General features: G+C 39.8%; 23 protein-coding genes and 5 long non-coding RNA genes across 41 annotated transcripts; 15 read left to right on the top strand and 13 right to left on the bottom strand.

Moving 5' to 3' along the window:
• The first annotated feature begins 20,380 nt into the window (after nt 1-20,380).
• ankfn1b (ankyrin repeat and fibronectin type III domain containing 1b) lies at nt 20,381-27,663 on the top strand. Its single transcript, XM_088016556.1, has 7 exons — nt 20,381-20,863; nt 22,158-22,324; nt 22,795-22,945; nt 23,323-23,491; nt 24,604-24,770; nt 25,734-25,941; nt 26,946-27,663. Exons 1-7 carry the CDS (start codon nt 20,651-20,653, stop codon nt 27,659-27,661), a joined length of 1,791 nt encoding a protein of 596 aa, XP_087872682.1. The 5' UTR covers nt 20,381-20,650; the 3' UTR covers nt 27,662-27,663.
• Nucleotides 27,664-60,611: 32,948 nt separating this feature from the next.
• Nucleotides 60,612-62,872, top strand: nog2 (noggin 2). The gene has a single exon (XM_015000639.2). The coding sequence runs from the start codon at nt 61,512-61,514 to the stop codon at nt 62,145-62,147; it is 636 nt and encodes a 211-aa protein (XP_014856125.1). The 5' UTR covers nt 60,612-61,511; the 3' UTR covers nt 62,148-62,872.
• A 30,064-nt stretch (nt 62,873-92,936) lies between these two features.
• Nucleotides 92,937-93,761, top strand: LOC106920660 (uncharacterized). The gene is made up of 2 exons (XR_015761485.1): nt 92,937-93,170; nt 93,265-93,761. It is a non-coding gene; the product is annotated as an uncharacterized LOC106920660 (long non-coding RNA).
• Nucleotides 93,762-102,580: 8,819 nt separating this feature from the next.
• On the top strand, nt 102,581-156,788 carry ntn2 (netrin 2). Its single transcript, XM_015000638.2, has 6 exons — nt 102,581-103,814; nt 131,473-131,661; nt 140,549-140,698; nt 144,141-144,194; nt 150,061-150,135; nt 150,711-156,788. Exons 1-6 carry the CDS (start codon nt 102,764-102,766, stop codon nt 151,088-151,090), a joined length of 1,899 nt encoding a protein of 632 aa, XP_014856124.1. The 5' UTR covers nt 102,581-102,763; the 3' UTR covers nt 151,091-156,788.
• Nucleotides 115,853-116,788, top strand: LOC106930695 (uncharacterized). The gene is made up of 2 exons (XR_015766338.1): nt 115,853-116,336; nt 116,713-116,788. It is a non-coding gene; the product is annotated as an uncharacterized LOC106930695 (long non-coding RNA).
• Nucleotides 156,789-193,201: 36,413 nt separating the features above from the next.
• On the bottom strand, nt 193,202-213,277 carry LOC106926014 (alpha-1,6-mannosylglycoprotein 6-beta-N-acetylglucosaminyltransferase B-like). Its single transcript, XM_088001036.1, has 17 exons — nt 213,252-213,277; nt 212,439-212,557; nt 209,615-209,741; nt 208,193-208,361; nt 205,680-205,730; nt 204,506-204,679; nt 204,250-204,414; nt 203,163-203,332; nt 202,425-202,556; nt 202,179-202,312; nt 200,291-200,424; nt 199,480-199,635; nt 199,241-199,387; nt 197,882-197,998; nt 197,671-197,745; nt 196,457-196,617; nt 193,202-194,410 (listed from the first exon to the last, which is right to left on the bottom strand). Exons 1-17 carry the CDS (start codon nt 213,275-213,277, stop codon nt 194,242-194,244), a joined length of 2,226 nt encoding a protein of 741 aa, XP_087857162.1. The 3' UTR covers nt 193,202-194,241.
• Nucleotides 213,278-218,126: 4,849 nt separating this feature from the next.
• tbc1d24 (TBC1 domain family, member 24) lies at nt 218,127-227,184 on the top strand. Of its 2 annotated transcripts, none has more exons than XM_014978777.2 (7): nt 218,127-218,398; nt 220,953-222,050; nt 222,986-223,144; nt 223,223-223,286; nt 224,147-224,242; nt 225,155-225,395; nt 226,448-227,184. In XM_014978777.2, exons 2-7 carry the CDS (start codon nt 221,065-221,067, stop codon nt 226,603-226,605), a joined length of 1,704 nt encoding a protein of 567 aa, XP_014834263.2. In that variant the 5' UTR covers nt 218,127-218,398; nt 220,953-221,064; the 3' UTR covers nt 226,606-227,184. The 2 variants fall into 2 exon arrangements, with proteins under 2 accessions (XP_014834263.2, XP_087872687.1); XM_088016561.1 differs by lacking the exon at nt 218,127-218,398 and adding an exon at nt 219,488-219,508.
• Nucleotides 227,185-231,407: 4,223 nt separating this feature from the next.
• atp6v0cb (ATPase H+ transporting V0 subunit cb) lies at nt 231,408-238,130 on the top strand. The gene is made up of 3 exons (XM_014975868.2): nt 231,408-231,700; nt 235,918-236,101; nt 236,915-238,130. The coding sequence occupies exons 1-3, from the start codon at nt 231,634-231,636 to the stop codon at nt 237,117-237,119; spliced, it is 456 nt and encodes a 151-aa protein (XP_014831354.1). The 5' UTR covers nt 231,408-231,633; the 3' UTR covers nt 237,120-238,130.
• Nucleotides 238,131-238,236: 106 nt separating this feature from the next.
• Nucleotides 238,237-241,682, bottom strand: nubp2 (nucleotide binding protein 2 (MinD homolog, E. coli)). Its single transcript, XM_014975867.2, has 7 exons — nt 241,537-241,682; nt 241,059-241,174; nt 240,472-240,670; nt 239,810-239,964; nt 239,525-239,635; nt 239,326-239,395; nt 238,237-238,453 (listed from the first exon to the last, which is right to left on the bottom strand). The coding sequence occupies exons 1-7, from the start codon at nt 241,550-241,552 to the stop codon at nt 238,314-238,316; spliced, it is 807 nt and encodes a 268-aa protein (XP_014831353.2). The 5' UTR covers nt 241,553-241,682; the 3' UTR covers nt 238,237-238,313.
• A 1,171-nt stretch (nt 241,683-242,853) lies between these two features.
• spsb3b (splA/ryanodine receptor domain and SOCS box containing 3b) lies at nt 242,854-254,810 on the top strand. The gene is made up of 7 exons (XM_014975869.2): nt 242,854-243,250; nt 248,606-248,732; nt 249,304-249,475; nt 251,020-251,207; nt 251,829-251,931; nt 252,011-252,136; nt 252,793-254,810. Exons 1-7 carry the CDS (start codon nt 243,210-243,212, stop codon nt 253,224-253,226), a joined length of 1,191 nt encoding a protein of 396 aa, XP_014831355.2. The 5' UTR covers nt 242,854-243,209; the 3' UTR covers nt 253,227-254,810.
• LOC148153558 (uncharacterized) lies at nt 246,695-249,404 on the bottom strand. The gene is made up of 3 exons (XR_015761494.1): nt 249,280-249,404; nt 249,086-249,156; nt 246,695-248,691 (listed from the first exon to the last, which is right to left on the bottom strand). It is a non-coding gene; the product is annotated as an uncharacterized LOC148153558 (long non-coding RNA).
• A 1-nt stretch (nt 254,811) lies between the features above and the next one.
• On the bottom strand, nt 254,812-259,785 carry eme2 (essential meiotic structure-specific endonuclease subunit 2). 2 transcript variants are annotated; one of them, XM_014975865.2, is made up of 8 exons: nt 258,762-259,785; nt 257,871-257,992; nt 257,336-257,431; nt 257,144-257,256; nt 256,899-256,968; nt 256,280-256,395; nt 255,502-255,691; nt 254,812-255,423 (listed from the first exon to the last, which is right to left on the bottom strand). In XM_014975865.2, exons 1-8 carry the CDS (start codon nt 259,207-259,209, stop codon nt 255,268-255,270), a joined length of 1,311 nt encoding a protein of 436 aa, XP_014831351.2. In that variant the 5' UTR covers nt 259,210-259,785; the 3' UTR covers nt 254,812-255,267. The 2 variants fall into 2 exon arrangements, with proteins under 2 accessions (XP_014831351.2, XP_014831352.2); XM_014975866.2 differs by having other exon boundaries at nt 257,336-257,428; nt 258,762-259,784.
• A 1,141-nt stretch (nt 259,786-260,926) lies between these two features.
• Nucleotides 260,927-270,226, top strand: mfsd1l (major facilitator superfamily domain containing 1-like). Its single transcript, XM_014975864.2, has 13 exons — nt 260,927-261,135; nt 262,402-262,502; nt 262,613-262,722; nt 262,804-262,859; nt 263,741-263,884; nt 263,966-264,124; nt 264,198-264,313; nt 264,647-264,747; nt 265,628-265,739; nt 265,810-265,947; nt 266,956-267,095; nt 267,323-267,434; nt 267,511-270,226. Exons 1-13 carry the CDS (start codon nt 261,114-261,116, stop codon nt 267,631-267,633), a joined length of 1,434 nt encoding a protein of 477 aa, XP_014831350.2. The 5' UTR covers nt 260,927-261,113; the 3' UTR covers nt 267,634-270,226.
• Nucleotides 270,227-271,371: 1,145 nt separating this feature from the next.
• Nucleotides 271,372-295,407, top strand: LOC106929885 (actin-binding LIM protein 1-like). The gene is made up of 19 exons (XM_088016611.1): nt 271,372-271,634; nt 277,218-277,361; nt 281,493-281,676; nt 281,761-281,867; nt 282,472-282,598; nt 282,721-282,814; nt 283,544-283,631; nt 284,553-284,611; nt 284,750-284,806; nt 286,008-286,085; nt 287,136-287,300; nt 289,250-289,279; nt 289,360-289,489; nt 291,630-291,694; nt 292,323-292,368; nt 292,480-292,487; nt 293,631-293,705; nt 293,927-294,007; nt 294,422-295,407. The coding sequence occupies exons 1-19, from the start codon at nt 271,379-271,381 to the stop codon at nt 294,533-294,535; spliced, it is 1,908 nt and encodes a 635-aa protein (XP_087872737.1). The 5' UTR covers nt 271,372-271,378; the 3' UTR covers nt 294,536-295,407.
• Nucleotides 295,408-296,459: 1,052 nt separating this feature from the next.
• On the top strand, nt 296,460-357,461 carry mpripa (myosin phosphatase Rho interacting protein a). Of its 5 annotated transcripts, XM_088001021.1 has the most exons (27): nt 296,461-297,308; nt 302,612-302,689; nt 305,300-305,365; nt 321,465-321,616; nt 323,968-324,052; nt 326,646-326,699; nt 327,824-328,046; nt 328,384-328,888; nt 331,382-331,529; nt 331,609-331,725; nt 334,548-334,604; nt 334,687-334,755; nt 335,675-335,764; nt 336,763-336,872; nt 336,996-337,034; nt 342,006-342,618; nt 343,086-343,202; nt 344,634-348,251; nt 349,242-349,389; nt 349,464-349,569; nt 350,534-350,693; nt 350,764-350,871; nt 352,965-353,051; nt 353,132-353,294; nt 354,335-354,420; nt 354,557-354,638; nt 355,865-357,461. In XM_088001021.1, exons 1-26 carry the CDS (start codon nt 297,189-297,191, stop codon nt 354,587-354,589), a joined length of 7,152 nt encoding a protein of 2,383 aa, XP_087857147.1. In that variant the 5' UTR covers nt 296,461-297,188; the 3' UTR covers nt 354,590-354,638; nt 355,865-357,461. The 5 variants fall into 5 exon arrangements, with proteins under 5 accessions (XP_087857149.1, XP_087857146.1, XP_087857147.1 ...); XM_088001023.1 differs by lacking the exon at nt 354,557-354,638 and having other exon boundaries at nt 296,460-297,308; nt 328,384-328,531; XM_088001020.1 differs by lacking the exon at nt 354,557-354,638 and having other exon boundaries at nt 296,460-297,308.
• Nucleotides 357,462-362,202: 4,741 nt separating this feature from the next.
• Nucleotides 362,203-365,177, bottom strand: prr35 (proline rich 35). Its single transcript, XM_015007087.2, has 2 exons — nt 363,690-365,177; nt 362,203-363,021 (listed from the first exon to the last, which is right to left on the bottom strand). The coding sequence occupies exons 1-2, from the start codon at nt 365,069-365,071 to the stop codon at nt 362,220-362,222; spliced, it is 2,184 nt and encodes a 727-aa protein (XP_014862573.2). The 5' UTR covers nt 365,072-365,177; the 3' UTR covers nt 362,203-362,219.
• A 26,543-nt stretch (nt 365,178-391,720) lies between these two features.
• Nucleotides 391,721-395,515, bottom strand: crp1 (C-reactive protein 1). Its single transcript, XM_015007088.2, has 3 exons — nt 394,800-395,515; nt 394,646-394,712; nt 391,721-393,837 (listed from the first exon to the last, which is right to left on the bottom strand). Exons 1-3 carry the CDS (start codon nt 394,800-394,802, stop codon nt 393,227-393,229), a joined length of 681 nt encoding a protein of 226 aa, XP_014862574.1. The 5' UTR covers nt 394,803-395,515; the 3' UTR covers nt 391,721-393,226.
• Nucleotides 395,516-395,781: 266 nt separating this feature from the next.
• On the bottom strand, nt 395,782-403,983 carry stub1 (STIP1 homology and U-Box containing protein 1). Its single transcript, XM_088016473.1, has 8 exons — nt 403,858-403,983; nt 402,944-403,175; nt 401,544-401,742; nt 400,547-400,712; nt 399,649-399,724; nt 398,941-398,997; nt 398,509-398,625; nt 395,782-397,647 (listed from the first exon to the last, which is right to left on the bottom strand). Exons 2-8 carry the CDS (start codon nt 403,055-403,057, stop codon nt 397,522-397,524), a joined length of 855 nt encoding a protein of 284 aa, XP_087872599.1. The 5' UTR covers nt 403,058-403,175; nt 403,858-403,983; the 3' UTR covers nt 395,782-397,521.
• A 2,436-nt stretch (nt 403,984-406,419) lies between these two features.
• On the bottom strand, nt 406,420-420,103 carry LOC148153557 (uncharacterized). The gene is made up of 2 exons (XR_015766380.1): nt 419,911-420,103; nt 406,420-406,969 (listed from the first exon to the last, which is right to left on the bottom strand). It is a non-coding gene; the product is annotated as an uncharacterized LOC148153557 (long non-coding RNA).
• A 4,167-nt stretch (nt 420,104-424,270) lies between these two features.
• metrn (meteorin, glial cell differentiation regulator) lies at nt 424,271-431,323 on the top strand. Its single transcript, XM_015007075.2, has 4 exons — nt 424,271-424,556; nt 425,916-426,343; nt 428,553-428,612; nt 429,330-431,323. Exons 1-4 carry the CDS (start codon nt 424,450-424,452, stop codon nt 429,641-429,643), a joined length of 909 nt encoding a protein of 302 aa, XP_014862561.2. The 5' UTR covers nt 424,271-424,449; the 3' UTR covers nt 429,644-431,323.
• A 15,909-nt stretch (nt 431,324-447,232) lies between these two features.
• ift140 (intraflagellar transport 140 homolog (Chlamydomonas)) lies at nt 447,233-483,139 on the bottom strand. Its single transcript, XM_015007053.2, has 30 exons — nt 482,933-483,139; nt 481,552-481,713; nt 480,520-480,741; nt 480,322-480,443; nt 479,891-480,021; nt 478,670-478,845; nt 477,943-478,034; nt 477,751-477,857; nt 477,017-477,168; nt 476,732-476,935; nt 476,579-476,651; nt 475,341-475,432; nt 475,129-475,256; nt 474,485-474,602; nt 474,272-474,393; nt 473,230-473,365; nt 473,014-473,145; nt 469,937-470,151; nt 454,100-454,277; nt 452,672-452,862; nt 452,496-452,591; nt 452,272-452,404; nt 451,566-451,709; nt 451,371-451,499; nt 450,718-450,900; nt 450,436-450,639; nt 449,547-449,759; nt 449,237-449,403; nt 448,369-448,510; nt 447,233-447,650 (listed from the first exon to the last, which is right to left on the bottom strand). The coding sequence occupies exons 2-30, from the start codon at nt 481,696-481,698 to the stop codon at nt 447,474-447,476; spliced, it is 4,326 nt and encodes a 1,441-aa protein (XP_014862539.2). The 5' UTR covers nt 481,699-481,713; nt 482,933-483,139; the 3' UTR covers nt 447,233-447,473.
• tmem204 (transmembrane protein 204) lies at nt 455,764-466,874 on the top strand. Its single transcript, XM_015007067.2, has 3 exons — nt 455,764-456,738; nt 458,956-459,111; nt 465,734-466,874. Exons 1-3 carry the CDS (start codon nt 456,459-456,461, stop codon nt 465,976-465,978), a joined length of 681 nt encoding a protein of 226 aa, XP_014862553.2. The 5' UTR covers nt 455,764-456,458; the 3' UTR covers nt 465,979-466,874.
• Nucleotides 483,140-483,723: 584 nt separating the features above from the next.
• Nucleotides 483,724-495,510, bottom strand: telo2 (TEL2, telomere maintenance 2, homolog (S. cerevisiae)). The gene is made up of 20 exons (XM_088016551.1): nt 494,782-495,510; nt 493,702-493,979; nt 492,758-492,826; nt 492,145-492,292; nt 491,970-492,072; nt 491,834-491,902; nt 491,163-491,304; nt 490,833-490,969; nt 490,249-490,574; nt 489,773-489,853; nt 489,602-489,690; nt 488,860-488,951; nt 488,476-488,592; nt 488,326-488,397; nt 488,097-488,252; nt 487,289-487,380; nt 487,114-487,213; nt 486,922-486,986; nt 486,685-486,800; nt 483,724-486,063 (listed from the first exon to the last, which is right to left on the bottom strand). Exons 1-20 carry the CDS (start codon nt 495,123-495,125, stop codon nt 485,942-485,944), a joined length of 2,718 nt encoding a protein of 905 aa, XP_087872677.1. The 5' UTR covers nt 495,126-495,510; the 3' UTR covers nt 483,724-485,941.
• An 803-nt stretch (nt 495,511-496,313) lies between these two features.
• rab11fip3 (RAB11 family interacting protein 3 (class II)) lies at nt 496,314-526,191 on the bottom strand. Of its 3 annotated transcripts, XM_015007056.2 has the most exons (14): nt 523,917-526,191; nt 516,873-516,966; nt 512,850-512,920; nt 509,859-510,031; nt 506,468-506,668; nt 504,358-504,495; nt 503,320-503,355; nt 503,155-503,248; nt 501,922-502,166; nt 501,422-501,503; nt 501,205-501,342; nt 500,964-501,119; nt 500,394-500,534; nt 496,314-499,886 (listed from the first exon to the last, which is right to left on the bottom strand). In XM_015007056.2, exons 1-14 carry the CDS (start codon nt 525,012-525,014, stop codon nt 499,773-499,775), a joined length of 2,781 nt encoding a protein of 926 aa, XP_014862542.2. In that variant the 5' UTR covers nt 525,015-526,191; the 3' UTR covers nt 496,314-499,772. The 3 variants fall into 3 exon arrangements, with proteins under 3 accessions (XP_014862542.2, XP_014862545.2, XP_087872493.1); XM_015007059.2 differs by lacking the exon at nt 504,358-504,495 and having other exon boundaries at nt 523,917-526,188; XM_088016367.1 differs by lacking the exon at nt 504,358-504,495 and having other exon boundaries at nt 509,859-510,028; nt 523,917-526,188.
• On the top strand, nt 512,888-514,158 carry LOC148153556 (uncharacterized). Its single transcript, XR_015766330.1, has 2 exons — nt 512,888-513,025; nt 513,633-514,158. It is a non-coding gene; the product is annotated as an uncharacterized LOC148153556 (long non-coding RNA).
• An 886-nt stretch (nt 526,192-527,077) lies between the features above and the next one.
• decr2 (2,4-dienoyl CoA reductase 2, peroxisomal) lies at nt 527,078-533,597 on the bottom strand. Of its 5 annotated transcripts, none has more exons than XM_015007050.2 (10): nt 533,387-533,597; nt 531,943-532,132; nt 531,765-531,833; nt 530,883-530,934; nt 530,664-530,799; nt 529,970-530,094; nt 529,178-529,271; nt 528,992-529,096; nt 528,151-528,388; nt 527,078-528,038 (listed from the first exon to the last, which is right to left on the bottom strand). In XM_015007050.2, exons 2-9 carry the CDS (start codon nt 532,035-532,037, stop codon nt 528,168-528,170), a joined length of 897 nt encoding a protein of 298 aa, XP_014862536.1. In that variant the 5' UTR covers nt 532,038-532,132; nt 533,387-533,597; the 3' UTR covers nt 527,078-528,038; nt 528,151-528,167. The 5 variants fall into 5 exon arrangements, with proteins under 5 accessions (XP_014862536.1, XP_014862533.1, XP_087872479.1 ...); XM_015007047.2 differs by having other exon boundaries at nt 528,200-528,388; XM_088016353.1 differs by having other exon boundaries at nt 528,200-528,388; nt 531,943-532,089.
• A 1,640-nt stretch (nt 533,598-535,237) lies between these two features.
• LOC106929884 (retinol dehydrogenase 13) lies at nt 535,238-540,921 on the bottom strand. Its single transcript, XM_015007079.2, has 7 exons — nt 540,747-540,921; nt 539,715-539,833; nt 538,802-538,957; nt 538,626-538,730; nt 537,420-537,632; nt 537,152-537,253; nt 535,238-536,210 (listed from the first exon to the last, which is right to left on the bottom strand). The coding sequence occupies exons 1-7, from the start codon at nt 540,809-540,811 to the stop codon at nt 535,951-535,953; spliced, it is 1,020 nt and encodes a 339-aa protein (XP_014862565.2). The 5' UTR covers nt 540,812-540,921; the 3' UTR covers nt 535,238-535,950.
• A 2,001-nt stretch (nt 540,922-542,922) lies between these two features.
• sbk1 (SH3 domain binding kinase 1) lies at nt 542,923-558,597 on the top strand. 2 transcript variants are annotated; one of them, XM_015007078.2, is made up of 4 exons: nt 542,923-543,612; nt 554,284-554,525; nt 555,409-555,611; nt 557,623-558,597. In XM_015007078.2, the coding sequence occupies exons 1-4, from the start codon at nt 543,575-543,577 to the stop codon at nt 558,436-558,438; spliced, it is 1,299 nt and encodes a 432-aa protein (XP_014862564.2). In that variant the 5' UTR covers nt 542,923-543,574; the 3' UTR covers nt 558,439-558,597. The 2 variants fall into 2 exon arrangements, with proteins under 2 accessions (XP_014862564.2, XP_087872478.1); XM_088016352.1 differs by lacking the exon at nt 542,923-543,612 and having other exon boundaries at nt 554,026-554,525.
• The last annotated feature ends 18,119 nt before the right edge of the window (nt 558,598-576,716 follow it).

Genomic DNA, 576,716 nt, shown 5'->3' with positions numbered 1-576,716 from the left:
TTACGTGCTTCGACCTCCGCCTGCTCATGTTCAAAGAGCTGCGATGTCGAGAACCGACGTTGGGCTGATTGAGTAACTGAGCATGTCACTTGTTTAGAGAAAAACGGGAAAACTATGTGTTTAAATTTGAGAATAATCAAATAAGATTCTGCAAGCTGATATGTTAAAGGTGACTTATTATTCTTCCTTGAACATGTTAGGATAGGTCTGTGGAGATATAGAACATCTTTGTTACATCTTTTCTACAAATCATTCTTAGAAGATGAGATTTCAGTCTGCTCAGCTTGGCCTATGTTGACCTGTTTTAGGGCTTCCTGTCTCTTTAAATCGAAATAACCTGCTGCTGACCACGTCTCTCAACTCAACGGTTACACTCACATAAAAATGGCTGCAGAAGGATGCATAATTATACAACCATACATCTTTGAAAAGCAGAAGTGGAGCCTTCTGCACAACCAACAAGAATGCAGCAAGTCCTTTCTAAATAATAAGTCAACAACAAAGCACTTTGTCTTTTCCAGCAGCCATTGTACACCGCATATAGCAGTAAAACCAGCTGGACAAACACGCCGGAGTGCTGCTTGGGTTACTAGGTAACGGGCAGGTTTTTGAAGCAACTCATTTTCCAGACACCAAAAAACCTGAACTTACTGCCAAAAGACGGCTGAGTGATTTATAGAAGCTCTTGATCTGTTTTTGGGAGCAGTAGGAACCCAAATGGAAACACAAAAATATTCAAAATGTTCATTTTGCATAATAGGTTCCCTTTAATGTACACAGAAAATTTATTTTCAAGAATGTCCACAAGAGTAAGGTGTGTTTATGTTCTTTATGTGCATTTCCATAAATATGAAGTGCTGGTTCTATATTTTAGCGGTAGGTAAAATTAGAGGGAGAAACGAGTTCAGATGGTGTGAAGAGCCAGACGAACTGGCCTGGAAGGTGCTGAAAACGCCTCCTTGAGGAATTCATTTATCTCAATGGTTCTCTTTGGTGAGACCCAACACGGAGTCTGTCACCGTCGCCTGTGGAGTCCCGCTGACATCGCCTTCATCAGTCCAACGCGTCTGAGCACTTCAGGCCAGACTCGCCCAAGAAACACTTGTCATCTACATAGTTCCCATAGCAGGTTGGAGAACGGCGCAAAGCAGCGGTGCCAAGAATCTGCTGCAAAGACGTGGATGTGATTGTTTCACAGGGGAAAGATGATCTTACAGAGCAAACTGATGACTTGTTTAGGATGATACGACAACTGGAGCTGATCATGGAAATCTGACAAATCAGAGTCACTTATCACTGAAGCATCATGGGTATTTCTCACTGGTGGCAGTTTTACTCTTTGTTCTGTGCCCCGTCCCTCTCTGGAGACTGTCAGCTCTGTGGAACATGGTTACGTATATCTGAGCAGTCAAAGTGATGCTGTGTCCTTCATGACAGGGCGGGATGATTTTCCCACTATGAAATGCATGTGTTGAAGTAATATTGAACTGTCTTGCAGACGTTACCAATGCTTGGATATAAATTCATAACGTGTGTGGCACATTTTGCATTCAGCCATTTTTTCCCCCATTCAAGTTCTGCTGACTCAGAACTTTATGTTTAGCTGTTTCCTTCTGGGAAACTAAATTTGTGTCTTTATGTCCCATGGAAAAAAAACCCTACCAAGATTTTTGCATCTAGTTTCCAGGGCACTTCAGATAAAACCAAACTAACTTAAAAGTAACATTTCAGCAGGATAAAGGAGCTTGTTTTAAATCAATAAATTGTAAATATTGATTTAGAAATGTACTAGTTCCAGTGCCAGATTATATCACATATAACATGTCAAAATGTCTGGTTATAAGTCAAAAAATCTGACAGTGGAGCTAAAACTGGGTTGCTAGGTAACGGGCTGGGCTTCGCTGGGGTTGCTAGGTAACGGGCTGGGCTTCGCTGGGGTTGCTAGGTAACAGCGCCTGTTGTTTTTTCATCAATATTAAGGAGTTATTGATTTAAAACAAGCTCCTATATCTGAAAAGTTACTTGTATTGATATTTGCTCTAGAAACGAGACCAGACATACTTAGTAAGATTTTGTATTTTTACAGTGTAAATAAACAAATAACTAAAAACTGTTTGGGCCTTTCTGCTGGAACCCAGATAATGAGTGATACTGCAGTAATGCATCTTTTAGATCCTGTTCAAAATGATGTTTTCATATCTTAATGTCATTTTCATCCCTCTGTTGGTCTGAATGCAGAGAAGCAGAGCTGCGTTTTTTTAAGTCGGCTTCTTTCCCAGAAGCAACGCTCTGTCTATTCTACACAGGAAAATAAAAAGGACTTTCCCTCTTTAGTGCCACAGTGCAGAGGGACCAGATGCGACTCCTTTCACCCATCTCTAGTGTTTCTCACTCCGTGATCTTTCCTCCAGGGCCGACTCTGCCAAGATGACGCAGCCCATGCGAGGGGACCCGGTCCACCAGCCGGCAGCGGCTCGCAAGTCCGCCAGCCTGTCCTCGCCAAGCGCAGCTCGCCGGCTCTACCGCAACTTGTCTGGAAAGTTTCGCGTGGGCACCAACCCCCCCGCGCTGGAGGACAGCGTGGTGTCAGCGCGGGGAGGAGACAAGGAGAGGCTGCGCAAAACCACCGTCGTAAGTCCAGGATGGGAGCAGGAGGATCGTTGTCTGGAAAAGCTTTAGAGCCACCTGTCATGGAGAGAAAATACACTGCAAAAACACAAAACCTGGTTAATTATCTGAGTAAACTTGAAGTAAAACTAACCTGACTTTACAAGTAACTTTTCAACAAAATATGAGTTTGTTTTAAGCCAATAATTCCTTAATATTGATGAAAAAGTTCTAAGATTATTTCACTTAAAATGAGACATTTTGCCATTTTCTGTCACATAATTAGCCAGTGAAACTAGAACGTATTTACAAATCATTAATTTAAAACAAGCTCTTCAAATGCAACAAAACCAACTTTAAAGTAACTTTTCGCTAAGATACAGGGGCTTGTTTTAAATGAATATTTTGTAAGTAATTATTTCTGTTATGGGGAAAATATTTTATCAGTGAATTTATCAGATAATGGAACCAGAACATTTTCATTAATATGAAGAAATTATTTACCTAAAACCAATTTCATTTATTTGTCTTGCTGATAAGTCATGTTTGTCTAATTTCAAGTGAACTAAGATATTTGCAGTTGAAACTAAACCAACATTTCTTAGTAAGACTTTGTTTTTTTGCAGTGTATATGTTTGTTTTAAGCCAATAATTCATTATTAATGATTGAAAAACAGTTCTAGATCCTCGTTTATGACACCTTCATCTAACTTTTTGAGCTTTTTATTTTTTCTTTTCTATGATATGTATCTATGTATCTATTTATACGGTAACACTGTTTGAAGGTGTGCATACGGCTGACATCACACCTGTCACGAACATGAAGGAGTCTTTATGAAGCTTAATGTTTTCATGAAGTGTCATTTGGTAAATAATGTCACTTTTAATGCAAAGTTCTGTTAGGATTTCCATTGAAAGTCCATCATCCTTCGTCTGTGTGTCAGTTCCAGAGCAACGAAGCTCTGTTTGAGGCAGTGGAGCACCAGGAGCTGGACCTGGTCCAGCTGCTTCTGGCCCAGTACAGCCTGGAGGAGCTGGACCTCAACACGCCGAACAGCGAAGGCCTCCTTCCTCTCGACATCGCCATCATGACCAACAACGTGCCGATGGCGAAGCTTCTGCTGCGGGCCGGAGCCAAGGAGAGCCCTCACTGTGAGTCGGTACCAACTGCAGCCGCATTTCCAACACAGCTGGCGACGTTTCTTCTCCAACATCAAAACAATACTCGTTCCCAATGCCGGTGTTTCCACTGAACAAGAAACGCAAATAAAAAATCACACGTGAAAAAGTTTGTTCATGCGATAAGTCACGTGTCAAACTCGAGGCCCGAGGGCCAAATCTGGCCCGCCTCGGCTTTTTATGTGGCTCCAGACGCCAAATTTCATCAGTCAGTTCACATAAAATCTACTGATAGCTGCAGCAGTTTTACATGCTAGTTATAAAATTTTAATATATAATTTTATTATTTTGCAAAACTGGTCAGACATTGAGCTTAACTGATACTAACTCCCACCTGCAGGGGGCAGTATTTCTTACTTTTACTCCACTGCTGCCTCAGCCTCACTGGATTTCAGATTATAATCTGTAGTCAATGTGGCAGGTAGCAAAAAGTCACATTTTCACAGATAAGTGCAAATATTGCACATTTCTTGCCAATATTTCTAAATCAACACAACAGAGTCGGTTATTTTGATTGCAAAGAAAATCTGAAAAATAATCATGAAAACCTGGATGTTCTGTAATACTTGGAGAACTTATCGGATACCCAGATATTTATTAATATTTTAACAGTTTCTTAATGGATTTTATCAGAACATTTTTCCACAACCGGCCCTTTAAGAGCTTTGATGATCTTGTTTAGGCCCAAAATGAAAATGGGTCATAAGTCATTAAAAACTCGCTGCGCCTTCATCCTCCTTCCACTTCCTGTCGTCTTCTTTGTTTTTTACACCAGTAGTAACATCCAGTTGTCGATCACATGACTCATGTGATCACATGACTCGTGTGATGTGAAAGAAGAGAAGCGTTTCCATGGCAGTTTTGTGAAATACGCTAACTTTGATCTCACCTCATCTTAGGGCAAAATCATTTTATTTTAAAAAATTGAGTTTTTACAAAATTAGTGCATTTCCATTAAGCAAATTAATGTTTGTTATCCCAATTTGCACAAATATAATGTCATTGGAAACTCAAATTTACCAATATGCTGTTTCTGACGCTAAGTTGCTAATGTTTTGAAGTGGTCTAGTCAAAGACTTTAAAAATTAAAGTTTTGTCTCGTTTCCTTCTTGAATAAAAATGATATAAAATCTGCGTCTGTTGGGGGTTTTCATAATTTGGGGTCTAAATGTACTCCAGTTTTTCCCGTCTTCACTAACAGGCGCTCATTTCTGTCTCTTGCAGTGAAACATGTGAAAAGGTTCAGATTGTGATGAAATATTAGTGAATCTTTGTCAGCACTTTTCACTTTCTGTGATCTGGGAGCCTCTGCTCCTTCCTCTGTTAATGATTAGAACTCGCCAGTGAGGCTCCAAGGCTGTTTGTGTTTTTACCCGTTCATGCTCACACACACACACACGCACACACACACACACGCACGCACACACACGCACGCACACACACGCACGCACACACACGCACGCACACACACGCACGCACACACACGCACACTTTCACGATCTGAGCCAGACGTCTTATAAAGGTATCATTAAATTGAAAACACTTGAATGGAAAGTGGTGATCAGTGAAGTTTTGGTCTTTGATTGGGCTTTTCCATCCAGAACCCAAATCATTCATGAGACTGTGTGTGTGCGTGTGTGCGTGTGTGTGTGCGTGTGTGCGTGTGTGTGTGTGTGTGTGTGTGTGTGTGTGTGTGTGTGTGTGTGTGTGTGTGTGTGCGTGTGTGCGTGTGCGTGTGTGCACATCAGCGGCTAACGGAGAGAAAGGAGAGACTCTGCATTAGGATTTGCCAACCTCTCCTCTGTTCTCTTAGAAGAGGACTGATTGCACAAAAATCACATTTTGCATGTTTTTGTTGGTCCAGTCGGGTCGGGCCGGGTCGGGTCGGGTCGGGCCGGGTCGTAAGATGCTCCTAAAACAAGAGGAGCAACACCAGAAGGTTTTTTGGCAATAAGTTTTTTGGTGTCTAGAAAATGAGCCGTTTCAAAGACCTTCTGAATGTAACGTCACAAATCACCTAGCAACGCAAGCAGAGCCCAGAGCCGTTACCTAGCAACCCCAGCCAAGCACAGCTGTTGCCTAGCAACCGAGGTCTAGTTCCACTCAGATTATTTCGCTTGTGACAAAACATTCTTCCCATTTTGTAAATGAAATAATCTGCCAACAGAACTAGAACTTTTCCATCCATATTAAGAAATGATTAACTTAAAATTTGCTCCTATTTCTTTCTGACAGGTTAGTTGTAAGTTAGTTAGTTTTGTCTTATTTCAAGTGAACTGAGAAACTAGACCAGAAACACTTGGTAAGCCTGCATGTTTTAGCGGTGATGTTAGTCCTGATGAAGTGCGTTGCAGTCGGTGTCTCTGAGCATCTCAGAGCCGCTGAGGAGACACGGAGGGATTAAACACCCAGATGGACGTTTTGACACGCAGCTCCAAACTTACTGTCAACAGTGGAATCTAACGCTCAGCGGAGGAATGAACAAACGCAGACCACACAGACTAAACACAGACCCGCAGCCGTCCCAAACACTCCAAGAAACGAGCAGCCACCAAAGGAGTTCAGCTCGCTACCGTCTTCTTCCTGTCTTTATATTAACCGTTTTCAGACTTTTATTTGAAATAATCTGCATGCTTTTGCTAGCGGAGCGTGCAAACGTCTCTGATCTGGGTCTCCTGCCTCCGCAGCCTCGATCGCCGACTGCACAGCCATGGTTTGAGTATTTTCATGGGGTGTTACATCTCATTAACTGCAGTGATGGGTTTCATTGTTCGCCGGATTGTGGCAACACCCTAAACCTCTCTAAGAAAACATTCCTCTGCTGTCTCTGTTAGGCTGTGTTCCATTATATAAATAGAACGGTGACACACAAATTTCCATAATTTTTGCAAAAAAAAAAAACCCAAAAAGTTTTACAGCAGCCATCTGAGCTGATGCTCCCTGGTGCATATTCCCACCGCCTGGAACCGCACCAAGGGACTCGCCTCCCTCTCTCACCCGCTCGCACTTTCATTGCCCCATTTTCCCTTATTTTCTAGCTGATGTCACCCCAGAGAGGCAGCTCAGTCACAATAAATGAACTTTATTGGAGAATCTGCCGCAGCATTTGGGCACACAGGAATTAAACAGAAGTGGCCTGCTAAAGCGGTTTGCAGCAAGGCGGCTTTCCTTTGTGTCTTTTTTTGGTGCATATTTCAAAGTGGGAGCTAAGAATAAATTTGACTGAGAATGTGATGAACCTCAAAGTTATACATATATTTTTATTTCTGTGACAAAGTTGCTGTGAACCTGAGGTTTTTGGATCCGTTTGAAAGAAATTAAACTTTTCATATCAATGCAAGGTGAAAAAGAGACCAAATTAAAACGGGCAACAAGCACTACAGTGGAGAGGATCTGGGTGGAAAAACCAGCTCAGAAATGCCACTATGACAGAAATATTCCTGCTTGATAGGAAAAATATGGAAATCAAAATGCAATGCAAATCTCTGGGACTGACCAGAAATAAAAAAATTACTGTCGAGATAGAGACACTGCAAAAACACGCCAAGGGTTAACAAGTATTTTTATTCTAGTGTCAAGTGCTAAAATCTTAATACACCTGAAATAAAATCATAACTTTTCAGAAACATAAAGGAGTTTCTTTTAAGTAAATGTAAAAGAATCGTCTTTTTGCCGTCCAGCGTTGTGCGTTGGACATGCGTTGTTTCATGCGCATGCATGAAATGTGAACAGTAACATGCAGGGGGGCCGTATGTTGTGTAAAACCTGCTCACTTTGAATGAATAAAGAAAAGTTCTGGATGTGTGCGGTGGCTGTTACTCTCTCTGTGTGTCAGTTGTCAGCCTGGAAGGCCGGGCGGTGCACCTGGCCACCCTGGTGCAGGAGGCCGAGCAGCGGGTGTCGGAGCTGCAGGCCCAGGTCCGCAGTGAGGGGCCCAGCGAACGGGAGGGGTCGGACCAGGAGAGGCAGCTGAAGGCCTGGGAGTGGAGGCTGCAGCTCTTCAGACGCATGCAGACGGGCTTTGAGCATGCTAGTAAGGATCTGATGCTGCTCCTGCAGCGGTTATTTTTAGTTTTCATCATTTTGTCCAGCATGTTTCCTCTGCTGGCCGGCTGCCGGTGTGAGGAAATGACTTCCACCCTGGGAAACTGAAGCAGACCATGTGATTGCGAGTTGAGGGCGATTCCTCGGAGATAAATTATGCTTCGACTCTCCCTGACTTTCATCATCCTGCCTTTTGTGATGAATTTGGTTGGTGAATAATGTAAAAATCACAACTTCAGGCAAACTTCTGCCAACACACTGACAATAATGTCACAAATGTTTCATTTGCCTCACTTAGCTTAAATGCTAAAGGCGCTAATATAAAGTTTTGTGATTTTCAGTTAGACTTGTTCTCATGTTCTTATCTGTTAGCGCAGCAGTTTAATTTCTTCTCATAGTTTTGGTCTTTTTTACTTTAAGCATTTGCTGAGTACATAAATTAGGTTTACAGGAAACATTAACAAAGCATGTAAAAAAGAACGTGTGAATTGTTTAGAGAGCCTTTTTGTTGGTCTCCACTCATGATGTGATGTGAACATGACTGAAATTAGCTCTTTACCGTTAGCTTTCACTAATTACTGTGTTGGTTTAGCACTTCATCGCTAATTTTCACTAAATAAAGTGATTTTGCAGCACATTAGTGCCCTATAATGTCGGAATTACTCTTTAGCGTTAGCAAAACTAATGTTAGTAATGCTTTAGTATTAGCGCAGCTAGCTTTTAGTTAGCATTGCCCACCACTGCTGCTCGGTCTCAGCCTCCACTCTGTCACAGTTATGTCTGAATTAAAGGCTTTTCTCTGAGTTTACCCCTCTGTTCTGCTTCCTGCCTCTTCAGACCCTCCAGATGCTCCCAGCGTCGTCCGTCTGTCTGTTAGCAGCAACACCAGTTTACAGGTCGACTTTCATGAACCTGCCTGTGTCAACTCTGCTGTGGTCACCAAGTACAAAGGTCAGCATCACTGAAAGGAAACGTCTGAAGCTTTGGTTCAGTTTATCGACTGAAAACTGTTCAACGTTTAAATGTTTCTTCTAACATCTGCTGGAACCTGCTGTGAATTTAAAGTGTGCTGGAGCGCGGCGCCTTCATTCAGCCCCATGCTGGGTGAAATGATGGTGAACGATGCAGCGGAACCACAGTGCAACATCACTGGACTGACTTCTGTGAGTTCTTCTAGAACCTGTTAATGTTTAGCCTTTTTTCTGGCTTGAATTACAGGGACAGATTTAAAAACTCACACTAAAAAACTGTTTTTCTTTTTAATTTGGATCAAATTTCCTCTTAAAATTATTGTCAACACCGGTGAGAATGTGCAAAGAAAACTAAAAATGTAATCTCCGACTGCAGCAGCAAAATCTCAGAGGAGAAAAATCTTTATTTAGGTTCTTAATTCTGTGGATTTGGTCTGTTTTGCTTGGGAAGATGTGAAAGTGTAATAAACTCTGATACGCGCCAATAAAGTGAACTCTGGTGTGGATTGAATTCATATGTGAACACCAAGCGGACCAGAGACTGCTCCAGAAGCAGGAAGTGAACAAATGCGCTAACTAGCGCTAGCAGGAGAAATGGCTCTTGGTTTTTTACCTGAAGAAAAAAGAGAAATCTTGCAACCACTAAAATCTGACGTCCCTCCATTTTTCTTCGCATTTTGAGGAACAGGAAGTTGCACTGAGTGTCTTCAGAGGTTTTCATGTTGTTTATTTCAGCGGTTCTTGGTGCAGCGCCCCCACAGGCGAGGAGGGGAACAGGTTTAACAAAAAGTTTCTCCAGAAAGAAAATCAAGCGTCCTGATTGGTAAAACAGAAATGAATGAAGTATTAGCAGCAAAGGGAAGCCATCCTGCTGGATTTTGATTTTCTTGGCCGAAACCAATGAAACCAGTTAAATCAACGAGTTCCTGATTCCCAACAGGCCCACAGGATGATGGATCCCCCACCGTACTTAACATTGATCATTAAGTGCTTCTATGTCATTAGGACTTTTTCCTGACATGCAAACCAGCAAGCAGTCAGCAATGTAGCAAATAGCTTTTACTATTTTTCAGTGTGGAGGATTAACGTACTGCAGGAAAACATGGATTTATCTGAAGAGAGTCAGTAGACAGACATATTCAGCCTGGTAAACCATGACAAACTGAAGCAGTTGCAGTTTTCTTTCACCACCAGCTGAAATATCTGCAGTCGCTCTTTTATTTTGTAGTTTATTCATGACAGGTTTACTGAAACCAACTGTGTTGTCGTTTCTCCAGCTGTTTTCTCACCAGTCAGGAAATTTACAAGCTATTTTCCCACAAGTCAGCCTTTACTAATACATTCACACCAGCTCGAACCTGGAAAGCATTTAGTTTTTTATTCAAGATATATTTCTAGATTCCTCTGCAATAGATCTGCGGTCGTTTAAATCAGTTCGGGTTTTATCTTTCCTGACTGAGGAGCAGGTGGGACTCAGCTTCCTGACTGATTTATGTTTGCTGTTTTGAAGCAAACACACAAGTAGACGCTCATTTTTATTCATCATTATGTGAGGAAAACCGCCCCCATTTAAGGTCCCAACCAAAGGGCTTTCCTGTCACATGACAGAGGTCAAGGTGGGGTCAGTGGATCTCACCGATTGGGCTGAGAAAAGAGAAACCAAACCGACAGAGAACCGATCCTGGAGATTTACATTCACCTAAAATAATCTGTTAACTTCATGTTGATTTCTTTGGATTTAAAACGAGTCATCAGATTTTCAGGCGCCATGTTGGATGGAAACCACAGAATAAAATCAAAACTAGTCAAAAGTGTTGCTCTGTTTGGAATAAGGTCTACAAATCTTTATTTATTTTGTATAAAACTCCTGTTGTACAACATGTGACTTATCGTGTGGACGTTTGGGGCAACAAATACACAACCAAACCAAAATCAATAAATAAATTAGAATACTCTATAAAGTGGGATAATGGTAATATAATTATTTTATAAATCAAATGTTCTCAAATTCTGGAAAATTTAAAACTGTGAAATTTATATTTAATGTAAGAAACCATCAACTTCCACACAATATTCAAAAAAAATGTTGCGACAGAGAAGGAGGGTTTTAAAAAACAACCAAAAAGAGTTTTTGCATGTCAATGTGTCGATTTATGGATCAAATAAAATTAAACCAGGTTAAAAAAGTGTTTAAAAAGGAGCTTATTGGGAAAAATGGACCAAAAATGCTGCTGCTGTTAAAATGTATAAATAATTTAAGGACGAGGATGTGAGGTTAAGCGTCATTCAATAAGAGTTTAAACAAACATCTTGTATCTCCTTTCCGAATAAATCATGTGAAATTACGTAATTTGTTTTATTTTTTTTTGTTTTTATTTTTTGTCTGTTCAAAATAAATAAATAATTGTAATAATAACTGTAATGTGTGTCTATAAATGAGTTGTTCCAGTAAATTGTGCCTAATTGTGGTTTCTGCTGCCGTTTGTAGGGAACCCATTACTACGTTCAGGTGTCGGCCTACAACATGAAGGGCTGGAGCCCGCCGAAGGTTTCCACCCCGGCCTGCGCTGCACCGTCCAGTGAGTCTGGTTTAGTTTCTATTCATGAAGACGAAACGCTGATGGAGGCACAGACTGGGATGATGTTCTCATCTTCTCTCTTGGACACGAGGCTCAGCTCAGCTGGCCGAGCTTTAAGGAATCCCTGCTAAGTGGTTATTATTTGCTGGGAACTAAGTGAGAACAGATCAAACTCAGGTCATCAGATTGTAACTATGGTAACACAACGACCAAGGTATGAAGATTACACTTTGCACCTTTACAAAATAAATCTTTTAATTTAACTCTGATAGAACCATTAAGTCAAATGTAACAATTTTCCAATTCGCAGTAAACAAAAGTTAAACTTACCATTAGTGTAAAGGGGACCAGTAATGCAAAATTCACCCTTTCGATGCTTCCATCTGGGTTTCCACTGCGTTGAAAAACAGCCTAAAAAAATCACACTGCTGTTTTTCAGCAATAAGTTCATGTTTTTGGTGTCTGGAAAACAAGCCGAATCAAAAACTCCCGATTGCTAAGTGACATTCGGCTGCCATTGCAACGTCGCCTAGCAACCCCAGCGGAACTCCACTGGTTACCTAGCAACCCCAGCGGAACTCCACTGGTTACCTAGCAACCCCAGCGGAACTCCAGCATGTTTGGTGAGCTGGTTTTCCCGCTGCATGCAGTGGCTGCTGGGAAAGACAGTGTTTTGATGTTACCATCCAGAAACCACTTGCTGGATTCTTGCTGGTTGTGCAGGAGGCTCGACTAATACTTTTCAAAGATGCACAGTTCAGTAATAGTGCAGCCGTTTTCACATGTGAGTGTCAATGTTGAATTGGGGGGCGTGGCCAGCAGCAGCATATTTGGATTTAAAGTGACCGGATGCCATAAAACAACTCAAAAAGGGCAGAACTGAGCAGAATAAAATCTCATCATCTGAGAATGATTTTGTGCAACACATATATTGCTGAGTATTGTCTATAGGCCTATTCCAACCTGTTCAAGAAATCATAATAGATCTCCTTTAAGTTATACTGGCCATCTGAGAAAAAAGTGGTCATATTATCATTATAACATGTTTGTATGTTTATTTCCCATATTTCTCATTAAGTTTGAAGGAGCTCCACTCCGTCAGAAACTCCCAGGTCGTTTTCTCTGCCATGCATCCAGTCAGGATGTAAGGCGGGCGTTTAGAGTCGCGTTGTAAATGCCAGTGAGCGTTGCCGTGGTTTCAGTGTGCCGGGCCTACACAGCTCATGTGTAACAGCTGAGGTGTTCACCACTCCACGCTCTCCTCTCCTCGTCTTTCTTTCCTTTACGTTTTAGAAAACGTGGAGTTCATTGGTGTCAAGACTCCTTTCTGTTTGCTGCAAAAAAAGAAGCTACTAAGTGAAACTTTTTACATTATTTTTATAGTTCAAGCAAAAGTTTCCATTTATATCAGTGGAAGAAATGATCAAAAATGTTGCAGTGGAAAAAGTTGGCACAATGTTCACTTTGATGAGTTTCTGTTTTTTAATGATGAATAACATGACAGAGTTTTCCTCTCAGTTTTTACAGTGCTTGGTGGACAGTTAGTCTTGTGATGTCACAGTGTGTATTCGCTGAAAAAGAAATGTGTTGCTGAAGTCAAACCTCTGTTTCTGTCCTGGTCATTTCTGCTCTTGAAGTTTCTCCAGTTGTTACATTCCTACTGGAACAGAGAACAAGCCAAACACACTGTCTCTGCGGTTCTACTGCTTCTCTCCTGGCACATCTGGGGAACACATGAACATGTTTGTGCTCATCAGCACACACTGTTTCTCAGCCTGTGTGTGTATGTGGTGTCGGTTTAGAGAAACTAGGCTTTCCCTCTCACCCACCTCCCTCCGTCCCTCTCTCCGAGCTAATTTAGATGTTGCGTGTTTGTGTTTTCCATTTGGGCCTACCACTGGAAATATTTGCATGTCTGTGCTGCAGCGAGCGGCACGGCCCCAACAGTTGGGGCCTTATGCCGGGCCGTAGACGCCCATTAAAGGGCCCGCTTGTCTTGTGGGGACAGGCACCTTTCCGGGAATAGAGCGGACCGTGTTTCGGCCCCTTGCAGCCTCCGGGGGGCTCAGGAGGAAGGTGGGGTTCAGGATGAGGGTGATGGTTGGTTATCGCTGACTCATCCTCCTGTACTCACACAAAATGTGCTGAAGAGACTTTTTTTTCTGAATAGCCATGCTTGTATAACAAGAGAGATTGGGTTTGTTTTTATAGGACGATAATTCTTTCGGTGTGTTTGGATCATTTGGTTAAAGGAGATCCATGATGCAAAAATCACATTTTGAATGTTTTTGTATTTCCATTTGGGTTTCTGCAACCCCACAAAAAAACAGCCAGACGCTATTTGGACTAAATGTTCATGTTTTTTGGTGTCTGGAAAATGAGCCCTTTCAAAAACCTCTGAAATGTCACGTCTTTCACACCAAGCAACCACAGCCCTGTTACCTAGCAACCCCAATTAGGGCTGCAGCTCTGCATCTAGCAGAGCTGCAGAACATCTAGCCAGCTGGTTTGACCGCTGTATGCACGGTACAATGGCTGCTGGAAAAGGAAGATTGTTTATTGTTGACTTACCATCCAGAAACCACTTGCTGCATTCTTGCTGGTTGTGCAGGAGGCTCCACTTCTGCTTTTCAATAAAGCACAATTTTTAATTGTGCATCTATTTGCAGCCGTTTTCACATGCGACTGTAAATGTTGAGTTGGGGGGCGTGGCCAGCAGCAGCTTATTTGGATTTAAAGGGACAGGATGCCTAAAATGGCTCATTCTAAAATCTCATAATCTATGAATTATCTTGTACAAAAAAATGTAATGAACATGTTTCATATAGCCAGTAGATCTGTACTAACCTTTCAAAGGAAGCATCATAGGTCATCTTTAGTAGTTTGCTCAAACTTTGCAGTCAACTGGATGAAAACATGGGAACTGACTATAAAGGTGCAATGCTCTTGATTTCTGAGGCGCTTTGTGGTCCTTCTGCAGGCTGGAGGGACGTCGACGGCCACCCTCCACGCCAGAGAGGCCAGAAGGAGGCGCTGGACCAGCTGCTGGGTCAGATTAAAGAAGCTCATCGCCACTGCAGCTGCCATGGTGATTTATTCTGACCGCATCCTCACAGCATCACGATGACAGTTTACCTGAGGAGATTGTTACATTATTGGAAATGTTTATGTTGTTTAAGTTCATCTTCAAAAATCTTTTAAATTTATCCCGTTAACATTTTTCTTAGCACCAGAGCTGGATAGAGTAGCCAGAAATTGTAGTAAATACAGTTTTTGGTAAAAAGTCTACTGAAGTACTGAGTAACTGATCAAATTATCAATCATTTTATATTTAAATATTACATAATTAAATGGACCAAAATGACAATAATTCACATAAGTAACAAAAAAATCATCAGGCAAAAGAAACTTTTCAGAAAGACACTGCAGCTTGTTTCAAGTCAGTATTTCTTGAATATTGAGAAAAAATAAGTCATTTTTCTCGTGTTACAAATGAAAGAATCTGCCAGTGGAACTAGAACTTTTTATAAATATTTATATCTTAAAATAAGTTCCTATATGTTAGTGAAAAGTTATTTTTGTCTTATTTCATGTACACTATTTGCTCTAGAAACTAGACCAAAAATATTTGGTAATATTTTGTGTTTCCGCTGTGAAGGAACCTGGTTTAAAGAGTAAAAGTTAAGCAGACGAAGCAGAAACGCTGCATTCATGAAGACCTCCAACCCGAGCGGCTGTCAGTGCAGCAGAGCTGCAGTTTCAGTCAAACTCTCCGTCCTTTTCCCTAAGAAAACAGCTCAGCTTCGCAGGTGCAACACGTTTTCACTAATCGCTGTGTTTCGTTTCACCTTGACAGACACTTTACAATCTGAGGCATGACAAGTACTTGAGGCTCCGCACACACCGAGATGGCATGCCACCTCCCCTCTGTCTTCGCCGCTCAGCCCCCCTCGCCCGCCTGAGTCTTTCCATGACTCAGCCCTCGCTGCTGAATACTTCTCTCTCTGTGACAAAATGCAGATCAACATCTCTCACACTCAAGCTGTTTATATCCCCAAACACTGCCGCTTGTACGCCGGCCCCATAAGTGTCAGGATCTGTCCACGCCGACCCCCTTTTCGCTTGACAGCGAGCCGCTTTTACCGTTGAGCAAAGCTGTCTCAAACACCACTTACTGTTGTCCTCTGTGGCTGCGCGGCGCTAGCGGCAGACTCAGATGCAATATAATAGTCAGTATTGAGTGGCTCTCGGTCTGTCAGACGGCAACTGATTGAGCTTGAGAGTTCAGGCACGGTAGTCAAGGTGGCGTGTCCCCCGGGTCGTGTTTGTTATTCCTGTAACAGACAGGTCTCGGGCTGGAGTCTGAGGAGAGCATAAATTAACACCGACTGCCGCTGCCTCCCTCTCGCACCCCCCACGGCGAACTAGCCGTCTTGTCTACTGTCCACACATATACTGTAAACCTGCACGTAAAGATAGACGGGCTCGTACACGAACGGACACAAATATCCAAACACATGCTCTCTCGTTCAGCTCTGGCTCTCCCCTCCCCCCACGCCTCATCCCAGCCTGGCTTATGGCCCACACCTCCTTCTCCCTCTTGTCCAAACACTATTAATTAAACTGTGAAAGAGGCCTTGACTAACACAGCCTCCCCAGCAGTCAGCCCTACTTGTCTGTCTTACTCAGTGTCAACCAGGGCCGGAGGCCAGCAGGCCTGCAGCTCAGCAGAGCCCCACCCCCACGTTTGCAGACTTTTTCTGGTTACTTCACCTTGACTTGGAGAAAATTAGTTTGTTTTGCATCTCAGGTGGAGAGGTTTATCACCTGGGAGGCTCTGTGTGTCTAATGAGGGTAAACCTACAAAAACAAAATGTTACCAAGTACTTTTGGTATATTGCACTAATTTACAAGTTACTTTTCAGCAATATATAAATCAATAATTGCTTAATATTGATTAAATAAAAGTCCTAGTTCCACTGGCAAATTATTTCACTTGTAACAAGATAATTTTCCATGTTTTAGGTGAAACCATCTGCCACTGGAACAAGTTCTTGTTTTTTTATTTATATTAAAGAATTATTGACGTAAAGAAGCTGAAAAGTTACTTGTAGTTTATTTTGTCTTATTTCAAGTGTACCAAGGAATGTCTTGGTACACTTGGTACACCATTTAATCACCATTAAACCAGTGATTCAATGGTTTAGCCCAACTACCAATATGCAGATATATTAGGGCTGCAACAAACGATTATTTTAATAACCAATTAATCTATCGATTATTCTGACAATTAAAAAAAAGTCACATTCTACAGATTTTACATTTAACCACTCAGGCCTTATTAGAGATGTGTTAAAATATGCAAATGCATGATTCAGTTCCTTTTTTAAATAAGAAAATAAACATTTGTTGCCTAAAATCCAAACCCAAACCATCGGGGGTTAAACTAAAACTGGCTAAAACATATTTACATACAAAGGCGTTTTTATTATAAATGCAAAATGTTTGTATTGTTTTGGTTTAATTACTGCTCAGAATATGTTTTTCACCAAACTGGATACTAAACTTAGTGTTTCATCAATTACTAAATTAGTTGGCAATTATATATATATATATATATATATATATATAATAAGCCCCTCCCTCGTGCCTCCAACCCCTCGTGGCCCAGTAAAAATAAACATTTCCCTACAGACCTAACTGACCTAGCTGTCAGCTAATGGCTAAAGGTTAAGACACAACTGCATGAATTACCCAGGTTTCTCCAGTCTGCACATAGGACTCCACAGTGAGCGCGTGTAAACAGACACATGTACACACAGCTAGTGCTCCCCTGGGACGCTGGAGCTAGTGGCTCCCTGTAGGCCAATAGTCTGCCGGCATGACTGCTAAATTGTGCTGCACCACACCAGAGCATGAGATGCGGGAAGCATTCGGCCATGTTGTTGGACCTGCCAGGTTTGTTGTCAGCCACGTAACAGCCTGTCGCTGGAATATTTAAACCTGGGCCTCGTCAGGACGGGACAGAACCGAGTGTCGGCTCAGTGAGGGAAACGGGGCGGTCAGTCCAAGTAAATGATCATAAGAGTCTCAGCTGCAGAGTTGGGTAGCAACTGCTTACATTTACTTGAGTAACGTTTTTCTTTTTAAATGTACGAGTAGTTTTTCTACTCTTTAGTGTTTACTTTTACTTGAGTAATTTTATTTTGAAGTATCTCTACTTTTACTTGCGTGAAATTTCTGTATTTTCTTCCCACTGAATGAAAAACAAACATGTTTTAACCAGAAATCCACCAGACCTGCAGTTTCTGTTAAAGTTTCATAAGTTTTTTATCGATGAAACTGATTTGGAAATATTCCTTTTTTGCCTGATTGTTATTTTTTGTCATTATATCATATTACATTATATTATATTATATTACATTATATCATATTACATTATATTATATTATATTACATTATATCATATTACATTATATTATATTATATTATATTACATTACATCATATTACATTACATTATATTATATTACATTATATCATATTACATTATATTATATTACATTATATTATATTATATTACATTATATTATATTACATTATATTATATTACATTATATTATATTATATTACATTATATCATATTACATTATATTATATTATATTACATTATATTATATTACATTATATTATATTACATTATATTATATTATATTACATTATATTATATTACATTATATTATATTACATTATATTATATTACATTATATCATATTACATTATATCATATTACATTATATTATATTATATTATATTACATTATATTATATTACATTATATTATATTACATTATATTATATTACATTATATTATATTATATTACATTATATTATATTACATTATATTATATTATATTACATTATATTATATTACATTATATTATATTATATTACATTATATTATATTACATTATATTATATTACATTATATTATATTACATTATATTATATTACATTATATTATATTACATTATATTATATTATATTACATTATATTATATTACATTATATTATATTATATTACATTATATTATATTATATTACATTATATCATATTACATTATATTATATTATATTACATTATATTATATTACATTATATTATATTACATTATATTATATTATATTACATTATATTATATTACATTATATTATATTATATTACATTATATTATATTATATTACATTATATCATATTACATTATATTATATTATATTACATTATATTATATTATATTACATTATATCATATTACATTATATTATATTATATTACATTATATTATATTATATTACATTATATTATATTACATTATATTATATTATATTACATTATATTATATTATATTACATTATATTATATTACATTATATTATATTATATTACATTATATTATATTACATTATATTATATTACATTATATTATATTATATTACATTATATCATATTACATTATATTATATTATATTATATTATATTATATTACATTATATTATATTACATTATATTATATTATATTATATTATATTATATTATATTATATTATATTACATTATAGTCGTTTTGGTCTTTAAAATACCAACATTTCCATTTAGTTTTACATTTTGGTCCGTCTGATGTAATTTTAACATAATTAAATGATTGATAATTTGATCTGCTTTTTACCAAATACCTTTTTACTCTGAACTAATTTCTTGGGCAGCTACTTTTTACTTTTACTTGGGTAAAAATATGTTGAAGTATCACTCCTCCTGTACTGAGTTCATCTGCTCAGCTTTAATATTGCTTTGCAAACCTTTTGACATTTGGTCGTATTCTCTGAAACTTTCTATTTTTTTGCACTATTATACTTTTTCTTTATCTACACAGAAACAATGCACAACTTTTCTTTAACCTTTTAAAAGGAGATGCTTGGTACCAGATGGTCAAAATGCAGATTTCCGCCTGCAGTCCCAGGACAGGTTGATGTGATCAAATATGATTTAACAGCTCATGAATTGGTGAAAAGCCAGAATCATAATTCGTTTTTCTCTCTAAAACCAATCAAACTACAAACCAACATTAATAATGAGTTGAAATAGACATATTTTTGTTTAATGGGGAAACGTCTTATGTGTTCACGACTCAGTCGATCTTTTCCCACAGAGCATTGCAAAGCTCCAACACAAGGCAGGAAGCACTCTGTATCCAAAAGCCTCCGGCATCTCTTCCAACCCACCAGCAAATTCGTAAAAAGCCTGAAAAGGTAAGAATAAGAAGCATTAGACGTTCATCTTTTAACTATTTAGTCTGTAACTCTAAGATGCATCATTATTTTCCAGCAGCTAACTTTTATTTTTCAATATTTGCACTAATTTTAGTTGTTAAACTCCAGTTTCTGTTCTTGCTGCGTTCCTCTCCAGAGGTCTCTACCTGACCTCCATATTCTACAGAGACGACAATGTGCTGGTGACTCCAGAGGACCAGATTCCTGTGGTGGAGATAGAAGATTCATACTCCAGCAGCCTCATGCAGGACTTCCTTTGGTTTACCAAGGTAGAGAACAAGAAGCTGTCCTGAGTCTCAGGAGTTTCCAAAGCTTTTGGTTCAGACTTTATGTCCAGTTCCAGATTAGGTTAGACGTCTTTATACGCCTGCATGGTTTACAGGTCAGAGCTGAAGGGATGAACTTCCTGGGGTTTATGAAGCATTGCAGCTGAAAGGGACCCGGATGTTTCTGTGGAACGTAACTCCAAATTAGTTTCAGAAAATTCCTCCTTTCAGAATTTTTCGTAGAGTAGATCTAATATTCGAAATACCAAGGCCCAGTGCTACTTGACATGCTACTAGCCGGTGTTTCCAAAGCATCATCTGAATCAGGGAAACATCTAAGACATGCAGGACAGTGTGTTGGGAAACACTGCATCAGATGACCAAAAGAAAGATGATGCATTAGTCGGATAAAACAGCCAAAGTCTGGAAATTGTGTGTAGTTCTTGTTGAACTTTAACTCCTAACTCTGCTGCAGGTGTCGTACTTATGGGAGGAGATATCCTGGCTCCAGCAGTGTCTCAGTCCCTCTCAGTCCTCCTGTTCATGCACCCTGCAGACCCGTCTGAAGATGCTGCAGGCCGTCTCCCAGCTGCAGGTAGCATGACGGTTCTGCAGGCAGATATTCAGAACCATCACCCGACATCTCCCTCTTTCTGCTAACTCTTTGGCGCTTTTTCAGGGAATGCTGGGAACGCAGGACCTTGGCCAGGTGTATTTTGAGCCCATCAAAGACAAACATGGCAACGCGCTGCTGGTCCTGCTGAAGGACATGAACGCCTGCCCCAACCTGGACGGGGTGCGCTGGACGCAGCTTTGTAAGCTCCAGCTGCAGCGCAAGTCCATCTCCTCCCCCGAGGAGCCCACCGCTTTGGACACGCTCCTCATCACGCTCCACGTGAGTCACACAGCAGGAACGGCCGATCGGAAGTCAGTCAGCCGCTGGATGACGCTCGTTTCTCAGTTTCCTGAGCAGTGAGGAATGGGATGGAGCGTTTTTAGGAGAAAGCCTCTTTTTTTTTTATCCTGACCAGAAATTTGGCAAAATTAAAGGTTACAAAATGTTCTCTCCGAAATTTCTAGGGCTGCAACTAATGATTATTCTGACGATTAATCAGTTAATCAGATTTTAAAAATCGGTCCATTCTACATGTTTTTCATTTAACCACTTAGTTTGTTTTGTCTTATTTCAAGTGTACTGAGATTTCTGCAAAAATATTTGGTCAAATTTTGTTTCCACAGTTTAGGGCTGCAACTAATGATTACTTTAGTAATCGATTAATCTATCAATTATTCTGGCAATTAATCAGATGAAATATCATTTTATATACAATATTAGATATACATTAAAATACGCAAATACATAAATAACTCAGTACCTTTTTTAATTAAGAAAATAAACATTTTATTGGTTAAATATAATTACGTAAAGCGTTTGGAGCTTTAACACTTCAGAACTTTCAGCTAAAACTTATTTACAGTTTTTTGCTGTTTCTGCTCTACATGTTTTTTCTTTTCACCAAGTGGATTTTTTTTAGTCTGTTTACTCTAGTTAACAATTAAAAAATTGCTAATTTCAATAATCGATTATGATTGATTGTTTCAGAAATTTCTGTCATAATTTGAAACGTCTCATTCAGAGAAACGTAGAAAACACGAGGCCGCAGTAATAGATCTGTAAACTGAAACGTGCGTCCAATTACAAGTCCCTCCAATCACTGTCACCCATTTAAACAAACACCAGTTGACCAGACTAAAATGAAAGGATCCACGGCGAGCGCTCGGTATTTTACTGGTTTTTAGGCAGAAGAAGTCATAAATTTTGGATTTTGTAATTATTACCTAACTGTTGTTACTGAATGTTATATAACTGATGTTTTGTTCGCTGAAGTCGCAGCGTTGAAGGGAACCACAAGCTGATTTCCACCCGTAGCTGGGTAAACCCGATAGCATTGTTGCAATACTGTTTTCGTCTCCAGTGAGCGCTGGTTCTGTTCTTGTGGTTCTGAAACAATGGTGCAGATTCTTCTGGCGAAACCACAGCTCACTAAAGTATTTGTCTTGTGGCGCGTTATGAACAAATTGCACAATGAAAAAAAGGGTTATTTCAGCCCTGATTTAAGGCTGAGGTGCATGGAAACTAGTGTTTTCTGGTGGAGGAATGTTTCCCAGCATGCTCTCTGCTTTCCCAGGAGAAGCTGGCCTATCACAGGCGCAGCAGGAAGCTCCTGTCTCCGGGTTTGTACCTGGGCTACCTGAAGCTCTGCACGTCGGTGGAGCAGATCCGGGTGCTGGTGCCGCAGAAACTGCCCAACGTTCTCTGTCACACCAAGATACGGGACAACAGCAACGTGTCCAGGTGGGAGGAGCTCCGAGCCGACACTGTAAAAACTAACGCTGCACACGGCTTCCTTTAATCGCTGTGGGAACATTTTTACACTTGAAAATCTGCTTATTTGAATTTACTAAAATTTACAGATTAGAATGATTGAAAAAAAATATCCTTACTTTAATCTCAGATTTTTTTTTTAAATTTGAACTTTTCTCAGAATTTCAGTTCTGATATTTTTCAGAAATCTGACATTAATTTCAGATTTTTTTTCTCAAAATTTGAACTTTTTTCTTCGAATTTTGACTTTTCTCAGAATTGTTTTTTATTGGGTTTTTTTGTTTTTTTTAATTCTGACTTTTTCCCAGAAATCTGATTGTTTTCTCATTCGGTCCTAAGCATGCACTCCTAACTGTTCCTGTCAAACCTTCTTGGTCCCTGAAACATTGATTAGTGTAACCTGGACAGCAGCTGTACTAACTCAGGTTGCTGTTCCTCAGAGAGGAGTGGCAGTGGCTGCAGGCTCTCAGCTCTCTGGATGAAGCTCTGGAAATGGACCAGGACGTTCAGAGCGCGCCGCATCGCTTCTTACACGACCTGCGCGGCGCCGTCAAGGACCTGATGGCGCACATCAACATCCCTGGAAACCAGGTGAGTCCGGAGGCCACGGTCAGGCAGCAGAACCAGAACCGGTCTCATAAAATCACTCAGCTTTGTTGCTGCACTTTCACCGCTGCAGCATCTTAAAGTCCTGAGCAAAACCTCTCCACCACCTTTAACGTAGCTATTTTCTTCCCAGCAGCCAAAGTTTCATGCAGTTTTTGTTTGAATCAGTTGCTCTGCAGTTTTTAAAACTTTAAAAACGTTCTGCGTATCGATAAGTGCAGCCTACGCTGTAAAATATAAAGAACTCCCTGTAAATAGTTGAGTTCAGAAATGCGTCCACAGATTTTTTTTTTTTTTTTTAAGGGAGAACAATGATGTAAAAATCCTCCAGCGTTTTTGCTGAATCCTCTGTGTTTTTCCAGGCTCAGGATTTCCGGATCTACAGCCAGGAAGTGCTGGAGTTTGGAGAAAAGGTGTCCTTCCTGCTGCTGCTGCCGCCGTCAGATGAAGTGTGCACGGCTCCGGGTCAGAACCAGCCGTACTCCCCTCGCTCCGGACTCCTCACGCTGCCGCTGCAGATCTTCGAACTCGGTCAGTGGATCAGGAGTCGGCTTCAGTCTTTATCACAGACCTTATCAGGAGAAACCAACGCCTGGAACAGAGCCGCGTTTCTACCACAGAGGATTGGAGCCAACAAACAGGAAAACGGAGAGGAAAATATTTCTGCCAAAAAAAATTCTAGAAAAATTACAAACATTTTCAGGCTCTGAAAGTAAAACAAATGGCTAGAAAAAAACTCTGTAATTTTGAGACAAACTTCACAAATGTTCTAGAAAAACCTGGAAAATTCTGAGTTAAAAATTTGCTAGAAAAAACTAAAATTTTCTAGAAAAATATGGACATTTCCAAATACAAAAATTTGAGATTGATCTCAAAACTTGAGTTTTCTTTTTGCAGATTTTTGACTTTTCAAGTTAAAAATGTTCTGGTTTTCTAGTAAATTTCTGGGATTACTGTAAATATTTGAGTTTTTTCTAGAAAATGTTAAACTTTTCAAACTGAAACTTTTTTGGAAAAACATGAACATTTCTGAGTTATTTTTCTTTTATTTTTTAATTTTATCAGTTTTTTCTATAAAACTTCTGAGTTTAATCTGAAGATTTCTGAGTTCTTACTGGGAAATGTTTGACTTTCAAAGCTCAGAAGGTTTCCAGAAAAACAGATTTCTGTTTTTTCTGTTACAACTCAGAATTTTTCATGTTTTTACATGAAAGTTTCTATCAATTTTTGACTTTTCAAACTTAAAACTTTCTAGAAAAACCGTGAACATTTCTGAGTCAAAAATATGAACTTTTAAAACTCAGAAATTTTACTAGAATATTCCTGAGATTAATCTAAACATTTCTTAGTTTTTTCTAGCAAATTTTTTTTTTCAAAGTTTAGAAATTTTCTAGAAAAAACTTGGAATTTTCTGAATCCAAAAGTTTTACTTTTGAAACTCAAACTTCAAGGTTTTTAGTCGAACATGTCTAATATAAACAGTTCTGAGTTTTTTTAGCACGTTTTCGACTTTTTAAACTCAGAAATTTCCAGGTTTTTTTCTCAAAAATTTCTTAGATTAATCTCAAAATCTTTGAGTGTAAATTCCTCTTCCTTTTTTTGCTTTTCCAAACACGCTGTCCTGTGTTTCTGCCTCCCTGCAGTCCACTTTAACGCGTACTGCCCCGGTTTCATCGGCCAGTACTGCAGAGTGTCGGCGCTGCTGGAGCTGGAGTCGCTCATGTCGCAGCAGGCTCTGCGGGAAGCGTTCTCCGAGGCCGAGCTGCTGGCCGCCAAGAAGAAGCACCAGCAGGTCCAGGAGCAGATGCAGGTATCAGCTGCACCACCATCCGCACAGATGGACTGATGCAGCCGAAAGCTTCAGAGACATGAAGACGCCGTGGAGCTGACTGGCTTTATTTAATCTGATTCTTGAATTTACTGATATTTTTTGATGCTCTGGTGGAAAAAAAACGAGAAAACAATGTAAAAAAAAACAACAACTATATTTTAATCAGTTTTTATAACATTAATTGAAATTTATTGTGACAATTTTAGACTTTGGCAACTCAGGAATTTCCCATTTTTTTCTAGAACATTTCTTAATCTCAAACTTCTGACAAACTTTTCAAACTCAGAAATGTCCTTGTTTTTCTAAGAAATTACTAAATTTCTGTTGTAATGTTACATTTTGTTTAGTCATATTTCTGAATTTACTGATATTTTTTATTCTCTCGTGGGAAAAAAGCACAAAAAGTGAGAAAACAGTTTAAAAAATGCAAAACTATTTGTAGAATATTGATAAAAAAATTTACTTTTCAAGCTCAGATTTTTTTTGATGGAGAAAATAGTAAAAAAAAATATTTCAGTAATTATTTTGTTAATCGACATTTATTGCAACAATTTTCAACAAATTCCAGATTAATCTCAAAACGTCTGAGTTTCTTTCCAGAGAATTTTTAACTTTTCAAACTCAAACTTTCCTGTTTTTCTAGGAATTTTCTTAGATTATTCTGAAACTTTTAGTTTTGGGGGGAATTTTACTTTTTTTAATTTACAGTTACAGTTTTTAACACTAATTGAGGCTTACCAAGACAATTTTCAATACATTTCTGATTAATCTCAAAATTTCTGACTTTTTTCTGGGAAAATTGTAACTTCACGCTCAGAAAATTCAAAATTTTTCGATAAAATTCTTAAAACTTGAGTTTTCTGCATTCCTTTCCCCCCTTGTTGATCTACAGAGACCCTAATATGCTTTGATATTCATGATGAGCTGAATTGGTTTCTGCAGCAGATGGAGGAGATGTGGCGGGACGCCCGCTGGATCATGGACGCCCTGCAGTACGCCCGCTACAAGCAGCCCACAGGAGGAATCTCCATCAGCTGGATCATAGACTTCTCCAAGGAGGTTCTGCCGGACAAACCGGCCTCCACCTCGTCCCAGCCGGACTTCATGCCGTCCCCCATGCCCTCACCAGAACCCTGCCGCAAACACTCAGGTCAGCAGCACCTGCAGACGGTCTGCACTGCAGCGCCTCGCAGAAACATTCGTCCTGTCCAGAAATGTGTTTTTACGACATTTTGTCATAGAGTTTTAAAGCATTAGAGCCATTTTTCATTATGAGAATAAAGCCGCAGCAAACGTATCGCAGAAGTCTGTAAAGTAAAGATAAATGCATGCCACACTTTTCAGTATTGTATTTATTTTAAAAAATCCACTACTTAATCTTTATTTATCACTAAATCCCAGTGAAGTTGCACCGATCCAATTGGTATCGGCCTGATCCATAAGGGCAAATCTATTCAGTCTAGTTCTATGCTTTTTGCTCTTATTATTCATTTTGCTTTATATTTAGACATTCTCACTGCACTTCCTGAAATTATTTTACGTCGGCTGTTCTGCTCCTAGTTTCACTGAAAGCTGTTTTTGCGTATTTGACCAAATTTATGCAGCTGTTGGTATTTTTAAATGTGCTGTTGAATGTGAGTTTTCAAATTAATATGTAATTCAGTACATCTGTTTAAGAAAAAGAATCGCTTTAAGTCTGTTCAGCCGTTATTACCTATCGGATCAGTATCAACCGATACATCAGATATCGGTATCGGGAGTGAAAATAGTGGATCGGAGCATCAGTAGTTGTGATCTGACAAAATGTTATTATTTCTGTCACGATAACAAATGTTTCTGGATGATAAATTGTCCTGGAAGTTATTGTGATAAACAATAATATCGTTATTTTAAGACCATTTTCAAGTAATGTAACGGTAAAAATATGATAATGCGAGACCATATTCTCAGAGATTAATACACTTTAAATTCAAAATAAACAAAAATGAAGGTAGTTGAGACCAATTCACCAGACTGAGCATTTTTATCATCCAGTTTTTGGTAGAAAGAGAAAATCGATAAATTCTGATGAAAATATTGATCTCATTTTAATGTATCATGAATTGAATCATTTTCCGAGGCTCTGTAGGTTTACTGTTTTATTGCCTCCCTCAGATTATCCCGGTCTGTCAGATGAAGAGGGTTCCTCTGAAGTCTTCCTCACCACCGACAGCGACTACGACTCCAGCCGGGCGCAGAGCCCGCGTGAGCTGGACCTGCTGCCCCCGTCCCCCCTGTCCTCCTCGGCGCCCCTGGAGCCGCGCGGCTTCCTGCGCAGCGACGGCTCGGGGGGGCTGAGCTGCCCCGGCGGCGGGCGCGGCCCCCTGAGGAACTCCACGCCGGACGTCCTCCAGGCCTCGGAGCCTCAGCTGGGGCGGGACGGCGGCGGCGGCGGGCGGGAGAAGCGGAGGGGCCCGCCGGAGCTGTTCGATAGCGACTTCATCCTCCCCAGCAGGCAAATCGAACTGCTGCACATCACAGAGAAGCGGCAGGCGTTCTGCGTGAGGACCAGCAGCCTGGAGTTCCCGTCCAGCACGTCGGCCCAGCAGCAGCCGCAGCCCCACTGCTCCTCCCCCTGCGCCTCGCCGCAGAGCCGCTGGCACCGGCCGTCGTCGGTGGACCGCTGCTGCTCCGCCGAGCGCTGCGCGCCTCAGCGTCCGCCGGCTCGGACGTTATCGGAGGACAGCGGCACGCAGAGACTCAACTCGCCGTCGCCGGCCGTGTTCAGGAAGGGCTGCCACGCCACGCTCAGAGTCTACCCTCAGTACCGAACCGGGCTGCCCAACGAGACCAGCGTCAAGGTACCGCCAGCCTACGGATGCCCTCCGTGACAACAATCCACCCACTGTTTATTTTTAGCAAAATTGTTGGTTCATTTTCTTAGATGTCGGTTTTGATCTCTTTTATTTCTTTACGTTTTTGTTGCTTGTTTTGATTTTATTTCTTGCCCTTTGAGATCTAAAGATATAAAGGACATTATGAATAAAATCTATATTATCATTAGACCAAAGTTGCCATATTTGTAACATGTTCAGCTCCTGCGGTTCATTCTCATATTATTACAACTTTTTTTTTTCATAACTTTTTTATAATTTTTATAATACTACAACTTTATTCTTTAATTATTATGACTTTTTTCTCATATTGCAGCTTTTATCTCGTAGTATTACAACTATATTCTTATGATCTTTTTGCTGCATGACCTGATTCTCGTATGATTTTGACTTTTTTATCTCACGGCTTTATTCTCCTTTTTTTTCTTAGTTTGTCCCGTAGCACTTTGTGGTTTTTTTTTAACTAATTTCTCTGAGTTTCTGTTTAATTTTTGTCTGTTTTTAGTTGCTGTTTGTGTCTGTCTGAAGCTAAGCCTCTTCCTCCTCCTCCTCTCCTTGTGTTGCAGCTTTGTGTAACTTCGGTCACGACGGCCCGGGAAATGGTCCAGCTGGTGGTGCAGGAGATGAACGCGGTGTCTCGGCGCCTGCTGGGCGGCGGCGGCGAGGAGCAGCAGCAGTGTGTGTGCTACGGCCCCGAGCAGGTGAAGCACTTCGGCCTGGTGCTGGTGGTGGACAACAGGGAGAAGTGGCTGCAGGACGACTTCTGCCCCCTGGAGCTGCAGAACCCCTGGCTGCGGGGCAAACTGTGCGTTCGCATCAAGGACTACTCTCCTCTGGCGCTGAAACACAGCCGGGCCACCACGGTGTGACGCGCCTTCGGGTTTTTAAACCTGTTTAAATCCGTGAATTCGGCCGTTTTGTTGCTTCGACTGCAAACTGTAACATTCTGAGTGTTTTTATTTTTTCTGAGAATCTGTTTCTATGAAATGTGTTCTCCCAACAGAAGAGCTTTTTTTCTACGAACGTCAGACCCTCATATGGACGCCAAATGAAGGCTCAACATGAAACAAAGAAAAATCTTTTTTTCTTCATGCTGTCAGAAATCGTTGAGCAGAAGTTTGTGACACTGAGCAAATATCACAGTCTGATGTTTCAGCACTTTGGGCTGCGCGCCTTTCCAAAATGACACAGGCTTCTTCATCATCTTCATCATCGTCATACTGCGACGGCGTGCTCGGGACATGGTAGAAAAAGGAGGAGTACATTTCCACCATAAGACTCAGAAATGTTGAAAATTTGCTTAAAAAACTTCAAGATTTTTGAAATTCAGAATCAGAGGTTTTAATTTCAAATTGTTTTGAGTTTTTTTTTTTTGTTTTGTTTTTTTTGGAGTTCTGAAATTTCTTTGCTTTTTCTGGGAAATTTCTGAGATCGATCTCCAATTTTCTGATTTTATTTTCTTGAGATTTTTGTTTTTTTATTTTTCAAGCTCTGAAGATTTGGTCTAGAAAATTTTAGGTTAACCCAAAAACATTCAGATTTTTTTTCAGCAAATTTTCGACTTTTCAAGCTTAGAAATCTCCGGTTTTCTCTAGAAAATCTCTGTGATCTCACAACGTCAGAGTTTTTTGGCAGAAATGTTCGTTTTCCCATACAGTGGCCCTAAGCTGCTGTCGTTGCATCGTCACAGCCAAACAGAAAGGGCTTCTCCCATGAGCTCTTTATGTTACGACTCTCAGGCTTCGGTCTCCAGAGATGCTAGACGTTACTGAAACATGTTCAGAAGTAAAACATGAGGAAGCATTCGACCTGTAAGCCGCTCTTGGTTTCTCCCTTGCCTGGTATTTAGCAGCCAAGCAGGAAATAATGAACATTAGCACAAAATTCGGTGGTGCTGTCTTCGCTAAAGTCGACTCTAGTTCAGCTAAAATAGATCCTATTAAACCAGCTAATTTTCCAAACAGGGAAAAAGAAGCAATACTCTCCATTGTGTTGGTTTAAATTGAAATAGACGTGATGCAAACATTCATTAGCTGCCATTCTGGCCTTTGACCTTTCATGGAGCAGCTGTAAGTTTCATCCTGATCCTGCATCAGTTGGATGTTTCACACCTGCTTTGATTTGAAGGACTTCTTCATAACTCAGCAGCCACGTCTCTGGTTCTGTTGCGCTTCACGCTGAGCTCTTCTCCACAGGCATCAGGAATGTTTAAGGTTTTAGGAGGTCCTGTGTTTCTGCAGATAAACAGAAACACAGTTTCAAAACAAGCATTTAAAAGCACGTCACAGAAGAAGAGTTAAGGCAAACAAACAACAGGTTCTCACCTGCGAGGTGAGGCTCTGGTGACTGCTGTAGAAATCCACTGGCCTGTCTGAAAAACACATGCACAGTAAATGTTGTTTATTTTAGCTTTATAAGCGTTCTTACACATTGTCGTCACTCAGACCCAGACAGATATTTAGATAGTCTTCATTTAGCATAAATTCAGACTAGATGGTACAGAATGCTAAAGCTAGCAGCTAATCTGTTCTGGTGTCTCCAATCTGAAAAATGTCACAAAGCTCTTAAAACATCATAATATTTAGAAGTTATTTCCCCAGAAACTCAAAAATTTTACACATCAAACATGGAGGTTTGGAGGCGGTGCGCCACCAAAAGCTTCCTGTCTAAAACACTGACAATGGAACAAATTATTGGTGCTACACAGAGGCGCAAAAAGTGGGTATGCAGCGCATGCAACGCATAGGGGCGCAGCACCAGAGGGGGCGCCAAAACCCCGTCTGGAGGGCGCCGATTATGTTTTCTCATACACTTCAGCGCGCCTTACGCTCCTTCACCTCGCGCACATGATGAGGTAAATCTAGCGCGAGTCGCCTGGGGGGGGGCGAGCGTATGTTTTCTACGCTGACGTTCCTTCCTTGGGGGGGGCGGGGTCGATTTATGTCTTCGCATCCATCTGAATAATGTGCTGTTGCGCCACTGGTGCTACAATAAGTTACCCTGCTATCAAAATGGAAGGAAAAAGTTATTCACTCTTTTAAGTGGATCAGATTTCCTAGGAAATTAAAAAATTTTTGCATTTTTAATATTTAAAAATTAGAAACAAGAGAACGAGCCATTCCAGATATTGAGATTAGGGATGCACCAAAATGTCAGCATCAACATCCGATACCAAACATTATTTAACATATCGGTAAATCCGATAAATAAAACTGGGCCGATACAACCAATATTTATTTTTTTTATCTGTTTCTGGTTGTTTTTTTTTCTCCTAAAAATGTTGAAATGGTAGTAAAATACACATAACATTGGTAAATATCGGTTATTGCTCATAACAGAAATATTAATATCGGATATCGGCCCAATTTTTCTGCATCGCTGCATCCCTGATTAAGATGTTCACATATATCAGATAACTGTAACAAAACTGATAACGAGAAACAGTTAAAACAGATTAAACTGAGAAAAAAAAAGTTTAATTAGAAGCAAAATAAATTCTCCAACCACAGAAAACGAGATGGAAAAAGATGTAAATATCTACCTGGTACATAATTTATTCCATGTTTAATGCTTAAAAAAAGAGCAAAAAAAAGCTTGTTAGCCCTGTGATTACGATGGAAAGAGAAAAAAATGGGAAGTAAAATAAAAGTATCTGCTGAAATGAAACTGTTACCTTTTCAGATGCATTTTAAATTTAATTTAAATGACTTTTGTTGAGCTTTTATGTTCCAGAAACCACAGTGAGATATAAATATTTGTTTACAGTTCTGACTACTCTAACTCATCTTCCTGCACAAAAGTGAAGCTTCTTACCAACCAAACATTCCCTTTTTAAAATATTACTGGATTATGTTACATTTCCCATTTCATTATTTCAGGTTCTTTGACTATTTTTGCACCAGATGAAATGATTTTCTGCTCCAAAATGTCGCCTGCAGGCTCAGCAGCATTTATTGCTGTAAATAAAAGCGAGTACAATGTAGCATCGAGTTTATTGAGTTTACTGACTCGGTTACTGTAGCATGTTGAACCTGCTAGCGGGGCGCTAACAGACGCGTCCTCACTGTTTACAGAGCTGACCTTTCTTACACATTTACAGCCTGTTTTACATGTAAACTGCTGTATAAAGATGTTCTGATGCGTCGTAACTGGTTTTACTGATGGCTCCAGCTCTCGTGTTAGCGCCTAGATGTCCTCTTTACTCGTGTTTTCTTTTTTTTTTTTTTACGACGGCCATCTGCAAAGACAAATGACTCGGCCACAAACTGAGGAGATCAGGGGATGAATGTACTGTATCTGCCCTCAATGTGAAGCTAACCAGAGATGGATGGGGGGGGAGAGGCTGTGACCACTGGAGATGTCAAAGGTCAGTGACATTACGGGCTCTGAAATGAGGGAAAAGAAGGTTTTGAATTCCCTTTCTGGTGTGGTAAAAATACAGCCCTGTGTTTACAAGGAACTGTTGGTGGATCCATCAGGCAAAGTCATGAAGGAGACATCACGTCACTTTTTTAAAATTTATTTTTATTGAACAATAAATGAATATTACAAAATAAAAGCTGTCGTTTGTTTAGTTCTTTTAACAGATCTGCTGTACGGGAGAGTAGGAACTTTCTGGGTTGTTACCTCTGAGCTCTTCCTGTTGGGAGCGTAAATTAGCCGTAGCACGCTGTCCTTGCTGCTTAAACTTTAACTGGGTGCACATTATATTTTTATCTATGCTTTCACATGTTCCATTAATTCATCTGATAATGATCAGAGTGACATATAGCCGGCTGTCTGGCGGTGACCTCAGCGCCGTTTGCCACCCCGTCGATGAAAGCGGGATGGCGAGCAGCTGCAGGATGAAGCCCACGCTCGTTTAGGCTACAAGTCGGTCACCAACGATGAACAGCGATGGAAACATTTACTGCTTTTCAAACTATTGTACATCTCTCTTTAGCACTGCCTTCATCAGTTGCAGACTCTCAACGTTATTCTGAGTGTCCATGCTTTGGATAAAGCATTCAGACCGACGCATGTTTGGATAAAAACAAACGTGTCAGATTGTGAAAAGAAGGAAAACAACTATTTGTCACTTAGGGACCAAAGGAAGCAGAAAGAAAAAGGGTTTGCTTTTAAAAATTCACTTTGGTCTTCAGGTAATTTATTATTCTACAAGCAAACACAGTTGGGTCACACTTATGCTAATATGCTAAGAGCGGTTCTGATATTTTGCTAGCATATTAGCATTTTTCTAGCCTTGAATACATTTAGCACACTCGCCTACCTCTAAATTAAATTAGAGAGGAATACAACACTGAAAAAACAGAAAATCTTATTTTTGTCTAGTTTCCAGTGCAAATATCTTAGTACACTTAAAATAAGACAAACGTAACTGATAAGTAGCTTTTCAGCAAGATATAGGAGTTTGATTTATGTCAATAATTCCTTGATATTCATATAAAAGTGCCTCTTCAGTGGCAGATTATTACATGGGGAAAATGTGAAGTTTACTGGGAGTTAGTTTTGCGTTACTTAAAGTGTACTTCAAACTAGAACAAAAATACTTGCAAAGATTTTGTGGTTTTGCAGTGAATGGTTACACTTGTTAATAAAACAAAAACATGCAAAAAAATCCCATTAATGATTTTTTAAGAGCCTAAACATGTTCTCCTCGCTTCACATGGTTGGATTTAGTGCATTAGCATCACTGTATACAATATTTATAATAAGCGCTGCTTTCATTTTTGGTTTGCAGTTCCCACCACCGAAGAAAGGCTTTATCGCCCCCATGAGGCTGTAATAGAAACTGGAATTGCTCTAAACGTGCACCCAGTCGTCAACGAGATCCAGTCAGTTGGTGTTTGTAGATACAGAATGGTTTGGTAATCTGCAATAAGAAACGTAAAGTTTGATTTGAAATGATGCCAAATCTACACATTTTCACACATTTTACAAAAGAATATTCACAGTTATGCTAATAACTGTGAATATTCCAGAGCTTTAAGTGTACGATTAAATATTCGTCAGCAAAGAAATACTGAGGAACTCCTGCTTCTAAAGATAAAAACTCCTCCGTTTGTATGTCCTGCAAGTCAGCAAGCAGCAGAATACCTATTTTTACTTTTGCATTAATACATTTTTATGTTGCACGCTCCTGTTTATGCGCTGCGTGTTTATATGTTTAGTTGACTCATGATCCTGGGGTTGAATTCTGGCTCGCCAGCTTGCTTTCAGCAGGCTCATATCACAGTGCTCCCTTGCTAGCCCCATGTGTTTTTTCAGCCCTTGAGCAAATAAAATGCTGCATGCTTCCCTGTCAACAGATCCTACAAACATTAATGTGAAGAAGGACGCACAAACACACGCACTGGCACACAGCGGCCACTCAAGAATCTTGATATATGGATGTGTAAATGCACATGTGTACCATTTGGAAGATTTACACTTTTAAGCTATATCAGGACAAATCCACACACGTTTCTCAAGCATCTTATCACACACAAGCCAGGCAGCAACGCTTGCCAAGTCACTACACCTTTAAGAGGAGCCCTTTAGCATTTATTGACAGTAACTTAAGAATTGTACTGGAATTCTGACACCTCCTAATTTTAAACCTTCTGACTCCAGGAGGACCCGATCTAAATATAACCTCTGGCACATATCTGAATACGCATAAAGAAAACATTCCAAAAACGCCTTGAATAGCAGCTATTCATGCTCAGAAACAGAGATTCAATGTGGAATGCGCCTCGCAGCGGCACGCAGCGCGTCCCGTGACTCGACAAATCCCCGTGTCCAACAACAGGCGCAGGTTAAGGTCCAGTACCAGTCGGATTCATCCGATACGAGCCTTTATGAGCACTTCCACTGGCATGGACGTCAGATTCGGAGGTTGTTAAGATTCCTTGCAGAAACTGGATGAGTGCAAACAGCTTGTAGCATACAACCTGCAGTCCATCTGAAAATCACTTCACTGCCACAGTGGACAGATTTTTGGGTACTTGTCTACTTCCACTCCTTGTGCTACGTTTGATCCCTGCAGAAGTTAACGGCAGTTAATATGCAAAAAAAAAAATATATATCACATTTTGGACATTTATTAATTTCATTTGGGTCTAAAACTACTTAAAAAAAAAACAACCAGCACTCCAAAATTCAACAGGCACTACCCCGTTACCTAGCAACCATAGCCCAGCCCCGTTACCTAGCAACCATAGCCCAGCCCCGTTACCTAGCAACACAAGCAGAGCTCCAACACAACACTCAAGAGCAGCACTACTTCAACATATTTTTACTGAAGTAAAATGTTTCCATCCAAAAAATTACTCAAGTAAGAATAAAATAGTATTTGGTAAAACGTCGACTCAAGTACTGAAGAAGTGAACAAATTATCAATCATTTAATATTTAGAAATTACATCATCAGATGGACCAAAATTTAAAGTGAAAATTTTGGCATTTTAAGGATTAAAATGACAATAATTCATACAAGTACCAAAAAAATAACAAAATGAGGCAAAAAAAAATTTTCCAAATCAGTTTTTTCAATAAAAAAACTTATGAAACTGCAGGTGTGTGTCTGGTGAGTTTTTGGTTTGTTTTTCATTCAGTGGGTAGAAAGTCCAGAAATGTTACTCAAGTAAGAGTTGAGATACTTCAAAATAAAATTTTCAAGTAAAAACTGCAGTGTAGTAAAAATGCTCCTAAAAGTTTTTTTTGTTGTTGTTTTTTTTAAAGTTACTCAAGTAAATGTGTTGAATAAATGTAACTCACTACTAATTAACTCTGGTTTTACTGCTGCATGTGCTGTACAATGGCTACTGGAAAAGACAAATGTCTTGTTGACTTACAATCAGGAAACCACTTGCTGCGCTCTTGTTGGTTATGCAGGAGGCTCCACTCCTGCTTTTCAAAGATGTATGTCTCAGTCTCATGACCACAGTTGGAACATATCAGTGTCATCGCTTTACTTTTTGGCTCAGCTAATTCTGACAGAGAAACAATTGCGACTCCAATGCTTGAAACATTTAAAGATCAAAGCGACCGTTTGAAAGTTTTCTGTTCAACATTGGATTTATGATGGAGGATGACACAGGAGTGGATTTTTCACTCCATCCCACTGCTGCAGAAAACAATCCTGTCCAAATCCCAGGCCAGAGTAAAAAAAAATAAAAAAAAAGATTTCTATCCCGTCCCACTTCCCGTAAAATGACTCCCTCTCCTGTACCGCTCCCATTTTTCTTCTTCATTTAGCCTTTACACTAACTTTTATTTGATCTCCTCCCCATTCTGTTTTAGGCTACTTTGCCTTCTGCAGTTTTATTTGAAAAGATGTGGTAACAGGAATAGTTCATCTGTGGTAATACATGGAGGCATTTACTGCTTTAATCAAAACAACAAACACAGGAAACATTGTGTGCTTCTGGGCCTTGTAGTTCTTTTGACTTCCATTAAAGTCTGAGTTTTTAAAAGAAAACTACAAAATGGCAGCGCCTGTCCTATGTTTCATCTGTCATCATAACGCTTTTGTTCTCGCTCCCGTTTTGGTTCCGTTAACTTTTTATCCTTTACCATCCCAGTCATGTGATTAACAGTAAAGTTTACTCCCATCTTCTGGTAATCTCTAAAAAATATCAGCCTCTGGTTTATAGAGAGGATCAGATTAGCGACAGACATGATGGGATGGGTATAAATTTGGTTGTGTGCTGCAGACAGTGACAGGAAATCCAAGCTAAGATGTGATAGGTAAACATTACTGTCAGCTTCTCCTGTTGGACTGATGCATGTGAGGGAATTTGGTATTTATTCCAGATAAGTAGTCTTAATCTCCCTCATAAAGGGCAGTAATCCAGATTAGAACAATGGCTTGAAGCAAATTACCAAAGAGAAACTGGAAAGTCCATCAACATCAAGGAATTACATGATTACTGACTCGCAACGGACAATCGGGCAACTGGTGGAGAACCTAAAACATGTAGTGACAGTGAGTCAGGATTGTCCCAGGAAGATGGCTTGAGAAGAGAGAACATATAAGAACAACCTCTAAAAGATGGCGACACCACAACAGATCCCCAACTCCATCCTACCAATCCTCACGAACAAGACGCCAAGATACATCATACATGAGGCAGCCATATTGCATTCAGAGAAATATCCGACTTTCCATGTAGGTGTTCCAACTTCGAAAGGTGGTGCCCTGGTTTTCTCCATCTGGGAAACTAGAACACGCTGAAATTCAACGGAACGCAACATTATTTACCAATCACTACCATCCAAACACGCACTTGGACGGTTCACTGATTGGTCGGCGCCCTCATGTCTGAGCATGGATTCCTTTCATTTTGTTGAAAGAGAACACCATCTGGAATACTCTGTCACAAAACATTTTTTGCATATGGAGATGGAAAATCTAACTAAGTTATTTTCAATAGCAACATGATGTTCAGTTATTTCACTTCTTTGATCCACGGATGTCAAAATGAAAAACGTTCTCATGCCTCACACAATAGTTTGGTCCATTGCTGTGAACAACTCGGTAAGAAATGTCGCGCTGCAAAAAACACAAATCCTACCGAGTCGTTTTTTAGTTTCTGGTGGAAATATCTTAGTTTACATGAAATAAGCCAAAACTAACAATCAATGAAAACATGGGGAAAAATGACATTGTAAGTGAAATAATCTGCCAGAGGAACTAAAACTTTTTTCATCAATATTAAGGAATTACTGACTTAAAAGAAGCCTCTATTTCTTACTGTAAAGTTACTTCTATGTTAGTTTTGTCTTATAAGCTATTTGAGCTAGAAACTAGACATTAATACTTGTTAAGGTTTGTGGGGTTGTTTTTGCAGTGTAAGAATTCTGCACTCGTGTCTTGAAGCATTAAAGAGGCAGGATGATGCATTTTACAGGCACAGGGTGAAATGTTATAGCACAGTAAGTAACTATAGTTTAAAAAGATACTATATGTATCAAGAAATTTGACTTCCTGATTTAGCACCTTAAAATTGGACCTTTGTCTCTTTAAAAACTCCTGCTCTTTCTGAAACTCTGCCTTCTGGAAGTCATCACAACATGGCTCCTCTATTAACCCTTTAACAATGTTTGTCCTCGCATTTCACTCAGACATAGCTTGTATAATGATGCACAGGTCCACCAGGTGTTTGCTAATTGCTGCTGGCTAGTCTGAAGGAGCTGACTAAAGCGCAAAAAAAGAATTATTTTACATGAAACAGCAGCTTTAACTTGTTTTCAAATAATAGGGATACGCTATCATAATGAAACCTAAATGAAAAATGAACGTAATTTGGACTTTATGCAATGAGGGCATCACCTGTCATTTCAACACCAGCCGATTCCAGCTTCCCAGCTAGCGGCGGATTATCAGCAGCGTACATGTGTGCTTACGTGCCGGCTCCAGTGCGTGTGTGAGGGGTTTTGTAAATGCGTGTACAGTGGGTGGGAGAAAATAAAGCCTACCACTACGGCATCACTCATTTCTGTCTCTCATTCTCCTTCCCCGGGGCCCATAAACCTTTAAAGCACCTATAAAACACTTGGCAAGGCCTTTTTGAAGTTTTTATGAAGATCAGGCTTTATTGTTCCCTAGAGATGAGCCCCACTCCGCTGGCGCCTCGGAGCTTTCTGGAAGTGCCAGTGAATTCGGAGCGGGAGGTGTGGGTTTGGGGCTGGGTGGTAGCGGAGGAGGTAGTCCCATGGAGGAGAGAAGGTTTAGGAACGGGAAGGGCGCTGCGTTCGGATTCCCTGGCGTATGCATGTCAGCTTGGCAGATTACCGTATTTTCCGCACTATAAGGCGCACCACATTATAAGGCGCACCTTCAATGAATGGCCTATTTTAAAACTTTTTTCATATATAAGGCGCACTGCATTATAAGGCGCATAGAATAGACGCTGCAGTAGAGGCTGGAGTTACGTTATGCATCCACTAGATGGAGCTCCACTAAACGGGATATCAACAAAACAGTCCGACTCCGGTCGGCGAGGAGAACCTTCCTCGACTGGGCCGGACAATGGTCACCCTTCTCCGTTCGAGCACAGCATGTTGGTGGAGAAGGTGGCGCTAAATGACCTGCAGACGCCCTGATTATAGATGGTCGGTAGGTAGTCAAACTTTATTAACAAACCAGCGTTCTGACAACTATCCCAGCATGCACCGCGCGCTTCTTCTTCTACGGGCGAAAATGAAGTCGGCGGCTGCTTACCGTAGTTGCTAGGCCTGTTGTGGCTCAATGTTGGCCCATATACAAGGCTCATCGGATTATAAGGTGCACTGTCGGATTTTGAGGAAATTGAAGGGTTTTAGGTGTGCCTTATAGTGCGGAAAATACGGTATATCTTTGTCTTCGGGTGCTAACTTTATGTTATTTGTACACCTTTTAGGTTAAAGTTGTCAGATCAAGGCGACGTTCACACTGCAGCTTGAAGTGACCAATTTTTGGTGAAATCTGATTTTTTTGGCGTTGTCATTCCCACTTCCTGCAAACGACTTGACAGTGTCCCACAGGCGCAGTAGAGGGCGCAAAACTTCACACATAGAGAGCAAGCTCAGTGTTTTACCAACCAACACAAAAAAGTAGTAGAAGAAGAAGTGCTCAGAGTTTGAGGAAGTAAACGTGGAAGCTAATGGAGGAGCATATCTTACGATTTTGAAGTTGTTGTCCGACCAGAGCCAGAACATTAACAACTGAATCCCCATTATGGACCCCATGCATGTTATTGTTTACAACTGGAAGTCTAGTGCATGTCCATAACGCTGGAGGGTGGAAAAGACGATTCTTTTACCCGCCATCCGTAGCCGCACTGCAGCAGTAGAGTGATCCTGTTAACTAAATGAAACCTGGAGATGTAGCTATTATTAATTTAGTGCCATGCATCACAACAAAGGGAAAAATAACACAGAAAAACGACTTAAAACCACATACTTCTCGCTCCCTGTGTCAGCGACACTACATGCAGACTCGTTGCCATAGCAACTGACAACAACGCCACTTTAGGTTTCAGGATTCAACACCAAAAACACTCAAACATTTCCCACACAAAGAACAGAACATTCAGCTCATTACAGTTTTTTGTTTTTAGGCTTGATGTTTATTATTAATAAGTGGTAGATTAGCTACGGCTGTTAGCTAAGCTAACACAGCCGTGGTTGATTAGCTAATTTAAACACCTGCTCTACTGATACTGATGATCTGTCAGAGTTGGTGTATAGGTCGCCTTTCTTTTTATTTTGTAACCGAACCAAAACACACAGAATTCTGCACCACATCTTCATGTTACGGTTGTCATAGTCAAGCTAGCATAACTGTACTACTTCCCTCTCCACAATTTTTTTTAATTAAAACTTTTCCTGTCCTTGTGGTGCTGACAATTAGTAGCAAAGTACAGCGTTGCATTTTCTTTTATATATAATGCATACATTTAAGATTTAGTGCATTATATTGATAACTTGACAGCTAAAACCAATGCTAGTTATTGTTAGTGAGCAACTTTTTGCCCTCCAGCAGGGAGATGGGATCTTGTGTGCGTTACATCATGTTATAATGGGTTCGTAGTCTTTTCCTGGTGGTGCATATCAGGAAGCAGAATAGTGATATTTGTCAAGTATCGATGACGTTCCGGTCAGATGAATGCGACCTGGCCGTTCAGATTCCGGTCACATTTTAAAAGATTGGGTACGTATCGTATATCCAAATGCCCTGGGTCAGATTTAAAAAAAACTCCGATCTGTGTTGTTCAGACCGTCATGAAAGGATCAGACTGAACGCATTTCGGAATTGGGTCACTTCAGGCTGCAGAGTGAACGTAGCCCAAATGAGAACATTCTAATAAAAGCACATGTGCGTGCCTGCATGTTTGTTCGCAGACGTCGGGGCCAGCAGGTTGCGTTCTTGTTGTTTGAAGTGGAGCTCTGTTGTTCTCATAGAGCTAAATGAATGGAGCCGGACCCCCCTCCATCTGTCTGATCCAGCGGCACCGGCCCTCCCTCCCAAATCCCAGCCCTGACGCCCGACGCGCTGGCCCCCTCAAAAGAACAGTTGGCAAACGGACAGCCCGTTAAACAGCGGAGGGCGACGGTGCTCACCTCTGCGGACGCAGAATGTGAAGGCTACACCAGAGATTAGTTTACGTTTGTGGATACTGGTGTATCTTAACCTAAGTGGTTGTTAACGCGGGAGTGTGTGTGTGTGGGAGTGTGTGTCTGTGTGTTGGGAGTGGCAGTTACGAGTCAGTGGCCGTGACATCAGCCCCTCTAGTGCCTTTGATTGTCTCTTTGCCCTCTGCAGGGCTCATTGTCATCTAAAAGCGAATTTAACCGAGGCGCTGACAGGATCATATCTCTGTTTGGATCTCCACAACTTACCTAGAAACAGTAGTTAGTTACTACAGTTGGGTAGTAACTACTACTCACATTTACCTGAGTGACCTTTTTGAAAATTTACTTTTAGGAGTATTTATACTGTAGTTTCTCTACTCCTACTTGAGTAAAATTTCTGGACTTTCTACCCACTGAATGAAAAACAAGTTTTAACCAAAAATTCAGCAGACACAGACCTGCAGTATTTCATTGAAAGAAACTGATTTAGAAAAATGTTCTTTTGATAGATTTTGTTATTTTTATTAATTATTGTCACTTTGATCTTTAAAATGCCAAAATTTCCTCTTAGCTTCATATTTTGGTCCATCTGATGATGTAGTTTTAAAATATTAAATAATTGATAGTTTGATCGGGTATTCAGTAGGTGAGTAGACTTTATACCAAATACGTTTTTACTCTTATTTGAGTTGATTTTTGTAAAGCTACCAGTAACTGGATTACTTTCTTGGTTATTTGCACAAGAAAGTAATCAAGTTACAAAACAGATAAATTATATTCAGAGGTGGCAGAGCAGGCAATAATTGTAATCAAGTAAGAGTAGCAATACTTCAACATATTCTTACTCAAGTAAAAGTAAAAAGTAGCCATATAAGAAATTACTTTAGAGTATTTGGTAAAATGTCTATTCAATCACAGAGTAACTGATCAAATTATCAATTGTTTAATATTTAAAAATTACATCATCGGATGGACCAAAATATAAAGTTAAGTGGAAATTTTGGTATTTTAAAAACCAAAATGACAATAATTCATATAAGTAACAAAAAATAACAAAATCAGGCAAGTCAGGAGTACTGCCACCTACAGGTGGGAATTAGCATCACCTAAAGCCAATGTGTTAGATGATTTTTTGTGGGAAATTTGCGATAAACTCACAATTATTCATTAGTACCAAAAAGTGCAAAGACCTCTTGATTTTGCATGAATTTCCACAAACGCAGAATTGCAAAAAAACTGATTTCTTGAATGTTCTTTTTATGTGTCTAGAGGTCCACAAAAAAACGCTGTGGCAGACCGGATCTGGCCCCTGGGCCTTGAGTTTGACACATGTGCCTTACATGTATCCAATTGAAAACAATTGTCACCAACAATTTAAAATCGTCTCCAAATGTTCACCTTGCGAAGAACTAAAGCCGGAGTCTTCATTAGCATTCAGCACTAAGATCAGCATCCTGGAGGCTGGAAGTAATTTGTTCGCTACAGACATTTAGGGCCCAATCCACATTAGTCATTAGCATAACTAGCATCCTAAAACAAAAACGCAACATCACACTGGTGTTTGTCAGAGTCAGATACTTCAGAACCACAGACAGGACCGTTTGGTGCCAAGGAGGCTTCCAAAAAACACAAGGAAACAGGAGTTTCTATTCAGCAGAGCGGTGGAACTGATGGACGTGTATCCTAAACACACACACACACACACACACACACACACACACACACACACACACACACACACACACACACACACACACACACACACACACACACTAACCTCAGCTCCAACTCCCTTTGTGCAAAGGATGATGTCATGCTTTCTGAAAACATAGGGGTGCTGGGGGCTTCATGGGGTGGTGGTGTGGGATTCCTTTGGTCCTTTCAAGTTTGCAGGGGGAGTCTTGGGCCAGGCAGGGTAGCCGGTACGAGGGCAGGAGGCTCAGCTCTGCCACCCCCCCAATTCCTCCGCCGCCCCAGCAAGCAGCCACATTAGGCACGCTCCGGCCGCGCCATCAAAGGCCCGGCTCGCTGCACACTCACACACACTTTCAGAAGCTCCCAGTCGCTTCCAAAGTGCACGTATGGATCCGCGGGCACAAGTCAAGCGAGCCGCTTCTCACTTGGCTGAAACAAACGCGTGCCTAAAAATAATGACGTACAAGCGTACACCCACACAATAAGTGCACACACTCCCATACCAGCAGATCAAACGCGCACACACTTCAATCACGCCCGCCCCCCGCGGCTGTGTTATTGTTTTGAAAATATGATTGCGGTGACGGATGGGACGGGGTAAGCGGAGGGCTCTGGCAGGGGCGAGTGGCAGGGCCTCTCCATTGTGTCCGACCAGTGTGAGTCTGTGTCCATAGCTATAGAAACTGGGGCCACACTGGGAAGGCATGCTTTCATCTCCACCACAGGCCCACCGATGGCAATAAGGGGTCAAATAAATCCTCCTGGATGCAGGGTGAACATGTGTGTGTGTGTGTGTGTGTGTGTGTGTGTGTGTGTGTGTGTGTGTGTGTGTGTGTGTGTGTGTGTGTGTGCGTGCGTGCGTGCGTGCGTGCGTGCGTGCGTGTGTGTGCGTGCGTGTGTGTGTGTAGGGTGAGTTGACCAAGCTGAAGACATTTAAAAACAAAAAAAATGTAAATTATAAAACACAAAATACTTTAAAAGCAATTTGAGAAGAAAAAACCACAACAGCTATGCTTTTCTTACAAACCGGAAGTGAGTGCCATTTATTGACCCTTTGCAGCTACGTCACTAAATCATTGGAGGCGCCATGATGGACGTCGGAAGTGAAGGACGGGAGTATTGAACAGAGCGACTGAGATTGTTTTTCCAAGTTGTTTTTGCCAGTTTATTCATGGCTTCCTCTTGTTCTAGTCGAGCTAATTTGTCTGTAAACATAACAGAGACGGCGGGATTTACAAAAGTTGGAAACCGCTAGCTTAGAAACTGAGTGACAAACCAGAACAAAACAGAAAATGAAAAGTAATGAAATATGTTTTTATAGAGCGTCTAAGAGAATAAATTGATTTTTACTTTAAAGGTCACACCGTTACCAACAGCCTGATTCTTGTTTTGCTAACCGACTTGCAATAGCGTTCTGAAGCACAATGTTCATCTTCAGGGTTTGCATTGCCTTGACAAATCCCAGAGTCACTGATTTCAGCCCGTTAAGCTCATACACTGTGTACACAAGCAATGACAAGCAAAACTGTGCAGATTCACTTCTGGCACACAGTTCAAGAGCTGCTAGCAAAATATGTACAAGTGTGCAGAGCAATGATGTGGACACATGCAAAGGTGGGAAGAGATCCCAAAAACTTTACTCAATACTTAATAAAATTACTCAAGTGAATGTAACAGAGTAAATGTAACTAGTTACTACCCAACTCTGGATATGGGTAGCTACCAAGCTCCTGGCATCTGGTCAGGTGGATCAAAATGTCAGAAACACATCAGTTCTAACATGTTTTTACCACTTATACATAGTTCCTATGTGACGTCACACGTCCGTGAACTTTGCAACTGACAGCCATCTTAGCAGGCAGTTACTATGACAACAATATACAAGCCACAAAGTTAAAACTATCTCTAGCTTGGTTCCTACCTAACTTATAAACAATTAAAATACATGACAGCTACTTAAGTACTCTACCCACCTACTAAGATAAATACCACTGATATTTACTGTAGTACTTACTCCCGAACTAGCTAAATTAGCTAAGCTAATCTAGTATTTATCTGCTAGCAAAGACGGACATGTAGCCAACGTGTATGTTACTTCGTACTTACTCTGCCAGTCACCGGAACCTTGTTATTCACACCAAGTGTACGTATGTCCTTTACAAAACCGTTGAAACGTTGATTGTATGGATTTCAGGCCGCGAAGCTCCTCCGTGGTGTTCATGGTCTCCTACAAGCCTTTAGTCCGCTATGCATTGCGCATGCGCTTGTGTGAGCGGTGGACTTCCGCGTTATGTGCTGTTTTGTAAACAAGTCTGGATCCGGAGGCGGTTTCCGTTTAGCACGTAGCATGTGGTACAGACCTCCAGCCCGATCTATTATGATAACACTAAAAGTAACAGGGTTAGCATGCATTGCACATCGTGGTCACAACAAAACCAATGTTATAATGGTGTAATAGCGACTTAAGTGAAACTATTCAAACACTTATCATTAATATAGAAAGAAAAAAACACACATTTGAACAATATACATTTAGAAGGAGTTACCATGTAGAAGAAAGTGAGGCAGAGCTGGAGGACCAAACCCGCAATGATAGACACAGAAACAGTCAGGTATGAACAAACAAACGCATTTAAAAAAGACATTAAAATTCAAATGCACTTTATTGATTTCAAGGGGAAATTAAATATTTCACATTTTGGGTAATTACACAAATAGAAATATAAACCAAGTTACGTTTGCCTAGTAATGTGCGGCTGGCTTCCAGTTCAGACTTGTGGGGACTTTGTATTGATAATAAAAACCCACCAGTTGAGATCAGTATTAATTCATTAGTAAGGAGTGAGTCAACATGAGAGTCACCAGACAGCAGAGGGGAAGAGAGGTTGCACAGCCACCACATGCCACAGACAAACTGACGATACTTCTCCTGGGCTCCATGCCGGAGACCTGGCTGTAATTACACCACTCACACAAACACACATTCATGCATGCACACACACTGTTACAGGACTGACAGTGAGCGATTCCTAATACCCCGAAATCTGGTTCACTCTCTTTCTACTGTTACGGGTTTATTTTCAACAAGCATTAGCTTTACTAGACATCCAAAGCACTCTTAGAATAATATTTACAGGAAATGGTGTAGAAGAAAACTGGAATGTCCTTTCTCCAGAGAACAGTCTATCAGCAGTGTCAAACTCATTTTCATTTGGGGCCGAATCTAGATCATGAATGCTCTTAAAGGGCCGGTTGTGTTAGAATGTATTGATAAAACATTTTAAGATATTAATGAATTCTTAAAATTAAACAATATTGAACATCTTTTCAGTCCCTCCAGGATTTCGCAATTGTTTTTGCAGCCTATTACCTACAAAAAACAACATTTTACATCAATAGTTGCATTTTCATTGACTATATATTTGCACAATTTGATGTTTCAATTGTAAATATGATTAATGGAAACACACCAATTTTGAAAAAACTTGATTTTTTAATAAAAAGTTTTGACTCTAGGATGAAGTGGGTTTTTTTGGCTGTATTGAAATCGGTTTATTTTGCAAAACTGCAATTGAAACATTTTTTTGCATCACAAGTCACATGATCGACAACAGGATGTTGTCACTGGTGCAAACCACGAAGAAGAACAACAGGAAGTAGTTAGAGATTGATGGCGTGGCAAGTTTTTTAATAACTTACAGCCTGAAAAAGTGTATTTACATGTGATTTTTAATTCAGTTTCTTATTTTACAGTAACATCAGAGTTTCAAATTTGTGTTTTCTCAACATTAGTGGAATATTGTCAAAGTTTTGCACACACTTGTTGTGGAAACACGGCTAGAAATCCCCAACAGACCTGAAAGCAATGATGCGGCTACAAATCATCCTGCAAAATAATGAACATAAGAGATTTTTTTTCTTTGGATTTATAATTTCAAAATACTGCAAATTAGTTAAAAATAAATCCTAAGTGAAAGATTTAATATTTTATGTAAGAAACTTTTTGTCTTCTTCTTTAAGCATCAATAATAATAACACAAAAAGTTATTCTTGGAGGTCTTGTGTGGAATGTTAAGGGGAAATAAATGAGGAAAACATTGAATCTGGAAAACTTTCCACAGGATCACGTATCAATAACAACATTCAGAGATGTCTTAGCGCAAACTTTTTGTGGGCAGAATGGACTCTTGTTGTCTGACCCCTGAAATAGCCAAAGCTAAAGGTTATGAGCACAAACAGTCATTGTTATCCAACATCAGCACATATCTCTGGTATCAATAGCTCCTTGTTGATCCACTTGGCCACGCAGTTTGCCGTCACTCTCGCTCTCTCTCCATGGTCCCTGCAACTTGTGAAAGTTATTGGAGTGTAAATGCATTTAACAGCCCCAGCCTGCTGCTCCTCGTGTGGGTAGCGCTTAGTGCATGGAAGTCACCGTGCCTGGGCCAGCAGTTTTAGCTTTTGTCAGAAAACAGAGGCAAAGTGTGTCTTTTAAGGTCTAACAAAACAGCTTAACCCCTCTGGATGATAAATTACAAAATTTGACATTCTAAATTACCACTTGTCCACATCTCTGTTTGTCCTGAGTGTAACTTCGTTGCCCACTGATTGGGTTAGCAATTTGTCGAGGGTGTTCCCTTCCTTCACTAATTAACAGTGGTAGTTTGGTTAAAGCTTTGAAGGTTTAAGAAGATTCAAAATAAATCACTGGTGTCCACATTTGTTTTTCAACATGCAAAGAAAGACTAAGGGTCTTTCACACCTGATAGTGCGGTAGACTTTGTTCATTTTGGGGGCCAAAACTGCAACATTTGTCACATTTTCAGTTGCTGTGGTTTGTGTTCACACTGCACTGAGTCAAATGACCCAAACATGTCCCTCCTCGCCTGTGGGGGTGCTACACCAAGGACCACTGAAGGAAATGACAAAAAAAAACTTCAGAAAAAGACAGGAGTGCAACTTCCTTCTTCAGGAAATGTAAACAAAAATGGAGTGGTGTCAGATTTTAGCAGTTGGAGGATTTCTCTTTTGCTCACGATAGACTCTTGGTTTTGGTTGCATTTACCCAGAATGCCCTGCGCTGTAGTCAACTTCCTGCTTTTGGGGCAGTCGTCAGTTCACTTAGTGTTCACATACGCATTCAAACCGCACCAGAGTTCACTTCCACCGAACCGAGACCAAGATCTGTAGGCTCATGTTTGATCCGCATCAGAGTTCGATTACACATTCGCACCTCAACAAACAAATAAACAGAACTTTCTAGACAAACAGAGAAGAGGTCAATAAAAGTGGACTAACCACCCGAAGGATCAGACTCGGATTGCATGTCAAAGCCCAAACTCTTTGGGGTCACACAGAAAGGCAGACGCTCCCGTTTACACATGGCTCCAGGGGCTTGTGGCTCCCGATTAGCAAACCAGCGTGAGTCAACATCTGGAACATCCCTTGGACAAACTATCTCTCTAAACCCACACTCCGTCTGCTGTCAAACTGTGTCCCTCCGTCCAGTTCCCAAGAAGGTCGTCCACCCCCTCGCCGGCAGTGCGCGCTCACACAGGGGCGAGGCATTTCCCAAAGCCTCCCCAGTCCTTCTGGCATCTTGGCAGGTCGTCCCCTCTTACCCTTCTGCATGTTCCGCAAACACGCCATGGGGCCTGAGGGCACCAGAGGACCAACCTGCCATTTGTCGACATGCTTGATTATTGGGAGGGTGGCTGGATCCATTCTGTCTTTGCTCATTCTGTACATGCAACTTGTGGAGGTTGTTGGACCAGACTCCGTTCGTAAACACTCAATTTTTTAAAACTCGGTTTAACAAGCAGTCAAGTGTAACCAGCATTAGAAGCAGAAGCGGGAGCAAAACGCAGAAATCTCCATTTTTAGAACAAAGTAAGCCGCAGAAACTGAGGAAGAACCCAGAAAAAAGGAATCCACACTTTTTTCTCAGAAATCTGCGTTTAATCTTCTGAGATCAAAAGAAAGTCAGAATTCTGAGAAAAAAGTAATAATTTTAAGAGTAATGTCAGTATTTAAAATTCTGACAAGAAAGTCAGAATTCTGAAAAAGAATCTGAATTCTGAAAATAAAGCAAAAATTCTGTGATACAACTCAGAATTTTGAAAAAATAAATCTGAATTCTGACTATAATCTGAGAAGATTGTCACCATTTTTAAAATCTGTGTGGGGGAACAGACTTCTTCCATGCAGAAAGAACAGAATGAGTCTGAACGGCATCTCATTTAAAGCAGTTTGTGCACCATTTTGTTGTTGTTGTTTTAAGTAAATAAAGTAATTACTTTTGTAAAAAGGTAATGGGTAAGGTAATTGGAGTACTTTGCTGGGGAAGTAATCAGTAATTAGTAACTAATTACTGTTTCCAACTGAATTCTGTCGCAGACTGGAGAGAATGGCCGACGTTCCCTGGGTTTTTTGTTTTTCTTGCGCAGTGCCAGTCTGAGAGGATCTTGGCTATAGACTCAACAGAACACACATGCCGAGGAGAGCGTCTAGCAAGGGAACATCTGTTGTGGTCGGTGGCTGCGGGCAAACTGTTTCATTTCGACAAGATGGCCTGTGGCAACACAATGGCTTAGCGGTTGGGAGAATGAACATAATGCCAGTCACTTGTGGTTTGGGTTTACCTAAGTTGGACAAAGCATCTGAAAGACATGTGGTCACATTTTACATCAAATTACTTTTTAGTTAGCGATAAAAAAGAACGTCCTGACACAGTTGTGTTTTAAAATTGATTCTTTCAAGTGGAACCGAGGAGTTTGATGTAACCAAATTGTTTTCGTCTGAAGTCTTTATTCCATTTATGTTACTTTTCCATCCCAGTTTGGAGCGTAAAGCTGGGGGGCGGGGGGCAGCAATGCCTTCACTGATGAGGGAGCAGATTAGGATGACAGATTAGATCTTTAGGAGATGTGAGTAGTGAAAACACATGACTTAACTGTCCAAATAAACCGATATAATGTGTCTCGCTGTCACATCTTCAACTTGCCGCTCCTCCGTCTAAAGCAGAGGTGTCCAAAGTGCGGCACGGGGGCCGTTATGTGGCCCTCCAACCCCAATTCTGGAATTAGTCAAATATGGCCTATCAACACAGGTACACGTTAGGACAGATGTTTGGCACAAAATAATTCTTAAATTTTTTTTATTTTACTCAGTTCAGCCTATTCTTAGCTCAGTTTCAGAATGAGCTGCTTTAGGCTTTAAATCCAAATAAGTTGCTGCTGGCCACGACCCCCAAACTCAACATTTACACATGTCAAAATGGCTGCAAACACAATTATACAACTGTACACCTTTGAAAAGCAGAAGTAGAGCCTCCTGCACAACCAGCAAGAATGCAGCAAGTGGTTTCTGGATGGTAAGTTAACAACAAAACACTTGTCCTTTCCAGCAGCCATTGTACAGCGGGCTACATACAGATTACTAGGTAACGGGCAGTTCCTGCTTATCACTTTATGGTCCAGAGGTTTTTGAAACAACTAATTTTCCAGACATCATAAAACATCAACTTACAGCCAAAAACCGGATGGATGTTTTTATTTTATTTTTTAAGCGTTTTGACTGTTTTTAGAAACAGTAGGAACTCAAATTGAAGCAAAAAGACATGAAAAAAATATGAAATTTGCATAAAATGTCCTCATTTTAACATTTCAAAGAGTTTTATCCAACAAAAGTTTTTTATTCATTGTCCAGGTTTTTTTTACATTTGTGTTTTTCATTATTTTGCATATTATAGGACCACAAATATGATCTATATCTAGTACTTTTTAAAAGTAATATTAAGGAATTATTGACTTAAGACAAACAAGCTCCTACGTCTTGCTGAAAATCTTGTAATTAGCTTTGTCTTATTTTAAGTGGACTAAGATATTTCCACAAGAAATTAGATAAAAATACTTGGTAAGACTTTGTATTTTTGAAAGGTTTGCTTCAATAAAATCTACCATGTTTTAGTTTATTATTTGAGCAGATAATAAATGTCGTATTGATTTTTGCATTTAGTAATAAAAATTAATAAAAAAAAAAAAAAGGGACCACAACACGAGAAAAAACAGTTTGGACGCCACTGATCTAAAGATGTGAGTTTTGTTCTCAATGTTTTCCCGTATATTCCGCTCTCGGAGGATGTGCCACTAAGAAAGCAACAGTGACCTTATTGTGAGTGGTGGGAATTAGGCACCAGGCCAATGATGTCACACCAGCACAGGAATCACCCCTCCTGGCACTTTTTTAAAATGTTTTTTATTTTCTGAGTCGTCTTCCGGAAAGCGGTGATCAATTTAATTCCACCCTCATTCCTCCCAGATCTGAGAAACGGGCAAAGAAGAAAGGAGGAGGAGGAGAAGAAGGAGGAAGAGGAGGAAGAGGAGGCAAAGAGAAAAGGCGCTGCTGGGGCACCGGCTTCCAGTCCGCTCTTCCAGGGGATTTGAAACAAATAAAAGAGGGAGGAGAGAAAAAAAGAAAGAAAACCACGGGACGCTTTGAGCTGACAACATTCTTGTTTTTGTTTTAACTTTTTAAGATGCAAATGATTAAATCAGTCTGGAATGCTGTTAAGTTGCAGAAGTTTGCTAATTTGGAAGTTGGCAGGTTTGATTAAAAGGGAGTTTTTCTCTGAGAAAAGATGGGGAATGACTCTAAAACTAATTAAAGCAGGCTTTAAGTAACACCAGTTCATAAACAGAAGTAAAAGTACACGTTATGCTTCGCTAAACTAACTGCTGGGCTTTTGAAGTTTTTCTAGATTCTTCCATAATACTGTACTTCTGTCTTGTTTTCATGCTGCTTGCGAACAAAATGGTTTTTTTAAGTTTGTCATGAAGGTTTTCAGACTTTAAGCTGCTGCTTCCTTTAAATCAGGACTGAAAACATTTCATTTGACAAACATTTCTTTATTTTCTATAAATTATATTATTGAAAAGTCAATTTATTTCAGGAACTTTGTCAGTTATGCACAGATTGTTGTTTGAAAAGCTTTATTTCTGTTAATTATGATAATTTTCTGCATTCACTTAACAAAAACATGGCCTTTAAAATTACAATATTACATCAGACCAATAATTTTAAAACTTAAGCTCCACAACCCAGAAATGAGGGAAGATTTAAACTTTTTTCCCTAAATTCATCACTCCGCCTCTGATCAGTTAAACATAATTGGTAACCATGGCAACGTCAGACTCAGCTAGAAGCTGATAATCATTTGAGCATTTTGAATTGAGTAGGAAGCATTTGGACTGCAGGACAAACGTCACTTCATCTAAATGACATTGTACGGAGCTCTTGTAGTGCCAAAAACAGTGTTGATTTTGGTTTTAATTGTTTTTGTTTCCAGTAAATTTTCTTTTTCCACAGTGGATAAAAATTAAATGTTTGTATTTAAAAAAAAAACAATTTCATACATTTAAAAATACATTTATTAAGGGGGACAAAACAGGAAATCTCCAGTTTTGTTGATGGCTCCAACTAAATGCAAAACACCTAAGAATTGTTTCATTATAATTTCTGTAAATCCGCTTTAGCTTACCTTACAAGCATCAACATTTATATTTTTAAAAGATTCATATTCTGTGCAGTACAAAAAATATGTTGAACAAAAAAAATCCAAATTATTTCATGTTTCATCCTCATTTTCTCTGAAACTGTAGCAGCAGCTGTGATACTTACAGTTCAAGCTTAATTCTGATACCAAGATTATTGAACTAGTTTGTAACTGCTGATAAAAACTCTGAGTTGAAAAGAAAAAATATAATTTGTAAACAATTCTACAGATCCATTCAGAAGTTTACATTTCGTCATCTTGACCAAACTGAGCCATTAATTGTCAAACAACATGTCTGAACTTTAAAAGTGAAAACTGAAATCACCAACTAATAGATTCTGTAAATCACACAGAGCCAAACAAACAGGCGCAAGTTTCCATATACACAAATTCAATATTTGGTCTCTTAGCGAGTTTTGGCCCCATAATGCACTTCACCCCTCGTTTCATTTGATTTGGAAGAGTTAATTTAAATTGTCCGTTTCCTGCAGTTACACACATTTTAAGCATAGCCAATAAACTTTCAACAGAGCCGACCATGAGGCATTAGGACGGCCATTACGGAGGATTAATGGTAGCCCGATTTTCTTCCAGGTTTGATGTTTTTGGGATCGTTGGACTTTTGGAAACCCCAACTGTGTCCAAGTCTCCATCCAGCTGAAAAAATGGAGTCAGCTTTCTGTTTTCACTACTGGACCCGTTTTGAACAATCCATTTCTTCCTCTGGTGGTGAAACATTCCCACAGCATGATGCCGCCACTACCATACCGTAGAGCTGCTGCAGTGTTTTCCAAATATATATTTTAGTCCAAATTACTCAAATTTTGTCTTCTCTGACCATAAAGACCATAAAACATTTGGTTTTAATAATTCAAGAGCATCATGGTGTAGACCAGGGGAGTCAAAAGTGTGGCTCAGGGGCCATTTGTGGCCCCTGGACTGATTTTATGCGGTAATGAAGACATTTAATTTGTTTAACAAGAGATAAGTTTGTTCTGACAAATTGAAATCTTCCTCACATGGAAAATGTTAGAAATGATCTTTAGATAATTAAGCTTTTCTAATCTACAATTTAGATTGGATGGGTCAAACTAAAGGCCCGCGGGCCAAATCTGGTCCGCCATAAGCTTATTTGTGGTCCTTAGAACTTTTAACATAAAAGTTGTATTCCTAAATTACATCAAAAGTGAAAATAAATATTATTTAATTTTAAGAAGTACTTATTGACTGCAGAGGCAGCTACGTTTTAACAGTTTGTTATTGGGGAATTTTATTGACAGTTTCTACTGCAACCGGCCCTTTAAGGATATTCATACAACTGCATGTTAGGGCAACGGTAGATAGTAAAAAAAAATCAGAATTTGAAAAGTCAAAGATTTGCTAGAAAAAACCCTCAACATTTTTTAAGATTAATCTCAAAACATTTCTAGAAAAAACTTGGAAATTTCTTAATTTAAATAGTCAAAACTTTTCTGCAAAAAAAAATTAGAAAATTTTTAGAATAATAAAAAAAATTCTAGAAATTTTTTTTGGAACTTTCTGAATTTCAAAAGTCAAATATTTCCTGAAAAAAAATAGAAATTTTGGGATTAATCTAAAATGAAATTCTAGAAAAAAACGTGGAAATGTTCAGAGTTTGAAGAGTCAAAAATTCAAACAGTAAAAAAACTTTATTATGCGTTTACTTTATTGTTCAGTAGAAAACAAACAAAATAATTTTTTGTTGTCCAGATGACACCAGGCTCGCCTCAGTGTGAGCAGAAACTCTGGCGCTGCAGCTTTTGTTGCACCTACATCTAATCCAACACGACTGTTTTATTTATTGACTGTTTGTGCTGCAGTCAGGCTGTCTGGTTCTGTTTGAACGCCTCACGCTCCGAGTTCAAAGTGAGCCCGACTATCACATCACACATCCAAAATGCTGTCTGCAATATTATCACCATTAATCACAGCTTTTGATCATGCATCACGCAGTGTTTTTTTTCCATGATGGGAGGAATGTTGTGAAAGGAGCCGAGGATGTAGAGCCATACTCTGACTTTCTACAGCAGAGACAACCTCCACACTTAGTCCTGTTTTCTTTTCTTCTCCAAGGGAAAAAATGCCGCTTTGATACCGTTTACTGGGCATATGCAAAAATAACTTTATGATGAATTTCAGAGAAGAGAAAAAAAATGAAGGGGGGCTTCAAAAGTTGTGCTAACAGGAGACAGATTTTTGACATGTTTCCCAAACCATCTGCTTCGGGTTAAGCCTCAGAGACGGAGTCAACAATGCAGAAGAGAGGAAGACTGGAGACGATGGCAAGGCAGCAGGGAATAAAATAAATGCAATATTGGTGGAAAACTGTTAATTTGAATTGTGAGATCTTCTGTTTTAAATTGTCATGGCATCTCATGTAAGGCAAGATGCAAATGTTGTGCTAGGAAGCTGGATTTGTTTATTTTTTTACGTGTCTGAACATTTGACCTGGTTTTCATGCTGCGTTTCACTAAAGTGATAAACAGGGTCTAATCTTAGAAATAGGAATTTTAAGCTTCTGCAGTTTTTACAGTTTAAGAAAAGGAAACTTTCTGTCTTGTCTCCAGAAAAAGGAAGATTCTTTCCAGACTCGTGCAGAAGCTCGCACATGCAGAGCAGAAGTGGGTGGACCGATCCAAAATATCGATAATCATGCCAAGTCGGTATCAGCTTCGGATTTATACTTTAGCTTAAAATTTATATTTTAAGAGTGAATCTTAAAATATTAACTGCACGTCAAAATGGCTGCACACTGCTGTGCAATTATACAACTGTATGTCTTTGAAAAGCATAAGTGGAGTCTCCTGCACAACCAACTAGAAAGCCGCAAGTGGTTTAAGTCAATAACAAAACACTTGTCTTTTCCAGCAGCCGTTGTACAGCAAATACAGCGATAAAACCAGCTGACCAAACGTGCTGGAGCTCTGTTGGGGTTGCCAGGTAACGGCGCAGTACCCAACAAACAGGAGGTTTTTGAAACGGCTCATTTTCCAGACAACAAAAAACATCTAGGTGAGTTTTTAAGCACTTAGACTTAGACACAGTTGAGACCCAAATGGAAGTACAAAACCTACGAAATGTGAATTTTGCATAATAGATCCCCTTTAGTATGTATTGATATGCATAATGGATACCACAGAAGGTAAGATTAAAGGTCTTCCTTATCACTGCTTTTGGGGGTTGCGCCAATCAGCCAAAGAAATTAAATGGCGCTCCGTGAAGCATGTGGAGTAGTTTGTGCAAAGGTATCTCAGCTTCCCAAGATGCACTTTGAAGACATTTTCTCTGAATAATATGGGCTTACGCCTGCTTTATTTTGCAAAGACGAATGATAAAAAAAATTCATATAACAATTGCTGTTACAGTCCATCATCCTTCCAGCTAACTTTCCATGGTCTCTGCCCAAGCGAATGCAAGGCTTTGAACATAAAACTGTTGATGTGGTTGAAGCGGCTTTGATTGGGAAGGTGTTTTTCTTGTCTTTACTCCCAGCAGTGTTGTGTTTGCGTTCCTCTCTCGTCTCCAAGCGGTCTGGCTCCATCCACCCCTCTGTGCCATTCTCGCCGTCCCCAGTGGGCACAGCCAGCCAGTCTGGCCAGCGCTGCCCCTCGCTGTGCCCCTGTGCAGGATAAGCTCCCGTCTGGACCTTGGGCTGAGCCCTTTGTGTGCGGCTGTTCGCGCTCCTTCCGCGTTTATATGTGTGCACAGCTTTCAGGAACAAATGAGAAGAAGGGGGTCCAATCTGTGCCTGAGGGAAACCTGCTAGCACCCCCGGAGCCCCCCGACGCACCCTCACATGCGCCCTATTGAAGCCTAAGGGAGCGTGAACAATCACTGCAGAACCAAAGAGCTAAGTCCCCTTGTTATACAAGCCCAATTTTCAGCAGCAGCCCAACCTCTCGCCTCGGCCGTGGGTCCCACCCCCAGCCCAGCATTCCCCTCATCAGAGCTTTGTTAAAGCGAGCCAGGCCCCTTTAATGTCGTTATTTAATTAGCCATTCCACAGAGAAACTACCACCGCTACCTCTGTCTGCAGCCAGAGAAAAAAGGAGGAAATGTCCACAAAAAAACTTAAGAAATTTTGAGATTTATCTCAGAAATTATTTAGAAAATACAAGGAAATTTTCAAGAAAAAACTCAGAAATTTTGAGATTGATCTTGAAAAGTTTCTAGAAAAGAAAAGGAAAAATTTGAGATGTCAATTTCTCAAACTCAGAAATTCCTTGTATTTTCTAGAAAAAACAAGGAACTATGAGCTCCAAATGTTGAAATAAAAAATTCTGAATTATGAGATTAATCTAAGGTTGTTGTTTTTTTTTTTTTACAAAAAAATAGGGAAATTTATGAGTTTAAAAGTCAAAAATGTTCAACTTTTGAAATTCAGAATTTTTCTTGTTTTTCCAAGAATTTTTTTAGATTAATCTCAGAACATTTCAGAAAAAAACATGGAAATTTCTGAGTTTGAAAAGTTCAAAATTTGCTAGAAAGAAATCTGAAATTTTAAGAAATATCTTAGACATTTTTTTAAAAAAATGGACAGAAAATTAAATCCAAAAATCCAAAAGTAAAAAAAAACTCAGATATTTTGAGAGTAATCTCACATTGTTTTTAGAAAAAATAAGAACATTTCTGAGCTCCAAAAGTCAGAAATTTGCAACAAGAAAAATCAGACATTCTGAGATTAATCAGAAAAAGTTTAGACTTTTCAAACCCAAAATTTTCCCAATTTTTTTCTCAAAAATTTCACATTTTAATCTCAAACTTTCAGAGTTTTTTGGCAGAAAGTTTTTCTGTCTGTAGACGCCCTGTGACGCGCCATCGTTCCCTCCTCCTCATCACGACCTTCGTCTCTGCACACATTTCCATCCTCCACTCCTCCTGACCGTCCCGTTTTGCTCCTCGTCTTTAATTAGCCGGGGATTGGGGGTCGACTTATGACGGGGCTGCTGCAGTATTTGCTCTGAAGACACAGAAAGGGGAAGTGTTTCTCCCTGCATGGGGCTTCTCTGTCAGGACGTCACCCTAAGACCTGCGGAGGAGACAAAGAGAAGAGTCGGGCCTACAGTAGCCAGCTCAGCCTTACTGTCCCCGCCGCCCGCTGGCTCCTGTCTCCATCACGACTCTAATTATTAACCAGATTATCAATGTGAGTCCTCTGGTGTTGTTGGGGTCACCACAGGGTTTCCAGAAGGGTTTAAATTAAGTTTTTTTCAACAATTACAAACTAATTTTGGTACCAAAATGAAGCTAACAGTTGGTAGACTTAATCAGAAAGACGAAGGAAGACAAAATTATTTGGATTTGATTTGATTCATTTATTTATTTATTTTGCATTATGCAGCATATAAAGTTTTTAGTAATATCATAAATAAGGTTACAAACATTTGGAAACAACAGATTCATCTGTGGACATTACCTGTGCAAAGATTGTTACAGCTGAGGTAAATTAAAACAAATTTACAGACGTTTTAGTAAAAAACGAAAAATACCTAGGTGTTTGGCTTTGGCACAGGTTGGCACCATAAACAAAACTGGAGGTTTTTATTTACTAAACTTAATTTTACATGTCTATTATTGCTTGTTTTCTTGGGGGTTTTTTTAAGAAAAAATATTCACTTTTATTTTTCTGTCCAATTATGGTAAAACAATAAGAAATTGTTATATATGACTCCTATTGAACGAGTTTTTTAATTTTGTGTAAAAAAAAAAACCCCAAAACATTACAATAAATTTAGCCACATTTCACAAAAGAAAAAAATATTAAAACCACCAAAATATGTACTTTTTTTTTGGCACTACCAGAGCTCCATACAACATCCTTTTGATGAAGATTTCTGGCCACTAAAGCCGTTTCCTGCTCAACTCAAAATGTTCAAATCCTTTTTATCAGCTTCTAGCTCAGAGTGAGACGTTTCCATGGTTACCAAATATGTTTACATTTAACTGATGGGACATGCAGTTATGAATGTAGAGAAATATTTTTAAAAATGCCCCAACTACCAGAGGCACAGGGCTTAAAATTAATCAGATAATGAATGTGTGCGTCCTCTCGTGTTGTTGGGTCACCAGAAACTTACGGATTCATTTCACTAGTAATGCGTCTTAATTTACCCTTCAGCTACGATCAGACGATGCCCCTCGTATGCCTCGACTCGTTATGTTAAAATCACAAACATTTCTGTCATTAATTGGGATTTTGTATGACAGACTAATAATCGTTAGTTGCAGCCAGAAGTGGTAGAGTTCCCAAAACTCTACCACTTAGTAAGAGTAAAAAAGTGTTTGGTAAAAAGTTTACTCAAGTACAGAGTAACTGATCAACTTTAGTATTTACAAATAACATCATAAGTCAAACCAATATTTAAAGTTAAGTGGAAATGTTGATATTTTAAGGACCAAAATGACAATAATTCATATAAGTAGCAAAAATAAATAAAATCAGGCAAATGAATTTTTTTCCAAATCAATAAAAAACTTATGAAACTTTAACAAAAACTGCAGGAGAATTTTTGTTTAAATGTTTTTTGTTATTGTTTATCATTCAGTGGGTTGAGAATCAAGAAGTTTTACTCAAGTAAGGAATACTTAATTTTTTCCAAGTTACTCAAGTAAATATAATGGAGTAAATGTAACTGGTTGCTACCCAACTCTGGTTGCAGCCACTGCTAAAAGATCCTCACACCTGAGCTGTTGACCTGTGCAGATCCTCCAGAGTTACCAGAATAATCTTGGCTGATTCTCTGGTTGTTGTTCTCGTTGTGCAGTTTTGCTGGTCAATCATGTGTATATGCTGGGATATTGTTTTAAACCTGCTTTAACTTGACCCCTGACCTTTCCACATGGCGCCGTTTGTTCACTGATATTCATGGCTGTGATGTCACAAAAGGACAAAAATACTTGTATTAATAGGCTTAATAGGATTAATTGGCATAAAATGTTTTAGCAGTTTTATACCAAAGAAAGTGAACGGGTTCACATTGAGTCAGTCCTTCACTTTGCTCTCAGAGTTTATTAGTAACTAGTTACATTTACTTGAATAATTTTATTATGAAGAGCAGCAATACTTTAGTCTTAATTCATGTGCATGAGTTACTTTAGTACACATAAATTAAGACTAAAGTAACTAACAAGTAGCTTTTCAGCAAGATATTGGAGATTGATTTAAGTGAATAATTTCTTAATATGGACAAAAAAAGACACCAGTTTCGCTGGCAGATAATTTCACTTATAACATGAGAAAAATGTTTTGTTGTAAGCGAAATAATCTGCCAGTGGAACTAGAACTGGGTTGCTAGGTGACGGGTTGGACTTGGCTGGGGTTGCTAGGTAACGGGCTGGGCTTGGCTGGGGTTGCTAGGTAACGGGCTGGGCTTGGCTGGGGTTGCTAGGTAACGGCGCCAGTGGAACTAGAACTGTTTCGCCAATATTATTACTCTCTACTCTTACTTGAGTTAAATTTCTGGATTTTCTACCCACTGAATGAAAAACAAACATGTTTTAACCAAAAACACACCAGACTCAAATACACACCTGCAGCTTCTGCTAAAGTTCATAAGTTTTTTATTCAAAGAAACTGATTTGGAAAAATTTTCTTTTGCCTGATTTTGTTATTTTTTGTTACTTATGTGAATTATTGTCATTTAGATCCTTAAAATACAAAAAAAAATCCACTTATCTTTAAATTTAATCCATCTGATGATGTAATTTTAAAATATTAAATGATTTATAATTTGATCAGTAACTCAGTACTTGAGTAAACTTTACTACTTCTCACTCTTTCTTTTGGCGTCTACTTTTTACGTTTACTTGCGTACAGTTATGTTGAAGTAGAGCTACTCTTACTAGAGTAAGATTTTTGGTCCTTTGCCATTTCTGTTGTCAAACAGGAGCAGAAATGTGAAGGCAGTTCATGCTGGATCGACGCCCTCTAGTGACCACAACAAGCCAACCCAACACACAACTCAGAGGGTTGAAACATCTAAAACCTCCAAAAAGTCTGGTTTGCTCATCCGAAAGGGACAAAAATGACAAAAATAACCCCTTATTCTGGTCCAATCAGGGGACATTACAGGTAAAAAGAATTTTGACGCAAAATATACCAGCGGGATTTCCTGAAGTTGCCGTAAACTTTGGTCAAACAGAAGCAGAAAGCGCAGCTTGCTATGGGAAAGTCCTCCCTGGTCATTTATAGCCCCTTAATTACGAGCCTATTTCGTGACCTCTGGGGTTCAGCGGGGCCAATTCCTGTGCAGACCCAAATCCTGATGAACAAAGGTGGAATGCTCCAAACGATTCCCATCAATTTCATGGGAAAGTTCGTCCTGAAGCTCTCTCTCCTGATCCTGACAGCGCATTGAAACCATTAGCCTGCTGCTGATGATGAAAGCAGCTTTGAGTTGCCGTTTCTTTCTGATGAAAGTTCCTCAAACGTCGTTTCTTTTCCTGAAACACCGGAGCTTTAGGACCCTGCTGATGCGTGTCGTAGCGGCTGATATCCCCCCCGCCATCCCCGAACCCCCGGGCTGTCAATCAGAGTGAAAGTGGCCGGGGTGGGCAGGCCTCTCTGACACTTTGTACCGGCGGAGGCGGATATTTAACTTGGGACTGCGCTCCTCTCGCTGCAGACGCACACTCCTCTCTCACACACAGTGAAAAGCTCCGGCGCAAAGACTCCTGCAGAAACCCGGTAGGAGCTTCTGTAAGCGGCAGCAGAGAGCAGAGGAGCCAGGAGGAAGGGGGTGTGGAGGTCCCCCAGGAACCCGAAGCGCTCCAGATTGTTGTGGATTGTCTCGTCATGAGTTGCAATTGTTGGTTTTTCTGAGCGGATTCAGCAATGCTGCATTCAGACGAACTCTGAACTCTCATTTTTAAGACTTTTTGTTTGTTTCTGTTTCACCTGAAACCAGAAAATAATAAGAATAATCTACGAGTTGGAACATCCTCTGGAAATATGAATGGATCTTATCTGTTGAGCTGAGACTGCGGACAGTGACTGCAGGGAGGACCCCCGCAACCAAACACCGCATGTTCGCGGGACTGCGCGCGCTGCTCCGGGACTTTTTGGCAAACATCGGCGCGTCAGGCGACGTGAAGCGCGAGCCGTGCGTAAAAATAACACCCATCTCCAGCTGGTGACAGCCAAAAGTTGGATTTTGCTCCTCATTCATTCCATGCTGCTCTCCTCTCGGCCGCTGTCATCGCCTTTGCTTCCAGTGCCCCCCCACCCCCAAAAAAGGGTAACCATGACAACCCGGAGAAACCCAAAGTGAATCCAGGGAGCGGGGTGAGGCAGGAGCCAGCTTGAATACTGAAGGTTTTGCGCTTTTTGTGCAAATCTGAGCTTCATGTCATCCCAACACAACCGCCTCTAGCTTTGTCTGAACTTATGACGCCTTGTCTTGCAGACAACTGATTACTTATTGCCCCCGCCCCCACCCCTTCCCCTTACCCAAAATAAAGAACCGGCACCAAGGAGGGAATAATGGGCCTCTCACCGACCCTCCTGGTTTACGCGCTGGTGTGCGTTCACCTCGGAGTCTCCCAGCATTTCTTCCGCCTCCGTCCGCTGCCCAGCGAGCACCTCCCCGTCCCCGACCTGAAGGAGGACCCGGACCCGGAGTACGACCCCCGGGAGCAGGACTTGGCCGAGAAGCCGCTGCGGAAGAAGCTGGGCAGCCACTTCGACCCCAACTTCATGGCCATCAGCGCGCCGCTGCCGGTCAACCTCACCTCCCCGGACGTCCAGTGGAAGCCGCCGGGCCACATGCCCAACGACATTAAAAAGCTGGACCTCACGGAGACCCCCTACGGGAAGCGGTTAAAAGTGGGCAAGAAAGCGCGGAGGAAATTCCTGCAGCTTCTGTGGACCTACACGTACTGCCCCGTGGTGTACACCTGGAAGGACCTGGGCGTGAGGTTCTGGCCGCGCTACATCAAGGAGGGGAACTGCTCCTCCGAGCGCTCCTGCTCCTTCCCGGAGGGCATGTCCTGCAAGCCCGTCAAGTCCATCAGCAAGACGTTCCTGCGGTGGTACTGCCAGGGCTTTCTAAGACAGAAATACTGTACGTGGATACAGGTGCAATACCCAATCATCTCAGAGTGCAAGTGTTCGTGCTGAGTTTACTCCAAGGAAGCGGACTGGAAATACAGTTTCAATTGCACTGTTAACTCTCTACAGAGGTGGGCACCATAGCAGATCTATTTTTTTATATGGCATTTAAGTGAAATACCAACAATGTACATATTTAAGGGAGAGAAAAAAAATGCAGCTATTTTTTCTAACTGAACTTGGACCATATTCAAACATTGTTTTGTTTTTTTCCTCCAGGAGCACTTCACGAGGAAGAGCTTTTTTATATAAATATATTTTTATGAGACATTGATGAAGGAATTCATAATATGCTACACTTCTCCAAGAGGTGACCTTTTTGTCAACTGAACAATGATGCTGTTTATTTCACTGCAATGCTGCCTAGAGTTTTTGTATAATATTAATATCAATATTAATTAAACTGTAAAAAAGTTGAGGTTAAAGATATATAAATATATATATATATATAAATATATATATATAAAGGCGTGAACTCAGCTTTTCTTTTTTTTGAATACTTAGTATTGTAGGAATAAGCAAATCTGTATGTTTTATTTATTATTTTAACGATTTGTGAGTATAGAGCATAAGGAAAGAGAATAGCAGAATATTACCAGAAAAAAAAATATGGAAGATGTCTACTTGAATATTTCTAAAAGTGACAAAAAAAAGAAATAAAGAAAAAAGTAAGGCATATCAGTGTATATGTTATGGTTACACGTGTTAGCAATAAAGTCTATCTTTTCAACGTGTTTTAGTGTCAAAAAATGTTGCTTAAAAGAGTGTCTGTGCAGAGGGGGTGAGTACACTGTAAAAAAGACATCCGAAGATGTCAAGTTTAGTCCATAAAAAGAAGTTTGAGTTAGGGTTGAGTCAGAGCCTCTAAAAATAGAAATCCATCTATCAAAACTTTACTTTCACTAAATCAACAAGACATATTGCTAAAATTACTACATTAAGTCGTATTTTTAAGTGCAGGACCCATAATGAGCACTGCAAAAATGATCAAATCTGCAATAAAAATGTTGCTTTAAAAAGTATTTTATATCCAGAGGGGGTATGTACTGTAAAAAAAATAAGTAGTAAACCTTAGTGTGTTAATTTTACACTCGTAAAACAACCTGTTAGAACTTCACAATTTATTTAATGTTTCTGAGTATACGTTTTGTAAATTTAACAGCTAAAAGACACACTTCGAAGTTCGTTTCTGAAATCTTTGTGATTTGTTAGCCAACGTTAAAATTAAATAAAAAAACAAGAACTGGTTTGTGAATTTTGTCCGACAGAAACAAACTGTTAATAAATCTAATTTTTAATACGTCGATCCTGACGACAACTGCTAACCTTACTGCTTAAAAAGCTAAACTTGCTAGCATGTTTGACTGAGGACAAAACAGGAAATGCTAGCAACACACAAGATTTCTCAACCACAAGTTTCATGACAGTTTTTAACTTTTTCTGAGTTTTTATGAGTTCAACAAAACTCATAAAAACACATCTGCTGCATGATTTTGTTTTGGATCACGAGAAATAATCAAACTGTTTCAGTAGGATTTGTAATCCAGATATATTAGCCAACTCTTCCTGGAACTGAGCCAGTGCTAAGCTTCACTCTGCAAACTGATATCTGTAAACAAAACTGTAGTTTTAACGGCTAATCCATTTATATAGTGTAGCCTGGATTTTGTCTTATTTCTCTGGATTGGTCTCGTATTCATGCAATAACATGAAGACAATGCATTCAAGGCTGGACTTTAGGGTTTAAATCAACCCAAATCAGGTTTAGTTTTTTAATATGTTGGATTTTATGCGTCAAAAACAAATAAACTAAAACACATGAGGATTTCAGTTGGTCACAAACAGACCCGGCTCATGTACTGTGACTTATTCTCTTTTTAAGTATGTGTGCTGTTTCCATTTGGGAAAAAATGGATACAAGAAACCTAAAACTTTGAATTTATATGTCAGGCACCAATTTAACTCCAGCCCAGGGGCTCAGATCCTCCTAAATGCGGCCCTGGGTGCAGACAGTTAAGCAGTTACTTAACCGCACAAGTTTCAGTGGCTCTGTGTGGACTGCCTGCGCGTCGCTGGGTTTTTTAAAAAGAGCCTGATTTACAACGCAACACATACCTGAAGCGCCTCCACAAAACTGGCATTCATTTGTCAGAGTGAGAGAGGGAGAGAGAGGGGTGGGAGTCTGTGGGAGTGGGAGTGGGGCGGCAGAGCCACGACACATTCATCTCCACTGTCTACTGTCTGCGCGCACGCTGGCTTCCAGGGATCTGAGGTGTTAACATAATGCGTAAAATATGATTCAGACATGTCAAACAGTGTCAAATGATGAAATGGCGAAGCGTCTGGGGTCTGGAAGCTCCACACAAGTTCCACTGAGGTATTTGTGTAGAGGTGGAATGGAGCAGACCGGCGCCTGCTGGAGTCTGACCGCCCCTGAGACAGAAAAAAGAGACAGAGGGAGAGAAAAAAACCCCAACAAAGCGCATATAAAACAATGGTCAGCTGTTTTTCACGTTAGCAGACTATTAATTAAGAGAGCGTGTGAGTTAAACAGATATGGCCCAATTATGCGCGCTCATTTTCTATAAACGCCTCTCCTTTTAAGGACTTTATGTGATTAGTGTTTAAATGCGAGCAGCGACTGAAGCAGGGCTGTGGCTGAGCGTGTGGAGTGTTTCCAGTGAGCGCATCTCGTGTGCCTGAAAGTGATTTGTGTTTTTCTGCGGCCAGAGCTGGATTTTTGACACTTGCCGCCCGGTTATTGTGACACAGCCGCTGATGGGATTTGGTCAGGAGAGGACAGGAGAGGAGCGGCACCGTGCCAGGAGGAGGAGGAGGAGGAGGAGGAGGAGGAGGAGGAGGAGGAGGAGGAGGAGGAGGAGGAGGAGGAGGAGGAGGAGGAGGAGGAGGGCTGCTTTCCTTACTGTCAGCTTCTTTCTTGATGATGTCTCTGGGTTTTTAGAAACTGCGTCTCTGACTCGGCGGCGCCACTCAGCCGCCCCCTCTCCGCTGCGCAGAATGAGGTACTTTGGGAAACAGTAACCCTTTCAGGCTCTGCCCGGAGAGGATTTTAGAAGCGTGTGAAAGGCAATACTTCGCTCTGGCTTCAGCCCGACAGTTGCGCACCTAGTAGATTCTCATGGTCGGATAATTCCTCAGTTCTTCAGAAATAATTATTTTCACCAAGAATCCTCTTGGTTTTATTTTACTAGCTACATAAGGAGTCAGATTTCATAACTAATCAGCTTTTCTTCAGTTTGACTGAGGACCCAGATTGCAAAATGGTGTGGTTCTATTTTACACTGCATAAAAAAACCTGTTCCCCTCCTGGCCTGTAGGGGCGCTGCACCAAGAACTACTGAAGGAAACGACATGAAAACCTCTGAAGACATTGAACGCAATTTCCTTCTTCATGAAGTGTAAACAAAAATGGAGTGGTGTCAGACTAAGTGGCTGTAGGATTTCTCTTGCCTTTGGCAAAAGACCACACTAGCTCTGTTTCGGTTGTATTTACCCAGAATGCCCTGCATTGTAGCCCACTTCCTGCTTTTGGAGTCATTTCCAGTTCGTTTGGTGCTCACATATGCATTTGAACCGCACAGAGTTCACTTTAACCAAACTGAGAGTGAGGTTTGTAAGCGGACCACAGTTTGTTTTTTTGGTGGATTTAGCATTCACTTCTCCCCAAACGAACTGGAGTTTGATTAAAGCGGACTAAACAGGGCTGGTGTGAATGCAGCTTATTTTAGAAACAGAAACATTTATCACACTCTTAAAAGTGTTAAGACTAAGACTTTAATTTGAAGTTGGGATTCAGGCCTGTCCTGGACTTCATAGATTTTCAACCCAGAAATGGGAATCAAGTCAAATTTTAAACAGTAATTCAGGATTTTCTTAAAGTACGGCTCTGTTAAAAGGTTTTAAGCAGGTAACATCTTACCTAGTGGATAGCTCTCTTACTATATTCAGCTAATATAAATCCAGATTGGTCCCAGAAGCTAAAGCTAATGGATAATCAAAGGAACATAGTCCTAACCAAACTTCTACCATCTTAAAATATGGTAAGAAGTCCAGCAGTCTAAAAACCATCGGAGTGTTTTATGCATCCAATCTGCTGTAAATTATCTGCATTATTACAATTTGCTATTTACATAGAAGAAAATTATTCAAACAGAACACCTGTAGACTTTTGCTTGAATAAAGTTTGATGTGTGTTGATGTTGTGGTTATTGAAGGTAAGCGATTCTTTAAGTAGTTAGACGTTTATATTCGTGCTCTTATTTTGAAGTGGGTGAAGACGCAGTGTTGACACAGCAGTTCCATTTCCTGTCCTCGAGTTTCCCACAAATAAAGTTTATTTAGTACCAGAATGCTTCACTGTAGAAGTGCAACATCAAAACTTAACTTTAAAACTAAAGACATTCACACATGGTTTCAAAATGACTGAATTCAGCGCTTTAGCATTAGCGTTTGCTAAATATCATGATGGAATCGTGATTTAGCGTTAGCAAAACTAATGTTTATGATTAGTATTTCAGGGTTAGCGTAACTAACTTTTTTGATAGCGGAAGCCACCACTGAGTACTGATCTATAAAGTCACAAACTGGCATGCCTTAAGAAAATGTAAAAACATTTTTTTGGTTAATATTTGACCAAAATTATCCAAAAATCCTTTTTTTAGAGTTCATCAAACGTATGTCTCATCAACACAAATCAAGCATTTCTAAGGCAAACAGCCATACAATATGGCTGACTTGTAAGTAACCCCCATGTATTTTCTTCACAACTTCATACCATGAGATGAAATTATTCAAATACCAAAGAGTTTAATCAAAACTTCCTCAAAATGTTAACTTGATTTAGATTCGCAGTCCATGTGGCTAAAAGGCACGATGCTGACTGACACGCTACTGAAAGAGAGAGGATAAAAAGCAGCCAAACAACGTCATCATCATCATCATCATCATCAACGTCACATTGCGTCCATATAAATGTCAACTCTCTGGTGGCCTTTACCCTGTCATGTGCTCAGTGTTATTATAGTCTGTCACAGCCTGTCTGCGCTTTCATCAGCGTATAAATGGACCCACAATAATAAATACCGTTTGGACGCCTCATACACATCAACACCCTCATGCGAGTGGAAGATAAAGCGCACATTTACTGGCTGTAAGGAGGGTTAAATAAAGGCCTGGAGACAATTAGGATGGGGCTGATGGGGAGCTGAACGGGGGAGGAGGGGGACACGCTCGGCGGCGGCGAAGCTGGCGAACGTCCTATCCCTTGATGACTGCCAATTATGATGGATTGGAGTCAGATTGGGAGGGACTGGGGTCTGCAGTGGCTTTCACTCAAACATGGACGACACGCCCACACCTACATGCTGCCAAAAAGTCTACACACACACGTAGCACACTGGGTTGTGTGTTAGAAAGACAGAGACCGGAGACTATACGGTCTGTGGCTGTGAGTAAAACCCAAACCTCAAAGTTGTAAAAGCCAGTGAGTCAGCACAGCTGAGGTTATTGATGATGACAGGGTATTAGATAGAGCACACACACACACTCAGAGTTACCACAGATCATACCCGGCATTCCATCTCCGTACCACCAGATCTCAGCTGTGGTGTCTGGAGCCCCGGGTACAGTAAGTGTGTGTTGCTGTGTACATTCATGCCTGTCAAACTGTTGCTTCTGCTGCATCAGAAACTGGAGACGTTGCCTTAGCGATTGCGTCTCCTGTGATCCTGTTACTAAAAAAGCCATTTTCCCCCCTTGCTTGACGTTTTTGCTTGTCATGCAGTTTTAGAAATTGGAAATCTAACGCTGACATGTCAAAATTTCTTACCAGGACTATTATTTAATTTCAGTCTCTGCTGCTTATCTGCTGTCAATCAAACTTCAGATGATTGGAATCAGTTCCTGCCTCCACTAATTGTAGAGGTTGAAGTTAAACAGATACTTAGATCATATTTGCTGGGTGACTCCTCAGTGTTTCTCTTACAAAACAAAAACTGCAGCAACAAAATGTGGGTTTTTTCCTGGGATTTTATGTAAAAACACTGACCTCGTTCGGTTGCTTGACAGATAAGTCTTCCCGACTGCAGCATGAACATGTGTCATTACTGAGCTTTCTTCAACACACCACTGCTCAGAGTAAAACTGAAAAAAAAAGCATCAAGATAATGAACTGACATGTTCATTATCTAATTCATGTAGCTTAAATGCTATATATGCTAACAGCTCGAATGCATATAAGCTACACTTACACCAAATGAAAATATCACAAACTATTTCTTTCCATAAAATTAGTTGTACACAGCAGAAATATAAAATAGAAACTCACAGGCCGTGCTCCGCCAAAAGAAAAGATGAAAACGAAGAGAATCGTTAGACAGGAAGTCCGATCTCCGTGACTTCCGGTTTTCTAAATTAAACTGAATAAATAACGTAAGATACACTAAAAAACAATATCGTATTGAATAAATAACAATAGGTAAGAAGATTTATATTTTTCACATGGGTTTATTCATTTATGTTTTTAAATCAATATATTCTGATACCCATAATGATGATAATCCAGCCTTCAGATGTTACATGACCAAGCAGACAGGTCAGACAGAATGCTATGAAAAAGTTTACAGCATTAACATTTCAATCCATCAGCTGTAAATTCGTTATTTATGGTAGAAATACTAGAAGCATTAAACTTTAGCTCTTAAAAATTGTTTTACAACTCAGTTGATCATTTTGTGTCCTGAGGTGGTAATTCAGTAATTTCTTTCAGGCATGTTGGACCAGGAATGACAGCAGCCTCTTGATGATTACAGTTTAAATGTATGCATTAAATGACCCTATTTGCATCCTCATGGTGAAACACGATGGTGGAAGCATCATGCTGTGGTGATGCTTTTCTGCAGTTGGGACAAAAAAATCAGAATAAACCTTCAGCTCTTTTTCTCCACATTCATTGCACGTCTAACATTTTTAATCATGGGCATGTATGATATCAACAAAGCAGTTTTAACTGATATGTACCAATAATTCATCCATACTGCCAATTTAACAACTAATAACATCTAAATATTGTCAGTTTAAGGTGATATGCATCCTCTGTAATCTAAAATATGCTGTAGCATCCTGGCTGCCCCGAATGGTTTTGTGCTTTTAGCATTTTAAAGAGGCAAATAGTGAGAGTCACATTCTGGTAGTCATGCTTGGGGATTCGGTGTAACTCTTGATAGATGCAGCAGTTACTGTATGCCCGAGCTAAAAATAGATCTGTGGGCGTCGCTGCATGTTCTGGGCTGGAAATAGAGCATTTTCTCAGCCCTGTTTCCATGGTGAGCTGCGCTTCCTGCCACATTCGCTTAAACTCACATCACAGCCCTGCACTGCAAAAACACAAAATCTCATATTTTTAACTAGTTTTTAGTGCAAAAATCTTACATCTTGAAACTTTTCAGCAAGCTTTAGGAGTTCGTTATAGGTTAATAATTTGTGAATATTAAAAACAACACTAGATTGTACTTTGTCTTTTTATGATATTTCATATAAATCCCAGGGATTTATTATGCGAGATGTTAAAATGTATGTAATATCAAAACAAATTACAGTAGTTCACAAAGTGCAACTAGAAGAGATTAGAAACCTAATTTAAAAAGTAGAAGAAGATATCTCACTGCAAAAAGTAGTAGATTTTAGTAGATTTTAAATAAAACAAAGCAAACTTACAAGAAACTTTTCATAAAGATATACAGTTATAAGTTGGGTAATGTTCAATATTCAAGGATTGTGGACTTAAAACAAGCTCCAATATCTTGCTGAAAAGCTACTTGTAGGTTATTTTCGTCTTAATTTATACCAAGATATTCGGACTTGAAACTACAAAAATACTTGGTGAGATTTTATGATTTTTGTTACCTGAATGACATGAAGCTAACAGCTGCCGTTTAAATGTTTTAATATTGTTTTAAAGTCACACACATCCTTTTCTTTTTGAGTCTTCAGCATCATCTTTTCAACACACACAACATACATGCTAAGTTTTTACACTCAGAAGAGCAGAGCTGGGTATTTACATTTACTTCAATTACTTTTAAGAGTATTTTTACTTTGCTGTACTGTTCACTTTTAATTGAGTCTTTTCATTATGAAGTATTTCTACTCTTACTTGAGTAAAATTTCTGGATTTTCTATCCACTGAATGAAAAACAAAAATTCACCAGACACACAGCTGCAGTTTTTGTTAAAGTTTCATAAGTTTTTTTATTGAAAGAAACTCATTTGTAAAACATTTTCTTTTGCCTGATTTTGTTATTTTTTCTTTCCTTATATGAATTATTATCATTTTGGTTCTTAAAATACCAAAATTTCCACTTAACTTTATGTTTTGGTCCATTTTATGATGTAATTTTTAAGTATTAACTGATTGATAATTTGATCAGTTACTCAGTACTTGAGTCGACTTTTTACCAAATAGTCTTGAGTAATTTCTTGGACAGGTAATTTTTATTCTTGCTTGAGTAAAAGTATGTTGAAATAGTGCTGCTCTTACTTGAGTGTATTTTTTGGGATTTCTGAGTGAGAATCAATAATTTCTCCATCTATCACCTGATGCTTTCTGGCCGCTCCTCCCCCTCTCCGCCCGCCCGCCGTCTCCCAGTCCCCCTCAGTGCACCGACATGGCATGCTGAGAATGTTTACCTTCGCCACAGTGTGTATTTACAGAGCCTAATAGTTTTTTAGGCCGCAATGGCGCCTCGCTTCGCAGCATGTGCACAACCCACCTACTCGTTTGAGCTTCCAAACATTTACCCACACAAGCAGAAAACATGCCTGGCGATCCCCCCAGCAAATCAGGCTGCTGGTGTCTGGGGTTTGGCCGTGGTGAGAGCCGAAACGCTGGCCAGGTGATACGAGGAGGGAGAGACATGGCAGAAAGGTGGCCAAGAAAGAGCTGATTGGATGCATGTCTGCAATGGGAGACTGAATGAACACTGCAAAAACACAAAATCATACCAAATATGTTTAGACTAGTTTATACTACAAATAGTGCACTTAAAATAAGTCAAAAGTTAACTAACAAGCAGAGGTGGGTGGAGTACCAAAAAGCAAAAGTAGAACTACTTCAACATATTTTTACTTAAGTGAAAGTAAAAAGTACAGTGTAGTAAAAATACTCCTAAAAGTAATTTTTTCCCAATAAAGTTACTCAAGTAAATGTAATTTAGTAAAAGTAACTAGTTACTACCCAACTCTGCTTACAAGTAACTTTTCAGCAACATACAGGAGCTCATTTTATGTCAGTAATACATAATATTAATGAAATATTTCTAGTTCCACTGGCACTGTTTCCTAGCAACCCCAGGCAAGCCCAGCCCGTTACCTAGCAACCCAGTTCTAGTCACACTGGCTCTCTGCTACGCCACAGTTAGTTCACCATAACATAGCCTGCCACAAATGCTAAGGCTAGTTAACGTAGCCACCACTGACATTAAATAAATGGTTTTCCTGGAACGGTAAGTTGTTTCTCTGCTATTAGAAGATTTAGCAGCTCATACATGATGTTGATTAACAGCAATAAGACCTACCTCCTGGCTCTGATTGGTTGTTTTATAGTTGAGAGCGGTGCATTTCTTCATAGCTCAGGGAAGAGGTGGAGGAGATTGATCTTTTCATATTATGTGATAGTTTAACAAATAAGGAAAAAACAAAAAGTTACATCCTGCAGCTTTAATGTGTGTGTCCTGGTATGAAGTTTATATATGTGAGATTAATTATTATCCGTAACTTTCCCCTACTGAACAGTAACAAAACTTCAGGTCTTTGGACCTGAAGAGGAACCATACAGTCATCGCACAGCTTCAGTTATTACAGCTGGAAACTAGAAATCAGGCTGAAATCAGACCTGAACCTTCAGAGACACATAAAGACAGTTACAATGTCGGCCTTCTATCACCTGAAGAACATTTCCAGGATTAAAAAGATCTAGAGAAACTCATCCATGTCCTTAACTTTAGTTTCATCGTTTACTGGAACAGAGTCTTTACGGGTCTGCTGCCTAAAAATCAGTCAGATCCAGAACGCTGCTGCTGGCGTTCTGACTAAAACCGGGAAGACGGAGAACATCGCTCAGTTCTACAGTCCACTGAGAGAGCAGACGGTAAAACACTGATGTTAGTTAATAAATCACTGAACTGAAAAAAATCGAGCTCATCTGTCTTCTCCAAGTGCCAACTAGAAACAACCAATCAGAGCCAGGAGGCGGGTCTTAGCGCTGTCAATCACCCCCTGTGTGGCGCTGCTCGTCCACCTCTCTACATTCCACAATACATTCAAGATCTGCTGTATCAACCTCTCAGCTCCTCTGGTTCTGGTTCTGGTTCTGCTCTGCATCCAGAACCAGAACCAAACATGAAGAAGCAGTATTCAGCTTCTAAGCACCACAAATCTGGAACAAACGTCCAGAAAACTGAAAAACAGTTGAAACCCTGAGTTCCTTTAAATGTAGACTAAAAACCCAGCTGGTTAGAGTTGCTTTAGAAACATTAATCAACATTTCGACGTGTAAATGATGGAACTTGGAAAATTTTAATGTTTCAATCATTGATTTTTGTGTTTTTATGATGTAAATCTGTTGTTACTGAAAAGTGTTACAAATAAAACTGGATTTGATGAAAATTAGCCTCTCAAGTGACAGAGGAAACCTTGAAAGTGGAGTGTTGGACACTCAGACTTTTGTTATATTTCGTTCTCCCATCAGACGGCGACCGGAGCCAAACAGGTGAAAATAATTGGCCGTATTTTCCCCCACTGGGTTCAGAACCTGATGTCCTGACGCCTGCATGTCTGCCGTATTCAGCGGAGGTGGTCTATTCAGAGTTAGGGACCAGGGGACACACAGCCCACAGGGTGTGGACATGCATTTATCTGTGTGTGTGTGTGTGTGTGTGTGTGTGTGTGTGTGTGTGTTTGTTCATTTATGGTGTGTAAGGGGGAGAGAGGAGGCAGTGTAAGCAGCAGAAAATGCCTGGTGATGGGTTACCACAAACAGAGCGCCATGGGGACAATGGACCCAGGACATTCCTGACATAACCCCAACACACCGGGGAGGAAGTGGATGGGGGGATTTATTGGTGTCAACGGCCCCCTTGCCCCAACAGGAGGAGCGGGTGCCTCTTTTGTCCCCTCTGGCGTTGGAGATGGACGCCTTGCACAGAGAGGATGCCTCTGCACATATACACACATAATCAGTCCTTTGAATAAAGAGCCGCCAATTAGGGAGTGGACACGTACGGCTCAAAGGGGAAGGAGGGTGAGGGCGGCGAGGCGGAGGGGTGGAGGGAGGGAGGCAGGTTTTTGAAAGTCTGACTGTGTTTCTACACTGTAAAAAACAAAATCCTACCAAGTATTTTTGGTCTAGTTTCAAGTTCAAACATTTTAGTACAGTTTAAACTAACTTACAACTAACTTTCATCAGATATAGGAGCTTGTTTTCAATCAATAATTCCTTAATATTGGTGAAAAAGTTCTAGTTCCACTGGCGCTGTTACCTAGCAACCCCAACCAAGCCAAGCCTGTCGCCTAGCAACCCAGTTCTAGTTCCACTGGTGGATTATTTCACTTGTAATAAAACATTTTTCTCAAGTTATATGTGAAATAATCTGCCAGCGGAAGCAGTACTATTTTTCAAAATTAATATTTATGAATTTTTGGCTTAAAGAAGCTTCCATATCTTGCTGAAAGTCAAGTTAGTTTTTTAAGTGTACTAAGACATAAACAGAACATACTATGACATCCAAACAGCTCAGTTTCCATCTGTTCCCCCAATAAGTAATGTTTTTGTCCAAATGCTCGTCAAGAAACTTTAAATATGTTTCTATGATTTTTTTGTTCTTCAGCAGTAACCATGCATGGAGACTACACTGCAAAAACTCAAAATCTTACATAACATTTTTTGTTTAGTTTATATTGCAAGTATTTTATCTTAAAATAAGACAAACTAACTTGGAAGAAACTTTTCAGCCAGTTTAAGAGGCTTGTTTTAAGCTAATAACTTGTAAATATTGATCAAATAGTTCTAGTTCCACTGGCAGATTTTTTTTTCACTCATTATATGGGAATATGTCTTTATATCGATATTTATGAATTATTGACTTGAAACAAGCTCCTAGTCTTGCTGAAAAGATGTTTGTAAATTAGTTTTGTCTCATTTCACAATATGATATTTCTACTAGACTTTACACAAAAAACTTGGTGTTTTTGTGTTTTTGTGTTTTTGCAGTGTGTTTTTTGTGTTTTTGCAGTGTGCTATTTGTGTTTTTGCAGTGTGTTTTTTGTGTTTTTGCAGTGTGCTATTTGTGTTTTTGCAGTGTGTTTTTTGTGTTTTTGCAGTGTGTTTTTGTGTTTTTGTGTTTTTGCAGTGTGTTTTTTGTGTTTTTGCAGTGTGTTTTTTGTGTTTTTGCAGTGTGCTATTTGTGTTTTTGCAGTGTGTTTTTGTGTTTTTGCAGTGTGTTTTTTGTGTTTTTGCAGTGTGTTTTTTGTGTTTTTGCAGTGTGTTTTTGTGTTTTTGCAGTGTGTTTTTTGTGTTTTTGCAGTGTGTTTTTGCAGTGTGTTTTTTGTGTTTTTGCAGTGTGTTTTTGTGTTTTTGCAGTGTGTTTTTGTGTTTTTGCAGTGTGTTTTTTGTGTTTTTGCTGTGTGTTTTTGTGTTTTTGCAGTGTGTTTTTTGTGTTTTTGCAGTGTGTTTTTGTGTTTTTGCAGTGTGTTTTTGTGTTTTTGCAGTGTGGATGCTTTCCTGCCTCCATGCAGGCTGAATGTAAAGATGGAGCCAAACAGGATGGGTTTCAGCTCAGGGTGCAAAACGGACCGACCCCCTGGGAACACGCTGCTAAGAACCCGCTTCAATCAGGGAACATTTAGTCACATTAAGGGATGGTTCGTATTACACCGAACTGGGACACAATAATGAAAACAATGAAAATGTCGAGCAATTTGCAGGATCATTTGTCAAGTTAATTTCCCATAGAGTTTAATGGTCCCTTTTACACACTACTTAAAGAAGATATGCTTCACGGCTGCATGAAAAGGAAAATATGTCTCTGTTTTGTTCATACAAAGAGCAAATCATCCAACTTCAATGTTTTCCTGAAGCAAAGTTTCAATGATAGAAGGGTTGGAGTCACATTTGCTTTATAATGTTATAATTACTGACATTTATCAGTAATTATAACATCACCAGTGATGTTCCTGTTTTTTCTCTCTTTCTGTAGGAAGCAGACCATCTTATCTCTTTCTTTCCCTTTAAACTTTTTTTCCTATTAAATTATGGATAGGACACAAAATAAAAAGTAAAAAAAAACACATACTTGGGTTTGTAATTTTAAGCTACTAAAAACACAAACAGCATTAAAAATAACATTAAAAATCAGAACTTTATGAAAACACCTTTTGTTGCATTCAGAGGGAATGTTACTATCAACTTTGCAATAAAGTAACAGAATATTAAAAGTCGACTCAAGTACTGAGCTACTGATCAAATTATCATTTAATATTTAAAAATTACATCATCAAACCAACCAAAATATAAAGTTACATGGAAATTTTTTGTATTTTAAGAACTAAAATGACAATAATTCATATAAGGAACCAAAAATTACAAAATCAAGAAAAATATATATTTTTTCCAAATCAGTTTCTTTCAGCAGAAGCTGCAGGTTTGAGTCTGGTGGTTTTTGTTTTTCATTCGGTGGGAAGAAAATCCAGAAATTTTACTCAAGTAGATATTTCATAATAAAATGACTCAAGTAAAAGTAAAAAGTACAGCACAGTAGAAATACTCCTAAAAGTTACTCAAGTAAATGTAACTAGTTACTACCAAACTCTGAAATATTTAATGCGTTTAAAACAACTTTAATTACAATATTAACATTTAATATTCAACCAATTAACACATATTGTTCATTCAGACACCCTGTCTGGTGTTCAGACTCTGGATAAAGTTGATTTATTTCTACTGTTTGTTTAAAGAGTATTATTATTTAATGATGCGTTACTTTATTTATTACTTAATATTACAGTAAGATGAATCGCTGCAGCCTCTGATTCACCGTTTTGACTCGGGTGGAGATGAAAAGCAGGCAGCAGGTGGCAGGAGAAACCAAACTGGACTAACACTGTCATCTAGTGGTGAGAATGGTTTAATTGATTGTGACGTTTGGAAAACTGAATATTTTGCAACCAGTAAGAAAGTTTAAAGTTAGACTTTTTAGAAGCTGTGTAATAACACAATACTTGTTTTTCCATCAGTGTGGATTTTACTGAGGCGTCAGTAAATCAGGAAACTAAATTTGAAGTTAGAATAATGCAAATCATCCACTTATTCACACTTTGCCTCATTGCAACCTAAAAGTTTATTTGTTTTGTTTTTTACTTGGATTTTATGCACTAGACCAGGATTCTGATGGCAGGTGATTATACTGGATTTTATTTAGGGATATCAGAGTAAATGGGGCACACAGCACTCAATATTGACCCCAAAATGGTAAGTTGACTGATAGAAATCTGACGATGAAGATGTATTTTTTAGCATTGTAGTGACTCTAAACATCAATTAATGTGATTTAAAAAAAAATAAAATTCGGCAATTTAGAAAAAGGAATAAATAATTTTTAGATCATTTTTTGCGCAAGAAAGAGGTTATCGTTTTTTGTTTTGTTTTTGCCGTAAAACTGCAAAAGAAACACTTTTCACGTCACAGTCACGTGATCAACAACCGGATGTTCATTATGGCGAAAACCCCGAAGAAGAAAACGACAGGAAGTGGTAGGAGGATTGTGACGCGGCAAATTTTTCAATGATTTATTGCGTGAACAAACTTATTCACGTGTGATTTTAATGCGTTTCCTATGTAATATAAAGACCGCAATTGCGAAGTTGTGTTTTTTTTCGATATTAACGGAATATTGACAAAGTTTTAGGCAGATTTTATAACGGAAACACAAATAAAGAGAGAAGAAAAGGATACCTGAACAAACGAACCTTTTCTGCAGTTAAAAATGATCATATTCAAGCAGTTGGGTTTTAATTAGTTACATTTACTCAATCACATTAATTTGAGTAGTTTTTATGATAAAATATTTTTTAGGAGTGTTTTTATTATGCTGCATTTTTTCCTTTAATTGAGTTATTTTATTCTGGAGTATTTCTTACTTGAGTAACATTTCTGGATTATTTTTACCCACTGAATGAAAAACAAACACGTTTTGATCAGAAATTCACCGGACAGACACACACCTGCAGTTTCTGTTAAATAATTGTTAAAAGTTTTTTTATTGAAAGAAACTGATTTGAAATAATTTTCTTTTGCCTTATTTTGTTATTTTTTGTTACTTATATGAATTATTTTCATTTTGGTCCTTAAAATACCAACATTTCCACTTACCTTTATATTTTGGTCAGATGATGTAATTTCTAAATATTAAATAATTTGATCAGTTACTCAGCACTTTTTACCAAATACTTGAGTAATTTCTCTTTACTCAGTGGAAACATGCGGAAGTCGTGCTGCTCAGTCATTTTTGTCCTTCTTTTACTCTGAAATCTTTGGGGATCAAAATGAATCGGATCTCCGCCGCTGTGGCTCTGGGTGGCACCGCTGCAGAATTTAATAGCTAATCAGCAGCGCAGTCCCAGATTCTGCTGCTCATGAATATCAGGGGGTATTGGAAGCAGAACATAGGCTTTCATTAGAGCGTCCTGACTCTCCTGGTCCCGCTGCATCTTCAGAACACACAACGAGTTCAAATGGGAACTCCCAAGCGCTTCCAGCTGGCAACACTTTGGGATAATGATGCTGGATTCCTCACAAATGAATGGCCTAAATACCACCAGGGAGGCACCTGAACCCCCTTCTTAATGCACCGACATGCATGCATGTATGTAAAAGCATGCGCGTTTGCTTTAAAGTGATGCTAATTACACATGCATTATCCACACTGAGAGGGAAAGCCAGGTTCCCACCGTCGTTCATAGCTGCTGGTGTCAAATGCCACATCAAATCAGCATCCCACCCCCCAAAACCCCACGTTTCCACACACACACACACACACACACACACACACACACACACACACACACACACACACACACACACACACACACACACACACACACACATCCTCTGATTTATCAGGAGTGCAGATTGGATTACTGCAGATTCCAGCCTGGAGGTATCCTCATTTTAAATCTCTGAGCCATCAGAGACCACCGCCAGTGACGGGACGTCAGGATGATGGATGGGACAACAACACAGCTAGCAGAGCTATTGATAGCTCACTTTACCTAATTCTGATGTGAAGAAACGGCCAACTGGTGGATAGTTGGAGCACAGAGCTGGGATTAATACTGCACTGCAAAGAATACGAAATTTACTGAAAATGTCTCAGTACACCTGAAATAAGAGAAAACTGACTGAAAAGTAACTTTCCACCAAGATATAGGAGCTTGTTTTACGTAAATAATTCCTTAATATTAAAGTAAAAGTTCTAGTTCTATTGACGCCGTTACCTAGCAACCCCAGCCCGTCTCCTAGCAACCCAGTTCTAGTTCCACTGGCAGATTAGAACAAAACAGAACAACACCAGAACATTTTAATCTAAATAAAGGCATTATTTATTTGAAATAAGCTCCGACATCTTGCTGAAAAGTTAGTTTTCTTATCTGAAGTGAACTAAGATATTTTCACTGAGACAAAAATACTTGGTAAGATTTTGTGTTTTTGCAGTGAATTACTTTCTTGTATCCTCTTTCACACCTTGAACACTGAAAAAACACAAAATCCTACCAAGTATTTGTGTCTTGTTTCTAGAGCAGATATCTTAGTTCACTTGAAGTAAGACAAAACTAATTTATAATTTACAACAACAAGACATAAAAGATTTCTTGAAGTAAATAATTACTTAATATTGATTAAAAACATACAAATTCTTCAAGCAGATTTTTTTCACTTATAAAAAGACAATTTTCCAATTTATAGGTGAAATAATCTGCCAGTGGAACCAGTTCTTTAAGTCAGACTGAAGTTAGTTGTACGTTAGTTTTGTCTTTGTCTAGATATTTGCACTAAAAACGGGTTGAAAATATTTGGTCAGGTTTTGTTTTTGCAGTGAAGTTCTGAGAAAATGGAGGAAAATGTTTCAAGCTGTGCATTTTTACAGGAAGCTCCGTGTTTCTGCTGCTCTCTTTTACTTCACCTCCCCTCAGCTGTTTGGACGTTACATTTCTCTGGCTTTGATCCACTTTTCCACCAATCACAGTGAAGCTATTTGCATGTTACACTCGGAATCAGGATGTTTTTAAAAAAGAGGCTCCGATGAAAGGAAACATGCCAGATTGAACGTTAAATGCCTTCTTGCTGAGACACAAGTGAACCTGACTAGACTGGGAAATAGGCGCTTTAATTCACTGTGAATGCATCCCCACTGTGAAACAAGGTGGTGGCAGCATCATGCTGTGGGACTGCTGTTCTTCTGCAGGAAAGAAAAGTCATAGTTGACAGAAAGACAGATGAAGCTAAATCTGTCATATTTTTTTTTATTTTTTGTTTTTGATGTGCACTTAGAAAAACAATAGGATTAATAAATTACCTCGAATATTAAAAACACAGGTTACACTGCAAAAATACAACTTTTACCAAGGTTTTTTTTCCAGTTTCTAGTTAATATGTCTAAGAAAACTTAAATAATAATAACTTTTCAGCAAAAAATAGGAGGTTGTTTAAGTCAATAACTCTTGAATATAGATTAAAGAAACGTACTAGATCCCTGGCAGATTTTTAACTTAAAACAAAATAATTTCCTCATGTTATACATGAAATAATCTTTATCAATATTAAAGAATTATTGACTTAGACCAAGCTTGTTAGAAATTACTTCTAGGTTAGTTTTCTTTCCTATTTCAACTAAGATATTTTAACTAGAAGAGCAAAAATACTTGGTAAGATTTTGTGTTTTTGCAGTGCAGACATGACTACACTGCAAACCACTGCAGACTGTAGTAACGTTTTGAGTCAATGTTGGTTTTGTTTTGTTTAGTTTTTTGTAAATTCCTGTTGGAATATATTTCTTGGAATAAAAGGAACAGAAATTATAAGATTTTTTCTTCTTTCTGCTGCTTTTCATTTTATTGATTTGTATATTTTCTCCATTGTATGTAATTGTTTTGTTTTTAATGAAAATGAATTAAAAAAACTGGCGAGTTACATGTTTATGTCACACTAGTCAGCTTCTGTGCTGTAAAAAATCATTTCTAATTTATGGTAAAATATCTGCAGCTGTGGTTGCCACAATTTTACAGTATTTATACAGTAAAATTCTGGCAATTTTACCACAAATTAGAGATTATTTTTTACAGTGTGCATAGTTTCTGTGTTGTTTTTGGAGAGGTACAGTTCGCTGGAATATCGCTATTTTTATTTTATTTTCCTGTTTTTGTTTTTAACACAGTCAAAAACCACTAAGTAATCTGAGAGGAATTTTAAGGTCTTGTTCTGATGGCATGACATGATGGCGTATTACAAGAAAAAATAAAAGTTAAATAATATTATGAGAATAAAATCATAATATGACTAGAATAAATTTGCCCAGGAATAAAGTCAAAGCTATTCAAGAATAAAGTCAAAATAACATGAGAATAAGTTAATATTAATTTGAGAATAAAGTCGAAATATAACATTATTCTGGTAATATTATGTTTTCCTATTAATTCCACTTTATTCTTGTGGGACTTTAGTCTTTTAGGACTACATTCCCATAATTTTCACACTATTCTCTTCGTTTTGTTTCGTTATTTTTAGTTTAGTATGGTCCTAATACTCCGTCGTAAATTGTAAATATAATTAAAATCCGACAGATTAATAAAATAAAACTTCAGCTCAGAAAGCCCAGTGATATATTAATCTCACCACCAGAGGGCGCCTTGTCCCCGCCGGAGGACACTCGGGGTTTTCCTCCTCCGCCAAGGTGAGCATCTCCTGTTGCGTCCAGTCGCCAAAACCCGACAGGAGAGTCAGAGGTTTGGGTTCGGGTTTGATTCGGGATCCAAACACGTCGCAGGCCGCTGGGCTGGTTCTGCAGAAACAACCGGAACTTTGGTCCAAATGCTGCAGCTGTAAAGGACTGACGGGCAGAACCGCAGCGGACAACAAGTGAGTCTGTTTCCCTTCAGTTCAGTTCAGGATCTGAAAAAACGAGCAAGTATTTGGTTTGTGACAGGCTGGGGATAATTTAACCCGTTAACAAACAAACAACCTTAAATTACCCCTCAGTAACATCCTAACATGCAGCCTGAACTGAAAATATGGTTCTCTTATCTTTGTTCATCCAGACTGTTTGGTAAATATAACAAAACCATGAACACGTCTGAGTTATTTACAGATTGTTTAAGTAATGTTGTGTTCATTAACATTTTTAGAAGCACAAAATCAAAAATTCAAGCATGAAAAGTAAATTAGATATGAACATAAATCAGTCAAAATGTTCAGTTTAGTCACTTCTGCTGCTTTACATTCAACTTTGTTTTCCTTTGTGTTTTATTACTTTATATAATTTTAACATTATAAATGTTTATTTGTTCACTAATATGTTCTGTCCCTGTTTTATATGAAGACACTTTAATCCAAAATATTTAGAAGAGATTAATATCTAAACTAATCTATAACCTGATTACTGAATTAGTTATATTTGCTAACGATTTAGTGAAAGAGTTAATTTGTTACATCTAATCAAATTAAATTTACCAATGTACATATATTATGTTTATTAAACAAACGTAAATAAATTTAAGTTGGACAAACTTAATTAGATTTTTTTTTAAGTTTTAGTTCCGTTCTGTTTTTAATCTTAACTAAAGAATCAAAACTGTTGACATTACATTCATCATTTCACAATCTCAGCATTTATTATTTCATCTTAAAGAGATTCAGTGAAATCAATAAAACACCAACCATGGTGATGCGAAGTCCTCTTTTCCAATTGGATGGTTTTACTCTGTGTGCGGGACAGGGGGCGCCAAATCCCCACTGTCTGGACATCCAAATATGGAACCTGCATATGTTTGATGCTGCATGATGAAAGGGCGCTCAGCCATTTTCACTCAGATTATATATATACATAAATATATAAAACTGCAATAAAGGTTAAAGGCAAAATTCATTTTGACATGTTTGTAGTTCCATTTGCATCTCAACTGTTTCTAAAAAAACAGCCCAGGTGCTAAAACATATTCAAAAACCTTTGGAGTTTAACATTACAAATCAGATGCTGCGCTGTTACCTAGCAACCGCAGCTGAGTTCCAGCATGTTTGGTCAGCTGGTTTTACTGCTGTACAATGGCTGCTGGAAAAGACTAAATGTTTTGTTGTTGACTTACCTTCCAGAAACCACTTGCTGCATTATTTATGTTTGTACAGGAGGCTCCACTTCTGCTTTTCAAAGATGTACGGTTGCATAATTGCGCATCAGTTTGCTGACGTTTTCACATGCGAGTTGGGAGGCGTGGCCAGCAGCAGATTATTCGGATTTAAAGTGACAGGACTACACAGAACTGAAATCTAATCATCTAATTTAGTATATTAAAAATGAAGATGTTTTGACATGAACTGTTCAAGGAAGCAGACCTTTAAAGTCGACTTTATTGACCAATTATTTGCTAAAAGTGTTGAATATTGAACTAGCTTATGAAGTAAAATACTAATTTTACTTATGTTAGCATTTATTGTTGCAACAACAGTTTCAGTGGAGTCTGATTGGCTAAAGTCAGCCCACATAACCCGTTATGTTTCAGCTTTTTCTAAATGTTCTTTAATAAGTTTGGGGCGGGATGAGGGGAGCTGAGGAAGCGGCAGAGGGGCGTAAAGCTGCTCTCACTTCAGGAATGTTCGCCAGAGCCAAGAGGAGCTGGAATAACGAAGCCCAGGTTGGAAATCTCCACCTGGAATAACACGCAGGAAGCAAAGGTTGATTTTCCTTCCACGTTTCTTTATAAAAAATATTTGAAGGCAGTGAGAAAGGAGCAAACAAACAGTTCCTGTTCGAGTTGTGTCGTTATCTTTCGGAGCGGAGCGCCAGAACCAAAGCAGTAAGTTGGTATTGAAACAGCTGTGAGCTCTCCGGTGCGCCTTTACGCACTCCGCCCCTCCTTCCGGCGCATACCGCCGCACAAACCTGACAAACCACACGCTGTTCAAGCGGCCGAGGGGGCGCATGTATGTATAAAAAGCCATATGAATGTAGCTAATGAGTTAATGTGATGCCGTCATGGCCGAGGGGCGCACAGCTCCGTTTCTCTCTGCCAAAAAACGAGCCTGCGCAAACACGCAGCCGACCGTTCCGAGGCTTCACGTAACTCAATCCGTTTCGTTTTGTTGCCGTTTTCTGCTTTTACATAATGAAACAGCGGAGTGATACAAGATTAATCCGCATCTCTGTCTCTTGTTTCCAACTTAAATACTTCAGTGTTGTTCCAAATAAATAAATATTTATTTTTAAATTCTATATTTGTAAAAGGAAACCTGAACAAACATTCCAGGTTTGGGAATATTGAAAGCCCCCTCCTCCCTCTCCTCCTCTCTCTCTCTCTCTCTCTCTCTGACAATCTGGGTTTGATTCTAACGGGGAGTAGCCAACCCGGCTCCTTTCTTACATATGGACGTGCCGGCAGCCCTCAGTCGGCCAGCGCTCCGGACGCGGATGGATCCTGGATCCACGGCTCCGCTCATGTAGCTCCATCTGAAAGCGGACAGACTTTTGGACCGTTTCTACCGGGAGAATTAACCTCAGACGTGATTTGTGAGGACGCTTCTTTTTTCTTTTAATCAAACAGGAAAAGTGCGCGACCGGTTTGGCGCTGAGGTGAGTTCATTTGCGTCTTATTAAGCATATAAGATTTTTTCAGATTTTTCATTTTACGCAACACTTGTTTCGTTAAACAGGAGGAAAGTGAGTCTCTTTGACCTTTAGGTGATTAGAAACGGAGCGTCTGAATCACCGGTCCGGCTGCACACAGGTGCATCTCACTGCACTGCAAAACCATCAAAAAGTTCATTTATTCGAGTAAATTCAGCTCAAAAACACAAACTCATAACTTTTATGTTTTTATTATATCTGCAGTTATATATCTCAGAAGTTTATTTCTTTTAAATTTAATGATAATGGCGTACAGCTAATGAAAACTCAGCATTTAGTAAATCAGAAAGTGAAAAATAATGTATAAAATAAATAAAAATGTGTTTTGTTCTCTGTCTGGGCTCCTTCTGCTGCGGCAGTGAGGGAGCTGAGGTTTTACCTCTGGGACTTTTATTCTCTAATAAAACAAAGTTTAAATTATTCCAAAACAAACAAATAAAAACATTCTCTGATGTAGTAAAGGCTTATTTCTGCCACATTCTCTAAAATGGGTTTGCTTCACCATCTTCTGAACTATGCTGTTGCTTGTATGCAGTTTTTCCTTCCACTAAACTTTCCATGAATAAGACTGGATACAACTGTCAGTCACTGCCAGTGACTGACTGGCATTTTAACACTGCTAATGTTAAAATATTAGCACACTCAAAACCCAACTTTTCACCAACACACAGCAGCTTATTTTAATATTTTCTTAATACTAATTTAAAAAGTCCCAGTTATAATGGCAGATTATTTTACTTGTAAGACATTTTTATAATGTTTTAAAGTGAACTAATCAACTTTTTTTTATCAATATAAATGATTTAGTCAAACCGAGCTCCTAAATGAAAAATTACTTTATTTGCAGTAGAAATTAGATTAAAAATACTCAGCAATATTTTGTGTTTTTGCAGCGCAGATGTAAGGTTTTCATTGGTTGAAACACTTTAAATCCTTATTTTTGCTTTTTAAAGGAGTTAAAATCTGAACGTCTGATTCTGATTCATTGTTCCACTTTGTAGATATTCTACACTGCAAAAACACAAAAACTAATTTATAAGTAACTTTTCAACAAGATATAACAGCCTGTTATAAATGTATAAATATTGACAAAAAAACTAATTTCACTTCCAGATTATTTCACTTGTAACATGGGAAGAAAGTCCTATAGGTGAAATAATCTGCCAGTAGACCTAGAACTGGGTTGCTAGGCGACGGGCTGAGCTTGGCTGGGGTTGCTAGGTAACGGCGGCTGTGGAACTAGAACTTTTTCAAAAATATTTAGAAATCATTTAAAACAAACTCCTGATTGTGGCTTGAAAGCTACTTGTAAGTTAGTTTTGTCTTATTTCAAATGTTCAAATATATTTGCACCAGAAACCAAAACAAAAATACTTTGTAAGATTTTGCGTATTTTTTGCAGTGTAGGGACTGAAATTGCTTTTGGAAACAGCTAACGCTCCATTCTTACACCACCACACGGCAAACCCAAAAACGTTCCTACACCAACTTTTTCTGCAGTATTAATGAATTATTCAATTAAAACAAGCTGCTACATGCTGCTGAAATGTGACTTATAAGTTAGTTTCTAAATATTCCAAGTGTACAAAGATATTTGGTAATGTTTTGTGTTTTTGTAGTGCGGTCACCCTAACATGAAACCAGAAGCAAATATTCATCTGGAAAATGATACGACAAAAACACTGTAGAGTTCAGTAGTTTTGATATGTAGGAGCTTAAACACTAAATTACAAATGATCATTTCAGCAGATCATAAACTGGATCAAGATTGTTGCTTTATGAAACTTAATTTTGAGTGTCGTCATGGCAACACTCCTAAATGAAACCCCTAAACTTGTTTCTAACGTGGAGAGCGTCTTTCCTGCATTGAACATATAAAATACTGCGTCTACAAAACATGAAAATGAAATAAGAAAGCGATGCGATGCGATGTGATGTGTGGTTCGATGCGGTGCGGTGCGATGCGGTGCGATGTGGTGCGATGCGATGCGGTGCGGTGCGATGTGGTTCGATGCGGTGCGGTGCTATGCGGTGCGATGTGGTGCGATGCGGTGCGATGCGGTGCGATGTGGTGCGGTGCGGTGCGGTGCGATGTGGTTCGATGCGGTGCGGTGCGATGTGGTTCGATGCGGTGCGGTGCGATGTGGTTCGATGCGGTGCGGTGCTATGCGGTGCGATGTGGTGCGATGCGGTGCGATGCGGTGCGATGTGGTGCGGTGCGGTGCGGTGCGATGTGGTTCGATGCGGTGCGGTGCGATGTGGTTCGATGCGGTGCGGTGCGATGTGGTTCGATGCGGTGCGGTGCTATGCGGTGCGATGTGGTGCGATGCGGTGCGATGTGGTGCGGTGCGATGCGAGGCTGTGCGAGGCGGTGCGATGCGGTGTGATGTGATGCGGTGCGGTGCGATGCGGTGCGATGTGGTGCGATGCGGTGCGGTGCTATGCGGTGCGATGTGGTGCGATGCGGTGCGGTGCGATGTGGTTCGATGCGGTGCGGTGCGATGCGGTGCGATGTGGTGCGATGCGGTGCGATGTGGTGCGATGCGGTGCGAGGCTGTGCGAGGCGGTGCGATGCGGTGTGATGTGATGCGGTGCGGTGTGATGTGATGCGGTGCGAGGTGGTGCGACGCGGTGTGATGAGATGCGGTGCGATGCAGTGTGATGTGATGCGGTGCGGTGTGATGTGATGCGGTGCGAGGTGGTGCGACGCGGTGTGATGAGATGCGGTGCGATGCGGTGTGATGTGATGCGGTGCGGTGTGATGTGATGCGGTGCGGTGCGAGGCAGTGCGGTGCGATGCGAGGCGGTGCGATGCGATGCGAGGCAGTGCGGTGCGATGCGAGGCGGTGCGATGCGATGCGAGGCAAGGCGATGAGATGCGAGGTGATGCGATGCGAGGCGGTGCGGTGCGGTGCGATGCGAGGCGGTGCGGTGGGATGCGATGCAGTGCGAGGTGGTGCGGTGCGGTGCGGTGCGGTGCGATGCGAGGCGGTGCGATGCGATGCAGTGCGGTGCGGTGCGATGTGGTGTGATGCAAGGCGGTGCGGTGTGATGCGGTGCGGGGTCCCTGAGCTGCTGGCCTGTCAGGAGACAATTATCCTGCCAATCATGAAGATCCTGCTGCTGCTGCTCTCAATCTGGGAAGGGAAAGTGAGAATCCCTCCCTGATTGCTTATCTTAAGTGCCTCAGCAGAGCGAAGTATTCCCCCTTTGCTCACTGAATCAGTGTCAGTCATTTGACCTACTTCTCACTCTCACCCCAAATGAAAGGAAGCAGTCCATGAAGAAACGGCTCCACGTCTCTCACCGTTCGCTGTGGAACCAGGAGTTTGGAGGCCATGTGCCGATCATTTATCTTTATTTTTTACAAGAAATCATTATTATTTAATTGAATCTCTCCTGGCCTCAACTCTGCAAGCATTTGCACTGCAAAAACAGAAAATCTTACCAAGTATTTTTGCCGAGTTTCTACTGCAAATATCTTATTACACTTTGAATAAGACAAAACTAACTTATAACTAACTTTTCAACAAGATATAGGAACTTATTTTAAATAAATAGGTAATATTGATGAAAAAGTCCTACTTCCACTGGCAGATTATTTCACTTATAACAAGGAAAAATGTCTTGCTACAAGTGAAAAAAACATCAATATTAAATATTGTATTTCACACTGAAAAGTTATTTACTTGTCAACTAAAGGCCAGTGGAGCCAAAAACTAGAATTTTTCCATCAATGTTAAGGAATGATTTACTTAAAACAACCTCCTATTTTTTGCTGAAAATTTATTGTTAGTTTTGTTTTTTTCTTATTTTAATTATGCTGATATATTTGCGGTACAAACTACACCAAATAATCTTGGTAAAATGTTGAGTTTTTACAGTGCAACAGCATAGTATGCAGGGAAACACAAAATCCTACCAAGTATTTTTGGTCCAGTTTCCAGTGAAAATATCTTAGTTCACCTGAAATGAGACAAAACGAACTTTTCAGCCAGATTTAAGTCAATAGTTCCTTAATATTCATGAAAAAGTTCTAGTTCCACTGACACCGTTTCCTAGCAACCCCAGCCAAGCCTAGCCCGTCGCCTAGCAACCCCAGCTCAGCCCGTCGCCTAGCAACCCAGTTCTAGTTCCACTGCAGATTCTTTCACCATTAACTAAACATTCTTTCATGCTACAGGAATTAGTTCCATTTAATCAATATTAAGGAGATATTCACTGAAAACAAACTCTTATTTTTTGCTGAAACATCACCTGTAACTTAGTTTTATCTTAATTCAAATGTGTTCAGATGTTTCCATTAGACTAGACAGAATACTTGGTAAGATTTAGTGTTTTTGCAGTGCATGCAGGGGAAACAGGTCAACTCTTGTGATGTTTCTTTAACTTGAGCGGCTCGCTGGGCTCCGTGATGCTCAGTGTCCCTTGTTTGTCGTGTTTTTCTGTCTCTTTGGGTTCAGTTTAAATAAATGACTCTTAAAAAAGAGCCTGACCTGGGATCAGAATGTTTTCACTATTCTCACCCCAGCTGTCAAGTGTTACCAGATCAGACTCTAATTACAGAGCAAATACATGAGTCTGGGAGTACTAATGAGAGAAAACAAGTTTTGTTATTCCTTCCCCGGATTGTTTCCATTCTTAACCTTTTTCTTTTTTAGATTTAGAGTAGCGTTTTAAATAGAAGCAGCACAAAAAACCTCCTCTCACTTAAATGGCAGCTTGGTTTTGAGTGAAAACTGGAAGTTGGGTAAACCTGCCGGACGATCCGGTCGCCGCCTCTCGGTGTGGGAAGCGAACCAGCGGTGAAGATTTACACGCTCTCTTCTGCCACTTCCTGCCCCCTGCTGGGCCTGTATTTGTTAGCCACACATTTCGTCCAGATGCAGAGAAATCTGCACGTGTGTGGGGTCCACATGTGTGTGCCGATGCCCGACCCAGAGCAGATCCAGAACCGCTCACATCCGCACCAACAGAAAAGTGGACCGCTTGGATGAAAACGTGCGTTTCAGAGCAGTGGAAGTAGAAAGTCTGCCATGAAGGATGAAAATATTTCTGCAGAAATGTTCGTCTGTTAAGCAGAGATGGATAAAGCACTGAAAAAACTGAACTCAAGTAAAAGCAGCAAAAATTAAGAGTAAAAACGTGTTTGGTGAAAAGCTATCAATCATTTAAGATTAAAAAATGACATCATCAGATGGACCAAAATATAAAGTTAAGTGGAAATTTTGGTATTTTAAGGACCAAAATGACAATAATTAATATAAGTAACAAAAAATAACAAAATCAGGCAAAAGACAATTTTTCCAAATCACTTTCAATAAAGAATTTATAAAACTTTGACAGAAACTGCAGGTGGAGTTTTGGTCAAAACATGTTTATTTCTCATTCAGTGGGCGGAAAATCCATAAATTTTACTCAAGTAAGAGAAGAAATACTTCATAATAGAATTACTGAAGTAAAAGTAAAAAGTACAATGGAGTGAAAACACTTTTTAAAGTACTTTTTTCCCAAAAAATGTTACTTGAAAAGTAAGTTAATTGAATAAATGTATGTAGTTGCAACCCAACTCTTATTATCTAGATAAAAACATTAATTTCTGCACATTTATGTACCATAAAGCATGAAAACATTTCCGTAGCAACGTTAGTTTAACAAAACCAATTAATATTTACGGAAACATTTTGACCATTTTGGCAGATTCCTCTGTGTTCTGCAACAGAGTTGAACTTTTACACATTTTCTTTCATTAAAACCACAAACTTTGATGTATTTAATTTGGATTTTATGTGTTAGACATAAAAGTAGCACATATGTGTTTTGTTCATCTGAATATGTAAAGCATAAACTGACAGGTTTAGGATCACAGCAAAAGGCGGCTCTACATAAGGAAGTGGAGCTGAATGCAAAAGCATGCCACACTTTTCAGTTTGAAAATAATAGAGTAACATTTTACTTCCCCAAAGTTTTTCTGTTCTACTTCTCGTTATCTTCCAACTGCCATCCATCCATCTATCTATCCAGTTTTCCATTTTGCTAGCTATCATGCTACCTAGCTATGCTGCTATCTAGCCAGCTAGCTGTAGCTGTTTATCCGCCCACTGTGTGTCTTTAAGTACATACATACATACAGTACATAATCTTGCAGGCACTTAATAAACTGATTTGCGGTTTTCTCCCCCTGCATGTTCAAAGCAGCTCGGTGCTTTCAGCAGCAGGGTGGATGTTTCTTATGAGCTGAAAAACCAACATTTTCCTCTTAAAGGGGCTTTTAGGGAAACCACGGCTGCGCCGACCACAGACGGCCTTCTGAAGCTGTTAAAAACAGCGGCTCACCTCTCTGCTTCCTAATCTTTCCATCCCTGTAAACGAACCACTTCCTTTCTCATCCAATAGCCTTCGCTTTGTCTCTCTTTACCCGTTTGCCGTGGTTATCATCGGTCCACCTCGGCCTCCTGTCAGGAGTCTGCGGCTCTGACTGCCGTCGCCGGGTGTCATGCTTTCTCAGGCGCATCTTGACGGCACATGTAGGGAAAATATTTCTTGTATTTGAAAACAGATCACAGCCCGACACGGGGAGCAATAAATTTTCCGTCTCTGGTCAACTTCCCTCCCAAATTCGTCTTCCTGTCAGTTAAAAATCCCAGACAAAGTGCGACTCCAGCTTCGCCCTCGCAGAGGTCGGCAGAAACATTTCTGCTCATAAAATAAGTCATCAACACTGCAGCTTTGTGGGAACTCTGTGGTTGCCTTTAATTACACTGCAAAAAGTGAAATCTTAGTAAGATTAAATATCTTAAATTAAGTAGATTTTTCTTGTTTTCTTTCTGACAAGATAATTTTTCTCACCAAGAGGGGTTTATGCTAGAATATTTTTCTTATTTTAAGTGTTTTTGTACTTAATTATCTCAGTAAGATATAAAATCTTGATATTAAGAAAATATTACTTATTATGAGTAAATATGTGCTAGAATCTAGAATATCAATATTTACCAATCAAACTTCAAGTCTAGAACTTATTTTATATAAGTAAAATTTTCTTATTTCAAGCACAAAACGAGAAATCACTTGCTTAATGAAATGTCTCCGGATAATTAAAACAGACTATGTCCAAATGGAATCATTTGTGCTATTGTCAATGAAAAATAAAAAAGAAACATGAACTTGTACTCTTGTATAAGTTGGCAGAGTGTACTGGAAATTATTTAAACGGTTGTCATGTAACACAACAATTTCAGAGACCATATCAGTTTATATATCAAGATAATTCTTGGCATGTTTCCATCTGCTATGGACCTTCTTAATCTGATCTTCTTGATGCAAGATGTGGGACCTCTTACTGACATGTCATGAAATTTCTATTGATGTGTGATTTGAAATGTCTGGTATTCCACACAATGAGATTAGAATCAACAACGTTGATTAGCTCATTGTGATGATAAATATTTTAATTTTTGGTTTATATTTCAAATTCTCACTTTATAAGTTACTAATATTAGTTTGAACAATATTTTATTCATCATGTTTGTCACCCTTTTTATGACATCATACAATCCAAATGGGAAAGCGCCCAAAATGTCAGTAGTAATGTTCGATACAACAGATTTTCTTTCCAATCCAATACCGAGTAAAATTTAAGCTGGTATTGGCAATACAGATCCCATACTTTCTGCAAAGACAGTTAATTTGTTTCTTAATTAAATAAAAAAAAGTAATCCATATCTTGGCTTTATAAAAAGAACACAATGTACTCTCATGCACTCATTTTAAACTCAGAAGTACATTGCGACAACAATCTCATTTACTATAAGCTATTTTAATTCAGCAGAAATATACAAAATATGTGAAAATGGTGTTGCAAATTAAAAAACAAAGACAATTAGTAGAGTAATAACCCTACTAAATATATCTTTGCTTAATTATTAAAACTACTATAAAATGACAGCTGAAATAGCTCCATGTCACTTTTATAATCTGTCAACATGTTCATTTCTGAGTGAGCATCAGCAGCACGCTGCGCTTGGGCATTGCGTCCTTACACATTACACACTCACCAGGCGGAAGAAAAAGTAGTTCCAATTAACAACGTTTCATTTAGGCAAGATCTCAATAATTTAGTTACTTTCTAACGTGCTCTTGTTAATCTACATTATCTCAAATTACTAAAGTGTGGAAAGTATTGATCCTTGGATCTGACAATAGATTTTAAAGAATTAAGTTCTGGTATCGGAAGAATCGATATTTCAGTATCAATCCGCACATCACTAACGGCAACGCCAGAGATCATTTAACTGCCCGGATTAACGGTTAATTCAGTTGTAACAGCCTAACTAAGCTATTATCTACAGTACTTTTATAAGATTTTCTTTTGACAAATTCTCTAATCTCGATTGGACATGAATGAAGATGGAGGACTTTTTTATGTGTATAGACCCTAGAGCTGCTGTACTGAGAGGTAAGTTTAAAGCTGTCTATCTTTCTAAGATAAGCTAATTGTGAAGCTAGTTAGCATGTCGTGATATGCCAATTTTCACCCGCGGGTTAAAGAGCCGCTCTTGTGAATATGAGCTTTGAACAGTGATTAACCACAATAGCTGTGGCTTAAAAATAATATCGACACGAGGTTTTGGTAGCTTCCGTTTTTTAACATAGCTAAGGTGGCTTCTCATTCGTAGCTTCTGATGCGGGAAATGGTTAAAGGGAAATTCCGCCTAGTATTTCACTACCTTTTAGGGTGTTTGATGTGCTGTAATTTAAAAACTTAAATGCAATGAGTCTAAAAGCCTAGGTTAGATATTCCACACTGTTACCAGGATATTTTAAACACTATTTTTGATTGGTGAATTTAAGTAGTCCTATTTTGATTCAATTAAAATGACTGTCTTGCTGTCTTGAATTCATGTAATATTGTAATTGAGCACATTAACTAAAATAAGACTTGTTTTATTTTTCAAGTAAACCAAACTGTTGCCATGGTGAAGCCTATGCCAGACACGTCTCCAATCATGTATTGCACCATCTACAAGAAACTTTGGGAATTGCAAGTGATGGTGTCCTTCACATTCTTGAGGTAAGAAACTTATGATACTTATTCATCATTACACTGATTAGTCCCTAAAACGTGGTTTGTTTTGTGATTGTTTTTCTGTCTGTGCTCCAATTAGCAGATGACCCAACAACTTCAATCAAACAAAACCACTTTTCAGCTCTGTGGTGATCGTGAAACCAACTTTCTACTGGCCATTGGAACCATGCCTGCCCTGATCTTCTGAAAGGAGGACATCATAGCTACTACACCTTCCAGCATGCATGTGTGTGGCCACTCCTCTCTGTGCTGCTGACAGATATCTTGAGAACACTGTCCATAACTGAGACAAGACTTCCACACATAAAAGGCTATGGCTGATTGGAAGATGTTCATTGTGGAGTAAGCTCCTATTGCTGACATCTAATCCCAAGTTTATTTTTGCTTTGGACAATTTGGTTTGCTTGACTCTTAGGGCATCTTATGAGTGCGACAGATGTGTCAGATCGTCATTGTTCTGTCATTTTACGGGATTGTTTCAGAATCAGATGCCCATCCAGACTTTAAATTCTGACCAGTAGTCATGTTTTACTATGTTTATGTGAAACTTAAACGTAATAAAGATGTTAAAAGTAATTGAACTTATGTCTTCATTTCAGGAAGCCAATAACATCTCTTATTCCAGTATAGATAGGATCAATTTTTGGTTTTTTGCCTTAGCATAAGAACCTTGAGTAAAGCAATGACAAAATATATATTTTAATCCTATGCAACAATAAAAGTAAACTAGTTTTAAGCATATATATGCTGATTTTAAGAAATTCAATGTCAAGTAATATTTTCTTTACTTGAAATTATTTTTCTTAAAATAAGATAATGTATCTTACTTGTTTAAGTAAAATTGGCTTGTTTTAAGTACAAATACACTAATTTTAAGATAAATAAATCTCATATATTCTATTTGTATTAGTAAAATTTTCTTATTTTATGAAAAATGTTCTGTGTATTAAGAAAATAAATCTCATATACTCTATTTGTATTAGTAAAATTGACTTGTTTTAAGTACAAATACACTAATTTTAAGATATTTGTAGGTTTATCTTGGTTAGATATTTTTTCTTGTTTTAGAAAATCTTGACAAGATAAATTTTCTTGTTCTGTTGGCAGATAATTTTTCTTATTTTAAGAAAATTAGACCCTGTTTTTGTACTTTTTTTTCTTGTTTTTGAAAGGGGACTTTTTGCAGTGTATGAATACACTTTAAGCAGATCTGATTTATAACAAACTTTCTTTTTATTTAGGGAATCTCTGTGGGCTTTTATTGCTCCCGGATCCTAGAAATGATTCAAGAGTTTTCTGTGGTTATGGATTGTGTTTTACTGAGTACTGCAAATAAATTGACTATAATTACCAAGTAGCAGCAGGTAAAAGTGTTTGTATAGTTCTAGGTTCTTAAAAAGCAGAAATCAGCAGAAAAAAATACATTTCATAGTAAACATACTTGAAACAAACGTCAGCTGTTTGTTTAATCTCAACCAATAACAGGTTTTATTCCCAGGATTGTCCTGCAGCTCCATTCAGAGTAAATACCATGTTGGGATAGCGCTTTAGCATTAGCTTCCCCTAAATACCGTGTTGGGATAGCGCTTTAGCATTAGTTTCCTCTAAATACCGTGTTGGGATGGCGCTTTAGCATTAGCTTAATCTAAATACCGTGTTGGGATAGCGCTTTAGCATTAGTTTCCTCTAAATACCGTGTTGGGATAGCACTTTAGCATTAGTTTCCTCTAAATACCGTGTTGGGATAGCGCTTTAGCATTAGTTTCCTCTAAATACCGTGTTGGGATAGCACTTTAGCATTAGTTTCCTCTAAATACCGTGTTGGGATGGCGCTTTAGCATTAGCTTCCTCTAAATACCGTGTTGGGATAGCGCTTTAGCATTAGCTTCCTCTAAATACCGTGTTGGGATAGCGCTTTAGCATTAGCTTCCTCTAAATACTGTGTTGGGATGGCGCTTTAGCATTAGCTTCCTCTAAATACTGTGTTGGGATGGCGCTTTAGCATTAGCTTACTCTAAATACCGTGTTGGGATAGCGCTTTAGCATTAGCTTCCTCTAAATACCGTGTTGGGATAGCGCTTTAGCATTAGCTTCCTCTAAATACCGTGTTGGGATAGCGCTTTAGCATTAGCTTCCTCTAAATACCGTGTTGGGATAGCGCCTTAGCATTAGCTTCCTCTAAATACCGTGTTGGGATAGCGCCTTAGCATTAGCTTCCTCTAAACACCGTGTTGGGATAGCGCTTTAGCATTAGCTTCCTCTAAATACTGTGTTGGGATAGCGCCTTAGCATTAGCTTCCTCTAAATACCGTGTTGGAGTTTCGTGTTTGTCAGGTTTTTATGTCTCGGCTGAAGATACTGACACTGTGAGCCTCTGTGTGATTTCCTTAAGGGGAGGCTGGGACTTAATTTTAGTTCAGTTTTTCATTTGGTAAAATATGAACTCTTTTTGCCACTATGACTTTAAAACCCACTAAATTAAATTAAAGTTTGTGGTTTGAAAGTGACAGAATGTGGGGAGGTTTGGTGATGAAAGGCTCTGTAAGGTGAAAGCAGTTCCAGCTTCTCTTGCGTTACCCCAGTTTAACCTGGGGTAACGCAGAAACTGCCGGCTCACATCCGCAGGTTTTCTCACCCAAAGCACCTTTATGAAAAATAAACCCAACCACAAACGCTCCTATCAGCACTTTCCTCTTTCCTTTGGTGCTAAAATGCAAACGTGCGTCAAACTGATAGTGCCGTTTTGTATCAACCTGTCGGAGTCTTGAGAACCGGTTTGTCCTCATATTCCACCTTGCTCAGTGTTTCTTCTCCTGTTCTCTTCTGGATCTGGTTCTGTTGATCCACTAAGCTGCTGTCAGATTCAGGGCCAACCGTTTGGGCTCGGCCACAGAGGTCTGCGCATTCCTCCGCTGGGCGTTCGGCTTCTCTCCTCGTAGCGTCTCTGTTAGGTGGAAAGGTTGGGAGTATTTCACTTGGATGGACCCGGATTCCCTCTGGATCCGCTGGCTTTGACTCTTTCCAAAGCTCTGATGTTTTATTGGAAGTGGAGTTCAGGTGTATTGTGGTGAGACTGAAATGTTTGGAGGGAGGCTGGGATCGGGTTTAGCCGTGGTTGGGGTTCCGGCCAGGGAACTTCTCACATTAAACACCGACACACACACCGACACACACACCGAACCTCTGAGGAGGCTTTAAAAATTTGTCAGCGCTCCCCCCCAGCTAATGACGCCCTCAGCTGTGAGAGCTGACCCCCTCCTGCCCTCCAGGCTCCCGCTCCTCCCCCAGCCGTTCCTCTCCTTAATGAATGCCAACTGAGGCGCTGCGAGAATCCCAAACCTCCAGCATGTTTCCTACCAGAGCCCGAAAACAGGGGGATCCTCATCGCCCCTGTGGAGACGGACATCTTAAAGCGGAACCATGAATCCGAATACATCAACCCTCTAGTTAGGGCCGTTAGTCATGAAAACTCATGATAACTCATGATAACTCATGATAACTCATCATGTTCCTATTTTCTTGAGGATAAAACTGAAGCCTGTGTTTTACAGAAGGATCCTTGTTTTGAGATTTTTTTTTTCTTGAATCAGACATAAATATAGTTGACACCTGATGTGAAATGAAACAGAAGTGGGGACTTGAGTCATTAAAGCTGAACTATTCTGCTTCCTTGATGAGGTTAGGATGTAAGCTAAGCAAAAACATGTTAAATGCATTTTATTTACTCAAAATAATTCTTAGAGATTTTAGTCTGTTCAGTTCTGCCCATCTTGGGTTTTAGGGCATCTTGTCACTTTAAATCCAAATGAGTTGCTGCTGCCCCCAACAAAAAATTTAAACTGCAAACTGATGCACAGCTATGCAACCATACATCTTTGAAAAGCATTAGTTGAGCCTCCTGCACAACCAATAAGAAAACAGCAAGTGGTTTCTGGACGGTAGGTCAAAAACAAAACATGTCGTCTTTTTCAGCAGCCACTGTACAACCAGCTGACCAAACATGCTGGAGCTCCGCTTGGGTTGCTAGGTAACGGGTGGAATTCTGCTGGGGTTGCTAGGTAACGGTCTGGGCTTCTCTGGGGTTGGTAGGTGAGGGACAGTATCTGCTGATTTGTGACGTTACATTCCAGAGTTTTTTTTAAAAGTCAACTGAGAATAAAGTGGAAATAATGAAATCATAATATTATGACGTTTTTCTCATAATATTACTTTATTCTCATATTTTTACAGCGTCCTTCTTGCATTATTTCAACTTTATTCTCATAATTCCGACTTTATTCTTGTAATATGATTTTATTTGGGTAAAAAAAAACAATTAGTATGACCCTCATACTCTGTTATATATCTATATAAAAACAGAGGAAATATTTAATTCAAAATGTTTCAAACTCTTCTAATAGAAACATTTCATGTCAAACTGAACAGATACACTCGTGTTTGGCTGGAAACACGTTTCTTCTGTAGGTTCTTTTTCTGCTACTGATTGTTGAAAGGTTTCATATGCAGTGACCCCTGCTGTTTAAAATGAGAACCACAGTGAAAGTCATGTGCCCCACTCTTCAGGTGAAGATCCTCCGAACCCTGGAGCTTCAGTCTTTGTCTCAGCCGTTTCTCTCCCTCCTCACCCAAAGCCAAATAAAACCTCTCAGCAACTTCTGTTTTCCTAATCTGTGAACTCTGACAGAGACGCCCTCGCTTGAAAGAAAGACGTCTCAGCATGGGGTGATGTCCTGGTGTCAGGGAGAAGCTGAAATAACGTTCCCTGGAATGTCTGCGTTGAGGCCACCAGACCACCCTGCCATCTCGCAGTTTCCTTCTCTGTGTTGCTACGTCTGTTAGCAACAGACACGCCTCGCCCACCTTCACTAATTGGGCCGACTAAAAGAAACACTAAATGTGTTCCCAGTTGTCCTCATGGCAAGTTTTTACATCTGTAAAATTCACATTTTGTACATTTTCTATTAGGGATGCACCAACTGCAGTTTTCTGGTCGATCGCTGGTTTTACGCTGTATGCTCTGTACAATGGCTGCTGGAAAAGACAGTGTTTTGTTGTTGATTTTCCATCCAGAAACTACTTGCTGCATTCTGGCTGGTTGTACAGGAGGCTCCACTTCTGCTTTTCAAAGATGTGCGGTTGCATAATTGTGCATCTGTTTGCAGCCATTTTCATGTGTGAGTGTAAACTTTGAGTTGGGGGGCGTGACCAGCAGCAGCTCATTTGCATTTAAAGGGACAGGACGCCTTAAAACAGCTGGAAATAGGCTGACCTGAGGAGACCAGAAGCGCATTATCTAAGAATGATTTTATGCAAAAAACAGTGATGAACATGTTTTGAATAGGCCAGAGATCCTAAACTGTTCCACAATAATGTTCAAGAAAACATTATTGGGTCACCTTTAAATGCCATCGTGTTTGTCGCTGCGGTAATGTGGTCACATGTTAGCACAACAACATTTTCACCGTTGATCACCAGAGGAACGTCGTAGAGACAGAGAGGCAGGTTAGTTTGCATGTCGCTGAACTCCCAGCTGCCGCAGCAGCTCCTCGTTTCCAGAGGTTGGAGTCGCAGCCGACTGAAGGTGCAGCACCTGAAATGGGAAGCAGCCAGAAGGGGTCACTGTTGTTGTCATTTCTCCACTGAATAAAGTTTATTTTAACTGTTTGTCCTATGGTTGTGACTTTACAGTGAGAAAAAGATTATTTTTTAAAGTGGAATTGTTGGTGGAGTGCAGCAATAAATTGAGATCATATTCAGTTGTTTTGTTTTTGATTTCAAAGACAAAGGTTGTTCGGTTCATAATACAAAAACTGTTTCAGAATAACGTCACTGTTTTATTCACTGACCCAATAATGATCGATATTATTTTCAGCAATAAAATGCTTACTTTCTTATTTTAAAAAGGAAACAAATTATTTAGTTATTTAAAGTATTTCTAATATTATGTAAGAAAAACAATGGCATAAAGAAAAATCAGAACCTGCAAAACTTTTTACATAATTAATCGTCAGAATTATCAATAGAATAATCAATGACTTAAATAAATTGTACGTTGAGGTCTTACTGTAGAGCAGGTGTCAAACTCAAGGCCCGAGGGCCAAATTTGGTCCACTGTAGCTTCTTATGTGGCCCTCCAGACTCTAAAGAGAAACAAAAATAGAGACTTCAAGGTAAATTTTATGTTACCAAGTTTTTATTTCCATTCTGCCCTGTTACATCTCCAGGTTATGGAGTTCCAATCCTGCCGCACTTTTTCGCGCTGATGCATAACCGTGAGTTTATAGCAAATTCTCCGCAGAAATTATCAAAAACTTTTGGGTCAAAGTGAAGCTAACTCCCACCTGCAGGTGGCAGTATTTCTTGATTCTACTCCACTGCTGCCTCAAAATTACTTACAGCCTGTGATCGATATGCGAGTAACAAAAACACACATTTATCGTCAAACATATTTCTTTCATATATTCATAAAATCAGTGATTTTTGTTTGTTAATGTGTTTCTGGCGGCCCTTTAAGATCATTCGTGATCTTGATGCTCCTGCAGATCTGAGCTGTAACACAGAGCAGGTTTCTGTTAGGAGGGAACTGCTAACACTTTCTGCTCATGTCTGTGTTAGCGGGCAGCTGAGAGGGTTTCAGCAGACTCCCTCTCTCTGTTTGGCCTTCTCGCTGCTCTGCCAGATGCGCCGCGCGGCACCAGACCCTGGAAGATCCTTCAGCTGAGCCGCACACGGACTGCACCATATTTAGTCATCAGGCCCAGCGCCGTCCGTCTCAATCTGTCCCTCCGCTGTTTCTCCATGTCTGATCTGCTTCTCTTTAGCTCATTGTCACTTTTACTGCCTGCCATTCATCTTTCATGCTCCTGTTTTCCTTCCCCTCATCTAATTTCTCTCTCCTCTTTTCCGTTTATTGTCTCCGTCATTGTAATTGGCCTTTTCTCCACATGTAGACGTTGGTAATTAGAAGCCAACAAATCAATCAGTTTTGTGTCCATAATCTTCCCAGACACCTCCAGCTTCACCACAGCTGTTTTCTTTATGGAGTGCTTTCCCTGACAAACACTCAGTTAAACTCAGACATTACTTTAAATACTCCTAAAGGTTTTATTCTTTGCGTTGTTATTTGTAAAGTTACACAGTGATTTATCTACTGTTTCTATAAATAAAGAAATGCTACATAAATATTTTTGGTTTCAAAATCACTTAGTGAGCCCAGGTCGTCGTTACCTAGCAACACAGCCAAACCTTCCCTGCTACCTAGCAACCCCAGCAGAGCTCCAGCACGTTTAGTCAGCCGGTTTTGCGCTGTACAATGGCTGCTGGAAAAGACAAGTGTTTTGTTGTTGACTTACAATCCAGAAACCACTTGATGCTTGCTTATTGGTTGTGCAGGAGGCTCCATAGTTGCGTTTCTGTTTGCAGCCGTTTTCACTTGCAAATGTACATGTTGAGTTTGGGGGGGCGTGGCCAGCAGCAGCTTATTTGGATTTAAAGTGACAGGACACTTAGATAACAGATTAAAATCTCATCTAATGATTTTGTACAAAAATGTAATGAATATATCTTGTGAAGCCTGTAAGCTGATCCTAAACTGTTCAAGGAAGCATAATAGTTCACCTTGAAGGTTGTCTTTGACTTTATGCTGAAACACTGTAAGTGGAAAGTGTTACAAAAAAGTATTTCATTTAAATGACTTTAGCAGATGAGCAGCAGATGACATGGAAGCAGTTGTACTCCGTCCTCTGCCTTGTAACTCCCAGTCTGAGCCTGAGAACGGCCCAACGGCTCCTGGGCTCTGAAGAGGGGTCCCATTTACCAGACCAATTGCTTCTTTATTGGGGGTTTCTGGCTTTGGACCCTTTGCACAAGAAAAGAACTTCTGTTTCTTTCTATTTTGGACTTAAACCCCTTAAAGCCTCGACTGAACTGGATACGGAGGCGGCCTTTTGTTGCACCGCCATGAAGAGGGATGCTGCAGGAAAGGAGACTGGGGGTATGAAGAGGTGGCTGGGCGTCATTGTAATTTAATAAACACCTTCAAAAGAGCATTGCAGAAACTTCTCCACTCCTCAGCAGCTTTTAGTGAAATCTTCCAGATTTGATAAAAAATGGGGGGATTAGGGAAGGAAAAGCTTCAGGCGATTCATACGTCTTTCTCTTAGCCGGGGCTTTTTCTCCCAGCACCACCCAAATCTTTCTCTCTCTGGGCGGAGCGGCCTCTCGCCTGGCTGTGGGCGTTTCAATGCAGGTATCCGTCTGCACCCAGAGCCTGAAAGGCTTCAGCAGAGCCTGAAAGCCCCTCATGTGGGGAACAGTCTTCAACAACTATCACTTCTGGGGAATTTTCTGGTTCGACGACAGAAGATAACGCCGACTTTAGAAAAGGTCATCTGCTCAAAAACTGAGCAGCAGTGGCTGATTGCACTTAAAAATGACATTTTGAAGAGACTTAAAGGATGGATATTTATTACAATAAGAATTGTTCCATATTGAAGTTATTGTTTGGGCTGTTGGAATAATGTGGATCAAAGCCTGAAAAGGTTGATATGCATTTTATTTTATGCAGTGGGTGATTGGCATTTGATAAATCAAGTCTATTGTAATAGTTCAAACATCAAATATGCATTAATATCCTCATCTCCATTTTTGTGGGTTCAGCCAATCAGCTCCATAGAAAATCAACGGCGCTCCTGGATTGGCTGCAGTAACTCGTCAAGTCGCTTTGCAACCAGCTGCACATTTACTGGAAAAGAGGAAAACTTTTTAATCGTAAACAGAACCAACATGTCTGTATGACCCAGGAAAGCTCAGAAACTCACTTTCATTTTAGCTTCTGTGTCACGTAGATATTTTACCCCTCAGAAAGTTCCTCCAGTCATTTTATTTCTTCACGTTTCAATTTGAAAACTGGCTTTAACTAAGACTTCTCGTTGTGAGACGACGCTGCAGTCCAGAGCTGTGGAAGCCACTCTTCTTCTCTTTTGTCAAGACTTTCTCTTTCAGCCGAGGTTTGACCCGAGTCGCACGCAGTTCACAGCTTTGCACTCCCACATGGGGATTATGCGGGTGACTTCTGCCGTGCTTTTCAAGCCTGACCAGAAGGTGGGGGCAGTTTTGACCTGAATAGCAGAAATGAATGAGCGAGAGGCATTGAAATTCAAGATGCAGTCACTAGCAGCCTCTAATGTCTCTCTTTAAATGGTCACTTCCTTTCACTTGGGGCCTCATTTAACTGTCTGATCCTTGACAAGCTTTTAGTCAACGAAAACATTCACTCTGGCACTAGAGATTCATTTGAAGCTCCTTTATAAGGGCAAGCTTAATGTGGGTTTAAAGACGTAGCTTTGTTTTACGTGTCACTTTCCAGCTTCTGTCCTGTTATGGTAAAGTTTGCCTGTGACACTGACCTTTCTGCCTGTTTCTCTCTTACAGGAAGGACTGGAGTGAAGGGCCACTGAGCTCAGACACTCTCCTTTCACCGAGTGACAGAAACTCACAGCGCAGAAACACACGGACGCACCTTTCAGCGTTCTGCACAGCCCAAAGTCTGCAGGCGTCAACTCGGCCCTTTGAGCAGGATGAGGGAACCCCTGAGCTGCCCGCTGGGCTTGTTCTTCCTGTTAACTTCAGTCTCCACTCACAGTGCCACCAACCCTTTTGCAGGACAGCAGACGTCCTTGGACCCTTGCTATGATGAGGCCGGAGCTGCAAGGCGGTGCATCCCTGAGTTTATCAATGCCGCCTTTGGTAAGGAGGTGACCGTGTCCAGCGTCTGCGGCCGGCCTCCTTCCCGCTCCTGCAGTGTCGTTGAGCGCAGCGACGATCGCCCCTCTGTCCGCGCGTGTCAGATCTGCGATGCAGCCGACCCCCGGCGTGCCCACCCGGCCTCCTACCTTACAGACCTCAACTCAGCCCACAACCTCACCTGCTGGCAGTCGGAGAATCTGAACACGTCGCCCCACAACGTGACTCTCACCCTCTCTTTGGGGAAGAAGTTTGAGATCACGTACGTCAGTCTGCAGTTCTGCTCGCCCCGACCCGAATCCCTGGCGATATACAAAAGCATGGACTATGGCAAGACTTGGATGCCGTATCAGTTTTACTCGTCACAGTGCAGACGCATGTACAACAGGCCCAACAAAGCAACGATTACCAAACAGAACGAGCAGGAGGCGCTGTGCGCAGACGGCCACACGGAGATGTACCCTCTCTCTGGAGGACTTATCGCCTTCAGCACTCTGGACGGACGCCCCTCCGGCAAAGACTTTGACAACAGCCCCGTCCTCCAGGACTGGGTCACAGTCACTGATATTCGTGTCGTCTTCAGTCGGCCCCAGCTCCCCAGAGAGCTAGCGCTGGGCTCTGGAAGCAGCGTTGGAGGAAGGGACGACGACCCGATGGCGGTAACGTCAACGTTACCAACCTACTTCTATGCAGTGGGAGACTTCCAGGTCGGCGGAAGGTGCAAATGCAACGGGCACGCCTCGCGATGTCTGAAAGACAAGGAGGGGAAGCTGGTGTGTGACTGCAAACACAACACAGAGGGGCCTGAATGCGACCGGTGCAAACCCTTTCACTACGACCGGCCGTGGCAGAGAGCCAACGCTCGAGAGGCCAACGAGTGTCTGCGTAAGTCCCTCTGCTTTTCTTCATTAGTAGGCAACGCCGTCTGTGCTGCACTTGTTAAATCCTGTAAATATTTATGGAAGTGGTGGATAGAGGTGCAGAAAAAACATTTACTCTATAGAGCAGGAGGGTCAAACTCATTTTGGGCCAAATGAAAAATCTGAATGTTCTTAATTAAAGGGCCGGTGTGCCAGAATGTATTGATAAAACCCATTAAGCTGTTAAAATATCAATAAGTGTTTCTTAAAATGAAATAATTGCTGATCAGTCCCTCCAGGGTTTTGTGATTGTTTTTGTATTTTTTGCAATCAAAATTCCAGATTTTGTGGAACTAATTTAGAATATTTGTAAGGAATTTTGCACTAATATACGATGTTAAACGTGGCTTTTTGCTACTCGTCGTATCGATCACAGACTATAACTTGACATCACGTGATCCTGAGGCAACAATCACTTAAACTCAATGTTTTTGACCAATTTTGGGAAAAAAATGCAGCAAAAAAACAGAAAATGTAGGGATCTGTTGATTTTGTGTGAAAAACTGGAGACTTGTCGATGCAATCTGGAGTCTAAAGGGCCACATAAAAAGCTACGGCGGGCCAGATTTGGCCCCCGGGCCTCCAGTTTGACACCTTTGGTATAAAGAATCACAGTTTGTAGTTCTGGGAATCGTGAATCGATTCAAAATGCTCAAAATTTGATTTTAAAAGTTGTTTAGCGTTATGTCCAGTCGGCCATCGTAAATATTTTGATTCTTTCATATTTTTTATTAAGCCAACCTAATAATGGTCATTTAAGTTTAATTTGATACAAAACCTACTTTTGTTTAAAATCTCATATATTTAACACACAATAGAAACTTATAGATTTCTTTTAAATATTCTAGTCATTTAAACTCTTTTCCTCTTTCCAGTCACATAATTTCTACTCAGCTTGAACAGAAAAATTAGTTTCTGAATCAAAGTGTGATTACCGAAGTGGTAAAATTATGAGATGTTATTTCTATAATTAAATGTTTAAATTTACAAAACTTAAACTAAGGTATTAAACTTGAAGCTCACCTATTTTATATTTTTCTTGCAGATATTTGACCGTTTTGATGTCTTTATTTTCCTGTAGTCGTTGAAAGATGGTCATATTTTCTCTTGTTCGACATCAGAGATTTTCCATGGTTTTTGTGTGTAAATATGTGAAATAAATCCAGAAGTGTGAAGGTTTAAGGAGGAAACGTACAATAATAATATTTTGTTTTATAGATCAGCTGGTTTTTATCCAGGTAAACATTTAAATCCTTGCCATCAATATTTAACTCCTGATAACTGTAGAAATATGAGCCATAAATTCATAGTAAGGTTCTGGGAAGGTGAACAAAATGGACTGGAAACTTAATTTAATAACAGAGTCTACTTCCACATTTTGCTCTTTGCATTTAATTCAAATGCAAGGAGCTTTGTACTTTACTAGTTTGTTTTGTGAAGGGTGAAAAACTCTTTACTGCTAGCAAGTCTAAACACAGGATCTGGAGCCACTGGCGCTCTGCAGGGCCAGGCCATCCAAGAATGTCATTTGGCTGCTTTCTGTGCAAGTCATCCTGTCGCTTTATGAAACCCGACCAAGAAAAACTCCCAGCGTGTCGAGCAGAAAGTTTCTGCGCTGATTATATTGCATTTGATTAAAGATGAAGTTTTATCAGTGCACTGGCTTCAGCCTCGTTTGTTCTGGTAGCATAAATAGACTCAGGCTGAGCCAGCTTTGCTTGTCATAGGAATTTGTTAGCATAGGAAAATAAAACCGTATTAGAAACCGCTGTCCCCACTTTAACCTTTGCTCACCGAAATGAAATTACAGCCAGAGGGAGGAAAAGAAACAGTGTGTATTTTTCTAACATGTTGTAATTACCCAGTGAGCTGGCCTGAGGTCATATTTAGCACCGAACGGTGCCAGATTTGTTTAAAGGGACCAGGAGTGACAGCCAGAGCGGTAAGGCCAACAAATCCATCCTTTCCTCACCAGCTACTCTGAGCCTCCAGCGCCAACCTCAGCTTGGCTCCAGGCGGGACTTTAAGCCTCCATTTACTCAATGCAGACGGATGCAAACACACTCACAGGCCTTTCTTCAACAATATCCTGTCAACCCCTCAGTGGGCTCTCGCTCACGCTTTTCCACACGCCCTCCTTCAAATGTCCCGTGGCTGCTTGTGAAGTGTTGTACCTGCTTCCCGTAAATCTCTTTGCTGTGGGATTGATCCGTCACTTCGATCCAGAGCCTCTGGACAGGACCAGCAGGTTTCTGCTGGCCATCTCCGATGACCTCATCCTGCTGCTCAGGCAGGGCGGTTCAGGCCCGCTCGCTGGTTGCACGCTATACCTGCTCATGCATTTAAACATGGCAGGACGTTACTCCCACTGCCTCTGCAGAGGTTCAGGGTAACTGTGTTGAGAACATCCGTCTTTGTTTTTCTGTTTCATGCCTTCCTGAAGTGCTGGACCAGAGCACAGGTGTCAAACTCAAGGTCCAGGGGCCAAATCTGGCACGCCGTAGCATTTTATGTGGCCCTCTGGGCTCCAGACGCAAAATTACATCAATCAGTCCCTCCAGATTCTGGCAGAAATTTACACAAAATCAATAAATCCCAGAATTTTGTACTAGTCCAAAATTGTGAGTTTATTGCAAAAAGTGTCAAAAATCTTGGGCTGAAGTGATGCCAACTCTCACCTCCAGGTGGCAGTATTTCTTACTTCTGCTGCACTGCTGCCTTAGATTGACTCAGTCAAGTTACACTGCAAAAACATTAAATCTTAGAGTATTTTTGGTTTGGTTTCTTCACTTGAACTGAGACAAAACTTACTTACAGGACATTTTCATCAAGAAATAGAAGCTTGTTTTAGGCCAATAATTCCTCAATATTGATGAAAAAGTTACAGTTTCACTGGCAGATTAAATTATAACATGGAAAAATAGGATTTAACATAGGAGACATAATCTAGAAATTTATCAATATTAAGGGATTTCACTGCAAAAACAAAACCTTACCAAGTATTTTTGGTTTTTTGGTGTAAATATCTTAGTACAGTTGAAATAAAACAAAACTAACTTTTCACCAAAATATGAGCTTGTTTTAAATTGATAATTTTGTAAGCAGTGATAAAAATATGCCAGGTCCTCTGGTTGTTTATTTCACTAATAGAGACATTTTCCCAGGTTCTAAGTGAAATAATCTGCCAGTGGAATTAGTATTTTTTTAAACCAATACTGATTTAAGACAAACTCCAAAATCCTGCTGAAAAGTTATTTGTAAGTTAGTTTTGTCTTAGTTTGAGTGAACTAAGACATTAGCACCTGACATCAGATAAAAATACTTTATGTGGCCCTCTGGAGCCTTGAGGGCCACATAAATGGCTTTGGCGGGCCAGATGTGGCCCGCGGGCCTCGGGTTTGACACATGTGCCCTAATTAGTCGTCTCTTAAATTTTTACCCCAAACAAAAAAAAACTTCCACCGACGGTTTGTGTGATTCTTCTCCAGTTTTCCTCAATGTTTGACAAGCCTTGCACCAAGATAACCGTCTGCTGTCTTGGCGAGCTCACACACACACACACACCTCTATGTGCCGCCTTCATCGCCATGAATCGTCCCTGAAGACGCAGGTTTACAAATCCCTGCTGGAGCGGTGGAAGACGGCGGCGTGTTTGCGCGGAGCCGCGGAGGAAAAAGCCGTGATTTATCTCCGCTGCGCCTGAACCGCAGGACCGAATGAGGAAACGGATAAACGGAGCAATTCGGCTTCTGGCTTCTCTGTTGGCATGGCTGAAGTTATAATGTAAATACTTTATGTTGATTTAAAGATCCGGGGCACTACATCACGCCTAATAGAGTCTGCCAGCACGTGACGTACGTGACGTCAGGGCTCTGCCGCTCCGCCATGACGGTCATCAAAACCACCAATGTGCTCAGAAAACGGACATCTGGCCGCCTAATGTCGCTTCCGTTTAGTTGATTTTACTTTAAAATGGCCGTAGGATGGTCGGCTGCATAAACAGACAAGGACAGAAACCAAACGTGTTATTTTACTTTAGAAAGATACGACAGCAGCCGTCAGTCATGATGACTGTCAGCTTCGGTATGAGCACGGATTTACAGAAAACTTTTTACAAGAAAAGTAACGTTCATATACTTTATAATGTGGCGACACTCGATGGAACTCAGATTTTGTGGAACTTTAGTTTTAATAGGTTGCTCAACAGCGCCACCCTGGGAATTTCACCTTTTGTTTAAGGCACACAGGTTCGGTTATGCGAGGGATTGAAACATCCGAGATTAAAGTTTACAAAAACCATTTATTAAATTCTTTAAAAAAAAAAAAAAGTTTAAAACCAGTTTAAGAATGAAAAAGGAAAAACAAAGTGCAGTTACCGGCTGGAGGGGGCGCTATGGGGACGGCATCCACCAAACCAAAAAAAAAAACCTTTAACACCAGACGCAGTGAGAAAACCCAAACTCAAGAATCACAGCACGCAGAAGAGGAAGACACCGTCACCGGACCTCAGCAACTGCAAAACAAAAGCAGTTAACCAATATAACAATCTTAAACCTAATAAAAGAATCTTGCCACGCCACAGCAGGAGGTGGGATGGGCTCCGATGCCCCAAACACGCTTCAATGGAGGAGGATGAGGCCGCAGTCCGACTTTAAAACGAAGGTGCAGAAATCCGGGAGATGAAAGGAAACAGACAGAGCAGAGCAGCAACGGCGCAACTGTGGGGGACCTTGAAAATTAGTCACCATTTTAAATAAAACTGGAAGAGAAGGAGCGCAGCGCAGTTTTACCTACGATCACACTTCAATTTAGATTTTCTGACCAAGATCAGCTAAAGTGCAGGGAGAGAGAACCACTAGGATATCAGCGCAACAAGCACCAGCCGGCGATTTGTTGCGTTTCGCTGCCAGAGCCCACAGGACGCGAACCACAGAGTGGGGAACAAAGAGACACGTTCAGCAGCTCCTTATGTACACCACGCCCACCTCAAGAACCGGGACTTCTCACCTGGAAACTATTTGTGTAGAATTATGTATATTTCTATAGCACTACAATAAGTAGGTGTAATTAGAAAGATGGAGAAGTTACCGCCTAACCGTTGGTTACCATGGAGACAGTGCCGCACCGTCATGTAGCCTAGCATGTATGGAAAAAACTGGTTAGCATCTCGTCTTTGTACTTTTTTAAGATTTGAAGGGGAAAGTCTGTTCATGACATAAATCACCTGCTGTGAATTCAGGAGACGATTATGTTTGTACCGTATTTTCCGGACTATAAGGCGCACCTAAAAGCCTTAAACCTACTTAAAAATCAGCAGTGCGCCTTATGATCCGGTGCGCCTTATATGTGCAGTGAATTCCAAAATCTGTCCCTGCAGAGACGTAAAGCGTACAGTACTACGCTGGCAGCGATAAACCAATCAGAGAATTGTTGTCCGAGCTCTGCTGAGCTTTTTAAACTAAATAATCCCACTGACATTTAATTTATAACATGGAAAAATATCTGCCACTAAAACTTTTAAAAATCAATGTTACAAAGGCTCGGGTGGAAATTGTTTGTGACCAGATTGGGCCAGGTGTTGGTTGGTTCGGCCTGGGTGGGGAAGGTGCGCCACCCAGTGGTGAGTTCTCTATAGCACTTTCAGCAGCGGTACAAAACCGTGTCTCTGAGAGTGGAGGCGTGCAGTTGGTGCCGACAGTTTCGGTTGGGGTAGATGTGCGTTCCTGACTTGTTGTAAGTGTGTTTTGTTATTAAATGTGTTAGGGTAGTTTATTTATCAGTTCCACCTATTCTGTAGGATGACGTTGTTCGTCGTGCCGTTGTTAGCATGCTACGCATGGTTAGCTTCTCACCTGCGAGTATATATTGCGTAGTATTTCAAGTATTTAGGCTTATTACTGTTTAATGTGTTCTGGTTAGTATCCGTACATGTTGATGTGCCTGTTTATTGTAACTTTTAAGTTACTTCACGTGTGTAGACCTCTTTAGCTGTCAGTTGTAGCATTTTATGAACATGTGGTCAGTTTGTGGCCAGCAGGTGTCACTGCTGCTACTTGTATTGGATACATGTGTAAGGTGTATTAATGTGGGCTTGTTTCTGTTAATCTAGACCACATCTCCAACTCCAAGCCACCTTCTGCTGCACATCTGCTGTAACGACGCAATAAAGAGAGATTGAAAACAAAGCCCATCTCCAGTTTGTTCTGATCGACACACAGTGGCGAGTGTAAATATCCCACCAGCTTCAACTTCAGAGTAGATCCTCAGCTACAATTTTTGGTCCTTCGAGCCGGATCAGGACACTTACCACTGTTTCAGCATGCGGTCCAGCCAAGAAGCAACAGTTAGACCGAAGCGGCAAACCCGCCCACCTTCATATTTACAAGATTATGAAACCAGTTATATGGGGCGACATCTTCAGCCTTCATTTGATTATGGAGGTGTACAAGCTGATACTGGATGCTATGATAGCTCATATTCACCAGAAGAGGGAGCTGCCAAGATGACACCCCTCACTCCCCTATCTGATACACCACGATGGCCCAATAGTCAATGGGAAATCACGGTAGATGAGTGGGTTGGTTCCCCAGAACAGAGAGTTACTGAACCACAGCGGTGGAAGAGCTTATCAGAAGAGGACTTCAGAGATTATTCTGTGTCTTCACACCCCAGACAGTTAATGCAGACCTCCTCACTCTACCGCTCAGAGCTGGAGCTGCTCAGAAGACAGAGAGCTGAATTGGAGCAGTCTAAAGAAGCGATGCGTGCTGAGATGGCTGAACTCAGAGAATTAAAGGAAGAAATGAAGAGAAGGATGGGACCTCCCAAGCAGAGCACAGCCACTGTCCAGCAGAGGTTTGGAGTCCCACCACCAGCATATGCACCACCACCACCTCCAATACAGCTGGTCAACGATGAGGAGGAGGAGGACTGGCCTGATCCTCCACCATGGCCTGAAACAAGAGAAGAAGCTGAGCCTTCTCCACCATCCCAGCCAGTTCTGACTATGTTGGAGAAGCTGATGAGTGATTTACAGCTCATAAAGAATCAGAGTCAGAGTATGATGTATCAAAGTAAACCTCCCTTTGCATCACATCATACAGCGTATGTTAGTAACAGTAAGGTGGAGGTGCAACAAGAGAAGATGAGGCACAGCGATACCAGATATCAACCGCCATCTCACTCTCCTCATGTCGGAGGAGTAGGCAGACCACAGTTCCGTGGACCCACCACTACACAAGAGGAGATGCTGACAGATGTTCATGGGTCACCAAGGGCAGAATGCTTGGAGTCAACAACGGGTTTGCATCCTCCTTCGACCTTACCAGTTCTCCCTGAACAAACCTATCGAGGTCCTAGGCCAAGCATTCCCTACTTTGCCAGACGAGACCCCAGCGACTTTGCTCGGCTAAGGATTGCCTTAACTAATTTGTTACCTCCTGATGGGACAGAGCTGTTCAAGTACCAAATCCTGGTGGATCACCTTAAACTTGAGGAAGCCAAGCTCATTGCAGATTCTTATTTGAACTCCGCCACACCATACTCGGACACTATGGAGGCCCTGAATGAGAAGTTTGGCCAGCCACATCAGATGGCATTGAATAGGATTGCCAGTGTAATGGATGCTCCAGATGTCCGCCGAGGTGACTCTGCAGCATTTGAGAAGTTTGCTCTCCAAGTCCAGTCTCTGGTCGGGTTGCTCAGAACTTTGGGCCCAGATGGTGATGCTGAGCTAAAATGTGGATCACATGTAGCCCGCCTGCTGAGTAAATTGCCTGCAGATCAGCGTGCAGACTTCCGACGAGCTATGTTCCGCCATCCCAACACCGTCTACACTTTGGTAGATTTTGCTGAATGGCTCCAGTACGAAACGTGGTGTCATAATTCTGATAGTCATGATTCTGGATCAGGAACTAAAGACAAAGCAATTCATCAGAAGAAGAGGGTCACCACTATACTGCACGGATCCAAGGATGGTTCAGTTCCCAATTATGCAGGGAAGAAGGGCACCAAAGCAGAACGTTATTGCCCCTACTGTGGAAGTATGCACCATTATCTCAGCCAGTGTTCTGACGTTCAGAAGTTGTCGAGGGACCAACTGTCCCAGTGGATAAAGGACCACGACAGATGTTGGCGTTGTGCAAGATCTCATCATGCAGCTCAGTGCGATCTCCGGAAGCCTTGTAATCTATGTCAAGGGAAACATCTTCAGGTGCTCCATGATGTAAACACTAGAGCCAACAAAGAAACAACTAAGGAGGAAAGTTGTCTCATCAGTACCACCACTGACATGCTTTACCTTGACAGGCCACTGGAGGTCAGCAGAGTCTTGCTAAAAGTAGTCCAAGTCACTTTGCATCACGAGAACCACAGCCTCAAGACCTATGCTCTGCTCGATGATGGTTCGGAACGCACAATGCTCCTGCCCTCTGCTGCCCACAAGCTTGGCCTCCAGGGCAATCCAGAGACTTTGAATCTGAGAACTATAAGGCAGGATATCCAGACATTGAGAGGTGCGTCAGTTTCCTTCCATATATCCCCTTCCTTCAGCAGTCGCAGCCGTTTCGCTGTGAATGGAGCCTTTACTGCTGATCGTCTGGTCCTAGCAGAACAATCCTACCCAATTGACAGACTCCGGAAGCAGTTCAAGCACCTGTCTGATCTGCCTCTGCATTCCTTTAAGAATGCACAGCCTCTGATCCTCATCGGTACGGACAACCCTCACCTCATCACCCCCATCGAACCAGTCCGGTTGGGTCCACCGGGTGCACCTGCTGCGGTCAGAACCAGACTCGGATGGGCTCTTCAAGGACCCATGAGAATAGCAAACAGTGGTCTCCAACACCCACAGTGCTTGTTCACATCAGTTTCTCACTCTAACACGGAGCTGCTGAGGAATGTGGAGAAACTCTGGCAGTCTGATGTTCTTCCCTACCGGAGCGAGAAGACAGTAACTCGTTCCAAACTGGACCAGGAGGCTGTGGACCTGTTGGAGAAGAAGACGGAGCGCGTGTGTGTGGATGGGGTTCTCCGTTACGCTACACCACTGCTACGAAAGAAAACCATGCCTGCCCTCAAGGCCTCTCCTGATTCGGTGATGTCAAACCTGCGGAACAATGAGAGGAGATTAAGTAAGAACCCAACAATGGCTAATATATATCAGGAGGAGATTCAGAAACTGGTCCAGGCCGGTACTGTGGCAAAACTTGATCCCCAAGAAACCACAGCTGATGGAGAGTCATGGTTCATCCCTCATCATATGGTGAGCCATAATAACAAGAACCGGCTTGTGTTCAACTGTTCCCACCAGTACCAAGGTCTCAACCTCAATGACTTCCTACTACCTGGACCTACCCTCGGGGCATCACTTTTAGGAGTGCTGCTACGGTTCCGGGAACATGCCATCGCCATAAGCAGTGACATAAAGGGGATGTTTCACCAAGTTCGCCTCCTATCAGAAGATAGACCCCTCCTGAGGTTTTTGTGGCGGGACCAGGTCAAAGACCGACCACCAGACATCTACGAATGGCAGGTGCTTCCCTTTGGCACCACTTGTAGCCCCTGCTGTGCTACATATGCCCTCCAGCGTCACGTCACCGACCACAGTAAAGATGGAGAGGATGTGCGGTTTTCTGTGGAGCGGTGTTTTTACGTCGACAACTGGTTGCAAAGTTTGCCATCTGCAGAGGAAGCAAGAGCCTTAGTGGATAAATTAAGAGCATTGCTCCTTTCAGCAGGGTTCGACCTTCGTCAATGGGCAAGTAATGCGACGGAGGTGATCAGTCACCTACCGAGTGAAGCCCGTTCCCCCACTACAGAGCTCTGGCTGACACAGGACAAGTCCGATCCCTTTGAAAACACACTTGGACTCAGTTGGAACATTCACAAAGATGTCATAGGCTACAAACACAGACCCCTCAACTATGGACCTTTGACCATGAGGAACATCTACAAAGTTCTTGCTTCCCAGTATGATCCCCTGGGTTACATCCTGCCCTACACAACCCGTGCCAAGGTGCTGGTTCGTCAACTATGGGAGAAGCATCGGGACTGGGATGACCCACTGCTTCCCTTAGATCTACAGCAACTGTGGGAGCAATGGGAAGATGAACTCAAGCTACTGCCACAAGTCACCTTACCCAGACACTATACTCCTGCAGTCGACGATGCTTCAGTCACTAACAGGCAAATACACATCTTCTGTGATGCGTCGGAGCAAGTTTATGGGTCAGTTGCATACCTCAGGACTGAGGATAGCCAGGGTCAAATCCACCTATCCTTCCTCCTAGCCCGCTCACGAGTAGCCCCCAGGCGACAACTGTCTATACCTCGGTTGGAGCTTTCTGCAGCCTTAACAGGAGCTCAGCTAGCTAAGCTGTTAAGTGCAGAGCTCACCCTGAGGCTCGACACTACCACCTTGTGGACAGATTCCACCACTGTGTTAAGATGGATACTATCGGACTCATGTCGCTACAAAGTATTTGTGGGCACCCGCGTGGCTGAGATTCAAGACCTAACAGATTTACAGTCTTGGCGTTATGTGGATTCAGCCAGCAATCCAGCTGACGACATCACCCGGGGTAAGACCTTACAGGAGTTGTCTGAGCTGACCAGATGGAACCAAGGACCATCTTTCCTACTTCAGGCCTCAGACTACTGGCCTACTAATCCAGCAATCCCACTCGAAGAGGAATCCTCAGAACTACGGAAATCCGTATTTTGTGGTGTAACTTCGACCACCACATTCTCAAGCCCAGAATCTGAGACCTACAAAGACTGGCAGGAACTGCTTGAATCCACTGCACAGAACCTACAAGCTGCAGTCGGGAAGGATGTGAGTTTGAGTGCTGAAGACTATCGCAAAGCAGAGAGGCACATTATGGCTAAGATACAACATGATAGCTTTCCTGATGAGATCAGACTTCTTAAACTGGGGAAGCCGGTTGCCACCAACAGTAGGTTACGTGCCTTAGCACCCCAGTTGGATGAAGCAGGAGAAATCAGGGTGGGTGGTCGACTGAGACAGGCGAAGGATCTTGAATTAGGAGCAGTACATCCCATAGTTCTAGATCCAAACCATCCATTCACCAGACTTCTGATACAGGACTACGATCGACGTCTATGCCATCCTGGTCCTGAGCGACTGTTTGCTGACATTCGTCGAAACTTTTGGATACTGCGAGGCAGAGAAGCAGTTCGACGTCATCAGTCCAAGTGCTCAAATTGCAGACGTTGGAAGTCCAAGCCTACTATCCCTCAAATGGCTGACTTACCAGCTGCTCGTCTCCGCCTCTATAAGCCTGTTTTCTACTCTACAGGGACAGACTGTTTCGGACCATTCCATGTCAAAATTGGACGGCGTAACGAGAAAAGATGGGGCATCATATTTAAGTGTTTAACAACCAGGGCTGTCCACCTTGACATCCTCACCCATCTTGATGTTGACTCCTTCCTCATGGCCTTACGGAGATTCATAGCCCGTCGGGGTACACCTTCGGAAATTCTCTCAGATCAGGGGACCAATTTCCGTGGGGCGGAACGAGAGCTACAACAGGCCATAGCAAAGATGTCTCCGGACCTGCAGCAGTCCCTTGCCAAACAAAGGATTGTTTTCAAGTTCAACCCTCCTGGTGCCCCTCATTTTGGTGGAGTGTGGGAAAGAGAAATACGTTCTGTTAAAACTGCTTTGTATGCCACCGTCGGGGCCCAACCATTGCCAGAAGAGGTGCTTAGGACAGTCCTTGTTGAAGTGGAGGGAATCTTGAACTCAAAACCCTTAGGTTATGTATCCTCCAGTGTTGCAGACCCTGACCCTGTAACACCAAATCATCTGTTGATGGGGCGGCCGGATGGGTCGCTGCCCCAGGTTGCGTACCCTGCAACTGAACTTCCCAGCAAACGCCGCTGGCGGCATTCACAAGCTTTGGCAGACCATTTTTGGTCCAGATTTATTAGGGAATACCTTCCCAATCTACAAGTCAGGCAGAAATGGCAGACTTCTCAAGCTGACCTAGTTCAGGATACGGTGGTCATGCTCATGGATCCTCAACTTCCCAGAGCACTTTGGCCAGTCGGACGAGTGACCAAGTTGCATCCAAGTGCTGACGGCCGCATCAGGTCTGCAGATGTTCGAGTGAAGGACCGAATCTACACCCGACCAGTGGCGAGGATGATTGTTCTTCCTGCAGTTCCTGAGGATTCCAACAGCCACGGTTCATCATTAGAGACTTAAATTGTCGCCTTTGTTTAGAAACAAATGTACTTTATACATTTGGGGGCGGCTGTTACAAAGGCTCGGGTGGAAATTGTTTGTGACCAGATTGGGCCAGGTGTTGGTTGGTTCGGCCTGGGTGGGGAAGGTGCGCCACCCAGTGGTGAGTTCTCTATAGCACTTTCAGCAGCGGTACAAAACCGTGTCTCTGAGAGTGGAGGCGTGCAGTTGGTGCCGACAGTTTCGGTTGGGGTAGATGTGCGTTCCTGACTTGTTGTAAGTGTGTTTTGTTATTAAATGTGTTAGGGTAGTTTATTTATCAGTTCCACCTATTCTGTAGGATGACGTTGTTCGTCGTGCCGTTGTTAGCATGCTACGCATGGTTAGCTTCTCACCTGCGAGTATATATTGCGTAGTATTTCAAGTATTTAGGCTTATTACTGTTTAATGTGTTCTGGTTAGTATCCGTACATGTTGATGTGCCTGTTTATTGTAACTTTTAAGTTACTTCACGTGTGTAGACCTCTTTAGCTGTCAGTTGTAGCATTTTATGAACATGTGGTCAGTTTGTGGCCAGCAGGTGTCACTGCTGCTACTTGTATTGGATACATGTGTAAGGTGTATTAATGTGGGCTTGTTTCTGTTAATCTAGACCACATCTCCAACTCCAAGCCACCTTCTGCTGCACATCTGCTGTAACGACGCAATAAAGAGAGATTGAAAACAAAGCCCATCTCCAGTTTGTTCTGATCGACACACAGTGGCGAGTGTAAATATCCCACCAGCTTCAACTTCAGAGTAGATCCTCAGCTACAATCAATATTAATAAATTATTGACTTAAAACAAGCTCCTATATGTAGCTAAAAAGTTACTTATAAGTTAGTTTTGTGAAGCTGTTTTTATGATTTGGACCTACAAATTATTCACATTGTTTAATTAAATGCAGTTTGTAGATGCAGAGCAGGTACAACAAAGATAAAATCACAATTATCACATTTTTGCCTTTGAAATTTAATGATTTTTTGAGTGAATACTTTCAGTTTGGTGATTTTGGCCAAAACTCGCAAAGCACCAAACTCAACCATTGTCGTATTTAATTCCTATTTTCCCTCCATACATCAATATTTCTGCTATTGCACCATGCCTGCAACACAACTACGACAGTCAGGCTCAACCTTTCACACCACAGGAATACAGATGCTTTACGTTACGGGTGAGCTGAGGCTTTTTGGTTCTGTGGCTCTGGTGGCGCCGCCCCTGTTTGTGGAGAGCGATATGTTGAAGTAGCGGCAGCTCGAAAGGGAAAACGTTGTGATCCAGCAGCTGGACTCGCGTGTCACAAGCGAAGCGGCGGCCAGGAGCAGTTGCTCAGAACATGGCACAGATGAAGTTAACTGAGCTGGAAACAGTGAAAAACCTCTGAAGTACAAACTCCCCCTTTATTATGTTCACTTTGGTAAATCTCTCTCCTCAATAACCTCACTGGCAGGCGGCAGATGGTTATTCCTGCTGATTAGACTTCCAAAATAGCCCCCCCCCTCACCGTCTCAAGGGCAGGCAGAGGTCAGGCCCAGTCATCCAGCAGCTCGGCCAACGGGCTTTTTACACCTGCGGATCCTGAAATCTACCACATTCAACTGGTACGGTTTGGCCAGCGTGAACATTAATATCTTTATCTGCATTATATTTAATCATTACATGCAGAAGAATAGGATTTACATGCTTTTTTCTGTTGTTTTGAGTAAAACATATTTAGAAAACTGATCATTGACATCATGGCTGGAGGTTAAGAGAGCAATGATCTTTATTTATGTGACTTAAAGGAATAATTCTGGATTTATTTAGTGGTGATATAATAAAAAGTTACTATATTCCCTTAAAAGGGACATGTATTATGCAAAAATTCACATTTTGCATGTTTTTATACTTCAATTTTGGTCTCTACTGCTTCTAAAAAACAACTTAAATGCTTAAAAAACTGTTGATGTTTTGGCAATAAGTTCATGTTTTTTGGTGAAAATAAATCATTTCAAAAACGTTCAGAATGTAAAGTCACAAATCAGCAGGGACTTCACCGTTACCTAGCAACCCCAGCAGAGCTCCAGCCCGTTACCTAGCAACCCCAGCAGAGCTCCAGCCCGTTACCTAGCAACCCCAGCAGAGCTTTTTTTAACTTAAAAAATGGTGCAGTAGAGTAAAAAGAATAGTTCTTTAAATGAACAGTATCAAACTCAGGATGATCTGAATTAAATTAGCATTAGGTTGCTAATGACTACCAAACAATATTTACATGAACCTGCACCAGCAGTACTACAGGCTACTTTACTAGATAAAATCTTGTTTCTATTGGCTCTGTTAGGTTTCAGATTTACATCCAGTGTGCATGTTGGGCTCAGATCAGCTGGACTTCAGGAAGGAATTACACTGAAAAAAATAAATAAATAAGCAGAGCTCTTAAAAAAACTTGTGCTAATTGGTCATAAGTAACTGAAGTTTGTCAAACTTACATTATTTACCTTTATTTAACTTGACAAACATGATAAATTAACTTGGATAAACTTAATTTGATCCCTTGTGACCAATAAATTATCAACTCTGGTCTAAATGACTTAAAGGTTTAATAACCAAGTTTATATTTCAAGGATTATTTTCAGAAAGGAGGATGTTTAGGACAGTAGAGGTGAATTAGACTGGATGTTGAGTCTGAGACAAACTAATCTGGATTCATGAAAACTGAAGATGCCAAAAAAGTTAACTTGTTTTTTTGTTTTTCACAGAATCTCACTTCAAAAATCCTGAACTATCCATTCAAAGCGTCTTTGTCCGTTTTAAAAATGTCTTTAAAAAACGTTACAAAAGCCAAAGGATGTTGCTTTAATATTGTTTTTGTAGTAAACAAAGTTAGCTTGCGGTGAAAAAAATGCAACAACACGATGAGGTCATTAGCCAGGAGGTGCCTGAGCTCCGGCTGTCTGCAGAAAGCTCCGGAGTTTGTTCGGTGTGATTAGTTTACGCTGCAGCTTTGCTGTCAGGGTTTCGCTCTGGGCCGCGGCCAACCCGAAGGGGATTGATGCGATCCTGTTTTTGAGAAACCACCCAGAAAGGCTTTTCTTGCAGAAAGAAATGGAACATGGAGAAACGATTGTTAAAGACAGCGAAGTGTCGAGTAACAGACTGAATGCCACGGAGGTTTTAAAGCGCCCTGTGAGCGCTGATACATGTGTGAACGCCACATGTGGCCTAGTTGTGCCTTGCAGTGTTTCATCCCAGTGCCAAAGCAAACTGGGGAAGCTGCAGAACCAGTGCCCACCCTGCTTTCTCTGGCCCACACTGCTTCTTCCTCACAGATGGTAGTAATCACCTCCCGAGGTGCCCGTCACCGTTCGGCCTCTCCTCTCTGGGCTGACTTTTGTCAAGGAGCGACTGTTTGCCAGGAGATGTTTCTCCTCTCCTGCTACTTATTTTACCTACTTTTTCCTGAGTTCTTTGTGTTTTTGTAACATAATTTATATGCTGTTGCAAACTCCCTCTGCTTTATTGCATGAGAAAATGTGTTTTTTGGCTGCCCATTGGTTTTTCTGGTTGCAGCCAGAACTGGAGACTATTAGGATAAAATACGTCTTTCAAAAGTATTCATACACCTCGAACCTTTTTATGTTATGTAAAATTACAGCTGCATACTGTAACACGTTTTATTGGAGTTTTATGTGACGGAGCAACACAAAGTCGTGCGTGGTGGTGATTTTTTTTTCATGCAAGACTTGAAGAGAGCTGTGTGCAGCAAAAAATGCACTGCAAAAAACACAAATCCTACCAAGCATTCCTGGTCTAGTTTTCAGCGCAAATATCTTAGTATACATGAAATAAGACAACATTAATTTACAATTTTCAGCAAGAGTATGACGTCACATGCACAAGATCTGCCCCGTCTCTGCTGGAGGGCAAAACGCTGCGCGCTAACAGCTAATAGCTGTTAAGCTGTCAAAATAACAGGCTAAATCTTTAATGTACGCCTCATATATAAAAAGTCCTGGACGCAGTGCTTTACTACTTATTGTCAACACCACGACGATCATGTAACAAGGCCAGGAAAAAGTTTTAATTTAGAATAAGAGCGTGAATATGAACGCTTCGTTATCTGAGGAATTCTTAACAGCCGATAAACTTCAGCACAAATGATGAACTTTAGTCAACTGAAAGTTTATAAAACCACAAACTTTATCTGGAAAAAAAACAATTTACGGGAAGATAAGTGAAGTAAATGTTTTCCAAGTTGGCAAAAAAGGCACAAATCAAAAAAATGAGGAGTCAGCAGATTAGTGGAGGCGCCAACAGTTTCTGACAGATTTCAGTTCAATAACTGGCTACAAATCTTGAAATGTAAAAATGTATTTTTTATGAAGAAAGAACCTGTTCTTAATGAAGATGAGGTCATATTTTTCAGTAAACCATAACTAAAGAAAAAACACAATTGTTTTCTGCTAACCATAATAGTTATAATAAGATTTTAAAAAAACAAAATACTGCTCACTGTTTCACTTGATGGAAATTCAGGCCACATATTGTTTACCCCTTTCTGCTTTTTTGTGTTTTTCTCCTTTTAAACGTGAACTTTCAAGTAAATTCTCAACTATTCCTGTTATCTTTGGCAGAGTTAATGAACTTAAACAGTATATTCCATCTGTCACTTTGTTTTCCCAAACCAGCCAAGTCCTTGTAGTTGTATATGCCGTCAGTAAAGTCAGACATAGAACAGCTCCAGTTTCCCTCGGCTCACGCTGATACACGGTGAGAATCTGACTGCAGACGCAGTTTCCTCCGCAGACGGCAGGATTTAGCCTGCAGGCTGGAAAAACTGGTGGCAGAGTGGAGATAACAATGTTTAGATGTGAGGAAGCAAACTGGACCAGTGAAGGAGAACAGAGCCGAAGACGCGACATCACGCACGCCCCCAACCTGGCAACGCTCCAGGGTAATCTAGTTAAAGTTTCTTCCTGTTTGACGCCATGCAGAAAGAGAAAACGAGCAGAAAAGCTACAAAAAAGCAGAGATAGACAGCTGTAAAATAATAGTTTATAAATCTGTTATGTTTTTTAGGCAGACTTGTGAGGACTGTTTCATTAATCAATGCGTCTAAAGATAAACGAATGGATGAGTTTCTCCAGATCTTACTGAGACTTTAGTCCTTTAATCCTGGAAATGTTATTCAGGTGATAGAACACTGACTTTGTAATGGCCTTTATGTGACTGTGGGGGTGCTACATGGAAACCTCTGAAGAAGACACTGAGTGCAACTTTCTTCACAAACTGTAAACAAAACTGGAGTTTTTAGCTGCTGTAGGATTTCTCTTTTGTCTTTAGCTAAAGACAATGAGCCATTTCTCCCACTAGCGCTAGAATAGTGCGTTTGTTTGGTTGTATTTACCCAGAATGCCCTGTGAAATAGTCAAATTCCTCTTTTTGGAGCAGTTTCTAAATTCTGTGCCTCTGGTATGGCACAAACCCTCCATTCGATAGGATGTTCGCGATATCAGAACTTTAATGGCAAATGTGTTTCCATCCCCCATTTTAGCGCATTAACACTTTTTCAGAAAAACCTAAAATCACCTCAAGCAAGAGTGAATTTCTTTTTGCCAAACTGAGGAAGTTAATTGAAATGTTGCCGTCTCCATCAACCGTTTTTAATGTGATACTTCAAAATATCCACAAGTTGACGGAAACACGGTTTCTCTCAGGGTCTGTTCACACCTGACAGTCAGTGTCTAGTGCATTGTTTAGTTGTATTTACCCACAATGCCCTGCGTTGTAGTCTACTTCCTGCTTTTGGATCGATCTTTGGTACAGTTGGCGTTCACATATGCATTTGAGTTCACTTCAACCAAACTGAGACCAAGGAGTGTACCCGGGTTAGAGTTTGTTTTTTTTTTTTGGTCCACATAAGCGTCAGATTAGCATTCACACTTCCTCAAACGAACCGGACTTTCTAGGCAAACGGACTGGAGTCGGATTAAAGTGGATTAAACAGAACTGGTGCAAACAGACCATCAAATAAACCTATTGATACTGAATAGAACCAATTAACAGTGTTTTTACCTGGCAGTACTTAGTATGTGTGTTTCGAAAAAGATCATAATTTTGAGTTTGACTCGTCTGAAAATCATCCAGTTCTGGATCTTTTCACTGCAGCATTTGATATGTGTGGAAAGTGGAGCAAAAGAGGAGAAATTATGAGAATTAGGGGGGACTTTAGGTTGAAGAGAGCTGTAAAGAGACTGCTCTTAATATCACAGTTTGAGGCTAACCACAAAGTGGAGAGAGTGGGGGACTGAAATGTGGTCAAAGACGTGTCTAAACCAGGCGAAAGTGGACCTGAAGCTGCCTCGTTACAGAGAGGCAGAAGCCCACGGATTTACAGTTTCTCGTTAGCGTCTTTTATCTGTTGGGCTCAGCTTGTTGTCTACAGCTCATTAGCGCTCAAAGAGTTTACATCTGTTCGAGATTCACTTTCTGGGCCTTTAGTCGCTTGGTTCTGTCGTGGATACAGCACCTCAAAGTGTGTGTGTGTGTGTGTGTGTGTGTGTGTGTGTGTGTGTGTGTGTGGGTGTGTGTGTGTGTGTGTGCGTGTGTGTGCGTGTGTGTGCGTGTTTTTAGTGTGCTCTCTGGTCTGGTTTGGCTATAATGAGGAGCTAATTAACCGGGTGTTTCCCTCGGTGCCCTGAGCAGGTGGCTGGAGCAGCCAGGTGGAACCCAGCCCACACACACACACACACCCCCACACACACACACACACACACACACACACACACTGTAGCGTAGCATGTTTTGCCAGGCAGAGAGAGCGCCCGAGGGGGGCAGCAGCACGTCTGGACGGCTGCCCGGCCCAGAGGGGGAAGGTGGCGGTATGAGCCCTCCAGTTTTCAACGACCAATTTTAGCCGTGGGATTTGGGTTTTGCACAGGCATCCAAAATCAATTGGCTGTGCTCACCGGCTTGGCTTTGGCGTTTCACGCTGGACGAGAAACGAGGTTAGATTTATCCCTGACATACGGAGAGGGGAAGGAGAGGTGGCGCGCTCCGCTAATGCGCTAGCATTTATGCGTTGAGAGTGGGCTTCGAGGGCCAATTTGTCACCAGGCAGAGGAGAGAGGGGTTTTATTCAGAGCAGGCAGCTGTTAAAATAGATTAAAACAACTATTTCCTGAGATTCATAAGAAAACTAACTAAGCTCTTTTCTTGTCCAGAAGCTTATGGAAAAGGATTAGGGACACTAAAAAAAAACTTTAAGAATTCTGACTTTAATCTCAAAATTCTGACTTTAATCTCAAAATTCTGACTTTAATCTCAAGATCAAAAGACAAAAAGTCAAGAATTTGTTTTTCTTTTTTTTCAGTGACCCTTATCCTCTTTGGTACAGAAAACCTTCAAACCACTTCAGCATATTTTACTCACGTAAAAGTACAAAGTAGCCGCCCAAGAAATGAATCCAGAGTAAAAAGAAGTTTTAACTGTTTGATCACATCTGATTTAACATTTAGAAATGACGACATCAGACTGAGAAAAATAAGAAGTGTGAAGGAAATTCTGGCATTTTAAAAACTAAAATGTTGAAAATAATACAAGCAAGAAACAATTACAGATGAACAAAGTCACAATAGATAAAAAGTTCTGTTGTGTTTTTGTTGTCTCCATTTACATTTGGGGATTTTCACATGCAGCAGATAAACTGATAGTATGTCCACAAAGAGAAAATGGAGATAAATATCTAAGTTACAGGAAGGGAAGTTTCCCCCCATAACAATTACCATTTGGCAACGTCGGCTCAATGACAAGGTGCTGAAAGGATATTCTTCTCTAATATTTTCCTCCTCTCTGCGCGTCCTCTCCCTTTTTGTCTCAGCATCTTTTCCTTTAGCCAAGACTGAAGCTTGTTTGTTGTTGGATTTCCACGACAACGTGAGAAACGAGCTTCACGCGTCTTTGAGCTGAACTGTGAGCCGTGAGCCAGCTTCTGGAGGATCAGAGAATATCTGCAGCGTTTCCAGTAGCATCAGATTCCCTCCACATCCAAAGAGCGTCTTCTTTCTGTTATGGTTCTGCTACGACAAAACCTGATACCGCTTTGAAACTGTGCAAAGTTTATCGTTGACTGGGTTTGTAATGGGGTAAAAACTTATAAGTTTATGTTTTTACTGACTTTGTTTCAAACATGGAAGGATAAGATGTGACTTCACCTCAAAAACATAAAATCTTTCCAAAATTACATCATCAGACGGATCAAAATATAAAGCTAAATGGAAATTTTAGGATTTTAAGGACCAAAATGACAATAATTCATAAAAACAACAAAATCAGGCAAAATAATTTCTAAATCAATTTCTTTTAATAAAAAACTTAAGTTTTTCATTCACTAATTGAATGAAAAACAAACATCCAGAAAAATTAGAAATACTTCACTACAAAAATACAAAATCTTACCAAGTATTTTTGGTTTAGTTTTTAGTGCAAACAGGTACATCTGAAATAAGACAAAACAAACTTGTGTTTCACTTTTGGTTTAGCAAAATATAGTGTCTTATTTTAAGTAAATAATTCCTTAAAATAAGTGAAAAAGTTCTAGTTCCACTGGCGCCGTTACCTAGCAACGCCAGTCAAGCCCAGTCGTCACCTAGCAACCGAGTTCTAGTTCTACTGCCAGATCATTTCACTTATAACAAGACATTGTTCCCACGTTTTAAATGAAATAATCGTACTTTTGCATCAGTAATAAAACAAACTCCTATATCTTGCTGAAGACTTACTTGTAAGTAACTTTCTTATTTCAAGAAACAAGACAAATACTTGGCATGGTTTTGTATTTTTGCAGTGTTTGTAATGTTATATATGAATTATAAATCGTGTTTAAAACAATAATGTTAGAAATGAACTGATCAGGGATTTTTTTAAAAAAGCTCTGACCATCCCATACCAGTTTTCCAGTTCTAGATTTTTTGTAATTAAATACATAGAAATAAATGTTTTCTACTTTCTGCCTAAGTCAGATGTGAATCTGACTTAATGATGTTGTGATATGCAGTAGATTTACCTATTTGCACATTTCTTCTGTGAACCAAAACTCCAACTTATTTGTGGAAAATATGCCTACTGAAGTATTTTAGGCTGCGTCATGAAACTTTTTTTATTTTATATTTTAAGAAATATTGAACTTGTAACAGTAGCTGATTTTTCATTCTGCAATTTGACATAAATTTGCTTAACAGAAACATGCCAATTTCAAAAAAAGTTTGATTTTTCGATAAAATGTTTTGGCACTAAGATGAGATGTGGTTTTTTCTTTCTTTGTTTGTTTTGCCCGCATCGAAATTGTTTGTTTTTTCTCCTGCAAACCTGGAACGGAAACATTTTTTTCACATCACACGAGTCACATGATCAACAACCAGAAATTACTACTGGCAGAAACGACAAAGATGACAGGAAGTTGTTGGATAAAGAGGCGCTGTGTGTTTTTTAATCACTTAGCGTGTGAACAAACTTATTCATGTGTGATTTTGATTGCATTTTTTTATTTAATGGAAACACCATTGTTGAGAAGTTGCGTTTTATCAACATTTGTTGACAAAGTTTTGCTCACATTTGTAGTGGAAATGGAGCCATGGTGGATTATTCCTGTTGAATCTGATTTGGTTGAGCAGGTTGACAAACACTTAAAAACAAACTCATAAACACTGCATGAAAAACCACGGAAACCGCACACACACACACACACACACACACCCCCACACACACACACACACACACACACACACACACACGTTTCCTCACCTTTCTAGTCTGCTAACATACAGTAACGTGCCTCTGACCTTCTCTTTTCCTGTCCCGTTTCCAATCACTGAGCTTTTCTTTCATCCCAAACACAAATTCTTTCATTCTCCATGTCACGGTGGAGTTAAAGCCATCGCCACTACACATGTCAAGTCATTTAAAGGTTAATTTCAGAGAGATTTCTTCACATTCTCCACACCTGAACATATCCCCTCTGAGTCCGGGCTTTGTCAGCAGATTGTGTTGCACAGCAGTAAGGTGAGAAGAAGCCGTGAAAAGGCCGACGTTGCCTCACTGGGGGAGAAACGGCAATCCGGTGCTTTTATGTTCCCCTACAAGGTGTTAATGGACGCAACTGCTCACAGCTGTGCGCGCTTCAGACGCTTGATGGTAACCACGGTTCTCGAGCTGCATAACTTTGGTGATCCATCTGAGCCGTGTGTTCTTTGTCAACGTTCCTGCAGGGGAAGCCTGAAGAACTTTTTCAGGATGTTTAACAACACTGAAAAAACACAAAATCTTACTAAATTAATTTTCAATTAGTCTAGTTTCTTGTGCGAATATCTTAGTATACTTGAAATAAGACAAAACTGAATCACAAAGAACTTTTCAGCAAGATGAAGGAGCTTGTTCAGAGTCTTGACTATTGATATGAAATACTAATTCCACTGGCAGATTATTTAAATGGGATTATGAAAAATTCCTATTTTCCATGTTTTTGTACTTTAATTTCAGTTTTTACTGTTTCTAAAAACAGACAAAGCAATTAAAAAAAACACACAAAAAAAAAAAAAAACACCCAGCCAGTGTTTGGCAATATGTTCATGGTTTTTGACGTCTGGAAAGTGAACCATTTCAAAAACCAGGCACTGTGCAGTTACCTAGCAACCACACCGGAGTTCCGTCCGTTACCTAGCAACCACAGTGGAGTTCCGTCTGTTACCTAGCAAACCAACCAGAGCTCTGATGCATTTGTTCATCATAGTTGTTGTAGATTTACCTTCCAGAAACAACTTGCTGAATTCTTGTTGGTTGTGCAGAAGGCTCCACTTCTGCTGTTCAAAGATGTACAGTTGTAAAACTGCAGTAGCTTGACAGAAAGCCCTAATGAAGCTCAAATAGGCAGAACTGACCAGAGTAAAATATCATTATATCAATATCATCTAAGTATGATTTTGTGTAAAAAATATAATGAACATGTTTTGTATGGGCCACAGATCCATCCTAACCTGTTCAAGGAAGCATAACAGGTCACCTTTAACTCATAACATAGGAAACTGGAATCAGGACATTTTTATCAATATTAAGGAATTACTGACTTAAAACAAGCTCCTGTGTGTTGCTGAGATGTTAGTTTTGTCTTATTTCAAGTGTTTTAAGATATTTGGACTAAAACGGGACAAAAACATTTGGTAAGCTTTTGTGTTTTTGCAGTGAAGAGATCAACCACATTATTTCAAATGTGCATATATGAAACCTCAAAGGCTTTGAACTCAGTTTTCAAACCCTTTTCTCATTTACAGCCAGAGAACTAGAGTCTCAGATCTGCCCACTGATCCACTTTGTGCTCCTCTGCTGGATCAGGGGTCAGTTCTGGTCTGAGGTTCATCACTTCATCAAAGTGGAGCAAAGAAACCAAAAGCAGCTTCTCCAACAAACACCACTGCTTTAATATCAATTTATACCTGAAGCAGCACTTCATTAATAGCAGCGTGCCATAGAAATCGGAGCATGTAATAACCAGATGGGATAGGGGAGCAGTCTGGGAATGTGGCCCTCGCCCGGCGCTCTTCCCCCCGTTCCAGAGTCTGGGACCGGGAGAAGTGGGCCTCTTTCCAAACGCACCAGGTGCCGGGCTTTTCTTTGACTGTGAATGTGGCTGCATGTTCACTGCTTTCATTATTCCTTAAAGCCAGACTTTGTTACTTTTTTATGTTTTTCTCCTTCAAAAGCAGCCATTCAAACTCAGCTCCAGCTCATATTTACGGCTTTATAATAAAACTCAAAGGTGAGATGTTAAAATTTATGTAACATCAAAGCAAATTATGGCGCTTCATAAAGTGAAGCTACACAGAAATGATTTTAAACTTGGCTTAAAAGAAGACATTACATAGCAAAAATACAAAATCTTAATGTTTTTTTTGTGCCTAATTTCTACTAAAAGAAAACTAAAAAATAACTTTGTCAAGAAATAAGAGCTTTTTTTGAGTCACTAATTCCTTAATATTGATTAAAATTATTAACTCCACTGCAGATTTTTCCACTTATAACAAGAAAATTTTATCATGTTACAAATTAAATAATCTCCCAGTGGAAATAATACTTTAATACTTGTTGTAAAACAATATTAAGGAATTATTGACTTAAAACCAGCTTATATTTCTTGATGAAAAAATATTTGTCTTATTTCAAGTGTACTAAGATATTTGCATTAAAAACTAGACCAAAAATACTTGGTAAGATTTTATGTTTTTGCAGTGCAACACTTCAACAAATCAGCAAAAAAAAAGAAAAAAAAGATTTTCCAGTAAAAGTTACAGCTGCAGCTTAACATGATGACTGGAGAGAAACCAGTGTGAATAAACTCACTACAATGTACAAAAACATATTTTTAAATAGTTATATGGAAAATGAGGGATGACAGTAAAATAATGAATTAGATGATTCAGTTAAAGATAGTGTAAAATTATGTTTTCTATATTGATATCTATATATCAATATCCTTTTTAAAAAGTATAAACTTCCCACTCCTTTTCGGACAAGCACTAAAAAAAAAAAAAAAAAAAAAAACACTCTGCCATTTTTTTAGCAATAACTTCATATTTTTTGGTGTCTGGAAAATGTGTCAAAAATCTTCTGATGTGATGTCACAAATCAGCAGCCGCTGCACTGTTACCTAGCAACCCCCAGCGGAATTCCACCCGTTACCTAGCAACCCGATCGGAGCTCCAGCATATTTTGGTCAGCCGGTTTTTACTGCTGTACAATGGCTACTGGAAAAGACAAAGTGTTTTATTGTTGCCTTGCCATTCAGAAACCACTTGCTGCACTCTTGAGGATTGTGCAGGAGGCTGCACTTCTGCTTTTCAAAGATGTACCATTGCATAAGTGTAAACGTTGAGTTGACACAACTGACCAGCTAAAATGTCATTATCTAAGATTTATGACTTTGTGCAAACGTTGTAATGAACATGTTTTGAATAGGCCGTAGAGCAGGGGTGTCAAACTCCAGTCCTCAAGGGCCGCTGTCCTGCAACTTTTAGATGTGCCTCTGCTGCACCACACCTGAAAAGAATAATTAGGTCATTAGCAAGGCTCAGGAGAACCGATCTACACAGGGAAGAGGTAATTAAGCCATTTCATTCCACTGTTTTTTACCTGTGGCACATCTAAACACTGCAGGACAGCGGCCCTTGAGGACTGGAGTTTGACACCCCTGCCGTAGAGTCATAATTGGTCACCTTTAAATTATAACATCGGAAAATTGTCTTGTTATAATTGAAGGAATTAGTATATTTTGGTAAATCATTAGATATTTTGTACTACAATTGTAAGTTAAGGGAAATACACTAGAAGTGCTACAGTTAGCATGCAGATCAGATTAATAGAAAATCATATTTTCCTCCATTTATGCTATTAAGACTTTTTATGTGAAATAAATGAATAAGTGAGTGGATGTTTCAGTAGACGTTAAAAGCCTTCAGTGTTTCCTCCTGTCTGTCTTTACTTACTCCCCATTATTTTGTCTTATTCCATTTTAAACATTCCCTGTTATTGAAATGCGCCCCGTCCAGCAGCCTCCCTCCTGACTTAAGCTAACTAATGCCAGCTTTATTTGTGATCACCTTGTAATCCTCCATGCCTCAACTGTTGACATTTTTGGTGAAATGCCCCACCGTTGTTTACCCGTTTCTAATTTATCTGTGGGTAACTCCGGACCGGAGCGCAGCTCCACTTTGAAGCTGCGGCCAGATTTCAGGTCCCGGGTCTGACTCTGATTTAAAGAGTGGAGGGTCTAAATCAAACTCTTTCACACAAATAGGAGCGGCGGGTTTCACAATCGACTGCTCAGATGCAAACCTCACATGTAGAGAGTGACAAGAGTTTATCAATAGTGTCACAGCTTGTGAGTGCAGAGGAGTCTGAGGAAAGACTTTTAAGCCAAGGTGACATGGAGAAGCCATTTTGTGGGGGAGAACTTGACGTCCCGTTTCCCATTTATTCTGCTCGCCTCATTTAGAAGACAGCTAGCAGGAGCCCACCTTCATATCTGAGCCGCCTTCGGTTCTGATAGATCTCTGGAGTCGTTTCTCATCACCGATTCATGAAATTAATGCGTCTCTTACCAGAGATTAATATCTAATGAGCTGGGAAAAACTGAATTCATTAATTATGAAATGGAGAAAATGAGCTCTGCAAATAGGACTTTTGATGGATGATGTGTGGAAGAGCAGCCAGACTCCGATTATAAACCGCTCACCGTCGCCTTACTGGAAAATGTCTCCCTGCTCTCCTCTGATAGCGCGACATGTGTTTTCACAGGACCGCACATGTTTGGAAAGGGTTACATGTAGTGGAAACTTTGACATCTGAACACACAGAGTCAGGTAGTAACTAGTTACATTTACTGGAGTAACATTTTTGAAAGAAATTCACTTTTAGGAGTATTTTTACTATGCTGTACTTACAAAAGTTACAAAACTTTTGATCCACTTTCTAGTCCAAATATCTTAGTACACTTGAAATAAGAAAAGCTAACTTAAAAGTAACTTTTTTGGCAAGATACAGAGGCTTATTTAAAGGAAATAATTCCTTATTGTTGATGAAAAAGTTCCACTGGCAGATAAATTAACTTGTAACATGGGAGAAATGTTTTATTATAAGTGAAATAATCTGCCAGTGTAACTAGAACTGGGTTGCTAAGTAACGGCTGGGCTTGGCTGGGGTTGCTAGGTAACGGCTGGGCTTGGCTGGGGTTGCTAGGTAACGACTGGAACTTTTTCACCAATGTTAAGGAACTATTTACTTACAATAAGCCTTTATTTCTCGCTAAAAAGTTGCATGTAAGTTAGTTTTGTTTTATTTAAAGTGTATTAAGGTATTTGAATTATAAACTGGACCAAAAATACTTGTTTTGTGATTTTGTAGTGAAGTATTTCTTCTCTTACTTGAGTAAAATTTCTGGATTTTCTTCCCACTGAATGAAAAACAAACATGTTTTAACCAAAACCAGTCACAGACCTGCAGTTTCTGTTAAAGTTTCATAAGTTTTATATAGAAAAAAACTGATTTGGAAAAATTTTAATTTGTCTGATTTTGTTTTTTTTTTTATTACTTATATGAATTATTGTCATTTTGGCCCTTAAAATACCAAAATTTCCACTTAACTTTATATCTTGGTCCATCTGATGATATAATTTCTAAATATTAAATGATAATTTTATCAGTTAGTTTTACTCTTACTTGAGTGATTTCTTGGACGTCTACTTTTACTTTTAATTGAGTAAAAACATGTTGAGGTATTTCTCCTGGTGCCTGAGTGTAATTTTTGGGTCCTCACCTCTCTGAAAAACGTCCCTCCTGTCTTCGCAGCGTGTAACTGCAACCTCCATGCTCGCCGCTGCCGCTTCAACATGGAGCTGTACAAGCTGTCGGGAAGGAAGAGCGGCGGCGTCTGCATGAACTGCCGCCACAACACGGCCGGACGCCACTGCCACTACTGCAAGGAGGGGTTCTACCGGGACATGGCTCGGCCCATCAGCCACCGGCGCGCCTGCAAAGGTAACAACCAAGAAACTGCTTTCATGACCCGTTCATGACGGCTTCCACTGCAAAAACACAAAATCCTACCAAGTATTTTTGGTCCAGTCTTAGTACACTTGAAAAAAGAAAAAACTTAACTTACATGTAACTGTTCAGCAAAATAAAGAAGCTTGTTTCAAGTCAGTAATTTCTTAATATTGATTAAAAAACAATTAGATACACTGGCAGATTATTTCACTTATAACAGGATATTTTTCCCATGTTTGAGTTACACATGTAATTTCTTAAATTATTGACTTTAATTCTTTATTAAGTCAATAGTTTAAAAAAGTGACTTAAAACAAGCTCCTACATTTTGCCTCTAAGTTAATTTTATCTTATTTGAAATATAAGATATTTGTACTTGAAACTAGACCAAAACACTTGGTGAGACTTTTACAGTGTGGAGCTTTTCAGTTGTTTAATTATCTTCACTTATATTAAAAGTACATAATGCAGCCATTTAAAAAAATAAATGAAATGCGGACCAATGATATTAATGCACCCTGTGAGGTGCAAGCAGCCGACTTCATTCAGAACGTCTTCCAGCTCCAGAACCATCAGAACAGAACATCGGACCCGGCAGAAGTTACTGCTGAAAACAATGTGCAAACCTCTCATCTGCAGCACGACGGAAATGATGGTGGAGCTGCAGCAGCCAAAAGAACGCAGACAGTGAGGAAACAGACGTGTACGTTTGCTGCTGATGAGCGACGTGAAGAGAACGTTTTCCGTCTTTATCCAGTGTCAGTCAGTCATTTTTAAAGTAGCCATGTTGTCGCTCATGTTCCCTTTAAGCTAACTTTGATGTTTCACTGTAAGTGAAGCTGTAAAACAGAAACAGCCAAACGAGACGTCCTAACTCTGTTAATACTCGTAATAATCATGTCAGCTCTGAAGAACTTTAAGAGGAGCAAGATGCTAAAGAGTAATGGAAAACATATGCAGCCATGGCAACTTTCAATAAAAAATAACAGCATGTCTGATTTGGCATGCTGTTGCACTTAGAATTAAATTGATACTATGCCTAAAGCTTCGCTGGCTTCCCCATCAAATGCTCCCCCATAACCCCACACACCACATAATAGTATCTTTTCACCGCGGCATCTCATGGAAAAAATGCATTTTACTAGTTCACATTTGCAGTGAATATGTTTTTCAGCCAGATATTAGGCTGGAGGCTTTGCAAAAATAACACCAGCTTCCTGAACTTGATGCTCTGCAAAATGTTTGAATAAACAGCAAAGAAGAAGAAGAAGAAGAAGAAGGAGGAGGAGGAGGAGGAGGAGGAGGAGGAGGAGGAGGAGGAGGAGGAGGAGGAGGAGGAGGAGAAGGAGAAGAAGAAGAAGAAGAAGAAGAAGAAGAAGAAGAAGAAGAAGAAGAAGAAGAAGAAGAAGAAGAAGAAGAAGAAGAAGAAGAAGAAGAAGAGTTTTTCACCCTGCTGGTCCTTATCAAGGTGAAAAAACTCCTGCAGAAGAAGACATCATTAGAGATGATGGGGTCTACACTGCAAAAAACACAAAGTCTAACTTTGGATATCTTAGTACATTTGAAATAAGGAGAAAGTGACTTATAGGTAACATATCAGAGCTAAAAGCAAGTCCTAGTTCCACTGCACTGCAAAAACACAAAATCTGACCAAGTATTTTTGATCTAGTTTCCAGTACAAATATTTCAGTTCACTTGAAATAAAACAAAACCAACTTATACGTAACTTTTCAGCAAGATGTAGGAGCTTGTTTTAAATAAATAATTTTTGAATGTTGATGGAAAGGTTCTGGTTCCACTGGCAAAATATTTCACTCATAACATGGGAAAAATGTCTCATTACAAATGAAATAATCAACTAGAATATTAAGGAACTCTTGATTCTAAACAAGCTGCTTTTAAGTTAACTTGGTCTTTTTTCAAGTGTACTAATAAATTTGCAATAGAAAATGTAGAAAAATACTTGGCAGATTTAGTTTTTCCTGCTGGATGTTACTGCTGGCGGAAAACAGGAAGACGGCAACAGGAAGTAGTTAGGAAGATGCTACCATAGCATTTCCAATGAACAACCTTCCTCACCTGTGATTTTAATGGTTTTTTTATTTAATGTGTTTCTCGTCATTAGCAACAAAGTGGAAACGCAGCTTCTGCCTGCAGATGTCTGTTTTCACCAGCATAAAGCTGGTAACCGGTTAATCTGGAGCCGTTTTTCTTAATGGCTCCAGATCTGACAGGAATGTAAGTTGGAGTATCTCTAAGGGGTCCGACTGTCCGTCTGACTCAGGGGCTGATCAGAACCACGGCCTTCAAGGAGCGCTCATTTGCGTCAGCCCTCCTTTTCATCTGCAGCTCAACAGATGTTTCATAACACCGGCGGCTCCAACACTTCTGGCTTTTTCATGCCCTGACTCACCACAAACCTTTAACACCTTTGTCTTTTCCCACTGAATCCCTGGTTTTATTCTCCGACTCTCACTCCTGTCTGTGCTTTATGTCATGATTAAAGTCGGAGGTATGGCTGAAGTGTCAGAACTGGAAGAGGACAATAAAACGCAGGTGTCTTCTGTGGGAAAGAAAAGAGACGGACTGGTCTGTTTCTGATTAAAGTTAGAATAGAGAGCTGAGACGGGAGTTCGCTCTGCTAAGATCTCAAAGGGCACCAATTATGCAAAATTCACATTTTGCATGTTTTTGTACTTCCATTCGGGCCTCAACTGCTTCTAGAAACAACCCAAAAGATCACCCACACTGCAAAAAATACAAATTTACCAAGTAGTTTCTGCATACATGCAAATAAGAAGAAAGATAAAACGGACAAGTAACTTATCAGCTAGTTATGGACCCATTACAGCGGGACGTCAAGCGCTTCAAATCCGGCCTCCATCTCCCTGCTGGAGGGCAAAAAGCTGCTAGCTAACGATAGCTAGCATTACTTTTAGCTGTTAAGTTATCAATATTATGTGCTAAATCTTAAATGTACACCTGATGTATAAAAATTAGTGTTACAAATTGTCAACATTACAACAACTACATAACAAGGCCAGTAAAAAGTTTAATTAAGAAAAAAAGTAGCAAGTTATGCTAGCTTGACTATGAGAACCATAACATGTAGATGTGATGTGGAGTTCGGTGGTTTGGTTCAGTAAAGAAAAAGAAAAATAACACGACCCAAACACCAACTCTGACAGATCATCGCTAAGCTGTGTTAGCTTAGCTGATAGCAGCGCAGCTAATCTGCCACAACGGCCACTTATTAATAATCACAAAATAAACATCAAGCCTGAAAACGTGAAACTGTAACGGACTGAAGGTTCTGTTCTCTGAAATGTTTGAGTGTTTTTGTCTGTTGAATCCTGAAACATAAAGTGGCGTTTATGTTGCTATGGCAACGAGTCTGCGTGTAGCGTAGCCGACACAGACAGCGAGAAAAATGTGGTTTTGAGTCAATATGCTAACAAATTGACATTAGCAAATGAGAAACGACTTAATGACTCAAATTGTTACCAGAAAATATGAATGGATAAATAGTGAGGAAAAAATGGCCGAAACTTCAGTCACGTTTTTGGAATATTAGAGCAATTTAAGATCATCAATGAGACACGTCTAGGAAGACAGATGTATTTTTCTGTAACTGTATATTTTCATTAAAAAAAGAAAAAAGCAGAATTCAAATTTAGAGCAAAGGATAAAATAAAATAAGATCAATTTTACCTATTTAGGTCACAGTCAGCATCACATTAGTTCTGAATCATCTTCAAGTGAAATAAGATATTTGAACTCGAAACCAAACAAATATGATTTTGTGTTTTTGCAGTGCAGCCATCAGTAGTTTAAAGTTTTCCCATTTAGCATCTTAAAAACATAAAACAGCGACATGGAGAGAAAACCGTCCATGCCACCAGACTGGCAATATTTCAGATATTTAAAACAGAAAATAATCTATTATTATCAATATTAACTGATGTAAAAAGCTGATGTCAGCATTAATCTGCTGAAACAAAACAAACGGCGGTTGAGTCGGTGCCTCCTGTCACGTCTGCGTGAAAAGCCATCTGAGTTTGTTTTTCAGCTCTGTAACCGGTTCAGACCCGACTCATAAAAACCAGAGAAAAGGAACCAGCAGCCGTCCCACCCAGACCCAAACGCATCGGGCCGTTTGCAGAACAACGCAGACGTTGACGGTAAACTGTGACGTCTTCTTCAAAAGGCAGGAGTGTGTGTGCATAACACTCATCGTGTTTACGGTTGATGCTCTGATCGCCGTGGAAACAATGGCCTGTCAGTGCTTTGCTGCGAGTCTCAGCAGGCAGGAGAGACCAGCATCTTCCGGATCGAGTAACCCGGGTTTGTCCCCGGCTTTGGAAACATCGTTTCATAGATGAGTAAACATGCAGTCGAATTGTTTGTGATCAGAACGACTTGACTGCGTTTTAATGACCCTGCAGCAGCTGCCACTGACAAATCATCGACTTTAAATGCCTGAAACCTCCACCGCAGGTTTACAGGCGGATATGTTGGGATTGATATGCATTTAAAACTGGTTTCTGGGTGTTGTGGCTGCGCAGCACTGTAAAAACACAACATATTACCCAGTATTTCTGGTCTAGTTTAGAGCAAATATCTCACTTCACCTGAAATAAGGCAAAACTAACTGACAACAAAATTTTTAGCAAGATATCCAGGCTTGTTTTACGTCAACAATTCCTTAAAATGGATTTAAAAAAGTTAAAGTTCTATTGGCAGATTATTTCACTAATAAGATGTCTATAGATTTGCTTCAAAAAACCAGATCCCAAACACACATCTACTGGTTTCCTTCCCTTGCAGGACAGATCAGTGTCACTCAGAGTCCTGTGTAGACGTTATAAATTCAATCATCTGCTGGTGGAACTTTTGCTGTTTGTCCATTTTAAGAAATTATTGACTTAAAACAAAATATAGCTTGCAGAAAGTTCCTTGCAAGTTAACTTTGTCTTATTTAAAGACAAAGTATTAAGATATTTGCACTAGAAACTAGCCAAAAAGATTTTGTAGTTTTCCAGTGAACTCACTGGCAACTGACTGATATATCAGTAAATATCTTAGTACAATTGAAATAAGACTAAATTAACTAAAAATGTAATTTTTTTCAGTAAGAAATAGCAGCTTGTTTTAAGTGAATAATTACTTAATATTGAGAAAGTTCTAGTTCAACTGACGCCGTTACCTAGCAACCCCAGCCAAGCCCAAACGTCGCCTAGCAACCAGTTCTAGTTCTACTGGCAGATTATTTCACTTACAAAAGGAAAAAATCTCATAAACTGAATCAGCAAAGTGGAACTACACCTTTTCGTCGATATTAAGGAATTATTCATTCAAAACAATCGTATGTGTTGGTGAAAACTTTTATGTTAGTACACTAGAAATAAGACAAAACTAAGAAATTTGCACTAAAAACTAGCAAAAGATACTTGCCTACAAGTTACATTTTATGTTAGTTTTGTTTTTAAAAAATTGGTAAGATTTTGTGTTTTTGCAGTGGAATCACTGGCAGCTGCTTGATGTCTAACCACACTGCAAAAACTTTACAAATATTTTTGTTTGGTTTATAGTACAAATATCTTAGTACACTTGAAAAAGACAAAACTAAATAAAAATGTATCTTTTCAGCAAGACAAAGTAGGAGCTTGTTAAGTCGATAATTCTTGACCAGTTCTACTTGCAGCGTATTCACTGGGAACACTGGGAACACTGGGAAAATGCCTTATGAATGAGGAAATCAGGCAGTGTGATTACTATGTTTCAATATTAATGAATGATTAACTCTAAACAAGCTGCTATATCTTTGCTGAAAAGTTACTTGTAAGTTAGTTTACTGTTATTTAAAGTGTTCTGAGATATTTGCACTAAAATCAGACCCAAACTGCTTGGTAAGATTTGTGTTTTTGCAGTGCAGCAACACGTTTGTCAAAGGTTATGGTTTCCTGGCGCGGCCTGCAGGACTGAAGCGGAGCGTTGGGGGGTTGAATACGTCCTGATTTATAGCTTCAAATAGAAAACAATCACTCTGACACCTGTGGACCGATTAGCCCTGCAGGAAAAGGCAGAAGTGTTTCTGAAGATCTGGGCTGCAGTTAATCTTTCCCTACCCTGTCGCCAGATGCACACAATCATTGCCGGGTCAGAGTGGGCCATTTAAACCCCCGCCGGCCCCCGTCAACAGATGGTATAGTCCTCTGCTTTTGTTGTAGCGGCTAACAAAGGAGCAAGCGGCATGCGAAGGCGCTGGTTGTGTGGAGAGAAGAAGCTGCGGCATGTCAGCAGACGCCTTTTCCTGCAAACTCATATCACTCACTGTTTGATTACAGGGTTTCCCCCCAAAATGTAATGTTAGAGTCACGCTTTTTTTCTTTTTTAATATAAATTTCGACACTTACAAATTTTATATGAGTGTATGTTTCAAAAAAGTCCCCGAGAATGAGAGGAAAGACGGTTCAGAGTAAAAAGGACAAAGAGTAAATGATCCCAAAGAAGTCAGATAAAAAGTTTCTTCATCTGCACTGCTTTGATATGTTGTTTAGAACAAACATACAGAAATATAATATTTACACTGTTTTTTTATATAGTTTCCAATGCAAATAACCAAAAATCCTTGGTAAGATTTTGTGTTTTTGTAATGCAGTTAAACATAAAGCAGCTGCCAGTGATTTCACTCCAAAAACACAAATTTTACTCAGTATTTTTGGTCTAGGTTTTATTGCAAATATATTAGTATGCTGGAAATAAGACTAAATTAACTTATGTCACTTTTTAATAAGACATAATTGTTTGTTTTAAGTGAATGGTTTCTTAATATTGATGGAAAAACTCTAGTTTCACGTCTTGTTAGGAACTGGAACATTTTCATCAATGCTGAAGAATTATTGACTCAAAGGAAGCTCTTATAACTTCCTGGAGTTAATTTTCTCTTATTTCAAGATATTTACACCAGAAACTAGACAAAATACTTGGTAAGTTTTGTGTTTTTGCAGTGTAGATGTGAAAATGTGGTGGAGACGAACCCAAAGTCTAATTAATATCAATTAGTAATTCCAAAGGAAGCAGATTAAAAATGCACACCACACTTTTCAGGTTTTGTTTGTTAAAACCGAACGCCCTATTTGGTGACAGTTCAGTTGGATTCTGTTTATTCTGCGGAGCCATGAGAGGCTGAATGTTTCCCATGTTCCCCTCAGTCTGATGAGTGGCTCTCTCCCCTTCCTGTCATCCTCTGCGCTCTCTTGTAAATATCTGTCAAAGTGCTTCTGACCAACACCCTGGATCATGTATCTAACAACTCCTCGGTGCCAAAAACGCCTCATTTTGGATAAAGTAGCTTAAATAAATCACCCAGAACCAGAAAAGCGAAGGAAAGTTTTGCCAAGGCGAGGTGAGCGGAGCGCGGCGTGTTGCTGTTGGCATCTGCCGGGCATGGACCGAGTTTTCGGGAAGTGATGAAACAAGGCAGCGAGTCACCAGACGGAGTTCAGGAGGAAGGAAATAAGCAGAAACGGGAGATGAAGACGCATCATTTGGGTTTCCCACTAATATTCCACTGAACGTAACGCTCAGCCTCCGGCTCCACTCAAAAGACAAACATGGGGAGTTTCTTACCATTTTCAGGAAGTGAAAAGTAAAAATTCATAACTGTCCTGCAACATAAAAAATACAAAATATATTGAAACCGATCCAGTTTTAGTTCCGTGAAGACATTAGAGGCGATCTATTATGTTCCCCTGAACAGGTGAGGAAAGGACTGTGGGCAAAACAAAACATGTTTGTGACATTTTTCCACAAAACAATGAGAGTTTAGTCTGGCTGCAAAAAACACTGCAAAAAACACTGCAAAAAACACTGCAAAAAACACAAGTCTTACCAAGTATTTTTCTCTGCTTTCTACAGAAAATATCTTAAGACAAAACTAACGTACAAGTAGCTTTTCAGCAAAACACAGGAGCTTGTTTTATGTAAATAAATCCTTAAAATAGGATAAACGTTTCCATCTGCAGATTATTTCACTTTTAACAAGTGAATGTGTTTTGTTAAATGTCTAAGAAGAAATTTTTCCTGCTCTATGAATGGAACGATCAGCTTTTCACTGAGGAATTATTGACTTGAAACAGGATCCTTTATGTTGCTGAAAAGTTGCATTTTTGGTTTTGTCTTATTTCAGCTGTACTGAGATATTTCCAAATCAAAATATAAAATATTTGGTAAAATTAGTGTTTTTTGCAGTGAATGAACTGTTTTAGGGTGTTTGTCACTTTAAATCCGGATAAGCTGCTGCTGACCACGCCCACCAAATCAACGTTTACACTCACACGTGAAAACGGCTGCAAACAATTATACAACCGTACATGCTTAAAAAGCATTAGTGGAGCCTCCTGCACAACCAGCCAGAATCCAGCAAATGGTTTCTGGTGGTAGGTCAACAACAAAACACTTCTGTCTTTTCCAGCAGCCATTGTACAGCGCATACAGCGGGAAAACCAGCTGACAAAAAAACATGATGGAGCTCCGTTGTGTTGCTTGGTAACAGGTGGAATTCTGCTGGGGTTGCTAGGTAACGGGGCATCGCCTGTTGATTTGTGATGTTACATTAGGGACATTTTTAAAACGACTTATTTTCCAAACACCAAAAAACATGAACTTAATGGTAAAAAATGTCTGGGTGATTTATTTAAGTGCTTATAGGAGCAGCAGGAACCCAAATGGATGTTCAAAAACCTGCAGAATGTAAATTATAACTCCTCTCTATATGTGAAACAGGATTTTGGCAGCAAATTCAACCAGCTAGTTTGAATGTTTTGTTTGTGTCTCTATATTAACACTCTCCCTCCCCCTTCACACCTGCCCCCAGCGTGTGACTGCCACCCTGTGGGCGCCGCAGGCAAAACATGCAACCAAACCACCGGCCAGTGTCCCTGCAAGGACGGCGTCACCGGCATCACCTGCAACCGCTGCGCCAAGGGCTACCAGCAGAGCCGCTCACCTGTGGCCCCCTGCATCAGTGAGTGATGAATACACACTGCAACACACACACCACTCACACACGTCTATAACCTTTTAGTTTTTATAGATTTCCAATGACTCTTTGAACAAAACTTGTAGTAATTAACACAAACTGTTGTCAGGAGTGTAGAAGACCTGCAGGTTTGAGCAGAAACGTACAGGAATAAAGGAAAATGTTGCTGATTTCTGGAGAGTCACTGCACTGCAAAAACACAAAATCTCACCAAGTATTTTTATTTTAGTTTCTGGTGAAAATATCTTTAAAACAAAAACTAACTTGGAAGTAACTTTTTAGCAAGAAATGGAAGCTTGTTTTATATTAATAATTTGTAAATGTTGATTAAAAAAGTTATAGTTCCACTGGCTGATTATGTCATTTGTAACATGGGAAAATGTTTTAATCTGCCAGTGAAACTTTTTTTCATAAACATTTTCAAATTACTGTTTGAAAACAAGCTCCTATATCTTTCTGAAAAGTGTTTGTAAGTTTTGTCTCACTTCAGGAATGCCAAGATATATTTGCCTTAAATGTTCAACCAAAAATACTTAAGATTTTGTTGGTAGAAAGCTGAAATGCCAACTGCAAAAATACAACATGTTACCTCGTATTTTTGTTCTAGTTTCTGGTGGAAATAGTTTAGTACACTTGAAATAAAACCAAACAAATTTTTCAGCAACATATAGAAGCTTCTTTTAAGTAAATAATTCCTAAATATTGATGAAAAAGTTCTGGTTCCTCTGACGCTGTTACCTAGCAACGCCAGCCGAGCCCAGCCCGTCTCCTAGCAACCCAGTTCTAGCTCCACTGGCAGACATTTTCCCATGTTATGACTTAAAATAAGCTCCTGTTTCTTGATGAAAAGTTACTTTTCATTTAGTTTTGTCTTATTTAAAATGCACTCAGATATTTCCACTAGAAACTAGACAAAAAACTACTTGGTAACATGTTGTGTTTTTGTCGTCCCGATCCATAACAGTTGCCACTGTTATTCCACTCTCATGCAGTGTGTGTGTTTTCACTCTAGATGCAGTAGATTTGGTGTTTAATTTCCTGTGACAAACGTGTGTGTGTGTGTGTGTGTGTGTCCTTGTGGGCTGTGAGTTCCACCAGCGGCCTGGCACACACAGCCATGTGTAAGTGAGGGCAGCTCCCCGCCACACTGAGCGCCACATTGCTGGCTCTCAGACTGGAGTGGGGCCCCGCCCGGCCTCGCAGCGCCACGCTGCCGCAGGCTGCCACGCTGCCGCAGGCTGCCACGCTGCTCCTCTCACACGCAGCCCTGCAGCAGATGGCAGATGAGCATGAAGGGGAAGACGACTGCGGACACGGATGGTCAACTACACAGGACTCTGAGTGACGCTGGTCTGTCCTGGAAGGGGAAGGAAGCCAGTTGATGTGTGTTTGGGATCTGGTTTTTTGAAGCAAAATACATGGCTGGATTTACTGCAGAGCCAGACAATGGAGTGTTTCTACATTTTTAAATGTTGTAACCACTTCAATTATTGGGATTTACTGCAAAAACACAAAATCCTACCAAGAATTTTTGGTCTAGTTTCTACTGCAAATGTCTTGGTACATTTGAAATAAGACAAAACTAACTTACAAAGCAACTTTTTTATCAAGATATAAGAGGTTGTTTTAAGTCAATAATTCTTGTTTCATTGGCAGATTATTTCATTTATAACATGATAATAATGTTTTGTTATAAATGAAATAATCTGCCAGTTTATCAATAATCAATTATTGACTCTAAACAAGCTCCCATATCTTGCTAAAAAGTTACTTTTAAGAGTAACATTGATGTTATGAACAGGCCTGTCGCAATAAACAATAAATAAATCAATCACATGATAATTGAAAATAAAGATTTCTCATTTGTCTCTTTTTACCAAAAACTGACTGATAAAAGTCTTCAGTCTGTATATACTGAAAATAATGAAGATGTTGTGTTTTTGCAGTGCGAATGCTTTTGTTCTCATTATCAGCACTGAATCCTGTCATGTATTTTGCTTTTTATTTTTATTTAAATGGTCTCATGATTGTCATTTTTGCCTCCTGAGATTTCCGTTTCCCAAGACAGAAGACAATCCCATTGAACAGCCAATTAGTATGACGGCAGCAGCCATTTCCATCCATCCTTTCATCATCTGTCCGTCTGCACAGGACGAGGCGCTGACGGCTCGGGGGCTCCGAGCGGCCGCAGCAGCTGCGCCCGGCGGCCGCCACCAGGCCTCCGCGCGCCTTGTTTGTTTTGGTTGGCAGGGTGTCCATAATTTTAAAGAGACAACTGCTGCGTTGCCTCAAAACGGCTTTCCAAGAACCAAACCTTGCCCAACACACACACACACACACACACACACACCCACACACGCACACACACGCAAACACACACACACACACACACTGGACTGAAAACCCTCAACCTAATCAAAAGCAGATCCGGCGTTCCGGTAATTCTGTGTTTCGGTACCAGCGGTGTTAGCATTAGCATTTGTATTGGGAGGTCGCATACGATTAGAGGTCCAGGAGGAATTCCAACGCGCCGCCAGCGAGGGGGCGGCATCTGCCTCAAGATGCCCCGCGCCATCTGTCCGTCTGTCCAAACAGGGAGATTACGCCGCAGAGTTAACCCGGCATCTGCTGGGGGCATCAGGATGTTTTCTCCTCAGGGGGACGAGGCAGGGGCAAAAACTGCGGTACGCAACTTTTATTAAAATGTCTCCATGTCATGACAGTTTGATATGAGACAGATGATCTGTGGGAAATCTGATCTCACCTGCCTCCTGTCTGAGCTAATGTTGCCGTCTGAAGAAACGACACTAAAACAACCAATCAGAGCCAGGAGGAGGGGCTTAGCGCTGTCAATCATCCTCACATACTTTTAGTCTAGTTTTAAAGGACAGCCACTGAAGGAAACAAGAAAACCTCTGAAGACACTGACCGCAACTTCCTTCTTCACCAGATGTAAACAAAGGTGTAGTAGCGTCAGATTTAACGGAGGATTTCTCTTTTGTCTTTGGTAAAAAACCACGAGGTATTTCTCCTGCTACACTGCAAAACACAAAACCAGGATGGGAAAACGTAGAGTTACATGTAAAATAATCTGCTAATCAATATTAAGAAATTATTAAAACATCTCCTTGTTTAAAACTCATTTCTTAGCTTTGTCTTATTTCAAGTGTATTAAGATATTTGAACTGGAGACCAGACCAAACTTACTTGGTAAGGTTTTGTTTTTTTGCAGTGTAAGTCGACATTCAACCAATAAGTGTCTTTCTGTCAGAATCGACCTGAGAAAGAAACAAACTGATGTAAACATCAAACTGTGTGTGATCATCTCCGTCTGAACCTGTTTGCTTGTTTCTTGTGTGTTTTCTGTATCTGTACGATGTTTTCACGCTCTGGATCGCCATTAATTTGCGTCTCCTGTGTGTTTCAGAGATCCCGGTGGTCAACCCCACCGCTGCGGTCAGCAGCACGGAGGAGCCAGCAGGTTAGCCGAGCCGCTCTGCGCCTCACCCATGAGCGCCGCTGCTTTACGAGAGGAACAAAAACATATTTCTCAACCTTTCTAGACATGACTTTTAAGGTGTGGAATAAATATTAAGGCAGGGCGGGTCTGGATGTTTGAAGTTATGAGCGCAGCGGGGACGGCAGGATTTTTCCATTGTCTTAAAACTCCGACCGCTCGGCCCTGGAGCGAAGGCTCGCTGCGCCGCCAGCCGATTGGCTGCAGACCTGATTAGTTACGGTATCGAGGGGAAGTTGGGAGTTCTGAGGTGTGAAAAGAGACTTGGCAAATGACTGGGGGGAAATATGTTCAGTCACTCCCTCCGACTCTCCAGCTTAGGCTCCGGTCAATTACCCAGTCCTTATTTTTCATGCAGTGGCTGTTTGCTTTGAACGGCGGTGGCGATTTGGAAATGTTGATTCGTTAGTTGATTTATAGCATATATCATCACTCAAACTGCGGATTACGCCCCCCTCCCCACTCCACACCAGAGCGTTTTCGAAGCATAACAGTTATTGTTTTTACATCCCTTTGCTTCTAAAACATTAGACTTATTTTTTAAATCAGTAACTGTCAAGTTTTACTTCTCAGCTCGGTTCAAAGTTTTGATTTGTGCTTTCTTGCGTTTCAAGAGCAACACTTAAAGAGTTGGAGGCATATTTAATGACTAGATACCTTGGATGAAGTTAAAAGCTGAACTTGGAAACATAAACAAAAGACACATTATTATATAACTACAGAAGAGTAACATAAAATGTTTAATATTTCCCAATCCTTATGCAGTACAGTCTAATGTTACTGTGCAGCTGTTCATCTAAAACCTGACTTTAATATCGGTAATAATGCTTATTAAATAAATCCCTTTAAGGCAACAGCTCAGATTCTGGATGGGTCACAACTTTTCTTCTGACAGTTTAACTAAGATTAAAGTTCAAGGTTGATTTATGCTCATTCAATTCAGTTTAGTTCAGTTTTACAAAGAAAAAACATTAAAATAATTTAAATTCAATCACACATTCATCAAAGATGGACAACACAAAACATTTTAATTACATTTTTTCAGAAAATCATTCTTCGATAATGAGATTTTAAACTATTTTTAGCTCCTTTCAGAATGAGCTGTTTTAGGGCATCCTGTCACTTTAAATCTGAATAAGCTGCTGCTGGCCACGCCCCCAACTCTATGTTTACACTAGCGCCTGGAAATGGCTGCAAACAGATGTGTAATTATACAACCATACATCTTTGAAAAGCAGAAGTGGAGCCTCCTGTAAAACCAACAGGAATGCAGCAAACAGTTTCTGGATAACAACAAAAACACTTTGTCTTGTCCAGGAGCTCAGCATTACGTTGCTAGGTAACGGGCGGAATTCTGCTGGGGTTGCTAGGTAACGGGCGGAATTCTGCTGGGGTTGCTAGGTAACGGGCGGAATTCTGCTGGGGTTCCTAGGTAACGGACGGAATTCTGCTGGGGTTGCTAGGTAACGGGCGGAATTCTGCTGGGGTTCCTAGGTAACGGACGGAATTCTGCTGGGGTTGCTAGGTAACGGGCGGAATTCTGCTGGGGTTCCTAGGTAACGGACGGAATTCTGCTGGGGTTGCTAGGTAACGGACGGAATTCTGCTGGAGTTGGGTTTGTGGGCCTTGGACTGATTTTGTGCGGCCTTCAACTGCAATTCAAAAATTATACAAATTTGGCCTTTAGATTTTTGACTTTTGTGATTAATCTCAGCATTGCCTGCTGGTTTGCGATACTTCATAATAAAATTACTAAAATAAAAGAAGCCATCCATGAAAATACTCAAATAAGAGTAAAATATATTTGAAAAGCCTGTTAAGCACTTTTATTATTTAAAAGTTATATCATCAGATGGACCAAAATATGAAGTGGAAATTTTGGTATTTTAAGAATGAAAACAATAATTATACAGGTAACAAAAAAAAAGTTACAATCAGGCAAAAGAATATTTTCCAAATCAGTTTCTTTCAATAAAAAAAATGTATAAAACTTTAACAAAAACTGCAGGTCTGTGTCTGTCTGGTGAATTTCTGGTTAAAACGTGTTTGATTTTCATTCAGTGGGAAGAAAATCCAGAAATTTTACGCAAGAATAGAGATACTTTATAATAAAATTACTCAGGTAAAAGTAAAAAGTACAGCGTAATAAAAATACTTCTAAAAGTAAATAAATAAAAAAAAGTTACTCAAGTACATGTAACTAGTTGTTATCCAACTCTCCCTTCACTCAAACTTACATTTAATTAACAGTGTGTTCCTTACAGTCAGATATTTAAATAAAAGTAAATGATCTTCCCTTTGTTTAATTGCCAAGTCAAATTCCAGGTTTTCCAGAGTTTCCAAGGCAGCTCAGGAACTCCATATTTGGTCGTTTTAGATTTAGCGACCAAAAAATGGGGGCAGCTCTGTCCTGTTTACTTCTTCCTTGGGAAAATGTTAAAGAGTCTAAGAACACAAGTCACTGATTGTCAATTCATCCCAGCTTCTTCGAAGCAAACCAGGAAATTCCCCCATCCTTCTTTTCCTAAACTAGCGGGTGAGAAGCCTCACCATCAGCAACCTATAGCTAACCCCAGCGTTTTGTGTGAGGGGCGGTGGACACCATTTGTCCTTGTCACTGCGCAGTGAAAGGGGGATCTCTGGTTGCCAGTTAGGGTTTCCTTCTGGGTCATTGGCTGATTCTCCATGAGCTCTAACAGGTGAAGAACCAGCAATAAACTTCCAGTCATGGGAAAACACTGCTCAGACTAACTGAGGGAGGGCTGTCCAAAGTGCGGCCCGGGGGCCGTTTGTGGGCCTTGGACTGATTTTGTGCGGCCTTCAACTGCAATTCAAAAATTATACAAATTTGGTCTTTAGATTTTTGACTTTTGTGATTAATCTCAGAAATTTTCTAGAAAACTTGGAAATGTTCTACAAAAAGTTAAGTAATTAAATTTATATTAATTGAAAAATTAGATTTTTTTTCCAAGAAAATTTCTGATTACTCAGAATTTCAGATTTTTTTGGCAGAAGTTTAGTATTTTTTTCTATAATGGCTCCAACACGCCGCAGTAGGTGTTGCATGTTTGAAAGAAAGTTTCTGGTTTCTTTTGGGCTCAACTGAATAATTTTATTTTCAGTAACAAGAACAGGATTTAGGTCACTTTGTTTCAAAACACTGCTACAGACTGGCGACCTGCCCAGGGTGACCCCGCCTCTCGCCAGGAACGTTAGCTGGAGGTCGGCTAACGGATCCCACAAAGGGACAGGGGAGTAAGGAAATGGATGGATGGATGTTTCAAAACACTTGTTATATTTAGCCAAGTTTAAGAAAACTAAGAGCTAACTTTGGCGCAGCAATGTTGGATTTTCAGTAAAAGTGTCTGGATAAACTTGGTTTTATCTTTTGTTAAAACTTAGTTATGAAAACTTGAATACTTTGTTTTGCACCTTACATTTTTCTGTGTAAGGAAATCATGTTGGTAAATTTATTTTTACCCTGATTACAAATGAAAAGTCTCCATCTGCATCTATGGGACAGTTATGAATCATTTTTGAATTGCAGTTGGGGGGCTGCACAAAATCAGCCCAGGGGCCACAAATGGTCCCCGGGCCGCATTTTGGACCCCGTACACCCCAAACATCCATATCTTTACTTCCGACTTCCTCAGTGTTGCTTATTCCTCCTTTTCTTTGGCTAATAAAACCTGCAGCATTCAGGCCAAGTCTGCTTGGTCATTTTATGGCCTCTTTGGCCCTCGGCTTCTTCCTCCTATTTAGTCATTTCCTCCAGAAACGGTCAGACCAACTCCCTTACATTTGAGCATCATAAAAATCCTTAATTTCTACTACTTGAAAATATGATTGGTTTTTTTTTTCTTCGTTTGGAGTATAACGGTTCTAGTATTTTCATTTTGTTTGCTACATGATGGTGCAAAGTCATTTTCCTCTTAGCAACTTTAGTCTGAATTCCTCCCTCATGTTGAAGAAATGTTGCCTGGTAAAAAAAAAGAAAAACTTACACAAGGTCCTGCATAAGTTTAAAGAAGTTAGTTCAGTAAATCCCTGGTATTCACAGAGGTTAGGGAACCACAGCTGGTTTGGAAACACTAGCTGCCAGTAGCTAGCTGCCAGTAGCTAGCTGCCAGTCGCTAGCTGCCAGTCGCTAGCTGCCAGTCGCTAGCTGCCAGCCGCTAGCTGCCAGCCGCTAGCTGCCAGCCGCTAGCTGCCAGTCGCTAGCTGCCAGCCGCTAGCTGCCAGCCGCTAGCCGCCAGCTGCATTTCCATTAAAAATGTGCGTAAAACTTTGTCAATATTCTGCTCATCTTCTCTTTATGCCAATATGGCTGAACTTAGCGCTTTAGCATTAGCTTCTACAACATACCATGTTGGGATAGCATGTTAGCATTAGTGGAGCTAATGTTTATGATTAGCGATTTGGGGCTAAAAGGTCACTCAACAAGTAAATGTGTTTAAGTAGCAATAAAAAGCTACACTAATCTGACTAAAATGAAAAAATGTGAAGTTAGCTTCTAAGATTTTGAAATCTCCCAAACGTTGAGTTATTTATTAGGTGTTTCAGTTGAAATAAGTGAAATGAAATTTAAATTATTCACAAAATCCAGTGGCAAACTGAAATGTGAAGCTTTCCTAATAATCATCCACATCTCCTACAGAGGACCAGCGCTTTGAATATTATTTTTGCAACATGATCGCATTCATCTGTTTTTTTAAAAATGCGTTCAGTTGTGTTTCTTATCAGCTTGGTCTCTGGCATTTCCTCTGCTCTTCCTGTGTTGATAGAAAATGTCTTTTGCAATCACACAGAGAATCGGCGCTCATATCGTTGAGTGGACAAAATAAATATTTCAGGATTTCTAGAAAACAAACCTTGGGAAATAATTACATGCATGTGCTCTGGAGCCTTTGAAGGGTTTTTTTTATCTGAATGAACTCATCAGGAAATTTATTCATCCATGAGGAATGGTGTACACAGTCATCAGTGTCAGCTGTAAACTATATTTAATAACTTTGTCATTTAACTTCTTCAAGTTCCCTTAAATTAATAAAATCTGGAGCAAAATGGCTCCAACATAACAAGATTTATGTTGGGGAAAACAGTTAAATCAACAAATAAACTGATTTTGAATGTCACAATGATAACTATAACTATACAGGCACGGCAAGCAAAAATGGTAAACAGAGACGATTGACCCATCGTGTCGTCAGCTGAAGCTTTCCTCACTGCAAAAACACAAAATCTTACCAAGTCATCTTGGTCAAGTTTTTAGTGCAGCTACAATATTATACTTGAATAAATAAAACTTGTTTTATTTTTCAGCAAGATATAGGAGCTTGTTTTAAATAAATAATTCCTTAATATTAATGAAAAAGCTCCATTTCCATTGGCAAATTAATGAATTATAACATGGGAAAAATGTCTTTATAAAAGTGAAAAAATCTGCCAGTGGAACTAGAACTGGGTTGCTAGGTAACAGCTGAGCTTGGCAGGGGTTGCTAGGTAACAGCTGAGCTTGGCTGGGGTTGCTAGGTAACGGCTCCGGTGGAACTAGAACTATTTCACCAATTACTGACTTAAAACAAGCTCCTATATGTTGCTGAACTTGCCAGTTAGTTTTGTCTTATTTCACGTGTACTGAGATATTTGTGCTAGAAACTAGACAAAAAATACTTGGTGAGATTTTGTGTTTTTGCATTGCTGTCATTGCAGTGATGCATTAGAGCGTAAAGATTTCAAGAATACATGTGTTGCAGGAAGTCGATGAGTGTTGAACCTTAACAGCTGAAGTTTTATAAAAAGTAAAAGTTGTTTGTCTTTGTTTTTGCAGATTGTGAGTCTTATTGTAAACCAGTGAAAGGAAACCTAAAGATCAACATGAAGAAATACTGCAAGAAGGATTACGGTAAGAAAACACAACTATCAGTCAGAAGTTCACATACACTCATCAGACACAATGCAGTCATTTATCACTTCAAAAACACAAAATCTTACCAAGTATTTTCAGTGCAAATATCTTAATACACTTGAAATAAGACAACAGTAACTTACAAGTAACTTTTTATCAAAGTACAGGAGCTTGTTTGAGAGAATTTACTTTAAAATAATGCTGTTACTTTATGAATCACTGAACGGCTTAAAGATCTGCTGCTGAGGTATCGACCTTCCGGACCTCGCAGGTCTTCTGGTTCTGCTCTGCATCCAGAACTAAACATGGAGAAGCAGCATTCAGCTTCTATGCTCCACAGATCTGGAACAAACTAAAAACCCGTCCGTCTGTTTAGAGCTGCTTTTGTACCACAAGAAATGAAACATCAGTCAACATTTTGGTGTGTAATGACAGAATGAACAGAGAATTTGACATTTTTGTATACATTGACCTGCCTTGTTGCCAAAATACGCTGTACAAATGGAACTTGATTGATTGATTGATTGATTGATTGATTGATTGATTGATTGATTGTTTGTTTGTTTCCGCAGCGGTCCAGGTCAACGTGTTGGACATGGAGACTGTCGGGGACTGGGCCAAGTTCTCGGTCAGCGTTGTGTCCGTGTACAAAAGCCGCGACGAGCCCCTGAAGCGTGGCGACAACATCCTGTGGGTACACATGAAGGACCTGGCCTGCAAATGCCCCAAGATCCAGATGAGCAAAAGATTCCTGGTGATGGGCGGCGCCGAGGGCGGCACGGCCCCGGCGGCGGGCCCGGGAGTCGGGCCCGGAGGGGGCGTCTCTGGACCAGAGCGAGTTGGCTTGGTGGCTGATAAGAACAGCCTGGTGATCCAGTGGAGGGACGTTTGGACGAGACGTCTGAGGAAGTTTCAGCGCAAAGAGAAGAAGGGGAAATGCAGCAAAGCGTGATCTGAACTTCGCGACCTCTCCATGACTGTTCCTCCCTCCCTCAACCCCCATCGCCTTTTTTTAATCAAGGGAACACTGCGCATACAAAAACAACTGCATGTACCTTCCATGTTTTATGGACCAACGTTTTTGTGTACATTGTATGATTATTCTACCTGTCTCTGTGTTCGATTGGTTTGCCTTAAAAAGGGACCAATAAAAGGGTTTGAAACGTTCAACCCGTTGAACTCCGACCTCAAGCTGGTGCGAGTGACCGTCTTCCGCCTCGTTGCTTTCGTACTTTACGCACGGCAGGCCGTAAAGTTGCGTCCTCCGCACTTTTCCAAGGACGTAACTTCGCAGTGCTCACCACTTCCTGAGTTGGACTGATTTCAGCAACAGCTTGGCCAACTTACCGGACCGCCGGTGGGCCAACGCGCTCCAAGTCTTCACGTTCTGATTGGTGGACTGCACCTAAGAAACTTTTTGTCCCAAAAGGAACCAAGGGCTCCCTCAGTAGGGACGTTTCTCCCAGTCGTACCACCACCGCTGCTGCTCCTCTTGTGGGATCTTTCTATCTGCAACTTTGTGATGCTGTTGCTGATGACAGTTTTAATTTCTCACTTGACTTCTCGGCCAAGCCCTATCTTGATTTGCGGTCCGTCTATTTGGCAGAATGACCCTGTTTGTGCATGTGAGGCTGCACCACTAGTCCCTCCAACACATCTTGACTCACGTCTTTGTTATTTTTGGGGACAAAAGATGAAGTGACACGGACAAATGGCTGGAATTTCAAAACAATGCAACATTTCCAGAGATGTTTTTGCTTTATGGATAATGTCTTCCGCTGGTTGCCATCTTCCAGATGTTGCTGTTGACCAACGTAATTGTCATACTCTTTCAAGGTTTTAGTGTGTCTGAAGACTGGCAGGCTCCGCTTTGCCAAAATAAGAGACTGAAACGAGAGTTTCTTTTCATGCAGTACAAAAATAGGAATTAGGCAGATAAACATCACAGCCATGTTTTTCTCCGTAGTGTATGATGACAACAAGAATGAGGCTGGAAACTTTTTAGCTCTCGCTGATTGTATTATGACATGAGAGGATCATGTTCCATCTTTTTGTGCTTTTTTTATATATATTTGCATGTTTGTGGCTTCTTGCTAACGGTTAGCAGAGCGGGAGCTGAACCAATGTGAGTCTGAAGATCCAAAGGAAAACTTCCACCACGTGTTCACCCTGGGGCGCAGCGTTGCCATTTCACTGCCAAATAATTACTTTCAGTTTTATATTCAATTAGGAGACACAGAAATGTACAGCTGCTCTCAAAACGTTTCTCATTTCACTTCCTGAAGGAGATTGCTCTGAGCAGTAGATAAAAAAAGTAAGAGCGGATGTGAATAAAAAAAGTATAGGTCACGACTGTTGAGGTAAAGTTCTGGGATCAGTTGGTTTTAAATCCAGGTTATTGATCATTTACCATCTAAAAACAACTTTATCTAAATATATATAATGTTTTATGCAAACAGTATTTTATGAATCATCAAACTTTCATCACGTTTTGAGAAAAAAAAAAACTGATTTACTCAGAAACATGAGGTTGGAGGCGGTGCAACACCAATGACCTTCCTGAGTGAAACATTTACTGAGATTAGAACATTTCCTGTTGGACCAACTGTCTGATATGAAACTAAAGTTGATGATTAACGAATCACCAAACTTTCATTATGTTTCATTTGGGCGAGAACGAACCCTGTAAGGTATGGAGGGCCAAAAATTAACAGCAATAATTTGAGAAAACCAAACATTTAGTTTAAAACCTAAATATTTACCTTCAACATAAATATTTTGTTAGCAAGCTTAATATTTAGCTTGAGAGTGCATATTTTAATCTAGATGTAATTGAATGAAAATATTTAGTTACATTTAGTTTTAAACTAAGATAAATATTTAGTTTGAAATATCTAGTGTGAAGCTACATAGCTATTTAGTTTCTAAATATTTTTAACTTTAACCTAAATACTTAGTTCAAAGCTAAACATTTATTGTAAACTAAACATTTTGTTTGAAACTAAATCCATTATATTTAGTTTGAAATATTTAGTTCAAAGTTAATATTCAAGGAAACTAAATATTTTGCTTGGATATTTCTTGGAAACTACATATTTTGCTTGTGAGCTAAATATTTAATTTGAGGCAAAAATATTCTTAACTTTGTAGCAAAATATTTAGTTTAAAGCTAAATATTTAGTTTTCACCTAAATATTAAGCTGCTAATTAAATATTTAGTTTGAAACAGTGACATTTATAAGTGAATGAATGACTCTGTGACTATGTCTGAAAAATTAACCCCCATTTTAAATAATCCAAATTATTGCTGTTAATTTTTTTATTTTTAAATCTACAAACAGCATCTCATAAAAACGGTGACAGAAAATGCCCACAATCCTCTAAACTCTGTGATTTGCTTGGTTTGCCGGATCTGAAGAGGAGTTTTCCTGTGGTCTGACTGTTTTCCCTTCCAGAAATCCCAAACAATCCGTTACAGATCGTATCTAGTCACCATATATCTGGTCTGACTGGCATCACAGATGTTATCTGAAATATTTTGGATCTTCATGCTGACGTTCAAAAACATCCAAAACCAGTTTTCACTCAGCCGCTGTGGGAAAAAACTGAACAAAATAAGTATTGAGGTTTAAGCTAGCGCTGTTCCCATGCTTCGCTCACACTGAAGGAATTTCACAAAAATGCGGAACCAAACCGTCAATTTTTCATCCGTTGGTTTTCCTCCACGCCTGTCAGGCAGGTGGAGTTACAGTAGCAGCTAGCTGCCGTCTCAATGCGCCGCTTCAGGTCCGCTTGACACATTTTGATAGCCTGTCAAACACTTTGAGGCCCGTCTGGAGACGCACTGCAGACTTCTCAAAACTTTATTTTTTTTCCAGGACATCTGAACTAAATTCCTTGGTTTTTAAGTGCTTGGAAAGTTAGAGTGAGTCCGTTGTGAAAGCGGCTCAGCGAGCCTCACAGGGAGATTCCTCCTGTTGTTTTACTTTAACAAGCCTGGCAGCTTGGCAGTGGTACTGAGGCAACGCACTTTGTTTATAGCATCCACATGCGTATGCGTGTGACTTTGTGTTTAATTAACCCCTGCTGAGCAAACAAGTGTGAAGTATTCATACCCGTTCACCTTTTTCACACGTTGCAACCAGACTTTTATGGATTATATCAGGATTATATCAGGATTTTATGTGACAGACCAACAAAAACTGGCAGCTAATTGTGAAAAGAGAGGAAAACTGTCCATAGTTCCCATCTGTAAGGTGTGGCGGGCTTTAATATTCAGCCCCCAGGAGGTAAAACTTTATTGGACCACCTTCAGCTGCTGTTACAGCTCCAGATTAGGTGGCAAAGATCTGAGGACCGACAGTTTTCAAGCCAACTCACACCTTCTGTAAACATTGTAGCTCTGGCTTCTTTCAGCAATGGCCGCCTTACTTCACATCTACAACTCAGTCTGTCGATAATATTCTCCCACCTGAGCTGTGGCTCTTTACAGCTCCTCAAGAGTTACCATGGGCTTTTTGGCTGCCATCCTGAAGGCAAAACTGCAAAAACACAAAATCTTACCAAGCATTTTTATCTAGTTTCTAGTGCAAATATATTAATATACCTGAAATAAGACAAACTAACTTATAAGAAACTTTTTGCCAACATATAGGAGCTTTTTTTTAAAAAATCTATAATTCCTTAACATTGATGATAAAGTATTAGTTTCACTTCAGATTACTTCACTTAGAACATGAGGAAAATGTCTTGTTATAAGTGAGATAATCCACCAGTGGAACTAGAACATGGTTGCTAGGCGACGGGCTGGGCTTGGCTGGGGTTGCCAGGTAACGGCGTCAGTGGAACTAATTCTTTTTTTTGTCAATATTAAGGAATTTTTACTTAAACCAAGCTGCTGCTTCTTGCTGAAAAGTTATTTGTAAGTTAGTTTTGTCCAGAGTTGCATAGTAACTACTTACATTTACTCAGTTACATTTATTGAGTAACTTTTTTATGAAAAAAAGTTACTTTTAGAAATATCTTTACTGCGCTGTACTTTTACTTTGAGTAATTTTATTAAGCATAGCTTCTCATATTTGAGTAAAATTTCTGAATTTTTTTCCCCACTGAATGAAAAACAAACCAAAAATTCACCAGACAACACCTGCAGTTTTTGTTAAAGTTTCATAAGTTGTTTTTTTTTAAACTGATTTGTGCCTAATTTTATTTTTTAGCTACTTATATGAATTATCGTAATTTTTGTCCTTAAAATACCAAACTTTCCACTTAATGTTATATTTTGGTCCATTTGATTATCCATCCATTTTCTGAGCACCCTTGTCCCTTGGTGGGGTCGGGAGGGGTGCTGGTGCCTATCTCCAGCTCACGTTCCGGGCGAGAGGCGGGGTACATCCTGGACAGGTCGCCAGTCTGTCGCAGGGCAACACAGACACACAGCCATGCGCACACACACACACCTAGGGGCAATTTAGACAGACCAATTAACCTAACAGTCATGTTTTTGGGACTGTGGGAGGAAACCGGAGTACCCGGAGAAGGCCCACGCATGCACAGGGAGAACATGCAAACTCCATGCAGAAGGACCGGGGCTGGGAATCGAACCCAGAACCTTCTTGCTGCACGGCAACAGCTCTACCAACTGCGCCACTGTGCAGCCCCCATTTGATTATGTAATTTTTAAATATTAAATGATTGATAATTCGATCTGACTGAGTAGTTTCTTGGACAGATACTTTTTATTTTTACCTTAGTAAAAATACGTTGCAGTATTACTCGTCTTACTTCAGTAGAGGTTTTGGGTACTTTACCTCCTCTGGCTTTGCCTTATTTCAAGTGTTCTCAAATATTTGCACTAAAAACTAGACCAAATATTACTTGCCTATAATTTATGTTTTTGCAGTAAATCTTAAGCAAATACACAAGTTTGATTTTTAAAGGCTGTTTTGCAGATTAATGAACCGAACATGTAGACGTGAGGAAAAAGGTCAGGATTTTGAGGATAACTTCACTAGAAATGTTGAACTCTGAGTTCGAAAAGGTCCGGTTTGTGTGAAGGAGTCTGAATATGTGTGTTTCATTTGCTTGGCGCTCTCGGCTCGTTGACCGGCTCCTGCTTCTCGCTCACGTTGTAAATATGAACTGGGCCGCTCCCGGGTTGCCGTGGGACGGCTGATGTGTATGGATGTACAAACCAGATGATTATGGATGTTATATGGATGTAGAAACCAGGAACATATGCTTTTTTTGATTACGACCCAAGACGTGGTTCGCTTGTTACGCAGAATGTAAGCCTTTTCTTTTCCCAGACGACAAAACGCCCAAATGTAAATTGCTTTCAGGTGATCCATGTGAGTGATTCCACACCGAGGATGAGAAGAGCCGCCATGTTCTGTAACATTAACGTCCTCAAGATGACGAGGTTTGAGTTTTCACTTGAATGTCTTCCCTGTGCATTCTTGAACCACTGACTTTTTCATCTAAATGGTAAAAAATAAATTATTAGTTAATGAATTGTGTTTGTGTTGGTTTGCCAATGGAAAGTGTTAAAAGATGAAAGTATTGGGAAGCATAGAGAGTTTTCCTCCCTGCAAGAGGAAAACATCTCAATAAACAATCAGGAAGCCAAACTCCTGACCCAAAGCAGGAAACTCGTCCCTATTTTCCACTTTTTCCTTTTCCCACCTGCAGTGTCATCTTTCCTCGTCTCCCTGAGCTCCAGCATTCAGCTCCATCCAGCCCACTCAGGGAAAATTACAGGAAAGCAACAATTTATTATCACTGTCCCTCAGGTATGGCTGTCATAAACACTGGAATTTTGCCTCTGCGTCAATTTTAGCCATCCTGAACTTCCATCAGTTTTTCCGATTTCTAATTTTTTTTCCAGACCTGCAATCAAAATGGATTTCCATCCAGATTTAAAGGGAAACTAACATTTTGCTGGTTTTTGTACATTCATTTGGGTTTCTACTGCTTATAGAAACAGTCTATGCGCTTTAGAAAGTAAAAATAAAAAAAAAAACACTCAGCCATGTCTTGGCAATAAGTTTACATTTTTGGTGTCTGCAAAATTTGGAAAACCTCTGGAATGTAACGTTGCAAATCGGCAGGCGCTGCGTTGTTACCTAGCAACCCCAGCAAAATTCTGCCGGTTACCTAGCAACCCAATCTGAGCTCCAGCATGTTTGGTCAGCTAGTTTTATCACTGTATGCGCTGTACAATGGCTGCTGGAAAAGACAGGTGCTTTGTTGTTGATTTTAACATCAGTCAAGTGTAAGCATTGAGTTGGGGGCGTGGCCAGCAGCAGCTTATTTAGATTTAAAGCGACAGGACGCCCTAAAACAGCTCAAAATAGGCAGAACTGATCAGACTGAAATCTGATTATCTAAGAATGATTTTGAGAAAAATGTAATGAACATGTATAATAGGTCACCTTTCAGCGACTGCTAACTCTGCAGGTGGCAGTATTTCTTACTTCTACTGTCCTGAAGCCTCTGTTGGTGTCACATTAACCGTCAAACATAATCGCAAATATTGGAAAATTCCTTGCAAATACTTCTAAAGCATTTCCAGAAAATAGGTGATTTTGATGTAAAAAAAAAAAAAAAAGTTAAATTACAAAAACAATCATGAAATCCTACAGAGAAAGTTTTGTGGTTCAGTATTCACCTCACTGTGTAGAACCTGTTTGGATGCACAGGGCTGCAGATCAAGCCAAATACTTTCCATTTTTCCCCGTTTTCTATCCAACACACACACACACACACACACACACACACACACACACACACCAGGCAGTGGGAGACGGTGCTTACCAGTCATACTTTCATTTGTGGCCAAAGTAGCCTGATAGGCTCTAAGTGAAGCCTCATTACAGTCGCATTTTCCAGCTTGAGATCTCTTTCCTTCTCACGTCCGTTTCCTCAATACACTTCTCTTTACTGCCAAATTCACAATGAATTTGACTCATTTCCCTCAAAAATGCCTCTGCGCCTCAGATTTCCTCAGAAGCAGAAGGAGCGCCGTGTTTGTCTGTGGATGTGTGCAGGAGTCACCAAAGGAGAAACCACTGAAAAGCATAAAACAAGTGGAAAGAAATCCATGCTGAAGCAGATCATAAATATTCATCTCTTCTTTTCTCCTCGTCTTTTTGTGGGAGTGAAAGCAGCTGTCCTCCTGGAGAGGCCCGTCTCCTTCTGAAACCGATAACATGCGTGACAATGACCGCTATGCAAACATCTGTCATATTTCAATCCTTTATTTTTTATTATTTTGACAAGCTGTTCAATGAATAGCTGGTTTTTTCCCTGTATCTTTGGAAATTAGACTAAACTAACTTATAAGTAACTCCCCATCAACTTACAGGAGTTTGATTTCAGTTATTTTTTCATTAAAATTGATTTTTGTTTTTTATTATTATTGGTTCCACCAAAAATTGTGTTCTAAGTGAAAAGATCTGCCAGTGAAACCAGTATTTCTTATATAATGAATATTAAGGAAGTACTGACTTACACAAGAGGATTAGTGCCACTGAAAAAAAAAAATCTGACTTTTTCCCCTCAAGATGATTTGTTCCTCAAAAATGTGACTTTTTTGCTGCAAAATGCTGGTATTTTTTCTCAGAATTTTTTAAAATCTTTTTTTATCTTGAGAATTCAGAGATTTTTCCTCAACATTTAAATTCTTTTCTGACTCTTTTCTCTTAATTCCGACTTTAATCTTCTTAATCTTTTAGTTTCTTCCAGACTCCCTATTCCTCTTCCGTAGACATAAAGCTCCTGAATCTTATTGAAAAGTTCCTCTTACTTCAAGTGCAGATAACTAGAAACTAGACTTAAACTACTTGGTAGAGTTTTGTGATTTTACAGTGCATGTCCTTTCTACCTTCCACCCATTTCATTTTTACACATCGTCTGAGTGATAAGACGGTTTTCCAGACGCAGACGGTGTCAAAGATCCCACGGCGCTGCTGTTTGCACAAACCCCAGCTGCCTTGTTCCCATTTTTATTGGAGAAACAAAGTTTATTGGTCCACTGAGTGACGGAGGAGCAGAGAAACCTAAAACCGGTGTGGTCCCTGATAGCAGCTTTGTGCAGCTCCTAATCCGCCCTGCAGCTTTCCGTTTGATTGGCTGCTGTTGAAAATGGGGATGAATCTGCCTCTTCAAAGTCCGTAACACAAGAGGAGTGTGTGTGTGTGTGTGTGTGTGTGTGTGTGTGTGTGTGTGTGTGTGTGTGTGTGTGTGTGTGTGTGTGTGTGTGTTTTAAGGTGATAACAAAAAGTGGATTGTGCGCAGACGCACAGAATGAAATCACAGCAGTGAATTTTCCATAACTCCTTTCTAAATTGACAGACTTATTACAGAACAGTTGAAATTACCATTAAACCACAATTATAATTTTGGCTTTGGAGACAAATTATTCAATTAGGACACAAACATTCGTCTATTTATGTAACGAGCAGAGTGTTCATGTTGTGACGGATACGTTGGGCTGAAGCCTCGACTTTATGGAGGACAGAGAGAACGCTTTGGCTTAGCGGAGGCTCAAATAAAGGGGGGAACCGTGTATTTCTGTTCTCTGATAAATGATTTAACTCAAAGAACAATACATTCATAAAGATATATGAAGAATTAAATATTATTTAAAAATTAAATGCAAGTCGGTGGCAGTCCAAGTACCTCTAGTGGTTCCCGTATCATTTGTGGAGCATATTTCAGCAACGAGACCTTATGTCATAAAAACACAAAGTCATAATAAAAAACACTACACTGCAAAAACACTGAATCTTACCAAGTAATTTTGGTCTAGTTTCTAGTGAAAATATCTTAATACACTTGAAATAAGACAAAACTAACTTAAAAGTAACTTTTCAGCAAAACGTAGCAGCTTGTTTTAAATAATTCCTTAATATTGATGGAAAAGTTGTAGTTCTATTGGTAGACGGATTAAATTATAACATGGGAAAAATGTCTTTATAAGTGAAATAATCTGCCAGTGGAACTAGAACTGGGTTGCTAGGTAACAGCTGGACTTGGCTGGCGTTGCTAGGTAACAGCTGGACTTGGCTGGCATTGCTAGGTAATGGCTGGACTTGGCTGGGGTTGCTAGGTAACAGCTGGACTTGGCTGGCGTTGCTAGGTAACAGCTGGACTTGGCTGGCGTTGCTAGGTAATGGCTGGACTTGGCTGGGGTTGCTAGGTAACAGCTGGACTTGGCTGGCGTTGCTAGGTAACAGCTGGACTTGGCTGGCGTTGCTAGGTAACAGCTGGACTTGGCTGGCATTGCTAGGTAATGGCTGGACTTGGCTGGGGTTGCTAGGTAACAGCTGGACTTGGCTGGCGTTGCTAGGTAACAGCTGGACTTGGCTGGCGTTGCTAGGTAACAGCTGGACTTGGCTGGCGTTGCTAGGTAAGAGCGCCAGAGGAACTAGAACTTTTTCACTAGTATTAAGGAATTCTTGACTTAAAATAAGCTTCCATAATATCTTGCTAAAAAGTTACTTGTAAGTTAGTTTTGTCTTATTTCAAGTGTACTCAGGTATGTACAATAAAAACTGGACCAACAAATCTTGGTAAGATTTTGAGTTTTTGTAGTGCATACAGTCAACAACTGAGAAAACCAACAACAAAGACGACATTTTGGTGAGAGCCATCATCAAAATGATCAGTACGTCAAATATGTTGGTCAACGTTCCAGTTATTAAGGTTCAAAAGAAATAAAACTGACATTATTCAGAAAATGCTTTGCAGCGACTCTCCATCATTTATCTTCAAATGACATTTGGTTTTATCGTTGTTTATCAGTCGGACCTCTTCAGGATCCGACCAATAAACATCATATTATTTAACTTCCTCTGTCAGATATGAAGGTCGCCATCTTAGAAAAATCATTTGGTTCAATGGAGACACTGAATTTTCTTCAGATATGAGTTTTCATGTTTCTGGGTTGCTCTGTTATAAACTGGCAAAGTGGATTTCTCATTAACCTGCAGTTTATCTGCAGAAGTTAATTAATCTGTTTAATTAGTTTCTACTTAGAGGAATGCAAGAGAATGGATTTAAACACAATAAATAAGTTAGAAGTGATAAAGCTAAGAGTTTACTGCAAATGATCAAACACACAAAAAACTTGTAGTTCAGCTGTTGTAAATTTTCAAAGGTGGTTTTTCTAATGTTTTTTTTTTTTTTAGAGTCGTGGGGAGATAGTTGTCTTTGCTTTGTGGAGCAGAACTTTCTCAAAGTTTCCCTGCACCATTTCTCACTCATAAAAAGCTAGATTTAGCGAGAAGGCCCCCTGTGTCCTGCGCTCCTCACCCCGAGGCTCCACTGTAACGTACTGTATGGGGTTGGTCCCATCTACCTTGGGCCCCATCTGTTGGCACTTAGCACCAGCTTCCCCGCCTCTGCCCTGATCTCCGGTCTGTATTAACTGCCCTAATTTGTCTGCCGAAGCCGACTCTGATTGCTACCATGTGAAGCTCTGTGAGAGACGAAGGATCTCTGCTGGACAGACAGAGAGACATGAAGCAGGAGGAAACTCTACCATGGGAGACACGGTGGGAACCGATGGCAACTAAAAAACTGAGTATAGAGATTAAAGCCACTGCAAAAAAAATTCTCAGAATTCTGACTTTAATCTTCCAAAATCAAAATGCAGAATTTTGAGAAAAAAGTTAGTTATGAAATTTAAGTCAGAATTTTTAAAATAAAGTCAAAATTTTGAAAAAAGTAAAAATTCTGGAAGAAAAAGTCAGAGTTCTAAGATTAAAGTCAAAATTGTGATAATAAAATCAGAAGTTGGGGAGAAAAGCCAGAATTCTGAGAAAAAGTCAGAATTTTGAAAAAAGTCAAAGTTTTGAGAAAAAATTTCAGAATTTTTTCTTTGACTCCGTAGAGTTTACCACAAAAGGTTGAAAAGATTAATCATATTAATAATGATTAATCGATTATTTAAATAATTAATTCATTTTGTAATTTTTTAAAATGTTAACCTGGAATATAAAGGCTCAGAAAAAAAAACATTTGCTGAAAGAAAAACATTTGAACCAGTAATTAAGCCAAAACTGTACATTTAAGATTAAAAAATAAACTTTTCTTGTAAATATGTTCAACCCAAATCTCCTCTGGTTCATTGTTTTAGCTTCACCCGGTTCAAATTAAAGGAGTCCTCTGTTGTTGCATTCAAGCAATAAAATCTTTATTTTTTACATAAAAAAGGAATTGAATTACTTGTTTATTCAAATCTTTTAAAGTATTTCTTTAAAATATTTGGCCTTTTGGTCATTTTCACAGTTTAAGCTGGTTTCACTAACACAAAAAGGCACGTTTCAGAAAAGGTAGAGATCCAATCTGCACTGCTGAATATTCAGCTAAAAGCCGGGCTGCCAGGTTTATACCAGACATGTTATGACAGTAAATAATAAAGTTAGCAGCACCGCATTTTTAGTTAGAGGGAAACCAGCATTCAGACTTCCTCATTAATGTTATTTTAATATATTTCCATATGAATCACAGCCATAGTTAGGTTTCTCCCAAAAAAAGCTACAAGTCTCACTAATATCACAATGACACAATCAGAATGAATGTTTTAGGAAACTAGCTGCTTTGCACGTAGCTCGTTGCACAAGCTAACGTCACCTAATATTAGCGTCTTGTTAGTCTTGGTTTTCACAACTACAACTATTCCACTGCCTTGAAATTGTTTTCATAACCTGGTCCAGGTTGCTGAAAGTAGATGGAGCAACTAACTGGGCAAACCTGGAGGACTGGGATGGATTTCCACCACTAAGATACAACAATGGAGCTGCTCAGGACGAAGGTGAACCGATGGTTTATCCACGACTCCATATTTATCCTTTTCTCTTACTGAAGTGTATTTTAGTTTCCACTGAAGCCAAAGCAATTCATTTAGTACAAAACATCAAAGTCCAGTTGACATAAATTATAAAAACTTTGGCAACTGCTTTCATTTCAGGGTACATATTTAAACATGATTTTGTTCTTCCATTTTAGTCTCTACAACTTAAAAAAAATGTTACCTAGCAACCCTAGCAGAATTCCGCCTGTTACCTAGCAACCCTAGCAGAATTCCGCACGTTACCTAGCAACCCAGACTCTGACCAGTAGCAGATTATTTGAATTTAAAGTGACAGGAGGCCCTTAAACAGCTCATACTGAAAGGAGAAAATAAAATCTCATTAATAAGAATGATTTTGTGCAAACATGTTTAGCATAGATGTATCGTAACCTGTTCAAGGAAGCATAATGTCACCTTTAAGCCTTTTATTTTAGTAGCTGTATTTGCTCTTGTATACAAAATACGACTTTGTGTAAGTTTTGTTCAGTTCAATTCACTATAACAATAAAGCACCAGTTCACAACATCTCAAGGCTCTAACAAAGAAAAATCAAATTTATATACACAATTACATAAATCAATTCAATCCAGTCATACTAACTAAAGTCAGTTTCTTCTCACTTTCTGCTTCAGTTTCAGAACGTGACATTGTGGCCATGTCAAAGGAGAAAAGCTGAAAACATGTTGCAGAGAAAGTTTCGGATCCACTGGGAGAAGCTTGAAATGCTGGAGAAGAAGACAGGAGGTCAGGCAGTTCATCTCGGATCGCTGCCCTGGCGACTTTGACCCCGGATGAGAGGTACAGGACTGATGGATAGCTGTGTGTCTGCGGACTCAGACACACAACCACAGACCAATTTGTCTGTGTAATAAGCAGTGACCAACAGTGCGCAGCTCGGGTCGAAGGTGAATGTTCCAAAAAATGTGAACTTTTGCTCATTCGAAGACTTTTCAAAGCATCAGAGTGTCTACACAACAATGAAGGAGCATACCAGAGGCTACAGTCCACCAATTAGGCCAATTTGTCTTTCTTTATCCTTGTTTATGTTAACTTTGACTAAAAATGTCAGTTATTATAAGAAAAGCAGCAGAATAGTAAATCAGATTTGTCCCAGAATATTATGATAAAAATACCAAATAAATTTTATTTGATCTTATATTAGTGGTTTACAACAAACTGATATAAACACTTTCAGAAAATGTTGCACAGTGAAGCAGTGAAGGAAGTGAACTTCAAATGTACTAAGATATTAGCACCAGAAACTACACAAAAATACTTGGTAAGATTTGTGGTTTTTTACATTGCATGAGCCGTTTTAGGGTTTCTTGTCCCTTTAAATCCACAAGCTGCTACTGGACAAAAAGAAATGGACAAAATAAACCCCAGAAAGCTTGTGACGGACTCTCCCAACCACCCAGCGTCACAGGGTCATTCGCTCATCTCTGTTGTGACTTTGCTCCGCTGCTCAAACGGACTCGGTTCTGCCCGGAAAACTCTCCACCTGAGCAGATCCGGAAGGACTAATGACAACTTCTGGCTCATTATTCAGCCACCCGGTGGAAACCCACCACGGATGTTTGACCTCAAACATATTTTCTGTTGCTCTCCAACAGGCTTGACATTAATTCCCTCACTGACCCAATAAACCAATGTCACATGCGAGTTCAGAAAGTATCTGCAGCTCCAAACCGTCCTCTTCATTAACGTTTATCCGGTTTGTCTACAGGGTTACCGGCCACTTCCTGACTTACACAAGAAGCAAACCTCCCTTTGCTGGTTCGCCAGAGGAAGTTCTGGACAGCCAGACCGTTGTGTTTGCCAGAGAAAGCAGGAGTCAGGATTTTGGTTCAACAACACAAGCACCTGAGAAAATACAGGCAGCCCACCACCTATCATACCAAATAAACTCACACCGGCATGGAGTGTGGGCTCAGCCTGATGAAAGACGCCACTCTGCAACCGCACCCACAGGGCAATAAAACGCCTCACCAGCGCAATGGTGAGCCGATGGTTAGGTCTGCCTTTCAGGGCAAAGGAAGGCTTAATTTGTGTGTTCACATTGTGGTTACAGGGACTGAGAGTTAAAAAAAACTATGGTTTCAGTTCTGTGTTTCACAATGACAAGTGAACAGTTAGGACTAATGTCAGAACAAGATTTTACTAATGTTATGGATGTTTCTGAGACTACAAACACCTGAAAGCTCAACGGGAATCAAACAAGGATGAAGTTAAACCAATTTGAAATTTGGTGTTTTTCCTGCTTTTACAGTGATTTTTGTCTTTGTAGTTCCATCTGGTTTAGCGTTGTGTTTAGCTGTGGCATCTGCTGAGATAACGCTGCCATCAACTTAACCTCCTTCTACAGATGATGCATTTTTCAACGTTTAATCTTGTCTCTCTAATACACAAAACTACTGGCTGAGCTTTAGCTGGGACTATGGATGTTCTCCATAGTCCACCTGAACTTTCAGGTGTTTTCCACCAGAAAACATCCGATTTGGGACCAAAACTGCAACATTTGTTGCATTTTCAGTTGCTGTGGTTCTTTTTCTCTCTGCTCTGAGTCAAACCAACCAAACTCCTTGAGCAACCTGTTCCCCTCCTCGCCTGTGGGGGCGCTGCACCAAGAACCACTGAAGGAAATGACACAAAAGCCTCTAAAGACACTGAGCGCAACTTCCTGCTTCACCAAATGTAAACAAAAATGGAGTGGCAGATGTAGGATTTCTCTTTTGTCTTTGGTTAAAGACAATAAGTCATTTCTCCTGATAACGCTAGGCTAGTGCGATTGTTTTGGTTGTATTTACCCAGAATGCCCTGTGCGTCAGTCCACTTCCTGTTCACATTTACATTCGAACGACACTAGAGTTCTCTTCAACCAAACCAGCACTACAGTTTGGAGGCAGACCAGAGTTTGATTAACATTCACACCTCACCAAACGAAGCAGCCTTTCTAGAGAAACAAACCAGAGTTGGACTAAAGTGGACCAACTGGGACTGGTGTGAATGCAAGTCGGTGACTCCATTTTTTAAACAAAAAAACTTTTAAGGTTTTGTGGCACTTTTGGCCTTTTTTGCAGTAGATTACACAAGAAAGGGGCAGAGAAAACAATGGAAGACAAGAAGAAAGCATTTTGGTACAATGGTCACTCTTGGTGGTATGATTTACCATTAACCCATGTTTTCTCCATTTGTAGACAACAGCTTTGCTCCTCATCTACTCTTAAGTCTCTTCTGATTGGGACATAATGTGTTGCTGTATGAGATCCATTTGCCTGCGTCGTCTTGTGGAGCAGATTCTGCTGAGTTTGCAAGACAGAACTAAACGTCCTCCTTTAAAAATTTGTTTTAAAATAGTTTCAAACCTCAGACATGCAAACAGGTAATTTCAGCAAGAGATGAAGCAGCTTTACACATCATCAAACACACTACAAAGTTTAAAATAGCCCCAAAAAAGAAACACCTACGCAGTAAAAACATATACATGTTTGAATATTAAAAAACCTACAAATGACAGTTGTCATTAGGGGCCAAACTCGCGGGCTCCCTAGTCAGGGGGGCGCCACACCAAAAGCATCCATAATGACATCCAGCTGACAGAGCTTCATAAGCTCACTGGAATGTGAACGTCTCTTCAATTTTCATGTTTTTCTGAAGACAAATAAAAGAAAATAAAACATAAACAAAGTGAAGCTAAAAAGAACAAAAAGGGATTCTGTGTCGCCTCTCTGTTTATTACAACCCTTAGATAAAAAAAACAATGAAATACAGATGAGTGAAGCTTTCACAACACAAAATGTGTTTAATGAGAAAACCAGCAAACGTCTGTGGGAAGTCACGAATCTCCCACTTTTCAGGCTGATCCATCCTCTACATGACTTTTAGATTTTATAGAAATCGATTAAAATAAACCAATAAATAAAGCTCTGATTTACCACTGAAAATACATTAAAAAACAGCTTTAATGATGCTAAGGCAGGATCATGCTAACAAGTAAAAATGGACATTTTAAAGGCTTTAAATATACTAAGCACCTTAGTCATAGATGCTGAGGAGTAAATTTCTGCCAAAAAAATACATTTATCAGCTTGATTAGTTGAAAATGTGCTAGAAGAACTCAGAAAGACTAATCTCAGAAAGTTTCTAGAAAATAAAGGTGGAAATTTTCTGAGTTTGAAAAGTCAAAATGTTTAACATTTAGAAATGTTGAGTTTCAAAACAGAAGAGTCAAACATCTGAGTTAAAAAATCTTAGAAAAAAGAATCTGAGAAAAAGTCAAACATCTCAAAAAATTCAAAACTGAGATGAAAGTAAAAAATTAGAGATTAAAGTCAGAAATCTGAGATTAAAGTCATATTTTTCTTTTGAATGGCACTAATCCTCTTCCGTAGATACCTGCCACCTCTGCAACAACAAACATGTACGGATGACGAATTGTTCAAACCAATTTTTGTGAAATTTTAAGTTTTATTTTTTAATTTTTACTTCCTATAAACTCCCAAAAGGTTGTTATAATAAAGTCTCCAGTCTAAATCTGCCTATTTGTTGAATCACATATAATTTTTTTAATTTTCCAGCATATTTAATAAACATTTTTCTCCTTTTTTTTCCTTTCATTCTTGTTTTTTAAACTGCCAACATCTGGTTTCAGTTAGGGGCCATGTGGGCACCCCCACCCGGTCACCCCCAAAAACATGGAGGGTTACACATGTGTGCTCTCACTTTTATACCTGAGATGAAAGCTGCAGGCTGACAAACACCTTGACGGATAGAGTCATGGAGCAGAGCAGCTTTATGTGCGGTCTTCGCCGTGAAGGCAGCTGGTCTGCACAGGAACATCTGACTTAAAATGCAAAACAAAGGAGCGACGGTTTCGTAGGAAAAAAGGTCAATTTTCAACTAAATTCAGTTTTATTCACATTGCACCAAGTTTTGTCGTTTCAAGGCTCCCTAGGGGAAAAAAAATCTAATTCAATCATACATGAATTTCAATTTATGTTATGGAACAGTACAGTAAACTCAATTACTCAAAATATTCTAGCAGATTGGACCATTTATGTGTAAACTGGAATCATATTCTGCTGAAAAACCCAACAATGATCCATTTTCAGCTTTTTGGCCAAAACAAACATATTATTCAAGAATTACCTTGTATTGCATTTTTTTGCCGTTGTTTACATCCAGATTTGCAGCATCTGGTTTCTAATGGTGCAGAATTATGATGCATGTCTCACTTTCATGACATAAAAGTGAGATAAAATGCAATATGACTGCATGTGGAAGTTGTACAAAACAGATATTTGGGGGTATGACGGCATAGCAAGGCCATTGTAAATAGGGGAAAAAATAAAACTCAGAAATTTTAGAATTAAATTCAGAAATATTCTAGAAAAAAATGTTGAAATTTCTGAGCTTGAAAGGTGAAAAAATTGCAAGAAAAAAATCTTAAATTTGGAGATTAATCTGAGAAATTTTCTAGAAAAAAACGTGGAAATTTCTGAGCTTAAAAGGGTAAACAACTGTAAAAAACAAAGAACTAAGAAATTTTCAGCAAAAAGCGAGAAAATTTCTGAGCTTTAAAAGTAAATAAAGTAGCAAGAAAAAAAATTCAAATTTTGGGATTATTCTCAGAAATTTTCTAGAAAAAAAAACAGCTGTCATCCATTGCAGTTGTTTGCAGATGTTTCTTGTGTGTCAAACTTACAGGCCCACCAGAAACGTACAAATACAAAGGTTCCAGGTGGAAGTAACCAAAATTGAACTGTTAAAGTCCCGACTATGTAAAAAATCACGTTTTCAGGGCAAAATATGAAGCGGACAGTTTGGTTTTTCTGCTCTACCAAGTTTATATTTCTACAAACTTTCATGTGGAAAACAGAGATGAGCTGAGAAGCTCCCAGCAGCAGGAGCAGGTTCCTGACCTGTTTGGGTCCGATCGTCCTTGGACACCAAACTCCTCACAGGCTGGGAAACCCGCAGACTTCCTGTGGGTTTGTATCCGTCTCGGAATCACGGTGGAAGGTGAGCTTTTCCCGTTGGGAGCTGAGCCAGTTTTCTTTTCATTACTCTAGCTGGAGGCCGAGTCTCCACAATCACAATAAGCTTTATTTTTATCGACGTGCAGACGAAGGCAGCATTCCAGGGAATTAGGCTCAATTTCATGACCTCCAGTGATTCCAGGGAACACCATGCCGCCTTAAACTACACGCCTCCTACTTTTGGTTTGTTGGTATATTAAGAGTGTTTTTTTTAAAATACATGTACGGATTTAGCATGGTTAGTTTTAAAACCGTTTCTTTCAGTGCAGTCAGTCAAACACTCAACCTGATATCCATCACAGGTTGCAGAAAAACGTTTTTATCAGATTATAACTTTGAAATTTGCATTAGTTAATTAACGAGACGCAAACAGGAGAACAGCGAGTGCTCCATTAAAAGCAACACCAGAAACAGTTCTGGTGTTACAAAAGCAGATATGATTGGACCATATGATTGGAAAAATTGGGTTTTTCTTTTGAAAAACCCGATTCACCATTAATGATGCCGTCAGTGGGGCTCTGAAAACGAACAGGGTTCAGACCAGGCCTCAGACATCAGTGTTATGGTGTTTGATTTGGGACCAAAACTGCAACATTTCTTACATTTTCCATTCTCTTTCCCACCAAACCTTTTGAGTAGCCTGTTCCCCTCCTCGCCTGTGGGGGCGCTGCAACAAAAGCCTCCCTACTCTTTGGAGGAAAAGTTTGGGACACCCTGGCCTAATTGCAGGTGGATTTTGTGGTAATTTGTGTTAGAGGTGTGTAATACTGCATATTTTGGGGCCGATAGAATAACAAGTGAATGTGGGGTCAATATCGCAAAGTTGATAGGCGTCTACACAATACTTTAAAAACACATCAAGATGATAAACAGAAACAGCAGAAAATCAGAACAAATTTGTTTCATTTTTTTGTAAATGAATAAACCAAACCAACTAAACCTTTTCAGGAACCAGTTTCCCTCCTGGCCTGAGGGGGCGCTGCACTAAGAACCACTGAAGGAAACGACACAGAAACCTCTGAAGACACTGAGAGCAACTTCCTTCGTCATTAAATGTAAACAAAAATGGAGAAGTGCCAGACTTTAACAGTAGGATCTCTCTTTTGTCCTTTGGTTAGAGACAAGTCATTCCTACTGCTAGCGCTAGGCTAACACTAGCGTTGTTTTGATTGTATTTACCCAGAATGCCCTGTGATGTAGTTCACTTCCTGCTTTTGGAGCGGTCTCCTGTTCATGAAGACCAACAAACAGGACAAAATATGCTTTTAATGTGGTTCTATAGATTACATCTTTGAAAAGCAGAAGTGGAACCTCCTGCACAGCCAACAAGAATGCAGCAAGTGGGTTCTGGATGGACAGTCAACAACAAAACGTTTATCTTTTCCTGCAGCCATTGTACGGCGCATACAGTGGTAAAACCAGCTGGAACTTCACTTGGGTTGCTAGGTAACAGGGTTGGGGTTGCTAGGCTACCGTGCAATGCCCGTCAAATGTGACTCAACAATTGGGAAGTTTTTGAAACGGCTCATTTTCCACACACTAAAAAAACATGAACTTATTACCAAAAGAAGGCCGGATGGTTTTTTTTAAGCACTGAATTGATTTTAGAAGCTGCAGAGACTCAAATGGAATTGTACAAATTTGGTTTGCATAATAAATCTTCTTCAAATTGGCATGAATACTTTTGCAATGAACTCTGTCAGAAAATATATCTACTAAATCCAACCTGGTCTGTGCAGGGAAATGCTTATTCATTGTTAATAATTCCACAGGAAAAGGTTTCAATTTTAAAACAGGTTTGAGTTTTAAAACATTTTAAAACATTTCTGTAGTCACTGAAATTATCATTTTTCCAAACCAAATCTGCTTGGATCGCCATTTTGTTTTTGGTCTTTAATGTTCAGATCCAGTCAGTTGCCTTTTCTTCATGAAAACTCACACTTCATCTCTTTTTCTCATTCCGGTTTTAATTGCAGTTATATAAAAAACAAAAATGGCCTTTGAAGCGGAGCGACATTCCTGGCATCCCTCAGATGTCTGCGCTGCTCGGCGGTAACCCAACTCTGGTTGAAAGCATTTTCCTGCAATCAACGGCGCCTGGGACACCTGCTGCTCTGATGCGGTAGTGACTACAGATCGGCCCTGGACGATGCTCAACACCGTGAACACACACACACACATCCAACAAAACACACTTCCACCAACGTAGGGTTCGTTCGGTAGCGCTTTATTTGAAGGGTCTGACATAACGCCATCAAAAACATGAAGGTGTTTTCATAAATGCTCATGGCTGCTGTCATCAAATGCCATTCTGGAAATAATGACACTTTCAATGCAACTTTTAATGGCCTTTTAGTGTAAATTTACATTAAAGTTCCATTAAAAGTGTAATTATTTACTAAGTAATCCAAAGTTTATACTTCTAATGAATTTTTAATGCAATTCTTAATGCAAATATGCATAAAAAGTCCATTAAATTTTGCATTATTTGGTAAATAATGATGCTTTTCATGCAACTTTGCATGAAAAGTGTCATTATTTACCAGATGACACTTCATGACAACAGTCATAGACATTAGACATCCTGTTTATCGTGTCTTGTCAGTCTCATGCAGGTCCCTTTCCGTACATTTCTTCTTCCTCCCTGGAAGCTTCTTAAGGTCGCCCAGCTGCCTCAGAGTTATGTGGTGAAAATGAGGACAGCTGTTTCTATAAACCTTGTCATCAATTTGTCCCAGTCATTAAAATGGGCTGTAATTGGCCTAATTGTGGTCAATCACAGCTGCCAATGGTGCAGAAAAGTGCCGGGTATCCCTTTACAGGCAGACGGGAAGATGAAGCTGGAGCGCGCTGCTCTGCGCCAGAACGATGATTACCGAGTATGATCTTCATCTAATCCGACCGCAAATAACCTGTTTGATCAAAGACAGGACCAATGATTCACTAATGCCTCACAGACTGAGACGCTCTGTGGATTTATTTGTTAATTAATGTCAGTTTTACATGACGACCTCTGAACATTTTCTCATTTTTGCTCCACATTTTGATTAAATCAAACACAAGGACTGCAAAAGCAGCCATGAGTTTGTGGATTAAAGATTATTCAGCCGTCTTTTAAAGTTTCAGCTCTTTGATTTTATTTTTCTGCAACTGATTGAGTCTAGAAGCAAACGCAAATTTCTGTCTTCAGGAGCCCGAGTTGTTTACATTTTTTCAGTGTTTGCATTTTTACTGTTTATTTATACTCGGTCTTCATCTCTGTCTCTTTTTGATCAATCTTTCCTTTGTTGTTGTTTATTTAGTCAGGTTAGTCCTGCAGTAGTTATTCATTCTTTGTATTCAGTTTGTGTTAGATTTATCTTCTGCCTGTTCCAGTTTGTTTACTCCTCTCCCTCAACCCGCCTGCCTGGTCTCCCCTCACAGCTGCACCCTGTTTCCAATCAGTCACCTGTTCTCCACCACTAATAAGCTTCGCCCTACGTAAACCTGCATAATTCAGAGCCATTGTAGATAAAAAAGGAAATGGAGCAAATTTCCTTTTACTCCTGAAATTTTTTGAAAATTTTGTAAGTTTCTCCAGAAATTTTCTGGAAAAAAAATGGGAAAGTTTTCATTTTAAAAGTCACAAATTTGAAAGAAAAAAAAAGTGGAAATTTCTGAGTTTCAAAACTAGAAAAAGTTTCACAAAATGTATTAATATTAATCTCAAGATTTGAGTTTTTTCTAGTAAACTTTCAACTTTAGAAACTCAGAAATCTTAATGTTTTTTTTACTAGAAACCTTTTGAGATCTCTTTTTTCTAGTAAAGTTTTGAAACTTAAAGATTTCCTTGTTTTTCTATATAATTGTTTACATTACTCAAAATTTTGTCTAGAAAAATTCTAAAAGCAAATTTTTGATTAAGCTCAGGAATGTCAATTTTTTCTAGAAAGTTTCTGAGATTTCTCTCAACATTAATTAATAATCTCAAAATTTCTGATTTTTTTGGCAGAAATTTACTTCTTTTTTCCTCCCTTTTTTCTATCAACAACGGCTTTAATACGTTGTTATGAAAACCAGCTGGGTTCCCAGTAGCATTTAAAAAGTACCTATAATGACCCAACATCCCTTCAACGCTCCATCTGCAGATTTAAAATAAATAAATGAAATCTTTTGATAAAAATGATTTTGAGGATATCATTTCAAAGCAAGCCTGGTGCCTAATCCCTCGACATTCCCTGCTTTGGCTGTTTCTCCGTGGAGCTTCCCGACACAGAAACATTTTTCTTTTCTTGAGAACAAAACATGTTCCTCATTTGTTTTGAGAAACAGATGCTCTGGGGATGACATGTTAAAAGTTTTGCGAGCAGGAGAAAGTTGGCGAGGCAAACGAATTCTCCCGCTGGGTGTGAGTGACGGCATCATTCCTTGCATCTGTGTGCAACATTTCCGTGTCCTCGCACTGGGCAGACACAGGTGGTTTGAATCCAGACGTTCACGGACAGAGGCGTCACTCTCTGCATCGCTTCCTCCTCCAAGAATTCAAATATCTCTTTATTCTCCTCAGCAGCCTGCCTCTGCTCCTCGTGTTCAACGCTTTTCCTTTTTGGATACACGGTTTCATCTCACATCACATGTGTCCCCTGCCAGCTGCTTTTGCATGCTGTTTTTTCTGATGGCCGTACTTCCAGTCTGCACTGAAATGTTTGAAATGTTTTCCTGTGGGCCGCCGTCATTGTGCAAATAGGAAATGGAAACCTTCTCTTCTGTGGCCGGCTGCTTTGAGAGAGAACTTAGGTTTTATTTTGGTCACTTTTTTAGTGATTGCCAAAGAATAGCTTTGGTTTATGCATGTTTCCTTTAAAAACAATAAGAATAAAATAGTCTGCATTAATCCAACTCCAGTCCATTTGTCTAGAAAGTCTGGTTTGGCTGGTGAGAACGCATCATCGAATCTAAAAAGAATTGGTGCGGACCAGAGACCGCTTGGCGTTGTTCTCAAAAGCAGAAAACAGGTTGCAGCGCAAGGCATTCTGGGTAAATGCAACCAAAACAAACATGCTAATGCTAACGCTAAAGGGAGAAACGGTTTGTAGTATTTGGGAAATCATCCAACTGCTAAAATCTGACGCTATTCCATTTTTATTTACTCTTGTGAAGAAGGAAGCAGCACTGGATGTCTTATTCTGAGGTTTCCGTGTCGTTTCCTTCAGTGGTTCCTTAGTGCAGTGCCCCCACAGGCGAGGAGGGGAACTGGTATCTCAAAAGGTTTGGTTGGATTGGTTTATTCATCAACCAAAAAAAATGCACACAGATTTGTTTATCTTCTGTTTCTGTTTATCGTCTTGTTATATTTTTAAAGTATTTTGTAGACGCCTATTAACTTTGTCTTAATTCTCTCCTAAGTTTTAGCAAAACAAAAACACACAACGGTCTGAAGCTTGGTGATCCAACAAACTTAAACAAATAATACCTTCTGATTTTTATGCTAAAATTATTTAATTTTTTAAATCTAATAATTTATTTTTTCTGGCGCCCCCTGGTGGGCCCCACTTTGAAAAACACTGGTCCATTTGGACCAGTGAGTTCAGATCAGGATTTTTCAGTTTATACAAGTTGCACAAAACAGATGAAAAAGGTGGATTGCTGGCTGTCCATGAAACATTTCTGGTCCCGATCTTGAATCTCCTGAGCTTTTCCAAAGACAAAAACAAGAGAGAAAACGCCTGAAATTCATTTCATTTTTGACAGTAAAGCCTCTTATGTGCCCCTGCATGTCTCTTTTTAAAGTTGCCCCCCTCAGTGGAGCTAGACAGTTGCAGAATCAACAAAGAGATTGCATTACAGGGACAGGAGCAGCTTTCTGAAAGCACGTCAGGCGCATTCCCGACGGATTCAGTCAATTTCACGACCTCTTAGATGGATGATTGTTATTGAGCGATGTGAAGTGAGAGGGAGCCGGCCGGGGTCAGATCAAGTCCTTAAGACACTCAGGAAAATACAAAGGAGGCGTGCAACTGGGTGGATGTGACGGAGGCCATTTGCTTCTAATTGACCTTCAACTTTGGGACCGGGCCCCACAGCCAGGCGCAGCCCTGCGTGACCTGGCGTAGCATCTCCACGCCGCAGACGGGAGAATAGGAGCGGTTTCACTTCCTGACCCCTCGCTGACTCGCAGAGCCTTTTACCTTTGGCCTGGCATGCAGGGGGAGAGGTTGTTCTTGCTGACTGAACCCAGCCAACCATCAAACCGCTCACAGCTGGGGACCCAGAGCCAGTTTAGTCGCTTTTATCCAACTCCAGTCCATTTGCAGAGAAAGTCCATTTCGTTTGGGAAGGTGTGAACATGTTGCAAACTCTGGTCCACCTACCAGCCTCAGTCTCGGTTCAGTTGAAGCAAACTCCGGTTCAGTTCAAATACATGACCAGAGAACACTCCAAAAGCAGGAAGTGGACTACAACGCAAGGCATTCTGGGTAAATACAACCAAAACAAACATGCTAACTAAGCGCTAGCATGGTCGTTAGCCAAAGACAAGAGAAATCCTACAACCACTCCATTTTTGTTTACATTTCATGAAGAAGGAAAGTTGCGCTCAGTGTCTTTTTTGGAGGTTTTTGTGTTGTTTCCTTAAGTGGTTCTTGGTGCAGTGCCCCCCCCAGGCGAGGAGGGGAACAGATTGCTCAAAGGGCTTGGTTACTTGGGTTTATTTATTTAGTCCAGTTTGTTTGGGGAGGTGTGAACGTGTAATCGAACCAAAAATTACAAACTCTGGCCCACTTACAAACTTCAGTCTCTTTGGTTGAAGTGAACTCTGGTGCAGTTCAGATGCATGTGAACGCCAAGAGGAACGGAGTCCACTTGAAAGGCAGGAAGTGGACTACAATGCAAGGCATTCTGGGTAAATACAACCAAAACAAACATGCTAACTTAGCAGTAGCATGAGAAATGACTCGTGGTCTTTTGCTAAAGACAAAAGAGAAATCCTACAACCACTTAAGTCTGACGCTACTCCATTTTTGTTTACAGTTCACAAAGAAGGAAGTTGAGCTCAGTCTCTTCTTTAGAGGTTTTCATGTCGTTTCCTTAAGTAATTATTGATGCAGCGCCCCCCACAGGCGAGGTGGAAAACAGGTTGGTTGGCTTGGTTTATTTATTCATTAACACAAAAAATGGGTGGATGTGACGAAAGCCATTTGCTTCTAATTGACCTTCAACTTTGGGACCGGGCCCCACAGCCAGGCGCGGCCCTGCGTGACCCCGACGTAGCATCTCCACGCCGCAGACGGGAGAATAGGAGCGGTTTCGCTTCCTGACCCCTCGCTGACTCGCAGAGCCTTTTACCTTTGGCCTGACATGCAGGGGGAGAGGTTGTTCTTGCTGTCTGAACCCAGCCAACCATCAAAACGCTCACAGCTGGGACCCAGAGCTGCGGCCTTGGAGTCGAGTTTTAGGAAAACTCTTCAAGGTTCGATTCCCCCAGAGAAACATCACAGATCTCCGAGGTTGCAGGACTCAGATACGTGCTAAAGACTTCAATTTACGCCACACTTTCAGGTTTTTGGTAAAAAAAAAAAACATCCCATACTCTGAAAAAAAAATATTACTGTAAATGGGAATGGACGGTTAAAGTAATTTCCCCATTTTCCATAATCAGTTAAGCTAATTTTAAGCAGCTCAGAGAAAGCAGCCGCTTATGAGACAGGCCACCACTTCAAACAGATTGATTACCACTTTCAACCACGCGTGAAATCATGAGAAATATTTCCAGTTACACCTAAATTATTCCTAACGTTGCAGCTCGCAGGGTTAGACCTCGTGAAATGTCAGCACACAGATCTGCAGTCACCCCCATTTTCTCTCTGTTTATGTAAGCAAAGCCCCGAACTGACGAACGGAGGGGTGTGTGTGTGTGTGTGTGTGTGTGATAGGAGGGATGGAGAAGACTTGATGTGACAGTGTTTTGATGGCTGAAAGCTGGAAACAATTTGGAAAAGAGATGAATTTAATACAAGTCCTGGTTGAGCCGACCTGCCCGGGTTCCTCACCTCTACACTGTAAATCCAAACGTTGTACTGAATTGAAAATAGTAAGAAATCATTTTCATCAGTTAGTTCATCAAGAAAGCAGCTGCTTTCAGAGCAGTAAAGTGTTTATTAGAGAGTTTTTAGTGTTTACATTTGAATGAAATGTCATGAAAATTAGCTGTATGGTGGTTGCCATGGTTACTGCATTTAATTTGCAGTTTTAGCATTAGCTAGCATATTGTCACTAGTTATTTTACTCATTTACATTTACTTGAGTAACTTTCTGGGAAAAAAAACTTTTAGGAGTATTTTTACTACGCTGTAAGTATTTCTACTTTTACTTGAGTAAAGTTTCATTATTTTCTACCCACTAAATTAAAAACAAACCTAAAACTCACCAGTCTCAGACACACACTTGCAGTTTCTGTTAAAGTCTCTGAAGTTATATTATTGTAAGAAACTGATTTAGAAAAATTTTCTTTTGCCTGATTTTGTTATTTTTGTGACTTATATAAATTATTGTCATTTTGGTCCTTAAAATACCAAAATTTCCACTTAACTTTATATTTTGGTCTGTCTGATGAATTAATTTTTAAATATTAAACGGTTGATAATTTAATCAGTTACTCACAAAGTTTGGGAACTTTACCCACCTTGGTCAAAATAAACCTTTCAAAACTCCAAAGTGTTTATTTATTAAGCAATAATCCTCAACTATGACCTATTATTTAAATAGGACTACTTAATTGAAAAGTCACGTTGCGAGTTTTAATAGCAATATTTCAGTTTTATTTCTAGTAAAATGCATTGGGAACGATTTCCTGCTGAGACTGGAAGAGCTGAGAGGAGAAAGGAAGGCTGGGAGAGAAAGGGGCGAGACAGCCGAGCTATGGGAAAGCGTTTTAGGGAAACCAAATTAAGGGGAAGAAAGGCTGGACACAAAGGCCTTTGAAAGCAGCAGACAGTTCCCTTGACATGTGCCTTAAAAGAGATGCTGCCGCCGATGCCAAGAAGGAGGGAGAGAACGGGGCGAAACAGAGCGAAGGAAAGAAGTAAAGTTTAGGGGGAAAGGTGGCTTGAGAGGAGAAGCACAGAGGAAAGTGTGTGTAATGCACAATCAAAGAGGAAGAGAAGGTAAAAAAAAAAAGCTTGAAAGCGTTCCCTCTGCAAGGCAAAATCATTGGAAATGTCCATGAAACTTTGTTAATATGCCTGTAAACGAATGCAGGTGCAAAGGAGAATCTGACTCTGCAATTACCGAGATGGCTGTTTGGGTGGGAGAAGTTTGATATTTCCAATTCTTCACTCAAGATCTCAGAATGTTACACTGATCAGGAATAGTGAGTCAGAAAGCAAAAAGAAATGATCTGTGCTTTTCGAAAGTGGGATGTGCATCTGGACCAGCTGATGGGATGATGGATGGAGCCAACGCTGCGTTCCAGTTTCCTGGTTTGAACCCAGAAGTTGGAATTTCAACATGGAGACGCCCATAAAAAGGCTTTCCGTAGCTCTTCCAATCATTTTATGTTTCACTTTACATTTTTTTCAGCTTAGGGTTGAAGACGATACATGCAACATTGATTTAAGACAGATTTTTGCATGTATGTTTTTTAAAATAATCATGTTTCCACTGCTGTTGACGCGAGGACCGGCCATATTGACGTACACCTACAAGTCATGACGTTTCCCAGTGGAAAATTTGACGTCAGAGGCATTCCAGTCGATTTTTACGCCTGGGAAGTGGGAATTTCCCAGTTTCGAGTACAACTGGAACGCAACTTTGGCAATAAGTTCATGTTTTTGGTGTGTGGAAAATGACCCATTTCAAAAGCCTCACGAATGCAAAGTCACAAATCAGCAGGCCCTGCCCTGTTACCTAGCAACTCCAGTGGAATTCTGCCCGTTACCTAGCAACTCCAGTGGAATTCTGCCCGTTACCTAGCAACCTCAGTAGAATTCCGCCTGTTACCTAGCAACCCCAGTGGAATTCTGCCCGTTACCTAGCAACCCCAGTGGAATTCCGCCTGTTACCAAGCGAGCTAAGCTGAGCTTCAACACGTTTAGTCAGCTGGTTTTACCACTGTATTCACTATACAATGGGTGCTGGAAAAGACAAAATGACAAATAGCAGTACAGTTGTATAATTGCACGTTTGCAGATATTTTCATGTGCGAGTGTAAACATTGAGTTGGGGGTGTGGCCAGCAGGAGCTTAATTGGATTTAAAGTGACAGAGGCCCTAAAACAGCTCATTCTGAACTGACTAGGCTAAAATCTCCTCATCTATCAATGATTATGAGCACAAAATGTAATGAACATGTTTTGTATCATCCTTAGACATATCCTAACCTGTTCAAGGAAGCATAATAGGTCACCTTTCACAGTCTACCACTGTGTCAATGTCTTTATGGAAGCTGAGAAGGCAGTGATGTTCCTCAGGTTTATGTGTGTAAGTGATAATATGGAACAAAACAGACAGAAACATTTTAAATCTGATACATTGCAGTAGATTTAAAATGAATCAAAAACTGTGGAGCTACTGCCAAACAGTCCGTCCTCAGCGCGTCCTCTGACGCTGCCATGAAATCAGTTTATTTGTCCCTCCGCTGCCTTGGGACGCCTCCACACCTCACCATGAAATGAGGAGTGCTCCAGTGCCAGCAGCACCTCCTCCACCTTCCCTTCCCACAATCCTTCACTGCTCTCTTCCTCACAAAAGTATTCAAACCTCCTGAAAGTTTTTCCACATTCTGTGTTACAACCACAAACTCCAACATATTTCTGAGATTTTATGTGATGGATAAACAAAAACATAGTGAAATTGTGAAAATGAAGGAGAATAAGACAGTTTAGACATTTGTTGTGGGAACAATTAGCTGTGTTTCCACTGGAACGCAATTTGACATTTTAAAAATAAATTGAAACGCAAAAAAAAAAAAGCCAATTTTTGCGCTAGAATAAGGTGTTTTTTTGGCCACATTAAAATATATTTTGCAAAACTTCAGTAGAAACTTTTTTCGCATCACACGTCACATGACCAGCAACAGGATGTTACTACTGGCAGAAACCATGAAGAAGAAGACACCACGGAGAAGATGGAGGATGATGGAGCGGCATGGTTTCTTGTGATATTCTTATTCAATATTAACAAAGCAATTGCGAAATTGTGTTTTTTCAACATTAGTGAAAAATTAAAGTTTCATGTACACTCATAATGTAAGCAGGTTTTGATGCAACTTTAGCAAGTTTTTGGGCTATGTCTCTACCAGCTTTGCACACCTGGATACTGAAAGATTTACCCATTTTCTTTGCAATGTCTGTCTGAACTTTGACTAGGCCGTTCTCACATGAAAAGGCTTTAATCTAAACCATCCGTTATATCTCATGTACTGGCTGTCCTGAAGATGAATTTTGACCCAGTCCCAGGTCTTCTGAAGTCTCTAACAGTCAAGTCTGGCCAAGAAGAAAAGCAAGTCTCACAGCAGCCATGAGGCAGCCACCACCATGTTTCACTGTGGTGATGGTGTATCCCAGCTGAGTGCAGCGTTAGTTTTCTGCAACATCAGCCAAAAAGGTCAGCTTTGGTTCATCTGACCGGAACATGTTCTTCCACATCATTGCCGTTTCCTCTACATGGCTGGTAACCTATGACTTTCTTTCTTCTTTTTAATTTTATGACTATAATGGATACTTTGGAAGTAAAGAGGAGAACACATATTGTCTTTACTGTTTTAATCATAGCTTTGGGTGTGAACTACTCATAAAAACAATCTTCTCAGGTACCGTTTGCCATAAAGAGCTTTACTTTCATCTTCAACATGACATTAACAAGGTTAATTGGAGCCACATAAAACAAAACATAAAAAGTCTGAGTTCTGTTTGGCAAAGCAAGAGAAGCTTTTCAATCTCAAAATTGGATTAGAGGGAAAAGTAGTGAGCGAGTTGAAAGAGGAACGGGTCGACAGAGGTGCGGCGGCACACCTTTAATCACCGCCGGTGCTTGTGCCGACACACACCGCACTGTCGTAATCCACACTGACAGAGTTGTCATCATCGCTGGAGGCGGGGGCAATGGAAAGCGGCGCAGAATCGGCCAAGGTGAGGGACTTTCCTCCATTCTCTTTCCCCAGCGGCGGCGCACGTTGAGCGGCCACGGCCGCTTCCACCAAGGCCCCCTTTGTGTCGGTAATCACCAGGTGGTGAGTGACGGCGACGTGGCCTCTCGCTCTCAAGAGAGGGTGTGTGGGGGAAGCGGGCGGAGAGGGGAAGGTGCAGGACCGGCGTATCCTGGAATGTTCCCAGAGGAAAGGGTGCGAAAGAATAGAAAGGAAGGGAACGGACAGCAGGTGCGCCGCAGGAGGAATGCGCCATCATGACTCAACTGGCTTTGACTCACCGAGGAAAGAGCATAGAAAAAAACTTCTAAGAGACGGTGAATTGTCCGGATTTCACTTTTTATCTTTCCAGTCATCACACAACCATTTTTAGAGTTCAATTAAAGAAGCTGATGTCATCTGAGATCCAACCAGCATGAATTCATGCCTCGACTCAGTTGGGCTCGCCAAGACGGATTCTTAAGTGACGAATGAACGTCTAGACATCCAAACACATCCGAGTTGCTTTATCTGGGGGACTTCAGAGGTCAGAGGTCACTACCAATACTCTTTTCTCTGCTCTCCAGTCGCTTGCCGTTCTCCCACGCTCCCTCCACCACAATCACACCTGTGTTCCCTTTTTCCCTGATACGTACAACACACACACACACACACACACACACACACACACACACACACACACACACACACACACACACAGACTCAAAGTCTTCCCAGCTGCATGTGCACCTGGGCTGCCAGCTGTCAACACTGTGGTAACTGGCACACAGCAGGCTGTGTCACTATCACCTGGATCATCAGCACCAGAAAGAGAGAAAGAAGTCAGCACAAAAAGAACCGAAGGGCAGAAAGAAAACAACCGGGAAGGCAGCGAGGCGATGGACTGTGAACGATTCATATGAAGATAGAGGATAAAGAGAACTGATGGGAGCAAACGTCAACAAAACAGACGAGCAACAAGCCAAAGAGAAACCTGAACACTAAATGCAGACGGTTGGACCTCAACGCAGCATTCAACACTAACTGCCTTTCCATTGACCGAACAACTGAGCAATTTGACATTTCGACAATAAATTTTATCATTGGACATAGAAAGTTTTTGCTATAGAAATTGGTTCATTTCACAAAACTGCACTTTTTTCCCAGCACATGAGTCACATGACCAACGACCGGATGCTACATGACCGGTAGCCATGTTTTTAATGACGTCGCATGAACAAACTTACTCACATTTGTTAGACCCCTCAGGCCTTCTGGTTCTGGTCTGCTGTACATTTCCAGAACCAGAACCAAACATGGAGAAGCAGAATTCAGTTTTTATGCTCTTCAAATCTGGAATAAACTTCCAGAAAAACAGCTCTAACACTGAGCTTCTTTAAATCAATTTCAAAAACATAAAAACCTTATTTGTTTAGAGCTCTAGGTTCTTCCGCAAGCAATGCAACAAGCACTGGAGCTTTCGAGGGACATGTCTGCAGGTGTGTGACAATTTGTGAAACTTTTACCCAGGGGTAGGAATAGTTTACCATCTCACATTCTAATCAATATTGATTTTTGAATCAAACCAGGGTTTCCCTCATTGTACTATAAGTTTGGTGGGCCACCAGGTTTCACTTGCCACCCCAACAGGCTTAGGTAATTTTGTTCATTTTACATGTATATTTTTAAAATATGTCAGTAACACTAAGCAGACAAGTTAAACTAGGTTTATATAAAAAAAAACAATCAGTCATCTTCAGCATTGTATATTTAAAACATAATGACATTTGATTATGCATGTACACAACTTACAGAAATATTTTTATTTAATGTGCTACTGTATTTTCTTTGTTGTTGATGTTTTACTTAAAACATTTCCTGTCAACTTTTACTATGTAATTTAGCAGAAATAAAAACACACTGGGGTAACTGGTGAACTGCCGTAGCATCGCCAGATTTCTGGAGGAAATCCTGAAAGCAATAATCCACAAAGTGCAATCTCTTGTGTTTTACAAGAATGACAAATGGCGACATTAAAGTGTCTTTTTCACATTTAGTAAGTTTTAAATATTAATGCATGCTTAGATGGAATTACTAGCCACCTCTATGGACGACGACGTTGCATTTTCCATCCAGGAGTTTTTAACCATTTGACCATTTTTGTAGTTATTTAGTTAAGAATCGCGCTAATGTACATAATTTCTCGCCGTATCGCATAAAAGTCCCATATTCGAGCCGATGGTAGAAGCGAAATATCAACATTGCTGTAAAACACGGCAACAAACTTCTGACCAATCACAGAGCACTTCGCATAGCGTGGGGGTGTGACGTCTATGGTGTGACGTACCTTAGCTCAGCTATTGCTTGGCTCCTCATGTTTGTGTTCCCGAAATGCTCAAGCTCCGTTTTGCGAACCTTACACTCGGTGAAACTCGGTGAAACTCGGTCTTCTTCAGATGTTAGTAAACAAAAAAAGTAAAAAAAAAAAAAAAAATAGTCCGAATGTTTGCCTTCAACGATGACGACGCCGGTTAAACCTCTCGCTCTTTCCTTTTTGTTGCGGTTCTTTCTGCGCATGCGCACGGTCATTATCGGCTGCCTGGTGACGTCAGGACGTCGCGCATATTTACAAAATGGATACCCAGTTAGTGTTTTTGTTTGTTTTTTATAATTATCAATTTTGGGACGTTTTATATCGATTCTGAATCCTAGTCAACGAGATTTGTGATTCTTACATGAATAGATTTTTAGGTACATCCTTATTTTTACATTTTGTATGAAATGAAGAGTGAAATCATACCATAAACATCTTGTTTTAATTTTCTCTGTGTCCTGGGTCAGTACTGTGAACCCTACACTGCAAAAAAACACAAATTTTGCCAAGTATTATTGATATAATTTCTAGTGCAAATAAACTAGTAAATAAGCAAACACACACTGTTTGCTGTGTATACCAGATTGAACAACTTATAGGATAAATCTCTGTCCGTAATCAGAATATACTTAACAGCTTTTGACCAAAACAAAATATTACTCAAGCTTGAGGAACAGAATACCACCCAGGCTCTTGCAGGTTGGTTTGCTGCGGCACTCTGATGGTAATCCCTCATTTTAAAAGGTCAGGAGAAGGAGTGTAGCAAACACGACTTCTGCAGAACCCCTGCACCGATCGCTTTAATTACAGCTGAGGAAGTGGCACATCTTAACGTAGCCCTCCTCTCCCTTTCAGCCGTTGCTTCTCATGACTGAACGAAAGCAGAAATGTGCTTTCATATATTTAATGTGCCTCCTTGTGAGGGAATCAAAAGCCGAGCAGCGTGTGGCGAAGGTACGGTGCAGCATGTGTTGCTGTTCAGCAGCGAAGACATCAAAAGGTGGATTTTATACTCCCTCTTTTCCCCTCCTGCACACCCTATTGCCACCCCGGACTATAAATCCCACCCCAAAAGGAGTCATTTATGGGACAATAAGAGCCAATTTATGGGCCTCCAGAAAATGAAGGCAATTCGGAGGTGTGGGATGAAAGATGACAAGGGCTTTCTTGGGGTTACATGCGTGAGGTAGTAGCTCTGCGTTTCTTCACAGCTTTCTGGTGATGGTGTAATGGAGGGGAAGGTCTGGACTGTACCAGGAACACCACTTTCATTTTTTCACTGCAAAAACACAAAAATCTTACCAGGTATACTTTCCTGTGCAAATATCTTAATATACTTTAAATAAAACAAAACTAACTCACAAGAAACTTTCTACAAGATATATCAGCTTGTTTTAAATCAATAATTCATTAATATTTATTTTTTTAAAGCATAGTTCCACTGGCAGATTAACTGATAACATGGGGAAAATGTCCTGCTATAAGGGAAAAACAGTAAATGCTTATCAATATTAAAGAATTATTGACTTAAAACAAACTCCTATATGTTGCAGAAAAGTTACTTGTAATTTAGTTTTGTCTTATTTGAAGTGAACAAAAATATTTGCAACAGAAACTAGAAAACAATGCTTGGTAATGTTTGTGTTTTTGGAGTGTGTGGAATTTGTTTTGTTAGAAATCTGTAAACTCTTCTAACTGAATAAGCAGATGCCAGACCTTCTCCAGGACTTTCTGTGATTTGAGTGGATGGAACATCACTTTCATTTTTTCACTGCAAAAACAAAACCTGACCAAGTATTTTGGTCTAGTTTCTTAGGAGGCTTGAAATAAAATAAAACTGACTTACAAGGAACTTTTCAGCAAGAAATTTGAGCTAATTTAAGGCAAATTACTAGTTCCACCGGCAGATTATTTCACTTATAAGATGGGAAAAATGTCTTTTTATGAGTGAAAAAATCTGCTAGTGGATCTAGAACCTTTTCATCAATATACAAGATTTATATACCTAAAAAAAGCTCCTGTATTTTACTGAAAAGTTACTTCTAAGATAGTTCAGTCTGATTTGAAGTGTCCTAAGATATTTGCAGAGGCAATATGTTGTGTTTTTGCCGTCCCACATCGCGTGTTGTACCAGCTGCAGTTCTCTATCTGCTCGAGTGACCTCTCGTGGCCCCAGGAGGTCACAAAGCGCTGTCAGCTGCATACATGCATTCGGACAAAGGGATTAGCGGGCTTCCTGCACACGGAGCCGCAGAAACGCCGGAGAGGCAGACCGGATCGGCTCTGTCTCAGAGTCACTCAGGTGTGACCAGAGTCCTGGATTTTAGATGTTTAACGGGAAATCACAGAAAGTCCTGAAGAACGTCTGGCAGCGATTCATGCAAATAGAAGAGTTTACAGTTTTCTAGCAAAGCAAGTTCCTCACACTGCAAAACCTAAAATCTTACCAAGTAATTTTAGTCTAATTTTTAACTTCAAGTACACTTGAAAAGTCAAAACTGACTTAAAGTAACTTCTCAGCAAAATATAGGAGCTTCTTTTAAGTATTTTATTTTAAAGTACTAGCTTCAGTGGAAGATTATTTCTTCATGAGGAAAAACATCTTGTTATACGTGACAAAGGACAAGAACTACTTCTTTTTAATCAATATTAAAGAATTATTGACTCAAAACGAGCATCAATATCTTGCTGGAGTTACTTTTCTCTTATTTCAAGTGTACTAAGACATTTGCACTGGAAACCAGACCAAAATAATTGGTAAGATTTTCAGTTTTTGCAGTGAGAAAAACATAAACAACTTTTGTTCTGTGAAACAATGCTTGAAATAAGACAAAGCTAACTTACAAGTAACTTTTAATCAATATGTCGTAGTTTTTTAGGTCAATAATTCCGTAATATGGATTTTACTAGGTCTACTGGCTGACTTTTATCTCATCTGTAAGTGAAATAATTTTTAGTGATATTACAGTAATTATTTACTACAAACAATCTCTTATATTTTGCTGAAAAGTTAATTGTAATGACGTTTTGTTTTATTTAAAGTGAACTAAAACATTTGAACTAGAAACTAAACAAAACTACTTGATAAGATTTTGTTTTTGCAGTGTAGTACACTTTAAATAAGACAAAACTAACTTACAACTTACTTTTCATGACGATATAGGAGCTTTGTTTTAAATTAATAATTCATTAATGTTGATGAAAAAGTTCTAGTTCCACTGGAGCCGTTACCTAGCAACGGGAGCCACGCCCTGCCGTTACCTAGCAACGGGAGCCACGCCCAGCCGTCACCTAGCAACTGAGTTCTAGTTCCATTGGCAAATTATTCACTTAAAACAAGACTTTTTTCTCATGTTACAAGTGAATTAATATGCCAGTGGGAGTGGCGCTTTTTTAAAATCAATATTAAGGAATTACTGACTTTAATGAAGTTTCTTTTTTTTTTTTTTTTTGCTCAAATGTTACTTGTAATTAGTTGTGTCTTATTTTCAGTGCATTGATATATTTGAACCAGAAACTGAACCAGTAGTACTTGGTAAGAGTTTGTGTTTTTGCAGTGCAGCAGATATATGACATCTCAGGCTACCTAAAACTGAGTCAGCTCCCAGATATTCTCCCAGCCCCTCACCCTTTCCTCCCCTTCTTTCTTTTCCTCTTTTATTTGTTTCATTGTTTACTTTAATAGTCTTTGATAGGTACCAAGTATCATTAGTGCCCAAACTCTGTGGCTCCTAACAGCTCTGTAGCCGAGCCAAGTGTTTGTTGTCGGAGTTTTATTGGCTTCCAGGGAGAGGGCTTGTTGTTGTTTAGTGTAATCTTGGCACGCCACTAACAGGTTTCAAAAAAACGGAGCTGCTTTCTGATGCTCTCCTCTCCTTTTTGCATGTGGATTAAATGAAAACCGTTCTGCTTGGGGGTGGGGAGTCTGTTTATTTATGCATTTCTGTTCCTTTCTGCTGCGCTGTTGTTTAAAAAGTGAAAGTCTCCGTTCAGTCGGTGTATTCACTTTGTCTTTATTTCTACTTCGGGCAGGTGGTTGGCGTTACGCTGCATCACAATGTCTCCTGCTTGACCACACTGCCTCCTTTAGCTCACATTAAGGTACTGCAACTCATAAAACCCAGACTGAAACAATCGTTACACTGCAAAAACACAAAATCTTACCAAGTTAATTTGGTCTAGTTTCTAGTGCCAATATCTTAGAACACTTGAGGTAAGACTAAACTAATTTATAAGTAATTTTTCTGTAACTATTTTTGTTTTAAGTCAATAATTTCATAATATCAATGGTAGCAGATTATTTCACTTATAATAGAAAACAATTTCTTGCTTTTAGTGAAATAATCGACCAATGGATCTAGTGCTTTTTACATAATTATTCACTTCAAACTAGTTCCTATATGTTTTTGAAAGGTAACCTGTAAGTTAGTTTTGTCTTATTTCAAGTGTGCTAAGATATTTGAAACTAGGTGAAAATTCTTGGTAATATTTTGTGTTTTTGCAGTGCAGACCAGTTTCAGGGTACATGACCTTTTAATTATGGTGAGTCTTGATTAAATTTTTATTGAGTTAATTGAGGTGTCATTAATTAGTTAGTTGTTATTAATCCAAAACAGCATGTGGACAAAATAAGCAACATTTTCAATTAAAAAAACATTTTTGTTGCTAAATATTTAAATAAACATGCATACATAAAAAAATTATTGTTTTTAAACTGTTATTCAATGTATTCAACCATCAGATTGGTGCAAAGGGAACTTCTTCAGAAATGCTAACGTTAGCATGTCTGTGCCGCTGCTACATGTTAGCATTGAGATGCTACTTTAGGCTAACTCCTTCCAGCGCAACTTAAACTCAGTTTTCTGACTATCTGGACACTTTAAACACTGAATCAAAAAGAAAGAATGATTTATAACGTACTGATTCAGGCATAATGCAGCAATAAATCTAAGTTTTCTTTACATTTCTCTCTGATCCTCTGAAGCAGACACCTGTATGATTTATGTCTGTAATATCTTCTGTTATGCATTTGACCCCTGAGATTCTACATGCGCTTTGGACTAAACTTGATCTTTCCTAACTAAATTTAGCTGTGTGTAAAACACAAAGTCATTTGAGTGAAGGTAATTACCTTAATTCATAGCATTTCTATGAATAATATTTATTTAAGAGAAAAATCCAGATGTGACAAAGTTTGGAAGTTTGATATTTTGCTCAAATGATTTCTCATTTTTCTTGGCAGAAACGTCTGAACAGCCACCGCATTCCCGGGTTAGAAGGTATACTGTTGAAGAAAAAGTAAGTGACCAAAACAGTTCCTGTCTCCCATGTAAAATTAAAAAGCGCTCAGACAAACATTATTGAGCCTCTGCTGGAGAGTGAGCTCACCATGAAGTCTGGCTGACCCTGACGACGGTTCGTGTTTCCTCTCCTGGTTTCTCTGGGGGTTCTCACTTTTTCACTTCCATCAATCATCCCATATTTTCTAACAATTTAATCCCTGTTTCCAGAGGTGCAGCAGCTGCATGCAGGGACACCATCCAGCCACTGCCATGAGCGCACATCTAAACCAAACCAAAAAAAAGCCCATCAGGTTAGTTAGCTTAGCTTACGCTGAAATCTCTAAACAATTATAGTAGATTTAGAGAAATGAAACCCTGAACACACAGAGACACTTTAACTACTGAAGGTATCAGGAAGTGGCACGCAAACTTCTACTCAGTGCACCAATCACGGAGCTAATTTTTAGGTTAGCACTTTCGCTAACTTTTAGCACACTTAGCTTCCACTAATTTACTTGGTTGTTTTATAAAGTTATAATATAGAAATACTTTATGCGGTTCTTATTTTAACCAGCGGTGGGGGCACTAATCCCATGATGTGCTAATAGCAGAGCTGCTAACTTTGAAAACATTTAGCGCAATTAACTTCCCCAAAAAATATTTTTTCTTAATAAATTCTAAGGCGCTAATTTACTTGGACGTTTTGTAAACTTTCAGTTCTACATCTGTGTTGACGCTGATTATCGACTGCTAATAATTTATCAATCAGTTAGCCATTCCATCCACTCATTTCTATACTTTACAAGCTATTTGTAATCTGTCCAAGACATGATTTCCTAGCCGTTGTTTGTCTAATTCGTGCCCTTATTTCTTACAGAACTCAATATGTGATTACTTCATCTGAAGCGCTGATTTACTTGGTGTTTTGTAAACTTTTAATAAAATTTGACATCTGTGTTGGTTCATTCACAGAAGGCTATGCTAGCTGCAGCGTAGCAAAGGAGTTAATTTTTTTACAGGTTATGTTTCATGACATACAGTCACAACCTTTTTAATAAAGGTTACGTACTGCAGCTTTAAACTCGTCATATGCTTGGTAGTTTGTGAAAATCAAAATGTCCTTCAGTCTCAAAACTTTGGCTGAATAAATAGATCAGAATAACAATAGAACACCTTGTTAAGATCATTTGATGCGACTTTGGTAAAGATTTTGCTTAAAATAGTCAGAACTCTGCATGCACCTGCCAGATAAAGGCTGTATTTAAAGTTGGCACAGATAAACTGTTTTGGTCTCACGCTGTTTGGGCATCAGTGACGGATTTCCTGTCGGATGAGCCGTGTTTAGAGTCCTCCATGTTTACAGCACGTTGCTGTGAAGTGGTGGGGCTTATTGTTGTCTTTGGTCAGGCGGTTCTGCCGTGTTTAGGAATGTGGTCAGCAGAGGTATGTAGACACGTTTCACAGCAACAGTCAGAGGAAACGCATCGTACCCAGGGATGCCCAAAACCTGCAGCTTCCCCAACGTACCTGAATGAGACGGTTCGATTCCCTCATCCAGTCACTCAGCGCTGCAGAGGACTCAAAGCGAGTCGTTCCTTTGGTTCAGGCGGAGAGAGGATGACATTTCTCCAGGACTGGAGTCGAGCAACCCCTTAATTACATCACTGCTCCTCCTGGAAAGTAGGTTTGTACGACAGCGTATTTGGGCCAATGTAGGGAGAAAAATAATAATAATACTAAGAGTAGCAAAAAGGACCAAATTTTAAAGAAAAACAACTTTGAAAAGAGGAATACATTTCTGGCAAAAAATCTCTTCTTTTTTTTAGAAAAAACATGGAAATGTCCGAATATGAAAAGTCAAAAAGTTGTTACAAAAATACTCAAAAATTTTTAATTAATCTCTGATTTTTTTTTAGGAAATAAAGGAAATTTTCAAAGTTGAAGATTTGCTAAAAAAAAAATTGGAAGAGTAAATTTCTGCTAAAAATCTCAGAAAATTTGAGCTAAATTTCTGAAATGTTCTTGAAAAACTTTCAAAATTTCTGAATTTCAAAAGTCAAAAAATTTGCTACAAAAAATGACATTTTGGGATTAATCTCAGAAGCTTTTGAGAAAAGAAACAAGAACATTTCTGAGTTTCAACAGTTGAAAATTCCCTAGTAAAATTTATTTTTGAGATTAATCTAAAAGAAATTTCTAGAAAAGCCTTGGAAATTTTGAAGTTTAAAAACTGAAATTCTGCGAGAAAAAGCTCAGAAAATTCCACTTTTATTCGTCAAAAACATCCGAGATTATCTGAAAACGTTGGTTTTGAACACAGTCTGAACTCTGTGCTATCAGAGAAAAGAGCTGCAGCCTTCATAAGCCGCAAAGCGTCTGATATAAACAACGTGACTCATCTGAAAGGGACACATTATTTCCCCCAAAAACCCAGTTTTAGAGGAATCCTGGAGCCAGATTTCCCTCTTTTCTTCCCACAGCTTAAGGCAACGCTCGCCTCCAACGCGGCCAAATAAAATCCCCCGATTCTCCGGAGGTTATCTGAAATAATGTTTGCACCGTTTCACCCAGTTCGTCTTGCTGACGCGACACTGAGAGGTCTAATTCCTGAGCGACGACATCTTTTGGTTACATGGAGTGAAATGAGACAGAAAATGTGTCTTTTTCTGCCAGTCAGCATTAATCAGAGCCGTTTCCAAGTGGAAACAAAACTCCCTAAAAAAAATCAGTTTTGGGGGTTTTTGGATCCATCTTTGCTAACAGCTGTGCCATGTAGCCCAGCAGCTCATCGCCGACACGGCCTTTGTTTCTTTTTGATGTTATTGAAGATGAGAAAATCCATGTAACTAAGGAAATGCTCACTTTAAAAAAAAACCCCACAAAGTTAAATTCCAGTATAATTGGATTAAAGGTTGCATGTTTCCACTTATTGGGGAAGACCCTGAAAGCTGCAGGTCATAATCAGGGATAATATTTGAGCAAAATAAGTAATTTGTTATGATCTGGATTATTTTTAAGGTGTAATTTCCAGTTAGATAACTCAAGAAAGCATAATTTGTGCCATCACCTCTTGACTTTTAAATAGGTGCTGGAAACACACAATCAGCCTTTCTGCCTCCTAGCAGGGGACTTGGACTCAAAGCGACCTCAGGGGTTTAGAAAGTTAAACACGGTTGGGAACCGTTGGCTTTTATGACAACATAATCACTGTCACATGGCGGCGACCTCTCGAAGATATCCAAAGGTTATCCGTGATTCACTCGGATAATAAGCCTCATCGTTTAGCCTGTCAGCCGTTTTCCTCTGAGGAAACCAAACCGAAACGACGGAACAACGACTGACACAATCAGAACGAACAACCCACTATTGAGCTGTGAAAACTTTACAAACTTCACCAACTTTAAAGGCAGAACTGCTTCTGAAACCCAATTGTAAGTTTTAAATTGGAAAGTAAACTTTGTTTTAGGTCATACTTGATATATACACTGCAAAAAACTAAATTTTAACAAGTATTTTTGGTCTAGTTTCCAGTGAAAATATCTTAGTACATTTGAAATAAGAGAAAACTAACTTACATGTACATTAGTTTAAGTAACTAATTCCTTAAAATTGATGAAAAAGTTCCACTGGCAAATTATTTCACTTATTCCAAGATATTTTCCCAAGTTTTAAGTTAATTTATCTGCCAAAGGAAGTAGCACTTTTTCATCAATACTAAGGAAATACTGACTTTAAAGAAGTCTCTATATCTTGCTGAAAAGTTACTTTTAAATTAGATTTTTTTATTTCAAGCGTACTAAGATATTTACACTAGAAACAAAGGCCAAAATTACTTGGTAAGATTTTGTGTTTTTGCAGTGCACAGCATTTCTTTAACAACTGAAGTTGACATAGATACTTTACTGTGATATAAAATGGTGCTACATGTGCCTGGGAAACACATGATACTGCCCCTTTAAGTCACATCGAAGGGCTCTGCGCTGTTGCCTAGCAACCCCAGCCAAGCCCTGCTCGTTACCTAGCAACCCAAGTGGAACTGAAGCACATTTGGTCAGCTAGTTTCACTGCTATATGCACGTTCTGGGGGTGAGAGACACGGACTTAAAGTTTTATCGCGATATTTTGTGGCACTATGGCGATAACGATAAAACATCACGATAACTATTCCTTACGACATTTTTTGGTCATTGTACGTCTGATACTGTTTGTCGCAGCACATCCTGGCCAGAAACTGCTCTTCGAAAAGCATTCCTACTTTTAATCCGCTTCTTTAGGCCAGCAGTCACATAAGTGTGATCTGTATCACTGAACTGCAGCTTAATCATATTCAAATTTATTGATATTTATTTATCCTTTCATTGCAAAAACAGTGAAGAAAAAACAATCCCAACAATATGGGCAGTTTCAGGGGTTTTTAGGAATCATTATTTAGAATTTATTATGACAATAAATCAAAATTTTTATCATGAGAAATTTATCACAATAAATGATAAACAATACAATTAAATCCACACCCCAAGTGTTGTACAATGGCTGCTGCTTTGATTTGACCTACAGTTTAGGCTGCATTCACACCAGCCTAAAGTGTAGGTTTAAACCGTTTAATTCGCTTTAATCCAACACCAGTCTGTTTGCTTAGAAAGTCTGGTTGGTTTGGGGAGATGTGAGCGTAAACCCGGAGTCAAACTCTGGTCCGCCTACAAACCTCGGGCTCAGTTCAGTTGAAGTGAACTCTGGTGCGGTTCAAATGCAGATGTGAAGAGAAATTCTCCAACTGCTAAAATCTGATGCCACTCCATTTTTGTTTACATTTTGTAAAGAAGGAAGTTGCGCTCAGTGTCTTTCTCAGAGGTGTTTGTGTCGTTTGCTTCAGTGGTTCTTGGTGCAGCGCCACCCCTGGCCAGGAGAGGAACAGGTTTACCCAAGGATTTGGCTGGTTTGATTCAGTGGAGTAAATGAGAACCAAAAAGGTAACAAATGTTGCAATTTTGGTCCCAAATCGAACCAAGTAAAAACCACTTACTGCATTCTTGTTGGTTGCGCAGGAGGCTCTACTTCTGTTTTTCAAAGAGGTATGGTTGTACAACTGCACATCTGTTTGCAGCCATTACCGAGTTGGGGGCGTGGCCAGGAGCAGCTTATTTGGAATTAAAGTGACAGAGACCTAAAACATCTCATAATAGGCAGAACTGACCAGATTAAAATCTCATTAAGAATAATTTTGGGGGAAGAAATGTAATGAACATGTTTTTAAAACTTATAGAAAACTTACATACATTGATTAAAAATCTGCTTCCTGAGTATTAACAACAACTGTACGACCCTTTTCCTGATTCGGTCACATCCAGCCTCCAGGTAGATACTGATATAGATTCTCTAAATCTTTGTCAGAATTCCCTTTGGCTGACGATTTTTCCTGAGTTCTTCCAAAGTCCTAATCAAAGCCCACGCTTATTCATAGTGGCTTCTACAGGGACATAGTCTGCGATGTGACGAGTCCAATCCGGCACAGCTGAACAGCAGAGGCTCCTGCTGAAGGCCGCACAGCCGCCCCCAAGGGCTGTAAGACGGAAACAAATGATTGACCTCCTGCACCGTGCTGGAGCAGCCTAGTCCAATCCTGAGAAACAAACAAAGGTTCCTGAGTATTTCTGCTCCATCCTGATTTCTTTCATCGTCAGCTGCTTGCCGACAATGACTAGCATTGGTTTTAGCTGTTAAGTTGTCAACATAATGTGCTAAATCTTAAATATATGCATGATTTATAAAAGAAAAATGGATACGGTGCTTTGCTACCGATTGTCAACATGACGACAACAAGAAAAGGTCAGGAGAAGGTTTTCATTTTAAGATTAAGTGACGGAGAGGGAAGTAGGTCAGTGATGCTAGCTTGACTATGACAGGAACATTTAGATGTGCTGCAGAATTCGGTGTGTTTCGGTTTGGTTAAAAAAATAAAAAATAAAGACGACTCATCAGTAGAGCGGATGTTTAAATTGGCTGAACAACTGACTAGCTGTGTTAGCTTAGCTAATAGCAGCAGTAACTAATCAGCCATCGCTGTGTTAGCTTAGCTAATAGCAGCGGTAACTAATCAGCCATCGCTGTGTTAGTTTAGCTAATAGCAGCGGTAACTAATCAGCCATCGCTGTGTTAGCATAGTTAATAGCAGCGGTAACTAATCAGCCATCGCTGTGTTAGCATAGTTAATAGCAGCGGTAACTAATCAGCCATCGCTGTGTTAGCTTAGCTAATAGCAGCAGTAACTAATCAGCCATCGCTGTGTTAGCATAGTTAATAGCAGCGGTAACTAATCAGCCATCGCTGTGTTAGCTTAGCTAATAGCAGCGGTAACTAATCAGCCATCGCTGTGTTAGCTTAGTTAATAGCAGCGGTAACTAATCAGCCATCGTTGTGTTAGCATAGTTAATAGCAGCGGTAACTAATCAGCCATCGCTGTGTTAGCTTAGCTAATAGCAGCAGTAACTAATCAGCCATCGCTGTGTTAGCATAGTTAATAGCAGCGGTAACTAATCAGCCATCGCTGTGTTAGCTTAGCTAATAGCAGCGGTAACTAATCAGCCATCGCTGTGTTAGCTTAGTTAATAGCAGCGGTAACTAATCAGCCATCGCTGTGTTAGCTTAGCTAATAGCAGCGGTAACTAATCAGCCATCGCTGTGTTAGCTTAGCTAATAGCAGCAGTAACTAATCAGCCATCGCTGTGTTAGCATAGTTAATAGCAGCGGTAACTAATCAGCCATCGCTGTGTTAGCTTAGCTAATAGCAGCGGTAACTAATCAGCCATCGCTGTGTTAGCTTAGTTAATAGCAGCGATAACTAATCAGCCATCGCTGTGTTAGCTTAGTTAATAGCAGCGGTAACTAATCAGCCATCGCTGTGTTAGCTTAGCTAATAGCAGCGGTAACTAATCAGCCATCGCTGTGTTAGCTTAGCTAATAGCAGCAGTAACTAATCAGCCATCGCTGTGTTAGCTTAGCTAATAGCAGCAGTAACTAATCTATCACAGCGATCACTTATTAATAATTGCAAAATAACCATCAAGTCTAAAAACTGAGTGCTCTGTTCTTTGTGTGGGAAATGTTTGAGTGTTTTTTGGTGTTGAATCCTGAAACATAAAGTGGTGCTGCTGTCAGTTGCTATGGCATCTGGTCTGTGTGTAGCATAGCCGACACAGAGAGTGAGATAAAAAGTGGTTTTGAGTTGTTTTTCTGCATTCTTCTCCCTGTGCTGTGCCACACAGCAGTTAATTCATATCTTCATCTCCAGGTTTCATTTTGCTAATGGTTCTACGCGCTGCTGCACATGGCGAGGAAAAGAATCGTCTTGTGTTGTCTGGATGTAAACAACATGCATCGTGTCTGTAGTTGCGCAAATTGAAACTACAAAGAAACATGCCAATTTTGAACAAAACTCACGTTTTTTGATTAAATAGTTTTTTTCTCTACGATGATGCAACTCCGGCTCCAGAACCTCGACACCATCAGTTCATTTTTACCCTTTTTACAAATAAAAAGTCTCCATATCCTGTTGTGTAGTTTTATATCATTCTCAAATTGCAGTTTGGGGGCCGCCCAAATACAGTCAAAGGGCCACAAATGGCCCCCCAGCCGCAGTTTGGACATCCCATGCAGTGAAACTCGTCACCTGGTGAACGTGTCGGGGGTGTTGAGGCGGTGAAAGAGAGCCGGGTCACAGGTGAGGGCGGAGCGCCGACACACATCCACGCAGGACTGACCCAGTTGACCCAGAAGAACCTTCAGAACCGGTTCTGGGTCCCACACAGCCGTGGAGTTACCACAGAAGTTCTGACGATGAGAGAACAGGAGCACTGAGTCGTTTTAACAAGATCTAGTCGATATTCAGTTCTTTTGCCATTAACATTTGCTAATTCAAGCACTTTCAAGGTCAGTTTTCAAACTTTTCCAGAACTAAATTTTGAGATAAAAACAATACAGATGAACTAAAAAAAACTGTTTCAATTAATTTATTACTGTTATTAATGAAGCCTTGCGATAGGATTTGGAGGTGAACTAAAATAAAACAAAATGTTAAGTTTCGAAACGTCTGGTCTGAGAAAAAAAAAAATAATTTAACTGAAGATTTAAATACCTAAATTTAACATGTTAAATACAAAAAACGTTATTTCAATTACAAAGAACAAAAAATCAGTGAGAAATTAGGAATAATAAATATTCATCACATTAAAATCCAAACAAATGCTGTTAAGCTAAATAACTTTCCCGTTCAAATTAAACGTTTAAATATAAAAGGAAAAGTCACAAAAATATTTTCTAAAAAATGTTTTTTGCTGAGTTTTCTGGCTTTTAGCAAATACAAATAATTTTGGTACTTCTGTCAGATTTAAAATAAAACTAAAAAAATTAAATAAAATTACAAGATAAAGTCATAATATTCAGATTTTACTCTCAAAATATGAAGTTATTATATTACTATGACTTTATTCAATATTATTTCAACTTTATCCACATAATTTTATCTTAATTTTGTTTTTTTCTTAGCATGATCCTAATACTTCGATTTACTTTTGGACAGCAAGAAGAAAAAAGTCTGTCTTTTTATTTACTGTATGAAAATATCTGGTTTCTACTATAATTAATGTTTCAAAATGTGAAAAATGCTTTTAATCAAACATTAAATGGTAAACTTTCTATTACAAAACAGTGGAGAACAACTAAACACTTGACAGGATTTTATACAAAAATAAATCCAGTTTTCAAGAGTTTCAGCACCGTTTGAACTCTGTAATAATAAAGCTAAAACTGACCTAAAATTGTTGATTTCTAACAACAAAACCCTGAATTTCCAGGTAAATGAGGAAATGTTGGTTGTTTCTGTACCTGCTGAGTGACGTAACGCCGCATTCGCTCCAACATTCCCACACAGGTGAACTCTGGAGGCGTGAAAGGCCTCACCTGGAAAAACAGGTAAACATGTTTACCTGGACCAACACAAAAACAGGCCAGGAAGCTCAGAGGTTATTGGTTGTTCATTCATAATGAACCGTTTAGCTGCTGAACTCTAATGTTTGTTCAGTGAACTCTTTGTTACCTGTGTTTTTAGGATCGACTCGACTGCCTCCCTGACGTCCGTCCCATTGGTCACATCCACAGTCCAAACGAACGGTTTACCGACGAAACGCTCCGCATACGGGTGCTGTGAACTAATCTGGCATTCAAAGTTATTCACCGTTTTTACCAGAACATCCAAACTAATTCATGTCTACAGTTTAAAAATCTGTTTTCTTTTGGGTTTTCTGAAGTGTTTAAAATAACATAACCAAATATAATTTAGTTTTTCTCAGCAAGCTCTTAATTTGAAAATTTTGGCATCAAATTAAAGAAAATGAGGATGGAACATAAGATAATTAGATTTTTTTTTTTTGTTTGTCACCAGAATTTTTTTCTTGCACTAAACATCGTATAAACGTTTTATAAATATTATAAATAAGTTTAAAATAAGTTTTTGTTTCATCTCCCAAAATTTTTAGATTTTAAAAAATAAATTTTATTTATTTATTTTTTATTTATTTTTTTTTTTAATCAAATGATGATGAAATAATAACAAATTGTTATATTTGACTCCAACTGAAGTTTATTTTTTGGAAATCCAATGTATTAAAGAAGAAATTTAGCCATATTTTACTGGAAACCCCCCAAAAAACATATACAAATATATACTCAAGATTGTTTGGCACTACCAGAGCTCCATACAATGTCATTTTGAAAAGGTTTCTGGTCACTGATACTTGTCCTGCAGCCCTAATGTTCCCGCTCAACTCAAATGCTCAAAAGGTTTTTTATCCGCTTCCAGCCAAGAGTCTGACGTTGCCATGGTTACCAAATACGTTTACGTTTAACTCCAGGGACGGGCAGCAATGAGTGCAGGGAAAAAGAGTTAAAATTTGCCCCCAGTGACTGTGGTGTGGGGTTTAAAGGGCCACATAGTTCCATTTCATAGCACAAATAAGTAACTGTAATAACTTATAAAAACAGTATATATGTCAAATATGACTGAAATAAAGTGACTTTGTATTTTAATGCATTGAAATTGGGCCTGTGTCTCTTTCCGAAACTCCACCTTCAGGAAGTCATCACAACATTTCTCCTATTATGCCTTTAACGACATTTTTCTCCAATAACGAGCTCAGATGTTTCAGTGGGTGTTTGCTAATTGCTGCTGGCTAGTCTGAAGGAGCTGAGGGGGAGGAGCTTAGCCTCAAAAGTGGAGCTAAGTCTACCTTTGCATTTTTAAAAGTTTAATGGTTGCCATGGAGATTAAAGGATTAAAGCATGAAAGAGTCAAAGTAAAACTCCAGGTTTGTTTTATAACATGAAGTTAAGAAAAGTGGATTTTACACGATTCTGCCCCTTTAAGAAGTTTAGTTTTTCCTCTGGGTTTTTGAGCTACCTGTCTCGTTGTGGGCTTGCCTTTGTAGAAGCCGTCGTTGTGGGACGAGTGTGGCGGGTCAAACCGCGGCTGGAGGAACATGCAGCCCAGAGCGACGACCTCAACCGGAGCCGGACCCTCGTAGGGAAACCCGAGACCCACAAACACCTGCAGGGGGCAGCAACACTCCTGCACTGGTGTTTTTTGATTTTACAAATACTATTTGCATGGAATATGTGTTTTTTTTCCTTTTATCTGACCTTTGCTCTGCGGAGAAGCTGCAGGAAGTTTTCCTGAGTCAAAAGTCCGTGGTTTTTGATGAAACTGGGAAGACTGGAGGCGTGTCCTGGAGGCTGGTAGACTGTGGCATGGATCTCCAGTTTCTGGCTGATCACCTCCAGATAATCAGATTTACCCTGCAGAAATTCAGATTTTCCCTCCAGATAATCAAATTTAACAATCAAACAAAACACTTTGTTTTTCACAGCAGCCATTGTACCACTATAAAACCAGCTGATCGAAAGGGATGCAGCTTGAGTTGCTAGGCAACAGCCCAGTGCCTGTTAATATGACTTAATAATCGGGAGGTTTTTGAAAAGGCTCATTTTCCAGACACCAAAAACGTTAACTTACTATCAGAAAATGACTTTTAAGCCCAAATGAAAGTACAAAAATGTGTAAAATATGAATTTCCCCTTTAAATATTATTTTATCAGTCAAATCAATCAGGTTTTATGTATATAGTGTCAAATTACTTGAGTGTTGAATATTTAATATTAGTAGTACTCACTGAATGCAGAGAAATTTCAAATATTGCAATTATTAGTTACTTGACAACTGAATTAGAGCCTCAGGAAACATTTTCAGGTGTTTTCCATTGATTAGCTCTTAACTTTTTCACAATTTTAAAATTTTTCAGAAAAATCTAATGCTTGGCTTTCATCATCTCCGAGCCTTAATTATCAAAAAATACAAGACCTTCACTTTCTGGAATGCAGGACAAGAAAATTATAGATTTTTCCCCATAATTCCCCTGAATATTAGTGTAAAAACAACCATGAATCCTCTTACCTGCCACATATATTCCTGTTTGCCGTAGATGACTGCTATGTTGTCTTTCTTGTAGCTTTCTGGCTTGAATTCTTCCTTCGTCTTTACCGCATCTTCACCAACGAACCCCAGGAAGGAATTATCGGGCGTATGAGCTGAAGATAGCAGGAAACAGTCGCTGCGTTTCCGTCAAAGATGCGTGAAAAACTTTGTCAACATCCCGCTAAAACCGAAGAAACACAACTTCGTAATTGCGGTGCTTCTGTTAAATAAAAGACGCCTTTGAAATCACACGTTAATAAGCTTGTTTACGCGATAAGTCATTAAAAAAAAAATCCTCTAACTACTTCCTGTTGTTTTCTTCTTCGTGGCTTGCGCCAGTGTCAACATCCGGGTTTGGAACACGAGACTCGTCTTTCTATTGTAACAGGCTAACTTCGATACGGACAAAAAAAACTCATCATCCTTTTTTACATTCAACCGAACAATTTCAAATTTAGCAACTCGTTGACAGACAAAATACATTTTCTATAACTAAATAAATTCAGGCAGGAAAGTGTTAATTTTTACCAGGCCAACAGTTTCTTCACTAATTTCACAGAAAAGCGACATTTATATTGGAATCTATTTACTAACAAGTCGACTTCTGAAAAGTAATTATTTGGATATTTCTTGCATTTACTCGCTTTGAACTCGGTGCTTAAAAACCAAAACAACAAGAATAAAAATGTTAAACAAAAAGCATAAAAAAATAATCTGAAATCGTTTTGGCCGCTGTTAGTGACAGTGTTTACTGCGACATCAAGCGAAGGAGAGTTTAAATTGATAATCTGTTGGACGCGAAGCTGCAGCATTAATCATCTGTCAGCAGGGAAAGGAGCCTTGAATCGGAGCGCAGGCTGTTTGGACAGGCAGGCGCTGGAGATGAGTATTTACTTTACACAGAGTTCGCCAGGAATGGTAGGAGGAAATCCTGCCAAAACTGTCTGCATCCATCCAAAACTAAATTTCCTGCTGGATCTTTTTTAACTCCACTTATCCCCGACACCTGTCAGGGTCAAAGGTTCTTATGGAGCGAAAAAGAAAGGGGAAACTTTGGTTTTCTGGTTCTGTTGATCTTTTTCTGGTTTTAGTTGTTTTTTTATCATCGCTGTGTGTCTTCTTTCTTTTTCTTTCACATCCTTAACAAGCAGCTTTCTCTCTTCCCGCTCTGCAGGATAAATAAGCAAAACACTCCAGTTTGACAAATGAAGAGGCTCTCCTGCTTCCAGCTCGTCTCCATCCTCTGGCAGGTCGGAACGATGACGGGCAGAAGTGTTGGAATGAAAGTTTTCAGTGAGATGCATCACAGGAAGATAAATAGACAAAGAGCCCTTGTAAAAGTATTTATGTTCCTTAAATGTTTTGCATTTTGTAGCGTCAATGTGTTTAATATGAACTTTAAGACCATCTAAAAGTTGTGTACAGTTGCACTGTAGAAAGAAAACAATGTTTCTTGTTAATAATAAAATTACTGGTGAGATAACAAGAGAGAACAGGAGGAAAAAATAAATGAAGGCAAAGCTAAGGGTGCTAAATGTTTTCAAAGTTAAAAGAGCTAAAGTAAAAGTTAGATCAATTATAAGCACTTTAGCAGAAGAGAACTGAGACCTTCCTGTAACTTTCATTCAGCAACTGATTATTTTCTTGTTATTGTAGAACCTGAGGAAAATTGATTTGGGGGAAGCTAAGTGCGCTAAATGTTTTCAAAGTTAGCAAAAGAGCTAAAGTAAAAATTAGCTCCACTGTTAGCATATTAGCAAACTTCTTACAGCTTTCCTTTAACAACGGATTTCTTCTTGTCAGTCCTTAATAAAAGCCACAGTGTGTGAGTGTTTGGCCATCATTTGTCTCAGAGATGCTAACTTACGGAACATGGTCATATACTGCCGAGGTTGGAGCCCCCAGCTGCCCCACAGGGTTTTATATCCATGAAGATGTGCATAACTGGCCAGGTTAAAGGCCGGCTCTGTGCCGAATGAATCCAGGATCCTGAAACGACACCTAGCAGGGTACATGAGCAGTTATTTATACTTCAAAACCATCCACTTCAAACACATCACACACTAACATGCTGCTAATGTCTAATTGTGTGCTGAGACAACTGGGATCATACTGGTAATGCTGGAAAGCCAGTCCCATAGCTCTGTGGAGGTGAGCAAGCCCATGGTAGTCTGTATAGATGAGGTCAAAGGTGAGAGGTCTCTGGATTGGACAGCTGCCCTGACCTGGAGCTGCACCTATCAGTCTGGACGAGTCACAGCAAAGGAACGACACCAGTAATGTTGTGTAGTTCTGACATTTTCTGCAGCCAAAAGTTAAAAAATACAAGCAAGATCAGAAGAAACAAAAACCTGTGTACTGCAACACTAGCTGTCATGATGTGGAAAAGCAATTTATTAAAAAAGTCTAAAACGTGAAGCAGACAACGTTCTTGTTGCTAACAGCACAAACACAAATATGCTAGACAAAGATAATCAAAAAATGACTGCAGAGAATAATGTTGTGTTTTTTAATCAGATGAATCTGCGAGGCCCTCCTTATGTTTCACATCTACAGAGGATCACATTAAAATAAATATAAATACTAAATACAGTCATAAAAACAAAGTTTTGGCAAAAGGCACTGATGGGAACCGCTACCTAAAAAGTTAGTTGTGCTAAACCTGTAGCATTAATCGTAATCATTAGTTCTGCTAAAGTACCACACCAACATGCTTTTCAGCTGAAGCTAATGCTGAAGCTAATGCTAACTTCAATGCTAACTACTAATTAGTTCCAATTTTGGCTCATCTTCTCAAGTGGTGGGCGCTAACTACAGGAAGATGATCATGTCGTGTTTGCAGAGGTGTGACCTGTGTAGTTGACGCTGTGAGGTGCTGAAGGTCAGGTTGTGTCCCAGGATGGTCAGGCAGGCGCTCAGGTCGGCCCACTGGACCAGTTCTCCAAGAGGCCCGCCTCGGTCCACCATCGCTTCAAAACGCTGACCAGCATCTCCAGCCAGAGCGCCGAGATAAAGCAGCACCTACAGAAAGGAATATTCATGGTATCAAAGATCCATCTGCACTGCTACGGTTAATCCTATTGTGTTTTAAAGATGTTCTGTGTGTTGAAGGACCACATTGGTTTTAGCTGCTAAATCTTAAATGTACGTCTGGTAAATAGAAGAAAAAACGTACACAGTTCTTTACTACTAACTGTCAACAATTAGTAGTAATAATAAGGTCTAAGACTGTGGGATTTGAAGTTTTAATTACAAAAATAGTAAGGAAGGCAGAGGGAAGTAGGTCAGTTATGCTAGCTTGACTCTGACAACTTAACATGTAGATGTGCTGCAGAATTTGCTGCACTGCTGTGTTAGCTTAGTGGTTGATGAGCTAATAGCAGTGTAGCTCATCAACCACTGCTGTGTTAGCTTAGTGGTTGATGAGCTAATAACAGTGTAGCTCATCAACCACTGCTGTGTTAGCCTAGCTATTAGCAGTGTAGCTAATCTACCACAACGATCAGTTATTAATAATCACAAAATAAACATCAAGCCTGAAAACAGTAACGGCCTGAATGTTTTGTTCTGTATGTGGGAAATGTTTGAGTGTTTTTTTTGTGTGTGTTGAATCCTGATACACTAGTGGAGCTGTTGTCAGTCAGTTGCTATGGCAACGAGTCTGCGTGTAGCTAGCCGACACGGAGAGCGAGAAAAAGAAATGATGTGGGTGACTTTGAGTTGCTCTTAACGGGTTTCCTGCGTTATTTTCCCGTTTGCTGTGGCGCACCGCGCTACATAAACACTGTCTGCAGGTTTCATTTAGTTAACCGAGTCGCTCCAGCGCGGCTGTCGCTTACTGGATGGTGAGTTAAAGAATCGCCTTTTTTTGTCCTCCGGCGTTGTGCGCATGTGCTAAAAATGTCCGTCCTTATCGGAGGTTTTGAGGAAAACTGCACCTTCATCTGCGGTGAGGCCGTCTTGCTCCGGTACGGCTTCATTCCTCTCCCGGCCCAAATCCAACTTCCAGACATCCTCTCCACTCTGGACCGGATGAACTTCACCGCCGGACTGCTGCTGCTGATCACCTCATAGAGCGGACTGAGGGAGTCCCGAATGAAGGCCTGCGAACCACCAAACCAAAACAGACTCAAAAAATCCTCCACTTCTCCTCTGAATCTGTAAACTGAATCATAGCTGCTCTGGTAGAAATACCTGCTTCGTATAAGAAGGAGTTTTGTGACGCCATGATGCTGCTGTGTGGTCCCGCCCAGGTTCGGTTGGGCAAAAGTCTTCCACCTGGCTCAAATACACCAAAATGGAGCAGGTGGAGCCATCCACCCCGTAAAAGGCGTAACAGGGGTCCGACTGCCACCGCGCCCTCAGGAACTGACACACATTAAAAAGGCTGAATTAACATGTTTGCCTTTTGTTTTTACAAGCAAATATTAAAGACACGACTGAAACTAGCAATTATTTAAATCATTTGATAAAGAATTGTATCAGTTTTTATCTGGATTGTTTCAAATATTTCTGCAACGGGGGGAAATTCTATCTGTGAGGATTTTATGTAAAAGTGAAAGCTGCCGAAAGCAAAACATGGTGGTGGCAGCAGCATGATGTGGGAATATTCCTGCTCAGCAAGGACTGGGAAGTTGGTCAGATTTCATGGAAGATGGAAACTAAAGTGGGTTGTCCAACAGTACAACTAAATATTTAGCTCCAAGCAAAATAGTTGGTTAACAAGCTAAATACTTTGTTTCAAATTAAATATTTACCTCAAACTAAATATTTAGTCCCAAAAATAAATATTTAGTTGGCCAGTAAAATATTTAGCTTCAATCTAAGTATGTAGTTTGGAGATAAATATTTCATTTGTAAACTAAATAACTACCATTAGACTAAATATTTGGTTTGAAGCTAAATATTTAACTTGCTAACTATTTTTTTTCTACCAAGTTAAACATTTAGCCAAAAACTAAACTATAAATTTAGTTATGAACTAAATATTTAGCTCACTGCATATTTAGGGAGCTGAATATTTAGTTTATTTAGTTCACCACTTAACTTGTTAATTAAATGTTGAGTTTGAATCTTTGACATTCACAGATGAATAACCACTACATAGCTGCAGTGAGGAACGCTTTGAGTGAAAAGTGTTTTATAGATTCAGTGCAGCAAATCTTTCCAGATTTAAAAAAGATTAAAAACCATTTGTTCACAGTTCACTTTGTGTTGATCTGCCACATAAAATCCCAATAAAAATCATGGCTGTAATGTGACAAACTGTAAAACTGTTATTATGGTTGTCCAAACTTCAAAATGATAAAATAAACACTTTTACTGCAACATTCTGCACATGCAGCGTAAATGTTTCACAGCCTCTCACCTCCACCTTCTCCGCACACACTGGGTAAGCCGGATCTGTCGGCACCTCACACTTCCCATCAGGTCCTGCAGGAGAGACGGGAACAAAAGCAACATTGTGCGATTGCTTTAACTTTGATAAACAACGTCCTGAATGAGCAGCGCATTAGAGCTGCCATGTCTGTGACTGGCATCAGAGCCGCTTTCCCGTAAACCGCCCAGCATCTCCAGCCAACGTCAATCAACACACACACACACACCCCCACACAGACACACACACACACACACACACACACACACACACACACACACACACACACACACACACACACACACACACACACACACACACACACACACCTGAGCCACCTGCTTCTTACCAAACATTCCCATTTACACTGGGAGCCGCAGCCAAAACACACAACTGTGTAAAGAAACGTCTTAAAACTAAAGAAAAAACGATAAGAAAACCAGCGGTGGGACGTTCCTCACTGCAGAAACAAAAGTACGAGCAGACGAGCTGGTGAAAGGAATCCTGGGTAATCTGGTGGGTTTTTTACTTTTTATGGGTGTGAGGTAATGTGAGCTGGATGCAGGTTTCTGCTCTGCACGCTCATATATTATTATATTAATCAGAATAAAACTACACTTTAGTTAAAGGAGCAAAACTTCAACGTTTTTACTCAAGTAAAAGTAAAAAGTTTCCATCCGAGAAGAAAGACTGAAAAAGTATTTGGTAAAAACTCGACTGAAGTAACTGGTCAAAACGTCAATATTTACATCACTACATGAAACTAATGAAGACAAAGTTATGTGGAAATGTTGGTATTTTAAGGATGAAAATAGAAATAAGTAATATAAGTAAGGTAAATATAAAATAAGTATTAGCAAAAAAATATTTTCTTATTGTGGCCAAAGAAAATAAAACAAAAGAAACATTTTCCAAATAATTTTTTTCCAATATAAAACATGAAACTTTAACAAAAACAAGCAATTTGTTTGTTTTTAATTCAGTGGGTAGAAAATCCAGAAGTTTTACTCAAGTAAAAGTGTAAAGGAGGACTAGTAAAAATACTCCTAAAGGTACAAATAAACATAATTAATTACGACCAAACTGGGTCTCAGCAGGGCAGCAGATGTTTGGTTAAACTTGTTTCCGCTTTGGGACTTTTTAAACGTCTATTTCAGGGTTTCATCTTAAAAAGCCACCTGGGTCCACTGACCTTTGACCCTCGGTCACAGGCGGTGGCGAACCTGTCCGCAGGCTGTAAAGTGAGTTTTCTTCGGGTTAAACCTGCTGCTGAGACATTTACAGTTATTGAAAAACAGACTCATTTTCTCAGCTGAAACACTTTAAATAATTTAAGTACAAAAACACGAAGTTTCAGAAAATGTTTCCGTCTCAGATCAGATTCAGTCTGGATCAATCAGACTGTCTTAAACCAGCGACTGTTTTAATAATCCATTAATCTGAATTTTTATTTAATCACAAAAGTCTTTTCGAAGCAGTATTAGAAATACATTAAAATATGCAAACAAAATGTAATGATGCTGTTTTTCTGTAGAGGATTTGAACTTTAAAACTTTACCACTGGAGGAGTTTTAACTGGAAAATGTTTGGATTTCTGTGCAGCTTTGGCTCCATCTCTGCTCTGAATAATTAGTTTTTTCAGTAAACTGAGTCTTTCTGTCTACTCCAGTTAACGATTAATGAGCCAAATGTTTTATCAGATGAATCGTTTTGATTAATCAGAAGGAAAGAAAATTATTTTCTAGTAATTGGTTTGGGAACTTTCTGCTTTTCATTATTTTCCACCAACCTCCTAAAATGCATCCATTCTCTTTCTGCAAAGGTTTTGCTTTTCAAACTTAATATAAATAAAATGGTGGATCTTTAAAAATAACTCTTTTTCTTATTGTAGGTATTTGTTTGGTTAGCTGTTAGCTGGGCTGCATTTTATTTATATTAGTAATAAAAGTGAACTGAATATAAACAGACACTTTATCAATTATTGCTTATAAAAATGTAAAATAAAAATTCCTCTATATAACCATTGCTGCTCTGTTTTGCTTTAGTTTGTCACATAAAAACTCAGAATAAATCGGAGAGTGTTTTTGTATAAAGTCATAAAAACGTTGAAGAGGTTTAAATACTTTTCAGGACATATTTTCCTTCATTTCAGGATGAATTTTAATGTGAATTTTCACAATAAGTAAGACAGAAATAAGCTAGATTTTAAAATTTCCTTCTTAAAATGTTTCAGAATCAAAAAGTTCTGGTTATAAATGAAACTTAATTTATGCTTTCTACATTTTTAGATTTTACATCTGAAAAGTATTTATGGGTAAATAAATGCACTTTATTTACTGAGATTCTGACCAGTAGAAGTAAACACTAAGGAGATGAATGAATGAATGAATGAATGAATGAATGAATGAATGAATGAATGAATGAATGAATGAATGAATGAATGAATGAATAAATGAAGTGTTTCCTAAATAATGCATTAATCATGAGAACAAATCAAATCTAACGGATGGCCTCAGACCTGTGCTGTTATAGGGTCTGATGTAAATGTATGGAGTGGAAGCCTGATGGTGATGATGATGATGATGATGAAGGGCGAGCTGGTCGAGCCTCTGAGACACTTTCTGCAGCTCCCTCTCCACCAGCTGGGCCAATCCCTGCTGGTCTTCTCTGAAGCTGGAAGACAGACAGGAACAGTCGATAGTTACGTAAGTGGCACAGATGGTGAGTTTTTGTTGCTTCGTTTGCTTGTTTGGGTTTCAACTGCCTTTAAAAACAATCAAAACTCTTAAAAAACATAAAGTTCAGGTTTTCTGGCATCTGCAAAATGAGCCACCTCCCAATTGGAGCCAAATTTGACTGGCACTTAGCAACCGTTACCTAGCAACCCCTGCTAGGTAACCTAGCAACTCTATTGGAGCTGTACAATGGCTGCTGGAAAAAAAACAAGTGTTTTGTTTTTGACTTACCATCCAGAAATCACTTGCTGCATTGTTGTTGCTTGTGCAGGAGGCTCCACTTCTGCTTTTCAAAGATGTATAATTGCCCATTTACAAATTTAAACTATAACTAAATCCCAAACTAACTTTCTTTTTATGCAGATAAATTGTCTAAATTAATCCTTACCTATATATTTCCATGCAGATTGTGATATTTTCATGAAAATTATCTTAATTCCATCTCAGTGCTGCCCTCTTCAGGTTGAACGGTGGTTACTGCAGGTGGATTTTCCAATTGGTTACAATGGAAAAGTTTGGTTGATGATGACACTCTCATCAACACCCTCCTGACAGAACTGATTATTCACATGTTGTCACCATTAAAACCTCCAATCACAGAAAAAGTCATCATAATTGTGGCTTTTTTAAGAAAAAGTGACTAAATTAAGCAACAAGTTGGCGTCTTTTGCCCTGTTACTCACCCAGACGCTTGGCCACGCCCCTTTGTGTCTGTTGGCTCCGCCCACCTTGGAGTTTTTCCAAATTTGTCTGGGGGCGGAGTTTCTGTTCCACAATGACTGAATTAAACTTTAAAAAGTTAAACAACGAAGCCCTGTTTGCCGTGACTGAAGTCTCACTTTGGAAATCAGGTGTTATCAATAAGAGAAACGTATTTTCAGCGAGTCAGATGTAATTCTGACGGGTGAACACCGGAGGCAGCACCTCATTTCCTAATCGGCTTTAACTTTTGACAACTTCACATGGATTTATAAAATTAAGTTAGCAGGTCATTCTGTGACATGTAAAACAGTAAAAAAAAAATTGTTTTGTGATAAAAAAAAAATAAAAAATCAAGCTAATTCACACCTTTCTCTCCATAATAGCAGAACTTTCACTACAAAATTTGAAAACAAACAGCAAAAACTAGTGCTGCACAGGATTAAATACAACAAGTTATTTCAAAGTGCTTTTCTTTGAGGGGACATGTACCTCTGCAGCAGTAAACTGAGGTCATTCCTGCTCGTCTGGGTTTTATCTCTCTTACTGCTCAGTTTCTGCACCTGAGCGTTCAAGGCCTCCAGTCGAACAGCCAGCATGTGGAAGCGAAAATCATCGCCTGGAATATGAAGAACAGACAGACAGTTATCCCATTTAATCCCACACAGTCCTTCAAAAGCACTTCCAGTTAAAACCAGTTAACGTACAAGTAACTTTTAAGCAAATACGAAATTGTTATATTGTTATAACAATAATTTTTTACCAGTAATATGGGAAAAAAATCTGCCAATGGCCAAGTAGTTTTTTTTACTAATATTAATAAATTATTTACTTAAAACAAGCTCCTATAATTTGCTGAAAAGTTAGTTTTGTCTAAGATATTTGCACTAGAATTAGACCAAAAATACTTGGTGAAATTTTGTGTTTTTGCAGTGTAACTGCTGCTCCTTTTAATAGATTCTACAGATTCACTGAAAAACACAAAATCTTACAGAGTATTTTAGGTCTAATTCTGGCATAAATGTCTTAATGCAGTTGAAATAAGACAAAGCAAAGTTACAAGTAACCTTTCATCAAAATATAGGAGCTTCAAAGTTCGTTTTGTCTTATTTCAAGTGTATTAAAATATCTGCACTGGAAGCTAGACCAAAAATACTTGGTAAGATTTTGTGTTTTTGTCATGTTGACAATTTTTCAGTGAAATAAATAATTTCAACCAAAGTTGAAACCAAACCAAAGTTAAGTTAAAAATCTGTTTGTAATTTCTCACAGAGACAGAATGAAAAGTGGACATTTGGTGATAAATTGGAGCTCATTCATCAATGTCTTTTCTGTAGCAGTTTTTCCTTCATGTGTCGCCTGAAATTTCCAACAAACCTGTTTCTGACAGGCTCTTTGTACACAAGTTGAGGTGGGCAACTCAAAGCACGAAGCTGTTGTGGCCGAAGAGCAGCGGTGGGTTCCACTGTCTCTCAGAAACAAATTTTGTCGAATAGGACCGGAAAAAGACGGGAATGTTTGGATCAAGTATCATTTTCCAGGGATTGTGAGTCACTAGTGGCCACCATGTTTCAGTTTCTCACACAAGCCATTTTGTTTGTTCAAATGTTAAGTCCATCGTGTTTTAAATGTTCCGAAAATAGCGCACGCACGCTAAATGCACAAAATCTAACCGAGTGCTTTTGTTTAGTTTCTGGTGCAAATATCTTCGCTCACTTGAAATGAGACGAAACTAATTTAGAAGAAAATTTTCAGTAAGAAATATGAACTCATTGTAAGTCACAAATCCTTAATATTGATGAAAAAGTTCTAGTTTCACTTCCATATTCCACTTATAAAAATGTCTTATTAGTGAAATAATCTGCCAGTGGAACTAGAACTGGTTGCTAGGCGACGGGCTGGGCTTGGCTAGGGTTGCTAGGTAACGGCGTCAGAGGAACTAGACATTTTTCATCAAGATTAAGGAATTATTAACTTAAAACAAGCTGCTATATGTTGCTGAAAAGTTACTTTAAGTTAGTTTTGTCTTATTTAAAGTTTACTAAAATATTTCCAATAGAAACTAGACCAATAAAATACTTGGTTAGATTTTGTGTTTTTGCAGTGTGGAGATCTATTTTACACACAATTAATCTCCTTAAACCTATTAAATTTATTTTCTTTTTTTAGGGTTAGGGTAAATTATTCTGTTTAGTCTGCACAGTTCTGCCTATTTTGCTGTTTTAGGGCCTCCATCACTTTAGATCCAAATAATCTGCTGCTGGCCACACAGCCCAGCTCAATGTTTCCAAACAGATGCGCAATTATAAAACTGTACATTTGAAAATATTAGGTGATCTAATATTGAAAATATTTGAAAAGCCAAAGTGGAGTCTCCTGCACAACCAGCTAGAATGCAGCAAGTGGTTTCTGGAAAGTGAGTCAACACAAAACATTCTGTCTTTTCCAGCAGCCATTGTACAGTACATACAGGGGTAAAACCAGCTGACCAAATGTGTCGGAACTCTGCTTGGTTGCTAGGTAACGGGTGGAATTCTGCTGGGGTTGCTAGGTAACGGCACAGTGCCTGCTGATTTGTGACATTACGTTAAAAGGTTTTTGAAATGTTTTCCAGACACCAAAAAACATGAACTTATTGCCATAAAACTGCTGAGGTTTTTTTTAAGTGCTTGGTCTGTTTTTATAAACAAATGGAAGTACAAAAATGTACAAAATATGAATTGTATATAAAAGTTCCCCTTTAATAAAACCGATTCATTTCCACAGTAACAGGCTTCCATTTAAACTGTTAAATTAATGAACCAGATTTGGACGTGAGAAACGCCTCACTGTGATCAAAAACGTCCTCATTACTCCAGAAACTGATTTCTCTGTTTCAAAAACAAAGCTCTTCATCATTCACGCTTTTCCTCGTTGCAGAAACAGCTCAGCAACACAACATTGTATTTTGGTTTAGAGCCGACCACAAACCCACAGCCGTCAGGCGAAGGAGATAAATGAGCGTCAGGACCCACCGCGAACTGTGTACAAATCTTCACCTAGCACTTCGGAGAACCAGTTTTAATCCCTGAACCTCCACATGTCTCTTCCTTTCTCACGTGTTTGGATAATTTGATTCCTTCCCGTTTAAAAATACATCAAACATTTCATATTGTATGTTTAAAGAGTCTCAGCTGCAAATCCAAATTTTCTGCTCAACTGATCTTGGCTTGTGTGCGTGCGTGCGTGCGTGCGTGTGTGTGCGTGCGTGCGTGTGTGCGTGTGTGTGTGTGTGTGTAGGTGTGTGTGCGTGAGTGTGTGCGTGTGTGTGTGTTACTCTTCTCGTCAGGTGTCTTCCCAGCAGCAGTTTCACTCCTGGTCATCTCAGGAGGCACCCAGAGGCCCTGCAGCAACAGGGTGGCCACGGACACACACAGGCAGAGCACCAAGCAGCCACTAGAGGGCGCAGCACAAACTCAAAATGAGAGAAGAAAATATTGACACTCCTTGATTTTTCACATTTGGTCTGAATACAAAATAAAATTATGTGCTGTGTATTGAGGTTTGTTTACTTAAGTGGATTTTGACATAGATTGATAGAATTAGAATTCTAAGTTTAAAGTCAAAATTTTGAGAAAAAAAATTCTCAGAATTCTGAGATCAAATAAAACATTTTGAGAAAAAAAAATCAAAACTCTGAAAATCCTGACATTAATATCAGAAATATGAGGAAGAACAATAAAACCTCTGAGAAAATGTCAAATTTTGAAACAAAAAAAAATCAAAATTCAGAGAAAAAAAGTCAAAAGTCTCAGAAAAAGTCTGAATTCTGAGATTAAAGTCAAAATTTTGACATTACCACTGGAAATCAAATCTACATTTAGGAATAAATAAAGTAATCTGAGTTAATGACAGAAATCTAAGAAAAAAGTGGGAATTTGAGAAAAAAAAAAAAACAGTATTTTATTTATTTCTTATTTTTCGGCTCTAATCCTGTTCCGTAAAAACAGATGAGATCCAAAGACCTTAACAGATCTAAAAAAAAACAAAAATTTGCTAAACACAACTTTGAGAAGACTAGAGATATTATCTCTAGTTTGTAATTGTATCTTTTTCCATTATTCTGGTCGTGCTCAGAGAAACGACTCACCTTCGAGGCCGCAGAGCGACACGCATCGCGTCCTGTTTCCAGAATCGCTCTGCCAAAACAACAAAAGAAACTCTGAGTTCATCCTACTGAGTATCCTGTTATGTCTGAGGCTCAGGGCCACTGGCCTGTTTTTGGATTCACACAGTTTTACCCTCCATTAAACTTTCCTGTTGCTTCCCAGATTACACAAAACTGATCAGTGTTTCCATGAATTGCGGTTCAAGCGAGCAGCTTTCTGTTTGTCAGAGATACTGAACACAAACAATTTTCTCTGTCATCAGTCCGTTCTTCTAAGACTGAAAAAGCAAAACACACACACACACACACACACACACACAGGCATACACACGCATGCATACATACACACACATACACTCACCTCCTTGTGTCTTTGTCCAAGAAATTCTGTCGGTACAAAACCACACAGAAACAAAAAGAACAGAAACAAATCTGAGTCTGGGAATCTTCTTCTTCTTCTTCTTTTTAAATCTTTTTTTACTCCGTCTTTGGCCCTGCCTTTTCTCTAACCCATAGCCTATGAGAGGGCATCCTATGGTTTCCATGGCAACCGCGCTCCCCTTCAGTGGAAACAATACCCAGAGTGGCACTTAGGTCTTTCAGGGAAACAATGGAGCCCACGCCAGCGGACGACAGCGTCTTTCAGTCTCAGTGCTGAGACGAAAGGCTCGGCCGCTTATTAAAATGGAGACTTTGGCTCTTCATGAAGCAATGAAGCAGAAAGCAAGACGACAACAAAACAAGAAATACTCAAAAAGTGTCAAGCTGAAATTCTGACTTAGGTAAAAGCTGGAATCTACAGTGACAAGTTTTTCACTTATTTCTTATGTTTTGATCTGATTGTGGTGACTAGACAAGAAAATAGGTTATTTAACCCTTTGTTGCATATGTATAAAAACATACTTACAGCATGTAGCATGATGTCAAAACTTTTATTTTACATATTATATTAATTTATCCACTTATCATTTTATAACATGAATAATACAAACAACTAAATCCATAAACAATTAACCCATTAATTTCAATTTAATTTTAATTAGAGTATATTAACAATCATTATTTCTCTAAATTTCAGGAAAAAACAAAAACTAGCAAAAAATATAAATTGTTATAAATCCGGAAGTTTCGCACATGCGCACAATGCTGGATGGCAAAAGGGATTCTTTTCTTGTTGCGCTAACGCGGTATTACGTTAACAAAATGAAACCTGGAGATGTAGGTATTATTAATTTAGCATAGTTCGCCACCGCATAGGAAAATAACGCAGTAAAAAACCTTGAAGAATCACTCAAAACCACTCGTATTCGTTGTTTTTCTCGCAATCTGTATGAGCTATGCTACATGCAAACTCGTTGCCGTAGCAACTGACTGTAACAGCTACATATAGATCAATAGTCAACACTTTTTCTTTCTTTTTTTAAGGCAAACATTTCCCACACAAAGTCAGAGCAGAAGCATTCAGTCCTTTACAGTTTTATGTTTTTAGGCTTGGTGTTTATTTTTGCGCTGAGGTAGATTTTAGCTTCTATTAGTAAATCTGACATATTGGTGGTTAATTAGCTAATTTAATCACCTGCTGTACTGATGGTCTATCAGAGTTAGTGTTTGTGTCGCCTTAAAAAAACTGAACCAAATACTGAATTCCCTGCACATCTAAATGTTATTCTAGGTTGTCAAAGTCAAGCTAGCATAACTGACCTACTTCTCCCTCACTATTTTTCTTATATTTAAACTTTTTACTGACATGTGAAATGTGAAACCCTTGAATCTCTAGTTGTCATAGTGTTGATAATTAATAACAAAGCCTTGCATACCTTTTTCTTTTATACATTAAAGATTTAGCACATTATGTTGACAAGTCCACAGCTAAAATCGATGCTAGCCATCTTCGGCTAGCTGCGTTTTGCTGTTGTTCTGACAGCATACGTTGTCAGATAGTCATACGCTTAGCTCAGACATGTATCCGCTGTCATTACCATATGATTTAATTTAATCAGCAACATATAATCATGACGTAGATCATCATACACTTTGTTATGAACAGTTGTATGGCATCCTGACTTAGCGGTTAAGTAGGTTAATGAGTTTTACACGGGCGTGTGTTGTAGTTGACTGCTGCTGCAGCCAGACCTGCTTTAAATACACTTTGAAACCACGACAACCCATGTATGTCTATGTAGTTATCATATTATAAACATTTTAATGACTTATTTTCGTCATAACTTGTTGCGTATGCTGAACTGATGGTTCAGATGTAGTTCAGATGGTTCAGATGTCCGCTGATGGTCGGACTTCTTAATGCGCATGCGCGGGCTTGCGTACTAACTGCACGTATGCTATCCTGACCATAGACATAACATAATATATATATATATATATATATATATATATATATATATATATATATATATATATATATATATATATATATATATATATATATATATATATATATAATGTCTATGATCCTGACCGCGTATGGATATCTGATTGAACACTCGTTCGGAAGGAAACTGGGGGCGGGATCGTGACGTCATGTTGCAACGTCTCTATATTTATTTTTATAAAATAAATAATAATTATGCATCAGAATAAATGCTGAATACAAATGGATGTTAGTTTTTAGATTTTTTTTATGAAAAATGTGCATCATCGTCACAACTACATAACAACACATTGGAGTTTTCAGATCAAAGATTGAAATTAATAACACTTCCACCAAAACAGAATAATTTTAGATTTTGTTTTGACTCTGGGTTCTTGACGTGCCATCTCCAAAGTTAAGTAATTGGGTTTCAAAACTTTCTCATTTCTCCTAAATATCTTATCTTTACTGAGTTTCCTCTCCATGACAAACTCTAATGTGTGTCACATGCATATTGTAGCTCAGAAGGGGAAATATTTCTCCAAAGAATGAGACAAATGGCTAATTCGGCCGTGATTCAAAGCACATGGATTTTACAAGGAATTTGGGGTCTATTTACAGTTTGACTCTGTTGCCATGAGAATTAAAATGAAACAGCTAATAAGAAGAACAACAACACAGTTTTTACACAACTCTGTTAATTGGTAACATTACATTTTACTGGAAAAGATCAGGCGCTTATGTCACTTGGAAAGTATTTTCTTTCTTGGTTTATTTGCTGCTTTAGTGCAGAGGTAAATTAAATGGATGTTTTTGTTTCTTTTGTGTTTTTTATGAGTTTGGAATGGATCGTTCTAAACTGAAAATGCTCAAGTCTTGTTACTGATTTTTTTTAAAAGGTTGTCAAAGTGTGGCATCGGGGCCATTTTGTGACCTTTGAAGTGATTTTATTTGACCTCTGAGCACAAGTAAAGAACGGTTCAAATTTGACCAACAAAATACAAAAACTGTTTTTTTTTAGATGTTTAGTGATTTACAGATTTCATAACATTTTTTTGTTTATTAATGAAGGACAGAGGAGGTCAATGCTAAGAATGTTTTTAAAATAATATTACAAGAATAAAGTCATAAAGTTATGACTTCAATTTTAAAATAAAATTAAAGTCATAAAATAAAATGACTTTATTCTCATATTATTTTTACTTTATTCTTGTACAATGTTATTATTCTAATATTATGGCTTTATTCTTGTATAATTTCACTTTATTGTATTATTCCAACTTTATTTTCATACGACTTTATTCTTGTAATGTTGACTTTTTATTTTTATTTATTTATTTTCTTATTGTGGTCCTGATACTCCATCATGTTATTGAAGAGTTAAAACAAAATAAAAAAAATTAAAAAGATCATTTTAAACAAATTTTTGCTTTTTAAATTTAATAAATTAAAATTTTCCGGTTTTGACAGTGGGATGTTTGCCCAGAAGGCCCAGGGCCCCTTTTATGCAGGAACAGCCCCTGCTTTTCAACTGAATCCTGTAAATAAAAACATGGGCGGACAGACAGAGCATCGCCATAGCTAATGTGCAGGATTGGGAAGATTGGATGAGCATAAACCTCTTTGAGCTACGACCAAAAGGTTTACTGGCTTTGCACCATCTGTTGCTCTCTGCAGATTTAAACCACATAATTCAGTCGACTAAACCGAACTCCAATCTTCTCCACATGCTCTACATTGACATATTTTCCTTTATATGGCCTGGAAGTCCCACTTTTTAAGCCTTGTCCTATTTTAACACCATAATAAAAGCATAAAGTTGGAATTGCATTGAACAATTTAAAGTTGCCTTATTTTTCCAATACTTGTGGGTTTGTAACTTGTAATATTTGTGGGTCTTTGCAGCAAAACAGGAGCCAATAAAGTTTTGATGCAGGTAACCAAGTAAAAATGTACGCCACACTTTTCAGATATTTATTGTTATGCTTTTCATTCATTTTTACATTTAGACACTACATTGTGTTTGATGTCTTATAAAATCTTAATAAAATACATTAAAGTTTGTGGCTTTAATGTGACAATAGTGGAAAAAGTTTAATTTTGCAAAGCGTTCGTTGCTTTTTATTTTAGGAATGACTGACAAAGCAAACACGCTTTCAATAAAAATGGATGAATTTGTTGTCATTAACATTAAAATCAGCTGCCCTGCACTCTAACTCACCTTAGAAATCGGTAGATATACATCTTTAATTTTAATTATTTCACAGTAAAAATATATTTATTTTACAAATGTCTCACCCTTTCATTCCACAGAAAGCAAATACTGAGGCGTTTTTGAGAAGCACCAGCTGTATTTCAGAGGAAACCAGACAACATTTTACCGCAGGGCAGTTTTGATTGCATAATTTAATTATCAGTAACAGCTGTCATGTGTTGGAGCTGCTGTGCTTTGAGTTTCTAACAAAGAGCTGGTTTGTTGTCCTTCTTGTACTTCCTGTCCTTCCCAAATGGCACCACATTAAACAAGGAAAGATAGAAAATTGACGCCCACATGTAACTTCTGCTAGTAATTCATGAAAAATTAGGCATCTACTGCATTCTTCATTAAGCATCAGCATAGATTTTAAAGCTGGATGGATCAGAGGAGTTATTAGAAACCTGGTTGTCAGTGTAGATTTAAGCAGCCCTCCTGGACGCAGTGCGCATGCTCCAAACAACAACGTGAACCCTGCTTCGCGTCTTGCAGGCATGCAGCTCTAAGGTAGGAATACGGTGTTTTTTAATCGGAATAAACGTATTATTTGCTTGTCAGTATTCCTGGTCTGGTGGAATAAAGGCTGTTATTCTCTCTGTGATTATATTTAGTTAAATAAATCGGGTGTTTTAAAGCTTAAAACGCAAAGCCCAAGACAGACGGACAATCAATGGACAAGATTAATTGGTAGCGAGCATGCTAGCAGGTGCTGGAACGGTTTTGTAAATCTAACCGCCTAGTCATCTAATCAGAGTCTTTTTTTATAATGGTCTCTCTGCATCTATGCGTGTTTTTCTCGGGGCAGTTGGTGTTGTATGGTTTTTGTTAGCATATGAAACGCACGGTGCAGGATGAAGCTGAAGTTAGCCTTCGATTTGGACAATGGCTAAAGGGCGATTCCACCAATCTTTTTCACTAGCTGAAGATTTTTTTATTTTTATTTTAATCTGCTCTATTTTTAAAACTACAACACAAACACTGTAATTGTTTTACACTTGTACCAGAATGCTCACAGGCCAGTTTTTGATGTGTGAAACGATTATTTGATTTAAAAGTGATGAATTGGGGTTCAGTTTTAATTAAAGTTGAAGTTGTTGCATTTTATGTTTAATTGTACTGAAATGGGAAGACTGTTTTCATTCGCAACTTGCAGAGCTGGAGCAGAAAATGTCTGACTCGTATAATAAACTGAAACATTGCCCTGTTCTTGTTACCGTTTAAGGTCGTTGTCCATCATCTACTGAATATTTGTCGTTTCAGAAATTGACAAATTCTAATTTATTACAGCTGAAATCACCCTATTTTGAACTTCCACAAATCCGAAACATTGTTAATCTGTTGCTAGTGTAAAATAATCTAGTCTAGATTTGAAAAGTCTGTTTTAAAACAAGAGCAAATAGATGCTCAGTTGTTTAAAAAAAAGTGGAATTGCCCTTTTTAGCCATTTTGTTACGAATCGGAAGCCAACTTCAGCTTCTCCTGAGCAGGCTGCGTTAAGCTAATGCTAGCCGTGCTAACTTGGGGATAACTGTGTGCCAGATTTAGTCCGTGATCCGTGTAGCTCCAAACACGCAAACTAACAGGCCCGTACAGCTTCTGCAGCCGAATATAAACGGTGTAAGTGGCTCTGCATGCATTTTATGATGACGCTATTCAGTCATTCATTGTGTTAGAGGCGTTTATGAGGCTCCAGTCTTTCTTTCTGCTGAAAACGTCTTGATTTAACACTTAATCTTGAATTTGCAGCATAAATTAAATATCCATTAAAATCTTCCCTGAATTAGGCGTTCATAAACTCATAGGGATAAAACGGTAAGTATATTTACTATCTGCCGCTGGGGAATAATGCTGATTATGGGCGGTGTAAGGATGATCTGTCACTATGCATATAATTACAATCATAGATTGTTTAACTATAAGTGTAAATGCTGATTGCTGGTACTTGGATTGTACCAAAATTTTCACTGCAGAAACTGTCGTGCTTTGCGTTTTTATTCACTGTGTGATTGGTACAGTTTTAATTTCACTGTAAAAAAAAATAAAAAAAAAGCTTGGTGACCTTTGGTCGTGCGTCATCTTCATGTGACGGCTGTTCTCAGTAAGGATGTGTTGTGAAAGTTTTTATTACTTCACAGAAGTTGCTGAGTCAGTTTTCTTAAACTGTGAATCCTCATGTTGCCCATATGTGTCATGTTTGAAATACTTTTATTTTTCTGCCCCTGAGAACTTGATGTGGTCAAATTTAAGAAAAATTTCTGGTTAAAACCCATTTTGTAAGGTTGTCACCGATTCGTTTCACCTAGTTGTATAAAACACACTACTGTTCTTGGAGATAAAAAATAAAAAAAAAGCTTACAGGAGGAAGAATCCATGTAATGAAATTAGTAAATGTTTGTCTGCATTTTTTATTACTGAGAACATTCTGGACTTCACATTCGACCTGGCCAAGCCTGACCTGCAAATAAACGCGTAGTAACATCTCGGAGTAGTTGGCATGGCAACACATCTATTCAAGTTTTGCCCAATTTAATTGAGGTTTGGACTTTAACCACATCGGTCAGACCAGAGCTGAATTCTGTAATTTTAGGCGATTGGACGATACTTTAACGAGAAACGACTTTGCGACTCTTTAGAAAAGTAAATTGGTATTGGCCAAAATCGGACTCGGTAGAGTAGGTCAGGTTTTAAAGTGCAACTAAAGCTCATGTGAAAGCTTAGCCCCGCCCCCTTTAGAGAGTCCACCAAAAGTAGGCAGTGGAACATTTTTAGTTTTGAGCACATCTGCAGTGGAAATACAGCGACTGTCAGCCAACTGAACCTTTAGATCTGCAGTAGCCACTGTTCAACCCACAGAGGGCAGCACTGAGGCGGTTTTAGATAGACATCCCAGAATCGAATAAATGAACAAATTTTCACAGAAACATGAAGCTAACGGCGCTTAGCTCCTCTTTAAACTTAAAGATTGGTGATCGGCCAATCAAATCACAGTCGGAGATTTGAATATTCACCAACTGGGAATATTCTGAACTGGCTCAGTTCTTTAAACCTCTGTGTTTTCCAGTAACCACCATGGATGGGTAGTGTCACCCAGTTTGGTACCAGTTGTGTGGAGGACAGAAGGTCACCAGCACCTCCTCTTTGCTCCTTGGGCGGTCCAGAAAGCTTCCAGCATCATGGCTGAGGACGAATATGGCACGTTTGTGGACTGGAGCCAGATGGGGGATCTGGCGACGAGCAGCGGGCCCACCAAGCTGGACTGCAAAGAGCTGAAGGAGTTCAAGCAGATGGCTCGCCAAGGCTACTGGGCCAAGAACCACAAGCTGCGGGCTCAGGTCTACCAGCAGCTCATCAAGTCCATTCCGTGCCGCACCGTTACGCCGGATGCTGAGGTGTATCGTGACATCATAGGCGATGCCGCCGCGAAGAAGCCGTCGTCTCACATCCCGCTGCCGGAGTTCGTGGACGGAAATCCGGTGCCGCGGTACTGCTTGAAGGTGGAGGCGGTGGCCTCGGCGCATCGGATCATCAACTGCGTGGCGGGGCAGTTCCCAGACATCTCGCACTGCCCGTCCCTCCCGGCGCTCACCGCGCTGCTCCTGCACTTCAGCAAAGACGAGGCGCAGTGCTTCGAACACGTCAGCCGCATCCTGGCCTGCAACGAGCCGGGCAAACGGCTGCTGGACCAAACCTTCCTGGCCTACGAGTCCAGCTGCATGACCTTCGGCGACCTGGCCAACAAGTACTGCACGGCTGCGCACAAACTGATAGTCGCCACCGCCCAGGACGTGGTGGAGGTCTACGCCGACTGGCAGCGCTGGGTGCTGGGCGACCTGCCGTTCGCCCACATGGTCCGGGTCCTGGATGTGTACCTGGTGGAGGGCTACAAGGTCCTCTACCGCGTCGCCATCGCCTTGCTCAAGTTTTACCGCAAACACAAAACGGGAGGCCAAGCAGGACAGAACCAGCAGCGGCTCGACTCTGGGAAAATCCGGTCGGATATTCAGGCGTTCATCAAAGGCATCGGTTCCACCGTCACGCCGGAGAAGCTGCTGGAGAAATCCTTCTCCATTCGCCTGATCAGCCGCAAGGAGATTACGCTGCTGCAGGTCACCAACGAGAAGTCGCTGCAGCAGAAAGGAATCACCGTCAAACAGAAGAGGTGAGGTCCAAACCCGGATCGTTCACCCACACCACCACCAGGCCTGAAACGGTTAAACAGGATTAATCAGATTTATCATAATTAATCAGGTGAATCAATTATCGCAATAATGTCCACTAATGTGGTCATCAATTGATTAACTGGAGGATACAGACTGGAAGGGGGGAAAAGCAACTTACTGTAAGAATAATTCACTCCAGCTCTACAAAATGCACACATTCTGCATTTAAGATAAAAAACTAAAGAATGTTTTGTCACTAATGTTTGAGCTGCACCTGGTTCAAATTCACTAAAAATGCTGCATTATTTAATTTTAGGTAATGAAATAAATGACTTTAAAGGTTCATCTTAAAGCAAAACTTTCACTTTTCATCAATATTGAGATTAATTTATAACAAACTCCTGTATCTTGCTGAAAAGTTACTTTTTTTGTCTTAATTCAATTATACTAAGATATTTACACTAGAAACTACACAAAATTAAGATTTTCTGTTTTTGCAGTGATGTCAGTACATTTGAATCTTTTTTTTCCTGTTTTGTCAAAATGGTTTTAATCCTGTAAATTTGATTTTTAACATGGAAAATTCTGGTTCTTTTTTTCTAATGGAGCATTTCCTAGTCTTTGAATATCTGACCTCTGTCTTAGCATAAATTTACTCCTTCATTGTGAATTATTCATTTTTTGTTTTGTCCTAAATACGGTCGTATCGTTTCCTGTCAGTATTTTATTTCAGTTGATTTTCCATCTTAATGTTTTGTTTTTTTCTGCTCCATTCGTCTTGTCTCATCTGATCTCGCAGCGTTAGGTGGGTTCACTTCTCCTTCATTCATCCATTTTGCTCTGGTTTACTTTGACTAGACACCCTCTCTCGTAGCAGCAGGTATTATGAATGACCGCTCTGTACTGCAGCGCCTCCTGTTGGTTTGTTTTCCAGGCGAAATGTGCAGCTGGCTCTGGATCCCGACACGTTCAGCTCGGAGATCGTCAGCGCCAAGGAGATGCACGACATCTGGTCGTGGATCCCGGAGCGCTTCGCCCTGTGCCAGCCGGAGCTCCTCTTCACCACCTCCACCCACGGCTGCAGCCTCAGCAGGTGACCCGTCCCACGTCTCCAGCTCCTGTTTACGGGTTTAAAAAGAAACCAAACTGACTTGTTGCGTTTTGCTTTAAGGTTCTACTCTCACTGCGAAGGCCATGAACCCACCCTGCTCCTGATCCGGACCACCGATGGAGATGTAAGCAGAGCAGCTTTTCTAATTCTGTAATGCTAAATTTAGTTGTGATGTTTAAACCAATTGATGAACACACTGACTATTTTATTTATTTTTTTTTATTAAAGGGAACCTATTTTGCACATTTTTCTACCTCCATTTGGGTCTCGGCTGCTTTTAAAAAACCAACCGGCTGTTTTTTGGTGTCTGGAAAACGAACCATTTCAAAACCTTCTTGGATGGACACTGCCAGTACACTTACAGAAAGGGCTGCTTAATTATTAGGCGTAGTGGTGGGCACACTTGCTAACACGCTAATAGCAAAGCTAAATTTTGGTTTAGAGGTTTTGCTAACTCTGAAAATCTTTGGCGCACTTGGCTTCCCCTAAATGCATAACATGTAATTTATCTTTTTAAAATTTGGTGTTCAATGGTTGTAATTTTTCAAAAAAAATTTAATTTGAAGTTGGTGCTTTAGCATTAGCCTCTGTTAAATGCCATGTTTGGTGTTAGCAGAGCTAATATCTATGATTGGAGCAGTAGCATTAGCATTCTGCTACTGGAAACCATGCAGCCAAGATTCACGGTGCTAACGGACATTTAACCAAGCATTAGTGGGGCTACATGGTTTATTTGAGTTCTTATCTATAGTTTTGACCTGGATTGGATTAGATAAATTTACATTAAGTTGAATGTTTATAAAAATCAGTGAATTTATTGTTTAATTCCATTCATATGAATTTTCTACAGTCGTCGTCTGTGGCTGGATTACAGCTTGGCTCTTCCACAGACTCTGGGTTATAAAGTGCATCTTTGTGATTAAAGCTAGTGCATATGAAGATGGTGAAATTATTGTTCTAACATGTCTTTATTTTTGATCCCAGGTGTGTGGAGCCTTCCTGTCATCAGACTGGGAGGAGAGGAAACGTGGAGGCAACAAGTTGAGCTATTTTGGCACCGGGGAGTGTTTCGTATTCAGGGTAAATTTGTTTTCGTGTTTCAAAGATAATTTCATTCATTTTAGTCTGAGTAGTACCAAGTAGCAGCCACTAGAGGGCATCATTAGCTGCAGTTTCCACAGCTGTCTGCAAATCATTGCAGGTCATATTGCTGCACAAACCAACATGCAGGAAGCTCCTCCTCCTGCAGCGTTTGGTTCCTATTTTTAATAAAAAACCTCTGAAATGTGAAAACTGATCTGATGTCTTCACAATGAATTATTCATCCAGGTTTCTGAGTTGACGCTCAGCTGTGGGCTGGAGGAACAAACACTTAAGAACGACCCGCGGAAACTCCGTTACCTGATCCGGTAGTTTCTGGTTAGGCTTTTACCTGACACCACACCTGAGACCAGGTCTGTCAGGAAAGGGTTAACAGGAAAAAATATATCCATTTTATTTTTACTGGATTGGACTTTGACTACACTGCAAAAACAAAAAATCTTACCAAGTATTTTCTCTAGTTGCAAATGCTCTAAATGAAACAAAATTGACTTTCAAGTAACTTTTCAGCAAGATGGGAGCCTGTTGGGTCAATAACTCCTTTTATATTGATGAAAAAGTTCTTGTTCTATTGGCAGATTATTTTTCTAACATGGAAAAATGTCTTATTTATTCAAAGAGTACCAATAAACTTTAATATATAATTAAATGTAGTTTAGTGACATAAATCAAACTTTGTTTTTGTGACTGGTGTCCTGAAGAAACTCATAACAATGTGGCTGAAACATTAATTGGATTCATCGTGATGAATTATTGAAATATTCATCAATATAATCAGTTAATCTTGGCTTCACCTGGTTCTCATCCACTAAAGGAATTTTATCCAATAAAATGTTTTTATTAAAGAAGGAATTGATTCCCTGGTTGACCGATCCCATGTCTGCTCTGCAGCTGAAGCCTGAGATGGAGCGCTACGAGTGGGTGGTGATCCGCCACCCTGAGTTGGCGTCGGCCATCCGGCCCGCAGGTCCGGACGATCCGGCCGCCGCCGATCCGAGCGCAGACCAGAGCCTCCCGCAGCCCGACAAACCTCCTGGAGAACTGTCGCCGTTTCTGGCCACGCACCACTTCAACCTCAACTCCAAAAACACGTCGATGTTCATGGCTGGGAGCTTCGACTCCATCATCGTGGGTGAGCAGATCGTTTCTGATCCCGCCTGCTTCAAGCCAGACTGATGGTGCTGCTGTCACTTTAAAGATGTCTACAGAGGTCAAAGGTCAACCAGCCTGTTCATATTTCCAAAATGGAGCAAATTTTGGCGTCAATCAACTGAGCTGCACAAACACGGCACTATTCGTTTACATCGATTAGTTTTTTGTTCAAGGTTGATCTCTTAAAAATAATAACCGCACAAACCAAAATGTTTCCTGCACAAACACTAAACTTGATTTTGTAACTATGGACAGGCTGATTGACCTGTGGGAACATTTATTAAAGGTGACCTATTGTGCTTCCTTAAACAGCTTAGGATCGGTTTATGGCCTATAAAAACATGTTCATTTCATTTTTTGCACAAAGTCTTTCTTAGATAATGAGATTTTAGTCAAATTGAGTTGTTTTGGAGCATCTTGTCACTTTAAATCTAAAACTGCTGCTGGCCACGCCCCCTAAACTCGATGTTTACACTCGCATTTGAAAACGTGCCGCAAACGAATGTACAATAATATAACCGTACGTCTTAGAAAAGCAGAAATGGAGCCTCCTGCACAAGAATGCAGCAGGTGGTTTCTAGATGGTAAGTCGACAACAAAATAATTCGTCCTTTCCAGCAGCCATTATAATGTGGTTAAACCAGCTGACCAAATATGCTGGAGCTCAGCATAGGTTGCTAGGCAACGGGTGGAATTCCACTGGGGTTGCTAGGTAACGGGCTGCAGTTTCTAGGTGATTTGTAATGTTGGGATCTGGAGGTTTTTGAAAGGGTTAGGGTAACGCAAACTTATTGTGATAAAAATGTGCGGATAGTTTTATTTTCTGGGCTGTTTTCAGATGCAGTAGAAACTCAAAACTGAAGTACAAAAAGTTTGAATTTTGCATAAAACCTTCTAAAACGAGAGCGGCACAAATGAAAATTTTCACAAACGTTTGATACCAGTTTTTGTCTAATTTAACTCGGGTTTGTTTATTTGATGCTGGATTTGCATTAATTAAATCGGTTTACCTGAAACTTCTTGTCCAATCAGGAGGCGGCGGCGACAGCAACGCCCTGTTCATCGACGCGGAGCTGAACCACGGCCACACCGGCCGCTGCGCCACCTTCGACAACCCGCCGCTCTGCAAGGAGAGCTTCCAGATTTCCCTGCTGGAGGCGTGGGGCTTCCAGGACGCCATGGCCCACTGATGATGATGTCATCAGCTCTTAACGTTTAAGTGTTAAACGCCGACCGAACAACTTCCATCCAGCAAACTTCCTCCTGACTTACCATATTTATTTATGACGTTAAATGTTCAACATGTAAAGACTCTATATTTTCTTTATTTTTGTATGTACACATTATTATTATTATTTTTGAAAGGAGAGCTTCCTGTTTATTTGCCAGTGAACAAAATGGACATTTCCAGCAGCTTTAGTGAGGTGAAGTCTTTGATATATGATGGTGTAGTCATGTTGTTCCATAACAGATGTAAAAATAATAAATTGAGCAAATGTTTGACTTGTTGCTGCTTTGCACCTTAATATTTTTTATTTTTTTCCCTCCATTTCTTCATGTTTAAGAATATTTTCTGCTGTGGTGGAAAAAAACTGTTTTGGTGAAATAACTGCAGTTTCTGTCCTTTTTTTTTTTTTTTTTTTTTTTAAAAGCTTTTCCTGCTTCCGGAAAACGAATGTAAAATGTGGACCTGAGGAAAAACTGGATTAAATGTCTCACTTGTGGTTGTATGGATGTTACACGTGTGAAAATACAAAATTGAATATGCAGATTTTGACTTTATTTCCCCTCATTTAACCCTTTCATTGGTGTTCAAGATGAGGCGCGGGGGCCATTTGTGGCCCTGGGAACAATTTTATTTGTGCCTCCTGATGTCAGTTCAGAAATTAATTTGGCTACTTTTAATAATTTTGGGAAGAAATTTCCATGATTTTTTTTAAACTGAAAATGTTAAAATGGACATGAAATAGATTTTCTTTTGTTTTCAAACAGTTGCATCATTTTTAATTTATTTGCTTTAATAAGCACTGCCTCAAAATTTTTCCAAATGGGAGTTTTTGAGTTTTTCTGTTTCTAAAAGTTGAAATTTTGAAAATCTAAGTTGGAAAAAGCATAACAGAAAATTGAAATCAGAATCTTCAAAATCCAAAATGGCTGCCTACCATGCAAAACACAGCAATGGCTGCATTTTTTTTTTTTTTAAGTTTACAAGATTTGCAATTCAAGCCCTAAATTCACACAGTACTACAGTTAATGCTTGTAAAAAACAAAATGGAGAAATTCAAATAAAAATGCCCCATTCTTTTTGTATATGTACTGATGCGACAGTTATATGTTCTAGTCTCATTGAAACTGCAGCATTTCTGTCTTCATAGATGCTAAATGTTTAACCCAAAGCTGCTTCTGTTTTACTCAGACGTGGTTTTCAGGCACATTCTCTATTTTTGTTTGGTGGAAGCTGACAGTGATCTGCATGACTGGAAAACATTTGATGAAAATGACTCATATTCTTAAAGTACGTGTAAAAACCTTCCTGTTTTCGATACACTGAAGTTTGTGCCTCTGAAACGGTGAAATATTTTTTTCAAGGCATTTAGCGGGGCAGCCTGAAAACAATCGATGTCGGTTCTTTGAAAACAAAATCTATTTATTTACAATGAAAGCATTTAACGTGTCTGCAGCTCAAGTAACAAAGCGGTGTTGTAATGTAATCCCCTCTTTGCAGTGAGAGGTACTGACTCTGTTCACTAGGCCAGCGCTGTTCATTCAAGGATTCACGCCGCTAATCGCGCATGCGCGGCTATTTTTAGCAGCCCCTTTGGGTGTTGGTCTGGCACATCTACTGAAAACCTGCTTTCCTGCCTGCAGCACTAAGATGCTTAAGTGTTTAAGTCAACGCACTGAGAGGGTTTTCCTCTGACTTCCCCACACCCCTCACTGGACTGGTGCAGCTTTTCCTTACACAAATGTTAATTACAATAAGCTAATTATTTGATCTGGTTGATTTCCTTGTAAAATATGGGGTCTCTTTTGGAAAGTTATGAGTTATTTAGTTTAGCCATATTTTCACCATGTCATTCATTGATTTATAAAATCTGCTTCAAATTAAATAATTAGTTAGATATCTAAATTTTTTGTTTAAATATTTACCTTAGCTGGCAAGACAGATATTTAGCTTCATGTATATAGTTCAACATTAAATATTTGGTTTTAAATATTTAAAGTTAAATACTTAGCTTGTTTAAAATTACATTGCTAGCTACCAAGCTAAATATTTAGCTTGCTAACTAAGTATTTGTTTTAAAGCTGCATATTTAGCTTCAGGATAAATGTTTAGCTAATTGAATAGTTAGCTCAGAGCTACATATTAGCATGCTTAAAATAGACATTTAGTTAAGATAAATATTTAGCTTCTTAGTTAAATATTTAGTTGAAACTCTGACATTTATAAATGAAAAAATAACAAAGTGAAAATATGACTTTGAAAAATGACTGACCCAAATTATTGATGTCAAGTTTACAAAAGAGCTTAGCTTGATCAGATGAAAAAAACACGAGTCATTTCCTGTTTTGACATTTTAAATATTTTAGAAAGACATTGAAATAACAGCTGAAAGGTAGACATGGTTTGGTGTCAGTGTGCATGTCTGGGTATAAATGGGTCATTCATCAACAACATGCGGATTCCCCCAAAGCAAACAGGAAACGATTCACTACCAAGGTTATCATGTTACTCCATGCTGTTAAATGAGCTGGTTACACAGAACCGCACAGTGTTTTCTCATCCTCGATGCTAATTTTGAATCAATCGAACTCAGAGAAAAAGAGAAAATACGAGCGTGATCCTCCTGGCTGTGACCTTGCAATTGGTGCATCTCCTCTGTTTCATAATTCAGCCTCAGCAGTTGTGGAAATGTTTGTGTCAAAGAGGAAGGAGGCTGGAGGTGATGCATGTAGACACTGCATCACGAGTGGTGGGGCTTTACCCAGATCTATGGGTGGAGGGAAGGCAGCGCTGACTTGACCCGGCAATGCAGAAACATCATGGAGGAGGAAGAACTGCACACGCCAACTCTGTCTTCATCTGGGGGAGCCCTGCCTGCCTGGTCCTCTGTTCCTCTCTCTCTGTGTAAATCCAGAGCTGGAAGCTGCAGCCATCCCACCTACAGGCTCACAAGCCACATCGCTGCATGTCACGGCTGACAGTGAAACTCCCTCTGCAGCAGGGGGATAAATACGGAGGGCCAGAAGCACCAAAATCAAGAACTTCATAATTATTTGAATGTTTTATTGATTATGATTAAATACTTAAATGGTAAAATATTTGGCATTTTAATAAATGGTGGGTCTTGATTAAAGCTGCAGCATGAAACTTTTGTCAAAATATAATTTTTAAAGCATTTGTTGAAACTGTCCCCATGTGACAGTTTGGTATGAGACAGATAATTTGTGAAAAAATTTGAGCTCCTCTGCCTTTTCCCAGTGACAACCAATCAGAGCCAGGAGGCGGGTCTTTGCGCTGTCAATCACCCCATTGCTCTCTGATCAACCACAGCTAGCATAGACTGTAGGAATGCTCAGGCTAGTTAGCATAGCCACAGACAATTGCAAGTAAACGGTTTTCCTGTTTCTCCACTATTAGCATATTTAACACCGAGTACACAAGAGTGATTGACAGCGCTGAGACCCTCCCGCTGACTCTGATTGGTTGTTTTGCCATTTCTTCAGATGGCAATAGTGGATCAGGGAGGAGGTGAAGCTTGATCTGTTCACAGATTACCTGTCTCATGCAGTTTTAGCAAATATGTAATAAACATTTTTATAAAAGTTATCTACTGCACATTACATTATCTGAGCATTGAGATGCTATTTCAGGCTTGAATTGCTTCACTAATAGGCTAACTGCTATTAGCACAACATGAACACAAAATAGTCTTTATAATTGTTTTTATTTTTAGCAGAAGCCCACTGGGCCAAGAGACGTGTCTTCGTCATCCATTGCTGTTGTCTGCGGATGTTGCTTGTGCATTAGATTTATGGCGGCCCCAGAAACACAATACAAAGTTCCCAGCTCAGGACTTTTGGAAGTAAAACAGAAAAATGCAATTAATTAAAATAACATTTTATTCATAATTTTATTCTTCTTGTGCAGCAGTGTCTAAGGGGGCACTTTAGCCCCCCACCCACTGACTATTAAAGTAGTCATTATGCTGTCACACGTCACTAACTGACTAAATTAGCAAATTATTAAATGATAATGATTCTGTGCACTCTGAAAATAAAATATATTTATTTATTTCTGACATATCTTTCATGTTTTAATTAAGTGGTAACAGAAGCTATTGTATTATTTGTTCCTATCTGAATCTGTGGGAGCAAGCTAATATTAAATAACAGGGAGCCAAAGCTGGAACCTTGTGGAATCCCACATGTGATTTATGTTAGCTCTGATCAGAAGTTACCTATTGACACAAAGAAATCCTTGTCCTTTAGGTAACATTGGAACCAGTAAAGTACTAAAGTTTATTCAATACCTACCATGGTCAACAGTGTCCTGTAGCAGCACTGGATCTCCCATAGTAGTTTGCCTCATTGACGTCATTAGCTAAAACGTTAATAATTATTTGAAGAAAAATATCAATAAATTTTAGGCAGACACTTAAGAAAATATGTTTGACTTTCTAGATTTACACGGTTTTCCCGCATTTGCAATTAATATCACATAAATATCAACGGGAAAGCCTGCCACGGAGCAAACCAAATGGAAGCCTGATGGGGGGTGAACCTTTACAACTACAATGAAGATACACAACACATTTAAACGCAGCATCGAATATATATATTTATTTCTAACATTGAAATCTTACTTACGATTTGTACATATTTTCTACGTCGCAGTGTTTAATATAAAAGTTTGCCGTAACCCCCCGTCGCCGAGCGAATTGAAAGTTTCCATCTGTTCGGTCAGTCAGGTGATCCTTTCCGCTTCGCCATTTTGTGCTGCTACACCGGCTATTTATCTCAGGAGTCGTGACTCTCCCGTTTACACTGGTAGTTAGGTTATTAGACGGTTCCTGGTTTACCCGGCGTTGCTTCCCAAGCCCGTGGCCTTTTCTATTGCCTCCTGTAAAGTGCGCCTTTCCTCTTTTGGTTAACGGCTAATTGTTATTATTTTTGTACATTTGCTTTATTTTTTATACGTTAGTTAGTGAGACAGAATGTCGAGCCCAGAGTACTCACCGTTCTTCGCAGTGATGGGAGCCTCCGCGGCTATGGTGTTCAGCGGTAAGTAACACACACTTTCTTTAAATTGATTTTTAATGTTTGTCACTCACATGTCTGTTTGTATTTACAGATAAATGAGCTTAAATCCCATATAGTGTCATTTGCTAGCCGCGGTGCTCTTCTTAAAGCTCATTTAGCTATTCGGAATGCTAGCGATTCATTGCTAATAGTTAGCTGTCATTTGTCCTAGCTGTAAGGCAGAAAGGGATTTAAAATTATTTTTTAAACCGCCCTATTTGCATTTATTGTGTTTATTTGCTTTCACTTCTTAACCATAGCTAGCTATAACGAGCTAAGGCTTGTTAACTAGCTGGTGGTAGCTGTGTGAGTTAGCATTGACGCTAGCCTCATTTCAAATTACTCTGGCAAAGCGAAAGGACAAAACAGGAGTTATTTAATTACAATATTACACGTACAAAAGACACATTTTAACTGTATATTTGACGACAAACTTTAATTTGTTTGTCCTTAAATTTAATCGTGTGGTTAGTGAATTAATAGCTGATTAAGCTAATTGCTATTTTCTCCACAAAGCTGCCGTTTACACTTTACCAATTCATTAACAATAATTAAAAAGTGTTGCAAAGTTGATGCTTAAGCAATGTTAAAAGTTGAGATCATAAAGCAAATGCATTAAAGATCGAGTCCACGCCATCCCACGTAAGCTGTATGAGTCAAAATCTGCGTAAAACATTTAGTAAACATGAAGGTGTAGCTTTAACTTCATGCTGATGTATCTATTTTTTTTAAATAAAGCTTTTGAAAAAGCTATTTTATAGTTCAAATATCAATTTGAAACCGTGATCAGCTGGCTGACTTCCTATTCCTCAAAGGAATGACGAAGTCACATGATTATCACATGATGAGACTTCTGACTGGGCCATCTAGCTAGTGATCCCTTTATACATTTAAACTTTTAAATGTATAAATCGGCAGTGATTTTCATGCTAATGTTTGTCACTATCAGATATCAGCATATGATTATTATGTCCGATATTATGGCTGAAATTTGGATTTGAATTCAGACAATTGGTAGAAAACTTGACAAACTGTAGCCTATGATATAACTTAAGATATTAATTGACAAACTCAAACTTTTCTAACTTCAAGCTTTCATGAAGGACGTTTTTTTTCTTTGTATAACGGACAAGAGTAAAAATATGATGCACGTCTTTTGATATAGACAAAAATATACAATAATTCATATTTATATAAATGCTTATAATATTAAACTCAAAGTGCATCAACATAGTTTTGGTTGATGCATCAAAAAACAAATCAGAAAAAAAAACTTGCTTTTAAAAAATATATCAAACTTATTGATTCAAAATACCAGTATTGGATCAATGAGCGATAAGATCAATACTTTAGTTTCAGTTTCCCTCTGCTCAAGTTTTCCCAGTTCAAGAAATTTTGGGTTGATTTAGACTGAAATTAGATTTTTTTTTTCTTTCACTTTAAAGTAAAAATAGTTATTTTATGTTTATTGTGCAAGTATGTCATTAAAATATTTTGTAGGAATCTAAACTTTGTTGAAATTCTGTCCTAAGTTTTAACAAAATAACTAAAAGGAAAAACCCACAAAAACACATAAAATAAGTTTTATATATTAAACCCAAATAATGATTGGTTGGATTGTTACTAAAATATGCAGCATTGCACACCACTACTCACCACTTATAAATGATCAACCAGTTGATTTTAAATGGTCTGTTCTGCTTTTTTCCAGTAATTATTAATCATTTTAGAGGATTGCTTTTGCAGGAGAAGGGGATGGGAATGTGTTGATTCTTGATTTGGGATTCAGGTGGAAACATCCTGCAGAGTAAAGACATTCACGTCACAAAAACGGTAAAAAAAAGAGAGAAAAAAAAAAGCCAGGATGCGTTGGCAGGTGGTAATGTGTTGCATTTCCTGCTAAAAGAGAAGTTCACAGATTGATGTTTCACTTGTCCTGATTTAAATGTGTGAAGCTCGGCTTCATATAACAAACTTAAACATTTTCAGTAGCACCTTATTTACTTTGTCATTATTGCAAATTCAATTAAAAACACTTCATTAATCCAAAAGAGCTCCTTTTACAGTTCACTTTTTTTAAAGTTTGAATTTTGTTTTTCTAGTAAATTTCTGACTCTTGAAAGAAACTTCCAACTTTTGAAGCTCAAATTTCCACTTTTTTAATTCTAGACCATTTGAGTTCCTTTTTTCCTTTTCTCTTTTTATTTTTGTGCAATGGCCCTAATTAACTGCTGTTGCTGTAATTTATGTTTTCACACTGCACATTTTTAAAGACTGCATTAAAAATGTTCTGTCTTTTCTGTTTGGTCTGCCTAGATGCTGTAATTTGGTAAAAACCACATCCGGCTTTTTTCTCTGTAACTCAGAGACCCTCCTGCTGTAATTGGTCATTTTGCTGGAGGCACTTCTGCTCTGATGTCATCAGACGTCATGGGGCGTCCCGTCTCCCAAATGCTCTGGTAGGGAGCGAGGAGGAGGATTAGGATTACAATCCAGAGGTTTTGCCTCCACAGAATCTTCCTGCTGAGACATGATGACAGTAATCCAGCCAAACATTTAAGGCAATATTTAATCTGATTATTAGCTACTCTACGTCTTTTGAACATGCAGTTTTTTTATTTCAGGCTCAGTTCAGAGTTGCCTTAAGCGTCTAAAGTCGGACTGTTCCTCTGTTTTGTTTTTTACTAAACGTTGCCCCGTTGCGCTCTGCCTGATGACTTCAGACAGACGGGGCTGATTTAACCTTCTGATGGCGTCTGTGTGGCGAAGCGTCAGGAGCGATGGAGGCAACATGGCGGCTGAACAGCCTGCTGGAGTTAACAGGAGAAACTCCCAGTGCTGGAACGCTTCTGGCTGGGAAATCTGGAGACGTTTCAAATTTAATCAGCATCATTTTGTCTTTGTGGAACAGAGGAGGTCATTTTCTCAAAATCCTGCTCAGAAGTTCACCAAAGGTTAAAAAGCTGCAGAATAAATGAAGAAATTAAACTTTTTTTCCCCTCAGTATCTCAGTTCCTGCAAAATTTCACTTTTATTTATTTATCTTTTGCACAATCAAAATCACTAATTTTGTGACGCCACATCAGAAATATTGCCAAGGAATTCTTTGGTATTTTTACAGTAATTGTCTCTGCTCTTATGGAGAACATGTCGTCTGCGTTTATGTACGACAATAAATGCAACTTTTTGTTCCTCCATCAGACTTTAACTGGACCTGAACTAAAGAGACAGCAGTGTAGGAGAAGAAACACTGAAGAAACATTGATTTTGTTTGGTTTTTTTTTTGGAAATCCAGATTTTTATTTTAGTAAACTAAAACTTTTTTAAACTAAAAAAAATAGTTTTTTTAATTCAGATCAACTCTAAGATTAAATATTGTGGCCAGTGAAAGATTTATTTCTATTTTTAATTATGAAAATAAAGTCATATTTAATTATCCTAATATTAGGATAATTAAATGGTGGTTTCATGGGAACTTTGCAGAAAAAGTAATCAAATGGTCACAAACTGGTAAATACAACCAATTTGTTTTCAGCCAATTGCTGAATAAACATAAGAGCAATAATTAAGAAAACATTTTATTAAAATAAAAACATTTAGTCTGTAAATATGTTTTAGCCAAAATGCGTCAAGTGGCAAAGTTTAGCTTCAAATTCACTAAAGGATTCTGTTTTTACTTTTTAGGCAATAAAATATTTTTTATAAACTGTTCATTAGGATATTTTATTGTACTTTTAATATTGTATAAAAAAAAGATTAAGTGGTTAAATGAGAAATCGGCAGAATGTGGCAATTTTTAAAACTGGATTAATCAGAATAATATTTTGTTGCTTCACCTGCAGGTTCTTGTTGAATCAGTCGTTAATGGCTGTTGGTTTGCTTCATATTGTTGCTGATTGCTTCTGTCGACACTGCTGGGTGTGTGTGACGTCTGTGTGTGTTTTCCATTTTCTGTCAGCTTATGAAGCTTCTTCTTCCTCTTTTGATGGCCATCCCCTCTTAAAAAGCTGATTTTAGTTTCCTTATGACTGAAGGTGAAATACCCCAGTGAAGTCATGATGGGTTTTTATTTGGAGGAACAGAATCTGTAACAATAGTTCCACTTCTGCTTTATTTTCCAGCTGTGCTTCACTGTTTCTGTCGTCCACTAGCCTCTCTGATGCTAACCCGTTAGCCTGTGTTTGTTTTTGTCATTCCAGCCTTGGGAGCGGCCTACGGCACGGCTAAGAGCGGCACAGGCATCGCCGCCATGTCTGTGATGCGGCCGGAGCTCATCATGAAGTCCATCATCCCCGTGGTCATGGCTGGTATCATAGCCATCTACGGCCTGGTAGTAGCAGTGCTGATCGCCAACAACATCTCAGACAACATCTCTCTTTACAAGTAAGCTTTATGTTTTATGTACGTTTACAATAATGTTCTCATCACCAGTAAATCAAAAACTACCTATATTGCAATGGATAATACATCTGGTAGCGTATTCAACAGGTTGGTGGAATCAACTAACTCACTCTGGTTGCCTAGCAACAACATGCTGGGTAAGAAGCAGTTTCAAGTTCCCCCAGCTTTGGTTACCTAGCAACGACCTGCTGAGTGACTGGGGCAGTTTCAAGTTTCCCCATTTTGCTTCAAAATTGCAAAAAAAACAAAAAAAAAACATGCAGTGAAAACTGGGTTAAACGGGAACGGTTCCGATATTAGTTTAGAAATATTTTAGATATTTAAAACAAAAAACGAATCAATAATTAACGATATCCACTGATATGAAACGCTTATCATTTTCCTGTTAATATATTACATTTAATGTAAAGCTGAGCGATTTAGGCTTAAAGTTAAAAAAAATTCCTATGCAGTTTTAATCAAATTTTTTTTTCTCTCTTTTAGTTTCTCTTGTAGTTTTACTTTATTCTTGTACGACTTCTCGAAATACAACTAATAAAAAAGATGAATTTCTCATAATCACGACTTTATTCTTGTACAAAATCTCGTAATGCTACGACTTCTCATATTTCAACTTTATTCCTCCAATTTTACTTTTTCATTTTTATATACTAAATATTCTGTCAGATGTTTACTATTAAACGATTGGTTTTTTTCTATACTCCACTGGTCCAACTGCTTCTTTAATCTCTGTATAAAAACTTCTGCGGTCGATTTGTTTTAGTTACCGTTTCTGCCGGTTGTTTGTGTGCGCAGGAGTTTCTGCCACCTGGCCGCCGGGCTGAGCGTGGGCCTGAGCGGCTTGGCGGCGGGCTTCGCCATCGGCATCGTGGGCGACGCCGGCGTGCGGGGAACGGCCCAGCAGCCCCGGCTTTTCGTGGGCATGATCCTCATCCTGATTTTCGCCGAGGTCCTGGGTCTGTACGGGCTCATCGTCGCCCTCATCCTCTCCACGAAGTAACACGAAGCCGCTGCGTCGGTCCTTTAAAAGTTGCTGCTGGAGGGGAAAAAAGTGTAAAAAAAGAAAATAGAGAAAATATGGGGGAAATGAAATGCAGGCTCCATAAATATGGTCTTTTCTCAACAATGTGTACAGTCGTGCCGATTTGATAGTCAACTTGTAAATGCGCAATGTAGTGATTTGTCTGTCTTGTGTGTGTGCGTGTGTTTAAAGAAAAAAAAAATAGAAATCGTCAGATAAAGACTCGTTTTCTCCCTCCACTTTCTTCAGAGGCGGCTCTGCTTTTCCCCACATCGACCTGGGAGCTGTAATAAATATTAAAATAATAATCATGAGGATCTGTTTGTAAAAAACATGTATGGACTTGAGATTTTTGTTCTGCTGATTTTTATTTATGACGTGTTCATTGAACTGTTGAGATGCAGCAAAACTCTAATTGTCCAAGATATTATACATGTATAAATACATAAATATCACTAGATTTAATGCACTGTGGGTTAATCGTGATAAGTGGTTGGATTTCCTTTTTTTTTTTTTGATTCAGATTGCCTTTAGTCTGTCGCTGGTGGCGTGTAGCTTTATGAACTTTTCTGTTTGTTTTTAAGCGTCAGTGTTTTTTCCTCGTAGTGCTGCTGCTGTTTGCATTAAAGATGTCGGGTCTCGCCGCTGTAATTTCCACATTCCAGCTCATTTTTCACGACTTTCTCATCTCATCTGTGGCTGTTCCTCCATTCCAGGCGTTGAAACAAAAAACCCCGCATGGGATTCAGTGTTTTCTTGCTCAGACTACTTTCAGAAGATTTCATCCAGATCAAGACGTATTTAATAAAAATAAAGAATCAGACGTGATTAGCTTTAAAGTTATGCAATTTTTTTTTTTTTAATCTGGAGCGTATTTTCTGGAACTAGACCTGCTGTCCATCAATAATCCTGATAATCCTGTACAAGCTCTGGATGTATCAGTTTCTCAATTAAAGATTCAAACTTTTGACTGACTTCCAAACACACAAATGTCTTCGGTTTCTGCGTTTATTTTTCAGTTTCATTCCGACGCTTTGCTGCTTCAGCACCAAAAACAACAGGAAACAGAACTGATTTAAAGGAAAAAACACCCAGATTATGTGATCGATAGATTTATGTAAAATATACAAGAGAAATGAGTACAACAATACAAATATTTGAATTCAGAATAAATCAGTCCGTTTGGAGGCTGTTGAGTAACGTTTGAGAAATTGTGCTGATGGCGCTGAATGTGGAGCTGTCAGGAAATGACTGCGCGAAGTCTTTGCCTTCCTCTATGCTGGCGCTGAGGAGCGGATCCAACGGTACCGAACCTGAAACCACAACATCCGTCAGAACCAGAGCACCAGAATCAAACCATCAGGAAACTTTAATTACATTTCAGAAACATTTAAGTTCCACTGATGGAATCAACCTGCAGAAATGAAACTAATCTACTGATCAGTGTAATTTCATTTTGTTTACAGCTGAGGTCCAAATTAAATTACAAACTCTAAATATCTTGAACAAAAACAGAATCTCCACGGAGTTTGATCCGTATATTTTACTGATGTAACATGAAAATTTAAAGAATTACCAAGTTATTGGTAAAACCAGTCCGTTGTTCTACACTCTGCTTCGTACAAAATGTCTGGATGAATGAGAAACGATTGGTTGATGGAGGATTGTCTTTTTCAACAAAACAACCAGCGATAAATCCAGCAACTTGAAAAGAAAAGAAAAAACCTGGAAATACTTTTTTTTCTTTTCAAAACACCAGCAAGAAACAAATGTATTTTTTGTGGGAGGAATCGGGACTTTTTCTTATGAAAAGCAACAAGTTGCACAGAAACATTAAGATGTCTCTCTTATCAACCAATAGAGTTCATCTGCCAAAAAACCTGATTTGGGGTTTAGTTGCTCCTTATGGTCAACATTCATGCTTGATTAGTGAATCACCACAACAATAAAATCTGATCAAACGTTGTTCTTCTGGAAACAGTAAAACTATAAATGTAATTTATCATTTCCATGGCAAAATTATGAGTTTTGTGTGGTTAATAATTCGGACATTAACTATAAGCTTCTCGCTGCACCTGAACGTGATCAACCATTTTAACAGTATGGACGTTACACTGCAGGGGTTTTGTCGCCATCTTGTGGCTGTTAGTTGAAACTACAAGCAGCTGAATTCTATCTGACCCACCTAGAAACACGGATCCGGTCAGTTTGGCCAGTTCTTCACCGCCACCCTTTGAGAAAATGTTGCTGCATTCCTGTAGCAAAGAAGCACCATTTCATCAACACACATTCCAGCTTTTCCATATTCCAATATTGATGTGTCTTCATATGTAAACTAATGATCAGAGTCATGTAATTATGGTTTATTAACCAGGATTACTTACGGAGCAGTGAGGGCAAACAAAGCCACTCATGTTTTCTACAATTCCCAGGATCCGAACTCCGGTTTTCTTACAGAAAGTGATTTCTCTCCTCACATCCCCTGTAGACACGGCCTGCAACCAAAACAGGAAGGGAAATAACATGTAAAGCATTTCCAACATTTGTTTTCATCACTGGAATCCAAACAGAAAAGAAACGGCTGCAAAGACCAGCGGAAACGATACCAAATAATGAAATTCTGGCTTTTCTTTCCACTTCATTCGTGTGAAACTCAGTTTAATCTCTACCTGAGGAGTGGTGACCAAAACGGCTCCGTCCACTTTATGCTTTTTAAGGTTTTCCAGCACAGCCAAATGCTCGTCCGACGTTCCCGGCGGCGTGTCGACCAGCAGCACGTCCAGCTCTCCCCACGCTACGTCCGACACAAACTGGCCAATCAGAGCTGGCGGAAAGAGAAACATTCAGCCCAGGAACTCAGCAGCAAATCATGACACACAACAATTTGTCCTCTCTAATTTTATCCGTATACAATCAAAAAAAAAACCCACAGAAATTATGTATTTTTATTCTTAATCCACTCAGAAGAAATTATTTCATTGTATGTTTACAAAGATCATATTACCTAGAGGACAAAAACACATTTCAAATAAGGTAACACACAAACTAACAGAAATACTGTGTGCGTAACTAGCATTTTGCTAATGGGTAAAATCTGTTAGCAACTGAAAAATTCAAAATGGTCGTCAAGAAAAATTTATTTTTGCTCTAAATTTGCCAATATTTCTCACAGATTTATTATTTTGTTGTCGAATTAAACTTTATTACACCCACAGAAAACATATTTACTGGTAAAGTTTTCCAAGATGGTCATAATGCAAGATTTTAAGGAGAAAATGTGGACATTTCTGATTTTTAAATGTTGAAAAAGTTGTGTCTGATCTGATGGTACCGGTTTTCTTCGGGCCTCTCCACACCACGGCTTCATCCGGGTCTTCCATCAGGAAACCGATGGACATCAGAGCCAGACTCTTCTGAGTGTCTGTGTAGACTGGGACCCATCCTGAGTCGCACTGATGCACCTCCGGTCGGCCGACGCTCAGCATGCGGGGGATACTGGGCCCACAAAGGTCAACGTCAAGAATCCCAACCTGAACAACATGGAGGTTCATCAGCGCGTTAGCTTATAATGAAAACCCAGAAATAAACAATAAACTCTGAAAATTTCTAGCAAAAGTAAAGAAATCTCTGATTTTGAAAAGTGGAAAATTTTCTAGAAAAAAAAATCTGAAATTTCCAAGATTTTCTTGACATTTACTTCAATTAATCTCACATTTTCTGAGTATTTTTCTGTACATTTTTTGACTTTTCAAACTTAGAAAGTTTCAAGTTAAAAAAAAAAGTCAGCAATTGATCTCAAAATTTCTGAGTTTCTTTCAAGTAAATTTTTGACATTTCAAACTCAGAAGTTTCCAAGTTTTTTCCTAGAAAATGTCAGAGTTTTTCCAGTTGAGGAGATTCTGTGTCTGCAGAACTCACCTTTTTGCCTGCATGCCTCAGAGCCAAAGCTAACTCTGTGGTGATGGTGCTCTTTCCAACACCTCCTTTTCCCGACAGAACCAAAACAACATGGCGAACCTGGGCCAAACTCCCCTCTAACATGAAATAAAGACACAGACATCGTCCATAATCAATGTCAACCGCCATAAAATGTGTATTTAGTTATATAAAACATATCACAAGCAAGAGTTTAACAATTAATCACTGGTTAACGAACACTAGCATGAACGTAGCTAATGAATTCCACTTTTTTCAGCAAAAACTATCAACTTTATATTAAGAAGGTAGTGAGAAGAGAAACTTTTGCAGAGTTAGCTTTAGCTAGCAGCTCAGTGAAGTCACCATTCAGCTACATTTTAATACGTAAATATATTCAGTTATTGTGACAATAAACAAGCTGTAAGCAGAGATAAATCCTCAGTTATTGTTTATTGTCTTTCCATTGTCATTCACCTACCATTATTCTGGTCCATACTTCAGATGATGGAGCTAAAAGACACACACGGTCGGCAGAGAAACAACAATAACTTCCGTTGTCGTCACGCACCAATCACATGCCGCAGAAGCGCATAAGTCCCGCCTCCTTCTGCAACGTAACCGGATGTCTTTGTTACTGCGACAAGAAAGTTATTATATGGTTATTTTTGTTCCTTGATTAATTTTTTGCTTGTCATTTTATTTTGACTTATTTTTGAGTAACATTAAAGCAGATAGAATGTACTTTGACTTTTAATGTTACAATTACGAGATAAAAATACGAGATCAAAAATACTTTATTGAGCCCAAAGGGAAAACAAATAAATAAACATACAATTAAAAATCATAATTCTGACATAAAACCTCATAATTATAAGATAAATAGTTGTATTTTTGGGTGTAACAATATCAGGTGAAGTTCTAAAAGTATTCAAAATAGATATGATTTAGATATGAAGACATAGGAGCTCGTTTTATGTTCATAATTCCTTAATATTGATAATAATATTGGAAAATGTCCTGCTATAGGTACAATAATCTGCCAGTGGAACGTTTCCATCAATATTAAGGAAATATTCATTTAAAACAAGCTTCTGTAACTTCCTGGAAAGTTAATTGTAAGTTAGTTTTGTCTTATTTAAATATACGGATATATTTGCTCCAGAAACTAGAGCAAAATTACTTTGTAAGATTTTTTTCTTTGGTTATTTTGCTTGTTTTATTTGCCTAAAGTGCTCAGGTGAACATTCATCACTCTATTACGAGAATAAAGTTGTAGTATAATTTTATTCTCATAATTTAATTAGTGTGGTCCTAGTACACTGTCATGTAAAAATGTCATGTTAAGCGAAAAAAAAAATCTCCCACTGGAACTAGTACTCTTTAAAATCAATGTTAAGAAATGATTGACTTAAAACAAACTCCTATATCTTGCTAGAGTTCCTTGGACTAGAAAGTAGATTTTAAAAATTCCTTGGTAAGATTTTGTGTTTTTGCAGTTTGTCTTTGATCTGCACCATATATAATTGTAGAAAAGCAAACCAAACTAAATAGTATGTAGTATGTAAATAGTATTAAATAATCTGCCAGCGGAACTAGCCTGGGTTGCTAGGCAACGGGCTGGGCTTGGCTGGCGTTGCTAGGTAACGGTGCCAGTGGAACTAGAACTTTTTCCCCAATATTAGAGACTTTAGACTTTAGACTTTAGACTTTAGACTTTAGACTTAGACTTTATTATCATTTTGCATGCACAAAGGTGTATACAGAAGGGTTAGGGTTAAGGATTATTAAGGAATTATTGACTTAGAACAAGCTGCTATATCTTGCTAGAGTTACTTGTAAGTCACTTTAGTCTCATTTCAGGTGTGCTAATATATCTGCAATAGAAACTAGATAAGAAAAATAAGATTTTGTGCTTTTGGTTATTTTGCTAGTTTTCTTCAGCCTGCAGCCTTGAATCAGCTGCAGATCAGACTCAGAGGAAATCAAGAAGGAAAAGAAGGAGTCCAGTCATCTAACGGACAGTAACTCCTCCTCTGCCTGGTTCTGATCCAATAGGAGCGTGGTGGGGGTGTGAACGGGTTCTGTTTACTTCTGTCCTGCAGAAAGTGGGACAGACTAAAGGCTGCAGCTGTCACACCAACAGGGATCCACATGAGCCTCTGCAGCACAACATTCAGGGAGACCTTTGTAAGGTAGGAACAAGATCTGTATAAATGTATTTCTGAATTTGAAGCTGGTTATTTAACCAAAGAAGTTAAAAATCTGGAGTTTATAGTTCAGAAACAGCAGATAATAGTTTGTTGAAGAGAATTGGAGCATGGCAGCTGATGGCATTCAATTTGAAATGCCATCAGCTGCCAGAAAACCCACAATTATATTCAAGTAAGAGCAGCACTACTGCAACTTATGTCTACTCAAGTAAAACTCAAAAGTAGCCGCCCAAAAAATTACTAAAGTAATAATAAAAAAGTATTTGGTAAAAGAACTGAGTAACTGATGAAATTATCAATCACTTATTGTTCAGAAATTGCATAACCAGGTGGACCAAAATATGAAGTTTAGTGAAATTTTTAAAATTATTTTAAGAACCAAAATGATGATAATTCATATAAGTAACAAAAAATAGCAAAATCAGAGAACTGGAATTGCTTGATTTCATTTTAATCTTTCTATTAGTGTTTCTTACATTTGTTGGTGCGGTGGAGTTGTTGCCTTTTTGGCTGTGCAGCTTAAACATCGTCGTTCTGTGGTTTCTGAGTGGATCCGCTCCTCCACCTGAGTCAGACGGTCCTGACTCAGACCTCCAGATGCCGGCTCGGTATTTAGGGTAAGGCCCAATTAAAGGGAGACCTGATCCAGACTGACTAATCTAAATTAACTGCAATCGTCTCCTGCACCTGCTTGGACAGGAAGTGACCAGCTGCTGCTCAGGTCTGGCGTTAACGCGCCATCAGGTCCAGGCCACAACGCCGCGCTGCAAAAACACAACATCTCACACCGTTAGTTTATCTGGTTTCTGCAAATGTCTTAGTACACCTGAAATAAGACAAAACTAACTTACAAGGACTTTTTCAGCAAGAAATAGGAGCTGGTTTTGAGTGAATAATTCCTTTATATTGATGAAAAATGTATTTTTTCATCCATATATTATAATTTTTCACCTATATGAGAAAAATATGACGGAGTATTAGAGCCATACTGAGAAAAAATTAAAAAAATTTAATTACAAGAATAAATCTGCATGAGAACAAAGTCATAATGTGACAATAAAGCCAAAATATTATGAGAATAAAGTCGTAATGATGTAACAATTAAGTCATAATACTAAAGTCTTTAGTGTGACTTTACTGTCACGATATTATTTTTAAAATTTACTTAGTGTGGCTCTAATTCTCTCCCATATAAAATATTTTTGCTATAAATGAAATAATTTGCCAATGGAATTAGTATTTTTTCCTTGTGTTTGCAGAATATTTTTTTTATTTTAAACATTGTAGAAGGTGGATGATGCCTGTAAAATCCCTTCTCCTGGAGCAGAACTCAACACATTATAATAGTTTAAAACAATTAAAGAAATACTAAAATTATATATTATGACAATTAAGTATAAATAGTCATATAAATAATTAGAAAAGTATCAATACATTGAATTAAAAATCATTTTTATATATTTTCCAACTCCATTGAAATTTGTCCTTAGTTTTTGTGAACACCGTCAGACATGAAAAGAATGTAAAAAAATCAGGCATTATTGGGGGGCACCAGAACTTCTGAGGACCCCATGACGTCGTCTTTTCTCTTCCTTTGCTAGGAGGGCTAGTTAGCTCTGGTTAGCTTAAGTTATTCTTTAGTTTTTTCTTCTGTTTTATTCCTAAGTTGCTTGTCACAACCATGATGTGTCAACACCATAACTGACAATTTACAAAACTTTGATGAAATTTTGTGAAATAAAAGCTTAATTTTGGTAAACTGTAAAGATTTAATGGACCTGATGAGCTACAATATGGCCTCCTTCAGAATAACATCATATAAATTGAGGTAGTTTGGCTTTTTGTCAACTCCATCAGAGTTTTTGTGACTCCTTCAATGAAATTGTTGTCAAATCTCACTTAAATGTGTAGTTAATTCATTTTAATGTATTTTACATAAATTGCATTACTTCACATGTACCAAGTTTTTCTTTTTACTCACTAGTTTGTCACCACCTTCAGTTCTGTGTCAACTCCATCAGATGGACTTTTTGTTGTTTTTGGTTTTAAATAATTTTTTTTGTTTCTTGAGAAGCATTTGTCTGTAAAAATGAGTAAAATATCACTAATAGGGTCATTAAAAATTTATTTTATATTTATTTTTGTCAGATGGTGATGACAACGTTCTAGGTCAGGTCGATTAAAAATGTAATTTAAAAAAAATGTTACAACTGGGAGCCTGTACCTTAGCATCTTTACATTTCCTAAACATTATTTGTCATATTTGCATACATAAGGTATGGGAAAATTAAAACCCATTTTGTCCCTATTCTCAAGAATCACTAATAAATGTATTTGCACTAAACTTAACTTGGTAAGGTTTTGTGTTTTTGCAGTTATAAGTCATAAAAGAAGATAAGTGAAGCATTTGAAGCAAATAATTTCAGGAATTATTGACTGTGGAGGTAAATACATCATAAAGTTTTTGATTTTAGAGTTAAAAACGCAGCAGTTGTTTGTTTGTGGTGATTGAATCAGCAGCTGCTAATGAAAACAGTGAATGATTCAAAGAGATCCGCGTCATTCGGCGCATTTAAATGATTTACAACGTCACAATTTGAGTTTTTGTCTTTGTCAGAGTTACCAGCAGATAAACACAGTCATTCAAAGAGAAATAAGACTTTTTCAGCGTATTTCATTTTCTTGTTGCGAACTGGACCGCAGGTTCTTGAACTGCGTTTGGCTTTGATGCAAAAACTGTCGAGTTTCCATCACAGATGAGAAGAAAACTATCAATATTCCGCTAATGTCGAAAAAAACCTTTCGTAATTGCGTCTTAAATAAGATGCGCAATTAAAATCACGCTTGAATAAGTTTGTCTACGTGATACGTCATTAAAAAAACATGACGCAATCTTCCTCCGACTACTTCCTGTCCCGTTCTTCTTCGTGGTTTGCGCCAACTCCAACATCCGGTTCCTTATCGTGTGATTCGAAAAAAGTGTTTCTGTTGCAGTTTTGTTAAATAAGTTGAAAGAACAAAAAAAACCTTTAATCGAAAACTTATTTTTTCTAAACTGCCGTGTTCATTTTCTAAATGTCAAATCGCGAAAATGGAAACGCAGGTCGTGTTGAAACTCCTCCGTTTTAAAGAGACAGTGTGAAGCTGATGCATCACCGAGTCCAGTTTCTGCATTAACATGTAATTATAACAATCACAAGTTCTGGTTCCCAGAAATGAACATGTTTTGATCCGAAATGTGTGAATTATATCTTCCTGTTATCTTGTTCAGATGCATTTATTCATATTTTTGTTTAATTATTTTCAAACTGTACTTTTAACACTTTGTTCAGCATCTAAAGCAGAAAACATTCAACAAACTTTGGTCCAATTTAAAATCCAGGGAAAGGAAATCTGATAGTTTAGATGCCAAACCGAGTGATGAGGTTTCTTTTTTTTTTTTTTTTTTTTTTTTTTTGTGAAATAAATGCAAACTGTGATTTAAAATGATCTTTTTTTTAACCCTCCTATTAGCATCTTTTTGGTTCCTTTTAAAGGTTTATTTACAAAATCAACACACCAAGTCAAACCAAATAACTGCCTAATTTAGAAATGTTCAACATTTAATCTCTGGAGTTTTATTATTATTATTTCCAGATGTTTTGTGTTTAATTCTATTTATAAAATGTTAATTTAGGAGAATCAAGTCCAAGTATTTATAAGTATTGCATAAATGTTTGTTCAGATTTATATAAAGAAGTGAAATAGTCCTGCACTGCTTGAACAAGAACACAACATCTTTAAAAAATACTTTCTGTAAAATTATTGTGATTTAGTGACAAAATATTCACTTGGTTGGGTTTTATTTTCTGTTTTCATTCCTCATAAATCATGAAATAACAGCAAAACTCAAAATCTTACCAAGTATTTTAGATCTAGTTTCTGGAGCAAATATATTAGTGCAGCAGAAATAAGATAAAAACTTTATCAAGAAAGAGGGGCTGGAGCTAATCACTTAATATTGATTTTAATAAAGCGTTTTACATTTTAAATTATTTCACTTAAGATATTTATAAGGGAAATAATCTGCCGATGGAACTAGTGTTTAAATATTAAGGAATTACTGGCTTAGAACAAGCTCCTGTATCTTAATGAAAAGTTAATTGAAAGTTATTTTTGTCTGATTTCAAGAGTATCAAGATATTTGCTCCAGAAACCAGACCAAAACTATTTGGTAAGGTTTTGTGTTTTTTTTGTTTTCAGTCCACTGTGTTACTTCATAACTTATGGGGAATAAAAACAGACAATAAAACCAAACCAGGTGGATATTTTGTCACTAAATATCCGTAATTTTTAGCAGGAGCCATGATATCAGTGTTTTGTTTTAAAACCAAACATTTCCAGGCTTTGGCTAAACATGAGCATAAATATTCGTCCTGTTGCTAAATGGGACGGAAACAGGAGAACGAGCCTGGATCAGTTTAGGACGTGTTGCAGCTGCATGCTGTCTGCAGGACAGGCCTGCAAAGCCAAACGTCAACAGGCAGCGCTGGTGGCCTACTTAGAGCCGCTAGACAGGTTCAGGAGACATTTCAGGAAAAAGACAGGCGTGGTTCTTCTTCAAATCCCATCCATGCGACACCGTTTTAGGGCCGCTGCAGATATGAAAAAAGAAGAGTTTCTGCCAAAAAAATCTGAAATTTTGAGACAAAGCTGAGAAATTTTAGAGAAAAATTAGGAAATTTCTGAGTTTTAAAAGTCAGAAATTTGCTAGAAAACTTCAGGAGGTTTTGAAATTAATCTTAGAATTTTTCTAGAAAAAAAACATTTCTTAGTTTCAAGTAAAAAAAAATCAGGCTTTAAAAAAAAGTTTTTTCCAGTAAATTTCCAAGTTTTTTCGTAAATTTTTGTCGTTACAAAATTTGAAATTTTAGTCTCAAAATCTTAGATTTTCTTTCTAGCAAAACGTCAACTTTTCAAACTCAGCAATTTCCACGTGTTTTCAAGAAACTTCTGAGATTAACGCCAACATCTCAGATTGTTTTCTAGCAAGATTTTAACTTTTCAAGCTCTGAAATTTCAAAATGTTTTCTTTACAAACTAACAAATATAGTAGTTTTTTAATTAAATGTACTATTTCCTGGCAGAAATTCACTTCTCTTCCTCCTGTGCCTGCAGTGGCCATAACAGGCCTTTATATGTAAGTTAAATATAAGCAAAACCCAAACATTGTCTCTGTCCTGGTTCGGTGTCCTCTGCTGCAGAGGCCCAGTCTGTGGCGTGCCAGCAGGTCAGAGGTGACACGGCGTCCAGCTCGGTCGCCAGCTGGTCTTCAGGTTTTATGTTGGCCTTCTGCAGAGCCGCCATGCTGAGAAGAAGCCGGAGCGGCAAAACTCGACATGTGGCCTGGAGCGAAACCCGGCAGGACGCAGATGTCATGGCAGCTGCCGACAGGGAGGAGTGGGACAGCCAATCAGTGACTCAGGTGAGGCAGCAGAGGAAAACATGCTAAATAGGCAACATTTCTTTAAGCTTTTCCATTATTTGGATTTGAAAAATATTGTTTTGCACAACTTTATGTTGTGCAAAACAATAAAACAGACTGGTGGCCACACTTATGCTAATGCACTAATAGCAGAGCTGGGTAGTAACTAGTTACATTTATTTAATTACATGAGTAACTTCAAAAAAAAAAAAACTTTTAGGAGTATTTTTATTATGCTGCACTTTTTGCTTTTACTTCAGTAATTTTATTTTGAAGTATCTCTACTCTTTTACTCTTACTTGAGTCAAATTTCTGGATTTTCCTCCCACTGAATGTTTTAACTAAAAACTCACCAGACACAGAGACACACCTGCAGGTTTTGTTGTTAAAAGTTCACGCAGTAGTTCGGGTTTGGACCCGGAGCCTGCAGGGACACAACAAACCTGTTTTTTACTCTTCTGTTGGATTCCTGCCTGTTGGCGAAATCACAAAAATGCTGAATGCAAGCCTGAATCTGCTCTGCTGGGACGAACACCGTCAGACTCACATCGGGTTGTTTGTTTCTCTCCAGATCGGCGAGCTGGACTCTGACATGGATCAGCTGGTCGGAACCGGAGCCGGTTCTGAGGTTGTGGTTCTGCCCTTTGCTGCACTGGGGAAGCGGGAATCGTTCTCCATCTGTGAGCCGCAGGAGGAGCTGAACCCGAGTTTATGGGCCGCTGACGACAAGGAGGAGGACCAGGGTGAGCCGCACCGCAGAAAACCAGCACTGAGCATGTAAACAAAGCTGGAAACGCAGAAAATGAACACAAAACTCATGATTTATTCAGCTAAATGTGTTTTTACTCACCATATCTCACTCCATCTGTCTGGACCTCATTCAGTTTATGCTAACATAAATGGATTTGGAGCATTTTGCTCCTTTAGTTCACATTTTACTGGATGATAAATCGTCCCAGATGTTATTGCAATAAACGATAATTATGTCACTGCAGAGTTGGGTAATAAATAGCTATATTAAATCAATTACCTTTATATGAGTAACTTGTTTTGTTCTTTTTTTTTACTTTTAGGAGTATTTTACTATGCTGTACTTTTAATAAAATTACTAACGTAATTTAATTATGAAGTATTTTTACTCTTACTTGAGTAAAATTTCTGAATTTTCTTCCCAGTGAATGAAAAACAAACATGTTTTAACCAAAACTTCACCAGACACAGACCTGCAGGTTTTGTTAGTTACATAAGTTTTTTATTGTAAGAAATTGAATTGGAAAATTTTTTTTGTCTGATTTTGTTTGTTTTTTTTGTTACTTATCTGAATTATTGTCATTTTGGTTCTTAAAATACCAAAAGTTTGAATTAACTTTATATTTTGGTCCATCTGATGATGTAATGTTTAACTATTAAGATAATCTGACAGTTACTCAGCTCTTGAGGAGCAGCGATGTGCGGTGAGGTTCATAGCTGGTGAGACACCGACTTAATTATAACCGGATTTACAAATCTAGACCCCTGAATGTTATTGTTTACTTAAGGAAATTTCACGCATGGTACAATGCTGGAGGGCAAAAAGACTATTCTTTAGCATGTGATGCTTAGCCGTGCCGCCGCCGCAGAATAATTCCGCTATCTCAATCTAACTTAGACATGTAATATTATTAATTACGTGCTGTGCTTAACAGCAAAGGGAGAAACCATTAAGTACAACTCAAAACCACGTCTAATCACAAAATTTCAAGTAAATTATTTCTTATTAGACAAAGCTCAGAGCACTAAATGTTTCCAAAGTTAGCAAAAATGCTACATCGCTAAACAAAATATTAGCTTCTCTATTAGCGGATTAGCAGAAGTGTGCCCAAAATTTGGGCATAAATAAATTAGAAGATTTGAAATTGTTTAACATTTAACTTTACAGTTTTTAAAGTTGCTTTATCGTGTAAAATCACTTTTTAAAACTTTTCATCAGATTATAATGTTATTCCCTCATCAAAAACAAGATATTTTTGTACAGTTCTGGCTTAATTAGTGCTCCTCAGTATGTATTTTACTGTCAGCGATTAATCGATTACTAAATTAGTTAAGGATTATTTCATTTACTGATTAATCACGATTAATCCGATTAATTGTTTCAGGTTTAAACAGAATCCTTATTAAATCTTGCGCATTCTTCTCATTAATGTAACACATTTGTGTCTTAAATAATTCGTAGACCTCCGTTGTCGTGGAGCTCTGGTTTTGAGAACTGGTAGAATAAAACGCGTTCTTCTTCTTCTTCTCTTCTCAGTTTTTGACTGGGTTTGGGACGAGCGCTGCAAGTCGTCCGGCGCCTCCCTGAGCTGCAACGACAGGAAGGTGAGCTTCCACTCGGACTACAGCTGCGGCACGGCCGCCATCCGCGGCAACAGGGAGCTTTCAGAGGGCCAGCACTACTGGGAGGTGAAGATGACTTCTCCTGTCTACGGAACCGACATGGTCAGTTTCTTTAAATCGGTTAAAATCTGAACCTAGTTCGTGTATGGACCCGATCCCGCCCCATTTCCCTGCTGGAGGGAAAAAAACTGCTAGCAGACAGACGATGTGCTGTCTGCTATGTGTTTATGTTTTAGTTGTCAAATTGTCGATGTAACGCGCTAAATCTTAAATTAAATGTACGTCTGATATTTAAAATGTAAATGGACGCAGGGCTTTGCTACTAATTTTCTACACTATTACAACTAGGTAACAAGGTCCGGAAAGACTTTTAACTAAGAAAATATAGCGAGGGAGAGGGAAGTAGGTCAGTTATGCTAGCTTGACAACCATAACATGTAGATGTGATGTGTAATTAGGTGTTTTGGTTCAGTTAAAAATCGTTTAAAAAGGCGACCTGCACACCAACTCTGACAGATCATCACTACTGTGTTTAAATTAGCTAATCTACCGCCGCTGTGTTAGCTTAGCTAATATCAGGGTAGCTAATCTACCACAGCGATCAGTTATTAATAATATTAGGTATTAGATTATCTGTTGACACAAAATCCCAATAATGTGACTCTATATGAAAACTTTTGCAAGACGCTGAATACTGATTTATCTTCTGTCTGTTCTCTGCAGATGGTTGGGGTCGGAACCTCTGAGGTGAACCTGGATAAGTTCAAGTTCAGCTTTGGCAGCCTGTTGGGCCACGATGAGGACAGCTGGGGCCTCTCATACACAGGTTAGACCTCTTCCTGTTCAAATGTCTGGATTTTTACCTCATGAGCCGATTTTAAACCAAAAACGATGTTTATTTGAAGGTCTGCTCCAACACAAAGGAGACAAAGTGAAGTTCTCCCCTCGGTTCGGTCAAGGCTCGGTCATAGGAGTTCACCTGGACACCTGGCACGGCACTTTGACCTTCTACAAGAATCGGCACTGCATAGGTAACGGTTGAAGAAAGCAGCCATTGTAGCTCTGATTTAAGGTTTAAATGGCATAAATAATGGGGGACGGTCTGCTGCTGTAGCAAAATGGTTCCCATCTTTATGAAACTGAAATATGAACCAGATCAAATGTGGGGTTCCTCAAGGCCACGTAGTCGGGCCACTTTTATTCAGTATATCAGAGACACCATCCCAGACTCGTTAAGAACTGCAGCATGTCTTAACGATATGCAGAGCCGGCCCAAAGCGTAAGCAAAGTGTGTTAAAATGCTTGAATCTGAAGAAAGGCTACAAATCTAGAGCTTTAATATTTGTTTACTGAGAAATCTATCAAATTTAATTCAGTCGCTTCAGCAGTGGTGAACACCGCCAATGCTAATATTGTTACAATATATGTTACCTAAAAATGCATTTTTACCTAAAAATGCTATATATAAAGTTACAAAGTTACTTAATACACATATTACTGCCCCTTTAAATGAATTGGAAAGTTGAATTTGTAAAAGTGCAAAGAGTAATCTCTGTAGCTTGATTGTTCTGTTAGCATAGCTGCATTAAAGTTATTGCTTACTTTGGTAGTTTCAGTGTTTGCTGTGTTTGGTCTCTGTTCCTCTGAATAATTTATGAAGCTAAACACATAAATGCCTTGCTTACAGGTGTGGCTGCTACCAGGCTGCAGAGCAAGAAGTTCTACCCCATGGTTTGCTCCACGGCCGCTAAGAGCAGCATGAAGGTGGTGTGCGCCTGCTTCGCGCCGACCTCCCTGCAGTACCTCTGCTGTGCCCGGCTGCGCCAGATGTTGCCCAGTTGCCCTGACGTGGTTGACGCGTTGCAGCTGCCGCCGGGCCTGCGCACCGTCCTGCAAAGTCAACTGGACTGGGTGTTCGCCCTCAGCAGCAGCCCAGACCCGTCCGAGGACGATGACTGCATGCAGACAAGCGTGCCTTCCAGCCCAAGTGCCTGCGCCGAGCCGGCGCCTCAGGATCGGCCCGCAGCATGCCACTGTCCGCCGACTCCGCCGAGCAGCGACTACGACAGCTGCTGCTCTGACCCGGAGGATTATCAGTGCAAACGATGCCGCTGGACGTGACCCGCTTGCGTTTGTGCTGCAAAGCTTATTCTACTTCTGCCATGTCAAATTTCACTGCACTGCAAAAACACAAAATAACAAGTATTTTTGGTCTAGTTTCTACTGCAAATATCTTAGTTCACTTGAAATGATTAAAACTAACTTACAAGCAACTTTTCAGTAAAATACAAGAACTTGTTTTCATAAGTCAATAATTCGTTAGTATTGATGCATAATTACTAGCTCCACTGGCAGATAAATTAACTTATAACATGGGAAAAAAGTCTTGTAAATGAAATAATCTGCCAGTGGAACTAGAACTGGGTTGCTAGGTAACGACTGGGCTTGGCTAGGGTTGCTAGGTAACAGCACCAGTGGAACCAGAACTTTTTCATCATTAAGGAATTACTGACTTAAAATAAGCTCCTATACTTTGCTGAGAAGTTCTTTGTAAGTCAGTTTTGTCTTATTTCAAATGTACTGAGGCATTTACAAACTGGACCTCAAATGCTTTGTAATATTTTGTGTTTTTGCAGTGACCTACCAAAAACTGATCATTTTTGGTCTAGTTTTAGTGCAAATATCTTCGTGCACTTGAAAGAAGACAAAACTATCCTAAATGCAACTTTTCAGCGATATAGCAGCTTGTTTTTGTCAGTAATTCCTTAATGTTGATGGAAAAAGTTCCACTGCCAGATTATTTAACGTGTAACCAAACATTTTTCCTATGACAGGTAAAATAATCTGCAAATTAAACTTTCACTTTGACTTATTAAAACAAACTCCTATATCTTGCTGAAAAGTTGTTTTATTTCAAGTGATATTTGCAGTAGAAACTAGACCAAAAATACTTGGAAACATTTTGTTTTTTTGCAGTGATCTAGTTGATGTTTAACAGCATCAATAGGTCTGTCACCACAATAAATTTTGCTAGATGCTAAATTATCCCAGAAGTTATTGCGATAAACAATAATATTGTGTTTAAAGACCATTTTCAAGTAATATAATGGCAATAATAATGCAAGAACACATTCTCAAAGTTCAGTAAACTTTAAATTCTGATAAACATTTAACACTGGAACTGGAAGACATTTTAAATATGAAAAACAAATAAAACAAATAAAATGAATTATCAAGTTTCTGTAAACAAAATTGTCCTTAAAATGAGGCTGAGACTTAAACACCAGACTGAAGACTTTTATCAGCCAGAAAGAGAAAAGAAAAAAATACTGCAAATGGAATTGTATTGATTTGTTTATTGCAGCAGGCTCAACCTTCAGCTCCTGTTTCTCTTTATTTGAACATCCTGTTTTAGCCAGTTTGTATTTTTATTTAGATGTTATTTTTATCTTTAAAATGCCACAGCTAATGCCTTTGGAAAAGGCAGGTCGGATTTGAAAAAGCAAACCAGGAAACTTGTTGGTTATTCTCAGGGATAGACTGTTTATGATACTGTAAAAGTCTTTTTATAAGTGTGTTGTTTTTTATCTGTCTTTGAACTGAATATCAGATGAAAATGTGCTGAAACTGTTTTTCTATTTATTGCTAAACATCTGATTGTGAACTTTCTTACAGTCCTGTAAAAATAAACAGAAAAATAATGAAGTTTTGTTTATAGTTTCAGTTTTTATTCAAGTTTTTGTACCTCTTGAACTTTTTCAAATGTTTTTCATATTACAATTACAAACCTCACTGTGTGTTAGTGTTACATTTCTACAAGTGTCTTAAGGCCATAGAAAAGTCCAAATTTGCTTGGAAAAACATTCAGAAATTTTGAGATTAATGTAAGAATTTTTTCAGAACAACTTTTTGACTTTTAAAACTCAAACATTTCCCAGTTTTTATCTCAAAATGTTCTGAGATCAATCTCAAGATTTATTTTTTTTCTAGCAAATTTTCAACTTTTGAAACTCAGAAATTTCCTGGATTTTTTGGCGGAAATTCTTTCCTCCCTTTTTTCTATGTACAATGGCTCTAATGCTCTGTCATGCATGTTTACATTAAACCAGAGAAGCATTTTCTTTTCCATAAAAACTGCTCCATGGTTTCCAGATTGGGCCGATCAGTCCAGAACCAGCTGAGGGTTTTCTGCGGTGAGGCTGCGGTACATTCTGGCTGAAATATCCGGTCCAACTCTTCTTTCTTTCCCTTCTGTTTTCACTGAGAGCCCAGCCAGAATGCTCTTCTTCTCCGCCTCGGAACCGGAGTTCTGGTAAGCCTTCGGGAGACACATGCAAAAGAAAACCGTTACGATCCTCCGAACCTCCGGGGTTTTGCTTCAACGGCGGTTTATTACCTGCAACAGGAGCCGCGGAGACGGGAAGGCCTCGGCCACAGCGGCGGCCACCGCCGGGCTCACCCTGTTCAGCTGCTGGATCTGCCGGACCCAGACGGCCCTCAGACCCGAACCGTCCCTCCCAACCCGGGCCCCGCCGGCCCACGAACCGTCCACGCAGAACGGCAGCTCCGCCCGCTCAGTCAGGAGTCTGTGGGGGGTCAGAGGTTAGTTAGCAACAGAAGCTAACGGGGAAAAAAATTAATTCGAGGAAAGATTTTTGTTAACTTGAATAAATAAAAACGATAATTAACGGGGAAATGTACAACTAACTGGAACTCTGTCCTGCGTTTATAAAATTAACTAAAACTTTTTGAAATTGTAATATTCGTTTTTGAAATTATTTTTTAGCCTTTCAAGCTACACTTGAAACGTAAACGGACAGTTTACGACAGCGGTTGGTAAATTACGGCATTCCTTGCGGCTGTTACCATAGACACGCTAGTACGTATTCATTACATAATCGACGTACAGTAATACAATATTTTGAACTTTTTGAATTTTGAACCTAAAAATTATCTAAAGTATAAAGAAACTAAAACTACCACTCTAATGAAAACTAAGCAATATTTAACTAATAATTGATAAACTAACAAAAACACTCTTAAAACAAATGAATTTAACTGAATTAGACAAACAAAAAGTCAGATTTAAATAAAATAAAGTATAATGAAAACCCCAAAACTATTTTAACCCTGCAATAAGATGAAAATTTGTTATGGTAAAAATGAAGACGCACTTAGAGGGGCGTTTTGACAAAGCCTTGGTGACGGCGCACACATGGTCGGTGATGTCCTGCCAGCTCTCCACGAAAACCACAGAGATATTTTTATAGAGCTGAAGGTAAACAAGAACCTAGGAAGTACAGAAGAGGATTAGTGTCAAAACAAAAATTTGTAAAAGTCTTACATTTTGCTCAGAATTATAATTCTGTGTCAGTCTATGTCAAAATCCAAATAAATAACCCAAAATTCTTAGGTGCTTGTCAGTTATGTGGTTAGTATGTGAAAATAATCATATAACTTGCACTTTATCTTCACAGAAAGCCTGTCCCAAATTTATTTGGTTAATTCTCCTGATGACATATGAACAATTTAAACAATCCTGATTCTGATATTTATGTCGGAATTCAAAAAAAAAAAAAAAAGAACAGAATTCTAAGAAAAATTCAAAATTCTGAGAAAAAGCCAAAATAGTGAGTTTACAGTCAGCTTTCTGAGAAAAAACATAGGAATTCTGAGAAAAAAAGACTGATTTATTTAATTTTCTCAGTGGTCCCAATCCCTTTCTGTAAAAGTTCAAGCCTGTGAATATTTAACGAGCTCAGAAAAACTAGAATCCTCAAACAGCAAACAAACCTCCTCCACATCCTGATCCTTCATCCCCAGTTTGGTCCGCAGCATCTGTTCTGGAAAATATTCCTTCATCCTGTTGGGAAAACCAGGAATGCTCGCATGAAAACGGATCTAATATGGAAATAAGTTAAAAATTATAATGGTGTATTAGGGCCACTGTAGATCGAAAGAACTGAGTAAATTTCCCCCAAAACACTTTTAGATTAATTTTTAGATTAATCTCAGAAATTTCCTGGGAATAAACTGACCAGTGATCCGACTCAAAGTCCGTCACCAACATGGTGACCACCTTATTCCGGTTGAGACACTCCAAGAGGGGACTGAGGACCGTCCCCGTCTCCTCCCCATCCCTGTCCACCATCTACAGTCCAGAGTGGGGACAGCATGGCATCAAATGCGTCTCCATTCAGACGTTTTTACACTTTTAGGAGCTTCATTACTTCTTTAACGGAGATCACAATGTCCACAAAGTCAGCAAGAGTCAAGACCAGAACCATCTGCTCCTCCTCCACACGGGCCTGACCGTCTTCTGCCTGCTGGGAAGCATACAACTTTGTCAATGATGTAAAAACAACCCCACGATTTCGCAATTGCGGTATTAAATAAACACAATTAAAATCACATGTGAAAAAGTTTGTTCACACGACAAGTCATTACAAAACATCACCCTCTAACTACTTCCTGTTGTGTTCTTTATAGTTTCTGCCAGTAGCAATATCCAATTGTTGATCAATGGACTTGTGTGATGCAAAAAAAGTGTTTCCTTCACAGTTTTTTAAAATAAACCAATTTTGATATGACCAAATAAAAAACACCTCTTTCTAACGCAAAAACTTTTTATTAAAAAAAAAAAAAAATTCCCAAATTTGAACGTTTTCATTAAGCAAGTTTATTTTCGGAATTCCAACTTTCAGGTCAATGGAAACCCAGGTACTGACCTGAATGGACTTTTGGTGTGAGGCGGGAGCATCCTACCTGAGGCAGATCTCTGGTCCAGGTGATGCTGCGAGACAAACGCTGGCTCTCAACACTGAACCTCCACTCCAACATGGCCAGGGTGTCCAGCAAAATGTCTGAGCCGTCATGTTGGAGAAGGGCTGCGGAGGTCAAAGTTAGTTTTTACACAATATTTACAACTGAGTTGAGTTTATTGCAGAAAACCACAAGTTAAACTTTAATATTCATAGAGCAGAGAGAGAAGGAGGAGGAGCTGTGCATAGTAGGCGGGGCTAAACCCACCCAGGCGTTTTGGACATCTGAAAGGTTGCCATGGAGATTAAATGATTCAAGGCAATTCTCCAGGTATGTTTTTGATGAGTGAATAATATTAAAACATGATGTAAAACCTCTTTAAAATCTTAAATGCTAAATAATTAAAAAAAATCTTCTAATTTATCTGCTGAAACCCAGTGGTGAGCACACTTCAGCTAATAATGGAGCAAATTTTTTGGTTTAGCACTTTAGCATTTTTTGTTAACTTTGAGAACGTATAGAGCAGATAGCTTCCCCTAAATTCATTTTTCAGAATAAATTTTAAACGGCAATTTACTTGGCTGTTTTGTAAACTTCCACTAGAATAAAGTACAACATCTTTGTTAGTTTTGGTTCTTTATAATTAAGAATTCTTTTTAAGTAGTTAGCTGCTTATATTTACGCTCTCACTTTGAAGTCTGTATATATAAGAGTTTGTTTCTTCTTGATCCGAAATGATAAACGTGGACTCTCAACACGTTTCTATAAATCACTGAAATAAATAAACTTGTCAGTGATATTTACTGAGGCGACCTGATGAATTAACCGCACTTTAACAGACCTTGATGGATGGAATCAGAATGTCCGACAGCACCTAAACGCATCACTCCGTACCTGGGTCTACACAGACAGTCAGGCTCTTGATGCAGTTCTCTGGCCGGAGGCTCTTGAGGGTCTCCGCCGCCTCTCTCCTCCGCTGCTGCTCCCGCTTCCTCTCCTCCTTCTCCCCGGCTCTGGCGGCTCTCTGCCGCTCCCTCTCCTCCTTCCGCTCCTTGGCTTTCAGCCTGGCCTCCTCAATCTCCTCCCTGCTGCGGCGTTTGCGTGCCGGGCTCGGGGTGCCGCCGGATGCCTCCGGAGCAGATAGAGCGACTCTAGAGTCACTTTTAGCCGGTGAAGACGGCAGATCTGTGGGTTTTTCCTGGGAGCTGAGAGCCTCCGGTTCTCCTCTGCTGTCTGTTTCTTTTTGACAGCTTTCATCGCGGTTTAATTCTGATTTCAGGTCGTGATCGCTGTCCTCCGATTCAGAAATCTCCCATGTTATAGCTCTGCGCAGGACAGACATTTCGTTTTTAAAGCAGAATCTGCATTCGTTAGCGTCTTTGTTTAGCCGCTACGGAGTCAACCGAGGGACAAACCATCTAAAATGCGATATACAATTTTCTTCTTTTTTATTGCAGATGGTCAGAGCGTTTAGTGGAGTGTGGATCGGGATATAAAAATATTTACCAGAATAAATAAGTAAATAAATTAAGAAAATAAAGATCATGTTTTGTGATCTTATTAGAAGGTTCTCCATTTTGCCTCCATTCCCTTGGTCTTTGTTTCCGCAGTGGCATTAACAAAAAAAAAAGAAAGAAAAAACCAAACATGATTTAGAGACTTTAGAAACTCGTTCATTGCTTTGCTCAAATTTTCAACTTTCTAGAGAAACCCAGCTGAAGTGTGGATTAGAAATCTTTATTAGAAACGGCAGAAGGAGGTGGGACTCAGCAGCTGCTGTCACCAGGTGGACCACAAAACAGATTACACACCTGTTGTTCCATGGATTAGGACTGAGAACAGCGACCTAATCTGACGGGATGGCTGTTATAACCTGTTCAAGAAACACTGAGTTTAAGAGTCACCAATACTTAATAGGCAGGACGATCAAAATCAGTCACGTTTGTGAACAAAAACAAGGAATCTGACTTTGATTTAACATGTAAACACAGGCAAATATATTTAAAAAAGCCAAAATAATATATAAAAAAATAATTTTGCAAAAGAGAAAGACAGGGTTGAATTAGTGCAGGTACATTGATCTGGGCACTGACTAAAGCTTTCATCTACATAATTATTTAAAGGTTGTATTCCTGTTAATTACAACGATTTTTCTCTTATAGCTAATAAAAACATAACATTTCAGGTTAGAATTTCATAGTCTGATCAGATTAAGATTAAGTTTTTTGTTTGTTTGTTTTTTATTTACAAAAACCCTAAATAAGTAAGGAAGATTTAGAAAATATGCTTAACATTAACATTATCTGTGATGCTTTGGGCCTGTTTCTCCTTCAAACACCTTGTAAACCTGTTTGGAGTCCATGATATTTCACTTCCACTGAATAAAATAGCTAAAGCTAAAAAGTAAAAATAAAAAGCTAGTGTGAGATTTTGGTACAGCAATAAAAAATAATTTTAATCACATTTATTTCACACCTTTACCAAATATACCAGAAACAGCATGTAAATACATAAATGTTAATATGTATCAATATGTATCACATTGTTACTAATTACATGCAGTTTTTTTTTATTTTGGCTCATTAAATTTATAAGAAAGACATGTAAATTTATATTCCAGTTAATTATAAATATCCCATTTCTTTTGGCTTTGGTACAGCTTTTATTTTCACTCACATCTTGTAGAGAAATTGTAGAATTTGAATGACAGCTGTAATAAAGAGCTTCATCATAATAAAGCTAAACCTTTAACTAAAGCAGTGACTGTTCTAGTCAATTATGCAGTTCAAGAAAAAAAACGGTTCATTAAAACAAGAAATTAGGAAATAGGATGTGGAGACATTAATAGTGAATAAGATATTAGTTAAACAAAATAAATAAAGCAATTATTATTTAAAGGAAATATGATTATAATAAGAATTTAGGTTGTTGTTTTTTTTAAAGGAAAATAGCACAATAGATGGCGATAATGTATCTTAACGTTGGATGTCTCCCGCCAATAAAAACCACGATGAAGAAAATGCGCTTCGTTTACGTCATTGCAGAATTCCAAATAGCTGGATGCGTCGTCAAGAATGCTATCAATGCTAACGGTTCCATCCACATGATATGTAGATCTGCGGTTAGCGACCGACTCACACTGACGTTGATTTTGCCGACGTTAAACGTCTGCCGCAGCTGCAAACCGTAAACAACGAAGGATGTGAAGCATTTTTCTGTTTTATAGCAAACTTATTTTCTTTCAGTATGGCTCAAGCGGCGGAGAAAGGTCAGTTATGTTGATTGATTTTCTAAAATTATTCCTCATATAGCATTTTATGCTAAACCGCAGTTACTCGCAGCCCACAGGATCCAACACTTCCCTTAAAAATGGGTCAGTAAATGAGCCACTCAGCATTTTTGACATTAAAAACTCATGTGACTCAAGTCGGAAGTTGCCCAACAGGGATTTAGTAAAAATGGATTTAGCTGTCTGTCATAAAGAGAGCTGTAATTCACTTCATTTGACTCCATGGAGCCATTTCTACCCTCAGTCCAGTTAAATAAAACTCGTTTAGTGCTGAAAATGTCTCATGAACATTAAAAAAAAAAAAAAAGATAAGCCTATAATTTTGAACAATTAATGCTGTTGGAAATTTGTCTTTTATTTTAAATAACAGAGATTTCTCTTTCTTTGTTTTAAAACAAAAACTTTATCACTTTGGTGTCATTTTGTTGTGGGAATATTTATATTTAAAAACATTAGTTGATTTATATGGAGAACCAAAACTGACAATTAAGAATAAATAAATAAAGTAATAATTGCAAAGGTGATAAATAAAGAAGCCAATTCATCATATGCTCACTTATTTGTTAAACATTTATTTATTTCTGTATTTTTTCTTAATTATATGAGTTTTGGTCCTCATAGATCCTGAAGTTTACCTGAAGTTACTATTAAAGTCCACCTTGGGCCACCCAAATCTGATTATAACTGATGTATTTAAACTTGGTAACTACAGCAATATTTTTTTAAAAATGAAGGTTGAGCTAGATCCTGTTTTTACTGAGAAAAGATCAAATATTTTTCATATTTCTTCAATCAAGCCCAAAATAATAAACAAACTGGATGCCTTTTATTTAACAAGGAAACATGCAAAAATCAATGTGAGGTTTTGGATATGATCCTGTTCTTACCAAAATCTGTGATTACTTCATGATTAGTTTATTAAGTGCACAAAAACAAAACCAGGAAACATTTTGGTAATTTTAGTTCTCAATAATTATATTTTTTGGCCCACAAGTATTTTTGAGTTTACGATTTTGGCTCACATGACAAACTTTGCACTCCCCTCAATAACAGATCTTTACTTCAGAAAAAGTTTTCAACAGGTTATTCAGTTTTTGCGTCTCTAAGCTCATTTTATTCCTTTTTGGGTTGCAAAGGTTGCTGACGCTTGTGAAAGACCATCAAAAACTCGTTTTCATCATGAAATCCCAACAGAATCCTTGTAGTATGTTAATGTAATGGTATTTTGTTGTTTGGATTTTCCAGCTTATTATCGCTTCCTGGTTCTCTTCTTTAACTGCCTCCTGACTTTTGGTTCCTACTTCTGCTTCGACATCCCCAGCGTCCTGCAGGATCAGTTCCAGGGGGTGAAATCAGTCGAATGATTCCTCATTATCAACCTGTTGGGTTCATGTTTGACTCAAATCCAAGGTCTGTCCGCAGATTAACTTTATCTCTGGTTTGTCTCGTGTTGCAGAACCTCACATGTCCCAATGCTACAGTGATCAATGGGACTGTGGACTGTGTGGAGGGGCTGGGGATGAGTCCGCAGCAGTACAACCTCCTCTACGCCATATATGCTTGGACGTAAGCAGATTTGCACGTCGACTCATTTTGCGATAAGATATTTTCTTTCTCTCGGTGAGCGTGTCTCTGTCTGACCACCAGGAACGCCGTGGTGGTGATTATGGCCGGATTCCTGATCGACAAATTAGGAAATCGATGTGAGTCTGCGTGAGTTTAAAACCTGAGTTGCATAGTGCTGCAACTAACGATTATTTTACAGATTGATTATTCTGATGACTAATCAGTTATTTATCCTGACAATTAGTCTGATGATTAGTTTGATGATTAATTGGATATTCTGATGATTATTTATTCTCATGATTAATTTATTTTTCTGATGATTAATCGATTAATCTATTCTTCAGATTATGCTGGCAATTATTTGTTTATTCTGCTATTTAATTGATTATTCCGATGATTAATTGATTACTCAGATGAAAAATTGACTCATTCCTCTTAATTCTTACTCAACCACTGAAACCTTTTTCTACAATTTTATAAATACATTAAAAGATTCAAATAAATAAATAATCTAATTCCTTTTTAAAATAACAAAATAAACATTTTATTGCCTAAAATGCAGTAACTTCATTTCTTTAGTTATTTGTAGCAAAATGCAGCTAAAAACACTTGAGGATGTGAAAAACATTTCTGCTCGACTGAACATCAGGTCAGTGTAGAACGAACTTGTTGACATATTTCTGTTACTGGACAGCAAAAGGTCCTCAGTGCTGCAGGTTTTCTGCAGAATTTGAACCAGGTGAAGCTAAACCTGGTTTTTTCAGTAGAAGATATTTACAGATAAAAGGTTTTTTGGATCTCAAATGTATCATATAAATGCTTTTCTGCAGTTTTAGCTTAGTTACTGCTCTGACTGTGCTGTTAATTAAATGGCATTTTTGACTCCAGTAAACGATTAATTGATTACTAAATCAGTTGATGCTCATTTCAGCAATCGATTAATCGCTGTTAGTGCGATTAATCGTTTCAGGCCCAGTGTGCAGTCAGACAGGTGACTGTGTGTGCCGTTGTGTTGCAGTCGGGGTGTTTCTCTTCTCCTTTCTGTGTGTTCTGGGCTCGTCGCTGTTCGCTCTGGGCTCCCACTTCAGAGGAACTCCCTACCTGCTTCCTCTCATGCTCACGGGACGTTTATTATTCGGTTCCGGCAACGGATCTTTGACCAGTAAGAAGCAGTCTGGTCCAGTTTATGATCCCATGTGTGAGAGAGAGAGAGGGCTCGCTGCAGCCTTGTTTGTTTTCCCAGTTGTGCAGAACCGCATCACAGCGTTCTGGTTCAAGGGGAAGGAGCTGGCGCTGGCCTTCGGTGTGACGCTCGCCTTTTCCCGCCTCGGTTCGGTCCTCAACTTTTTCTTCACGCAGAAGTTTGAAGACAGATACGGCATGCAGTGGACGCTGTGGGGTGGTACGTTGACCAGGAAGCGCCGCCTGTGCAGAAGAGTTCCTGCCTCCAGATGACGGTTTCTCTGCATTCCCAGGCGCTCTGCTGTGCGTGCTCGGCTTCGTTTCTGCGGTCGTCGTGAGCGCTCTGGACAAGATGGGCATGAGGCAGCTGGGCCTCGACGGGGCCATCGCAGAGGAGTCCCGCAAAGTGGTCAGACCCTCTCGCTCATGGCCAACAGTCAGAAGTTTACATACAGTCTCCATCAACACTAGTTTCTCTAAAACCCAGATTATTCAGGCTCAAATGTATACATACATCCTCCTTTGGTTCCTTTGTCCTGTTTGTAAGTATTTTAAATTGTTTGTAAAATGTTTACTCTTGTGAATAAGAGAAAATATTAAAATTAACCCAACCATTCAGCCATTTTTCATCATTATCTCTCCATCCTGATAAAGAAAACGTTTTGGATGGATGTAATCGTCTCTCCAGAACCGACTCCAGCAGAACTCTGGGCCCAACTTACCCGAGTCTTTCTGTGTTCAGAGGGTTCAGGACGTGAAGCTGCTGTCGCTCCGGTACTGGCTGCTGGTTCTCACCATCATGTTCTTCTACAACGGCATTTTCCCCTTCATCGCTGATGCCAGGTAGAGCTGATACGATTATTTTACAGATATTCTGGCAATTAATCAATTACTCTGACAATCTGTTGTTCTAATAATTAATTGATTATTTTGTCAATTAATTGAGTATTCTGTCGATTAAGCAGTTATTCTGTTGATTAATCAATTATTTTGACGATTAATTGACTATTTCTGCGATTAATCAGATATTTTTACGCAATATTAGAAATACATTAAAAATGGGAATAAATAATGTAATTTTTTATATTATAGCCTTAATTGCAGTGACAGCTTTTCATTATGAATGTTTGATCATTTATAGGATGAATTTGCAGTTAAAACAAATACTAACAGTAATTTTTCTGCTTGACTGATCAATACAATGAAAGGCTGACATGTTGTTATTTTTTCAGTTAACAGATTTTTTTTTTTTTTTTTTTTTTACATAATTTGAACAAGATGAGCAAAACCTGACAGTTGAGACGTTCTGGGTAGAAATTATTCACAAAGGTTTTTTTGTCTTAAATGCAAAATATTTATGTTTTTGTACAGTTTTAGTTTAATTACCTCTCTGAGAATGTTGCTTCTTCAGAAAATAATTGCCATTTTTTCAGATGACTAATTCAATTAATCACATTAATCGTGATTAATCGATTATTGAAATAATCGTCAACTAATTTAGTGTGTTGTTCTTTCAGTAATTATCTATTTTTAGTCTGAACTCAACAGTCAATGACTAATCAAGTACTAAATTAGTTGATGATTGCTCCAATAATCGATTAATCACGATTAATCGTTTTAGCCCTATACGCAACATACTTCTGGGTCACAGTTTTATGTCAGAATCATTAATAAAACTGCAGTTGTTTGTTTTTAAGCATTTTTCACGTTGTTTCCTGTGCAGTAAGTTCATCCAGGATAAATACAGCGACTACAGCCAGAAGGAGGCGGCGTACGTCGCGGGCGCCGTGTACGACAGCTCGCTGGTGCTCTCGGCCGGCGTGGGCATCCTCATCGTAAGCCACCGCCGCTCTGCAGTCAGTCTGGCCAGAAATCACTTTGATTGGTTCCAACTTTGTGATTTAGGATTATGTGGGTCTTCGGGGAGTTTTTGCGGTGGCCTGCGCCGTTTTCACGCTGCCCGTCTTCGGACTGCTGGCCTTCACCTTCGTCCCTCCTCTGGTCTCCACCATCTGGCTGGGAGTCACTTACTCCTTCGCTGCCGTGAGTTTCAGACGGTTTTAATCAACTGTGAATCATTTAACACATCTGGTTTTAGGCTGTTTAATTTTTAATTTAATTTCTGGCAATGGCTTTAAATCATCATTGCTGGCTTGTGTAAATTTGAGCGCTAGCATCCAGCGCCTTGCTAAAGTTTCTAAGTTTTTTCACATTCAGCCGAAATTTTTGGATTTTATGTGATAAACCAGCGGAAAGTTCTGCATAATTACTAACTGCAGTTTCAGGAACACTTCTGCTAATCCGCTAGATTCGGGTTTAGCGCAGTTAGCATTTAGCGGTTAGCAAAACTAATGTTTACGATTAGTGTTTCAGGGTTAGCACAGCTAACTTTGTGTTGGCAGTTAGCTACTTTTTAAAAGGAACAAAACATATAAAATTTCAAAACATGTCTTATGACTAAAAATCTGAAAAGAGTGGCCTGCATTTGCTGTTTGCGAGTCTTTTGTGGTGTATCTCTGCTAGTTGAGCTGGATGGAGCCGCGTCTGGTGACACGAATGCTCAGAATAAAAACTGTCGGATGAGTTTCTGATTTAGTCCCTCATGTGAAGACATGGGGTTGGTCTGGCTGCTTTTTGAATGCAGAGTTAGTAAAGAATGTAAATGCATGCCACACTTTTCAGATTTTTATTAGCAAGTTCCTTGTAACACCATCTATCATCTTAGCAAAATAAATCACGGTTAATTAAATGTTCTTTTGACCATTGATGACTGCAGTCCTAAAACAGTTTTTATATTTTCTTTGCCCGTATCTTTGTCGTGTTCCTGGTTTGTCCTTGTCGTGTTCCTGGTTTGTCCTTGTCGTGTTCCTGGTTTGTCCTTGTCGTGTTCCTGGTTTGTCCTTGTCGTGTTCCTGGTTTGTCCTTGTCGTGTTCCTGGTTTGTCCTTGTCGTGTTCCTGGTTTGTCCTTGTCGTGTTCCTGGTTTGTCCTTGTCGTGTTCCTGGTTTATCCATGGCACGTTCCTGGTTTTCCTCTCCGGGTTTCGCTCCAGGCCAGCATGTGGCCGTCCATCCCCCTGGTGGTTCCTCAGGCCACGCTGGGAACGGCCATGGGCCTGGCCACCTCCATACAGATGGTCGGCATCGGGGTGTCCAACCTGATCGTCGGGCAGATTTTGGGCACCAAATCCAGGTAATTAAACCATTCTATGGAAGAGGGACACTGCAAAAAATAATGATAATAAAAATCTAACTTTAAAGAATTTTAAGAAAAAAATCTAAATTCTGAGGTTAAAGAATTCTGAAAAAAGTCAGAATCCTGAGACAAAATTCTTTTTATATATTTTGGGAGTCCTCTTCCTCTCCAGCTGTGATCCTCCTTGCAGCCGCAGTGTTTTACAGATTTCCTGTCTCCTGCAGTGAAGCTAAAATCCCGCTGTGGCGCTGGCAGAGGATGATGATCTTCATGCTGGCCAACACCGTCTGCTGCATCGTCGCCTCACTTCTGCTCAACATCGTCGACCGCAGACAGGTCAGACATCGCCGCCGTCCCGCTGACGCACTCTGCTTTGTGGCGCTAACGGCGTTTTGTCCCGACGTGCCTGCAGGGCGGGCTGCTGAACAAGACGACCAAAAGGTCGCGGCCGGCGGAGGGAGACGCCGAGCGAGAGCCGCTCACCTGGACGCAGGAGGAGGAGGAGCAAAACCAGACCAATTCCATCAACTCATGAGGTTTTCTCATGTTTTATGTCTCAAAATGACAAACAAGTTGCTCTGTAGCAACTCAGTCAAGTTCAACTTTCTCCAGCCCGACTTTTTTTTTTTTTTTTGAGCTGCTCTAGAAAGAAAAAAATGGAACAAATTTCTGCCAAAAAATGTGAAAACGAGAACGTCTGAGTTTGAAAAGTCTTGAAAAAACTCAAGAATTTTGTTGAAAAAGTCTTGGAAAGTTTGGAGTTTTAATATTGCAAATTTTCTACAAAACAAACTCAGAAATTTTATTATTAATCTCAGAAATTTTAAGATTAATCTCAGAAATTTTAAGATTAATCTCAGAAATTTTGGAGAACAAACTTGGAAATTTCTGAATTTGAAAAGTTGAAAATTTGCTTGAAGAAACTCGAACTTTTATATTAATCTTATAAAATTTCTAGAAAAACTGGAAAATTTCTGAGTTGAAAAAATCATGAATTTGCCAGAAAACTGAAACTTTGAAATGAATCTCAGAAACTTTGTAGAAAAAACCCTGCAAATTTCTGAGTATAAAAAGTTGAAATTTCAAAGTTTTTTTTCTACAACATTCTGAGATTATTCTCAAAATTTCAGAGCCTTTGGGTGTGAATTTCTCATCCTGTCCTTGTTTTTTGTCTAAACGGCCCTGTCGCCGTGGTGCCATAGCACTTCAACACCAACGCTGCACAAATGTTGATGTCATGCAGATTTTTAACTTGTTTTAATTCTTGACTCTAAACCTCATTTAAAGACAATATTGTTTATTTTATCAAAACAATATTGAAACTTTCTGACTTTATTTTTTGTTGTCCTGTCTGAATTTAAAGGGATACAAGAGAAAATCTTTAAAACTACATTTTCAGTAAAAAGATGTTTTATTCCATTTTTTCAGACTTTAATGAAGTCTGAAATGTTTCACATTTATCACCAAGTTTAAATGTTTAACCCAAACTCTTCCTCCAGACCAGATTTATGCAGTTATTTCTTATTTTTTAAACAAAAAGCTGAAAATTGATTCCCATTATAGTTGTGTTTTTAAGGCTCAGTTCTCGCCGTCGCCACTAGATGGCACTGTTTCTCTAAATTTAATCTTGTAACGTTTGTACGTTGCATTCATTGCAAATCTGGTCACTTTTTATCAACGTGAGACAGAAATGATGAAACTCATTAAAACTATAATTTAAAAAATGACATGTTTTCAGATCAAATTCAAAAATATTTCATTAATCCTAGAGGGAAGTTAAATGTTTCAACTCCAAAGAGTTGTAGATGCTGTAGAGGTCTGTACTCCAGTGGCTTTGATGAAGCCTCTGACTGAAGACATCATAGTTTTATGGCAGTCCAGATCCGTCCATCACATCTGGTTCCTGCTGACTTGGTGTTCCCTCTGGCGCACATCTCGGCACTTTTTCTTTTTTTGTCAGCACTTCTGCTCACCTAATTTTGGGATTTGTTTACGAACGTTTCATCCTAAATCTGTCACAACTCGGCTACTTTTCACTTCGTTAAGAGTCTGACTGAAGATTTTACCAAAAATGTTGTTTTTTCTTAAACATATCCTACAGGTGAATCTGATTTCTGTTTGTTTCTGTTCATTTTTTATATTTTATCTCAATACAGATCAAATAAATAGTATCTAACTATTTTACAACCAATTGTATTTTTTCTCCTTGTGGTTCTTAGTTTAAAGGGAATCGGTAAATTTCAAGGTGAATTAAGTATAAACTACTTTTTAAATTGTTTTTTTAATGTGATTTCTAACACTATTCTTACTGTAGATGTTTTAATACCTGAGCTGAAGGTTGTATCATTAAATAATTGTTCTGATTTGTTCTTCACAGGTTTTTCATTGTATTTTAATGTTTTTTTTTTCAACATTTCTTTGATTTTCTTCTGTGACATTTTGACCATTTTTAGAGTCAGATTTGTAGTTTTAGTGTTTATTTTCCTTTAGACAAACACACTGAATCGTTTGTAATTTAGTTTTTTTAAACCTTTCAGATGGAAATGAAAACAAAACAGAAGCTTTCAGATTCAGACTCTCAGTAAAAATCACACTTACATTCAAAATGATGAACTATTAAGATGCAGATTCACAAACATTTTTGGAAATATGTTTCTTCTGCCTGAATTTGCTGTTTTTATGGTTTATTTGTTCTAAATACTACAATTTGTACATAAGGTTAAAATTTAGTCAGTCTGATTCGTCATTTAGTACAAATTAAATCAGATGTAAGGATTGAACAACATTTAGTAAAAAAGACTTTTCACTCTTAATTCTTTTTGTTTTTATGACTTTTTACTTTTATTTAAGTAAATCTATTGAAATGTTACTAAAACTACTATTAGTTTATTATTATTGTTATTATTATTTCAAACACCATGATATCTATTTAGATAACCGTTTGAAACAGAACCAGGCAGAAGAATAAACATTACTTTTTCATTCGTCTTACTTTTATTATTCTTTTTTTTTAAGGAAAACTAAATAAATAAATATAAAGAGCATAACTTTTTTTTTCACAAAAGCCTGCCCACCCCTTGTAAAACATTTTATTCAGGCACAAATAAAAAATCCTCTGATTTACTGTCGGTGGTTGTCATGTTGTGTTCATCCAGACCAGCAGGGGGAGCGCTTTGCTCATTTTCATTTCAGTCAGCGTCTTCAAGCTGTCACCTCGAAGCTTTCAGACTCCTTAAAATACCAAACTGTCCAGATAAACATAGCGACTAAGGAGAGCCTCTTTTAGCTGTTTCTCCTTTGGCTTCCACTAATGCAGATTAATTAACCGGTCATTAATCTGCAGCTGAACAAAATTAAACTCTAACACACAGAAGCATATTCTGGTGTAAGAATGTAGAATTTATCTAGGTTTTATGGTAAAAGCACTGCAAAAAGCAAAACTTTACCAAATACTGATTGACTTAAAACGAGATGCTATATCCTGATGAAAAGTTATTAGTAAGTTAGTTTTGTCTTATTTCAAATGTACTGAGATATTTATAATAAAAACTAGATTAAAATTCTTGGTCAAATTTTGTGCTTTTTGAAGTGTATGTGCTGTTCCTTTGGTAGAAAATCTTACCAAGTATTTTTGGGTCTAATTTCTAGTACAAACATTTTAATACATTTGATATCAAACGAACTGACTTACTAGTAATTTTTCAGCAAGATATAAAAGCTTGTCAATAATTTTTTAATATTGATGATAAAGTTGGTTCCACTGGCAGATTATTTCCTTCTAACGGGGGAAAATGTCTCATAATGTGAGTGAAATAATGTGATAGTTCAACTAGAACTTTTTCATATAAATTAAGGAGTTATTGACAAAAACAAGCACTTATATTTGCTGAAAAGTTGCTTATAAGTTAGTTTTGTCTTATTTTAAGTGTAGTAAGATATTTGCACTAGAAACTAGACTAAACATTCATGGTAATATGCAGTGTAGTTAAATAACCACAGCATGAGGTAAAGCGTCTCAAACTGAGGAGAGACGGTTACCTGAATTTAAAACCTCTGATTGCCACGAAGAGAAACCCTAAATATACCACACCTAATCTGCTTAGGGGGCTTGTGGTAGGAGTTAGCCTTTGTCCTGGTGGAAAACACACACACACACACACACACACACACACACACACACACACACACACACACACACACTGACAATGATAAGGAGTCAGAGAGCAGCTTAGCCTGGACAGTGCTGCCTGGTTTCAGACGCGATCTGTCCGGCTGGAAGCATGAACCGCTCCAGCCTCCTGAACCTCAACAGCCTGGGGAAGCTGTGCGGCTCCGGCAACAGCAGCGACATGGTGATCCTGGACCGGGTCAAGAGGAAGAACTCGGTCAGGCGCATGTCCATCATCGAGGACGGGCAGCTGGCCGAGGTCCTCTACCTCATCCCCAAGCAGTGCATGATGGAGCAGCTGCCCTTCATCAACCCGGACGACTACATCGTCTGCGAGAAGCTGGCTGGGATTCCTGCAGAGGTCTCAGGTCAGCAGCAGCTCCTGCTGCACTGCAAAACACGACAAATGAACAAGTCAACTTGGTTTAATGTCTACTGCAAAGATATTTGTGCATTTGAAAAAAAAACAAAACTAACTTACAAATAACGTTTCAGCAAGAAACAGGAGCTTCATATGAGCCATGAGTCCTTAATATCGATGGAAAAGTTCCAGTTCCACTGGCAGATTATTTCACTTAACATGATATTTTCTCAGCTTATAAGTGTAATAATCAGCCAGTGGAACTAGAAATTTTCCATCAATATTAAGGAATTCTTGATTTAAAGAAAGCTCATATGATTTGCTGAAAAGTTACTTGTAAGTTTTGTCTTATTTAAGTGAACTAAGAAATTTGAACTAGAACAAGACCAAAATATTTGGTAACATTTTGTGATTCTGTTAGAAATAAGACAAACCTAACTCACAAGTAACTTTTCAACAAGATATGGGAGCTTCTTTTAAGTAAATAATTCCTGAATACTAATGAAAAAAGGTCTTGTTCCACTCAGATTATTTCACTTATAATGAAATAAAAAAATGGGGAAAATGCCTTTCTTTTAGTGAAATAGTTTTCCAGAGGGAGTAGAATAAACAAACATTCAGCCAGTTTCTGACTATAAGTCAAAGTCTTTTGGTTTCTGCAAATCGAGCCGTTTCAAAAACCTTCCGAATGTAACGTCACAGATCAGCAGGCACTGCGCCGTTACCTAGCAACCCCAGCAGAATTCCGCCCGTTACCTAGCAACCCCACCAGAATTCTGCCCGTTACCTAGCAACCCCAGCAGAATTCCGCCCGTTACCTAGCAACCCAATCTGAGCTCCAGCACATTTTGTAAGCTGCTTTTACTGCTGAACTAAAGAAACTTTTAATGAATATTCTCATTTATTGAAGTTGAAGTGTCATAATCAGTCAGACCTTTATGAAATGAAGGAAGGTCATTTCTCCCAGCCGATGAGCCGCCAGACTTCCTCCCTTTCCATCACAGATGAGGTCATGGATCAGATAGACAACAGAATTTAACACACACACACACACCGTGTGTGTTTTCAGACCGCCCCCTCTCCTCTGGCAGCAGCAGTTCGTTGGTTTAGTCTCCTCGCTCTGGGAACAATCAGCAGTCATGAAACAGAAAGGTAAACTCTCCCAACTTCTCTCTGCAAATGCAAACTTTATGATTTATATTTGAATTAATTAGGTTTATTTGCACTTTATTTATATCTACAGTTTTTAAACTGCAGCAGGGTAGATGTTAGGACAAGGATCAGCAAAATTTACAAGCTAAACAAAATAAGATTAGAGGCTCAAAAGCTACATTAGCAAAACAAAATGGCTTGTTTTCATAACACCAGGACATTTATTTAGATTTTGAAATCAAAGAAAAGAGATTCTGTATTTGTTTTTAAATTCTTTTTAAGATAAATCCAGTCAAAAATGCATAAAAACATCAAGAGAAAAACTTTAATTTTTATTCACTTTACATCAAAATGTTTCTTATTTCTTTAGTATTTTGGGTGAAAGTTGAGAAATCAAACAAATGCAAAATTTTACATTCTCTGTTCATTTTTCTTTTAATTTGCTTCATACGTCAGAGGAAAAAATCAGGTTGTCTTGGTTTGTAGACTTCTTGTTTTTTGTCAGGAAGTTGAATGAAAATGTTTTGTTTTGTGGATTCTTGGAACAAAATGAAACGATTCAATCTAGTTTTAAAACTTCCTTGAGATTCTTCAACCTCAGAAATGCTAGAAAACTAACTTCCAGTGATGAGAACGGCGCCAAGTAGGTAAAAGTGCAAGGACAGCAGAAGTTATTGTGATGTTAGAGCCGTCTCTGACTGCAGCGTTGTACTTTTTATGATTATGGAACATGAGGACACATGTTCCATAAACACTGTTCAATCTGAGTGAAATTATTATTGATGGGTCAGTTTAACACGTCTCCTAACCAAAGCCGGTATTTGTATTTTAACATAAACTCACAATAGTTTGTGTTTGAAAAGAAGAAGGTTGTTTTTGTCAATAAAACATAAACTGAGAGTTTTTCCCTCCTGATAGTCCGGTAGACTCATTTCTTACATTTCCTGCTGTGGTTCTCTTTCACACTACGCTGTCAAATGATCCAAACTAATTGAAAAAGTTGTTCCCTTCCTCGCCTGTGGGGGCGCTGCAACAAGAACCACAGAAGGAAACAACATTAAAACCTCTGAAGACACTGAGCGTAACGTCTTTCTTCACAAAATGTAAACAAAAATGGAGCCGTCAGATTTTAGTGGTTGCAGGATTTCTATTAGTCATTTCTCCCTGCTAGCGCCAGGTTATCATGTTTCCTTGGTTGTATTTACCCAGAATGCCCTGAGTAAATACACTTCCTGCTTTTGGAGCAGTCTCCAGTTCGCTTGGCATTCACATACGCATTTAAACTGCACCAGTCGCTTCAACCAAAGAGAGACTGAGATTTGTAGGCAGACCAGAGTTCGGTTTTTGGCCCAATTAGCATTTACATCTCCACAACTGAACGGGACAAATGCACAGATGGTTCACTCACCTCGGCATGCTGGATGCTTAAAGCTGACAGTGAAATTGACAGCTGTCAATTACTAATCACTAATTTTTGATGTTTTTCTAGTAAAAATGCACTTCTTTTTTATCTGTTTCTATAAGTGTTCAAATCTTAGCTGTCATTTGTAGTTTTACACATTTTACATAACATTTCTGCTGCTATTTGCACATATCTGTTATTTATACAGGCTTTGTTTTTCATATTATCTTTTAATACACACCCACATTATATATATTGTTAAAAAATATCCTATTCAGTTGTCCATTCCTTAGATCAAGGTATTTCTAATAAATGCACATTGTTTTATGTTAGAATTTTATCCTTATTATGCAATATATTCTCTTTACTTTTATTTTTTAGATACTTTTTTATCTGTGTGAATTTACATCTCAGTGTTCCCCTTTACGTGGCATTACGGAGTGTGTCTATCATAAAATCCCATTAAAATCCACTGGAGGCCTGAAGACGTAAAAAACTGGAGGAAGTGTGAATACTTGAGCTCGAATATTAATAGAACAAAGTGAAAAGAAGAAATCCGCCCTCACTCCAGCTTTATCTTCGGCTTTTTATAGCTGTAGATAACAGGCTGAGCGATTAGCCGCCCCCTCTCCGGTTTCTCTCCATTTGCCGTCTTTCTAAATTGAACATTTGTTAATACCCGACACCAGATCCGCTTCTTCACGGAGCGACGAAGAAAGAGATGTTTGAATGATATAAAGTCTATAACTCACAATCTAAAGTCAAAATTATCATAATAAGTTCACAGTTTTACAGTAAAAGGTGAGAAACTGCTGTTTAATCACAGGATCCATCCTCTAGAAAGCATTAGAGCGGTTTAGGTGGGATTCTTGTTGCCATGCCAACAAGCCGGTCATTGTTGCTAGGCAGACCATCGTTTCAAAGGTCAGAAAATTTCAATTTTTGAAACTCAGAAATTTCCAAGTTTTGTCTTGAAAAATTCTGAGATTAATCTCAGAAATCCTGATTTTTCTGCAAATCTTTGACTTCTGAAACTCAGAAATTTCCTTAATTTTTTTCTTGAAAATTCTGAGACTTATCTCAAAACGTCTGAGTTTTTTCTCACAAATTTTCAACTTCTGCAGCTCACAAATATTCTTGTTTTTTCTTGAAAAATTTAAAATTTCCTTTTTTTCAGCAAATTATTGATTTTTGGACCTAAGAAATTTCCCTGTTTTTTTTCTGGAAAATTTCTGAGATTAATCTCAAAATTAGAAATCTACAACAGCTCTGATATGGTGACATGAATATAAATGAGTAAATGTAACTAATGATGGATTACCAATGAAAGCTTCCTGCACTTTCTGTTTAACTTAGAAAGTAGAGTTTAACCTAAAGAATTTATTTCTTTAGGTTAAAGAAATAATAATAATAAATAAATGTCTGGTCAGACATTTATTTAACAGGAGTAGGTTTGAGGTTTTCTAATTTAAGTCAATTCAGTTTATATGTGTATAGCTCCAAACAGTTCAAGTTTAACTGTTTATAGAAATATATATATATATATATATATATATATATATATATATATATATATATATATATATATATATATATATATATATATATATATATATATATATATATATATATATATATATATATATATATATATATATATATATATATACCTATCTCTTAATGTTGGCTAATTTAGGGACCAAGAAGAAAACAAATATATATAGTAAAGCTTTATTTCTTTTTTTAATTTCTTCCTATTTTTCATTTTCACCAGAGACTCCACTCTATGTGGATGATATCTGGATTTAGCCGCAGTAAATTTAAAACTCTGGATTGGATGAGTCGTAAAATAAGGCTTAAAACCTCTTTCTGTCGGTTAGTTTAGTTTATAAATAAATACATTTCCATTTGGATTTTCTCCCAATCACAGAGTTTGGATCATAATGAAACATTTTCTGCTTACTTCTGCAGACCTTTTGCTCTTGTAACCTGGCTGAACGCGACGCCGCAACTGCGGCCTGAATTCACTAAGAGTTAAGAAGGGCGACGCGCGTCCTTCAGTTGATGGGATTTATCAGAGTAAAAACAAAGCCTTGAGGTCATTAAAGTTCCTCTGATCCCAGAGTTAGAGATCTGATGAAGCTCAGAGGAAAAACACAACAACAACCTTTGTTATTATTCTCAAATAAAAGAGGATTAGACCAGTTTAATACCAAAAACCCATTTAGGATGAACTCTTAGGTTTAAAGGCAGATGTCAGGTAGTTTTCTGTCCAATTAAATGTTTGTTTTTTTATAACTACTAGATAAATTGAATTAAACAGAGTCTTAAGTAAATAATACACATAAAGAAATGTCTGATTTAACTAAATAGAAAAATCATCAAATGGATCCGATCAATAAAACTTACCAGCATGGAGACATCTTCATGTCTTCAGAGAAAATATTTTCTTCACCGATGCTTATTTGGTCGCCAGAAAGATGTTCCCAAAATAAAATGAACTCAAAAACAATTTAATTTGCACTTTAAATTGAGATGTTTTTCTTTTTGTTTTATTCTGACACATTTCTGATGACCTCTGATCAAATCTGATCGAATGTTTAGTGAAAACGTTTTGGTAATATAACACCACTGCAAAAATAATAATTCAACTTTTTAGTTTTTATTTACTATGAATATTCACAAATGACGTGAAAATGTGCAGATTTCCCACTACAATACTTCAGATCATCAAAAACATTTTTGACAAGAAAGATAACCTGAATTAGTTTATAAAAAGATAGTTTTCAATCAGCAATAACATTTATTATTGACAGAAACTACAACTCAACCTGGTCTTATGTAAAAATAAACTAACTACAACAGCAGTCAAACACGGTGGTGGTGGTGTGATGATCAGGGTCAGTGTTTGTTAGTAAAGTCTCATTTGAAAAGTAGAGACAGAAAAATCTAAACAGAAGAAAAATGTGACACACCGGATGAAATGTGACAGTTTTTACATGAATCAGCCTCGTCACTGTTTCTTCCGCCCCGCAGTGCTGCACGCCCTGGACGGCTGCCAGCCAGGTCTTCCGGCAGGAAAACAGCAAATCCAGTGCTTCAGATGTGGAGCGCTGTGCAAAGGAGAGGCGCTGCGAGTGCAGAGCAGCTACTTCCACCTGAAGTGTTTCACATGCAAGGGTGAGTCAGAAAACATCTGCAAAATCACAAATTTCCTCACCTTTGCACCAAATACCTGCGTCTATTTCAGTCCTGGATGCTTCTGTTGTGTTAGGTAACGCTCACATGCTCCAGTTCAGCTCAACAATGTGTTATTCCCATATGAAGTTTAAAAATATTGTCAGCAAATAAATCAGAGTGAAGTATAAACAGTTCATACATTCACATTTTGAATGGTTTTGTACTTAAGTGCTTAAAATAAACATTTAGTCGTTTTTTGGCAATAAGATCATGTTATTGGTGTCTGGAAAACAAGCCGTTTCAAAAACCTTCCAAATGTAACGACACAAATCAGCAGGCGCTGCCGTTACCTAGCAACCCCAGCAGAATTCCACCCGTTACCTAGCAACCCCAGCAGAATTCCGCCTGTTACCTAGCAACCCCAGCAGAATTCCGCATGTTACCTAGCAACCCCAGTACAGCTTCAGCATATTTGGTCAGCTGGTGTTAATAAACCTTTTATTAATATACAGTATGCGTTGAACAATGGCTGCTGGAAAAGACAAGTGTTAAGTTGTTGACTTACCATCCAGAAACCACTTGCTGCGTTCTTATTGGTTGTGCAGGAGGCCTCACTTCTGCTTTTTAAAGATGTACAGTTGTATTATTGCACATCTGTTTGCAGCCATTTTCATGTGTGAGTGTAAACGTCGAGTTGGGGGTCGGGGCCAGCAGCAGCTCCACTACTAAAACACAAAATGATATTGATGAAAAAGTTATAGTTCCACTGGCTTTTCCAATGACATATTGGAAAAGTTATAAGTTAACTTATAACCTGTTTCACTTTTTATTAGTGAAATAATCTGCCAGTGAAAATAGAACATATTAAGGAATTATTGACTCAAAATAAACTCCTATATTTGCTGGAAAGTTCCTTGTAAATTAGTTTTATGAAGAAATGTACTGAGCTGTTTGCACTATAAGGAGCTTAAAATATACAGAACTGATCAGATTGAAATCTCATTATCTAAGAGTAACTAGACGTGGTGAACATGTTTTGTGTAGACCATAGACCTATCCTGACCTGTTCATGGAAGCACCTTTAACATTTATTTTACACTTAGACAAAGATCTAATGTAACCCAGCCTTTATTCTATTTTTTTAACAAACTAATGGATCTTTAAGCCTCGTGAATCTGAATTTATTCCAGTCATCTGGAATGGGTTGTTGTGAGATCCTCCTGGGTTTGCAGTCAGCAGAGTTACCCGGCTTCATAGCGGACATATTTCCCGCAGCGAGCCTTTGTCCTGACTAATCAGTCCTGACAAGCTGCTCATGTTGTTGCCGACTCTCTGCTGTTTACGGCCTGGAGAAAACAAAGACACTTTCAGCAGGAGAAAAACTCTGAATTTGTAGAAACGTGGATTTAAATGTTTAGAATCAGATGAGTGTCACATATCAGGTTAATCGGGAGTTTCAGTTCTTGTTGTATGTTTTTGTAAGTTAATATGTTGGTAATGTTTACAAAGTATTTTTGGTGTAGTTTCTAGTGCAAATATCTTAATACAGATGAAATAAGACAAAATTAACTTTTTAACCAAGATTTATGAGCTTGTTTTAAGTAAATTAAGCATCAATGTTGATGACATAGTTTTAGTTTCGCTTCCATATTTTTCATTTATAACATGAGAATAATGTCTTATAAGTGAAATAATCTGCCAGTGGAACTAGAACTTTGTTGCTAAATAACAGGCTGGGTTTAGCTGGGGTTGCTAGGTAACAGGCTGGGCTTAGCTGGGGTTGCTAGGTAACAGGCTGGGTTTAGCTGGGGTTGCTAAATAACAGGCTGGGCTTAGCTGGGGTTGCTAGGTAACAGGCTGGGTTTAGCTGGGGTTGCTAAATAACAGGCTGGGTTTAGCTGGGGTTGCTAAATAACAGGCTGGGTTTAGCTGGGGTTGCTAAGTAACAGGCTGGGTTTAGCTGGGGTTGCTAAATAACAGGCTGGGTTTAGCTGGGGTTGCTAGGTAACAGGCTGGGTTTAGCTGGGGTTGCTAAATAACAGGCTGGGTTTAGCTGGGGTTGCTAGGTAACAGGCTGGGCTTAGCTGGGGTTGCTAGGTAACAGGCTGGGCTTAGCTGGGGTTGCTAAGTAACAGGCTGGGCTTAGCTGGGGTTGCTAGGTAACAGGCTGGGCTTAGCTGGGGTTGCTAGGTAACAGGCTGGGCTTAGCTGGGGTTGCTAGGTAACGGAGCCAGTGGAAGTAGAACTTTTTCATCAGTACTGAGGAATTACTTACTTAAAACAAGCTCCTAAGTTTTGACTAAACGTTCTTGTAAGTTAGATTTGTCTTATGTCAAGTGTACTAAGATATTTGCACTGGAAACTGGATCATAATCACTTGATAAGATTTTGTGTTTTGCAGTGAATCTGCAGAATATATCCAGGGATCAGCAGCAACACTAGATAGTTCTAGAATAAATAAATATTTTAATACATTTGAAATAAGACAAACTGACTTACAAGTAAGATATAAGAGCTTGCTTTAAATAAATAATCCTTGTTCCACTGGCAGATTGTTTCATTTATAGTGAGACATTTTTCTCATATTATTAGTGAAATAATTTTAAGTGGAACTTTTTAATCACTTATAAGAAATTACAGACTTAAAACAAGCTCCTATGTCTTGCTGAAGGTAGTTTTGTCTTATTTCAAGTGAACTAGAATATTTACATTAAAAAATAGACCAAAATACTCTGTAAGGTTATAATAAATAAACAGTCATAGTGAAGAAAGTGATTTAAATCCTACAGTTTTTCTCTGAGTGAGTCTCAGCGGACCAGAATAGAGCGGCGTAAATCTGTTTCTGGCATCCCGGTGCATTCTGAAGGACAGAGTATCAAATGTCTCCAAACAAGTGCAGAGGAAAGGACGTCAGTGGCAGCTGCCACTTAGCTGACAGAGACAAAGATTTACATGCATGACCCGATCAGCAACGTTTCAGAAAGTCTGGTCAGACAGATTCATCTTTTTCATTAGACTGGCAATAACTTACAGCCCATCTTTAGACTGTTTCAGGTGTGATTACATAAGCTCTGGTTACATTCAGCTGTTCGTATGGAGTCCAAAATGTGACAACAGTCTAATAAAAGACGATACTTCAGACTGTGAAACCTTAGCTTCCATCTGAGCATTTCTCTGAGAAATTAGACAGTGTTCCCTTTACTTAACTGTAGAGTCATCCATCACTTTCAAGTACAATAACCTGGCTTTAACTATGATGTTTGCAAAGTTACACAATAAAAAATTAACAGCCATATTTTGGTTTGTTTAGTGTGTCATAGAAGGATAAAAAAATAGTGTTAATTTTTCAATTATGTTTTCACCGTATCATTCACCTTGTAGTTCCAAATTAAATATTTGGCTATGAAGCTAAATATTTAGCTTTCAAACTAAGCATTTAATTTCAAATTAAATATTTACTTTCCAAGCTAAATAGTTAACTTGGACCTAAATATTTAGCTTGCTTTCAAAATATTTAGCTAGTAAGATAAATATTTAGCTTGTTAGCTACTAGCTAAGTACCTGCTAAATTCTTAGTTTGCAAGCTAACTAAATAGGTTATCTAAATATTTTTCCACCAAGCTAAATGCATAGCTTACTAGCTAAGCTAAGTATTTGAACAAGATGAATCCAAATACATTAACCAGTATAGACTTGCTAACTAGCTAAATATTTAGCTGGATGGCTAAATATTTAGCTTCATAGCAAAATATTTGGCCACCAAGATAAATATTTAGCTCCTAGCCAGCTAAATATTATTTATCTTGCTATCTAGCTAGCTACGTATTTAGGTAGCTAAATATTTAGCTTGCTTGCTAAATATTTAGGTTGCTAGTTAAATATTTAGTTAGCAATAATTTAGTTGGTCTCAACTAACCCTTAAAAAAGTCTAGTTGAGACCGACGGACCAGATTTTGGTAAAAAAGACAGAGAAAACAATAAATCGTGCAAATGGGAATTATTATTTATTATTAATATTATTGTTTTAATTTATCATGCAATTAATTGATTTTTTTTGCTAATGATAAATACTAAACAATACGATGTCCAGCAGCTGATGCAGATTTTTTAAAATGCCTGCCTTTCCCCCAGTGTGCGGCTGTGATCTGGCTCTGAGCGGCTTCTTTATGAGGAACGGCGACTGCCTCTGCCCGGTGGACTTCCAGCGCCTCCACGGCACGCCGTGCACCAACTGTGGCGAATTCGTGGAGGGGGAAGTGGTCACCGTCCTGGGGAAGTCCTACCACCCGGCCTGCTTTGTGTGCACCATGTGCAAGTAATTAAACACAATAATCTGCCAGCTTCAGGTTGAGGGAGGGACGGTTTGGTCTTATCTCTGTTTGTTTTCTCTGCGTCTCAGGCAGCCCTTCCCTGCAGGTGACTTCGTCACCTTCAGGGGAAAAAAATGTCTCTGTCAGCGCTGCACTGAACCTGCGTCACCGTCTAATCACATCCGACATCCCAACAGTAAGTGGTTATACCTTCACTCTCATATAAAATATAATAAATCATGAGGTTTGATCCTCTAAACCTCCTGGGGTGTTAAAGATTGCGGCCCTTTAAAGGATTTCAGGCTGCCAATAAGATCAGATCACCGTCTAATAACAGCCAAACTGAACTGAATTAATTTTTAAAGATTCTCTAATTTGTGTTTTCTTAAATTAACATTGAAGTGTATCAATAAGCTACTTTCCGTTAAGTAAATTTATACAGAAGCAAAACAATTAGAGCCACTAGAACAGTGGTCATCAGGGCCCTCGGGGCAGTCACCCCCAACCTGGAGCAGTGGCTCAAACAGATCCCAGGAACAACATCAGACATATCAGTCCAGAAATGTGCAGTTCTAGGCACAGCCAAGATACTGGAGGAGAACCTCAAGCTCCCAGGCCTCTGGTAGAGGACCCGAGCTCAGAGGATGAAAGAGAGACCACCCGCGGAGGGTGAGAGGGGAATTTTATTTTTAGTTATATCAGTATAAACCATGAAGTTCATTCCCGGACGTTGTTTAATTTCCCTTTGGGATTAATAAAGTATTTTTGAATGTGAGTATGTTTGTGTTTTTGTCCATCAGATTGTTCTGGTTGCGGCAGAGACATTAAGAACGGCCAGGCTCTGTTGGCGCTGGGAGCTCAGTGGCACCTCGGCTGCTTCAAATGTAAAACCTGCAGGAGGATCCTGAGTGGGGAGTACATCAATAAGTAAGTACACCCCCTTCCATTCATGCTTTCCTGTAGGTTTGCCTTATTTAGCTAGCTTTAATAAACCAAAGATATTTTCTAAAATCTGAACCAACCAGAAAGTGTGTGCTCTCATGTGTCAGGGATGGCTTCCCGTACTGCGAGAGGGACTACCAGGCTCAGTTTGGGGTCAAATGTGAAGCGTGTCAGAGGTTCATAACAGGAAAACTACTTGAGGTGAGAAAGGTCATGTTGTTTGTTTTTAGCAACATTTCTTTTTTGTCCGTTTTTTTAACCCTATTTGGATCTCAGCTGCTTCTGAAAACAGATCCGATGCTTTAAAACCTCCCAGTTGTTTTTTTTCTGAGAATAAATTTATGTTTTTTTGGTGTCTGGAACATGAGCCTTTTCAAAAACTTCCCGAATGTTAAGAGACGTTAGACTGGCAATGCGCCGTTTCCTAGCAACCCCACCCAAGCCCAGCCCGTTACCTAGCAACCCCAGCCAAGCCCAGCCCGTTACCTAGCAACCCCAGCCAAGCCCAGCCCGTTACCTAGCAACCCCAGCCAAGCCCAGCCCGTTACCTAGCAACCCCAGCCAAGCCCAGCCCGTTACCTAGCAACCCCAGCCAAGCCCAGCCCGTTACCTAGCAACCCCAGCCAAGCCCAGCCCGTTACCTAGCAACCCCAGCCAAGCCCAGCCCGTTACCTAGCAACCCCAGCCAAGCCCAGCCCGTTACCTAGGAATTCTGAAAGGGACTCAAAATAGGCAAAACTGACCCTAAAATCTCATTATTTAAGAATAATTTTAAGCAAAAATGTAATGAATATGTTTTCTATAGACAACAGGTCCTAACCTGCTCAAAGAAGCATAATAGGTCAGAGTTTTTTTTAACACAGATGATAATAAATGGAACATTGAACAATATGATTGATACAGTCTGATCCGCCTGTTTCCTGTTTGTAGGCTGGAGAACGACATTATCACCCCGGCTGTGCAAAATGCAGCCGATGTGGCAAAATGTTCACAGAAGGAGAGGAAATGTACGTTCAGGGTGAGTACGGCTGATTCAGTCTGATGAGGTTGTTACTCTGAGTAGAAAAAAAATAAAATCTAACATAACAGATCTGATTTTAATCAATTTCCCACCTTCATTTATTTTCTGAAGAATAAATTATAAATGACAGAAAATATTTTTAAACAGTGGTTTTGTACAGTATTATGCTACAATTTTTCAAAATTGTCTCATTACCAGGATATAGTCAGACATTCCTGAGTTTGAAAAGTTTAAAATTAGCTTGAAAAAGAACTTTTAGATTAATCTCAGAAAATTTCTAGAAAAAACTAAGAAATTTCTGAGTCTAAAACGTAAAAATATTTACTAAAAAAACAGAAATTTTGAGATTTAAAAAAAATCTAAAAAAAAAAAAAAAAAAACATGGACATTTCTGACTTTTAAAACTCTGAACATTCTTGGTTTTGAGAGACATTATGCCAGAAATAACTGTTTTTTCTGTCTAAAATGTCTCTAACACACCATCGTTTCGCCAAGATGCTCAGCATTCCTCATTTTAAGTTTTTATTTTTCATGATTTTATTTTCTCGTAAAATTACGACTTTGTTCTCCTAATATTACGACTTATTCTGGTAATATTAAAACTTAATTCTTTTATTATTTCCAGTGTTTTCATGTACAGCTGTATTCTTGTAATATTCTGACTTTATTCAAATAATAATAAAAAAAAGAAATCATAGCCTAACCCTAAAATGTTGTGGTAAAGTTGAGATAAATAGACTGTCAAACAAGATGGCCGCCATGAACTATGGAAAACCAAGGAGTTAAAAAGTCCAAATTTTCCAAAAATTAAATCTTCATAAATTTCACTGAATCAATAAAACTGATTTATTGCCCAGCCCTGGCTCTTGGTTGTGGAACGTTTCTGGTTTTTTAAGCTAACTGTCGACATTTTCACAGGTTCAACAATCTGGCATCCAAACTGCAAAGACAGCAGCAGAGCAGAGGAGAGCTGCAGGGTGAGCTCCTTCAGAAATGTAAAGATTCAGAACCAGAATCTCTCTTTAGTTTTACCAGCTGTGTCGTTTCTCTCAAGCTTCACGCTCTTTAACGTAGCGTTAGCTTCACAACATCACATGTTCACATTTCCTTTCCAGGTCAGCAGACCAAAGACTCCATGTCTTGATTTCTTTTTCCCTCCACGTGAACTGAAGGTCATTATTGTTTGTAGTTTGTTTTTCTGCACTGCTGGAGGTCAGCGCCAAACCAAGCATGAAAAACATCCAGCAACTCTAAACATTTTGTCATGCAACAGCCAGTAATTAATTCCTAATGAGTTTCATTAAGAATTAATGAAAACGGCTCTGAAAAACGTTTTTGCCCTCATGGAAATATAAAAGTTTAGAAACTTCTGAGATTAATCTAAAAATTTCTGTTTTTTGTAGCAAAGGCAGAAATATTCTCTTCCTTTTTTCTAATACGCCATCATACCAATCTGTTGGTTTGACAGATTAAAAACAATAAATGTTTTTGCTCATTCAGGAGCACAGAAAGGTTTTTGAATTGAAAATATTGCTTATTTTGTCACTATTTGGTTTTCAAATAGAATATCATTAATTCATTCCAGACTAATTAACTGGATGAACTGATGGCCACATCAAATCCAAATAAAGTTTATAATTGCAGCATGACAAAATGTTGGATAAAACTTTGAAACTTAGCTGGAGTAAGGTAGGTTATTACTTAAAATTGAATAAAAATACTAATTTTTTGGCATATTAGAGAATTTTTCACTCCTTTACTGATTTTGGTGCATGATTTGCTGTTTTTTTTTTTTCAGATTTTTGTGTTTCGTGCAGATTTTCCTAAATTCACAGCAGCATCCCAGTTTGCTCTCACATCCACAGCAAAAATAAGTTTGTAATAAAAGTAGAGCTCAAACAATTAGATTATCATGAAATGTTTTAATATTTTCTGTCTCATTTCATAAATGCAGCTCGTGTCAGACGTCAGATGTGTGCACTCTGTTTACCCAGCTGTTTTTGACATTAAATTAAAGAGTTTTGTTGTCTGGACATTGAGCCGTTTCAAAAAACTCCAGAATGCAACGTCACAAATCAGCAGGCACTGCAGCGTTGCCTAGTAACCCCAGCAGAGCTCCATGGCATTTGGTCAGCTGGTTTTCCCGCTGTATGCTCTGTACAATGGCTGCTGAAAAAGATAAAGTGTTTAGTTGTTGACTTACCAATCAGAAACCACTTACTGCATTCTTGTTGGTTGTGCAGCAGGCTCCACTTCTGCTTTTCAAGGCTGTAAGGTTGTACTGACATTCCTCCCTCAATGCACCGAGTCGTTGAATCGTTGCTGCTTGCCTCCCTAACCTGAGGAACATTCAGACTGTTGGTTGTTCTCCAGCCCAACAGATCGTCATCTGAAAGCTCCTGCTCTCGACCCGGATCCTGCACTCCCAGCAGCCCCGGCAGAACCATCTGTGTAAGTTCTGACTCTGCTCCGTTTACAGAATCTTCTCTTACACTGCAAAAACACAAAATCCTACCAAGTACTATGGGTCTAGTTTCTAGTGTGAATATCTTGGTGCACTTGAAATAAGACAAAACCAACTTATAAGTAACTTTTTAGTACAATATAGGAGCTTGTTTTCAGGAAATAATTCCTTAATATTTTTTTTAAATAAAGCACTAGAATTAATAAGACATTTTTCTCATCTTGTAAGTGAATAATCTGCCAGTGGAACTAGAAATGGGTTGCTAGGCGATGGCCTGGGCTTAGCTGGGGTTGCTAGGTAACAGCACCAGTGGAACTAAAACATTTTCACCAATATTAAGGAATTATTGACTCTCAACAAAAACAAGCTCCTATAGCTTCTTGAAAAGTTACTTATATGTCAGTTTGATCTTATTTTAAGTGAAATAAGATATTTGCGGTGGAAACTAGACCTAAATCTATGGTAATGTTCATTTTTTTGCAGTGTTCTCCATGTTTTGCACCTTGTTTCAGTTAAACACTTTCATTCATACAGGGCAGTCACCTGGATGAGGCGATTATGAAAGATGTTTAGTTTTAGGACATTTTGTGGAAGCTGAGTCATTTTCTTCATACTTAGATTTTCTAAAGATTTCTGAACCTTGACTGATCGGAAGTAGCTTTCATTGTTTTGAGAAAATGTGATTTTGGTTTACATTTTCTCCATTAGAGTGAGTCAGCCTCTTATTAGGCTGAGCTGCTTAATGAAATGGTGCTTTGGTGTGTTTTCCTGCATTTCGCCTTTCACTGTGGCTTTTTAAAAGAAAAACACTTTAATTCCCATCAAAGCACCATGCGTACCAAAAGCCTTGATCTGAACAGAAACAGGAGGAAGAGCTGTTAGACTCAGGCTATGAAGTGCCAACGGCAGGGGAGTCATGGTGCTGAGGGATTAAAGCTTGATTCCTCCCTGCTGAGACGTAAACCTGTCAGTTTCCCTTCAGCCTAACCTCCACTGTCTCTGTATGTGTCTGTGAATGTCTCCGCTCCTTCTTCCAGGCAAAAGTAGATAATGAGATTATTGATTACCGAGACTTAGCAGCAATTCCCAGAGTCAAGGCTATATATGATATAGAGCATCCAGACATGATTTCCTATAAACCTGTGAACTCCTGCGCTCTGGATGCCGGAGGAGACGCTGCAACCGGACGAAGCCTGACCGAGGTAACGCCTTCAGACACAGATCTGTGTTGTAACTGTTCCACACTTCACACATCACAGCTTAAACTGGATTTTATGTGACGAATCTTCACAAAGCAGAGCATAACTCTAAAGGGAAAACACAGATATTCATGGTTTTTTACAATAACAAATTGAACTGCAGGTATTTTTTTCTAGTTTTTATTGTAAATATCTGAGTAGAAATAAGACAAAACTAACTTACAAGTAACTTTTCAGCAACACATAAGAGCTGATTTAGAGTCAATAATTTATTGATATTGATGAAAAAGTTCTACTTCTACTGACACCGTTACCTAGCAACTGCGGCCAAGCCCAGCCTGTTACCTAGCAACCGCGGCCAAGCCCAGGCTGTTAACTAGCAACCGTGGCCAAGCCCAGCCTGTTACCTAGCAACCGTGGCCAAGCCCAGCCTGTTACCCAGCAACCGTGGCCAAGCCCAGCCTGTTAGCTAGCAACCGCGGCCAAGCCCAGCCTGTTACCTAGCAACCGTGGCCAAGCCCAGCCTGTTACCTAGCAACCGCGGCCAAGCCCAGCCTGTTACCTAGCAAGCGTGGCCAAGCCCAGCCTGTTACCTAGCAACCGCGGCCAAGCCCAGCCTGTTACCTAGCAACCGTGGCCAAGCCCAGCCTGTTACCTAGCAACCGTGGCCAAGCCCAGCCTGTTACCTTGCAACCGCGGCCAAGCCCAGCCTGTTACCTAGCAACCGCGGCCAAGCCCAGCCTGTTACCTAGCAAGCGTGGCCAAGCCCAGCCTGTTACCTAGCAACCGTGGCCAAGCCCAGCCTGTTACCTAGCAACTGCGGCCAAGCCCAGCCTGTTACCTAGCAACCGTGGCCAAGCCCAGCCTGTTACCTAGCAACCGTGGCCAAGCCCAGCCTGTTACCTAGCAAGCGTGGCCAAGCTCAGCCTGTTACCTAGCAACCGCGGCCAAGCCCAGCCTGTTACCTAGCAACCGTGGCCAAGCCCAGCCTGTTACCTAGCAACCGCGGCCAAGCCCAGCCTGTTACCTAGCAGCCGTGGCCAAGCCCAGCCTGTTACCTAGCAACCGTGGCCAAGCCCAGCCTGTTACCTAGCAACCGCGGCCAAGCCCAGCCTGTTACCTAGCAACCGCGGCCAAGCCCAGCCTGTTACCTAGCAAGCGTGGCCAAGCCCAGCCTGTTACCTAGCAACCGTGGCCAAGCCAAGCCTGTTACCTAGCAACCGTGGCCAAGCCAAGCCTGTTACCTAGCAACCGTGGCCAAGCCAAGCCTGTTACCTAGCAACCCAGTTCTAGTTCCACTGGCAGATTATTTCACTAATAACATTATAAGTAATAATCTGCCAGTGGAAGTAGAACTTTTACATAATATTAATAAATTTGGGACTTAATAATTTGAAAAGTAAAAAATTTGTGACTTTTGAAACTGAAAAGTTTTTTTCTAGAAAATTTCTAAGATTGATCTCAAAATTAAATTTCTTTCTAGCAAACTTTAAGCTTTTCATAATCAGAGATTTCCAAGTATTTTCTAGAAAATTTCTCAAGATTAATCTCACAACTTCCGAGTTTTTGGTGGAAATTTACTCCTCCTTTTATTCCTGTCTGCAGTGGCCTTAGGCTATCATGTTGGTGATGAAACAAAAAAATTAAAAAATTCACACATATTGTATTCAGAGCCTCCTCAATGAAGTGCTATGTTTTAGCATAGCACTTTAGCGTCAGCAGAACTAGCGGTTGTTTGTGTGTTAGCGTTACCGCTGCTAACTTTTTTCCTCATTGGCATAACTCCTACTGCAGCTTTAACATTTGCAATAAAGACATATCCTAAACTTTTAGCTTTAGATTTAATGCTAAACTATCTGAGAACAATCTGAGTGACAGTTTTCTGGTTCCTTCTTGTACAGGAAGTTAAGTTTCTGTAACTGCATTGATTTTTCCTCTTTTTTCTGCTTCAGTCACCAGGAAACGTGTCTGAAACCACAGAGGTAAAAACCACCTTCTCTCCTCATGCAGGTTAAAACCCAACCAGTCGCTCATCTCCATCTTTTCCATCCATTTTTTAAAGGAGAACTTTGAAACGAGACCCTGTGTGCCAAAATCTTCAAGTGACGGTCCGTTTGGAGGTCAAACCATGTGGTGTCGACACAGCTACAGTCCGGCTCTGTCCAGATCACCGCAGCATTTCCACCGACCAGGTGAAAAACAAACAGAAATAATTACAGAAAATTACAGTGTTCATTCTTTACTCTCCTTCTCTATGTTTTTCCACTTTTCCATCACTTCCTGTATCATTTTACCTCCTTAAAGTTACAGGGTTCTCCCTTTTTACCACCTGTGGAAAAAAATGAAACCTGCCCTGCTTCTCCTTTAATCACACATTGCTTTCTAAAACTCATCTGCTCATTTTCTTTTCCTTCCTTTCAGAAAAGAAATATTTGGGAGGAATTTTATGATAGATAAACACAAAGTTGAGCACGATGTGAAGCTTAAGGAAAATAATACATCTCTGTTTTTCACATGGAGTTACAGTTGAAAGAAAACCAAGACAGAGGTGTCCAAAATGTGGCCCAACATTATAAATTAGAAACTTTAAAAATACTTTTTATTAAATTTAATGGTGTGTTGTGACATTCTAATCTTAAATGTTGTGTTTTCATTGGTTGAAATCAGAAAATCGTCATATCTAACAGAAATAAAGGCTTGAAGACATTAATCTGTGGGTAATTTATTTATATAACAAATGAACTCATCAATAATATTCTAATTTATTGAATATGACTGCAACAAAGAAGAAAAATATTATTTTCCGGTGAAACAGAGCCACCTAGTGGTCAGACTCCAGACCTGATCTAGATTACTGAAAACAAAACTGGTTTAATTTCAGATTTTGATGCGTTTTATCTGTTTCTGAGCATTTTATTGAACATTTTCTATTACAATAAATATCCCAAGGTTTATCTAAGCATTCCTAAGGTTGTGTTTGTTTTTATCCTGTTTGGTATCAATAAGAACAATCAATCAGCAGGAGTCACTGACTGAAGTATTTTCTTTTTAATATTTGTCAAACACTAAGCAGCAGAAACTCAAACAGAAAACCAAGAACATTGAAGCAGCGATTCTGATTGAAACATCCAGAGAAACAAGCGTCCTGCTAACAGTTAGCAGCTAACTGTCTGTCCTCCTTCCAGCAGATGAAAGCTTCGATTTGCACAGGAGGCGTCCAGTTTACAAACAGCCAGGTAGAGCTTTCAGTGACAATTATTAACCTTCAGTCAAGTGACTGTGACCAACATTTTTATAAAACTGTGTTATATGAAATATGTTTTGGCTTTAAGGTTGACCTTAAACTTTAGGAAAAGCTCTGAATTATAAAGAAATTTCACTGAAGCTGAACTGCATGAAGTTTGTAAAGTTACAGTCAAAAATCAAGAGCAATAATAAAGAAAAAAATCAGGGCTAGTTTTTCAAAGTCATATTTTTACTATTTTATTCAATAAAGTTTCAAACTAAACATTTAATTAGCAAATTAAATATTTAGCTTGAAGGTAGATATATAACTCTTTAAATATTTAGCTAGGAAGCTAAATATTTTTGTTAGTAAGCTAAATGCTTAGCTCACTAGCAAAATATGTAGCTTCAACTTAACTAAATATTTTTGTTTGAAGTTAAATATTTACCTCCAAAGTAAAGATTTAGCTAGCAAGCAAAATATTAGCTTGCTAATATTTAGTTAGCAGCTAACTGGTTAACTAACTAAATATTTAGTTTGAAGCTAAATATTTAGCTATCAAGGTAAATATTTATCGTGAGATTAATTAAATATTTAATTTGAAGCTAAATATTTAGCTCCAAAGTAAATAGATAGATAAATAGAAACTTCATTAATCCGTGGAAGATGGGAGTTGTAGTTCCCGTCTCCCACACAGCAGCCGTACATCAGACACTTAAATTAATGTAAAGTTAAATATTTAGTTTGCTAACTAAATATTAGCAAGCTGTTTAGTTTGAATATGTGACATTTGTAAATGAATGAATAACGTGGTGAAACTCCAGTTTCTTTCTTTAAACATTCGGCATAATCCAGATTATTGCTCTTTTTTTTCATGACTCAGGCTGCGAGATTTTTTATTCAGTTGTCAGTGGCAGCTGAATAGAAACTAGACACTAGACTACAAATAGTTGGTATGATTTGGTATACATGAAATAAACATGTTTTAATCAAGAGGACAGTCCAGTTCAACTCTGATTTCCTCAGTAATCTGATCCGTTTCGGGGAATTGAGCCGTAAGTCGTCTCATGAGGAGCTTATCTGTCTGCTGTCTCACTTTCACACAGATCCAGATTCCTGCTCAACCCAAACTGCGTCTCTGCCCGGATTCAGCCACAACTTCCTGAGTTTGGTGAGCAAAACTTGTCCCTGTTCCACCAACAGAAAGGAAAAAATGGCTTTAATTCATCAATCTACTGGATCACAGTGAAACTTTAGAGTTAAATTAACCAGACTGAAAATGATTTATATACTTATAACTACAGAAGGACAATAATAATATGATATTTTCATGTCCTGTAGCTGAGCTGTCAAACTGATTCTCATTGTCAAGATTATGAATCTTCTTAAAGGGACGGTTGACAAATATTTAATCAAATATTAAATAGCTGTCTACATTTGATGAGTACTTATTCAAATTTAATAATATTTAATGTCTCTTCACATCAGTATGATGGAGTATTAGTATTTCCAGGGAAAATGTTTTTAGAAATTAATAGAATTTAAAAATTACAATTAATAATGAGAATAAAGTCATAAAATTGTGAGAATAAACTTACATGAAAATAAAGTGATAACATTACAAGAATAAAACTGCACAAGAATAAAATTGTAAAATGATAAAGTCTCAGTATTTTGACTTTGTTCTTGTAATACTCTGACTTTATTGCCATCGTGTTTTCAACTTTATTCTTGTTATTTTAAAATGAGAAAACTGTTAAAATTAGAAATGTAATTTCTCATGTTTTCTACTGCTTAAGCCTCGTTTTCCGCCTGGTTACCGCCTCACCAGCACTGACAGATTCAGTAAGTATGCAGGTTTTATCTCTTCCACATCTTTGCTCATAATTTTACCAACTTTTTTAGATGCTAATTTTAAACCGGCGATGTTTTCTTCTTCTTCTCCTCTCCTTTCAGGCTTGAAGGTGCGTGAGAGCGACTCGTCCTGGTCGTCCTTTTATCACCGCCTCTCTTCACTGTGTCCAACGGCTCTGTGGCGGAAAATTAGCTACACTGCAAAAACAACACAATACCGAGAATTTTTGGACTAATGCAAATATTTTACTACATGTGAAATAAGACAAAACTAACTTAAAAGTAACTTTTCAGTAAAATATTGGAGCTTGATTTAAGTTAATTCCTTAATATTGAAGAAAAACTTCTAGTTCCACTGACGGATTATTTCACTTATAACACTGGAAAAATGTTACAAGTGAAATAATCTGCCTGTGGAACTAGAACTTGGTTGCTAGGTGACGGGCTGAGCTTGGCTATGGTTGCTCGGTAACCACGCCAGTGGAACTAGAATGTTTTCATCAGTATGAAGGAATTATTTACTTAAAACCAGCTCCTATATGTAGCTGAAAAGTTTGTTTTGTCTTATTTCAAGTGTAATAAGATATTTGCACCAGAAAAGAGACAAATTTTCTTGGTAAAATTTTGTGTTTTTTCGCTGAATCTGAAGGAAAAAGCAGCTGCACTAAATAAAAAATAAATCGTACAAAGTGTTTTTGTGCAGTTTCTAGTACAAATATCTTAGTCCACTTGATATGAGACAAAACTAACTTACAAAAAACTTTTCAACAAGAAACAGGAGCTTTAAGTAAATAATTCTTTAATATTGGAAAAAAAAATACTAATTCCACTGGTTGATTATTTCACTTGTAACAAAACATTTTTCCCCATATTATAAGTGAAATAATCTGCCAGTGGAACTAATAATTTGTCATTAATATTAAGGAATTATTGCTCCTTTATATTGCTGAAGTTACTCATAAGTTAGTTTTTAGACAGAAATACTTGGTAAGATTTTGTGCTTTTTCAGTGTAAACTTGGATTCTTATCAAGCATAATGCTCATTTTATCAATAATACATCAATGAACTGATGTTCACTGATAACACTGAAAGATAATAGATCATAATCAAAAGAGGAAGCCATAAACATTATTAGAAACGAATCAGTAATAATAACTCAGCAGTTATTAACCTCCCAGTAATCTATCCGCTCTGCTTACCTGCTGATTCATCGCACCATGACTTCCTGCTCTCTGCACGTCTCATCCTGTAGCTCACCACCGATGATCAGATCCCACTAACCCGAGTGGATAGAGGAGTGTCTATGCCTAATTTATTGGAACCTAAAGCAAGTATTGTTTTATATTTACTCTATTATCTGTTCAGATTCCTCAGTTTGTCGTTGTATTTCTTACATTCTTATCGTCATCTTGCTTGCTATTAACTTCAGTCCTGTTGCTTCTTCAGAAGTCATTGCTGAGATTATCTGCTTTGTCACACAAATCAATGTTCAGATATGAGTGAATCTGGCCTTTAAAAGCATCTTCTACCTCTGTTTGTCCCATCAAGGTCTATCCATACGAGGTCCTTAAAGTCTCAAATGGAGGCCGAGTGAAACTCCCCAAAGACGTGGACAGAACGAGACTCGAGGTAAAACAACGAGATTGTGGTCAGATCCAAATGCACAGCGGTTGGAGGCTAGAAGGAGTTGTGTTTTTGCAGTGTAGCTGCTGTTCCTTTGGTAAATTCTGCAGATTTTTCAGCTAGCTTTTATTGTAAATATCTTAGTACACTTGAAATAAGATAAAACTAGCTTCCAAGTAGCTTTTCAGCAGGAAATAGGGGCTTGTTGGGTAAAATGTCACATTTTGGGACTGAGTCACACGTCCAACATCAGTGTCTGACCTCACCATTGCTCTCCTTGATTATCAGCATTTAGATCATTTAACAAAAACATTGTGTCTTTCTGTAAAAACATGAGACAGATACTCATCAGTGTGAAGTTTAACAATTATATTTGCAGTTTTTCTTTAGTTTCATTCTCTCCTGCTTCGTTTGTCACAGCGCCACCTATCTCCAGATTCATTCTTTGAAATCTTCGGGATGAAAATCCAGGAATTTGACAAACTTCCGCTTTGGAAGCGCAACGACATGAAGAAGGCGGCAAATCTTTTCTAAATGTTTGTTATTTCTAGACTTTATTTCCTTTTCTTGGTGTTTGATGTTGACATTTGGCTTCACCTTAAGTTAGATTAAACAATTATCTATAAATAGTTAATTCAAAATTAAAGCCTCAGTTAGCAGCTGTAAAGCAGCTGCAAGATAATTTTCATACTTTGATCTCAGAAACTGTTGACGTTCTGATTATTACAACAGGTTTATTAAGAGTTGACAGTTTTTTATAGCTTAATAAATAACTGATTTAGTAAGATTTAATTCAGTGTTTCTATTTCTGGAATTTCTAGTTATGACTGTTGAACTGATGCATATTTTATAATTATCCAAATAAACATTTCTGTCCGTGAGTGTTAGATGTTAGCATGTTAGCTTAGCATGTTTAGATTAATACTGGATCATTTGTAGAGATCAACCTTTTAATTTAGGATAACAAATGGGTAAAAATTGATCCTTTCAGCCTTTGTTATGTTTGTTGACAGTTTTTTTCTGTTTATGGCCTTTGGAAAATGTACATAAAATCTATTATTTTTAATTATTTTAAGTCTTTTTAGTTATTCAGTTTATTTAATTTTAGACTTTATTGAAAAAAATTACAAAATTTCATATGTTCAGCAGAGAAATTATGCACGGATGACTAAGAAATACTTTGTTTTGAGTTGCATTAAAACATGAAAACTCGTCTTTCTTGGACACAGACATGGAAACAGATTTGAGATTGCAGGGAGGAATCGTGTGAATAAATCATCACTGAAATGTTTTAAGTAATATTGTTTGGAGATATTTTTCTTGTCCTGTTTTACCACATATGCATCTTAATATTGCGGCTTCATCACCACTTCAAGCACCAGAAATAAAATCTTCCTTCTTACAAACTGTGTATTTATTGATTTTCAAATGTAAAGCACACATGTTCTAACTTTGGACTGGAGTTTTACTTTGAATATTTGCATCATTTTTAATTTCTTTATTCATTCACTACATAACTTTTCAAAAAATGACATAACACACCACATTAGCTAAAAATAAATAATAATTTCCAGCGGATGCAATTATTTGAAATCTACGACCAACAGATGGCGCCTGCAGCCTAAAATAAAAAGCACACAGTTACTGTATTTCCTAAAGATTTGCTTTCAAACACAAAAGTCCTCTTTATGTATGTAAAATAATAAAAACAAACAAATGCAAATTAAATTATACTGAATACATGTAAACTCCCTGAATATTTAAAACGTTTTCAGTTCCTTACATTTGATAAACAAATGAAACAATCTGGTTTAATAAAAATCCTAAAAGGGCAGATTCCAGGGGTTTAGATAAATACCAAAATGATACAAGCAATAAAAATGATCATTATTGTTTAATTTAAAATCAAATGGTTTGATTTTCTCCAGAAAAAACTGTGAAAATACTTTTGATTATTTGATCATATCAGTTTGTAAAAGTAATATATAAAATGATAATAATAATAACCATTATCATTATTAGATAATTTAAAATCAAATAATTTTTTCTGTTGAAAAAAAGGTTAAATTACTTTTGATTATGTCAGTTTATAAAAAGAAAATATAACACTAATAATAATAATAATAACTATCATCATTATTATTTAATTAATTTACAAGGTAATTTCAGGTAATTTTGTGTAGCATATTTTCAGCAACAAGGAAATTCAAAGTGCTTTACATGCGTTAGAGGAAATACAAACAAAATAACCAAAGTTAAATAATTAAAAAATTGCGTTAAAATACTTTTGATTACATTAGTTTTCCATCGTTGGCTCTTTAAAGCCCACCTATGACGAAAACAAGATGAGTATGCAGTCTGATGCTTTTCATTGGACAGTTGAAGCGTGACCAGCATGTGATTGGTTGAGGTAAGTGCCACTCTGCGCTCCGCTCCTCGTAGCCCCGCCCCCTTCTCCGTTTAGCCAGAACGAGGATTTTCACGAAAACATCGACCGCAGATTGCGCAGCAGAGCACAGCAGCCACACCACGGGAATGGATCCAGCTGCGTGACAGCTCCGTGGATGGCGTGTTTGAAGTTGTTTTAGCGATGTTTGGCTATGAAGACAAACGTTAGAGGCAGTGAGAAGATTGTTTCACGACGATGTCACTCATTTAACGTCCAAAAAGGGCCGAAGAAGTGGACTCCCTCCGCTTTCCCTTTCCCCCGCCCCCCGCTCCTTCGCTTCGGTGCAGCCGTTACGGCCGATGGAGGCTGACGGGACTTTTGCAGCGAGCTGGAGGCCCGGAGCGTCACCTGTGAAGCGTCGTCACTTCGCTGCGGGACGCGTTTGAGAGACTAAAAACCCGCACTGACTGCGTGTTTCCTTCTAACGGCTGACTGTACAACTTTTCCAGGAGGGGGAGAAAAAGTTAGCAGCTCGACGTTAGCTGCACGAGCCCGACCCCCGCGCGCACGATGACTGATTTGACTTAACGGAGCGGTTACTAACCGCATCACGTCACGCAGGACAGGTGAACCCACGCGCGGTTTCCCCCTGTGGATGGACTTCACGCATTCTTCTTCGGTGGAGTCAGTTTTTACCCGAATTTCCCAGTCTACCTTGGAGGACTGGATCCTCAAACAGGGACTGGTTGTTTTATTTTTTATTTTTCCTCTTAAAAACTTTCTTCTTTACCGACCATCATGTCACTGAAAGAAAACGCCTGTCGGAAATTTCAAGCCAACATTTTCAACAAAAGTAAATGTCAAAACTGCTTCAAACCCAGAGAGTCACATCTGCTGAACGATGAGGACTTAAATCAGGTATTATTTATATGTCAATATTAATACCGTTTTATGATTGTTTATCATAGGCTGCTAAGTGCGAAGGTGAAGCTAATTGGAGATAATTAGTTTATAGCTAAAGGGAACGTTTTTAATTACCTTCATTCATATACAGTTGAATCAGAATACAACACAAAGCCGGCCTGAGGCATAAGCAAACAAGGCAAAACTTCTGTAAAATTTCCTAACATTTTCTGAATAGCAAATGAAAGAATTTCTGGTTAAGTATTGAAAGAATTGACATTTGTATTATTTGTAGTAAAAGTGATTTCTGTCATTTTATCTTAAAGTGGATTTATAGAACTGATAGTTGAGATGCTAGTTAGCAATTTATTTATGTTGATTTGGTGAAATAAAGTGAACCACTGGTACTTGTGAATACTTTAGACCCCTAAAGAAGAAAATTGCTCATAACTGATTATTTTTAGTAATTCAAACTCCAAATTTACCTTATTATGCACTGATAAAGTGCACCAGTGTTGGTTATGAAGTACCACAAGGTTCCCTGCTTTGACCAATTCTTTTTTCTATAAACTTTAACTTGATTGAAGTGTTACTCAGCAGATGATTGATAAGCCCCCTCCTCCCCCATTTAATCAAATTGATAGCTGGGACACTTGGCAATTAATACATAAATGTAAATGATTAAGCTGGCACAATTTGTTGCTGTGGTGAATGCAGTGGACCCCGGTATTCGTGAATACTTGAGACCGCCTCAAAAAAAAGTTTTTAATTGCCTATTTTAGTAATTCAAGCACCAAATATACATTAATATGCATTGATACAGGCAGAGGAAACAAAGAAGCTAGCATCTACAGTCTTCCTTATATTCACTTTTGGTGTGTTACAGCTAAATAGCACTAAGGAAAATAAATGGCTGCTTTGCAAATGCCATCCAATAGTGTGTCAACTGGAATTACGCCGAAGTATTTCAGCAGCATTTTCTTGGGAATGTCTTCTACATGATCTATGAAAAATCAGTGAATTTTTACAGAACAAACTGTAGAGACTGAGTAGACGGGGTTTCACTAAAATAGTTGTTCAAAGTAGAAATAAAATCTCTGAATGCAGGTCATAATAGATGATTGTATTATGTTGGTGCTTATTTATCTGACAGATTCCAGTTTGTTTATGTTGCTGATAGTAATTTTCTGTGTTCACCAGTGTTGGTTATGGAGTACCACAAGGTTCCCTGCTTAGACCACTTCTTTTTTCTATAAACTTTCACTTGATTAAAGTATTATTCAGTGGATGATTGGTGATAAATTGACCCCCAAATTGATCAAATTCTTCCCAAACACCTATGTGTAATGTATAATCATCCTCCTTATTGTTTATGTATAATCATCCTCCTCATTGTTTATTATCTACACCCAAATAAACTATGAGGATGGGATTCCACAGAGATAAACTCAGGTTCATTTTATTGTGTAACTGGAGCAGAAAGTTGACTAAAACAAAAGCTCTGAATGCATCGGAGCATGTTGAACATCTGATATGTTTAGTCATCAGTTTAGACAAGATGTTTATAAAGTTGATACATTGGTGACTAACCAAGACTCATCATCAGTTTCCAGGTGTTTGGCTCAGATAACCTGGATGGAAAAAAGAAAGAAAAATCTCCGTAAAATAGAAAGTTTTCTGTTCAACTCAATAACCAGAATATATATAGTTTCTTTTTATGAATAACATATTTAACCTCTGACTATCAGCTGCAAACGTGCCGAGTTGTAATTCAGTGTTTTGGCTTTTATGCCAACTGCCAAGTATTTTGCATTGTAAAGTATTTTCTTATTGTTATTCCTGCCACAATAAGTCAATTAATTGCATGATAGATTAAAACAAGATCAATAATTTTTATTTGCATGATTTATCGTTTTTTTCTTTGCACCAAAAACTGGATGATAAAAGTTTTCAGTCTGGTGCTTTGGTCTTAACTGGCCATTTTTTAACAACAGTTTTTTACAGACTTCATAATTAATTAATTTATTGTTTCTGTTGTTTTGTTTGTTTATTTTGGATATTTAAAATGTCTTCCACTTCCAGTGTCAAATGTTCTTTAGAATTGAAAGTTTATTGATCTTTGAGAATATTTTCTAATATTTTCTTGCATTATTATGCCATTATTACTGTTTTATTACTTGAAAATGGTCTCAAAACAATATTATTGCTTATTGCAATAATTTCTGGGACAATTTATCATTTAGCCAAATTTATCTTGGCAGACCTTCTCATTGTTTTTTGTTTTTATTAAATGTGATTGATTCTGTTTCATAGTTAGTGACTAGCTTTGAAAAATAAGTTTTCTGCCCATATTTTTAGAATAATCTCCTATTTTAGTTTTATTTCTGATCTCGACCAGAACAGATTAAAGTTGCTCCGTTTAACTGCTGAAGGGGAACAAATGACCTACATTGATCTCAGTTTTGTCTCTGTTCTGTCAGGTCATGTGAGGAGAAATGTTTTCCTGTGCTCATTTCAGATTTCTGCCATTTTGTTGACTTTATTTTAGAAACATGCAGTTTTTTCTATCATTCTGGGTCAAATTCCTGGCTGTCAAAAGTTAAGATTACGACTAATTTTGTTTGCAGTCGTTCAGAAGAGGAATGTGTTTGTAATCAAAGTGAAAGAGGATTTTGTTGCAGATTATACTCGGCTTTTTACAATCTAAGCTGTAATCACAACCTCAAATTGGAAGATGCCATGTAATAAACCTCAACTGGATTACATAAGAGAGGATATATAATCTCTGTAGGTATCTGGATGATTTCAGCATAAACTTTAATTGCTCTTCTGTGCAGAAAGCAATGAGGAAGTTGGTTCATGAGTTTTTTTTTGGCTCTACAAAAACCGCCAACTACTGCTGCAGTGATCCCAGTTTCACTACAAAACCACAAAATCTTACCAAGTATTTTTGGTCTATTTTCTAGTGCAGTTATTTTAGTACTCCTGAAATATGATAAACTAACTGACAGATAACTTTTCATCAGGATATAAGAGCTTGTTTTAAGTAAATAATTCCCTAATATTGATGAACCAGTTCTACTTCCATATTATTTCAGTTATAACATGGGAAAAATGTCTTGTCATAAGTGAAATAATCTGCCAGTGGAATTAGTTAGAACTGGGTTGCTAGGTTACGGACTGGGCTTGGCTGTGGTTGCTAGGTAACAGCGCCAGTGGAACTAGAACTATTTCACCAATATTAAAGAATTATTGACAGAAAACATGTTTCTATGTCGTGGTGAAAAGTTACTTGTAAGTTAGTTTAGTCTTATTTTAAGTGTATTAAAATATTTGCACTAGAACCTAGACCAAAAATACTTGGTAAGACGTTCTGTTTTTGCAGTGAATCTACAATTACAGAAACTGTCCAAGGACCTGCAGCAAAGACAGAAAATCTTACAAAGTATTTATGGTCTGGTTTCTAGTGCAATAGAAATAAGGCAAAACTAACTTAAAAGTAGCTTCTCAGCAACATATCCAAACTTGTTTTAAGTCATCAATTCCTTAATATTGATGAAAATGTTCTAGTTCCACCATCAGATTATTTAGCTTAACAATACATTTTACCCATCTGCTAAGGAGAAAAATCTGCCAATGGAGCAAGTATTTTTCATCAATATTAAAAGATTACTTAAACTTAGTTCCTATTTCTTGCTGAAAAGTTACTTGTTACTTTTGTCTCATTTTAAGTGTACCAAATATTTGCACTAGAAACCAGACCAAAAATACTTGGTAAGACGTTCTGTTTTTGCAGTGTTTGCTTCACTTCTCCCATAGATTTCTGCTGCTTTTCTGTCCAGCTTGTGATCTGCAGTATTTTTTTTTCGCCTCTTGTTTCCTCCGGCCGCCCACCCGCCTGCCGGGCCGCCCACCGACATGATCACAGGGAGAAATCACGCGTTTGGCTCTTTTTATTTATTTTTTTCTTTGTGAGCCAGCATGGTGCTCTGGAGGGAAGCCAGCTCAACTCCAGGCATTTAGTGACTAATGCTAGAAAATGAAACGTGTGGTAAAATGTTCTGGAACAGGGTCAGAGTGCCTCCAAAGCTTTCCCATGCTTTCAGTCTTTTCACCATTTCTAACATGTAGGCCTTTCACGATTACAAACAATAATGTTGTTTTCAGACCATTTCCAACTAACATGTCGCTGATGCAGAAATGTAAAACCACTGGATATTTTAAATATCTAGAATAAAACCTAATAACCAAAAACAAGTAAAAATCTCACACAACCAAAGCCATAAATAAAATGCATTATAAAGTCTCTGTAAACAAAAAGGTCCTTTAAAGAATATTAATCATCAGAATGGAAATTATTGAGCTCATTTGAATTTATCACACATGTTTACTCACATGGCAAATACACTCTAAAATGTCTTTAATTGGGGTTTTATGCAACAGATTTGCATAAATTAATATGTAATTCTGAAAGATAGTAATTGACCAGAATAAAGTTGAAATGAAGAAGCAATTTTACGAGGGGAAAAAAAACCCCAAAAATTAAAATGAGGAATGTTGAGAATCTTTTTAATTTTAATTTTTTTTTCTGGTAAAATCACATTTTTATTCTGCTGATATTGTGAATTTATTCTAGTAAGTAAGCAAATTCTTGGAGCTTGACCTTGATACTCCAAACACGGAATGACTGAAATAAAAACCTCTTTTTGAAAATATTATCTGTTTGTAATTTTATTTTTAGAAAAGAAAGCGAAAAAAATATTCTATTAAAATCGAATCTGGCATGAAAAATTAGATTTTATTTTTCAACCACATCACTAACAGTAAGTTAATCACACGATAACTGAGTTTCGTATGAACAGCAGTCGCTAAAGAGCTGCTCCCCTTTAATGTCGTTCAATAGTCGGCATTTTGAAAACACTGCAAACATTTGACACCAAGTTTAACTACCTGCCCTGTTTACCTGTTTTCTCTGTCTGACATGAAAATGTAATATTTTTTAAATGCAATTTTGTTTATAGAGACTTCATAATCCATTTTAATTAATGTTGTGTTTTTTATTTGGGATATTTAACACATTTTTCAGTGAGTGTTAAATATCCGTTGTTTGATCTTTGAGTGCATCAATATGCCGTTATTATCATATTAGTTAAAAATTGTTTCAAAATGACAATATTATCATTAATTTCCACGGTAATTACTGTCCACTAGAATTTGTTAATGTTACAGGCCTAAAAACTGCCAGTTTATCACCCAGAATCTCTATAAAAGTTGTTTTGTTTTTAATTCTTTGTGTTTTTGCTCCCATATCCCACCAGGCCAAACCCATATATGGAGGATGGTTGCTACTGGCACCAGAGGGAACAAACTTCGACAACCCCTTACACCGATCTAGAGTAAGTTTTTCTGGTTCACTTCACACCAGATCACAGCGAAATGAGGAAAATGAAAAGCTGTTTTCTGTTCTTTGGTGCTCCTAGTGGTTCAGTTCATTGGAGTGTGAGGTTCACTGCAAAAACACAAAATCTTACCAACTAGTTTTTATTGTAAATATCTCAGTTTACTTGAATTAAGACAAAACTAGTTTACAAGTAACTTTCGATAAGATGTAGGAGTTTGTTTCAAGTCAATAATTCATTAATATTGATGAAAAAGTTTTAGTTCCACTGGCAGATTATTTTACTTAAAACATGGAAAAAATGTCTTATTGAAATAAAAATAAGTGGAACTATTTAAAAAATGTTTTCTTACTTACAACATGCTCCTTTGTCGTGGTGAAAAGTTACTTCTAAGTTAGTTTTGTCTTATTTTATGTGTATTAAAGTATTTGCATTAGAAACTCGACCAAAAATACTTGGTAAGATTTTGTCCTTTTGCAGTGAATCTGCAGAATCTACCAAAGGAACAGCAGCTACACTGCAAAAACATAAAATCCTACCAAGTATTTTTGGTCGAGTTTCTAATGTTAATATTTGTAGTTCACTTGAAATGAGACAGAACTAAATTACAAGTAACGTTTGTTTTAAGTAAATAATTCTTTAATATTGATGATCTTAAAACATGTGAATAATGTCTGTTAAGTGAAATAATCCTCCAGTGGAACTGGTACTTGTTTATGAATATTAAGGGTTTATTGACTCAATATCTTGCTGAAAAGTTACTTGTAAGTTAGTTTTGTCTTTTTACAAACAAATCCAACCAAAAATACTCTGTAATATTTTGTGTTTTTACAGTGTTCCTGTGGGAGTTTGGCACTCTATCACAGAAATGCTTGTTGTGAGGCAATAATGAGTCGAATATTTACATAATTTTGGGATTCCCACCTCCCTATCATCATGTTAATGGGAGCTTAACTTTATCAGCTCTCAGATTATGCTGCGGGTTCATCCCAAAACGAGGCGAGGGAGGGGAGGGCAGCCTGTGGGGGAGGACCGAGTTCCCACAGCCACGCTGATGGTTTCCATGTGTGTTTTGGGAAAAGCACCCCTTGATCTCTTGTCATCAGTCTGCTGCTGCCACTTTGACATCATCCCTGATACGTTCTGCCTCTCCTTGAGGTCCTGTTCTTACTGCTGGGCTGTAATTGGCTGCTTCTACGTAGTGCTGATGTAAGCAGTCGGCTAATAACAGAGTAAAATGGCTGATGCGTTCAGTGACTAATATTTAGGAGCGTTTCAGCGTAGCAGCTTGTTAGTCTGTGGTCGTATCGTGATCCTGAGCTTGAATATTTTAGTTGGCTCTGATGTTGAAATGATAACATTTGGTGTTTAGCATCGTAGCTAGTAGCATTGCTGCCTTGCAGAAAGAAGGTCAGGAAGACTCGGGTCTCCCTGTTTCCAGAGACACGACTGTTAGGTTATTTGGTCAATCTAAACTGCTGTTATGTATGAGTGTGTGTTTCTGTGTTGGGTATGGAAGACCAAAACTGACAAAATTAAAAATAAAAGTGGAAATATATAAATGGCTCAACAATTGGCCTGCAGCAATAAGCAATAAATTAATGTCATAAGAAACTAAAACGAGCTCAATAATTTCCTTTTGATTTAACATTTGTCTCTTTTTTTACTCTCTTTCTCAAGTCTAGTCAAAAATTATTGATATAGCACATTTATAACAACCTCAGCTGACCAAAGTGTTTCACAACAATCACAACATCACAGGTAGATAAATAGTACGACAAAAAATTAAATTAAGTTTGGTAAAAATGACATAATTATAAAATTAGCAGACAAACAAGACATACTTCATTTCAGCTGCAGTGATTCCACAAAAACTCAAATCAGTGAGATACTAAGATCCCCACCAGTCTTCAGCCTGGTGTTTTGGTCTCAACCAACCCTTATTTTGAAGGACAATTTTGTTTCCAGAGACTTCATAATTAATTTTTATTTGTCGTTTCTGTTGTTTGTTATTTTTTTAGTGTTAAAAGTTAGTTGGAATTGAAAGTTTATTGATCTTTGAGAATGTGTTCTTTCATTATTGTCCCGCTGTTATCATTATATTGATTAAAAATTATTGGTTCCTTTAGACTGGAAAAGTGGAAGTTTTCAGTTTTTATAGGTTTCATTTACAGGGAAAAAAAAAATCTGATTTGTCATTACTTTTTCGCCCAATCAGAGCCGGCCAGTCGAGTAAAAACTGATTGGTGCGTCGCTGAACCTGGTCGGCCCACAGACATTACTGGAGATGTTCTTTGTTTGAGTGGAAGGAAATAAATGTTAAACTGGATGATCTGGAGCAGATGATGCTTGTTGACGAAATGTTCGGCTTGATTGGAGGCCTTGTTTCACTCCATGTTTAGAAAGAATGCCAACAAACTCTTCAAAGATCATTAATTAATCATTATTTATAAGCTAAGGAGGATCAAAAGATCAAATGGGAAACAATCCCATTTAAAACAACTTAAACTTGTTAAATTAAATTTTAAAAATACTTTATTAACCCCAGAGGGAAGTTAAATCACGCTACACAACTTTCTTCAAACAGTTGTATTTGTTTCCTGACAGAAATGGCAGAGAAGATTCTTCATCCTGTACGAGCACGGGTTACTTCGCTACGCTTTGGACGAAATGGTGAGTTAAACTTTTTTCAGTCTGGTTTTACTGGTTGGAGCTAATATTTAAAACATGACTGGCCTCGGCTGTCAGCAGGAGGAATGCTTTGGCGTCCCAACAACAAGCAAAGCAAACAAAGAGCAATATCTTCCTGGCTTTAACAGGAAGCTAACTAGCAGAGCGTCGGGAGGAATGAAGTGACACCACATGGTGTTCATACTAGAAGCAGTCATGTGCTGGCCAGATTGTTTGTTCTGTGGTTAACACACTCTGCACACACATTGTGCAAGAACCCTGCAGTGACTACCTATTTGGAGAGAAAACGTTCCTCTCTGTATATAAAAAAGCTCCTTATCTTTGAACGTTTTGTGCTGTTTTGAAGCCTGTAAAATAAGCGTCGGTTGTGGGTTTCATGTGTAACGTTTCCATTATAATGGGAACTGTTGGTTCTGTGCTTTGCAGAGTATTGATTGACCTAAGCTGGTGCTCAGCTTGTTTTCCCTCAGCGTGGAATGGACTTTAAAATCAGGTTAAAGCTGCTGCATAAAAACGGTTTCCCAGTGAAATAAAAGCTCAGTTTCTATTTTTATTACTCGCTTGATTTTGTATTATCCTTAAATTAATGAAGTAGCCTGTAAATTATCCTGTTAATACTGCAGTGGTCTTAGTGTTTTCATCATCTTGGAGGCATTAAGTTGTTTTTGTGAGATGAAGGTTGATGATGAGAGGAAAAAGGGAGAAGTCAGTCTTCATCCTTTCATCTGCTTTCTGAATAGAGCATGAAACAGAGAGGAGGAAATATCAAGAGGCACTAAAAATAGAGCCTCGGTTCCTACATGAGCTGCTTTAGAATAATTGGTTTATGTTAAAGAAACAGCTGCCAAAACCTGCATTGAACAATTAATCAATTATCGTTAAGATATATATATATATATATATATATATATAAATATACACTTTTTTTTACATTTAAGATAAAAAATAAAAACCTTCATGTGTAAATCTGTTTCTCAAGTTGCAGTTTTAGCTTCATCTGGTTCATATTCTGGAAAATAAAATCTCCAATGAAGCACCTTTTGGTATCCAATCTGCAGTTGGATTCCCAGATGATGTTAGAAGTTTTTTCTTTTTAACTGCTGATGCTTCACTAAAGGAAATAAATGCCATTATATTTTAGGCAATAAAATGTTTATTTTCACATCTCTAAAAGAAATTAAATTGATTATTTGCATTTTCTTGTTTAAAATAGAAATAATCTGCATAATGTGCCAATTTTTATCCAATTAATTGTTAGAATAATCGATTAATAAAATAATCGCTATTCAAACCTTTTGGCTGTTGCTTTTCCAGCTGATATTCCCAGATTGAGCTGTATTATGTAACAGGATGTGGGAGGGCCTTGGTGGGGAATTCACTGGAATAAAATAATCTGGAGGTCAGAGTTGATGATTTGGGATTACCCACCTACATGCTTCATGCTAAAACCAGCTAGCTCCTTAACAGGAAGACCAAAAATGGAGAATTGATATATAAATGTTCTGCAGTCACTTTGCATCCCTCGCCAGTTTAAGCCTGAGTTTCTCTCCAAAGCAGCCCGACTCAACCACGTCGGGTCCATGTTGCCAAGGCAGCAGGCTTTGTCTCTTTGTTCGGCAGCAGTTGACCATGGTATGTGTAACGCGGGGCGGATTGTGAAGAGCTCCAGCAGTCTCCGTCCTGACTGTAGCAATGCAAGACAAAACACAGAGAGAAAAACACAAATGTGTGGGTTTCCTGTGGACTCCATTTATTTGGTGAGAAGTTCTCTCCACCGTCATTGTTGAGACAAACATCAGACGCGGCATCAAAACAAACGTGCAACCCAGGATTATACAGCCACAGTTTAGTCTAAATTGTGTATATGTTTCAGAGACGTCCTGTCAGAGGAGGCCATGTCAGCAACAGGTGTCAGAAAGGATTAAATATGTTTGTTTCACATCGAAATATCTTATTAACTGTCATGCAGAGAACAAGTTGAGGAGAAGAACGGTTCAAATTTCAGAGACTATTCTAGAGACATTAACGTGTTTCTGGAAATTAAACAAATTTAGATTCTCGATAAAGCTGCACAGTTAACTTCAAAAACACAAAATCTTACAAGACACAAACATATGCCACTGGAACTAGAACTTTTTCATGAATATTAAGGAAGTATTGACTCTAAACAAACTCATATTTCTTGCTGGAAAGTTACTTGTAAGTTAGTTTTGTCTTATTTCAAGTGATCTAAGATGTTTGCACAAGAAACTGGATGAAAAATACTTGGCAACATTTTGCATTTTGCAGTGTATCGAATTTCAGTCATCATTGATGTGTCAGTATCTACAATTAGGCCGGTTACAATTAGCAGTAAGTCAATTAATCCAGGCAATGCATCAGCAATATTATTAACATATCGATATTGGCCAGATAAATAAAACCTAACCGATATTAACAGTCGATATTTATTTCCATCTTGATACCGTCTGTTTCTGTTTTTTTTTTTTTTTTTTTGCCAAACATGTCAAAACAGTTAATATTGGATTAATATCGGATATCGGCCCAAATTTTCATATCGGTGCATCCCTAGATAAATCACATGTTCTTGTGAGCCAAATTTGCAGTTCGGGGGCCAAAACACAATCAGCCCAGGGGCCACAGATACACTTTGGACACCCCTGCTCTAATTCTACATTTCCTTTCATTTGTAGAAAAACTTGTTTGGAACTTTTTCTGCAAACAGACTCCATTTTATTTACTTAATCTGCTCAGACCAAAGAAGAAAAAGCACTATACCTCCCATATAAAACCAGGCTACCTATTGAGCTGCTGCAGAAAAGGCTTATTGAGGCTCTGCTCCATCAGTTTGCTGTCAGACTGCATTGACTGCACTTGACGGCCTGCATCAGAGCCGCAGACCTTTCTGATTCACAGAGGACATGATGTTCTCATGACATTTCAGCTGTGGCTGACCCATTCTCATTTAATCTAAGGTCAATTAATTTCCTGTGTTTACTGGAATTTAAATATCAGACCTCTTTCCCCCACAGCACTGTCCTAGAACAGACAAACTTCCTTCGGGTTCCCACATTCTTTTCATTTGAGACACGCAATCCTGCTTCTTCCCGCTGAATCTCCCTGACAGGAGCGTATACAGCCTCAGCCTGTGTTTGCCCTGTGACTCCTAAGACCCTTTGGCATGCTGGAACATGTGTAAATACTCCAGGTCTACCCGAAAATTATACGCAAGTAAGAGTAAAACTACTTCAACATGTTTTTACTCAAGTATAAGGAAAAAATAGCCGTCCAAGAAATTACTTTAGAGTCAAAAAGTATTTGGTAAAAAGTCTGCTTGAGTACTGAGCAGTCGTCCAATTTTTAGCTATTTTTAATATTTTTATTAATTATTTACATCAACATATAAAGATTTTGCACATTAGCTATATTAAAAGAAATTTCTCTAGTTTTTCAGTTGTTTTGGACTCGATTGAACATATTTTTCCCTGTTGTAAGAACAGGATTTGGGTCACTTTCTTTCAAAATGTTTGCTGTATTCATTCAAGTTTAATAAATTAAATAAAAGCTGATTTGGGTGCACCAGTAAAGTCTGTGGATAGACCTGGGTCTGATTATTATCAATACTTTGTCTTAACATTCTCCATTGAAACAAATTTTTATCATTTTTAACTGCATTGGGTGGCCATAAAACAACAGTCAAAGGGCCACACCTGGCCCCCGGGCCTCATGTTGGACACCCCTGGTTTAGAGCTGCAAGCTTCCACCTGCTGACCCAGTGTGTTCACGTTCCAGTTCAGACACCAGTTTGCCATTACAGGAGGATCTGCGCAGTAAAAGCTCCCTTGGAAAAATGTCAGCCCGGTTCTGTTTTTGGAGCTTCGACCCGTTTCTGATGCCATCTTATCTGTGCTTTTCAGTTTTTGCTTCTGTTTCAGTGGCCGCTCTATCCCGGATGTGGCAGAGATAAAGTTCCTTATCTCCTGCTCCCTGTTTGGATGTGTTTGTTATTCTGGTCAGATACTGCAGCTCCGTGGCTCAGATTGGACCCGTTTCCTATCGGAGTCAGTGGACATAGTTTAACTTTTTTATGCTCATATGAACGTCAAAAACACAATTTACTTCTACAGTCTGCTTACACTCTGAGATGAAATGTGGACAGATATATAAACTTCACTTCCTGTTTCCTGTTGGTTGGAAGTTTGTTCTGGAAAAGCTTCAGTAACTTTTAAAAATAATATTTTGTATATATTTGTTAAACTGTCACCATGTACAGACAGACAGTCTCTGAAAGTCAGTCTCCTCCACCTCCTTCCTGAGCTACACACCAAAAACAACCAATCAGAGCCAGGAGGAGGGTCGTACCGCTGTCAATCATCCCTAGGAATGAGCTGCTAAATGTGCTAATTGCAGAGAAACAACTTAGTTTCAGGAAATCTGTTTATCCACTGTCATAGGTGGCTATGCTAACTAGCCATAGCATTCACAACAGGCTCTGTCGCATGATTGACAGCAGTAAGACCCGGCTCCGAGCTCTGATTGGTTGTTTCTAGTTAGCACTGGGAGAAGGCAGAGGAACTTCTTATTTCTTTGGTTTTTTTTCTTTTTACAGATTGTTTTGTAACATAAACACGACATGGTGACAGTTTCAACTAATATTTAAAAACTACATATTTTTCATACACATTACATAATTTAATGCAGGAGTGACCAAACCCTTCAGACTACGGGCCAAAATCATGAAGTAAAATTAAAACAAAAAACTAAAATCAAGCAAATAAAGTTTTCTTATATTTTTTTAATTTAATTTTTGTAAGAAAAAGGGATGTTGCACATTTGCTGTGTTAAAAGGCATCTAGTTTTCAAATTATTTTCAGTTTGGTTGAAGAAATTTATTATTGGTTATAAGAACATTTGTCATTTTCTTTTGTAACACTAGCTAACATTTGACAGGGTGTCTGCGCATCCTTGAAAAGTCTTAAATCCATGCTTCTAAAATTAAACCCTTAAAATCTCTTAAAGTTGTAAAATGTGATCAAAGGTCTTCATTTTTGTTGTGGTAAGACTATATTTAAAATCGTATATTTTATGTAGTTAACTTTTATATCAGACGTTCAGACATCATTCCAGTCCGTGACATTAGCTTGTTCAAGCTACCGCTAACTAGCTGCTAATATGGTAATGGCTAGCTACCTTTTATCGCCAGTTTGCTGGACGGCGTTCATCCTTACCACTGACTGATTTCTGTTGCTGCAAAGCTTGGCACTAGCTCTATTTTCTTTTGTACATTTCTGAGGTGAAACAGGTCTTAAATTTCATTACAGTGGTCTTAAAAAGCCTTAAAATTAGGATGCTTAAAGCTGATTTGAGTGCAGGAAAGTCAGTTTTTCAGTTAAAAGTCTCTGAATAAACACAGTTCTACTTGCTATTGAATCTTGGTTGTAAAAAGATTAATACTTTTTGTAATACTCAACATTTTCCATTATATCAATAAATTTACCCTAATTAAAAATAAAAAATTTAATAAGCAAATTTTATTTCATTTGTTAACTGCAGTTTGGGACCAAAAAAAAAATCAGTCTGAGAGCCATAGAATTTTATCTTTTTGTTAAGTTCAAATGATGAACAATAAACAATTCATTGCTGTGCATGAAAACAAAAGAAAGTGGTGGTCACTCCACTCAAATGGACGAGCAGAAAACTTCTCTGGAGATGCTTTCTAAGTAAACAACGGAAAATTTAGCCTGACTCATCACAAGTCCTGCTCCCCAAACTATCTTACAATAAACAGCAAGAACATAAACTGATCACCATCAAAGCTTTTCAGTCTGGAAACTCTTCCTCTCGTCTCCTGCAGTGAGACACGGAGATGCTGCGTCTCTAAATGAAGGAAAATTATCCTGAATTTTTCTGATTCTCTTCTGTTTCCGGTCCTTTTGTCTCTGTTTTCTGTTCCTGTTCTGTTGGGCCGATAAATCATTTGTGTTAGCCATCACCGTTGCGTAATTTATTTTGCCTGAACCCTCCCTGGTCCACAAAGCCAAACAGGGCCTGACAGACCGGACCGCTCGTTCTGACACAAGGTTTCATTTAAAGCATCAGGCTGCAGGCAAGCAGCTATAAAACAGCAGGGAACCGAGAAATGGCTGCAACCTTTACGGGGTCTCAGAGAAGATTCTTCATTTATGAACGTTTTAAACATTTTCAAAGCATCAAACGGCTGCAGGGATCTGAAACCTTTAGAAGTGAAAGAAACATTTTGTTCTCACTCCAGACACATAAAACTTCTCTAGAGCTGCAAATGTTACATAATCTTTTAAGACTGCTTATAATTTTGATCAGTATCTGCAGAATATGTTTAAAGATCCATCATTTTAAATCCATTAGGTTTTAAAATAAAACTTTACATTTTAGCTGGCAGATGGAGAGATTTTTTCCAATTTTTTTCTGTTATTTGTTGAAAACTGTTTATTTTATTCCATGTTAAGTTTATTTCGATGCGTAATGTCTGTGACCTCTTGAGACTATAGTTTAGATTTTTGTTGGGGCTTTTTATCTTAAGCTGATTCCTTACAGTTTTCAACATAAATAAGAAAATATCACATATTCTTTAAAAGTGGAAATTTACTGCAATTATCCAATCAAAAAACTGATAAATTGTTTAAACTTACATTTGTTATTACGTCTGTATTTAAAAGGCTGACAAACTGACCACTTTTCTTCTACTCCTGCTCTCCAATTTGCACCATTTGCTGTAATTTCAGCTGTTTACTTTGTTTTCTGTGTTTTTCCTCTCAGTTGAAGGTATTTGGTGTTTGTAAACTGGTTCATCTTATCTGTCATAAATCTTGCAAACGGCATCAGTCCTGCTCAGCTCGGTGGTTTCAGCCTTTATGCAGAAAGACTTTAAGCTCCGACGCCTCTGAGGACGAGGAGGACACGTCCCGTCTCGCTGCCAGGAGTTTTTATTCTAGGCGGGGTGATAATCCAGACTGATATGTCCAGGATTATCCTGATGAAATTCACTATTTGTGGACCTGGTTTCTGCCTGGAGGATTAAATACAAAGCCAAAGAGAGAAAGGAAGCTCCAACATGAAGTCTGGATAATTTAGAATTACAGCTGAAACGATTAATCAACTTAATCGCAATTAACAGACTGTTGAAATAATCATCAACTAATTTAATAATCGATTAATAGTTAAAAATATAAATTTGCTGAAAAACCAACACAGAGCAACAATTAACCCCAAACTGTTAAAGAAATGTAAACATTTTACATTTAGTTGCCATTTTAGCTTCACCTGGTTCAAATTCTGCAAGAAAAAACTCCTAGAAGCAGATTTTACTGTCCAGTTAGAGCCAACAGACTTTAAAAAACCATTTTAGCTGCAGATGGATCCTTCGAGCGTTCACTAAAGGAATGCTCTTATTACATTTCAGACATTTTTATGTTCTCAAGGAAAATGGATTCTTTTTTTGCTTATTTGCATCTTTTAATGTATTTTTAATATTGTATAAATTAGTCTTGAGTAGTTAAATGAAAAATCTGCAGAACGTAGCATTTTTTTATCCGATTAATCTTTAGAACAATCCATCACTTTATGATTAATCATTAGTTGCAGGCCTGTTCATAATATTTACATTGAAACTCAGGTTGCATTTTTACAGTTTTATCTCCTGTTTGGAGATACAACAATACAGGAAACGTTTTAAAGGCCATTTTTAAAATCATGATGTAAATCTTCAACATTTTAGACAAAAATAAAAGTATTGAGTCTATTTGAACCTGGATCTTTGAAGAGAAAGCTCTGTTTGTTTAGCGTTTGAATTTCAAAATCAACAATCTTTCTTCAGCTTGAGGCACTCCTTCTCCATACAGTGAGACCACCCATTGCTAATATTTGTTCTGCAAATTAAAACCAGTTTTCTGTACGTGCAGGGTTGGAAGAGGAGGAGACGTTCTTCGTCTAAAACTTCTAAATAATCCAGGCGTTTGTAGCTAAAAGCTCCTGAATATCAGAGCCGCGGCGCCGAAACTCCAGCAGATAACGAAACTCGTCTTGATCAGCAAAATTTAAACACGAGTCACCAAGGCTTTCAGTCAAACATGCTTTAATCTTCTTACCGGGTCTCTGACCAAACGGCTGCCAGAGTTCACAAAAAGGACGTTGTTGTTGTTGTTGTTGTTTATAGTACGTCTAAATCCTGATACGTTGTTTACGTTGCAGCAGGTCGAACTTTTGGCCTGGCAGCCAGAAATGTCGAGCTGAAAGAACAAACTCCTCTGTTTCTATCATAATTTCATTTTTACCTTTAGCAGTTGAACTATAAATTACTTTAGACTTAAAACATAAATGTTTTGCAGGTTGCCAGATAAAAAAACAACAAACTGTATCTTAATTTTCTGAGGTTGATCATATTTTCCTCCATTTTTTTTTCTTTTTGGCACCAAGAACAGCATATGGCTCAAGTCTGCGTTTTAGTAAAATGATTGTTTTACAAATAAATTAAATCAAATTAAAAGGGCCTTATATTTTCCTTTTAAGATCTTAAATAGTCTTTTTTGACGGGCTGCACCGTAGCATGGTTTTTAAATCTGTAGCCACTGCCTGAACTTTACCAATTCTTGCATAAATGAAGAGCAAAGTTGTTTCAAAAGCTTCAGTCTTGCTGGTTTTCTTAATTTATTCACTCATTTATTTTGTTTAAGTGTCACTTTTGTAAGAAAACATTTCAACTCTAACCACCCTGAATGGGAATAACCTTTAGTTAAATAATGTTGCCATTAAACGAACAACAAAGTATTGGCTAATGTAGCTAGCTGGAGCAGGCAGCTCCTTCTTCCTTTGAAGATTAACTTCAACAAACTCTGACAATTTTCCTTTGTGCAAATATTTTCTAATGGCTTTAAGCTTGTGAACAAATCCTCTGTGCTGCTTTGCTGTAATCTGTTTGAACTTTAGTTATTCCAGTAGAAAGAAAAACGGTTTTAAACTTTATGAATTTGAAATGTGCATGCTGAACTACCACTGCACATTTCTGTGAACGTACCATCTCCACTGTGAAGCAGGGAGGAGGCTGCGTCATACTGTGGGGGATGCTTTTGTTCAGCCTCTATGGAGCTAAATATGGGGACAAATTTGTGGATTTCTTTTTCTTTATGTAAAGAAGCTTTCCTGCCATTTCCTATGTTGCCATTTATGTTAAAGTCTTGAAAAACACATTGAATGGCTAAAAGAGAAGTTGATTTTATTACTAATATATTGCAGTTCCCTCCAATGTAACTTTCATGCCCTGTATATCTTAAAGATGTTTTTTGTTTTTAAATTACCCCTTCGGAACAAATAGAAGAAAATAAACTCAAACTGTATAAAGCTAGGAGGAAAACTAACTCATCCTGTTAAAGGGACAGTGTCATCTAAAATCTAGTTGGTTTTTTAGCTTCCCATCATGTTATAATGTTTTTCCCTGCAGTGTTGCTTTGATTCTTTCCTTTAATCTCCATGGCAACCACTCAGCTTGTACAACGCCTGGTTGGCCTTAGCTCCGCCTTCCAGGCGCAGCTCCTCCCACAATCAGCTCCTTCAGACTAGCCAGCAGCAATTAGCCAACAGCTGCTGAGCTCATTATAGGAGCTGCTGCTCAGAGCAACGTTGGTAAAAATGGTAAAGGGTTAATACAGGAGCCATGTTGGGACGACTTCCTGAAGGCGGAGCTTAAGAAAGAGTAGGAGATTTAAAGAGACAGAGGTCCAATTTCAAGACGTTAAATTATAAAGTCAAATTTCATTTAAGTCGTATTTAATGTACAGCATTTTTATGACAACAGAAGTTAACTACCCTTTTAAGTTCTCACTGCTTTTGTCCCCAAGATGAATAAAAATAAAACTTGCTATGCTACACTGATCATCCACTGAGAAGTTCTGCATTACAGTGAGTGGATGAACATAACAGAGGATTCATTCATCCAGGAGGAGCGGATGTAAAAAAACAAAAAAGGATTCACACAATCTGGACTCATTAGCTGGACAGAATTTGATCAGGATGTTTGCATTCGACAGAAAGGAAGTGAGCAAATGAACGAATGAGGGAGTCGGGGTGAAACAGTAACTCCTGTGGGAAAGTGGCCGTCTAAACGGCAGAGACAGCAGCACCTGTTTCCACCACTTCAGATGGAGACCAGCAGATTTCTCACACCCCGTCTGCCTCGCCAACATAATTACTAATATTACATCATCACTGTCGCTGAATTAGAGCGCCGTTCCTCTGATGATTTGACTCAGACGGTGGGTTTAAACAGACTTCTGCTGGCCTGCCTGCATCATCCAGCTCTCCCTCCTCCTCTGCGTTCGCTGGCTGCAGCGTTAAACCACCCACATTCTCTCGCCGCTCTCCAGCAGAAAACCACCCACAGTTCTCTCTGAAGTAGCTGCTACATCCATGTAACGTGTGGCATTTTATTTACTTAAATATCCGTTTAGCCGTTTAGTTATCCATGCCGAGTCCTGAATGGCAGCCAAGCTGAAAACGCCTGGAGGAAATTTAGTGATGTCAGCTCACATACCACTCAGCCGGTTTTATGCAGAGTAGCCAGAAATTTCACTCAAGTGAGAGTAGTGAGAGTAGCACCGCTAAACATGTTTTTACTCAAGTCAAAATAGAAATAAATCACTGAAGAGTGGAAAAGGTCTTTGGTAAAACGTCTACTCAAGTGCTGAGTAACTGATCAAATTATCAATCATTTAAAAATTACATCATCAGACCAAAATATAAAGTTCAGTGGAAATTTTGGTATTTCAAGGACCAAAATGGCAATAATTCATATCAGTAACAAAATCAGACAAGAGAAATCTGTAAAAAAAAAAAAAAGAAACTTATGAAACTTTAACAGAAACTGCAGCTGTGTGTCTGAGTCTGGTGAGGTTTTGGTTAAAACATGTTTGTTTTTCATTCAGTGGTAGAAAATACAGACATTTTACTTAAGAGTGAAAATACTTCATAATAAAATTACTCAAGTAAAAATAAAAAGCACAGCGAAGTAAAAATATTCCTAAAAGTAAATGTGAAGCGCGTCATTTTGACACCAGTTTATTGCTTTAAATGGTGAGTTGCGTCCTGAATGGAGTTCATTTTACCGTTATTAGAGTGGATGCAGTTTTCTGGTTGACCGCTGATCTTTAGCAGATCATTTCTGCATGTTAACAATAGTCTCCTCACTGTTGCCAACTCAACAAATTTTTTGCTACATTTATTGAAATTTCAGGCCCAGTAGGTCGACTTCACAACAGAAACATTCAGGTTGTCTTCATTTATTCTAGCAAATCAGGAAACCAAGTTGGAGGTTAACGTCAATCCAGCTGCTTCTGCCTCTATACATAAAATAAAAAACCCTTAAACTACAGAGCAATAGCTCCCAATTATAAAATTAAACATAATAACGGCTAAGACATACAAGACATCGCAAAATTACTCCTTAAACATTGCATATGATTAAATGTGTCTAAAATATATGTGTAAACATATTACTTGTAAATAAAACGCAGAACTGATCCACAGTTACCAACGGCAACAGAAAAAGAGGGCGGGGCTGTTGGTGACTGGTTGCTATAGTAACCACCAACTGCCAAGAGCAGCGTAGTGTAACTTAATTCACCAATAAATATCTGGAGAAACATCTTCTTTACTGAACCAAAATAAATCCAAACAAACTTCACGTCTATAATTAAAATAAAACCCTGTTACACGTGCAGTACCTCGCCGGCCACTAGGAGGCGCCCTGTTTGCGGGATACTTTAAGGAAGTGTCCCGCAAACAGCTTCCTTAAAGCCTTCGTCGTGTTGAAGACGATGGTTCCTCCTCCTCTGTTGAGTTCGCTGTGAACCTGGGAGGAAAAACTCTCATCTGGCACCTGAGCTCGCTGTTTGTTGGCAAAAAACAAAGTGTTTGCCTCTGTTATCCGTAGTTGCCATGGAAAGATTTATTGCATAATTACTGTTATTGGTAGTGAGCAGAGGATGGACCCCGAAGAGGCTGGATCCTAGACAGTGTTCATGAGTCAGAATAAAACCATGCCAGTTAATCAGATTTCCTTTTGGCTGCGGCGTTTTTTAGCGCTCAGTCGAACGGCTCTGGGTCTCTGTTCCTACAGGTCGAGAGGTGTGAAGTAATGGCTTTAAAATTTGTCACCATGCAGGTTTGCAGACAAAGTGGCTCCTGCTGCTTTAAAGCAAACAACAAAACAGGTGTTCTGTATTGTCTTTGTTGTTTTATGTTGTGAAACTTTCTCAAACCTATAAATGTTTGCGGGAAGTGAAAAGAACTTGCAACCAACACTGAGAGCAGACTATCAGCTATCTGCCAGAGTAAGCAAATACCTCTGCCTCTGTGTCATGAGGGAAATGTTTTTCTAAGCCGTGGAAGAACGAAAGAAGCCAAGGGCACAAAGAGCTCGATAATTACTGTCTTCTAAACAGGCAGCTGTTTACTAATGAAAACTTTTGTGATTTATAACATCTGGCCTGCAGTTTGATTGATTTATTAATGGAGAAATGTTTGATGAAACTGAGTCGTTAGCAGCTCACAGGCTTTTAGTCATGATTTAATCTGTTGGACCAGAGTATTTAAAATGGGAAAAATCAAGATTTTTCACTTTCAGTGATTTTATTATGGAAACCCAATTCTGCCAAAAAATAAAAGCACAACAGAAAAGTTATAATTTTAGGTTTTAGAGTCATAATTATGAGATTTAAAGTAATAAATTTTAAATTCAAAGTCATGATTTTGACTTTCAAGTTGATAATTATGAGATTCAAAGTCATAAATATTAAATTCAGAGTCATAATTTCAACTTTCTAAGTTATAACTATGAGATTTGCCCTTAATTATGACATTGAAGGTCATAATTATGATTCAGTCATAATTTTGAGAAAGTTATCATTTCGACTTCTAATTTCGACTTCTTAGGTCATAATTATGAGATTCAAAGTAATAAGATACTGAAGCAGTCTCAAAATTATGACTTTGAAAGTCAAAATTCTAACTTCGTACTTCATATTTATGACTTTAAATGTCAAAATTATGACTATCCTTGAAATTATGACTTTCCTTCTTGTAATTATGACATTAAAATGTGAAATTATGTTTTTAAAATCCATAATTAAGACTTCCTGTTGGGATTTTGGCAGGAATGGGCTTCCATAAGTAGTTGGTTTATTTTAAAAAATCGGAGAGACTAAAGACTCTTCCTTTTTTTTTAGGTTTCAACCACAGAAATAATTCAGAGTATGTGGAAAATTTTCATCAGAAATGTTGAGTTTAAGAGGCGACGACCTAACAGCCGACATTAGTTTTATCAGTTCATTCCCTCCATTTCTTGTGATTCATTGGTCGTGGAAATTAACAGATCCCAGACCTTTTAGCGCGCTAACGCATAGTTGAGGGTATATTTTCAGCAAAAATCATCAAAAACCACAAAGTTTTTTATTTTGAGATATTAAACTCTTTATCCTCTTTTTGACTGCAACTCAAGGACAAACCAACATGTAGATCTGTTTACACAGACAGATGGCTGTGCAGTCCAAAGTCACAGTCTACCCCCACACTCTCTCTCTGTCTCTCTCTCTCTCTCTCTCTCTCTCTCTTTCTCTCTCTCTCTCTCTCTCTCTTTCTCTATCTCTGTTTTTCGCCTAAAGACTCTGGGCCTCTGTGTCGTTGCCCGGCAGACACTGGTCCATATCCGGTGTGATTCGGGTCGAGGCTTACCCCGGTTTGTTCATCGTTGTATTTATTTGTCGCCATGTGAAGCTAGGTGTGTCCTTGACCTTTGACCTTCATGTCAAAAGCAGCTAGAAGAGATTTTACTGTCATGGTTAGTTTTTACAGCGTGTCCGCACGTCCTTAAAAAGTCTATCAGGGTGTTTTCCTCCTGATTGTCCGGTAGGTTCAGTTCGATTGGGGACCAAAATTGCCACATTTGTTACATTTTCAGCTGATGTGGTTCACTTCTCCACTAAACTGTGTCAAATGATCCAAACTAAGTGAAAAACCTGTTCCCCTCCTCGCCTGTGGGGGCGCTGCACCAAGGACCACACAAAGCACTGCTTCCTTCCTCACTAAATGTACCAAAAATGGAGTAGCATCAGATTTTAGGATTTCTCTTTTGTCTGTGGCTAAAGACCAAGAACCATTTCTCTTGTTTGTTTTGGTTTACCCAGAATGCCCTGCGCTGTAGTCCACTTCCTGCTTTTAGAGTGGTCTCCGGTGCGCATGGTGTTCACACCAGAGTTCATGTTAATCAAACTGAGGTTTTCAGATGGACCAGAGCTCGTTTTTTTTGATCGATTACGCGTTCCCACCCCCACAAGCGAACTGGACTTTCCATTGAAATGAACAGAAGTTGGATTAAAGTGGACTAAACGGGGCTGGTGGAAATGAACTCTGATATTCATGTATCTAAAATTTATGCTTTAAAATGTCTTAAATTCATTAGAAAAAATGAATTTTTTTTGTTTTTCTAATGACAATCATAGATCTTAAAATAGTCCTATCACTACAGAATGTATTGTATGTAGTTTGTTTTTCTCTTTTATGTCAGGCAAAGTTTGAGTCGCACGCAGACATCGTCATTCTGTGACCTGAGGTGGCTATCGCTAACTAGCTTCTAATATGCTTAGCTAGCTTTTATTGCCAGTTTGCTGGAGACGTTCATCTTTGCCATTGGCTGATTTCCATTGCTAACCCATTCATAACTGGGTCGATGGACCGCTGGTTTCCAGCTTTTGTTCTGAGGTTTCACTCGTCCTTAATGACATCCAGCATGTAGGTCATGAATCTGCTTCAGATACCTTGATGTGATCGGATTTAATTGGCCTTTCAGTTCACTGAATGCACTTCAAACCATCACTACTGAGCTTTGAGAAGAGTAGAGACTCTTCTACCTCACTTCAGATTTATTTTCTTCTTGTCTGAAAAGTTGCTAAATTCAGGGGACAGTGGCTGATTTTAAACCTTCGAGCTGCTGGACAAGATTGGTAAATATTCCAAAATTAAGAAAATTTGTTGGTGCAGCCCTATAATTTAGAGATCCATATTCATAATATGTGTTTTTAATTTCCATTTGCATGATTTATCATTTCTTTCTTGCTATCAAAAACTGGATGATCAAAGTTTTCACTGGTGTTTCGGATTTAACTAGCCCATTCTGTATTTACAGAGACTTCATATTTCATTTTATTTGTTGTTTTGTTTATTTATTTTAGATATTTAAAATGTCTTCCAGTTCCAGTGTGAAATGTTCATTAGAATTTAAAGTTTATCTTTGACAATGTGTTGTTGCATTATTATTTCCATTATATTACTTGAAAATTGTTTCAAAGCCACAATCCCAATAATTCCTGGGACAAAATTAAAATGAGTTATGCTGACAGGTCTGGTTGAAACTATCCTGAAAAATGAGGTTTAACAAAAATCTCTTTTTGTGTTTGTGGTACTAATTTAGAATATTTGGGTGTATGTATCATTACGGGTTATAACTTGCATCATGTAAGGTTGAGCTGCTTAGTGTAAGTAAACGGCTCCCCAAACACCATCAGGTGGGAGTGATGGTGGGAAAATCACTCCCACCTGTAGGAGTGATGGCTACTCCTGCAGGTGGGAGTGACCATCACTTTGTTACAATGTTTTTCACCATTTTTTCAAAAAATCTGCAATAAACTCACAATTATGTGTCAGTGTGAAAAAGTGCTGGGACTTGTTGACGTTTCTCAAGATAATTTGCAATAATCTGTAGGATCTAATTGATGTATTTTGGCACTAAAGACATAAAAACTGTTTTGATTTGATTGATAAAATGATGTTTATGCACACTGTTATCTTGAAGGTTCATTTTATGTCTCCCTTTAGCGTCTAGAGGGCCACATAAAGAGCCCTGACGGGCCGGATTTGGCCCCCAGACCTCGAGTTTGACACATGTTCCAAGAAGCTACAGTAGTTTATGTAACATTTTCTCATGTGAAAGCCTCAGAGCCAGGCTGTTGCATCAGATTGTGCCTCCTCGCCTAACATTGACCCCCATGTGACCCTGCAGCCCAGCACTCTGCCCCAGGGAACCATCAACATGAACCAGTGCGTGGACGTGCTGGACGGCGAGGCGCGGACGGGCCAGAAGAGCTCCCTGTGCATCCTCACCCCCGACAAGGAACACTTCATCCGGGCCGAATGCAGAGAGATCATCAACGGGTGAGGCATGGGCTGTTACCGTGACAACGGGCCATCACCACCTGCCTGTGACATCATTCACATTCAAAAATATGTCACTGATCCCAAAGGGAAATGAAATGTTGTAGTAACTCATTAATTCAAATTCTTCAGTTATTGTAGATAGTGATGACTGTTGGCAGGAAAGTTCTCCTATAGAAGTGTGTGATTTTATTTATTTTTTTCCCATATATTTTTACAAGAAATTACTCAAGAGTAAAAAAAAGTATTTGGTAAAAAGTACTGAGTAACTGATAAAATGATCAATAGTTTAATATTTAAAAATAACATCGTCAGATGGACCAAAATATAAAGTCAAGAGGAAATTTTGGTATTTTTAAGATGAAAATGACAAATAATTATACAAAAAATAACAGAATCAGGCAAAAATAAATTTCCCAAATCAGTTTCTTTCAGTAAAAAACTCATAAAACTTTAACAGAAACTTCAGGTATCTGATTAATTCTGGTTAAAAAATGTTTGTTTTTCATTCAGTGGGTAGAAAATCCAGAAATTTTACTCAAGTTGAGTAGAAATACGTCACAATAAAGAAGTAAAAAGTACAAAAACTCCTAAAAGTCAATTTCTTTGAAAAAGTTCGTAAAGTAACTGAGTAAATGTTGCTAGTTCCCACCCAAATGTGGCCAAACAGATTTTATGTTAAGTGGACTTGGCTGCAGCTGAGGCTGTACCGCCCCCTGCTGTCCGCTTCAGGCTCTGCATTGGCTCACATTCCTCCATCCAACATTTCTCTCTGACCTCAGACTTTCTGAGCAGAGACTTCAACTCTCAAGCTTTAGTCTCCATAATTTGGCTCCTGCCTTTGTTTCCGAGCCGCTTCCTCTGTGGCTGCTGCTCGCTCTGTGCAGATATTCTTGGAGAAATGTGACTCACTGCACCCACTCTTCACATCGCTACCTGCTCCATCACCATCACCTCCCACTCGGCCTCATCTGGCCTCCATGTGTCGTTACCGGAGCAACTCATGGTGCAAATCATGTTTATTTACCGTTTTCCTCATACTTCAACTATAAATGCCTCTATTAAATAACAAATGGTGTGATTAAAGTTTAAGGTTTTTAACCATTAAAGAGCAACAAAATGAAAAAAAAAAGAATTAATGTTGGTTATTTTGAATAAATTAAGTAATTTTGCTCCATTTTATTGAGACGTTTTAGTGATTTTAGCTCCTCATTCATCACATGATTTAATCAGGAATGGCTGACACTTTAATGATTCATCCGATTCAAGCTCAATGTTCTGTTGAATCCAGTTAAACCCAGTTAATCACCAAAAAATGTTTTTTATATATCAATGCCAAGATTTAAAAAGTGCAACAAAAATAATCATTTTGCTGGATTCCCTCACTCGGTGTTTACAGTTTCTGTTGCTACGGATCATTGACTGCACAGTTTATACACTAAAATGTTCTTTTTAGAAAGTTAATTCACTAAATGCTAATTTTCTAACAGTTTTTAACGATAAACTTTTTATATTCCATAAGAGAGGAACAAAAATTTGCACCTTCAAATATGAAAAAGTGCATATATTCACCTTCAGTGATAAAATTCATCCATTTATTCCTATATGTTCATAAAAAAAAGCGTTTAAAATGTTGAATAAGTTTTAGATGTTTTTTTAAATCATCACTTTTCTGCTAAATAATGTTTTATTTGTATTTTAAATGCATTAACCAATTTGGTACCAAAGGATTCAGCAGCTTGTTTTTGAGTAAACTAAGCAGTGCAGTGTGTGAAATCAGCCGGTGTGTGTGAAATAAGCCAGTGTGTGTGTGAAATCAGCCGGTGTGTGTGAAATCAGCCGGTGTGTGTGTGAAATCAGCCGGTGTGTGTGAAATCAGCCGGTGTGTGTGAAGTCAGCCGGTGTGTGTGAAGTCAGCCGGTATGTGTGTGAAATCAGCCGGTGTGTGTGAAATCAGCCGGTGTGTGTGAAATCAGCCGGTGTGTGTGAAATCAGCCGGTGTGTGTGAAATCAGCCGGTGTGTGTGAAATCAGCCGGTGTGTGTGAAATCAACCGGTGTGTGTGAAATGAGTTGGTGTGTGTGAAATCAGCCGGTGTGTGTGTGAAATCAGCCGGTGTGTGTGAAATCAGCCGGTGTGTGTGAAATCAGCCGGTGTGTGTGAAATCAGCCGGTGTGTGTGAAGTCAGCCGGTGTGTGTGAAGTCAGCCGGTGTGTGTGAAATCAGCCGGTGTGTGTGAAATCAGCCGGTGTGTGTGAAATGAGTTGGTGTGTGTGAAACCAGCCGGTGTGTGTGTGTGCCTGCGGTGAAGGTTCGGCGCCTGTAACCGCCGGGTGTTTCTGGCTCCGTCAGATGGCAGGACGCGCTGACCGTCTATCCCAGGACCAACAAGCAGAACCAGAAGAAGAAACGCAAAGTTGATCCTCCCACTCACCAGGTACGGACTCGCCTCAGACGGCCGGCGTTTTCTCACTCACCTGAAAGAGCCGAGCCGTCGAATTCAGAGAAAAAAAATGGTCTTTTTTAACCTTTATTTTTGTTTTTTCAGTCTTGCATAATCCTCCACTTTAGATCCATTTTTGGCTCTCATTTCGGTGCGTTTCAGAACATTTTTTGAAATGTTCAATTTCAGAAATTTTCTAGAAAAAACGTGGACTTTTCTGAGTTTCTACAGTCCAAACACAGAAACTTCTGTTTTTTTCTCTAAAATTTGAGTGTTTTGGCAGAAATGTTCTGGTCCTTTTTGCTTTTGATTCTCTCTACATATTGACCCCAGCAGGCCACCGTATTAGCCTCCTGGTCTCAGGTGAACTCCGTCCCGTTGTGCTAAAGTTAGCCGTGTCTGTCTGGCCCGATGGGATTAGCGGTTCTGGACGTCGCGGCCCGTTAGCATGCAGGTGTCGACTGGATGAAACCTTGGCTGGCTCACAGCGGCTGCAGCTGGATTTTCCCCTTGTAAGAAGTCGCAGGTCTCCATTACATAGAACGCTCTCCTGTTAAACATAGACATACGATACAGGAATATAACCGCAGGCCACCCAGTGCAGCCCAGAGCTGCGTTGGCAAAGACACATCTCTGTGAAGCTTTTCTGGTTCCTGTAATGACGGCGCCCTGACCTCGTTTTGCTCATTTGTCCCATTGTGATCCCGTCGTTCATCTTTTTTCATCCAACACCAGCCCTTCCTGTAGATAAGCATCCATGTTTTTATCCAGTGTCTGCCTCACTGGAGGAAATCCCAGTTCATTTACTGGTCAACAAATACAGATTTAGGCAGCAGCTGAAGATGTAAAAACCTTAAATAATTATCTGTAAATGTGGTTTTTTTTCCTGCTTCTGCATCTTCCAAATATTTCCAGGATATTTTTGGCACCAAATCTCATTTTTAACTGTAAATTTAATGATTTCTGCAGTTGATCATTTTTATTTTAACCATTTCATTTCTATTTTTAGGTGTTAAAAAAAGAAAAATGATGAATACATTTTCTTCTGTGGGATAATTATATTTGTAGAAAATTATGTAAAAAAAAAAAGCAAAAAAATGTTTTAAACTAAATAGAAAAGTGTAAGTTGGCCTTAAATATGCTAATCACAGGTCTTAAATCCTGTGCAGTTTGTTTTTCTCGCTGGACATTTTTTAGTCAGGCAAACATTTCAGACGCCTTAATGCCGTTCGCTAGCGAGCTTTTTTTTTTACGTCTGTCAGAATCGGTTCATCTTTGCCACCGGCTCCTTCTGTTGCATCCTGTAAAAAAAGATTAAACATTTCTACAGTATAAAATAAGCAGTTTCCTTTTGTACATTTCTGTTGTGATGCAGGTCTTAAATTTCATTCATAATGGTCTTAAAATGTCTTTAAAATCCTTAAATTTGAGCTGGAAAACCTTCAGAAACCCTGTTAAAACTATTAGCTCATTTTAGTCAGTTATTAATTTCAGGTTCAGATCCTTGGCTTAAATGTTTGCTCTCAGACTTTTAATCCACAAACTCGTTTATTAACTTGGCTGATGTTTGATTTATGTTGTTTTTTGCACAATTATATAACTATAATTAGTGTTAGCAGCATCTAAACAGGCTCCGCCGCTCGTCTGCCGTCAGTTTCTGTCATCGTCTCCTTCCATGAAATGACAGACTGTCGCTGGTGGATATTTAGCTCCGAGTTGAGGTTTATATTTTCCACACCTCTCTGTGTCAACACCACTTTTCCACTCAGGGCTCCCCTCCCATGTATGTTTGCAGCGACACGTGCTTAGCGCTGTTGAAAATAATCGGCAGCATGTCGACCTGAGGGCTAACGTCTGCTCTGACTGGAAAACATTTCAGTTTGCACTCTGCTTTCAACCTTTTAAATTAAATAAACAGTTTCTACATATTTTCACTGCCTCGGTTATAACTACTGTAAAAAATCTGCTGGATGAATATCTGAAATTTTGGGATTACTTCCAGAAATCTTTTAGAAGAAAACATGGAAATTTCAGCATTTGAAGAGTCAAACATTTGTTAGGAAAAACTCAGACATTATGAAATTAATCTAAAAAAATCTTTAAAAATATGAAAATTTTTGAGTTTGAAAAACTGAAATTTTGCATTTAATAACAGAAATTTTCTTTAAAAAAAAAACAAAAAAACAAAAAAAACATGGAAATTACTGTGTGAAAAGTTGAAAATTTGCTAGAAAAAAACTGAAATTTTGGGATTAATCACAGAAATTTTGTTTGAAAAAATATGGAATTTATTTATTTAAAAAAAATTGACTTGAAAAAAACTCAGAAATTTTGGGATTCTTCTCCAAAATTTTCTTCAAAAAATATAAAAATTTCTGAGTAGAACATGTTCAGACGAATTAGCAGTCACACGTTTAGATCTGTTGAAAATAATCTCAAACTTAGTTTTTTTCCTGCTCGGACTGGAAAAAGGAAAAATGCGTTTCGGTTTCAGTTCCGCTTTCCAACCTTTTGTCTCATTAAGTGAACGTTTATTTTCCTGCCTGCGTCTTAACGATCTAACGTGGAGAGCTTGTGTGATTGGCAGGACGGCGTTTCGCTCCCCCAGAGTTTTTCCACTGAAGACATGAACGGAGACTCCGTGAGTTTCGTCTGCTCTGCTGCTTCCTGCAGATAATCACTACAATCCCTGATTCTGGTGCAAACCCAGTCATTTTAGCGCAGCAGCATGTTGGATTTCTAAGAAAGTCGATGATTTCTTCGCTTTAAATTTTCCTCCTGCAACAGTTTGATGGACCTGCTGATCACTGAAAATGCTGTAATATTTCTGCAAAATATTTTATTTCTGTTTCCAGCAGAATTGCAGGTTTGTTTGCTGTGATCGAGCTCCTGCTGATTGTTGCTCTCTTTGCTTCGTCACTGGCAGGCAGGGCTGGGCGATGTGGATTAAAATAAAATCACAGATTATTTTCATGCCTCATCTCCAATTTTCTTTTCTGTAAAAAAATCACGAATGCTGAAAATTATTTCAGTCATTCCTTTTGTACGTTATGCAGTGAGGTAATAAAAACTATAATAAAAACACAATTTTACGTCTTAAAAATGTGATAAAATGCGATTTAATGAGCACCTCAGTGTTTTTACTTCTACATCTGTTCAGATTTGTGTCAAAGTCCTGCTACTGATAATAATTTGATGCTAATCTCTTAAAAGTAAAATAGACCCCAAAGTTTAACTTCACAAGACGCTCAGCATTCCTCATTGTTTTGATGACTTCTAATAAAATTACTAATTTATTCTCCTAATATTATAAATGTTTCTGGTAAAATTAAAACTTTGTTGTCCTATTTTGTGACTTCATTGCTGTACAGCAGTTTTCATGTAATGAGTTTTTTCTCGTAATCCAGAGGAAAAAAACGAAGCCTGTCCTAATATTTCGTCATAAAGTTGATCTGAACTCAAAGTTAACAGAAGCTGTAAAACAAGATGGCCGCTCTTGGCGTGATGACATCACTCTGAGCGTATTGATGAAAGACCATCCAAAAACCAACTGATTGATCAATAAGACGTATTGATCGCCCAGCCTTACTGCTAACTTCAATCCAACAACCTTGCAAGCTTTGCAAGAAGTGCGTAATTGAAATGAAAATGTAACTTTCCCACGTCTTCCTTTGTTCCTGTGTGCTCCCCTTGTAGTCGATCTGTGACCTTTCCTCCCGTTTTGCCCTCTCCCCCCTCCGCCCCCCGCCTCGCCCTGCGCCCCAGGAGCCGGGCCCGGCCAAGGTCACGGTGACCAGCGGCGGCGGCGGCAGCATCCCCTGCCTCCCCGGCAGCATGGCCGACGCCGAGCAGGTCCCCACCAGCCGCGCCACCCTGTGGCAGGAGCAGAGCCGCTGGAGCCGCGCCGCCATCCCCTGCAGCCGCAGCGCGTCCTGCCTCAGCCAGCTGGGCCAGAGCCAGCCGGACGCCGCCGTCGCCACGCGAGACGGTGAGGAAACCGCCAGGTTACCATCAGGTGGTTCTCTGCATCACCTGCAGGTTCCTGTGACCAGCCTGGACGATCTTATTAGAAAATACCCGTGTAATAAAACAGAGCCTGGAAAAGGTGCTTTACCTGCTGAAATATTCCAGACTTTCTCATGTTACAACCACAAACTTTACAGGTTTTTATTGTAATAAAGTTTTGCATCTTTCCTCTTTAGTCTTGATTAAAGGACATTCTGGATGATCTTTACTTTGTTATGAATGAAATCCCAGTGAACTCATGAAATAAAACGTATTTCCTGCCGTCTGGATGTTTGACTTGACGTGTTCCTGCGTTTCAGACGGCGGCGCCGGCGGCTCAGGCCGGAAAGTCCGAGTGGAGAGCGGATACTTTTCCCTGGAGAAGGCCAAGTCGGAGCCGAACCCGGCGCCTCCTCAGCACCTGCCCCTCTCCTCCTCGGCATCCTCCTCCTCTATAGGAGCTTCCAGGTACGAACCGGACCTCCCCGCCGCCCAGCGCTCCCCGGACCCGCTCCCCTCCCCTAAAGCTCTGGTTTCCCCGAGCTACTCCACCATCAGCTCCTCCCAGAGCTCCCTGGACTCCGAGCCCAGCAGCCGGGCGTCGCCCACTTGGGAGGCGCGCGGCCGGGCCGGAGGAACCGCGCGCGGCGTCGGGCGGGTCGGCCGGTCCGGCAGGGAGTACACGGCGCTGTCCGACGTTCCCCGCGCCCGCATCCTGAGCTACAAGGAGGCCTTCCGCTCCGAGAAGAGGCGGCAGGAGCTGCGGGAGCGGACCCGCAGCCCCGGCAGGGAGGAGGTGGTGCGGCTGTTCGGGGAGGAGCGCAGGTGAGAACAAACCTCCTGGTACTCTAACCGGTTTTTTCTTATTCTGTTTGTTTTTAACACTTTGAATTGTGTCTGCCTGAAAGGTGCCTTATAAATAAAGTAGATTTTATCACAAGCTGCGTTTTCAATACAAAACTTTCTGCTAATGTCAAAAAATCACAATTTCACACCGGAGGTGTTTCCATTAAACATGATTAAAATCAAACCTGAATAAGTTTCTTCACACAATAAGACATTAAAAAACATCCTGCAACCACTTCCTGTCGTCTTCTTCCTCATGGCTCCAGTGGCGACATCCAGCAATAATCAATTAATCACAATAAATTAAAACAAACTCGATAATTTCCATTTATTGTTTTTCTACCAACAGCTGGAAAAAAGTCTTTATTCTGGTGTTTTGGTCTCAACTGGCTTATTTTTTTCGAAGGACAATTTTGTCCACAGAGAATTATAATTAATTTTATTTGTTTTTCTTTATTTTGGATATTTAAATGTCTTCCAGCTCCAGTGTTAAATGTTTGTTAGAATTTAAAGTTCATTTATCTTTGAAAATGTGCTGTTCAATTACAGTAATTATATTACTAGAAAATGGTCTCAAAATAACAATATTATCGTTTATCACAGTAACTTCTGGGACTATTTGCTACGTGACGGATCTAACTCCACTGCAGTTTTACTAAATAAACCAATTTGAGAGCAAAAAAAAAAAAGCGCCTCATTCTGGGGCCAAAACGTTTTAGCAGAGAATTGGGTTTAGCATATTTTTATTAAATTAATTTATTTTTGAAATGTGGTCAATGGAAACGCAGCGACTGTTGAAATGCATTTACTGCAGGAGATTTATTAACCTGAATATTAAGAGCTTTAGACTGTATGTAGCAGTGGTGGGCACTGCTAACTAAAACGTTGGGTTTGGTAACTCTGAAGCAAAAAGGAGGCTCCCGTCCCCTAGAGGGCGCAAGAGTTAAACATTTGGGGGATATGGAGGAAAAACAATTAGATTGAATTTCGCATTGTCTTTAAACAAATTTTTTATTGAATTTTCTTTTCCATCACACTAGAAAATCTAAATCTTCCTATAAATCTTTGTTCTAGTGCCAAACTGACTTAAACGTAACTTTCAGCAGCATTGAAAAGGTGAACTACTCCCTAAACAGACTTCAAAATAAAAGCATGAATATAAAGATCTAATAAACTAATTGAACATTTGGTGCGCTAAACATTTTCAAAGAAAGCTAAAGTACTAACTAAAATATTAGCTCTGCATTAGCAGTGCCCACCACTGATATAACTAGTTCCTGCCATGCTTTAAACATTCAGCTTTCCAGTAGTTTAGCACCACTCTGTGTCTTTACTCTGTTTGCTCCTGCTTGCTGCCGTTGCGCTCCACTGGGTTCGGTTCTGGGGAGATAAATGCTCATTTTCTGGTGCTTTCTACCTTTTGCTCCTGCTGCCTTGCTAGTTTCTTTTGTTGTTTCGATCTTTTCCAGGGCTTGTGAACCGAGCTTCTCAGAGCTAAAGCCCAGCCAACCCTTCCACCCCCTGCTGCCCCCTGCTGGTCACCGCTGATTCCTGCTTTCTCTCATTTCATCTCTGCACCAGCTGGGAGCGCACACTCGCACCGTTTCACCTCATTTCCTTTGTACATTCAGTTTAACCTCTCCAGATTGAGTTACTCATTTCTAAGACATTTGCTCTTACGAGTTGCAGTGCCTTCAGGTAACGTTGACTGTTTTCATTGCTGCTGCCTCGGCAATATGTATAATGAGCCATTCTTGGAATAATTATTTCCTCTTTCATCATTTAACGCCACTGTTCAGCTGTAGGTGCATCTTTGTGGAGTTATTACCGTTATTCAACAACAAAAGGACATTAATATTGAAAAACATTGACAGTTTTCCTTAATTCTGGTTTTAACTCATCAAAACTCTCATATTGTAATATTTTTGGTATTCTGTGTTCTTATTTATATTGACTTTCATCTGTTTTTTATGGAGCCCCCTAGAGGACATGGGGGGAATTTCTATTGTTTTCATGTTATTATGCAATGACAGTTTTATGTGCAATCCCATCTTAACCTTTCACAAACATGAACACAAAGTTAGATTAATTTTCAACAAAGAGTTAAGAATGTAGAAGGTTTTAAATGTGCTGTTTATCTCTAACACACTATGCCGTGTATTGGTGTTATTTAATTTATTTAATATTTAATCATATTTAAATACGTATATTCTCACACTTGTATATATATTTTTAGAAATGTTGTGGTTATATTTCTATTTACTAATAATTAGCACTTGGATGGGACTAGCTTGTCAACAAATAATAATTTCCCATGGAGGATCAATAAATTATATTCTATTCTATAATAGATCTATAATTGTGATTGAACGTACAGAAAATAATTCTCCATGTCCACTAGGGGGCTCCATAGTTTTTGAAGAAATGACTGAGTGGTGCGTTTTTTTGTTTTTTGTTTGTTTGTTTTTGTAGGAGATCTCAGATCATCGGCCGGTTTGAGGAGAACCAATCAGTGGAGCGTATGGACACAAGCAGCAGCGGCGGCCATGACACCTCGGCTAACACGACGGCGACCCAGAGACAAAGCCGGAGCGAGAGACGGTGTCTGGATGGGAAACACGTACGCCGCTGTCCTGATGGTTGATTAGTGCTGAAGTGAAGCCGGACGCCTTCGGTTTCTGATGGTTTTGTGATTTTAGGAGATGTCACTGGACACGGGGAAGGACCGCTTGGCGCCGGACGTCTCCAGCTCCAACTTCCTCAACTTAAGAAGAGCAAAGTCTCTGGACCGCAGAGCCTCAGAGTCTTCAATGACGGTCAGTGTGGCGACTAAAAGCACCAGCTGAACATCTGTCTGTCCGTCTGTCAGTCCATCCATCCATCCATCATCCATCCATCCATCCATCCATCCATCCATCCATCATCCATCCATCATCCATCCATCCATCCATCCATCCATCCATCCAACCATCCATCATCCATCCATGCATCCATCCATCCATCCTCCATCCATCCATCCATCATCCATCCATCCATCCATCCATCCAACCATCCATCATCCATCCATGCATCCATCCATCATCCATCCATCAATCATCCATCCATCCATCCATCCATCCATCCATCCATCCATCATCCATCCATCCATCCATCCATCAATCATCCATCCATCCATCATCCATCCATCCATCCATCCATCAACCATCCATCCATCCATCCAACCATCCATCATCCATCCATGCATCCATCCATCATCCATCCATCCAACCATCCATCAATCATCCATCCATGCATCCATCCATCCATCCATCCATCCATCCATCAACCATCCATCATCCATCCATGCATCCATCCATCATCCATCCATCCAACCATCCATCAATCATCCATCAACCATCCATCCATCCAACCATCCATCATCCATCCATGCATCCATCCATCATCCATCCATCCAACCATCCATCAATCATCCATCCATCCATCCATCCAACCATCCATCATCCATCCATGCATCCATCCATCATCCATCCATCCAACCATCCATCAATCATCCATCCATCCATCCATCAACCATCCATCAACCATCCATCCCAAAGGGTTCATAAAAACAAGTGTAATAGGGGTTAAAAAAAAAATCCTGGCTATAAATTCTGAAAACAAAATTTAAAAAAGCATTTCTGCAGCTATCAACACTGCAAACACAACATTTTACCAAATATTTTTGTACAGTTTCTAGTGCAAATATCTTTGTACAAAACTAATTTACAAGATATAGAAGCTTGTTTAAGTCAATAATTTCTTAATATTGATAGAAATGCTCAGGTTTCTCTGGTTTGTAATTGCTCTTATAACACTGGAAAAAATGTCTTATAAGTGAAATAATCAGCCAGTGGAGCTAGAACTTGGTTGCTAGGTAACGGCTGGGCTCGGCTGGCGTTGCTAGGTAACGGCTGGGCTCGGCTGGCGTTGCTAGGTAACTGCTGGGCTCGGCTGGCGTTGCTAGGTAACGGCGCCAGTAGAACTAGAAGTTTCTCACCAATATTAAGGAACTATTTAATCAAAACAAGTTCCTATATCTTGCTGAAAAGTTAGTTGTAAGTTAGTTTTGTCATCTTTTAAGCTCACTAAGATATTTGCACTGGAAACCAGAACAAAACTACTTGTTAATATTTTGTGTTTGTGCAGTGAATCTGCTTAAATCTGCATCGGTGACTCCCAGTCTGACTCTGCGGCCTGTTTCGGGGTAATCCAGTCAGCGTGTGGCTGATTTCTGTGTCCCGGCTGCAGCTGCCAAACCCCCCGCCCCCTCATGCACACGTCTACATACACCACTGCCGCCACTGCTGCGATTATAAATAACCAGCTCAGAAGCAGGCAGAGTTGCGTGGCAGAGACAGAAACAGATTGTCAACAAATGAGTTAAAGGCGATCAGAATGACTCTGTGCCAGGCGGTGACTCCTCACCGGATGAAACTCAACCAAAACAAGGTACCGCCGCCGATCACACGGCTCATTTCTAGACGAATGTTCTGAGTTTGGCGTCTATAAACGGCCTGCAGGTTGCTCCAAGGCAGCAGTTTGTGTTTCACAGGGACGGTCCAGGTCCCGCCACTCAGTCTGCAGTCGAGGCTCCGCTTCCGAACTTAACGAGCAAACGCTTCACAACTTTATCGGCCCCAAAGATTATCAGGTTTTCTGTCGGACATTTCTCTGCAGAAACTGGAGGAACGTGTAGCAAACAGTTTCAGATATTTATTTTAAAGCCCTTTATGTTCAATATGAATCAAACTCAGAACACTGAAAAACATTAAAGAAAAGAAAAAAATAGGATTTTTATCTATTTTTAAATCAATATGTGATTTTAAAATTTCCTACTTATAACAACCTGACTGTCAGAAAATATAACTAATTATCCTTCTGTGCATCTTCTTATAAATATTGGTTTAAAAATTAATTTCAGTGGGATTTTTTATGGACGAACCGATTCACTTTTTCACTTCCGATACCGATATCGGTGGTTTAGTATCGGCCAATACGATACAGAAAAAACATGCTGAGTTCACTTAAATGTTTGTTTCTTTTAAAACACAGGCATAAATTAATTACAAATTTATTTGATAACTTAAAGACACATCAACACATTAATAAAAAATGAAACGTAACATTTAAAATGGCCAAATCTGAGTGTTTTTAAATCATAGTTTAAAAACACTAAATGTTTTCTGGACTCATTTTTAGATTTATTGATTGCAAATGTACATATTTCTATGTGCATGCTTCTTTCTATTTTATTTTATGTATTTATATTTACATCACACTTTAATGTGAATATTCTTTATAAACTTTATTTTTCTCACGGTTTTATTTGTATTTAATGATACTGGATGGAGTAGTTTGTTAAATAATCAATTTTATTATTTTATTTATTTTATTATGTATTTTAAAAACAAACTTTTTCCTTAAATAAAAACTATAATTATCAAGAACTTATTCAAAATATAATTTAGCAATAAAAAAAAGAAAGATTTGTTGAGCATTTTGAATACTTGGAATTGCGATTCTCTATATAATAGATTTTTTCTGTCTCTCTAATTAAATGATAAATATTATTATTATTATCTATTTGCTTTTTCTGCAGCCGGATTTGCTGAACTTTAAGAAAGGATGGATGACGAAGCTTTATGAAGACGGAGTGGTAAATTTGACTCATTAGCAGGATTAAATCTCCTCTGCTGCTTGGCTGATTTAATGTAACCGACTTTTATTTTTCTCTTTAGTGGAAGAAACACTGGTTTGTGCTGACAGACCAGAACCTGAGGTTCTACAAAGATTCGATCGCTGAGGAGGTGAGGAGTTTATTGTTCTTTAAAGCTGAATTAAAGAGGCAGTGTCATGTAAAATGGATTTTTTCTTTTTGCTTTAAATCGTGTTTCAATGTTTTTCCCTCATCAAAAACAAACATGAAGTGTTGATTTGATTCTTTCATGCATGTCTGAGAAATCCTTTAATCTCCATGGCAACCAAAAACCTGGGTGGACCTAGCTCCGCCTCCCAGGTGAAGCTCCTCCCACATCAGCTCCTTCAGACTAGCCAGCAGCAATTAGCAACCAGCTGCTGAGCTCATTATAGGAGCTGCTGCTCAGAGCAACGCCTGTAAAAATGTTAAAGGGTTAATAGAGGAGCCATGTTGGGATGACTTCCTGGAGGCGGAGCTTCAGAAAGAGCAGGAGTTTCTTAAAGAGACAGAGGCCCAGTTTCAAGATGATAAATTAGGAAGTCAGATTTCTTTTAAGTCGTATTTGATATATAAACTGAAGGTAACAACAGCTGTGTTTCCATTGACCATATAGTTGCACAATTCGACTTTTTGAAAATAAATTTGCTTAATGGAAAAACGTAAAGTTTGAAAAAACGTAAAGTTTTGGCGCTAGGATGAGGTGTTTGTTTTGGCCAGGTAAGTTTGGTTGATTTTATAAATCGCATCACACGAGTCACATGATCAACAACCAGATGTTACTACTGGTGGAAACCAAGAAGAAGACGACAGGAAGTGCTGCAACATGTTTTTAATGATCAAACTTTTTCATGTGTGATTGTAATTTAAATTCTTATTTAATAGAAACACTGCGGTGGTAACATTAGCAGAATATCAACAAAGATTTGAACTAGTTTGTAATGGAAATGCAGCAGCTGCTATAGAATAAACTGGGCACTTTAAGCCCTAAAATGTTAATTCTCTCCTGATTCTGACCCGTTTTCTTTCAGGCCTCAGAGCTGGATGGCGAAATCGACCTCTCCACATGTTACGATGTCAAGGAGTTTCCCGTCCAGAGGAACTACGGCTTCCAGATCCTTGTGAGTGTCGATGTTTTCTGGTCGTTTCTGATGCGGCGTTGTTAATCTGAACATGAATCTGCCCGTCTATAAACAACCTCAGACTCCCCGTGGTTCTGGTATCAGGCTTCCTCGCTGCTTATTGTCTGACATGGAGGATGGCACTTTGGTTTGCCATCTCTGTGACATCAGTGTGTTTTAAATTAGATGCAGCCGTCGCCACCTCTTCCTCTCTTAATCCGCGCAGCCAGACCCGTCTTTGTTTACATGAGGAACCGCAGGGAAAACATCCAGAGGGAATCCGATTAATCATAATTCAGTGGAGCAAAAATACCAACACAGTCGCCCGTTTGGTAGCGTTAGTCTAGAGGAGGCGGGGCGGCGAATCGGTTTTATTGGTTCATGGAGATTTTGGTTTTTCAAGATTTAATTTATGGAAAATCAGATTTTAATCAACTTGAATTAAACTTTTTTTTCTCCAGATTCTGACCTTTTCTAAGGATTCAGACTCTTCTGAGATCAAAAGTCAGAAAAATTCAGAATTCTGAGAAAAATTCTGAGAAAAATTCAGAATTCTGAGAAAAATTCTGAGAAAAATTCAGAATTCTGAGGCAAAAAAAGTCAGAATTCCACAAAAAATCAAGGATATTTTCATAAACTTCATTAAAGACACAGACATACTTTTCTTATTGTTAGTTAGCTTTACCCGTTTTGGGAAAGTTATAATTATCAAAGTTGTGTTATGTGAAACAGAACATTTTGTCATATGCTAGTTTACCTTCTCGCAGCTGCAGAAGGCTGAAAACTGTAACAAGACATCATTAATAACATTAATACATAATAATAGTGAACTGAAACTACCTTCTTTAGTTCATCTGTTTTTATTTTGTCTCCAAATTCACCTGAAATGCTTTAAAGCGGTTTAATTTTACCGTTTCATGCCGTTTTGTGTGATTATTTTTGGTTTTGAACACCTGAAATGTGTTTTCTGATGAAACGCTGTGCCTGCCTGCTCCCAGTGTAAGGACGGCGCCTGCACGCTGTCCGCCATGACCTCTGGGATCCGCCGCAACTGGATCCAGGCCATCATGAAGAACGTCCGGCCCACCGTCGCCCCCGACGTCACGCGGTAATCCCCGGCCCGGTCAACGCCGGCAGACGCCTCATTTATCTAAACGCCGCCTCCTGCCCCTCCTCACCCACTCTCCCCTTCTTTCTCTTCCTTCTTCCGGTGTTTTCTGCCCACTTCCAGGAAAAACATCTCTCTGAAACTGTCCGTTCTGAAGCCCAGGTTGGAGCGCTTGTGTGTTGAATTTCAAGCCGTGATGTAATCGCTCAGCAGTGTCCGTCCCGGCGTGCTTGTGGTCATGTGACTCATGTGCTTCAGCAGAGGCCAGAATAAAACTGATGCTGCAGAGCAAACAGCCGGTTCAGACAGACAGACAGACCTGACACTGACTGCAGTATTACTGTTCTTTATGATGCAGTGTTAGGGCCAGCACAGGAAAAACAGGAATAATAATTATGAGAATAAAGTCATAATATTGCCAGAATAGATGTAATATGAGAATTAAAGTCATGATAATACTAGAATAATATTCTTAATGAGAATCAAGTAAAAATATTTTTAGAATAAAGTTGGAATAACACAAAAAATGTTACATTGAGACAAAATTGTCATTCATAATATGATAAAAAATAACAGAATAAAGAGGAATTTTATTATAATATTGCAAGATTAAAGTTGTACAACAGTAAAGTTATAAAGATACCAGAATAATTGTACTTACACAAAATAAAGCCGTAATAATGAGAATAAAGTTTAAAATTTTAACAAAGTCTCAGTAATACGAGAAAAAAAGTTGTAGTAGTACAAGAATAATCATAATAAGAGAATAAAGTTGTCATAATATAAAAACAATTATATTAATAATTAAGTAGGATTACCAGAATAAATCTTTTAATCTGTAAAAATATCAGAATAATGTCAAAATATTAACAGAATAGTAATTAAAACACAACAAAACTGGTAATTATACAAGAAAAGTCAGAATATTTTGAGAAAATCCTACGAGATTAAACAGAAAGTTGTATGACAATACTGGTAAAAACACATAGTACTACCACATAGTATTACCACATAGTATTACCACATAGTACTACCACATAGTATTACCACATAGTATTACCACATAGTATTACCACATAGTATTACCACATAGTACTACCACATAGTATTACCACATAGTACTACCACATAGTATTACCACATAGTATTACCACATAGTACTACCACATAGTACTACCACATAGTATTACCACATAGTACTACCACATAGTATTACCACATAGTATTACCACATAGTACTACCACATAGTACTACCACATAGTACTACCACATAGTATTACCACATAGTACTACCACATAGTACTACCACATAGTACTACCACATAGTACTACCACATAGTATTACCACATAGTATTACCACATAGTACTACCACATAGTATTACCACATAGTACTACCACATAGTACTACCACATAGTACTACCACATAGTACTACCACATAGTATTACCACATAGTATTACCACATAGTATTACCACATAGTACTACCACATAGTACTACCACATAGTACTACCACATAGTATTACCACATAGTATTACCACATAGTACTACCACATAGTATTACCACATAGTACTACCACATAGTACTACCACATAGTATTACCACATAGTACTACCACATAGTACTACCACATAGTATTACCACATAGTATTACCACATAGTATTACCACATAGTACTACCACATAGTATTACCACATAGTATTACCACATAGTACTACCACATAGTATTACCACATAGTACTACCACATAGTACTACCACATAGTACTACCACATAGTATTACCACATAGTATTACCACATAGTACTACCACATAGTATTACCACATAGTACTACCACATAGTATTACCACATAGTACTACCACATAGTACTACCACATAGTACTACCACATAGTACTACCACATAGTACTACCACATAGTACTACCACATAGTACTACCACATAGTATTACCACATAGTACTACCACATAGTACTACCACATAGTACTACCACATAGTATTACCACATAGTACTACCACATAGTACTACCACATAGTACTACCACATAGTACTACCACATAGTACTACCACATAGTACTACCACATAGTACTACCACATAGTATTACCACATAGTACTACCACATAGTACTACCACATAGTACTACCACATAGTACTACCACATAGTATTACCACATAGTACTACCACATAGTACTACCACATAGTATTACCACATAGTACTACCACATAGTACTACCACATAGTACTACCACATAGTACTACCACATAGTACTACCACATAGTATTACCACATAGTACTACCACATAGTACTACCACATAGTATTACCACATAGTACTACCACATAGTACTACCACATAGTATTACCACATAGTACTACCACATAGTACTACCACATAGTATTACCACATAGTATTACCACATAGTATTACCACATAGTACTACCACATAGTATTACCACATAGTATTACCACATAGTACTACCACATAGTATTACCACATAGTACTACCACATAGTACTACCACATAGTACTACCACATAGTATTACCACATAGTATTACCACATAGTACTACCACATAGTATTACCACATAGTACTACCACATAGTATTACCACATAGTACTACCACATAGTACTACCACATAGTACTACCACATAGTACTACCACATAGTACTACCACATAGTACTACCACATAGTATTACCACATAGTACTACCACATAGTACTACCACATAGTACTACCACATAGTATTACCACATAGTACTACCACATAGTACTACCACATAGTACTACCACATAGTACTACCACATAGTACTACCACATAGTACTACCACATAGTACTACCACATAGTATTACCACATAGTACTACCACATAGTACTACCACATAGTACTACCACATAGTACTACCACATAGTATTACCACATAGTACTACCACATAGTACTACCACATAGTATTACCACATAGTACTACCACATAGTACTACCACATAGTACTACCACATAGTACTACCACATAGTACTACCACATAGTATTACCACATAGTACTACCACATAGTACTACCACATAGTACTACCACATAGTATTACCACATAGTACTACCACATAGTACTACCACATAGTACTACCACATAGTACTACCACATAGTACTACCACATAGTATTACCACATAGTATTACCACATAGTACTACCACATAGTACTACCACATAGTACTACCACATAGTACTACCACATAGTACTACCACATAGTATTACCACATAGTACTACCACATAGTACTACCACATAGTATTACCACATAGTATTACCACATAGTACTACCACATAGTATTACCACATAGTACTACCACATAGTACTACCACATAGTACTACCACATAGTATTACCACATAGTACTACCACATAGTACTACCACATAGTATTACCACATAGTACTACCACATAGTACTACCACATAGTATTACCACATAGTACTACCACATAGTACTACCACATAGTATTACCACATAGTACTACCACATAGTACTACCACATAGTATTACCACATAGTACTACCACGTAGTACTACCACACAGTATTACCATAATGAAGTTGTATTCTGGTAACTTTGCATATTAATTCTCATTATATTACGATTTTATTCTTGTAATAATAATAATAAATCTCTTAGTTTGTATGTTTGTCTCCAGGTCGTCTCTTTATAGAAAACTCACACCCTGTTGCTCCGCTGTTAACCCCGGCCCATTTGACCTTTGACCTCACATTTAATGACCCATTTAAGTGCTGATCTGGATTCTGTCTCGTTTCACTTCCACACATCTGTTATCTTCTTCCCGCCACCAGATTCCTCTCATTCCTCTTCTAGAGGTTTACGTTGACGCTTTCCTCAGATTATCGGCGCTGCTTTCGTCGCTTCGTCTGTCTTATAAATGTTTCTGATACTTTGACTAGGCTCTGTTTACGGTGCTGATTCAGGGTTTCTGCAGGTCACACGATCTAAACATAACATTTTGTTTCTACCAGAGTCTGTACAGCAGAGCAAGCATGTGGCGACTGCATAGGTATCAGCAGCCATTGTGCTACTGGTGATGTAAACAAAGCAGAAATTCTTATCATGTGAATATTTTTATTTTAATTTAGCCAATTTTCTTCTGTAATTGCACATAAAGTAGTAAAAGAAATATGGTTATATATATACAAATTGTAATATTATTGAAAAGTTGATTCATTTCAGATAATTTAAACTTAAATATCCTTTAGATATAGATTTATTTTCATTATGTCTGTTAATTTTTATGTTTGTGGCTGACAAAGGGTTAAAACCCAAAAATTCTGTTTCTCAGATAATTTCTGCATTTTTTTATACTTTTAACACGTTTGGTTTAAACAATGTCAACAAAGGAAACAATAAAATCAGTTCAAGGTTTAAATAAAGGATTATATTTGCTGCTCATTCTGGTTCAGGTGACTGGAATCATAACTGATCATGGAAAAGTTTTAAAAATCTTAAATCTCAGTTGGATCTGCAGAAACTCTGTGAACTCACAGCTGGAAGAGGCTGTGATTTACGACGGCGTGTTGGAGCCACTGCAGATGAAAAAGGAGTAAATTTCCAACAAAAAACTCAGACATTTTTAGATTAATCTCAGACGTTAAATCTACGATAAATCTAAATACACTCAGAAGTTTTGAGATTAATAAAGTTTGTAGAAAAAAATAAGAAATTTCTGTTTAAAAAGTCAGAAATATGTTAAATAAAAATCTAAACTTTTGACAATCTTAGAAACATTTGAGAAAAAATAAAAAATTTCTGAGATTCAGAAATGAAATAATTTAGACAAACGCAGAAAAAAGTTTTTTTTCAAAAAATTTGAGTTAAATCTAGCAAAGTTTTTCTTTTCCTCAAATTTCTGAGATCAATCACAAAGTTTCTGAGTTTTTTACAGCAAATTTTAAATTTGTCTTCCATTTTCTTGTTTTGTCTGGAAAGCCCATAAATTTACTCCTGTCTCTATAAGCCTCTAATTCGCCGTCGTGTTTATTTTATTTTGACTGTTTGAACTGGTGCAGGTTTAAAACTCTCCTCCATTAAATCTGTCTTCACTGTTTGTTGATCCAGATCCATCCCTGATGAAAACATAAAGAGCCATGTGATGTTGGAGCCCTCTCAGGTGACCTCTGACCCCAAGTCGGACGACTCCAAGCAGTCGCCGGGCAGCAACGCCGCCACTCCTCCGTCTGAGCCGCGTAGGAAAGGAGTCCGTGAGCGCCGGCGAGAGGGCCGCTCCAAAACCTTTGACTGGACCGAATTCAAAGTGGAGAGGAAGGAGAAGCCGGCGAAAGAGCGAGCGGACACGGTCGACCTCAGCTCGGCGTTCTCCACCACCTCCTCCTGCTCGCCCTCCTCCTCCGCCTCCTCGCTGGCCTCCTCACCCGCGTCTTCCTCCTCCCTGCAAACCTCGTCCGTATCGGCTCCGCCCGCTGCAGACGCGAAAGACGAGCCGTCCCCAGAGGAGCCGGGCAAAATGGACGTCGACCACAGGGCGATCAGGCCGAGGGGCGCCGACGCGACGGACGGCGTCGCTCCAGACGTCAGACAGGAAATCGAACAGCGGTGGCATCAGGTGGAGACGACGCCGCTGAGAGAGGAGAAGCAGGTCCCGATTTCCACGACTGCAGGAACCGCCGAGCGACTGCCGGCTAACGAGCTAGCGGAGCTGCTGGACAAGGAGGTGAGACTTAAAATATGACGAAAATATGAGAACAAGGACGTAACATTATGACTTGTTATTGTACAACTTTATTCTGTTAATATTATCACTTTATTCTCATATTGTGATTTAATTTTGTAATATTATGATTTTATTCTCATGAAATCACAAGAATAAAGTCTTTATTTATAAGTTGTATTCTTATTTTATGACTTTATTCTTTAATAACATTTTTCTTCTGACATCACTTTATTCTCATGTTATTATGACTTTATTCTAAGATGCTTTTTCTTCGCCCGGCTCTGATACTGCGCCGTAGTTTCCACCGTTTCCTGACACATTAATGTGAACATTTTACCTGTTCATTATTTAACTTATTAACTCTAAAATCTGGGCATTTTGCTTGAAAATGTTAATCAGGAACCATTAGAAACTACGATGGAAACTGCTGGTTCTGCTGGTTAAGCAGGAATAAATGTGTCTTCCAGTTGGGACAGAAGCAGCAGGAGCTGGACCGGCTGCAGGAGCAGAACATCCTGCTGAAGGAGCAGCTGGAGGACGCTCTGGGCCGGGAGCAGAGCGCCAGGGAGGGATACGTCCTGCAGGTACGTCACACGCAGCTGCTTCAGCTGTTCACCAGCTATCAGTCAGAAACATTTACAGGTCTAAAACATCAGGACTTGTCCAGTCTTCGTTCATTTCTGGGACTAAATGGAGACATTTTCTTTCAGAATTGTATTTACTTGGAAAAAGGTTTTATTAAAGGGGCTTGTTATGTATTTTCCAGGCACATGGTCCCATTTTATAACACAATCAAGTCTCCTTCAGTTGTTATGAAAATGCCTTGTATATCAGAAATTTCTTCAAAACGTTGGCTCCTTCAGAGTGAGAGCAGGAGTACCTCAGGGATGTGTACTCGGTCCTTCTGTGATTCTCTCACCTGAAACACAAAATTAGTCTTCTTATTTCTCAGGCACAAACTGACATTTTACAGCAAAATCAAGGAACTGGGGGTGTGCTGTGGTGGTGCAGGGGTTCAGCACAACCCATGTATGAAGGCCTTAGTCCTGGACGCGGCCGTCGCAGGTTCGATTCCCAGCCTGGCGACCTTTGCCCCATGTCTTTCCCCTTCTCTCATTACCAACTTTCCTGTCAATTAACGATCACATAAAGGCCACTAGAGCCAATAAAACTGTAAAAAAAATCAAGTAACTGTTATATTCAGTTGCTATAAAAAGTCTGCATGTCAAAAGTGACTGAAAGTGTTTTGACTTTAGACAAAGGCGTATCGGATGCCTTGAAATTGGCTCAAAAACGTTGCTTTTACGTAACACCCACCCTCCTGTTTCACTCGGTTCCTGTTGTGAGTGATTTTACTGAAGGTTATACGAACCCAGTGAACCGGCCACATGTAATTTTAGCAAACCTTTCGGTTGTTGAAGTCCTGGTGAGGCTTTTTGTACCTCATAAAGTAAAATAAAAACTGTTTTTGTTACAGATTTTTGTGTGAAAGACGTGTATATTTTTTAAAACCAGTCTTCTAACGGGAGTTGTTGCTTCGTCTCTCGAACTGAAATGCATGGTTGTGGTGTTTTTTGAAGCATGAGTTTTCTCTAACTTGTCCTAATCGAGTTTCACATCTCCTGGGAAAATAACTGATTTGATCTGTTGAGTTTAAGGTAAGAGTCCTGATCCGTACGCTTCGCGCTGTGCTTTTTCCTTCTGTCTGCATGTGTGCCTCCCAGCTTGGTTTCTGCATGTTTTTCACTCTTTTATTCCTGCAACATGTTTTTTTCAGAAACTCTATGTTAGCATTAAGTCTGAAAGGATGTAGTTCTTTTAGGTTTTTCTCTTTTTTCAAGTGAACCCTGAAAAAGCACAGTGGAAGCTTGCTAAAAAAAACTTCAAATAAACAGAAATATTCGCAAGAAAGGAGAAAACTTATTTCTCTGCTAAACCCTGAGATGTGGTTCTCTGTAAATGGTGGGTGAGATAGGGCGATGTCATTAATGAAAATGTCTCATGATCTTTTCAAGAGTGCAACACCGCCTTCCTCATCGCCACGCAAAGTGCCATGGCAACAGTTACACAAGCTCAACCAAGACTTGCAGGGCGAGCTGGAGTCCCAAAAGCGCAAGCAGGATCTCGCTCAGCAGCAGATCCGGACGTTAAGACGCAGCTACACCGAAGCTCAGGATGCCGTAGACCGCCATGAGACCGACATTCAGGCTCTGCAAACCAAACTTGCATCTGCAATGGCGGAAATCGTAGCGAGCGAACAAGCTGTGGCTCGAATGCGCAACGAGCTCAAACTGGAACAGGAGCGCTCAAAGGAACAAGAGGAGGAATACGGCCGCAACGAGGCCACCTTGCGAGCCCAGCTGAAGGACAGCGAAGACAGACTCCGGGAAGTTGAGGCAAGCCTGTTGGAGAGGAACCAGGCCCTCAGGCACCTGGAGCGCCAGCAGGCCCTGCAACGAGATCACGTGAAAGAGATACAGAGGTTGCAAGAGAGGCTGCAAGAGGTAGCGGCTCGGCTAGCCGCTACCGAAGAGGGCCAGGCACTAAAGGAGGAACGGTTGAGGAACGAGCAACGGATCATGCAAGAGAAACATGAGAGAGAGAGACAGAACCTGTGCAGAAGATTGGCGGAGGCCGAATCTGCACAGAAGGAAGTAGAAGACAGGTTGTTGGAGGCTGAGCAACAGGTTGAGGCTTTGCTTAGAGGGAGACGGGCGTCAGGTGGGAAGGAGCACAAGGAGGAAATGTTGAAGCTGCAGGAGCAGCTTGCTCTGAAGACGGACAGGATGGAGACGCTGAGGGAAATTGTGCGAAGGTTGGAGGAGGAGAAAGGCCAGCTGACCTGCCGCTGCCAGGAGCTTCTCAACCAGATCACAGAGGCGGACCGTGAAGTGAACAAGCTACGCAGTCGTCTGGAAACCGAGGAAGCAGATTACTACACCCTGGAGCATTCATATGAGCGGGCCACGCAGGAGTTTCAGAAGATGAGCCAGTTTCTCAGAGAAAAAGAAGAGGAGATCAAGCAGACTAAAGAGATGTATGAAAGGCTGATGGAGCGTAAAGAGGCGGACCTTAAAGAGGCTCTGGTCAAAATGACGGCGCTTGGCAGCAGCTTGGAGGAAACTGAACAGAAGCTACAAGCTAAAGAGGTTCTTCTTTGCCAAATGAGTCAAAGTCTCATCAGTAAGACTGAGCCTTGCGATGCTGAAGAAGATCTGCAAGCCAAACTGGTTGTTGCAGAGGACCGCATTGCAGAGTTGGAGCAGCACCTGACTGCCCTGCAGCTGGGCTACGCAGACCTCTGCTTGGAAAGGAAGCAACGCTCAGACCAGGACAAAACTGGAGCAGTTAAAACATCAAGCACAGACCTGTCCATAGGTGACTCTTCCGAGAAGGAGCGATCCTCTGATGATAAAGAATCTGAAGCAAAGAGACCAAGGATCCGATTTTCAAGTATTCAGTGCCAAAAATATGTTGATCCTGAAGTTGTAGAGGCCAGTCAAAGAAGTTCAGCTGACGAAAACATCTCTGACATTGCGCTCTCGCACACTAGTGACCCAGAGAAGTTCATTGCTATCATACACGCACTAGAAACAAAGCTGCTCACCACCGAGGATAAGCTGCGAAATCTCACACAGAATCTTGACGTTCAACGGGCCGCAGAACCCGGAAACGTCTCCAATACCGATCCAAAGGTGTCGGAAAGCGTGCCTTGCTCCCCAGAGGAGATTAGGAGTGTTGAAAGTGAGACCAGGAGTAGTTCTGCTCTCGAGCATTATAGCAACGCCTTGATGTATGTTGAAAACGGGCGCGAGAAAGTTAGGGCGATGCTCAGTGGCTGCCATGGTACCACTGATTTACAGCTGCAGTCGCTTTCAGAAATAGAGAGTGATTTATTTAGTGCCTCTCTGCACATCCGACAAGGTCAGAAGACGTTGGACGAGCAGTCACCGGTTGCTCAAACCCCAGAGGCCGTAGACAAGGAGTCCCTGCTCCTCTTTGCCAAAACATTGTCCTTTGAAGCCGCCGTTTTGAACAAAATGGCTTTGCTGATACAAACCTCGAAGTCCGACCTGTTGCAAGCTCTTGTTGAGATATGGCAAGACTTGGAGCATGTCAAAACAAGTGAACAGGATTGCTTGGCGATAGTTTACGCGGATGTCTTGACCAGGAAGCTGATGTTGGAAAGTACATTCTGGAAGGACCTTGAGAAATCTGAGGCTGCTGGAATCGAAGAGATCGAAGCTGAAACCGTCACAGTCAACACCTTCCTCAAAGCAGAAATCACTTACTCCATGGAAAACCTTAAACTTTGCTATGAGGAGAAATTCAAACTACTCAAAAGGGAGTTGGCTGATGCCCACTTCAGGCTCAATCAAAGGGAAACGGCTCTTAAAGCAATTATTGATGCTTCAAAAACACCTGATTTAAAATCTGTGATCAAGGATGTGAAAAAGGACCTCGGTATTAGCAAACAGAAGTTGGCTGACATTCGCCCCCCTGAACTCGCTCCCTACATGGAGCAGATTGAAGTAGAAGAAGCTAGAGATTTGGCTGAGGAAGTCGTTGATAGACACTTGGCAAGTGTGATGCCGTATGGCGGTCAGGCTATTGAATCCTTTCAAAACACTCATGAATACCTGGCTAACGAGCTCCAAAGACAAGCAGGTATCCTGCAAAGGTATGCAGAGGAGATAGAAAGCAGTGGAAGCCATCCTGCACTGTCCAAAATGATCCAGGCGGTTCTAGGACACCAAACATCCCATAATGTCACAAGTGCCTCTCTTTGCATGCGAGAAGCCCTCATTCAGGCCCAGGTGGCGTACGTGGCATGCAGGCTGCGGGCCACGCATGAGCAGGAGTTGGACATGTGTCGGCAGACCAGTCAGGATATGGAAGCTCTGGTGCAGCAGCATTCATTCAAGGTCGTAGAAATCCAAGAAAAATACGAGGCGTCTTTGCGACAGGAGCAAGAGAACTTTTCCCAAACTATGATTGCTCTCCAGAGAGAGAATGAAACCCTGAAGAGTGAGCTGAGCGAACGCGTGAACCAGCTCACCCTTCAGCAGGAGCGAGTGTCTCTGCTGGAGGATCGTTTCCAGAAGGAGACCGAAGAGCTGAAGGAGAAGTGCCAAAGCGAGCTCAGTCAAGCGGAGCGTTGCCGCGCCTCCACGGAGCTGGTGCTCATAGAGACGGCCGCCGACAGCCAGAGAAAGCTCGAGGTTCTACTGGCGGACATCGACAGCATGGAGGAGCGTCACAACCGTCACGTTAGGAAGCTGGAGGAGCAGTTCAGAGACCGGATCATTGAGCTGCAGCATCTTCACAGAGAGGAGCTGGATAAGTTACATTCCCAGTATGTCGAAGGCTTTCAGAGTGCCGACAAACGCCCTGAGGTCCTGAACTCGCCTCCCTGCGAAGAGGTGGAGTCTCGAATGGAAGAGGAAGACGAGGGGAAGAGGGCGGATGTGCCAAACGTGTTGGAGCTGGACTCCATGATGGTTCTGAAGGACCGAATCCAGGAGCTGGAGACGCAGATGAATAGCATGAAGGACGAGCTGGAGAACAAGCACCTGGAGGGGGATGTGGCCAGCCTGAGAGAGAAATACCAGAGAGACTTTGAGAGTCTTAAGGTTTTTCTTCTTTCATTACATAAATTAAATATTTAAAGCAGAGAGAAGTAGACGGTTAGCGAGCTATAGTGACATTTATTTTACTGTTACTGGGAAATGGTGTGATGTTTTATTTTAAAAGGCTCCGTCAGATTCAATGCAGCGTGAAGTCAGACTTCCTGGTTCAGTCCCTCCTGGCTGCTCCATTCAGACGATCCAACACTAAACATGATTTCTCCCAGGTCAGAAGTTCAGATGAAAATAGCAAAAAAAGATTCTTATAATACACTTGAAACCATGCAGTTATGATAAATAATACTTTCTATTATTTTCCTTTCTTTAGAAGATAAACATATTTTCTAACTGGAGAATATCTTAGACATAAAATCCTGTTAATTGTTTCCTACAGGCATTACATTGTCAACTTAATTGACTGTTTTATGTTATAAATTGAATTAGACTTTTGATTTATTGGGCTTATTTGAATGGAAATTGGATGTGAACTGGACCCGTCTGTCTGTCTGTCTGTGAATTGGTGCTAAATAAATAAAATGAATTGGACTGAAAGGTGGATTGGTTTCCCAACATAAGGAGAAGTTAATATTTTGTTGATATTAGACTATAAAGGTTTTGTTTTTGAATAAGCAGCCAAATAAAGAAGATTTTAACAGAAAACCAGGAGAAATCTATCATTGACTGGATGGATCAAACAAAAACTTTTGTCATTTTTACTTTTAATTAAAAGTCATACCATTTCCCACATCCATATATGGCATAAAGTAGTCTTTGTGTAAAAATTCAACTCTTCTGGGCAACAGCTTCGCTGCTTTAACTTGCTCTACTAACGTAGCTGAGCTTTAGATCATCTTCTTTCCTTCTGCCACGATTTCTGCATGCAACCTAGACGTCGCACTTTAATGCGTAGCCACAAATAAATCGCATCTCAGGTGATGAAACGCATCGACAAATAGCAGGCTGAAGCGTAAAATGCTGGGCCTTTTCTTTCCCTAGGCGACGTGCGAGCGAGGCTTTGCTGCAATGGAAGAAACCCACCAGAAGGTGGTGGAAGACCTGCAGCGGCAGCACCAGAGGGAGATTTCCAAACTCATGGAGGAGCGAGAGCGACTGCTGGCTGAAGAAACCGCTGCTACTATTGCTGGTAAGAAGTCAGCTTATGGACACGCTCATTTTGTGTTAAGCTGGACGGATGTTAAACACGTTTCTTCGATGTAGCTATTGAAGCGATGAAAAACGCACATAAGGAGGAACTGGAGAAGAACCAGCGCTCCCAGCTGAGCGGTCTGAACTCGGACATCGACGAGCTCCGCCTGCAGTACGAGTACGTCCCAGTACCTGAGTTAGCACCGCGCTGCAGGTTTACAGCCGCATCGTAGTAAATTAATGTAAACACTGCAAAAAGCCAAAATATTACCAAGTAACTTAGGTCTGGATTCAAGTCCAAATAACTTAGTTCACCTGAAATGAGACAAAACTGACTTACAAGTAACTTTTCAGCAAGATATAGAAGCATGTTTTAATAATTCCCTAATATTGATGAAAAGGTTCTAGTTCCTCTGGCCCGATACCTAGCAACCCCAGCTAAGTCTGGCGCCGTTACCTAGCAACCCCAGCTAAGTCTGGCGCCGTTACCTAGCAACCCCAGCTAAGTCTGGCGCCGTTACCTAGCAACCCCAGCTAAGTCTGGCGCCGTTACCTAGCAACCCCAGCTAAGTCTGGCGCCGTTACCTAGCAACCCCAGCTAAGTCTGGCGCCGTTACCTAGCAACCCCAGCTAAGTCTGGCGCCGTTACCTAGCAACCAACTTCTAGTTTTACTGGCAGATTATTTCACTTATAACAAGGAAAAGATTTCTTGTTATAAGTGAAATAATCTGAGTAGAACCAGAACTTTTTCATCAATATAAGTAATTATTATTAAAACAATCTGAAAAGTTACTTGTAAGTTAGTTTTGTCTTATTTCAAATGTATTGAAATATTTGCAGTAGAAACTAAAACAAAAATACTTGGTAGATTTTTGTGTTTTTTCAGTGTAAAGAGCAACAGAAATTACTAAATTAAGATTAATTGAACTCAGATTGAGATACCTCAAGCATTTATTTTAGTTAATTTTGATGATTATTGCTTACAAATTTTCCAAGAAAATGTGGATATTAAGTTAAAAAACTAAAATAAATGTCGTTTACACACAGAAATGTTCTGTTATGCTTGTTCATGTGTAAAACATGTATTTGGAGAAGCATGTGGAGGAATTTGATGTTAAAACTGTCCTGCCTGGTTGTTCAGGGAAGAGCTCCAGTCCATCCAGAGAGAACTGGAGGTTTTATCCGAGCAATATTCCCAGAAATGTCTGGAGAACGCTCACCTGGCTCAGGCGCTGGAGGCGGAGAGGCAGGCCCTGCGGCAGTGCCAGAGAGAGAACCAGGAGCTAAACGCTCACAACCAGGTCAGCGCCCGCTCAAACCCAGACACACGTCCCCGTCTGCTGGTCCAAAACGCCGTTTTCTGTCCTGCAGGAGCTGAACAACAGGCTGACTGCAGAAATCACTCGCATGCGCTCATGTTTCAGCGGGGAGACGGCTCTCTCTCCACTGACTCACGGCAAAGACGTTTACGAACTGGAGGTGGGTAAACCTGCGCAAATCTGTCTGGTTACACCTGGAACCTTGGCACCTGCACACAACGCTGGAGGAGAAAAGGACGACTCTTTTCCTCGCCATCCATGAAACAATCCATCCATGTTCTTATACCCTGGTCCCTAGTGGGTCAGGAGCTGCTGCCTCTCCAGCTAACGTTGCAGGCGAGAGGCGGGGTCGCCTGGACGGGTTGCCTGGGTCACCTGGACGGGTCGCCTGGGTCACCTGGACGGGTCGCCTGGACGGGTCGCCTGGACGGGTCGCCTGGACGGGTTGCCTGGGTCACCTGGACGGGTCGCCTGGACGGGTCGCCTGGACGGGTCGCCTGGACGGGTCGCCTGGACAGGTTGCCTGGGTCACCTGGACGGGTCACCTGGACGGGTCACCTAGACGGGTCACCCTGACGGGACGCCTGGACAGGTCGCCTGGACAGGTCACCTGGACGGGTCACCTGGACGGGTCACCCTGACGGGACGCCTGGACAGGTCTTCTGGACAGGTCTCCTGGACGGGACGCCTGGACAGGTTGCCTGGGTCGCCTGGACGGGTCTCCTGGACGGGTCACCTGGACGGGTCACCTAGACGGGTCACCCTGACGGGACGCCTGGACAGGTCGCCTGGACAGGTCACCTGGACGGGTCACCTGGACGGGTCACCCTGACGGGACGCCTGGACAGGTCTTCTGGACAGGTCTCCTGGACGGGACGCCTGGACAGGTTGCCTGGGTCGCCTGGACGGGTCTCCTGGACGGGTCTCCTGGACGGGTCACCTAGACGGGTCACCCTGACGGGACGCCTGGACAGGTCTCCTGGACGGGACGCCTGGACAGGTTGCCTGGGTCGCCTGGACGGGTCGCCTGGACGGGTCGCCTGGACGGGTCGCCTGGACGGGTCGCCTGGACGGGACGCCTGGACGGGTCGCCTGGGTCGCCTGGACGGGTCGCCTGGACGGGTCGCCTGGACGGGTCGCCTGGACGGGTCGCCTGGACGGGTCGCCTGGACGGGTCACCCTGACGGGACGCCTGGACGGGTCGCCTGGACGGGTCGCCTGGACGGGTCGCCTGGACGGGACGCCTGGACGGGTCGCCTGGGTCGCCTGGACGGGTCGCCTGGACGGGACGCCTGGACGGGTCGCCTGGACGGGTCACCCTGACGGGACGCCTGGACAGGTCACCTGGACGGGTCACCTGGACGGGTCACCCTGACGGGACGCCTGGACAGGTCGCCTGGGTCACCTGGACGGGTCACCCTGACGGGACGCCTGGACAGGTCGCCTGGGTCACCTGGACGGGTCACCCTGACGGGTCGCCTGGACAGGTCGCCTGGGTCACCTGGACGGGTCACCCTGACGGGACGCCTGGACAGGTCGCCTGGGTCACCTGGACGGGTCACCCTGACGGGTCGCCTGGACAGGTCGCCTGGGTCACCTGGACGGGTCACCTGGACGGGTCACCCTGACGGGACGCCTGGACAGGTCGCCTGGGTCACCTGGACGGGTCACCCTGACGGGACGCCTGGACAGGTCGCCTGGGTCACCTGGACGGGTCACCCTGACGGGACGCCTGGACAGGTCGCCTGGGTCACCTGGACGGGTCACCCTGACGGGACGCCTGGACAGGTCGCCTGGGTCACCTGGACGGGTCACCCTGACGGGTCACCTGGACGGGTCACCTAGACTGGTCACCCTGACAGGTCGCCTGGGTCGCCTGGACGGGTCGCCAGTCTGTCTCAGCCATAAAACAATCCCGTTAACTAAATGGAACCTGGAGATGAAGGCATTAATAATTTATCGCAGTGAACCGCAGCAAAGGGAAAATGACGCAGAAAATCTCAAAGCCAGTCATTAATCTTCTATTTTCTCTCTCTGTATCGGCTTTGCTACATCAGACTCGTTGCCATAGCAACTGGCAATAACGCCGCTAAAAGCATCAGGATTCAACATCAAACATTTCCCATTCAAAGAACAGGACACTCGGTCCGTTTTGCGATTATTAAGTGATCGCTGTGGTAGATCAGCTGATTTAACTTTTGATCTGTTTATTTTTGTAATTTCAGTTTGCTTAAGAACTTTTCATCTTTAAAGGTGCTGCTACGGATAAAAGAGTCGGAGATCCAGTATCTGAAGCAGGAAATCCACTCTCTGAAGGACGAGCTGCAGTCTGCTTTGAGGGTGAGTGAAACCAAAACGCTTTCCGGCCGTTCACTTCTTCATAAACTCCTTGTTTGAACCACCTCCGATTTCTCTGCCAGGACAAGAAATACGCCGCGGATAAATATAAGGACATTTACACAGAGCTGAGCATCGTGAAGGCGAAGGCCGACTGTGATATCAGCAAGCTGAAGGAGAAGCTGCTCATGGCCACTGAAGCTTTGGGGGAGAGGGATGTTGACGACGCCGTTACATCCGGATACGGTTTGTTTCCTACCTCCCAGTAAGACAAACTGAAGCTGTTTTAGTTGGTCTGGACCAGAGATGGAGACTCGAGTCGCTTTTAATTAAAAATATAAATAAAAAGCTTGAGGGTTAACTTGGACTCGTGGTCAGAGACTCGAGTCTTTGATCGTTTTCCCACCTGAGAGTCTGGTAGCTTTGGCTCAGTTGGAGACTAAACCTGCAGCATTTTCAGCTGGTGTGGTTCGTTGCACTGAGTCAAACAAGTCAAAACAATTGAGCAACCTGTTCCCCTTCTCACCTGTGGGGGCGCTGTACCAAGAACCGCTAAAGGAAACGACACAAAAAACCTCTGAAGAAGACACTTCCTTCTTCCCAAAATGTAAACAAACATGGAGTGCCGTCAGATTTTAGCGGTTGTAGGATTTCTCTTTCGTTTACAGCTGAACTCGACAATTCATTTCTCCTCTTAGCGCTAAGCTAGCATGTTTGTTTTGGTTTTATTTTATAGTTAAAATTTAGTTCAATATGTAATGGAATGGATATTATCAAACAGAGAGAAGCTACTCATATTTGTTTTTAATTATAAATGTCTACTTAAGTTTCTGATGGGATACAATTGGTCATTTTTTCAGAATATTACAAACTAATTTTAAGCTATTTTACGATTACAAGGCTGAAAATGGCTGAAGATATCAAAATAAAAGCACTTCCTGTTTCATGCATTCAAACATTTCGCACTTATTTACTTCTTCCACTTTGTCTCATTCATTATGTTGTAATTTATTCCTTAAATCTGATCATGGTTAGTATATTAATATTTAATAGATAATATGAAACAGATAATCCACTAGTAAACATTAATGGGTTTTAATCTTTCCATAGTTTTTCTTAAGCTACAAAAGTTTGTTTATATTTCTAATTTGATAAATATTACAATTGATCAATAAAGGTTAAATGATTAAAATGTAACTATTAATAAAAATCTAAATAATTAAATATCTAATTTATTGTTATGAACTGAGATATTTGTGGCTAATTACAGTTTTAATGTGTTTTAGACATCATGAAATCAAAAAGTAACCCAGATTTCATGAAAAAGGAAAAGTCAACACCCCCCAAGCAGCTGCGAGGCCTAAGGTCAAAGGTCAGTGAAGTTGTTGTTTAGAAGCTGATATTGTCTGTTTAGACATTTCTATGTTTTTCAGTGTTTTTCCTCATAGGCCTTAAAGTCTGGATGTTTTTAGCGCCGCTGCTGTAAGTTTGTCTGTTTTGTCCATCAGTCTGTCACTGAGCAGGTGTCATGGGACAGCTGACCCCCTGCTGGGGTCATCTCCCCCTGCAGTCGCTGCCTAAAGATGTGCTGTAGGTATTAGCATGACCCCAACTGACCTCACCCTCATCTCCTTCCCTCACACTCATCTCCTTCCCTCACCTTCATTTCCTTCCCTCCCCCTCATTTCCTTTACTCACACTCATTTCCTTCACTCACACTCATTTCCTTTCCTTCCCCTCATTTCCTTCCGTCACCCTCATTTCCTTCCCTCACACTCATCTCCTTCCTTCTTCTTATTTCCTTCCTTCACCCTCATCTCCTTCCCTCACCCTCATTTCCTTCCCTCACCTTCATTTCCTTCCCTCACCTTGATTTCCTTCCCTCACCCTCATTTCCTTCCCTCACCCTCATTTCCTTTACTCACACTCATTTCCTTCACTCACACTCATTTCCTTTCCTTCCCCTCATTTCCTTCCGTCACCCTCATTTCCTTCCCTCACACTCATTTCCTTCTCTCTACTCATAACTCAAAGCCTCTTTATAAATTACAACACTCAGAAAACGTTTCTTACTTTCCTTCCAGTTAACTGATTAATATTTTTATTTATTTTTGCTCGATTCATTTCATCGTTTTACTAACGCATTAAACCAGGGAAACTTTAGTTTTGTTTTGTTTTTATTATTCTTACTAAGTGGCATACAAACACAAAGTAGTTAGTAATTCTGAAATGTAAAGAAATTGATGCTTGATTTTTCTATGGAAATGGTTTTCAGGAAAAAAATATGAAAAATGTGGCATGCATTTGTATTTCCTTTTGCTCAATATTGAGATAGAAAAAATTATAAAATTAGAAGAATACAGTTGACTGTTACAACTTTATTATCTAAATATCATGACTTTATTCTTGTACAAATTAAATAAGTATGTACCCTGCAGCGTCACCATGAAATATTTATCAAAACTCAAAACATTTAATTTATTATTTTTCATCGGCTGTTTGTATTTTAATGATATAATTGCATATTTAATAAATAGTAATTTAAATACATAATTTAAGCATTTATTTATTTCATGGTACATTTATTGATTTGTTTTGTTTTCCATATGGATGACGTAAATTCACACTTTGTTCTTGTCTAGCACATTAAATTCCTGTAAATAATAAAAAATTAACCAAAGTTTCTGGTTCTAACAGTAAATATTGGATGTTTACTGTTAGAGGTGGTTTATGTTTGTTCATCAGTGAATTTTATTTGGAAATATTTAAATCTGTCCACAAAAATAAATAAAATGTGTCTGTTTTTTTTCTCACAGAGCCTGAAAGAGGGACTGACTGTGCAGGAACGCATGAAGCTTTTCGAGGCTAAAAACACCAGAAAGATTTAAATATGTGTAAAATCTCAAGTTTCCTCCTTTTCTGGTCGGATGTGCCAATGAAAAACTTTCAAACCTGGAAATTTTAGCTTCCATTCCTCCCACTTCTCGTATTTTTACTGGACTAACTGGATCCAGATTATAAAACCCAGTAAGAAAACAAACATCACACCCATAATTAAAGTTATAGAAAAAACACAACAAAACAGTAAGAATATACGAATAATATCTACCAGTATGAATTATCTGCTGTATTTACAGTGTTTCTGTCTACTGGTCTTATTGTGTTGCACCAGTTGGGCTGTATGTAACTACTGGGGTTGGTGTGTGTGTGTGCGTGTGTGTGCGTGTGTGTGTGTGTGTGTGTGTGTGTGTGTGTGTGTGTGTGTGTGAGAGAGACGGGGGAGCGCTCAGATTGCACTTACCACTGGACTACTTGAGGAAGCTTTGTGTTTTTATTTTTTTCATCTAAAATTGGTGTAGTGACAACAGATCGATTTTTGCAGTGCATTCAGTGAAAAGCAGTTTGTTTATTTGTGATGATGCACTGTAAAAACACAACATGTTACCGAGTGTTTTTGGTTTCGGTTCTAGAACAAATATCTGTGTATATTTGAAAATTACAAGTAACTTTTCAGCAGGAAATAAAATATTTTACGTAAATAATTCCTTAATATTGAAAAAATTCCAGTTTCACTGGCAGATTATTTGACTCAAGATTAATAAATTATGTACTTTAAACAAGCTTTTATTTCTTTTTGAAAAGCAACTTGTGAGAAGTCAGACCTAAAATACTCCATAAAATGTTGTGTATCTGCGATGAGGGGTTTGTACACTGCAAAAACACAATTTTACTGAGTATTTGTGTTCTAGCACAAACATCTTAGTTCACTTGAAATAATACAAACTAACTTACATTCAACATATAGGAGCTTCTTTAAAATCAATCTGAATTATTGACTTAAAACTCGCTTCTATATCTTGCTGAAAAGCTATTTTTATTTTTATCTTATTTCAGGTGTAATAAGATATTTGCAGTAGAAAATAGACCAAAATTACTTGGTAAAATTTTCTGTTTTTGCAGTGTAGATTTTTTTAAGCGCTTAAAGCTTCATATTTGAGTCGGTGTGACGAAACGCTCTTTAAAAACTAAACCATTTAGGACTTTGCATGAGTATCCAGCTTAATTTAAGCAGCAGAATGATTTTATTTTCTGATTTTACGCTTCAGTGTGAAACTTTTAAACGACGGCTTTGCTTCCCGCTGATCCTGCTGTTTCGATGTTTTACTGTAAAGCGTCTGAAAGCGCTCGGCCTCCTGGCGCGCTCATCTAGAGTACAAACACCCAGAAACCTGTGCAGCTATGGAAACACACTGTATAGTATTCACAACACATGTTGTACATAAGAGGATGCCATACAGAAGACCTATGTTTGTTTTAGACTCTTACCTTGCCCCATAGCTCTACATGGAATATATATGAATATTTTTTATTTCTATTTGAATGTATGTCTAATAAATGAAGTGTTTAAACAAACATGGTCTGGTTTGACTGTGAACATCAGTTCTGTGTTAAACTGTTTAATTTAAAAATTAAACCGTCTAAAAAAAGACAGGTGAAATTGTAAAGATTTCATTTTTCTGTTTTTGTGTGTATAATTTATTAATGCAAAACTTGGATCATCTTTACACACTGAAATTTAAAAAAGTGCATTAATCAATCAGCCGTTTCTGAGATCAATTTTGAAATTATTCTCAGAAATTCCACAGAAATAAACTTGGAAATTTCTGAGATTAATTTTGAAATTTCTGAGTTTTTGTCTCACAATTTTTTCCACTTCTGGAGCTCAGAAATGTCTGGTTTTTCTGGACAGTATCTGAAATTAATCAAAATGTTATTTTTTTATCTACAATGTTCCTTATGAGCTGTTGTGCTCGTGGATCCAGTGCAGATTGAGTCGCAGTGTTTTTAAGTTAATTTAATATTCAAATATCTGAAGTGAAACCGACCAATCAGAGGAAAGGAAGTCCATCCGAGGGCGGTTCTTAAAGAGACAGGAGTGGAGCAGATTCAGAGGGTTAAAGTCCACCAGGAGCCGGTAGCTTCATCCGTCCGTGTTCCTGCTGCAGCTCCTGGTTGGCAGCTTCGTCCTCCTGGACCCTCGTCTTCCTCCAGCGGCAGAAACGCAGCAGAGCTGCTAACAGAGCGTCACTGAGTCAGTCCAGCTGCAGACCAGGACGACGCGTCCCGCCGCCACACTGACCTGACAGAGCGAGCAGGAGGCCGAGGACCGCGGCTGAGCGGGAGACGATGAGGGCCAGCCGCTCCGCTTCACAGGAGCAGGAAGAGGTGGAGACGTTCAGAGGGACAGGAGGACCGGTGGACGGTGGGACTGGGACAACTGGAAAAAGACGAAGCTGAGTCACTGCTGGTCGTTCAGTTTATAGTGGCAGATTTTGGTGAAGATGTGCTGGCGGCGCGTCCAGGGCGAAACCTGTCATCTTCCTGTTTAAATGTCTTTGTTCTCAAAATTTCATAACTTTCTTCTGGTAATAATGTGTCTTTATTATCCAGATATGACTTTATTCTCGTCAATTCACCTCCAGTGAGGTTAGGTGGATAAACGGGGCTTCGTAGAAATGGAGGCGGTTTTTGTACAGGAGAAGTTTCTTGGATTCTCAAGGTCAGACGGACTAGACGGTGTTGGGCTCCTGATGCGGTTCCCACTCAGATCCAGGGATCTGTGGGGTCAAAGGGACGTTAGCAATAAAGCAAACAGAAAATACAGATTTAGGGGGCGCCGTTTCTAAGGTAATAGTGTAAACAGGAAAAAAATGTTTATTTAGTCTGTCATAGAGTTCCGAATTAAATATTTAATTTCCAAACTAAATATTCACCTTTCAAATTAAATATTTAGTTAGGAAGGTTTATATCTAGTTTGCAACTAAATGTTTAGGTTGCTAGCTAAATTTTTAGTTGGCAAGTTGCATAGCTAGCTGACGAGCTAACCAACTAAAATGACAATTTTGCTAATCATTTAATTTTAAAACTAAATATTTAGCAGATCAGCTAAATATTTATCTTGGACAATAAATATCGATTTTAAAATTTTGCAATAAATATTAGCAAAATAAATATTGAATTTGGAGTTAAATATTTAGTTTGATGACTAAATACTTAGGTCAGACAAACATTTAATTGGGAATAAAATATTTAGCCTCCCAACTATATATTTTATTTGAAACCTAAATATTTAAAGTTGTGAATTAAGTCTTTAGTTTGAAACTTTGACATTTATAAATACAGTAGAAATGTGGACGACAAAGTGCTTCTCTTGACCCGTTGGGCCTTAATTAATGATTCATAAGGGATTTAAAGTTTTATCGTGATATTTTATGGTAGTATTGTGATAACGATAAAAAATGACAATTTATGTCTAAGTAATTTTTTTTCTTTTTTTTAAGTAACTACAGCTAACAAAGCAACCATAGCCTGACAAATATTGCTCCTGAAAAACATTCCCATTTGTGATTTGTATCGCACAGTAAATACATTTAATATTTTCAAATTTATTGATTTAATTAAATTTGTTAAGGACAGCACATTAACATGTTTAGGAATGTATTTACTTATGACATCAGTTCTGGTGATCATGCTTTATGTTTTTTAAATGATTTTTATGTGAAAGAAACAGGAAATTGAAATACAATGGTGTGAAAAGGTGTTTGCACCCTTCATGAGTTTCTATTTTTATTTTATTTTTTTACATGTTTGTCACACTTCACTGTGACAAACATGCCAGACAATAAATAATCAGGGCGGTGCTCAGACTTTTTCACATGGTGGATTTGTGACCAGAATCCTTAACGCCCTGGTCCCCAGCCCTGGACCCCCAGCCCTGGTCCTCAGGGCCCCCTGAGCATGTTCCCTTCTGCTGCACACCTGGGTTAAATGAATAGGTGATTAACATTCTTCTGTAGCAATTGCACAAATGCAAAGGAGGTAAAGCTATCATATGAATCAGCTGTGCTGGAGTCCGGACTCTTCAAAAACATGCAGGACCGCGGTTCCTGAGGGCCAGGGTTGGGGATCACTGCCTTAAAGTATCGTTTTTTTTCTGTTTGAACTCAGCAGTTCCTGGTTTTGTCCACCAGGGGGAGCCATCAGCTTTGGCGCTGAGCTTTAATGAAGCCAAGGTCAGATCCACACAGAAGAAGACGAGTGGTAACAAATTTCATTTCCTCCGGTAACTTTGAAAAATGTATACTTTTAGGGTATATTTAAAATATATACTTTTAGTAAATATAAAAGTACTTTCTGATTATACTGATAACATGAGAAAAATGTGCTATAAATGAAATAACTAGCACTGTTTTTATCAATATTTAGGAATTACTGACTTAAAATGAGTTCCTACAAATTCCTGAAAAGCTACTTGTGAGTTAGTTTTATTTTACTTAAAATGTTAGATATTTACACTAAAAAGTAGACAAGAATATTCAAAATGTAAGTTTATTTATATATCATATTTAGGACCAAAATGTTTCACAACAATCAGCAGGTAGATAAATGATAAAGCAAGAAATAAAATTAAGTTAGATAATTGTGTTTTTGCTGTGATGCTTATGTTTCTTTTTATTAGATTTATTCCTGACTTTTAAAACTTCTTACAAATAAAAATAAGAACTTGTATCTCCGCCTAAATGAATCTCTCAAATCTTTCCAAGACCAATCGTGAGTTGAGAGGAAACAAAGATGGCCGACTGGGTAGAAGCAATGGCCGCTGCTAGCCTTTTGGTGCTAGCTTAAGCACAATGTTTTCCACAGCATTTCTCATTTTCTGGTGGAAAATTAAGTCTCATGATGACAAAGTGGAAATAAATAAAGTGCAGTGAGGAAGCTCAGTTTTAAAGTGTCGGGTTGAATGTCCGCTGGTCCTGGCAGTTGACCTTTGACTCTCTGATGGTGGTGAAGGGGCCTGCGGATGTCGGCCCTGTCCTCAGAGCCGTCAGAAAGCTTTAGGTTTGTGGCCCTGACCTTTCCGAAGGGGGAGGAGACGTTTCGGACCTTCAGGAGAAACGCAGGTAACCGGGCTGAGGCGGTTTGGCTTCAGGAGCTGCTTCACCTTTACCTCTGGATGTCTGTCCGTGTGAATAACATTTATTACCCAAATGCTTTATTTCATTCTCTGGAATCTGCTTTTATTAGTGGTGGTACTCGATTAAAGTTTAAAGTCGAATTAATTTGTCACATTTTAATCAACTACATTGATAAAATAAGCAACATTTTCAATTAAAACCTCCCTTTTGCTTCCATTTTATAATAATAATAATAAATTTAATTTATAATGCATTTTCATTAATAAAAAATGTTATTGAATAAACAGACAAGAGATATTTACTGTTTTTAATCTGTTATTTAACCTTCAGATTGGTGCAAAGTTCAGCTTTCCAGTGTTTCAGGAACCCCCTTTAGCAACGTGGGCTGTGGATGCTGACATTAGCATTAGCAGCTACGTGTTTAGCATTGAGATCATATTTTAGATTTGTAGCTTCGCTGATAAGCTAACTCCTTTTAGCCCAACTTAAACACAACATTAGTCTTTTCCAGCGTCCAATCAGATCGTTTTTTGAAGCAGAAATTAACCCCTAATGAGCCAAAAGAAGCAGCTTCATCATACGTTACTGCTAGCAAATGTAGCTTGTGCGTCAGATTTATGGGTTTACCGGAAACGTGAATAGAAAGGTTCCACCTCGGGTCTTTCATATGTAAAAAAAAAAAGTAATAATAATAATAATAATTATATATATATATATATATATATATATATATATATATATATATATATATATATATATATATATATATATATGCAAGAAGAGGACTTGATGCGAATGGGCTCATGCGTCAGATTTATGACCGTATCAGAAACAAAATACAAAGATAAAGGATTGGGACTTTTTATGTAGATAAAAAAGATCTTTCTATTTAATATTTTTATTTTTTGGCTCGAGTTTGAAAACAATGACTCATGGTTTATACAGTGCATAAAACATTTTATATTCATCAAACTTACTGAAGCAGCCAAACAGAACATCATAGAAACAGCATTTTCCCTTTAAAACATTTTCCACTAATTACATTTATTGCATTTACATTATTTTACACACTGGTCACAAGATTGTCTCTGCGTGATTCTCAATGGACTCAACTCAGGTTGATTTCTCTTCAGATTAGAGAAACAAAACGGGACATTTTCATTCTCTTGGTCTTGTAAGGTTCGAGCGCCGGAGCTCAGCTGTCGGGGGGCGTTAAAGGACTCGGCGGACACTGGGCCTCCAGGCGCTGGCTGGACGACGGTCTCTTTGGAGGCTTGACGGAGGTCGGGATGTCGGTAAACACAACGGATCGGCCGTCGGGGCAGAGCAAGACGCTGGAATCTGCTTCGCACTTGGTGGTTCTGCTGGGCCACAGCGCCTCAGCCGACCTCAAACCCAGTCCGCCTGGCGGCAGAACCTCGGTGTTCACGACCGACACCTGGCTCATCTTGATCAGCATGTCCAGCGACTGCTTACGCTTCTCCAGCGACGCCCTAATCAGCTTCCTCTCGCTCTCGTCCTCCTCTTCTCTCTCCTCCTTCTTCTCCTCTGCCTCCTCGTCCTCCTCTTCCGTCTCCGTGGCTTTAAGGCTGCCGTCTTCTCGAACGGTTTGCTCGCCTGGTGAGTCCGTTGACTCCTTCTTCACCGACAGGTCTAGAGGCCCGTCACTCTGGCCGGCCGTGCGCTCCAGTGCCTGGTGGATGTGGGAGAGCTCACTGCGGATTTTGTTCAGGTGCTCCCACAGTTGTCGCTGGGCGGGAAGGTCCTCCTTCTCGAGGTGGGAGATCTTCCGCTCGGCCTCCTGGTACTCCTGCAGAGCCTTGGAGAGATCGGTGAGGAGAGCGGCCACCGACTCTGAGGCTCCGTCTTCGATGGCGCCGGAGGCGATGGCGTCTTGGCTGTTGGCTGACAAAGAGGCCGCTTCCCTGCTGGGACTGATGAGAGTCTTGTTGTACCACTGGTCACCAGGCCGGCTCTGAAGCTGTGAATCCTGCAAACTGAAATGAGAGATCCAGAGTTTTAGATTTGAAAACTCCAGAGGTTCAGGGTGTTTTCACACCTGATCGTCTGGTAAACTTTGGAGCAAAGATGCAAGATTGGTTACATTTTCAGCTGCTGCTGTGTTCTTTCTCTCCGCTCTGTGTGAAACAATCAAAACCCTTTGAAAGACCTATTACCCTCCTCACCTGCGGGGGCGCTGCAACAAAAACAGCTAGGAGAAACAACATGAAAATCTCTGAAAAAGGAACTTCCTTCTTCCCAAAACAAAAATGGAGTGGCATCAGATTTTAGCGGTCTTTTGTTTTTGATGAAAGATTGTGAGCCATTTTTCCTGCTAGCACTAGACTCTTTGTTTTGGTTGTATTTACCCAGAATGCCCTGCACTGTAGTCCACTTCCTGCTTTTGGAGCGGTCTTTTGGAATGTTCACATACATTCGAACCGGACCAGAGTTCACTTCAGTCGAACTGAGGACGAGGTTTGTAGGCGGGTCAGAGTTAACTTTTAGGTCAGATTCACATTCACAAACAAACCAAAAGTTTTAGACAAACAGCCTGGAGTTGGATTAAAGCAGACTGAATAGAGCTGGTGTGGATGGACCCTGAGACTCTGAACTTTAGCATTCATGTAAAACAAAGAAAACTAACATTTCTGAGAATATGTACCTTATTTGTAGGAGATGTTTGTCAGCGGATGCAGTCTGGATGTTCCTCAGAAGGTCCAAAGTGAAGCCCATGGCTTGCTTCTTCTCCACAGGGGACTCATGACCTCTAATCGGACCTCCAGTCCTCTTGAGACCACAGGTCGCTTTGCCTTCCTTGGCTGTAGCTTGCATCTTCTCCCCGCCTCTGTAGCCTTGGTCAGGTGAGTCTCTCTGAGGCGACACCCAGCCAGCAGGGGACACCGTGTTTCCCGGCCTCAAAGCAGGAACCTTCCACAAACCGACTTTAGGCTGAAAGCCAGACAAAGCGCTTGAATCTACGCTGCTTGATGGCGTCTTTAGGGATTTTCCAGCGTCACTCTGAGCGCTGGCTGCTCCGAAGGTGTGCTCACACAGGAAGGGGTAGTAGAGGCGAGGGGGGATGAGCGCTCGGTCTGTGTGCGTGCTGGATGCCGGGTGCACCAGCTGAGCCGCCGATGCCAGGAAGGGAAGCTGTGTGAACTGGGCGTGGGTCTGAGCGGCGACGCCGGACGCCCCGGTCGGAATGGCTGAGTTCATGTAGGAGAGCCAGCTGGGGCTGATGGGATAGCCAACGCCCAGCACTGACAGGTTGAGTCCGCTGGGGTCCTGGTAGTCCACCAGGTTGGTCGGAGGAGGGTAGCAGGGGATTGAACCGCTCACCCGCTGCTGAGCGCCTTCTGCTTTAGCTTTCGAGTGGTTGGACGCAAACAGCCGCCACTGCTCCGACAGAAGCCCAGGACTTGTTAGGCACGTCTTGGGTAGCTTGTAGTGCCTGAGCTGGGCCTCCACCTCTGCGGAGCGAGCTCGCAGCAGCTGATCTTCCAGAGAAAGCATGTCGGCCATCAGCAGCTCTGACTCTGGCTGTTTGCTCCTTTTGGTTGCAGTCTCCGGAGACTCTCCTCTGCCGTTGTTGGAAGCAGCTTTGGCCGATCCGCTGATTTCTGGGCGCTCCTCTCGCCCTCCCTCCTCCTCCTCCGCTCCCTGAGTCTCTCTGCCCTCTCCGTCCTCCTCCTCAGACCTCCGTTGGCCCTGCTTCTCCTCGCTGCAGATTACCTGCTCTAGTTCATCCTTCCCTGCAGCGTGCAGGCCGTGCGCTTGCTGGAAGGGCCGCAGCTGGTCGGGGTGCAGGATGTTGCCCTTCTTGTAGGGCCAGTCCGACTCTATGAGCAGAGACAGTGAGTTCTTGCAGAGGCTGTACTTCATGTGGTTGTACAGGTGGGATTTCTCCATGCAGGTGAAGGGACACTGAAAGCATTTATAGTTGTAGGGTTTGCCCCATGGTCGCGGGATGTAGTGCGGCTTCTTCGGTTTTCGCTCTTTGTGTTTTCCGGCAGACGTCACTTTGCAAGCTTCATCCTTTGACATGATTAAAGGTTTTTTTCAAGCGCAGGTGCAATGAAAGTTATTCTAGGAGCTTTGTTTGTTTCATTTGATGCAGATTTTCCTTCAGTCTTGTGAGATGAAGAACATCTTGTTAAACTTTCAGTCACTCCTGTGAAGAAAACAGAGAGAAACTCTTAGCAAGACAAGATTTTAAATGAAATTAAGACGGTGGTGGGCACTACCAGCTAATATGCTAATTGTTAGCTTAGCTGAGAGTGGGAAACGTTTAGCGCACTTAGCTTCCCCTAAATTAATTTTTTCCAGATAGTTTCTAAAGTGATAATTTACTCAACTAGTTTGTAAATTTTAAATGAAATAAATTTCAATACTTGTGTTGAAGTTTTGGTTATTAACTGTTAATTCTTTAAATACTGGATGAATTCAGCGGTGATGCCATTGTTTGTATGAAAACATAAGGATACATTTATATCCAGTTAAGTTTCCCAGTACAAGGATTTTTCTGCTGAACTCCAAATTATTTGCACAATTTTTGGACAGCAGATTTAAACGTGTTACAGCTGAGGAAGCTGAAATACTTCGCAGCAATGCTACTTGGCACGCAGTACTGACACTGAACCCAAAGATTAAGAAGATAATAGATGTTAGCTTCTGCTGTAGCACTAAGACGGTTTCCTCTGTAGTCATAAGACTATGTTGATATAACAATTTAGCATTAGTTTCCGCTGAACTAAACTCTGTTGCTTGCGTGCTAACCAGGACCAGTCGGCCGGCTCACCTGTTTTAAAATCACTGCATTGGCTCCCAGTATGTCTGAGGGTTTATTTTAAGATTCTTTTACTGGTTTTTAAAAGTCTTAATGGTCTAGCACCATCTTACCCTGCAGAGCTGCTGTTACCTTATGAACCTCTGCGGGCCCTGAGGTCCTCTGGTACCGGACTATTTACAGGCCCCAGAATCAGAACTCACACTGATGGTGAGGCTCGTTTCCAGTATGATGGCCCAGTTTGTGGAACGATCTGCCAGAGAGGGCTGCAGAAAATGTTAACAGATCAAGACCCGACTTGTAGCTGTACTTCCTGAACTGAATCATTTCTGCTTCGTTTGTGTGTCTCCATGTGGGCTTGGAGGGTAACTGCTTGTTTTTGTTAGTTTTTATTGATCTGTGCAGCATTTGAGCTGCTTTTAGTATGAAGGGTGCTTCATAAATGTGATTGATTGATTGAAACACTTAATTGATTCAGCGTTTTAGCGTTAGTTTCTCTTTAATGCCGTGTTGCTATAGTGTTTATTATTAGTTTCCACTAAGCGCCGTGTTGATGTAGCGCTTTAGCAGAGCTATGTTTATGATGGTGCTTTACGGTTAGCACAGCTAACTTTTTAACTAGCGATGCCCCCCACCGGATAAAGTTGTGATTCCTGGTTTAACAAACTGAACATGTCTGTTATCTGTTAGCGTTGCCACTAGCCTAACTGCAGGGAGGCCCGGCTGCCCTGTACCTGCCACTGTTCATTAGCTGCAGTGCAGCACCAGGCGGCAGCAGGGCCCCGGGCCGGGGGGGGGCTAACAGAGCTAACCCCGCACCTGTGCAGCGGGGCTGGGGCCCGGGCCCTGGGAGGGCCGCTACAGGCGGCTCCATGCTGAGGATGGAGCGCCGCTGGTGGGGATGGGAGGGAAGTTGGGGGTTTGAGGCCGGGTTGCTAATGAGGAGCCTGGCACCATGCCTGAAGGGCGTCATTAGTGCCAGGATCGAGATCTGGGTCAGGACGTGGGGAAGAAGTTCAACCGCCTCGATTTCACTTAGAGCCGCTCGTCCTCGATGACCACAGGGTCATTATTGTTCACGTTCTGTGGAAAAAACGTTTAGAAATTAACTTTACTGCCAAATATTATGTTCAAAACTCCAATTTATAATAGATCTGTCCTGGTTTTATGTTATTGCAATTTTGAAAATTTAAATAAATATCACTTTTATACAGTCCAAAACTATTTATACCAGTAACAGATTTAAATATAAATTTATATTTAATCAACTTTCTGAAATAAATTCGATTGGCGTCTCACAAAATGTGATAAAACATAAAAAACTTTTCAGTTTGTTGTCATTTTATTAAACAGCTGCATTTATTAGCATTGCATCGATTAAATCCTCCATGTTTCTGAGCAGCTTTTTGCACGTTTAGGTATTTGAGGTTTGAAGATCTAATCTTTTTCTCTCCATCAGGTTAAAGTTCAGACTTTGACTGAGCCGCTAATCAGAAGAAACATGTTGGTAAAATTAAAAGATTACTTTAAACCTGAATATGCTGGAGGCTATGGAAATGTGCCTGTAATGTCCTGCATACAATTGATTTACGTCTCTTTTCCTGAAATCTCTGCAGCTTAATTAGAGATTATCGGCCGGGACGGGGATCGGAACCGGACGATTTTTCCAGGATCGGTTCTGATAGTTAATTAGAAAAATATGAACTAAAGGCATCAAAACTCAAATCATCGTCAGGTTGATGAATCGACCAGGTTCACTAAAAATCATGCAAACATTAGAGATATTCCTGTAATTTCTTCATCAAACTATTAAAAAATAAAGAATCAGCAGCTCATCATCAGAAAACTGAGAACTGATTTCTGCGTCTCTAAATCTTTAAAATGTTTTTAATGGTTGAATTGGTTTGAGTTTTTCCTGGGAGTGAAGCCGTCGGCTGCCGCCTGCAGTGAAGTGAAGTTTTACTTTGCCTCTTTCTTCAGGCCATTTGGAGATGAAAGTCAGTTTGCTTTAAAGTTTAGCCTCCATTTTAAACTAAATAAATTAAAGAATCAGAACTTCATTCGAGTTAAACTTTGGGGATAAATCCCAGGTGATGGAGGGGGAGTGATGCTGCGGGACGGCGGCCCGATCCCCCAGCCGGGCCGTCAGAATCGGGCCGTCTGATTGGCTGACTTGTGCGCCTCGGGGCGCTGACCTGCTCATAATGGAGGCTAACAGCTGCAGCTACGAGCCGATCAATAAAAATCATTTTTTATCCCCGCCGCCTCGTATCCAAACCCTGCGGTCTTGTTTTAAGCTTTTAGGATCAAACAAACCCGACCGCTTGAACACTAAAAGCTTTGACGGAAACATGCGAGCGCAAACCGCAGCGCGTTTTCTGCATGAGGGGAAATAAAACCGGAGATGAAATGAGTTACCTGAGGAGAGGATCAGCTGATTTCCTCTGCAGAAGCTTTTAAAGGAAGGAAAGAAGATTAAAATTAGAAAATCATCAACAATATTCACCTAAAATATTCAGCCAAAAATGTAATGCTATAAATTACAAGCAGATTCTCCTCATAGAATATCATTAAATGCTTTTATTTTAGCTTTATTTTTAATTTTTTATCGTGCCTGTTCACTGCAGAAACACAAAATCTTACCAAGTATTTTTTATGTAGTTTTTGGTGAAAATATATTAAAATAAAACAAAACAAGCTTTCGAACAACTTTTCTTCGCTAAATTAGATCTTGTTTTAAGTAAAAAAATCCTTAATTTTGATTTTAAAAGTGTTAATTACATTGGCAGATTATTTAACTTATAACAGGAAAAATGTTCTTTCTGTAAGTGAAATAAACTTTAACTTTTTAAAATCAGTATTAAGGAATTATTTAGTGAAAACAAGCTCTTATATCTTGCTGAAAAGTTACTTTTGATTTAGTTTAGTTTTAAGATATCGGCACTAAAAACTAGACCAAAAATAGATTTAGGTTTTTTTTAGTGTAACTAAATCAGCTTAAATGAATCTCTGAAATATGTATTTTTATATGAAATAATCTACCAGTGGAACTAGAATTTTATAATTACTAAGAAATAATTTACTAAAAGAAGCTCCTAGTCTTGCTGTGACGTTGCTGGTGAATCAGTTTTGCTTTATTTTAACTGCTCTGAGATATTTGCACTCAAAACAAGACAAAAATACTTGCAAATAGTTTTGGCAGTGATGGTGTACCAGATTTCTATGGCTAAAGTTTTTATCTCACCTATTAATAATGCTAAGTAAATTCCAATTAGTAAATCAGTTACATTTTGTCAAAATTCAACCAAAAAAAAGCTAAAAATGAAGTTAATGATTAGAAACACGGATCCAGAGTTCAGCCTCCTGCAGAGGAAATCAGACCGGGCCTTTTTGGTTAAAAGCTGCGTGCGGTTGGAACGGAGACGGATCGGTTCGTACCTGGACTCGTCCTGATGAGGCTGTGTGTCACGTCTCTGCAGCAGCAGCAGCAGCAGCAGGGCGGCGCGTCCCGCTCAAATGGGAGCAGCAGCAGCAGCGCTGGGATATATATTGACTGGGAGCTCTGCCCTCAGGCGCTACAATGCAGCGGCTCCCCCCGCTGCATGTGGCTCCCCCCGCTGCATGTGGCTCCCCCCGCTGCATGTGGCTCCCCTTCCTGCATGTGGCTCCCCTTCCTGCATGTGGCTCCCCCCGCTGCATGTGGCTCCCCCCGCTGCATGTGGCTCCCTCCCTCCCCCCCCCTCGCTGCAGCAGCGGCTGCTGCCTGGACGCAGAACGTACAGATTATTGGCCGAGGTTCGTTTAGGGAAAACACAGATTAGATCTGAGTTTAATCTGGGATTTACATGAGAAAGCAAAAGAAAAGTGTTTAAAAGTTTAATTATTGAACTTTAACCTGTAAATGTTCTGACATAATTACATTTTTGAGCAACAATAAATTGCTGCAGGTTTACAGAGATGAACTAAAACGTTTCATTTTCATATATTGTGAATATTCTGCTGTCACAAACACATTGTGTAAAATAAAACATACTCTCATTACTGTAGAGTACAATCTTATCAATTTATTTTTATATGTATTTTAATCTTTTTAAAAATCTTTTTGTGAACCTAAATGCTTTAATGCTGTTAAAGCATTCCCAATGTGGGAAAATAAAGTCAGTTTTTTGTTTTATCTATTCATTCAATCAATCAATCAATAAAGGGTATTTCTATTCTCTTCTATTCTTTACAATAATGCATAAAAATTAATTCATTAAATAAAAAATAAATATGTACATAAATAATATTTAATATAATGATTGGTTTTTTTTATGTAAACATTTTTGCATACCATCCAATTAAGATGTTTTTATATTTAGAAAAAAAATCTAAAACAAACTTTAAACATTATTAATAATAATTTATTTATAAATGTATACATTTTTATTTGTAGAAGTGAAAATAAAATGAAAACTTAAATGCTGTACTTTTATACAACAATATGACTAAATAGATGTAAGTTCTCATTTAGCTTATTTTCACTTAATCAAAAAAATAAAATAAAATTGTATATATATATATATATATATATATATATATATATATATATATATATATATATTTCATTCATTAATACACAATATTTCTGTTAGCTTTTTTCCTCTACTGTATTTTATGCTGCAATGTAAAATATATTTCTATTAAAATTTAAGAAAAAAATTATTTGTACATTTGGTTTCATTTGTAGAAATAAAATAAAAATGTAAATGCTGTATTTTATAAAACATTGACAAAAAATAGATTTAAATACTTATTTAATTTAAACGTTATCAGGAATACTTTTGTAAATAAACAGCAGCAATTTGAGGCTTTAAATGAAACGTATAAATTAATGTATGAATCTGCAGTTTTGTTCTCTGCTGCCATATAATGAGCATTTAAACAGTTTTAATGATAAGTCACTGGAGATGAAACTCCTGCATTATTAATTAACATCCATCTGAAAACGTGTAATCTGACAGATTATTTCATCCTCTCTTGTTTGGGCTACTCGGGTCGGTGCCGGTGCGGCTCGCTGTCGCTCAGCGGCGGCTAAATGGAGGCTGACAGGGAGCCTAACCGTCTGCAGCAAATGTGACAGCGGGGGAAGATGGCGTCCCGTAAGTAGAGGCGACCGGGACAAGAGAAGAAGAGCCACGGCTTCCTGAACGTCACGGTGGCTGATGTCAGTTTATCTTATCAACTCCATAGAAACCTGGAAGATTTCTTCTTCTTCTTCTTCTTCTTTTTAAATCAAACCAAAGCGAGGAGTGACTTCTGTAAACAAAAGCTTTGAAATTTTAGCCAAGCACAACCCTGCCTGATAATTTGCATAAAATCAATTTTTTTCTGCCTCCTGCACAACCAATAAGAAGCCAGCGATACTTTGTACGGTGCATAGAGCGGAGAAACCAGCTGAACAAATGTGCTGTTGCAGGGCTTGGGTGGGGTTGCTAGGTAACGTCGCAGGGCTTGGCTGGGGTTGCTAGGTAACGTCGCAGGGCTTGGCTGGGGTTGCTAGGTAACGGTGCAGGGCTTGGCTGGGGTTGCTAGGTAACGGTGGAGGGCTTGGCTGGGGTTGCTAGGTAACGTCGCAGGGCTTGGCTGGGGTTGCTAGGTAACGGTGCAGGGCTTGGCTGGGGTTGCTAGGTAACGGTGCAGGGCTTGGCTGGGGTTGCTAGGTAACGGTGCAGGGCTTGGCTGGGGTTGCTAGGTAACAGCACAGCGCTCGTGGAATGTGACACCAAAAGAACATGAACTTAATAGGCCGTCTGCATGTTACAATGTTTACATCCGGAAATCTTTGCACAAAAAGACGATTCTCTGATTTCTCTGTTTGGAGATGTTGGTATTATTTATTTAGCCACAGTGCGCCACAGCAAAGGGGAAAATAACGCAGAAAAATCATTGAAGAACAACTCAAAACCACTACAGCAACTACGCTACACACAGACTCGTTGCCATAGCAACTGAAAACAACTCCGCTACACTTACCAGGATTCAACACCAAAAAACACGCAATCATTTCCCAAACGAAGAACAGAACATTCAGTCCGTTACAGTTTTATGTTTTTAGGTTTTATGTTCATTTTGTCCTTAAGTGATCGCTGTGGCAGATTAGCTACACTGCTGTTAGCTAAGCTAACACAGTGGTGGCTGATTAGCTATGCTGCTATTAGCTAAGCTATAACAGTGGTGGTGGATTAGCTAATTTAAACACCTCCTCTACTGATCATCTGTCAGAGTTGGTGATTAGGTCGCCTTTTTTTAAAAAATTTTAATTGAACCGAAACACAACCAATTCCACATCACATCTACATGTCATTTTGTCATAGTCAAGCTAGCATAACTGAGCTACTTCCCTCTCGGTTGCTATTTTGTCTTAATTAAAACTTTTTCCCGACATTGTTATCTAGTTGTCGTAGTGCTATCAGTTAGTAGCAAAGCGCTGCGTCCCTTTTGCTTTTATACATCACGCGTACATTTCAGACGTTGATAACTTGACTTGTGTTTTTGTGTTTATTAGAAGTAGTTGAGACCCAAATAGAAGCATAAAAATGTGTGAAATGTGAATTTTAGGCCCCCTTTTTAAAAGAAAAGAAAGAAAAAAAGAAATCACAACAAACTTTTGATTATATTTATTTATAGTAATTATTAGGATTGGCACCAGTTAAGAAACCATTTATTTGTTCGGTTAAAGTTTGCGCGCTCCATTCTTGTGAGCTGCCCTGTTTACCTTCAGAGGTTGAATCAGAGTGATGATGAAGCTCAGATGAAGCTCTCGCGGCGAGTGCAGCGTCCTTATGGAGCGGCATCTGGGGAGTCTGACAGCAGCACTCTATTACCACTCAGAGAAAGGAACCCGAGGGCGGCGACTTCACCGCTACCAGCCACATCCAGCTGCGCCGATGCCTCCAAACGCACACGCAGCCAAAACCATGCAAATGAGGAGGAACATTCACAACTCACTGTTCCACAAATCGGACATACGCCGTGTTGGAAAAGTCGTTTGTGGGTGTAAAGATGGAGAGATGAATGAGTGAGAGTCAGGCTTTTTCCAGCGCCTGAGCTTTAAAGCCTGGGGTGGAATGGCTAACAGCTCCTCTGCTAGCCTGCGCTGCTGGGCACATTAACTAAACTCATATCGCTCTCAGCCACTATCAATTATTCACCGCCTCCTCCCTTATTTCCCCTCGTTTCAAAGAAGAAAACCTCTAACAGAAAACACACTGCAGTCACAGAAAAACCTCCAGCCTTTGGTGACATGTTGGGACTTAAATCATTGTTGGAATAAAACAATGATAATTAAAACTGAAACTTAACTTTCTGGGCTAATGAGCTAACATCGGATTGATATCACCCCAATAAGAAAAACTACAGATAAATCATCTTTTCACAGGGAAAAATAAAACATTATTTGCTGCTAAAGCTGTGGCATATTTAAAGTCCAACTCCAGTTGTAATAATCATTTAAAAACCAACCTGTCTTTGTGTTTCTCAATATTCTGCTAATGTCAAAGAAACTCAATTTTGCAATTTCGTTGTTTCCATTTAATAAGAAGCGAAATTAAAATCACACCTGAATAAGATTGTTTATGCGATAAGAAACATTCAGCGCCATCATCCTCCCACCACTTCCTGTTCTCTTCTTCTTTGTGGTTTCCGTCAGTGGTACCTTCACGTTGCAGATCGTGTGATTTCTGCTGGAAACTATGTTGGTATAGATCAGGGCCGACATCCTGCATGTTTTAGTTCTCTCCTTAGTGGTTGTAACAACCTCCTCAGCAAGTCAGTGTTCTGCTTAGGCCTCTAACGAGCCGTCATCTGATGCAGGTGTGCTGAACCAGGGAGAGAACTAGAACATGCAGGATGCCGGGCCTCCAGGACCCACTTTGGACACCCCGGGTATAGAGATTTAGCGTTAGCAGAACAAATGTTCTTGGTTAGCGCTTTAGGTTAATGCGAGTGACTTTTCAGTTAGCTGTGCTAATAATGATTAACATGATATACTTAACCTCTAATAGCCAAAGTATTGAAAGGATGACAGACGAGTGTCCTTTTCAGAGGTGACCTGCCTCGCTGCAGAGTGCTGGAAGCCACCATGAGACATTTCAGCTTCACATTTAATGAAATGCACACAATTATTGTGATGAGGGGCGGACGAGCGCTGGCCGGTCTCCAAGTTGGAAACAGTCGTCAGGGTGTATCAGTGCGTTGATGGCTTAAAAGTCAAAGTTCAGTCATGAGCGTTGGGGTTTTCTCTGCAGATACGTTTGCCCTTCTCTGCAACCTCAGCGTCTGTAGGTGAGAACGGCTCGTTACCATCGGTCCACTGCAAAAACACCAAATCTTACCAAGTATTTTTGGTCCAGTTTATAGTGTAAACGCCTTATTACATTTGAAATAAGACAAAACTAACTTACAAGGAACTTTTAAGCAAGATATAGATTGTTTTAGTCAAAAATAAAAAAGTTCTACTTCCTTTGAGCCGTTACCTAGCAACCCAGCCACGCCCAGCCCGTTGCCTAGCAACCAGTTCTAGTTCCACTGCTGGATTATTTCACTTATAACATGGGAACAAAACACAAAATCTGTTTTTGAAGGTTTTGCAGTGTTTCCATCATTTAGTTTTTAGTGCCAACATTTGAAATAAGACAAAACTTTGTTTCAAGTAACTTTTCAACAAGATTTAACTTCTTTTAAGTCAATAATTCCTTCATTTTGATCAAATTCTATTTTCACTCACAAATTTTGTCATTTATAATAACAATGTTCACATGTAAGAAGCGCCATAATCTGCCTGTGTGACTGGGATTTTATTAGTAGGAATTATTGACTTAAGCTGAAAAGTTACTTGTAATCTGTTTTTGTCGTATTTCTTGTGCACTGAGATATTTGCATAATAAACCAGACAAAAATATTTGGTAAAATTAAATGTTTTTGCTTGTCTAAAGCCGTATTGATGAAGATTTTAAAGAAATAAATGCCTGAAGAACTGTTTATGTATTTTTGCTTATGATTTCATATTTTTGCAGGGTCTGGCTGATATTCATCATGTTTAGCTGTGACGACTCTGGAAGAGTTCAGCCGTAAGTCAGCGGTGGCGGGAAGCAGCTGGCGCGGCGTCCGTCCGACCGTCTTTGTCTCCATCGTCTCCATCCTCCGGTCGGCGCCCCCGCCCGCGGGACGCCGCTCTCTCCCGCCCAGGCACCTGTGGGGTGTCACCTGATGGGGGAAAAGCAAGTGGAAATGAAAGCAAGCAGCCGATTCTGTCAGAGCGCATCAGGGCGGCTGTCTGTCACGCCGCTGACCTTCGGGGCGGCGCGCGCTTCAGCGCGATGCGTAAACCCTCAAAGTGTTGGAGCGCGTGCGAGCCGCGGCCCGCGGATGTGAACGTGTGCATATGCTTGTTTATCAATGCATGGTGTGCAAGAGCAAGTGTGTGTCTATTAGCGCCCTGAGTGGGTGGCGTAAACACGTAGCGCTCCAGGGTGTGTGTGTGAGCGTGTGTGTGTATCAGTGCAGTGATCTGTGTGAGATAGCTGCGTTAGCTGGCAGGTCGCTGACATCGTCCACTCCACAAGCAAAACTCCTGATTTAATCTGGAAATCCGTCCTCAGGTTGAATGCTGCTAACCTGGAAAACTGGAAACGATCTCTGAGGGTTCCTCATGGGTCCTGGAAATCCTTGAAAACCCTCCTTGAATTTTAATGAGGTTTTGGAAAGTACAAAAGGGTGTCGGGACATTTGTAGGTAGAAAAATACAAGAGTAAATTACTACGAAAAGAATATTTTGAGGTCAATGACATTTTCTAAAGGAAACATGAACATTTCTTAATTTGAAAAATCAAAAATGTGCAAGAAAAACTCAAATTTTGAGACTAATCTTGAAAATGTCAAAACTGGAGAAGTTTTGACTTTTGAAACTTATCAAAAGTAGAAAATTTCTGGAGATTAATCAGAGTTTTTCTAGCAAATGTTCAGCTTTTTTATTGAGAACATTTCTGATCTCTATCTAATTTTTTTCCTGGATATTTACTCTTCATTTTTCTTTCTTTTTTTTGGACAAGTAGTTAGGTTTGGGCAGGCGCAGAGACGAGAAAGGGATTCGGAGAGCGTGGAAAGGGAAAGAAAGGGAAGATGGAGAAAGAAGGAAAAAGACGGAGAGAAAGAAGGAAAGAGAACGCAAGAATAAGAAAAATGGAAAGAAATAAGGAAGGAAAGAAAGAGAATAGAAAGAAGGAGAGAGACATGCAGGCTGTCCTCTGCTCGGCCGCGGCCGTCCAAGCGGCAGGAATGGAGGGAGACAGGAACCGAAGCCCGTCAGCTCCTCCCTCAGGCGCCTCGGCCTCCCAACTACAAGTCCGTGTTTTAGCGAACCATATGTTCCCCCGAACCCCCCATCCAGAAAATAAACAAGTCAGGAAGCCATGGCCGCAGGGAAGTCTTGTTTCACTGCTTTCATTCCCGAACACTCACTCCACTTCCTGCAGACTCAAACTGCTCTGGATGAACCATCAGCAAGATCTGAGGTTTCCTGGTTTCCACGCATTCAAGAGAGAAAAGGAACAAAAATATTTCAGGGTTTGACCTGCATGTCAGAACGTCACAGGATGTAAATGTCGTCTTCTTCCACCTGCAGATCGTCTCCTTTGGAGCTGCAGACGAGACAGGAGGTCAGGAGGTCAGGAGGACTTCAGGAAGTCGGACTGCTCACCGTTAACAGAAGGAAGGAAGGAGAGAAAGAAACAGGAAAGAAACCAAGAAAAAAGGAGAAGAATACGTTTATTCCTGTTGGTGTTCCCACGATGCACTGAAACTTCCTTATTTTTCAATCCAAACAGACTGAAGTTGGAGAACCTCCTAAGAGTCACTTTTTGATTTTCCACCTGCTGATCCAGGTGTGTTTCAGACACCTGTTGCTTTAAGAACCAGGTGAGACCTGGACGCCGTCAGCAGAAACAGACATTTTACAGATCCAGCATCCAGGTTTCAGACACGACTAACAGAGACCTTTCAGCTGTAGGAGCCTGTTTCAGTCGATAATTCTTTAAATTTGATAAAATCACCTTTAATGCCAATAAGTGAAATAATCTGCCAGTGGAACTGGAGCTGTCAATATTAATGAATTATTGACATAAAACAAGCTGTTATCTTGCTGAAAAGTTCTTTGTAAATTAGTTTTGTCTTAATCCAAGTGTGCTCTGTTAGTTGTACTAAACTAGACAACACTTGGTAAAATGTTGTTTTTACAGTGTAGATGAGAACAGATGTAGATTTTTTCATGAAAATTAGATAAAATCACCATATATTTACCAGTAATTGTTCCGATCATCTTATTCTGATTAGAAACCTGCCGTTTGTTTTTCTAAACGTTGGTGATTTTATCCACAACCAACAGGTTTCGTGTTGAAGCAGACTGAAGGTTCAGGGTCTGAAATCAGAAACATTTCTAGTAATAATCAGTAAATGAAACTCTGCGGTTGCAGATCCAGTTCATTGAAACGTGTGTGACAGATGGGCGGGGCGGGTGTTCGGGTTCTGCAGAGCCGATCGGTTCTCCCTCTGGGCAGGAGAAAGAGTCCGGACATGGACAGATGTGCCGAAGGCCGGGCGTTGGCTCGCTCCGTTTCGGGCTCCCTCAGGGCCCGGTACTCACTGACCTGGCATCCAGCGGCGGAGCGGCGGCCAGTTGGCGGACCCAACTTCCTCACAAAGGTCAGTCATCAGCTGCCAGTTCCAGCCCAGAACATCAGCTCATTTCTGTGGGCTGGACTGGACTCTGAACCGAAACCCTCACCGGGTTCAGTCCGATTCCTCCTGTGTTTGTAATTTGGGTATTTCATTGCAGCAAAATTCACTATTTTTGATGGAATGCTTAAATAATCTGAATTAACTTAATATTGACTTTTTTGAACACTAAATCATGTTTTAATTAACATTTCTGAGATGAATTAAAAAATTTCAAAGTTTTTCCTTATTTCTTATAAACTTCTAGTTCCACTGGCGCCGTTACCTAGTAACCCTAGCCAAGCCCAGCCGTTACCTAGCAACCCTAGCCAAGCCCAGCCGTTACCTAGCAACCCTAGCCAAGCCCAGCCGTTACCTAGCAACCCTAGCCAAGCCCAGCCGTTACCTGGCAACCCAGTTCTGGGTCCACTGGCAGATTATTTCACTTATAACTCAGGAAAAATGGCTTGTTACAAGTGAAATAATCTGAATTTTTGGCTTAAAACTAGCTTTTGCCATGTAAAATGTACTTTTTTGAGTTTTTAAATCTGTTTAACATTACTGAAATTATTAATTTCTGAGTTTTAACTACACTGCAAAAACATAAAATTAGTACACTTGATATATGGCTAAAGTCGTGCTAGGCTAAAGATTTTAAATAATGTGCAACAATTGTATCTTGTGTTTTTTATGTCACTCGTTCCTCTCATTCATTAACTTCCTGAGCTTACATATGAAGTTTCTTCAGCACAAAATGAGGATTAATATGCAGTTCTCACAGACACACCAGCAGTTGAGTTGAGTTTTTGTTACCCAAAACTCTTTTTCCATGAAGCCCGGAGGTCCAAATGTGATAAAAATATCACTGTTTTGCCAAATATCCATGTAAGTGTTGAGGCGTTTTCTCCTTTCACAGCCCTGAGCCTTCCTGAAGACCTGAGGGCAGCTGAGAGTTTGGATGTTTCAAAAAAAGAAACATCTATTCACATTCGCTTTAATTTATAGCTTTTTGTTATGTCTTTATTTCAAATCATAACTTTATAGACCATATATTATCACTTGTTTAATAAATCTGTTTTTCATATATATATTTTGGTGATTTAAGTTAATAATAATCTCAGCAAGTACAATCATGTCAGTTTAATAATATGTTCAACAAAACAAATTGAGTTTGCAAAAATAAACTTCTCAGTCCGTCACACTTATTGCTGCTTTAGGTTTAGCACAGCTAACATTTTAGCTAGCAGTGTTCACTGCTGGCAGCAACACATTTAAGCCAATATACGTTGCTGCAATAGAAGGTTAGCATTAACATTGATGAATTTAGCACTTTAGCATTAGCTTCTGATAAATACCGTGTTGTACTTTAGCATTAGCGTAACTAAAATTTATGATTAGTGCTGTAGGGGTTAGCATGGCTAACTTTAGCCGTGCTTGCAGCCCATGACATCATGTAGCTGCAGACTGAGCCTGAATGGAAATCCACCTCCAGGCTCCTGTGGACATTTTGACACAGTGATCACCACTTTATAGATTTTGCTGTCATTGATTTTGTCAGTAGAAACACATGGACACACGGTTAGCGACATGACAGCCTGTCTGCTCCATTGAGCCATCACTGACCTTCCCTGAATTCAGACTTGCCAAGCCAATTGACCAAATCGCTGATCTTTAAGAGGAGCGGGTTGAGTGGCACTAAACGCGTGCTCACACACACACACACACACACACACACACACACACACACACACACACACACACACACACACACACGCACACACACTTCACCCACCTCACTGTGTAATCAAGGAGGGAGGCAGGCAGGACTCTGGGTCACAACAGCGACAGTAATGAGAGGCGACAGCTCCTTGGCGCTCGAGGCAACGACCAGCTCGGCTGTCGAGACCGCGGAGCGAGTCCGCCAGGCACGCACTGAGGCAAGGTTTGCTGATTTGGGAGGGAGATGGAGGGAGGAGAGGGGGCGAACTGGGACGGAGCTGGTGGTACAGATACACTGAGTCGATGCTAAAACGCAGATCTGATGTCATAGAAACACATTTCTTCTAATCATCACTTATTATCTGATGTATTTATACCGTTTATCAGCAGCAGGGATGTCAAAGCTGCAACACACAAGCACAACGTCTGACATGCATCCTGAGCAAGCGGTGGAGCCCTGAGGCCGCCGCGCACGGCGCTGCTGACCCCTCCCTCCGCCTCCTCCATCCTCCTCTGGAAGACAGTTTAACTTCTGTCATTTTCGTGAAGCAAGTGAGTCAGTTTCGCTGCGACGAGAGGATGTGACAGGTTGGTAATGGACAGGACAAAGAGGGGACTTATGAAGTATTAGTAAACCTTAATAATTCACTAAACGGAAGACCCCAGGAGGCCCCCACTGGCTCTCATCCTGGCTCCGATGTTTTCTATCTGTCAGCGCCAGATCATGATGAGAGATGATGCCAAATCACTGACCAGATAAAGAAAACCTCAAAAAGATTAAAAATGCTCTTTAAGCAACATTTCATGCAGTAGCTTTGGTTTATCTAATGATATATCAAACTTGTAATACGTTCCAAAATGTAGGTGGGAAAATAATCTGTGCATTTAGTTTTTTTTTTGTTTTTTTTTGCCATTTCAAGATTTAAAAGACAAAAAAAAAAGGCTGTTTATTTAAGACAGATGTTTGAGTCAGGATTTAACAAAACTTAACTAAATCTGGCAACCAGACCTGCAGTCACAAAGTTGGGAAAATCATTTAAAACCCAAAGATCTGCAGCAAAGAGCAGCATCTGTAGTCACAAATAAAAACCATTAGATGCTGCGTTCATGCTAACTATTCACACCAGTCCTGTTTAGCTTTAATCCGTTTTGCGTAGGAAGAACGGTTCGTTTGGGGAAATGTGAATGCTAATCGAACTCTGGTTCGGTGTGAATACATGCGAGACCGATCCAAAAGCAGGAAGTGGACTTATACTACCCAGTTCAGCAACAAGATGCTTTACATCATAAAACCAACGTACATTACATTTTGCCATTGTCAAGATCATCATTATGCATTGAATATGTTGGTCAATGTTTGAACTCTGAACTCTAAAAGGTTTAAACCAAATTCTGCTGAAGGCGCCAGATAAGTTTGGGAAGCCCTGGTTTATTGGTCACCACTGCATGTTTGCTATTAAAAGATGCTCAGAGCCTCTTTGTTCCTGTCTGCAGATCGCTCCTTCTACAGTCCCCACCTTGTCACATGTACCTTCTTCTGCAGCCGCTGACCACCAATTATCTGTGATCAGAGTCTAGCTGGTCGCGATTAGACCGACTGGTGGCCTGGAGGGACACACTCCGCTTCCCAGCTGCTCCATCACCAACCAGAGCCGGTTCTCTGCGCTGTGACTGGCAGCCCAAGTCATTAGATCCCTGGACGCCCCCACTGGCTGCTCTTTTTGCTCCCCTTTGTGTGTGGTGGTGATCGTACTGGAGATTACAGCGCAGCGGTGACGAGTGTCAGTACGGAGCCCCGGTCCAGTCTGTTGAGGTCCGGTGTGACAGCGCCGCGTCCTGACCCCCACAGCCACTCCTAAGTGCCCTGCCTGCATCGCCTCCAGAGACGCAGAGGGTGATGGGGCCCGGCACCGGAGGGGCCGCCCTGGCTGGTGCCTTTGCTGGTGGTCTCTGTGGCCTATTAGTGTCTTGCTATGGGCCTGTCAGACTGACAAAACAGGGGCCTGTCAAATTAAGTAGAGGCTGAATATCGGAGATGTGTATTCAGACGCAGCGAGGGGACGCGTTGGGGAGGAGTGAGCAGAACCAGGATGAGGAAACCACCGGTGCTAATGTCGACGCTAAGTGAGAGTGACAGTAGGCTAGCTGATCGGCGAAGGGAAAACGCAGAAGCAGAAAGAGAGACAGAGAGCTGGAGTGGCGCTGGTTGATAATGGTGGTGTGGTTGTCCTGAGGAGACTTGTTAAGGGCCCGTCCAGACAGAACCAGACAGCTACCGTTCCCAGGGATCTGAACCCAGGTAAAGCGCTCCAAGTTTGGCCCAAACAGCTCGGAGTTACAGCACTTCCACTTAATGAGATCAGCAGCAGCCAATCATCCCAAAACACAAAACCATTTAATGGAACAATGACGGTTTCCTCAGCCGGCCTGCGAGGCTCTGCTGACTGTTTGTCGCTGCACACATGAAATAACAAGCATTTACCTGGGCACCAAAGGCAGTTTTAGTTTGTTCTGTTGTGTTTTAATACACAATTAAACCGGCTCTGCTTTCTCTATATTTACCTCTGGAGGCAGATTTGATGCAGATGCTTCAGGCCACTGTGAAGACATGCAGTTTATCTACTGTTTATAACGATCAGGAGGACTCTTTAAAGGGACAGTCATGAATTTTCTAAGTGAAGTTTTTATCAGCAGTCTGTAGGGATCTGCATAGAAAAACAATCAGATTGGTAGACGTGAGATTTAACACAAACTTCATGTTCAAAGATGAAGATCTTCCAGGATTTTATTATTGTTTATGTGATATTTGGCAATGAAAATCACTAGTTTTGTGATTCTACTTTAAAGATATTTGCAAGGACTTTTGTCATTTTGGCACTTAAAGTAAATACTGTAGCATATTAGGGCCATTGCTGATAGAAAAAACAAAGAAAGTCAATTTCTCCCAATAAACTCAAATAATTTGATATTAATGTCAGAAATTTTCTAGAAACAAACCTGGACATTTCTTAGTTTCAAAAGTTGAAAATTTTTAAAGTGAGATAACATGAAGCTGCTATCAGTAAACTGTAGAGATCTGCAGAGAGACAAACAAATTGGTAGACATTTGATTTTACACAAACTTCATGTTCAAAGATCCAAATGTGATTTCTAGATAAGATCACAAATCAAGAACAGCTAATTAGAAATGAAAACTGTTTGTTAATTGTAATCATATCAAACGGATGTCATTGCACTTCCATATTTGTTTGTTTTTGGTCCTAATCTGTTCTTACAGGATTTCATGATTGTTTTGAGATGTTTTGTAGTCAAAATCACAGATTTTTTGGAAGTATTTTAAATATATTTACAAGAATTTTGTTATTTTGGCACTTATGTATGGTAGTAAATAATGATGGCGTATTAAGGCCATTGTCGATAGAAAACACACAAAAAGTAAATTTCTGCCAACAAAAAAACACTCAAAATTTTAGATTAATCTGATGCTGTCTGATAATGAACTCCAATTATAAATTGTCTTCACTACTTTCTTAGGTTAAGCAGATAAATCACCTTTAATGACAGATTAAAAAAAATAAAATAAGGAAACTTAAAGTGCAACAACACTTTAAAACATCAAAGCTCAGCTGGGCACACCTTTACTAACAGCGAAGCTGTTTGTTTTGCACTAATAGTAACTATCGTGACAGTTCACGCTGCAGGTCTTCATGCTCAACTCAATTCAGATTCGGTGGTTCACATTTCCAAATATATGCAACTTGTATATGATCTCCTGTGTGAACCGGAAACGATGTATAAGTATCCCGCATGCGCAGTAAACGTCACACATAGCGAGCATGCTCAGTGTTTGCGGAAGTAAACATGGATGGGAATGGTGGCGCATATGTCGTGATTTTGAAGTTGTTGTCCAACTGGAGCCAGTACATTAACAACTTAATCCTCTTTTTCGTCCGCCATGTTGTTTTTCTTCCTGCTTCCGCATATCAGGACAACTTTCGTCGAGTATCAGTGGCACTCAGGTAGGCTGAACGTACAGGCCACATTTGGATCGGATTTATGATCACATGTCCAAGTAGTCTGGGTCGCATTTGTTAAAATCCAATCAGTGTTGCCATATAAGATAAGAAACATGTCGCATAAGGGCAAAAAAACATCGGATTTTGGTCAATTCAGGCTTCAGTGTGAATGTAGTAGCCTCACATGGACGCTTGTATGTCGGTCTTAGCTTGCCGACGGCTAAACGCTGCGTTGGCTAAGCTAATTTTGCTAGTTCAGCAGTAAGTACTACAGTTAACATCACTAATATTTATCCTAGTATTATACATAGATGGGTGATACTAAGTTTTAATGTACTTGTATTTGTAGCTTCCACAAGTCTGAAGCGGAAGTGATCCGCGCCATCTTAGTAGCCAAGCGCATGCGCTTAGAGTCGACCCACAAAAGAAGGAAAACATGTCAGATGATGTGAACGAGCTGCCTCCGATCTCATACTGCTACATAGTTTCCTACTTAATGAACAGGAAAAGTGCGAACACGATGGGGGAGATTCGCCTGAAATCCATACAATCAATATTTAAGCGGATTTTTAAAAGACTTACTAACTATTCACGTGAATATCATATCACGTTGTCATAGTAACTCCATATCAACTGCCTGCCAAGATGGCTGTCAGTTGCAAAGTTCGACTCAGTTTGACGAATCAGAATGGCTATTCAAGATACCTGAAGTCATTTGAAGGTGGTTATAAAATCAATAAATCTCGTCTGGAAAAACCTCCTTAACATCTGTACTTCCGCGTATTTAGTGCAGACCTTTGCGCAGCAGAACAGGTGAAAGTGTCATCAGGCGCGCATGCGCTGCGCGGGCCGCCGTGGCTGTGTGTTTGGGAGAAGGTTTCACCTCCTCCTCATGTCGCTGTGAGTTGCTGAGACTGAGAGGCTGATGTACAGTGGCAGCTCCCCCCTCGCAGCCACGGGCCTGCCCAGAGCCACTGCAGATGATAGTTTTAATTGCTTTCAATCTTTCAGGCGAGTCCCTGCCCGGTGGCGCGCACTCTGTTTGTCAGCGCGCATGTGTGGCGCGCGGTGTTTCCGTGCGCATGCGGGGTGTGTTTACACAGAGTTGAGCTGTGCACACATGTGGTGTGTGTTTGATGAATGTGTTCCTCTGTTAGGAGAGGAAAATTAACAGATAATTGAGGCTTTTCCGCAGAAAGGAGACGTTCATCAGTCAGCATGAATAACAGTGATGCCTAAACAGATGAAGGTTACATGTGTTTATAAATAATAAAGGTCAGGGTTTGCTAGGGAAAACCTCAGAACACACATTCAGTCCTTAAAAGGATTTAAAAGCGGTGAGCTACAAAACCAGCTGATCAATAATTCACAGCAGAAGTGGAGGAACGGCTCAGAGAAAACAGTCCGACGCTTTTCATATGTCTATTTAAATCAAACTAAGACCATTCAGGTCACAATGTTATGACGCAGTATTAGCACAGATCTAAGAAAAAATCCAATAAAATGACAAGAATAAAGTAATTTTTTGAAAATTTAGTAAAACTTAATTCTTGTATTATTTCGCCTACTTTTGACTTTATTCTTATAATCTTTTGTTATTTTCTTCGTCACATAACATCTTATTTTCATCAGTAAAAGTAGAAGAAAACAGTGACTAAAATGTGTCAAAGCTTCTATGGAAACCCTGAAGTGCCAAAAAGAAAAACACTAGGAACGCACTGATGTAACTGATATCAGATACCAGTATCTGATAATAGTATTGCTGTTATGACCAGTTTACCGATGTGTGTGTGTGTGTGTATATAGGTATGTATAGAAACAAAGTTGTGTCCTTAATCATTTGTATACAGTATTTAAAACCAGCGCCTTTTTGGTAAAGATCTTTTGATTACAAGTAACTTTTCAGTAAGAAATAGGAGCTTATTTTACACCAATGATTCCTTAATATTGGTGAAATAGTTCTAGTTCCTCTGGAAGATAGGTTTACTTTTAACAGAAAGTCTTATTATTGAAATAATCTGCCAGTGGAACTAGAACGTTTTCCTCAATATTAAGAAATGATTAACTTAAAACAAGCTTCTGTATCTTGTTGAAATGTTCTGTGTAAGTTAGTTTTGTCTTATTTTATGTGTACCAAGATATTTGCACTAGAAACTAAAGATTTTGGTAAGATTTTGTGTTTTTGCAGTGAAAAGGTAACTTTCTGACAGGTTTTGTTTTTCTTTATATTGTATTTTATCCATGTTTTATGATAAAAACTAACAAATGAAATGTTGAACGCTGTAAAAACTAGGTTAATAAAACAGCAACTCTGGTTGCCACTTTTAAAGCTTTAAACATTTATTAGAATAGATGTACAACAAAATCCTACCTAGAAGTAATCAGAAATCACAGTAAATCCCTCCTAGTTGTTTTGTTTGATGCAGTTTTTTTGTTCTTGCTGATGAAGTCGCTGCTGCTGGGGAATAAACCCTCCATGAAGCCACAACACATCGTAAATCGACCTGTTCCTCCTAAAAGCCCAGCATGTAATCATTTCCACAGAGTGGGGCTGCAGAGCAGCGAGCCTCACGCTCCACACACGTCTGGCCTGGGGGGGAATTAAGCCCCAGCATTCCCACAGAGGCTAATCTCCATCCATTTAGAGGGCTGTAATATTTAATCAGGAGGCCCTGGACCGTCTCCCAGCAGCACTAGCTGCGGCGTGGGTCATATGTTCGCCGGCCCAGAGGCGCCGGACGGGAATTCACTGCTAAAAGATGCAGCAGCGCATCCAACCGCAGAGCCAGGCGCCGCGCCGGGATGAGCCACACTTCCAAGGCTGGGAAGGGATTTTATGTTGTCGGGTTACGCTACTGCTGTGGATGTGGAGAACATTGTTAAATATGGCTCCCCGCCCAGGGCGCTGTTCTGCTGGGGGTGGACAGTCAAAGGTTACCAGTCAGTTTTCACCCTAAAATGGTTTTTAATTGGGGTTTTGTAAGTGTGAATTTGAATAGAGCGCCCCCTGTGTAGAAAAAAAAAATTGGGCATGTGGATGGTCAAATATAGACACGATCCCCGCTTCCTGCTAGATGGCAAAAACTGCTCGCCAACGATGATTAGCATTAGCTGTCAAGTTGTCAACGTAACACTCTAAATCTTAAATGCGTGATGCGTAAATGAGTGTATAAAAGAAAAAGACACAGAGCTTTGCTACGAATTGTCAAAACTACAACAGCTAGTTAATGAGGTCAGGAAAAACATTTGGAGGGAGAGTGAAGTAGGTCAGCTATGCTAGCTTGACTTTGACAACCTTAACATGTAGATGTGCTGTTAGCTTAGCTCAGCTGGATGACATTTGATTATCTGATATTAAAATCTAAACCAATCAGGTTGGATTATTCTGGACAAAACAGATTTTTAAAAACATCAACTGATACAATGACAAAAACAATCAAATGAAACAAACGGGAGGAATTACTGCTTTATTATGAAAAATATAATTAAGTTTATTTATACTATCTTATAATTTGTACATTTGCCTTTGCTTTCTTCTTTTTACAGGATAGTAGAAAAACTTTGAAGAGAGACATTTTTTGGGATAATATGATTTTTAAAAGTCTTTAAATTATGCAAACCGATCGTTTTATTTGATATATTCTAGAGGAAAAGTTCAGAAGCTGGAGCCTTTAAATGACCCCTCCTCTCTAAACTACCCCAAACCTTTTCTTAAAGGTCGTCTTTATTATTGTTGCTCTTGTTCTGCCATCTCCCGCCCTTCGTTGTTTTAGAGTGAATATTTTGTGACAAAGGCCATGCAGCTCGAACGATCCGGCGTGAGGCGCCGGCCTGCCGGCCTCTCTCTCACAGTCGCACCTGGAAAAGGTCAGGTCTGGCACCGGCGGTGTGAAAAACCTGCAGCACGTTCAGATTTTCTCCGGCTCATCCCGGCGTGTGCATCTGACCTCTCTGCACCCGGAAGCAGCCTCGGCTGTGATTCTGTGTTTCAGGAACGTTTGCGTTGCTAAACGGGGGGTGATAAAAGTGTGATGTGAGCGGCCGCTGTAACACCCGCTGCCTGATGCGGCCCGACTCTAATGGGAGACGTGGTGAATTTTTCATGCAGCCCAGAGGCGCAGGAACGGCAACCGCACTGCCGAGTTTCAACTTCTAAGAGAAAAATAAAGTCTGCAGCAGGAAGAACCAAAGTCGAGATGTCCTCATGGCTCCACTGAGCTGCAGTTTGGAACTTCTATAAAAAATGTTTGTTTTTTTACATATTTGTTTAAACTGCCACTAAGTCGTAATGGTGCACTGCAAAAACACAAAATATTACCAAATATTTTTTTAGTTTCTACTACAAATATCTTAGAAAAAGAACAAAACCAACTTACAGCTTTTCAGTGAGAAATAGGAGCTTGTTTCAATTAAATAATCAAGTGAATAATTCCTTAATATTGATGAAAAAGTTCTAGTTTCACTGGCAGATTACATCAGCATTAAGTGATTAGTTTTTGGTTTAAATACCTGAAATAAAGCCAAACTGATGGAGTTTTATCCGGAGTTTTCTCTTCATGCTATTTATTTATTTTTTTAACGCTTCTATGAGGCATGGTGGTGAAACCTTAAACTGCTGCTGCGCCAGTTACTCAGCAGGCTGTTGCTAGGCAACCAAAGTTTGGGGGAACTTGACACTTGTTTGGTTGCTAGGCAACCAAAGAGCGAGAGAGATGGTTGATTCCTCCAACTTTTCAGTTTCAGATTATCTTTATTGTCATTTAACATAACATTAAAATTATGATGTATCTTAGGCCACAAACAGAAACTATACTATGGATAAACTATAAAAAATTATAAAAAGAAGTATAAAGTGGAATAACATCAAGATCAAAGGGGAGGCTGTATAAGTGGAAACATTTGCAATTTGTGCAATGAATTTTCAGCAAGAAACCTTGGCCTACATCCCCCAGAATGCTGTGTGGTTCTGTATTTCAGTTCAGTGTATTCTCTCTATATATAAATGTTATGGTGATATGTATTATTCATTTATTGTCCAGCCCTACTGGTTCCCAAACTTTGATTAAGTGAATTTTACATCTTTGATTCATCCAAACAAAGATCCTCCGTCTCTCTCATGAACAAAAGCAGATTGAATAATACCCACAATCTCACTTTAATGGGCTAAAATTTCTGCAAGAAAGCTCTAAAAAAATTATCCATCTGTTCAGTGCACACAGCTCACCCTGATAGCTCGTAGCACTGTCTTACATATGCAAATATGTTTTGCCTGGAAATCTATTAGAAGTTGCTCGAAGGAATCCAGAACGGCGCTCCTTCTGTCCGCCTGGCGCGGGCGGGCGGGACTCCCTCCCGCCGTCCGTCTCCTGTCGCGTGGAAAACATCTTCACCAGCTCCGCTCGCGTGGACACGCAGCCAGGCAGCGGGCGCCGCCTCGCCGCAGACAGCTTCCACCACCATGGGCCAATATGCAGATCTGATGGCGGCCCGGTCCGCCAGCGGAACAACGAGGCCCTGCAACTGTTTGCTCAGTTGGATAATACATGCAGCATAAGGACACGGGGGATAATTATGAATCTGTAAATTTCTCCTTATGCTAAGTACCTAAAAGTCCCAACTGGGTGCAGAAGCTAAATTAATATAGGCACCTCTAAAGGAATCCACAATTAGTTGTAATAGTCTTTATTTGAGAAACATTCATTTAAAAGAGTTGTGCAAAATTCACTTTTTGCATGTTTTTCTATTTCTGTTTGGGTTTCAACTGATAATAAAGCCCAACAGTTTTTGGCTAGAAGTTAATATTATTTAATGTCTGGAAAATGAGCCATTTCAAAAACCTCCAGAATGTAACATCACAAATCAGCAGGCGCTGCTCGTTACCTAGCAACCCAACCTGAGCTCCAGCATGTTTGGTCAGCTGGTTTTACCTGTATGCTGCTGGAAAAGACGGTGTTTGTCCAGAAACTACTTGCTGCGTTCTGGCTGGTTGTGCAGGAGGATCCACTTCTGCTTTTCAAGGATGTATGGTTGTAAATGAGCATCTATATAACGACACATTTGAAAACGTTGACTCAGTTTGCCTTAATCTGGACGTTTTCCAGTGACAGTCTGTGCAGAAAAAACTCAGGGGATGAAATTTCTGACTTTCAAACTCAGAAATTTCCATGTTTTCATTGAAAAAAAAATTTTTGTTTTATTTTTAGCAAATTTTCAACTTTTCTTTGCAAAATTTCTGTTTTTTTGTAAAAAATTTCTGTGATTGATTTCAGTTTTTCTAGCAAATATCTTACTTTTGAAACTCAGAAATGTTCATTTTTTCCAGTTTTTTGGCAGAAATTTCCTCCTTTTTCAGTCTAGAATGGCATTAATATACAGTCACAGATTCATAGAATAAATTGTTTCAGCGGGGATTATTGCTGCTTTTGGGCAGAGATGTGAAAACGTTAGATGAAGCTCTGTGTGTGTCACTGCGTGCGCACCAGAGGGCTGAGGAGGGAAGATGGGGCAGATGGTCCATAAAGGTGTTACCACACAGTGAGTGGGCAGCGCGATTGATGCATTGCAACATCCAAGAAGGTGGAACATTTGGCTGCTGACCCGCAGTCAGAGCTCGTCGGCCCGGCCTTCTCCTTATTTAGCTGCAGCCAGAGAGCCGACGGCTGATTCGCTCAGAGTAAACACTCTCTGAACAGCAGCACTTCCCGCCCCAGAGGAAAACCCGCGCTGGAAAAACTTCCTCATCTCTGCAAGGAGGTCAGCAGGCTGGTGCAGGCCGGGCGGGATGACACAGCGAGGAGATCTGACCCTGAGAAAGCTCTGACCCGCTTCCGCCCCAAACCAGATCCATGAGCCCCAAACCAGATCCACGGGCCCCAAACCAGATCCATGAGCCCCAAACCAGATCCACGGGCCCCAAACCAGATCCACGAGCCCCAAACCAGATCCACGGGCCCCAAACCAGATCCACGGGCCCCAAACCAGATCCACGGGCCCCAAACCAGATCCATGAGCCCCAAACCAGATCCACGGGCCCCAAACCAGATCCATGAGCCCCAAACCAGATCCACGGGCCCCAAACCAGATCCATGAGCCCCAAACCAGATCCACGAGCCCCAAACCAGATCCACGGGCCCCAAACCAGATCCACGGGCCCCAAACCAGATCCACGGGCCCCAAACCAGATCCATGAGCCCCAAACCAGATCCACGGGCCCCAAACCAGATCCACGGGCCCCAAACCAGATCCACGGGCCCCAAACCAGATCCACGGGCCCCAAACCAGATCCACAGGCCCCAAACCAGATCCATGAGCCCTGATTTCTGCAAGGACTGGGTTTGGTACAATACCCTTAGAAATTTCTGTTTCCTTCTGCACCGATTGTCACTGGAACATAAATCACTTCGTCTTGACTGGTGGGATTTATAAAGATGCTCTGCTGCAAAAAACTAATGTATGCACTGTAAAAACAGAAAATCTTACCAAGTAGTTTCTGTTGAAAATATATTTGTACAACTGAAATAAAACAAAACTGACTTACATGGAACTTGTCAGGAAGTCACAGGATCTAACTAATGTTTTGTGTATATAAATTAAAAAGCAGCTTCACTGGCAGAAAATTTACAATAAAATAAGATGTTGCCATTTTTTAATACTTTTGATCAATATTCAAAAATGAATGACTTAAATCAAGTTCCTATATCTATCTGGCTGTAAAGTTACTTTTAAGTCAGTTTTGTCTTGTTTTCAGCAGGCTACGATATTTCTACTGAACTAAAAAGATATTTTGTAAGATTTTGTGTCTTTGGAATTCCGCTGGGGTTGCTAGGTAACAGGCGGGGCTTGCCTGGGGTTGCTAGGCAACGGCGCTGCGCAAGTGTAACATGACTCAACCATTGGGAGGTTTTTGAACGGCTCATTGTCCAGACTCCAAAAAACATGAAATTAATGGCTCTTTGTTGTTTTTTTAATATGATTGATTGTAGAAACAGTTGAAACAAACAACTGCTTCTACAATCAAACATAAAAGTAAAAATATTTTACTTTTATGTTATTGGTTGGATGTGTCTAATGTGACATTTCAGAAATATGTTCATTAGCTCACTTGTCCCTGCTGTAGAATACAAGACATTAACGGTCAAAAATTATAATCTTTTTTTTGTTGTTGTTTTTGTTTATTATCTAAAAGATTGGTTCTGGAAAAGTTTGAACTTACCTTGATGCTTGAATTTTACTGTGGGATTTTTATGAAAAAGCAGCTTCTAGAGTTCAAAGATGAACTAATTTAATTTAATGACAAACGTTGTTGGCTCCACATGATGAGGTTTCATTTCAGGCTCTTACATCAGCTGGAGGAACCAAAGGCAGCGACGGTTTGGAACCAGAACAACAATCAATGCTACGCAGCACATCATAGATTCAATATTAACATTATAGATACATATTTTATTAGGAGGCAGTTTGATCAAAACAAATGTATAATTCCATCTGGACTGTTTTATTGAATAGCATTTTTTTATCTTTAAAGGTAAAAAGATATTTTTAAACATTTTTTTGTTATTCTACTTTTTAATGTATTTACATACAGAAAATGAAAAGATTCGTTCCAGTTTGTATAAAAGCACTTTTTTAAGTCAGTTTTTGTTACACATGCAGACAGGATGAAAGGTCATTATTTTATGAGACCGAGTCCAGAGCGCCCTCCTGTGGATGCCTCTGGTATGACAGCCTCAACAGCACAGTGACATTTTGAATAAAATCAAAGTTTTAGGAATTATTTTTATCTTTTACAGATTAAAAAAAAATATAAAAAGTTAAGTTAAAGTTTAGCAGATGGTGTTTAGTACAGCAGCTCTCAGAGACACAGTTTATTAACCCGCCAAATTTTAAAGTCAGAATATAAACAGGGTTGTTCAACATGCGGCCCGGGGGCCATTTGTGGCCCTTGGAGTGATTCTAACTCCAAACATCCATCCATTAAACTTGGTTAGATAACACTGCTGTTTTAGAGGAAGGAGTGGCCCATTCTGGTTTGATATGATCTGGAGTAGAAATTAAATAGTTTAATAATTATTTAGCTTGATGCTAAATAATTAGCTCAATATTTAGCTTGCTAACAATGACCTTTACTATCAATGACTCTTTAGAGGTTATTAGGAAATTGGTAAACATTGAACAAATGAAGCATTAATGGAGTTTAAAACGTTTCACGACTTTTCCAATCATTAGTCATAAACCTGCAGTTCGAAAATCTGAGATTAAAGACCAGAATATTCAAGTAAAGATTAAAAGTGTTGTGTTAATCTCAAAGTTACCAAGTGAAGAAAATCTGAAATACAAAAACTAAAAGGCAGAGATCAAAATTTAAATTTGAGAATGTTTGTGGCAATTTGGTAGATGTTTCTGTTACTGTAGAAAAATGTTAAATATTTCAGGGCAGCCATGTTTTTTTCTAGAAAAACTCTGGGATTACTGTAAACATTTCTGAGATTCTTCTAGAAGATTTTTGACTTTCAAACTCAGAAGTGTCCATGTGTTTTCTGTAAAATTTCTGAGATTAATCTAAAAAAAATTCAGATTTTTTTTCTAGCACACCTTTAACTTTTCAAACTGAGAAATTTTCAAGTTTTTTCTTAAAAATTGATGCGATTAATTCCCAAATTTCTGGGGGGGTTTCTAGCAAATTTTAAAACTTTTGAAAGTTTTTTCTGTAACATTTTTTTTTAGATTAATCTTAAAATTTCTGAGTTTTCCAAGTCAATTTTTGCCTTTTGAAGCTGAGTTTTGGTGTAAATGTCCCCCTGTGTGTTTTCATTCCACCCAGACCGGTCCTGATCCTCCTGCGTACCACCACAGGGCCGGCGCCAGCAGCCGCAGTGCGGCGCTGCCCTCCACAGCCGGACCTCGGCCCGCCGGGTCCCCCGCATCGCGTCAGTCGTCGTCCACCACCAGCACGTTGCCGCTCAGCTCGTACTCCAGGCTGGCCCAGTCGAAGATGTTCCCCTTGGGGACTTTGTGTCCGTAGTGCCAGGCCTGGATCATGCTCCGAGAAAGCACAAAGTCCCACATGTTGACGTCCGTCATCTCGCCCACGAAGCTCTGCGTGGCCTCCAGGCCGCCCAGGTGTTTGTCCGGGTCCTGGCCCAGCAGCACGGTGCCCTTGGGCCTCACGCTGTGGCCCGGTTTGTACACCTGGTAGGTGCTGCGCCTGCCGTCCGCCCAGAAGGCGGCCAGGCCGGAGCGCGACTCCCAGGTGAGGCAGAGGCTGGTGCGGAAGGTGCTGAGCGGCGGCAGGCGGAAGAAGACGCCGTCGCCGCTCAGGTAGAAGGAGACGCGGCCGTCCTTCTCGCGCCACACGTTGAGCTCGTCGTAGTCGGCTGTGCGGTAGGCGAACAGGATGATCTGGCGCTCCTCGGGCAGCTCGGTGGCCACCCGCATGCAGAGCGTGAAGGCCCGCAGCGCCATCTCCTTCTGCGGGATCAGAGCCACGAAGCTGAAGTCCGTCTCATACGGGAAGACCAGGACCTTCTCGCTGAGGCCCACTGCAGGTACCAAACAGCATCATTAGAGGAAACCTTCACAAAAATCTGGTTTATTTTTACAGAATTAGTACAGAAGAGGATTAGCGCCACTGAAAATAAATGAATTCTGACTTTAATCTCAGAATTTGGACTTTATTCTTTTCAGATCGAAAGTCAGAAAAGTGGAAATTTGTAAGTTTGATTTGTTAATATTTACTTGAAAAGTCCCAGAGAAAAAATGTTAGTCGGTTTTTGATTTGATTACAGTCGGTTTTGAGATTAAAGTCAGAATCTCAATTTTTCTGTAAATTATGAAAACATTTCTGAGCTTGAAAATTTGTCAGTTTGCTAAAAAATAATATCTGAAAATTTGAGATTAATCAGATTTTTTCTGGAAAAAACTTCTACATTTACAAATTCCAAAATATGCTAGAAAAAACTCAAATGTTGAGATTAATCCGACTTTAATCTCAGAGTTTTGATCTCTGATTAAAGTCAGCATTTTCTGAAAAAACAGAGATCTAAGTTTAAAGTCAATTATTTTTGTTTTGACCCTAATCCTCCTCCGTAGTTTAAACTGTCACCATCTCATGTCGGTGTGAGACACGAAGCTCCTTTTCATCAGGAAAAAGTTTTTTTCTTATTTCAAGTGTATTAAGACATTTTCACTAGAAACTAGACGACACAGATTTTGTGTTTTTGCAGTTTAAACGTCTTCAATAAGCATTAATTCATTAATGTTTATTATTTCATTTGAAGGATGTTGGATTCATCTGATCACCCAAAGCTTAAAGAACCATTTTACCAAAACCAGTTTCAAAGTGTCTACCTTGTGTGGCGAAGGAAGGGGTCCAAGAAACGAGCAGAACCGTTACCATGGTTACAGCGTTGACGCCCTATGAACACACATCCAGATCAGATAAACAAATTAGGACAAATTAAAAACAACCCCCAAATTTAGTAAAATAAAAATGTGTTTTTACCATTTTGAAGCGGTTCGTTTGTCCTCCAGCAGCTCGGCCTGCTGCCTCATCAGCAGTGGGAACCGGAGCTCTTCCCCACTGGTACTGAGTGATGATGTCAGCGCCATGACAATGGACCCGGTGTGTGAGCCCGGGTCACCGGCGGTCTTTTCACCCAGAACCAGAGACTTCAGACGTAACCGTTTTCAAAATATCTCCATACATTCGTCGACTGACTGAGATTTGATTAGAAAAACACCTGGAGCCTCGCATTAGCATTAGCATTAGCTTTTCTACTAAAACATATCAGGGCCAAACAAAAAGGAGCAAATTTCCTCCAAAAAACTGAAGTTTTTAGATTAATTTCAAAAATGTTCTAAAACACATGAAAATGTTTGAGTCTGAAAAGTCAAAAATTTGCTAGAATAAAACTCAGAAACTTTGAGATGAATCTGAGGAATGTTCTAGAAAAAATTAGAAAATTTCAGAGATTGAAAAGTTGAAAATTTGCTAGTAGAAAATCAAGTTTTGAGCTTAATCTAAAATTTTCTCAAAAAATATTGGAAATTTCAAAGTTTGAAAAATCAAACTTTGATTTTAGATTAATGTAAAATCAGATCAAAATATCAGATCTGAGAAATTTTCTAGGAAAAAAGACAATTTCTGAGTATGAAATGTTGAAGATTTGCTAGAATAAAACTCTTAAATAAAACTGACATTTTCTAAAAAAAAAAAAAAAAAAACCTGGAAATTTCTGTTTGAAAAGTTCAAATTTTGCTTGGAAAAACTCAGACATGTTCTAGAAAACGATGTTTTCCGAGTTTGAAAACTCAGAAATGTTTAGGCTGGTGGAGTAGAGTAACTGGCTTGCTCTGTGGTTGCCTAGCAACGACCTGCTGAGTAACTGGTTTGTAGTTTTGCCATTTTGCCTCATGACTGGAGAGAAAGGAGGATAAACAGGAAACACATTTGGTAATATTTTAAATGAAAACAGAGCCAGGCATTCATGTTATCAACATATCTACATTTAATACAGTTTATTAATTTCTAGGATTTCTCCAGACAAAGAAAAGAATCCAACTTTTCATGAACTAAAATCTGAGCAACACCAGCAACTTATGTACAAAGCCTGAACCTCGGCACAAAAACCGACCGGCCGGCCGACGGGCCGAACTCACCAGACACATTCAGCTGTAAACTACCAAGCACTGGACTGGAAACTCCTTTTATTCACTGCAAAAACACAAAATCTAAACATTTTAGTTCAGTTTCTGCTGCAAATATCACAAAGTAAGACAAAACAAGCAACTTTTTAGCAAAATATAGGAGCTGGATTTGAGTCAGAAACTCTTTAATATTGATGAAAAAGCTCAAATTTCATTAGTGGATTATTTCCCTTATAACAAGATATTTTTCTATAAGTGAAATAATCTAATAAAACTAGAACTATTTCATCTCAGTAAGGAATTATTCAGAAAAGTTAGTTTTGTCTCATTTCAAGCATACTGATAGTTTGTTGAGTCAATGATTCCTTTAATATTTATAGTTCTACTGGATTATTTCATTTATAACATGAAAAATGGTTTATTACAATAATCTGCCAGATACATTTTAATTAACATTTCTGTTGATATTAAGGGATATTAACTAACCAAATGCTCTCATATGTTGCTGAAAAGTTTTGTCTTATTTTATGTCTACTAAGACATTTACACCAGAAACTAAACCCAAAATATTTTCTGTTTGCAGTTTTATTACAGGGAATAACACTTGGACTGAGGTATGGATGAAGATGTTCTAACTCTTCCAGCATGTTTTTATTTTTTATTTTAGGTGGCGGACGCTGGGGCAGTGGCCATCTGAACCTCAAGTCTTTTCTGACGGGGCAAAGATTTGTCCTAGTTCAAGGAAATGCACTTCATGCTTGATGCGATCCTCCTGGCGTTGGCGTCCAGAAACAGACAGACAGCTGAAAGTCTCAGGTTTAAACATTTAGGCGTTTCCTATCCAGCAACGTGGAAATGTTTTGTTTTAATGCAGCAATTCATCTTCTGATCCCAGTTTGAGGTTTTTCCCCGAAACCTTAAACTGTTCTGATTAAAAAATAAGAAATATAGAAACCATACATTCAACTTATCTTAATTGTCTGCATCGGGGTGTGATTGATATGCAAAGGAGAAGAGATCTACTTAAATCTACTCGACGTTTTACAGTAAAGTGACGGGACAGGTGTGTAAGAGGCGCCACCTGCAGGAAGAAAGGGGTACTTGCTCCCTTTTCCTTTGAGTCAACAGCTTTTTGGCATTTTAGTGACTGATGGTCCGTTTTTCATGAAAAAATACATAAAATATACTTGGATGAAACATCAAATAAAACTCCAACGTCTTTATGGATCCGGACACAAAAAGTCTGATTCTTTCTTCCGTGTTTATAATCGGTGGAAACGCTGGACTGCGGCGCTTTCAGAGAACCAGAGAAAGCAGGTGGAGGGCGACAGACCTGGGCGCCATCTGGTCGCCCAATCTGAGACCCAAAAACAGCGTGACGAAGAGGAGGAGGAAGAGGAAGAGAGTGAACTTAAAGGGAGCAGCGGCGGCTAACACTGAGCCTCAGAGCCGGAGAGAGAAGATTTACTGCAGAAGAAGAAGAAGCGATTCTCCGGCTTGGTGGTCTGCAGTGAGGCTGTTCTGCTTCTCCACAGTCTGTGTCGTCCAGGCTCTGAACGGGAAACGGGCCGGGCGCTTCAGTAGTCCTCCACCCAACCGTTCTCCTGGATGAAGGCGTCGATCACTTCCTTCATGGCCAGGTTGGGGATCAGCTGATCCTGGGTCAGGGGGCTCCGGGTCACGGGGTCGAAGTGGCCCACCCGCTGCAGAGCCACAAAATACAGCGGCATTACATCTGGGGCAGAAACCTTTCAGAACTGAAACGATTAATCACGATTAATCGATTATAGAAGTCGTCATCAATTCTGTTAGTAATGCAAAAATCAATAACTGGAGCTTGAAAAAAAGCTAATTGCTAAAAAAAAAACACTTAAAACTAAATTATTTTATTTAATTGACTCATCATCAATTATTCTGATAAATCGTGATAATCATTAAATAACCCTAAGCTAGATTAGTAATTAATCACTAAAGCCCATTTGTCTAAAGTTCTACGCCTGCAGCTACGATTATTTACTCGTTAATTATTCTGACAATCAGAATCAAATACCACATTCTGCATATTTTTCATGATTAATTGATTATTGTAATAGTCTAATTTAGTAATTGATTAATTCCTAACCAGAATATAAAAACTCTTAAAGGCTATTTTTATTATCTTAAAATACAAAATATATTTTTTGTAAGATTTGGCTGAATTATTGCTCTAAGCAGGGCTGAAACAATCCGATTAATCAGTTACTGAAATAATCGTCAACTAATTTAGTAAATCGATTAATCGCATTAAAACAAATGCCACATTCTGCATTCTAAAATAGTTTTTCTGTATCGGATTAGTACGAGCCGATACTAAACCTCAGATATCAAAAGTGGAAAAGGTTTTAGGTCTGTAAACAAAAGTCTCATTAAGAATCATCTGATAACCAACTAAATCCAAGCAACGGCCCAGCAGGAAGCGTTGAGCTGCAGGAAGCGCTTCTTCAGCTGCAGACGACGGAGCGTTCGCTGGAGGAAGTCCTGAAACCTCCAACATCAGACGATCTGCGTCTGTCGGGCGTTTCTACCTGCAGATGCTCCTCGATGTCTTTGCGGTCGTAAGTGATGCCGCTGGGTGTGATGCACGGCTCCCTCATCAGCTCAAAGCTGATCTTTCCACAAAGGTAATCTGGGATTTCTCGCTTCTGAAAGACGGAGAGAAAAACACAAAGAGATAAATGTGACGTTCAGCTCAAAGTGATGACAATATGAACAGGATAAAAGCTCCTTCTGCAGAGTTTAGTTCATTAAATCCAGATCATCATCTGTCTGCTGACAGACGGCGCTGTGAAATAGTTTCCATGGTAACCATCGGTGCTACAAGTAAAACTGAAGAGCACATAATGTTTACTGGATAAAGTCATGCTGGTTTAAAAAACTGTTCCCTTAAATCAGTTACAGGTTTGTTATTGATCAATGAAGACGATCAACAGGAAGTGAAAATCATTCTCCATACTCACTTTTCTTTTCTCATCCACCTGAGAGAAAAGCTCTTCCATCTCCATTAAATACTTCTCCTTCACATTAAGACGAAATAAAACCAGACATTAATACTCGACAGCATTTTAAATATTTCATTTCTGCTGTTTTTAAAGGTTAAGAAGAAATAAATAACAGGGCTGAAACGATTAACGATGACTAATCGATTATTTAAACAATTGTCAACTAGTCTAATAAATGATTAATCACATTATGACAAAATTAAGAAGAAAATCAGACAATACTCAAAAGCATTTAAAACATATTTCTGTCATTTTTAAAGGAGAACAAATAATTCAGAAACAATTAACCACGATTCATCAATTTAAATAATCATCTACTAATTTAGTAATTGATTAATCACATTATGATGAATTAGGAAGGAAATCAGACGTCAATATTCAGCATTTTTAAACATTATTTCTGTAAGTTAAAGGATAAAAGCAGTAGGGCTTAAACAATTAATTCTGATTAATTGATTATTTAAATAATCATCAACTAACTGCAATCGATTAATCACTTTACTATAAAAACAGGAGGAAGGAAATCAGACATCAGAACTCAACACATTTTAAAAAATATTTCTGCAAGGAAAGACAAAAAAGACACATTTCTGCTTTTATTTTTAATTATGTCAGTTTTGGTCCTCCATACAGCAGCAGTCCTAGGAAATAAACAAAACAACTCACATGTTTAGATGAAATTTTTCCAGCATCGCCTCCATTTTGATTGTCATCCTGTTTCTCTTTGTATTCTTCAAGTTCTCTGTGAAAACACAACAAAGTCTCCAGGTTTAAACTCAGGTTTAAACTCAGAGTTTCTGTTTAAACTCAGAGTCTCCAGGTTTAAACTCAGATTCTCCAGGTTTAAACTCAGATTCTCCAGGTTTAAACTCAGATTCTCCAGGTTTAAACTCAGATTCTCCAGGTTTAAACTCAGATTCTCCAGGTTTAAACTCAGATTCTCCAGGTTTAAACTCAGATTCTCCAGGTTTAAACTCAGATTCTCCAGGTTTAAACTCAGATTCTCCAGGTTTAAACTCAGAGTCTCCAGGTTTAAACTCAAGAGTCTCCAGGTTTAAACTCAGATTCTCCAGGTTTAAACTCAGATTCTCCAGGTTTAAACTCAGATTCTCCAGGTTTAAACTCAGATTCTCCAGGTTTAAACTCAGATTCTCCAGGTTTAAACTCAGATTCTCCAGGTTTAAACTCAGATTCTCCAGGTTTAAACTCAGATTCTCCAGGTTTAAACTCAGATTCTCCAGGTTTAAACTCAGATTCTCCAGGTTTAAACTCAGAGTCTCCAGGTTTAAACTCAGATTTTCCAGGTTTAAACTCAGATTCTCCAGGTTTAAACTCAGATTCTCCAGGTTTAAACTCAGATTCTCCAGGTTTAAACTCAGATTCTCCAGGTTTAAACTCAGAGTCTCCAGGTTTAAACTCAGATTTTCCAGGTTTAAACTCAGATTCTCCAGGTTTAAACTCAGATTCTCCAGGTTTAAACTCAGATTTTCCAGGTTTAAACTCAGATTCTCCAGGTTTTACTCTGGAGGTGAAGCGTGTCGTTCTGCTGCGTGTCCAGCCTCACCTCTCCTTCTCGGCCAGAATGAGTTTGGTCAGGTAGGCGTGAAGCTCGTTCTCCTGGTTGATGCGTTTCTCCTCGATGCTGTTCCAGCGCTTCTTCTTGGCGATGCGAAGCGCGCTCGGGATGTCATCTCCGAAATTCAGCCTCTGCTCCTTTGCCAGGTTATAAGCTACACATGGCATCAAAAGGATGAAGTAAATGTGTTCAGGCAGAATGCTAAAGCTAACAGCTCAACCGAAAGCTTGTGAGAAAAATAAAATCAACCCAAGCAGCCAAGTTTTATTTACAGCTGGATGCACCGAATCAGATGATTTTTCTCTGAATACATCAGTGATCAGCCAAATATTGATAAATTATTTTTTTTTTTTTTCATGAACATTAGGCCTGAAACAATTCAAAAACTGAGCGAAGACTCAAACTAAGACCATTTACTGAAAGAACATGGAGCAGCAATTAAACCAAAAAGAAAACAATTTGTACGTAAATATGTAACTATCTACCCAGAATGTATCAAGTTTCATAGTTTGATCAAACATTCACTAAAGGAGAGCACTTTATAATTTGGACCCGTGTGATGACGTAATTTTTAAATATTAAATGTTTGATCATTTGCTGCGACAGACTGGCGACCGGTCCAGGTGACCCGGACAGGAGAGGCACCAGCACCTCCTGACCCCATGAGGGACCAGGATGTTAGAAAACGGGTGGATGTTTGATCATTTCATCAGTTACTCAGTTCTTGAGTCGACTTTTCACCAAATGCTTTTTACTCTTCCTTGAGTAATTTCTTGGATGGCTATTTTTTACTTCTGACTAAAACATGCTCAAGAATCTCTCCTCTGACTTGAGTGTAATTTTTGGGTCCTCTGAGTCCAGAACACTCAGATCTCTAACAGAAATGAGACAGGAAGTGAAAATGTTTTGTTTGCAACAGAGGAAACTGATGATGGTAATTATGCAACCCATTAAAAAGCGGTTTATTTCCGGCGTTTCCTCCGACCTTTCTGCAGGTTGCCGATGGCCTCGTCGTAGTTCTCCAGCTCCAGGTGACACTGGCCCAGGAAGAAGTGAGCCTTGACCGACTGACTGTCCAGCTCCAGCGCGTGCTTGCAGTCTGCCAGAGCTTTGTCGTACTGCTGCAGCTTCACGTGGCAGAGCGCCCGGTTGGTGTAGTACACCGCCACCGACGGATTACGGTTCTGCAGGTTGAAGGAAGCAGAGAAACTCAGCTGGACGCTACAGAAACACAACAGATCAATAAACTATTCCCACTAAGAGGAAGTCATGCAGATACCATCATTCTGGTAAATACTGTGATGACATCATCAGCTACATAGAGTTTCACCATCAGTCGTGGTATTCTAAACAGTCTGTGGTGATGATGAGAGGTTATTATTAGGACTGAACAGTATATTGTAAATATATTAACTATGCTACTCTGCATGCCACCAATTATTGTGACAAACGACAATGTTGTCATTTTGAGACCAGGCTTGTTGCAATAAATCAATTAATCACAGGATAATTCAAATGAGCTCAATAATTTCCATTTACATGATTTATCATTTTTCTCTTTCTCCCAAAAAGTCTGATGTTTGGGTCTAAACCAGCTCTTATTTTGAAGGACAATTTTGTTTCCAGAGACTTCATCATTAATTTTATTTATAGTTTTGTTTATTTTTAATATTTAAAATGCCTTCCAGTGTTAAACGATCTTTGAGGCGTTCCTGGCAACAAATTCTGGACCATTTATAGTTATCGTTTCAGGCCTAATGACTGTCAGGAATGTTGTTTCCCTTCATTTTCACAAAAATAACCTACTTATTGGTAGAGAACCCAAGAATTATACTGAAGTAAGAGTAACACCACTTCAACATGTTTTTACTCAAATCAGAGTAAAAAGTCAACTCAAGTACTGAGTAACTGATCAAATTATCAATCATTTAATATTTAAAAATGACCAAAATATAAAATTAAGTGAAAACTTTAGTATTTTAAGGACCAAAATGACAATAATTCATATAAGTAACAAGAAATAACAAAATCAAACAAAAAATGTTTTCAAATAAGTTTCTTTCAATAAAAAACTTATGAAACATTAATAAAAAACTGCAGGTCTGTGTGGCGAAGTTTTTTTTTAAAATATGTTTGTTTTTCCTTCAGTGGGTAGAAACAGCAATTTTACTCAAGTAAGAGCAGAGATACTTCAGAATAAAATACTCAAAGTACATTGTAGTAAATATACTTCTAAAAGTATATTTTATCAAAGGTTACTCAAGTAAATGTAATTGAGTAAATTTAACTGCCCAACTCTGCTTATTACATAAACATCGTCGGATTTTGTGGTTTTGTGATAAAAATGTAAAATTCTGCATGAATGTGTGTTTGGTGGAGACTCACGATAGCTTTGCTGTAACATGAAGCAGCCTCCTGGTATTTGCGGCAGAGGAACAGCCGGTTCCCCTGCTCCTTCAGCTCCTGCGCGGTGGAGCTCTTCTCGGGGCTGCCGGCCATTTTCTCCACCGGCTCCGCGGGGCCCGCCTCGCCCTGCTTCCCAATCCTGTTCCCCGTCTCTCCGGCTGGCTAGGTGGCAGGTGTCGGAATGTCCTGCCCGCCCTGGATCGCACACAGACTGGGGGACAATGAAGACACAATGCTGGTTAGCATCCGCTGCAACGCACCTGCAATGCGTGTCTCTGGGTGCCACGCAATGCCACGCCACCCGCACGGCGTTACTTTAACTCGCTGACTGTGCAGACTGATGGACAACACGGCGAGGCAGCTGAATTAACTGTTCACAACACGAGCATCAGTTAGATTAAATGGGCAGCTAGCCATCTGGATAACATAACACCCCCCCAACACTTTCAATGTGTCTTATTGACATTAAAATTGGGTTAAATTTGCAAACAATAACTCATTTGCGCATTATTATCATGGATGTTATAGCTGCTGAAGTTGTCATCACATACAGAATAGAGGCAACGCCGCTAACTTTAGTTAACCTGGAGACAACACACCGATGCTAAGCTAACTTAGCTAGGCTATGTCGGTTAGAATCTGAGTTCGGCTTCAGCTAGCTCTTCCGGTTCTGATTATACTGACACAATTCACCATTTAAGATCCACGTCATGAGCTTATACCGCTCTCCATCCGAGAAAATCGGTACCAGAACCTCGCTTTTAGGCGTTTTTCACCACAACGCCGCTAGGCAGCCTCAAAACAGACATAAGCTAACGCTAAGTTAGCCCACACCCGCTCGGGTCCGTTTAAGTTCGGATTTGTTCCGATAATCCGTCGGGTCGGAACCTTACCTTTTAGGGTGAATCTCACATTCAGGTGGATGTGGATTTATAAGTGCTCATATAAAATATTGTTCTGGAGATTTCTTCATTCGAGCTGTCATGACAGGTTGTTGTTATACTGACGTCAAACGTTTTAAGGCGACGTCAACGGAAGCCGAGAAGAAGCGCAGTTTAAAAATAGGTTAAGGTTTTAAAACTTAATAAAAATTTATATTGTAATTTTATATATAAAGGACAGGTCAGTTTATTCTTTTATGGGTCCTTGCATATTTTGATACATACATTCTTTTCCAGAAACTACTAATAAAAAACAAACAATATATCAATAAAAATTAAATTAAATCAATTAAAAGAATAAAAGCAGAAATATATATTTTTTGTTTTTTCCTTTTTCTTATACACTCATTTTTGTCAATACACAAATGTATTGACAAAATACATTTGTGTATTGACACAATGAAAAAAACATGTTTTTTCATACATTGTGTGAAAAAACACAATGTATGTGTTTTTTCACATACATTGTCACAACATACATATTGTTGACAATGTATGTGAAAAGGAAAATACAAAAATTCTATAGATTTTTTTATTGACAATTCATATATAGGAAAAAGGGGGAAAAATACTTTTATTTTTAAATCAGTTTTGGTCTACCATACTTTTTCCTTATGCATATGGAGGGTCAAAACAGTAATAATTAAAAATAAGAGCAGAAATATGTATTTCTGCTTTTCCTTACACATTAATTGTCATTAACAAATATACATTTCTTGTTTTTTCCTCTTTTTCATAAACATATTTTTGGTCAAAAATGCATGTGTAAGAAAAAGGAAAAAGCAAATATATGTATTTTAACAAAAATGTGTGTATAGAGAAATCGAAAAAACAAAATATATATATTTTTAACAACAATGTATGTATAAGCAAAGGAAAAACAAAAAATACATATTTCTACTTTTAGTTTTAATTATGTCAATTTTGGACCTCCATATTAGATAGCCAGGAATGTTGTTCACACGTCTTTTGGTTGATTATTTTAGTGTGTAGATACATTTAATAAATATATTTAAATAAAACAGATATAAGTGGAAAGAAAACACCTAACCACAAATATGACAAAAGGAATGCAAAGTAATCACCAGCAGATGGCGCTGTGAAACAGAGGTTTAGCGTCCCGTAGTGGACAGTTTACAGTAATCAATAAGCTACACAGGACAGAGTTGATAATGTATTTCACCTAAAAAAAATTAAAAAAAAAATATTCCTGATTTCTCAACAGAAAGAAAATCGTTCATCAGATTCTTTAAAAATTTGCTACGATTATATGATAATGAGTTTATCTCAGAGTCCTGCCACCCACAGAGACATCTGTAGACACAAAGATCCTCCAAGTTTAACGATGGAGGAATTAGCAGGACTGTGGTTGTGTACAGAGTCGCGTCTCTGTGGGAAGATTAGGGCGCATCCTCTGAGCAAACACCCAGATAAATGAGGACGGGGGGGTTCCCCAGCTGTGTTTACCTTTACACACACAGCTAATCTGTTAGCCACAGCCACACAAAGACCTTCACTCACTGCTGGAATCATTGAAAACTGTCTATGCAGCTCACAAAATCAGAATTTTAAAAAGCTCTTTCCAGACATTTTGAGAAACATAAAATCTTATGTGCATTCAGAAGCTTTCAAACCCACTGAGTTTTTACTCATTTTTCTGAGGATTCAGCCACGATTTTATTTTTTTTATACGACAGAGCAGCAAAAACTACAACAGTGAAGCATAAGAGAAAGGATGCAGTTTTTTAATGTTTTTTTGTTGTTGTTGCATTTTTTTTGTTAATAGAGAGCTGAAAGGGGCTCATTTAAATCCAGCCTCTTTTATTTTGGTGTCCCAAAATAAAATCAGTGGAGCCCAGTCTCAGTTTCATTGCAGCAAACAAAAACCTCTTTTTCACTCGACTTGGTTTTACAGTTTTTCTATGTCTGTACAATTAATAGGTAAGAGACTTTTTTGACCATGTATCATCATTTTAGTCATATTTTCTAACTTGGATAAATTTGAGTGTTTAATGGATTTAATCGAGGTAGGTACTGAGGGAAGGTCAACACCCTTTAACAAGGTCTGCATAGTTATGAGGAAGCTCCTGTTATTCTGTTATTATCCTGTTATTCAGACAAAATGAGCCACAAAAAAAAAATAAAAGGAGATTTAACTGAAACGTGTTGGAAAAAAAATAACTCACCAGGACGGTGGTGGCAGAGTAATGCTGCGGGAGTGCTTTTATTCACTCAGGGACAGGGAAGCACACGGAGCGACGTTTTGTTCAAATTACTTTTTGATTATCTTTTTGTAACCAAAAATAAATAAATAAGAATTTGGATCTGATTTTGTTTTTTCCCCAGATTTCAAAGAAATTTTGTTAAGTTTAAAGTAGTTTTAAATAAAAAAGAAGAAAAAAAAAACAGTTCAAGTCAGTTGATAAGAATATTGCAAAAATACACGGGAAGATTTGCCACTGGAGCAACCAGGAAGCACAATGACGTCACTTCCTCTTTGTGAATGAAAACTCCTTACACTTAATTATAGATTTTATTTTTTACTGTATCAGACGCAAGCATCATTTTGAACATGTGTTCAAGTTTACTTACCAGAGTCACGGAGAAACACCAAAATATAAATATCATACAAATCCCCATATTTTCATTTCGATTTCTGTAGGAAAATGTTACAATCAAGGGAACACGACAAAATTTTGACATTAATCTCCGAAATTTTCTAGTAGAAACAACTCAATACGCCGTTGTAAAAAAAAAAAACTCTAAGCATAACAGAAACATACATTAAACACAGTAATGACGTTTTGCTTACATTTAAAAGTCAGTCTGTCTTTAACTCTTCCGTCTTAACCGTCGCCGCTAACAGCTAACGGCTAACGGCTGCGGCAGCTGGCCGAGTTTCCAGTAACCATGGCAACCTGACCAGGAAGTTGCCTGATTCCTTTGGCGCAGCTAAAAAGCTGCCACTTCCTGATTGAGGGTGCTCTTTCTTTCTCTCCGTCTGTGTTGTCGGGGTTTTTTTCTTCCATTTGGCAGAGCTTCACGCTGCCAAGTGCCAGAAATGCTTCAGCAGAGAAAAAAAGAAAAAGAAAACGGGGTGAACACGTTTTCCTGAGCGCTGAGGGAAAGCTCAGCTTCAAAAGGGAAACACAAAAGCTCTGAGCCTCCACAATGACGGGCCTTTATCTGGACTGTTTGCTCATTTTGAAAAGAGGGAATGTTTAAAAGACTTGTTGCAGTTTGTTCAAGTGGTTCTGAATGGGAATAATCAAATATACAGTGCTTTGGAAAAAACTATTAGTGATCAAACGTTTTCACAAACCGTCAAATCATAACCAAACTGCAATACATGAGGTAATAAACCAACACAAAGCAGCACGTAGAAATGAACAAAATGTTCTGAAAAGTGTGGCATGAATTTGTAATCAGAACAGAATTTTTTAACGTAATATCAAGAGACATTTTTCTAGTTCTCCCTGCCAGCATGCCTGGGTGGGCCCTATATGGGGGAAAGGAGGGCTGACATATGGGTCCCATATGGGTTTGTCCACGGGTTCCACGTTGGCCCCACATGGGTTTGCCCATGTAGGACCACAGCCTATGTGGGCCCTACATGGGAACTACATGGGCAAACCCATGTGGGACCTATATGTCAGCCCTCCTTTCCCCCATATGGGGCCCACCTAGGCATGCTCTCCCACTGGTTCTCAGTTGGATTCAGCCTGGACTTTGACTAGGACATTCTAATACATGAATTGATCTCAACAATTCAATTGTAACCTCTTGCCCAATTTCAAACAGCAGTTGTTCCAGGATTGCCCTGAATATTTGGGGAAGAACTTCTTCCTGACTTTAGCCACGTTTCCATCAACGTTTTTAATTTTAAATTATTGCATTAGAAACGGCAAAAATCTGAATAACTGCCTCATTTTCTCAAGAAGTCAGATTCATCAATCACATGGGAACAATGTAGAAATAAATCTATGAATACATGTACATATATTTCTCTTAATGTGTCTTTTCATACGGAAGAAGATCAGCGCCAACAAAAATAAATTCCGACTTTATTCTGAGAATTTTGAGAAAAAATATCAGAATTGAGAAAAAGTCCTAATCTAAGATGCAGATCAAAGTTCTGAAAATAAAGTGGTGATTCTGAGAATAAAGTCAGAATTTCTATTTTCCAGTGACCCTAATCAGTTATATCCTTAATTGATTAATTTTATTTTTGGGCACAAACCAGACTCCGTACATTTTGTTTCTTACATATTTAACAAAACAAGTTTTTTTTCTTAGTTTGCATCAACCAAACAAAATCCTACCAATTTTTAATAAATGCATTTAATATTCATTAAATCGATAATATTTACCAAAAACAAAGAACCATTGAAGACATTTTTCTTGTCACTGAATCTACAAACAAACAAAGTCTACAGTAAACTGATATGCAGGAGTTTGTTTTGGAGCATGCTGTGTTGATCCAGAGATATTTCACACCCTGGGGGGTAAACAGCTGAGCGGCGCCCCCCGCCGCCCGGCTGGACTGAAACGGAGCGAGGCAGCTGCTCAGGCCGGCCGGCGTTTCACTGCGGACCAGAGGTTCTGGAGGGAAACCAAAACTCAGGAGCTCAGCAGGTGAAACGGGAGCTCAGCCCACCCCAAAGTGATTTTAATGCTCAGAAAACACACAGCAGGCGGCTACATCAGGGTCCGTCTCATCATTCATTAATAATAAAATAATGAAAATGAAATAAAAATATTTAATCTTTATTTCAGGAATCTGGTCAGTTTTAGGAAAAAGTTTGAATTCTTAGAAAAATTGACAGAATTTTGAGGAAAAAAGTACAAATTCTGAGATCAAAGTCAAAATTGTGAGAAAAACTGAAGAGAAACTGTCTAAAGTTTTATTTTTTTGCTAAAATCAAAAGAGATCTCCAGAGGAGAGGGGAGGAATTGAAGCGGCATCAAGAAGTTACTTTCCCTCCCTGTGTGTTGCCGCCCCCGCCCCCTGCCGCTCTGAGCGACCCCCATACCCCGTCCCCCGTCTTTAACTCTTCAAACGTCGCCTGAGGTCGCGCTCTTCAGGGTCACCAGACTCCGCCCTGCTCCATCCCCCAAAACCTCCACAACTCAATTCAGAGGAGGAAACGCAGACATAATGAGCTGCAGGGCGGGCCTGTGCACGGTGTGTGTGTGTGTGTGTGTGTGTGTGTGTGTGTGTGTGTGTGTGTGTGTGTGCGTGTGTGTGTGTGTGTGTGTGCGTGCGCGTGTGTGTGTGTGTGATTACTGTTTATGTTCCTGGACTCTAACCTGTCACATTACCTGGATGCGTCCTCACGTCACCAAAGTGAAACGGGTTGCTATGGAAACACTGAGAAAATATTAAAGCTATTCTTAATCAGATTAAGGAAAGTTTCAGTTTTACTTAAGTTTGATGTTCAGTTGGTTTCTGAAGATAAAAATCTGTGACTTTCTTTGTAACATGGGGAAAAAAACTTAATAGACCATAATCTGCCGGTGTGCTGACCTGTACGGAGCTAAATTTGAGCCATTAACTACTTTTCTGATTCGTTTTTTTTAAAGCAGACTTTATTGTCCCAATGTAGCTCCATATACCTTCGTAGACACACTGCAATGTGTCGTCTCGTGCTGCTAGCTAATGATGGCTATCATTGGTTTTAGCTGTCAATTTGGCAACATAACGCACTAATCCTTAAACTGTGATGTATAAAATAAAAAGAGATGCTTCTAAAAACGTTTTAAAACTTAAAAAGAAACAGGAGAGGAAAGTAGCTCAGTTATGCTAGCTTGACTTTGACATCCATCCATCCATCCATCCCGTTTTAGTCAGTTCTTGTATTTACAGTTTGAATTTAACGTCGTTTGATAAAGTGTGTAAATGATCTTAAATGGAAGACCATCCATACCAAATTTTGAATAATCTGCTGTCAAGAAAGCTCACGCAGCAGCTGAATCCAAAGCTACCTGATGTTTTCATTGTTTGCTCATTTCTGTGTCTCTGTCTCTCCATCTCTGTATTTTCATCTCTTCATCCCTCCATCTCCCCCTCTCTATCTTTCCGTCTTTTTGTCTCTCCATCTCCCCTCTCTATCTTTCCGTCTGTTTGTCTCTCCATCTCCCCTCTCTATCTTTCCGTCTGTTTGTCTCTCCATCTCCCCTCTCTCTCTTTTCGTCTGTTTGTCTCTCCATCTCCCCTTTTCACTCTTTTTGTCTCCCCATCTCCCCCTCTCTATCTTTCCGTCTGTTTGTCTCTCCATCTCCCCCTCTCTATCTTTCCGTCTTTTTGTCTCTCCATCTCCCCTCTCTATCTTTCCGTCTGTTTGTCTCTCCATCTCCCCTCTCTCTCTTTTCGTCTGTTTGTCTCTCCATCTCCCCTCTCTCTCTTTTCGTCTGTTTGTCTCTCCATCTCCCCTTTTCTCTCTTTTTGTCTCTTCATCTCCCCTTTTCACTCTTTTTGTCTCCCCATCTCCCCCTCTCTATCTTTCCGTCTGTTTGTCTCTCCATCTCCCCTCTCTCTCTTTTCGTCTGTTTGTCTCTCCATCTCCCCTTTTCTCTCTTTTTGTCTCTTCATCTCCCCCTCTCTATCTTTCCGTCTGTTTGTCTCTCCATCTCCCCTCTCTCTCTTTCCGTCTGTTTGTCTCTCCATCTCCCCCCTCTCTCTTTCCATCTTTTTGTCTCTCGATCTCCCCTCTCTCTCTTTTTGTCTGTCTCTCCATCTCCCCTTTTCACTCTTTTTGTCTCCCCATCTCCCCCTCTCTATCTTTCCGTCTGTTTGTCTCTCCATCTCCCCTCTCTCTCTTTCCGTCTGTTTGTCTCTCCATCTCCCCCCTCTCTCTTTCCATCTTTTTGTCTCTCGATCTCCCCTCTCTCTCTTTTTGTCTGTCTCTCCATCTCCCCTCTCTATCTTTCCGTCTTTTTGTCTCTCCATCTCCCCTCTCTCTCTTTTCGTCTGTTTGTCTCTCCATCTCTCCGTTTCTCTCCAGAACAATCCATCCGTTTGTTTTCCTGCAGCGACGCTGAAAGGCGGTTTGTCCGGATCCTGAAGTGTGTCGTCGTCAGATTCCCAAACTGGACGTTAATCAGATCAGTTTGACAAATGACCAGCGACCAGGATGGGGGAGGTGAAGCTGGGGGTCAAAGGTCAGCCTTTCAGCACAGCTCCATCCAACTATCATTAAATCTTATCGTTTTAAGATTTCCCGCTCCGTCTGCAGAGAAATGCCGTCACGTTTTTAAGAGCCTGAGCAGTTTGGAAAATAAAAGCTCATTTGAAAGGAAGTGATGCGTTTCCTCTGAGGATCTCCTGAAACATCAAACGTCCAACGGTTCCGTCACAAAGACCGAAAATAAAAGGTTTCTCTGCGCTAAACAGAGAAACTAAAAACAAGTGTTTATCATGTCAGTGAAACGCGGCTCTGGTCTTATTTGAGTTTTTCTGCTCAGTTTGTTGTCTCATGCGTGAAGAATGCCGAGTGTCTCTGGCTTTGTTTTCCTACGCCTGCCGTCCAAATTTCCATCACAAGCGTCTGACCCTGAGTGACCCGTGAAGAGGCTCTGATTAGCCTGCATACATGTGCAGATTGGCACAAATCCTTGACTTGGAGCCGAATCTGAATTTTAATTTCTGTGGATGTGCAGCGATGCAGGCCGTCGGTCCTTACGACTTCAAGATTCCCTTTTCTGTTTTCTGCAGAAAGAGCAAACCGTTTTATTTCTGATTTTTCCTCTTTCAGCTTCCAGATCACAAGCTGCACAAATCAGAATAACAAAAATAATTCACCTAATGGAAACAGCAAGTTCCAAAGAACCAGGACGGGTTTTTTTTTAAAGCTATTTTTATTCACAAACTGCAACAGAAACAGTTTATCGCACTGAGCCACATGATCCTGTTACTTCTGGACTAAACAACGAGGAAAACACTTTTTAGACTTTCAAAATACAGATTTTATTTTTTTAGAGAATTTATTTTTTTCAATAAAAATTATTCTCTGAATTTTGCACACATTTTTAATGGAAACTCTGCTCTGCAGTCTGACTTCACTCCAAATTCTGACATTTTTCTCAAAATTATAACTTTAATTTTGAAAATTTTCAACTTTTGAAACTCAAAATTCTTTTCTAGAAAAATTTCTGAGATTAATCTAAAATTTTCTGAAAATTTTCTAGGAAATTTTCAACTTTTTAAAATACTTTTCCCCAAGATGAAAAATTTTGGGGAAAATTTTCTCCTCTTTTTTCCATCTCCAGAGACCCCATCATGTTTTCTGTTTACAGATTTACTCCAAAAAGTTTTCATGTCAGTTTCGTGACTTAAACATAAAAGTAGAGCCTGAAATAAAGAGGTCTGCTGTTCCTCCGGCGGTCATCCCACCTGCTGTAAACGTTACATACACCTGTTACCTTGAGCCGTCCAGCAAAGCAGCGATCCGCCCTGAGGGAGCGGAGATGTGATACGGCTGAAGTCCGGCTGAATGAAGAGGAAACCGGAGCGGCTCGGACGACCAAGGCCGCAGCTCAGACTTCTGCCGGGTCCCTCGGCTGCAACAGATGCAAGGCTACAGTTTCCAAATCGGCGGTTCAATGAAGAGGTGAAGGCCGCTGGAGTGCAGGTGGTGAGAGCAAAAGGCCGGGCAGCGGGACGCCGCTGCTTTAAAATAATCTGATCAAAAGGGAAGTTAGGGATGAGCTGCGGGTCAGTGAGGAATGTGAAAGGAGCCGCTGAGAGATGGCAGATAAAAGCCTGAACTGCACAGTTATAGTCCCACCGAGACTCAGTGGCTTCAATGGTCATCTGGGGGACGGAGAGCAGAACCGGCTCTGCTTACCGCTGGAGCATTAATCCCTAAATCTCATCTCATCATTGTCAAACTGCTGGGATTTTATCTCTTAATCCAGCACTGCTCCCTTGAAATTAGGAATATACAAAAAGTCATAGATGGATGATCTTATCTGCGGAAGATGTTGGCATCTTCCTTTAAATCCAGATTAGTTTGGTCTCAGGCTGTATTCACACCAGTCCTGTTTAGTCCGCTTTAATCCCAATCCGGTCCACTTGTCCAGAAAGTCCAGCTCATTTGTGGAGGTTTAATTGCAAACACCAAGCGGACGGAGACCAAAAGCAGGAAGTGAACCAAAGTGCAGGGCATTCTGGGTAAATACAACCAAAACAGACATGCTAGCAGCAGAAATGGCTCCTGGTCTTTAGCCTAAAGAGAAATCCTCCAACACTAAAATCTGACGCCTCCATCTTGTTTCCATCTGGTGAAGAAGGAAGTTGCTCTCAGTGTCTTCAGAGGTTTTTGTGCCGTTTCCTTCAGTGGTTCTTGGTGCAGCGCCCCCACAGGCCAGGAGGGGAACAGGCTGGTTTGACTAGAGAACCAGCAGCTGTGAATCTACCGGACCATCAGGTGTGAAAACATATGTTTAATTTGGGGATAAACATTTAGCTAGCGAGCTAAATGTTTAGTGTCCTAATTAAACATTTAATTTGAATTTTAAGAAATTATTATGAAAACTAAATATTTAGCTTTAAGCTACATCTCTAGCTGAGAGTTAAATATTTAGTTTGAAACTGTGACAGTAATAAATGAATGAACAACGTGGTGAAAATATGACATTAAATAATAAACACAGGCTAAATAACCCAAATCTGCTTTAGACTGTAACTTTACGAACAGATCCTCATATTTATGCAATGAAAGATAAGAATCCACAAAGTTTAAAATAGAAAAAACAAACTTTCATTTTTTAAAAGTATCTTGTTTTCACCAAATCATAAGAATTATTTTCAGAGGTTTGGAGGTTAAAATGTGCAACACTAACAAACTAACACTCGAAGGATTTATTTCTCCGACTGAAGGATGTGAAACTTAATCTGAATTCATAATTTATCAGTTTTCTACTGCAGTTAAGATGTTAGCTGCTTACAACCTTTGAACTCAACCTCAGATTATGTTTCTAAGCATGAAACTCAGATTATAATTCCTTCAGTTTAAATAAATCCAGAACTCAGCTACATATTCAGTTACAAACCTCACACTTTGAAGCAGGAACTTTAACTTTAACCCTTTGAAATTTAAACCTCCAACCATCACTGGTCATAACTGATGATCCCTGCAGGCGCAGCTTAGAGTTAGCATCCATAAAACTCAGCATCATTTCCATGATTTAATGTGAAACACGACACGTATAATCTAATCTCATCACTCCGATTATTCTGCTGATGCAGCATGAAGGAGGGAAGAAGGACTCAGGATAAACAGGGAGGTTTTGTGCCTGCAGAGCGCGGCGGGTCAGAGAGCTGCATGTGGCTATTGTCTGGGGAGTGGGGGTTTAAATTTTAAAGTCTGTGCGCGTGTGTGTGTGTGTGTGTGTGTGTGTGTGTGTGTGTGTGTGTGTGTGTGTGTAGGCAGCCCAATTATTCCCTGCTCAGCCTAGGATGACCTATAGGCTGACCGAAATCTATTCAGAGAAGAAGAAGGAGTTACAAGGAACCGGGGAGGGGGGGAGGGGGGCTCTTAAGTTATTTAGCAAAAGAAAAAGAAAAGAAGATGTAATTCTGATGTAATTCTGATGTAATTCTGAAGTTTTTAACAAGAAATTAACGGTGGGACTCGATTAAACGTTTAATGTGGTTTAACAACATGGTCAGTAATTAATCACATTTTAATCAAAAACTATTGCAGCAACATTTTCAGTTCAAGAAACATTTTTACTTCTAAATTATTGAATAGACCAGAGTTGGGTAGAAGTTGGTGACATTTACTGGAGTAATTATTTGTAAAATGTACCTGTAGTTTTTACCTGAGTCATTATGAAACATTTCTTCTCTTACTTGAGTAAAACTTCTGGATTTTCTCCCCACCGAATGAAAACCAAACATGTTTTGACCAAATATTCACCAGACAGAAACAAACCTGCAGTTTCAGTTAAAGTTTCATCAGTTTTATATTAAATTAAACTGGTCTGGAAGAAAAACTTATTTTGCCTGATTTTGTTCTTTTATGTAACTTATGAATTATTGACGTTTTTGTCATTAAAATACTCAAATTTCCACTTATCTTTATAATTTGGTCTAATGAATTTTAAATATTAAATGATTGATAATGTGATCAGTTACTCTGCTCTTGTTTAGACTTTTTACCAAACACTTTATTTTGACTTGAATCATTTTTTTTCATTTTGGGTTCTGCCCACCAAACATATTAGCTCAATAACATATTTGCTGTTTTTAGTCTCTTATTTAGGTTATTAAACGATCAGGAGAGCTGATCGCTTATGGAGCTTCTTTAGAAACACGTAGCAGCTAACGCTAACATTAGCGTTAGCTGCTTCGCTTTTAGCATTGAGATGCTAATGTTGGACCGAGCGAAGCGGGTCCAACACGCTGCGAGCGCATCAGAAGCTCTACATATGAAATAAATAAAACATTTCTGAAATCCTTCCAACAAGCACATAAAGTTTTAAACAGAAGGAAACAAACTTCCCTTTATTGCAGTCTTGGTTTTACCAACTGATACGGATTATTTTGTGGGTTAAAATGTGAAATCACATATTTCTCCAGTTGAAATATGTGAAAAACTTCTTGGCGGTTTAAATTATGCAGCCGTCTTTGTGTTTCCTCCTTTGTGTCCAGAGAAACGTATGAGATGCAGGCGGGAGCCACAACATCTGTCTGCAGACAATATGTAAAACGCTGCACCTATTGTGATTTTTGGAGGGATCCTGCTTCTTGTCAAGTTTCCCTCCAAACTGATTCAGCCAATTAGACGAGACGTGGGGGGCAGGGAGGCCGAGACCGCGGTGAACCGGGTCTGACCCCCAGCCGGGCCAAACAGCACCAACCTCAGACCCAACCAAGGGTAAAACTAGTTACTCCTGGCTTAATAACTTCTCCATCATCTGGATAAAAATGGAGCATAAGTTCAGATTCTGAGCTCATAAAGCAGATAAATAAAGATTAGAGTGGATGTGTTCAGTCTGGTTACAATCATGGTTCTTGTTTCTTTTTGGTCTAAATTTACTCCAGGCCTCATGAGCCGCTGAAACTTCCTGCACGTTCTGCAGCGACTGCTCATGTAATCAAACACTGGCCGTCAAAAATCAAACCCTTTGACTAGACCGCAGCAGGAACCACTTGAAAAGAGTTTGGGTTGTTTGCTTTGGAGCTGAACTCTTCAAAGCTCAGTGATGTTTAAAGGCGGTCGGTGATTTTCTTCTTCCTGCCTGTTTGAATTACCACAGCTCTCTGGTTTCATTATTGACATCAAATTAACTTTGACAAAAGATGGACGGAGCTAAAAGGAAAAAAAGAAATCAGGTTTTTATGCTTGAGACAAAGGATGTTTGATAATGAACAGGAAGTACAGGAGGAAAACAAGGACTCAGAGTTTTATCAGGGAATTTATCGTCAAAAATCTTATCACAAGAAATTTAACCCAATAAACGATAAACGATACAATAACTGTCCACCGACAAGTAGAAGAAAATGTTTTATAGAATATGAACTGTGGCGTCGATTTGCATTTGTGGAACAGTTGCAGGTTTTTTAAGGCTTTATTAACTTTGTACATCAACCCAGTTCTACAGTCCTGCAGCTTTTAGATTAAAAGACCAGAAGACCAGAGGACCAGAAGACCAGAGGACCAGAAGACCAGAGGACCAGAAGACCAGAGGACCAGAAGACCAGAAGACCAGAGGACCAGAAGACCAGAAGACCAGAGGACCAGAGGACCAGAGGACCAGAGGACCAGAGGACCAGAAGACCAGAGGACCAGAGGACCAGAGGACCAGAAGACCAGAGGACCAAAAGACCAGAAGACCAGAAGACCAGAGGACCAGAGGACCAGAAGACCAGAAGACCAGAGGACCAGAAGACCAGAGGACCAGAAGACCAGAGGACCAGAAGACCAGAGGACCAGAGGACCAGAGGACCAGAGGACCAGAGGACCAGAAGACCAGAGGACCAGAGGACCAGAGGACCAGAAGACCAGAGGACCAAAAGACCAGAAGACCAGAAGACCAGAGGACCAGAGGACCAGAAGACCAGAGGACCAGAGGACCAGAAGACCAGAAGACCAGAGGACCAGAGGACCAGAAGACCAGAGGACCAGAAGACCAGAAGACCAGAAGACCAGAAGACCAGAGGACCAGAAGACCAGAAGACCAGAAGACCAGAGGACCAGAAGACCAGAGGACCAGAAGACCAGAGGACCAGAAGACCAGAAGACCAGAGGACCAGAGGACCAGAAGACCAAAAGACCAGAGGACCAGAAGACCAGAGGACCAGAGGACCAGAAGACCAGAAGACCAGAGGACCAGAGGACCAGAGGACCAGAGGACCAGAGGACCAGAAGACCAGAAGACCACGGCCTGAGCAGAACGTCGCCCATCGCTGCGTTTGCGTTGCTGTCGACCTGCATGTTATTATTCACATCCGGAAATTGCTGGAGAGCAAAAACACAATTCTTTTGCAGGGTGGCCGTTTGTAGCTGTGCTGACGCGGTAAAACAATTTAATTAACTAAATGAAACCTGGAGCTGAAGCTGGTATGGATTCAGTGCAGTGAACCACAGCAAAGGGAAAAATAACGTAGAAAAACCATTTAAAAACAGCTGAAAACTACGGGTGCTCTCTGTGTCGGCTATGCTAACGCAGACTCGTTGCCATAGCAACTAATTTATCAGGATTCAACACCAAAAAGCTCAAACATTTCCCACACAAAGAACAAAACATTCAGTCCGTTACAGTTTTATGTTTTCAGGCTCGATGTTTATTTTGTGATTATTAATAAGTGATTGTTGTTGTAGATTAGCTGCCGCTGCTATTAGCTGAGCAAACACAGCGGTGGTTGATTAGCTAATTTAAACACCTGCTGTACTGATGATCTGTCAGAGTTGATGTTTAGTTTGCCTTTTTTTATAAGTAAACCGAAACACAAATTCTGCAGCCCTTCTACATGTTACACACATCATAGTCAAGCTAGCACAACTGACCTGCTTCTCCCCCTCCCTCACTTTTTTCTTAATTAGCACCATTGCCTGACCTTGTCATCGAGTTGTTGTAATGTAACCAAGCACTGCGTCCATTTTCTTTTTCAGGCGTACATTTAAGATTTAGTGCGTTATGTTGATAACAGCTCAAACCAATGCTAGTCATTTTTAGCAAGCAGCCTTTTGCCCTCCAGCAGGAAGTTGTGGGGCGGGATCTTGTGATGTCACACTCCAACGGGTCAATATAAATCACGCCGTGCTGCTTTCGGCCCAACTGTAATATAAAAACACCAAACAGCGCAGAGAGCTGAGTCGACCCGTTTTTACCTTAAAAAGCCTTTCCTGTTCATGTAAGCAGTGAAATCCCCGTTTTTTCCATGTTTCCCACTCTAACTGATTACCTGGAGATGTTTGGGGAAATTTCCATGAGGTTAGGTTCTACCTCATGGAAATGAGGTGCTGTGGGATTCTGGCATCTTTCTGGGGTTTGCAGGAACAAAATATCATTGCTGTACAATGACGGTGTTTATTTACGCCAGCTGTTTGAGACGGGAAAAAATGATCCAGTTGTTTTCTATGGTATACACTAAAGAAAACCCACAACCAATCACAGCCAGAAGACATTTTCTATGGAAAAAATGAGATAAACTCTGTTTAAAAGAGATGAAAACTGTTCACTATGAAGGAAACTGACCATGATTTTTACTGAACGCACTTCAAAATAAGCATTTGCACAAAATGTCTGCAAAAACTATAATTAAATGAATATATTTGAGAAAAACTTGATTAAGAAGGTTTTTTAAATCATTTTTCTTTTGTTAAAACATATTTTGAATAAATATATCAAAGTGACAAAAGAAGCCAAAACACAGGAAGTTCCTGCATTCCAGCACAGCAGCTCCATTTTCAGCACAGCCTCCAAGTCCTAAAGGCACCCAGCTGTGACCTTTGACCCCAGCTGCCATAATTAGGTTATATTTGGTGCTGCTGACCACATAAAGGCTATTGATATTAAAACACACACATGATGAGTCTTTTTAAATGGAAATGTGTAACAAAGAGTCAGAGATGAAACTGATACATACACTGCAAAAACACAAAATCTAACCAATTTAGATTATAGTTCAAATATCACTTGGCTAAACTAACTTAGAAATAAAATTTCAGCAACATATAGGAGCTTGATTTAAGCTCCTATATGTTGAGCTAGTAATTTTACAAATTACTAGCTCATCTCACTTAGAAAAAATATATAGTTGTTAGTGGAATACTTTGCTAATGGAACTAGCCCTTTTTCAAATCAATATTAAGGAATTATTTACTTAATAAATAACAAACTTGCTGAAAAGTTTGTCTTATTTTAAGTGTACTAAAATATTAGCATTATAACCCAACCAAAAATATTTGGTAAGATTTTATGTGTTTATTTTTTATTTTTAATCTCTAATCTAAATTTGTGGGGACATTTACTGTATCTTTCTTTAGTATTCTTACATCTATAAGTAATTTTGTGGTAGAATCACTGAAAAAACAAAGAAAATATTACCAACTATTTTTGTCTAATCCTTTTTTTAATCAGTATTTGCAAATTATTAACTTAAACTTTTCTTGCACTGAGATATTTGCACTGGAAACGTCTACTTAGTAAGATTTTGTGTTTTTCAGTGCATCCTTTATAAGGCCTTGAACAATGGAAAAACACAAAAATATGACTAAGTACTGTATTTTAGTCAAGTTTCTAGTATTTGAAATAATACAAAACTAGCTGTAGCTTTTCATTAAGATACAGAAACTTGTTTTAAGTCAATATTTCATTAATGATGAAAAAATATTAGTTTTATAGCAAAAACCAGTTGCTAAAAAGTTATTTTTAAGTTATTTTAGTCTTATTTCAAGTGTACTAAGATGCCAAACTTGGTGAATTTGTATTTCTGCACTGTGAGAAAGTTGGGGCTATTACACTTGAGATGTTTCATGTGAAATGAACACAAACCTCTTTAAAAGTTGTTGCATCCCAGAGGAGACACTTCAAGGGGACGCGAAGTGATCTATTAGATGTTAGGAAAGCTCCAGAGCCAGTTCCAGCTGTGTCCGCCATTTTCTCCCTCACTGTTTATCTGCGCCAGGCCTCCGCTTCCCACTGGGCTTCTGTCGCACACAAACACGCTGCACGACGGAGAGGAGAAATTTACTGTTACACAAACAAACACAAGCCTCAATGGCCGTCCTGAGACAGCGTAATGGGAGCGCAGGTGTCGGTTTTCACATGCGGCTCTCATGGGGGCAGAAACATGGTAAACATTAGCGCCGTTCTCACAGCCTCCGAGCCTCACCTGCAGGGAGAGGCGGGAACATGTCCGCGCCGTCGCTCTCACCGGAAGCAGCTCCGCTAGCACGATTTCTAGAAAATTAGGTCTGACGTTGGTGAACAATTGGGACAAACGAAATGTTACGGATAAAACCTTACAGCTGCTGATATGAGCATGTCTCATTAGCCTCTGAATATTTAGCATGAAGCTAAATATTTAGCTAACAAGCAACGTGTGAAGCTAAATTGCAAGCTAAATATCTAGTTTAAGGCTAAACATTTAAGCTAAATACTTCACTAACTTGCTAAATAGCCAACTATTTAGCAAGTTAACTGTGATCTTGATAAATACTTAGCAAGCCAATTAGTTTAAAGCTAAATATTAAGTATTTAATTATTTAGTTTAATGCTTAATAAAGCAGGAATTTAGCTAGTAAGCTAAATAATTAGATTGGAACAAAAATATTTAGCAAATATTAAGTTTGAATTTAGTCTAAAGCTAAATATTAAGCTTGAGGCTAAGTATTTATTTAGCAAACTAAATATTTAGCTTCAAATTAAATATTTAGATTCAAACAAAAATAATAGGGTAGCAAGCTAAATATTTGATATGATCTTAGATATTTAAGTTCAAAATAAATATTTAGTTAGTAAGATTATTACTTAGCTTTAAAATAATTTAGATTCTAACTAAATATTTTAATTAGAAGCTAAATAGTTAGCTTAAACTATTTGGTAAATATTTAGCTTTTGAGCTAAATATTAAGTTTGAAACTGTGATCTTGATAAATTAACAAATAACATTATGAAGACATGGCTTTGCCAAATGAATCTCCAAACAAGCTAAATAAAAATATTGCTGTTAATTTTTTGAAGCTAAATATTTAGCTAGCAAGCAAAATCAAAGTACTGCTGCAAATTCCTGAATGTGTCCTGCCTGGCAGGGTCTAAAATCTCTTTCATAAGCAGATAGATTATTATAAAACAAACAGCAGTGATTCCAGATCAACTAGATTAGCAGAAACTATGGGAACAAGGACATCTCAATTTCTCAGCTCAGGTCAGTCGGTTTTTCCATCAGGGCATTTCTGGCTGCTTGACGCTGCTGTGCTGAGGTTTTTCTGGATATTCTACTCCAGCCTTCCCTGCAGGCACCATGTAAAAGACTCAGAATCAGAATCAGAATAGTTTGCTGACAGGAAAGTTCAGAAACAGTGTGTTTGGTTGTGTAACATTGAGAAAAGGTCAATAACAGGAGAATGTCGAGGTTCTGTAAACACGACCAGCACCAAACGGCCCTCCATGCTCTCTGTGTTTGCATCTCCCACGTACACGGAAACCGTCGTATGCGTACAGAGGCACTGTTTGAAGACGCTCCCATTGGCGCAGTGGTGGGAACGCTGGGAGCCGAACTTCAGCGGGAATCTGGTTCACTGGTCAAAGGATGGAGGGACAGGCAGGCAGTGTTTCACTGCAGTCAAAGATGGCATTGTTCTGGACCAGAGCTGGAAACAAACAGGTCTGCTGGTTCACGTAAACCTCTGACTGGCGATCCAGGATTTCTGTCTGAAAACCCAAAATCAGTTCTGGACCTTTTTACATTTCGCCTCAACAAACCTTAATGTGTTCTGCTGGGATTTTACATGAGTAGAATGTACAGTAATTATTATGGGAGAAAAAACTTACCAAGAATGCTTAGTCTTGTTTCTATTGCACATATCTTAGTACACTTGAAAAAAGACAAAACCAGTTTAATAGTAACTATTCAGGAAGACAGAGGAGTTTAAGTTAGTAATTTCAAAATATTGTTGTTTTTTTTTAAGTTTTCCAAAGAATGTAACATGGAAATAATCTGTCAGTGGAACTAGCAGATAAATATTCAAGAATTACTGATTGAAACCCTTTGAGGAACCTGTTCCCCTCCTCGCCTGTGGGGGCGCTGTATCAAAAACCACTGATGAAGAAGACACTAAGTGCAACTTCCTCCTTTAAAAAATATAAATGGAGTAGTAAATGGAGCAGTGTCAGATATTAGCGGTTGGAGGATTTCTCTTTTGTCTTCTGGAGCCATTTCTCCTGCTAGCACTAGGCTAGCATGTTAGCTTTGGTTGGATTTACCTGCACTGTACTCAACTTCCTGCTTTTGGAGCGGTCTCCGGTCCGCTTGGCGTTCTCATATGCATTCAAACCGGACCAGAGTTCACTTCAACCAAACCGAGATCGAGGTTTAGAGGACCAGAGTTTGATTCACATTCATACCTCTCCAGATGAACCGGACTTTCTATTAAAGCGGACTGGAGTTGGATTAAAACAACTGAACATCTTTATTAGTCTTGATGTAAAATGTAAGACTGTTTTATCTTAACAGCCTGGAAGCTGTGGTTAGGGTTTGATCCAGTCTGCATTGGACTGCAGCTCAGGTCAAGTTGAGACCGGATGGTTTCTGTCAGCTTTCGTTTTGAGAGACGCACTAATGAATGCATTCACATCGATACTCGTGATAAACTCCATAAAATGTCTGAGCACATGTGGACGCTCATCCTGCAGCCTGTGGCTTTAAACTTTAAACTCTGCTGCTTTAAACAAACTCCATCCTGCTGCAGACAACAGCACAGCTGGATTCCTGCGATGCGCCTTTGTCCCGAGCTGCAGCCCTGTCATAACTGGACGTCCGTCACTCAGACATGTTCGGCGAAAAGTCGCTGGCTCAGGCAGCGCTGGCACAAAGAGACTGTTGATTTGGTTATAAATACCACAACATGAAAGAGAAGCCCAGCAGGGGAGGGGTCAAAGGTCAAACCAGCGGGAGGAGGGGGGAGGTCATCGTCATCATCATCATCAACATCATCATCATCATCATCAATGTCATCGCCATCTTGTGTCTGAGAATCAGGAATAATATGACTGATGTGCTGAAGTCCTAGTTTTAAAGATAAAAAGTAAAAGTTCAAAATTTAAAAACAAAAATAAATCAGATGAGGTTTGCATGATTACAACAGTTAAAATGGATAAATCTGTATTTCTAAAGTGAGATTTTAATAAAAGTATCAAAGAAGTTGATATTTTTCCTGTTTTTTTTAATTGAACTGAAACACCGAATTCCACAGCACATCTACGTTAAAGTTGTCATAGTCAAGCTAGCATAAGTGACCTATTTCCCTCCCCCTCACTTTTTTCTTAACATGGTTTCCTGACCTCGTCATCTAGTTGTCGTAGTGTTGACAATTAGTCGCAGAGAACTGCGTCCATTTTTTCTGTTATATATCACATGTACATTTTAAATTTTTTATGTTATATTGACAACTTAAAAGCTAAAACCAATGCTAGTCTTCCTGTTAGCTGCTGTAGAGGGTAAAAAACCATTAGCTTATGAAGACTAGCGTTAATTTTAGCTGTTGTCAATATAACTTGCAAAACTGAAATGTTTGCAGTGCGTTGCTACTAATTGTCAACACTATGACAACAAGGCCAGGGAAAAGTCTTAAGAAAAAATAAAGAGAGAGAGAGAGAGAGAGAGAGAGAGAATATGAATAACGGCGAAAATAAACATAAGGCCTGAAAACATAAATCTGTAACTGAATGTTCTGCTCTCAGTGTGTGAAATGTTTCAGAGTTGAATCCTGATACATTAAGGAAATTTCAGAGTTTGAAAAGTCCAGAAATTTCCACCTTTATTTTTAAACTTTTAGAGAGAATTTATTAATCACATTATTTGGTGGAAAATGTTTTTCTATCTACAATTATCCTAATGCACCATCATGTATGTATTGATTCTACAATTTAAACATATCAGAAATTAAAACAAAATATAAATTTATATATTTTTTTAGATGTAAAAACAATATCAGGGAAGCTTTTTTTAAACGAGCAAACTATTCAAACCTGTGTCCGGGTTAATGTTCATGCAGACAGTCCAACACAACAGGAGGTTTATCTCAGCATGCAGCTCCTGATTGGGCCGGACGTCCCGTCCCGTCCCGCCCCGCCGGCCGGTTTAAAGTTTCCCAGCTCGGCCTCTGATTGGTCCGGGAAGTTTCTCCGGGCCGAATAACTTCACAGCTCCGCGTCTGGAGGCGAGCAGAGGCGGCCGGGATCCTGCGGAGCGCTTCAGGCCGACATGGAGGCTGCCGCGGACAAAACTGCAGCTTCACAGCGGGAGGTTTAAATAATAAGAGCAGGTTTGGGAATAAAAGATAAATATTTTAGCGTCAACTGTGGTTGAAAATGCCTGGATTTGGTCGCTGGAATAACGCAACCTGGATTTTGCTTTTGGGCATTTTTCACTCGTGTTTTTCAAGTTACTCTGAAGACCAGTGCAGCTGGAGAGGAAGGCGAGTATTTATTCAGTTTTATTTATACATTAAATCAGGTGAAAATCAGACATCAGGTGCTTTTGGGTGCAACATGCTGAAAGTTTCCTGCGTGATTAAAATGTTTGGTTGGTTCCGCTGTTTGGTTTGCAGCTTCATCCAGACAACCTTCATGGAGAAAAACGAGCCGTTTTTATTTTTATCGCTTCTGTTTTTCTGAAATCTTTTCAGATCTTCGTGAAGTTTTCTCAAAACTTGATGCCATGATGCGAACTCGAGCCGTTTTCCCACAGATCAGCCACCAGGGGGCGCTTTTCATTATTTTTATCCTTTCCTGTAATTTTTCAGACCTGTATGTTTTTTTTTATTATTTTTCACAAAGTTACTTTAATCTCATCTTGGACGTCGTTAAACAGTTTTACAGTATAACTGTGCAGGGGTGGTTAAAAGAGGGGGGCTCGTGGGGGCCACTGACCATCTGTAAACTCATGGAGAATTTTATATTTTTGTGGTACTATTGTGAAAACAATAGAAATTGATGCTAAACAAAATATTAATTAGTTCTTTTTTAACAGTGCAAAAACGTATATTTGTCTTGTTTCTAGTGTAGATATTTTAGTACACTTGAAATAAGAAAACTAATGTAAAGTAACTTTTAGGTAAGATAAATAACTCTTGAATATAGTTTTAAAAATCACTAAGTTCCACTGGAAGATTTTTTGACTTATAAAATTAAAAATATCTCATTATAAGTGTTAAATAACTATTGACTTAAAACAAGCTCCTGTATCTTGCTGTTACTGTTGAATTAGTTTGTCTTATTTCCAATGTGCTATGATATTTGCAACAGAAACTAGACAAAAATACTTTGAAGGATTTAGTTTTTTTTAGGGGGTAACTTTATAAATACATCCATAAATACAAACACAGCTCCTTAAAACATGACGCAACATAAACAAGTGATTTCTAAAACAGAACTGCCCATAATAACTCAGTTTAATCATGTTTTCAAAGTTTGAAATGTCCTGATGCTCTTGTGCTTTGGTGGTTTTACATGTGGGCAGTTGCCCAGGGCGTCACTGGACCGGTGGGCGGTGGAGTGGGGAGATGTCAGCACCAGATAAAATGGATTTGAAAAACTTTTTTATCGCTCTTTGTATGTAACATGAAATTGGGAAGATGGAGACTATTTTACAAGATCTGCACCAGACTGCAATGCATTTTCACTTCCCACAGATTTCAGAAGCAGATCAGGAAAATAAAAACTTGAGGGGCACACAAGAAAAAAAAAAGTAAAATATATATATTTAGATACTCCCCAGTGGGAGCGCCTCTGCATGTAGATAAATATTAATTTCTAATTTTTTTTTCTGCCCTCAGTGGTTTGTCGCAGCAGCAGGGCAGCGTGGAGCAGATCTCCCTGCACTGCTCTGAGGGAACTCTGGACTGGCTGTACCCCAAGGGGGCGCTGCGCCTCACCCTCACGCCCCGCCTGGCCCCCGTGGCGGCGGCGGGCCCCGGCGGCGGCGTCATCACGGCCTGCGTGAAGCCGTCGGAGCAGTTCCACGGCGCCCAGCTGTACCTGGAGAGGGACGGGCTGCTGGAGCTGCTGGTGGGGGACCGGATGGAGGCGTCGCCCCCGCCCAGGGTCCGCTGCTTCAGCCGCACGCCGGGCGAGAGGCTGGCGCTGTTCCTGCAGGCCACGCCGCATCAGGACATCAGCAGGCGGACCGCCTCCTTTCGCTACGAGCTGCGGGGCGGCTGGATGGCGCGCATGGCGCTGGACTCCAACGCCATCAGCAGAGAAGGCGAGTCAGAGCCAGAAGGTTTCACATTTGACCAGGAGACGACAAAGCTTCGTCGTCACGTAGCCACGTCGTCACGGTAGCCGACGTAGCTCAGCGTTGGCTCAGACACCAACGCTGAGCAAATGGCGAAATGCCCCAAAGCACAGACAAAAAGAAAACAAATCCAACAGAAAACTCTGCAAATAAAAAAATTCTGCAACTACAGGAAACATAGCAAAACAGAAGTCCTCCAGACCACTAGGGGGAGTGTGCAGTAACAAATATGCTAAAGTTGAACCACAGAAAGCTCTCATGTGGCAAATCACTTCTGGTAATTTTGTAGCTGGCAGCCATCTTGGCAGGTATCCGCAACTAACTGTCATGACAGTTACCATGACAACAGTGAACAAGCCACAAGCTACGTACCAGCTCTCGCTTCCTTATTATCTAACTTATAAACAATAAAAGTACATTACAGCTATTACTCAAGTACTCCACTGTGTATTACTATAATAAAAATCACTGATATGTACTGTAGTACTTACTGCCTAACTGGAAAAATTGGCTTTAGCTAGCTGTCAGCTGCTAGCTCAGACCGTCATGTAGCCTTTACATTTGTTAGCTGCCCGTCACCAGAACCTCGTTATTCACCTGACAGGTTCGTACATCTTTTACAAAGCTTATAATTTTGTGTATTTGTATTTGGATAAAGTTTATAGGTCCACAAAATAGTTCAACAGCATGTTAGCATGATAAACATAAAATCAAAATCAAAACCGATTTGTGTCCATTGTTTTCTAAATTAACTGTCAAAAATGATTTCAGAACAAATCAAAAGTGAAGCTCAGTGAAGCTGAGAAACTTCAGGCTGGAAAATATACAAAAATATAATAGTTCAAGAGGAAATCTGAAAAAAGTCAATCCCATATTGATTTTGTATTGATATTATGGATATTTTGAATCGATCCACCCATCTTTGCTCTATGTCTTTGACAGTATTCAGGAAAAGCAGCGTTTTTATGTGGGTAAAACTACTGACTCCAGACGCCCCCTGGTGGTCTGGAGGACTTCCGTTTTGTTTTTGACATTTGTTGCGTTTTCATTTTGCATTAATTCCTGCTCTTGCAGCATTTTGTAACTTTCCTGCTGCATTAGTTCACGTGTTTGTTGGCTGTTTGCACCTGCCGGCTGCTGCAGTCGTACATCAGCTCCCTGCTTGAATCCTGATGGTTGGAGGGAGGAAGCAGCCAAACTTTGCCCAGAGCGAGGCGGAGGAGGAGGGGGCATAAAGGCGCAGTATGTGGGGGCTCTGAGGAGTCCCGAGGCCTCTCAATGAGTATTCTGGGATTACTGTGGTTCCCTAGGCAACGCGGAGGCCTCTGCCCAGCTGAGACGCTCCGCTCCTTTGTTGAACTGCCTCTGTGGGGCAACTCGTCTGCAGGAGCCCCCCAAAAACTCTTATTAGGCTGGAAAAAAGAGGAAGGAATCCCATTTATCAAGACGTTTTCTCTGAAGAGGAGAAACTTTGGGTTGAGTGGGGGGAGAAGTGAACTTTAAAAAAAGTTCAGTCCATTTTCTTCAGTTGGTTTTTATCAATAAATTCAACTAGAGATACAAAAAAGACAACAAAGTGTCTTACCAAGTATTTCTGGTCTAGTTTGAAGTGCAAATGTCTGGGTTCACTTGAAATAAGACAAAACTAGCTTACAAGTAACTTTACAGCAAGAAATGGGAACTTGTTTTAAAGTAAATAATTCCTTAATACTGGAATTATTAAGGAATAATTCCAGTACTGATAACATGGGAAAATGTCTTGCTATAAGTGAAATAATCTGATCAATTTTAAGGAATTACTTAAAACAAGCTCCTATTTCTTAATCAAAAGTTATCTGTATGTTAGTTTTGTTTTACTTCGTGTAGTTAGAAATTAGACTAGACAGGATTTTGTGTTTTTGCAGTGTTTTCTTCATCCGGTTGAGACTTTAAGGTGTGAAGCTCGTTCCCTCTAAAGTGTCGGAGGATTCTCACACCTCAGCGCTCCTCTGGTTTCTCCTCTGGAGCAGCAGTCTGCTTTACAACGGCGCTTCATTTCCTCTGTTGTTGTTTTTGTAGTTTAAGGTTCAGCCAGTCTGACACGTTCCTGTCGGCTCAGATTTGCATGTAGGTGTTTGTTTCACGTTGGCGGTTCGGACTTGTCAACTGACTCTCTGGCTGCTTGTTGTCTCTTCAGATGCCTGCCGGCCGTGCAACGATACCGAGATCCTGATGGCGGTTTGCACCAGCGACTTCGGTAAGTTAACAGGAATTAAACTCCCTGCCCTTAAAGGGGCAGTTCAGCATTTTAGAAGCTGATTTTAGTTTAAGTTTGTTTAAAACTTGTGAAGGAGGAAAAACACCTTAGTTATTTTTTAGCAAAATCTGTTTGATGAATATTTGCTTTAGGCACATTTTCCAAACAGAAGTCACTGATTATTTATACAGGAAATTGAGGTTGGAGGCAGTGCAGCACTAATTATTTTCCTGCGTGAAACACAGAACGGTTAATGGATTTTAGATTAGAGTCTAAGAGTTCATCTATTGCCGGCCTACAAACCGCAGTCTGGGTTCAGGTAGAGTGAACTCTGGTTCAGTCCGAATGCGTATGTGAACGCCAAGCGGACCGGAGGCAGCCCTAAAATCAGGAAGTGGACTACAGCGCAGGGCATTCTGGGTAAATGCAACCAAAACAAACACGCTAGTCTAGTGCTAGCGAGAGAACTTCTCCAACTGCTAAAATATGAGCCACTCTATTTTTGTTACATTTTGTAAAGAAGGAAGTTGCTTTTCAGAGGTTTTCATGTGTTTCCCTCAGTGGTTCTTGGTGCAGCGCCCCCACAGGCCAGGAGGGGAACAGGTTTTCAAAGGGTTTGGTTTTTTTGACAGTGAGAGGAAAGAAAACCGCAGCAGCTCAAAATGTAACAAATGTTGTAATTTTGGTGAAAACACCCAGAATCATGTTTCTCTGCAGTCGTTCGAGGGAACATCCAGTCGGTGGAGGAGGACGAAACGCTGCGCGCCGCCGTGATCAAGGTCAGCGCCACCCGTGTTTTCCGTCAGAAGTACACGCTGTTCACGGGCAGCGGTCGGCTGGCGAGCCGCGGAGAGGTGCGGACGCTGCTGCAGTGCGGCGTCCGACCGGGGCCCGGCAGCTTCCTCTTCACCGGCAGGGTGCACTTCGGCGAGGCCTGGCTGGGCTGCGCGCCGCGCTACAAGGACTTCCAGAGGACTTACTCTGTGGCCAAAGCCGCCCAGCAGATCCCCTGTGAACTTCCCGTAGACTGAGACGCTCGGCTGAGAACCGGGGCGCTGAACGCCACGCCGCCGCCGCCAGCCTCAAAGTGAATCCTCAGCATGACTTCCTGGACTTGGACGAAAGGATTTTAGCTTTGGACGTTTTTTACAAGCGCGTCGTCTGAGGCTCGTCGGTTTAAAACTCAGGAAAACAAGGAAAACTCCCACAGAAATCCCACCCGTTGGTGCGGCTGTGGGCGAAACTCAGAACGTTTTCTTCAGTGTTTTTGGTCGGATGACGTAAGAGTTGTCCTCTTAACGAGGAGGGAGGGCTGGACAATAAATCAATAACGATAAATATCACCACATGGGATCAATACCAACAGAAAACACATCTCATATAATATTCACTGAACTCACTCGCTCTCTGGTTGCCTAGCAACCTGCTGGTAAGGAGGAGTTTCAACTTTCCCCAAACTTCGGTTACCTAGCAACGAGCTGCTGAGTTTCCCCACCGTTCATTATAATAAAATAAGACAACACACGGAGTTAAAACAGGAGAGAGTTTCAGATATTTAAAACATAATCAATAATTATCGATATCGACTGATATGAAACGTTTGCATTGTGATCGTCCGGCCCTACGAGGAGGTTCGATAAAAACCTCATGAAAGGAATCGCGGAAGAATATTTGCACTCAAACGAAGAAGGGAAAATGCTGCAAGCACTGAAAACCAAATGAGAAAACAAAGCAACTATATGTAGCGTAGAAGAGCAACCGAGAATTTAATATATGTACAGATGATGTGAGAGCAGGTCAGGTTGCCATCATGGATTTGAAAAAATGTGTGTTTACTTTCTGCCAGAATAAATAAGTTGGAGATTGGACAAAACAGCCATGTTTTTTTTTAATCAGCTTTTCATAACAGCTGAAATAAATAAAATGAATATCGACGTGTATTAATCCTCTAAAGAAAAATTTAATAGAGATGCACCAACATATCTGGTTTCGCCTGGCTGGCATCTGAAAAATCCAACATTTTTCCAGCCATTGAACACAACCAGGAGCTACCAGGTTTGCTCTTCAGTGTAGAAGCTAATGCTGAGTGAAGAGGACTTAGCATTAGCCACTGTAAGCTCTAGTAAGTAAGGAAAATGTGTTTTCAGCAACATAATGAGTCTTGTTTGTGTTTCATTGAGCCTTTGGAGAGACCTGGACTTTCAGTAGAAAACAGGAAGGCTGAACTCTTTCTGGGGTTTTCGGGAACCAGCTAGAAATGCTAACAGGTTTTTGGAAATTACAGATATTTGTTTCTAAACCTAGAAAGTTTTTAACTACTGAAAATGATTGTGTCTGTTTCAAATAAAGAACCACACAGGCGTATTACTCTATCCAAGCTTTCCCCTCATGAAAACAGCTTTTTTTTATTGTAATTCTTTGTTTCTTTTGGTAATATTTTCACTTTATTGTTGTATTTTTTTCTAAATTATCTTGGTCTTGTCCCAATAAGTTTAACAGGTTTCCAGGTTTCATGTGATCGTAAAAAACCTTCACACCAAATTACTGTAAAATGCTCATACTGCCATTTTTATGATGTAAATTTATGTTAATATCAGACAGAATGTAAATATGTTCATAAGAAATTTTATAAAGAAAGAAACAAAAAAAATATTGTGGATTATTTTTACGTTCTGTTTTGTGCTATTAAAATATCGTCTAAAAAGGAGAAACGTTTTGGATTCTTATTTAACTGAACCGTTCTGCTTTCCTCAAACGTTTCTCAGCCGTAAGTCACTTCAAGTACCGATCAATCAGATTCCTGAAACCCCAGAACAAAACGCCTGCAAGGCAGGAGAGATTTAGGGACTGCTGGGCACTGGGGCGGGCGGAGGGCCGCCGGGGTCACAGGTCGTCTGAAAACAGCAGTTGGAATCCTCTTGTGCTCAGCCTCCTGTTTTCTGGATTCAGGAAGCAATAAATCGCGGCTAAGGGAGCGGCGGACGGGGGGAAGGTGCCACACAGTCGCTCGCCTCATCCTGACCGCATGCACCAAGAAAGAACCGACTTTTCTGCTTTACAGGGATCCAGTTATTTCTAACATTTTATTAGAAAAACAAAACGGTGAAAACACAGTAGAATGTCTAGTTTTTATAAATTAAAGTGAAATAATGACATGTTGTTTATGCTGCAATGCAACGTGGGCAGATTTGCTGTTTTTTATGGAAATGCCAACATGTACGGCAGAGCATAAGGGTAAAGAAAAACATAAAAGAAAAAGAAAATTATGAGAATAAAGTCATAATATTACCAACAAATTATAATATTATGACTTTATTCTCGTAATACCACAGCTCCTCTCGTATCATTTCTACCTTATTCTTGCATTACTATGACTTTATCCTCATAACTTTGTTTTATTGGCCCTGACAGTCTGCTGTACCACCTGAAAGGAGAGCATTTCTGGAAAAAGTTTCTAACTCAGGCTGTTTACCGTTAGCATCGGGATCAAATCATTTTCTCAAATATATTAGAACGGTTTGGTACAAAGACCTAAAGACGCTTCTTGGTCACTTTAAACATCCATTCGTTATCTTTCTAATTTCTTTGATTTCAAGTTAGCTCCTGCTAATTATGCTAACTTCTTCTAAAGCTGTTAGCTCTGGCTAACAGTGTTGGCTCTAGGTAAAATAGTCTTCAGTAGATCAATATCTCCTGTACAATAAACTATCACGTTTGTACATTTATTATCTTGGTTTCACGTCAACTCCTGCTAAAGGCTCATGCAGATGCCTCGTATTTAACGGCTAATAAAACTTTGAGGCAGTTTGTGTTAATCCATGTTAGCCTCCATGACGTTCTTGTGTTTCATTTTTAGGATCGACTAACTGCGTCATCGGTCCAGGCGAAAAAATGGCAACCTCTGTAGCTGAAAAATATAATAAATAAACTATTTTTGGAGTAATTATGAGGTTTTACAAGCTGAACACGTTCTGCTCAGACTGCAGAACATTTTCCAAACCTTTCCAGTAAATTCAGCACCTGTTTCTGCATGTTGCATTAAACTGCACCTCAGTAAAACCTGAGCTTTAATGCGCGCAGTAATGCAGCAGCTGGCAGAGTTTGCACGCCGTTTAAGTTTAAAGCATCACAAAGCGTCCTGGAGGCGGCCGACCTGGACCAGGAGCTGCAGGCAGGGAAACGCCCAGCCATTTATTGTCCCTTTAAAGCATCCTGTGTGTGTGTGTGTGGACACACACCCGTCCAGCCGGACCGAAGCTACTGCTGCAGCCTGATAAGCCAAAACAAAGAGCCTCTGATTGCAGCGCCTCACTAATACAACATGCGACGTTTTGACTGAACTAAACGTCCTGCGTTATTGTCATCTTGTTGAGACTTCCTCCTGAATTTGTCAGGGTTGTCGCAGTTTCACAGATTTGCAGCTTTTTTAAAGAAAAGCTTTTGTTTGCATGTGAAACTTAAGATGCTTATCAGGGTCAATGTTGATAGAAAAAAATGGAAATAAAAAAACATCTGAAATTTTGAGGTTAATTTCAGAAATTTTCTCAAAAACATTAGGACATTTCCAGGTCTGAATAGTAAAAAAAAAAAAAATCCTCAAAAAACGTGGACATTTCTGAATTTGAAAAGTCAAAAATTTGCTTGAAAAAAGTCCGAAATTTTGAGATTGATCTTAAAATTGGCCATTTGCAGTTTTGGTCCTGAATCAAACCGAGACTGTAGGACTATTAGGAAACAAAGAAAAAAAAAATCACAACTTTTCCAGACATTCCGGTCTGTAAAGCTACTGGACACTCTAAGAACAAAATGTCTGGAAAATACTGGCTGTTTAAAGACAAAACGCACTTTCCAGATTTTATTTTTAAAAATGTTTGACAAACCTGTCATTCTTCTATCGCTTCACCACTTTGTTTCAATCTATCACATAAAATCCCAACAAATGTGTGGGATTAATTCGTGACTAATGTGGAAAAAGTTACATTTTTGTCCAATAAATAGAAATAAAAGGCACAGTCCCCTGTCCGATAACCAGAGCATCACTGGAAATAAATGCTCAGGAGTTTTTGGCAGTTTTCTGGAACCATCTGACCCCTTTATAGATTCATTTCCTCCTCCTCCGTGGTGTAAATGATTTAACACACAGCTGAGCTCCTGAAGCCGATCCTTCTGGATCTTTCTCAAGCGGAACTGTCCAGTCATGGTTCCGCCATGTAATCTTTCCCACAGCTCCGTCCACAGCTGCTCGTTTCTGGTCCCGATCCAAAACAGCCATCACGATGCTTTCCCGTTAATCTCTCCCTCTGAGTCAGAAACCACTTTAAGTTTCCGCATCTCTGTTTTTATCTGCTTTTTCTCACCCCATCAGAGCCACTGTGACCAGTTTGGCGCTCAGCTGATCGCAAATTAATGTTTACGTTCGAAAATAGTCACGCATGCGCACAACGCTGGACGGGGAAAAAAGCTTCCGATCCATCTATAGTGAAATCCGTTAATAAAATGAAACTTGTAGATGTTGGTATTAATAACTCAATGCAATGCGCCACAGCAAAGGGAAAGTTAACGCAAGAAACTGTTAAAGAACGACTCAAAACCACTGGTTTTCTATTTTTCGCCATCTCTGTTAGCTACGCTACACTCAGACTCGTTGCCATAGCAACTGACAACAACGTTACTCTTTACATCAGAATTCAACACCAAAAAGCAGAACATTCAGTCCATTACAGTTTTGTTTTCAAGATTGAATTTCAATTTGCGAATATTAATAAGTGATCGCTGTGGTAGATTAGCTACTGCTGCTATGAGCTAAGCAGTGGTTGATTAGCTAATTTAAACATCTGAGTTACCGATGATTTGCCAGAGTTGGTGTGTGAGTCGCCTTTTTTTCTGAACCAAAAGTCACTGAATTCCACAGCACATCTACATGTTCAAATTCTCATAGTCAAGCTAGCATAGCTGACCTACTTCCCTCTCCTTCGCTATTTTTAAACAAAATGAAAACATATAACACTAGTTGGAAATTAGTAGCAATGCCCCTTTTTCTTTGATATCTCAGATGTACATTTAACAGTTATTGTGTTGACAACTTGACAGCTAAAACTAATGGTAGTTGTTATTAAGGTGTTAATTTATTAATAATTGCAAAATAAACAAGAAGCCTGAAAACATAAAACCGTAACAGACTGGATGTCCGGTTTACGTTATTTGGGCTTGATGCTCCTGATGCACTTGAACTGGACCGTTGAGCTGTTGTCAGCTTGTTGCCATAGCAACAGGTGTCTGTGCAGCTGACAAAGAAAAGAGTGAGGAAAAAATAAAAACTTGAGTGATTTTGATTTGTTTTTCAGAATTATTTTCTATATTTTTGTGTTCGATGAACAATAAAACCTGGACTGAGTGCTTTGTTCGCCCGTAGAAAGTCACGATCGTCATAAAATATTTCATAAAGTATTTAGCAAAATGTCTCTTACAGCAGCAATTATGTAAAATTAAATTAATTGTCCAATATAGAAAAGTAATTTGATGAGTCCTCTTTAGCAACTTTAAAGAACCGACAGAAGCCAAACTGTTAGTTTACGTATCAAAACATCTGCAGTTTCCACAGCTTTAGTTAAAATTTTATAGAAACTGAACAAGAAGCAAAGACACATTAAATCCCAACTAAATACATTGGAGTTTGTGATTGTAATGTGAAACAAGAGAAAAGTTAAAGGTTTCCAGCGCATGGTGTGTAATTGTGTCTCCAGTTAGCAAAGTGGCGATGGGAGAAAATGAGACATTCAGCTCGGAAGTGTGAGGGGTCCTACGGTGGCCTGGAGGGGTCAGAGGTGGGCAGGAGAACGAGCCCAAAAGCACGTTTACGGGCCGCGTTATCCCTCTGAAGAGCTGCAGGGAGGAGAGCCTTTGTTCCTCAAGAGCCTGCAGATGGCTGTAATCCCCTCCAAAATGCGCAGCGAGGATCCATCAGGGCCCGGCTGGAGCACCAACCGGGCCAATCAACGAGCTTCGCTTCGTTTCCCGCCAAAAACACAATAACTGCAGAGCAGGAGAGAAACGAGATCCTCTCCAGATTTATTGGACATGACGGTAAATAAACATACTAACTTTGGAAAAAATATAGACGTAAAATCAAGGATAAGGGCGGTCATTTATCATATTATTTATCATGATAAATTTCTTATTCTGATTTATTGTCACAATAAATTCCAATAAATGATGTTTAAAGCTGGTAAAATGACACATAGACCTAAAAAAATAATAAATAGCTACCTGTTATCACAACACAGCCACCAAATATCGTGGTAAGTTCATACTGATGATCTCCAAGGTTAGAAAAGAGGAACCTAACATCTCTGCAGATCCCACACATGCTGGACACCAACTGTTTAGACTTTTACTTTTAACATACAGTTAGAAATGCTTCTCACATGTGGAAAACATTTAAAGAGCAACTAACCTCCTGTGAAAGCTTAGCTCCGCCCACAAACCTTTTTTTTTATTCCGAAGTGGGCGGAGCCAAACGTTCACGGAGAGGCGTGGCCACGCACGTAGTGGGACTGACTTTTTCACATTTCACTCTGGAAGTTAGAAGCTGCAAATTTGCAAGAGAAAAATCTGAAATTATGAAACTAATCTCACAAATTTCCTAGTTTTGACTTTTGAAACTCAGGAAATTTCATACAAATTTGTTTTTTTCAAGCAAATTTGTGACTTTTCTCACTCAGAAAATTTCTGAGCTAAATATTAAAATGTCTGTAATTTCTTTCTAGCAAATTTTTTGACTTTTAAAACTAAAATATTTTCTTATTTTGTAGAAAATTTCTTGAATTTTTTGGTGGAAATGTACTCCTTTTTTCTATCTACAGTGGGCCTAACACTCTGGTACCTGAGTGTATGTAAACATGTGACTGAAATGTGACAAACAAGACAAAACAAATGTGCAACAAAACTGGAAGTGATTTGAAATAAGTAAAAGTCTAAAATGATCCTGGGCCGTTTTCTGCTGAATCGTTTGTTGAAGTGAATCGTCTTCCTGCAGCAGAGGGATGTGAGGCAGCAGCGCTAAGTAGCTAACCCAGAGGAAGCTGCCTGTTGTGAAGTGCTGACAGCCCGGCGGCGTGTTTATATCCCCCGCAGCGTGCGGCGGCCCGGCCGCTGCTGCTGCCCGTCTGATGTGTCAGCGGCTCGCCCCGCGCTCTGCGCCCCTTCCAGGGAACATGCTGGAATTCTCCCCCAATTAAGACCGGGATTATCCGGGTCCAGTGTGGGAACCGGCAGAGTGTGGGAAAGGCTGGTCCCTCCTCCCTCACTGTAACTACTCCTCCTCTGTCTTCCTCTCACAACAGTTACCTCTTTCTTTCTTCCAACTGCATTTCGTTGCACTGCAAAAACACAAAATCTTACCAAGTATTTTTGCTCGTTTCCAACACTTGAAATAAGACAAAACTAAATTAACATTTGAGCAAGAAATAGAAGTTTGTTTAAAGTCAATAATTTCTTAGTATTCATGAAAAAGTTCTAGTTTATTGACAAATTATTTAAACTTATAACATGAAGTTTTCTCGTTTTAAGTTCTGCCAGTGGAAGTAGCACATTTTTATCATTAAGGAATTATGTACTAAAATCAACAGCATATTATTGGCTGAAAAGTTACTTATAACTTAGTTTTGTGTTATTTGACGGAAGACATTTGCACTAGAAACTGGTCTAAAATAATTGGTAGGATTTTGTGTTTTTGCAGTGTAATTTTATATTTGTGGCATTATGCAACCCGACCCGCCTCCCAGAATCTCAGGTCCCCACCCTGGTTTGGTTCCTGGATGTTTTCTGAAGGCCCCACCGGTCCCTGAAGGCCCCGCCAGTCCCTGAAGGCCCCACCGGTCCCTGAAGGCCCCCATCAGTCCCTGAAGGCCCCCATCAGTCCCTGAAGGCCCCGCCGGTCCCTGAAGACCCCCATCAGTCCCTGAAGGCCCCCATCAGTCCCTGAAGGCCCCGCCGGTCCCTGAAGGCCCCCATCAGTCCCTGAAGGCCCCCATCAGTCCCTGAAGGCCCCGCCGGTCCCTGAAGACCCCCATCAGTCCCTGAAGGCCCCCATCAGTCCCTGAAGGCCCCGCCGGTCCCTGAAGACCCCCATCAGTCCCTGAAGGCCCCGCCGGTCCCTGAAGACCCTCATCAGTCCCTGAAGGCCCCGCCGGTCCCTGAAGACCCCCATCAGTCCCTGAAGGCCCCGCCGGTCCCTGAAGACCCCCATCAGTCCCTGAAGGCCCCGCCGGTCCCTGAAGGCCTCTTCACTCTGACAGCTGACAAACCAAACAGGACACGGGTTTTAATTCCTGAATTATTTAAAAACTTTACAGCTCAATCTGATGTTTCAAGATCACCGGAATCGTTTCCAGTAGGGCAGATTAATCGTGATTAATTGATGACTGAAATAATTGTCACTTTATTAATGGCTAATGGGAGTATACAGACTCAAAAAAGGCCATTTACTTAAAGAACAACACAGACAGGACAGCAATTTAGACAAAACTTTACAAAAATATTAACTTTTTTGAATTTAAGATGTATATAAAATCATATGTAAATCTTGTGTAACCAGAACTCGTTCCATATTTTTACACTGCAAAAACTAAATTGTATCAAGTATTTTTCTTTTACTTTCCCAAGTAAGTTTCTAATTCTAGTACCTTAGTAAAGTGAGACAAAACTAACTTACAAGTAACTTTTCAGCAAGATCATATATTATCTTGTTTTAAGTAAAAAGTTACAGTTTCACTTTCATATTCTTCATATAAATGTCGTATAAGTGGAATAATCTGCCTGTGGAACTAGAATTTCGTTGCTAGGTAACGGCTGGACTTGCCTGGGGTTGCTAGGTAACGGAGCCAGTAGAACCTAAACTTTTTCATCAATATTAAGGAGTTATTTACTTAAAACAAAGTATAAGTTAGTCGTGTCTTATTAAGACGTCTCAAATAAAAACTAGACCAAAAGTAGTTGGTAAGATTTAGAGTTTTTTGCAGTTTTAGCTTCACCTGGTTTAAATTCAGTAAAAAAATAATAAAAATCTCTGATTTGCATCCAGTTATTAGGCGAAAACTAAATTTCTGCTTTAATAAATCAAACATGTCGATGATATGAGTTTGTTTTGTAGCTGCAGATGCCTCCTTTGCTGCAAATAATCATTCACTAAATGCTGTCATTGCATTTATTTCTTATTTACAACAGGAATTTGCTTATTAAAGTATTTCTAAGTGGTTAAATGAGAAATATGCAGAATGTGAATTTTTTAATCCAAATTAATGATCAGAATAATCAAGTTTCAGCCCTGTTTTCCACATTTCTTCCAGTTTTCCCACAGATCCCTCTCACACACACGCTTGTCCTTCCAATTACAGTCCAACTATTCAGAGAATCCCCCCGATTTCACACACACACATGCACACACACACGCACACACACAGGCAGCTCTCATTAAGCTTGTATCAATTAAGCATCAGCCTCCTGAGACAAAGGCATGTCGATGCGCGGCCCATCGCCGGCCGTGTGAGGAACTTCCTCTGTTCCTCCAAACCAAACTATCAGTTTTTATCCTCGACTTTCCAACAGAAAAACTAATTTACAAAGCTAAAAAACTACAGACTGGAGCTTCAGGGAGAGCTAAAATGTTTCAAGATGTTAGAGTTTCTCTGCATGTCAGCAGCAACCTTTGTTAGCGTTAGCTTAGTCTGCAAGCTAATGCTAACAGGTGAAGCTAAATCTCCGGGGCTGGTAAATCTACACAGTCAAAAACTAACTAACAGCAATTATTTGGGTTATTTAGTTTGTCATAAAAGAAAGAAACTGGAGTTTATTTTTAAAAGTCGTGTTCCAAGCTGTTCATTTATTCATAATTGTCAGTTTCGAATTAAATGCATAATTAGAAAACTAAATATTTAGCAGTAGGGAAGACATTTAATTTGAAATTGAATATTCAACTAAATATTTAGTTTAAAATGAAATAATTATCTTCATATCCTGAAACTAATGATTTTGCTTGGTAACTAAATACCTTCAAACCAACTAAAAACTAAATATTTAGTTCAAAGCCAAATATTTAGGTATTGTATGGAATGTTTAGCTAAACATTTAGTTAGCAGACTAAACATTTTGCAAGCCGGGTAAATATCCTCAAACTAAATAATTAGTTGGCTAATTGAATATTTCGTTAAACTAAATATATAGCAAACAGGTTAAATATCAAACTAAATATTTAGGTTGAAGCTAAATAAGCTTATATCAGAAAGCTAGTTAAATACTTACCTAGTTATTTAACTAAATATTTAGTTTAACTAAATGTCTGACTTCCCATGACGTGAAATATTTAGTCCTGCCACAATAACAAATTTTACTTGATGATAAATTATTATTATAAACAATAACATTGTTATTCTGAGACCATTTTCAATTAATATAATGATAATAACAGAATAATATTGCAAATATACCCAAATAAAGATAAAAAAACACCCATTGAGTTCTAAAGAATATTTAACACTGGATCTGGAAAACATTTAAAATATTCAAAGTAAACAAAACAACTGAAACAAGAATAATTAAAATGGATTATAGACTCAATAACCAAAATAGTATTTTAGAAAATAATAGACAAAGTGGTTCAAATATCTGCACTTTGTGCCACTTTTGCCTGTTTTCTCAGTCTATTATTTTTCTCAAAATGCTTTAATATCCTCCGATATTAAAGGGGAGGATCGACAAAATTATTGCTGTGCTCATTTTAGTTCATCATGCGATTAATTGATTTATTGCTTGTTGTGGCAGAATATTACGACAGTAAGAGCCTCCAGGGGTTGAGTGAGTAAAGTTTCCAGGGTTTTTGTGTTTCCTGCAGGCCCACTGCGCCCTGAAGCTGCCCCAGTTTCTCAGAGATTATTCATCATTTCCCGTTTAAATGACTGTTGCCGTTTCATTTTTACTGATTATTCATGTTTGGGTGGAAAAGCTGCTGCAGTCCAGAGCAGCTCTGCAGTTCTGACGGAGCCACAATCATTCGGTTACATGATGAAGACGGGCAACAGTTGCTTCCCATTAAAATAACCACACATGACATCACCAACCATGACGGATCGAGCTTCTCCCCACTCCTTCAGCGATAACATCACTGTAATTTCCACATGGGAGAAAATCTTTTTTATTGTGCTTAGCCGGTCGCGGAATGCAGTTTTGTGGTTTAGGATCCATATTTACATGATAATAGTGACCACCTACTGGGCAAATACCAAGAAGCCAACAGTTGAAAAACGCCTCGGGGTTTAAGAGAAGCTGGCAGTTTGCCTTGAAGGCCAGCTGTGCAACGTTTCAGCTTCTAATCATTATTAATCTGCAGACAGTAGAGTTTCTTCACATAGATCTGCAAACATCTCATTTCTTCTTCTGGGGCTGAACGACAGGAAAACAACCTTATTTTGTTTCTCTTATGAAAAATAACTGAAATTATTGCAGTATGTTAGCGGTAGCCTCATCTATCTTAAGTCATAATTCAAACTTAAGACTTTTTAAGTCCATGATGAATGAAATTTAAGACCAAAATCTACACAGAACTACAATCATCAGCCAACTGCTGATAAATTTGCACTTACCCATGATAGATACAAGAAAGCTAGTTAGCTAGAAAGAGTATTAGCAGCTAGTAAGCGGTAGCCTGAACCATCTTAAGTCATAAGTCTCAAATTTCAGACTTTTTAAGGCTTCTTAAAAAATTCTTTTGGATGGAATTTAAGACCTACATCTCCATAGATATGTACAAATGTTGTCCAACCAACTGATGATAAATTTGCATTTACCCATGATAAATGCCACTAAATCTGGCTAACCTGCTAGCAACTGTACTAGCAGATAGTTAGCTGTAGCCTCAACTGTCTTGTCTCAGACTTGGGACTTTTTAAGACCATTTTGAATGTAGTTAAAGAGCTGTATCTCCATAGAAAGGTAACTTTGTCCAGCCAACAGACAATAATTTTACACTTACCCACGAAAAAAAAAAGCTAACTAGCTAGCAAGGAAGGATATTAGCAGTAATTTAGTGGTAGCTTCAACCATGTTGAGTGACATAATGCAATAAAGATATCTGAGTGTGACTCAAACATTTTCCTCAATAACACATTAAAGGGCAACTTACTGTTTAAAACTGAATTTAAGTCAATTTAAGGCCTTAGTTTTAGCTACACGAGTCTTTTCCAGCCTTTTCACGGATGGTAGATTTGATCTGCAGAGAGCGACAGTAAAACCTGGTTTTGATTTTCCCACAGATCCGCCGGTGAGATCCGTGCCCCCCAGAAACACCCAGAGTTCTGGCACAGCGACTGTGTTGGCACAAACCCAACCCGAGCCCCCCTCCCCCACCCGTTTCCCAGGGTCCTGGGAGTTTTTACATCACTGACAGAATCCCACTTCCCATTCCTCTCCAACCTTCACACCCTGCCCTCAGATTGTTGAATGTTCCCATCATTCCCAACATAAACACCTTCCATGTTTCATTTATGAAATAATAAAACTGCTTCCCTTTAACTCACCTTTACGGGGATTTAAAGGGAATTCTTTCCCGTTCACATCATTAATATGAACCCTTGTTGTGCAAAAATCCTGGCTGGCATTGAGGGAAAGTATGCATGTATGGGGAACATGTAATGACATTATTCTCACCAGGGTGACCCCCCTCCCCCCTTATTGTCGCAGCGCTTTCTTCTCCTGAGCTCGTGAAATTGACATAAGCTTCGCAAACATTCCTGGCATTTTTTTCTCAAGGCTGGATCTCTTTGGGGCCTTTCATAGAGCGGCGCGTCAGCATGAGCAGCACCACCTACTGACGGCACAGAGCCCTGCTGCTCAACCGGGTCGCTCCGACTGATCCGGATTCAAAGGGCAGAAACTACGCTCCCTACATTTTATCAGAATTAGGTCGAAAGAAAAGGAAGACCTGCCGCAGGAAACCAAACGAGACGCCGTTTCTCTCAGATTATCACAGATTTATGCAGAAAAAAAAGATTAATAATAGAAAACAGATAAAACTGTTGGTTTGTATTTGTATCCGGTCAGTCTGAGGTCTTCTGCAGGTTTTCTTACTCATGTTTGGCTCCATCTCTGGGACTTTGGTTTAAAGCTGCAGATTGTAACTTTAAAAAATGTTTTTATATATTTGTTCAAACTATCATGTCGTTACAGTTTAATATCAGACAGATAATCAGATAAAGATTGATCTCCTCCGTTTTCCTGAGCTGCTGAAGAAATTAACCACTCCTGACCAAAAACAACCAATCAGAACCAGGGGGTGGGGCTTAGCAACGTCAATCAACCTCATGTACTCGCTGCTAAATCCTCTAATGGCACAGAAACAACTTATAGTTACAGGAAAACCCTAACCCTATGCTAACTAGCCTTAGCATTCATGGCAGCCTCCTCCTAGCTCTGATTGGTTGTTTTTCTGCAGTTAGCACTTGGTGTAACCAGAGGAGCTAAATGTTTTCACATTTTGTTTGTTTTATATTAAGTTGTCACAACATGGTGACATTTTTAACTAAAATGTAAAAAACTTTTGTTTTCTAACTAAAGTTATTTACTGCAGCTTTATTTCGTCTCATTGGGTGATCTGTATTTCTTTGAACGCTTCATTCTTTACAAATGTGGGCTGTGGATGCTGACATTAGCGTTAGCATCTGTACTGCAGATGCTATTTTAGGGTTGACTAGCTTTGCTGGTAGGCTAACTCCTGTTAGCACAACAGTCTTTCCCAGCGTCGCATCAGATCGTTTGAAAAGCAGAAATGAACCTGCAGCAGACCGAGAGAAGCGGCTCTGTTGTCCATTGCTGTTAGCGGATAACGCTTCATTTACAGGCGTAGCAGAAATGCGTGAACACAAGGCTCTGCATTTGTATGTTAGAAATAAATAAATCGATTAATTGTGATTTAAAAAAAACTGACGCATTAAAATAATTTATTAATTAATTGAAATTAACAAGTAAAAGTCCCGGTGCTAAAAAATAATAATTCCTTGAACGAATGAGCGCCGAGTCAAGCTTCTCGTCCAACATCAGTGTCTGACCTCACAAATGAGCGTATGGCGTTACGGCAAGAAATGGCCAAAAAACAAACATTGGCCTCATTAAAATCTTATTTTGAAGTTGTTGATGCTGCAAAAGGATCAGCAGCATCGTGGACCGTGAGTCACATCACAGACAGTTGTGGTTTTTTTGAAGTTTTCCACTCGAGGTGATCGTATTTGTGCTTCTGATCTAATTTCAGTTCCTTCATTAGAACCATATGAACGGGCAGCAGATCAACCTCAAAGAGGAAGTTCTGTTCGTCTCTTTCTTTCTGTTCAGTCCGGTTCTGAAGTCTGTTTCTGTTTAAACGCCGTCTGATGTGGCCTGGCCAGAAACGACACTGAAATGGTTCTTCGCCATAAAAATAGAACAAACACTTCACATCTAGACTCTTAATATCGGGGTTTTATGTTCAATATCACCGTTTTTTAAGCCAAATTCACAGCAATCCAAAAATCAGGTGCCGCTTTTGGAGATTTGTTTTATTTTTCTGCTGCGATCCGCAAACTCTGCGATCGCTGTTCATCAAACAGAAACGGCTTCGTTTGGGACCCAAAGGAATCCTGCAGACCAAATACAAGAACAAACAAAACCAGACCAAAACCAGAGCCGGGTTCCTCCGTCTCAGAGCGGTTTGAGTTTAACTGCAGCCTCACGGGAAGTATAACGATTCCCTCATTACATCTTGAATTAACTGATTGACCAGGTTTTCACTGCTACATTCAGCATCAACAGACCCGATTGCTGCCTGATCTAAAATATATTTATGTACATATATAAAGACATTTTTAAGTAAAGAAACTCAGTGATGAATGATAAGATCAGGAACTGACAGCAGAACATCCTGGAGCAGAAAGTCCAGCCGCTGTCGGGTTTTATTTCTGCTTCGCTGCAGAACAAAAATCCATCTGAATGAATCAACATTACACAATGAAGGTTCTGGAGTGGCCTAGTCAAAGTCTGGGCTGCAGTTCTTTTGAAGTGCTGTCCAGTCTAACTAAACAGTTTTCACTCTCTAGGTCAGGGGCGTAAAAAGTTCGGGGGCCATCTGGGGCCACAGGCTGAGCCAAATTTCTGCAGATTAATTTTTTCAAAATTTTTGTAGAAGAATTTCTGCACTTGAAATTTTTTTTTTTTTTTGTGAAATTTTGATGGCAAATTTAAAATAAATAAAAACTGCGCAGGATAAAAATTCAGTCCAATGAATGTAAAAACAAACTCAGACTTTTGAGACTGTAAAACCATAAAAAGACCATAAAACGTTTCCACGCAGCAGGTATCAGGTCTTTGAACTCATAAACCAGTCTGATGTCACTTCCTGTCTGCAGGTGAGCTCCCCTCCTCCGTTCGTCTCTGGGGGGTCGTTTGGGTCTCTGAGGGCAGAACCCGACCACAACAGAACCACCAGAGGAACCAGAACTCTGGGCCACAACGCAACAGAACTGCAGCCTGGAGCAAACATGCAGCAGAACCGCACTGCGGGACCGATGACTGGAAAACGGAAAGAAAACTAAAATCAAGCAAATAAAGCCATCCCATTGTTTTGTTTTTCATTTGTAGATTGAAATTATCCACAGCAGCTGGAAACGTAACGAATGTTGCCGTTTTGGTCCCAAACTGAACCGAATCTATGTGAAAACTCCCTGGATCGAATCAGAAATCAAACCTTCATAATGTCTGTTTCCTGGAGGAGTCAGAGCCGCCATCGTCTCATCGTCATGGAAACACTGAAGGCCAGAGTCCAGCACAGCTTAACCCTTTTAAAACATCCACATATTATTATAATTAGACTTTGCAGAAAAGGAAAAGCTCACCTTGTCGTCAGGCTGAGATACTCTGCTCCAGATAAACTTACCTTCAGTCTTTCCTCTTCGCTCTGCACCAAGACCAGATGTGTGTCGGTGAAACTGCTGCACTTCAAAAACACAAAATCTTACCAAGTATTTTTCCTCTAATTTCAGTGTAAATATCTTAGTTCACTTTAAATAAGACGAAACTAACTTACAGCAAGACAGCAGCTTCTTTAGAGTCAATAATTCCTTAATATTGCTGAAAAAGTTCTAGATCAACTGGCACCGTTGCCTAGCAACCCCAGCCAAGCCCAGCCCGTCGCCTAGCAACCCAGTTCTGGTTCCACTGACAGTTTATTTATAACAAAACATTTTCCTCATGTTCTAAGTGGAATTAGAACTTTTTCATCAATATTACGGAGTTATTGAATTTAAACTCCTTTTCTTGCTGAAAAGCTACTTGTAAGTTACTTTTGTCTAATTTTAAATGCACTCAGATACTTACAGTAGAAATTAAACAAAAATTCTTGGGAATATTTATTTTTTTCAGTGAACTTTCCTGTAGCTTTACCTTCAAGCTAGATGACATTTACAAATGAAAGTTAAATAACTGTGTGTGTAACTTTACAAAGTGGGATGCAGGTAACAGAGTTGGTAATTTCTTTGACAACAGCGCCCCCGTGTGACTGGATCTACAACTGCTGCAGGTTTTTACAGCTCTGAGTGCCGCCAGCACAGAAAAACCCCAAACTATTCTGTTTCATCCTGAAACCGTTTATTTAGAAGAACGTATGAAGACGGTTCATGTTCGGTGTCCTTCAGTTTTATCAAAAATAGCTGCAAAAACCTTCAAAATAAAGTTTTGACACTGGTTCCATCAGATGAGTTAAAACACTTTGTACAAAATACATAAAAAACACAAAAACATGAAATCTAAGGATGAATTCAGAGACAATCAGATCTTTTCATCAACAACATTTGCAAAAGCCTGATTTTAAAAAAAGTATTAAAACTAAACTGTAGTCATGCCGTTCTTCTCTTTCTGTAGGTGACGTAAGTTTAGGTTCATCTGGAAAAAGTTGCATTTTTAGGTAGTTTGTTTTTAATTTCAAAACGATTTTCTATTAAATCATCTTTTTGTTTTTAGCCAGTAAATCATTAAACATCCTGACTGTAAATCACACTGTAGGTGATAATTACCGGCTTTTATTTGCTTTTTGGCTACAATATGAATATAAAACCTGCTGAATAGAGTCTGGGTAGGAGGAGAGGAGCGCGGTCAATCGGTCAGGTCCTCCTCTTCCTCCTCCTCCTCCTCACACCGTCAGGTCCTCCTCCTCCTCACATCATCAGGTCCTCCTCCTCCTCCTCCTCACACCATCAGGTCCTCCTCCTCCTCCTCACACCATCAGGTCCTCCTCCTCCTCCTCACACCATCAGGTCCTCCTCCTCCTCCTCACACCATCAGGTCCTCCTCCTCCTCCTCACACCATCAGGTCCTCCTCTTCCTCCTCCTCCTCCTCACACCGTCAAGTCCTCCTCCTCCTCCTCACACCGTCAGGTCCTCCTCCTCCTCCTCACACCATCAGGTCCTCCTCCTCTTCCTCCTCACACTATCAGGTCCTCCTCCTCCTCCTCACACCATCAGGTCCTCCTCCTCCTCCTCACACCATCAGGTCCTCCTCCTCCTCCTCACACCATCAGGTCCTCCTCCTCCTCCTCACACCATCAGGTCCTCCTCTTCCTCCTCCTCCTCCTCACACCGTCAAGTCCTCCTCCTCCTCCTCACACCGTCAGGTCCTCCTCCTCCTCCTCACACCATCAGGTCCTCCTCCTCTTCCTCCTCACACTATCAGGTCCTCCTCCTCCTCCTCACACCGTCAGGTCCTCCTCCTCCTCACACCGTCAGGTCCTCCTCCTCCTCACACCATCAGGTCCTCCTCCTCCTCCTCACACCGTCAGGTCCTCCTCCTCCTCACACCGTCAGGTCCTCCTCCACCTCGTCCTCCTCCCGCAGGACGTGTTTGTGGTCTCCGCTCTCCAGAGGGAAGCCCATCTCCTTCTGCAGCGCGTCCAGGCTGGCCTGGCTGATGTAGAACCTGATGCTCTGAGACGGCAGCAGCTTCTGCAGCTCCTCCAGCTTCTGGTACGCCTGAGGAGGAAGATTAAACGTTTCTACATCGGCTTTACGGAAGGCAGTCACTGCCAGAGGGATTCAGGGGAAGTATCTCTTTAAAGCGTCATAACAAGATGTAAAACTTGTTAAGAAAAGAAAATGTTCTGGTTTAACGAGATTTTAAAAGCTCGCTATAACGACATTTATATTTAATTAAAAGTAAAATATATTCTCTTTTAAATAAGAAATGTCGTCTAGAGGAAACTGGGTGAGAAATAGTTTCTTTACACTTTAAGAAATCAGCATAGCAGAAAAACATATTTTTATTTCTCCTTTTAACGAGTTTTGTATCTTGTAATGACGAGAAGGTTTTCTGAAGCGAGATTCAAAACTTTCTTGATTTAACGTGTTTTGCTTCTCGATAAATGGGAAAGTTTTCTGGCTTTAACATGAAACTATTGTTAAAACAAGATAGAAAATAAGACGTAAAACTCGTTTCAACGAGCTTTTTATCTCGATAAAATCGGACGGTTTTCTGGTTTTAACAAGAAACTTGTCGCTAAAACGACACGTAAAACTTGTCTTGCTTGACCGAGACATTTTCTGGTTTTGCTTCTCGTAAAACCAGAAACGTTTTCGCTCTGATGAGATTCAGCTCCTGTATTTATCTCTGAGCTCGGGCCGAAACAGCTCAGATCTGGTCTCTGTGGAAACGCTCGTCCTTAATAATCTGTTAGCGGCTGCTGAGCGTCACCGTTTGCAGGCGTCCCTGCTGACAGTGATGATCGATCAGGAAGCCGTACGCGTCTCCGATCCGGACGGCGGGGTCCAACTCTGGTTCCTCCAGCAGGGCTTCACACAGCCTGACTGCCTCGTCCGGGTCCTCTGGGTGCAGCCTGCAGAGAAACGCCGGCATCCTGTCACCACGAGGGAGACGAGCTAAACACGCAGGACTGCAACGCGACACATGAAATAAAATACATTTAATGTTGTGGCCAACCAACCTGGGAAGGTTTAGCCCCGCCCCCAGGCATTTCTGAAGAATCCCACCAAAGTGGGCGGAGCCAATAGACACAGAGGGGCGTGGCCAAACCTGGCACTGAGCGCCGCCGCCGTCAGGACGACGCATCAACAACCGCTGCCAAATTAATTCATTTATCGCTGCGTTTCACCACTTTATAGACCCGATAACGACTTGTTCAAAAAAACTGGCTAGCATCAGATTTAGCGACTTTTATCTGTTACTGGATGTTTCTATGGCAACATGTAAAAACTCTTAGCGAGCAGCGAGAGCAGAATTAAATTAATTCACAGACAAACGAAAAACTTGCACAAAAACACCAAAATATCCTTAAAAATGCACAAAAGCTTTGGCTTTATTTACTCTTAAATACTTCAACCAGAAACTGTAAGAACAAAAAATGAAAAGATTTAGAACTAAATGCATCATTACAGGAAATCCAGATTACAGTCAGATGTTCATATGGTCCAACCGGTGAGCTGGACAGACAGCGTGCAGCTTTGCTAATTATACTTCTCATTTACTACTCAAACATCTTTAGTTGATATTTGCTAAATAAGACATATTTTTATCAAGTCTTTCCACTTTCTCATGGTTTTACCTGCGTATGTGGACGAACTTCTTGATGAGGACGATCTTGTGCTGCAGGTCGGCTAACCTCACTTCCTGCTGTCCAGAGGAACCGTCCTTTGCTTTGGACAGACACTTAAACGCCTCCATCAAAGCATCCAGAGCCTTTTCATAGTTCTGGTAATCATCTATCTCCACCTAATTTAATAAGAACAGAGGATAAAAAAACGTTTTCATCTAATATCTGTGAACAGAGTCACTGAAATAAAGAATCAGACATATTATTAGCATAGCAACAGACAAACTATTAACAATAACAATAATAACTGGAGTTTCTCTACCTGAGCACAAGCCTCGTAGAAGCCGCCCAGCAGGTCCGGCGCCTTGCCTTTAGTGTAAAACTCAATGATTCGCTTCAGGTTCTTTGGGTTTTTGCGCCAGTCCAGGGACTGGAAGTAGTTGGCGGCCATGATGAAAAGCTCCTTCTGACGAGAAACGTTGGCAAAGAAAGCGATTTTATCCGTGTCACCCGACTTCAGCAGCGCCTTCATGGCCTGGGATGAAATAAAAACAGTCGTCATGCAGACGAGGATTCATGTCTGACTGGAGGAAAAAAGGAAACTAAAACAAATCGGATTCTAAAGAACAGCAGGAAAACATTTCTGCCCGGCAACAGGCAGAAACAACGAGCCAATAGAAAACCACCAGAACTGGATCCATCCATCCGTCCATCCATCTGTCCAACCAACCGTCCATCCAACCGTCCATCCATCCATCCATCCAACCAACCAGTCATCCATCCATCCATCCATCCATCCATCCATCCATCCGTCCATCCAACCAACCAATCATCCATCCATCCATCCATCCATCCATCCATCCGTCCATCCAACCAACCAATCATCCATCCATCCATCCATCTGTCCAACCATCCATCCATCCATCCATCCATCCATCCATCCATCCATCCGTCCATCCAACCAACCAGTCATCCATCCATCCATCCATCCATCCATCCATCCGTCCATCCAACCAACCAATCATCCATCCATCCATCCATCTGTCCAACCAACCATCCATCCATCCATCCATCCATCCGTCCGTCCCACCAACCAACCAACCAACCAACCGACCATCAGATCAGATCAGATTATTGTGATATTATCTATATTCCAGGTGAATTGTAGTGAACTGGAACAAACCAAGTACATAAAGCCGATGTCGTCCTACCCTGTGCTTGTTGCCGGCCTGTGTGTACACCTTGGTGGCCAGGTGGTAGCTGCCCTGACTCATGCAGCAGTCGGCGATCTTCTCCAGCAGGGCCTTGCTGGCCTCCTCCGTCAGGTCCTTGGCGTCCGTCACCGTCATCCTCTCAGCCAGGTCCTCGGTGATCGTTAGGTTATGGGTCAGGCACAGCTCCACCGCCTGAGGATACTGAACATTTACAGAAAAACGCTTCAGGGCACGAACCGGCCAACAGCTGGGAAGGTAAGGACTGTGTGACACGGCTACCTTCTTGGCCGCTGCCAGTAACTCCACCGCCTTTTCATACTGGGAATGTTGGACGAAGAAGTCGGAGCAGCGAGCGAGGAGCGCCGGGTCGGAGTTTTCATCCAGCTCCTCCGCGATGAGCTGCAGCGCAGCAAACTGCTCGGTGGCGAACGCCAACTCCAACGCTTTGGAGACGTAACCGGCCTGGAAAAAACACAAAACTCACATCTGTTTACAGCCAGTGGCGAAAACAAACATTGTCCAGAAAACTGTTGTTGTTGCTGAAATATAAATAAACTTGACTTGGCATCTAGCTATCAAAGACATATTAGCAGCTAATTAGCAGCAGCCTCGACCGATCTGAGTCACAAAATGCAGTGAAGAGTAATGTGCATGACTCAAACGTTTGACTGACAGAAAAGTCCAGAGAAAAAATAAACAGATATTCAGTGTTATGCACAGCTGAATGGTTGCCATGGAGACTAAAGGATTTCTCAGACATGCGTGAAAGAATCACAGCAACACTCCAGGTTTGTTTTTGATGAGGGAAAAACATTATAACATGATGGAAAGATAAAAAAAAGTTCATTTTACAGAATACTGGCCCTTTAAGACATTGTACCCCCTGCATATGACACAACACTGCCACCTTGTGGAGACCCGGCTGCACAGACCTTGTGGTAGAGCGCCACGGCCCGGTCCAGGTGTTTGCCCTTCTCCTCGTAGTGGCAGGCCGCCTCCATCATGTCCTCCGGGTTGCTGAGCAGCGCCAGGTTCATCAGCTGGTCATCCAGACCGTTCTCCTGTTCAGACACAAAGCTGAGCAAACCGCACAGAAAAACCCTGAAGTCTGGAGAGGAGCACGGTACCTTGCAGAGTCGTATGGCGTTGTTGTAGGCCTGGGCCCGGGTGTAGAAGTGGACCGCCTGCTTGATGTCGTCGTGACCCTCGTAATGTCTGGCCAGGTGGTACGATGCTGCTCTGTCACCTGTATTGTTGGCTATCTGAGACGCCTGCGGCCAAATGAACAGATTGATATGCAGAGCTGGTAGAAACTAGTGACATTTCCTCAGTTACATTTACTTTAGTACGTTTTTTGGAAAAAACAAATCACTTTTAGGAGTATTTGTGCTACGTTGTACTTTTTACTTTGACTTGAAAATCTCTCAAAGTTCTGGATGCTTCACCAATGCACAAACCATACTGAGGCGATTCGATTAAAAAATACTCTAATAATATGTTGTAACGTCTGTCATTAACTCATGGCTGAATTTAGAGCGTTAGCATCAGCTTCTGCTAAACATTGTGTTGGTTTAGTGTTTTTGCAGAACAAATGATTATGATTAGTGTTCCAGGATTAGCGCAGCCAAAGCTTTTTAGCAGCGCGGCAAACACATGCCAGATTTTTCAGATGTGAAAAATGTTGAAGGTCTTTGAAATCCTGCATGTGATGTTCAAAGAACTGCAGAGTTTCTCCTAAAACCGGTAAGTAGGAAAGTTTTTCTCCCTAATTAGACTTTGTTCAGTGTCTGCAGTAAATATTAGCTGGTGAGCTAAACGTGTTTAGAGAAGTACCTCCGGGATGTTGCCCAGGTAGCAGTGGACTCGGACCAGGGACAGGTAATCCTGAGCGCGCTCGTAGAACAGCAGCGCTGTCTCCATGTTGGACTGGCTCTCCAGGTATTGGGCCCACCACTTGTAGATGTTCCTGGATTCACAAGAGGACGGACGTTTAAACTTCATCCATGTCATGCAGACAGCTCAAACACTGTGCCGGCGTCAGAGCATGAAAAACCTACTTATCTTTGGCTTTGGTGACGTATAACTCCAGCGACGCCGTGTCATCCTGCAGCATTCTGGGAACCTCGACTCGGTGAGTGTCTGATTTCTCATAACTGGAACAGAAACGCTGATTATCGCCCCTCATTTCCAGAGTAAATCCGCCCGAAGCCTCCAGCTAAACGCAGCATCTTACTAAGCAAGCGCCAGGTTCTTGTGGCCCATGGACTCCAGGTACTTGGCGTAGTTGTAGTAGGTGGTGCGCAGGTGGATGCGGTCGTGAGCCTCGGCCGTCTCCAGAGCTCGCTGCCATTCGCTGGAGGCCTGGTAGAAGGCGTTCAGCAGGTCGTAGCGATGACAGCTCTTGTACAGCTTTTCTGCATCTTCCTGTTGCAGGACAGGAAGGAGATAAATGGCTTCAGTCAGGAAAGTCCCGCTCGGGCCTGAAGGGATGTAGCCTCACCGAAAGCCGGACAGACAGTTCATTAAAGGGGACCTATGACGAAAAATTCACTTTTTACGCATTTCTGTACTTCCATTTGGGTCTCAACTGATTCTAAAAACATCTGGCCATTTTTTGGCAATAAGTTAATGTTTTTTGGTGTTTGGAAAACAAGCCCTTTCAAAATCCTCCCGATTGTTGAGTCACACTGTGTCGTTACCTAGCAACCAAAACGGCGCTCCAGCATGTTTGGTCAGCTGTATGCGCTGCATAATGGCTGCTGGAAAAGACAAACGTTTTGTTGTTGACATACCATCCAGAAACCACTTGTTGGTTGTGCAGGAGGCTCCATTTCTGCTTTTCAAAGATGGACGTTTTGTATAACTGCCCATCTGTTTGTGTAAATGTTGATTTGGGAGGCGTGGCCAGCAGCAGCTTATCTGGATTTGCAATGACAAGACACCCTAAAGCAACCTGTATTGTTACTGTATCTCATGCCAAACTCAGAGTTGGTGAAGCGCTTTAGGAGTAGAGAATGTAGCTCATTATGAAAGGAGCTCACAATAGGCAGAACTGAGCAGACTAAAATTATCTAAGAATAAATTTGTGCTAAAAATGTTTTGCATAGGCCACAGGCCTTTCCTAGTCTGTTCAAGGAGGCATAACCGGTCACCTTTAACAGAAAACAACTGAAACTCACAGTAGCTGCCTTTTCATTACAAATGTGCACAAAACTTTATTTTCTAAGATCGAAAAAAAAAAGAAAAAACTAATTTCACAATTGCAGTGTTTCCATTAGATAAAAATACAATTAAAATAAGTTTGTTCATGCAATAACACCATCCTCTTATCACTTCCTGTTGTCTTCTTTGTCGTTTCCTCCAGTAGTAACATTGTCTATTGTATTGTATTTTGCAAAACTCTTACAGTTTTGCAAAATTATTATTTCAATACGTTTCATCCTAGAGCAACTTATTTTTTTAGAAATTGCTGTGCTTGCACTAACCAAATTTATTTTCAAAATTCCAATTTGCGCAATTTTAAGATAAATGGAAACGCAGCTGGTGAGTTCAGAGGCTGAAATGGGGGGACAACTTTATTCTAAATTAAACAACATAATGAAAAGATGAAGCAGGATCTGTTTCTATGCGGCTCGTTAATCAGATCATTTCCTCGTCTCACCAGCATGCCGAGCTGAATGGCCAACATGGCCACCTGGGCTTCGGGTTCGGGCTCAGCCTCCGCCTCCTTCACGGCTTTCGCTGCCCTGGCGTTCCCCATGTTCCCCAGGCACATTCGGGCCACGTCCAGCCGGCGGGTTTTCACACACATCCGTGCCATGTTTTCCCACACCGCTTTACTACAGGAAGAAAACACAGAGGGATGAGAAACTGTGGCTCATTCTAATGCTATTTATTATTCAGCAGTGAAAACCGCTGCTGTGCGTACATCCGATGGCTTCCTGTTTGTTCACAGAAATACAATGATGGAGCGTGTTAGAGTTATCCTGCTGTTTGTTTCAGCTCACTGGTACTGAGGCCTGGCTCAAACATGGCTGGTTCTTCCTAGCAACAGAGTGAAATCTACGCTTAATTCAGCTTTAGAAACAGATTTTCTTTTTTTCATAGTTTAGATTTAGTCACACTACATCAACAAGAATTCACTTTATTTTACTGGAATTTCTCTACGGAAAAATCTGCTATAATCCAACTCCAGTCCGCTTTAATCCAACTCCAGTCCGCTTTAATCCAACTCCAATCCGCTTTAATCCAACTCCAATCCACTTTAATCCAACTCCAATCCACTTTAATCCAAGTCCAGTCCGCTTTAATCCAACTCCTGTCCGCTTTAATCCAACTCCTGTCCGCTTTAATCCAACTCCAGTCCGCTTCTTGGAAAGTCCGGTTTGGTTGGAGAGTTGTGAATGTGTAATAGACCAAAATAGCGAACTCTTGTTTGCCTACAAACCTCGGTCTGGGTTAGGCTGAAGTGAACTCTGGTTCGGTTTGAATGCCTATGTGAACGGCAAGCGGAGCGGAGACAGCTCCAAAAGCAGGAAGTGGACTAGAGCAGGGCATTCTGGGTAGATACAGCCCAAATAAAGGTGCTAGCTTAGCGCTAGCAGGAGAAATGACTTGTGGTTTTTAGCCAAAGACTACAGAGAAATCCTCTAATCGCTAAAGTCTAAATTGTTTCCATTCTGTGAGGAAGGAAGTTGCTCTCAGTGTCTTCAGAGGTTTACATGTCGTTTCCTTCAGTGGCTCTTCAGTTTCCTGCAGCCTCCCGCTATGATGCTGCCACCACCATGTTTCACTGTGTTTATTCAGGGTCATGTGCAACATTTTCCTCTGCACCTTGTTTATTGACTCATATATGTCTTTAAATTGGACTTCTTATGCATTTCTTGCATTTTACTGGGTATTATTTGTGCATGCCACACTTTTCAGATTTTGTTTGTCTATCTTTACATTTTTGTTCGACCTTTTGCCCTACTTTTTGCATGCGGTTTGTTACAAACTTCCAGGTGAAACTGCAGGAATTTTCAGTGAACACTTGAACACTTTTCCCTTTCTTCGCCTCTCTGACGTAAACCGATCCTCCGTCTCTTTCAACCTCGGCTTCGTCTCCAGATTTTTAAATTCCTGCTCCATCTGTTCTCCATTTGCATCGCCTCCCTCCTCTTCGCTTCAGCTGATACAGATGTGGCTTGTTTATTGAAAGCTGAGCAACAGGAAATACCCCAAATCTTTGGGGGCCCCACCAGTGGAGGCCAACAGAAACATAAGAATGCGAGCTGCGCGCGCAAACGGCCAAAGTTTCTGTTTATGGTCACAGATTAAAAAGTGGAGCGGTGAGATCTAGAGAGCCAGAAAAGGAAAGACAAGAGGAGGAACAGGTCTGCTTTTGGCCTCTTTTCCTCTCAGGAAACGCATCCTGTTGCTGGCTGGCTCTGGCGTGTTTGTTGCACATGGGAGAAGGAGGACTTTCGCAAACGCCCCCTGCTCTCCAGACAAAAGAATCCAGCAGGCCGTGACGTCTGCGACGGGATTCTTTTTTAGACGCTCACACACACAAACCCATTTTTTTTTTTAAATCGATCCTGGAGGAGGGCATGTGCAAACTGATGAGCAGCACATTTCAACTCTGACCTACAAACGGAGAGGACTTCTTGTTCCAGTCGACTCAAACCGTCCAAAGATTTATTTTAAAAACATGCTGCTGCTTTGCAGAAACTAAACAAAAAACAAAAAGTGGGAAAAGTGCAAAGAAGGAGCGTTAAAACAAACGGGCAGATTTAAGTGATCGTGAAGCTGCAGCCAGTGGAAGGAGGTGGAATGGACCCCGGTGCCGGTTGGACCAACCCGCAGGTACCAGCGCTGCTGTCCGAGGAGGAGGGCTGAGGATCCGTCGCCACGACAACCGGCTCCCGGATGACGATGAATGGAGATGTTCTTTAGCTAAAGCGACACTCCTGTGACAGCTGGACGAAGCAGAGGAAGTGGAGGACGGCGGCGGAGCGGTGGCGGGCGTCGGGCGTCGCATGGCCGTGCGCAGGCTGGTGGCGGCGGCGGTGGCGGTAGCGCTGCTGTCCCTGGTGCTCAACAACGTGGCGGCCTTCACGACCAGCTGGGTTCTGCAGGCGCAGGAGGACGGCCGCAAGCGCAGCGTGGGGCTGTGGAGGATGTGTCCCACAGGCGCCGAGCGCGGACGCGACGACCTGCAGGCGGCGGGCCGGGGCCACGGCACGCAGAGGCACTGCACCGCCATCGGCTGGGGGTCGGAGTTCGCCGGCTACCAGGAGTCCCGCAGCACCGTCAAACGTAAGAGTTCAGGTCGCTCAGCGCAAAACAGACACAAACTGACTTTACTGATTTAATTACATCAAATCACATTGATTGAGCATCTATTAGGCCTGACATGTGCAAAACAAATGCAATAATTATCCAATAGAGAATAAAAGAGAGAAAAACAACATTTTAAAGTCAATGGTTTTGTAGCATTGTCTGGCCTGGACAGAAGGAAAAACTGCTAAAACTGTTTTGGTTTAAAATGTTTGGGAATCGCTGCACTAAAGTCTTTTAATTGGTTAAAACTTGGCTGAATTACTGAAGTGTTTTCAAATGAAGACTGAACCAAATCCTGGATTTATTGATGAAAAGATTAAATATTTTCTCTGTTTTCTTCAAATATTGAACGAATCGTCATCTATGAAAGTAAAACCAGTTATAGTTTTGGATCAACGATCTGATTATCTGCTTAATTAATATAATTTATGCGTTATGTATTGTTCAGTAGGTTAAAAATCGCAACATTTTAGCAATTTTAGTTTTTAAAAATGATTTTTTTTTACCTCTGAGTCAGTTTGTTACAATAACAAATTATTCTGGACGATAAATTCTCCCAGAAGTTATTGTGATAAATTATAATATTGTTGTTTTGAGACATTTTTCCACTAATATAATGTTAATAATGGCATAACAATGAAAGAACTCACACTCAAATGTCATTAAACTAAATTCTGATGAATATTTTACACTGGAACTTGAAGCCATTTTAAAAATCCACACAAATAAAATGAATTATGAAGTAAACCAAATTGTGTTTCAATATTTGCTTTATCTTAGTTTTTTTAAATAAATGTTCTTGGCCTACCAATTCTTTTGACTTGACAATTTCAGCCCACATTACAAAAAGTTTGGACATCCAAGCATGATGCATTATATAAACCTTTCATAAATATCATAAATAAGGCTACAAGCCTTTGGAAACCATAAATCCACGCTGCACTAAAATAAAGCAAATTTAGAGACGTTTTAGTAAAAACGTACTCATCATTTTGCCTTTGGCACCATCTACAAAACTAGAGATTTCCTGTTTATACTTACTAAACTTAATAAACTTATATTCAGATGTCCAAAATTACTTTAAATTATAAGAAATTGTTATATTTGACTCCAAATGAAGAGAAGTTTTCTGAAATCCAGTGTAAATAAGAAAAATTAGGGAAATTTGGGCATATTTTGCTGAACCCCCACCCCCGCAACAAAAAACAAAATTTAAACTACCAGAGCTTATACTTGTTTTTTGGCACTACCAGAGCTCCATACAATGTATTTTTAATGAAGGTTATTGGTCACTGACATCTGGCCTGCAGTCCAAATGTTTCTCCTCAACTCAAATACTTTTTATCAGCTTCTAGCCAAGAGTCTGACGTTTCCATGGTTACCAAATATGTTTATGTTTAACTGGGAGGGAGGGGGGCAGTTATGAATGTAGGGGGGAAAAGTTAAAATCTGCTCCCAGTACCCGGGGGTTTCAGTTTAACTTGGGGTTTATCTACTGCAGGGGTTCCAAAAGTAGGGATCGGGATCCCAGAGGGGCCGCAAAATGATTTTCAGAATCATAGTGAGGTGATTTTTAAGGTGTATGGAGGGCCAAAAGGGCCAAAAATAAATGAATTAGAATATGTAATATAATTTTTAAATAATAAAATGCAAAACTTCATATTTTATAGTCTTATATTAGTATTCTAATCTTAGAATATTCTACTCTTAAATGTATTTTTATTAACTGCAGGCAGAAATATCATAATTAACTCAAATAATTATGATTAAAAGGAGATTCACTTTATTCAGTTTCATTGTCCAATCAGTCAGACTCAGCCGACCGTTTCATCCCAGTAAAGTTATCTGTCTAATGAAGTCGGTCTGATTGCATCGTGTAAAAGTTGGTCAGGAATGTTCTGAATGCGCTGTGGTTTCTACAGGTTCTGGTGTTTTTGTTGGCTTCGCCCAATCCGCTCAGCAGAAACATGAACATTTAAAAGCTTTTCCTACGTTAGGCTCCATTCAGAAACTGCCATTCAAAAACAACTGTGGGAAACGCTCAGCTGGGTACTACTGGCAGCGCTTCTCCATTCATAAAAACGAGCCCTTACAATGCCACCTTGTCACCAACGGCAACTGTAACCCTTCACGTCGTGCTGCTGTTTTCTGTGAACGTGGAGGTTTGACGCACCGTTTGTTCTGCTCCCACAGTGCAGTTCAACATGATGCGAGCGTGCAACCTGATAGCGACGGTGGCGCTGACGGCCGGTCAGCTCATCTTCCTCCTGGGCCTGATGGAGCTGCCCTTCGTCACGCAGGAGTCCCAGTGGTGGGAGGAGGCCATCGCTGCGCTCTTCCAGCTAGCCAGTGAGTATCCAGCTGCTCCAAACTGGGCCAGCGATGGCAACGGCCCGGCACGAGACTCAGATTTTAGTAAAATGTATCCTGGCTCTACTGGTAAATTTTTAATCATAATAATAATTTTATTTTTAAGCTTTCACCCGTTGTTTGACTTTGATCTGCAGACATAAAAATAATAAAGAATAAGCTCTTAAAGGGACAGGTCTCATTTTGAAAGTTTTTGTTCTTCCATTTTGGTTTCTACTGCTTCTTAAAACAACTCAGGTTCTTAAAAAAAAACACAAAAAAAAACAGTTCCACAGAAATTTGGAGTCTGGGAAATGAGCCGTTTCAGAATCCTCCGGAAAGTGAAGCCACATTCTACAGGCACTCCGCCGTTACCTAGCAACCGTAGCCTAGCCAAGCCCCGTTACCTAGCAACCAGGTAAATAATTCCTTAATATCGATGAAAAAGTACCATTTCCACTGGCCGATTATTTCACTTTTAACGCGGGAAAAATATCTGGTTATCTGCCAGTGAAACTACAATCTTATTTTATTAAAGGAAAATTAAATCAATTGTACTTATAATATGGGAAAATTTTGTACTATAAGTGAAATAAATAATCTGCCAAAGGGACAAAAACTTTTTTTTAAATTAACATGGAGGAAATATTTACTTTAAACAAGCTCATATATCTTCTATAAAGTTATAAGTAAGTTAGTTTTGTCTCATTTCAAGCATACTAAAATATTTTTACTGGAAATTAAACCAAAAATATTTGGTCAGATTTGGTGTTCTATTGTTCACTGAACAACATAAACCACTTGCTGCATTCTTGATGGTTGTGCAGGAGGCGCCACTTCTGCTTTTCAAAAATAGACAGTTGTATATAACTGCACATCTGTTTGCAGGCAATTTCACATGCGAGTGTAAATGTTGAATGGAGCTCAAAATAGGCAGAACTGGGCAGGCATGTAATGAACATGTTTGGTATAAATGGAAAATGGACTGAACTTATATAGCGCTTTTCCAATAATTTTGACCACTCAAAGCGCTTTACACTAATCACATTCACACACCGATATGCAGATCAGTGCCTTGCCCAGAGGCACATCGACATGTGGCAGGAGGAAGCTGGAATCGAACCTACAACCTTCCAATCACAAGATGACTAGTCTACCCACAGAGCCACAGTCGCCCCAGTAGACCACAGACCAATCCTAACCAGAATAAATTATGTGTTTCACAACAAGCTAATATTTAGGCCTTTGCTGGACGATACATTTTCCCAGAAGTTATTGCAATAAACATTAATGTTGCTGTTTTGAGACAGTTTTAATGGCATAATAATGCACTAAAAATCAATAAAATGATTTACTGATCATTTTCAAAGATCAATAAACTTTCAATTCCAATTAAATTTTAACATTGGAATTGGAAAACATTTAAAGTATCCAAAATAAACAAAACAACAGAAAAAACAAATAAAATCGTACTTCATAAAAAATGGCTGGTTGAGACCAAAGCACCAGACTAAAGACCAGAATTTAGTAGAAAGAGAGAAAAATGATAAATCAAATAAAAGTTACTGAGCTCATTTTAATTTATCATGTGATTAATTGATTGATCATCTCATTAATTGATTTACTGCAACATGCCTACTTATAATATCAGAAAAATTCTTGTTATAAGTTAAATAATCTGGCAATGAAAATAGTACATTTTCATCAATATTAAGAAATTATTGACTAAAAACAAGCTCTTATAACTTCTTGAAAGGTTTTTGTAAGTCATTTTTGTTTTATTTAAGGGCACTAAGATATTTTCAGAAGAAACCAGAACAAATACTTGGTCATATTTTGTATTTTTGCAGTGCAGAAACACGTTTTGCTGCGTTTTGCTCGGTGTTTTCTCGGCTTTAGCGGGAGCTGAGGGGTCTCTGGGTCTAAATTTAGTCCTGGTCCAGAGTCCACGGGCCGAGCCGCAGCGAAGCAGGCAGCGACTGTCGGGCGCCAGGATATCCCTGCTCAGGACGAGGAAATGTCTGCGACTACCTGTTATGCAAACCCCTGAGCCGCAGCAGGCAGAGGAGGGGGAACGGACGGGAAAGACAGTTTTCGATGTTTGTGTGTGGGCTTGCAGAGGGCGGAGTGTGCATACGCAGGTTCAGTGTTTGTGTGTTTGCTTCAGTGAGCTTCAGTGGGGAAATATCCTGCAGCACACATGGCAGCAGGGTGGGAATCGCTCCATCCAGATAAGATGGACTGGCTTTTATGTCTGTGTTTACAGAGAGCGGCAAAGCATCCTCTTTTTATCGTTGGTCCAGTTAAAGCACGCGTTCCTGCTTTATCTAGGCCTTGGACAGAAGTCCAGACCCTCCCAAAATTACTGTACTTTTCCATATTAGACACAACCAGCCCAGACTTCAGCAGCCAAGAGTTTGTCATGAATTTCAGTTCAACGTCTAAAAATAATGATGTTCTCTGGAAAAATGTCTGCCTGCTCACCATACAAGGTCAACAAGAAGCAAGAAGATCCCAACAGATTACACCGCTTAAAGACAGAGAAAATCAAACAGTGAAGATCTGTAAACGAGGCCTTAAGGCTTCAGACAGGCAAACCGTTGATTTATAGATTTAAATTGTTTTCAACTTCACCAAAACATGGAGGGAAACAGGATATGGTTCAAACTGTTTCACATTTCTTAATCAGTTTTTCCCACGTCCACACTGCCAAAATGGTAGCTGGGCTAATGCTAGGATGCTACACCAACACTGTGTTTACACTGCAAAACACTAAATCTTATCAAGTCCTTATGGAATAGTTTCTAGTGCAAATATCTTAATACACTTGAAATAAGACTAAACTAAATTACAAATAAATCTTCACCAAGATAGGAGATGAATAATTACTTAATACTGATGAAAAATTACTTGTTCCAGATTATTTCACTTAAAACCCTTTAAAATGTCTTGTTATAAGTGAAATAATCTGCCAGTAGAACTAGAACTGGGTTGCTAGGTTACGGGCTAGGCTTGGCTGGGGTTGCTAGGTAACGGGCTAGGCTTGGCTGGGGTTCCTAGGTAACGGCGCCAGTGGAACTAGAACTTTTTCATCAATATTAATGAATTATTGACTCTGAACAAGCTCTTATATCTTGCTGAAAAGTTCCTTGTAAATTAGTTTTTTTTGTGTACTGTGATATTTGGACTAGAAACTAGACCAAAATTACTTGGTAATATGTTGTGTTTTTGCAGTGTAAGTGTATGCATGTGACCTGGCAATACGTGAAAATATTTGAAAAGTGTCAAAACTTTGGCAAGACACTATTTTTATTAATTTAATTTCCCACTTGGATGAATAAAGTGTTTCTGAATTTGAACTGAATCGCTGCAGACAGAACAGTATGTTGCTTTTTTATTCTGTTAGTGCTGAATAAATTCCTAGTTCCTCATAGTTTTGGTGTAAAAGCTGCCACCGTTCACCGATGCACCCCAGTGAGTCGGTCAATGGGCTGCAGCTCTGAATGAATGGAGATATTTTTAACCTTTGCTGTTTTTCCCTGGAATGTTTTCATTTTCGGACGTGCCAAATTTCTGTGGAACTGAGCATGAAGTGTGAGAGGGCGGGACGACGTCATTAACAATAATCAAGATTCAAGGCCCAATACTGGACCTGCCACCGCACTGCAAAAACACAAAGACAAACTTTAGTTTCTAGAGTAAATGTCTCATTACACTTAAAATAAGATAAAACTTATAAATAACCTTTCAGAAAGTTATAGGATTTGTTTTAAGTCAACAGTTTCTTAATATTTATGAAAGAGTGATAGTTTTTGGCTCTAGTCGACTTTATTTGACAACTAACAAATAAGTTCGGCACATAATACAAGCTTGTTTTAACTAAATATTTCCTTCATATTAATGAAAAAGTTGTAGTTCGACTAGAAGATAAATTTTACTCATAAGACAATATGCCACGTTGTAAGTGAAATAATCTAGAATGCAGTTTACAGCTTTTTTTATTATTATTAAAATAAACTGATTTGTAGGGAATTTACTTTTTAAAACTGGACAGAAACAGGACTAATGCATTTACGAGATCCATCCTTATTTAGAAGTTCATGTCAAACGTCCAGAAATATACAAAGCTGAAGGCTTAGAGGGTGTGGCAAAGCGGGAAGGAAGGAAGGATGGAAAGAGGAAGAAGGGGAAGGAAGTTTGGGAGATAAGTCCGAGCCAAAGGAGAGGTTCACACAGAGAAACTGACAGGAGATTATTCATTATCCCAAGCAGGAGCCAGACAGGTTAAACACCAATAAAAACAGTCACATTTTTCACATACAAACAGACGCAGACACGCAATGACACACAGACATAATCGCCACATCCTCGTCTGAAACAATGACGGCCATCTTTCTGTAGAAGTGGAGAGGAATAGAAATGAACCAGAAACAAACTGATTCATATCCTAAAGCACCAGCATCCCTGTTTCCACTCATTATTTTGGGCGACTTTATTTAGACCGTGGCGGATGTGAGCTTCGTTTTCTGACACGGACAGTCGGATGGCTGCCGATCACACCTGGAGAAATCTGGAGAAAATGTGACGAAATCAAAGTGAAGATCAAACAGACAGACATCAGGTCTGGAGCAAAGTCATGACAGTTAACTAAAACTAACTGAATAATGAAAACTGAAAAACATTTTCTTTAACTGAAATAAATAAAAATAGTAATTAATGGGAAAAACTATAACTAACTGGAACTAGATTGTACTGGACAAAATGGCTGAGAAACTTACCACCATATGTAAGCATTTAGTGTCAGTCAATATCAATAATTATTTATTAGTCTTTTGTTTCCTGTTTTATCCACAGTTTTTAGTCCATGTTGTTTTTTATTTTTTAGTAGTTATGAAACACGGTGGGGAAACCTGAAACTGCTCCAGTTACTCAGAAGGTCGTTGCCAGGTAACCGAAGTTTGGGGGAACTTGAAACTGCTTCTTACCCAGCAGGTCGTTGCTAGGTAACCAAAGAGCGAGTGAGTCAGTTGATTCCAGCAACCTGGAATGTTCTATTTATAGAATATTCTACCAGATGTATTATCTACTGATTTTGGTCATGTGTCTATTGCGATATCTATTGTTACTGATTTATAAGACTATTAAGACATAATGAAATTATATGTCTTAATAGACATATATAAGACATATAATGGCCTATGATGGCCTATAATGGCCTGGTCTGGCCAGGCCTGGTCTGGTCTGGTCTGGTCTGGTCTGGCCTGGCCTGGCCTGGCCTGGTCTGGTCTGGTCTGGTCTGGTCTGGCCTGGCCTGGTCTGGCCAGGCCAGGCCTGGTCTGGTCTGGCCTGGTCTGGCCTGGTCTGGTCTGGTCTGGTCTGGTCTGGCCAGGCCTGGTCTGGTCTGGTCTGGTCTGGTCTGGCCAGGCCTGGTCTGGTCTGGTCTGGCCTGGTCTGGCGCTTTCTAGCTTCCTGGTTGCGTGAGTTAAACTCTGTGGAACTGAGGAAATCAGCAGATGAAACATTTCAAAGGCCTTTCTGAAAGTTTTTCCTCCGGCCTGATATTTTTGTGCTTTTGAGGAGTTTAATCCGGAGATCTCAGGAGTTCTTCCCAAGAGGAAACAGATTTTCTGACTCAAAGACCCCACACAGCGCTCCAACTCTGGTAAAACACAAGCAAAGGGACGCGTGTCTGTTTATTTTCCCCCAAATATTCAATAAACAGAAATAAATAAAGCCACGGTCACAGAACAGGAAACATTCAGATTGTTTGTTTGGATTAAAGTTTTTTGTTTGGTCTTGGGTTTGTTTGAGCATTTTTCCTGGAAAAATGGTGGATTATTATGAAACACTTAAAATAAATCAGCAAACAGACCAGCAGAGTGTTGGTTCTCATCGACTGCTGTTGCCATATTTTCCACACATCTGACGATCATTTACCAACTCATATTTCTAACTAAAGTCATCAAGTTTCTTAAAAATTAATTCAGTAATTTTGAGAAACTGCGGCAGCAAATATTTGGGTTTATAATCTGTTTTTTCTATTTTTATTGAAACTATTTCAGCCGTTTTCTTCCAAAAAAGCAAAATAATTGAACTGACTGAACAAATTAAAGTTGTTTCTACATATTTGACCAAGACTGTTAAGCTATTGATGCGTTGACGTGAGTTGTAGAGGAAAGATGTTAGCCTTAAGCTAGGTGGTGAATCAACTCACTCGTTCTCTTTGGTTGCCCAGCAACAAACTGCTGGGTAACTGGAGCAGTTTCAAGCTTTGCCTCATAACTGCTAAAAAATTAAAATCAACGTGGAGAGAAAACCGGATAAAACAGGAAACGTCACGCCATCAGTCTGGAAGTATTTCAAATATAAACATAAAAACCTAATAAATAATCATCAATATAAAACGCTTATATGGTGATATATTTTTCAGTCGTAGCTTTAAGTCAGTCCAGCTGTTTTCTTGTGCAGATCGGCTGTTACTAAACCTCAAATATAGGAACTGGCAGTAAAAAAAAAAGGTGAATCGTGCATTGCTAATTCAGAGCTTCACGATGGGTCCCATTTGTTGCAGAGTGTTGTATTTATGCATTTTAAGCTGATATAGTCCCTATTTTGTCTCCAGGTTTTGTGCTGGTGATCGGACTGGTCACGTTCTACCGGATTGGGCCCTACACACACCTGTCCTACTCCTGCTACGTGAACATTGCAGCCTGCCTGCTGGCCACCATGGCCGCCGCCATGCTCATCTGGAACATTTTACACCGGCGGGACGACTGCCTGGCTCCACGGCTCATAATCTTCAGTCCCCCGCTGGCCTCTGCTTTTCATCCGCGGCTGGACAACGAGTACGTAGAGTCGCCATGCTGAGCGAAGCCAGACGGGGAAATGGACTGAAGCGACGACACTGAGCTCTGAAAACCTCCTATTATAACTTGGCTGCTTGTCTGTAACAGGACTCTAAAGACAAGGTGCATTCCTGTGGACAAACTTGTTTTTGCAGCTTTACAAAGTTTTTCCTTTGAATATAACAGAATTATTTTTGCTGCTTAAAGCACATATTTATCCGAAATACCACGAAGCAGCCAAAACATACATTTATACTGTATGAAGTCTTATATAAGCACCCTAAGGTGAGCTTACTGGTTGCCAACATTGAGTTTGGACATGAACTGTCTTCCATACGACATCTTTATAAAAAGATCAAGCTGGAACTTGACCTGATTTTGTTTTGTTTAATCGCACTTAGTGAATGGTCCCTTACATAATTATGAATTCGGAATAACACCACATTACCTCATATTGTCTCCATCATTGAAAGTGCATAAAAATTTAAATACATGCTAATGTTATTAGCATATTGGTAAGTTGGCTACAGGCTAACTAGGTTACATGCTAACTAAGCTACAGGCTTACAGTAAATATTTTGGTCTCATTACGCACAAAACCAGAGTAGATCTAATCGGTGGAAGCAAAAATATAAACACTTTCATGTGAAATTATTTAGATTTTTTTGCAGTTTTTGAAATGGATAAAAAAGTTAATGGTGAATATTACACTTACTTGTTATGATGCTTTCCTTATTAAATTCTGCTTGCTTGAGGTACATTCTATATACCTTAAATTAAGAGACTAGGATAGTGCTATCATTACAGGTGGGATACCAAAGTGTGTCTGAGTCCGCCAGGGCAGCAAGAAAACGGGCACATCAACAAAATATCATTGTAAATTTAATAAAAAATATATTTCTGAATATATAAACATAATGGCTGCTGTTGTTACTACTGATGTGTTTAACACAAGTTAATAGTGTTAGAGGTAAAGTTTGGAGCAGACATGATGTCAGCAGTGGGCACACCTTTCGCTAATACACTAAGCTAGTTTTAAGCTTAACGCTTTTGCTAACTTTGAAAACATTTAGTACACTAAGTTTCCCTTAAATTTACTTTTCCAGATAAATTCTAAAGCGCTAATTTAGTTGGCTGTTTTTTAAACTTTCAGTTGATTAAAGTTTGACATCTGTGTTGAAATTTTTGTTATTAATTGTTGAGAATTAATCAAATTGTTAGACGTTTATATTTATGCTCTTATTTTAAAGGGGATGAAGACATTTTCCATTTCCTCTCTTCATGTTCTGATTATTTTTCCCCAAGAGCTTTATTTAATCTTGAAGAAAACAAGGTATAAATACAAATACAATATTTAAGAGCATTATAGAACATGAAAATTATAATGTCAAAATTAAACTGGAGCTCAATGATTTCAGATAAATTTGAATGGTTTTACTGTTTAAACTTGATTTAAATGATTCTATATAGGCCATTATAGAATTGAAGATAAAAAACTAGAAATTAGTTTTTTGTTGCAGATGTTTAGAGGTGTAAATATTTACCATAAATATTAAAAAGGTTAACAAATAAAAGTCACATCTTTCCATTCCAATTAAAACGACATCTCTACAGGTTGTAGTTCTACAGTAAACATTTTAAAATCTTCTGGTTTCCTGCATGTTTTCTGACTAAATTTTCTGGGTAGAACAGATTTACAAACAAAGCAGGATTTTTTCTACCTTAACTGCCAAAATCTTTATATTTTTTGTCCAGTTTTGGTTTAATTACAGCTCTGAGTGTGTTGTTCTCCCAGCAAGCAGCCGTTTTAGAGTCTCTATACTCCAGTTAATGATTAACCAATTCAAAAATCGATTATTTCATGATTAATTGTTTCAGCTCTAATTTATTTCACATTGAAGTGCTTCAGATAATCTGATTTGTTTTTTTGTTTTGATGATCTGAAATATTTAACAGTGATTAAACAAAATAAAGCGTGACTAAGCTGCAGACAAACTGTCTCTGCTGACTGCAGTCAGTATTTCGTCTGACCCTGAAGAGCATCCAGCCTCCATGAGAACCTTTGTTAGCTCACAGTCGGTCCCAGAAGAGCCGCGTTATTTCTGCAGGAAATGCTGTCCAGTGGGTGTAGATATGTGGGAATCATACACAATACCTGTATTTAATAAATACGTTCTAAAAACCGGCATTCTTATTAATAGCCTCTGCTGCTGCGCTTAGTAAAGCTGTCATCAGGCCTATTAAAAATGCCTGGGACATCCGGCCCGTTGAATAATGTGTTTGCTTTTATGCCACTTCCCTTTGCAGCGTTTGTACGTGAGAAACTGACAGAAGCACAAAATTCTGAATGAATCACAAATTCTCTGCAGGACCAAAGAGATGAAGACTTTTTCCTATGACGACATACAAGCACACACACGGAGGAGGGAGGGAGGGAGGGAGAGAGAGAGCGGGTTGGATTAGTAATGTCTGGATGAATGGAAGAGTCCGGCGTTCCGACCGATTCGGCTGGGTGTGTTCAGGAACGCTGGACACACACCGAGGAGTTCCTTCTCCTCTAAAATGATTCAAAATGTTCTGCTATAAAGTTTGCTTTTTAAAACCCTACAAGTCACCAGATCAGTTTCTGTTACAATAAACAATAAATCAATTAATCAGAATATTTTAAAACAAACTCAGTAATTTATCATTTTTCTCCTTCCACTAAAAACTGGATGATAAAGTTTTCTGTGTTTTGGTCTCAACTAAATCTTTTTTTAGCTGGATAATTTTATTTACATAGATTTCATAATTCATTTTATTTATTGTTTATGTTGTTTTGTTTACTTATTTTGGATATTTATGTCTTACAGTCCCAGTATTAAACATTCATTAGAATTTAAAGTTAATTGATCTTTGAGAATGTGTTCCTGGATTATTATATTATTATTACCATTATATTACTTGAAAGTGGTCGCAAAACAACAATATTATTGTTTATGGAAATAATTTCTGGGACAATTAACTGTCCAACAACATTTGTTATCGTGACAGGAAAAGTCACAGGCCAACAAAAACTATTTTTACAAACTAAAATCACCAAAATGTTGCAACTAAAGTAATCAGATCATATATCCAGAACTTCAATGCTTTTTTCTTGTTAAATAAAAGTCGTCCAGTTTGCTTATTATTTGATGAAAGCTGAAAAAATATTTAATATTTTCTCAGCCATAAAAACAGGATCTAGTTCATTCTTCATTTGAAAACACTTCCTGTATTCAGCCACGTTTTAATACAGCAACTAAAGATTGTAGGCTTTCAGAGGCCCCTTAGCGCCCTCTGGAGGCCGCAGCTTGAAAAACACTGCAGCCTAAAGTGACCCAGGTGTTTTGCCTTAATGCGACCTGTATCTGATGTTTTCATGACAGTCTGAACAGCACGGGTCAGATTCTTTTTGAATGCGACCCAGGCCACTTGGATATCCGATACGTATCCGATTCAAATGTGACCAAACGTCCAGGACACATTCATCCGTCACGGATACTCAACAGATGTCTCTATTCTGCGTCCTGATACACACGAGCGGGAAGAAAAACAGCAACATGGCGGACTATAATGAGGATTAAGCTGTTAATGTGCTCCAGTTGGACAACAACTTTAAATGTGAAAGCTGTGCTAACAGTTAGCATCCATGTTTACTTCCGTAAACACTGAGAACGCTGACGCTATTGCGCCCTCTACTGCGCATGTGGGAGACTTTCAGGTTGTTTCCCTGTTCACAATGGAGGTCGCATTTATTTGGAAGTGTGAACGGCCACGGGGAAAAAAATATCAGATTTGACAAAAAAAAATCGGAATTGGGTCACTTCAGGCTGCAGTGTGAACGCAGCCAGAAATCAACACCCCATCACTCCTGCAGCTGAGGATGAACAGCTCCAGGGCCCAGTACCAACGCAACACCCCCCCACCCAGAGCGCCGCCCCTTTAACCGAGCGCCATACCTTTTGATGAGCTTGATGGACTTGAAGGCTTCGTCCATGTCGCCCACGCTCAGGTAGAAGCTGAAGTTCAACATGGCGTCCCGCGTTCCCTTCTCGCACTTCTCCAGGCCCACGAAGTCTCTGAGAGGTCGCCTGGATGCCATGAGGGGGGGCGAAGCAGGAGCCGCTCTGATTGGCTGATCTGGTGGAGACACCTCTGGGTTCTGCTCACCTGGCTGGGATTAGAGGACCAGGTGGCTAGATGAGCTCTTGGAAAGTTACATCAATATTTTCTAAATATAAAATCAGAACATGGAAGGGCTGGACGGTATGGCTAAAAACCAATATAACTGATTCATATCAGTCGACATCAATACACTGCAAAAACAGAAAATCTGAGAGTATTTTTAGTTTAGCTTCTAGTGCAAATTATACACTCAAAGTAAGACAAAACTAACCTACAAGGAACTTCTCAGCAAATACAGGAGCTTGTTTAAAGTCAGTAATTTCTTAATATTGATGAAAAAGTTCTAGTTCCACTGGCAGATGATTTAATTTATAACAAGAGAAAATCTCTTGTTATAAGTGAAAACATTTTCCGGTGGAACTAGTTTTTTTTTTCCATCTATATTAAGCAATTATTCACTTAGTTAGTTTTGTCTTATTTCAAGTGTAGTGAGTAAGATTTTAGGTTTTTGAGTGTAATTATTGTTTTTTTTCCATTTAAATATCTGAAATACTCAAACTTGTGTTGTGATCGTTCCTGTTTTATCCAGTTTTCATACCATTTTTACTTTTTAAAAACTCAATGTTTTTTACTTTTGGTGGGGAACCTTGAAACTGCCTCTGCCCCAGTTACTCAGCAGCTTGTTGCTAGGTAACCGAAGTTGGGGGAACTTGAAACTGCTTCTTACCCAGCAGCTTGTTGCTAGGCAACCAAAGTGTGAATGAGTTGATTCCACCAACCTAGAATTTTCTATATGTTGGATATTCTACCAGATGTATTATCTACCGATATTGATCATGAATCTATCACAATTGATTTATTGTCCAGCCCTAAAACATGGGGTAAAAATAATGGGGATCAGGTGGGAGCAAACAACGGGGCAACAACTGAGTCCAGAAGTTTACATACACTCATTATCTGAATTAATCTTTTACGGATTTATCTGAAGTTTCAAGGTGGGAAGACGATACAACAGAAGGGTTTCTGAACACATCTGGATTTATTGTGGATTTTCAGGGTCAAAAATATCCAGCTGAAATCAAATATTTATGAGCGCCAAATAAAAAGACACAGACACGTTTTTTTGTTCCCGAAGTCTGAAGTTAAATAAGACCAAATTCTCTTGTTTCAGGTCAGCTAGAATCTCTAAATTATTTTCTATTTGCTAAATACAAGAAAACGTAGCAAGAATGTTTTTAAGAGATTTTTGTGTAGCTTTCTTTGGTTTCAGACGTTTGCATTTATTTATTCCAGAAGAAGAAGATTTGGAAGCACTGAGAAAAGAAGTCAGAATTCTGAGAAAATTCTTTTTTACAAATTCTGAGAAAAAAAGTCAAAATTCTGAGTAAAAATTACAAATTCTGAGAAAAAAGTACTTTTTTTCTAGCATCTATAATCCTCTTCTGTTATTTATTTATTCACTCCAGACAATAAGAAGTAAAACCAGAAAATAATAATAATAAGACGTGCTGGAGGCTCTAGGTTTTAACTTGACTTTCAGGTGGAAACACTTTGGTCATGGTTTAACTTGGGAAGAGACGTTTCGCCAAACGTCAGCAGCTGACTAAATGTTTCAGCCTGTGAGAATCAATCTGATCCTGTGTGAATTTATTTAGAAAACCCTCAATAAAATCATCCATTGCAGGTGTTTGTGATGTATTCAGATTTTAGTGCCGATCTACGGGAACGATGATGAGACACAATCACAGCTGCTGAAAGACAAACACTTACTTCTGGAAGAAACACACCATCTCCCCGAAATAACAGCTGGGGTGTGTTAGAGCACACACACACATTTTCACATGAGAATAATCATAAAAAACAGTTAATATGCTCATAATTAAACCCCACAGATTATGACAGAGTATTAGGGCCAAGAAAAAAAATGTAATCACCGGAACAACATTGTAATAGTGTGAGAAAAAAGCATAAAATCATAGTATTACCAGAATAAAGTCATAATAAAATGTGAATAAAGTTATAATATTGCGAGCAAAAAGTTTTACGGGAATAAAGTCGCATGAGAATAACGTTGAAGTAATACGAGAATAAATTAGAAATACTAACAGAATAAAGTCATAGTAATACAACTAACTGAACATTGAAACGAGTAATTGTTGGAAATATTATGTGTTGTTATGATTCTTACATGTGTACAGATTATTGATCCTACCATAGCAGTCTTGTGTTGCTATAGATTATTGTGACTTTCATTTAGAAGTGTTGGCCTCAAACTTCAGACTGCTGTGTTGAAGACTCTCTCAGACTGACAACAGCCCTCCGCACTAAGGAGAAATCGCTCCCAAAGGAAAAGACGAGACGACCTGGTGTGAGTAGATCTTGCTGACTTTCCTCTGGTAATTTTGTTTCTTTATTGTGCAAATATTATGACTTTATTCTTGTAATTTAAAAAAATATAACGGTAACACTTTATTTGAAGGGGTGTGCATAAGACTGACATGACGCTGTCATAAACGTGAACGAGTCTTTATGAATGTTTATGACAGTGTCATGAAGTGTCATTCGGTAAATAATGACACTTTTAATGCAAAATTGCTATAAAAGTTGCATTGAAAGTCCATTAAAAGTGCCAACTTTGCATGATTTTGTAAATTATGATAATTTAATGCAAACTTGGCATTTTCAATGGATTTCAAGGCAACTTTTAGAGAAACTTTATGTTCATGACAGGTGTTATGTCATGTTTACGACAGTGTCATCTCAGTCTTATGCACACCCCTTCAAATAAAGTGTTACCAATGTATCTAAGTTTGGCGCCAATACAAACATACAACCAGAACATTTCTGAAATTATTTTCACTAGAAGTTGCCCCATAATTCAAACAGAATAACAAAGAGTGACTGAACTCACCTTGCAGGTGAAGTAGTAGTATGGCACATCCAGGGCGAGGAGGGCCTGAAGGCCTGAAGGCCTGGAGAAGCAGTCCTGGAGCAGGAGTCCGTGTTCCTGCGTACAGAAGAGCGTCACCACTGACACGTCCTCCTGAGAGAGAAACCGTCACAGCGTCAGGAATCCTGCCAACAACACCAAAACGGTTACAGACGATCACCGCAGCGTGTCGTCTACCAAATCTGAGAAAGCGTTGGCTGATTTCTCCGAGGCGATCGGCGCGGTCTCGCAGACAAAGAGTCGAGGTTCGCTCTCATCCCAGTACTGGGACACAGGAAAACGGCCACTGATTTCATTTTCCTGAAACTTTTGCCTGAAATGACAGAAAATATGCGTTAGTGTGTAAGATGGGATAAAATCAATAAGGCAGGGCTGACAAATGTATACAATACTACAGTTCTTCTACAAAGTTGAACAATAATTAGAGGTTCCTTGAACAGGTTATTATAGGTCTGTAGTCTACACAAAACATTTTATTATATTTTTTACACAAAATCATCTTAGATAATGAGATTTCAGTCTGCTCAGTGGAACCATCGAGTTGTTTTACGGCGTCTGTCACTTTAAATCTAAATAAGTTGCTGCTGGCCCCAGCTGAACATTTACTCTCACACGTGAAAATGGCTGCAAACAGATGTGCAATTATTCAGTCACACATCTTTGAAAAGCAGCAGTGGAGAATCCTGCATAACCAAGAAGAATGCAGTAAGTGGTTTCTGGATGCCAAGTTAACAACAAAACACTTTGTCTGTTCCAGCAGCCATTGTGCAGCACATACAGCGGGAAAACCAGCTGACCAAACGTGCTGCAGCTCAGCTTGAGTTGCTAGGTAACGGCTCACTAACGGCTCATTTGGTTTTTGAAAAGGCTAGTTTTCCAGACACCAATAAAACATGACAATTTTTAAGTGGAATGTAACATATTTTAACAGAACATTATTTTAAAAATTGCATACTTTGCAAGCAAAAGACAAAAATGTTACTGTTTAAAAAACATTCTTATTTTTTGTGGAAATGCTTTTCATATATTACATGAAATCAGCTAGCATTTTTTATTAAGTTTACATTTTAAAACACAAAGTCTTCAGCATTTTTTTTAGAAAATTATTAAGAGCCGCAGGTTGCAGAGCCCTAGAGGACCACAGAAGTCGCTACAACGGGCCGGATTTGGCCCGCAGGCCACGAGTTTGATACATGAGCAATAAGAATAATGTCTTTACTTATCGCTTTCATCAGGCGCAGAGATGCCAGAGGACGGTCTGCCGGTGAAGAAGTCAAAGTGTGTCACGGTGTCCATCTCAATGTCGTAGAAATATACTTTATGATCGGGTCGTCCGTTAACCTGACGAACAGATCAGATTAAATTCACAACTTAAAAAACAAAGATGATGTTTCTTTGATTTAAAAAGTGTGACTGAATCCCGCCGAGTCACCTGAGAGGCTAGCAGGCTAACTTGGCTGCCGCTGGCGTTGCATTTGACGGACCTCAGGGCGCCGAGGCCGCTGATGTGGTCGGACAGATTCTTAGCGCCGCAGTGAGCTTTGGCGTCTCTGCAAAAGAAAACATCACAAAAAGACAAAACAGCGTTCAGGTGCGACGGAGGATTAGGGCCAGCATGAGGAAAAGTACATATTACAATAATAAATCCATACGAGAATAAAGTCGGAATATTATGAGTTTATTCTCATATTACGAGAATAAACTCGTACCTGAATAAACTCATAGTAATAAAGGTATAATGTCACCAGAATAAAGTCACAGTAATGTGGAAAAATCCAAGAAAAAGGTTGTAATATTAAGAAAATACAGCTAGATATAAATAAGATATATTTTGAGAATAAAGTCATAGTACACACAGAAACATCAGATTAGCATAAATAACAGGACACAGCCTGTTGCTGATAATAATCTGATGTTAATAGATTAAGTATTTCTTTATCTGTAAAACAAATACCAAAGTATAACTTCACAAGATGCCCAACATTCCTCATTTTACCGCAGTTGTCAGACTGATCTTTGGTTTTGGAGTTCTCATAATATTACGACTTCATTTTGATGCTCTGATACGTTAGTTACCGTCTGGAGAGGTCGTAAACTCTGATATGCGCCGTGTCTGTTCCTACTGCCAGGTACGACTGGCACACGTCCAGCAGCACGGGGTTTCCCTCGGCCCGGGAGAAGGTCAGCAGCTGCTTCACTGTCCCCTGAGGGAGGAACAACAGCAGAAACGTTTAAACCGGGTCTGAGCTTCAGACGGCAGGATGCGGCTACAGCAGGTAGCAACGTACCTGAGGTGTTCGGATCTGGACTCGGCTTGGTTCCACCGTGTAAAGGTTCTCGTCATGAACAGCAACAATGTGGGAATCACAAGGAAAAGATCCTGCAATGGATGGAAGGAAAACAGGTTAAACTCCCTGAATTATTCACATTTTGTCACGTTTCATCGACAAACTTTCATGGATTTTATAGTCTACACCAGAAGTTTGCAACCTGTAGCTCTTTGGACCTTCTATAAGTCATAATATTACGAGATGAAAATAATTTTAAAAAAGAGAATAAAGTCAGATTATGAGAATAAAATCACACAATAAAGTCAAAATAATACAGAATAAAGTCATAGTATTACGAGAATAAAGTAAAAAAAAGTATGACAGTAAAGTAGTTATATTATGACATTATTCTCATATTATTTCGACTTTATTCTTGTACCATTTTATTCTCAGAATATTATGACATTATTCTTATTTAATTTTTTGTTTTCTTAGCATGACCCTTACGCTCTGTCGTAATTTCACAAGTGTTCAGGGAGTTTATAGAGACGTATTATTGACGCTTTGAACGTGACGTCACTCTCCCAGAACCACTCCACTGTGACGGAAGTATAAACAACCTATGCACTCCTGTCACAAAACATTTTTGTGGACCCTGTTGTCGCTTTAAAAATGTTTACAGGACGCTGCGCGGTCGGCTGCAGGATACAAGCCGTCAACCACAACGGCTGGCAGCCCTCGGTGAAATAACAAAGAAATAAGATTAATGTTCATGTACTTTATAACCAATTATAACTACAAATATGCAGTCAAATATCGCATTATGGGGAAGGTACGCGTCTGACCATTGGTAACCATGGAGACGGTGCCGCACCGTCATGTAGCCTAGCATGTATGGGGAAAACTGGTTAGCATCTCGTCTTTTGGACGTTTTTAATGCTGCTGCGGTGTAACGGGAAGCGCTGTTTATGACATAAGGATATAAAAATTCAGTAATCTGATCAACACGTCAGGAGGGAGGCGGTACGGGTCGGTTTCTAAGCTAGCTGTTTCCAACTTTTGTAAATCCCGCCGTCTATGAACTTCAACCAGGTGAGTTACGTTCACAGCCAAATTAACTCGACGAATAAAAGAAAGCCATGAATAAGTTGGCAAAAACTATTTGGGAAAACTATTTCCGTCGCTCTGTCCTTCACTTCCGACGTCCGTCATGGCGCCTGGAATGATTTAGTGACGTAGTTGCAAAGGGCGAATACCTGTAACGTGCAGAGCCGTGCCTGAGAGCTCATAGACAGAGATGTGTTTCCCGTTCCAGACCGTCACAGAGTCCTGTTGGAGGAACAGGGAAGTAAGTTTCATTTCTGTCAGAGCAGAACTAAGCAGAGTCCAGCTGTTTTGTTTGGTTTCACCTTGCTAACGCACACTCCTCTGACATGCATGTCACACTGCAGAGGAAGCGTCTCTCCGCTGCTGAAGTTCGTGATGCTGAGCTGAGTCGGGGCGAGCTGCACTGCTGCCACCTGCTGGCCGAAGTGCGCCGACATCACATGCTCACTGAGGATCAGAACCGTTCTGGAGTTGTTGGCGGCCAGCAGGTTCTGATTGGAGCCCCACTGACGTCACACACACACACGCGCGCGATGAGGCTTGATATAAAACCGTTTGTTTAAATGATGAGCTCAGACTGACGGTACCTGCAGCTGGGTGACGTTTCCGTGGATCTCAGTGGGAGTCTGCAGCTTCCACAGGGCTTTAGCGTCGGCTCTGTAGCTGCTGCTGCTCATCGGCTGTGTCGCCGTCTTCCACATCGCTATGCGGCCTTTGGAGGTTCCAGCTGCCAGGATCTCTGCATAGTTCACATTTTTATTAAAGAAAGCAGATTATTCAGAGCTGCAGTAAGCAAGCTGAAATAATGACGGGGAGGAGGGAGCGGTTTTTATTGGTTGCGTCCGATTTCCTTAAGATCAGCCGATACTTTCATCTCAAACCGATCTTATCTACCGCCACTCAACCCTGAAAATCAGCCACTGACGGACCGTCCTGTTAACAATAATCACTAAAGGTGCACTGATTTATCAGCGCCAGTTTCTTTAAGTTTGGGAAATTGGTGATCAGCTGATACTTAGGCCAACAGACCGGCCCACCGGGTCGGGTCTGCATGTTTCCAGTTAACAGTCACCCCACTGTTACCAGGGATTGAGTGACGAAGTTACAAATGGTCAATATCTTGCTAAAAGGTTACTTGTGAGAAAATTTTGTCTTATTTCAAGCGTACTGAGACATTTGCAGTAGAAACTAGATAAAAATACTCAGTAAGATTTAGTATTTTTGCAGTGTATGTGTTGCTGGCGGCGGCTGGATGGATAAAGAATGTATTCTCCAGATTTTCTTTTCTTTTTAAATATTCTGAGCCTGTAAATGAATTTACCTTTGGCTGCGCAGTAGGAAACACAGTTGATCATCTCTCCCTTCTTAAAACCCAGAGTTTCGTCCAGAGATAGAACGTAGTTCTCATCTCTCTCCAGGTCCCAAATTCTGACACGTTTAAAGGAAAATAAGCCAACAGATTAAAATCACTGGTTTATGTAGGTCTGTAGAGGAGCGGCGGGTAGAAACTGACTTGACGACCGGCTCTCCTGTCGCTGTGATCAGGAGGCTGTTCTCAGTCCAGATGATGTCGACGTTCTGCCCGGCTGTGCTGCTCAACTTCACCTGCAGGCAGAAACCAAACAAAGTAAGAGCAGCACAACGCCAACGTGTTTTTACTCAACTAAAAGTAAAAAGAAATGACAGATACAGGACTAAAAAAAGGTACTTGAGTTTACTCCAGTACTGAATAACTGATCAAATTATCAATCATTTAATGTTTAAAAATTACATCTTCAAACAGAGCAAGTTATAAAGTTAAATGGAAATGTTGGTATTTTAAGGAAATATATGACAATAATTCATATAAGCAACAAAAAAATAACAAAATCAGGGAAAGTAAAATTCTTCCAAATCAGTTTCTTTTAATAAAAAATGTATGAAACTTTAACTGAAACTGCAGGTCTGAGTCTGGTGGATTTTTAGTTAAAACATGTTTGTTGTTCATTCAGTGGGTAGAAAATGCAGAAATTTTACTCAAGTAGGAGTAAAAATACTTCATAATGAAATGACTCAAGTAAAAGTAAAAAGTACAGCGCAGTGAAAATACTTTTAAACTTACGTTTTACAAGTAAATGTAACTGGTTAGTACCCAACTCTGCCTGTTACATTAAACATAACCTGGTTATTTGTTTATTAAAATGAAGATGAGACATTTACTGCAGCAGTCAGACATCTAACTCTAGGAAGCTACAGCGGACCTTCATGGACTCGTGAGCGCCCCCTTCTGGTCTCAGTGTGTACTGCGACAGCATCAGGGTGTCCGTGACGACCACCAGCACGCCTCTCTTGTCCAGGTAGAAGAGCTTCCTGATGGAGCCGTCCTCGCTCAGCAGCGGGCTCGTTCTGCCCTGTTCGTCCACGGCATGGACCTTTCCTGCAGGTCATCACATGTCGGCTTCAAACAGGTTTAAACGGAAAACACAGGGGGTGCCAAAAGTTGATTAAAAAAAGATTGAATCCCTTACATTTTTTTATTTTTGTTTTATGTTATTCAATCATTAAAAAAAAAACTATAAGTTAATATAACTGATTTAACTGTTATTTTTGTTGCCCATTTTCTGATTGGCTGCCAGTTAAACTCATTTCTTTGTTGGTCAAGTTAGCGTAGCGAGCTAGAAATGGAAAAGTTTCTGACAAAAGGAGACCAAAGGAGTCAAACTGCTGTGATAAACCATAAGAACTAAAGGAATCAAATTAAATTTGATGTGGTTATTATAAAATAATATTTTCAAGTAAGGGGATTGTGGCAAAAAAAAAAAAGATTATCTGGTAATAAAGTCTGGAGAAACTTATCACAGTATAAGTTTTTCATATCAGTCGATGTCGATAATTATTGATAAGTTTTCTGTTTTAAATATCTGAACTACCGTCAGACTGGTGGTGTGACCTTAAAAGTTTCATCCAGTTTCCCTCCATGTTGCTTTTTACTTTGTAGCAGTTATGAGGCAAAGTGGGGAAACTTGAAACTGCTTCTCACCCAGCAGGTCGTTGCTAGGCAACCGAAGTTTGGGGGAGCTTGAAACTGCTTCTCACCCAGCAGGTCGTTGCTAGGCAACCAGAGAGCCGAGTTAGTAGATTCCACCAACTTAGAATATTTTTTATATTTAATATTTTATCAGATGTATTGCCTATTGATATTGATCACATATTTATACTGTTATTGATTTATTGTCCAGCCCTTTAATAAATCGTAATATATGACAATAAAATTCTCTGTCACAGAATTCTTGATAATCTAAAATCATAAAAAAAATGAGGCAACATTTATGCTAAATGGATAAAATAATTCCTGATTAGTAAATAAAACATTCTAGTAGTGGATCTTTATAACATAGTTTGTAGCTTTGTGTGTGGGTTTGTAAAGAGGGGGTTCCCGTGCCCTTGGGGGCCATGTCATGGAAACGTTTGGACCGTCTTACCGTTGGCGGTGCTGACGTAGAAGCCCAGTCCCTCCTGAGGGCCCATCTTCAGAGGCGCCCCCTTCCAGCTGAACATGTCCAGAGCCGATTCGTCTCCGCTCACCGACGCCCGTGCCAACATCGCCACGTCGCTATGGAAACAACACGGATCAGATCAGGTGTGAAAAAAATTTATTTAAAAAAATTTATAAAGCAAAATCGGGGCTGTAAACTTTGTTAAAAAGAAAAAAAAAAGAAAAGAAAAAGTCAAACTTCTCAAAATTACTTTTTAAATTAAAGTTTTTTAGTTTCAAAGTAAATACCCAATTTAGCTCCACATTTTTTCCATCTTCCCCAAACAGATTTGAATTGATTATGAGAATGAAAGTTATTGATCTCATTTTAATTGATTAATTGCGACAGATTCATCTATAAATCTGTGAGCTACTTACACCCCAGGAGAGGCAGGCTTGAAAATGCAGCAGGTTAAAGGTTTGTTGTAGTCGTGCTTGACGAGGTGATTTCCTAAAAGTCGCCCTCTGGCATCCAATTTCCACACGGCCAGAGCTCCGTTCTGCCAAAACACAACGATTATTAAATTCAGAATGAAATCAGCGTTTCTGTTTTATTGACGTCATGAAGCAGCGAACCTGATCTCCGGTCACCAAGCGGCTTCCGGAGCCGCTCCACTCCAGCAGCGTGATGCGGGCCGTGTGGACGGCCGGCAGCACGGTCTGATCTCCGGACGGATGCGTGAGCAGCACCACCTCCCCGCTCTCCCAGCCCAGAACCAGAACCGGCTTTACGGGATGCCAGCGCAGCGCGGCGGCCGGCTGGGCCCGGTCCACATGGCAGCTCTTCACACACTCACCCTGAGTTTGGACAGGACCACAAAGAAACATCAGAACTGATGTTATCAGTGCAGATTCCATTATCAATATAAACTAATTAGAAATATGCACCATGTTGTATTCGATTCAAACTAACTTAAAACTGGATTAAAAATAAGAATCTCGCTGTGAAATGAACATTTTAAATGTTTTGACAGTTTTTGCGAAGGAGTTTTTAATATAATAAATTAGCCTCGTATGAAAATACATCCTAATTTAATGAATATGACTGTAAATGTTAATGAGATGGAGAAAACTCAGACGGCACGGCAGTAATGTAACAACCAGGTTATGGATTATTTAACAGAAAACCAATAAAAATCATAAAAACCTACAAAACAAATGGCAACAACCACATTTACACATTCTGTCTAGATAATATATCTTAAATATTCCTCCATAACTACTATTAACAGCTGAATATATGTATACATATACAAAAAAACCAAAACCATAGTAAATTTATTTATTTTTTTAAGTTGGTAAATAAAGAGCAAATGTTTCCAAACCCACAGGATTCGTTGATCATAATGAGAGGAATAAACAGTTAAGGACCTGATGGTAAATTAATTCATTCCCATGTTAAGGAGGGGGAACAGATTGGTTCAAACAGAAACATTTGTTCCTCTCCCAAAATGTTAGAAATAAAGGGATTTCATCTTGGATATTTCTTAAAATACAAACAGTTCAATACGTCACGCAAACAAAACGGGAACCGATGACAGGAATCGTTTTTAACGGAGCTGAAGTAATGCTACAGCTAATCCACCCGACCGTCTGATCCCAGTTTACCTGCTGCAGGTAAAGATCCACGCTGCCACCGGAAGCAGGGCTGCTCGACGCCACAGCCAGGATGGGGAGCGTGGCGTGCCAGGTCAGGTGAGACGGCAGATTGCTTCTGTCAGGGGTTTCGATGCGGTGGTCAAAATACACCGCCATGTTCCCTCAGTAAGGCTGGATGGCAGAGATGGAGTTAGGAACATAATACCAAACTATATGTGTGATAATTTATTTAAACTTACATTAAATCAGACAGAACTTTAGTCTTTATTCTAGAATAATCAGCAATCATGATCTAGATATCTTTCTCACAGGTCTGATCTGGTAAAACAAACTTCCCTGGACAATAAATTGTCTCAGAAATTAATGCGATAAACAATAATATTGTTGTTTACCTGTATCTATATATTTTTAAGTAATATATAGGTAAAGGCATAATAATGCAAGTTTGCCCTCTAATAAACTTTTAAATTGTAAAGAACATTTTAAATATCCAAAATAAAACACAATCAAAAACAATACATAATAAAAACATAAAAACAATTGAAACCATAAATAAAATGGATTATGATTTCTATGTAAACAAAATTTCCCTTAAAAATATTAATTATCAGAATGTAAATGATCAAGCTTATTTTATTATTTACTTATTACGACAGGTTTAGTCATCCAGCCTGTTTTATTGATATTTGTACAGATATTTAATTTACTGTCTTGCTGATGTTGTTCTTTGACTGTCTCTGTGTTGTTTGTTTTCTTTCCCACCTTACTGCAAGGAAAATTTTTAAGGGCACAATAATAAAATAATACAGATACAGATCACTTCATTACTTGGTGTTATTATAGGTTGTGAATCAGAAGTTGATTCTTAAGAATCATTTAATTACAATGCTTAGTTTTTCAATTTTTGAAAAAAATCTTTTTATTTATTCTTTTTAAAATTATCCCACTCTACTGCACATTTCTTTTCATCAGATTTGCTAGTTTTAATAACTGTACTGTACTATTTGTCTCCTATTGTTTATTTTTATGTTATGACGCTGCATGTTTACATTTGCCTGTCACTTGGCTTCTGGTACAACCGAATTTCCTCATATTAAATGCCATTTCCATTCTATTTTGGCTTACCTTCTGGGTAATTTTACTCTAAGGTTGCATTAACAACGTATAATATGAACACAGGCAGATTTAAATGAGATCGATTACGGTCTCTAATACGTAACAGTCAGCTATCAAGAACGCCAGAGAGGTTATGTGTAAAAAAAGACAAACCTCACAGCATCAATTAGCTGTTAGCATTAGCTTAGCTAGCAAAGTTAGAGCCTGTAGTGTCTTCCTCGCTGAAACACAAAAAAACAAAACCTACGAAACCTATTTGGCAATGAAGACTTACTTTACTGTCTCTCCTTTTCAGTTAGCGACACTTCGCTTTGACACAACGGACGGAGCGCGTCATATGGACCGTTACTTCAAGCGGTGTTGTCTACTGGAAAAGCGTCTTTCTCAGTTGCCCATGACAACCTCAGAGGCTACGTAAGGAGGCGTAGCGACGGAAAACAGCGAACGGAGCCGAGTCCGTACCGAAGATGGAAGAACATTGATGGTGAGCGGAAGAAGCCTGCACGAAAACCCATAAGATCACAAACTGCGCTATTTTAACATTTTGTTGTTGTTCCAATTATTTAGTAGAATATGTTGAAACAGTACTTTTATTATGATGATGTACAAAAATTAGCTTAAGCCTCCAATCACAAATTTTCTAGCTTTTTGAGCTGTTAGATTTTTCTGAGTATTCTGATTAGTTATGCACCAATTTCTTTAAAATAGTATTGTTTTTGTGTCCCTTTATAAATGTTTGATCATTTACAGCTCTATAAACCCATTCTTATTGCTCATGGTAATATACAAGTGTTATTTATTAATAATAGTTTTAGAGTACTTCAAATGTACTCAAGCCAACATTAAGCTTGTTCTAAAATGGTTGCTGGAAGTTTCCATAATTCTGTTCCACAAAAGGGTAAAATATGGTTTAAAAAGTGCAATATTTTAAATAAAAAGGGAAAATTTCATTGGTATCGTAGATTTTTCAGCTGGTGAAACATACGTGTTGATTCACACCAAACCCAACATGAGTGTTTAGTTCCTTCAATCTTAGCTTCATATTTACTCAAACAACAGATTGAGTAAATATTTTTCATTTTATTTCAGTAAAATTCATGATATCAAAATATAATTAATGAATTTCCCTTAAAGTATTTTATACATCTTTACCAGGCTTGCCAAGCAACACATATTTATAAACTCATCAAATTCATTAGTTTACATGAGAGAGAGAAAAAAAAAAAATAAATAAAGATGTTTCAAACAAAAAGCATTTTAATTGGGGAATATTCCAGCTTGTACAGATGACTGTCACGACCGGCTGTAGTAGTACTTCCATCTTTCATTACTTCCAAAAGCTTTTCTGTACAGAAATATTCACAGGATGTCCTCTGGAAACAAACTGCTGCTTGTACCGGAAAGATGCTGGTCAAAAGGAAGTTATGTTTTAATCCTGATATTCAGAACTAAAACAGAAAGACAAGCAGGAATTCCTTTTAGGAACCGACTTATACACTGCAAAAACACAAAATCTCACCAAGCAATTTTGTCTAGTTTTAGTGCAAATATCTTATTACACTACAAATAAGACAAAACAAACTTACAAGTAACTTTTAAAGTGACATAAGAACTTAGTTTTAAGATCCTTAATATTGCTTTAAAAAAAAAACTAGTTCCACTGGCAGGTTATTTTACTTATAAAATGGAAAAAATGTCTTATTAAAAGTGAAATAATCTGCCAGTGAAACTAGAACTGGGTTGCTAGGTGACAGGCTGAGCTCGGCTGAGGTTGCTAGGTGACAGGGTGGGCTCGGCTGAGGTTGCTAGGTGACAGGGTGGGCTCGGCTGAGGTTGCTAGGTGACAGGGTGGGCTCGGCTGAGGTTGCTAGGTGACAGGGTGGGCTCGGCTGAGGATGTTAGGTGACAGGCTGAGCTCGGCTGAGGATGCTAGGTGACAGGCTGAGCTCGGCTGAGGATGCTAGGTGACAGGGTGGGCTCGGCTGAGGATGCTAGGTGACAGGGTGGGCTCGGCTGAGGATGCTAGGTGACAGGCTGAGCTCGGCTGAGGATGCTAGGTGACAGGGTGGGCTCGGCTGAGGATGCTAGGTGACAGGCTGGGCTCGGCTGAGGATGCTAGGTGACAGGCTGGGCTCGGCTGAGGATGCTAGGTGACAGGCTGAGCTCGGCTGAGGATGCTAGGTGACAGGCTGAGCTCGGCTGAGGATGCTAGGTGACAGGGTGAGCTCGGCTGAGGATGCTAGGTGACAGGCTGAGCTCGGCTGAGGATGCTAGGTGACAGGGTGAGCTCGGCTGAGGATGCTAGGTGACAGGCTGAGCTCGGCTGAGGATGCTAGGTGACAGGCTGAGCTCGGCTGAGGATGCTAGGTGACAGGCTGAGCTCGGCTGAGGATGCTAGGTGACAGGCTGAGCTCGGCTGAGGATGCTAGGTGACAGGGTGAGCTCGGCTGAGGATGCTAGGTGACAGGGTGAGCTCGGCTGAGGATGCTAGGTGACAGGCTGAGCTCGGCTGAGGATGCTAGGTGACAGGGTGAGCTCGGCTGAGGATGCTAGGTGACAGGCTGAGCTCGGCTGAGGATGCTAGGTGACAGGCTGAGCTTGGCTGAGGATGCTAGGTGACAGGCTGAGCTTGGCTGAGGATGCTAGGTGACAGGCTGAGCTCGGCTGAGGATGCTAGGTGACAGGCTGAGCTTGGCTGAGGATGCTAGGTGACAGGCTGAGCTCGGCTGAGGATGCTAGGTGACAGGCTGAGCTCGGCTGAGGATGCTAGGTGACAGGCTGAGCTCGGCTGAGGATGCTAGGTGACAGGGTGGGCTCGGCTGAGGATGCTAGGTGACAGGCTGGGCTCGGCTGAGGATGCTAGGTGACAGGCTGAGCTTGGCTGAGGATGCTAGGTGACAGGGTGACTGAGGATGCTAGGTGACAGGCTGAGCTTGGCTGAGGATGCTAGGCAATGGAGCCAATGGAACTCATACTTTTTCTTCAATATTGTGATTATTGACTAAACAAGCTCCTACATCGTGATAAGAAAGTGATTTGTAAGTTAGTTTTGTTGGTAATATTTTGTTTTTGCAGTGAATGGCATCACGTTGGTCACCAGTCCACTTCCTGTGTCCGGCTGAATGTTCCGGGAAGTGTAAAAAAAGCAAAGCACCTGCGATAGTAAATGCAGAGTTTAAAGGACGTCCTGATCCGAATGATTGGAAAACATCCAGGAAACATCTGCAGCGTCATCTCCACCAGACAATCATCAGAACCTCTCCTCATGCAGATGCTGAACTGGTCACGACTCCAGGCTGAGGCCATTTGAGTTCTGCAGCTGCTTCTTGAGGTTCTGATCCAGCAGAACCAGGCTTTGCACAGCTAAATTACGGCAGTCAGCGTCCGGGTCCACTTCGGCCACATCTGTGGACAGACAACAACCAGAACCAGAACCGGTTTTTAGAAAGGGGAAAATAAACATTGTTTTAGTCGATTCTGTCTTTCAGTCTCAGTTCAATCTGAAACTGATTTTCTGCTCCAGGCAAAAAGAAAAAAGAAATAAAAACAGAGTGAATCGCATCACAGGACATCCTGGTTCCTGATCTCCTTCCCAGAAATCTGTGTGTGTGTGTGTGTGTGTGTGTGTGTGACTGATGGGAGACTGCTGACAGAAATACTGTCTGCAGGTGGAGATGTGAACTTCAGGTCAGAGAAATATCCCATCATGCTTCGTTCTCATCAGCGTCAGATTTCCATGTCATGAAAATTTGGTTTCAGTTTCACAGAGAAACTTGAGACTTTTCCCGTTTTTAGGTTTTTATGTTGATTTTAAAATATAAAAACACAAAAGTTCAGCATGAATCTGTGGCAAAAGGAATGAAAGATGAAGGAAATTAGAGAAAAAGGGAATAAAGAGACAGAATTAAATAAAGTAAGGAAAGAAGGAAGGAAAGGAAAGACAACATTCCTGAATCGTTGAAACCCAGACTGCTCTAATCTAGTGTTTTATTGACCACATTTTCTTCTGTTATTTTTATTTTTTACCTGCCAGCCAGGTTCTTGTTTCCAGCAGCTGCTGGCTGAGGTCCATCATCAGAGCCTGACTGGGCATGCTCAGAAACACGGAGCAGACGGCGAAGAGGACGCCTCGCCTCACCGTCCTTCAGTGACACCAAACCAACAGAAACCATGAGGAACCCAGTTAGAAACCAACAGAAATCATTAAACCATTAGAAACCAATAAAAACTCCAGACTTTCCAGTCAGCCTGAGTCAGACGTACTGGTCAGCGTGGTACCGAACGGCCCACACAAAGTCCAACAACGCAGCTCCCATCTGTGCAGCTATCTGGGAATAAACAGCATGAGGATCAGCAGCAAACAGGCTAAACGGCTAGCATAGCTCAGTCAGATTAGCAGCTAAAGTCTGGATTAACAGAAATGTTAATATAATATAATATAATATAATATTATACCGGTGCGTTGACGGCCAAGTGCATGAAGAGGCCCAGCGTGTGGATCAACCTGCCCAGAACCAGGTGGTCACTGCCCAGCAGGTCAAAGGTCACCTCAGGCCTGCCAGAAAGGAGTTTTTCTTTAACCCATCAGTTAAAACTATTCAAATCTTCAGAGTGTCACTAAAATACTAACTTGTCGTAATTTCTGAGGAGAGGAAAGAAGAAGTATCCAGCAACAGGAGCGTAGCGGTTTGGAGCGGCTGCAGCTGCCGGCGGGGCGCAGCCCTGCAGGAACATCGACATGAAGCAACACAGGCAGCTGGACGGTCGTCTTATTTAACGCCTGACTTAAAGAATGGGAAACGTCTAAAAGTCACAGAAAACATGGTTTAAACCAGTCACAGTGGATTTAACAGCGTGGTATTCCTTTACTAAAACTCCTGTTACCTGGCTTTAGTTTACTTCAGCTGAATCAATATTTATATTTTTAAAGGTTTATATGACGTATCAAGTAAAAATATTCTGTCAAGAGACAAAAAAAAATCCAGAAGATTTTGTGTTTCTTCTTCATTTTCTCTGAAACTTCAGCAGCTGCTGTGATGTTTTCACTTCTGATGGATCCTAAAAAGGTTTCGCTTTATTTTGATATTTAAGTATGAGTAAAAAAACAAAATTAGATTTGGGTATGTTATTTTAAACATCTACTTCAGTATTTTTTATTAAATTCCCTTTTTTTTTTTTACTTCTATTTGAGTTTCTGCTGCCTCTAAAAACAACCAGCCATTTTCTGCAAATGTGTTCATGTTTTTTTGGTGTCGGGAAAATTCTGTTCCAAAACCACATTCTAGGCCAGCGAGCCGTTACCTAGCAACAGAGCTCAGCCCCGTTGCCTAGCAACCCAAGCAAGTCAGAACTTGCACCTCTAAAGATTTAGCAGTAATATTTCTGGTTGTTAAATGACTATTTAAAACGTTTAGCGAGGCGCTAAGACGAGCCGCGACCTTTGAGATGCGTTTGGTTTTATTCTGGATCCTCTTCTCCACTTCCTGTCTCCAGCTGGCGGCGCTGGTGCTCTGGTAAGGCGTCAGCTCCGAGGCGGCTGCGATAACTTTATTGGCGGCAGGTTTGGAAAGCTCCTGAGCCGCCAAGGCGAGGACCTGCAGAGCCCAAACATGATCAGATTTATAAAGACTTTAAAGATTTAAAAGTGGCTAAAGCTGCAGGTTTCACCTCTAAGATGTCCAGTCGCTGCCGCAGGCTGTAGTTCAGGGAGTAAAACTCTGTCGTCAAGTACCGAGTGACCTGAGACAGACAGAGACGGATGGATTTACGATGCGTAATGCGATCAGGCTGGACGTAGAGAATGAATCAAAGTCGTACAGGAACAGAGTCGACGGCGGCCAGAGCCACCATGGCCGCCTGCCGGAGGACCAGGAAGCCGCTAATGCCGAATCTGTCCTCCATGTGAAGAAGCACTTTGGTCATCTGGACACTGATCTGAAAAACAACAAAAAAATAAACGAACCGGAGTCAAAAATGTCTAAAATATTGTGACAGGCCTGAGTTTAGTTTATTCATGCAAACCAGCAAATCTGAGACAGAGCAGGTGTCAAATAAGATGTTTGTAAACTCTCTCTGGACTCTGGCTGCCATGGATGTTTTCATTCTTTTGTTCAAATGAACAGATGAAATAAAAGAACAAAGAACGAACAAGTAATAAAAAAGAAATAGCAAACCCAACATAAATATTCCTTCTGCTCTCACCTCCTTCGCTGCAAAGACGTTCCTCCTCACCAAACTCTCTGCCGCTCTCAGACTGAGTTCGACTCGCAGCGAGTCGTCAGAGGAAATCAGAGCTGAGCAACAGAACCAGAACATTAGAAACGGGTTCATTTTTCTGAACCGAACAGAAAGAACTGAACGGAGAGAACTGAACAGAAAGAACCGAACAGAGAAAACTGAACAGAAAGAACTGAACAGAAAGAACTGAACAGAGAGAACCGAACAAAAAGAACTGAACAGAGAGAACTGAACAGAAAGAACTGAACAGAGAGAACCGAACAAAAAGAACTGAACAGAGAGAACTGAACAGAGAGAACTGAACAGAGAGAACTGAACAGAGAGAACTGAACAGAGAGAACTGAACAGAGAGAACTGAACAGAAAGAACTGAACAGAAAGAACTGAACAGAAAGAACTGAACAGAGAGAACCGAACAGAGAAAACTGAACAGAAAGAACTGAACAGAAAGAACTGAACAGAAAGAACTGAACAGAAAGAACTGAACAGAGAGAACCGAACAAAAAGAACTGAACAGAGAGAACTGAACAGAAAGAACTGAACAGAGAAAACTGAACAGAGAGAACCGAACAAAAAGAACTGAACAGAGAGAACTGAACAGAAAGAACTGAACAGAAAGAACTGAACAGAGAGAACTGAACAGAAAGAACTGAACAGAGAGAACTAAACAGAGAGAACTGAACAGAAAGAACTGAACCGCGCCGTGCCTTCCAGACAGTCCCGTAGGTAACGAGGCGGCGCCGCCCGACTCGCCTCCACGTCTCCTGACATGTCGTATGGAGGCAGGTCGTCATCGCTGGAGCCATCAGAAACGAGGTTATTACATTAAATCTAAGTATTGATTGAAATGAAAGTAAAAATCTGACTAAACGTCTCACCTGTCCAGGTCAGAGTCTGGATCGCTCTTTGACCTCTGGGAGGCCGATTTGACCTGAGACGATTCTCTGGTGGCCTCAGACCTGCAGACATCAGATTCACCGAAAAAAGGTCACTGAGAGACAGAGAACCCAAGGGAGCGTTTAATCTGAGAACGGACAGAGGGAAGAACAGGAGAACGAAAGAACTAAAGGAAGAAAGAAAACAAAAGAACGAAATAATGAACAAATAAAACAACAATTAAGAGAAAAATAGAAGTACAAAGAAAGAAAAGAAAAAGAACAAAAGAAACAAGAAATTGTACCGAAAAAAACAAATAAATGAACGAAAGAAAAAGTGAACGAAGAAGGAAAGAGTGAAAGGAACAAACAAAAGAAAGAACTAAAATAATGAAAGAAATGAATGAACAAAAGATCAAACATATTTGATCTTTTAAATATATTACTTTGTTTTTAAATCAAGATCTGCTCAAACTCACCCAGCAGCGACCTCAGGGTCACGGTCAGGGTCACGGTGAGGGTCACGGTGAGGGTCAGGGTCACGGTCAGGGTCAGGGTGAGGGTCACGGTCAGGGTGAGGGTCACGGTGAGGGTCACGGTCAGGGTCACGGTGAGGGTCAGGGTGAGGGTCACGGTCAGGGTGAGGGTCACGGTCAGGGTGAGGGTCACGGTCAGGGTGAGGGTCACGGTCAGGGTCAGGGTGAGGGTCACGGTGAGGGTCACGGTGAGGGTCACGGTCAGGGTCAGGACACACGCTGGGGGTCATGAGAGACAGCAGCTCCCGGGTTTCTTCATTCTGGTCGTACTGTCACACAAAAACAGCACAAAGTTTCAGAGTTTGATTATTTTAACTTTATTTTCTTATTGTAACTTTTTCTTGTATTATTAAATTTTTTAAATTAATTTTATTTTTGCTATTCTCATTATTTTGACGTTTTTCTCCATTTTACTTTCTGTTATCCTGAAGCTCCGGTCCTCCTCCTGTCCTCTCTGCCCAGCTTCCCTGTCCCTGCTGAGGCCACAGCATCATGCTGCCACCACCTGTCAGATATTCAGATTGTACCTCAAACTTGAGCTTGGTGCCGCTGAGATCCATCCGGGCGCTCAGACACTCGCCCACCACCATGCCCAGAGTCCTGATGCCGACCGCGCTGCTGTCCAGGTGGCTCTGCATGCCGCCCAGCAGGCACTGCAGGAGGTCTGAAAGAAAACGATGAGCTGAGTGAAAAAACAACCCGAGTTGCTAAAGGTCACAGAGTGATGGAGGAACAGATGAGGAAGAAAAGAAAACAGCCAGAAAAATTGCAACTAATGTCGCAAGACTTTCTGATGTTGTTCAGAACTGGAATAAATCAGAAGATCATCAGAAGTAGACGACGTTTTCATTTTGCACCTGAGCGAAGCTCCTGCAGCTCGGCGTCCGTCAGCAGGCTAGCAGCTAGCAGCAGCGTCTTGCTAACGTACAGCTGCTGCTCCTGAGGCGTGTGTTTCACCGCGCTGGGGTTGGCCCAGGCCTGCGACACACTCCGCAAAACCTGAAGACACAGAGCAAACGCCAGGCAGCGTTCAGAAACATTTACAACAGGCTCCAGCAGGAGGCCTGGGAACATTTTTACTGTTTTCATGGAGGAATTCTTCCATTTCATTCTCCTAGAGTTTAACTCTCAACTCATATTATTCTGAATTTATTTTTGTACTATTTCAACTTTATCATCAAACAACTTTTTTCATGCATTTTACCACTTTATTCTCGGATTATTATGACTTTATTTTCGTATTATAATGACTTCATTCCAATATTATTACAATTATTCACAAATTGTTTCTACTTTATTGTAATATTACAGCTTTCCTCTCGTGCTGTCATAACTTCATTAAGCTAAATATCGTGTCGGTGCAGCGCTTTAGCATTAGCTTCAAGTAAATAAGATGTTGGAACTGTGCTTTTGCTGCAACATGTGATGCTAATCACATATAAAATGCTAAAGAGTATAAAAGTTGAACTGTATAATTTTGTCTTTGCTTTGAAATCTAATATTTTACAGTAATCACAGAGAAACGGACCTGGATGAGGAGTGGCCTGCGATCCCGGTCTGAGGCCAGGTAGCCGAGGACAGTCCTCAGGACGCGAGTCTGGAAACAAAACACCGTTAAAAACAACAACAGGTTATATAAACACATATATTCACTGCTGAACTACCTGGTACTTGTACTGCAGCAGCAGTACTTTATGAGTCAGCACAAACTGAGCCTTTTTATTGGTTAGCACCAGATTTCCAGTGATGCGGCTGAAGGCGTCCGGGCTGGAAATGGACCGAAGACAGAATCAGAACCTGCCCTCACCTGGTGCCTGTTCACCTGTCTGGACGGCTCACCTGTCGGCCGCCTGAAGCAGGCCGGTCAGCACGCTCTCCATGCAGCGCTCCGGGACGTCCTGCAGGAGCTTCCAGCTCACCCTCTGCCACACCATGTCTGAGCGCGTGCAGACAGCCAGGCGGGGCGCCATCACGGCCAGAACCGGGCCTGCACAGACACAGCAGGACGGGGTTTACCGCAGGGGGCGCTCTAGAGCAGAACGTGGAGCTCAGAGTGTCAGCGGTTCACTTCCACAGTTCACCGACAGCAGCCATTTTGTTCATGCATCTTTCTCTTACACATTGTCCACATATTTTATTTTTGTTGGTCTCCATGGGTTCGCTATGCATTGGGCTGCATTGGGCTAACAAGATGGCATGAAAAAAAACTAAAATAAAATTCATATTTGGGTTAATAGGATACAGACAAAAGAAACCGGATTTTGCCAAAATTGGGTTTGAGCAAAAGAAACATTGTTTGGTTCTTTTTAGTCTCTTTTGCTGAATATGAACTCTAGTCTTTGTCCAGAAATCCAGTCATCTCTTTATGATGCCATATTTTTCCCCAGGAAGCCATTTTTCACATCTATTCGCTGCCATTAAATCTGTCAGCCTGTCCTTGTTTTAAACTCACCGCTGTGACCTTGGAGGCAAACTTTCCCAAGTGTCTGAGCTACGAATGTCAAAGAGCAATCGACCCCATCTGTGGAAGACATCAGAACAGCTGAGTGAACATAGAGATGGACAATCAATAACAATAAATATAACACATCTGATGGGATTAATATAAAAACATATGGAAGCATATTATGACATCAACATCAGATTCATAAAGTCATAATTACCTAACTGCCAACTAAAATCAGGTGAGGCAACGTTTACGCTAAATGAATGTAACAACTACTAAACAGGAAAATGATTAAATATTTCTGTAATATTGTCAAACAATAACTGTAAATTTTAAATATTAAATTTACATAATCAGATGGACCAAAATATAAAGTTCAGCAGAAATTTTAGTATTTAAGGATCAAAATGACAATCATTCAAATAAGGAACAAAAAAATAACAAAATCAGGCAAAAGAAAATTTTTCTAAATCAGTTTCTTTCAATAAAACATGTATTAAACTTTAATAAAAAACTGCAGGTGAATATTTGGTTAAAACATGTTTGTTTTTCATTTAGAGAATCCAGAAATTTTACTCAAGTAAGAGTAGCAATACTTGATAATAAAATTATTCAAGTAAAAGTAAAAGGTACAGCGCAGCAAAAATACTCCTAAAAGTAAACTATAATACTGTAAGTAAATCTAACTACTAGTTACTAATGAACTCGGCTCCGGTGTCCTAGCAACAACCTGCTAGCTAATATGGCGCCAACGCCAATCTCCGCTAGCTAAAATGGCGCCAACGCCAATCTCCGCTAGCTAATCTCCGCTAGGTAAAGTGGCGCCAACGCCAATCTCCGCTAGCTAAAGTGGCGCCAACGCCAATCTCCGCTAGCTAAAGTGGCGCCAACGCCAATCTCCGCTAGCTAAAGTGGCGCCAAACAATCTCCGCTAGCTAAAATGGCGTCACCTCTGAGGGCGCGGCAGGTCCTCTCCAGAACGGCCAGCATCTCCGAGGCCAGTAGCGGGTAGAACCGCTGGGGTGTGAACAGCGGCCGGTTGTTTGGGTGCAGCCTGTTGGCGGTGAGGTCCGGCAGAGCGGCTAACCGGGCTAGCAACGTCTCTCTGAGCTGGGCCGAGTCCGACGGCACCGAACCGAGGCAGAAGGACCACAGCAGGTCCGCCAGGCGGCCGCTCTGCAGGAAGCGCTCCGTAACGCTGACCAGGCGGTCCAGACCCGCGCTGGGCCTGCAGGGAGCGGACAGAGGACTTCATCAGCCAGGTCTGGACGATAAACTGTCCCAGACATTATTGCAATAAACGATAATATTGTCGTTTTGATGCAATTTTCAACTAATACAATAATAATGGCTTATAATAATGGCTATGAAAGATCAATTAACTTTAGTTTTGTACAGAACAGAAAAATTTACACTGGGACTGGCAGATTTCTTAAAGGTACAGTATGAAGTTTTTCTAGGCACATATTTACATTTTATACTATAATCAAGTAACTATGTTTCCTTCAGGGAAGGAAATATCCAAAATAAAACAACCAAAATCTATACGTAAAAATGGAAATAAAAACTACAAAAGACCTGAACCATAAATAATGGATTATCTAGTCTTTAAACAAAATTACCCTTCAAGAAATATCAGACTGTAAATTATCCGGCTCATTTTAATGTAGGATTTAAAATACCCTTTCCTTTCTTTGCATTTTGCAGTGCCTAAAGTACATAGAAAAGGCAAAACTCTGAAACAACAAAAAAAATAAAATAAAAAAAGGACATTTTTGAGTATCATGAATCCACTTTTCAAACTCAGAAAAATGAATTCATTAAAAATGTCTGAGATCGATCTCCGATTTTTTTCTTTTTCTTTTCTAGCAAATATCTGACTTTTCAATCTCTGAAATTTTATGTTTTCTAGAAGAGCATGTTTGAGATTTAGCTCAAAAGTTTAGTTTATTGCTCTTCCTTCGTGTCCCTGATATGTCGTCGTAGTTATTAATATTTTAGATAAAAAACAGATCATTAGCTCGTCTCACCGGAGCTGGGTCACGGCCTCCATCAGCACCAGCAGCGCCTGATCCGGCGGCCCCTTCAGGAACAGCGGGTCCCACAGCTGGGAGCGCTGGGCGGCGGACAGGCTGTGGGTCCAGTCAGCCTGGAGCTGTCCGACCAGAACCCGCAGGGTTCGGCTGTAGTGGGTCCTCCGGAACTCCTCCCGCTCCGCCGCGGTGCACCTGCTGCTTTCAGCCCCGTCATCTAAATAGGAGTTTAGCGTTTCCAGGGCGTCAAAAACGTCTGTATGATCCGCGGAGGAGGAGAGCGTCCGGAAGCACTGGGCCACTTTCAGCCGAACCTCCGAACTTATCGAACCCGACTCCATTTATATGAAGATTAACAACACCTAACTTAACATCTTGCTGAGAAATGAATCCATAAAAATAATACAAAAAAGTTTCCCCACTAATTCAGGAAAAGATGCTTCGGTGTGATTATTCTTGATTATTCTCGGAATCCTATGATGCTGATTTCAGTAAATGATCAGTTTAACTTTAGCTTCGTCAACTCAACTTTCTAAAAACGTGCAAAATGTATCTAATTAAACATCCACCAACTCGTCCAGTCATAGAACTACAACTACAACATTTTATCAACAGCTAACATTTGAAGCTTCAATGGAAATATTGTGGAAAAACGTGAAATATCGACAGCATTTGATTCTCCGGCGTCCTTCATCAAAACACGCCCGGAGAGTGCAACAGCTGTAACTTTGGTTCCGGGTGTCCAGTTGTACCGTGATGGTTATGATTTCGTCGCTTGTAGTTTTTCATGACTTAATTGTTTTGTAAATGTTTTTTTAAATAAATTAGTGCGTCTGCATTGTTTGTTTGGAAACGTGTAGGGGGAATAATTATGAGAAAAGTTATTTGGGTCTCTATCTTCATTTTAACTTAACTCATTTGGCAATAATGTAGATTGAAGACAATGTAATCACAATAGTAAAAAATATTTACCCTTTTATTAAAAAAAAAGACCTATTTTAGCTTTTGGCAGTTGTGATCCTAGACCGAATTTACAAGTGCTGGCAAAGTGCGACCAGAACAAATGGAAGGAAAACTAAAAATACAAAAAGTTATCTTTATTATTTTAAATTAAGCGAGTCAAAAGGCCACTTGTGGCTCTGGAGCTGCAGAATCCTGATTCTCTCTCAATAAGTCTTTTTTTTTTTTTTTAACTTTATTGCCAAAATATAAACTGAGGTGACTTGCTGCATTTTTACTGAGGAAAACTGAAACATTTCTCTTTGCTGGACTATCTAGTCAGTGTGCATTAAAAACTTTTATTACCTCCAATTAATCTGAACTAATCTTTCACACCAATATGTGGCTTTCATTTTAAAATCTGTAAAAACATAAAGTGCAGTAAATATTTCCAACCAGCAGGTGGCACTAGAGGCTTAATGTCTAGTCAGTAAAGTGATTGTTGGTGTTAATCAGATTAAATGCATAAATGTCAAATTATGACAAAGATGTTGCAGATTTTTTTAAGTGCTTAAATAAAAACAAAACAGTTTATTTTATTCCATTTATTTATTCTATTCTTACTTCCACTTTTTACCTTTAAATTCTCTTACAATAAATGACATATTTCCCCAGTAACAATTAGGAGTAAATCATTTGTAGGGAGCTCCAAAAATATTATACAGCTGTACCCAATACTGTTATAATTTATACATTAATTATACATTTATCTTTGAAAATAGGAATAAATTTACTTCTTACAGATTCTCTTTTCTACAGTATTTGCTTCCCGTCCTTCTCCGTCACACAAGCTGAACACGACTGATGGCGACACCTTCAGCAAACCTTCAGACACGTTTGAAGGAAACGGGAAAGAAGTCCGCAAAAATATTTATATTTACAGCTCAGATGTTTAACGCATAACTTAAAACCAACTGACTTTACCCAGGGGTCATCATCAGGTTCAGAGAGAGACAGTGTTTAGACTACAGGCAGAGCCGGACCAAGGTAGAAGCAAACTGAGCACCAGCTTAGCACCTTAGAGGCAACAGACGAGCAAATTATTTTTGGTTTAAGAGGCTAACATCTTAGAAGTAGCATTAGAAGAAAAAACTGCTTTAATTTATATATTTTTTGTAACTGATGGTAGTTTGGGGGCCCAAAATCAAGTTCTGTCAAAGGCCGCAGATTTTTTTGGACTGGCTCTGCTACCATGTCAGTTTCTTTCAGAAAAAATTGAGAACAGAATCAGTCTTTGGTAATTTTAAAACCAGGAAATAAGATGATGGATCAGGTCAAAGTGCAAATCTAATCTACAAAAAGAAAAAAATACAGGCATAATAAAACACCTAGATGCGTCTACGTCGTATTTTCACTCAAAGAAATCAGGAATTATTCAACTTTAAACCTTTTTTCACCCTTGTGAAAGCCAGGAGGTTTTAAAATGTCATCTTACTGATGGTGGATCAGAGACGTACAAGAACTCTGGGCATCCATGCAGGACCCGACTCCCTCCGGGAAGACAACAGGAAGAACTTCACGGAAGAGCGCGCCGACCTCAGGCGGCCATCTTGTGCAGCTCAGCTAACTCTTACCTCGCAAATAAACTCTCCCGCCGTGTTATCGGTGTCAATAAATGTGAATTCAATAAAGCACAAACGTATTTGTTTCAGCAGAACAGGTCGGTGTGAGCCGTCGACGAATAAATACCGGCGTGAGACGAAGAACCCCGACGGAAACTGTACACGCTACATGCTACAGGCGACCTCCGTTCCTCTGCTGCGACTAGAAAAATACCTAGAATCTAGAATGAGTGTAGAAAAAAACTTTACAAGACATTTACATCCAAGGCCATTGTTTTGTTTTTTTGTCTTTTCCTTCATGGAGTGGCGAGTGAAGAGCAGTGAGAAAGAGGCGAACAGAGTGAAAAAACGAGGAAATCTTAGACGTACTGGTGTCAAAGGTCGTGATATAAATCCACATCCAGGTCGGCGTTGGAGTCCAGAATCAGTTCATGATGTCTTCATCCAGCAGAAGAAAAGAAGAATCACCTCCATTAATTTCCTGCATTATTGCTACAAAAAACGTCTGAAATCTCCAAGCTTGATGCTCGGAGTTGCATTTAAAGAAACGCTGCAGAATCATCGATGGTTCGACTCAACATGGCGTCGTAGTGTGATACTTTTCCCTCTTCAACAGATTCCTACAAATTATCCCTTCATAACATTTCATCCCACTTCCAAAAACAACAAAAAAAACAAATCATAGTGCAAAACATCCGCTAAATTCTTAACATACAACTTGTCAAAATGCCGGCATTTCATAGTTGCAGTAAAAACGTTGAACTTTCCTGCTTCACTCAGCAAGACGACGCTGGGATCAGGCGGGCTGTACTGGGATGGTCGGGATTCATTTAAAGGGACAGCGCAGAATTACTGAACTGAGGTCCTGATGAAGGGCTATGAGCAGTCAATATCCTACCCTACAGTGTCATGCTCACTTGGAGTCCTAATTCAGAGTAAATCCAGAGTTAGCTTTAGCCTCAAGCTAACCGTTACATTGAGTTAAGCTTTTTTTCTTTTTAAACAAAAACTGCTGAGTTTGTAGATGGAGAACTAAAGAGGTGGTGTGTCTCCAATAATCTTCCTGTGTGAAACACACTGATCATAACAAGTAACAGACACACAAACAAATCAATTTATATAAATGTTTAGCTTCTTGCATTGCTTTAAAAAACAAAACAAAAAAACACAATCCCGACTATAAATGCTTCTGTTTTTCCATTCTTCATAGGCGTTTCACACAGGAAGACTATTGGTGGTGCACTGCCTCCAGCCTCCATGCAAACAATGATCATCTCTGTTCAAATTATCAATGTGATTTTTGTGAATTTGATTAATCTTTGGAGGTTACCTGCTAATTCTTTTCGTAGTAGCCATTAGCTTCACATTTTTCAGACAGGAAGACTTTTAGTGGCGCACCGCCTCCAGCCTCCAATGATCTGTCTCTGTAAATTACTGTTTAAAGGTTAATAAGATTCACATAAACCAAACTGATGTTTTTGGAGGTTAACGGCTAATGGCTAACTCGTTGGGATTAGTTTCTGGGGGGGAGTTCTCTGGATTTATCCTGAATCGTTGCGGACAGAGAGAAAGAGGAAGTGCTTATTTTGCGCAGCTGGCCCTTTAAATGTTTGTAGTGCTGCTCCAGCCCACCTGACATCCAGGACCCTGTTTCATTGTAAACATAAACCAAACAATAAATCACTTCTTTCATCTTGTTAGTTTTCTCCCCTACAGGAATGATTGTTTTATGCTTTTCACCGCATTTAGTGTCGCCATCTTGGTTCACACAAACACAGAAAAAGCAAGGGAACGTTTCTCTCACACACACACACACACACTCTCTCTCTCTCTCTCTAAAGGAAACCCTGGAGGAGCTTCTGGTCAGGAGAAACCTCCCTCATCGGGTTGAGCTATAGAAACGGACCGTCGCTGACCCGACCTGCGCTTCATGCGGTTGGTGAAAACACGACTCAGCCTGGGTTGGGTTTCCTCGGGTCGGACCGAGTCACTCGCGGTGCGCTCAGCAGAATTAAATACTTTGATCAACCCTCCTTTAAGGCGTTTTGGTAGAACTGGCGGATCGGTTTTAGGTCGATTAGAAGCCGATTGGGAGTAAAGAAGGATCTAATCTACGCTTGCATTTCCACATTCATCCACCAGGGGGGGCTCGGGTTCCTCCAGCCAAATACATGGAAGTCACCAGAACCCAACGGCGCCAACACACACATCCACACAAACCGAAAAGAAACGAAAACAAGCTCATCTTTTACTGACAGCCTTGGACTCTAGAAATTTATCGTCGTTTTCTAATCCAGTCTGGAGTCATGTGTGTTGAAAGAAGGTCCAATAAATTAATTTTTACACCCTCCCTTGTTTTCCTGGTTCCAGATGTTCGATATAAATAAGTTTGCAGCATGGAGCCGGCGGTGCCCGTTCCTAATCGGACTATTTGACCTCCAGGATGGAGGGGTTGGACTCCATGATGGCCACGATGATCTTATCGATGTAATCCTGGAGCCGGTAGTTGATCTCCTCCTGTTTGTGAACGGCCTCCATCAGCTGCAGATAGACGGACAGAAGTTGGTCATAAACACGAAGCTGACACAGAAAAACTTGAGACCAATGCATCCAGGATCTACAGTCGATCACGGATCTTTAAAATTTCTGACCTGCCGGTTCCGGTTCTGGATGAAACTGATTTTTTTTGTCTGAAAAGTTGCTACATACAGCAACAGAATTTTACTGGAGTTTGTCAAACAGTAAGTAGATCATTATTACAGAGGTTAAAAGCTCGAAACTATAAAACTAAACTTCCTCTGATGTTCTCCATTGAGCCTTCCTGTTATCTGCTGAAGTCTTGCTCTCTCTCTCTCTATTGCAGCCAGAATAAAACAAATCCGTCTCAACATGTCACCGTTTCCTTCTAAGCAGTTTCCTCCATCTTTGTTTTTAAACATCAAACTTCTACTGTAAACGGCGAACCGAGTCGTCACTCTGTTCGTTTTTACCGACTCGTTTTGATTCGGTTAGCGACCCGTTTCTAATTCAGGTTTGTTTTAAACTCACTTCGGCCCGAGACACGGAGCTGATCTCAGCGGCCAGGGAATCGGAGAAGGAGGCAGACATCAGGTTCTTGGCTCCCTGGATGCTCAGGTTGATGATCTGTCCGTTCAACTCGTCGTTCTGCTCTTTCAGAGTTCGGTTGTCCTGGAAACAAACCATCAGATTTTAAAACCTGTTAACACCAACTGAAATTGGGCCTCTGTCTCTTTAAATCTCCTGCTCTTTCTGAAGCTCCGCCTCCAGGAAGTCTTCCCAACATGCCTCCTCTATTAACCCTTTAACGTTTTTACCAACGTTGCTCTGAGCAGCAGCTCCTATAATGAGCTCAGCAGCTGTTTGCTAATTGCTGCTGGCTAGTCTGAAGGAGCTGATGTGGGAGGAGCTGCGCCTGGAAGGTGGGGCTAAGGCCAACCAGGCATTTTAACAGCAGAATGGTTGCCATGGAGATTAAAGGATTTCTCCAGGCTCGTTTTTAACGAGGGAAAAACATAAAAACACGATGGAACGATTAAAGTTAATTTTCCATGTTGCTGTCCCTTTAAGACGCTGCAGCAGAGCGGGACATTTGTTCACCTGTTTGAGTCTTTTGATCTCCTGCTCCAGCTCAGCCTCCCGGGTCCGGGTCTGGTACTCCTGCAGCCCGGCGCCGGGGGTTCGGCCCCGCTTGGCCTCGGCCTCCAGCTTGTAGAGCTGAAGATGCTCCAGCTGCTTCCGCAGATCTTCGATCAGCTGAGGGGAACCAGAGAAACGTTAGAATCTGCCTAGCAACAGCTGAGTCCTGCTGCAGAAGGCCCCGCCCTCCGGCCCCGCCCACCTCCTGGGTGCTCTCCTTCTCCTTCTGGTTCTGATGGCGCTCGTGACTCAGCTTGTCGGCCATCTTCCTGCGGGACTCCGTCTCCTCGTTCAGCCGGTCGGACTGAGTTTCCACCTCGTCTTGGAGCTTCCGCTTCTCCTGGAAACCAGAAAGAAAGGATGAGCAACTGGAAACGAAATCAGACAACAGAACGAGAAATGAGATGAAACCGTTCCACCTCCTCTAGTCGCTCGATGTTTGCTCTGAGGCAGGGAACGCAGGACCGCAGCTCGCTGTTCTCGTCGTCCAGCTGCTGCAGCCTGAGCGACAAACACTCGGAGTCATTCACCAACGTTTCTGCTTCACAAAACTCAGACTATTAATTTGGCTTTAAAATATGAAGACAGAAGTAAAAAATTACATTTTCTTAAGTCTTGAAAATAAAACATTTATTTTGTTTATGCTCCAAATAAGTTTTATGAAAATTTATTTGAAACTAAAAAACCGTTAAAAACTTCTCAGATTAAAGTTCTTTACTGCTTTTTCAAATATTTTCTTTTTCAAATCTTAATTCCTACTTTCCATTTTCTTTCCAGTTTCCAATGTTTAGTTTTTTTTTTCCACAGTTGTCCTAAATAATCTTAAACTGAGTTTATGGCCCTGATTTCTCTCCATACTCCAGATTATAATCCCGGCTCAGCAGCAGGTCTGACGCCAGGCCGTGACCCGTCTCCTCACCGGGCCTGGGCGTTCTCCAGCTCCAGCCCCTTCTCGCGCTCCAGCTTGCACAGCGCCTCCTTGTGGCGGCGGTTCTCCTGCTGCAGCTGCTCGTCGGCCTGCAGCTCCTGCTCCTTCAGCTGCTCCTCCAGCGCGTTGGCCCGGTGCACCAGCTGCAGGTTCTCCTGCCGCAGCCGGGCGTGCTGCTCGCCCGACGCCTCCGACTCCTTCTCCAGCTCCGCCACGCGCCGCTCCAGGAGCAGCACCTGGGAAAGGTCAGAGGTCAGGACCAGAGACTGGGCGCTGGATGTAAACTAGAGATATGAAACCTTCAGTTTATGATGATTCTATTCCAACTTTTAATTCAAAAACTACTTTTTCTGTTCAATCGGTCCAGAAATTCAGCTTAAATTACGTGGAAAAAACTGTAAAAAAATAGAATATTTATTCACAGGGGAAGCATCATGGAAAATAAACTTTTTTGACTTCCTGTCAGGTTTTAAGGTTTTTTCCTCATCAAGAACAAACCTAAAGAGTCGCCTTGATTCTTTCATGCATGTTTGAGAAATCCTTTAATCTCCATGGGAACCATTCAGCTACAAAACGCCTGGGTGGACCTAGCCCCGCCTTCCAGGCGCAGCTCCTCCTCAGAGGGGCAGCATTGCATGGCGGCCATTTTACAGCACCATCGGGTACCTGCGTTACCGTCAGCTGTTATAAAAATGTCATTTATATCCAATATAAAGAAATTTTGCTTCCTGATTTATCACCTTGAAATTGGGCCCGTTTAAGAAGCTCTGCCTCCTGGAGGCCAACATGGCTCCTCTATTAACCCTTTAACGTTTCTACCAGTGTCGCTCTGAGCAACAGTGACGCTGCTGCTCAGCAGCTGGTTGCTAATTGCTGCTGGCTAGTCTGGAGGAGCTGAGAGGGGAGGAGCTGCGCCTGGGAGGCGGGGCTAGGTCCACCCAGGTGTTTTAACGGCTGAACGGTTGCCATGGAGATTAAATGATGCATGATAGAATCAAAGCACTCCAGGTTTATTTTGGATGAAGGAAAAACATTCATAGAAATTTTTTTAAAAAGTCTGATTTTACTGAATAATTTTTTTTAATTATTCAAATTGTACGCGTGACCACGATATGCAGTAAAGTTACACAACTTAATCGCATTTTAAAATCTTTCAGTATTTTGAATTGATTCGCAGTCCCGGTGCCAGGAATTGATCGATTATCGAATGTTTTTTATCGTCACCTTGTCTGTGATGTCGTTGTCGGCGAGCTCCAGGATGTCCCGCGTCAGGTCGCTCATGGTGTCCAGAGTCATGGAGCTGTTCTGCAGCAGATGCCTGTGGGAACCAGGAGAGTCAGAGCGGCGCTCGCCGATGGCTGCTAACCCGACAGCGAGCGCTTCACTCACCTCGCCACCTTCTTGCTGGACAGCCGCTTCCCGGCGCTGCAGGGAGACAGGAAACACGGTGAGGGGAGAAACTGTCACCAAAATAAAGCTCAGCGACTCACAGCAAACAAACCGCCGCAGGTTTACGAGGCTAAAGGCTCTGATGGAGGAGCAGATTCACATGACAGAAACATAAAATACAAGTTTTAGATTCATCATCAGGACTGATGACGAATCAATAAAACTGAAAGCCTGATTGGTCTGTTGATTCATGTTACCAAGGGTTCCTTCACAGTTTTAATGTCCAGATTCTTTAAGTTTCCCAACTTAAACGTTCTGGTTCAAGTTGGATGAAACTGAAGAACCAGCAGGAAACATGGCAGGTTAAATCAGAAACAACAAAAAGGAAACCAGGAAGGAAACAAATATTCAGGCATAATTTTTCTTCGTTTGTCCACCTGTATTTTCAGATTTTGCTCTTAATTTTTCATGCTTCATTCCACATTTTTCTCCAGGTGGTTTAAAAACCTGGAGTCTAAATTGATCCCGAATCAGCAAATCTGCTCCAAAACCAGCCGGTTCTGTCCAGCCTTTACAGTCATGAAGGAAACGAACAAAACAAACTTTACTTCAAATAAATCAGACATACGGCAACGGTTGACGGTCATCTTTCATCAAAGTAAACTTTGTTTTTACCTCATGAAACTAAAGCCACAAAAAGAAGCTGGGATGGAAACAAAACGGGATCAGAACTTTATAAACGTGAGGATGTTCAGCACAGCACACCGAGTTTCTACCAGTTAGCATGCAGACATGAGGGGACATGCAACCTAATCAGCACCGCAGACATGAACAGCAGCAGCAGCAGCAGCAACAGCTCCTGCAGCAGCAGCAGCTCCTGCAGCAGCAACAGCTCCTGCAGCAGCAGCAGCTCCTGCAGCAGCAGCAGCTCCTGCAGCAGCAGCAGCTCCTGCAGCAGCAGCAGCTCCTGCAGCAGCAGCTGCAGCAACAGCAGCTCCTGCAGCAGCAGCTGCAGCAACAGCAGCTGCAGTGTGTTACCTAGTCATCTCTAGGAAATTGAGGCGTGTGGACAGATCCTCCAGGCGACTGATCTGCCTGTGACACTGGCTACAGAAAAAGTCCAGCGCCTCCTCCCTGAGGAAGCTCTGGAAACAGTCAGGGAGGCAGGCGGGGGCGCTGGAGAGGCAGGAGAGAAGAAAAGAGGAGGAAGAGGAGGAGCAGGTGAGTGGCAGACAGGAGGAGGTGAAGATGCGTTCAGGTGCGACAGGAAGTCCCGTAAAGCAGAGCTTTAAAGAGTTAAAGTGATGTGAGGCTGTGGTTCAGTTCTGGACAAAACAAGAGAAAAACAGTGGATTCAGCTAAGGAAGGTGTTCAAAGTGAGGCGCAGGGGCCATTTGTGGTCCTAGGTGGGCAGTAATGAGGACTGCACAACAGCTGCAGTATGTAACTTTGTAACTTTAATAAAAAGAGAAGAATAATCCTTTTTATCCTTCTGGTGGTCCTTACAGATTGTGACAAATGAATAACCCATTAAACTGTAAAGTGTCTGCGTTTTTTTAAAGACTAATGCTGAACTAAACTAAGTACTGCAGTACTTTAACTAGACAAAAAATACTTTTACTGCAGTCCATATTTTTGTCATTATTTTGACTCTAGTGTTGAGTCACTGCTGTGAAGAAACGCTTTGCTAAGCGGCATCTAAGAGGTAGGAGTGTGTGTGTGTGTGTGTGGACACATGCACAGCAGTGAGGGTGACTGTCTCCAAACACAGTGACTCATTCACACTGAGTGGGTGAAGTTTTATCTCACCAACCGAAGCTGGACATTTAGTATCAAACTCACTAAATTCACTTCATAAAGAAACAAACTGATTCAGCTGGTGATCATTTTAAATTTATCCTGGTTTAAAATGCTGGAACATTCTGCAGATTTTTTTATTTAAGCTCATTTTATATAATATTAGAAAGAAAAATGAAAAAACAAGGTTTGTCCATTTTCAGCAAATTTAAGCGCTTTAATGATTAGTTTTCAAACTAAACTAACTATAAACTAATAACTTAACGTTTTGTTAGTACTCAAGAACAATTAACTAAGTTTTATGTTTTGAAAAGTCAAAAACAAATTTTAATAATGTTTAATGTGTTAATCTAACCTTCACTTTCATTACAGACCAATAATTTATTGAGCCGATGGGAATAATAAATATTCCTCACATTGAAATAATCCAGTCAAATGGAGTTAAAGTAAAACACCTTCCTGCTATTTAAATGTTCGGTATCACTTTATTTGAAGGGGGGTGAATAAGACTGTCATGACACTGTCATAAACATGTCATAACACCCGTCATAAACATGTCATAACACCCGTCATAAACATGAATAAGCCTTCATGAATATTTATGACTGTTGTCATAAAGCGTCATTCGGTAAATTATGACACTTTAATACAAAGTTGACATTATTCAAAATGCCTTTATGACAACTTGACATTAACCAGGAAATCATCACTGTTTAAACTTTACCTTTAATAACAAAGTTACCTCATTTATAAAGTGCAATCAGTAAAACTTTTATAACAAATTTATATCCGTAATGATTTCTAAAATCCTAAAAGTCTGAAACCCAGACTTTTAGGACCAGAGTTCAATTCTTTGGTCTGATTACGCGTTCACCGAACCGGAGCTGGGACTGGACCCGGACACGGACCAGGAGTCGGGTCGGGGCGGACCGGACCAGACATGGAACCATAGCCGGGTCGGGGCGGGGCGGACCCGGAGCCGGGGCGGACCGGACAGCTGAACGCGTCGTTAGCGTGTTTTAGCTTTCAGTGGGTCTCTATTGGTGCTGGAGAAACAAACTGTGCTGAATATTTTCCGGACCCGGTCAGAACCATCTGTCCCACATTAAACCTCTTGAAGTAGCTCCTTTGAGCTCGATGGACTAGTCCAAGTAACTCTCCATCCATCAGAGGACGAGTCAGGTGGGAGTAAAACGCATTCGATACATTTTTCCTGTGAAGGTTAAATCAAGCAGCTGCGAACGCGGCGACAGTGTTTCACCTCTTATCAGAGAGCATGATGGGAAACATTGTTTCTGCAGCGTCTCGTTTAGAAATGGCACCGAGGCGTTACCATGGCGACCGCTCCTACCTGGGGGAAATGACGGCGGAGCCGTTGATCTGCTCGGGCGGCGGGGCGAGCGCGTTGTCGCCCTGCCCCATGGAGCCGTCCAGGCTGGTCTCCAGCAGCAGGTCCGACGTGTTGCTCTCCCCAAAGTCCTCGAAGTGCTCCTCCTCTCCGCTGATGACCGTCACCAGGGAGTGGCTGTGGAGCTCCGAGTTCAGGGAGAACCTGCAGGGGGCGCCGACACATCGGGTTACTGAGATGTGTGCAACACCAGAACCACACAAAGTTAACTTCAGGTCCAAATCGAGAGGAAGGAGGAAACCTATAAAAGATGGTTAGCCGGATGCTAACAGCAGCTCAGATTTAAAGGAACAGAGGATTCAAAGCAGCACTTGGACACTGTTGAGTAAAAAAGTTGTGCAATTCTTTACTTCGGTATGTTTTTACTGGAGGAGCCAATCAGAAAGCATGCAGGCTGAACAAAGCTGGTGTATAAACACGAGGTCTCACTTCAACGTTGGTTTGGTTAAAACATGTTTCTTCTTCCTTCACCAACTTTTCTCAGCGAGTCGAGCATCCAGAAAGTTCACTGAACTCCAAGAGCAGTGACCCTGAATATCACAGCGTTTTACATCCATTTCCCCCAATGATGAAGTAAAATAAGTTACTGCCATCTTCTGGCTGCACATGCAGAGAAAAGTTTCTTTACTGAACACAAATTTACAGACTGAGTTTAAAAACAAAAACTTCACATTTATAAAAGGCTTTTTGTTGCCTGGATTTTGTGTCTGTAATGCGACAAAATGAGGCTGAAGGGTGAAAACACTTCCTGCCTCCGTTTAAAGAGAAGAACAAACCGGTGCAGCGCCCAGAACCCGGCCAGGTTTCAGAGTAAAACCAGACGACTAATCTTTCCCCAGGAACCGCAGCAATCTGGTCAAGTTCAACGGCTGCTCGTTAAGCTAATCTGCTAATTCACATTAATCCCAAGGGCTCCTCCTGTACTCTTGGTAAATCTCAACCTCTGTGGCAGCAGGAGGCCATCTGATGTTCAAACGGGAGAAACAGTCGACTTCATGGAAACACGAGTGTTTTCCTCAGGATGAGGACGTTAAGTCAGCAGGAAGAAAAAGACGGATTTGAGTCGCAACGCTCTAAAAACTACGAGTTACCGACTTACGTTTTACCCGTTTCCGTGCAAGCGGGCCCCACGGCGAGGTCCCCCACGCTGAGGGCCGGCGAGGAGCGCGATCGCATCTTTGAACGCCCGGCGCTGCCCTGGCGAGAAAGCCTGGGGGCGACGGGGGTCAAAACTCCTGACAACCAGAGAGGAATCCTGAAGTTTACGGTTCAACGCCACGCGAAGCAAAACGGCGACCGCACCAGACGCCACATGAAGGACGCCGCTCCGATTGGCTTAATCAGATTCCAGGCTGAGAGACAGACGGTACCGCTGACCGAGCCGAGGTCCGAGCGTGTGTGTGTGTGTGTGTGTGTGTGTGCAGGCAGGAGGAACTAATCCTGTTAGATTGTTAATCCTGAGCCGAGTGAACAGAGTCGTACTCGTCGGTTCATCTGACCAAACAAACACGACTGAACTACGAGTTTCATTTCATCAGTTCAATGTTTCAGAGTCGGGTAGGAACTAGTAACTTTAGTTACTCACCTGTACTTTTCCTTTACCTGAGGAATTTTATTAAGTATCTCTACTTGTACTTGAATAAAATTTCTGGATTTTCTACCCAATGAATCAAAGAAAAGAGGCGAACATTTATATCAGCTGGTGTTCAACACCTCCAGCTGGTTGCCATGGGAGATTCAAACATGCATGAAAGAATCAAAGCAAAACTTTTTAAAGAGACGGAGGCCCGATTTCAGGGCATTAAATCTGGACGTTATTTTAGTCATATTTTATATCTGTAGCATTTGAAGGCAACACAGTAACTTGATTGTGCCATAAATTGGCAGCATGTGGCTGGAAAGCAGCAGCGACCCTCTGAGGAGGAGCTGCGTCTCGAAGGCGGGGCTAGGGCCACTCGGGCGTTTTGTACAGCCACGGAGGTTCAGGTAAGCGTCAAAGCAACACCCCAGGTGTTTCTGATGAGGGAATAACCTGATGGAAAACTCACACGGTAAATTTTGCATAATGGCTCCCTTTAATACCAAATTCGTTGCTCATCCCTTCAGCAGCTTTCTGGACCTTTACGTCCATTCTGACATACGAGTATAAATGCCTCAATGTTGGTTCTGCTCTGAAACAAAGAGCAGAACCCCGCTGATGTCTGTAAGGTGACAGGATGTGGAAAATGTCCCGATAAAACTACAAACAGCTGCTGGTGCAACAGGAACTCAGACGGTCCAACACGCCCGGCGTTCGGCAAACAGGCTGCAGGAACGAGCTGCTGAAGGCCAGAGCCACACGGTTCATCTGCCAGCCTCCAGTCAGCAGGTAACGCCTCAGTCAGCGGGAGAGGAATGAAGGGATCAGATTAGCTTTTGCCAGAGTAAGAGAAAAAACGGGAAGAAAAACGCTGAATCAACACTTCCTGGAATTCAAGGCTCACACGTGGAACGGGAAGTCCGAAGGCGTCCCTGTCAAGAAGCCGGACAGACGGTTCCCCAGTCAGCAGATCCCGAGGCTACGCTGCACTTCCTGCTGCTGCTGGACAAAACAACCCGCTCAACGAAACAATGTAAAAATACTCATCACTTCTGGATGCCAAGCAAAGCAGCGGTCAGATCCGAGTTCAGGAAAAACCAAAATATTAAAAAAAAGAAGAACTGTGGGGCTCCAAGGCCATGAGACGGTTAGTCAGATCGTTAGTGATCGAGTCCATTCGATTGATAAAATTTCATCAATAAATTAAAATTAATGACATTCAATCATTTATCAAATGTCAAAAATTTAAAAATTACATTTTTGAACTTCTTGGGTTTCCGTAGTTCAGAGCGACGTCAGTACGCCGAGGGCGGCCATCTTGTTTGACCTGTGTGTTTTACAGCTTCTCTACAGCAGAATATTAAACCGATATTGGCGTCATTCTGCCATTACGACTATATTCTGTAATAAAAATCGCCGTCCGGCCCCAACGCTGCAGGAGGGATGATTACAGTTACAAACGATTATGGAAAATATTTCCTGTCATTTGTAATAAATAAATAAATAAATAAATAAAATTTTAGAAAAAAAAAAAGCAAAAATGTATAATCAATTGATTAAAAAGGTTTTTTGTAGGAAATGAGTCAGATTTTAATGTTTAACCTGCTCTCCAAACCTGAATCACACAAAGGACTTTAGGTCATTAAGTCAAGATGGCGGCCGGCAGCCTGGGTTTGACCCGAAGCCAGAGGTCATGTGATGCTGTGTGAAAGGTCAGAGCCGGGTCAGATCACAGAAAACGGCGCGTTTACAGACCTGCTTCCCCCGTCGTCGGGGTCGTGCAGCGTGGCTTCGATGCCGCTGTCCGTCTCCACGTCCTCGTGCATCTCGGGGGGAACCAGCGCCCCCGTGTCCTCGTCTGTGAACGTCTCGCACTCGCTGTAGGTGCTCTCTGAGCCCAGGTACGCGCTGTCCGTCACCTCGTTCTGCTGCAGAAAACACATCGCCACGTTTAGAGCTGAAGCCCGGCGCGGTTTGAAACCCAACAGAGAAACTAAGGAAATAAAGATTTACACTTTTTTAAAATTAAAGAATCCTTCCAACCCTGCATCCGATCTTTAAATCGGCTCAAAAGTGACGAGCGATTCATCTACAGACAAAGAAATAAAGTTTTTAATTAGGATGCATTTTATACAAGGCTGAAACGATTAATCGATAATTTAAATAAACTAATTTACTAATCGATTGTCACCAAAGGGTACAGCTCATATTCAGAGCAGTGCATAGACTAAAAAAAACATTTTGCATTTAAAATAAAGAAAAACCCTGTAAGGTTAAAATAAGCATCATATTACACACCTTTCGGTATCCAATTAGTAACTTAAAAAGAAAAACAGATCAGTCCTGCACCGTTTTGATAAGTCAAGCAGAAACGACGGAGTTTAAATATCTTCAGCTGCAGATGAATCCTTTGCAACAAACGATAAAGAATTCGCTAAAGAAACGCCGTCAATGACTTCTAGAATTTCTAAATTGAAAAAGGAACCGAGTTTATGTGCATCTTTTAAATTCATAGGATTGTATAAAAAGGCTTATGTGGGGAAAAAAAATTAAAAATCTGAAAAATGTGCATATTTTCTTAATTGATTAATCGATAACTGAAGTAATCTTTAGTTTGCAGCCCTGCATTTATTCAACAATCTGTATTTAATCAGCCAGACAACAGAGAACTAGGACAAGTAAAAACATTTCTCCCCACTTCTGCAGTTAAAACTCTCCTTCCTTTAATAAACGTAAATAAAATAAACTTAATTTTCACTTGGATTGTGAAGAAAAGCAAACGAGAGAGTGGATCCAGACAAGTTAAGCTCATAATCTCACCAACCATCAGCAAAGCTTAACACCTCGAAGCAACAGGTTCAAACAACAACATTAAGGCGACACCTTAACTACCGCCAGCTAAACCACAACATACCAGCTTACTGGAGGCACTGGGAGCAGTGGGGCTCAGAGGGACGACCGCCATGTCCAGAACCATCCTGTCCACCCGGTTTGACCCACAGAGTCGTCATGAAACGCCTTCAGTAACTCCTGCGCCTCCCGCCGTCAGCGTGGCACAGGGAGGATGTCAGAGAAGACGGATAACCCGGCGACGCTCGGCTCAGCGCGGCCGACTGGGCCGAGGGGTGGAGACTGGAGCCGAGTCCGAAGAGCAGCTCGTCTGCCCTGCTGCCACTTCCTAACCCTCCGGCTCTAGAAATCATTAAGCCGCGATCCAGGACTAAAACAACGCTGCTTACGGTCCAAACAACAGGCCAGCTGTCAGGACCTGACGAGGCGTTCCTGCTACCAACACCCTCAGCTCGCCGTGTTTTCACAGCAAACAGCAGAACAGGTCAGCCATTGAGAGAGACGCCTTTCAGGCCAAATTAAAAAAACCAACAGGAAAAAAGCGAGGCGGCGGCGGACGCAGGTCAGGGCCAAACTTCTTCCAAACTCAGGCGACAGGTTTCAGCGAGCGCAGCAGCCGGAGCGTTTCCCCAGAAAAAAAACTTCCCTCTGCGTTTCATTCCCAACATTTCCCAGCTGTAATAATCTGAACTGAAGAGTCTGCATCCATTTTTATTTTAGTTGTTTGGGCTCTTTGTCATTTCTTATTTTCGGCCTGTCACAATAAGCAATACATCAATTAAATCAAACTCAATTTCCATTTGCAACTTTTATCGTTTTTCTCTTTCTGCCAAAAACCAGATGATAAAAGTTTCACTCTGGTCTCAATTAGCCTTTTTTTTCACAATTCATTTTATTTGTTGTTTCCGTTTCATTTACTTTGGATACATGTTAAATGTTCACAAGGATTTTAAGTTAATTGATCTTTGAACTTAAATCTTTGAGAATGTTTTGCTTTATGATGCCAATATTACCATTAAAACAATATCATTTATCGCGATAACTTCTCAGACAATTCATCGTCCAGGAGAAGTTGTTACCATGACGGTCCTACTTACTTTGTAATATCTGTAATATTGTAATTTTAGTGTAATGTTTGATGTGTGGACCTCCTGAAGAAAATGAACTTTTAATGGTAAAAGGACTGAAATGATTAAGCAGACTTATTCAACTGCAACTCAAAATGATCCCAGACGAGTCAGGAACATTTTGCAGAAGAGTTGTAGTTCAAGCCACGGCCAGCAGGGGGCACCGACACTGCAGCTCAGTAAAAAGGCCCAGAGCAGCAGAAACTGTCGGTCCTGCAGAGGCCAGCAGCAACGCAGGTTAAATATACAAAGTCCTGAACCCAAACGGAGGCAGGAATTCCAGAAATGTCGACCACAACTGGAAACACACTCACACAACTTCACACACACTCGCACAACTTCACACACAGCTGCGCATTCCAGCCGGTCAATTTTCAGTCAAGGGAAACCCAACGCCTCGAGGCCCAGAAGCCAAACCCGCCAGGATGGTGGTGGGCCTGCGCAGCCGTCGGCACGGCAACGACGGCCGAGCACAGAGGGAGTTCAGGCTGTGGGTCCCTTCAAACAGGAAGTGGAAGGGGCCAACTAGTCCAAACAGGAAGTGGAAGGGGCCAACTAGTCCAAACAGGAAGTGGAAGGGGCCAACTAGTCCAAACAGGAAGTGGAAGGGACCAACTAGTCCAAACAGGAAGTGGAAGGGGCCAACTAGTCCAAACAGGAAGTGGAAGGGACCAACTAGTCCAAACAGGAAGTGGAAGGGACCAACTAGTCCAAACAGGAAGTGGAAGGGACCAACTAGTCCAAACAGGAAGTGGAAGGGACATCTCACCTCGTCGTACTCTTCTGGGCAGCCGCCGGCGCCGTCCCCTGGGTTGTAGCTGTAGAGCTGCGGTTCTGGACCTGCCAACAGAGCAGGGAGGTGGGTTGGTGTGCGCAGCAGCAACAGAAACAAACAGAAACAGAAGCCGAGCAAACATGGAGGAGCGGCTGTTGATGTGCAAACAGGTAACATGAGGACAGGAGTCCTCTGTTTACACTGCAGAAACATTAACATGTTCTTCATCCCTTCATCAAGTTGACCTGAATTAGAGTTCAGCTAAACAGAAAAACAAGATGGCAGCCTGACATCACTGAACCATGACAGCAAAAAAAAAAAAAAGGAAAAAAAGGTTGAAAATCCAGATTTTCTAAAAGTGTAATCTTTATCAACAGAAAGCTTTAATACTCGATCAAACCGATTTATCGCTCAGCAACCAACACAACCAGTAACAAAAAGCTGAAATGGGAAGATTTCACACAGCCACAAGGTTGCATGAAATCAAGAGATATTCATGGGCTAGACTGGCCTAGTCAAAGTCTAAATCAGATTTTTACCAATAATATGTGGAAAGACTTGAGTTTTAATGTTCACAGATTTTTGATTGTGAAAATCTGAAAGAGAAACTCAGAAAAGGCTGCAACTGTTTAAGAAACTGCACTCCACACTTTTGAGATTTTAATTTATAACTTTGCACAACTTTCTGCTGCTTCATCAAGTTAAAGACAATAAAAACACAAAGGTTTGTGTTTGCAACGTGACAAAGAAGTTGAATTGGTGTGAATGTTTTTACAGCGCTCTGCAGCCCCAGATGTCCTGGTTGGGCAGGTTCACAGTCAGCAGCGCGACGCGACGGTAAACATGACCTCCATCTGAGGCGAACCAGAGGCCAGCTGTGAGATCAGCAGAAACCCGCAGCAGCAGCCGAACCCGAGCCGCGTCCCATCAGCCACTGCGGCCAACGGCCCCTTACTGGGAGGAAGCAACATGAACTGGTTCCAGTGGCAGCAACCAGGCACACCTGCAGGACCTGGTCTGATGTCAAAGTGAGGATATTTAACGTTGCTCCAGACATTCCAGTCTCGGCGGGGAGCGAAGCATTTCCACGGCCCGGGGCAACACTTTCATCGAACAGCCTCCTTCATTTCACTGCTGCAGAAATCTAACAGTTTCCTAACATTTTCAAACTTTCCCAGCAGCAGATTTGACTTCTTCAGTTCATTTTTAATCACCAGTTCCAATATAATAGTTTTTTTACTGTTAGTATTTTACATCCTGCAGCTGGAACAAATAAACTAAAAATGGTTCAATTTCACAATAATGTGTCCCTTGTGGGTGGCCAATAAATAGGTTAGATACGTTACCGCTTTATAAATCATTAATAACCGTTTATTATGCATTAGTTAAGAACGAAGATGAGAATCAGTTTCTTACCAAATAATTTACATATTTTATCTAGAGTTATTCTACCTTGGAAACATATGAAGCATTTGTAAACGTAATTTTTTAAATCATTTTCACCCTTAATGCATAGCAAGTAATTAATGATTTATAAACAGTGTAATAGTTAATAGCTGTTATCAATTCATCTATAGTCGATAACGGGAGCCTTATTGTAAAGTGGAATCATAAAAATGAATCTGAAACCTCAGACTGAATCATTATTGGAAAAAACGAGTGTCTTCAGTCAGAGGCTTCTTCAAATGTGCTGGAATGCAGACTGCTACAGGAGAGGTTTCCTGCCCTCAGCTGTCACGAGGCATTAATTACAACATTTAATTACTTTTTGGGATCAATAAAGTATTTTTAAATATGTAACATTTTACGTTTTGAAATGAACCCGACTAAGAACAAAACCACAATTTAAACAAAATCACTAGGAATGTTTAACATGAAATATAAGCCAACCTTTATTTCGACTGCACAGATCAATAAGTCATTCAGCCGTTAGGAATAATAAATATTCCTTAATAAAATGTTTCTTTTTTTTAGCAAAGTGATTCTAACTTCCCAAAAACAAGAAAAGTTTAATTTGATTTATCAGACTGAGAAAAAAAATGTTTCAACTGTAAATAACATTTCACAAATTTAGGATTTCAGTTAAACATTCGATTACATTTTATTACAAAACTGCAGTTTTCTGCATAAAGTTCACTGAGAAGACATTGAAGTGTTTTCATGGCTGTGAGGTCTGATTAAAGCTCTGCAGCGGTGGGAGCCACGTCAGGCTGGATCTGCAGGTTTTGGCTCCTTTTTCCCTTCATCCTGGACACAATGGGAGTAAAACGATCCGGGGGATCAGATGAGGTTTGATCCAGATAAAAATTAAACAGGTTTTTGTTAATCGGCCGTGTGGGAATCCTGAACCGAAACTCAACTCTAGTTTCACATTTTACAGGCCAAACCACTAATTTGACGTTGGACGTATTTTATGAGAATCTGTCATTAAATGGCCGTAAAGCCCAGCCGTGATTTTACAGCAGCAGCAGATGAACGGGTCAGAACCAGAAACCGGGCCGCGCAGGGAAAGCGGAGAGGAGGAGGGTGAATAATTGAAGCGAACAGGACGCCCTGTCCAAGCGCTCTGAAAGCCGGCCAATGAGACCACGTGTCTCCAGACATCCTGACTTATTCATGCCGTCAGTAACCAGAGACGCTCAACCCAGAAACAATCCTACAAATCAATGAGGGGTGGAGCTGAGAGAGGCAGCGTCATGCTGTGGGCCGGACGTCCATGTTCAACACAGCTCTGATTTGTTCAGTCTTATGGCTTTTGGTTCTGGATGCTGTGAAGCTGGAAGGATTTTTTTAGTCTTTCTCCATTGGACAGTTGTTATGAAACGTAACCATGGCAACAAGGTAACGTTTTTGGACCTGGGAGAAGCTCATCAGCATCTTAAATACCTGAAAACGAGGCTTCAGGGATGCAGAGAGGAGGAGGAAACTCAAAGCTTCTCTCCATCATCATAATGAAGGAGGATCTGATCCCCATTGGAGATCAGAATTATAACGTTTGTTATGTTTCCAGCTGCTGCTGTTCTTTCACTGCACCGAGTCAAACAAACCCAACTTTGACTCAGTGAAACACCAAGAACCACTAAAGGAAACACTGAGCAGCTTCCTTCTTCACAAAATGTGAACAAAAATGGAGGCGTCAGATTTTAGCGGTTTGTCTTTGGTAAAAAACCACCAAACATTTCTCCTGCTAATGCCAGGTTTGTTTGGCGGCATTTACCCAGAATGCCCTGCGCTGTAGTCCACTTCCTGCTTTTGGAGCGGTCTTTGGTCTGTTTGTGCATCCAAACTGAACCAGAGTTCACTTCAACCAAACCCAGACCGGAGTTTGTAGGACCAGAGTTCGATTTCATGTTCATCCGTCCCGACCGAACCGGACTTCCTAGACAAACGGATTGGAGCTGGATTAGAGCGACCAAACGGAGCTGGTGTGAACGCTCCCTTAAAGAGGAGCGGCAAGAGCAAATGACAAGGATTAGCAGAGCTCGCCTTCGTGGTAGTGCTGAGACCGACTTACAGTAACAGCCTTCAGCCAGAGGCTTCTGCAGATTCAACAGCCACCGACTTTATTTTGTTTACTGAACGTTTTGTACTCCATATAAAACTCTCAGGCCTTTATCAAGTTAACTGGATTAATATTTTGGGACTTTTATGAACATAAACAACACAAAGACGTTGGAGTAGGGGATAAGATCCTCGTTTATTATGATGGATGGAAGAAATAGTTTGAACTCTTGTTAGCTTCGGGGTCAAAGTTCAGGTAGTATTCGAGTTTCTGAGATGCAACTCAGCTGCTTCTAGATGGAAAAAAAAAAAAAAAAGCGTGTTGCCATAGTTACACATCACACCAGCTGTCTGCCAGTAAAGCTGCACAGCATCCAGAACCAGAGGGAATAATTATCCAAACAGGCAACGACTCCATGAATTATAGATGAAAACCATCTGAGGAAGAGTTTATACATCCTAGACTTAATCTGGAACAACAAATTAAACCTGAGGAAACGAGACGCATCGACTCACCTCCATTACTGATCGCAGAGATTCCTCTGTGGAAATCTTCAAAACTGATGACGCCGAGACCGCTGGGGTCCAAAAACTTGGTCAGGTCCTTCACCTGAACGAGAGGAAAAAATAAAGATTCATTTTACTTTCAGCAAGGCAGCAGAAGAAACTCGACCATGATGTAATAAATGATGCAAGGGAAGGTTTTCCTGTCGGATCCAGTGAATGAATAACCGGCATTGTGACTTCAGTGAGAAACATTTATGATATAAAGAGTTCACTCCACATTATTTCACTGAGTCAGCAGCGTAATGTGATTACAGGGCAGAAAATGGCCAATAAAACGCTGCTGCCCTTCGAAAATAAATATCTGCATTTGCAGATTTCAAGTGTTTAACTGTCCTGAATTGGGTGCAACAGTGGCTTCATAAAAGCTTTTTACGCACTACAAAGAGCAAAGTCTTTAAACTGAGAAAAACAGGCTGAAATTCAAAATGTTTGCAGAAAACCAGAGGTTAGGAGAAAGTTCCTGGAAGAAAAGCTGCTCGGTTTCACTCTCAGCATGGAGCTGTGCAGCGCAGGAGCTGCAGGAACGGGTTACATAAGCGCACCTACATGCTGCATCGCTCCGCCGGTTGCCTGGCAACCAGTCGCTCTGTACATGGAGCTGGAAATAAATCCCAACAGGAGCCAGCGGGGACCTGCTATCTGCCTTAAACAGACTCATGAACACAAGAACCAAATCTCTGGGTCAGGATCCCGACCAAACTGGGTCCAAAATATCCGACTTGAACTTCATCCCTTCCTCTCCTTTGCTCCCGATATCGGTTACAAATAAAAACAAGCTGATCGCCTTAGCAACGCTGAGCTGTGACTCAAGAGGCCAGAAAATCCCAACAAAGTAACTCTGACAAGCCGGAGAGATTACGGTGTGGGTCCGATGTTTCGGCAGGAAAACCCAAGAACCTTTCAACAAGTTTTCAAACTTTTCCAAAACCACACTTTGGAAATAAACAACAAAAAAAAAAAACAAAGACAGTGCCGACAGCCATCTTGGTAGGTATCCGTAACCGACCAATCATGGCAGTTGCTATGGCAACAGCTAAGAAGCAGCTCTCGCCTCGGTTCTCTCCAACTTAAGCAATAAAATTAAGTTATAGCCATTAAGCCTGAAGTTTATTTTCCATATACTTTATTTTTGTTGGTTGATCTTCGCTTTGTTCTGCGCTTGCCTACCAAGATGGCGGATCTGGGCTGGAACCACATCCAGTTCAGACCAGTTAAACGTATAAAGACGATAAATCACAGAACCATTAATAAATTTTACAATGAAACAATTCAAGCAAATCATGTTGAGGTGAATTACCTTCCTGCTCAAATTAAATAAACACATTATACAAAGAAAGTTATAAAAATAAACATTATTGCAAAGTTTTCTGGCATTTAGAAAAAAATAATTTCGGTAATTTTAACTGATCTAAAACATGTTTAGTCTGATTTAACTCCAGACGAGAGTAAAAACTGTATTTTACAGTTTATATGTTATTTCTACTGTAAAGTTTTCCACATTTAGGCTTTTAATCAAACGTTGGATTCATTTCACAGCAAAACTCTGCAGTCTGAATATCAAGCACTTTCAAGGACTTTATACAGAAACCAAGCACTTCCCAAACCTGGATGTTTCTTGAATTCAGTGAAATTCAAGAATGTAAGGATTTTGTCAAGTAAGCGACAGGAAGTGACCCGGTGTTTGGTTCTGTAAACATCGTGCTCCTTCCTGCAGGAAACCCTCACTGAGGTTTTGTCTGGGCTGAACCCGACGATGGAAACGCTCGCCTGAGGTCACTGGGAACGCGCTTAGCGTCTAGCTTTCAGTTTCTCGCCACACGGCGATGAGTCATGATGTTCCGATCCAGAAACGCCTCGGCTGCGAGAACACGGCAAGCTCCTGACTTCATTTAATAATCTGTTATATTTAGCAGCAAACGGCTCAACAACCGTTTTCCTTTCACAACCACAGGATGCTAAACAGAGCAGGCATGAAGCCGGCCTCCATCAGAGTTATTAAGAGACGCAGCAGCGGCTGCAGCAGCGGCTGCAGCAGGTCCCAGCAGAGCAGAGTTTAATCTACATCTGGGCTGAAACTAAAGGTCAGCAGAACCACAGATAAACTGGGTCAAATATTTATAACTGAAATCCTTTTTCTCCATCTAGCTTCCTTTAAACCAATTTTGTCATTTGATTAATTCGACTCATTTTATTCTCCATTTAAAAGTACAATAAAACTATTTGCCCAAAACAGAGAAAATAATTGCAAAATTGAAAGATTTCATCATCATAAATGCACAACAAAAGAAAACTCCACAAATATTGTCAATAGTTTTATGTGATGCCAACTCCCACCTGCAGGCGGCAGTATTTCCTTTGTGGAAATTCACAAAAAATGCATAATTGAGTTTATTGCAAATTTTCCTACAAAAATGATCAAAAACGTCAGATGTAAGTGATGCTAATTCCACTAGCATTCCTTACTGATGAAACGTCAACAGGTCACATGGATTTAAGACATTCCGTGAACGATCACTGAAAGCTGAACGGCTAAAGCAGCACTTTGCACCAATCTGATGGTTAAATAACCTAAATTACAGGTTAAAAGCTATAAATATATTTGTAGTTGAGCTCAGATCTTTTTTTATTCAGTTTAGTTGCAAAACTTGTTTTTGAACTGAAAATGTTTCTTATTTTGTCAATAAATTACAGAGTCTGCAAATAAACTGGATTAAAAATGTAATCCAGTCCCACCACTGGTTATTTTTGGTTCATGTTGCACCGTGAGAACCGCATGGCAGCTCGTTCCTGAATTACACGTTCGATTCCGCTGAACTCGGATGCAGCAGCGGGTTCTGCTGGGGAGAGGAGCAGCACAGCATCGTGGTTTTTCTGTTTCCTCTATTTGTGTGTGATGGGTGGCGGGGCGCGCCCGAGCGCCGCGGCTCAGACCGCCGCTGTGCGTGACCTCACCCAGACGAGCAACCTGAGGCGACGGGCTTCCACCGCGGGGATTTCTGACCCGCTCCGACAAGACGGAGAAAACCACCAGCAGGTCGGAACAAAAGCAGCAGCGACAACCTTAAACTTTTCCAGGGGAGGAATTTAAAAACAAACAACGACGGCGGTTTGAGACGGCGGGACATTCCCCTGTGGATTAGCGGTGGAAGAGTCAAAGGGAGACACGGCCGCAGCTTTTGTGAGGAACTGGGGTCAAACCCTGGGAGAGACCCGAGGATAGAAAGGTTTCTTCAGCAGAAAAACTCACTAATAAGATGAGAGCTGCAGGATTTTCCCCCCTGGAGGCAAAGCTTTCATCAGCAGGTCATCACGCACAATGATGAGGTCACAAAAAAAACTGTTTTCTCTAAACTGCATTTTACTTCACATTCAGAGCAGAAAATACTGAACATCCTGAGATAGCAGTAAAAAAAAGTTCAAACTGAAGCACAAGTTTTACTGCTGGAGGCCAAAGATGGTCAAATCTGCTGGACGGTAAATTGTCCCAGAAATGATAAAGTTGTGATCGAGACCATTTTAAAGTGATATAATGTCATAATAACATGATACATAAAAAGCCTTTAAATTCTAATGAAGAGCCAACACTGGAACTGGAAGACAAACAAAAACAACATTATAAAGAAATAACTTTAAAAAACACACCAAACTGGAGACTAACCCAGTTTTTGGTAGAAAGAGCAAAAAGAAAAAACTTATGAAATAAAAATGATGCCATTAATTGGTTTATTTCAACAGGCCCAATCATGCGTCTTTGGGAAAAGCCCAACATGTTGCACCATGAGGATCTAATCCAGACCAAATAACAGTAACGTGTGTGAGCATAAATATATCTGCCATCTTTGTAACATCCTGAGGCTCATTTGCATGTTTGGCCTAAAAGGACGAATTTATGCAAATACCAGATGAATGTTTCCCTGCAGCCTGGCGGCTTCCTGGGAAATTTGCAAAGATAGCCAAATCCAAACCCGTTTCCAGCTTATAACAGAACAATCCAACTCCTGGGCAGGAAGACGGGCGTCATCATCGTCGTCATCTTTAATTTTAACCTGAACAGGGAAACCTGACAGTCACGTCTCGGTCTGGATGGTTTTTCACTCGTTTCTGGTCCTGTGATTTTCCAGACCGCGTGCTGAAATGGTTCTGTTAGCGCCGCTGTCCAAACCATCACTTTGTGGATTGGACTCGCTCAGGCGTGCATGATATTCAAAACGGTTATCACCAGATTACTGCTGTGCAAGGACAGACGAGGGCAGAGCCCCGTCAGACATGGAGGCCGTGTCAACACGTATCCCAGCTGATAGGAGGGGAGCGAAGCGTTTGCTTCCCGCAGCAAAAAGATGCAATCACTGCGCGTGCAAAGTGCCAGCCTGGTCGGATCAGCGCCGACACGCTGATGTGACCTGCAGCAGAGCAAGACTACAGATTTTCAAGTCTGTCTACACTTTAAATGGGAAAATAAATAAAAAATTAAATGTGAAGCAAAATCCGTCACATGTGGAAATAAGAACCGACTTAAATTGGTAGAAATGTTCAGGGACTTGATTATTTTGAAAAATAACTTAGTTACTGAGTAACTGAAGATGGCAGGCATCATGTTTGTCAAAGATGTAATATTTACCACAGATTAATGCTTTTGGTGTCAAATCATATATAATTGGACTTGTATAAATCATATTTACCGATAATGTTTAGATCTTTCAAGATGGCCACTGTGGTCATCATGGAAAGTGAATTTCTGAACTAAAATCACAAATTATACGAATCCGTTTGGCGTCAATCATAGCTACATATTCTGAACCAAAGAAATTATTTTCTTGATCCTGCGTTTCCTTTTTCTGGCAGACATTTTTCAAAATGGCCACCACAATTTTAATGGAGAATACATGTTGTGCTAAAATAGGCAGTAGCTAATGTTAGCTCCATTAACCACCAACTCATAAGGGAAGAATCTTAGTTATGCTAAAGCTAAACCACTGAAAACTAAATTAGCAGAAGGTAACCATAAACAGCTAAACAATTACAAGCTAATCTGCTAAATACATAAAATGACAAAAGCTAATGCTAAAATCCTAAACATATTATCAGAAGCCAACACTAAACATGTAAATATATTTGCAGAAAGTAACGCTACAGAAATATTAGAAGTTAATACCAAACCGCTGAGCTTGTTTGATGTACTTCAGTGCTTGATTTCTGTAAAGAGCTACAAATAAAATGTAAATATAAAAAGGCTAAAGCTAATGCTAACCATTAAGACGACTGTGCCTCAGTCTGTCACATGATCTCCTCCAGTTGAGGCCTGATGTGGGACTGAAACAGCAGAGTCCTCAGTTTCAGTACATATCTTTTTAAAATTGTATAAATAAAACAGTCGAAAACACCTGGTGTAACATCAAGTTCATGCAAGTCATGAAAATGAGACATTTTAAGGGTGTAAAAGGCCGTTGGAAAATGGCCGTCATACTGACATTCAAGTGGATAAGGGGAAATACGGAAAAATCAGCCCTTCAAAATAAAGGTATCTAAATCGGTCAACAGGTTTTCAGCTGGTGGACAGTCTGACTCATGAGAAAACATTTCAGTCCTAATCCTTCACATTTCTAACCGGGGAGCCAGACGTGTGCCCAGCGGGGGCCACAGCAGGGGCTTCGACCGAGAGAAGAGGGATTCAAAAGATTTAGCAGCGCGACCAAACTGGGTCCAACATCAACAAGGTGAGGCCTGTTCAAAACGGACCAGAGTCTGAAGCACCAGCTGCAGCTCAGCCAGTGATGCCAGGTTAACAACACACTCTTCAGTAAGGACACCGTTACTGAGCGTTTGATTTTAATCTCTTTCAGCCATGGAAGATGCTGTTAGCAACCGTTAGCTGAGCTCAACACAGACTGTCGATGCCAAACATCATCATAAAGATGCTAAAGGAGGGCTGGACAATACTCAATAATAGACATGCAATCAATATCAGTAGATATCAATAACCACACAGCATTCTGGGAGATGCAGGCAGAGGAAAAGCTTTAGCTGCTCAACCTCTCACAGCTAGCTAGCTAGGCTGGTGGAATCAACTTGCTGTCTTTGGTTGCCTAGCAACAACCTGCTGGTAACGAGCAACTGCTTAAAAATAAAAAACACGGAGTAAAAACTGGATAAAAACAGGAAATGCCAATATATAATATATATATATATATATATATATATATATATATATATATATATATATATATATATATATATATATATATATACACAAACTAAATAATTGATAGTCATATGTTATTCAGCCCTATGCTAATGTTAGTTTCACATGTCAACTACGTAACTGATTTACAATGTCTGCCATCACACAGCAGCCCATGCTAATATAACCAACCACTCTAAAAAAAGCTGAAAAAATATTTTAAATGCTGTCCTAATAGTATATTATAGGACAGCAAAAAACTTTTCCCAAAGCTTTTTGGTAAACGCTTCATCATATATTTAAAGTTTAACACTTGCTATAAATCGAGAAAGCGAGTGAATTTGGGCCTCTTGACTGAAAGCCACATAAACAAGCAGATTGGAAAATTAAACTAAAAATCATTTCCTTCAGTTCGGCCGATTCTTGCATGTGAAATCGATCTCATCCACAAAAAGGTCAGAAAATCAGCCACTGTCCAGGTTTAGACAAATACCCAAATGTTCAAAACAACTTTCAGTTACTACTCTGAATGCTGCTTTTCCCCAGCAAAAGGCCTGAGTCTGTATACGTCAGTTAATAATCACTTACTAAATTAGTCGATTAATCATGATGAATCCAATTAATCGCTTCAGAAGTGTACATTTGATTGAGCAACAGCCTAAAACCCAGACAGGAACTGGTGAAGTTTTTAAGTTAAACAGCCTTCCTGCAGTCGGACTCTCAGAGAATCAATAATAAATGGATCTGTGGATCATTTTACTCGGCGCTTCGCTCCGATCGGAGGCGGCTCCTGGACAGAGAAACGGCCATCTCACCTGATCTGCCCCGTACGCCGCCGCAAACTCCAAAAACTCCTCGACGCGGACGAACCCATCTCCGTCTTGGTCCAAGGCGTCGAACACCGCTTTCAGAGAAGACGCGTCGTCTTGTCTGGCGTTTGCCGCCGGAGGAGGAGGAAGGTTTAAATCAAAAGACGCCACCTGATGCTGCCTCTCCTCTGAACCACCATCATCATCATCGTCATGAACCTCCTCAGCAGTCAAACACAGATCCAGAGCCATTTCCTCCTGGTTTGATCGCGTTTTAGCAGCGAAACTGCTTCGGTCTTCCATCAAATCCACAGAGTCTTCATCGTTTTCACTCCTCTCCTCTGAAGGAACATGGCCAATTACAGCAGACTGAGCCTCATTTTTTGGTACAACAGAAGCAGGACAGTCAAAATCCAACAAAAGCGGCGAATGGCAGCTCTCAGCAGAGCTGCTGGTTAAAGGCAGATCAGTCACTTGATCAGGGAATAAACCTTTGTCTCCGGTTTCAGGTGACAAAGTCTGAGAGGGAGGGAGCGCTGACGGCTCCTCTGCAGCAATCTGAGCAGTTAACTGGGTAGGCGAGTCCTGGGTGACCCCAGAGAGGTCAACCAGCAGAAACGGCTCTCCAGAGTTCCTCCTGGAGATGTTAAAAGGAGAGCCGAGGCTTATTAGGTCGCCCTGATCAGCAACGGCGTTGGATTCCTCATGGGAATCAGCTTTTAAAGTCAACTCCTTCCCCATCACATCAGTCAGAGTTGGAGAGAAGAGCCACGACAAAGTGCTGTCGCTGATTTCCTCAAAACTTTCAGTTAAAGTCAATCCTTGCAGATAGGCGCTGGCTTGTTTTCCTTCCAGCTGCAGATCCTCACAGGAAAAAGCAGAGACTGTGATGAGGTCCTCCAGGGCTACCGGCTTTTCCACACTTTTCTGAGGCGTTGCATTGTCATAGTCACCTTTCCTGAAGTCCAAACCAGTCTGACCATTACTGCTGGGACTCAGAACATCTCCGCTGTCTGGATCCACTGGTTGAAATCCCAGCGGAAATGGCTGCTCTGGCTCCCACTGAGCATGCCCCAAAGGGCCAGAAACCACTGTAGGCTCCATCTACACAACCTCTATGTTAGGAAGCAGCTTCTCAAATTCACTGCCATGTTTTTAATGGTTGAAACTTTTAATTTCCAGTGAATAAAAGTCAAAATATCAGTTCCGTTTAATTAAAACAAAAAACAAACCCACACTTCTAAACCGTTACCTTAACACATAAGACATGTTTTCACTCACAGCCTGGTTTTCTGTCATGGTTGCTGAGCCAGAAAACATCCAACATCAGCACCGCTTCCTTCCCTCACGGCCTGCGAGCCGAAACCAGCACCAACGGCTGGACCTCAAACGGTAATTAGCGCTACTCAAAGCCGAAACGAGCTCCAGCTGTTGGGGCTGTTAAGCCCCGGATCCGCCGTGTTTATGCCGGACAACTGGCTCTAACTCCTCCTTCGAGCATCTACCTTCTCCGCGGCCATTGGTCGAGGCGGCTGCTAGCCGACTAGCTACACAAATTAGCCCACTAGCCTGCTAACAGGTTAACATTTTAGCCCTGATTAACGAAAATGGTCAGTATTTCGTTTTTGGAGTTATAATCCAACGCTATGTCTTCATTTCCTTTCGTTTCCTTCTTTTAAACCTCCCCTCCCCGCTCTGTCCACCTGTGTCAGCCGAGACAGGCCAGGAGAAGAGAGGAGTGACGAGTCCAAACCGTTATTTCCTCCTCGGATCCGGCGTCGTTCACCGGATCAGCGCCTCTCCTTCTCCAGAAAAATAAAACTAAGGTGTTCAAATGAGATCAGGTAGATCCATGATGCGAGGTTCTGTCCACCGACGTTGATCACAGACAGAGAAAGCTCTCGCATCAGCATCAGCAGTGTCCCATCCTCCTCCTCCGCCTCCTCCAGCCGCATTCACTCAGCGATGACGTCAGACGCACGCGTAGAAAATACCCCGCAGTGTGAGGCTCCATAGCAGCTTTCCACCGGAAGTTGTTTACAAAACATAACACCGATGTACAATGGAAACCGCATATTTACATTCAGTGTTTATAAAAAAAATCATATAACATTTCCCGCTCACTGGAAGACTTTAAACCGCATTAAACCGTTTGTTCTGTTTTAGGTCGGCTAGGGCAGGGGTGATACCAAGTGGGGACCCAAGGGGGCCATGACACCCTCTCCAAATATGAGCGCCCCCTAAGAATCATGTTTAGATCATAGAAAGGCATACGGACGCATCTTCTTCCAAAACTAAAATAAAATAAATCTTTTAAAATAAAACCAATTAAATTCACTGTAATACAGATGGCTACAAGAGATCTTTCATGCGTTCATGCATCTTTCATTATTCAAATTTCTGAGTTTGAGAAGTTGAAAATTTCACAGAAAAACACTTCAAATGTTGGAAAGTTTGACTTTTGAAACTCGAGATTTTCCCTTTTTTTCTAGAAAATTTCTGAGATTAGTCACAAAAAATTTTCTAGCAAAATTTCAACTTTTGTGGCTCAGAAAATATGTTGTTTTTACCATAAATGTTTTTTTAGCAGATATTTACTAAAATTTCTGATAAGAAAGTAATGAAATAAGAAATTTACTTTAAGGTGATTTGTAATACATCTTCAATGTCCCTAATACACACTCATAAACACACACACACACACACACACACACACACACACACACACACACACAAGTTTTTGCTTTCTATCTATGCTGCCTTAAACTTAAAACCCTACTGGCCAGACCTTTGAAAATTTGCTGGGTACGCCACTGAGTCAATATAATCATAACCAGATCATTGTTCAAGACTTTCTTCAAAGCCAATAGCTTATTTACAATAAGATAATAAAAAAAAGACAGGGCAATATTTCATCGTTTCATAATGAGCCACTGAGCTGCTTATAGATGTATTTACAGCATTCTGGCTCCCCCTTCTGACTGTCAGCAGAACTGCATCACATTAAAACTGAATCACATTTTAAACCATTTAAATTAAATTCCAGCTTTAAACTATTTCATAGATACTGGTGTTTTGTTTTTTTTTATTTACCAGTTTCAAAAAAATGATTTGGAATAAGTTTCAGTTTATACCCAACAATCTGAAGAGATTGGAGACAAGGCGAGTTGTCATAGCAACAACTGAATAGAAAGATTTTTATTACTGAGTGAATCAAAGGAAATGTTTTACAGTACTGACTACTGGGTTGTTACTTTACATACAACGGCGTATTTGGGTAGACAGAAAAAAGAGGAGTACATTTCTGCCAAAACACTGAAAGGTTTCAAGACTTCTAAGAGTTTTTTGAAAAATAGAAAACAACTTTTGCAATTTTAGATCAATCCCAGGATTTATTTTTCAGTTTTCTGTTTCTTTCCAGCAAATTTTTGACTTTTAAAACTCAGAAATTTTTAGAGTAAGCTCAGAAATGTTATAAAAATAATAATAAAAAAAAAGAACTATGAAATTTCTGAGTTTAAAAAGCAGCAAATATTTAAAATTTGAAACTCAAAACCTTTTCAGGACTCACAAATTTTCAATGTTTAAATTTCCAGAATATTTCTGAAATTAATCTCAGAATTTCAGTTTTTTCTCTAATATTTTCTAGAAAATGTCTGAGATTAATCTAAAAACTTCAGATTTTCTTTGCAAATTTTTGACATTTCAAAATTGAAAACTAAAAAATTTTTAAAAAATTTCTGAGTTTTTTCTATAAAATCTCTAAGATCTTTTTCTATCAATTATTTTCACTTTTTGAAGTCGGAAATGTCAGAGGTTTCTCAAGAAAATTTCAGAAATTAATATCAAAATGTTTGAGATTTTTTAAAGCAAATTTTCAATTCTGAAACTCTAAGAAGTATCTCATATTTTTTGGCTGAAATGTATTCATTTTTAAATCCTAATGCAGTCATAGTTCCTTATAAACGATACGAACATAATTTATTTGTGTTCTTCTCTACTAGAAACCTAAAGCAGCAAAATGCATAATAAACATCAAACACTGTCCACAAGTTGCATTTTCTTTCTTTAGAAAGGTCCTGATTTCTCCTGATTACTTGCCCTTCCTCTTTTCTGGCGACCAGTAACCTGAAGGAACGAAATGAATATAATTAAAAGATGTTCGTTTTTCTGTTTGGGCAGAATCAGAACCGTTCTCCGTAGGAGCGTTTCTCCAGAAGCTGCACCTCCTCCTACACACCTGGTCAGGAGGAGGACTCACAGCTTAGCGCGTTTAGAGGCGGCTATACCCAGCAGCGCCGAGACGTCGTTGGGCGAGGTCAGCCACGCCCCGCCGTCCGCCACCAAGATGGCGCCCGTCACGTAGGAAGACGCTCGGCTGGCCAGGAAGAGAGCGCAGTGGGCCATCTCCGTCTTGTTGCCGGCTCGCTGCACAGGAACGCCCTGGAACGAACCCGCGGCCTCGGCAGCGGGACCGCCTGGGAAACAACGGAAAGCAAGTCAGGCATGTTTTCTATGACGGAGTCTCTGATGGGGAAAAAAGAAGGAGAAAATTTCTGCTAAAAGATCTTAAAAATTCTGAAACTTTTAGATTAATTTGAAATTTTTCTTTTAGGAAAAACTAAGACAAACATTTGCTTGACAATATGTTTACATTTTTAGATTAATCTCAGAACAATTCTGGAAAAAACAAGATTTCTGATCTCCAAAAGTTAAAGATTTGCACAAAAAGACTCAAATGTTTCTGTGCTACAAAATTAGAAAATTTATACGAAAAAACATCTGTAACATTGACAGTAATTTTAGAAACTTTCTAAACAAAATTTTCCAAAAGTCACAAATTTTTGACTTTTAAATTTCTGAGTTTCACAGGTTGGAAATTTCAGCTGAATAACAGATTAAAAACAATAAATATCTGTTGCTGAGCTCATATGTCTAATTACTTAATAATTTAGCAGCAAAAATGGGTTTTAAATTGAAAATGTTGCTCATTTTGCCCATAAATGGGTTTATGATTAAAACTGCCATTAACTAAAATCTTTATTGAGTCCTACCACTAATCTAATGGGTTAAATGTTTACCGAGTTTGCGGTAACCCTCGGTACCAGAGATCGGACCGGGGGCCACGGCATTGACCCGCACTCCGCTGGGCCCCCACTCCACCGCCAGGTGCTTCGTCATAGCATCTAAAACACAGCAGCAGCAGCTTCCTGTCATTTATTTATTCATCACATTAAAACAGGAAATAAAAGCAGGAATGCTCCCACCGTTTGCTGCCTTGGCAGAGCCAGCGTGGACCTGCAGGGCCTGCCCTCGGTATGCCAGCGTGGCCGAGACGTTCACCACGTTGCCGCCATGATCCTGGGAAAGAAGCCGCACTTGTTAGCATTAGCATGAGGAGGATAATTCACTGCAAAACATTTAGCAAACCTACTGCCCTTTTTTAGCAGCTCAAATAGTCAAATTTACATGTTACTGTCCCTTTAAAAGATGCAAGTAATTCAGTTACAACACTTCCTGTTGTCATCTTTGTCGTTTCTGCCAGTAGTAACACTTAGTTTTTGATCATGTGACTAGCATGATGCAGGAAAAAAAGTATTTCCATTGCAGTTTTGTGAAATAAACCAATTGCAAAACGAAATACGTCAAAACTTTCTATAGAAAAACAAGTTATTTTTATTTGCATGTTTCCATTAAACAAATTTGTTTCTAAATTTCAAATTGTGCAGTTATATGATGAATGGAAAAGTAGTTGCTTTTCCTGTTTTAGCTTTGTTAGAATTAACAAAATTATTTATATTTGCTAAATGCCAGATATATTGGCAAAAACATTGTTTTCAGAAATGTTTTGGAACCGTCTTTGAATTCAGAAGTTTACATGCGTTTGGTCAGCATCAGGGTCTTTAAAACTGGATCCTAGTCAAAATGTCAAAATGTTCACTTCCTTTCCAATAATGGCAGATATTGTTTCATTGATTTAAAGTAAAATGTTGCAGATTAAAGCACATTTTGAAGCATAAAAATGTTTTTGTGAAAACAACACAGATGGAGCCCCGTACCTTGAACCATTTCTCGTAAACCACCTTGCTGGTGTTGAAGGTTCCCAGGGTGTCGATCTCCAGGACGGTTTTGAAAGCGTTGAAGGAGAGAGCAGAGGCAGGACACAGGAAGTTTCCAGCAGCATCTGCGTTAAGATTTTTTTACTGTTTCTAAAGAGGGATTTATGTATGGAGGACCACAACTGATATAATGAAAAATGAAAGCAGAAATAAATATATATTTCGTTTTTCCATATATACATTTCTTGGTGAAAACGCACGTATACAGAGATAGAAAAAAACAAACATTTCTTGGTGAAAAGAAATGTGCGTGGAAAAGAAAAAATAAAATATATATACTTCTGCTTTTATTTGTAATAATGTCAGTTTCGGCCCTCTATATCAACTTAAATATTCTCCATAGATGATCAGAAGATCCTGGAATATTGGAAAACTGAACTTTGCACCAGTCTGATGGATGAATAACAGATTAAAAACAATAAACATTTTTTTGTTGAGTTCACGTGTATTTATTTAATAATTTAGCAAAAAGGGTGTTTTGAAATGAGAATGTTGCTTATTTTATTGATATAATTTAAAGGAGTACTGAGAGAAAATGAACATTCAGTTGAATAACTGCTGCATTTCATTAAAATTGTATCACTTTGGGGGGAATTCAGGCGAACAGAAACGCGATGCGGGATAAATCACGTACTGTTGATCAGGATGTCTAAACGGCCAAACTCCTTCAGCGTCTCGTCCACAGCGGCTGCGATGCTATCAGGCTGCCTCACGTCGATCCGCAGAGGGAGGCAGCGTCGCCCTGAAGCAGCCGACAGCTTCACCGCCGCCTAGAAAACATCTTCATGAAGTCGACACAGAGCTATGGCACATAGATAACACTCAACCAGAACTGGGCAAATGATTAGAAAACCTCTTTCAGCTTGTCCAGGTTCCTGCTAGCGATCACCGTGTCACAACCATGTCTGGAAAAGAAAGACAATAAATAATTATTGAACTGAGAACATGATGTAATGTAAGGGGGAGGGGGAGGCTCCTCCCACAATTCAAAAACTGTTAATCAGTGGTGAGAACTACTAGCTAAAAAGCTTCAGGTGCAGCTACGCCCAAAGAACCAATAACAAACAGTTTCACTAAAACCCAACACACCACACCAACATTTAGCATAAACTAATGCTAAAGCACTACAATACCATGGTATTTAGCAGAAGCTAAGCTAAAGTGCTACATCAACAAAATATTTAACAAAAACTACCAACTCACCATTGCTAGCAGGCATTGCTAGCTAAAATGTTAGCTGCACTAACTCTAAATCATTAAACAATAGTTACGCTAATGTGAAAGTCTATAACAGCATGATATTTATTTGAAGACGGTGCTAAAGTGCTATACCACCATTGTATTTAGCAGAATCTAATGCTAAATCACTAAATTCAACAATGGTGTTTACACCCAACATCAGTAGTGGGCAATGCTAACTACAAATAAAGTTAGCTGTGCTAACCCTAAAGCACCAATCATTAGCTCCACTAAAGCTAAAGCGCTACGCCACTATTTTATTCAGTGGAAGCTAATGCTAAAGTGCTAATTTCAACAATGTCGATTCCCATCATCACTAGCGGGCAGTGTTAACTAAAGCACCAATCACAAACACTAGTTCCACTGGTGCCAATGTGCTAAAATAATAATAATAATAATAATAATAATATATCTAGCTTTTTAATATTTTTTGTTCCCGGCCTTTATTAACATCAGATTAAAACTAAAATCAGTAAACAGACAGGAAATCCTTCACCTCATGAAGATCTCAGCGATACGAAGTCCGATTCCAGATCCGCCTCCAGTGATGAAAGCAACTTGATCTCTAAAACAAAACAAAACATTGCATCTCTTTTCAGCAGTGAAACGAAAATACAGCATTTATCCAAGAAATCACAAGTATAGATATAAACAAATAAATATTTGATGTTTACTTTAGTAAATCTGGGCTGTAGATGTGTGTGTATGAAGCCAAGCAGTCGTCTGAATCAACATCTTCAGGAAGCTCTTCTCTTCTGTGTTCTGCCATACTGATGAAAAACCCCAGAAGGAATCAGGTCACCGTATTAGACCTGTAACCACTTTATAATGTATGGAGGGTGTCAGATGGAAACACACAGCAAACTGTGAAAGGGGAGGAAAACACGCATCATTCAAACTCCAAAATACACAAAAACAAATTTTAAAAAGTTACGCAAAAAGCTAAAACTGCATTTTCAAGCTCTGCAAAGTCCTCCAGACCACTAGGGGGAGTCGATCACCAAATCCTACGATACCAGAAAGAGGAAAGATGGGATGAGAAGAAAGATGGAAGAAAGAAAGTGTTATACTTCGTGTTTTTACAAAATTATAGAACTCCAGCATATTTGGGTGTGTTCACACTGCAGCCTGAAGTGACTCAATTCCGATTTTTTTGCCGGGGCGTTCACACTGCCAGTAAATGCGACCTGTATGCGTTCTGCAGTGTAAACGGGCAAACGACCTGAAAGTGTCCCGCATGCGCAGTAGAGGGCGCCATAGCGTCAGCATTCTCAGTGTTCTGCCAACCGCCATAAAAAGAAGAAGTGCTCAGTGTTTGCGGAAGTAAACATGGAGGCTAACGGTGGAGCTTAGCTTACATATTTGAAGTTGTTGTCCGGCCGGAGCAGCATATTAACAACTTCATCCTCATACAATCCATCATGGTTGTTGTTTTTATTCCCACTTGCGCTTATCAGGACGAGAATAGTGAGATTTGTTGAGAAACTGACGTTCAGTTCGGATGAATGCGACCTGGACGTTATGGTCACATTTGAATCGGATACGTATCGGATATGGGTCACATTCGAAAAAGAATCCGACCTGTGCTGTTCACACTGCCATGAAAAGATCGGATACAGGTCGCATTACGTCAAAAAAATCGGAATTGAGTCACTTCAGGCTGTAGTATAAACGCATCCTTTGAGTATTTTCTGACTTCAGACTCCCCCTAGTGGTCTGGAGGACTTCCGCTTTGTGGAGCAAGCTTCCAGTATTTCATACTTGCTGTTGTTTTCTTTATGAAAATCTAAAGATAGAGAAAAAAAATAATGAATCCATTTTCTTCCTATTCACAATTACGCACAACTTCTCCTGAAATCCAGAGAATTTTCTGCAACAAAATGTAAAAGAGGTGTGAATACTTTTCCAAAGCTTTGCAAGTCCCTGCTGCTGTGTTCGGGTTTCCAGTACATCCCAGTTTGAGTTTAAAAGGATCAAACTGGGAAGCAAAGAAACACTTAATGTTGTTTATTTTTACTAAATTCTGGCCTCAAAGTCAAACGTTTCTCTAGTTGTGTTACAGACATCTCTATAAAATGTAAACTTAAACTTAAGTGAATTTAACAGCTTTTAACTCACTCTGTTCACTTCGGTCCAGTTAAAGTCGTTTCTGTCAGTTCTTTGCTGCAAGAAATGAGCTGGTTCCGATTCTGATTCTGGTTCTGTTCAGCGTGACTGAAGAAAAACAAACTAAAACCCAGATTTGTCACAGAGAACTTCTTCAGATCGGTTCCTCAAGCTCTGCAGGAGGACAACATGGACCTTGGACGTTGAACGCTGTCGCCGCAATTCTACTGATGCATTCTGGGTAATGAAGTCTTTTCCTGTAATTGTCTATTTCTGTTCATAAAAGTCTCATTATTACGACGGAGTATTAAATCTATCCTAAAACACACACGCGCACGCGCACACACACACACACACACACACACACACACACACACACACACACACACACACACACACACACACACACACACATATATTCTTGTAATATGTTATGGGGCATATAGGAAAAAAAGTTGTACATTTCTGCCAAAAAAGTCTAGAGTAATCATAAATTTGCTAAACAAAACTTGAAAATTTATGAGTTTGAAGAACCTAAAATTTGATAATAAAAACTCAGAAATGTTCTAGAAAAAAAGTGAATTTCTGACCTCTGAACGTCAAAAATATGCTAGAAAAAAAATTGAGATTAATCTCAGAAATTTTCTAGAAAATATTTTATTTTCTGAGCTGGAAAAAACAAAAAAAACAAAAAATTTGACTTTTGAGACTCAGAAATGGCTGTTTCTTCGAGCAAAATTTCAACTTTTCCCTCTCAGAAATATCTAAGATTCTTCTTCATAAAACTCTGAGATTCATAAAAAAAAATAGTTTTTTGCGAAAATCTTTTTTTCTATCTGCAAAATCACTGACACTGCGTCGTATATTGATTTTTTTAAAAGTCAGAATTAAAATATATTTTACTGAAGCTCTGAGACGATTTGACTCTGGACTGAAAACCTGTGACTGTTTCTTTCATTTGCACTATCAGCTTCAGCACCAGAGAGTTTCTCCTCCTGTAAAACGACACCGAACCAACCGATTCGGGTTTCCGGTTTCCGGTCGATGCTCATCAGTCTCCGTTAGAGCTGAACGACCCGTCGTCGGGAGTTTCAGCAACAACAATAAGATCAGTGAAACGGAAACCGAGGATAATTTGCTCTCTGATGTGTCTGAGAGCAAAAGCAAGATGAGGAGTTCCCTAACTGGATTTGCTGCGTTTAGACTCATCCGTATGGAGCTAAACTGGTGCTATAAAGTTTTTTTCCAAAAGAAAAATATCTTTAAAATGGAACATAAAATATTTGAAACTGAAAGATTTTGAAACTGAAAAGAATGTTTAACGGACAATTTAAAAAATATTTGAAGCTGAAAAAGAAAATTAAACTGGAAAATTATTTTGAAATTGAAAAACGGTTTAGATTTAAAGAAAACATTTATAACTGAAAACGTATGTTGAGACTGAAGAAAATATTTGAAACTGAACAAAGTTTGAAAGAAAAGTCAAACTATTATGGATGCATGGAGCTAAATCGGGGCCATCTTAAAAAGAATTAAACTAAAAAAAAATACCTGAAACAGAAACTGAAAAAAAAAACATGTAAAAAATGTTCAAACTACTTATCAGATTCAGGTTATTTTTTTTTCAAGTTGCAAAATAATTTATCAGATTCAAGTTATTTTTTTCCAAGTTGCAAAATTATTTTTTAGATTCAGAACATTTTTCGTTTGAACCAACTTTATGGCCCCAATTTAGCTCCATACGACAGGAGCAGAATTCAAATTTGTTTTCTCTCAACATTTTAATTCTTCTTTCCCTCCATGAACAACCAGGATCCAAACATCATGAGGTGACAAACCTAAATAAAAATATACTAAAATATATTTCACTCATTTATTTTTGATTTTTATTGAAAAAACACAGTTGCTTAGAAAAACGAGGAACAGAATATGAAATAAAATGTACCTTGAGGATAGATTTCTACAATAATGGTACAACCCCCCCCAAAAGCAAACATTACAAACATTAGAATAAATTAAAAATATTACTGTCCTACAACATTCAGTTTCTTTTTGTTGCAAATAATAAACATAGCTCAATTTACTAAATAAAAACTGTAAAAAAAAGGTGAAGATGATAAAAAAATATATTTGTTAATCTAAAATTTGCCAAACATGATGAAATTAATTGCCAGTTTTGAACAGCTGAGGCTTCATGTCATTTATTTTTAAGCAGCAGCATGTAAATGTTTGGCAGACAGGTGGCGCCGTAGGCCAACTTTATTTAACAGAAACTCCAACACAGTAGAACAGAGTCCCTGAACAAAGACATTATTTTAAACATTCACCATCTTTAAATAAACTTTTTGCCTTTTTATTTAAAGGGGTAACTTTAAATACCACTTTACCCCTAACGTTTGAAGTAGTTTTACTCTTACATGAGTAAAATTTTTGGTAAATTTTGATCGTACTTAACATTTTAAAAGATTAAAAAGAACAAGTTTAGTTCTTGAACTACAGTTGGGGCCGCAGAATTAATCCAATGGCCACAAAATGGCCCCTGGGCCACAGTTTGTACCCCCTTGTTCTAAGTGAAGCTAATTTCCAGCTGGTTCTGGTTCTGTGGGTCCGGTTGTGGCTTGAGGCGGCGTGTCGGCCTGCAGGCCCACCAGCCTGCTGCTGATCTCCCACAGCCGCCGTGCCGCCGCATCGTCCAGCGCCTGCGGTGCCGGCTCCTTCTCTGTCATCACGTCGTAGTAGCGACCCGTTACGCCCGCCATTTCCTCCGCCACGGCCAGAAACACGCTGGGCTGGGCGCCGAGCTCCGGACTCTTCACCAGCATGGAGAAGAACGGGCCTGAGGAAGAGGACGAAGAAGAGGAGGCTAACAGCAAATAGTCTCTGATTATTTTCACCTATAATCAGAAATATCATCAAGTAGCAAAGTAGTGGAGAACTAAAATGTTTCCAGTTTAAAGGGAAACTAAACCCAATATAAAAGTTAAGCCCCGCCCACAGAGAATTTCCAAAACATTCCACCAATGTGGGCTAAGATATGATGTGGGCGTGGTTTAGAGACGATGTGGGCGTGGCTAAGAGACGGTGTAGGCGTGGTTTAGAGATTGTGTGGGCGTGGCTAAGAGACGATGTGTGCGTGGCTAAGAGACGATGTAGGTGTGTTTACAGATGATGTGGGCGTGGCTAAGAGACGATGTAGGTGTGTTTACAGACGATGTGGGCGTGGCTAAGAGACGATGTAGGTGTGTTTACAGATTATGTGGGCGTGGCTGAGAGTAGGAAGGGGCAGAGGGTGATACCAGGTTCAATGTTGCCAGTTTATCGTCTTTGTGGCTATATTTAGCAACTTCTCAGATCCACCAGAGACAAGCAACAAATTCAGGAGCAGTTTTAAAAATTCAACAAACGACAACTACAGTGACTTTTTTTTTAAAGTGACCAATGACAAATCTAGTCGCTTTTTTCAAAAAGCAACAAGCGTCAAATGTAGTGAAGTTTTCAAAAAACGATTAGCAACAAATCTAGCAACTTTTTAAAATAAGCAACTAGTGACAAATTTAGTTGAGACCTAAATTCAAATGAGAACTTGCATAAAGACATTAAATTTTCTGTTTAGATTTTCAGTTGAAACTGCAGTGAAAAGTTGCTCCAGTTGCTCCCAGGATCCATATAGAGGCGCACTTTACTTAGGACTCTCGGATTGTCTGAAAACAGATGTATGCCACACTTTTCAGATGTTTCTCTATTAAAAACCTAATGAACAGTTCAGCAGAGACTCACTGAGGACGGTGGTGGAGAACTGCGACTGGTGCAGGCCGGTGTGTCTGCCAAGGTCCGTGGCTACGACCCCAGGGTGCACGGCGTTCACCGTCACTCCGGTGCCTGTGTCACACACACACACACACACACACACACACACACACACACACACACACACACACACACACACACACACACACACACACACACACACACCTCAGGTTAGAACACCGCTCTCATCGCAGGCCGGACCGCCTCCCACACCGAACGCAGCGGCCGGCGGACTCGCCTTCTAGCCGCTTGGCGAGCTCCCTGGTGAACAGAATATTGGCGAGTTTGCTCTGGCAGTACGCCTGCTTCGTGTCGAACTTCTTCCTCTCCCAGTTCAGGTCGTCGAAGTCGATCTTTCCAACAATGTGGGCGAGCGAGGACAGGTTGATCACACGACTGGGGGCGGAGTCTTTCAGCTTCTTCAGCAGGAGGTTCGTCAACAAGAAGTGGCCTGGAGGAAGTCAGAGGCTTGGACTAGGTTTACAGTTTAAGAGAAAGATTTTTTTATTGCTAGCAAAAAGGCAATAAATCAATAAAATGCATAATAAATTAAAACACAATAATTTCCACTTGTATGGTTTATTGTTTTTCTCTTTTTACCAGAAGCTGCTTGATAAAAGTCTAAAGTCTGGTGCTTTGGTCTCAACTAGCCCTTTTTTGAAGGACAATTTTGTTTATAATTCATTTTATTTGATGTTCTGTTGATTTATCTCAGATATTTTTAAAGCGTTTCAATCAATCAGGTTCAATCATGTTTATTTGTACAGCACATTAAATAAAAAAACAAGATGCATTCACAGATTAGAGAAACAAACAAACATTACATTTTGTTGTGTGCTGTAATCAATAATCAGCAATACACATCAAACATGTTGGTCAATGTTCCAGTGATTTAATTTAGGGGACTAAATGTTTTCAGAGTTAGCAAAAATGCTAATTGATTCTGTTATTAGCACATTAGCAGAAGTCTGCCATCCAGTTCCAGAATGTTTGTTAGAATGTAAAGTTTATTGATCTTTGAGAATATGTTCGTGCATTTTTAGCCGTTATATTACAGTAAAATGGTCTCAAAACAACAAGATTATCATTTATCGCAGTAACTTCTTGCACAATTTATCACCCAGCAAAAACTTGTAGTAAAATCATTCGAGTAACTTTTTTGAAAGAATGTACTTTTAGGAGTATTTTTATTACACTGAACTTTTTTACTTTTGTAAATGTAATTGAGTAAAAGTTACTACGCAACTGTGTGCTTTTTGGCTAGTGGAGTTAGCAAATTCTCCCCTGGTTCTTCTCAGCAAGTGGCTGAGAAACACAAATACACGCCACACTTTTCAGATTTGTAACAGTGAAAATGTCTAGAAAACTCTTTGATAATGCTTTCTCTGCGTTTGTTTTGTGCTTTTGACGGTGCAGTTGGATGAAAACATTTATCGGTCACTACCTAAATGGTTCACTCCCAGCTGCATGTCGAAGCCGTCCTCCGTCTTCCCCGCCGGACACCGCATGACTCCGGCGTTGTTTATCAAAATGTCCACGCTCTTCTCCTCTGCAATAAAAAGCAGGTTCGTTAGAAACTCTGTCTCATGTTTCCAGCTCTGACCTCGGTTTGGTTTCCACCTTGATTGATTCTCTCTGCGAACTCTCGGATGGACTTCATGGAGGCCAGGTCCAGCTGGCACGCATAAACATGCGGGTTCAGCGTCTTCCCTCGGATCTCACTCGCTGCCTCTTCACATTTCTCCATGTCGCGGCATCCCATAATGATCCGGCCCCCTGAAGAGGCCAGAAAAAGCCGCGTTTCCATTACAAATGTCAATAATATTCCACTAATGTTGGGACTTCCGGTTTGACCGCGAAGTAGTCGCAGTTTCTTCTTCTTTTCCATTATTGTGGATCGCGCTTTCTGAAGCTCCCCTTTACCACAGCGATTATTATAAATTCGCTATGTGCTTGTGAATGGAACAATATTCATCGTGTTTTAGTAGAATCGCGACCAGTCAATGAGACAATGACCAACAGAGCGAAAAAAGACGACGGACCATGTAACGGTTATGCTAGCGGCTATGCTAGCAGCCCATAAGAAATCCCTCTCAGCAGATTCAATGCGGTGTTCGTAAAGCTCGAAACAAATATTCCGCTAATTAAAAAGAAATCGCAATTTCGGTATATCTGGTAAATAAGAAACGTAATTAAGTTCACATGTGAATAAGTTTGATCACATGATAAATCATTAAACATAAATAAACATCGTCCTTCAACTACTTCCTGTTAAAGACTTCCTCATGGTTTGCGACAGTGGCAGAATCCACTGTCGCAAACCTCTGGTGACTAATGTGATGATGAAAAAGTGTCTCCATTGCAGTTTTCAGATACACCAATTTTGATACGGCCAAATAATTAGGGGAAAAAAAGCCTGATCAAATGTCAAAACCTTTTTTTTTTTTTTTTTTATAAAAAAACAATTTTTTTAAAAGCACAGCTACTAGCAAGAAACGCCCAGAATAAATAAAAAAGTGTTGTGTCTCCAGACCTCTGCTGGCCAGCTCTCTCGCCGTCTCCTTCCCGATGCCCGTGTTCGCGCCGGTTATCACGACGGTCTTCCCTTTAATCCTAGCCTTGCTGGGACAGCGGCCCCCAGTCACACGGTTCCTGGAAAACCAATTAAAATTCACCTTTTACACTCAAAAGCACATTTTCTCAATCTTTCGTGGTTTACCTCTCTATTATATGAAAATATATAGTAATAGGATAATAGTAATAACAGTAATAAATTATGTCATAGTGATTTGTACAACAGCATGTTGAGGCCATTGTAGACAGAAAAAAGGAGGAGTAGATTTCTGCCAAAGAACTGAGAAATTTTTAGATTCATCAGAAATTTTCTGGAGAACATAGGGAAATTTCTGAGTGTGAAAAGTCAAAAATTTTATGAAATTTCCATTAGCATCTTAAAAGCTCACATTATACCTGAACTTCAACCCCAAATCCAAAAAGGAGGAAGTTCAAATGATCTCTTCCATCCATCACAACAGGCAAAGACCTTATGCCCTACTGCATCCAAATGGAGCAGCAAAAGTAAAGGACATGGATTAGCAGCACTAGCTAATCAACCAAGTTTTATTTGTATAGTAGAAGGCAGCTAACACCTTATGGTTTAATCCAGGACTTCATGTTGTGGAATTGTGAGCTGCTAGCATTAGCCTTCAGTCAGAAGCCTCCTGAGATTCACTGCAAGACTGACTGCTACTGGAGATACTGTCTGCCCACAATGTCAACATCCACAGCAACTTTTAAAAGGTACTTAGATGATATTAGTTACAATATCTAATATTCATTTGGGATAAGTAAAGTTTGGGATACATGTAAATTTGTGTCTGGACAAAACAAAATGTTACTGATCCTAAAAGTTTTCTGAATTATAATGCTTTCTGTGGCTGCAGAACTTCTAATTCTGCTACAACACAGAGAAAAGGGAAACTATAGGAGCTAAAATAATAAAATGTGACAGCAGGTTGTGTGTAAAATCCTGACAGTTCCAGTCGCTTTATTCTGAGATACTCACTTGATTAAAACGGCACTTCCGGCCACCGTACCGAACACGGAAATCGGTAGAATATATCTGCTCATGGCTGCGGAGAAACGCCGAAAACCCGAACAGCTAAAGAAAGTTTTAACGTCAAACTCACATCTGAAAACAACACAACAGAGCAAGGTTACAGTAGCAGCCTTTTTGCGTCATCAGCCAGCGCCGAAAAGTGGAACTATGGGAAACGTAGTCCTGAAGAAGCTGAAAACTTATGCTAGTTCTCTGTTGTTTAGACTTTGAGATTCAAGTTAGAATGTGATCAAATAGAATATTATGGGATGCCATCACAGTCAAAAATCAACAGCAATAATTTTCGTTACTTAGCCAGTTGCTATGCCATTCAAAGTTGCATTTTAAATAAGCTAGCAAGCTGAATTTTTAGCTTACAAATTAAACATTTAGATTGCTAAATAAATATTTAGTTTCCAAACTAAATATTGTATTTAGTTTGTTAAATAAAAATGTAGGTAGGGACATAAATAGTTTGCTAAATTATTCGCTAATTAAAGTTTGAAACTGTGACACTTATAAACAAATGAACAACATGGTGAAAGTATGACTGAAAATTTTACCTCCAATTTTATCTATTATTATTGTTGTTAGTTTTCGACTGTGTGACTTTATGAGAAATAGGGCTATGAAAGATAGAAACAAATTTAAAAATGTCCTTGAAAATTTTTGAAATGTCTGATTTTCAAAAGTCAAAAATTTTGCAAGAAATAACTCAAAAAATGTACATTACTCTCAGAAATTTTCTTTAAGAATTTTTTTAATTTCTGAGTTCAAAAAAATGAAAATTTGCAAGAAAAAACTGGAATTTTTAGACCAATCTCAGAAATATTCTAGAAAATTTTTTGGAAATTTCAGAGTTGCAAAAGGAGAAAAATTTCAACTCTTAAAATTTCAGAGATTTTTAGGTGGAAATTTTCTCATTTTTTCTCATTACACAATGACGCTAATATGTTGCTGAACAAAAGGAGAAGATTACGCTATAAAATGGATCTTGTATCTCAACACTGGACTCAATTTGAACTGTTTCTCTTTCCTGTCCTGCATGGCCGCCATCTTTAAGTCTGTATGGTTTCACTTAAAGCTGACCAATGGCGCCCTCTTCAGGACAGAGACCAAAATACAACAGTGAAAATAGGTCTAAACGAACGCTATGAGTTAATCCAGTGGATGGCAATTTAATTCACAATTAATTGTTTACATCCCTAGTACCAACAATTTCATCCATGATTGTATATTTTGTTTCTCTGTAATTAAAAGCATAATATAAGTCTATAGTGGAAATCTTTTTTGTCTTAGTAGTTTCTGGTGCAACTGGGACACAGACTGAGAACCTGGGAGATAAATCTGAGGATGAAACAAGGGCGTCCTTTATATGCAAGAGCTGGAGGAAGCTGGTGGCATAGAAAAGTAAAAACTGGGACAAGAAGCTGCTGTCTGGGAAAAGAGAAGAAAATAAACCTGGAGTCTCTGCAGCTCTTACAGGTGTGTGTGTGTGTGTGTGTGTGTGTGTGTGTGTGTGTGTGTGTGTGTGTGTGTGTGTGTGTGTGTGTGTGTGTGTGTGTGTGTGTGTGAAACTTTGTGCCAGTTAAAGCACACTGAGCTCTGCCTTCAGGATGATTTATGACTCTCCTGTTTGTAGAATAACCTGTAGGAAACTTCTGCCTCACATGATGCTCCACTCTGAAAAGCACCTGCATCTGATTGGTAGCTGGCCTGGTCCGGGTCAGGGGTGGCCTAATCCAATTCTCCAGAGTTACTATACTACCCTGAAACTTTTATATGCCTCACTGCTCTATCTATCTATCTATCTATCTATCTATCTATCTATCTATCTATCTATCTATCTATCTATCTATCTATCTATCTATCTATCTATCTATCTATCTATCTATCTATCTATCTATCTATCTATCTATCTATCTATCTATCTATCTAGTTCTTATACATTGTTGTATTTCTTTTACTGTGTATTTATTTAGTAAAAATGTACAAGTGTGTGTTTATATATATATATATATATATATATATATATATATATATATATATATATATATATATATATATATATATATATATATTTTTTTTTTTATATGTGTGTGTGTGTGTGCGCGCGCTAAATATATTTATTCGTAGGGTTTTATATTATGTATTAATTGAAGAAGATGACTATGCCTAATTAATGCAGTTCCCTGTGGGGGCCAGTAGGGGGAGCACCTTTTTTACCGGGTCCATGTCCCCCTCTGACCCACCACTTGTGTTCGCCGCTGATTGTTGAACGTCTTGTCGGATGGATGTCCGTGTCCCGGCGCTAGGACCCAGCACACGTGAGCGCCTGTAGTGATCCACAGGGTGGAGCCGGTGAACAATGACTGGTAGGTCCAGCAGATGCAGAACATCTGAACCCGCCTCCCCGCCTCTCGAGCCCCGCTGGACGAACGGACGGACCGGGGCGGACCGACGGCCACAGACGACCCGGGCTCAACCTGAAGGTTTGTTCAGAGATCCGAGCCGCGGCGGCGTGAATGAATGGGCTCCTCTCCGCGTCTCCTGCGTGTGGAAGTGGAAGTGGGTCATGTGGACCACCGGAGGAGCGGGAGATAAACACGCAGCCTCCCGCAGCTGCTTGGCCGGTTAACGGCTCCCACATCCCGCTTCTCACGCTCCACATGTGGCTCTGATTCCTCCGAGCAAAGTGTCAAACTGACGGACAAAACGGGGACTTCAACTTCTCTGTTCTGGAGAAATATTTTTGCTATTTGAAAGCGAAGATTCGGTTAGTCGGTTCCGAGCAGATGCAGGACCATGGAGGAGAGAGGCAGGTCGCCAGCAGGTGAGCAACACGCGATGAGGAGCTTCCAAATGGGTCCAGAAAAAGTGGTTCTGGAAAATCCAGTCCAAACCAAATGACCTTTGACCCACTCACGGTTGTTTTTATTCCGAATTTACTCTGTTTTGTGCAGCAAATAGTCCAGGTTTTCTTCTTCCAGTTTATAAAAGAGAAAAATTAATCCAACGGAAAATCAAGGCAAGACTAAGCTCCAAAACAATCCAGATATTAAACTTGAAGAAATTAAGGCTGAAATAATTATTCAGATGAATCTTTATTAAAATAACAGTCAGCTAATTTACTAAAATCGAATAATCGTTAACTTTATTTTACAGACCCAGTAATTAAGCAAAGCTGTATAAAACTAGCATTTAGGTGAAAAACCTTCTTTGTTTGAAACCATTAAAGTAACCATTAATTAATCCTTAACTACAACATAAAGGGCAGTAATTCAACCAAAACTGAACAAAAACTGCAAATATTTAGCATTTAAAATGAAAAACCTTCTTTGTAATTATTAAAGTAACCTTCAACTAAATTTAGTCGTCAAATAATCGTTAACTTTGGCATAGACACTCCAAAAAGGGCAGCTCTTGAGCCAAAACTGTAAAAAAAAATGTAAATATTTAGGACTTAATATGAAAAAACATCTTTGTTTGTAACTAAGTTCAACCCAGAACTCATTAAGTTGCATATATTTACCTTCACCTAGTTCAAATTAAGAAAATCTGCTATTAAACACATTTTGCTACCCAAATATTAATTAATTATTCAAATCATAATAACCAGTTCAGGCCTACAGTGTTGAATTTAACTGAAGGGCTTATCTTTTCACTAACTTTTGAAATGCTTGTTTTCTTATTTTAAAAAGGAATTTAATTATTTGTTTAATTTCTTCGGATAATGTACACAATAAGCTGCAAGCCATTAAATAAAATTCAGCAAAATGAGCCATTTTTTAAACCGATTAAGCAATTAATCAATTGTCAGCATAATTGATGAAGTTATCAATTACTAAAATAATCGTTAACGCCAAAACAGATCTGTTGCAATATTCAGAGACATAAAACGGTGAAAAAACATAATTTTGATACATTTAACGACTTGAAAAGCAAAAATCTGACTTTGGTGGCATCGTTTTTCCTGAACAGCTGCTCACTTGTTTTCCCCTCTGCTCTGTAATCCTCATGTCTATTGTTAGCTGATGCAGAAAATGGACCAGACAGGTGGAATCTCATTTTTAATGCATCTTAATGAGCATCTGACTTTAAAATTCCTGCAAAAAGCGAAACCTGGAGGCTGCTAATGGGTCACAAACACGGCAGAGGGACCAGCGAAGTGTTTATTTGCTTCTGCTTTTTGTTGAAGAGCCCAAAACAATTCATATTCAAAGCAGCCTCTGGTTGCTCCATAAATAATTCACATTTCAGGATGATTTCCCAGTAAGAATCGACAGCTGATGAGCGGTTTTGCTGGTGGAAACATGCTCCTCACATATTCTCTGAAATTGTCTCCTCTAAATGCAGCTGGGGTAAATGTTTCAGGCAGACTCTGCAAATAGCAGCAAAAATGAGTTTTCATGCTATTAAAGAGGAAATTGACCCACTCCAGCTGGAATAAACAAACCGTTTCCCTCCAAACCAAATGACTCAAAGAAATGAACATGCATAATTAAAATGTTTATGATTATTACTTGAAAATAAAAGGGTGGATTTTTTTTTTACGCTGGTTGTTTTAAATGCAGATTCACTTTGCAGAGGGAAATAAACAAACCCTGGAAACATGTAAATAAGTTATAATGAATGAAAACAAACGTTGCCCTTTTTCTTGACTTAAAAATGCAATTTTCTACAAAGTTCCTTCATTTTAGCTGTTTTTAAAAGCAAATCTCAACCATTTTGTCAATTTAGTTAGACGTCTTCAGATTATGTGGCGTTACAAGATCAGTAAATAAAAATAATGACATTTTGACATTATTACTGTATTTACTACAGGATTTGGAGCATTAATTTCTGCAATCGTTGATTACCTTTGGAAGAGTGACGTTCCCAGCCAGTAACTGTGAACGTTAGCTCAGTGCTAACAGTGTTGAAAACTGAAATATGCAGAAATAAAATGGTGAGAAGGTTTGTTTTATACCCTAATGCAGGACTGAGTGATGTAAACATGGATTATTGGAACCAATAGGAAAGATCAGCTGCAGTACCACCGTTTAACCCACAGAGGACAGCGCTGATATTTATCTAATTTCCATGAAAGTATAAAAATTTACACAAAAACATAAAGATTTAATCCTTAAGACAAATTTAGATGTCAATAAATGAGTTGACTGGCGGTTAGTTACTCAGTTTGAACTGATTGATGATCCTATGAACTAAACAGGACTTGAACATGTTTTTGTATTTTAGATGATATTTTTAGTGAATTGTTGTGGGACTGTTGTAAAAGTGGTGATAAGAAATATTTACTTCTCCTTTTTTAGGTAACTGTCTGTCTCAGAAATCACATTTCCACAGATGTGATTATTGCTCATGATAAACAAACCAATAAAGATTTGCATCAGGGGATCCCAAACAGCATTAGCATTAGCTTAGCACAGACAATATTACAAAATATTTAAAGAAACACCAACGTTAAGAATGATTTTTATTCACTATTCAGTAATTGCTACATCCATTTAATTTATCGTCATGGCGATAATTGAATTGCCCACTCCTGAGACGGTTTCAGAGCCGATCCGTAACTGGTTCCAGTTTCAAAGTGAAGGAGGGAGCAGCTTAGCGAATCAACATTGGCCACTTCCAGCAGAACTAATCACCTTATGCCGCCGTTGCATCATTTAGCGACACCCCCATTTTACTGAGCTCATATTAGCATCAGATTTCCCCCGTGCGTTTAGCATCAAAGCGACGCGCTCCATGTTCTGTTTGCGCCTCGCTGGATTTCTTCCTCTCATCTTCCTCGGACGAAGACTCCCTGCTACAGGCGGAGGTTACTGGCTTGTGTGAATATAATGGTGTCGGTGGGAACAGTGTGTCCTGCAGCTAGCTGAGGATGATGGCGACGACACTTATTATGATTGGCATCCATAATCAGATGCCGTAGGGGAAAGTTTTTGCAGCGGGAGCTTTAATCTTTAAACTCTGATGATGATAGAAAGTGCCAGAGGAAATGCAGTGGGATGCAAATCAATGGAAAGCACTTTCATCATGAGTCCTAATCAGATTGTAAAAGATGACCTCATTTCCAAAAAGCATGAAGTTAAGAAGTTGCTGTGGATAAAAGCTGTTTTCTTTCTCGTTGGGTTGATTCCCCCCAAGTTTCTTCCTGTTATTTGAGATTATTTGGTTTAAGTTTTCTATATTTGGTCAAAACTTAATGTATTTTAATATAAAATAGTTCTTTGCTGTAAGGTTAAATGAAAATATGTGGCATTTCTAAATGCTTTAGCAATGAAAATCTGAAAAGTGCAACTTTGACAGTGAAAATCCTTGGATTTACCAGTTTCAGAAGGTTTTTAACAGAAGATTTAGAAAATCATCTGTTATGGTGATTTTCTCTGGTGTAAAAGTAAGTACTTTAGTTTTTTTCTAAATTTAAATAAAGAAAGTCTTTAATTAAATTCAAACATTAGTAAAATGCCCAATATCAACTGAATGAAAAAAAGTTCAACTGAATATCATCAGCGTAGCAACGGTAGGAAATATTCTTAAAGAATAACCAAAAGTCCAAAGGATTTGTTTAAATGTTTTCTTCATTTATTTGGATAAAGCTTCCAACCATCCAGCTTTTAATTACATTCAAATTGTATTCATAAAATGTCCAATTTCAACTGAATGAAAAGAAATGTACAACTGAATGTCATCAGCATAGCAGGAAACATCCCTAAGAGATGAGAATATGGGACCAAGAGGGAACAGATAAAGTAACAATGTAACCAGACCGGAGCCCTGTGGGACACCAAACCGACAAATGTAGATATCAGGGGTGGGTAGCGCTAACTAAAAGACTAGCTGCGCTAACCCTAAAACACTAATAATAAACTTGAGCTCCGCTAATGCTAAAGCTAAATACCAACACCGTATTTAGCAGAAGATAATGCTAAAGCGCTAACTTCCATTCTATTTACACCACAACCTTCTAGCACCAATTTCATTTCCTGTTTCAGAAGTATAAACTACACATAAAATCCAAATGAAATATTTCAAAGTTTGTCTTTTTAATGTGACAAAATGTCAGTAAGCAGAGGATTCAGTTTAAAATGTTTCCTATGATTGCAGGAACACAAACCTGAAGCAGTTATCGCTTTTACATTTTAAATGTTCGTTTTTAAACCTCTCCACTGCGAAGGTCACATTCATGCAAATTTTGCTGCTGGTTTTAATGATCCGGCGTTTCTCCGGTGTTTCTGCAGGGACTGATTCGGCTTCCTGAGACGGGATCTCAGAAGGTTTTCTGCCATGTCTCGGGTTGACCTTTCCGGTTTCTGTTGAATGCCATTTCCTAATTGCATTACAAACTGAGGGGACGGCAACCTGGCCAATTAAACAAGGCTGTGGACATGTGCATGGATAACTGTGGGCCACCAAGCTCAGTTTAAGACGGGGGACAAGTCTGAGCATCATTTGTTTGCACACTTTATATTGAACTGGATGACTTCTGTGTTGGTGTTTTATTGGTTTTTGAAGGTTACATATTTGGAAAATCTGGCATTCCTCTGGTTTCCATAGCTCAGAGTGATGTCAGGGCAGCCATCTTGTTTTACAGCTTATATTTATTCAGACAGACAGAATATTAGGACTAGGCCACAGGTTTTATGAAGTCATAATACATCAAGAAAAATTTTGATGTATTAGGAGAATAAAGTCGAAATAATACGAGAACAAACTGTTTATTTTAGGAGAATGAAGAAGTAATTTTAAGAGAACTCTGACACAAAAACTAAAAAAAATCAAGCTTATGTTGAGCATATTGTGAAGTTTTATAGTTTTTTTTGTCTAACAAATTTTTGATTTTTTAAACAAAAAGAAAATTCTGATTTTTTTTCTGTTTCTTTTGGTGGAATTATCTTTTTTTTTTTTAAATTTCTATCTACAATGGCTCTAACCGGGCTCTGAATCATTTCTCTTTTCTGTTCTGGCATCCCTCCGCCATCTTTGTTTCTGTATCAACTGACTCCTCTTAAGGAGCGGCCCCCTCTGCTGGATGCTGTCCAAACTGCATCACTGCAAGAAGGTCTAAATGGACGTTATTAGTTCATCTATTGGAATTAATCTTAATCTAATAAACCATGAATCGACAATTAATTGTAAGTCAATTGTTTGCATTTTTAATTATGAATATATGTTCTTATCATTAAGGGAAAAATGTTGATACGTAGAACTCATAAAAGGGAAGATTGAAAATATTTTTTAAAATTGGGTTTTATTTCAGTCAATTCTTATTTATCTTTTTATAAAATAAACCAAGAAAAAAAAGATTAAAACTGGATATGTTATGAAAACGTGTGATTTTCTCTGTAGGCCGTTGCTGCTGAGCGCTGAACCAAACCCGTCCAGCCCGACTCGCCTCAGTTTGTCCTTCCAGTGTCACTGCGGACGTTTCTGCTTCGCCTCCAAAGTTTGGGGACGTTTCACCTTGGCCGGCGTCCTTCCTGGCTCATTGGTCAGATTCACCAGCAGGAGGCCAGGTGAATCTGGAGCGCGAACAGCAGGGGTCCGTATGGGAGCCGGGCCGAGCTCAGAGCAGGTGATTTGTCAAAGCGAGAGTCTGTGGCCGATCGCTCGGAGAGCGGCGCAGCAGACGGAGGTTTTCTCGTTCAGTGGGGTTGACAAACGGTAGAAAAAAAGACCATTAGACATCATCTGTTTCTGTCAGGTTGCTTTAGTGCGTCGCACAAAAATAAATGGGCTCGCCAGAACCACCATGTAGAACTGAAACAATCAGTTTCCCACTGAAAACCCGGTTTCTGCACAGGATGTCAACTTAATGAGGAAGAGGATTAAGAAAGCAAAAATAAATCAGATTTTTTTTTTTCAGAATTCCAAATTTTCCGACTCTTTTCCTCAAAATTCTGATGTTTTTCACAGAATTTTCATTTTAATCTCAGAATTCTAATTCTGTCAAAATCCAACTAAATAACCAAATACTTCTTGGTGTACTTTCTGTCAGTATATGTAAATATTCATTTAACTGTTTCTTCCTCTGATTTTCGGCCCCAAATTGAGTTTTAACACTAGATTTGCCTGATGGGGCAAAAACAATTGAAGCAATTCTGATTCAGAGAGAAAACACTGAATTGTATTTATTTTTTCTCGGGGACGTGACGTTCTCTGAGGTTTTAGTTGGAAACAGTTCAGCTCTAACAGGCTGAAACGGGCTGGTTCTGTTGGAAGCCGGTTCATGTCTGAGTGACGTTAAAACAACCTGACAGAAACAGAAGAAGCCCAAAGGTTTGGTTTCCGTTTGCAGTCGGTGGGAGAAACGGCTTCGGTCTCTTTGGGTTTCTCTCTGTGACCTGGAGGCAAAGCATGTTGGGCGTTTTGACAGCTAATTGAGAAATCGGTCCTCATTAATAATGGCTGTTTGGCCCGGAGCAAAACAGCTAGTCTATTAGCAGAGGGTAAAGACGTGGCCAGGGTCTGCAGTCGATTTACTTTTTGTGTTTGTAGAAACAGGCAAGAGAGGGATGGATCAGTAGCTGCTGATTTCATCCTCACATTACGATGCATTAACACCAACCCTGTTCTGTCGCTTTAACCCAACTCCTTTCTGGTTGTCCTGGTTTGATTGTGGAGGTTTAAATGCTAATTGGACCAGAAACATTGAATTCTGGTCGTCCAAACTTTGGTCTCGGTTTGGTTGAAGTGAACTCTGGTTTGGTTTGAAATCATATGTAAAGACCAAGTGGACCGGAGACCGCTCCAAAAGCAAGAAGTGAACTACAGCGCAGGGCATTGTGGGTAAATACAACCAAAACAAATGTGCTAGCTTAGCGCTAGCAGGAGAAATGGATCGTGGTCTTTAGCTGAACACAAAAGAGAAATCCTACAACCTCTAAAATCTGCTGCCACTCCATTTTTGCTTACATTTTGTGAAGAAGGAAGTTTTTCAGTCCGTGTGCTCCAGTTGGCAATTAATTGATTACTAATTTAGTTGACAATTACTTTAATGATCACAGTTAATCCAATTAATCGTTTCAGCCGTAAATAGAAATAATGAAAATAACAGTTGTTGAACTTTCCACCTTTTCTCCATGAGAACAGCAACTTCATCAGTCCTGGAAGAGATCAGTCAGGATTATCTCAATTATCGATTAATCACGATTAATCGTTTCAGCCCTAGATAAAAGTAATGTTGAGCTTCCCACCTTGTTCTAAGAGAGCAGCAGTCCAGAGTTCAGTGGGCGGATTTAAAACGTTTGTAGATATTCGGGTCGGACTGAGTCGGACTCAGACCTCCAGGTATTAAAACTGGATCTTCTGTATGTGGAGCGTGTGATCGCTACCTTTTCTTTCGGATGAAGCAGCAGTTATCCACAAACGCTGCAGTTGTGCTGCAGCCTGCAGCTGCTTCCTGTGAGAGGTGAAAGCACAAAGGGCCTTTGATGGCGCCTCCGATACGCCGGACCGACCCGCTCTCTGCCAAAAGCCTCCACACAATCGTCCCTCAGATAACCCAGCTCCACTGGCACACCTCCGAGGCTCTGTGCTGTGTTTCTGAGACGACCAACCTTCTCATCACATTTCAGGAATCCTAATCCAGTTTTTCCCAGGGAAACGGAGGAGGCGGGATTGTTTTTGTCGGAGCGGGGTAATGTGATTAGGAGCTGGAGCTGAGTGGAGGGACAGTAGAGCAGGCCCTGCGCTCCACTCGGCTCTCTGATCCACGCAAGGTGGGCGCTAACAGGAAACATGCTAGCATGTTAACATGCTCAATCGTTAGCATGCTAACTCATGTCTGTCTGGTTTTAACGTTTAATCACCAACCAGGACCACTGATCGGTCTGGACTGCTGCCAAGACTCGAAGGATGAAAAATCCACACCATCTTATGTCATCACCTTCATGGTTGTGATTTGCAGTGCATCCTTCTATGGCGCAGTAATAGTGCCAAAATTCATTAAATGGCTAAAGGGCAATTCCACCTTGGTCTGTCACATCAACAAGTTTTTGGTAGAAATAAAAAAACGGTAAATCATTCACATGGAAATTATTGAGCTTGTTTTAATTAGTTGTGCGATTAATTGATTTATTTCTTATTGTGACGGGCCTAATTCCACCTAATTTTAATTTTGTCTTGCTTAAAAACTTTTCCACCTGATTGTCCGGTAGACTCTGTTTGATTTGGGACAAAAATCTTAACATCTGTTGCATCGCATTCATTTCCCTCTTGGGCGCTGCTCCAAGAAACACTGAAAGAAACGATATGCATGACAGCAGCTAACCAAGCCTATGCTAACCCTAAGCTGTTCAATGCTAACACTAGCCTATCCAAGAGTAAGACCAGCCTACATTTGATAATGGACGACCCTCAGCATGCTAGCTGCCAGCCTCTTCAAAGCTAATGCAAGCTAACATTCCTCTTAACGCTGAGTTACCAACATTGGATGATCACTAATCATGAACCAGATCAGCAAGTAGCTTCAGAATGGATATAGCTTCCTGCAACAAGGAAGAAGTCGCCACTGGGTGCACAATAGTCTTAATTTTGGCACTAATGCCACACCATAATCCTTCCTGTTTCCAGATTCCTCCTTTCATAACAAAACCATGGAGATTCGGTCCAACTCGACTTTATCTCCTCCTACCAAAAACCTGAACCAAACTTTCTGATCCATGTTCTCCCGTCTACATTCACCTCCAAAGCGCGTCGTTAATTCATGGTTTTCCACCAGAGGAGCCCAGTGAGTGGCAGACACATTTTCGGCGCTCTTCTTTGAACCTGGTTTAAAGCAGCGCTGCTGTGAAATTGGCTGCAGGGAAAGAAAAAGGAACAAAAGAGAAGCTTTTAGCTCTGAATGACGGATGAAAAAGGCCATGAGCAGAATGGCTTGTGCTGATTTGGAGCCTATTTGTATTGTGTGTGTGCATGCTGTGCATGATTGGATGATTAAATCTGATTGGGTGTGCAGGGAGGCTGAGTTAAGGAGACGGAGACAGTGGGTAAGATCATTAGTGGGATGTGTGTCGTTTGTTTTAGTTGCGCTGTTGTTCAAACAGTAACTGAGACAGAAACAATCTCATTTCAAGTGAAGCTTCCTGATTTAGTTCTGCTAGAACAGCAACTGATGATTATTTCAGATTAATATATCAATTATTCTAATGATTAATCGATTAATCTAATTTAAAAATGGCACCTTCTACAGATTTTTCATTTAACCACTTCAGCCTTTTTCATAGAATATTAGAAATACATTGAAAGGTACAAATAATTAAATTCCTTGTTAAAAAGAAAATTAACATTTCATTTCCTAAAATGCAACAACAACATTGTTTTAGTAGATCTGAGCCGGGTGAAGCCAAAACTAACACTTAGGGGGTTCTTGGAAAAAGGTATTTACAGAAAAGTGTTTTTATCTTAAATGCAAAATGTTTATATGTTTTGTACAGTTCTGGCATATTTATTGTTCTGTATTTTTTCAGAAAATGGCCTTTTGAGGCATATATGTATACTCCAGTTAACGATTGAGACTAAATGTGACAATTATTTCAACAACCGATTAATCACAAATAAACTGATTAATAGTTTCTAAATAGAAATTTAAAAATATTGTGAACTTTTCAACTTTTTTCTATTAGAACAGCAACAAAACAGTCCTGGGTTCAGCAAATCAAGATTATTTCTGTAATCGATTAATCACAATTATATTGATGAATTGTTTCAGTCCTAGATAAAAATAATGAAAATGACTGTTGTTGATCCATCTTGTTCCATGAGAACAGCAACATAAACGATCCTGGAAGAATTCAGCCAGTGAAGAATATTTCAGTAATCGATTAATCACGATTAACCTAATTAATTATTTCAGTTTTAACTAAAAATAATTGCTGTCAAATTTTTAACCTTTTTTTCTATGAGAACAGAAACATAAGCCGTATTGGTAGAGTTCAGTTAGTCAAGATTATTTCTGTAATATGCACAATTAAATGGATTAATCACGATTAACTGGACTAATCGTTTCAGTCCTAAATAAAAATAACGAAAATGAGTGCTGTTTAACTTCCCTTTTTTCCTATAACAGCAACATAAACAGTCCTGATAGAGTTCAGTTCCAAGAATCAATTAATCACGATTAATCTGATTAATCGTTTGAGCGCCATTTTTTCTGACCTATAACCTCCAGCTTCAGTATCTCCTGTTTCTACAGGCCTCACTGTAAATGCAGATGTAGTTGTTGCTCCTGTAAGCGTGCATGAAGCTGTCAGCTCCGGATTTATTGCCATTTGCTCGTCTTTCTGCGTATTGATTTTTCCGTAGCTGCTTGCCAGTAAGTGCTGTCTGAGGCCTGCAGTATCTGAGAGCTTAGCAGAGTCGTCTGGACGCAGCAGGAAGTCTGATGCATTTACTGAAAGTTCTCCTCATGGCGGTGCTCGCCCCGAATCGATAGCATGAAAGCCGAGAGCCGCCATGTTGGAGACACGTCGATTCTAACCGTGTTTTCCTTTCCCGCCAGCGTGCCGCAGAGCGTCAAGGCGAGCCTGTCTCTCTCCCCCTCCGGGCCGGGGCGAGCGGGCAGCGGCGGGGGGTCGCCCACGTCCAAACCGAGCTACTGCGGAGCGGTGCCGGTGGAGGACATGCAGGCGCTGGCCATCACCTCGCTGTCCGCCGCGGACGTAGCCAAGCAGTACGAACACATCCGGGAGCTGGGAAAGGGGACGTACGGCAAGGTGGACCTGGTGGCTCACCGCACGCAGGGTGAGTCCCTACGACCTGCTCTACGGGAGACGATCAGTGCCACAAATAAAAAATAATAATAATCTGACTATAATCTCAGAAGATTGTGTTTCTTCGTGACAGTTAAGTGGTTAAATTAGTGGCATGAACACAGAAAGTGAGTAAACATGAAATGCATCGGCGTGTCAGTCAAATGTATGACGCCGTATTAGGGCAGTTGTGGATAGAAAATAAGGAGTAAATTTCGACCAAAAGAATTCGGAATTTTTTAAAACATTGATCTCAGGAAAGTTCTAGAAAAAAATTGGAATTTCAGAGTTTGAAAAGTTGCAAATTTTCGACTTAAACATTTAAAATTTCTGAGATTAATGTAAATATTTTTGAGTTTTTTTTGGTAGAATTTGTTTTCCTCCATTTTTTCTATCTACATTGTACGCTGTCGTACAAATGTGACGACACAGATGAGTAAAATTAAGATAAATAAAAATCGACTGACCTAAAGTACATCTGCTGCAATTATGAACACAAATAATGGAGGAGTCAAATAATACCTGAAAATTGATTCTTTCATTCATGTTGAGAAATCCTTTAATCTCCATGGGAACCATTCAGCTGTGCAAAACGCCTGGGTGGACCTAGCTCCGCCCTCCCCCACTCAGCTCCTCCAAATTAGCCGGCAGCAATTAGCAACCAGCTGCTGCTGCTCAGAGCAACGCTGGTAAAAACATTAAAGGGTGACTTCCTGGAGGCGGAGCTTCAGAAAGAGCAGGAGCTTCTTAAAGAGACACATAAAACAAACTCATGTAAGGAGCTGCTCATTCACAACATTTCTCATTCAACATTTAACGTTTCCTCTGCAGGGATCCAGCAGGCCAATCTGAAACGATTTCTCCTGGTTTTTCAGGCACCAAAATGGCGCTGAAGTTTGTGATGAAGAACAAGACGAAGCTGAAGAGTTTCCTACGGGAGTTCAGCCTGACGGGTTCTCTGAGCTGCAGCCCGTTCATCATCAAGGTCCTCGACGTTCTGTTCGAGACGGAGGACAGCTACGTGTTCGGGCAGGAGTACGCCCCCGCCGGCGACCTTTTCGACATCATACCGCCGCAGGTAGCGCCAGCACAACGCTCTCCACCAGTCGCCACCTGCCTCACCTGGCTCAGAGGTGTCCAAAGCGAGGCCCGGGGGCCATTCGTGACCATTGTACTGATTTTGTGCGGCCTCCCCGCCCCCAAGTACAATTAAAAAGAATGATATAAATTTGACCCAGATGCAGATGGAGTTTTAATTTTAAATTACCAAAATAATTTTCTGAGAAAGCATTCGTCTTTTTACAATAGAGCTTTAACAAAAAGTAAAACCAAGTTTAAACAGAGACTTTTACTGAAAAGCCCAATTTTCTGCACCCAAATCATCTTTTATTTTTTATTAAGCTTGGCTAAATATAGCGAGCATTTTGAAAGAATGTGATTCCAATCCTGTTCTTATTACTGAAAACAATTTTATTCAATTGAGCCCAAAAGAAACTGAAAAGTAGAAACCTTTCTACTAATTCAGCAAACCTCCAACATCCACAGCGGCGTATGTGGGCCGTTGTCGAGAAAATAAAGGAGTACATTTTCAGCAAAAAACTCGCTGGAAATTCAAAGAGTTTCAGATGTTTGACAATTTTTCATTCAAATTTCTTAGTTCAATCTAAAAATGTTTGAGTTTTCCAAGTTTTTCCTAGAATCTTCCTGAAATGTCAGATTTTGTTTTTGTTTTTTTAAACTGAAATTTCCAGGATTTTCTCTCTGATTTTTTGGCTTTTGGATTTCAGAAATGTCAATGTTTTTCTTTCAAATTTCTGAGTTTAATCTAAAAATTTCTGAGTTTTTTTTTCTCTCAAATATTTGACTTTTGAAACAATGAAAATTTCAGGTTTTTTCTTGAAAATTTCAGAATTCTAAAAGATTTCAGTTTTTTGGCAGAAATTTACTATCCCTTTTTTCTATCTACAATTGACCCTACAATAAATTGGATCAATAATAAATATCCATTAAGAAAAAATAACTACAAAACTCAACCCTCATTAGCTTGATGTTTTTGTTTTTTGGTTAAGTTTCTTTGAGCCACAATTACTTTTGAGTCGACAGTTTTGAGCAACGTGAGAAAAGTTTGGACACCCCGGCCGAAACGAAGCGCTGCAGTCGGTCATGATGTTTGAAGTTTTAATAAGCTCTCCTGGGGATGGATTTCCTTCTGCACCAGATTTCACGGTTTGAGTCTCACTCCAGCTGAAGTGCAGGGACTTCAAGGGCGCTTTAAAGAGGCGCTAAAACTGATTGCAGGGAAATTTACAAAGAAATTTTAGATTTTAGTATTCCTTTTATCAGCATGTCGATGTTCTTTTCCAAACCTCGTCTTCATTTAGTTTCTCCTCCCTCTGTCACCTCCCTGCAGAATAGAGCGCTAAGAACAGAATCCTCAGCAATCGTCAATATGAGACAAAAAATAACCCAGGAAAATAGAAAATGTTCAAATGAGAATTTCACTCATTAAAGGAAGAAAAGAACCAAATTAACCTGGTCCGACGTGGAAATATTTAACTACCAATCTAATTATTTAGCCTCATTGTTGTTGTGAATGTTTTGTTACAATAGCAGAATATTTAGTTTTAAGTTAGATATTTAGATCCAAACTAAATATTTAATGTTGCAACCTAATATATTTAGTTTTTAGGTAAATATTTAGCTAGCAAGCTACATAGTTAGCCTACAACTAAATTTTAGTTCCAAACAAAATAATTAGCAAGGAAGCTAATTATTAAGGTTTAATCTATATATTTAGCTATTCACTAAATATTTAGCCTCAAACTAAACATTTAGCCTAAAGCTAAATATTTAGCTAATATTCAAATTCACTTGCCGATAAGTGAACTACCAAAATAAAGCTGGTTTGTCTTCTGGTGACAGAATAACTGAGCCAGGAGGTCTTGGTCAGCTTTTCATTTGAAAACAGTTTTTTTGTTGTTTTTTGTTTTTTTGGTGAGGTTATTTCTCTCCGATATTAAAATATCTTGGTGATCTGTAGCGTGTGTGAGGAAACCGTCAGAAACGTTTATTTCCTGTCTGTCCTGCAGGTCGGCCTGCCGGAGGAGATGGTGAAGCGCTGCATGCAGCAGCTCGGTTTGGCTCTGGACTTCATGCACAGTAAAAACCTGGTGCATCGGGACGTCAAACCCGAAAACGTGCTTCTGTTCGACCGCGAGTGCCGCCGCATCAAGCTGGCCGATTTCGGCATGACGCGGCGCGTCGGCTGCCGGGTGAAGCGGGTGAGCGGCACCATCCCCTACACGGCGCCGGAGGTCTGCCGGGCCAACCGCGCCGAGGGCTTCCTGGTCACCACTAGCATGGACGTGTGGGCGTTCGGCGTGCTGGTCTTCTGCATGCTGACGGGGAACTTCCCCTGGGAGGCCGCCATGCCGGCCGACGCCTTCTACGAGGAGTTCCGGCGCTGGCAGAAAGCGGGCTGCCCCGCCGGGACCTACCCGTCCCAGTGGCGCCGCTTCACCGACGACGCCCTGCGCATGTTCCAGAGGCTGCTGGCCGCCGAGCCGGAGAAGCGCTGCGGCGTCAAGGACATCTTCTGCTTCATCAAGTACGAGCTGGTGAGCGAGCTGCGGCGCCGGGCGTCCTACCGGGCCAAACGGGGCGAGAGGTCCAGCTCCGGAGTGTGCACCGGCAGCTGCGCCGCGTCGTCTTCGCGTTCCTCCGTCAGACACCCGGAGCCGTCCACGCCGCCGGGAACGTCCTGCCTCCGCCCGGCGCCGCTCAAACGCAGCGTCCTGTCCGACCCGCTGTCTCCCAGAGACGAGGCCGGGCAGCACCAGTCCCCGGGCCGAGACAAGAACAAGAGCCAGATGGTCATGGCGACCGCCATCGAAATCTGCGTTTGAGCGCAATGACGGCTCGTAGGTCCGACGGCGTAAAGCGGCCATTTTAGATCAAAAGAAATAATAATGATAAAGGACTAAAATTCTGGCAATAACTCAGAAATTTTGAGAATAATTTCATAAATATTGTAGAAAAAATTGGAAATTTTGTGAGCTCCAAAAGTTGAAAATTTGCAAAACAAAAATAAAAAACATTTCCAAAATGTTTGGAAAGCCGCAAATTTTCAACTTTTCACACTCAGAAATTTTGATCTTTCTCCTAGAAAATTTCTGTGGTCAATCTAAAAAAAATTTTTTTTGGGGGGGCGGAGGGGGGTGTTTCTAGCAAATTTTTCACTTTTGGACCTCAAAACTTTCATTTTCTCAGAATGTTTGGCATTGGTGTCATATATTTTGTAGAAAAATCTTGGAAATTTGTGAGTTTCAAAATTTGAAAATATGATAGAAAAAAATAGTGAAATTTTGAAATTAACCTCAGAAATTGTCAAGAAAAAATTGGAGCTGACCTGAATTTTCAACTTTCAAAACTCTTAAAATTTTTGACTTGTGAAACTTGGAAATTTCCAAGTTTTTTTTTTATGAAGATATCTCAGACTAATCTAATGTTTTTGTTGTTTTACAAATTTTCTAATTCCAAACTCAGAAATTTCCCAGTTTCTTCTAGAAACTTTCTGAGATAAAACTCAAAATTTCTGAGTTTCTTGATGGAAATGTACTCCTTTTTTTCTTATCTAAATGGCCCTAAAACACCGTCGTAAGAGGCGTTAAAGGTGACCTATTATGCTTCCTTTGACAGGTTAGGATAAATATATGGCCTATACAAAACATGTTTATTACATTTTTTTGCACAAAACCATTTTTGGACAGTGAAATTTTAGTCAGAATGAGCTCCCTAATCCTGTTTTGTCAACACTCACGTGAAAATGGCTGCAAACAGATCCGCAATTATACAACAGTGCATCTTTGAAAAGCAGAAGAGGAGCCTCCTGCACAACCAACAAGAGTACAGCAAGTGGTTTCTGGATATTAAGTCAGCTACTAAATACTTTTACAGCAGTAAAACCAACTAAGCAGACATGCTGGAACTCAGCATCTGTTGCTAGGTAACGGGGCTCGACTGGGGTTGCTAGGTAACGGTGTAGTGCTCTTCAATGTGACTTAACAATTGAGGTTTTTGAAACACTAAAAAACCTGAACTTATTGCCAGAAAAACGGTTATTTGATTTTTTTAAAGCTCTTGTTCTGTTTTTTTCAAAAGCAGTAGAAACCCAAATGGAAGAATAAAAACGTGTAAAATGTGAACTTTGCGTAATGGGCCCCCTTTTATGGCTTCAGAGGTACTGAAACGTTAAAGGAGAAGCTCAGGATCCAAACCCACGCTGGGGGAAATGGACGCCATCAATCAGCGGCGAACTCTGGGACAGCCTGTCAATGAAACTCAATTCCATTTGGGGTTGATTTGTGACCAAAGACTGATTCCTGAGCAGAAAAGCCATGCAGGCGGCGGCGCTCCTCGGTCTGCCAGTCGGACATTTCCGGCCCAAAAGCTTTGTGGTGGTGCTAATTACGCTAAAGTTAGCTTCACTCCATGTTCCAGAACTTCACTGCTTGCTTATCTGCAGTAAAATCTAACAGTAAAGTCAGATTTAGTCACTTTATAGCTGCAAACTTTGAGATTTTATGTGAACTCAAAGTAAGGCTGGGCAGTTTGGATTAAGAAATAAAATCTCATTTTAATCTATTTTATATTTCCTTCATTTCTGCAAATGACAAGTGGCTGAAAAAAAACATTTGACCTATTATGTTTATTATTTCAAACATCCCTTCTGTACAATGAATTATTAAACTGAGAATTTTAGTTTAATAATATTAGCAGAATAAAGATGCAATTTTACCAGAACATTTTTAAAATGACAAAAAGTAATCAGATAATTAATCTGACTGAGCAGCTCAGTCAGTTTTTCTCTTTAACATAAACATTTGTTTGCAGAATTGTTTCAAAGTTCAGCTGCTGATGATAATTTGAAGCTAATTTGTTGAAAGATGAAATATTTCCTTATTTTTAAAACCGATACCAAAGTATAACTTTCACAAGACGCTCAACATTCTTCATGAAATTATTTATGCATTTTCTTAATACTATGACTTCATTGCTGTAATTGGAAAAGAAAATCATAATCTCACCCTAAAACCTGAATTCAAAGTCCAGATAAATAAATAAAGGTTGTAAAACATATTTGGCTGCCTGGGTGTGCTGACATCATTCTGATCTATGGAAACACAAATGGTGGAAAAAATTCCCAATTTTCCAACAATTAAAACTTGAAAACATTTTTTTTGATTAGCTGATTAATCGCCCAGCCCTACCTCAAAGAAACCTACCAGGTTTGCACTTTTAGAGATTTTGTTTTTGTGTTGAGGAAGAAAAGCATCTCCGAAGCATGATGCTGCCACCACCCAATCGTTCACATAAAATCTACACTGAAGTTTGTGGTTCTGACGTGACAAAATATTGGAGATTTAATGTGAGTAATTTGGGTAAACAAGTCAGAAAGAACTAATTAAATAGAAGGTAACTGCATTTTACTGCCATTTCTGAGACTTCCTGTTGAGTGCATAAAACCAGATTTATCCAAGGGAAAGAATTACTAAAACAGATAAAACCCTCAATGTAGCACCTTGGATGAGACGTGTCTTTATGACGGTGTCTAGACTCGAGAGACGGACTCGGCGCTCAGAATCAACTCAGGACTCTTCAGTGGAAAACTTCCTGTTTAATCACTGATGGAAACTCGTGTGGAGGCTGGAGGACGCAGCTGGCACTTTTCAATGACTCTCAGCGACTCGTTCTGCGAAAAACACAGAGACGTCGCACTCTGGATGAAAAAGGGGAAATCTTCTTCGGTGTGTCTAAAGTTTCAAAAGCACAACGTCTTTTTATTAGTAATTACTGCTAGAGAAAGTTATGACTCTAAGTTGTACATAGGTTGATATTTGCACCATATAATCAGGTAGTTCAATGTAGCTGAACTCTTTTTCTACAACAGCGAAGGCTTTTCCAGTTCATAGTCTATGTAGCAAAATCTACCATCCTTGATCAAAACATCTAGATGGGTGATCTATAACGGTGTAGCGTCTTCATACTGTCCTGGTTTGGATTTCAGTTAATCTACTTTTTATTTTCACACAGATTGATACAAGTTATACTGTACTATAGAAGTTTAGGCCCGATTTAAGAGATTTTTCCTTTTAATCACAAGAATAAAGCCATAATATTATGGGAATATGACGCAATGTTACCTGATGAAAGTTGTAAAACTACAAGAAAAATGTAATTGTATTAAGAAATATTTCCGTTTTCCATCTACAAATGGAGCGCACCAAAGCTCTCAAGTCAGAAAAATATTTGGGATTTGCTAATGGTGGTGGCGCTAACTACAGTTAGCATTACAAAGCGATAATGTATTTGTCTCCATTTTATGCTTTCAAATTTTAAGAAACATTTTCACCAAAACTATGGAGTGTAAAATTCAGACTCAGAGGAGCTAACATGGAGTCTCACTGCGTTTTATGGTGTGGCAGCCATGTTGGATGTTACCTTTGGGCGCGCGGGGTCCTCCCCGTTTCCCTGGGATCTTACAGTGTTTGCTTGTCAACTGGGACTACAAAAAGAAAACATCATTTATTTCATTTGCTGCCATTACAAAATCTCAAACTTTGTACAAAATATTATTTTATATGGAGTGTCTTACTTTAGTGCAACAATAAACAGCATTCAAACCTAAAGGTATTTTGTAATACTAATATATCTGATCTGTTGAACACAATAGGCAGTGTTTTAGTTTTGCTTTCATCAATACCATTTTGTAACAAATGACTGTCATTAGTTGACATGTGAACTATTGTTTCTGATGGACTGTTATTGCAGGAAATCATAAAAATAATTTAATTTCAGATCTGGTCAGGCTATCCTTCCCTTTATCCTCTGTACCCTGATCCAGTGTTGGACATTTTTTCTGCCCTCAAATCAGTTTTAGAATCTATTTGTATAAAAATGTACAGGCTGTGTCCTTAAAAGAGGTAGAAACAAAATGTTAATATATGTAGAAATAAATTTATGCACCACATCCTATTGCTTCTGGGCATTTCTGAGGCATGTTTGCAAATGCTGACTTTCTTTTTTTCCCCCTGCAAAGTCTCAGCCGAGCCTTGTGAAGTTCCCGTCCCATTAGATGAAGGTCAGCTTGGATCACATGTGATTTCCCAAGGCGTTAGCTCCTCGTCTGTTCCGCCACCGAGCCTCCAGACTGGTGTAATGGCGCCGAAGACCAATTAACACATCTGTAGATAGGAGTTATCTGCTGTCCTCTTACAGCAAAGAGGTTCAAGGACGAACAGAATATGGCGCCGGGGTTGGGAGCCGTCATCGTCAGCCCTTCCCTCTTCCTGCTGCCTGTCAGCTAATGTACCAGAGAGAAGGAGCCACAGGGAACCGTTCGTAAAGACACAGTCAAAAAATAACAGCAATACAGTAATTTAGGCTATTTAGCCTGTCAAAAGAAAGAAAAATAAAAAATAGGATAAATTTTTCAGTCATATTTTGACTGTTATTCATTCATTTATAAATGTCACAATTTCAATGTAAACATTTAATTAGCAAACTAAGTATTTCTTTAGCCAGCTAAATATTTTTGCTAAATATATTTAGCTCCATAAATATTTAGTAAGAAAGATATTTAGCTCCAAACTAAATATTTAACTCAGATAGGCAGAGCTAACTTACAATCTAAATATTTAGCTATCTCACAGCTAAATATGGGTGACGTTAATATATTTGTCTCCACTTTAGCTAGCTCAGAGCTAAATATTGAGCTAATATACGTGCTGACAAGTGGAAGTGGACTATTAACATAAAAGCTGGGCCAACGACGAATCCTTCATTGGTGACGCATCACTGCTGATTTTTGGTAAATGTCTGAATCTTTAAAATGTCTCATCTTTTAATTTAAGCTGAAATATAATGAGCAATGTGAAGGCAGAAGTTATATAGAAATTTGGAAAAGAGCTTTTATTTTGGTACTCCACTTTTGGTTATTGGCAAGTGAATTTTCATGTTAGCTAAATATGTAGCCCATAGCTAGGTAGATATTTAGCCCTGGAATAAATATTTAAAATCAAACTAGATTTTTGGCTTGCTAGCTAGTTTGAAGCTAAATAACTAGTTTGCAACTGTTTAATTGACAAGCGAAACATTTATATTTACTGTGTAAGATTAAAAAATGGTACCGCAGAGAGAAAAAGTTATGGCGGGTTTAGAGAGCGGAAGAGGAAGCGCTGGTGTGTCTGCTACCGAGCAAAGCTAATGGGTTCAGACAGTGGCAGAGAAAGGAAAGGTCAGCCATGACACTCCATGTTTGTGTCCTTTGTGATATCTCTGCCTTTCGCTATCTACAGCAGCCTGGTGGCAATGTTCTGCTTATGTGGAGCCAAAAATGATACAGCAGGTTTCACAACTCTGGGGATTTTATTTCACCGCCAGTTATGTGTCAAGATTGTCACCTGCGACAACAGGACCGCCATGTCAGGTAACGCCAGAGTCACGTTCATCTGATTGGGCGGAAGTGACCCGAATCGCTGCTGCTGCTGGTGGATTATTTCTTAGCCGCAGCTTTTAAAAGACTGCCAGCTAAAACCTAATTGCTTCCCAGCAGCAACGGAGAAAGCTGGACGTTAAGCCTGCGGCTGGTGGTCCATGTAGTGGGATCCCTGTGGAAGCAGCTGTCTCCGTGAGACCGGCCGTTAAATCCCCGCTCTCTGCACCGCTGATGAGGGCCACACGAGGTGACTGGAGGCTTCCGGGGGATGAGTTAAAAATGGAAAAAAAACATTATCTGCTATATGACATCTGTAAAAGCAAAAACAGTTTGGATTAAATAATGTAGGTTTAACAGTAAGGCCGTTAAATAATGCAAAATGTAAGTTAATTTTAAAGTTATGTGTATGATGGTGTATTAGCTAATGCTACCAGAAAAGGAGTAACTTTCTGCCAAACAAAAAAAAAACTCAGAAGATTTTAGGTTAATCTGAGAACTTTTATAGAAAAAAATAATTTCAGAATTTCAAAACTGGGAAATTTGAAAATTTTTGAAATTCATCTCAGAAATTTTCTAGAAAGACAGGATATTTCTTATCTCCAAAATTTGAATGTTTGCTAGAAAAAAAAATGAAATTTTCAACTTTTGCACAATTTTTCTTGAATATTTCTGGAACTAATCTCAGCATTTGTGCATTTCTTTCTAAATGTTTGACTTTTCAAACTCAGACAAAGCTAACCAGATGGCCAAATGTTACTTAAGTAAAAGTAGATTTATTTCAGCCTATTTTACTCAATAACAGTAATAAAAGTATTGTGGTGCTGTTTGTAAAGTTACACAGCCAAAAATTAACAGCAATATTTTGAGGTTTGTAGCCGTTAGCAGAAAAAAAGGGGTGTTTATTTTTCAAAGTTATATTTTTATCATCTTTTTCCATTCATTTATGAAGCTATAAGCTAGATATTTAACTGGCCATATAAATACTTAGAGCTAGATACTTAGCCTACAAACTAAATATTTAACACCAATTAGTGTTAACTAGTGTTAAAGTAACCCTAATTAATATTTAGCTCCAAAATGAATATTTAATAAACAAGTTAAATATTAAGTTGGAAGCTAGATATTATCTTAGAGTCAGAGCTAGCTAATATGTAAATTCATTTGCAAAAACCGGAAGTGGACTACCAAAATAAAAGCTGTGTCTTGTGAACCTCCATATGAAGTTGGCTGTTTCACGTCTCTTCTTCTCAACATCTTCATTTCAGGTTAAAACAAACATTTATTTAAAGGCAGATCTTTCCTAGAGTTTGTCCTCAACAACATAAATGAACAAATTATTTAAATTAAAACATTATATTGTTTATTTTATAATTGCAACAAAAGATGAATTTATTTTAAAGGTTTTTTCTGGATGAGTGCTAAGTGTGTAACCATTCTTGTTTAAGGGAAGTAACATGTTTCTCGTTTGATTCGATTTTTGAATTTTATTTCTTGCAATTCTTTTTCTTAAGGTCAACATATTTTTGATGAAGCCCAAGGATTATTTGTGAAGCATTACTTCATCTTCCACTTGGTCCTTTTTGAGGATTTTTTTAGGTGAATCTCCTCTTCATTCTTCTTGGCAGCATTTTCATGTTTTCATCCAGTTTATTTAATTTTTTGTCCTCAGTTTTTCCCCTCCTTGTTTCTAGTAGCAGCGAAGTATTTCTATTTTAAACTCAGAATCTCCCCAGACTTTCTAAAAATGCACCAAGCTTGTGTTGGTATTGATAGAAACAGAAGTTTTGATCATCTTCGCCCACACGTTGCACATCTTTTCTGCCTATTTTGGCACCGCAGGGAGTCCAATATTAACCCTCCTGCGTCACCAGTTTCCTGCCTCTGCACCTACAGATGAATGAATCACTTCATTAATGCTAGCTGGGCCGTGGAGTTTTATTTCTGTTTCTTCTATTCATACTTTTTATTTTAAAACAGCTGAATGGTTTTGTAAGGAAAAGTTGTAAACTCAGTGAACGGGTTTGTAACGAGGGGAATCGTGTTTTTGTGGTAAAGCACTACATGCATCAAATCCTCTCCGGTTTAATGCAGCTATGTTTAGCCTACATCTGCGTTGGCGCCGTTCAGATTGCAGTTTTTTCTTTCTTGTGGCATGTAAGAAAAATGTTGAGGCGTATAAACTCTCAGACAGAGCGTGGTCGTCTGCCACGGTTGCTGCGGCAACGGAGATGATCCCTCTCCCTTCCTCTCTCTTTCTCTCCCTGTTTTTCTCCTTAATTTAGAGGAGCTGTGAGATTCTGGGTCTCGTTTTAGAAACGGCGTCCCACGTATTCTCTGCCGGGCGAGGACTCGATGTTTCCTGTGTTTTGTTGTCATTTTGTGCTGCAGAAATATGCTGCTCTTTGTGCCGCAGAGGGTGTTTTTGTCTCCAGCGCAAAGAAAAAAAAATAGTTTGTGGAGCAGGAAGATGGCCCACCATAAGACCCTGAATTATAAATCACAACCTACTGAAGAGTTTCCCACGTAATGCTGAACACTTGTATTGAGATTTAATTTAAAATCTAGTGTTTATTTTTTAAATATGCACAAAAATATTTACAGCATGTAACATAATGTCAAAACTTTTGCTTTATGTAATAGAGTGGGTGGAAGTATAAACTTACCAATATTCCCACTCCTTATCCACCTACATGCACTTACCAGACATAACAACTAAACCGATATTTAATACAGGATCTATTTAATATTAAGTACAGAGGAAGAGCAATCAGTGTTTCATTAAAGGGGCAGTATGTTATGTATTTTACATTCAGCTGTTCAAAATGCCTGGGAGGACCTAGCCCCACCTCTGAGGGTCAGCTCCTCCCCTCTCAGCTCCTCTAGACTAGCCAGCAGCAATTAGCAAACAGCTGCTGAGCTCATTATAGGAGCTGCTGCTCAGCGACGCCTGTAAAAACATTAAAGGGTTAATAGAGCTTTGGAGCTGACGTCACAGCGTATGACGTTTACGTCGCTCAGCGCCATCTTTGGTGTCCACAGACCAAAACAAACTAGTCAGAACACCGGTGTTTTCTTTGCGTTACCGACCGCAGTGAAGTTGTTTTCAAGTTGGATATTGGATATTCGAGCTCCGCGGAGTAAGGGGCGTTTAGCTAAAGGTTGATCCGATTTATGAATGCTAATTTCGGTCAGCGGTTCTCCACCGCTCCCGGCCGCAGCGCCCGAAGGTTCACTTAGGGACTGTCAACAAATTACAGAACCAAACACTCCTGTCAAACAAATGTTAATAAATGCCTTGAATTGTAACCGTCAGTGCTAATTTGTGCTTTTACATGAGACACAATATCCTCTATTAAATTTTAAAGTCATATATTTTAAATAATTTTAATAAATGTTTTCTTCAATAGCTTCCAGGTCATCTGACCTATATCCTCAATCACTTTGTAATCTTTCTACTAGTCTGTATAGGTGAGGCGCAGTCATTTGTTTTCCATTTTAAGTCATTTTCCTTTTTTAACAATTTTTTTTTTGTCAAAATTTGGGTTTTTCTTCAATAGCTTCCAGGTCATGTGGCCTGTTGACTCAAAATTATTCTACTAAACTATATAGATGAGGAATATTTTTATTCCATTTTGACCCCTTTTTTTTAGTTTTTTAACCAAAATTATATTTAAAAAATATTTTTTAAAAAGTTCATAAAATGTATTACCTCAGGCGATCATCACATTTGTTACCTGTAATGTTCAATTACATAAAATTCTAGAACAGGATCTATTACATATTCACTTACCTGGAATATGTTAAATACAACAAATATTTACTTAAAGTGTGATCTGTGTCATAAAATTTACTTGTTACCTTTATTGTTTAATTACACATTAAATGTTTAAAGATGGCTCTTTCACCTGGTTTGTCATGATGTGGCGGTGGACGTATTTATGAAGATGAACATGAACAAAATAAAGCAACACTCAGACACCGAGTGTCCTGGCAGTTTGGTTGTTATATTACATGTAACAAGCAGATATCTGATTATATAATTGTTTACTTTAATCATAGCAAAAAATTATGACACAAAACCAACAAAGCGAATTTAGACACTCGCCAGAATGAAAATGTCTGGAGCAAACTTGTAGGCATCTGGTGATGTTGGAGAAGGTAACATCAGGACGTCTCAACCACTGATACCAGAACATTCGTTTTCTTTTCGTTAGCTCCGATAGCTTAGCTTAGCCTCCTCTCGTTGTTTCCAAGCAGGAAAATAGTGAAACGAAAGTCCGTTTTCCATCTTTTTACCGTTTCAGTTGTGTGATCGGACATTACATTCAATAACGCAGCAAGTTCTACCATAGCTGAATTATTTTAGGTAACTTGGATTAAAAAAGAATGTTGGTTTTTGTCGGCTATGTTTGTGGACACCAAAGATGGCGCTGGTATCCCTCCGTCTACAGCAGTGACGTCACGTTCCAAAGCTCTACAGAGGAGCCATGTTGGGACGACTTCCTGGGGGCGGAGCTTCAGAGAGAGCAGGAGCTTTCACATTTCAAGGTGTTAACTTAGGAAATAGTTTCTTTTACAACAGCTGCTTTCTTGTGTTAATATTATTTGAAGTGTATCAAAGTAAAGGGGTGGAATACAAGTTCATGTTTTTTTCTATTTTTATTTGAAATGTGAAGAATATTTGTCCAGCTCTGTGATGAACCTGTAAGGATAAACAATGGATGTATTGATGAAATAATCAACCAGATGGTCCATCACATAAAATCCATAGAAGGTTTTGCCTCTAATTTCTGTTTTGCTGCTTGAATTCAGATTTTTCCCATCATGCAGGACTGTTTCGTTCCAGTCCTCTAGTTTCCTCCGTTTCACAGAATTCAGAAATGAAATTCTCCCTGCATGTTTTGGAGCCTGAACATGTGCCGTCATGAGACCTGCGTGTGCCACCCACTAACATCTGCCATCCGCCATGCTTCAGTGTCTCCACGCCCAGAGCCTGAGGAGAGACTCCACCAACGTTCTGCCGTATCAACAAGCTGCGATGCTGCAGAGAAACGTCAAAACGATGCAGAGCCCGAAGATGAGCTGCTGTGTTCACATGGCAACTTGAGATCACTTCAGAAACTCTGGAGATTCGTTCAAATTAATGAGAGGATGTAAAATCAGCAGAAGGAAAAGTACAGGCAGGAAGATCCAGAGATGGGACTGTAACCTTCAATCTTCCTGCTGTTGCTACGTCAACAAATGTAAATTAAGACACAAACTGGTGTTAAGGAAGAATATCTAAATTAGTTGACTTTGGAAAAAGTCTGGCTCTCTCTTCGTCTTGGATCCCAGGTCCTCCCGGCGGGCCGCGTGTAGTCACTCAGAAGAAAACAGCAATGCGTGTTGACGTCACAGAATTTAATCCAATAGAAGACAACGCATAAAATTACAACAGAAACTGCAGAACAACAGAGACATACATTCGTTTACCTGACAGACTTGGAAAAAGAAGGAAAGAAAGAAAAGCAAAGATGTCCAAAGACATCTTTGGAGAATTGCAAGAGTAAATCTGATTTGTTACTCCATGTGGAAAGTTTTATAGTAAAGGCGTATTCTTATCTTTAATTTATTCAAATAAGGCGTATCTTTGCTCATCCAACCAGGAGCTATCTCTGACCCTTTATCTGAAGCCAGGAACCCCTGTTGTGTTTACGGCTTTTCACAGACGAGTGTGAAAAGCTACAACTTCTACTGTATTGTATTGTTGCAGTTCAAACGATCCTAGCAAACCATCTGCTGTAACTACAGGTAACATAAAGGTCAATAGGCCAGAATACATTACTAATTTCAAGACCACAATTAGGCCATTTGAGTCAAGACATGTTAAGTTTTAAAACTAGCTTATTTTAAATTTATTTTCTCAACACTGGACAAAAAAAACAAAAAAAAAAAAACAGCAATAATTTAGCTTATTTAGTTACAAAAGGACCAAATAAATTCCCAGGCTAAATATTTAGCTGCAAACTGAACATTTAGCTTGCTAACTAGCTAAACATTTAGTTTACAAACCACATATTTAGCTAGCAATCTAAATATTTATCTTAACTACACAACAAGCTAAATATATTTAGTATTTGTAAACTACATATTTAGCAAGCAAGCTAAATATTTAGTTTATAGACTAAATATTTAGCTTATCTCACTTGCTAAATATTTTGTTTAGAGCCCAGTATTTAGTTTTCTAAATATTTTTGCTCTAAAGTGGGTATTTAGTTTTCTAACTAAATATTTAGCTTTAAGCTAAGTATTTAGTTAGAAAACTAAGTATGCTTGTTCTCCTGTTATAATGGAGCTGCTGAACAGAGAGCAGCTGAAACTCGACTCATTCAACTGTATGACGTTAAAAGGAGCCCAAACTGAACCTCAGAATAAAACATGAAACTATTTAAAGACTAAAATAACAACAGAACAGAGACTAAAAAGGAACGATGAGGAAAGCCAGAGAAAATGTGATGCAACACAATAATATGGAGGGAGAACAAAACCTAGTAATTACAACCAATTATCTTCTTGCTGTGCTCGTGAGCAGCACGGCTCCCTGCTGGATCCTGGTATAGATTATCAGATAATATTAAAGCTGCTACGCTACGCTAACATCGCTCATAATCAAAGTGTCTGTACTTTCAATCTGCAGTAATGAGTTTCTGTCACCAGGAACAGGAACAAGATGTACAGCGAGGAGACAGACGTCCGATCCGTTTTCTGACTGGACGAACAGGAAGATGTTCTCCTGGTGATTTACCTCAGAAAATTAATCATTTTGAGTTTCTAAATAGAAACAAAGCGAGCAGGATGTTGTTTCTTTGAGAGCGCCGGGCTCAGGCTGCCTTCCCTAATAGCTCTGACATTTAGCAGCTGGCCATGCGGTCTGAAACACCCAATCGATGCGTCCAGAGCAGCCATATTGGCGACCACCCTGCAGTCAGTTTTCTGATTAGTCTGAGGCGCATTTACTGCCCCTGCTGAGAGATATAGATTTTATATTATTGAGAAAACAGTCAAGTAGGAGGTTAGCTAAAAACAGCTTCAGGTGTTTTCTTCCCTGCTGGTCTTTGCATTTTACCTCCATTGATCTTAAATCTCTGTAGCAATGTGTTAGCAACTGTCAAAAAATGGGAAATTATTTAATTAAAATGCTTTTTTTCTAAATGTATTATAATATGACAAACATATCATGTCTAGACTAAGACATTCAGTTTACAAAAAAACAATTGAGCTAAAATGTCTTATAGTCATGTAGTAGAATATGTTCTGCTCTGAACCCGACGGCCAAAGAAATGTGTGTTTGCTGCAAAAACATTAGTAAAATACAAACTGTGATAAAACATGGCAGAGGCTGCATCATGCTTAATTAGCTTTTATTCAGATCTAGCTTTTTGTGGATATTCTAAAAAAGCTAAATGCTGCATTCATAGAATGTTGAGTGGAAGGAAAAATGGTGGCATTCACTTATAAATGTCAGATTCAAACTAAATATTTCATTAGCAAACTAAATATTTAGTTTACAGCTGTCTTTAGCTAGCAAGCTAAATACACTTAGTAAATATTTAGTAAATAAAATATTTTCAGTGTGAACTAAATATCTGGCTTTGTAACTAATTTTTTAGTTTTCAAACTAAACAGAAGGTTGAGTGCAAAGAAAAATAGTGGTATTCATTGACTTATACACGTCACAGTTTAAAACTGAATATTTAATGTGGTTTAGTCTATTAGCAAGGTAAATATACTTACTAAACATTTAGTAAGTAAATTAAATATTTATATTGCTTATTAAATATTTAATTAGCAAGCTAATTAAATATTTACATATTAATTAAATATGATTACAAACTACATATTTAGCTTGATAACTAAATTTTTAGTTAGAAAACTTGATACACATGAAATATTTAGCAAGTAAATTAAATATTTAGTTTACTTACTAAACATTGAATTATAAAGCTAAATGTTTAGTTTACAAACTAAATATTTAACTTGATATGTAGCTTACTAACTATCCAGAAAGCTGGATATGTTTACTAAATATTTAGCACTTAGTAATATTTAATAATCAAGCTAAATATTTAGTTTACAAGCTTAAATATTTACCAAGTCAGATAAATATTTAGCTTACTGGCTAGGTGTTTGTAATTCAGATTTGTTAGAACAGTCAATCACCAAAACAGTCGATTAATTGCCAGAGCAATTGATTACTGGAATAATCTTTAGTTTCAGCCCTAATCTGTATTGATGCCACAACATTTTGAGTTTCGTCAGAACCTTGCAGCCCTGCGGTGCAGAGAAGGCGACGGACTCGGATGTGTCTGGAAATAAACATGAGGTGAAAACATTCAGACGTTCTGCAGGTTTTTGGCGCCGCGACAGCCTGACTCATCCTCCGCTCGCCGCCATGAATGAAAGAAAAGAAAAATGAAAACAGCCTAGAAGTTTCACCGTGTTGTTGAAGTGATTAAAACAAGTTCCTCACAGTGTCAAGTGTTTTTTATTTAATTTTTTATTGCATCTGGTGTAAACACATGCTTCTGTTCCCAGGGTAATCTCAATTAAACAGCATGGCTGGTGACAGGATATGACTGCATGTTCTGTCGTTAAAAAATAAAAACGGCGGAGCAAAGATGATTTGAGGAAGCGAGCAGGAGGCCTGCTGAGAGAGCTTCCACTCGCTGTCAAAGATAATGCATCATGAAAAAAGATGAGATGCTCTGCAAACCCGGCAGCTCGCAGGACGTTTTTCATGCGGCTAAATGTGCCAATCTGAGCGCTTTGTGTTGGTGATAGAAGAGGAAATGAAGTGACGACTTATTTTAGTCAAAGCTGCATAGAAAAGAAGAAAATGTAGCTCATTTAATTGTGAAAATACAGGCCAGCAAGCATTATTTAATATAATTAATATAGCTCAGCTTAGTTTCTACACATCATCAAAGCAAACACATTTATAATATAGGTGGACTGATAAAGACACTTTGATTAATTCACTTTGATTAGATGAAATGATGATACTTCCTGGCAGAGGTGAAAACAAAGTCTTTGTTTAAAAGAATCCCAAAGAAATAGTTATTTCCAAAGCCATGGAGCAGCCAGTTAATTACTGAGAAGAAACAGGAGGAGAAAAACCTTCAGCAGCGGGAAGCTTTGTTGTTAATTAAACAGAGGCAAACAGACTCTCACAAACATAAATAAGTCAAATTAATACATTTTCAGATGATTAAAAGCAGGATTAATCCTCCGTAAGCAGCACAACAAAAATGACTCAAAACACTTTGTAAATTGTTTTTTTAATTTAACATTTATAACATTTACAGAGCAATTTTGCCGTTTTGTGACACCTAAATTTATATATTAAAAAACAGTCTTCAAATGAACCTGAAGTTGGCCATTTTTGTAGCTTAACAGTTTTATTATCTAGCAGCACAGAAACATTTTTTATTCACAAATAGAATAAAAAATGACAACAGTAAACTTGCACATTAATGCTAAAATGTTGGATCCGTAAAATGCAACAAGAATCAACACGTCTTGTTAACAACGGCGCCATGTTGCTTACGCTGCGATGCATCCTGGGTAGATGATGTATGCTAGGCGCTACAGCGCTAGCTTCGTCCAGCCACAACAATAATAATTATTATAATTTTTGCGAAATGAATGACGTTTAGTACTTTCAATTTGAACTGGATCGTGTTAAGAATGCAGAATGGACGAGAGGAATGAAAATAAGGACCAAACGGATGAAGAGTCGGCCGAAAAAGCCGCTGCTGCGGCTAGGAAATGCTAACGCAGACGGAGTTAGCAGCGAAGAGCTAACTCAAGCTATTTACGGTAAGCGCCGGGGTCAAAATATTTCTCAAATATTTCAGAATGGTGTGTTGTCTCATTAAATAACCATTACTATATTCCAATTGTTTTGATTTCGCGTTAGCTCCTGCTAATGGCGTTAGCTCCAGCTAACATAGCAAACAGGAACTCAGACGCAGAGCACGTTAGCTTGTTTCAACAGATATCTCGGGTTTAACGGCTCATGAAAACCTTTTGGCAGTTTGCCTCAATCCAGATGTTTTTATGCTTAATGTTAGCCTCAGGAACTTTTGACTTAATGTCTTTGTTTAGAAACTCTAGTCTATGTTACCTACCTGCATCATGAGTCTGGCATCAAGGATGTCCAACGTGCGGCTCGAGGGCCATTTGTGGCCCCCAACTGCAAAACAAAAAGATACAATTTTGTTTATTGGGGCCTGCCCATAGCAATGCATAGGGAGAGCAGTGACTCACGGGTTTTAATTTTGATTCAATGAAAATCTGAAAATACAGGAATTCAAACGTTTTCCTTTTTTTGTTTAAAAATTCTAATAGGTCAGGTCAGTCACTGCCCAATAGAATATTAATCCCAATAGAATAGGACTAGCTATTTCAGCTTTCACATTTAAGCTTTGACAGCTGGTGTTCCCACATATTTCGTAGCCTAAAAAAGCCTGACAAAAGCCGGTTAACGAGTTGCTAACATATAAAGAAATGGCGGTTCCGGTTTGCGGCAGAAGTTGTGCCCATAAATTACACAAAGCTTCATGGGGACAAGGAATAAGGTGGATAGATATATAAAATATGTGATTACTGTCAAAATGGATACTGACAACCCAAACAAGCGAGAGATTCTTCTTGAAAATGACAAAACCATTAACATTTCTCCTGCTCTCTGGGAGCCTCTGGATGTTGATGTGGGGAAGAGAAGCATCAGAGCAGATATAAGAATGAATGGAAAATAAATCATGGAAAGTATCAAACAATAATTTTACCACAAATACATCCCTCTCAATATATCACTGTTGCCTTCTCCTGTCTGTTGCACGCAGCCAATCAGAAATCACAGAGTCATAAGCACTGAAGGAAATCCCAAACAAAGAACAGCTGACAGCAACCGAGAGTCCGGTGGACATTGGAGAGGGAGGACTGCAGTTGATATGTGGAAACAACGTGAATAAATGATGACAATAAAAGAATGTTTATAATTTGAAAACTTCCCTTGATTTATGTGTTCCAAAAATATTTACAGATATTTTCAGGAGCGATTAATACTTTCTCCTTGTGACATTAAAAATTTTAATTAATCACTACTGGGAATCGAATCTGGCTACTGACTGTAAATGTTGTATTCCTTATTTGGCTGGCTGTGAAGACGCTCGTGAGCACTGCATGTATAAATACATTCCATCCAAATCGCCGTTGGCCATTTTCAGCGTGAAGACAAGAGAAGTAAGTTTTGTTAAAATTCTTAATTTCTACGTTAATTTCTATGCTCATATGTTTCGAGCTGCAGGTAAATTCAATAACAAATTAACATAGAATCGGAAGTAAAATGTTACAATTGTATTTATTATTGATTATTGTTTCGTGTAAAGTGTAAAAATTCAGTTATTGGATTTGTTTTGGCTGATCACTTTGTACTTTTTTCTCTTAGAAATTTAAAAAAAATCTGTTTAAAGTTTTGGAGATTTCAGTATAGATTTTTTTCTACTTGTGGAATCGGGAGCCGCCCACCTGGGTCCAATGGGAGGGTAGTTTAGCGGGCTAGCCCGTTGAGTTGTAGCAAACAGCCTTTAATGTTTAGGTCTGTCGGCCCACCCAGGTGAGATTTAATGGGCGCTTTTAAGTCGGTGGTCCCAGATAAAAGCATTAAATAATAATAATAATAATAATATTATTATTAATAAATCCAATAACTAACTTCTACATTTGTGGAAATGTATAACTTGAACATTTTAATGGTACGTAAGTTACAATGGCGACACCACCGGTTTTAACTTGCCGTTAAAGCATCCGTTGGGCGGAGGTTAAACTACCCAACAGTTAAACAGAATGCCCGTTTATTAACAGTCGTTGGGCGAAGCCTAACTGTGACTTTGGGAAAAAAACGGTTTGCCAGCCGTTGAATAGTCGTTTGCAGGTGAACAGCCGGTTAAGATTATGGTTCAACCTGCTGTTTATTGGGTGGTAAACAGCTTCTTCGCTTTAATGTGTGTCCTTTGCCCCATTAAAGTGTGGGGCTGAGGAGGTGACACTGTTGACTGTTGATGGGGTTTGTAATATTGACATTTTGTTTCTGTCCTTTATTTCCCCCAAGGATGGCTCTAACATAACAAACCGTCAACAATCACCATTCTACAGACCACCACCTTTAAACATATGCATAATAAAAATAAGAGAAGAAGAGAGAGTGATTAGCTGGGCTGTAACAGATGGAAGAGCAAAGGCCCTACAAAAAAAGAAAAACCAAATTATAACTGTAACTGATGATGGCAAAACAGTTGCCAAATTAGTCATTTTTGAGAAATACTCAAAAATCTTCTTTGAAGGACAACCGTATGTTATGAGGGGTTACACCCTCAGGGGGTCAGAGCCCCCCCTCATGCTCAATGTGACGCCGGCCACACAGTTTTACAAAGGACCCAAAGTGCATTGCACATCAGACATTCTCCAGAAAGCAGAGGCCATTATCAACCCACCAGCACCACTGACGCTTCTGGAGAAAGCACCGGAGGTTAAAGGGCTGATGACAGTGCAAGGTGAAATTGTGGAAGTATGATTTTTCTTATATTTTTTATAATTTTTTCCATAAGAGAGGACTTAATTTGCTAACTGTAAATCTCAACTGGG

This window comes from Poecilia mexicana, unplaced genomic scaffold, assembly GCF_051168715.1.
Source record: "Poecilia mexicana isolate PSO_F unplaced genomic scaffold, ASM5116871v1 scaffold_19, whole genome shotgun sequence".
Taxonomy (NCBI): domain Eukaryota; kingdom Metazoa; phylum Chordata; class Actinopteri; order Cyprinodontiformes; family Poeciliidae; genus Poecilia; species Poecilia mexicana.
Note: the sequence above shows the minus strand (reverse complement) of the source record. Positions and strands in the feature narration are given on the sequence as shown.

Excerpts from the sequence above, each read along its gene's own strand:
- ankfn1b (XM_088016556.1), top strand. The coding sequence starts at position 20,651 with ATGCTGGGAACGCAGGACCTTGGCCAGGTGTATTTTGAGCCCATCAAA. Across the intron at positions 23,492-24,603 it reads GCTGCAGATCTTCGAACTCG|TCCACTTTAACGCGTACTGC; the intron begins GTCAGTGGATCA and ends GCCTCCCTGCAG. Across the intron at positions 25,942-26,945 it reads ACCCTGCCGCAAACACTCAG|ATTATCCCGGTCTGTCAGAT; the intron begins GTCAGCAGCACC and ends TGCCTCCCTCAG.
- nog2 (XM_015000639.2), top strand. The coding sequence starts at position 61,512 with ATGGGCCTCTCACCGACCCTCCTGGTTTACGCGCTGGTGTGCGTTCAC.
- ntn2 (XM_015000638.2), top strand. The coding sequence starts at position 102,764 with ATGAGGGAACCCCTGAGCTGCCCGCTGGGCTTGTTCTTCCTGTTAACT. Across the intron at positions 144,195-150,060 it reads CAGCACGGAGGAGCCAGCAG|ATTGTGAGTCTTATTGTAAA; the intron begins GTTAGCCGAGCC and ends TTGTTTTTGCAG. Across the intron at positions 150,136-150,710 it reads ATACTGCAAGAAGGATTACG|CGGTCCAGGTCAACGTGTTG; the intron begins GTAAGAAAACAC and ends TTGTTTCCGCAG.
- LOC106926014 (XM_088001036.1), bottom strand. The coding sequence starts at position 213,277 with ATGCGTGTCGCTCTGCGGCCTCGAAG. Across the intron at positions 204,680-205,679 it reads TGTGTGCGGAGAAGGTGGAG|TTCCTGAGGGCGCGGTGGCA; the intron begins GTGAGAGGCTGT and ends AATGTGTGTCAG. Across the intron at positions 194,411-196,456 it reads ACCCCCGACACGTTCACCAG|GATTGGACTAGGCTGCTCCA; the intron begins GTGACGAGTTTC and ends TTTGTTTCTCAG.
- tbc1d24 (XM_014978777.2), top strand. The coding sequence starts at position 221,065 with ATGGCTGAGGACGAATATGGCACGTTTGTGGACTGGAGCCAGATGGGG. Across the intron at positions 224,243-225,154 it reads GGGAGTGTTTCGTATTCAGG|CTGAAGCCTGAGATGGAGCG; the intron begins GTAAATTTGTTT and ends TCTGCTCTGCAG. Across the intron at positions 225,396-226,447 it reads CTTCGACTCCATCATCGTGG|GAGGCGGCGGCGACAGCAAC; the intron begins GTGAGCAGATCG and ends TTGTCCAATCAG.
- atp6v0cb (XM_014975868.2), top strand. The coding sequence starts at position 231,634 with ATGTCGAGCCCAGAGTACTCACCGTTCTTCGCAGTGATGGGAGCCTCC. Across the intron at positions 231,701-235,917 it reads CGCGGCTATGGTGTTCAGCG|CCTTGGGAGCGGCCTACGGC; the intron begins GTAAGTAACACA and ends TTGTCATTCCAG. Across the intron at positions 236,102-236,914 it reads GACAACATCTCTCTTTACAA|GAGTTTCTGCCACCTGGCCG; the intron begins GTAAGCTTTATG and ends TTGTGTGCGCAG.
- nubp2 (XM_014975867.2), bottom strand. Across the intron at positions 239,396-239,524 it reads TTGTTTGCCCTCACTGCTCC|GAATGCAGCAACATTTTCTC; the intron begins GTAAGTAATCCT and ends TCTTTGCTACAG. Across the intron at positions 238,454-239,325 it reads GACCGGATCCGTGTTTCTAG|GTTCGGTACCGTTGGATCCG; the intron begins GTGGGTCAGATA and ends TTGTGGTTTCAG.
- spsb3b (XM_014975869.2), top strand. The coding sequence starts at position 243,210 with ATGAGCCTCTGCAGCACAACATTCAGGGAGACCTTTGTAAG. Across the intron at positions 248,733-249,303 it reads ACAGCCAATCAGTGACTCAG|ATCGGCGAGCTGGACTCTGA; the intron begins GTGAGGCAGCAG and ends GTTTCTCTCCAG. Across the intron at positions 249,476-251,019 it reads CGACAAGGAGGAGGACCAGG|TTTTTGACTGGGTTTGGGAC; the intron begins GTGAGCCGCACC and ends TTCTCTTCTCAG.
- eme2 (XM_014975865.2), bottom strand. The coding sequence starts at position 259,209 with ATGTCTGTCCTGCGCAGAGCTATAACATGGGAGATTTCTGAATCGGAG. Across the intron at positions 257,257-257,335 it reads TTGTGATCTCCGTTAAAGAA|ATGGTGGACAGGGATGGGGA; the intron begins GTAATGAAGCTC and ends TCTGGACTGTAG. Across the intron at positions 256,396-256,898 it reads AGGATCAGGATGTGGAGGAG|GTTCTTGTTTACCTTCAGCT; the intron begins GTTTGTTTGCTG and ends TGTACTTCCTAG.
- mfsd1l (XM_014975864.2), top strand. The coding sequence starts at position 261,114 with ATGGCTCAAGCGGCGGAGAAAG. Across the intron at positions 264,125-264,197 it reads GCAGTGGACGCTGTGGGGTG|GCGCTCTGCTGTGCGTGCTC; the intron begins GTACGTTGACCA and ends CTGCATTCCCAG. Across the intron at positions 264,314-264,646 it reads CAGAGGAGTCCCGCAAAGTG|AGGGTTCAGGACGTGAAGCT; the intron begins GTCAGACCCTCT and ends TTCTGTGTTCAG.
- LOC106929885 (XM_088016611.1), top strand. The coding sequence starts at position 271,379 with ATGAACCGCTCCAGCCTCCTGAACCTCAACAGCCTGGGGAAGCTGTGC. Across the intron at positions 281,677-281,760 it reads TTTGTGTGCACCATGTGCAA|GCAGCCCTTCCCTGCAGGTG; the intron begins GTAATTAAACAC and ends TCTGCGTCTCAG. Across the intron at positions 284,807-286,007 it reads TCCCTCCACGTGAACTGAAG|CCCAACAGATCGTCATCTGA; the intron begins GTCATTATTGTT and ends GTTGTTCTCCAG.
- mpripa (XM_088001020.1), top strand. The coding sequence starts at position 297,189 with ATGTCACTGAAAGAAAACGCCTGTCGGAAATTTCAAGCCAACATTTTC. Across the intron at positions 328,889-331,381 it reads CTGTTCGGGGAGGAGCGCAG|GAGATCTCAGATCATCGGCC; the intron begins GTGAGAACAAAC and ends TTGTTTTTGTAG. Across the intron at positions 331,530-331,608 it reads GGTGTCTGGATGGGAAACAC|GAGATGTCACTGGACACGGG; the intron begins GTACGCCGCTGT and ends TTGTGATTTTAG.
- prr35 (XM_015007087.2), bottom strand. The coding sequence starts at position 365,071 with ATGTCAAAGGATGAAGCTTGCAAAGTGACGTCTGCCGGAAAACACAAA. Across the intron at positions 363,022-363,689 it reads AAACATCTCCTACAAATAAG|TTTGCAGGATTCACAGCTTC; the intron begins GTACATATTCTC and ends CTCTCATTTCAG.
- crp1 (XM_015007088.2), bottom strand. Across the intron at positions 393,838-394,645 it reads CCCTTCCTTCGCCACACAAG|TGGGCCTCAGCGAGAAGGTC; the intron begins GTAGACACTTTG and ends TGGTACCTGCAG.
- stub1 (XM_088016473.1), bottom strand. The coding sequence starts at position 403,057 with ATGGCCGGCAGCCCCGAGAAGAGCTCCACCGCGCAGGAGCTGAAGGAG. Across the intron at positions 401,743-402,943 it reads CATGTTACAGCAAAGCTATC|AACCGTAATCCGTCGGTGGC; the intron begins GTGAGTCTCCAC and ends TTCAACCTGCAG. Across the intron at positions 397,648-398,508 it reads ACATCGAGGAGCATCTGCAG|CGGGTGGGCCACTTCGACCC; the intron begins GTAGAAACGCCC and ends GTGGCTCTGCAG.
- metrn (XM_015007075.2), top strand. The coding sequence starts at position 424,450 with ATGCCTGGATTTGGTCGCTGGAATAACGCAACCTGGATTTTGCTTTTG. Across the intron at positions 424,557-425,915 it reads CAGTGCAGCTGGAGAGGAAG|TGGTTTGTCGCAGCAGCAGG; the intron begins GCGAGTATTTAT and ends TTCTGCCCTCAG. Across the intron at positions 426,344-428,552 it reads CAACGCCATCAGCAGAGAAG|ATGCCTGCCGGCCGTGCAAC; the intron begins GCGAGTCAGAGC and ends TTGTCTCTTCAG.
- tmem204 (XM_015007067.2), top strand. The coding sequence starts at position 456,459 with ATGGCCGTGCGCAGGCTGGTGGCGGCGGCGGTGGCGGTAGCGCTGCTG. Across the intron at positions 456,739-458,955 it reads GTCCCGCAGCACCGTCAAAC|TGCAGTTCAACATGATGCGA; the intron begins GTAAGAGTTCAG and ends CTGCTCCCACAG. Across the intron at positions 459,112-465,733 it reads TGCGCTCTTCCAGCTAGCCA|GTTTTGTGCTGGTGATCGGA; the intron begins GTGAGTATCCAG and ends TTTTGTCTCCAG.
- ift140 (XM_015007053.2), bottom strand. The coding sequence starts at position 481,698 with ATGGCGGTGTATTTTGACCACCGCATCGAAACCCCTGACAGAAGCAAT. Across the intron at positions 474,394-474,484 it reads TTAGCCTGCTAGCCTCTCAG|GTTAACGGACGACCCGATCA; the intron begins GTGACTCGGCGG and ends TCTGTTCGTCAG. Across the intron at positions 449,404-449,546 it reads TCTACGAGGCTTGTGCTCAG|GTGGAGATAGATGATTACCA; the intron begins GTAGAGAAACTC and ends TTATTAAATTAG.
- telo2 (XM_088016551.1), bottom strand. The coding sequence starts at position 495,125 with ATGGAGTCGGGTTCGATAAGTTCGGAGGTTCGGCTGAAAGTGGCCCAG. Across the intron at positions 489,854-490,248 it reads GACCCTGAGGTCGCTGCTGG|GTCTGAGGCCACCAGAGAAT; the intron begins GTGAGTTTGAGC and ends TGATGTCTGCAG. Across the intron at positions 489,691-489,772 it reads CCAGACTCTGACCTGGACAG|CGATGACGACCTGCCTCCAT; the intron begins GTGAGACGTTTA and ends TGATGGCTCCAG.
- rab11fip3 (XM_015007056.2), bottom strand. The coding sequence starts at position 525,014 with ATGGAGCCTACAGTGGTTTCTGGCCCTTTGGGGCATGCTCAGTGGGAG. Across the intron at positions 504,496-506,467 it reads TCCGCCGTCATTTCCCCCAG|CGCCCCCGCCTGCCTCCCTG; the intron begins GTAGGAGCGGTC and ends CTGCCTCTCCAG. Across the intron at positions 501,120-501,204 it reads AGAAGGAGAGCACCCAGGAG|CTGATCGAAGATCTGCGGAA; the intron begins GTGGGCGGGGCC and ends GGTTCCCCTCAG.
- decr2 (XM_015007047.2), bottom strand. The coding sequence starts at position 532,037 with ATGGCAGAACACAGAAGAGAAGAGCTTCCTGAAGATGTTGATTCAGAC. Across the intron at positions 530,095-530,663 it reads TTTAGACATCCTGATCAACA|ATGCTGCTGGAAACTTCCTG; the intron begins GTACGTGATTTA and ends ATCTTAACGCAG. Across the intron at positions 529,272-529,969 it reads TTTACGAGAAATGGTTCAAG|GATCATGGCGGCAACGTGGT; the intron begins GTACGGGGCTCC and ends CTTCTTTCCCAG.
- LOC106929884 (XM_015007079.2), bottom strand. The coding sequence starts at position 540,811 with ATGAGCAGATATATTCTACCGATTTCCGTGTTCGGTACGGTGGCCGGA. Across the intron at positions 538,731-538,801 it reads CGCAGAGAGAATCAATCAAG|AGGAGAAGAGCGTGGACATT; the intron begins GTGGAAACCAAA and ends TTTTTATTGCAG. Across the intron at positions 537,633-538,625 it reads GCTGGGAGTGAACCATTTAG|GCCACTTCTTGTTGACGAAC; the intron begins GTAGTGACCGAT and ends GACTTCCTCCAG.
- sbk1 (XM_088016352.1), top strand. The coding sequence starts at position 554,219 with ATGAAAGCCGAGAGCCGCCATGTTGGAGACACGTCGATTCTAACCGTG. Across the intron at positions 554,526-555,408 it reads GGTGGCTCACCGCACGCAGG|GCACCAAAATGGCGCTGAAG; the intron begins GTGAGTCCCTAC and ends CTGGTTTTTCAG. Across the intron at positions 555,612-557,622 it reads TCGACATCATACCGCCGCAG|GTCGGCCTGCCGGAGGAGAT; the intron begins GTAGCGCCAGCA and ends TCTGTCCTGCAG.